The sequence below is a fragment of the Artemia franciscana genome, chromosome 2, assembly GCF_032884065.1.
Source record: "Artemia franciscana chromosome 2, ASM3288406v1, whole genome shotgun sequence".
Classification (NCBI taxonomy): Eukaryota; Metazoa; Arthropoda; class Branchiopoda; order Anostraca; family Artemiidae; genus Artemia; species Artemia franciscana.
This window is the reverse complement of record NC_088864.1, coordinates 25809197-26385912: the sequence shown is the minus strand read 5'-3', so window position 1 is coordinate 26385912 and position 576716 is coordinate 25809197. Positions and strand designations below refer to the sequence as shown.

General features: G+C 35.3%; 5 protein-coding genes across 10 annotated transcripts; 4 read left to right on the top strand and 1 right to left on the bottom strand.

The window, feature by feature from the left end:
• The first annotated feature begins 63612 nt into the window (after positions 1-63612).
• LOC136039363 (kxDL motif-containing protein CG10681-like) lies at positions 63613-107976 on the top strand. Of its 5 annotated transcripts, none has more exons than XM_065723055.1 (4): positions 63613-63655; positions 76879-77023; positions 98441-98640; positions 107739-107976. In XM_065723055.1, exons 2-4 carry the CDS (start codon positions 76884-76886, stop codon positions 107864-107866), a joined length of 468 nt encoding a protein of 155 aa, XP_065579127.1. In that variant the 5' UTR covers positions 63613-63655; positions 76879-76883; the 3' UTR covers positions 107867-107976. The 5 variants fall into 5 exon arrangements, with proteins under 5 accessions (XP_065579127.1, XP_065579112.1, XP_065579120.1 ...); XM_065723040.1 differs by having other exon boundaries at positions 63645-63741; XM_065723048.1 differs by having other exon boundaries at positions 63651-63695.
• Positions 107977-153176: 45200 nt separating this feature from the next.
• LOC136039348 (uncharacterized) lies at positions 153177-205145 on the bottom strand. Its single transcript, XM_065723007.1, has 5 exons — positions 204983-205145; positions 194080-194243; positions 172047-172195; positions 157488-157701; positions 153177-153625 (listed from the first exon to the last, which is right to left on the bottom strand). Exons 2-5 carry the CDS (start codon positions 194241-194243, stop codon positions 153427-153429), a joined length of 726 nt encoding a protein of 241 aa, XP_065579079.1. The 5' UTR covers positions 204983-205145; the 3' UTR covers positions 153177-153426.
• A 7327-nt stretch (positions 205146-212472) lies between these two features.
• Positions 212473-317560, top strand: LOC136039343 (vitellogenin-1-like). The gene is made up of 19 exons (XM_065722993.1): positions 212473-212627; positions 231140-231285; positions 237170-237268; positions 240485-240610; positions 244608-244751; positions 253049-253188; positions 262020-262218; positions 269868-270034; positions 274374-274542; positions 275089-275257; positions 276838-277016; positions 278629-278846; positions 280823-281039; positions 290092-290241; positions 297303-297551; positions 301579-301771; positions 309615-309710; positions 316263-316465; positions 317206-317560. The coding sequence occupies exons 1-19, from the start codon at positions 212516-212518 to the stop codon at positions 317434-317436; spliced, it is 3207 nt and encodes a 1068-aa protein (XP_065579065.1). The 5' UTR covers positions 212473-212515; the 3' UTR covers positions 317437-317560.
• Positions 317561-323814: 6254 nt separating this feature from the next.
• Positions 323815-453046, top strand: LOC136039342 (sodium-dependent transporter bedraggled-like). Its single transcript, XM_065722977.1, has 18 exons — positions 323815-323935; positions 331794-332250; positions 334728-335061; positions 339131-339310; positions 352430-352578; positions 358757-358887; positions 373895-374048; positions 380154-380208; positions 387410-387549; positions 396126-396283; positions 398277-398508; positions 410493-410644; positions 412334-412459; positions 421779-421910; positions 425056-425272; positions 428153-428361; positions 442546-442736; positions 450012-453046. The coding sequence occupies exons 2-18, from the start codon at positions 331851-331853 to the stop codon at positions 450334-450336; spliced, it is 3285 nt and encodes a 1094-aa protein (XP_065579049.1). The 5' UTR covers positions 323815-323935; positions 331794-331850; the 3' UTR covers positions 450337-453046.
• A 28164-nt stretch (positions 453047-481210) lies between these two features.
• On the top strand, positions 481211-572723 carry LOC136039329 (palmitoleoyl-protein carboxylesterase notum1-like). Of its 2 annotated transcripts, XM_065722955.1 has the most exons (13): positions 481211-481381; positions 488476-488605; positions 518827-518921; positions 526740-526888; positions 529710-529770; positions 538851-539012; positions 549567-549725; positions 553220-553353; positions 554780-554918; positions 558021-558221; positions 561915-562144; positions 564266-564409; positions 571681-572723. In XM_065722955.1, exons 1-13 carry the CDS (start codon positions 481374-481376, stop codon positions 571818-571820), a joined length of 1752 nt encoding a protein of 583 aa, XP_065579027.1. In that variant the 5' UTR covers positions 481211-481373; the 3' UTR covers positions 571821-572723. The 2 variants fall into 2 exon arrangements, with proteins under 2 accessions (XP_065579027.1, XP_065579035.1); XM_065722963.1 differs by lacking the exon at positions 564266-564409.
• Positions 572724-576716: the final 3993 nt, after the last annotated feature.

Below are 576716 nucleotides of genomic sequence, written 5' to 3'. Positions count from 1 at the left end.
CATTGGGGTCTAGGAGATGTTTTTTTTTTCTATCGATATAATGTCATCAACACACAAAAATGTTGTAATTATTTTCAGTTATTCGGTTTAAAAGCTAATGAAGCTCCCCTATGGAGGATATAAGATTTGGGTGCCAGTTTCCGACAAACCATTTATTACACAGTTCTGTCAGAAACAGGCAGTCAATTAGTCGAATCTTTCTATTGTTCAACAACTCGAGATGAAACCGATAAAAGAGGCTATTCTTGACTTTACGACGCCTCCTAGTGGTTGTTTGACGTAATGATTAAATAGTGTACTAGACGTAAACAGTAAATATCAAGAGAGTAATATGAGAGTTGATGTCAATCAGTAGGTTAAATCTATTGTTCAAAATTGGTTTAAACCTTTTATGCAGAAGGGCAGCAATAAACTCAACATGATTAATTGTTTATTCAATTTCTTTTCCCCGGGTCGTTTTTATTTGCATTGTCTTTTGCTCTGCCATGCTGGAAGCTTATCACTTTGCATATGTCTATACGGATAAAATACCTGGCAATTAATCAGCTATGTTCTTTTAGCTATCTGAGTAAGCTGAACTAGCCATAAAATAATACTCAGAAGTAGAGTAGTAAACTGAAATTAAATTTATAGACTGAGCAATGCAGGCTCTTACTGGTTAAAATTAAGATATAGATCAAAATAATATTAATATGAGAATCCCAAATTCTTATAGGACAGTATTTCTTTTCTATCGAGATAAGCTGAAAAATGATACTACATATCTGGCAAACAACTTCACGGGGTAACCAAACCCGTTTAATGCCTTCTTTTCTTCAGGATGGCGAAAGTGGTCCGCAATTATCACGGCCATTCCTAAAATGCAGCCCCTGGTGTCATTATTTTGGACCTGTGAGCTTGCGCACTGTCAATGCTTATAAGTTGCTAGGCGCCCATTAAAAATTACACCATTTGTATAAAATTTGAACCAACGGTAGCGTAGAATAGTGTTAAATTGGATGAAAATGATCGCATGGTCCCATTTTCAAGTAATTACAAGCGTTTGAATTACGGCAGTTGAATGGCATCAAATCTTCATTGACAGCCAATGGAAACCCATTCTTTCACGAGTTGAATCAGGGTTTTGCATTACTGTTGGTTCAAATTTGACGGTTCAAATTTGAGGTGAATGGCCAGAGTAACGACAATGAGGGGGGGAATGGGTACGCAAATGAGACTGACTGATCACCTTGTTCTAAGCACGCGAATCATCGAACGTAAAAATAAACATACAAAGTGAAAGTTGGAAAGACTCGAAAATTGCTGGAAGATTCTATAAGAAAAAACATTCAACCTGCTTCAGGCTACTATTCTGTCGACATAAAGTGTCCAGTATTTTTAACTTACATCTACTTGTATGATTCCTTTGTCTATTTGAGCAGCCAAAGAATATAGATTTCGTTTAAGGCCGTGATTAAGTGAACTGATGGAGCACAAAAATCCCATGTAAAAATTGAAAATTTATATTTAAAAAGTACTCAAGTAGTCATTGGCGGAAGATACCGCTTTTAATATCAGGCCGTAGCTTCTTGAAGATGCTACAAAATGCTTGCTAGGATTTTGCTTTATTTCTTCTAATTGCTTAGAAATCTTAGAAAATGTCTAGCTCTTTTTCACAAGTGTACTCTATGAAGGATATTGTTTTTAGAACAAAATCGGTACTATCATGAGCAGAAGACAATAGTCTGTAAGACAATTGCAACCATTTTTCGATGTATTTTCCTGTTTTCGAACAATCCCATAGAATATTTTCAGCTACCTGAAATTTTTACAAGTTTTTGCCAGAAAGAATCGTTTCAGATCGCCCCAGAGACCAAATTGACAAGCTGGTACAATTAACCTCCTATTTCCGCCAATGAATAAGTGCTATTTGAAGGGTTTTTAACAATCGACGGTCTCTAGAGAATTGAGAGAAGAAGGCTAGCATAACTTCAATTTTGAATCTCAACGTTTCCAAGTTCAACAGCCTTAATCTAATTTTAACTTTCTCACTAGCCTTTAAGGTCAGTGAATCCTCCTCGAAACAGACCAATACAGACTAGCTGTAGAGTCACTCGAATGCTAGTGTGACTCTGTAATAGTATGATGACAGTCAATTTTTGACTTTTAACTAAAACTGATTTCTTAGACTATTATGTTAAATGAGTATTCAGTGTCTTGTACTTGCTGATATCTAGCTGATATAAAGGTGAGTATTTAAGCATGGTACTTAATCTTTTTGCCCACCATGACATATGTTACCTCACTTTTAAATAACATCAGCGATTGAAATCTCGCAAGACAGCAAAGTCAGAATCCCTATTAGGAATTCCAATGATGGTGAAGAAACGGTCCAGTGCATGTTCATTGAAGGTAGCTAGTCATTTAGGGAATTATATTTGCTAACTAGAAATTAAATACAATATCTCAACAGCCTTCATGTTCTTTCTCTTTTATTTTTGTGCGTGCAGTGACTGCTGTGAATATACTTATACTTGAGAATTATTTTCCAGAACAAGCCTAGGAAAAATTACTTCTGCTTCTGTTTTCAGTAAAAAGAAACCTTTTCAAATGATAGCAAACCGTGACATTAAAGCTTAAAACCAACAATATTCGTTCTGTATATAAGGGGAGCTCCCCTCTCCTCAATCCCCGCTCTTTACATTGAAGTCTTTTAGTGCTTTAAAAAGACTACTTTTTATAATTCCTTGGAGTAACCCCTGTGTTTGAAATGTCGTTCTTAAATAATTGGGATAAAAAGTCAAGCTTTATCTGAGAGTGCTAAAGAGTTTCAGTTACTATTAGTATGAATCACTCCTTACTTACAGTTTGTTGCTACGAACTGTTCAATGTCTTAGTAAGGATTCAACAAACTTTTTTTTAACCAAACTTAAACTTAATTCTTCTTTAAAGATTGCTCAATTGCTCCTGTTCTACAATTTTCAACTTGTAAATGCTACTGACGTCCCCCTAGTTCCAAGGATTTGAGCCATTTACAAGAAACGACAATTAAATCATCTCATCTAAAATTCATTTTAAGCCCAGTTGCTTAAGTACGTCGAGTAGCAATTCCCAAATGATAGACAGAGGGCAACTGGTGTTGGAATAGAAGATTCCTATATTTTTCACATGTGCTTCGTGTCGTGGCATCTTTTCTAAGACTTAAGTATTGGACATAAATTAAGAAAGTTAACAACGGGGATTAGAAAGCCCCGACGTTTCCTTTTACTTGATGGCTCTGAAATGTTTTCTACAGGAATTAAAAGAATCATGAATTTTTTGAGGAATTTAAAGACCTCTTTGAAAGGTCTTTAAATCTGAAAAGGTGCTCAAATATAACTTTTAAAATCTAGTACTTAGATCAAACACCAGAAAGAAACATATGGTTATGAAAAATTAGAATAGAGATTGGTACACTTGATCCAGGCTAGCGTCCCCTTGATTTTCGGTATTGTCACACTCTCCAAATGTCTCTTTTAAATGGTACATATTTTCCTTTTTTTCTTTTTTGACCCCCCCCCCTCGTCAAATAAGTTAATAACGTATGTGCCTGAGTGTATACACTTTTAGTTCCTATAAAGAAATTTGATTTCATTGAATTTTTAATATTAATATATGAGGTATGACAGATTTCAATGACAGGTATGGACTTAAAAAATGATGTTTTTTATTGTTTTAAAAAGTAGAGGTGTGAGAAAGATTCAAACTTTAGCGTAAAGAGTGAGGCGTTGAGGAGGGGTCAACCCCTTTTATACACGGAATAATTTCTGTTCGTTTAAAGTTCTAATGTCGCTTCATACTTGCAGTTAAAAAAAACTTGTTTTTTTATTTAATTTTCTTTAAGAAAGATAGTAGTTTCAAGCTATTTCATTAAACGGTCGAGCATGCCATGGATTATGGGATGTTTTCACAAAAAAGCCTGCAAGATATGAAATGAAATTCCCCCTTAATCACCGTAATATATGATTGAACATGTAGCAATTTTAACATGAGGGCTAAAAAACAAAAATATAAAAATGCATGATATTAAGAAAAACCATAGAAAAATAGGGAGGAAATCTGGACTTCGGCTTTTAAGGAGATTGACACATTTTAGGGAAAATCACTGCTTTTAGGCCCACTTATTTTGAATATAGGAACTCTGTTGAAGTTGGGGCAAAGTAAGGATTCTTAGTGAAATTCAGAGGAAGTTTTATATTTTTAAGTTAAGGCTGAAAAATTTTGATACATAAAATCCTCATAGAAGATTTTCCGGTGAAGAGGAAGGTTTATAGAAGGAGTTTTCAAGAGGAATGTTTGAAGGGGGAAGGGCATTTCCTGGCATTATTAAAAAAAACAATTATAAATTGAATAAAAACAAAGTTTTTTCACCTAAAAGGAGCGACAATAAAACTTGAAAGGAGCAGAAATCACTCAGTATATGAGGGGAGAAGGGGTGGTTACCCTTCCTCAACCTTTGTTCTTTATGCTAAACATTAACTTTTTGGTACAATTTTTTAAGAAAGACTGCTCAAACGAAAGGGCCGAAGTACTTTTAAAGAGCTTTAAGAATTTACCACAAAGGTTAAGGTCTGAGGAAGGAACAACCCACCTCACATGCAGAATAATTTTTATTTGTCTTAAGTTTTAATGTTGCCCCTTACTTTCCGTTGAAAAAAAACTTGTTTTTATATATTTGATTCCACATAAAAACTCTAAATAATAATTTTTGCCAAGTGATAATTTTGATCTCTTTTACCATTTATTCGGACAACTATTGGCTTTAATTTAACTAAGAAATACGAAAGTTTTAATGCAAAAATCACTAAAGACACTATTCGTAATATTTTCTGTCCCGACAGAAAAGTGTTTTCTCCAGAAAATGAATTTTAAATTGAGATAATTAGCAATGACTGATGAGACTGAGCTCATTTGGGAGATGCCAAAGTTGTACCTCTCGGTTGAGCAGTATTAGAAGAAGATTTTTAAATAATGCTCATGGTGGCGAAATCAAGAGCCCCTAACTGTATAAGTACATTTCCCTAACCTTCCCGTTACCATCTAGCACTGTTCCAGCTGAGCACATTGTTCAGCCTCTGAAAGTGATCAAAAAAGACCTCCGAACTAGTCTCAAAAATGTCACCCTGGTCTCCCTTATTCCAGCCAATGACTGATTGAAAAAAAGATGAAAATTCTTAATAGATTGTTAGCATACTTAAAGCTGTAACTGGCAACAAGATATAGGCAGACTCTACGAGTGATGAAGTGCAGGGGATGATACTTATTTCAACTTTTTGTTAATGTAGTCTCGCTATTTTAAAGTATGTTCTACGTTATCATTATCTGAAGTAGTAAATAATAATTTGATGATACGTGATTCTTTTCATGTGGTTTCTGCGGAAATCCAGAGCAAAATACCTTTTTCGTGTAGGGAGACAAATAGGGAGACATCAGACCTAAACACGATAGCACCAAGACTAAGAAATTGGAAATTCTTCAAATAATTAGCATGGCCGACATCATGCAATGTTCGTAATGCCATGTCATGTAAATATTGTTTATTGTCCCATTGCCCTTTAGTTATGTTTCCCTAAGTGTGTCATGGATAAAGTCATATGAAGAAGGGATTAAAAAAGGTAAATCTTAGTTAATGTCAGAGAATTGACGATAGTGCTATAAGGAGAATTTGGTCGAGGACATAATTCAAGGACTTTAAGTTTAAAATTAGGTGTCCGATTTTCCACCTTTACAGTGTTAGTCATTATTACTTGTACTCTTAAATTTTTCACTCTAAGGTTGGGTATAAGTTTTTCAGACAATATATATCATCTTTGCAGGGAGAAAGAGGGTTGAGATTCCAAGCCATCACCAAGTTCTAGCTGTAAGTTGATCCCTGGCAAAAAAAAAAGACTGAAAATCGCATAAAGAATCTAGGAATGTTCTAAGTTTGCAAATTAGGATATAATTAAACAAAAACGCTGAGCCCAGATTGTTTCCATTGCAAATGATCCCTTGGTTAAATTAATCCCGTTTAACTCAACCCATTAAGCTCAACCCTCATTCAACCAAACCCCCGTTCAATTCAAACCCCATTTAATTCATCCCCTGTTTAACTCTACAGACTTTTAAATCAGCCCCTCTTTAACTCAGCTTTCATTAAACCCAGCCCCTGTCGAACCGACACCTACGCAACTCAAAACTCACTCGAATCAACCTCCTTGCAATCGAAACCTAATTAACATAACCCCATTTAACTCAACCCCCTTACAACTAAGCGGCCAATTAACCCTAGCCCATGTAGCTCACTCTCCATGCAACTCAATCCTCATTCAAATCAACCCTCCTTAAATCAGCAATATAACTAGAAAATGTTACTCAGCCTGTTTTGATGGAAGTGATAAAAGTTCACTTGAATGAAATGATCTTTTTCATTAACTTATTCTTATCTAAGCGTTGTTTACTTTATTGCGCTTTAACTCAATACTTCCCCCTCCCCTTCCTTTTTCTGGAAATAATAATAACTTATACTTCTGTCTTGTATATTTGAATATATGTATAAGACAGGAAAACATGTATATATATATATATATATATATATATATATATATATATATATATATATATATATATATATATATATATATATATATATATATATATATATATATATATATATATCTTCATGGGAACTAAACATAGAAACACTTCCGATTTTGCGATTTCTTTATAATGAATTTTTCAGAATTATTATTAACACTATAAAGAATTCCAAAAAGTCCGTCCCACAGGAGAGTCACAGGCGTAGAAAGTTGGTTTTTATCGAGTTGATACTATGAAAAGAAAAAATCATCCGTTAAAAAATTGTCTAATAGAACTTTACTCTGTGTCAATTGCTAAAGCAATTGTTGCCTCTTGTCAAACAGAAAGCAATTCTAACACTCTAAGCAAATTTATCTTGTCTTTTTATAACATCTTTGTCGTCTGCACCAAGCAGCATTTTTTAAGTTATAGGATTTTGGTAATTGCAGTGCTGCTCTTGCTTGTAACGGAAATAAAGTCAAATAATTTTTCACTCAAAAGACTACCATTTCGGTATCAATAAATAAATGAGCCTAAAATAAACAGTAATTACAATAAACAACAGATTCAAAACAGAAAATTAGAAACTAACACAAAGAGGAGTAAAGCTAACGCCCCCAATGCTTTCTAAAAACAAGGGCTTAATTTGCACTTTAATGACAACAAAATACATTTTACACGTTGTCTGTTTTATAGCTTCAATAAATCTAATATTATGAAGACTTTCAGGAATGAATGTCAGTATATATTAAACTGTTGATCCACATTCATTTGCTCTTTTCAATAATATTAGTTATGAGTTGTATCCTCTTTCTACCTACTGCAACGGTAGCAGTCGATGTACTATTGGAGTTGCTAACCCCTTATATCTCCTCAATTAGTGCAGCTACAGCCACATGGGGTACACCTGGAACCAATTTACCAATTCCTCGGGTCTGTTCTTTGAGATAACAGTTTTCTTATAAGCATTACTTTCTTATTACCGAGTGTGAAGAATAGTGTTACTATACGGCTACAGCCTCATTTCTTATATACCGTATCTGAGTTTCCTGTGAAAAAGCATTTGTTTGCCTCTAAAAACTTTTTCAATTAAATTTATAAAATTATTGCCCGGTGTAGGAATCGAACTTGAGACCCAAGATTGACTTTGGCAAAAGAACGGCACTTTAGTGAAATGAGCTAACAAGTCATTATTATTACCTTCTTACAAATACATTCTAACAAAATGATATCAGTGCAATATTTCTGGGTGCAAGCACCTGGTGTTAAGTATTACTGCATCGAGCCAAATTTATGTCCAATTGCTGTGCCTTGAGATAAATGTTTCCGGGAATTACTTGGGATCTTTCTAACAACTCTTTGTTTTCAAGAATTTCTTCATTGTATCTCAGTTTCCAATGAAAATGCATTTGTTTGTCAAGAATGAAAACTGGTCCAAATTATTAGCATTACTTAAATGGGGTTTGAAATGAGAAGATTTTGACATAGATTTGACATAGATAAATTTTGACATAGATTTTAAAATACAAGGGGTTCATAATCTATATATTTCTTAACATATGCTGAATAGATTGGGACTGTTTTCTATACAATTTTTTTTAGTAGCGAGCACACTTATTTTTTTGATTGGTCAATGATACTTGTTTTGGCCCGAAAAATTATAATGACTAAAGCCGACAAGGTATCCTTTCTGTAATGTATTGGCAACAAGCAAACTGGTTTTTCATTGCCAGGTTTGTGTATGAGTTAGAGTCCCCATGTTCTCTCCAGGGCCCCATATTTCCCTTAAGGATTCCATATCTCCTCCAGGTGCCTCAGTCCCCGCTCCCCAAATTTTTTAACTTCGAATTGTTTTAGCTTAGAAATATTTTGTGAGAACTTGGAAAAAGATTTGGGGACATAACTTTGGGGAGGACTTACAAACTTTTAATCAATTAAACGTAATTTTCAAATTTATTTTTGGACATTTTGGAAATTTTCCTTGAATGTAGAATTTTTTTGAACTTAGAATTTTTTACAAAGATATAGAGACTCATAGGCTTAAAGACACCCAAAAAGACACAAAAAACAGACATAAAGGCACAGAGACAGATTGACAAAAAGGCACACAGACAGACAGACAAAAAGACAAAAGACACGTAGACAGACAGACAAAAAGAAAAACAAAAAGAATTGGGTTAGGTTCTTAGCACAGTGGCTACCAAGGGAACATACCTGATCGTGATAAGTGCATACTACACACTAAAAAGTATGCCATATCGTTGAAACCCGTTTGAGAATATGTAGTACTGAACTTTAAGCAATAAACGTCTCTAAGCATAACCCGTCTTTATTTCTAGACTTGTTATCAGAAGTAATCACACTAATAGTTTAAAACAAAAATATGATGAATGAAAATATTGAAATAGAGAAAAGTCTGTTTACTACATTGTAGTATCTGTAAGGGCCGTTATTCTCAAATAATAAGCTTTGGATAACACAATCCGCAAAAAGGACAAAAGTCCCAATTCCGAAAGTCCCAAGAATAAAACTTTAGTCTGAAATGATGCTACGAAAGTATTGTAGGGTGTTGGGATCAGCATGAAATCAAAAATGAATGTTGGGGGGGGAAGGGAAAGATTAGTACTCTAAGAATAAAGTCGAATAGTAATTTGGGAGTGAAAAGATGTTAATTGTTTTCTTTTAAGTCTCAAAACACATTATGTATACTTGTAATAATCAATTCTGTTGTTATGTTCTATTTTTGTTTTAGATACTTCATCAATAATTCCAAGATGATTGGATCATATGTCACTGAACTTACTGGCTTGAAATCATCATATTGTGGAATTATATTTGAATCTGGACTTTTGTAATTGAAAGAGAAACATGAAGAAGTGCACTGTTATCACCAGAAAGTGAAGTAAAATTAGTTTGACTATGACAAAGGTTGTGGAGTTTTACATTACGGCATTTGAGCTGACTGGGACTTGATGACCGTTAAATTATACCATATGATAAAATTGTTAAATAACTGAGCATTGTTTAGGAAGAAGTCAGAGAAATGTGCAATTTTTCAGAGTTAATGCTCTGTATTAAAGGAAAGTGGGCCTACAGATGAACTTTTGATCTAATACTGTAACTCCAGAATTCCACTTTTCAATTTAGAAGAGTTAAAATACCCCAAATTTGAAGGAGCTTATCAATGTCCTGAAGATGAGGTTAAGTTCTTCGCCTAGTGGATACCAAGGGATATACTTGATCGTAATATGTGCATTCGACACAGTAAAAAGTATGGTATATCATTGGACCCCTGTTTCATGGATGTTCAATAGTGAACTTTAAGCAATAAACATCTTTAAGCTTAACCTGTTTTTATCTTTAGACCTGTTACCAGAAGCAATCGCACTGCTATTTTCAAACTAAGCTACGATGGACAAAAATATTTAAATAGAAATATCTTTCTACTGCGATTATTTCATTTGTAAAGGTTGTTATCATGATTTCACCAGTTCTTACTGCTAGTTTCAAACTAAGCTATGATGGATAAAAATATTGAAACAGAAATATCTTTCTACTGCGATTATTTCATCTGTAAACGTTGTTATCATGATCTTACCAATTCTTATGAGTCTAACGCAACTAATTTGAAAGATGTGGAAATTCGAGTTAGATGAGGTGAATGTGGAAGAGATGAGGAGACAAATATCGAATGAAATGAAATCAAGTAGAATAGAGAAAAACTTGGTTTTAGATTGGTAAACTAAGAAACTAGCGGAAGAAAGGGGGCCCTTGCCACCCCATGAAAGCTAAAAGCACAACGATGGTCTTGGAAAAGACGGTACAGTATACTAGAAAGGGATCACGATGAGAAAGATAAGAGATCAAGAAAAACAGGGTCCCCCTACAGGAACTCTTCAGATTCCTTGAGAACTCCGATTTATCAATTTATGCAAAATCTCGTTACTGATGAAATTTAGAAGAATGTTTTTGCTTTTATATTTGCGATTAATTTTTTTCCATATTAAATTGGTCTTAGATTTTCATTAGAGGTGGATTAAAGAGTAAAAAAAAATAAAACAGTTCTTTTATGGAATGGTCAAAGCTGTATGAACAGGATTTTTTTCATAGAAAATGTAATAAAAGTACTTTTGAATACAACAAATTCAACCAGTGGGTAAATTCCGAATGTTGTTTTTCGTCACCGACTGCGTATAAAAAAATTAATAAAGGCACTTTTGAATACAACAATCTCAGTTACTTGGTAAATTCTGAGTCCTTTGATTGGTAGCCGAGCTTTAAAATATTAAATTAAAGCACTTTTCAATACAACAAACTCAGCTAGTAGGTAAATTCAGGGTGTCTTAAGTAAGCGTGCGGGCATGCTTACTGAACCCAAACGAACCTAGCTGAAAATCAGGTAACATAATGTAACTTAGGCAAAACTCAGTTGTTCTGGCATCTATAGCTATAGTGGTATAAATGGCAGCACTAGGGGAGTAAAAATATATAGCTATCTATGATTGTAAATGAATAGATGGCAGCAGTAGAGTGATCAAACGATGTATTTTCTGGGGGTACCGAAATTTACATGATATAATCAGATAATAATATTTTTCTTTATCATTAAAATGTGGAAGGGTTTATATTTCTTAGCAGAATCCAAAGGTAATGCTTTTTGTATTTTCATTGTTCTTGGGATCTTAACCGATCAATCAAATGATTGTACATTTATTAGATTTTTTTATATTCAGTCAGCAAGCATAGTTCTCAGAATTTACCAACCGGATGAGTTTGCTGTATTCAAAAGTGCTCTTGTTAAATTTTTTGATGCCCAGTTGGTAACTAAAACTCAGAATTTAAACGCTACCTGAGATATTTGTAGTAAAATTTTTTTATACTCAGTCAACGATTAAAAGACTTGGAATTCACCAAGTAGCTGAGTTCCTTTTACTCAAAAGTGCCTTTATTAAATAATTTAAACGCAGTCGATAGCTAAAGCATTCGGAATTTACCAGCTAGCTGAGTTTATTATAGTCAAAAGTTCTGTTAGTAATTTTTTGAGTAATCAGCCAGCAAATAAAACACTTGGAATTTATCAGCTACCTGAGTCTACTGTCAAAAATTCAAAAAATTCAAAAGTGCATTTTGTCAAATTTTGATACTCAATTGGCAACTAAGACACTTGGGATTTACGCACTAATTGAGTTTATTGTATGAAAAACAGCTTTTATTTAATTTTTTATGCTTGGTCAACAATTGTAATACAATATAAACTCGGTCAACCCTGTAAATTACTCGGAATTTACAGAGTAGATGAGTTTGTTGTATTCAAAAGTCCTTTTACTGAATTTTTTTATTTGCAGTCAGTAACTAAAACTCTCAGAACTTACCAGCTTTTAATAGATTTCTCATGAAAAAATCCTGTTCACACATCTCTGACTATTAAAAAAAAGTCAGTTACAATTAATTTTACTCCTTAATCTGACTCTCAATAAAATCTGAGAACAAATTAATATGAAAAAAATATTTATTACAAACATAAACATTAAGACATTCTTATGAGTGCCATCAATAACGAGATTTGGCATAAATTGATAAATAAGAGTTCTACCAGAATGATGGTGAATTCCTGCATGCCATATTTCTTTTATACGAATCTTCTTTGTCATTTTCCAACTTATGTGAAAATTTAGTAAGAGGGCCCTGTTTTTCTTGAACCTTTATTTTTCTCTTCGTGATCCCTTTTTAGTATACTGTACTTTCCTTTCCAAGACCATCATTAGGCTTTCGAGCTTTCAAGGGGCGGTAAGGGCAAACTTTCTTCCGCTAACTTGACCAGTCTGAAACTGATTTTTTCTCCATTCTACTTGATTTCATTTCATTCAATATTTTTCTTCTCGTCTCTTCCAGATCCACCTTATCTATTCGAATGTCAAAATGTTTTAAGTTGGTTCCATTAGACTTATAAGAATTAGTGAAACCGTGATAATCTTTACAGGTGATACAATCTCGGTAAAAAGATGTTTCTATTTCAAATTTTTCATCCATTATAGCTTAGTTTGAAACTAGTGGTGCAATCGCTTCTGGTAACAAATCCAAAAACAAAGACAGGTTAAGCTTAAAGATGTTTATTGCTTAAACTTGATTATTAAACATCCAGAAAAGCGGTCATATGATACGCCATACTTTTCACTGTTTCGGATTGACATATCACAATCAGGTATGCCCCTCGGTATCCACTATGGAAAAATCTTAACCTCATTTGCAGGACATTGATAAGTTCCTTCAAATTTGGGACTTTTAAATCTTCTAAATTGAAAAGTGGAATTATGGGATTACAGTTTTGGATCAAAAGTTTATCTGAAGGGATAATACAATTTACATACAGCGCTTTAACTCCACAAAATTTGCATATTTCACTTATTTGTTTCTGAACAGTACTCATTTCTTTACGAATGTTAGTATATTTTGGAATCAATTGATTATAAAATCTCAGTCGGTTCAAGTATCTTAATGTATTATACCACAAACTTTTATCGTAATCAAACATATTCTCGTTCACTCTCCTATGATAACAATCAGTATCTTCATTTTCCTCAGTCAATAACTAAAGTGAACTTTCAAACATAACTCCACAAGATGCTGATTTCAAGCCAATAAATTCTGTATTATATACTTCAATCGTCTTGGAAGTTATTGATGGCGTATCTAGAACTAAAACACATTATAATATAACCGAATTGTTTTTTCCAAGCAAATATAATGCCTTTTTGAGACTCAAAAGATACATATAGCATCTTTTTCATCACCCAATTGATTTTCAACTTTATGCTCGGAGTAAACATCTTTTTACACCCTCCCCCAACATTGCTTTTTTTACTTCATAGAGATCCCAACACCATGTAATACTTTTATAATGTCATTTCAGAACAATTTTTTTCTTAGGAATTTAAATTTTGGCTCTTTTTCGGGGTAGCGTCGTGTCTGAAACTTATTATTTGAGTATAACGGCCTTTACGAATGCTAATATGTAGTAAATAGGTATTTCTCTATATCAGTATTTTATCCATCACAGCTTATTTTGAAACTATCAGTGTGATTGCTTCTAGTAACAAGTCTATGATATAACATACTTTTTAGTTTGTATACACTTATTACGATCTGGTATATCCCATTGGTAACCACTGCGCAAAGAACGTAACTGGATTCTGTCTGTTTGTCTATTTGTCCATCTGTACGTGAGTCTTTTTATCTGTATGTCTGTGTTCGTGTGTTTCTGTGTGTCTGTGCACTGGTATGTCTGTTTCAGTGTGTCTGTTTGTGAGTTTTTAAGGCTCTATTTCTGCCTGTGAGAATAATATTCTAAATTAAAAAGAACAATTTTAAGTCCAATAAAATAAGTTCAAAAAGTCCGAAAATAAAAATTTTATACCCTCCAAAAAATTTTAATTAAAATAATAACAAAATTCTATGTCCCCCAAAAGAATTTCTATATCCCCAAAAAAAATTACTATCTTCAAAAAAATATATGTACGTTCAAAAAAATTCCGAAAAAAGTATCATTGACAATCAAAAGAATCAGTGTACTTGGTACTAAACAAAATTTTATAAGAAATAGTCCGCATCCACTAAGCATACGTTAAAAAATACATAGATTATCAACCCCTTGTATATTAGAATTCACATTGAAATATCTTTAGCTTGACATATTTTCACTTCGAATTCACTTCAAGTAATACTGTACCAGTTTTCATTCTTGGTAAACAAGTGCATATTCACTTGAAACAGAGATACGCATATTCACTTGAAACAGAGATACGATAGAAAAATTTTCGGAAACAAAGAGTTGCCGGAATGATGCCAAGAAATTCCTGGAAACATTTATCTCAAGGCACAGCTATTGCATATTAATTTGGCAGGATACATGCTTAACACCAGGTGGCTTGTGCCCAGGAACATTGCACTGATGACATTTGGCTAGATTGTTTTTCTAAGAACATAATAATAATAATGACTTTTTGGATCAGTGGATCACTATCACGTCGTTTTTTTACCATAGGAAATCTTGGGTTGCACGTTCATCTCCTACCCAAGAAAAAAAGTTTCATATATCCAATCGAAAAACTGCTTAGAGGCAAACAAATGCATTTTCACCAGAAACTCAGATCAGGTATTTACAACACGAGGCTGTCGCCATATAGCAACACTATTCTTTAACAAGAGCTAAGAGCTCATATGGCACTTGTGACGAGGCGAGAAGAGCCAAGAGCCAAGAGATCATATGGTATGAGCTCTAACAAAATGCTATGAATCAATAGATTGAATTAAAAAGGAAAATAAGAGGCTTAATGCCGGTCAGGACTTAAAATAAGAGCTCTGAGTCACGATGTCCTTCTAAATATCAAAATTCATTAAGATCCGATCACCCACTCGTAATTTATGAATACCTAATTTTTTCTAACTTTTCCTCTCCATTTAGCCCCAGATGGTCGAATCTGGGAAAACGACTTTATCAAGTCAAATTGTTCAGCTCCCTGACACGCCTACCAATGTTAATCGTCCTAGCACGTCCAGAAGCACTAAACTCGCCAAATCACTGAACCCCTCCCCCCAACTCCCCCAAAGAGAGCGAATCCAGTACGATTCTGTCAATCACGTATCTAGGACATTTGTTTATTCTATCCACCAAGCTTCATCCCGATTCCTCCACTCCAAGTGTTTTTCAAAGATTTCCCCCTCCAGCTCCCCTCAATGTCAAAAGATCTGGTTGGGATTTGAAATAAGAGCTCTGAGACATGAATTCCTTCTAAAAATCAAATTTCATTAAGATCCGATCATCTATTCGTAAGATAAAAATACCCCAATTTCCTTGTTTTCCAAGAATTCCGGTTTCCCCCTCCAACTCCTCCCAATGTCACAGGATCTGGTAGGAATTTAAAATTAGAACTTTAAAGCACAAGATCCTTCTAAATGTCAAATTTCATTAAGATCTGGTCACCCTTTCGTAAGTTACAAATACCTCAATTTTCAGAATACCCCCCCCCCAATTCCACCAAAGAGAGAAGATCCGGTCCGGTTATGTCAGTCACGTATCTTAGACAGGTTTCTATTCTTCCCATCCAGTTTTATCCTGATCTCACCGCTTTAAGTATTTTCTAAGATTTCCGGTCCCCCCCAACTGCCCCCACCCAATTACGCTTGATCCGGTTGATATTTAAAATAAGAGATCTGAGTTACGAGGTCCTTCTAAATATGAAGTTTCATGAAGATCCGATCACTCCTTCGTAAGTTAAAAATACTTAATTTTTTCTTATTTTTCAGAATTAGCCCCCCCCCTAATAAAGCGGATCCGTTCCAATTATGTAAATCACGTGTGTAAGACTTCTGCTCTTATTTTTCCCACCAAGATTCATCCCGATCCCTCCAATCCAAGTGTTTTCCATGATTTTAGGTTCCCCACCCCAAACTTCCACCAGTGTCACCAGATCTGGTCAGGATTTAAAATAAGAGCTTTGAGACACGATATCCTTCTAAATATCAAATGTCATTGAGATCCGATCACCCGTTCATAAGTTAAAAATACCTCTTTTTTCTAATTTTTCAGAATTAAGCCCTCCCCCAACTACCCCAAAGAGAGTGGATGCGTTCCGGTTATGTCAATCATGTATGTAGGACTTGTGCTTATTTTTCCCACCAAGTTTCATCCCGATCCCTCCACTCTAAGTGTTTTCAAAGTTTTAGGTTTCCCTCTCACAACTCCCCCCCCAATCTCACCATATCCGGTTGGGTTTAAAATAAGAGCTCTGAGACACGATATCCTTCTAAATATCAAATTTCATTGAGATCCGATCACCCGTTCGTAAGTTAAAAATACCTCATTTTTTCTTTACTTTTCAGAATTACCCCCCCCCCCCCAACTACCCCAAAGAAAGCGGATCCGTTCTGGTTATGTCAATCTTGTATCTAGGACTTGTGCTTAATATTCCCACCAAGTTTCATCCCGATCCCTCCACTCTAAGTTTTAGGTTTCACCCTCCCAACTCCCCCCCCCCAATGTCACCACATCAGGTCGGGATTTAAAATAAGAGCTCCAAGACACCATATCCTTCAAAATATCAAATTTCATTGCGATCCGATCACCCGTTCGTAAGTTAAAAATACCTCATTTTTTAATTTTTCAGAATAACCCCCCCCCCAACCACCCCAAAGAGAGCGGATCCATTCCGGTTATGTCAATAACCGGACTTGTTATCTTGTTATCTAGGACTTGTGCTTATTTTTCCCACCAAGTTTCATCCCGATCCCTCCACTCTAAGTGTTTTCCAAGATTTTAGGTTTCCCCCTCCCTTATCCCCCCTAATGTCACCAGATCCGGTCGGGATTTAAAATAACAGCTCTGAGACATGATATCCTTCCAAACATCAAATTTCATTAGGATCTGATCAACAGTTCGTAAGTTAAAAATACTTCAATTTTTCTATTTTTTCCGAATTAACCGGCCCCACAATCCCCCCCCAGACGGTCAAATCGGGAAAAAGACTATTTCTAATTTAAGCTGGTCCCGTCCCTGATGCGCCTGCCAAATTTCATCGTCCTAGCTTACCTGGAAGTGCCGAAAGTAGCAAAACCGGGACCGACAGACAGACCGACAGACAATACCAAGGGCTATAAAAATCAAAATGCAATGTTTCCAAGAACACTATTATCTCAAAGAACAGATACAAGGGATTGGTAACTCCAATTGGTTCCAGGTATATCCTCTATGGCTGTTGCAGTACCAATTGAGGGGATACCGGGGGTTAGAAACTCTAATAGTACATTGGGATAGGGCCGTTGCAGTAGGTTTAGGGGATAATACTATTAGGGTGTTTTTTTTTGTATTTTTTCGATGTTATGAGAAAGAAAAACACATGGCTCCGAAATAAGACTGTTTTCAATAAAGCACAGACTATTTGTACATGGGGGTGTTAGCCTTAATCCTCCTTGAGATATTATCTGGTTGTTTTGACTTTATCTTGGTTATTTGTTGCAATTTCTGTTCATTTTAGTTTTCATTTATATAACTTGGGAACTCAAGCGAAGCAAGAAGTAAATTTTCAGCTTCTAATCAGCAATAGTTCAAACTTATTCATAGTCCAATTTAAATGAATACTGAGCTAAACATTGGTTAAATTTAATGGGTTTTTAGTTCAAACGGGAGTTTAGTTGCAAGGGAGTTGAGTTGAACGGGGGTTGAGTCACACGATGGTTGAGTTATATGGGTTGAATTGAATGGGGCCGAGTTAAACGGGAGGTAGAGATCTACGAGCACTAAAAACAAGTTTTTCAAATGAAAGTAGAGGGTTTTGTTAAAAATCAATACGAAAAGAACCTATTTTATGTATAAGGAGAGCTACCATTAGCTTAGTATTCCGCTCTCTGCGCTAAAGCTAGCTAGTTCTTAACTGAAAGCAGTTAAGGCAAAAAGAATATAGTTTTGTTGATGATTTTTGTGTTTTATTCACCAGTGTCTATTCAAAACAAAAGTTCTATTTTTGACAGCAAATTCAAATAAATAAATTCTTCCAATACTGAGCTATTTTGAAAGCAAAACTTCTGTCAAATTACCAAGAGCATCAATTGAAGGAGGAACGCTTTGCTTCCCTCTAGCTTTTTTTTGTCCATACTAAATTTTGAAAAATCGTTTTTTTTAGTTGTTTCATTAGAAAAAACTTTTTTGGCATCTTCATTGAGAAAAAACTAATTTTTTTTAAATACATTGTGCCCCTCTCCCTTACATATTCGTAGATTGACGACCCTCCATAATTACTATTCTATTAGAAAATTCTCTTGTGATTCAAAGATGGTTAAAAATAAACAACTTTAGCACAAAGGATGGAAGGTTAAGGGGGCAGCCCTCCTCATATATGGAATAATTTCTTTTCGTTTTGAGTTTTAATGCCGGTCTTTACATTCATTTTAATTATTTTTAATTTTTGTTTGTTTCTTATATTATATTGAGTGTAACAAACATGAAGGAAGCTCCCGCCTCGATCATTTCTGGCTGCACGCTACGTTTTATTTTTTCTGCAAAAAGAAAATGCCTTGAAAATCAAAATAGGCCCCAAAAAGGATGCCCTCTTAATATTTTTTAAAAAGGCCGAAAACGCCAAAATAATTTTACAGGAAACCAATTTTATGTTCTTAGGAATCATTAATTAGCAAAAAACTACTCCTGAAAAATAACCCCCCTCCCCTTATCTGACTTTGTGAAGGCAATCATAGAGCATAACATTTATTATCAAAAGCAATCACTGGGGCCTTGCAAAAAAAATCAATAAATGAACCTCATAAGAATATTAATATACACATACACCAGCCTACAATGTCCAGCAATCATCAAAGTACTCAATACTCATCTTGAAGAGTTTTACATTAGTAACGTGTAAACATGTGTGATGCTCCATATTAAAAATGTCTTCACAGTGATAAGGTAGCAATTATCGCTATAGCTTTCATATTAAAGGAGCGGTCCCAATATATGGCTTCAAAGAATGGGCTACTAGAGGTTGAATTTCCTCTCAACACTAATTGCAAGAATCCCTCACAAAAGATGAAATTTTTACAGTAAAAACTAGCTTTTCAGGGTTTGGGCCTCCTTCCCACAGAAAGGACCCACTGACCTTCCATCCTCCACCAATAGGTGACTGTGCTACTGTGTAATTGTTAATAATTAGTACTGCTTATATATAAGAGTACTGCTTATATATGATATGTTATATATTAGTACTGCCCTTTATTGATTCATGCAGCACCGGGACTTGCGGAGGGAAGGGAGGGGAGGATTTGCGCAGGGGAGGAATATCTGTGAAATTTTGAATTCTTGAATGCTTGGGAATTTATTATTCGATTCATCATATAGAATTTGTTTGTTTTTTTGTCATTGGTCCCCTCCCCGATAAAGAAAATTTCTGCGCACTTGCCTAATGCAATATCGTATGACAGTGTGATCTTTGAAATTGTTAGAATATTTTTATAGTTTGTCATCAGTTCTAAGCTTACTGAATATCTCATAAGAGTCACTCAACAGAATTTTAGCCCTTTTTGGGCCAAAGTTTCTGTTTTGCGGCACAAAATAGCAGGAATCGAAACTTTGTTGCAGTAAAATCTGGAACCTGTAGGCTATCCGTGTGTCTTTTCAATTCTATAAAACCTAAAAGCTAAGATTGACTTTCCTGCAGCATGGCTTCTTTTGTTACACCCAATAGGCATTAAAACTTTGAATTTTCATTCAAATGAGCCGTGTTCTAATCTTCTACAACCACTATTTTGAGTTAATCATCCCTGGGGAAAACAAACACACAAACTAGTAAGCATAGGAGTTTCGGATGGTCAACTGAAAATTTTTAGGTTTCCAATCGGTTTAAAATTCTTGGTATGGTGTGTGTATAAGTTACAAGTTTCAGTTCTTACCCCAGCTTCTTTCAGATGCGGACTTTCAAATCTGAAGACATGGATAAACGTCGGACTATTGGTTACATTATTAATTTCCCCTGATAAAATGTAAAATTTTGCAGTTCAAACTTAAAACCTCCATAATGGGGTTCTTGTGTACACTGAATATGACGAAGCTATTTTCATTGCAAAACGCAGTCTTTTTCTTAAAATATACAGTTTTTCCCATACTTATAATATCTAATGGGTTGTTTTACATTTAGCAAATAGATGTATCTCGAATAACCGTTAAAAATCCTCTGATATTTCAAATGTTTTTTAAAATTTTTTCTTCTATATATATACATGCGAAATAATTTCTGTTTGTTCTGACTTTTAATGTTTCTCCTAACTTCCAGTTGAAAAAAAAACTGTTTTTTAAGTTTGATTTCCGATCGCTTTTCAAATAGTGCCGGCAAGTCAGGCAAAGTTCCCTCAACTCACAGGTAACTCCTCCGTCGAAAGTTCCTTCCATGTAAAATACCCCCCCTCCCTACCAGACAATTTCTTCCAGAAAATGTCATCCTTGCTGAAAAAAAACAATGGGTAGATTTTATAACTTACAGCCCTTTCTCCAGTAGCTGTGGGCTTCATGTTGTCCCCAAGGGAATGGCCCTTGAACCTTTCAAATTATACTGAACAAAATGAACAAAAGGGACGTAAGAGGGGCTAGCGTGGGAGCCATTCTTTTTGGTCCCTTAAAATGGACACTAAAACTTTTAATTTTCCGATCAAATCAGCCCTCGTCTAATATTCTAGGATCTTTAGTTCGATAAAATTAACCCTGAGAAAACGTACAAAAAATGGCAAAAAATAAAAAATTTCACATTTTGTATGTAGGAGCTTGAAATCTCTTCAGTAAAGTTCTCTAATATGCTGGATTTCCGTTAAGATCACTTGATGCTTTGGGGGTGTTTCTTCCGTTTTGTAAAAATTAGGCAAATTTTCCCAGGCTCCTAACTTTTGACGGGCAACATTAAACTTCATAAATATTAATTCTTTAAATGTAAATATTGTTACCAAGACTCTGTTTCTCAGAGCTTTGGTTACTATTGAGCCGCGTCGTTCATTACTTATAGTTTGTTGCCACGAACTTGTTTGACAAATATCTGATTCTATTCAGCTTTCAATAAGTTTTTGCTTATTATTCTCTGAATTGTAGACAAGTTCTTGTAAACGGATTGGTGTATATCATGACTAGAAAAGTCCCTTTTATGTTTACAGTTACAAAAAGCCAGCGACTCGCAAAACTATTATAACAAAAAAAAACTTTCAATCTACAAAAAAGACTGAAAAAATTTTATTCAATTTCCTGGCTTATTGCAAATACAAATAGAACCTTTTTTTCAAATAATGTGACCATGACTAAGAAAATAAATAAATAATGAAATCAAATGGTGATGTTTCATTGTTCATATGTAACGTGGGTAATAGCTATATGTTGGGAGTCCTAGGAAACCGATCAGCGGAGTTTTGCCTCTACTAAAATTAATTTAAAAAAAACTTTTCCAGACAAGAGTTTTTCAAGGAAAATAAAAAAGATCCACATTAACACCAAAGATCATGTAGAAATCAAGTCGTATAATAATTCAAACTTAAAACAAACAGAAACTGTTATCACTGAGCAAACGAAATCGAAAACGAACAGAGATTAAAATCAATAATAACATCTAACACAAAGATAAAATGTAGTACTTAAGATAAAACTATGTCTGCAACTGTGTCAATTTTACAAATGGGGAGAATGTCCTGGAGAAAATTTCCAGCGCAAACATCCTTCGGGAAAGAAATTTTCTGGAGAATTTTTCATGGGAAAAATTTTCAGGAGAATTTTCATCAAGGAGAGAATTGCTGGGGAGGTTTCTGGGGGGATTTATGCGGGGGAATTTTCTATAATAAAGTTTTTCTCTGGATTAATTTTCTGTCGGGAGATATTTTCCCAGGGAGGAAGAGGCAGGTTTCCTGGCATTATTCGAAAAACGATCAGAAAAAAAAAACAGGCTTTTCAACTGGAGCTAAGGAGCAACATTGAGACCGAAAAGGAACCGTAATTATTCAGTATATGAAGAGGGCTGCCCCCTCCAAAATCACCCGCTCTTTACACAAAAGTTTGAATTTGTGTCCCAAATCTTTACGAACGACTCCTGAAACACAAGGGCCATTTTATTGAAATGAGAAGATTTTTAAAATTCTAGAAAATTTAGTGTATCTAATGTAGAATTAGGAGGGGGAAGCTCTCTTAATATACAGAAAAATTTTGTTCGTTTTATTTTTTCATCTTTCATCTTACTTTCAGTACAAAAACTTTTCTCTCTTTTTTTCTAATTCTCTTTTTATTGTATTTTTTTTTGTTTTAAGTTAAAATGTTCCTCATTACTTTTAGCTAAAAATTATGTTTTTTTTTTCATTTCATCACATAAAAAGTTCAAAGGGTATACAATCATCGGTATCTTTGAGGAGTTACAGATACAAATTTAATTATTTTGGAAGTATTGCTTTATATGAAGTACATGTACATTTTAGAAAACTGAAGGTCATTAAATATGTTCTGAGACCATACTGGCTATACATGACGTATGAAATACGTTCTGAGAAATACGTTCTGAGACCATACTGGCTATACATGACGTCTGAAAACAAAGAAAGGAAATAATAAATGAAAAGAGAAAAAACAAATAGGTGAAAAACGAGGATTTTATCAGCCAGTAGCAAAATATGAAAAACAAGCAAATATTTCGACAAGGATATCCGCCAAGTCGTCCGCAGTGCTCAAAAAAAAGAAAGAGGAAAAAAAGAAACGAAAAAGAAACAACAGCAAAATCTAACCTTTTTAAATGAACTGCACAAGAGGAAAAAAGATACTGAAACAAACAACAAAAACCAACTTGAAATCAATGAAAGAGAAGTTACCAATTAGATTCAATAAGTATCCTTTGCCTTGCAACAGATTTCGCCTGTCTATCTGTCAGGATTTGTCATCAAAAGTTACGAGCCTGAGAAAATTTGCCTTATTTTGGAAAATAGGGGGAAACACCTCCTAAAAGTGATAGAATCTTAACGAAAATCACAGCATCCCATTCAGAGTATCAGACAACCCTGCGTGTTTATTTGTTTTTTTGTTTGTTTTTTTCCCAGGGGTCATCGTATCGACCGAGTGGTTCTATAATGTCGCAAGAGGGATCACTCTAACGGAAATGAAAAGTTCTAGTGCCCTTTTTAAGTGACCAAAACATTGGAGGGCACCTAGGCCCCCTCCCACGCTAATTTTTTCCCCAAAGTCAATGGATCAAAATTTTGAGATAGCCATTTTGTTCAACATAATCGAAAACCGCAAGAACTATGTCTTTGGGATGACTTACTCTCCCACAGTTCCCGGAGGAGGGGCTTCAAGTTACAAACTTTGACCAGTGTTTACATACAGTAATGGTTATTGGGAAGAGTACAGACATTTTTTAGGGGGATTATTTTGGTTTGGGGGGTTGAGGGGAGGGGGCTATGTGAGAGGATCTTTCCTTAGAGGAATATGTCATGGGGGAAGAGAAATTCAATGAAGGGGGTGCAAGATTTTCTAGAATTATTTAAAAAAAAAACAATGAAAAAAATAAAAATGAAAAAGTTTTTTCAACTGAAAGTAAGGAGCAGCATTAAAACTTAAAACGACCAGAGATTATTACGCATATGAGGGGTTAATCTCCTCCTAAATACCTCGCTCTTTACGCTAAAGTATTTTTAGTAATTTCAACTATTTATTTTACGGCCTTTCTGATCTAGGGGTCATTCTTAAAGAGCTGGGATAAAATTTAAGCGATAGTGTAAAGACTGAGGTATTGGCGAGGGGACAAACCCCCCTCATATACATAACAAAAATATAAGAATATAAAAGTTCATTACGTAAGTTAATTCTTAAGTTATGTATATTTTTTACTAATAAAAACGTTTGTTAAAAATTAAAAGTTCTAGTTGCCTTCTCAAGTAAACAAAAAATTGGAGGGCCACTAGGCCTCTTCCTGCGCCCCTTTTTTCTCAGAATAGTCTGATCAAAACTAAGAGAAAGCCATTTACCCCAAAAAAAAAGAATTAATATGTAAATTTCATTTTAATAATTTATGTGCGGAGAGCCAAAATCAAACATGCATTAATTCAAAAACGTTCAGAAATTAAATAAAAAAACTATTTTTTTTAACTGAAAGTAAGTAGCGACATAAAACTGAAAACGAACAGAAATTACTCCGTGTATGAAAGGGTCTGTTTTCTTCTCAACGCCCCGCTCTTTACGCTAAAATTTTTTTGCTGTTTAATAAAGTAGGATTGAAAGTAAGGGTCAAACTTTAGCGTAAAGAGCGGGGCGTTGAGAAGGGAACAGCCCCTTTCATACACGGAGTGATTTCTTTTCGTTTTAAATTTTAATGTCGCTCCTTACTTTCAATTAAAATAACTAGTTCTTTTTTATTTAATTTGTAAAAGAATGTATATATACACCTTTAAAATACCTACAAAAACGTGACTTTCCTTGTTGTTCAAGGCGGAGTCTATAGTCATTCCATATAAAACTTTAGACCTTGGTGTCTGTAATATTACACTTTTCGTTTCGATTTACGGCCATTTTGGGGCTTTTCCAGCTCAAAAATTTCCAGAATTTTGTTTTCACAATTAATTTTTACTGCGGACATTAACCAAAATAATAGTTACAATTCGTGAATCGGCACAATGCGGCAATTTTTCTCCCTCGACACTTTTTTTTTAAAAAACGTGTCTTAATGCTTTCATTGTCCATTTTTACCTAGTTGCAGCTATTGCTGCAACCATGGTCGACTATTCTTTGTATGCAACCTCTTTTTTATAGATATTAAGTGGTGTCAATTTTGGCACATAATTCTTTTTGTCACTTTACTTACCTGCATAATAAACAGGAAAAGATACAGTGGAATTAAGTAAGATATACTAAAGCACCTAACCGTGGGTCAACATATTTTCAATATTGTACCTCCAGATATTATTTCTAGGTGGCTTCTATGTCTTTATGATTTCGGCATTATTTTGTTTTTTTATTATTATTATTATTTATTTGCTAATGCTATCCTAAATAATTCATTGTGTCTTTTCTTATATTCGCTTTCGTTTATGAATAGGTAATTCAACATCAGAAGCCGTTTCGCTACATATCTCTTTCATCTTTTTATTATGTAGAAAGCAAAAAAAGCAATTCTAGTGGAAATACTTTCGAATCATCGAATCAAGGAGAATAGAACCTAGTCTTTGCTTCCCAAGCATTAGTTTACCCCATAATTCCTAACTTTATGAAAGTCATCCAGACAAACAATACCTCGGAACGGCCCCTAGGATTGTCCCATAAATGTGGTGGAAGCCGAGGATTTGGCTTCTTGCTCTATATTTCCGGATTTAATTCCAGCAATACGCACGAGGGAGGAGAAATTTGTAAGAGAACCAATTTAGATAAGACCTGATGAGTGATAGCCCTATTTCAGTTGAAAAGGACGACAATCCTCAATGAGTAAACAATGATGTACGAGATAAGTAGTATTTATTCAATAAACGAAAATTGAGTGCCTGTAGCTTTAGATAAACTTTAGGGATTAGAGAAGGTAATCAGAAGGCATTTCAGGAAACAGGAGCAAATAATTATTCTTAACTATTTATCAATTAGATTTGTGGTAAGAAACTTAAGTTTGAAGAATAGACTTTTGCTAATTATCACATAGTTCGTGGTAAAGAACTGTAAGTAAGGAACGACCCGGCTCAATAGCAACCGAAACTCGAAAAAAACTGAATTTTGATACTAATAGATACATCCAAAGAATTGAATTTTTAGGCTAATTTTAAATATATAAGTTTCATCAGGTTTAGTTTTACCCATCAAAAGTTAATAGTCTGAGATAATTTGCCTTATTTTCTAAAAAAGGGGAAACATACCCTATGAGTCATAGAATATTAATGAAATTCACACCGTCAGATTCAGCGTATCAGAGAACCCTGCTCTGGAGGTTTCAAGCTCTTATCTGCCCAAATGTGGAATTTTGTTGTTTTTTTTTCTGCCAGAAGAAAGATCACGGATGTGTTTTTTTTTTTTTTTTTTTTTTTTTTTTTTTCAATGGTCAATTGTTTCGACCCAGTGGTGCTAGAATTTTGTGAGAAGGCTCATTCGAACGGAAATTAAAAGTTCTAGTGGCCTTTTTCAGTGAATAAAATAATTGGAGGGCAACTAGGCCCCATCCCATGCTCATTTTTATCCAAAATCAACTGATAAAAATTTTTAGATAGCCATTTTATTCAGCATAGTCGAAATATCTAATGATTATGTCTTTGAGGACAATTTAATCATCCACCGTCCCCGGGGAAGCGCTGCAAATTATAAACTTTGCCCATTGTTTACATATGGTAGCCAATTGGTTATTGGTAAGTATGCAGATGTTTTCAGGGGGATTTTTTTCTGGTGGAGGGTGGGAGTTGAAGGGGAAGGGGTTGGATTATGTGAGAAGATCTCTCCATGGGGGAATTTTTCATGGAGGGAGATAGTATCTATAAAGGCGGTACAGGATATACCAGCATTATTTAAAAAACGATCAAAAATTAAAATTTAAAAAACACAAGTTTTTTCTACTGAAAGTAAAGAGTAACATTAAAATTTAAAACGAAGAGAAATTATCACTTATATGAGGGGGTTCTTCCCCTCGTCAATACCACGCTATTTAAGCTAAAGTATTTTTATTAATTTCAAAAGAGCTATTTATTCTAACAGCCTTTGTGATTCAGGGTCATTCTTAAAGAATTGGTACAAAATTTGAACTTTAGTGTAAAGGGCGAGGTATTGACGAGGTGGCGAACCCCCTCATATTATGTATATGAGGAGGTTTGCCCCCTCGTCAATACCTCGCTCTTGACACTAAAGTTCGAATTTTGTTAAATAATTGTCGATGTAAGTAGCAATTTGTTTGTGTTATTTTCCGGCCAATCGGACCATTTAATTTTATCTGAAGCAGCTTCGTAACTACGATTTTTATGTGTTAATAAACCAATGTCATTGTATGTCTTCGTCTTGTGGTTGTTACCAAACAATATATGAAAAAAACAAATTTTTTCCAACTTAAAGTAAGTAACAACATTAAAACTTAAAACGAAAAAAAAATTATTACGTATATCTAAAACATCTTTTCTTTCATACATTTCAGTCATTTGAGATCTGCTCAACGTCTGACTTTTATTTTCATAAAGATAGTTTCGACCTCTTTGGCCGTTTTATACCTATCCCTTACGAAATTAGTTCCGCAAATACCGTTAATTTAAGTTAATGGGAAGAATCTTTCCATGGCGAAATTTTTCGACATTATTTAAAAAACGATCAGCAATAAAAAAACAAGTTTTTTCAACTGAAAGTCAGAAGCAACATTAAAACTTAAAACTAACAGAAAATATTACGTATATGAGATGGGTTGCCTTTCCTCAGTAGCTCGCTCCTACGCTAAAGTTTCTTTTTTGACTTTTTAGAGAGGCTGTTATTCTAATTAAATAGTATTTGTAATTCAAGAGTCATTCTTAAACAACTGATACAAAAATCAGACTTATGTTATTATAAGGTTACTATCATTTTTCAAAAAAGGAAAACTAATATGCAAATCTAGCCAAATTCAAAGCCTGCATTAATTCAAAAGCGTTCAGAAATTTAATTAAAAGAAAAACAAGTTTTTTTTACCTGAAAGTAAGAAGCAACATTAAAACTTAAAACGAACAGAGATTTTTCCGTATATGAAAGGGGCTGTCCCTTCCTCAACGCCCCGCTCTTTACGCTACAGTTTTTTATTGTTTCAAAAAGTAGAATTGTGACAAAGAGTCAAACTTTAGCGTAAAGAGTGGGGCGTTGAGGAGGAGATAACCCCTTTGATATATGGAATAATATCTGTTCGCTTTAAGTTTTAATGTGGCTCCTTACTTCCAGTTAAAAAAAAACTCTTTTTTTGTTTAATAAATAAATTAAGACGCTGGGAAAACCTCTCACTTTAAACTGTTTTGTTTTTGTTTTGTATCTTGTTAGCTGTACTAGTTTTGGCTACTATTCCGACATAGTGCGTTATTGTGCAAGGGTTGGTCCACACGGGAGAATCTATTTTAGGTTATGGCTTTGAAGAACGAATTTCTTGAAAGAATTGATGGTATAACCAATGAATTCACTAATTCAAATACCACTCATTACATCAATTGGGTTCCTTATGTTTTTTGATTGTACTGTTGGTCCTTAGTATTGTGCTATCGTGAAGCTGTTCACATGTGTCATTTTTTTGAATCAGCAAAACAATAAATTATTTCCTTTTGACTTATTTTTTCTTTTACATAATAATTTTCCGACTTTTACTTGCTTAAAAATTTTTTTCTATGATATTAATTCCAGGGTTGTGAATAACTAAAATTAAGAAAGTTCCATAGTCAAACTGAGTCTGATCTTGCCCGTTCAGTGAAGTCAGTTACTTCTGCTTTCCGCGATATCGGCCTGTACCTAAATATTGATTTAAATAAAAAAAAATAATTTTTTTAGCTGAAAGTAAGGAGCGACATTAAAACTTAAAACGAACAGAAATTACTCCGTATATGAAATGAGTTGTCCCCTCCGCAATCCCTCGCTCTTTACGCTAAAGCTTTTAATTTTTTTTAAAAAGTAGAATTGTGGCAAAGAGTCAAACTTTAGCGTAAAGAGCGAGGGATTGCGGAGGGGACAACTCATTTCATATACGGAGTAATTTCTGTTCGTTTTAAGTTTTAATGTCGCTCCTTACTTTCAGCTAAAAAAATTATTTTTTTTTATTTAATTTCTGAACGTTTTTGAATTAATGCATGTTTGGTTTTGGCTCTCCGCACATAAATTATTAAAATGAAATTTGTATAATAAGTCTTTTTTCTTTGCTAAATGGCTTTCTCTTAGTTTTGATCAGACGATTTTGAGAAATAAGGGGTGGAGAAGGAGGCCTAGTTGCCCTCCAATTTTTCGGTTACTTAAAAAGGCAACAAGAACTTTTAATATTTAACGAACGTTTTTATTAGTAAAAAATATACGTAACTTAACAATTAACTTACGTAACAAACTTTCATAACCTTATATTTTTAATATGTATACGAGGGGGTTTGTACCCTCGTTAATACCTCGCTCTTTACACTAAATCGTAAGTTTTGTCCCAATTCTTTAAGAATGACCCCTGAATCAGAAAGGCCGTAGAATAGATAGTTTAAATTACTAAAAATACTTTAGCATAAAGAGCAAGGTATTTATCTCCTCCTAAATACCTCACTCTTTATGCTAAAGTATTTTTAGAACCCCTCATATGCGTAATAATCTCTGTTCGTTTTAAGTTTCAATGCTACTTCTTCATTCTCATTTCATTTCTCATTCTCATTCTCTCATTCATTTCTCATTCTCATTTTCACTATTCTCATTTGAAAAAACGTTTTCATGTTTATTTTTCATTGTTTTCTTATAGTAATGCTTGAGAATCCTGCGCCCTTTTCATTGAATTTTTCTTCCCCCATGACAGATTCCTCCAAGGAAAGATCCTCCAACATAGCCCCCTCTCCTCAGCCCCACCCCCAAGCAAAATAAAATCCCCCTGAAAACGTCTGTACACTTCCCAATAACCATTACTATATGTAAACACTGGTCAAAGTTTGTAACTTGCAGCCCCTCCCCCAGGGATTGTGGGGGAGTAAGTCATCCCCAAAGACATAGTTTTTATGGTTTTCGACTATGTTGAACAAAATGGCTATCTCAAAATTTTGATCTGTTGACTTTGGGAAAAAAATGAGCGTGGGAGGGGGCCTAGATGCCCTCCAATTTTTTTGGTCACTTAAAAAGGGCACTAGAACTTTTTATTTCCGTTAGAATGAGTCCTCTTGCAACATTCTAGGACCACTTGGTCGATACGATGACCCCTGGGGAAAAAAAAAAAAAAAAAACAAACAAATAAACACGCACCCGTGATTTGTCTTCTGGCAAAAAATAGAAAATTCCACATTTTTGTAGATAAGAGCTTGAAACTTCTACAGTAGGGTTCTCTGATACGCTGAATCTGATGGTGTCATTTTCGTTAAGATCCTACGACTTTTAGGGGGTGTTTCCCCCTATTTTCCTAAATAAGGCAAATTTTCTCAGGCTCGTAACTTTTGATGGGTAAGACTAAACTTGATGAAACTTATATATTTAAAATCAGCATTAAAATACGATTCTTTTGATGTAGCTATTGATATCAAAATTCAATTTTTTAGAGTTTTGGTTACTATTGAGCCGGGTCGCTCCTTACTACAGTTCGTTACCACGAACTGTTTGATAAGTGCGAGTTTCTTGTTTTCAACGGTAATAATTGTTCAGAATCACTATATTGCGATGGTTTTAGTATTCCTCGTGTTAAATCGTTTCGTTGGCTTGGTATAACAGTATGCGATTCTATGAATGCTCTCCGGTCCCGTGCTGTCAAAGATATTAGTGATAAGCTGAGGCTCGGTTACTCTAAGATTGTAGCAAATCGTGGACACTATAGGAGAAGAGCGCTAACTCGGCTTTACTCAAATTTTTGTGATCATTCTGTGCTCTTCTGTTCTGGTATTAGGCCACTTATGTTGACTGGTGATCTAAAACGTATTCGCATAAATTATTACCGGTACTGCAAATTTCTTTTATATCTACCTCGTTCTTACCGGAATACAAAACTGGTTAAAAAGTATTGTGCGACAGATATTAGTGGTGCTTTCGAAAAATTATCTGCGAAGCTAGCTATTGAAGCGCTTTATAGGCTAGGATGTTTCCATCGCCTTATCCGTCTTTTTTCTGTATTTGATCAAATTTGTTTCTTTTGTATTACTTTTGCTGTTTTTCTTTTGTATTTTACTCCACTTAACCTCTGTTTTGTGAAGTGGGTGATAAATAAATTATTAATTATTATTATTATATACGGGAGGACACAAAGGTTTGTATTTTTCAAATATAAGTTCATGTACCATCATTCTTTATTTTTAGTTTTATATTTAGCAAATTAAGCTTAAATTCATGGCGTATATGTCTTAATATTAAGAAACAGACATAATTTTACTTCCTTTTTTCTTGCTTAATTTTATTTCTCTGATATTAATTCCGCGGTTGTGAAAAATCAAAATTCAGAAAGTTCCATTACGGGACATAAAGGTTTGTATTTTTCAAACATAAGTTCATGTACCATCATTCTTTATTTTTAGTTTTGTATTTTGAAAATTAAGCTTATATTTATGGTGTATATGTCTTCATGCTTAGAAACAGTCATAATTTTACTTCCTAAATACTTTCAAGTATTTATCCTATATCCTATATACTGTCAAGTATAGTTATACAAAAATGTGGGATTATGTATTTTTGTTGAAAAGAAAGATCACGGATGCGTGTTTTTTTTTTTTATGTATGTTTTCCCAAGGGATGATCGTATCGAACTAATTATCCTAGACGATCGGGAAGGGGCTCATTTAACAGAAGTCAGAAGTTCTAGTGCCCTTTTTAATCAACCGAAAAGATTGGAAGCTAGCTATTCTCCCTCCCATGCCTCTTTTCTCCGAAGATGTTGGATCAAAATTTTTGAGATAGCCATTTTGTTCAACATAGTTCAAAGGTTCAATAATTATGCCTTTTGAAGTAAATTGACCTCCTTTAGCCCCTGGGAAAAGGGCATTAAATAAAAAAAAATAACCATTGCTTATATATAATATTATTCAGTGAAGATTGAACTGTCCGGAGGGAATTTTACGGGGAACGGAGGAAGGGTAATTTACATGGGAGGAACCTTCTACGGAGGAGTTCTTCTTGAAAGGAGGGAATTTTCGCAGAGGGGGGCCTGATTTACGGGGATTATTTGAAAAACAATGAGAAATTAATAGAAAAAAACTAGTTTTTTCAACTGAAAACACGGAGTAACATTAAAACTCAAAACGAACAGAGATTATTCTGTTTATTACGGAGTTGGCCCCACCTCAATACCTTGCTCTTTACGCTAAAGTTTGTTTGTCCTGATTTCTTAGGATCGGCTCCTGAAACATAATTAGTTTAATTAGAATAAGAAGCTTTTTTTAAAAGTACTAAAAACTTTAGCGTAAAGAGCAAGGCATTCAAGAGGGGGCAACCCTTTCATATGCAGAATAATATTTTTCCTTTTTAGTTTTAAGGTTACTCTTTCTTTTAGTTCAAAAACCTCGTTTTTTCATTTTCTAACGCCAAAAGCACATGCTTTTTTCCTAGCATCTGCAAAATATTAACAAAAACTTTAACTTCAAAGTAATTGAAGATAAGAATAAAACTAAGAGCTCGTTTGAAACTTACATTTTTTTTTCTAATTTTCTAATTTTTTTTCTAAATGAAAAACATACATTTCCGTTTAAAAAAACATCCAATAGACCCCCAAAATTTCCTATCTAACTGCCTTCCCTTCTTTTTTTATGGCCTATTTTAAATGTAGCCTTCTCATTAAAACAAGTAAGATAAGCAAACAACAGTAAAAATAAATAGAAACCTTAATTGGATCTCTTTTCAAGGCCTAGTAACCCTTCCTTAGAATCCTGTTACGGCCTAGAAAACCTCAAATAGCATGTAAAGGGTTATAACGTTCACTTTTTGTACTTATGATACTACAGTCAAGTAACTATCTGCAAGGTTAGGAAGCTTCAATCCCATTTTTTGGGTACCTTCGCTTCTATCTTCGTAAAAAGTTTTAAAACTTTTCGTTGGCATTTTAAACCGTGCGTTCTTTTCCGTTGATATTTTTTTGCTTAGAAAGACAATGAGAAACCATTACGGCATTTTGCTTTCTGTTTTCTCTCCGGACAAATAGCTTGAATTCTTACGTTTCTTTTTCGTGACATATGTACATCTATTACAAATGTGAAAAGACACAATCTGTCTTAGTATGACATAGAATAAGTGTCAAAAAAATATACCCTGTTTTCCCTTTATCAATCTTGCTCCCAAATGAAGATGTCAGTTTTGTCCTCGATTGTTCAGAAAACAATTTGCAAATCAGTAAATTGAAATACCAGCCAAAATGAAGTTAGTTAATAATTACTCTGGTAAGCCTATCAACTTTCCTTTCTTGTCATTGAAAATAGATTACACTTATGCGGACGAAAGCAGTAATCTCCGCTTTGAGGATCTTTCAACTAATTAAAAAAGCGGTTCATTTACAAAGTAAATGCAATTTGTATAAATCTTGGGATAATGCTATGGATGTATAGAGAAATCCTAAAACGAAAAGATTTTGAAGTGAATTATCAAGTAAGACTAAAAACGAAGAGACTTTATCATAGGTAAGAGTATGACTAGAATCAGAGAATTACAATATATGTAAATATACTGTCAAGTTGAAGAACAGAAGTTACAAAAATATGATTTTTTTTTATTGACCTGGGTAGAGAACCTTCAAGACGAGTGAAGTTTGTAGACTTTCAGGGTTTTGGGGGGGGGGGAATGTCTATTGGGGCTTGAAGTTTCAAATTTTCAATGAAATTTTTTCGGTTAGAATTTTTCTTTTTATTTGTATATTCTATCAGGTTTTAGCTAAGCAGTCAAAACTACATCATGTTAGAAAGATCTGATTTTGATATTTTGTGCTGCTTTTTCAATATTTAAGACCATGCTTGTCATTAAAGGCAAATTTCTTTAATATTGGTAGTGTTTTTCTTTTTTGCTACTGCTGTACCTTTGTTTTTCTTTTTTTTTTTAACGCTCATCATTATTAATTTTCTTTTCAAAACCCTAACAACAACCTTAAAAATATTTCTGGCAGTCTTTTTCTGCAGTAGCCTGTCATCATTTTATACCCAAGGCCCACATTTGCAGTAGCATATCATCTTCTTATATCCAAGGCTACATATAGGTTCAAACTTTGGTGATAGGAGCCAGCCCCAAAGTACTCGTTAGGGAGCTGAACTTCAAAATAAAATCTAGAAAGAACGATGAAGGATCTATATCCATCCACTTGTAGCATACTAGAATTGGGTTTTCACGTCCTTCTTTTCAAACTCGACATCCTAGCTGAAATACCAACCAACGTAAATCTTTGTCAGATAATTTCCCACCTAAAACTCATCAATGCCCCAACACCCACCAGTGTCATAGTTATATATCTTGTAAATAATTTTTAGACCAAGCTATTTTTCCATTTACGAAAATTTAAGAAAGTTTAAGAGAGGAAAACAGTTTTAATTTAAATCAAGCAGAGACAATACGTACTTAACACAAACACAGCAACAGAACATTAATCAATAAAAAGAATAGTTCGGAATATTTGACTCCACATCCGGGAGCCTTTATCAACATGGAAAGAAAAAAAGAAAGAAAAAGAAAAAAAGAGAGAAAATAAAACGAAGTTGAATCTTTTAAAGAAAAAGAAAAAAACAGCACAACAAGAGAGAGAGAAAAAGAACAAAAGACAAATAAACGGTAAATTATCAAACAGTTTGTGGTAACGAACTATAACAAGGAGCGACACGGCTCAATAGTAAACGAAACCCTAAAAAACGGAATTTTGATGCTTAAGTATACATCAAAAGAATCAGATTTTCATGCTGATTTTAAATATATAAGTTTCATCAAATTTAGTCTTTGTCATCAAAAGTTACGAGCCTGAGAAAAGTTGCCTCATTTTGGAAAATAGGGGGAAACAACCCTTAAAGAATCTTAACGAAAATCACACCATCGCATTCGGCGTAACAGAGAACCCTATAGCAAAAATTTCAAGCTCCTATCTACAAAACTGTGGAATTTCGTATTTTTTGCCAGAAGACAAATCACGGGTGCGTGTTTATTTGTTTGTTTTTTCCCCAGGGGTCATCGTATCGACCAAGTGGTCCTAGAATGTCGCAAGAGGGCTCATTCTAACGGAAATTAAAAGTTCTAGTGCACTTTTAAGTGACCAAAAAAATTGGAGGGAACCTAGGCTCCCCTCCCACGCTCATTTTTTCTCCGAAGTCAACGGATCAAAATTTTGAGATAGCCATTTTGTTCCACATAGTCAAAAACCATAATAGATATGTCTTTCGGAATGACTTACTCCCCCACAGTCCTTGGGGGAGGGGCTACAAGTTATAAACTTCGACCAGTGTTTGCATATAATAATGGTTATTGGGAAGTGTACAGACGTTTTCAGGGGATTTTTTTTTGTTTTGGGGGTGGGGTTGAGGGGAGGGGGCTATGTGGGAGGATCTTTACTTGGAGAAATATGTCATGGGGGAACAGAAATTCAATGAAAAGGGCGCAGGATTTTCCAAAATTACTATAAAAAAACAATGAAAAAATAAACATGGAAAAGTTTTTTCAATTGAAAGTAAGGAGTAGCATTGAAACTTAAAACGAACAGAGATTATTACGCATATGAGGGGTTCTGAAAATACTTTAGAATAAAGAGCGAGGTATTTAGGAGGAGATAAATACCTAGCTCTTTACGCTATAGTATTTTTAGTAATTTCAACTATTTTTTCTACGGCCTTTCTGATTCAGGGGTCATTCTTAAAGAATTAGGACAAAACTTACGATTTAGTGTAAAGAGCGAAGTATTAACGAGGATACAAGCGTCCTCATATACATAATAAAAATTTAAGAATATAAAAGTTTGTTACGTAAGTTATTTCTTTAGTTACGTATATTTTTTACTAATAAAAGCATTCGTTAAAAATCAAAATTTATAGTTGCCTTTTTATGTAATTAAATAAAAAAAAATAATTTTTTTAGCTGAAAGTAAGGAGCGACATTAAAACTTAAAACGAACAGAAATTACTCCGTATATGAAATGAGTTGTCCCCTCCGCAATCCCTCGCTCTTTACGCTAAAGCTTTTAATTTTTTTTAAAAAGTAGAATTGTGGCAAAGAGTCAAACTTTAGCGTAAAGAGCGAGGGATTGCGGAGGGGACAACTCATTTCATATACGGAGTAATTTCTGTTCGTTTTAAGTTTTAATGTCGCTCCTTACTTTCAGCTAAAAAAATTATTTTTTTTTATTTAATTTCTGAACGTTTTTGAATTAATGCATGTTTGGTTTTGGCTCTCCGCACATAAATTATTAAAATGAAATTTGTATAATAAGTCTTTTTTCTTTGCTAAATGGCTTTCTCTTAGTTTTGATCAGACGATTTTGAGAAATAAGGGGTGGAGAAGGAGGCCTAGTTGCCCTCCAATTTTTCGGTTACTTAAAAAGGCAACAAGAACTTTTAATATTTAACGAACGTTTTTATTAGTAAAAAATATACGTAACTTAACAATTAACTTACGTAACAAACTTTCATAACCTTATATTTTTAATATGTATACGAGGGGGTTTGTACCCTCGTTAATACCTCGCTCTTTACACTAAATCGTAAGTTTTGTCCCAATTCTTTAAGAATGACCCCTGAATCAGAAAGGCCGTAGAATAGATAGTTTAAATTACTAAAAATACTTTAGCATAAAGAGCAAGGTATTTATCTCCTCCTAAATACCTCACTCTTTATGCTAAAGTATTTTTAGAACCCCTCATATGCGTAATAATCTCTGTTCGTTTTAAGTTTCAATGCTACTTCTTCATTCTCATTTCATTTCTCATTCTCATTCTCTCATTCATTTCTCATTCTCATTTTCACTATTCTCATTTGAAAAAACGTTTTCATGTTTATTTTTCATTGTTTTCTTATAGTAATGCTTGAGAATCCTGCGCCCTTTTCATTGAATTTTTCTTCCCCCATGACAGATTCCTCCAAGGAAAGATCCTCCAACATAGCCCCCTCTCCTCAGCCCCACCCCCAAGCAAAATAAAATCCCCCTGAAAACGTCTGTACACTTCCCAATAACCATTACTATATGTAAACACTGGTCAAAGTTTGTAACTTGCAGCCCCTCCCCCAGGGATTGTGGGGGAGTAAGTCATCCCCAAAGACATAGTTTTTATGGTTTTCGACTATGTTGAACAAAATGGCTATCTCAAAATTTTGATCTGTTGACTTTGGGAAAAAAAATGAGCGTGGGAGGGGGCCTAGATGCCCTCCAATTTTTTTAGTCACTTAAAAAGGGCACTAGAACTTTTTATTTCCGTTAGAATGAGTCCTCTTGCAACATTCTAGGACCACTTGGTCGATACGATGACCCCTGGGGAAAAAAAAAAAAAACAAACAAACAAATAAACACGCACCCGTGATTTGTCTTCTGGCAAAAAATACAAAATTCCACATTTTTGTAGATAAGAGCTTAAAACTTCTACAGTAGGGTTCTCTGAAACGCTGAATCTGATGGTGTCATTTTCGTTAAGATCCTACGACTTTTAGGGGGTGTTTCCCCCTATTTTCCTAAATAAGGCAAATTTTCTCAGGCTCGTAACTTTTGATGGGTAAGACTAAACTTGATGAAACTTATATATTTAAAATCAGCATTAAAATACGATTCTTTTGATGTAGCTATTGATATCAAAATTCAATTTTTAGAGTTTTGGTTACTATTGAGCCGGGTCGCTCCTTACTACAGTTCGTTACCACGAACTGTTCGACCGAAAAATTGCAGGGCAACTAGGCCTCCTTCCCCATCCCTTATTTCTCAAAATCGTCTGATCAAAACTAAGAGAAAGCCATTTAGCCAAAAAAGGAATTAATATGCAAATGTCTTTTTAATAATTTATGTGTGGAGAGCCAAAATCAAACATGCATTAATTCAAAAACGTTCAGAAATTATATAAAAAAAACCTTTTTTTAACTGAAAGTAAGGAGCGACATTAAAACTTAAAACGAACAGTAATTACTCCGTATATGAAATGGGTTGTCCCCTCCACAATCCCTCGCTCTTTACGCTAAAGTTTGACTCTTTGCCACAATTCTGCTTTTTAAAACAATTAAAAGCTTTAGCGTAAAGAGTGAGGGATTGCGGAGGGGACAACCCATTTCATATACGGAGTAATTTCTGTTCGTTTTAATGTCGCTCCTTACTTTCAGTTAAAAAAAACTAGTTTTTTTTATGTTATATGTAGGAAGGACACAACTAAATTTTGAAAATACATTGCAGTAACATAAAAATGACATTGACTGTTCGCTAAAATATACTCAAACAGTTCGTGGTAACGAACTGTAGTAAGGAGCGACCCGGCTCAATAGTAACCAAAACTCTAAAAAACGGAATTTTGATACCAATAGTTACATCAAAAGAATTGCATTTTAATGCTGATTTTAAATATGTAAGTTTCATCAAATTTAGTTTTACCCATCAAAGGTTGCGAGCCTCAGAAAATTTACCTTATTTTAGAAAATAGGGGAAACACCCCCTAAAAGTAATAGAATCTTAAGGAAAATCACACCTTCACATTCAGCGTATCAGAGAACCCTGCTATAGAAGTTTCAAGCTGCCATCCACAAAAATGTGGAATTTTGATTTGTTTTTTGTTTTTTTCCAGAAGGCAGATCACAGATGCGTCTTTGTTTTTTTTGTTGTTTTTTTTTCATGTGCGTTCGTATCGACCCAGTGGTCCTAGAAAATTTCGAGAGAGCTCATTCGAAAGGAAATGAAAAGTTCTAGTGCCGTTCTCAAGTGACCAAAAAATTGGAGGGCACCTTTACCTCCTCCCATGCCAATTATTTTCTCAATGTCACCGGATCGAAATTCTGAGATAGCCATTTTATTCAACATTGTCTAAAAACCTTATAATTTTGTCTTTGGGGACGACTTACTCCCCAGCAGTCCCCGTGGGAGGGGCTACAAGTTACAAACTTTGACCAGTGCTTATGTATAGTAATGGCTATTGGGAAGTGTACAGAAGTTTTCAGGGGATTTTTTGGTTGGATGGGGAGTTGATGAGAAGCGCGAAATTCTGATATAGCCATTTTATTCAACGTAGTCTAAAAACCTTATAATTACGTCTTTGGGGACGACTTACTCCCCCACAGTCTCCGTGGGAGGGGCTACAAGTTACAAACTTTGACCAGTGCTTATATATAGTAATGGTTATTGGGGAGTGTACAGACGTTTTCAGGGGATTTTTTGGTTCGGTGGGGAGTTGTTGAGAAGAGCGAAATATGTTGGGGGAACTTTTCCTTGGAGGGATTTGTCATGGGGGAAGAAAATTTCCATGAAGGAAGCACAGGATTTTCCCACATTATTTAAAAAAAACAATGAAAAAATAAAGATGAAGAAGTTTTTCAACTGAAAGTAAGGAGCAGCATTAAAACTTAAACCGAACAGAAATTATTACGCATATGAGGGGTTCACCTCCTCCTAATACCTCGCTCTTAACGCTAAAGTATTTTTATTAATTTTAACTATTTATTCTACGGCCTTTGTGATTCAGCGGTCATTATTAAGGAATTGGGACAAAATTTAAGCTTTAGTGTAAAGAGCGAGGTACTGACGAGGGGGTAAACTCCCTTATATACGTAATAAAATAATGCAAATACAGAAGTTCGTTGCGTAAGCTAATTCGTAAGTTACGTATATATTTTACATATAAAAAACGTTCGTAAAAAATTAAAAGTTCTAGTTGCCTTTTTAACTAACCAAAAAACTGAGGGGGAAATAGGCCTCCTCTCCCGCTCCTTTTTTCTCAAAATCATTCGATCAAAACTATAAGAAAGCTATTTAGCCAAAAAGATAAATATTGTGAATTTCGTTTTAACTATTCATCTGCGGAGAGCCAAAATCAAAACATACATTAATTCAAAAAAATTCAGAAATTAAATAAAAAAATATGTTTTTTAATTGAAAGCAAGGAGCGACATTAAAACTTAAAACGACCAGAAATTACTTCGTATATGCAAGGGGCTGCTCCCTCCTCAACACCCCGATCTGCACGCTAAAGTTTTTTACTGTTTTAAAAAGTAGAGTTGAGAGAAAGTGTCAAACTTTAGCGTAAGGAGCAGGGCGTTGAGGAGGGAGCAGCCCATTTCATATACAAAGTAATTTCTGTTCGTTCTAAGTTTTAATGTCGCTCCTTACTTTTAGTTTAAAAAAAAACTTGTTGTTTTATTTAATCACAAATCAGAAACGTTTGAATGAGCTGTAGCAGAACATTTATTTGACTTTCCTCATCATAATATTTTATTTGACCAAACACAAATTGTATATATGTCTATAAACCTCTAACAAGAATTCCACGGTTTTTACTGAAATGCTCACTGTGATTAGCTGCTAATAATATTAATTAAAAAGATAATTTAACTATTTTTTAACTTTGCAGAGTTTATTTTTCATTTTCAGTTTAAACTTTTGAAAGATACAAACGGTACTCTTATCTTCTGGAGAATTGGGGCGGTGGAAGCACCAGCCTGAATTGTGTTTGCGTTCGTTTTAATTTTGTCTTCATTTGTCATTTATTTATATTTCACTTAGTTTTAGTTTTGATTCCTTTATTCATAGAACTTTCTGCTTGTTTCAAGTTTTACATCCTATACAACTCATTTTTGCCTTTTTAAATTTCAAGTCCGCTCTTTACTTCTCAGGGAAATACCTTTTTTGAATTTAATTCTTGTCAGTATCTGTTAAAGACTAGCTCATATGCCTAGAATAACTTTGATTTAAGATCCAGGACCTGATTTACTTTTTCATGAAGCCGCCCATCAAGCCGCCGAAAGCGTATCTAAGCTGATGAAAGCCCAACGGACACACTATTTGCATGACAATGTAGAAAAGTACTGTAAGCAACCACTCCTTTATCCATTGCCACTGATCCTTCTTAGAAAGTTTTTTAAACCGTTACAAGATTGATCAACTTCAACTCGGCTAGCATAAAAGTTCATTTATCAGATATGATTTCCCCTATTCTACCATTAGAAGATTTCCAAGGAAATGAGCTGTACTATCACTCATAACCCGCTAAAGTCCGTGGTGCAAGAATTTAGAACATCCTATCATCATAAATGACGGATTAAGCAGAAATGATGAATTGACTATTGATATTTGGAGCTGAATAATGATTTTTTCATAAGAAGTAATCTTCTGTAAACAAATTCTTCAATTTTCGTTTTTTTTAACCTTGTTCAAAGGCGAATAAAAGTTATGTTGAAACAGATGATAGGGGAAGTCCCATACCCAAGGTCATATCTAGGATTTGTGTTTGGAGAAAGTAAAGGCTTTAAAACACACACCAAAAATGTGTTTATATTCATTTTTGTTATGTTTTTGTGAGCCAGACAAACGTTTGAGGGGGTTTAAACCCCCTTACTCCCCCTGGATACGGCCTTGTCAATACTAAACGACAACATGAATTTACTGACAAAATAAAAGGAATTTAGAATCATTTCATAAGAAACATCAGAAGTAAACATCCGTAGGAGACACATGCAAAAATAGAAAATATAGGATACAATAGAAAGAGACACGAAAGAACATATAGGGTAGAAATTGGAGGATTATGCAACGATATTCGAAATTAGGAGTGTCGTAGGAATCTTAGAATTTAGGCTTGACTTCAATCTTGAGGTCAGCTAAGCAGTTTGATGGAATCTTTCTCTTACCCCTCCTTCAGTAACTATTTAACTCCTTTATAGCCATAGACAATGAGGTCGAGGCTGATAGGTATCCATTTTAAATCATAAGTAGCGCAATAGCGCTGTCTAAGTAAAGAACAATGTGAGCACAATGTATTTTTATTTTCTGACCAAGGTACTTCGTGTAGGAGGAGTCGTCATTGAAATTTCAAAAGGGGCTCATTCGATTTGAAATAGAAAGCTCTAGTGCCTTTTTCAAGAGTCAAACGTAATTGGAGGTGGTCAACCCCTTCCGTCCCTATCATATCTCCAAACACGTCCAATCAAGATATTGATATAGCCGTTTTGTTCATCATAGTTGAAATGTCCATTAATTACGTATTTGGGGACGGACAACCCTCCCACGGTCTTTAGGGCAAGGAGAATAGATTGGGGGAGGGGTTGTTGGGAGGTTCTAGTGCCCTTTTTAAGAGTAAAAATATCACACAGACGGTATAACATAGCCTTGAGGATTGACACAAACCCCAGAGCCTGGGGGCAAGGGTCATAAGCTATGCCTGGGGGTATATGAGGTTCTATTGAAGGGATGGTCCTATAAACTCTAGAAGAGATTTTCTTGATTGGAAATTGAAATTTCTAGTTCCCTTTTCAGAGTCAGAAGTGAGGAGGGGCAGATATCTCCCCCCAAAACCCCATTTCCCCAAACATACCAGATTGAAATTGTGAGATAGTCCAAATTTTTACTCAGAAACTATTAATCAAAAATAAAAAATGGTCCAAAGAACGTGTAACAATGTCTCTAGGGTTGAAACAGCCCCCTCCCCCCAGAGACAACGAGCAAGAGCTGTAAGTTATGTCCTGAAGGAATATAAGGTTTCTATGGAATGGGTAGTCATATAAATTTGGAATGGGGGAAATTTGATTGGAAGTTCTAGTAACCTTGTTAAGAGTCAAAAGTGATTGGACGACAACCAGTCCTCCCCCCCCACGCTCATCATTTCCCAAACAACGCCCAATCAAAATTTTGAGATAGCTATATAGCTCAGTATTGTTGAAAGGTCAAGTAATTATCCCTTTGGGGATGATGAATCCCCCACAGCCGTCAGGGCAAGGACTGTTAGTTAGGAAATGCGTTCATGATTTACATATGGTATATGTTATTGAGAAAGATGGGCATGTTTGATCTGTACTTTCCAGTAGCTGCTGCTACTGATTTTAATACTGCCGCTACTACTGTTACTACTACTACTACTAATACAACACAATCGCTGCTACAGCTCTTTACTACTACCAATACTACTTTGGTACTAGTACAATTAAGGATACGCGCATTAAGGTGAAAGTTTGATAGGATATTGAGGGAAAATTTGGAGTAACTCAGAAGACATTTTGTGCATACAGATTGTCAAAAGGGCGTATCTCAAGAATAGACTTGAGTAATAAGTTGGGACTTTCACAGAATGCTTAAAGAGACAGATTAATTGACAAAAAGTAATATGTGCATACCACTACTAACACTACTACCACTGTTACTTTTACTAATACTATTGCTACTACTGCCAAGGCCGTATCCAGGACTGTTTTTGGAGGGGTATTACAAAGCGATTTTCTACCGGGGAGGGATTACACACAAAAAAGCCTCAAAATAATGCATAAAAATTTGTCTATATTCATTTTTGTTATGTTTTACGAGTCGGAAAAGAATTTTATTGGGGGAGGGTTTTTTAGAAACTCAACCCCTCTGGATACGCCATTGAATACTTCTACTAAACTATTCCAGCTACTGCTTTAATTGCAACAACTTGTAAGACTTAGAGTATTAGGATCAAAAAGACTTCGAAAGGGGGTCAAAGGGGCGCATTAGTAATATTTTTTTAACGACTTATAGAATCAAGGTGAAACTTCAGAGGCATCATGAGGCGGATGTTCAACTGACAAAAGGCAACGTGTACATACTACTACACGCAACTACTAATGCTACAACATCAACTAGTTCTATTATTACTATTGCTATTACTGCAACTACTACTACTATTACATTTACTTGTAGGGCTAGTAGCATTAAGATGAAAATTTCAAGAAGTACATGAATGTACAGGTATTCTACAGAAAATATCATTAATGTCATAGCAATGGCTAATTGTATCAAGTTGAAACTTCCAGGACTTGATGAGAGGGATGTTCAACTGTGCAAAAGTTTTCTATATGGTCAATAGTTATCAGAGGGAAAAAGCAACCCCTATCCCGAGGTTTTCTTTTCCCCAAAGACATCCGGTCAAAACTCTGAGATTGCTATTTTGTTCAAAATAGTCAAAAGGTCTATTTATTATACGTCCGGGAATGCCATGCCCCCACAGCCCTGGGGTAAGGATTTTAAATTATAAAACTGGTTGTTGTTAAAAGGTTTTACGTTGAAAGGTTTTAAGGTTTCGTTCAAAGGCAAGATATTTTAAGGTGAAACTTTGGAAATTTAAATTAAATCAAAAGACACTATGTGAAGCCAGTTTATTATAAATGTGCATCGGCAATATCTTAAAATCGGCTAATAGTATTAAGTCGAAACTTCAGCAGCGTGTTAAAAACTGATTGGAGGTCAATCAGCCCTCTCCCCAGGTCTCTTTAGCACCTCTCCACTCAAAAGACACCTGATAAAAATTTTGAACTAGCCCTCTTGCTTAAAATAGTCGAAAATTCAATATCTATGCCTCCGGGGATGAAATAAGACAACAAGAGCTGTCCCAGTGCCAACAGTTATAAATTATCCAAGTTTATCAGTGTCAAAACACAATGTTTTTTAGTTGAAAAAAAAAATTATCCGGGGTCTCCCAAAAGGGCTGTAGTATTAAGGTGAAGTTTTAAGGATATGTTGAGATGGTTTTTAAAAACACAATCAAAACACACCATGTGCAGGATGGTTGTCAAAAGGCGATATACTAATACTTAAGGAACAGCTGTGGGTATTAAGCTGAAACTTTCAAGGTGTGCTGAGGGGGATGTTGAAGAGCGATCGGAGGGCAACCAGGCCCCTACTCTTGCCCTTTTTAAATGCCTCTTTGCCTTAGCACTGATTGAAATTCTGAAAAAGATATTTTGTTGAAAATAGTTAAAGGTTTAAAGACTTGGCCTCCAGAGATGTTTACCCCCACGACCCTAAGGCAAAAATTGTAAATCATACAAATTATCCATTATGGATTTTCCATCCAGGATTTGTACCTAGAAAAAGGGGGAGTGTTGAATTCTGCGTAGGTCCAAAAAGGCTAAGGATAGTAAGGGGAAATTTAAGGATATGGTGAGAAGTACGTTAAACTAAGTCAAATCTCCTTGAGCATTCAGTTTATCGAAAAAATTGGATCTGTAAAAGCTTACTAGCTACTGGGGGTATTAAATTGAAACTTTCGGTTCAGTTTGAGGGGGATGTTGAAAACTAGTGTGAGGGCAACCAGCCTCCCTACTATATCTTTTCAGCCGCCCTCCCCTTAATGACTTCCGGCTACTCTTAGGAAATTTTGAGGGGGACATTTAACAAAATATGCTTGCTCGTTGTCCAAAGGGTGTACATCCAATATCACCGGGACACTTGAGGGAATTAAGATGAAACGTTCAGGGTATGGTGAGAGGGATACTCGAAAGTTATTCGTGAGCAGATAGCCACTTCCCCTTTTGCTCTATTTGCATGTCCCTACCCAGCAACTGATTAAAATTTTGGGAAAAAATTTTCCTCGGAGTAGCCAAAAGGCCTAATGCTTATGCCTTCGGGAATACCAAGCCCCCCAAAGCAATACTTTTTATGGCAATTGGTATTAACCAAATGACATTGCAATCGCAAATTCTGAAAAAAAAATGAGGTATTTTTAACTTACGAACGGGAGATCGGATCTCAATGAAATTTGATATTTAGAAAAATATCGTGTTTCAAAGCTCTTATTTTAAATCCTGACCGGATCTGGTGACATTGGGGGAGTTTGGGGGGAACCTAAAATCATGAAAAATGCTTAGAGTGGAGGGGTCGGGATGAAACTTGGTGGGAAAAATAAGCAGAAGTCTTAGATACGTGATTGACATAATTGGAACGGATCCGATCTATTGGGGGGGGAGGGTTAATTCTGAAAAATTAGAAAAAATGACGTATTTTTAACTTACGAATGAGTGATCGGATCTTCATGAAACTTCATATTTAGAAGGACCTCGTAAATCAGATCTCTTATTTTAAATCTCAACTTGATCCAGCGTCGTTGGGCGGGGGGCAGTTGGGGGGGACGGAAAATAGTTAAAGCGGAGAGTTCAGGATGAAACTGGATGGGAAGAATCCCATCCAAGTCTAAGATACATGACTGACATAACCGGACCAGATCCGCTCTCTTTGGTGGAGTTAGGGGGGGGAGTATTCGGAAAAATGAGGTATTTGTAGCTTACGAACGGGTGACCAGATCTTAATGAAATTTGATACTTAGAAGGATCTTTTGCTTTAAAGCTCTTATTTTAAATTCTGACCAGATCCTTTGACATTGGAGGGAGTTGGAGGGGGAAACCGGAATTCTTAGAAAACGTGAAAATTGGGGTATTTTTATCTTACGAATAGGTGATCGGATCTTAATGAAACTTGACATGTAGAAGGATCTTATGTGTCAGATGCTCCGTTTTCGGCTCGAATTGGATCCGTGGACATAGGGACATAGGATCGGGATGAAACTTGATGGGAAGAATAAGCATAAATTTTAGGTACGTGATTGACATAATTGGAATGGATCCGTTCTCTTTGGAAGAGCTGGGGGGTGTTAATTTGGAAGAATTAGAAAAATTGAGGTATTTTTAACTTAAGAACAGGTGACCGAATCTTAACGAAATTTGATATTTAGAAGGAATTCATGTCTTAGAGCTCTTATTTCAAATCCCGACTAGATCAGTTAACATTGGGGGGAGTTGGTGGGGGAAATCGAAAAATCTTGGAAAACGCTTGGAGTGGAGAAATTGGGATGAAGCTTGGTGGATAGAATAAGCAAATGTCGTACATACGTGATTGCCGTAACCGTACTGGATTCGCTCTCTTTGGGAGAGTTGGGGGAGGGGTTCAGTGCTTTGGCGAGTTTGGTGCTTCTGGACGTGCTAAGACGATGAAAATTGGTAGGCGTGTCAGGGAGCTGCACAAATTGACTTGATAAAGTCGTTTTCCCAGATTCGACCATCTGAAGGGCTAAAGGGAGAGGAAAAATTAGAAAAAATGAGGTATTTATAACTTACGAGTGAGTGATCGGATCTTAATGAATTTTGATATTTAGAAGGACATCATGACTCAGAGCTTTTATTTTAAATCCCGACCGGCATTAAGCCTCTGATTTTCCTTTTAAATTAATCTATTGATTCTTAGAATTTTGTTAGAGCTCGCACCATATGAGCTCTTCGCTCTTGGCTCTTCCCACCTTGTCGCAAGTACCATATGAGCTCTTAGCTCTTGTGTGCTTCACTTTTATTTACATAATAAACAAAAATATAAACTATTACAGATATAAATCACTACGCTAGGAAAAATTTAGAATTTGCTAACGCGTAGCGATTAACTTCATAAAAATTCCTAAAGACATGTTAAATTAAAAAAATTACAATCCTTGCCCTTAGGAGCAAGGATTGTAAGTTATGCCACTTACCCATTGTTTACCTGCAGGATTGATCATTGTGGAAGGGGGGAGGTTAGATCCTGGGTTTTTCCGAAAAAACTAAGGTACTTAAGATGAAATTACAAGGAATGTTGAGGGGGATGCTAAACTAAACCAAAAGAAATTGTCTGCATCCAGGCTAGCAATAGGAGGCATCTTGAATCTATCTTGAATATCTATGAAACTGCTATATTTATTAACTTGAAGCTTTCAGGGTACTACTACTACTACTGCTGCGATTGCAACTCATTAATATCTCAGCATCAGTTGCTGATTTTTGGGCAAACGTTATTTTTGAGCAAAATATATTTAGAATTGATAATGGTACGAACAAATATAATGGAATTGGGATACTCCTGTTTACATTTAGACTGTCAAAATACACTAAGACGCCTCTGCCCCATAATGATCCGAAAGTTATTTGCATAAATATAATCTTATTGATCTTGTTCTATATTGACATATTATACAATCCATATCATTAGGCGTAAGTCCGAAATTTTGATGTGTTTTGACATGTCTAGAAAAAGAATGTCCTTTGAATATCTGTAGCGATAAGCTGGCTCACCAGGAGCAAATTGACTGAACATGGGTGACATTGCATAACAATATATGTTTGCTCATGCAAATTTGTCACTCAAACTTTTAAGTAATATCCTTAGAGAGACACTTCGGTTCTTAGTTTATCTTTTAAAGCTTGAAATCACCTTTCTTGAAATAGGTGCGCAAAGGAGACGATGATAATTACATACAGACTTCTTTTGATAGAATTTTAAAAGACGTTTCTAGTTTCCACTTCCATGAATAGCATTAGATTTACTAGATTGTTTGGTGCCGCATACTGAGGCCTGTACGTTTGGGTGGGGCGGAGCCTGGACCTATTTTGGTTTATCTAACGGTTGAAATACAACCAACCAGGAGCAAAAAGTTTCTTGGCACATTTTGAACCCCCTCCCATCCCCCTCTTTAGCTCTCAATGAATTTTGCTATTCGCTTTGGCCAAAGAATGATCTCTGAAAGTTTTATTCTTACAAAGCTTTAGAGAAATTATTGAAATTACAAAATATGGGGGTATTGGTATTAATAGAGATGAAGGGGATTTTAGAGTTAATTCAATTTGTAATAGTTCAATCAAGGAGAAGATAATATTTTCTAACATTGATAATTCACATAATAGTCCTCGAAGAAGTGACAACCGTTTAAGCGAAAGTCGGGAAGAGGACAAAAGTCAACGGACTGCAGCTAAACTTGGAAACAAAATTCATTGAATTTATAACACATGAGTTTCGTTGACCTGTTTTGCCAAATCTAAATAGCTTAAAGGTTTTAACCCGTAAATTTAATCAGGGGTGACCACCTGTTTTTTTTTTGTAAATTTCTCTCAAATAAATATAATATTTTATTTTTGATAGATCCCATTCGTCAGTTTGATCTTACAGAGGAAAAACATTTAGAAATTTAGGTTTTCTTTTCTGTTACAGTTGAGCGGTATTGATTAAGTTTATTAAGATGTAAGTTTTATTTATTTGTTTGTCTTTTGATCATTTTTCTCACTCTCTAGTTTAGTTGTTTTTTGTCTTTTCTTTAAATGATTTAGGTATTTTTGTTTTCTCTCTTTTTTTTTCTTTTTTTTTCTTTCCTGCTGATAAGGGCTCCCGGAGGTGGAGTCAAAATATTTGGAATTTTTTATTAACTAATGTTTTTGTTGTTGTTGTTTTTAGAACATTTTTAGTACGTTTGTCACTGTTTAATTTAAATTAAACCCGTTTTTCTCTCTTATTTTCCCTTATATAACTTTGACTTGAGAACGGTCTCTTTTACCAAACTAAAAAAAAAAAAATTAAAAAAAATAAATAAAATAAAAAATAAAAGCTGAATAAACTTACGCTTATGCAATTGTTCAATACTTTTGACTAATTGCAGGGTGATCTTTCGGTAAAAATTTCGGTTTTCGGTTTAAAAATTTCGGAAGTAATTTCTGTGCGTTTTAAGTTTTAATGTCGCTCCTTACTTTCAGTTAAAAAAATTGTTTTTTTTTTAATTTCTGAACGTTTTTGAATCAATGCATGTTTTGATTTTGGCTCTCCGCAGAGGAATAATCAAAACGAAATTTGCATTTTTTATTTTTATTTTTTTGGCTAAATGGCTTTCTCATAATTTTGATCGAATGATTTTGAGAAAAAAAAGAGCGGGGGCGAAGCCTAGTTGCCCTCCGATTTTTTGGTTAATTAAAAAGGCAACTGGAACTTTTAATTTTTTACGAATATTTTTATTGGTAAAAGATTTACGTAACTTCTAAATTAGCTTACGTAAAGAACTTTTGTATTCTCATGTTTTTATTACATATATGAGGGGATTCGCCCCATCGTCAGTGTCTCGCTCTTTACACTAAAGCTTAAATTTTATCCCAATTCATTGAGAATGACCCCTGAATCACAAAAGCCGTAGAATAAATAGTTGAAATTACTAAAAATACTTTAGCGTAAAGAGCGAGGTATTAGAAGGAGGTGAGCCCCTCATATGGGTAATAATTTCTGTTTGTTTACTTCCGTTCCTTACGTTGTTTACGTCTGTTCCTTACTTCCAGCTGAAAAAGCTTTTTCACATTTTTTTTTTTATTTTTTTTTTTTTAATTAATGCTAGTAAATCCTGCTCTCCCTTGATGGAAATTTTCTTTTCCCATGATAAATTCTCGATGGAAAGTTCTTCCAGAATATCCCCCTCTTTTCAACTCCTTTCCCCAACCAAAAAAAATCATCCTGAAAACTCCTGTGTACATCGCAATAACCATTACTATATGTAAGCACAGGTTAAAGTTTGTAACTTGTTGCCCCTCCTACGGGGACTGTGGGGGAGTAAGTTGTCTCCAAAGACATAGTTATAAGGTTTTTCGACTACGCTGAATAAAATGGCTATCTCAGAATTTTGGTCCGTTGACTTTGGGAAAATAATTAGCGTCGGAGGGGGCCTAGGGGCCCTCCAATTTTTTGGTCACTCAAAAAGGGCACTAGAACTTTTCATTTCCGTTAGAATGAGCCCTCTTGCAACATTCTAGGACAACTGGGTCGATACGATCACCCCTGGGGGAAAAAAAAAACAAAAACAAAAAAACAAATTAACACGCATCCGTGATCTGCCTTCTGGCAAAAAAGCAAAATTCCACATTTTTGTAGGTTGGAGCCCAAAACTTCTATAGTAGGGTTCTCTGATACGCTGAATCTGATGGTGTGATTTTCGTTAAGATTCTATGACTTTTAGGGGGTTTTTCCCCCTATTTTCTAAAATAACGCAAATTTTCTCAGGCTCGTAACTTTTGATGGGTAAGACTAAACTTGATAAAACTTATATATTTAAAACCAGCATTAAAATGCGATTCTTTTGATGTAGCTATTGGTATCAAAATTCCATTTTTTAGAGTTTTGGTTACTATTGAGCCGGGTCGCTCCTTACTACAGTTCGTTACCACGAAGTGTTTGATACCAATTTTGCCTATAGGTTTGGCCATTTCGGTCTTTTTAGCCTTTAAGTAAGCAGGCATATGCATTTGTAGGGAGTCAAACAGTTTATAGTAAAGAGATGTAAGTAAGGAACAACTCGGCCAAATAATAACCAAAACTCCATAGAAAGGATATTTTAAAACAATTGATGCTTAAAAAGAATTTGCTCTTTATGCTGATTCCAAATTTATAAAGTCATCGGGCTCTTGAGTGTTGTCGGGATATTTTACAAGTACCGTTTTTCGTAACCCCTCCCTCCTTCACAAAAATCCTGTATGCGCCCTTTGTTCGTCTTAACTAATTTCCACTCTTCCCTTTTATTTGATTTTATTAAATGAGTCATTTTTTAGACTTTTCTTCCCAACAAAGGTGAGTAGCTCTTTATATTCCCAACTAACTATTAATTTTTGTTGGCCAGCCTACAGTACTTATGAGTCGTAGCATTCATGTTAGGCATGAAGTGATAAATCACTAGTAACCCAGTATGGGATCAAGTGTACCTCCAACACTGTAATGGCCTATGTACAAAGGTAAACATGCACTCGAAAAGCATCAGCGACACCTAAAATTCATCATATATGACAGATCCTTAGCTAAACTAGTCCTAGCAAAAGGTTAAAAGTCAAATACAAACACAAATGACATCGATGAACAAGCACCAGCTAAATATGGAAATTAGAAGTTGACTAGCTAAACAATGAAACTAAACTAGTTGTCTTTGAAATGACTGATTTTGAGCTGAGAATTAGAATCTATTAATGAAGAATTTGTCAGTCCAATAAATAAGCTCTCTTACCTCGAAGCATAAAAGCTAAATATTAAATGCTAAATCACCTTAGCTTCTTTCAACATGATTGTGTTTACTGAGTAACACTTTATTTTTGACAGTTTTGCTTTTTTCCTTGTTACAGATTTCGGTTCACAGCAAAATAAAGAAAAAAAAATAAAGGGGACCAACCCGTAAGGGTTTCACAAAATGTTTGAACCTACGATAAAATTTTTGAAATCTTCGGTAGGCTTATGAATGAAATTTTTGGAAAGCTGTGCATAATTCTTACCTTAGATCGAAAAGGATGTTTTTGCTTTTCCTTGAGCTATAGCATATAGTGTGTGAGATAAGATTATTCTGTATATGAGAGGGATTGCCCCTCTCTGAGCCCCCAGTCTTTACGCTGAAGCCCAAACTTATTAAAAATACTTCTCGTTCAAAATCCACCCCCCTTTTGTTTGATCAATCTTTCCTACAGAATCCGAATAAAAAGCCATCAGAAATTTCGAAAATCAACAGATGAATTTCGACGGATCGGAGCAAAATCCGAGCAGAAATTAAATTTTTGATCGTAATTTAGATAATGACGGGGTAGCGGAAGATTTGGTTGATGAGCTTTCTATATTTTTATTTACCATACATATTCAATTCCTTGAGATAATTGTTGTTATCAAAACCCTATTTTTAGAGTTTCAGTTACTATTGAGTGGCGTCGCTCCTTACTTAGTCGTTTTTTTTTTCAATTTTTCTAATAAAGATACGAGAAAAAAATATTCTTCGCTGTAAACGTCTTAGACCAGGGAAAGTGGGTGAAAAATCAGAACAAACTAAACTAAAAATACACAGTATCAAACAGCTTAAGATTGCTATTAAGCCATTACGCCATGAAGATTTTAAACTAAATTAATGGCAAACAACCATTAACGTTGCGAGACGTTTTGAAGGCCTTTCCACCCTTTTTTGAAAGTCAGACAATTTTCTTCAGGCTCATAGCTCATAGGTAGTAGTTAGGCTCAAGAAAAGAATGCTATTCCAACTTTAGCTCCTTTTCATCGCACCACACAGTTCTATTATAGAAACTTACTTTAGGAGCTTGTTACTATTCTGAATAAACAGAGCTGACACATTTCAGTCTTCTGCTTCAGAAAGCATCTTCAAAATTGTTTTTTGCTTTTACTCCCATCATTTAAGATTATCTCCTATTTCTGGAAAGATACAAAGAAACTGCAAAGGAAAGCGGTTAGAGTAGACTTGTATAATCCCATGACTAATATTGCTATTAGAGGCAAGACAAGTTTGAGGGAGACAAATTGTGGCAATCATAAAGAAAGGCAATGTGATTGAATCTCTTCCCCTTAGCAAGCTTTTCCGGCCCGATGGTGGTGTACTTATAGCTCGACAAAATGGAAAAAGGGTCTTTTATTACCTTTGGGTGATTAAAGCAAAATGACGTAAAAGTCCAGAAAAACAAGTTGATTTTGGGACTAAACTTTGGCTAGTAGTTCCAGATGGGTTTTCTGGTTAAGGTTTCAATTATATTATTAGTGACACAAATATTTATTATAGATCAAAACATAATAAAACAACAGGAAGTAAAAATCTGAGCTTATTAGAACTCGCTTCTTAACAGTGACAATAGAATAGAAAATGATAATCGACAAAATTAGAATTAAAGAAATGAAATTATATTTTTTTCACAATAAAAATAACGTTTTTTGTAGTGGAATAAAACCTTCCACTTTGACAATTTGTTCACTGAGAGCAAGATTATGCAAATTGGTCATGACACCTAGCGATGCATTAGTCGAGTAAATGATGATAGAATGGCCAAAATCCCATGTCAATTTTTGAAAATTTGAAGTAATTTGAATAGATTTTTTTATTTATTTGAATTACTTAATTCTACTAATTTGAAATAATTAAATTCTGTTAATTCTGTTAATTATTTTCTTAATTCTGTTAATTTGAAATAACTGTTAATTTGAAACTCCAAATTGGCTGCATACTGAGGTTCAGATAGTAGCCTATGCCTTTTGGTTTCTTCAGCAATATAATGCAAAGTTTACAGTTCTGTCGCATACAACCATTTATCACAAAAGCTGGAAGAAAACACAAAAAGCAGAAAAAATGTGTCGAAAGGAAGAATTTTTTTTAATTATTTTAACAGTATTTGCATGAAATGGTCTCTTCTTTTACTGTAAATTAAAGCAAATAACAAACATTACAAAAGGCAAAATCGTAGAAATTATAGAAACAAACTGGGGCTAAAAAGAACGGGCAATAACTTCCCGTGGACTTTTTCTGGTACTGACATCTATAGTATATGATACCAGCCCCCCTCACGAACGAGAAATGCCCATTAGGCATGCATTAGAAGGTTTTCCCGTCCAAAGAAGCCTTAAGAATTTGCCTTTTATTTATTTAATTTACATAACATGGAGTCAAACTCCAGCTCAGAGCCAAGCAAATGTAAAATGGACTAAACTCCATTGTTTCAAATAAGTATGTAAATTATTTTCTTTTTCCTGTAACTTTCTCTGCTATGCCACCTTACCTTCAAGCCCCCTAAAAAGGCAAAAAAAAATTTAAAAGAAAAAATACAAAAATAAATCCTTTTGGATTTTATATCAATCTGTATTTTGGAATACAGATAGAATATTCTCGCTTCGCCTCTTTTCTTCATTATTTTTAATTGTCTTTTTTTCCCATTTGCTGCTCAATTTTGCATATGATGATAATTTTTTGAGAGTAACTATCTTTGGGGGGGGGGGTAGATTTTTCAGTAAGAATTATTTGGGAGAAAATTTACCATTACTGCTACATTTACCATTGCTCATATTGCTACCACTACTACTACTATACTACCCCATTTACAATGTTGAGGGAAATTTTGAACTAAATCAAAAGACTCTATGCGCATACACACTATCAAAAGAGCGTAACTCATGAATTGACTTGTTTATTCAGTTGGAACTTTCAGAAAATACTCAAAGGGGAAAATGATTAGACCAAAAGGCAATGCGTGCACGTTAGTACTAATTCGTCTACTTGTGCTACATTTATTACTACTGCTACCACTTCAACAACTACTTCTATTGCAACTACTTGTAAAGACAATACTTTAACACTGCTGCTGCTGCTAGTACTACCGCTATCACTGTTAATACTAGTAATATAAATACTACTACAATGAATACTACTACAGCTATGCCTAAGGTATGAAGGTGAAATTTTCGAAGAATTTTCGGAGAAGGGAGTGAACTTAATCACAACACGCAATATGTATGCATGTTGTCAAAGGGTGTAACAACAGTACCTTAGAAACAGTTTGGTGTGTGAAGCTGAAACTAATAGGACTTGCTGTGAGGGATGTTGAACTAACCAAAAGAAAATATTTGCATCCTATTGCTACCGCCTCTGCTCATACTACTATAGCTGCTACTATTATTACTGCTTTTACTACTGCTACTACCACTAAAATTAAGGTTACTACTATTAATGCTACTGGTACTACTACTCCTGAGGTTGTTAAAACTGAGGGTAGTAAGGCGAAAAATCTGGGAAAGATTGAAATTGTACGAAAGCCAAAACCCACAATGCCCACAAATGCCATGGAACCCCCCCCCTCAGAAAATTCCAGCCCCGCAAAAAAATTCACCAGGAGCATCTCAACATGTTAAAATTAGTCGGTAAAGGCAAAGTAAAACAAATAAAAGGAATTTCGTAAAGTAATAATGGAAAATCCCCCCAGTGTAAAATTTCTTTTTAGCTATGCTGAACCAAGTGGTTATCTCAAAATGTTGATCGAATGATATTGGGGAAAAGGGGGTATGGGAGTGGAAAAGGGGGTATGGCTAGCTCCTCTCCAGTCTTTTTGGTTACTTAAAAATAGCACTAGAACTTTAGATTTCCGATCAAATGAGCACACTCCTGACCTACTAGAATTATTTGTTCGAAACAATTGCCCTTGGGAAGAACACACAAAAACAATAATAATAAACACGTATCTATGATCTTTCTTCTGGCACAAAATACAAAATTCCTCATCTTTGTATATAGGAGCTTAAAACCTCTACAAGAGAGCTCCCTAATATGCTGAATCTGTTGGGGTGATTTTCATTAAGATCACATGACGTTTTGAGGGAATTTCCTTCCTTTTTCAGAAATTGGGTAAATTTTCTCAGGCTAGTAACTTCTGATGGATAACGTTAAATTCAACTAACTTAAATATTTTGGATCTCTTGAGCCATGTCGCTCCATACATACAGTTCGGTAACACGAACTGTTTGATAATTTCTGTTCTTTTACCTTTTCACTAGCTAAATATACTTATTTATGTTCATTTTAGAATTTTTTTTAATTTCTGATCTTTTTCAAATAATGTCAAAACCATGATTTTATTTATTCATTCACAGTAATTTCTGCTATTTTTAGGTTGGAATGATTTATTGGCGAGCTTTAATTTAACTCGCCTTAAGTTTTAGCTTTGCTCTTCACTTTTTGGAATTTCTTTTCACGCTGGTTCAAACTAACTGACTCAAGATAATTGGTAGATCCAAAGTCGTGTCAGTACACAGAAGAATTTTTTGGTAAAACGCATGGAAGGCATTACAGGCTTGATGAGAATTACATTTTCCCAATTCGAATGTCTCTCACAGTCCATTAGCCGAAGCAGCTCAACGGTTTCTACTTAGTAAATTGAATTTACCACCCCAGGCACATATACTTTGCCGTGATACTAGCCGAAAATACAAAGCTAAATGATTTGGAAATCGAGCAATCTTGAGGGAGAAGTTGTGTATCTTTATTAGCAAATGCAAATTTCTATTGATTTGTCTATCAGACCCTGCCAACTTGAGACAAACATCATATTAATAAAAACAAAGTCATTTCTGGTGATAGAAAAGAATAATGGTCGATCTTCATTTCCCAAATATGCTCCCTTATTACCCTTCTTCCAAATTTTAGAAATTGCTCCACGTTATAAGATTACATTACCATTCTTCCTTATTACAAGTTAGAAATATACAAAGCTATACTAATTATGCAAGGTTATTCAGGAAATTCACACGAATATATATTTTACTACACTATGGGCTGTATAATTTACTATCCCTTTTTTCAGTTTATTATATTAATATAAAATAAAATGTTGTCTAACAAAAATAAACAGTGATTTAAAAAAGATCTATGTCAAGAAAATCTAATCAAATCTATAACAAGTAAAACAAGTTTTAAAAATGAATTTTGGGGTATTGAGGAGGTGAATTAAAATGATTGGGTAATGCAAGAAAAAGATGTTCTAACAAACGTTACAAGATGTCCAAGCAGGAATTTCTACTAATGAATAAATAGAACTTTGAACAAAATAACTAGGCTAAAACATTTTCAGCTTTTCTTGAACAGTGGACAGTAATTGAACTATGTCAAAAATCCTGCCAAAAGAAGGGAATTGTGGATAGTTTCTAATATTTTGGCACAATCTTGAATGGTTAGAACCAACGAAAATATGGTTAAAAAAACAGAGTAATCTCTTGTAAATCAAACAGAATTAATTTTAAAAAAATAAGAACAATTTGCTTATTTTAATTTTTTTCTTATATCTAAACATTTCCTTTATGTTCACCACCAGTCAACATTTCTCTCATTTGAGAAAAAAATTAACGGAAAAGACAACACAAAAACAGGAGGCCGGGTTACCTGGGCCTATATTGTTACTAAATAAAACGAATTTTATAAACGTCAGGTATTCTGTTATCCGTGTTTTCAGAAACTCTATTGTAAAAATAAATGAACAGGGCAACCACTAGGGGAAGGTAGACTCTTCAACCTTACCCCTAGCAGGAGAGGCAATTACGCTTTTATGACATGAATACATAGACTTCTTTGATATAAAAAGATATTTAAAATATTTCAAAACAGATGCCTGTCATTTTTCTTTTAAAATCTTGCCTTTATACTGCTAACAGGTTTATTTGATTCACTTAGAATTTTTAGTTATGGATGTTTAACACACTTTAGGCTATTGTGACAGCTTCCTTTTGCAAAAAAAATTCACAAGGGACCGAGTGTCCCAAGCGGGCTTAGAACAGATAAACTGGGAATAAAAACACTGCGTTCAACCAATTTAAGATTGATATATGCATTAACATCGCTGTTCTTAAAATAGATTTCTCGTGTCCTAAAATAACTATTCAAATTAATATTCTCGTGCTTTGAAATTGTAACTTATGCACAATAAATTGTATTGAAAATAGATTGTTTTTAACGTTTCTTTATAAGAAGAAAGCAAACCTTCAACCTCTTTGAGTAGACCATTGGAAGATACAAAGAAAAGTCGCCGTTTAATACATGTAAGTGATTAGTGCTATGTACGAGAATAACACTGCTGCGGTTAAGGTAGGAAATGAAGTTAGAAGTTCATTTCGTATTAGATCAAGAGTTAAGCAGGGTAGTGTTCTAGCCCCTTTATATGGATTATTTTGACAGACTTTATTTTAAGGACCATAAAAAAAGGAAATGGGAGAACAAAGAATTAAACGGGGAGGAGAAACTTTCCTGGACTTAGATTATGTTGATGATTTAAGTATCCTAGATGAAAGTTTGACCAAAATAAATGAAGTTTTAGAAATTTTGCGAGTTCAGGGTACAAGAATAGATTTGAAAATTAATTTTAAGAAGAATAAGTCGCTAAAGTCTGCAATAAGTGAAGATGAAAAGGTGACGTTGGGTAACGAAAAGATTGTCAGGTGGACAGCTTCAGTTACCTTGGTAGTATTATTAGTAAAGTCGGTGAGAGCAATGAAGATGTTAAAAATAGAATAGCCAAGGTTCAGGGTGTCTTTTCATAGTTGAAAAAAGTTTGAAAGAATAGGAAGATAAATATCTCTAAATCAAGATAAGAATATTGGAAGCCACAGTGATGACAGTGACCAAATATGGTTCTGAAGCATGGGCGCTCTGAAAAGTGGAAAAAGATTTGCCAGATGTTTTCCAGAGAAATTGCCTACAGATTGTTCTGTGTACCCGGCTGACTGACCGTTATTCAAATAGTAGGCCGTTACGAAAAGTGCGGTTCAATCACGCTTTCTACGCTATAACAAGAGAAAGGTTGAGATTGCTTGGGCATGTTCTGCGGATGAAGGATGAGATATTGCCTGAGATTGTCCGTTTCAGCCAACCGTCAAGGGCTAAACGGAAAGCATGTCGTCCACAGTTGGAGTTGGAGGATTCCATAAGGAAAGTATTTAGGGAAACGAGATCTTCCTGGGAGGGTCTAAAGAGGGGGGCTTTGGAAAGATAGGGACGAAGGAGGAGCCTTAGACGGATTGGTAATGTGGTGAGTTGTTAATGTAAAAGGGGGTTCCTTCCTCCCTTCTCAATACCTTGTCCTTCACACTAAGGTTTTTCAATACTTAAAAAAATGGTCTAATTAAGCGGTCCTTGGGTTTCAGGAGTTGTTATTAAGGAATTAGGACAAAGTTCAAACCTTTGCGTAAAGAGTGAGGTGTTGAGGAGGTGCAACCCCTTATATACATGATAATATCTGTTCGTTTTAAATTTTAATGCTGATCCTTACTTTTACTGAAAAAAATTATATTTTTCAAATTCGATTTCCGATGGCTTTTTAAATTATGCCAAAAAGTCTGGCACCACTACCATGGAAAAAAATAACGATCCTTTGGGCAATTCAGTTAAGATTTATCCCCGGCAATTATCTTCAACATCTCCAGACGTAAAATTGAATCGGTAAAGAGAAAGTAGGAGTAATAAAAAAAAATTCTTTTAAGAATTCTGGTAAATTTCCCCAGTGTAAAATTCCTCCTGAGAAGTTCACCACCTCCACCAGAAAAATTCTTTCTCCGTGAAAACACCCAGAAGGAAATTCACCACCCCTCCCCCCACCCAAAAAATGTATGCAAACTTCTAATACAAATACTATGCGTAAACAATGAGTAAATTTTATAACTTAAAGACCTTTCCTTAGTGTCTGGGGGGGCATGTTATCACCAAATGCAAAGGCTTTGGACTTTTCAACCATTTTGAACAAAATAATTAAAAATGGCACTAGAAACTTTAGTTTTGGTTCAAATAAGTCCTTTCACGATATTCTACGACCTTTGGTTCAATGCGATTACCCCTGGAAAAAAACACAAACAAGCAAGCATCAACGATCTTTGTTCTAGCAAAAAAAAAAAATACAGCATTCCACATTTCTTCAAATGGTTTCTTGAAACTTCTACAATACGGTTCTTGAATATGCTGAATCTGCTGATACGGTTTGGATTTAGATTCCTTGGCTTTTAGGAGGTGTTTCTCCCTTTTTTCGAAAATCAAACGAATTTTCCAGTCCTCGAAGCTTTTGCTGGGTAACAATAAACAATGAATCTTTATATATTTAGAATCATGATATTAAGCCAATTCTTTTCATAAAACAATTGATATCCAAATTTTGTATTTTAGACTTTCGGTTACTATTTCGCGGCGTCCCCTCTTACTTACAGTTCGTTAACACTAACTGTTTGATAGCTTTTTACCTTCTTTAAATATTCAACAGGGTCTATGATGTTTAATGAAATTACAAACTGAACCAAAAAATCAAAAAGCATTCCAAACGTTCTAAACAGTTAAAAAGACACTCTAATCAGGTTAAATTACCTTTACTAAAAAATTTGCTTGGTTATTTTTTTTTTTTTTTTGCTTTACGGCCATTCGCTTAGCACTTGCAAATGTTATCATATGGGACTTTATTGAACTTGTCAAGCAGTAAATTGAAGTTTTTCTACATTCATAGCATGGGAGAGAAATTAGGTCATTCAAATTAAAAAAATCCTCCATGAAAACAATAATAATCCTACAATCCTAAGACTGATATAGTAAAAGCTAATAAACAATGCAATTTTAATAATAATGAGATATTGATATGGTTAATATGAGCCAATAAGAATTTTTGATTCAATCAGAAAATTCCGTGAAAAATCTGATTGGCTCTGATTTCTGCTAGCTAAATTTTTGTATTAGTAAAATCATATTGCGAATGGCCCTTAACGTTACTACCTATTATAGTCTAGTATGGAGCTACCAAATAAAATGTTATTCTTGATCATGCCTCTACAATTTCTATTTCTTGTTCCAAACACTGGTTCTAACAAGGTACTATAGAAGATTAAGTTCCCAAAATAAATAAATAAAAATTAGTAAATCACAAAAATTACTGTGACAGAAAATTTATAACTATGTTAATAAATTTTTCTTAGAACGTCATTATAGACAAATATTGATGTGTTCATAAGCTTAAGAGGAAGGAAAAGAAAAGTGAAAAAGTGTTCTAATCCAACACTTGCTTACATTAGACATAACATTTTAGCATAGAATAGCACACACATCCTTCCTGTGAAAAAATTAACGGGAGGCTTAAGAAATAACAAGCCTAATTCAAAATCTAATTGGCACGATAAAATTAGTTGTTAGCTTAGTAGTAAGAGGACAAGTACTCCAAAAATCTGAAGTACTGTATCATACAGATGAATTATTTCAAAAGGGAGAATGAAAAAAACACACATCCTTGACGAAGCTTATTGAGATAAACGCAAAACTTCGTATATTTGTAGTTAACGAACTAAAACTCCTAATCTGGGGTTATAAGATTCTTTGAACCTCATAGTCTAGTCTTGTCGAGATTACTCCTTCATCTTAGGAGTGTCTGTCCTTTTTTTCTAAAATTACACCGATTTTCAGGTAATACAACTTTTAGTGTAACGGCATTAAATGTAACTGCCTATAGTCGGAGAAATCCATGATCCCTCAGAGAAAGCACCTAGTAGGGATAGAATCACCGTTGAAATGACTAATATTCACTGTCATCTTTGAGGTCCAAATGGACTGTATTCTTTACAATTGTGCGATACTAGGAGATTGTTCCGTTAGATTGCACCCGAGGATTTTTAATCTTAAGCGTATAAAATTAAAACCGGATCGTAAACTCAGAAATGAACAACATGGCTTCAGACCTACCCATTCCATCACAGATCCTACATTCATCTCCCGAGTACTCACTTAAGATTCCCATTAATGGTCGAACAAACATTACTGTACTCGTGGATTTTGAAAAATAGAAGACATTTGACTCGTTCCATAGAGGAAGCCACTGGAAAAATACTTTCTGGTTATTTTATCCCACCAAAGGTAATCAAAATCATTTCCGATGTGTATCTGAATTCAGAGGCTTGTGTTTATGGATCTAGATCTGAAGAAATTACATGACTTTTCCAAATTCTCTTATGGTTTAAGCAGGCTGTCCCTATGAGCCTTGCTGTACATCATAGTAATTTATTATATATTTTGAAATGCAACCACTCAGAGTATCACATTTTTTCCAAAGTCCTATAGTGGTGCAATGAACTTGATCTCAGTTTGGTAATACGGAACCCAGAGTTCAAACCCAGCTGCAGCAACACACTCAAAGACTGACACACGGACCTCCGTAGTCCAAAAGCGTCAAGGCAGACGCAGCAAACACAGTCAAAATTTTAGGGACGACAGTCAAAATATTCCTTTAAAACATAATACCTCTGCTTAGTTGTGACTTGGAAGGGCCTCAGTAGTCGAGAAGCGTCGTTAATACGATACAATAAAAATAATGTTTCCTTTTTAAATTTACATTCCATAACTCCTTTTTTATATGAATGCTTCACATTATCTTTTGAATCAATAGACGCATTCGAGGAAGAGGGTTCAAAGAGCAAAGGGCATTTTTATTCTAATTAGTGCCAGAAGGCCAGTTTTGTCTTCTAACATTGACTTTGCACCGTTTGTACAAAGCCAAATGCAATTTTTCTACAATATGCCTTCTCTATCTGAGAAACTAATTGATAGCAATGATTGGCTCTAACAATCGTCTAATGCTCTATTAAATCGTCCGTGAACGGAGTACCGTTAAGCATCTGTAAAAATCTTGTCAGTTTTACCTTGAGATGACGAACCTAGATTTCTTCAGTCTGGACCTCTAAATCCCGTCAATCTCGAAAGGGTTAAGATATTTTGTGTGACAGCGTAGTTTTAATTTCATTTGATTTTTTTAATCCTGAGTAATATTCGTGCCTCCCATTAGACTAGTCCGTGCATCCCTAGGGAGGGATGCCAGGGATGGACAGCTTATTCCTCCCAGTTTGTAAAAGGCTGTCCTAAAAGGTAATTATCCTCCTTAAATTTGAGCTTAATATTAGTTTTAAAAACTAACTTATAGAAAATTTTCCCTATTTTCGAAAAAAAGTAAACACCCCTATAAGTCATAGAATCTTAATAAAAATAACACCATCAAATTCAGCGTACCAGAGAACCCTACTTTAGAGGTTTCAAGCTCGTATCTGTAAAAATGTGGAATTTGTATTTTTTACCAGAAGAAAGATGACAATCTTGTGAAAGGGCACATTCAAATGGAAATTAACAGTTCCAGTGCTCTTTTTGAGCGACCAAAATTCGAGGGCAACTAGGCTCCCTCCCACGATTTTTTTCCCAAAGTCACCCGATTGAAATTTTGAGATAACCATTATGTTCAACATAGTCAAAAAACATAATGGCTATGTCGATAAGGATGACTTAATCCCCCACAGTCGTCAGAGGAAGGTCTGCAAGTTGTGAACTTCGCTCATTGTTTACATATAGTATTGGTTATTGCAATTCATACAGAAGTTTTCAGGTTTTTTCTGATAGAAGGGAAGGCCAATGGAGGAATGTTTTTAGTCATGGCGTTCACTTTCATAGGCTACGTCAAAAAAAGAGAAATGATGGAAACGAAATAAAGGGAAAAGGTACCCATGAAGCTTTTGCGAAATATTTTTTTAAGACATTGGATTTTGAGCCAAGTAAAAGTAACAATAATAGAGAGATTTCACCGAAGAATTTGCCGTTTAGTGCATTTATTATTTGTAATTTATACTTGTTGCCTTAAAGCCCATCTTAGGACAAAATTGAAATTCGGCTACTTCTAATAATGCAATATCTGGCCCTCGTAATAAATAAACAATAGCGTAAGCAGGCTTTACATTAATTTATTTAATTTTTCTTAAATATTTCCAATTTAGGAGATTAATAAAAATTTTGAATTATGTGAAAACTAAACTAATACCCTTTTCTATAGGGCACTCCCAATTTGTACTCTCTTTACTTCGCCAAGCAGAAACGGTAAGAAGTTTGGCTTATTTATCCCGAATATTACCAAATTTTATTTGGCAACTTGATTTATAGAGCAAGTCTATTTAAATAAAAAGCAGGTTACGTTCGAGAAACAGAAAAAAAAACTTATTAGCCTAGGCACAGCCTTTAATCAGGATCTTTTCTTACACTAAGTTTTAATGTGGTTAATATTTTTTACTGGTTAATTTAGGTTGTTATAGACGGTTACTCCGTGGAAAATACCCTCTCCCCCACAGAAATTACCCCCTGTGGAAAATAAGTTTTTCCAAGTTTGAAAATTTTACTCGATTTTATTTTCTTTTTTTATTGAGAATTGCTAAGCAAAGTGAAAAAGAGGAATTTAAACACCATAAGTAGGCCTATCTTAAAAACCTATTCTAAAGATAATTATACATAAATCCATTTCCTTGAAAACCCTCCATATGAACTTTTGCAATTTTCAGCAGTAGTAGGTACCAAATTAAAAAACAGAACAAGAAAAAAAATGATGACAAAAAATAAGCAAAATTAAGCTAAGAACATACCTATGGCACCAAAAAGTTTAAGAGAGAAGCTTTCCTTTGAAAGCATGGTTGGCTTTACAAATTAGGCATTGAGGCTATTTGCCCTACTCATGCTGATTTTTGCTCATTTTCAATGTGAATTGGTTATTTATTGTAATATCTGCTTGTTTTAGGTTTAATCTAACCTATTTAGTGATGGTGATTTGTGGCAGTTTTACACTTAAGAAGTTATTTGAATTAATTTCTACTCCTTTTTGGCTTAATGGAGCTCTTTACTCTTCTTTGACAACCTTGTTTTGTGGAAAAAGGGTAAATGTATCACAGTTCATATTATTGACTTACCTATAAAGTGAACATAGCCTACCACTTGATGCCTTTTTTTATGCTCTTTACAAATAAAATAAGCACTTCTATTGCAAATTCAAATTTAAGCGCTTTTTGACCTAACCCAACCTAACTATAAATAATTTTGGCTCTGAGAAATGTAGTATTGTTTTGTTGAAAATAGCCAAGAAAACAGCACTGAAAAAATATAGCATTATTTTCTTGAAACAACCAAAAACTCATAGTTTAATTGAAAATTTGCCATTTTTAAGAGCTCAAAAAGTGGTGAGAAGCAATTATTATATTTGTAAAGAGCATAAAAAAGGCATCAAGTGGTATGTTCACTTTATTGGTAAGTCAATAATATGAACTGTGATATGTCTACTAGAAAAAAGTTTTTATAGTTAATTTCTGTTTATTTTTTATTCACATAGGTTGTCTTTTTCATGGAAAAGAAAATATTTATATCTTTTAGTTGTGTTTTTTTTCTATTAGACTCTATAATTTTTTACTTTGATGTTTATTTGACTTTATTTCTGTATGAAGCTCTTTACTTTTCTTTAGAAAACATTTTTTTGTGGATAAAGTTTTTTTTTAATTAATTTAAAAAAACCCTACATGAATGTTGTTAACTCTGAACTTTTTTTTTTTTTTTTTTTTTTTTTTTTTTTTTTTTTTTTTATGTAACAGGTTGGATGGGGTAAATATTTACCCCATAACTAAAAACACTTGTGAATAAAAACTATTTCAGATAGGATATTGTAATTTAGCTTTAAGAAAATACAATCAAATACAATGACCCAAAACTGAATCATCTAGATACATTCTGGACAAAGTTCTTTGAGGTGGTCCTTGCACTACCCCTTTTTGCTGATGCTACAGAACCTAGTCAGCTGAACAAGAACAGAGACTGCAGCACTGATTTTAGTGGCCAGAATGTAGAAGTTCAGCATCTGAGCTGCCTGTAGTCTTGATTCCAAAAATATTTGACACTAACTTTCAAAGTTCTCAAAGAAGGGGGATTATGGATACTCTCACAATCAAATAAGATTTCATAAGGGATAGTCCCAACTGTATGAGGATTTTTTTGTGCTGGATCACCTTTCCCTGACTTTTGTTGTGTTGAAAATTTCTCCTGAGTTTACACCTGCAATATCAAGCATTGCAAAGAAGATTGCAAGTGGCCAGTGATGGTTGGTAGTGTATTTGGCCCATTTTGTATCTAAACTGTCAATGCCAGATTTATTTATGTTATAAAACTCAACTGTCTCTGGCTTGCCTGAGTATGCATCTATTGTGTTTGTGTTGTGCATTGAAGTGATCAAAGCTATTGCTTTGCTCTTCTTAGGCATGTACTATACAATAGTCTTCTTCTGATGGAGGAACTAGCCTCACAATCCCTGTTTGGAAGAAACACTGCTGGGAGTTCTCACTTGTTCTTACTGAGAGTTCCAGTGTAGGTAGTATTCTGTGTGTTCAGCTTTTCACCCAACTCAATCAAGGAGTATCAGTTGTCTGCAGTTATGTTTCTGTTTGTGTCCAAGACCAGCACAGCCAGAGTCAAAGCATTGTGGGTAGGAATGGACATTGACTATGTACATACCATGTTGGTGGTTTTGCCACAATATCTGAAGGCATTGGATAAGTAGTAAGTGCAGGCATCAGTCAGACACTGTATTTTCAGTCCATGCTTGACTAGCTTCAAAGGGATGTACACTCTTAACACACATCAACCCTTCAAGGAAACAAGCAATTTGTCAATTGTCAAATACTCAGACAGGGTGAAGTTTTTGCAGCATTCTGTAATCAAAGCACTAAACAGATCCCTAATAGGAGCTAAATGATCTTGACATTATTGATTTGGAAAATCACCAAAACACAAGCAACCCTCAAGAAACAGAAACCTTTTGACACTCATGGTTGCTCTAAATATATCTTGGCTGGTTCTGTCAGCTGCAAAGAGACTTTCAGTATCTTCTTCTCAGTATTTGAACACTCTGGCTATGTATAACAGACCAATAAAGGCTCACATTTTGATGTAGTGTATGGACTTTGTAAATGAACTCTTTTCTAGTTAACTGAGCTTGTACTTGGCTTGACAGAGCTCAATCTTCTTGGTTGTATGCTTCACCATTTCCTTAGTGAACAGGTTGTTCCAGGCCTCTTCTGGGAACAGCCCTATCTTAACCTGGATGACCCTCAAATGCCAGGTAGTTGTGATACCATTTTGGAAGAGCAAGTATATGAAGTTGGCAGTGGCTGCTTAGAACATTTTACTCTACCATCTTTACCAATAAACACACGCAAAGGAAAGGCAAAGGAGGATAAGAATATTCAACTTCTTGGCTAGAAATACTTTTGGAACTGCAGAAGTGCTAAATTTACTACTAAAAAGGTTGCAAGACCTTCAGTATTTGTATAGATAAATGATAGTGCAACTATAGTCTCCCTATTAAATGTTAGCCATTCAGACTCTAATTGTTATTTTTCTAAATATTTGACCCTGACAATTTTCAGTATTTTTGTTATGTAAGTGGTTCAGTGGGGTAGAAAACAACCCCAGACCCCCCAACCTCTTTTTTGGATGGATGCAGTAGGTGAACTGACTGACCAAAGATTCTCCATTGGGTGTTGGAAGGTCACACAGAACCACAATGGCATAGCCCAAGGGGTTACTGAGAAATCTCAAAAACAAAAGTATGTGGGGTAAGTTTTTACCCCACCCACCCAGTTAAGGGTTAAGGATTTTTTTAAGGGGTATGCTGTTAAAAGATGCCAGGTCCCCTGGCCTTCATCTACCATATTAGTCCCTTAAAGAGAGTGTATCACAAGAATACTACCCTTGCTCCTTTTGGGCTGGCTGCTCAGGAGTCATTGAAATGGATCTAAAGTTGATAATCATGGGTAGTGCAATAGCACCGCCAAAGTAAAGAGCAATGTGGGCACAATGTATTATTCATTTATTTATTTATTTTTTCCTTTTTTTAGACCAGGGCACTTCTTATAGAAGGAGTTTTCATAAAAACTTAAAAATTGATCATTCAATTGGAAATAAAAGGGATAGTGCTCTTTTTAATAGTCAAAAGTGATTGGGGGTAACCAACCCCCCTCCCTATACCCATCACTTGCCTAAACACATCCAATTAAAATTGAAATAGCCATTCTGTTCAACATATTTGAAAGATCCAGGATGACAACTCCCCCCTCAAAACCCTCAGGGCAAGGGTTGCAAGTTATGCTGTAGGGGTATATAAAGTTTTTTGGGAAAGTTTGGTCATATAAACCTTGGAGGGGGGGTCAATTGCTTGGTAATCAGAAGTTCTTTTGCCCTTTTTAAGAGTCATAGGGATCAGACAGAAGCTGCCCCCCATGCCCATCATTTCTCTAAATACATGCTATCAAAATTTTTAGATAACTAGTTTTTTCAGCGTAGTGGAATGGCCCTGTAATTATGTCTTTGAAGATTAACTCCCCCCCCATAGAGTCTCATGGCAAGGGTTGTAAGTTATGTCTCAGGGCATATAAGGTTATTTATGGAAAGAGTGGTTGCATAAACTTCAAGGGGGGCTCATTGTATTGAAAATTGAAAGGTCTAGTGCCCTCTTAAATAGTCCAAAGTGATTGGAGGGCAACAAGCTCCCCCTCTTTGCCCATCATTTCCCCAAACACCTACATTAAGACTACTACAAATGCATAAGTTGTATTTATAGCTTTGAATTTATAGATAAATATATTCAGCATGCAATAAACTTTAAATAAATAGTTTTTTTTATATATGAGGGGGCTTCTCCTTGTGCTGAAGTTTGACTTTTTTCCTGATTCTTTAAGAAAGACGTCACAAACATCAGGACCATTTAATTAGAATAAAAAGCTTTGGTAAAGCAATAGAGACTTTAGTTTAATGACCAATGGATTTAGGAGGGTGCATCCACACTCATATATGAAGTAACTTTTGTCTTTCTGTAATTTTCAGTTTAAAAATTTTATTGAATTTTAATTTCTGATTGTTGATCAGATCACCTCGGAAAATATTGCTCCCTTGAGGTGGTTTCAGGCACCGTCCTCTCTCCCCACTGTGCACCCACCAACACTCTTTCATAAGAGATTATTGGAAATTATACCTTACTGTACACAGTTTCATCAAACATAAACTGAATTAACTTGGTCACTACTAGGACACTACTACTCCCCTGCCTCAGCACCAATAATAAAGATCCAGATTGAAAATATATGTGGGAATTAAGAAGAATTGAACAGCAAGTCTCAAAAAATCATTTAGTTTGTATTTGAAGGCTCAATGAAGCTTCGAAAATTATGCCATTGAATTGCACTCCTATGGTCATCTTAGCCCCCTCCCCTATACACAGATCTATCTCTTCTCCTTAATTTTAGACAAACTTTAAAAAAAGCTTATTATTCTTATTAAATGATCATTATGTTTCAGGAATTGTTCTTAAAGAATTGGGACACAAAATCAAACTTTAGTATAAAGAGCAAGGTCTTGAGGAGGGGATAACCCCTTTCATATACATAATAATTTATGTCCGTTTAGATTTTGATGTGGCTCCTTACTTTCAGTTGAAAAAGTTTTTTTTATTTAATTTCTGATTGTTTTTAGATAGTATTGGAAAATCTGGCTCCCCTCCATGAAAAATTCCCTCCCCCCGTGGAAAAATACCTCTGTGGAAGGTTCTTTTCATGTAGTACCCCTCCCTCCTCCAGGAAAATTTTCCCAACATCATTCCATTCCAGCTGAAAATTCCACCCAAAAATTTTTTTTGTGGACAATCTGAGATGAAAAACTTAGCATACTTTCATTTAAAAAAGACTAATTGCTGGTTGTTTTTAATCAACCAGATCAGCAAATCATGCCAGGGGTTTAATCATGCCAGATCATTTAATCAACCAGGGGATTACCAGCAAATCATGCTGGTAATCCCCTCGTTGGTGGAAAAGTTTCCAAGCAAAAAGCCAGCAGAATGCATTTTCCAGTAAGTTTTTTTTTTGGGGGGGGGGGGGGTGATTACAAAAGAAACTTTAGAAAATGCTTTAAAAATGTGAAATTTGGTATCTACTCCCTTATGATTTCTAGGAATATTTCTGGTCTGTGCTGTTTATGAAAGTAAAGAATAACAATAAACCCCAAAATGAGCAGAACTTATTCCATACAGGAGGGAGTCTGCCCCTTTGTCATCCACACCTTACTCTTAGAAAAGGAGGAAGCATCTAGCAATGTTAGGAAAACCTTAATTAAACCACTTTATAAGAAAGGTGATAAGAATGAGTGTGCTAATTATTGAGGCATTAGTCTGGTCTCTGTAGGTTGCAAATTGCTGAGTAATATGATGCTTTTTAGACCAAGAGATACTATAGACAAAGTTTTAAGAGAAGAACAAAGCAGTTTCATAAAATGTAGAGGATATGTCAACCAGATTTTCACTCTTAGGTTAATAATTGAGAAGTGCCTGAGTCATCAAAGACCTTTGGTCTTCAGTTTTATGGATTATGAGCAAGCATTCAATTCTGTTGATAAAAGAGCTTTAGCAAAGGTCTTTCCTTGTATGGTATACCAGACAAATACATTGAAGTGATTAGTGCTATGTATGAGAATAACATTGCTAGAGTTAAGGCAGGAAATGAGGTTAGCAGCTGGTTTTGTATTAAACCAGGAGTTATGCAGGGTTGTGTTCTATCCCCCTTTATATCGATCATTTTTATGAGTTTTGTCTTAAGAAGCACAAGAAAGGCAATGGGAGACGACAAAATCAAATGGGGAGGAAAACTGGACTTAGATTATAATGTTAATTTAAGCATCCTAGATGAAAGTGTGAGCAAAATGAATGAACTTTTTAGAATTTTTGCAAGTTCAACGCGCTAGAAGACTTGAAAATAAATGTTAAGAAGACTAAGTCGCTAAGGCTAGAAATAAGTGAAGATGAAAAGGTAACTTTGGGTAACGAAAAGAAGTCTATAAACCAAGATTAGAATATCAGAAGTTACAGTGTTGAAAGCAGTCAAATATAGCTCTGAAGCATGGGTGTTCTGAAAAGCGAATGACGATTTGCTAAATGTTTTCCAAAGAAGTTGCCTACAGATTGTTCTGGGTACCCAGCTTACCTTAGACCTTAGTTCCTCCAGAGCCATCGGTGGCGCATAGGGCGTTGACAAAGCCTCTCCATTCGTCTCGCATTGGTGCTGCAGCGATGACGTCTTCCCATTCAGGTATTAGTGAGGTGCCGGCCGTCCTCAGATCTCGGTCATGTGTTCGTCTTAATGTATTTCTGGGGCGACCTCTCTTTCTTCTACTGTCTGGCTTCCATTCATAGGTTGTTCGAGGAAGGCGGCTCTCTTCCATACGAAGAACCTGTCCCAGATATGTCCACCGCCTTCTTTTCAGCAACTCAATGACTCAAGGTTGACCTGTTTTTCTGCATATTTCTGCATTTGTAGTTTTTTGTTGCCAGCTTGTATTCAACATTCTTCTGAGGCTCATATTTTCAAATGCAAGGATCCTTTTTTTCAAGCTGGGTGTTTATTTTCCAACATTCACTTGCGTAAAGGAGAATTGAGAGTACATTGCTGTTGAAGAGTCGAAGCTTCAGTTGCATTGAATATTTATTACTTCTCCAAATAGGCTTCAATCTATTGAAGGCACCTGTAGCTTGTCCAATTCTACGTTTAATCTCGGTCGAGATCTCTCCATCACAATCAATCCAGCTACCCAGGTATTTGAACTCCTGGACTTGTTCTAGATCTTTGTTTTTGCAATGGAGAACAAGTGGCGAGGTTGTGTTGGCCATGCTCTTTGATTTGTCAATGTTTATATTTAGCCCGACATTCTCTGCATTCTCGGTAATAGTGTCAAGCAGCTGCTGCAACCGCTCTTTAGACTCTTCGAGAAGGACGACGTCGTCCGCGAAGTCCAGATCAAACAGTTGCTTGTTGTTTACTTTTACCCCGTAGCCCGATGCGAATCTCAGGGCATAATCCATTATAATTATAAAGAGCATGGGGGAAAGTACACATCCTTGACGAAGACCAGACATGATCTTGAAAAATCTGGTTGTACCGTTTTCGGTCTTTACGCAACATTCCGATTCTTCATAAAGCGCTATAATCATATCTACTGTTTTCTCGGGAATTCCGTAGTATTTCAAAACTCTCCACAAGCAATCTGTCAACTGAGTCAAATGCCTTTTCAAAGTCAATGAATAGGAGGTAGAGCTTCTTGTTCCATTCTTTTGATTCTTCGGCAAGCATTCTCAGTACAAATATTAGATCAGAACAGGATCTCCCAGTTCTCAAACCGTGCTGCTCTTCTCGTAGAGTTGCGTCTAGTGCTTTCTGCAGACGCTGCAAAATGACAGAGGCTAATAGTTTGAATGAGACAGGGAGAAGATTGATGCCTCTCCAGTTATGGCAGTTCATCAAGTCTCCCTTTTTGAAGAGTTTGACTATAATGCCTCTGCTCCAATCTCTTGGGACCTTCAGTAAGGTCCATATTTTGGTGAAGAGAGAAAGCCAAATGGATATGCAGGTACTAATTGAGTATTTCAGCATTTCTGCTGAAATGCTGAATTAATACCCGGGGCTCGTCCAATTTTTAACTTCTTTGCTGCATGCATGATCTCCTCAGCACTCGGAGGATCTGAATTGATGTCTAAATACATAAAAGGGATATCTGGTACGTTAGCTTTGTCACAATGGGAACAAAATGGGAAGCCCATCTCTCGTCAATTTTTTCTGGATCGATATAATTGATCCATTTTCGTCCTTGACAAGGGTGATTCGGCTGCTTTGTTTTCCTACCATCTCATTTGTCAATCGGTAGACAGTCTTGGGGTCACCGTTCCTAGTAGCTTCTTCAGCTAAAGCTGCTTTCTTTTCAAGGAACTGTCTCTTGTCCTTTCTTGCACTCTTTTTTTACCTCTTTATCTTTTTCTTTGTATAATTGTTTCATTGCCAGCTCTGAACACCTTGTAGTATCTATGAGCAAGGCTTGCTTGAGTGCCTTTCGTTCGTCAGTCAGTTTCCATGTTATGTCAGAGATCCACCTTGCCTTTGGTCTCTTTCGGAAACCTAGCTTTTCTGCGGCAATCGTCGTGTATACACTTTTTATTTTCTCCCATTTCTCTTCGACGCTTTCTGAGTCATTTGCCTCAACAGCCAAGGCATCAAATTTGTTCCATAAAGAGATGCAGAAATCTCTGCGGATTTTTTGATCCTGTAGCTTGTCTGTGTCGTACAGTTTCTTCAGATCTTTTTTTGGGCACGTAGTTTGATCTGTAAGTGGGGATCATGATGGGCGATCATGAGCATGTGATTCGACTGGGCGTCTGCTCCTCTATACCCACGCACGTCTAACAAGCTTGTACGCCACCTAATGGCGATCAGGAAATGGTCAATCTGGTTTCGCGTTAAATCGTCTGGAGATGTCCATGTGTACTTGTGCACATTTTTATGCTCAAAGAGTGTCCCACCAACGACAAGGTCATTACTTAGCGCGAAGTCTACTAGTAATGCACCATTTTCGTTAATCTGGCCAAGTCCATGCAGTCCTAGGACTTCCGGACAGTACTTGCGATCGGCTCCTACTTTGGCATTCAGACCACCAACAACACTAGGACATCATGTTTGGGGATGTCTTTGGTGACAGCTTGCAAGGTTTCATAGAAGCTATCTTTGGCATCATCATCCGCCTCATTGGTAGGAGCGTAGCATACAATGACAGAAAGCGTAGTGTGTGTTGTAGCAAATCGTGCAAACAAGATCCTTTCGTTTATTGGAGTCCATTTCAGCATTGTTCGGTATGCTGCAGGGGACATCGTAAGTCCTTATCCTGCCTGATGACGGTTGTCCTCTCCTCTATACAACAGTACATATCCATGATCTAGTGTTTTTTGGCCTACACCTTTCCAACGTATTTCACTTAGGGCTAGTATGTCAATATTATGTTGCTTCATCTCTCTGAGAACTTGCTCAGTTTTTGATAACTGACTCATAGTTCTCACGTTCCAGAAGCCAATTTTTGTTGGTTGTTTCGCAGTCAATGGCGCGGTCGGGGCGCGCTGGGTTCGTTATCAGGGGGGAAGATAATTCATCCGAGGCATTTATCGACGTTTCTGTTGCTGGGGCTTTTTTACAGGGACAGGTAGCAAACCTGTCGCGAAACCCTCCTCCTTCATCCTGGCTTGAGACAAGCTGGTATTATCCATGACAATGACAGGTGGAGTTAGCTGGGCAGTTGGCAGTCAGCTGGGTACCCAGCTGACTGACCATATTTCAGATAGTAGGCCGTGCAAAAAGTGTGGTTCAGTCCTGCTTTCTACGGCTATTATGAGATAAAGGTTTAGGTAGATAGGGCACTGTCTGCAGATGAAGGATGACAGCTTATCAAAGATTGTGCTTTTTGGCTAACTGTCTAGGGCTAAACAGAAAGCAGGTCGTCCATGGGTGGGACAATGTCATAAAGAATGATTTATAGGAAATGAAACTTCCTGGGAGGGTGTAAAGAGGAAAGCTTTGAATATATTGGGATGGAGGAGGAGCGTGCGTAGCTGTGTTGGCCTCAGGCAGCTTGGTGCTACAGTGAGTTGTTAGTAGTAGTAGTAGAAGGTATTGCCAAGCTTCAATTCTTGACCCTCTTTTGATTTCTAATTCTTAGAAATTTGCCTACTTGACAAGACTATATCTATTGCAATTTTGACTAAACAATATTTTACATTAACTGTAAGTTTTGGGTTTCTTTTCTCCGGTTTTAGTCTTGAAAATCTGATCCCTGTTATTTAAGTAGAATTTTAAGCCATAATGGTGTTTTTTTTTCTAAAGTTAGGATATACATATGCAGATCTTTGAAACCTCATAAATTGGGATTGAGCAAACTTGTAAAACTGAAAATAGTTTTCTTGTATTTCATTTGAGCACAAGTTCTATTTTACTCCCCAGGATGTACCTAAGTCTGTAGATCAATCCCTGAAAGTTTCATTTTCCTAACCTAACCCCTTTTTTGGTGCTTTGCCAAACAGGACATCATCAATTTCAGTATTTGTGGCTGCGCTAGCTTGTGAATTGATTGTATTGTTGATAATAAAATCATAATCCTCAATTTATAGTGGAGGCACTACCAAAGGAAAAAAGTAGAATGTACTTGGTGGAGTAATCTGGAATCTAATTATTGGCCTACTGAGGAGGAAGATGCTGTCAGGAATTGGATCAGGATGAATTGGCTTACTTAAGAGAAGATGCTAGCTTTTGCAGGTGTAGCTGCTTTATGCTGATACATACTAACTCGTCTTCTTTCAGGAAAAGAAAATTATTTTAAACATAAAAGTATTTTTAAAAGGATATGGAACGTTTAGATTTGTATTATTCTTTAATGTTTTGGGATTTGATTTTAAACCTTGAAATTTTTCACAGATGGGTCTTAGGATATTTTTCAGTTTAATTATCTTGTTTCCCACTCAATTCAGGGACAAACCGTATTCAGCCGTAGATGAATGACCAAAAGGACTGCTAATTCCTTCACCCATAAAATGTAGCCTAACCACTCTTAACCTTTCTGTTATTTCCTTAGAAGGGGAAGTTAAACCACATTTCTTACAGCTTATTGCTTAACCTACTGTCATTGACATGAGTACCTAAAACTGCCTTTAAATACTTCTTCTGGAAAATCTTCCTAAACCTCTTGAAGAACTCATGTTTCAGAGCCATGCTTGACCACTGTTATTACTATTCTAATATTGCCTTATGCTCCAATTCTTCAAAAAAAATCAAAAGAAATTAAATGCCAAGAAACACCATGCGCCATGGCTGTTCTACCTTTTACATCTTGACTGGATGCACCATATTAACAAATAATGCTGCCCAGTTATGTCAAGATATCTACTTGATTGATTTTCTTGTGGGTTACCTCTTTGTCCTCATATGCTCCTAATCCAAGCAACTTAGTCTTCTTAATGTTAGTTTCCAAACCTATTTTTATACCCTAAATGCTCTAAACCTTATATTCATTTTGCTGAAACTTTATCTTGGATACTGAAATGACCTATTTAAAATAAGTCTATGAGAGTTTTATGTTCCAATTTAAAACCATATTCTCCCATAGCCATTGCCATGTTCCTGAGTACAAAGTCTGTGAAAATAATCCGTATAAATAGAACACAATGCTCCAACCAACACCAGATCTACAACTAACCTTCCTTCCTGCCTTAACTGTAGCAATATTGTTCTTATATATAGCACTAATTAAAAACACTAATAGGAACTTCAAGAAACCTTCATAGAATACATTTTAGGCTTTAGATCTATATCTTAAGATCTGTTCTTCATAAGAAACCTTGGAAGTTTAATCAGTTATTATTCTGAAATGTGAATTTTTTATTTGAAATAAATAAGGTCTAAATGTAAGGTAGCACATATCCTCTGATACTTGGTTTTGACTGTCAGTTGGTAGTCATTTGTGCCATTCTGTTCTAAAAAAAACTCTAATTTTTAGATTGGATCAGCATTTGCTCGCTGTTTAAGAAGGCATTTGCAGTTTGAATACTCTCCTTGCTTGTGTCTGATATTTATTCCTTGTAATGTAAGGCAATTCAAAGGTGAAATTACAGCCTTAGGGTTTCACTAGAGTCATGTGATTTTTGCTTGTGTTCTTGGCTTAGTTGTTGACTTATATCATTACCATAGATCAAAGAGTTTGTAGCTGCAATAGCTGCTTTTTGAAATACCAAAGTTTTGTGTGACTTAAGCAGTCAAGCATCCTATCCCAGTTGGTAAATCTTTCGCTATGAATGCCTTAAAGGAATCATTATCCTAACAGTGCTCTAGAAGGGATATTTTTCGTTGACTGCCTCTGTGCAGAGTATACACACAAAAGTTATCTTTACTATCAAATTGGAATGATTGGTACTTTTCTGTCCAGCTTTCTTGAAATATTATGTCCTTAATGCTTGAGCTTTGTTGCTCAACTTTAGGTAATCAATTATACACTTGTCTGACCACATCACTGATTTTGACTTTATAGCTAGCGCTATTTGTTCATTTAAATCATACAAATGATCAACCTAAGTGATGTCAACTCAGGCATGTTAAATCACCAAATTAGAAAATTGGTAAAAGAAAATGTTCAAAATGGACACTTTGTTTTCGTCATCAGGCTTCTTTCTACTAAGGTTTTGTCTATGACGGAAATGTTGCTGAGAAATCTAAAAATTTGCGCATGGTGTCCTTGCAGAAAGTAAAAATGAGGCTAGTTTGGGCCAAATGCCTTTGAATGATAATTTTTCATTTTTTTATTTTTATTTTAAACGAATTGTAGGCTTAATTGCCATCAATTTTTAATGGTAATTTTCAAAAGAAACAGGGTTTTACAGCTTTGTAAGTAGATTTGACTATCTATGCCAACGGTAAATGTTAGGCTCTGTTACATAAATTAAAAAAAAAAACCTTGCATTAAATCAAATTTTGCTTTTCAGAAAGCATGGAAAGTATGGATAGATCGATGTTTCAGTCAGTAGAGATGTTCAGAAATTACACAGCATCTGAAGTCTTTACACATGGTCTAGCTGCAGTTTCCAGTCAACAAAAGGTTGAAGACATGATGATATCACAGAAGCAAATGTGAGTTCCACTTAAGTTGAGACAGTAACATTTCTCTGTATGCCTTTCCAAATAATTTTACTTTCCTTTGAAATAAATAAGCTATTTGTTGGTACTTTTTCTTAGTAATGCAATATGAAAGTCAGGTAGTATGGCTTCTCCTACCCTTTATTGTGTTTTATTCCTTCTAAAAAACTAATTTTCTACCCTCCTAAGCCTAAATCACTCTATACAAGTCTTTTTGTATGTTCTAATTTAATGCAAATTATTAATAAAAATTGATCAAATTTGGCAAAAAAGTTGTTAGTAGTTTTGTGTTATTTGGCACAGCTTTATTAGACAATCTATTGTATGATGAACTCAGCTATCCCAATAAATTGAAGGATAGGTTCAATAAAATATCTATAAGAATAGCTTTTGCAAAGCTGAAATTCCTTTACTATGGAATCAGCTTCCTTTACCACTAAGCTTGAAGCTTCTCTTAGTCTTTCACGCCTGGATACGTTTTAAAAATGTGCTATATGTTTTAAGAAAATGGAGATTGATACACTAAATCTGAGAAGGTTAACCTACTGAAAATTATGAGTAAGAAATGTGTGTGATAAACATTAAGAAGAAAAAAGTTCTTGGTGTTTGATACTTTGCTAAATCCATTGATAATGATAATCAAAATCTACTGACCTTATTCCTTTATATTCAAAAAAAAAAATATTCAATTATATCCAAGATATATTCAAGATTCTTTATTTCCAAGAATAAGTGTCCTAAAATGTAGTTTTAGGCTAGAGACTACGATGATGGAACCTCTGCCTTAACTACAATAAATAGTCTTGTGAAAATGGTATTTATTATAGGCTGGGACATAACCTAGAATAATCAACTGAAATGAAATGCAAATATGTAAAATACGTGACTGACATAGCCGGACCGGATCTGCTCTCTTTGGTGGAGTTGGGCGGGGGGTAATTTTGAAAATTGAGGTATTTGTAACTTACGAATAGGTGACCAGATCTTAATGAAATTTGATATTTAGAAGGATCTTGTGTTTTACAGCTCTAATTTTAAATTCCGACCATATCCTGTGACATTGGGGGGAGTTGGAGAGAGAAAGCAGAATTCTTGGAAAACGTGAAAACTGGGTTATTTTTATCTTACGAATAGGTGATCGGATCTTAATGAACTTGGATATTTAGAAGGAATTCATGTCTCAGAGCTTTTATTTCAAATCCCGACCAGATCTTTTGACATTGGGGGGAGTTGAAGGGGAAAATCTTGGAAAACACTTGGAGTGGAGGAATCGGGATGAAGCGTGGTGGATAGAATAAGCAAATGTCCTTGATACGTGATTAACGTAACCGTACTGGATTCGCTCTCTTTGGGGGAGTTGAGGGGAGGGGATCAGTGATTTGGCGAGTTTGGTGCTTCTGGACGTGCTAGGACGATGAAAATTGGTAGGCGTGTCAGGGAGCTGCACAAATTGACTTGATAAAGTCGTTTTCCCTGATTCGACAATCTGGGGGGCTAAAGGGAGAGGAAAAATTAGAAAAAATTAGGTATTTATAACTTACGAGTGGGTAATCGGATCTCAATGAATTTTGATATTTAGAAGGACATCGTGACTCAGAGCTCTTATTTTAAATCCTGACCGGTATTAAGCCTCTGATTTTCCTTTTAAATCAATCTATTGATTCTTAGAATCTGGTTATAGCTCATACCATATGAGCTCTTGGCTCTTAGCTCTTCTTGCCTCGTCACAAGAGCCATATGAGCTCTTAGGTCTTGTTTTTTCTAGTTTTTATGGCACTTGGTTTTAACCAAGTGACATATTGCAATCGCAAATTCCGTCGGTCTGTCTGTCTGTTGGTCTGTCGGTCCCGGTTTTGCTACTTTAGGCACTTCTAGGTAAGCTAGGACGATTAAATTTGGCAGGCGTATCAGGGACCGGACCAGATTAAATTAGAAATAGTCGTTTTCCGATTTGACCATCTCAGGGGGGAGTGGGGGTCCGTTAATTCGGAAAAATAGAAAAAATGAAGCATTTTTAACTTACGAACAGTTGATCAGATCTTAATGAAATTTGATTTTTGGAAAGATATCGTGTCTCAGAGCTGTTGTTTTAAATCCCGACCGGATCTGGTGACATAGGGGGGAGTTGGGAGAGGGAAACCTAAAATCTTGGAAAACACTTAGAGTGGAGGGATCGGGATGAAACTTGGTGGGAAAAATCAGAACAAGTCCTAGATACATGATTGACATAACCGGAATGGATCCGCTCTCTTTGGGGTAGTTGGGGGGGGGGGGTTAATTCTGAAAAATTAGAAAAAATGAGGTATTTTTAACCTACGAACGGGTGATCGGATCTCAACGAAATTTGATATTTAGAAGGATATCGTGTCTCAAAGCTCTTATTTCAAATCCCGACCGGATCTGGTGACTTTGGGGGGAGTTTGGGGATCGGGAAAAACCTAAAATCATGGTCTCGGGAAACACTTAGAGTGGAGGGATCGGGATGAAACTTGGTGAGAAAAATAAGCACAAGTCCTAGATATATGATTGACATATGGCACTTGTGACGAGGCAAGAAGAGCTAAGAGCTCATACGGTATGATCTCTAACAAAACTCTAAGAATCAATAGATTGATTTAAAAAGAAAATCAGAGGCTTAATGCCGTTCAGGATTTAAAATACTAGCTCTGAGTCACGATGTCTCAGACATTGTGGAAAGTGTTGGAAAGTGTCAGACTTGGAAAGTGTTTTCCCATATTTCTCCCTCCAACTCCCCCCCCCCAATGTCAAAACTTCTGGTTGGGATTTGAAATAAGAGCTCTGAGACATGAATCCCTTCTAAATATCGAATTTCATTAAGATCCGATCACCTATTCGTAAGATAAAAATACCCAAATTTTCACGTTTTCCAAGAATTCCGGTTTCCCCCTCCAACTCCCCCCAACGTCACAGGATCTGGTCGGAATTTAAAATTAGAGCTTTAATGCACAAGATTTTTCTAAATATCAAATTTCATTAAAATCGGGTCACCAAATCGTAAGTTACAAATACCTCATTTTTCTGAATACCCCCCCCCCCCCAATTCCACTAAAGAGAGAAGATCCGGTCCGGTTATGTCAGTCACATATCTTAGAGAGGTTTTTATTCTTCCCATCCAGTTTCATCCTGATCTCTCTGCTTTAAGTATTTTCTAAGCTTTCCGCCCCCCCCCCCCCCTCCAACTGCCCCCCCCCCAATGACGCTGGATCCGGTTGAGATTTAAAATAAGAGATCTGAGTTATGATGTCCTTCTAAAAATGAAGTTTCGCGAAGATCCGATCACTCCTTCGTAAGTTATTAAATAAAAAAAAAACAATTTTTTTAGCTGAAAGTAAGGAGCGACATTAAAACTTAAAACGAACAGAAATTACTCCGTATATGAAATGGGTTGTCCCCTCCGCAATCCCTCGCTCTTCACGCTAAAGCTTTTAATTGTTTTAAAAAGTAGAATTGTGGCAAAGAGTCAAACTTTAGCGTAAAGAGGGAGGGATTGCGGAGTTTTTAGAGTTTTGGTTACTATTGAGCCTTACTACAGTTCGTTACCACGAACTGTTTGAAAAGTACGTCATTTTTTCTAATTTATCATAATTCCCCCCCCCAATAGTGCAGATCTGTTCCAATTATATAAATCACGTATCTAAGACCTCTGCTTATTTTTCCCACCAAGTTTCATCCCGATCCCTCCACTCTAAGTGTTTCCCGAGATTTTAGCTTTCCCCCTCCCAAATCCCCCCCCCTAATATCACCAGAACCGGCCGTGTTTTAGAATAACAGTTCTTAGACACGATATCCTTCCAAACATCAAATTTCATTAAGATCTGATCAACTGTTCGTAAGTTAAAAATGCTTCATTTTTTCTAATTTTCCGAATTAACGGGCCCCCACTCCTTCCCCTTCCAGATGGTCAAATCGGGAAAACGACTATTTCTAATTTAATCTGGTCCTTTCCCTGATACACCTGCCAAATTTCATCGTTCTAGCTTACCTGGAAGTGCCTAAAGTAGCAAAACCGGGACCGACAGACCGACATAATTTGCGATTGCTATATGTCACTTGGTTAAACCAAGTGACATTTTTTAATTATTTAAGAATTAACGACGCTTCTTGACTACTAAGGTCCCTGCGTCGACCCTGCAGTGCATTCCTGCAGCGTGATTCGATCTCTGGGTCCCGTATTACCAAGCTAAGGTCAAATCCACTGCGCCACCACAGGACTACCAAGTGACATATAAAAACTGAAAAAATTAAAATAAAACACTAGAAATTAAAAAAAAAACACATAAATACTAAAAAACAACACAGAAATACAAAAAAAAAACAAAAAATACTCTTAATTTGTTTAATTTAATCTTCTTAATTTAATCTTAATTTGTTTAAAAAAAAAAAGAAAAAAGAAAACACCAGAAAAACTAAAAAAAAATAAAAATAAAATTTTTTAAAAAATTGAAAAAAAAACATATACAAAAAAAAACTAAAATTACATAAAAATTGCATTAAATTACATTACATTAAAATTGAAATAAAATAAAATTATATTAAGATTGCAATAAAATATTTTGCAATATAAGGAAGCTTTCATTTCAGTAATTTCCAAAAGCGAAAATTGAGGCCCCTATTAAATTTTATTAAGTTGCTTAAAGAGTAAAAAACTGGTAATTGCAAAAATATTTGAATATATTTTGATAATGGATTGAAGCAGTTTAAAAACATTGAAAAAGAAAACCAAAAGTTTGAAGTTTAGTAGAAATTGTTTCTAGAAATTGGACTTTATTCAATGTTAATGCTTGCGGCTCAAATAGAAAGTATCACTAATGTCAAAGAGAAATTATCCTATAATGTCACCAAAAAAGGAACACCAGGAGAAAACATCAGAGCAACGCAAAACCAGGCTTGCTGCTCAAAGAGAAAGGGCCGGATTAGGAATGTCCAATTTACGTCAACAAAGGTGTGTCAAAGAATCGCCAGAGCAACGCGAAACCAGGCTTGCGGTTGAAAGAGAAAGTAAAAAGCGAATGTGTGTCGAGGAATCACCAGAACAATGGGACACCAGGCTTGCGGCTCAAAGAGAACGTACCAAAAGAAGACGTGTCAATGTATCACAAGAACAACGAGTGCATATTTTCAGTTAATCTTTCAACAAATGATTTATTGACTCTGTTCTACTAAAAAAACATCTATAATTAACAAGTTCACATGCACAATCGACACACATAATAACGACCAAAAGTATTCTCTGGAATACTCAATGCTCTATTTTCTCACAGGAAACCTTCTCAGTCTAAAAATTGTTGGAAAATTTGATTCTTTGATCTTCAAAACAGGAAAAGTTGGACCTTCGTTTTTTTTTATTAAGGTCGATCTACCAGGTTGTAAGCCAATGCTATTTTCCTATAGCAGTGAAATGCTTATTAACAACAGACACGAGCAGATTCTTTGATGAAAAAATTACTGTGGCTTCGTTAAAAGCTTTAACATGAATAGGCTGGAAAAATTTGCATTTCTTTTCTTTAGAGTTTGATAAAAAATTAATTTGTGGGGACACCTCTAATTTTTAAAAGTAGTAATAAAACTATTTTTACAAGACGTAGAACATTGTAAAGTAACCCCTTGATTTGCCACAAGATTCTAAAATTTTTGGCCGTGAATTTTTTTATTTTCTATTATCAGTTTTCTTTAAAATTGACCATTTAAGATATGCTTACTTTACTATTTATAAGGGGTGTACTAATCATTCAGCTTTGATTTTTGTGTCGTTTTGTAGATCTTATACCGATAAATAATCACAAAGATTCTTAAGTTTGCAGTTATAAGATATGATTTTTAGCAATAATTTTTAATATCCAAAATCTCCATATTTCTCATTGGCTTAAGTTGACCAGTTAGCTTAAGTCAACAGTCTTTAGATATTCTGGTACACTCCTCAAGGAGTAATTAAGCCAGTGAGAAAGAAGGAAATCTCGTTTACGTTTTGGGAAATCTTGTTCGCTTTCAACCAGGGAGATTCGCGTTAAAATGAAAATGAAAACTACTTACTTCATCTAGAAATACGTTGCCAATAATGACAGGAAAAAAAAGACACTATTAGCGACAGAGGAAGAAAGAAAAAGAAAACCAAAAGAGAAAAAGAAAGAAAAAACACAAAAACCAACTAGTCGAAATTTTTTTAATAAAAAAAAGGAAAGACTTGCTTGCTACAGGTGCTTGTGTCAACCTCGGAATTTTCGTAATCTGATGTTTGAACTAATTTTAACAGAATGCTTATCTCAAAATTTTGGTCTTATGGGTTTGGGGGGAACTACCACTACCAATGGGTGCTGTAAACGGGCCTCTGATAATGAATGTCCGTCAACATCTCCAAATGTAAATAGGCTCTTTAAAAATCTGAACCGTTAAACAATTTTTTAGAATCCACACTACCTTTTTATTTGTAAGTAAAATTAAAATGATATGGCCGATAAAACTTTTAATTAAGGCAGTAAAAGTAGAAATGAAAAATGATAAATATACTAAAAAAAACCTCAATATTCCAGCTTCCCATCTCGAAGCCTTTATCAAGAGGGGAAAAGGTAAAACGGTATAGAAAACTAGATCAAACCCTGAATATATACTAGAATATACTATAAAAAAGTTGGTGAAAAAAATATATAAAATCATATGCTTATATATAGCCTATATAGCCTACAAGTACTACGAACGCTGCCACATATTTTACTTTGCATCTTTTTTATTGCGATTCATTGTGTCACTAACTGTTGCTTGTTTACTAACCGCAGATTTCGTTGTGCGTCATTTTCATCTATGATATAAAGTGATTCTCGCTGTTGCTTATCTTGCAAGTTTTGTTCTGCAACATTCTCATTCCTGATTCGTTGTCACGTGTCTTCTAACAGCAGATTTCGCTGTGTTTATTTTTTGTCCATCGTTACCTCAAAAATTTTCCATATTTTTTGCTTTAGCTGTTTGAATCCATTGTACAACTTTGCATGGCGTCATGGACTGCGAAAAACTTCTTTCCCTGCTTTATCTATAGTACTTTTTCCCGTTTAATTACATTGTTACATCATTCAGAACATTCAGGCATGTTCCATTGAATTTACTGTCCAAAATATCCAAATTACGCAACAAAATAACTATCGTGTTATTCTTTACTTATAAGTTCAAGGGTGGCAAATCATCAAATTAAATTGAATTAAAAAATTCTGGCATGAATTCAATTCCTCCTTTATATTAATCCTTCTCAGAATCATAACGCTTATAAGATTTGTATTTTAGTCTCAGCAATAATTTCTCTTGCTTCATTTCTGAGCAGAACTAAAATAACGGGTTCCTTTATACCAATGTGATCTTGCTTTGCCTCCTAAACGCAGATTTGGTATTAATCTCTTTCGTTGTAATTCTTACTGTCGTTTCTCTTCTAAATGCAGATTTCGTTGTGTATTATTTTCGTTGCTATTTCATTGGTGGTTCTTTGTGATTCTTCTTGTTGCAAATTTTGCTGTGATTCATTTTCACTCATAATTACCTCAGACTTTTTTCCATGCCTTTCGCTGTTGGTGTCGATTCTCCACCTTGTATAATTGCGCATGCGTACGGGTAGGGTTATTCCTGTGAAAAATGGTGAAGTTGCTCTTTAAATGGAAAAAATGTAACAGAATAATTATGAAAAGCATTTTTTTTCAAAATTAAGGCTCTAAATATATTTCCCATATGGGAATTTTTTCAGGTTAGAAAATGCTACTGTACCATTTTTTAGAAAACATTATCGAGTCGATTAAAAAAAGATACATACATAAAGATATACAGTTATAAATCAAATATCCTGAAATATATATTATATGCAAAGGATAAACGGGTAGGAGGAATTGAATTCATGTCGAAGTTTTCAATGTGTAATATAACTATTTCAGATAGCACAAGAACTGGCACATTCCTGGTTGTTGCTGAATTATACAACGCAATTACAGTAAAATATACCGATTGTGGAAAATACAGGAAAGAAGTCTTTTTGGTATTTATCACGTCATTTAAAATTAAAATTTATCAAACAGTTCGTGGTAACGAACTGTAGTAAGGAGCGACCCGGCTCAATAGTAACCAAAACTCTAAAAAATCGAATTTTGATACCAATAGCTACATGAAAAGAATCGCATTTTAATGCTGATTTTAAATATATAAGGTTAATCAAGTTTAGTCTTACCCATTAAAAGTTACGAGCCTAAGAAAATTTGCGTTATTTTAGAAAATAGGGGGTAATACCCCCTAAAAGTCATAGAATTTTAACTCTATGAAAATTACACCAGCAGATTCAGCGTATAAGAGAACCCTACTGTAGAATTTGTTTGTTTGAATTTTTATTTTTTTTGTTTTTTTGTTGTTTTTTTTTGTTTTGTTTTCCCAGGGTTGATCGTATTGACCCAGTTGTCCTAGAATGTTGCGAGAGGGCTCATTCTAACGGAAATGAAAAGTTCTAGTGGCTTTTTTAAGTGACCAAAAAAATTGGATGGCACCTAGGCCCCCTCCCACGCTAATTATTTTCCCAAAGTCAACGGATAGAAATTCTGAGATAGCCATTTTATTCAGCGTAGTCGAAAAACCTTATAACTATGTCTTTGGGGACGACTTATTCCCCCACAGTCCCCGTGGGAGGGACTACAAGTTACAAACTTTGACCAGTGCTTACATATAGTAATGGTTATTGGGAAGCGTACAGGCGTTTTCAGGAGGATTTTTTGGTTGAGGGATGGGTTGAGAAAAGGGGGATACGCTGGGGGAACTTCCCATCGAGGACTTTGTCATGGGGGAAGAAAATTTCCATGAAGGCAGCACAGGATTTACTAGCATTATTAAAAAAAAAAAACAATGAAAAAATAAATATGAAAAAGTTTTTTTCAGCTGGAAGTAAGGAGCAGTATTAAAACTTAAAACGAACAGAAATTATTACCCATATGAGGGGCTCACCTCCTAATACCTCGCTCTTTACGCTAAAGTATTTTTAGTAATGTCAACTATTTATTCTACGGCTTTTGTGATTCAGGGGTCATTCTTAATGAATTGGGACAAAACTTAAGATTTAGTGTAAAGAGAGGGGTAAAGAGAGGGGTACTGACAAGCAGGCGAAAGGGAATAACTGTCCTTGCGACACGTGGGATTGAACCTACTAACCTTCGGTCAGAAAGTACGGCTGTATCCACTACGCCATCACAAGGCATGAATATGGATGATTCTTCTATAACTTGATTAATTTACTTGAAGCAGTAACTATTTAATGGTTGGTGTCCATATTTTAACTACGATGAACGTGAACACAAAACATGATGCTTTTATTATCCGCTTTTGTAATTTAATAATTGTTCCTTCAGGAAATCAAATTTTGAGACCCGAAAGGGGCCCTAAAAGGTAAATCAACTCTTATTAACCCAAATTTTAAAAAATATATTCCTAAAAATTGCATTTAATGAGAAAATAGTCATTTATAACCGATTCAGAATTGGTATACTATTGATCGAGAGGCCCCCTTCCACGCTAATTATTTTCCCAAAGTTAACGGATCAAAATTCTGAGAGAGTCATTTTATTCAGCGTGGTCGAAAAACCTTATAACTGTGTCTTTGGGGACGACTTAATCCCCCACAGTCCCCATGGAAGGGGCTAGAAGTTACAAACTTTGACCAGTGCTTACATATAGTAATGGCTACTGGGAAGTGTACAGACGTTTTCAGGGGGATTGTTTGGTTGGGAGAGGGATTGAGAAGAGGGGGATATGTTGGGGGAACTTTCCATCGAGGAATATGTCATGCGGGAAGAAAATTTCTGTAAAGGGAGCGCAGGATTTTCTAGCATTATTCACAAAAAAAAAACAATGAAAAAATAAATATGAAAAAGTTTTGTCAACTGGAAGTAATTGGCAGCATTAAAACTTCAAACGAACAGAAATTATTACGCATATGAGGGGTTTACCTCCTCGTCATACCTCACTCTTTACGTTAAAGTATTTTTAGTAATTTCAACTATTTATTCTACGGCACACACTTATAGTAATGGTTATTGGGAAGTGTACAGGCGTTTTCAGGAGGACGTTTTGGTTGGGGGAGGGGTTGAGAAGAGGGGGATATGCTGGGGGAACTTCCCATCGAGGAATTCTTCATGGGGGAAGAAAATTTCCATGAAGGGAGCACAAGATCTACTAGCATTATTTAAAAAAAAAACAATGAAAAAATAATATAAAAAAGTTTTTTTTCAGCGGGAACACTTGCCTTGCGACACGTGGGATTGAACCTACTAACCTTCGGTCAGAAAGTACGGCTGTATCCACTACGCCATCACAAGGTATTAATATGGATGATTCTTCTATAACTTGATTAATTTACTTGAAGCAGTAACTATTTTATGGTTGGTGTCCATAATTTAACTACGATGAACGTGAACACAAAACATGATGCCTTTTTATCCGCTTTTGTAATTTAATAATTGTTCCTTCAGGAAATCAAATTTTGAGACCCGAAAGGGGCCCCAAAAGGTAAATCAACTCTTATTAACCCAAATTTAAAAAATATATTCCTAAAAATCGGGTTTAATGAGAAAATAGTCATTTATAACCGATTCAGAATTGGTATTTATTATTTCAATTACTCTCAATATTGCAACGCTATCTATCTTCCATCTATCAAACAGTTCGTGGTAACAAACTGTAGTAAGGAGCGACCCGGCTCAATAGTAACCGGATCTCTAAAATATGGAATTTTGATACCAATAGTTACGTCAAAAGAATCGCATTTTAATGCTGACTCTAAATATAAAAGTTTCATCAAGATCAGTTATACCCATCAAAAGTTACGAGCCTGAGAAATTTGCCTCATTTTAGAAAATAGGGAGAAACACCCCCTAAAAGTCATGCAATCTTAACGAAAATCAGATTCAGTGTATCAGAGAACCCTTTTGTAGAAGTTTCAAGCTCCTATTTACAAAAATGTGGAATTTTTTGCCAGAAGACAGATCACGGATACGTGTTTTTTTTTTGTTTTTTTTTCCAGGGGTGATCTTATCGACTGAGTGGTCCTAGAATGTCGCGAGAGGGCTCATTCTAACGGAAATTGAAAGTTCTATTACCCTTTTTAAGTGACCAAAAAAATTGGAGGGCACCTAAGCCCCCTCCCGCGCTCATTTTTTCCCAAAAGTCACCGGATCAAAAGTCTAAGATAGCCATTTTATTCACCATAGTCGAAAAACCTAAAAACTATGTCTTTAGGGACGACTTACTCTCCCGCAGTCCCCGTGGGAGGGGCTGCAAGTTACAAACTTTGACCTGTGTTTACATATAGTAATGGTTACTGGAAAGTGTACAGACGTTTTCAGGGGGATTTTTTTGGTTTATGGGGGAGATTTGAGGGGGGGGGTTACTTTGGAGGATATTTCCATGGAGAAACTTCTCGTGGTTGGAGAGAATTTCAATGAAGAGGGTGCAGGATTTTCTAGCATTATTTGAAAAAAATTATGAAAAAATTAATATGAAAAGTTTTTTCTACTGAAAGTAAGTTACAGCATTAAAACTTAAAACTAACAAAAATTATTACGAATATGAGGGGTTTACCTCCTCGTTATACCTCACTCTTTACGTTAAAGTATTTTAAGTAATTTCAACTATTTATTTTACGGCCTTTGTGATTCAGAGGTCATTCTTAAGGAAGTGGGACAAAATTTAAGCTTTAGTATAAACAGCGAGGTATCGACGAGGGTTGAACCCCCTCATATACGCAATAAATACATACGAATATAGAAGTTCGTTACGTAAGTCAATTCGTAAGTTACGTATATTTTTACCAATGAAAACGTTTGTTAAGAATCTATATTTTTAAAAATAAGTTGTCTGTCTGTCTGTCGAGTGACGTCACTGTCCGCATATGACGTCTGAATTGTTTCATCATATACCAATTCAAAAACGAATGTATTCAAGCCGAAGTAGCTCAGTTGGTAAAGCGTTATGTTCCAGGTTCTAGGTTCGAGAGGTTCCAGGTTCGAACCTTGGCTTTAGCATTAATACAAAAGAAGAAAAAAACTAAAAAAGGTAAAAACTACAAAAAAACTAAAAAAAGGTAAAAAAACTAAAAAAGAAAAAAACTAAAAAAAACCTAAAAAAAAAGGTAAAAACTACAAAAATAAAAAGAAAAAAAACTAAAAACTAATAAAAAAAACATTAATACAAAAGAAGAAAAAAACTAAAAAAGGTAAAAACTACAAAAAAAACTCAAAAAGAAAAAAAAACTAAAAAAAAGCTTAAAAAGAAAAAAAAACTAAAAGCTAATAAAAAAACAAAAAACTGAAAAAGAAAAAAAAAACTAAAAAAGGAAAAAAACTGAAAAATAAAGGAGAAAAAGAAAACTAAAAAAAATAAAAATAAAAAAAAAACTAGAAAAGGTTAAAACTACAAAAAAACTAAAAAGAAAAAAGAAAAAAAAAACTAAAAAAGCTAAAAAAAAGGTAAAAACAAAAAAAAACTAAAAAGCAAAAAAGGGAAAAAATAAAAAATTTATTTCATCATATACCAATTCAAAAACGAATGTATATACAGACCGGGACACGACTGGGACACAAGGACACAACTACAACGGGGACGCCGGGAGGCACAGGGGGGATATATAAATGACGATGGGGACACAGGGAATGTTCGATTAGCAATCACCATCAACAAAGCTCAAGGGCAATCATTAGAATAATGAGGCATAAATTTTTATACGAATAGTTTTTCCCATGGACAATTATATGTTGCATGTTCAAGAGTCGGTAAACCGGACAATCTATTTATATGTACAGACAATGGGACAGCGAAGAATGTTGTATATTCGCAAGTTTTACGTAGTTAAAAACATATATATATATATATATATATATATATATATATATATATATATATATATATATATATATATATATATATAGATATATATATATATATATATATATATATATATATATATATATATATCTATATTCACAGGTGGGACACAGAAACACAACTACAATGGCGCATAACGAATATGGCGTGTAACGACCTACGCCTGAGGGGGGCTTGTAGGGGGGCACGAAGCGCCCCTACCAACTAGGTGTTGGGGTGGCACGAAGCGCCACCCCAACAGCTAGTCTATATATAAAAACATAGTGTCTGTCCGTCTGTCTGTTACACTATTTACAACACTTACTGTTACATTTACTGTTACACTATTTACACTATTTACCCTGTATTTTGATTACGCTGATGATTTAAGCTTCCTAGATCAAAGTGTGAGCAAAATGAATGAACTTTTAGAGATCTTGTGAGTTCAGGGAGCTAGAATAGGTTTAAAAAATTATATTAAGAGTACTAAGTCTCTAAGGCTAGGAATAAGTGAAGGTGAAAAGCTGAAGCTGGGTAACGAAAAGTTTGATCAGGTGGGCAGCTTCGCTTCCATTTGTAATATTAATAGTAAAGACGGAGGGAGCAGTGAAGATGTTAAAAATAGCATAGCCAAGGGTCAGGGTGTTTTTTCATAGTTGAATAAAGTTTAGAAGAATAGGAATATAAGTCTGCAAACAAAGACTAGAATTTTGGAAGCCACAGTGATGGTAGTGGTCAGATATGGCTCTGAACCATAAGTGATCCGAAAAGCGGATGAAGATTTACTAGTTGTTTTCCAGAGAAATTGCCTACGGATTGTTCTGGGTACCCGGCTGACAGACCGTATTTTAAAATCTAGTCTGTATGAAAAGTTTGGTTCAATCCTACTTTCTAGGGCTATGATGAGAGAAAGGTTGAGATGGCTAGGGCACGTTTTGCGAATGAAGGATAACAGATTGCTGAAGATTGTTCTTTTCGGCCAACCATCTTGGGCTAAACGGAAAACAGGTCGTCCGCGATTTGGGTGGGAAGATGTCATGAAGAAAGATTTGAAAGAAATAGGAACTTCCTTGGAGGGTGTAAAGAGGGAAGCTTTGAATAGATTGGGATGGAGCAGGCGCGTGTGTAGCTGTGTTTGCCTCAGGTGGCGTAGTGCTGTGTTGAGTTAGTAGTAGTAGTAGCTAGTTCTTGCTATGCAACAATAGGAAAAGGGTAAAAATGAAATTTGTGTGGGGTTTATCCCTTAGCATAAACAAGAATGAGGAAGATTGTAGATTAAATCGTATTTATTACATTTAATTGCATCATATTATATATACGCATCATATTATTAGCAGAAATAAACGTTCGCATAAATGCGTATCGTATTTATTAGCAAAAAAGGAGCCAGAGCCTCACATAATTCTGGTATTTTAGAAGAAAATTAAGCCAAAGGTAGTAAACAGACTCACAAGTGAGATTTTTTAATAAAGGTAAAATAGTTAAATAAACTTTGGGAATATTGATGCCGATTTGAGAACAAAACGTTCTTCTGCTAGATTTGCAAAGGCAATATTTAATTCATTTTTTAGAACATAAACTCAAAAGCCTGTTTTTTATTTTATTCATTTAACTGTATATACCTATGTTATGCATGATTACTTTTAATTAAAATCCCATGCAAGAAGGCGAAATTCAACCTTTTGCTTTTAGAGAATGTTCTACTCCAGTTTGTTTGGCACTGTGTACTGGTCTTTTCACCATTCGGGATTTTATATATAACTTTACTAAACGATAATAGTTTTTTTCTTTTTGTGTTGCATAGCATATATCATTTCCTTGTATTATTCCCTTGTATGTTTTGGCTGTTTAAGCTTTTTTTAGCTTATAAAAGCTTCTTGACATGAAGCTGATATATTCAGGCTTTTTTTAGTAGATGTATTTTCTTCGGTCTTAAGTAGGAATTTGGGCTCCTTTTACATATTTTCATTTCACTTTAATTATGAATGTACAAGGAGTTTGGTTAGAAAATTGTTTACAACTTTTTATAAACAACAAAATTAATGAATTCTTTAGCAAGTAAAAGTCATAGATCTTCTTATTTTGGTTATAATTGATAAAAGTCTGTTAATCGAATTTAATGCAAATTTCCGGAAACAAATCTAATAAGCTAAAAGAAATCAGGTACGAGTTGAACCAGGCAAATATTCAACAACATCCATTTTATTCCTACAAAATACAGAATGCATAGCTCTTTAGCCTCTTAAACAAGAGCAGACGGCTTAAATCCGAACTAGGCACCTATTAGAAGGAGCAAAACTGCCGTGCCAATTCCGAATCTTATTAAAGATTCATTCCCTCTTAAGATTAGCTAGGATTCCTAGGATATGGCGTCAGTTTCATTAGTGTGAATAAAATTATTCATCTTAATGAGTTGGATTTGTAAGAAAAAAGATAAACTAGAATTTAATTAATTAAGTACAATAGCAGAAATACACCTGACACTTTAATTTTTCCTAAGTTGAATAATAGAGATAAAAATTCAAGGTAATAATGAAAATTGTTTCGCAAAGGAAAACGAATACCTTCAGAAAACGAAAAATTTATCATAGTAAAATCAAAAATAATTTTTCCTACAGGAAAATAAAGAGCGGCTTCGAAATGTCAAATGAATAGAAATTGCCCTAATATGAAGGTTCTAGTGCCTCCTCATATTTAAAACACAAGATCATGTGCAAATAAAGGTTTAGTACGCTGGGTTGATTTATTTGCGAATGAAGACACGTGGAATGGGTGGCTTAATTGGGTTTGACCAATTAATACCATCAAAATTGAGCTTAATGTTGCTCTTAAGCTAAGCTAGGATAATGTATCCGATTTTTTTTTTACGATGGACGTATATTTTATGCAATTAAAAACTTCTCTAAAGGATTCTTATTATCTCTTTTTTCAAAACAATAAGTAAGCCGTATACCTCAGTGATAAACTTTTAGGTATGCTGAGGAGTATAGTAAACTTTGGTTTCAATGTGCTGCTTGGGTTTCTCAGTAAATCAGCTGAAAACTGCATATCTAACATACATACGTCCCATGTTAGAATATGCATGTCCCGTCCCGTTTGGGGGCCTCAGATTCATTATATTGAATATCTTAGTGATGATGTGGAAGGAGTCCAGAAAAGAGCAATTAAAATCCTCCTTGGATAATAATTTGTAGATTGTAAGTCTGCTCTTGAGTCTTTGAAGAGTGAAAATCTTCGAAATTGCAGGATTTGAGTTGATAGTGAGTTTCGAGTAATTTCTCCTTGCTAGCCCCAAGCAACAACGTTTTCTACCCCCTGCTGCCAACTCAGTAATTAATACCAAAAAGAAGAACAAATTAGTGTCAGTGCCTTGTAGAACTAATCGATTTAACAATTTATTCGTGCCTTTTTTACCGGTGCCTGTAACAAAATCCATTAGGACTAGGTTTGTAAATCACAGCGAAATTTAGTTTGTGATTTTTATCTATGACTATGAAAGCTGTCTTTAAATTAATGATTTCCGATTTCAAATCATTTCTTTCTCGAAAATTAAGATATTTGATTGTAATAGAATAATGTTTGTAGCTCTTTTTTATGTTTGAAATTCCAAATCTGAACAAAAACGTGAGACATTCATAACATGAAAACCTGAACATACACTTGGCATACTTGTTCCTCAGTGCATTTAAGTTTACTGTTTATAAGTTTATGTGTTTCAGGTTCTGAGTCTAAATAAAAGGAGAATAAGGGAATTACTTTCAGAAGATTTGCTAATGGAGTTTGTATGCTAATTAATAAATGCATTTAAGTCCTTCTAGGACATTTATCAGGACATTAACGAAATTTACCTAGACAAGGATACCATCTATCCCTATTTGTACCGACATGGGCATTGAAATTCGTAAAATTTATCTGAGTCACAACTTCTGTCAGTCGATTCTACAAGGGCATATACCACTATGACTGATACCCTTCACATTTTAGTCATAAAATTAGTGATTAGTATTCTATTATTAATACCTTCCCAGCCTAAATAAGACTTAGCAGCTTCCTTATTCCCCATGAGCCCTACTTCCTGTCTATTTACCCCACTCTTCTTGCGTCTAAGTACCACCTAACTTCCTACCTCTGAGATACGAGTTTCTGAAACTCCTAATAAGTCCAGTTCGAAACTTCTGAATCCGTCAGTCACAATGTCGATACGATAGTCATTTCTTAACGTTTTAACGTTCCAAAGTGGCAACTTTCATATTTCTTAAATCGCTGGAATTATTAGGGCCTCATGAACAGCAATAATCCCAGAACCAGTGTCGGGCTGGGGCTAACATATCTTCTCAAGTCTACACGAAGCGGTTAAGCCAGCTTAGAAACAGAGAGCAAGAAGTCCCCAGAACCTCCAGTATGAAAGAAGGCTCTGTGCAACCCTGGACTCATCTTGGTCACAACACTTGGTCTTTCTGCACTTGGTAGTGCTCTTCTATCAACAAGAATTGAAATCCTGTACAGACAATCTCAAGCTTGTTACCTCTGACTCATTATATTTCCATCCCTACAAATATTATGCTACTATGAGGAGGCAACCTGCATTAGACAACTTAATTAGGAAGATGTTTTTTAGCCCAAAAAAGCCCACCAAAACAAACCAAAGCCAGAAAAAATTATCCGTTCATCAGAATCCAATACAATTACTCTTTCATTTGCTAGGCTATAATTTCCTTGAGGACGCCACTCTTCAAGGGCATCCGGCAGTGCTCTTAGCAGTCACAATTTTGGTTGAGAAAACTCCCGAAAAGTCCACCCTGATGCCACTATGAGGCCACGCAAGCAGGGTTTCCACTGTCAGGAATAGGGAATTAGAAAGGAACCTATGGCAGAGTAGAGACCACAAACCATCTCGCAGCACCGGAACACTTCCAATCTTTTATACCCAGCCTATCCTTGTCAGCCCCCCCCCCCAACTTAATATTTTCTGGGATTTGAAAACTTAATATCATTAGCTGTTCCTGAGACGGTACAGGTTCGCCCTGATAACAATCTTTAACCATACAGTGTCTTTTGATTTAGTCTAACAGCCCTGAAAGGTTCTACATAATACCCTAAGCCGTACCTGAAATGTTCCAGATGCGACCTTTTGACAAGATAGATACACAGAATATATTTTGATTAAGTTCGTCACACCCTGAAAGTCGATGTGCAAAAAGTGGGGTAATATAGTAGCAATGGTGCTTGGTAGTTTCAAGTTTGTTGGCAGATTTTATCTAAAAATACCAGTTTACATTTAAAACTACTTTTAGCTCAAAGAAAAGATGTCAAAACACAAGCTGTGCTGCTAAAGTGTTAAATTCTGTCAAATTCTGCTACTGGTAGCTTTGAAACTTTTTCCATACCTGTCTGAAAGCTTTGAAACTTTTTCCATACCTGCCTGAAAGTTTCAACTTAATACCTTAGTTGTTCCTGACATATTGCAGATGCACCCTTTTGACCACTTGGATACTTGTAGTGTCTTTGGATCTAGCTCAACATCCTCCTCCCAGAGATTAGATTTGTTGCAAAATATGTAGGACAAAACTCATGAAAGTTCTTGATTGCAAAATTTGGTCTGTCTAATTTTATGAAGTTGACAAAAAGCATTTAATAAAGAAGGGTGTGTTGCTGCACAGCTCCAGTATTAAAAAAAGATAAATAAAATAAAAAAATACCATTGGTGCTGCCCAAATCTTGCCCAAATATTTTCGCCCAGAGAGGGTGAATCCTCGAAATACTCCATTTTTGGAACAGTTTGTGGTAACGAACTGGAAGTAAGAAATTACTCAGGCTCAATTGAATCCAAAACTCTAAAAAAAAGAATTTTGATACCACCAGATACATTAAAAGAATTGAATTTTATGTTGATTCCAAATATAGAACGTTCATTAAGTTTAATGTTACCCATCAAAACTTACGAGCCTGAGAAAATACCTAATTTTCGAAAAAAAGGGCTGGAGAACATCCCCAAAAATTTAAGAGATCTTAGTTAAAATCGCACCATTAGATTCAGCGTATCAGAGAACTATACTGTACACGTGTAGAGGTTTCAAGCTCCCTAAATACAGAAATGTAGAATTTTGCTTTCTTTTTTTGGCAGAAGAAAGATCACAGATCCGTTTTTTTTTTTTTTTTTTTTTTTTTTTTTTTTTTTTTTTTTTTTTTTTTGTCAATGTAATTGAAAATCAATAGTTTTAGTCCCCTTTTTATTGATCGAAAAGATTGGAGGAAAACTAGTCTCCTTCCCACGCCCCTTTTTCCCCAAAGAGGTCCAATCGAAATTTTGAGATTGCCATTTGAGTCAGCGTAGTTTGAAGGTCCAAGAACAATGCCTTTGGGTATGAAATGACCCCCATAATTCCTAGTGAAAGGGCTGTAAGTTATAGAATTTGCCCATTATTCACATCTAGTATTTGCTATCAAAAAGTTCGTGGCAACGAACTGTAGTAAGGAGCGACCCGGCTCAATAGTAAACGAAACTCTAAAAAACGGAATTTTGATGCTAAAATATACATCAAAAGAATCAGATTTTCATGCTGATTTTAAATATATAAGTTTCATCAAATTTAATCTTTGTCATCAAAAGTTACGAGCCTTATTTTAGAAAATAGGGGAAAACACCCCCTAAAAGTCACAGAATCTTAACGAAAATCACACCATCGCATTCGGCGTATCAGAGAATCCTATAGCAAAATTTTGAACCTCCTATCTACAATGGAGCAACATTAAAACTTAAAACGAACAGAAATTACTCCGTATATGAAATGGGTTGTCCCCTCCGCAATCCCTTGCTCTTTACGCTAAAGTTTGACTCTTTGCCACAATTCTGCTTTTTAAGACAATTAAAAGCTTTAGCGTAAAGAGCGAGGGATTGTGGAGGGGACAACCTATTTCATATACGGAGTAATTTCTGTTCGTTTTAAGTTTTAATGTCGCTCCTTACTTTCAGTTAAAAAACCTAGTTTTTTTATGTAATTAAAATATAGGGAACTGTTTTGGCCGGTATTTTCTGCGGGAATTTGTTTTGGGAAAGAAAGTCTTCGAGGGGAATTTTATAGGGGAATTTTATAGGGGAGATTTTACATGGGCGGGGAGGGGCAGGAAAGGGGATTTTCTGGTATTATTTGAAAAACTTTCAGAAATTAAATAAAAAAAAGTTTCTTCTACTGAAAGTAATAAGCAGCATTGTAACTTTAAACACAAAGAAATTATTCTATAACGTTAAAATTTGACGTTTTGTCATAATTATTTTCGAAAGACAGTTCATAGACAAGGTTCGTTGGACTTGAATCAAAAGTATTTTTAAAGAACATCAATGCTTTACCGTAAAGAGCTACGTTGAGCAAGGGACACCCCCCCCCTCATATATTGAAAAATTCTGTTCGTGTTAAGTTTTAATGTTACTTCTTACTTTCAGTTGAAAAACTGATTTTTGTTATATTTAATCTCGAGTAGAAGCAACAAAAAGACAATTGCACTGCTCTGCTTGGAATAAAACCCTATAGTTCAATTTATGATAATCATAGATTATAAGTGTAAGGACGAGGTATGACATGATTTGAAAACCCCCTTGCATGAATACTTTTTTGGGTTAAGAAGAATCATTGTTCAGCTTCTTTTTTTCCTATTTTTATTTAACTCATAGTGCTTTATGTTAAGTTTTGACTTGAACGACACAGAAATGCTAACATTTTATGGGAAAGCTTAGTCTAATTGATTATCAAATTTTTATGTTGGAATATAGCAGGTACAAAATAATAATTAGCTAATAATTATATTATTAGCTAAATAATTAGCTAAAAGTAACGTCTTTTGTAACAATAATGAAACACGTGTCTGTGTTCACAATCATTTGTATACACTGGTCCATCCCCTTGTGATAGGATTCATTGCTAAGAGAAGGTGCTTGAAGTCACATTATAGATATATTACCTTACGGTTATCACTATTCAGTTGGGTAAATAAGTCACAACAAAGGTAATATATACAGTAATGCACCTTCGTTTCGGAAATGGGCTCATCGCAGCACCACGAACTGACGTGGATAGCGGAGGAACTAGGGTTGTGAGTATTGATTGATTTTCTAACTGTGTCATTTATTCATCCACTACTTGGCATTCAATCAGATCAGATCAAAATGAAATGTTTTTAAAGAAAGTTATTTTATTTAATTATTGAAAGCTATATTAATTAACTGTTCGCGCAATAATTCTTTGTAATTTTTATTATTTTTCTTCATTAAGGTTTTGTTCTAAGTTTACTAATTGAATCACGCACAGAAAACACCAAGAACCAGGTCTTCTAGCCATCGGGTAAAATTTCGTCATTTTGCACACGCGAAAGAGGAGCCAAAGAGAAATACACAACACATGATGTGCCCCGAAACTCTTCAATAGAGAAAACAGGATCGCGCATTACTGTGTAAAATACCTTCGCTGTGTAAATAAGTTTATTAAAAAGAGGGTAAGACTTTATCTCCTTTCAAAATTGTTTTCTTTCCAGGCTTCAGAGGTTTGAGAAAACAAACGAAATGCTGATCAACTGCAATCATTTATCCTCAACTAGATTTCAGAGTGCGTGCTCCTCTTTCAAACAGCACAATCAAGTTTTGACAGAGCTAAAAAAGGATCTGGATTACATATTCAAAAAATTGAAGAAAGTTAAAACAAAACTTTCAACTACTTACCCAAAAGAGTTTGAAAGTAGGTAGATGCTAATTTGTGCATACTACTAGGATAGTAAATGGTTTTAATTTACAAAATATTCCTGAGAAAGTGAAAAAAAAAAGAAAATCTCCTAGTTTAACTCAACCAAAATCTTGTTTTTAAGGTCAACCATATGTCTGTCCACGTTCGTACTGAAAATACTGCTAAACAAATCGAGCTAAAAGTATAACAATTCGTAGAACAATTTAGAACCGTGAGAATCGCCAAAGACTAGAAGTCAGTGATAAAATTGGGAAAATTTAACTTGTAATGGAATTTCAGTTATGTTTATAAGGACCTAAGGCCTGAGCCCCCGACTTTAGCGAGCAAATGGAGGTGATAAAAGCTACGAGGGGTAAAGACCGGATAACTGCCAAAGAGAAATCATTGCACCATTGCTGAAGCGTGGCCATAGTTGCGAAGGCCGAAGGCCTGAGCTGCTAAATATAAAAAGTGAAGCTAGTGGGATGATCGACCCCCACCCCTGTCTGGGTGCACCTATGGGTCTTTGCTTACACCGGATTCAATTGGCCAATATTTTTGAATTTCCAATCTTGAATATTAGCATGATTGTAATCTTATAAATACACCCGATAATTTTGCATACTGTAGACCTACACTTCCTCCATTTTCTTATTCTCTTTTCTCTCCCTTTCTTTTCTTCCTCTCTCTCTGTTTCTCCCTCTGTCAAATATCGAGTATCCAGTAAATATCAAGACTTCTTGTCACCGATACATCAGAAGGCATCAGGTGGCAAGACAGTGATTAAAAATTAATTTCTTGAAGACTAAGTCGCTTTAACTATTAATAAATGAGGATGAAGTGATAATTTTATGTGCCAAAGTTATCTACCAGGGGAATAGATGTACTGACCTTGGTTGCATTATGACAGGGGTCTCCACACTTTTCAATGTAAGGGCCATATTATATATTTCCCATATTTATGCGGGCCGAAGGGATAAAAAATGAGAGAAAAAAAAACAAATCAGTGCCAATAATTTAATTTCCTCAAATATTAGAGTATAAACATAAAAAAAATTAAAACATATCTTGTTGGAAAAAATCAGGGTAAACTAAATAGACTCCTGCCTTTAGTTTTATGCAATAAAATTAGTGTGACGAATGATACTGTCGTTTTGACTTTAAAATTTCATTAAAATCAGGTTATAGATTAGATGAGCCAATTGTAAGAATAGACTTCAAATGATCATCAGACAAATTTGCTTGATAGTTAGATTCACATACTTCATTTTGGAAAATGTTTGTTCACACATGTATGTTGTACCAAAAATGGAAACAAAACAACGAGCAAACTTTATCAAATTTGGAAACTGATCTGGCTGCAGGCATTTATGAAACCCAATCAGATTTCCTTCTCTACACTTATCTTTCAGCCTGTCATCTGCTTGAAGATCAATAATTTCCATTTGAAATAGAGTTGGAAGATTTTCAGCATTGTAGTCAAATGGATAATGAAAGAGCCTGATTACATTTTTTTTGGCATCAAGGTCAGCAAATCGCTCCTGAAACTGCTTTTTCAAATCTGAATTTATTTCATTTGCAAATGAAGAAGGAAATTCAACTTTACTTTCTGCATGAAATTTTTCACAACATGGAAAATGAGCAAAATCTTAACTTTCACCTGGCTTTCAAGTAGCGCAAGTTTTGCTCTGAATGCCTTGACATGAACAAAGTAGTCACTGATCAAATTTGTTTTGCTTTGCAATTTCAGATTCAAGTGATTAATATGACCTGACATATCTGTAAAAAAATACCAATTTCCAAATCCATTCACAAACTGATAATAATAGCTGAGGTTTATTTTTCTATGTGAGAAATAAATCAATTTGTGATCTGAGCTCCAAGAAATGTTAGCAAAACCTTTCCGCAACTAAGCCATCTAACTGCTGTATAATAAGGCAAGTCAACAAACTCCGAATCAATTTCTTTCAAGAAATCATGGAACTGGCGATGGTTGAGTGCATGAGATCTAATGAAATTAACCAGAGAAACAACCGGTTTCATGACACAAGACATATCAACATATTTTAGGCACAATGCTTGTTGATGGATAAGGCAATGCAGAAAAATGGGTTTTGAGAATCCTCCAACCTCGCAAGCAGTTGTAATTTGCCCAACCAAACCCCGTTTTGTCCCAGACATATTCTTTCCTCCATCAATTGTCACACACTGCACTTGTTTCCATTCGAGGTTATATTCTGCTATAGTTTTACTTACTTCTCTTTTCCAGTTGTTGTGCTGTGCATGCTGTGAACTGATGCTGATTCTTGGGTCACATTAAATTCACTATCAACACCACGAATGGATACTAAGAGCTGAGAGGTATCACACACATCAGTTGATTCATCCAAAGCAAGAGAATACCAGCAAAAGCTTTTTGTTTTTTCCTTTATTTGCCGAATTATGTCGCCTCCTAAATCTTCAATTCTACGAGCAACAGTATTTGACCCAAGACATCATTTTGGAGAGGTTTACTTTTTCTGGACATGCCTCTTCTGCTACTTCCACTATACACTCTTATATGATACTACCATCAGTGAAAGGTTTTCCTTTTTTTGCCAACACACAGGCAACTTTGTAACCGGCTCTAGTTGAAGTTTCATTTTCAGATTTTTTCTTACTGAAAACAGCTTGTTGAGAATGCAGACTGTGCTGAAATGATTCAAACTTTTTAGTGCGTTCTGCTCATGTGATGTGAGAAAAATATTGTATTCCTTCAGAACAGCAACACTTTCTCTACATATGAGGTATAAAGTGCCTTTATCATTTGCTTTCACAAAAAAGTACTTTATTTTCCATTCGTCATTGAACTGACGACACTCACTGTCTACTTTTCTTTTTTTTTGTATTTTCCTTATCTGAAAACATAAGGGTAAAACGAATGAAATAAATTCTACAGGAAAAACAGCTTGTATGTGGTGTTAAAAAGTACACGAATCCTCCATAGCGAATGGTTCGTTGTGAAGACCGCCACTCTGCTTACACGTGAATGCCCAACCGCACCGCTGAGCTCCATTCCGCTCGGCTCTGCTTGTAGTGCGAAAGCATCCTAACCACACACCACGTAGCCGATGACAACACTGTTCGCAACACGTCATCAGTGATCAAACCCTATCAACACCTCAGTTCACTTACCCCACGCTCTATCTCACATTACCGCACAGAATACAACGAAGCCCCACTCGCCCTCCACCCCTTCAATATACAGTTATACACAGCTGATTGGTTGTAATGCACAACACATACATACCAGTACTAGTATCTGTGATTCACACAATCGAGAGAGGGAAACTGACTCGGGCTGAGCCACCTGAGCGCCACCAGTCAACAGCCCCAGCTTTGAATAATTCTACGATGTCAGTCGTGCGATATTTTTTTTTCAAGGTCACCGCACGGGAATTTGTTTGGCGGGCCGGATGAAATTATTGGGCGGGCCGGATGTGGCCCGCGGGCCGTACTTGGGAGACCCCTGCATTATGAGTAAGGAAGGTGGCTGCACTGCAGCCACCTTCCTGCAACCGCTGCAGTGAAGGTGTAATATGCACAACAGCTAAGGTGCACAATGCTTTTTAGCGGTAGAAATATGCTTGGAAGAATAAGAAGATTAATACTTCAATCAAAAGTAGGATAGCAAAAGTCACAGTAATTATAGTTATTAAGTATGGTTTCGAAACTTGGGCGCTTTGGCAAACTGAAGAAGTTATGCTGAAGGATAGTTATTGGTATAACGGTTTTTTAAATGAAAACCGATTTCCTGCAAAATATTGTGTATTTTTGTATTCAGCGGAAGCTGAAAACGAAAAACAGGGTGTCCTTGCATGGCGATTAAATAATAAAAAAAACAAGTTATTTTAACTGCAAGTAAGGAGCGACACTAAAACTTAAAACGAACAGAAATTATTCCGTATATGAAGGGGTTGTCCCCTCCGCAACGCCTCGCTCTTTACGCTAAAGTTTGGCTCTTTCTCACAACTCTACTTTTTAAAACAATTAAAAACTTTTACGTATACAGCGAAGTGTTGCAGAAGGGACAACCCCTTCATATACAGAATAATTTCTGTTCGTTTTAAGTTTTAGTGTCGCTCCTTACTTTCAGTTAAAAAAACTCGTTTTTTTTATTTAATTTCTGAACGTTTTTGAATTAATGCATGTTTTGATTTTGGCTCACCGCACATAAATAATTCAAACGAAATTTGCATATTAATTTTTTTTCTGCTAAATGGCTTTCTCATAGTTTTGATCAGAAGATTTTGATACAAAAAAGGGGGCGGGGGAGAAGGCCTAGTTGTCCTCCAGTTTTTGGTTACTTAAAAAGGCAACTAGAACTTTTTATTTTTTCTACGAACGTTTTTATTAGTAATAAATATACTCAACTTAAGAATAAACTTACGTAACGAACTTCTATATTTGTATGTTTTTATTACGTATATGAGGGGTTCGCCCCTTAGTCAATACCTCGCTCTTTACACTAAAGCTTGAATTTTCTCCCAATTCTTTAAGAATGACCTCCTGAATTCCAAAGGCCGTAGAATAAATAGTTGAAATTACTAAAAATACTTTAACGTGAAGAGCGAAGTATTGTGGAGGAGATGAACCCCCTTATTTACGTAGTAATTTCTGTTCTTTTTAGGTTTTAATGCTGCTCCTTACTTCCAGCTGAAATTTTTTTATTTATTTTCTTATTGTTTTTCTTAAATAATGCTAGAAAATCCTGAAGCCCCGTCATGGAAGTACTCTTCCCTCATGATAAATTCCTCCATGGAAAGATCCTCCCATGTGACCCCTCCCCCCTTTCAACACGAAAAAGTCCCCCTGAAAACGTCTGTACACTTCCCAATAACCATTACTATATGTAAACAATAATCAAAGTTTATAACTTGCAGGCCCTCCCCCAGGGACTGTGGGGGATTGAGTCGTCCCGAAAGACATAATTATTAAGTTTTTCGACTATGCTGAACAAAATGAGTATCTCAGTATCCGGTGACTTTGAGAAATAAATGAGCGTAGGAAGGGGCCTAGGTGTCCTGCGATTTTTTGGTCATTTACAATTTTTAATTTTCGTTAGAATGAGCCCTCTCGTGACATTGTAGGACAACTGGGTCGATACGATCACCCCTGGAAAAAAAAATAAACACGCATCCGTGATCTGTCTTCTGGCAGAAACTACAAAATTTCACATTTTTGTAGATAGGAGCTTGAAACTGCTGCAGTAGGGTACTCTGATACGCTGAATTTGATGGTGTGATTTTCTTTAAGATCCAATGACTTTTATGTGGTGTTTCCCTCTATTTTCTAAAATAAGGCACATTTTCTCAGGCTCGTAACTTTTTATGGGTAAGACTAAACTTGATGAAACTTACATATTTAAAATCAGCATTAAAATGTGATTCTTTTGATGTTGCTATTGGTATCAAAATTTCATTTTTTAGAGTTTTGGTTAATATTGAGCCGGGTCGCTCCTTACTACAGTTCGTTACCACGAACTGTTTGAAAAGACATGAAAGCTTTGTATTTATAAATGGAGGAAATGCTGACAGAAAATTTGTAACAAGATTTAACCAATATTTAAACAGAAAAAAAAAATACTGCAGGCTATAATTATTGAATTTCACAGATATTTATTCTGAAAATTTTAACTTCGCGGCTAACGCAAAGTTTAGATGCCTTTTTATTCTCTCTTTTTTTTTACCTGGCAAGCTACGTCAGCCTCTCTACTCTCTATGATTTTATTTCGAGCTGCAGTTTACGGGAGGAGGTTGATTTTAATGAACCGCAAAGGCAGATCATTATTATAAAAATATCGAAGAATTCTGGTAAAAGCGTTGGGTAAGCCCAAATTTGATGAAACTTATATATTTAAGATCAGCATAAAAATGCGATTTTTTTTTATGTAACTAATGGTATTAAAACTCCTTTTTTAGAGTATCGGTTACTATTGAGCCGGGTCGCTCCTTACTATAGTTCGTTACCACGAACTGTTTGAAGAGATCGTAAGGAAAAATTTAAAAAAGGTTGGAACGCTCTAAGAGGGATCCAAGAGCGTGGCCCTAAACAGGACAAGCTGAAGAAGAAAGCTGCGCATTTTATTGGCTTTAGGATGCCGCGATGAGTTGTTAGAGTAGTGTGGAGTTGTTAGTAGTAGTAGTAGTGAAATAAATGTAAGTGATCATTTAGCAATAGGGACCCTGTAGCTTTAAATATTTTCAACCGCATTTTCCGAAGAAAAACAATCGGAGTTAATGTTTTGTTATTTTGAAGAACAATACCATTCAAATGGAAAGAAACCAAATTGCCAATATATAATTTAAAGCAAAAAATTGTTTCTTCAAAAAGATTGCATGTCAAGGTTTATTTTCATTTGAATAAACTAATTCGAAAAGTTGATCATGCTAACGTTTTAAAGAAAGAGAAAGACGACAGTAAAAATTGAAGTCTAAGGACGACCATTAAATTAATGACGCATAAATTGATTGCAAAAAATGCAGTTGAACATCGTCTAGAATCTAGAAGTCGCAAATTAAATAATATTAACCATCATAAAACTATATTATTTTGTTACTAGCCCTTTTTTATATCTTTATTATGATCTTTCTTACTTGGCAATAAGATCTTTTTAAGAACCACGTCTAATTGACCATAAGGTTTTGCTTGATAGATTTTGTATTGTATTTGGTTCCATTGTGGATGAAAGTCTGTAGCAGATTAGAGGAACAAAAAAGAGCTGAAAGGAGAGACATGGGCTAAAATAGGGTGACAGTAACTCGAGAGCAACTCGAAAAACGTGTTTTTTAAGCTGAACTTAATACTTTATTTTAGAGTTTGTCTCTTCTAAGTTACCCCTCGAATAGATCAATTTAATTAAGCTTTAAACAGTCTGAAGAAATAGCGACCCGTGGAGAGAAATTTATTTTTGTAATCTTGGGACAGGTCTTGTTTCATTACCCCAATAACTTGGTGAAATTATGGCCGCTGTAAATACCCAAACCTCAGGGGTAGTTAAAGAGGTAGGAAGACCCACCAGAAAATCTTTCAGAAGTCCCGATGACTCCTAACTTGAACCAGGAGGTTTTAGTGCTTTGAACTCTTTCACTTTGCAAATTTGTTATTTTATTCTTTCCACCTACCCCCCAAAATTCCTCGCCGAATCCTATTTCTCCCAAACTGATGCTAATGCTTCCGATCGTAAAGTTGGTACTGGTACTGTAAAAAGGATTGAAGTTGGACTGAAAATCGAGGCCTATTCTTTTTTTGTTTTGTTTTTTAGAGTCTTGGTAATGAAGTCGTCTCAATTACAGCTAAAGCTCTAAAAGCAGAAGTTTGGAAATAATATATTCATTAACAATTATCAGTTTTATGCTGATTTCAAACGTTTAAAATTTATCAAGTTTGAAGTAGCCCATCAACAGTAACTTACATAATTAATTTTTTATAAATTTGGGAAATAGGTACCAACTGTAAAAGTGATTTGATATTGATAAAAATTGTACTATAAAATTCTGGATGATAAAAACTCTTCAACAAGATTTTCGGTCGCAAAACTGCGAAAAGATTAAATTTTTTGTAATCAGAAAAGTCGAAACGAAAAATAATAAGTCTGCAAAAGCAACGCGAGTCATGCAGTCCCTGATGGACGGATCCAAACTTTCAAAGAATGTTCTTGTACACGTTTATTCCGTCTCTTGTTCGCAAATACTCAATTCATACTTATTTTATTAGACACCTTTTTTAATTTGTATTTTTTAAATAACTAAATATTAAATTTATAGAGCAAGGGGCTAAGGTTATGGTAGCTTCCCTCACATTTTACAGACAATAGGGAACCTTATATAAAAATTGAACATTATCAAAAAAATTTTAAACAGGTTTTTTTTCAAATGAAAGCTAAGAACGACAATGAAACTTAAAACAAGCAAAAATAATAATATATTTAAGGTGGGTGGGTTCTCATACTTAAATTTATCTGTTCTTGGTGCTAAAACTTCGGTCATTCTTTATTGAGGGTGGGTCTATATCTTTTTTACATGCAAGGAGTTCGATAGTTAATCCCTTTATAGATTAATAAACGGTACACAAAATAAATAAAAAATACAATCACAAAAGGGATTCTTTACTGAGAATGGAATTAATCCGTTTATACATTCTGACGCTTTTGGCGTAAAGAGCATATGAATTTTGCAGCGATGTCCCCCTCCCCATATATACAGAATAATTTCTGCTCTTTTCGATTTTTATTGTCTTTCTTCACTTTCATTAAAAATTTTATTTTTCCTATTGATTCACATAACAGGTCTAAAATAAAATTGAATTTGGGCAATGGATTGCAAATTTGAAATATTTTCTTTATTTTGTATTTCAGATATACAACATCACAAAGACGGGGTTTCCCTCTTTTATAACTCTTATATACATTTCGAATTGTTCAGTTTTTGCTCAAATTCTCTTAACCTGGATTTTCCAGCCATTTCTCGAAAACTAAGGAAGGTTACAGGGAAGATGAGTTGATAGCTCCCTTGCTTTTGCTAGACCCATCAGCCCATTGAGCCTAATAAGAATTAAATGAATTGAAACTAAGGATGAACTTAATGAGAAAAATAATGAAGAAACTAATATAAATTTATTTATGACTGTCCAAAACTAAAGTAAATGTGAACAGGAGATGCCATTGAAGCCTTATTGTTATTTTGGTAAAACGGCTTTTTAACTAATTTGAATTTGTTATGACGTATTATGTTTTTACCAAATTTCTGATTAGGGGAAAAAAGTGATTCTGCAATATTGTACCAGTTTCTTTCGAATCTGTTTTTTTCTTTAACCTACCTAAACAGTACTTTTGAAAAGCGTATTTGAAAGACCTGGAAATTCAGTTGAAATAGTCTGCGCAAGTTTTATGGGTATTCTATACGAATAGTTTTTGCCTCAAACGACTATGAACTTATCTCTTAATTAGCATGTTTGACCTGTATTTGTGATTTTATTTGCGCAACGAATGCTGATGGTGAATCCGCCGTAAATTGATTATTTACTTATATCATTAAATTAGTCCAAGTGAGTTGGAAATTTTAACTCTTCTTTAGATGCAATGGCGTCTGCTCTGGCTTTAAATGAAGAAGAAGAAGAAGATTTGGCAACTACTGAAGATCAACAAGAGGGTGTTGAAGGTACGTCTAAAGAAGAAAGTGACCAAATTGCTCTTGAAACATGATAGCATAAGAATTTCTTACCTATTGTTTGTAAATTGTTTTGTTCAGTGTTTTCTTAATCGTCTTTTATTCTTAATGTGATCTCAACTTCTATTAAACCCTGTACATCATATTCAAAGAGTTTTTCGTTTTTTTATTTATTCATTATTTTTCGGAACATTTGAATCAGAGTAGGACCCTTCGACAGACTAAGATAAACAGACGACAGACTCAAACAGTTCGTCTTTAAGATATTTTGGTCCACAGTGAGCCGAAATGTCCTCTTGCAAAAATTCTGAGTGCTCTTATGATCTACCAACCTCAGATTTAATACTGGTGCAACATACAACTTGCCCCTAAACACAGTTGCAGTCCGTAACAAAACGGGCGGTTATTATAAGCCAGCGGCAATAGAGTATAGCAAAGTTGCAGACTCTCTATTAGAGTGTTGGCCAGGGGAAGGGGTGTACCTAAGGCCTCAAGAAAGGTATTTATGTTTCAAACTTCGTATGAAAGAAGTTTCTGACGGATTGAATAGATATTCATATGATTTCGGATTAATCCTTGACCTCCCTTCGTTAGGAATGATATATAAATGGATGGATATACAACAAAGTCTCCAGTATGGGTTCCGAGAGGCAAAAAGCTGTCCTATTATTATAGATCTGATGCTTTATCTTTTGAAATTGCACTTTATGTTGAAAATCAAATATACTAAACTTTTGTTTGGAATAATAGACACAAATGTGAAAATCTTGCATTTTTTCTGGGGGGGGGGGGTGAAGCTTGAAGGGTTTCCTTTAGCTCTTACCAAAATGTTAAAGCTAGTTTTGCCGAATTCTTATGAACTATCAAGTCTTTTATCAAGTAAATTGCATTCCAGCGGTCAGCTTGAAGTTATAATGACTTCTTTTTTTTTCTCAATGGATCTTTAGGCTAAGGATTTAGGCTATTATTTTTATGATATTTCCTTGTTTTTGCAGTTCCTTCTCTACCATCCCCGCCTCTAGGTCTGCCACTGCTTACTGGTCTCTAGGCTTCATCGGGAATGATATAAAAAATGTCAAAATTCTTGAAGTAGCCTATTGTTCTTTAAAATTTTAACTTTAAGGTAAAGAATAGAGTCCGGGGGATGATGGCGCTCCTCATATTTAGGGCACTCTTGGGGGAGGTATTAAAACGAACGGAAATTGAATTTTAAAAAAGAAGCTTTTTCCAGTTAAAAAAAGAGATACTAAAAGTTAAATAAGCAAGAAATATTTCATAACTGAGGGGACTGCCCATCTCCTCAACTTCTCGTTCTTTGCGCTAAAACTTAGATTTTAGAGCCTGAAGGCTTTAAAAACGATTGCTCAAATGCAAGGGAAGTTGGAACGTGATAAAAAGTGCTTTTCATGATGCCTCAAGAATGGAAAAGCTTATCGATGCAGATTTGTTTTAAGCAATAAAAAGCTCAGTTTAATGTTTGAAAAGGAAATCGGTAAATAAAATTAGCGATTATCCAATAACTACATATATATGCTGCACTAATAAATGCTTTCAGTGAAACTCTATAATATATTAGTATAAAAAGGGAGGGGGCAGCCCCTCATTTGTGGGTTTGTTTTGAAGTTTTGATGCAGGTCTTTGCTTTTATTTGAAAAAAAAACTTTTTTTTATAATTTAACGTCCGTTCAAGAACAAAAGGAAAACGCATTGTAGTTTTTTCGATAACACTTGAGTGGGTGTTTGTAGGATTGAAGTTAAAAATCTAAGCAAAAAATTACATTCAGCTTCTTTTATTATAGTTCTTCAAATAGCCGTATTGTATTCCTAGTTAAGGAAATCTTTTCTAAAAAGCCTGTCCTTTGTTCCTGATTTTTAGCGAAAAGTAAATGAGTCCTTTTAATCAAAAATAGTCACTGAATTTACAATGTTTCCTAGGAAAAGAACCAACTGTGTGGTTCTACAATATATTTAGTAAGATAAAGTTTATCAGACATTTCGTCTCCTCATACCAGTAATTTATCTAAACTATATGTTATCCTCTGCTACATCTTAATCTGCAATACATATTACAACTTTAAATATATTAGTGCACAAAATATCGCATTTTACTTTATAAAGTAATCCAAAAATATTCTTCAGATCTTCGATTGATTAAAATCAAAAGGTATTTACTTTATTCTTGTCAAAATAATATATATCATGATTTATAGCTATTTCATCGCTTGGAGCTTTTATAATATGTTGAACGTCAAGTTTTGCCCCGTTTTGTCTTTTATCATTATGAAATACATGTCGCAGAAACTTAATTTTTTTTAACAAAGGCATGGTAAGCATTGATGGCCTTATCCATGTCACCATGTCACCCAATTAATATAACTATCATTTTCAATTTTGGAACGTTTTGACTCCGCTGTCGCTTATCTTCTGGCCCCATTTTTCTTTCTTCTTCATCTTGGATTTTCATTACTTAAGATAATTGCCAATAACCCTTTACTTTAGATGCCCTTATTAGTCTAGTTTTACATGGCCTATATATATATATATATATATATATATATATATATATATATATATATATATATATATATATATATATATATATATATATATATAAATACATATATATATATATATATATATATATATATATATGTATATATACATATATATGTATTTATATATATATATATATATATATATATATATATATATATATATATATATATATATATATATATATATATATATATATATATATATATATATATTGCGTTTCGTCAACAATTGTGAATTTTCTATTTTTATGTGGTTGTCTAGGTATATTTCAATTTCTAAATTCTGGATTTGAAAGCGTCTTACATACATATTTAGAGAATCTCGATTCCTATTCGTCCTTTTTTCTCAATAGAGCCAGTGTGCTATGACATGATTCCTGTGTTTCCCTGGAAAATCTGGTTTATGACCTGAATGATAATGGCAATCTTTTTCATCCGTGTTATTTTATTTTTAGATTCTATGGGTCGTGATTCGTTCTTTAGTAGGTTGCAGCTGCTGCTGCAAACATGATGTTGGATTCTACCTTTTTCTTACTCTTTTTGACCCAATGATCAAGCGAATATATCCACTCTCAAAAGTTAAACCCAAAATCAAAAGGCATTTGCTTTACAAAAAAGTATTAATTTCAAAATACAAGAATATTAAATGCAGTAGACAGTAGCCTTTATGCATATCTACTTGAATGGAATTAATTACCTTTGGTTTTTACTTTTTGTTTTTCCGAAGATATTAAGCACCGCTAATGCCCCGATAACCTTATAATTTGCTTATTCAATTAGAGAAGATAAGTAAAATGTGTATAGACGAATTGCTTATTGTAAGCTTACAGACCCGAAGTCCGTCTCACTGGAATATCACGGTAGTTTCATACATAAGGAAAACCATGAAACGCACCGACCCTGTGTCATTATGAAAAAATATCACATTAGTCACTCAGGAGGGCTGAATTGTGAACACTATAGACTTATGGAAATTTTTACCTAGGGTCAGCTATGACTTGCTTCTTTCTTATATAATATCAGGCGATTTTTTCTTGTATTGTATTTTAATTTAATACAAGTCTGGTTTAGTATGATTTTTTTTTTATATATACATAAAAAAGAACCTGAATGCAGTAGTTCATTCGTTTGGTCTAAAACATGTAGATCTGACATCATGGTTCAGTTTTGCTTATTGAAAATACACATGTGTGTGTATGATGTATAGGAAAATGTTGGCAAAATTGAAGCTAATTCCATTTGGTGAATAGCCACAGATTCCCTGAATCAAGGCGGAGTAAGACACTTTAAATTGATCCTTGCCCTATTTAGACTGATTTTTTGGGTAAATGACTGATTTCTCGGGCCCAGAGTTAAGTTGATTTTTTTTAAATAAAAAGTTTGTTAGTCATATTGCAACTAGGTCCTCAATTTCCCACTGAAAACCTTCTTTTTTTCCAAGTCAACATAGGGATAAATTTAAAAAAAATTAATTCGCATGGTTTTGAGTAGAAGGAATCTTTGTATCTAATGTTTAACTTCAGATAATGTTTATTCTTTATCCGAGTTCATGGATCTGAAATTCTACTGAAGGAGTTGTACACAAATTAGGCTATATTCATCAAAACTTTCAAAATTAGTTTGTAGTCTTGAACTTGAATTATGGATGGCTGTCCTGCCTTGTCTAAGCTTTTCCTAAGTCAGGAGGCTAAAACTGCTTGCCTCTGAATTTTAATGACTTAAGTCATTGAAATTTCTAAGCATTTAATGTCTCCTAGAGTCATTAGATTAATACTTCAAAGAGAGTATATATGTGCTGTGTTCTTGACTTTGTGAGTTATGGAAATAGCTCGCAAAGAATGTGGCGTGTAAATAATGTTTATTATAGTTGTCCTTTTTTCAAATGTTCATCTTCTTCATAATGCTTAGTATCTTTCCTTTTTCATGCCATCGTACCTTCTTTGTAGTATTGCTCTCAAATTAAGACAAACAAAAAATTGATAATATTGGCTCTGGAACTGTGTTCCTGTAAAATAGAGAACTTTTGCATAGAATCATTAACGTGGCCGCTGTATTTGGTATGATCTGAGGCACTGTGACATGCCCTCTCCTTCTAAAAAAACATGGAAACTATAGAAAAGGTTCTTTTTACAAGAAGTGTAACAATATCAAGCTAACGCATGTGCTTTTCCCTAAGAAAGTCGTAAACCTAAGAAAGTCGTTTCGAAAGACTCAGGACTTCATCCTTGATTTGCTTTACTGGATTCAGGTAGAACATTACTTACCTCTGGATTCCAGCTATCTTGAACATATTTAAACAGTCTGGAAATTTCTTTACTCTTCTAACCTTCAAATAATTTTATATTCTGAATAAAAGTTTCTAATTTAAGAGACTCAAAAATTAAAACATTTCTCTCATGTTCGTAGGTGAAAGATTAGCTTGATATGAATATAGGTCAAAGCTTTCTAATGGTAAGAACGATTTGTGAATTATGTGTGGTTATTACAGGTTAGGCCATAGTTATCAGGATGTATCACAACAGCTGACTCCAGACATTTTGGTAAGCCAGTCCAACACCATTTGCTTACAGAATATGACGAGGATTGTCTAAACTGCATACAAATGGCAAAATAAGTTATAATCATCATGCAATATTTCGCTGATGAAGTAACGAATTACAGGCGCTAATGATGGTAAATTCGGTATAGTGCTTTGTTTATGCCTCAAAATACTAGAATGCTTGTACTTCCAGCTGTTAGATCTATTTTACTTATTTTATCACCTATGTAGTATGTTTTAAAAATTTTGAAATTGAATGCGCATGCTCTGATATACTCGGGATATTACTTGCAATCTTTTAGAGGCGAACAGTTTAAAGCAATGAAATAATAATAAAAAAATAATGTTGGATTTTAAATTAAGACAATAGACGTACTGATGTATAATAGACTGTAGACATAACGTGTTTTGGCGAGCCACTTGCGCTTATACTTGATTTTCACCAGCAAAGGTTTCCTCAGACGTTTGAAGCAGCCCCTTGCCGGCGTGGGTAGCTAGAATGAGAATTCTGAAATTGTTGAAAGGTAAATTAATGGATGAAGAACTGTATGAATGGGGAAATTAAAAAAAAAGTGTTTTTAGGAAAAAGGTAGATAAAATATACTAGGAGAGAAAAACACTGTGTTTGTGAGGAATTAGAAATGTGGAAAGCTGTGGAATGTTGAGTAAGAGGCATAATAGATCAATGGTAAAGCAAAGGATATAATAGTGAAATAGTGATGAGTTAGATTACAAATAAGCAGGGAGTCTTATATTAAATTAAAGAAAGAAACAGGATAGATTAAAAAAAAACGTTTAAAGCAGGTAAGCTGGTAATTAAGGGCCGCTTCTTTATTAATATCGATTGTCATCGACTTTGTCCTGGAGGCTATGTTCCTCCTCGCCTATTGCGCTACTTTTTCTATATCATCTGGTATCTTTTCATGTAAAAATTATGTAGTTTCCCTCACTGTCCTCGACTAACTTCAAAGTACTTCGTTACATTGTTGTATTTTCCTGTTGAGGTCATTTTATAAAGCTATTTGTATTCATTTTCTGTCCTTTTCTTTGTATCTGTGAAAGAAAACTACTTTTTAATGCTCGAGAAGCCCTCCCAGAAAACTCAATTACTCGTACAAGAAAGTTTGCTCCCTATTCTTCGCCAGTAAATGTGTGTCCCTAACGTAGTCTAATTGGTCCCTAGGGCCTATTCTTGCAGCAAATGCTTTCTTTTTCGAAATTCTCTTCACTAGATGGTGAAGACAGGTCCTTTTTTTCATTTAAAGTTCCTTTCATTTCCAACTATTTAAATCCTCCTTTCTCTCTTTGGCTTTTAAATGATGAGTTTCTTTGGAACTTCTAAAGTTTTTTTTCCAGTGGTTCTCTTATCTAATGGAGTCCAGATCGAACATAAATGGTAAACTCTACGTATATGAATATTTTCCTTAGCATTAGAATGAATTTTCCGTGAAAATTAAGTGCATTAAAATACCTAGACAAACGAAAGTTGCATTGTGTAGAAAATGGCTGATAGTCACCACCTCCTTAATCCTTCTGCCATTAGCCTTTTTACGATATTAGTATTTGGTAAAAATAGTAAAGGAAAAATATTATTACTTGTCTTTATCTCCTACTTTGGACCACTCAATTTTATATAGGTGCTATCTCAATAGGAGGTTACCACGGACCTAACGTGACTTTTTCCTGGGAACTGGTGACACAGTGAATATTCTGTTTAATAAGTCACGCTAAAATTAAATAAACAAACAACAGATTGTGATAACAAACTCTAAGTAAGGAGCGACTCGGCTCAATAATAACCTAAAATCTAAAACCGGAATTTGGATAATAATAAATTTATCAAAAGAAGTGGCTTTTTATGCTGATTCCAAATATATAAAATTTTACAAGTTTAATGTTACCCATCAAAAGGCTACGGACCTGACAAAATTTGCTAGATTTTCGAAAAAGGGAGGAAACATCCCTGAAAAATCAAGCGGCTTTAATAAAATCACAACGTCAGATTCAGCATAACGGAAACGTTCTGTAGGAGTTTCAAGCTCGTATCTACAATAATGGAGCATTTTGAATTCCTTGCCAAGAGATCACGGATGCGTGTTAATTTGTTTTGTTTTTCACCAGAGGTAATCATATTTAGCATATAGTCCTAGAAAATCGGGAGAAGGTCCATTTGAACAGAAAACAAACGTTCTAGTGTCCTTTTCAAGGGTCTGAAAAGATTGGAGGGCAACTAGCCCCCCTCTCATGCCCCCTTTTCCCCAAAGACATCCGATCAAAATTTTGATATAGCCATCTGATTCAGCATTGTTTAGTGATCTCATAGCTATGCCTTAGGGGATGACAAAACCCCCATAGACCTAGGGGAAAGGGCTCTAAGTTGTGCAATTTGCCCTTTAAAATATTGTATCTGTTTTTGTTAAACATACGGGTTTTTTGTGGGGGATGTGTGGAAATCTTCTGCGATAGTATTTTCTATGAGAAGAATTTTTCATGGAGAAGAGAATTTCCGAGGGTAAGTTTCCATGGAAAATTTTACAAGGGGAAAAAGGCATTTTTTGGTGCCATTTGAAAAACGATCAGATATTAAATAAAAAACAAGGGTTTTCAACCGAAAGTAAGGAGCAAGGATTAAACTTGAAGCGAAGAGAAATTACTTCGTTAGTAAGAGGGGCTACCGCTTCATCATCCCTTGCTCTTTACGCTAAAGTTTCACTTTATGTTGCTATTCTGTAAGTAACCTGCTCAGACACAAGGATCGTTGAATGAGAAATGTGTTTACAGAAGTTTGAAGTAAAGAGAGAGAGAGAGAGTTTAGGAGTAGTATGGCCATAACAGGGCCAAAGAATACATAATTTATTTCATCGCTATAGCCTCCCTACGGTCAAGGGATCCTTAATTTACTCTGTCCCTATAGCCTCAATGGGTCCAACAGATGCACAACTTATTCTATCGCTATAGCCTCTATACTGCCAAGAGATACATAATTTATTTCATCGCTATAGCCTCAATTAGTCCGACAAGTACAAAATTCGCCTTTACTTTTACAGGATTTTACCTTTACAGGAGCATAATTTGTATATTGAAATGGGGATATAATTTACATACTCAGGTCGGACTTTTTTAGGAGTACGGACGCAAAGAACTTGAAATACACGCTCTACTGACACGATTTTTTTTCTGTAAAAGGGCCTTGTGAATGGAAGATTATTAGCAGTATTGAATTTGAATTTGACATTAAATGAGTAAACGAATTCAAGGTATGTCTTCTACTTCAAATGGATTTGAAGGGACTGCACAACTCATATGTCTATAGGGTCATGTTTGTGGATCTATTTAATGCACTTATGTCGGGGGGGGGGGTATTACCAGAGATCTAATAAACATAGTACACTCCTTTGTGGGCAAGATTCGAACCCTTCTTGAACGAAAGACTTGCGAATGGGGTGGGAGGGATAGAATAAAAGTATCAATCGTACAAATTTTTTTAAATAAAAGTCGGTCGATGTGTGTTCGCACTAAGTGCAAACTGAAATTCTAACACTCCACCCGCACTTACAGAATTTTGAGGGCGTATTTATGGTTTGGGTTGACAGTATTGTGACAAAACTAGATAACTATAATGAGGGCAGGAGTAGGTCAGTGGTTATATTCACTCAAAACTGATGTAAATGTATATAAATATAAAAAAGATTTTATTTTAAGAGGTGGCGTGGTGGAGAGGGCTAAAGTTTGAAAATATAATTCAGACTTAAAGTGATGTCAAGGTATACAACATATTTCTTTCGGTACAGTGCTTCAGTGTTTCAAATAGGCATTCTTTATAGCAGCCCACAAACCCCTTACAAAGAATGGTGTCACTAAGATATACTTGGACAAATTGGCCGCTAATACGGCTGGGGCAAAGTTCCCTAAATTGGATTTTAATTGTTTAGATGGTCAATATCCACTAACACTTGGGGAATAGATATTTCTGAACAGGCTAATGAACATTTAAAGATTGTTGTTACTGTTTTACAATATGATAAGGAATTTGAGGAGGGTGAGCGCATTAATAAAAAGGGGGTAATATATCCAGTGAGGCCCCCATCCATTGAATCAGTGAAGCACTTGGTATGGCTTCTTTCCATGCCTACTATAAAACCTGATTCAATTGGATATTTTAATCAAATTACAGATATTAGTTAGGTTCTGGATGAGGGGAATTCAAATCAACAGGGTTCTTGCTACTATTGTCCAATGTGTATATCTAAATGCCGCAGAGAATTAAAGTTAAAGCATCATATTAGACACTGTAAGCGACATGGGTATCAATCTATGGAAACGGTTAGCGGTGACAAGGCCATGTTATGCTTAAAGATCATTCAAAATTCGCTCCTACAGAGTAACTGCGAATCTAAACTCACAGACGTGTACGATTCATCAAATTTAAATAATATCAAAGAACATGTTCCCATTGCAGTCTTTTATTCCCATGCGCAAAGAGACTCGAGTAATACCATGCAATTGGTAGAGGTTTTCAATACATTTGGTGGGGAAGATTTTATGGGCGCATTCATGACAGCACTTATTAAAACAGAAAGTAAGTCAATTTCACGGTTATGCAACATAAAATCATCCAATGACCCTATCACCAGAGGAGATCTGGCCATTAAAAATCCGAAAGTTTGTTGGGTTTGTAAGGGTAAATTTGTTGAGGATAGTGGGAAGGAATGTCAGTTCGCGATTATGATTATTTAGGCAATCCAATTTAATCGGTGGGTAGCAACTTCCGTGGACTGGCTCATAAATCATGTAATTTCAACGTTAAACATACAATACTTTCTACCTGTTTATATACACAATTCAAATTATGATTTGAAATTCATTCTACCAGCGTTGGTACTTTTGGAGAAAAGTGAAGCTGTAGATGGCACATGGGTAGATGGCTCTTTTTCATACAGTATCATACTCAAATCATCTAAGAAGTTGCTAGTCTTATATCTCCTTTAGAAAAAAATAGATAATTGTAATACGTGGTTGAATAAAATCCGTTTCTTAGATTCCTATAGTTTTTCTCAAAATCCGTAAGTCAGGTGATTCAAGTACAGAAAAGTGACGATTTTAATAGTTTCCCCCTCCTTAAACAGTTTTTTCTAGGTGATGAAATGTATGATTTATTAACTTGCAAGGGCATATACTCGTATGAGTACTACAACTCCATCCGGAAGTTTCGTAAGGAAAATTTACCGTCCATCAATTATTCTTATAATTTACTTCACGATCGTTTCAATGTACCACTGCGGACTATGAGTCTGCTAAAAAGCTTGGGCAAAGTTTGGGTGTAAAAAGAGGTAGAGGTATATTAAAATATACCTGTCAAGTGATGTATTGACGTTGTTGGATATTGTGCGGGAAAAACGGATGAAATCTATCAGGAATTGGGGTTGGATTTTAATTATTATTTTTCAAATCCACATCTGGTGATGGATCTAGTTCTAAAATCTAGTAAAGAAGAAATAGGCTTCATCACCGACGTGGATTAGCATCTATTAGTAGAGACAATAATTAGTAGAGACATAAGGGAGGGTATATTTATCGCGGGGATCATATCTTAGAAACGGACCCGACTGGACAACGCACCGGTGAAAAGTTGGATGCTATTTTTCGGGATATGAATTCCCTTTATCCATTGCCAATGTCTTTCTACTCATTGCTGATCTGATTTGTCTTATCTGAACTGATCTGTCTGTTTAGAGTTAGAGACATGTGAAGTGGGAATATATTAAGATTCAGACTTGAAGAGATGATTGGCAGGTTTCTATTAGAACCTCTATTCCTATCATATATTCATCAAACAGTTCGTGGTAACGAACTGTAGTAAGGAGCGACCAGGCTCAATAGTAACCAAAACTCAAAAAAATTGAATTTTTATACCAATAGCTACATCAAAAGAATCGCATTTTAATGCTGATTTTAAATATATAAGTTTCATCAAGTTTAGTCTTACCCATCAAAAGTTACGAGCCTGAGAAAATTTGCCCTATTTAGGAAAATAGGGGGAAACACCCCCTCAAAAGTCGTAGGATCTTAGCGAAAATGACACCATCAGATTCAGCGTATCAGAGAACCCTACTGTAGAAGTTTCAAGCTCCTATCTACAAAAATGTGGAATTTTGTATTTTTTGCCAGTAGACAAATCACGGGTGCGTGTTTATTTGTTTGTTTTTTTTTGGTTTTTTTTTTCTTTTCCCCAGGGTTCATCGTATCGACCAAGTGGTCCTAGAATGTCGCAAGAGGGCTCATTCTAACGGAAATGAAAAGTTCTAGTGCCCTTTTTAAGTGACCAAAAAAATTGGAGGGTATCTAGGCCCCCTCCCACACTCATTTTTTTTCCCAAAGTCAACGGATCAAAATTTTGAGATAGCCATTTTGTTCAGCATAGTCAAAAACCATAATAACTATGTCTTTGGGGATGACTTACTCCCCCACAATCCCTGGGGGAGGGGCTGCAAGTTACAAACTTTGACCAGTGTTTACATATAGTAATGGTTATTGGGAAGTGTACGGACGTTTTCAGGGGGATTTTATTTTGTTTGGGGGTGGGGCTGAGGAGAGGTGGCTACGTTGGAGGATCTTTCCTTGGAGGAATCTGTCATGGGGGAAGAAAAATTCAATGAAAAGGGCGCAGGATTCTCTAGCATTACTATAAGAAAACAATGAAAAATAAACATGAAAACGTTTTTTCAAATGAAAAGAAGAAGTAGCATTGAAACTTAAAACGAACAGAGATTGTTACGCATATGAGGGGTACTAAAAATACTTTAGCATAAAGAGCGAGGTATTTAGGAGGAGATAAATACCTCGCTCTTTATGCTAAAGTATTTTTAGTAATTTCAACTATTTATTCTACGGCCTTTCTGATTCAGGGGTCATTCTTAAAGAATTGGGACAAAACTTACGATTTAGTGTAAAGAACGAGGCATTAACGAGGGTACAAACCCCCTCATATACATAATAATAATTAAAGAATATAAAAGTTTGTTACGTAAGTTAATTCTAAAGTTACGTATATTTTTTGCTAATAAAAAAATTCGTTAAAATTAAAATTAATAGTTGCCTTTTTTATGTAACTGAAAAATTGCATGGCAACTAGGCCTCCTTCCCCATCCCATATTTCTCAAAATCGTATGATCAAAACTAAGAGAAAGCCATTTAGCCAAAAAAGGAATTAATATGCAAATTTCATTTGAATAGTTTACGTGTGGAGAGTCAAAATCAAACATGCATTAATTCAAAAACGTTCAGAAATTACATAAAAAAACTAGTTTTTTTTATCTGAAAGTAAGGAGCGACATTAAAACTTAAAACGAACAGAAATTACTCCATATATGAAATGGATTGTTCCCTCCGCAATCCCTTGCTCTTTACGCTAAAGTTTGACTCTTTGCCACAATTCTGCTTTTTAAAACAATTAAAAGCTTTAGCGTAAAGAGCGAGGGATTGCGGAGGGAACAATCCATTTCATATACGGAGTAATTTCTGTTCGTTTTAAGTTTTAATGTCGCTCCTTACTTTCAGATAAAAAAACTAGTTTTTTTATGTAATTTACAGTTAAAGATGACAATGTTTTTTACTAACTCACGGGCTGTCATCTTTTCATACCCAGGGTACCCACAGCCAACCTGCCGCAGCCCGAAAGTTTTTCGAAGTTATATTATGTTGACAGATTTTAACTTAGATTCGTTTGGGTTCAGTAAGTGTGTGGACACGCTTACTAAACAGAAACGAGCCTAGCTTAAAATCAGTTAACAGTAAACTCCTGTAAAAGGTTTGTGGTCTGATATAAGGAATGTGTATTTGAAACATTGAAGCCCTCAATGTCTTAATGACATCATTCTTTGTAAGGGGTTTGTGGGCTGCTATAAAGAATGCATATTTGAAACCCTGAAGTACTGTACCGAAAGAAATCTGTTGTACACCTTGACATGCCTTTAAATCTAACTTATATTTTAAAACTTTAACCATCTCCCCCGCGACGACTCTTACAATAAAATCTGTTTTAAAATTACATAAATTTACATTTAAATTTTCATTAAATAAACCACTGGCACGCTCTCCCTCTCATTACAGTTATCTATTTTTGTCAGAATAATTTCAACCCAATCCATAAATACACCCTCAAAATTCTGTAAGTGCGGGTCAAGTGTTAGCATTTCACCCGACTTTTCATTAAAAGACAATTTTAGTACGATGGATGATTTTATGCTATCCCTCCATTTCTTTCGCGAATCTGTCGTTCAAGAAGGTTAGTTTGAATCATGTCCACATAGGAGTGTACTATGTTTCTTGGATCTGTGATAATACCTCTTGCCATCAGTGCATTAAATCAGTGCATCAGTGCATTAAAACGTAGACATTGTGGAAGGCAACAAAGGGTGTTGCAAAGTTTTCCTCTTCAACACCACCACTATAACTTTGTTCTATTTCAATATCAGTGTGTTTAAGGGGCTGGAGCTCGGAGTGAAACCACCCAAAAGTTTTACAATACAGGGGGCGTTGCGCGTTCCTCTGTCAAGACACCGCTACTGGTTTGTCCTGCTTCACCTCCAGTGTGTGTAAGAGGGTGGAGTAGGGAGTGAAATCCTCCAGTTCATTAATCATTTTCTTGAGTGCTTCAAGAACGGCTGGGTCAACCCAGCCTTTGTCTCTCTAGATGAATTACCCTATTTGAGCTGGGGTACTTTTGAACTTTCAATCTGGACTCTAATCCCGTATTTTATCATTAGAACTCCGTGAGGCACATCGTGTATACCAGATGGTCGGTGAGACATAGGAAAAGGCTCAAGCAAATAAAGCGTTCTAAAGTAGCTTATGGCTGAAACTGATTGTTGGATGGCCGCCCCTTCAATGCCTCATGTACCCCCATAGCCTCTGATGACATCGGGGTCAAAATTTCAAGATAATGTTACCGAGGTAAGTAAAGCTATCTACTTGATACATTTTATAGTTTCACTGTATAACTGCTTCCCCTTCGTTTATTCCTAATCCAAGCAACTTCGTCTTTTTACCTTTAATTTTTAGACCTATGCTTGTACCCTGAACTCTCATAACCTCAAAAAATTGATTCATTTTGCCAACATGTTTTTCTAGGAAACGTAAATTGTCTGGATGATAATGTAAGTCTAGAAGAATTTTACCTTCACATTGGATTCCATACTCTCTCATAGTCTTTCCTAATAATGTTACCGAGGTAAGTAAAGCTATCTACTTGATAGTTTCACTGTATAACCGCTTTCCTTTCGTTTATTCCTAATACAAGCGGCTTCGTCTTTTTACCTTTAATTTTTAGACCTATGCTTGTACCCTGAACTCTCATAACCTCAAAAAAAATTATTCATTTTGCCAACATGTTTTTCTAGGAAACGTAAATTGTCTGGATGATAATGTAAGTCTAGAAGAATTTTACCTTAACATTGGATTCCATACTCTCTCATAGTCTTTCCCGTTTCCCTTATGACTAAGCCCATGAAATAATCCATATTAGTGAAGATTAGACACAACCCTGCTTAAATCCTTATTACACACCAAACCAGCTATTAACCTTACTTCCTACCTTAATCCCAGCAATATTCATCTCGTACATTGGTCTCTGACAGGCCCGAATGGGGTAACTATGGTTGCATTGTCTGCTGTCTTTCCCTTTTCAACCTGAAGGGGATAAGCTATGAGTGAGTTCAGAAACTTGTTTTGAGTTTTACTGGTAGAGTAATATCAGAAAGTATTGATTAATAAAATAGAAATGCCGTATAAAAATTTAATCTTGTTTCAGCTTAACTGTCCATTTTTTGTATAAGGGGGAGAAATGATTATTAGAATTAGCTAAAATTAAAAAAGGTAAGATAAAATAAAAATAAAAAAATCAGCCGTTTTTTTTAAAATTTGTTAAAAGCTATAAACTACTTTTTTTAATTTCTTTATAATGAGTTTGTAAGAAAGCTTCAAAAAAAAGTATGACCTCCTCACTCCCCTCCTGGAAGAAACCCACAGATACGAATATTCTATCAAATTCATCAGTTTTATTCTTCGTAAAATGACTGTCCCTAGCCAAGCAGAAAATATATTTGCATGGTGTGCACGACAATCTTGAATATTCACATCCTAACCTTTTGCACTGAGTGGCCTTTTTCAAGTCTAAGAATTTCGGTAATTGCACTGCTGCTCTTGCTCATTCTTGAAGAATTTTTCTGTTCTCGAGACACGATTCTTATATTTTACCTGGGAGCTTTCCCTATTATTGTCATGGCGACGTGATTATGAGCCTTCTGTGTTGTGCTGAAACTCTGCAATACTAAATTGCAAAAATTTGCAATTCTGCAAAAATTTCTGGGCCAAGACCTCTCAAATTAAAATTTTTACAGTTTGCAAAGTAGGCACTAGAAGCAACAAATAAGCGATCAGAAATTAAGTATCTGATAACTGGTCGTAGCCATATGCCTAGTTACAGTGTCGATGCAGCTGTGTAGGCCCCCATAAGAAATCGTACACTATGGAGCTCTTCAGAATGCCTACCTCCACAATACTCAACCGAGTCAAGCCCAATCCGGTCAATACTGTAAAGGTATGTTCATGAAAAGGCCTCTATCTCCGGATTGGTACTACCCTGTAGTTTGAATGCTTGTAACTTACATAAGTTGATATGAAGCAAATGTAAAAGACTTGCTTGAAATCTAGTCCTGAACCTTATTTATATGTGGGTGTACCATGCTGCTTGTGCCGTAGGAAAAAACATACCAAGTCGTCGAAATAGAGAAATTCAAAGTTTTGTATCCATAGTCAGGTGTAGTCCTCTCGTATTTGGATTGAAGCGGCAAAGTACAGAGATCTGAAAAAAAACTTGGGTATGATGGAGTGAATTTCAAGAATAATGGGAGAGGAAATTTTGGTATTGCCGCTAAATGGTGCAACTAAAGACAGGTTAGCAGGAGCTGATGAAGAAGACAACTATGTGCCTGAATGATGCTCCGGTCGGTTTACCTCTCATATATCAAAGTAGAAAGTTTTCTCCATGTTTTTTTTAAATCAATAATCGAAGTCAAAGTTTAATAAAAGTCCTTAAAGATCCTTTCTCTGCCGGTCACGTTTCCGACAAGATCTCATCAAACAGTTCGTGGTAACGAACTGTAGTAAGGAGCGATCCGGCTCAATAGTAACCAAAACTCTAAAAAATTGAATTTTGATATAAATAGCTACATCAAAAGAATCGCATTTTAATGCTGATTTTAAATATATAAGTTTCATCAAGTTTAGTCTTAGCCATCAAAAGTTACGAGCCTGAGAAAATTTGCCTTATTTAGGAAAATAGGGGGAAACACCCACTAAAAGTCATAGGATCTTGACGAAAATGACACCATCATATTCAGCGTATCAGAGAACCCTACTGTAGAAGTTTCAAGCTCCTATCTACAAAAATGTGGAATTTTGCATTTTTTGCCAGAAGACAAAAATCACGGGCGTGTGTTTATTTGTTTGTTTTTTTTTTTTCTTTTTTTCCCAGGGGTCATCGTATCGACCAAGTGGTCCTAGAATTTCGCAAGAGGGCTCATTCTAACGGAAATGAAAAGTTCTAGTGCCCTTTTTAAGTGACCAAAAAAATGGGAGGGCATCTAGGCCCCCTCCCACGCTCATTTTTTCCCCAAAGTCAACGGATCAAAATTTTGAGATAGCCATTTTGTTTGGCATAGTCGAAAATCTTAATAACTATGTTTTTGGGGATGACTTACTCCCCCACAGTCCCTGGGGGAGGGGTTGCAAGTTACAAACTTCAACCAGTGTTTACATATAATAATGATTATTGGGAAGTGTACAGACGTTTTCAGGGGGATTTTTTTGGTTTTGGGGGTAGGGTTGAGGGAGGGGGCTATGTGGGAGGATCTTTCCTTGGATAAATATGCCATGGGGGAAAAATTCAATGAAAAGGGCGCAGGATTTTCTAGCATTACTATAAAAAAAAAACAATGAAAAAATAAACATGAAAAGGTTTTTTTCAAATGAAAGTAAGGAATAGCATTGAAATTTTAAACAAACAGAGATTATTACGCATATGTAGGGTTCTAAAAATACTTTAGCATAAAGAGCGAGGTATTTAGGAGGAGATAAATACCTCGCTCTTTATGCTAAAATATTTTTAGTGATTTCAACTATTTATTCTACGGCCTATTTTATTCAGGGGTCATTTTTAAGAATTGGAACAAAACTTACGATTTAGTGTAAAGAGCGAGGTATGAACGAGGGTACAAACCCCCTCGTACACATAATAAAAATATAAGAATATAAAAGTATGTTACGTAAGTTAATTCTTAAGTTACGTATATTTTTTACTAATAAAAACGTTCGTTGAATATTAAAAGTTCTAGTAGCCTTTTTAAGTAACCGAAAAATTGGAGGGCAGCTAGGCCTCCTTCCCCACCCCTTATTTCTCAAAATCGTCTGATCAAAACTAAGAGATAGCCATTTAGCCAAAAAAAATTAATATACTAATTTCATTTCAATAATTTATGTGCGGAGAGCCAAAATTAAACATGCATTAATTCAAAAACGTTCAGAAATTAAATAAAAAAAACTAGTTTTTTTAACTGAAAGTAAGGAGCGACATTAAAACTTAAAACGAACAGAAATTACTCCGTATATGAAATGGGTTGTCCCCTCCGCAGTCCCACGCTCTTTACGCTAAAGTTTTTAGTTGTTTTAAAAAGTAGAATTGTGGCAAAGAGTCAAACTTTAGCGTAAAGAGCGTGGGACTGCGGAGGGGACAACCCATTTCATATACGGAGTAATTTCTGTTCGTTTTAAGTTTTAATGTCGCTCCTTACTTTCAGTTAAAAAAACTAGTTTTTTTTATTTAATTTCGTAATGGGAGCACAATTGTTTTTGTATTTCGACGTGCTTATGTCTGCTAACGGAGTATAGATGAGAGTTCATGCCAGGAAAGGGTTTTTATCAAAAAAAAAACTGGAATTTTATTCCAGTTGTTTTATATTTTCAACAGTTTTGCATAATAACTGCAACCTACATTAAATCACTATTCTGTATTGAAAACTTTGAATCACTCTCCTGAAAATATTTTATTTCGTCGGAAATCTCCTTATGTCAGAAAGCTACCGTTAAAAAGTGCTGTATTTAATTAGAATATGTATTTAAAATTGTATTTTTCGAAAGTATTTTTTGTATTTTTATTTTGTATTTTGTATTTTTTTAAAAATTGTATTTTTAATGTATTTAAAAACCTTGTTTTTGAAGCTACTTACTCTCATCAGAAAAATCTTATGCTCAACTTTAAAGGTTTGGCGTTCTAAATGTCCTGAACTGTTTTGTTCTCCATGCTTTAAGCGTGGATGTAGAGGCTTTAAATCTTTTAAAGAAGCAAAACTTTGCTTCCTAACTTATCAAAAACCAATTTTCAGCCATTACTAAACTTAAAATTTTGTTATAACTTCTTAGACTGTCTACCTCTTCTCTTGAATTCGTGGCTTGCTAATATGTTTAAATTTCTCAATGCAAAAGCCGTGATGTGTTTTCTCTGGTCAGGCAAAATTCCTCAAGTTAAGGACATTGAAGCAGATGGGAAGTTTTAATTGCGTTGGAAATCAAAATGTACATTTTCTCAAAGGAATATTGTCTTGGAGAAATAATAAGCTATCCATATACTAATGACACTATAATCCAGCTTGTGTATTTTTTTTCTGTCTTTAATTACCTATAAAACATCATTCGTCAGAATATGGTTATTTATTTATGTTTCCCCATCCAAGCTGATAGAAGAAGGCAATTGTTGTAAAAGTAACTCAGCTGCAATGATTCAACAGCCGTTCTGTGGCAAAGTATAAATTTTATAGCAGAGCGAAAAATATGTTGTTGGGTTTTTTGACTGTAGTTAAACATTAATTCCTCACGCAAGGATTTTTTCAAGTCTTCTAGAAAATAGTTATAACAACTGGTATCCTGCAGTATACAACTATTCCTGTGATTCAGAAAGAAGGATGTGACTCTTTTTTGGAAATAATTCTATTCTTAACTATCTTGAGAAACGATGGAGCTAGTTTCTTCGAATTACTTCAGCCTATATAATTATAGCATGAAGAAAGGTATGCATTAAATTTAGTTGATTCCTTGCTTTTGTCATAAAGTAGAAATAGTTATCTTTGTCTTTAAAAATTTTAACTGTCATTACAGGACCACGTGCAAATATTTTCGTTGGAATATATCTTGGATGATCTTAGGTTGGGTTCTAGGTGTTTAACCCCCCTCCCCGGGAAATACCCCCGGGAAACAAACCCACAGAAATACCCCCAGTGGGAGGGAAAGTATTCCCAAAAATTTACTCCCCACCAAAAATTTACTCCCCACCAAAAATTCCCCAAGACGATACCCCTGCAGAAAACTCGCCCTCGAAAAATGCCCGTAGCTTTCCTATTAAACAAATACTATCTGTAAGCAATGGACCAATTGCAAAATTTTAAAATGGCACCCAAACTTCTACAATGGGGCTCTCTGATTACTTTGTAGTTAAGGAGGGACGGAGATACCTCAAAGGATGCATTTTAATGCCAAAACATCCTAGTCCTCATTGAGCCATCAGATAAATACAGAATTAGTTCTAAGGGAAGGGGGAGGGGATAGTGAAGATAGAAATTGATGTATACATTGTTGATGTAATAAAAGTTGATAGATAATAATCATAAATCATTGAAGCCTTTTGGGCTTTACTATAGGAACGCTGTTGCATTGTCTTTGATTAGTTTCTTCCTTTTTTACACCTTTTTTACCAAAATATGGGATAAAAATTTTGAGATATCATTCAGTTTAAAATAGCTCAAAGATCAGATAACAAAAACTCTGGGATCGACACAAACCCCCAGGGACCCAGAACTAGTGTTGTATGTTATGTCCTGGGAGCATATATGGCTCTTATGGAAGGAATCATAGACAGGATTGAATTGTCTAGAGGATATATCCGTAGGGAGGAGGGATTTTTCCGTGGAGGTAGAGCCAGATTTACCCGCATATTTAAAAAACGATGAGAAATTAAACAAAAAAAAAATCAACTGAAAGTAAGGAGCAACACTAGAATTTAAAACGAACAGAAATTATTCCGTATATGAGGGGTTATTCCCTCCTCAACACCTTGCTCTTTGCGCTAAAGTTTGTATTTTGTCCCAATTCCTTAAGAACGATTTCTGAAACACAAGGAATTAGAAAAAAGGCAGCTTTTTTAAAATTACTAAAAAACTCTAGCGTGAAGAACGGGGTGTTGAGAAGGGGGCAACCCTCCTCTTATGCATAGTAGTTTCTGTTCGTTGTAATTTTTAATGTGGCTCTTTACTTTCAGCTGGATAATCTTTTTTTTAATACCGTAAAAAGAAAGGACCTTCCCTAAGGCTCATCTACTGGCTGAATCAAACGCTTGCTCTTAATCTATAAAACTAAAGACTTAAAAGGTCTGATAACTAAGGCACTTCTCAATTGATAATCTGAGAGTAACCATTTGGTCGATACATCCTCTCCCCTTCCCAAAATTACACTTTTCTTTTCTTAAGATCTTCTATACAGCATCTGTTAGTCTAAAAAGTATCATCATACCTTGTAATTTGCTTCTGATAGAAACCAAGCTAGTCCCTCTATCATCACCAAACTCACTCTTATCACCTTGAATTCGATAAATGAGAATATTAAAAGTTGTGATTTAAGTGAATTTAAATGGTTGTTGGGGAAGGGATTGTTTTCTAAAAGTAATTTTAATGATTGATTTAGTAGGATATATATTTGATAGAGTAAAATGCTATTTAATCATAAAATTTAGCATTTTATTTTGATTGATGTGTGTTAAGAAAAAATTTCAGCGTTGAATATTGAGTTAGTGGTAGCAGGGTACATAATGTTGTCGTTATGTCTTGTTTTTTTTTTTTTTTTTTTTTTAAGTCTTTCCAATATCATTTGATACTTCCCCTTTTTCAAAAATCATATTCATAATCTTCAGTAATTTATCTCTAACTTTACTACCACGATATTTAAAAATTTCGTTATCAGTTTTTGCGGTCCCGTTCCTATCAAAAAAGTTCATGGTAACAAACTGTAAGTAAGGAACTACTCGGTTCAATTGTAATTGAAACTCTACAAAATAGTAGTTTGAGAACAATAAATACATCAAACAATTGGCTTTTTATGGTGATTTCTAATATATAAACTTCTTTAAGTTTAATGTTAACCATCAAACACTATGAGCCTGAGAAAATTTACCTAATTTTCAAAATAGGGAGGAAAACACTCTAAAAAGTCAAGCGATATCAACGAAAATGATACGAGGGTTTTCAAAGAACCTTCTAGCATGAAGTTGAATCTTCTTCTTAAATCTTTTGTACTTAATAAAAAAAATTTCTTAGGATTATCTTAAGCGATATTGTAATGAAAGAGACTTCAGTTTTGAACAATTTGTTTTCAACAGTACTTTGTTACATACATCATTTTGCTGGAACAAGGTACACAATAGTCATTTCCTCTTTTTTCTAAGTCGTATTAGAACAAAACTCGCGTTTCTTTTTCACGTTAAAAGGGATCGCATGCTTAAAATTCATTTTACTTTCATTGTTGTTGTTTTTTCACTTTAAAACCTTTAGCATTAATCTTCCTTTTTTATCAACTGAGGTTACAAAAAGCTGACAAAGGATATTGACGGAGCGCTTTTGAATCGATTCCCTGGACAATTCCTTTGAGGACACGGAGCTGACAAAAGAATCGCTTCACTTTGTGCTCGACTAACAACAGTTTGCATAAGCGGCAATATCGAACAGAAATTTATGTAAATCAGTGCTTAGAGGAATGGGTCTAATCTAATATTCTTAGGTATCCTGGGAGTCGTATTCTTGGACTGCCTTGGAATTTCTGATAAGAAATCCAATTTCATTTCTTCGTGTAATTGTGCTTTCATTACGGAGCCTAAAAATGGCTGAAAACAGTTTGCTTCTTTGACAATCATCCACAATATTTTAGACTTTTCTTGATAAGCTAGAAAGCCAAGAAAAATTTCTGAGAACTAAGTCTTTTGTTGTCATCGGACAACAAAAAATTACTAAGCTAGAAAAAAACGGTGATTGCATTAATCATTGCCTTAGTTAATTTTGCAGTAGTCCTTATTACTATTAATTAAAAAAAAAATTCCGACGGAAATAAAGAGCGAAGTTGAAACTTAAAACGGACAAAAATTATTACTTCACAGCCAATCTAATATATATCAATAAAACTGTTACAAATAAAACAACTAATTATGTTTCCCTATACTTTTAGAATTATAGAAAACTAGCGCTTTACTGAAAACACAAAACTCAAGCATAAAAAACAGAAATCTAGATTTGAGAGTCAAAAATTAGCATGTAGTCAGACAACAATAAACGAATCTATAAAGCTTCTCATAGTCTTACACCAGTTATGACATCAGTAACTTTCAGTATACAATTAAAATCCTCTTAAAAACATAAGCGTAAAATCAAATATTGCTCTAATAACCGCAAAGTAATTGAAGAGCATACAGAATTATTGGACTGATTTATTAGGTAGCATTTTGGTCTTGCCAGCTATAATACCATTAGTGAGTAATATACAATCTTAAATTGTAAGAAATATGCTTTAATATATTTGTTACAAGTAAGGACACTAGCGGAACACTTACTTGGACTGTTAAGAATATTTCACAATTTCTAAAAAAAATGGTTCATTTTGATCACAGCATGGGGCCCTTTCTAACACGGAGCCCGATTGTGCCCAATCGTTCCAATCGCCTATTATCTGGCCTTGCTTTGGAAAGAGTTATAACAGACGGAGTATCCCATGGTAAGTTGGAAGGACCAAAAGTAAATCAGAAGCGCCTAAACGAGAATGGAGAAGATCAGGACCATGAACTAAAAATTTCAGAAAGAAGAAAAATAATGAAGTCCCTTCAGACATTCTCAGTTTTCACCGACATCCTTTAATTCCTTTCGTCTTCACGTCACCCCTTCCAATTTTATTAATTCTTTCCAGAATCCCTTAAGCACTTCCGATACTCCTAATGTCTTCCAGCCAATTTTACTCCTTTCTAACTTTTTTATACCTTCCAACTTCCCTTAGGCTTTTTTGACTTAGCTTAGCCCCTCTCCGACATTCCTGGTCTCCACCAGTCTCCTTTAGTCCTTTCTAACTTTTTCTTTAGTTCCTTCCAGCCTTTATTAGACTTTTTCGATTTGCTTTAGTCCTTTTCTGACGTTCATGGTTTCTTCCAGCCACCTTTAGTCCCTTGGAACTTTTTAGTTCCTTTCCATTTTCCGGTTGTAGGTGCTTACTCCCCTGGAACCCTCCCCCAGAAAATATTCCCAGCGGGAATATACCCCTCCCATGGTAAATACCCACCCACCCACCCCCCTTTCCCGTTGAAAATACATCGCCACTGAGCAGAAACTACTACCAAAAATTTTCTCCCCACTGAAACTCGCGCAGACAATCCCCCTTCCCCCTGCAGAAAAATCCCCCGCGAAAGATGTCCGTATGTTCCCCAATAACAAATACTATCTGTAAGCAATGGACAAATTAAAAACTTAAAAAGGCACTTAAACTTCTACATAGGGTTCTCTGATTATTTAGTAATTAGGCAGGGAGGGAGATACCTCAAAGGGTGTATTTTAATGCCAAAACATCCCAGCTCTCATTGAGCCATCAGATAAACATGGAATTAGTTCTAAAGCAGAGAGGAGGGGAGTGTGGAGGTAGAAATTAACAGATAGATAGATAGATAAGTTTATTTTAAAGCCAAATATACGGCAATGAACACAGTACAATAATATAAACGAAAGGCACAAATAACATAAACGTTGATCAGCGATCATCATAAAACACTTTAATGAAACACCAGATGAACCTAATACTAGTACTTAATACTTGGAAACAGGGTAATTGAAAATAACACTTAACACTTGGAAAAATACATAAATAAAATATGATATTTACTTTATACCGAGATTTTTTTTTTTTAAACAAAACTTCCAGATACCTTGCTATTCTACAAATAAACTGAGGCGACGTACTATCTAAGACACCTGGAAGTATCAACTCATTATTTCCAAATATCCTTTCCCTTATCGTAGAGAGCCCCTGGCACCGGCTTAAGCAACGCACTAAATAACCCTCTTTAACTCTGCAAAGCGGGGTCTGTCTTCATTGGAACATCTTTCTTTAGAATATTTTTTAACTCTTGCACTAATTGGTGAATTTATAATCCCCAGGGCCGTAGCCTGGATTTTTGTTTGGGGAGCGGTATTTTTAGGGGGAGGGCACACAAAAAAAAACTTTTAAAAACGCATTACAAATGTGAAACTGATATCTCCCTTATGATATCAGCGAGTATTTCGGGTCTACGCTGCTATTATGACATTAAAGAGTAACAATAGATCCCAAAATGAGCAGAATTCATTTCGTATAGGAGGGGGACTGTCCCTTTCTCATCCACACCTCCACCCCATGGTCACAGAAACCTTAGAGGGTGCTTTAAATCTGAAATTGAGATTTCTAGTCCTTTTTTTCAATTCGAAAGTTATTGGAGATCAACCAGCCGTGGGGGGGATTTTCCAGGGGATATCTTACAAGGGATATTTTCTAGGGAGGTATTTTCGTCGGGGTATTTTCCGGGGGGCTAAACGTCAGCCACCAATTTCTGTTAGGCTTCTCCGACTTACTTTAATCTTTATTAAGTAAATAAAAGGGTGTGGACGAGAGGGGAAGTGGTGACGTCCTTGCGGAGTTTTCATATGGTCACCTTTATTCTTTCAAGTAGGAAATTTTTATTTCCTTGAAAGTTAAAACCTTAAATAATTCTCCAAGAAGAAACTAATCAAAGACAACGCAACAGCGTTGTCTATAGAAGAGCCCAAAAGGCTGCAATGGTTTATTATTATTATTTATTAATTTTTTCTCAGAGGCACTTCATATAGAAAGGTTGGTCGTATGAACTTTTGATGGGGCTAATTTGACTGGAAATCACAAGTTCTAGTTCCCTTATTTAGAGTCGAAAGTGATCGGGGGCGACTTACCCCCAGGACACAAACCCCCAGGGACTGGGGGCTAGTGTTGTATGTTATGTTCTGGGAGCATATATGGCTCTTATGGAAGGAATCATCGTATAGAGTTCAGAGGGGTTCATTCAATTGGAGGTTTTATGCTTCCAAAATCTCCCAATTAAGAAGTGGCACGAAAAGTGCCATTTTTAGTACTATATGGCACTTATGGATGGTAAAATTGATAAGAAAAAAACACGTAGATATGAGCAATAAGTTCAAAATGAGCCTTCCCGTTATATGCTTTAAAAATGAGTGCATCACATTTGCAAAAATAGTGGACTATCTGAAAAGTAATCATAAGAAGGAAAAAACCAGGATTGAAAAAGAGCAAGCTGGAATCGAGCGCATAATAATCTAATTTGAAGTCCACCACTGTACTAACAGAACCAAGCCTCCAATAATGCAATTTAATTTATTGGTGTTTGTTGGACTTTAATTGCGTAGCTTATTAAGGGGGCTTGAAGGAGGAATATGCAGGAGCTGTTCTTGCAAACCTTCAGTTAAAGGTTTTTGACTATCAAGGATACCGTTTTATACTTCCAAGATTTTCCAATTAAGAAGTGGCACCAAAAGTGTTGTTTTCAGCGCTATATCTCTCTTACAAATAGTAGAACTGATAAAAAGCACGTAAAAGTAAAAGTTCTCAAATGAGCCATTAAACATCACTCTAAAAAGTTCTGGTAGCCAACTAGCCCCAGCTTTCCCACTTGCGACATGACACCAAAAGTACCGTTTTTGGTGCCATTTGAAACTTGCAGATAGTAGGATTTATAGAAAGAACGTAGATATGAGTAATTTTTTTTATATGAGCTATCAAAAATGTATCTAAGATGTTCTGGTAGCCCACTAGCAACACCCCTTGAGAAATGGCTTAAAAAGTGCCTTTTTTCGTGCCATTTGGCAATTGTAGATGTCGGAATTTATATAAACCACGTACATATGAAAAATACCTTTCGAATGAGCTCTTCTCTCTATGCTGTTCTAGTAACCCGCCAGGCCTGGAAAAAAACGGTTTTGACGTTATTAACTTTCAGTTACTATGGTCTGTAGTTCGCTCTTTACTAAGTTGCCGGTAATTCTTCAAACAGTTCATTGTAAATTCTCCCAAGAAACTAGTTAATATTGAAATCTGTGAAATCTAATAGATGATAGAATTTGTAAAAACCTAGTAAATATAAGCAATAGCTTTTAATTGAGCCATTAAACATACATCTACGATGGTGTGGTAGACTGCTAATATTGCAGTAGCTTACTGATGATCAGACGATTTATGGAACTTACTAAGGGGGCTGGGAGGAGGAGTATGCGGGAGCGGTTTTTGTTAACTTCAGTTCAGGGTTCTGAAACATAGCTATTATAATAGTACCTATTTTGTACTTCAGAGCTTTTCCACTTAAGAAGTGGCACCAAAAATGTCGTTTTCAGTCGTATATCGCACATACGAAGGGTAGAATGGATAAAAAAAGAACGTAGATATGAGCAATAGGTTTCAAATGAGACACTAAACATCACTCTTATAAGCTCTGCTAGCGCAATAGCTTTTTGACGTGAGACATGGCACCAAAAGTGCCGCTTTTAGTGCCATTTGGAACTTGCGGATGGTGAAATTTATAGCAAGAACGTACATATGAACTTTTATGTGAGCTATTAAAAAAAAAATCTGTCTACGATGTTTTGGTAGCCTGCTAGTGCCAACCTATGAGAAAGGGCACAAACAGTGCCACTTTAGTGCCATATGGCATTAGAAGATGGTGGAATTTATAAAAAGCACGTAGATAGGAGAAATAGCTTTGGAATGAACCATTAAGTATCTCTCTATGATGTTCTGGTAGCCCACTAGGCCTACTGAACAAAAGAATGAAAAAAACGGGAGACAGATCAGTGCTGCCGATGTAAGTAGGTAGTGCCACCTTGTTGTTCAAGAAGGGAGAGTATAATTTCCCTATATAAGGTTATTGACCGTGCTAATTTCAATGGTACAATTGTTCATTTTAATCTGGCACCATTTTCGAAGGGTTTCAGACTTTTTTTCGAAATCAGCATAAATTTCTTTTCGCAATAAACTTTTACTTTTAAGACGAACCGAAATAACAGTTACAACTCCTGAGTCAGTGTTAGATGTCATTTTTGTTCAAAACATTTTGTTTACTATGGACTGTAGTTCGCTCATTATTATGTCGGAGCTACCGCTGCAACCATGATTAATTTAGATTTTGTTTATCCTTGATGCTCTCTAAGACCTTAAATTTCCAATATCAACATTTAATTTATTATTTTTAAAATAGTTTGTTTGGATCCAATTTAAAGATTGGAGAGCAGGATTGCAGCCAGTGGGATTATTTGGAGGAAGGGGGTTTAGACTGTTCTTGAAAATAGGACAATTTCTATAGAAATATTTAATTTTAATCGCATAATTGGTTGAAAAGACGGTTACACCCTATTTTCACCCACTCAATCCCGCACAAAATATCGCAACGAGAAGGACTTAGGACAGGAGAGAAATAGTAATTTAAAGACTCTTGTCTGTATTAATCTAGAAGCACTTACTTCAATTTTTTAATATCATATTAATCTTTATAATTCCGTCCTTAATAAAAAAAAAAATTCCGCTAAAAAAAAAGAAATTTTTTAAATATTTGTTTATGCTCTTGCTTCAAAATAACCTTGAAATTTTCAAAAGAAAATATCATGCATTTTTCTTGACATTGAAACCAAATTATTTTAATTTAAGAAAGATAGAAGGAGAAAAAACACTTGGAAATCATTGGACGGATTATCAGTTCGAAGAAATTACTAGGCTAGAAAAATCACTAGGCTAGAAAGCTGTTTTTATGAAAATTTTTCCTCACAAAATTGGCCCAAAGGAGCCCTATCCTCCCTGTAAAAATTTGGAAGCAATTGATCGGACTTTTTGGTGGCTTTTGAGACGAGATTTACTTTTAATGGTCCTAGTCACCACTTCGAGAAGGGGGGACGTCCTAGATCCCCTTTCTTGAAAATTGATTTTCCGTGCATAAGCACTTGTATCGATCTTAGGCCTTTCACGGACAAGAATATCATACATTCCTTTTTTCTCTTTGCATTGAAACCCAAGTCTTCGGATTATTCAGGCATGTATAGATCAGGGATCTATTGCCAGTATCGTCAAGCCTTTTTTTACGTCCGGCAACGTTTATGGACCTAAGCTTGACTTTTTTCACTATTTAGGTCAATTTAACTCTCCCCTAAAGTAACTATGTATGTAAATACCTAGTTTGAACTAAGATAAAAATTCTATGTCTTTGGTAATCACCAAACAAAACATTTACAGAAAAAAAGGACGCATTTTCTGATCCTTGGTAATTATTAATACTTGAATTGATATTTGGACTTAAATCAAGATTAATCTTGAATCCTTTGCCTTTCTAGTCTTAATTATAAATAATTTATCTATGTTCCTTTTCTTTAAAATCTATTGATAAAGTTCGGATTTTTGTTCATGTTTATTGAGTCTGTAATTTTCTTTTGGTCAGCATTGATTTGTCAAGGACCGAGACGATCCACAAAAGACCCTTGAAAACTTTCCCCCCTTGGCTTAGGGTCGAAAGAACCACTTCTATCTCAATTGTAGAACCTTCCTTTAATTTTTGAGTACCAGGGAAAACACTTGATAAATTTCTGCCAACTGCAGATGACAATTACTTACTTATTGCTGCTGGAACAATGCCTAATAAGACATATAAAACAGACACTGAAAGTCAGTGTGGTGAAATAAGCCAAAAGGGGGGGACTCTCTTACAAAAAGACAAGTAATGAAATCTGTTTACATTAGCTCAAGCTCATGAATAAAATAAACCCTATTTATCAAAGCAAAAATCTTGCGATAAAAAAAATCACTTCATTAGGGCAAAGATAAGGTCAACTGAATAAATCTTCTCTCCCCCTCAACTGTAAATCTTTTAAGAATTTAATTGAAATTTTATAGTTTTAGACTGTCTTTTAGAATGTCTCACTAGGCCCATTCGGGGTTTGTGCCTCGGTGATTCTCCCCCTCTCTTTACAGTCATTACAACTGCAAACTGAAACCTTAAGTATTTTATATGAATGTACTTTAAGTCAAGTCTTAAAGAAAGGACAAATTTAAGTTTAGATTCTAGTGGTAATTTGTTAACCAGCGAGAGTTGGTAACGTTGCTCTTCAAATGTGACTTTGTGGACAATTAGTTGTCTTTTCCGCTCTTTTTTAAATAGATATATTACTAATTATTTCAATCTTAAAACACTTTAGCCTTTCTCTTCATCGGTGTTCACCTGCTTAGCCAATTAAGATTTTACCCTAGCTGAGAGTAGCAATACCCTGACTAATTTAAGAATTAAAATCCTGTTTGCTCCTCCAAGTATACAAGATACAATCTTTATTAGCTGCAATATAGGCATTACTTAAATTAAGTCCCGGTTTATTTCCATTTTGTTACAGAACACAAAATAAAATACACAATTAAAGTTTTGATTACTCATGTCAATGCTGTAGGCGTATAATTGGGAAACGGGACAGAAGGCTAGTTTGGACTTGGTGTTATATTGGCCTTCGTAAAACTTGACTTATCTTTTTTCTTCTTCTTTTTTTTTGTTGTCACCAAAGGATTTTGCCGCACATAAGTAAACTATTTTTGTTTTTCTTTTAATCATCGGCTAAGCAAAGAGCAAAGTTGGCTCTATATATTGTTTTTGCTTTTTGTTGTTTTTTTTCTTCACCCAGCCACCTCGTATGGAAGGTGTTGTCACAGAAACTTTCGAGGGGACTCACTCGATTGGAAAGTGAATGTTCTATTGCAATTTTTAAGAGTCGAAAGTTACTGGAGGAGACCAGCCCGCCTCCTTTGTCCCTTTTTGCTTCCCTCCCCTCAAAACATCCGCGAAGATTTTTTAAGATTGCCATTTTGTTCAACATAGTTGAAAGGTCCAATAACTATGCCTCTGGGCACTACCCTTCCACATTCCTTAGGTCAAGGGCTGTAAGCTATGCAATTTACCCGTTGCTTACATTTTTTATGTGTTATTACCAAAGGGGACAGTTTTGCTTCTGGGGGGTTTCCAAAAGGCAAGAAGTATTAAGGTGAAGCTTTCAGGGAATGTTGAAGAGGATATTGAATTAAATAAAAACACACTAGGTGCCTGCATTTTTTCAAAAGGATGTATCAGCAAGTTCTCAGGAATGTCTTAGAGCATTAACTTGAAGTTTTCAGGACATATTGAGGTGGATGTTGAATTAGTCAAAGGGCAATATGTGCATACTACTACTACTTCTACTAATACTGCTACTAATAATACTGCTGCTACTATTGCTACTAATACTACTACTGCTACTACCACTGCTACTACTACTGCTACTACTACTACTATAACTGCTACTACTTCTGCTACTACTACTACTACTACTACTACTACTACTACTAATACTACTGCTACTACTGCTAGTGCTACTACTACTGCTACTACCACTGTTAATACTACTACTACTACTACTACTACTACTACTACTACTACTACTACTACTACTACTACTACTACTACTACTACTACTACTACTGCTACTGCTACTGCTACTACTACTACTACTACTACTACTACTACTACTACTACTACTACTACTACTACTACTACTACTACTACTACTACTACTACTACTACTACTACTACTACTACTTCTGCTGCTGCTGCTGCTAATGTTACTATTGCTGCTACAACTACCGTCACTACTACCACTACTGCTACCATTACCACTACTACTAATACTTCTACTAGTAATACTACTAATACTACTGCTACTGCTACTACTACTACTACTGCTCCTACTGCCACTACTACTACTTCTATCACTGTTACCATTACATATTACTTCTGCTACCTCAAATACTACTTCTACTAGTGCTACAACGACCTGACTCATAAAAAAACAGCATTTTTAATTTCCAATCAAATTAGCCCTATCCGAAATTTCTACGGCAGCTCTTTCCATATGAAGTGCCTTGATGAAAGAAAAAGAAACATAGAGCCGACTTTGCTCTTTACTGAGGCACCACACTTAAATCTACTTAAATCTACAAGATGTCCGTTGAGATGATGAATAGCTTTTAATTCAGCCTTTCAACATCTCTCCACCATGTTGCATTTGTCTGCTAGCTCCAGTAGCGGAATTTGGAGGGGGTAGGGGTACTTATGCTCCTACTTTTTGCACTACATTGACTTTGAAAATACATTTTTTGGAGTATTTTCATGGGACACTGCTCATTTTTGGTGTTTTCGTTGAAAAAAAATGAAAAAATATTTTTCCTCCCACCCACTAAATTTTTGTGAATTGACGCCACTAGCCAAGCCTAGAATTATCCTTGCTACTGGAATTATCCCCTTCTGGAAATTATTAGGAAAATTTATTTTTCCTCCCAAGCTCTAAATTTTCGTGAATTGACGCCACTAGCCAAACCCAGGAAAAATCCTTTCTAATAGAATTAAATTTAAAAAAAACAAGTTTTTTTAACTGAAAGTAAGGAGCGACATTAAAACTTAAAACGAACAGAAATTACTTCGCATATGAAAGGGCTGCTTCCTCATCAACGCCCCGCTCTTTACGCTAAAGTTTGATTCTTTCTCTCAACTCTACTTTTTAAAACAGTAAAAAACCTTAGCGTAAAGAGCGGGGCGTTGATGAGGAAGCAGCCCTTTCATATACGAAGTAATTTCTGTTCGTTTTAAGTTTTAATGTCGCTCCTTACTTTCAGTTAAAAAATTTTGTTTTTTTTTATTTAATTTCTGAACGTTTTTGAATGAATGCATGTTTTGATTTTGGCTCTCCGCAGAGGAATAATTAAAACGAAATTTGTATATTTATTTTTTTTGGCTAAATGGCTTTCCCATAGTGATCGAATGATTTTGAGAAAAAAACAGCGGGGGAGGAAGCCTAGTTGCCCTCCGATTTTTTAGTTACTTAAAAAGGCAAATAGAACTTTTATTTTTTTACGAATCTTTTTATTAGTAAAAGATACACGTAACTTATAAATTAGCTTACGTAACGAACTTCTGTATTCTCATGTTTTTATTACATGTATGAGGGGATTCAACCCCTCGTCAGTACCTCGCTCTTTACACTAAAGCTTAAATTTGTCCCAATTCATTAACAATGACCGCTGAATCACAAAAGCCGTAGAATAAATAGTTGAATTTACTAAAAATACTTTATCGTAAAGAGCGAGGTATTAGGAGGAGGTAAGCCCCTCATATTCGTAATAATTTCTGTTCGTTTTAAGTTTTAATGCTGCTCCTTACTTCCAGTTGAAAAAACTTTTTCATATCTATTTTTTCATTGTTATTTTTTTAAATAATGCTAGAAAATCCTGCGCTCCCTTCATGAAAATTTTCTTCCCCCATGACAAATTCCTCAATGGAAAGTTTCCCCAACATATCCCCTCTTCTCAACCCCTCCCCCAACCAAAAAGTCCCCCTGAAAACGTCTGTACACTTCCCAATAACCATTACTATATGTAAGCACTGGTCAAAGTTTGCAACTTGTAGCCCCTCCCACGGGGACTGTGGGGAAGTAAGTCATCCCCAAAGACATAGTTATAAGGTTTTTCATTTTTTTGGTCACTTAAAAAGGGCACTAGAACTTTTCATTTCCGTTAGAATGAGCCCTCTCGCAAGATCCTAGGACCACTGGGTCGATACGATCACCCCTGGAAAAAAAAACAACAAAACAAAAAAACAAACAAACAAATAAACACCCATCCGTGATCTGCCTTCTGGCAAAAAATACAAATTTCCAGATTCTTACAGGTAGGAGCTTGAAACTTCTACAATAGAGTTCTCTGATACGCTGAATGTGATGATGTGATTTTCGTTACGATTCTATGACTTTTAGGGGGTGTTTCCCCCTATTTTCTAAAACAAGGCAAATTTTCTCAGGCTCGTAACTTTTGATTGGTAAGACTAAACCTGATGAAACTTATATATTTAAAATCATTATTAAGATATGATTCTTTTGATGTAGCTATAGGTATCAAATTCCATTTTTTAGAGTTTAGGTTACTATTGAGCCGGGTCGCTCCTCACTACAGTTCGTTACCACGAACTGTTTGATTAGCTTAGCTCTGACAGTCAGTAGACAATTTAAGAAAAAACAACGGGGCCGGGAAGGGGGGATACATAAGGGAGGATTGTGAACCTCAGGTATAGGGTTTTTGATATATTGCCATAAACTTTTGATAGATTATGACGGTACCCTTTTTATGCTTCCCAGCCCTTATACCCGAGAAATGCCACCCAAAGTTCACTTTAGGGGTTTTATAGCACTTTATAATAGCGTTATCAAGTCGAACTTTAAAAATCAAGTGAGTATGATAATTGACTTACAAATGAGCCCTTCAGCAGATCTCTATTATGTTCTAGTAACCCTTTGGCAGGAAAAAAAAAACTCTCAGTTCTTTCCGTCCAAAAAGTGACTTTCTGTGTCGTTCAGGGGGGGGGGGGCTGCTAGTTTTCTGCGTGAGGTTTTTGACTATGGTGATTCTAATGGTACAGCGCTTTGTGGAGTTCTTTGATGCTCTTTTTAAAAATTAGCATAATTTTTTTTTCAAGGTTATATTTTACTATAAATAATCAAAATAATAGTTACCATTCCTGAATCAGCTACTAATTGCAATTATTCTCACTAGATGCATTTGTTTTCAAACTGAGCTGCTGAAATTGGTTACTATTGGCCGTGGCTTCCTCTAAACTAGGCTCAAGTTTTTTTCACTCTAAGACGTGGAGCCTTACACGCAAGCTTAACTTAAGACTTTAAGTTATCTAATCTTATGGACCAGTTTCATCCATAACGTAGACAGTGCAAAGAAACTCAAGCTCTGTTTAAATTTTTGTTATTACGACAAGGAAAAATCAGTATAGCAGCTATAATATGGAATCTCTGGATGAGCTACTAACAAATTTTGAAAATGAATTAGTAAACTTTTATAAGAAACCTTTCAATATTGACCAGACATTGCATCTTGAAATCTATTCCACATTTTTAATTTTTGAATCGTTTGCTTATGATAATTGTGATAACTTTGGAAGATGAATATGACACATCTAGGAATCTGTATGTTATTCTTTTGTGCAAGGTATTGTTTAAGTGGGAAAACTTAACCAGTTAGTATAGAAAATTACGTGCGTAATATGGAAGCTGTGCAAGGGGCCAGCACCTAACTTGTTTATGGCAATTAATGCGTGTTTTCAGTTGGGCTTAATGGTTCATTGCAACTTATATTAGTGTTAATTTGAATATTTTCATTCATATCAATTTTGATCGACTTATTTTTTACATTTTACGTAAGATAGTTTATGCTTGTTTTAAGTTTTTCGTAAGCTCTTTACTGATTGTGGAAACACTATGTTTTCAGAATATTCTGTTTAACCAAGATAATACTTGTATATTATGGTTATTAATAAATCAGCTAATTAAGTAATAAAAGTACTCCTAGTTAATTAGTTTTAGTAACAATTAAATATATGTACAATATTCTTCAAACGAGCGTAAAGAGCCACATTAAAACGAAGCAGGGACATAGATTATCCTGCAAAATGAGGTTTATTTGCTCTGGTTTGTGAGGATAAATTGCTACTCCTCAACCCCCTATCCGATACGCTAAAGAAATTAATAATGCTTTACTGAAAGTATTTAAAGTATGACTTGCATAGCCAGCTGGTAATTGCAAGCTCATTCTCGAATAAGTGCAATAATATTTTCATTTTCTAATAACATTTTTAACTTTTAGTCACAATGCTCTTCGGGTCGCTGGTCCCTTGCCTTCTTTACTCGGGGCACCTGGTCTATTTTTTATCAAATAGAAGATAATTACTCTTAAATACAGAAAGATAAATTTAAAAATATCAAATCCGAAAAAAATAAAGAGAAGAAAGCAAACAGGTGACCACATATATAATACAACTCGAATATACACATAAATGTATTATACCGTGTATGAGGATTCAAGACAATAGGAAATATATTGATATTGACTGTCCTCGAATTGGCAATCATTGTGATGTGGAAATTACTAATAGAGCTTATCTCTCCAATCCCTCTTTAAACAAACAAGGTAAAAACAATGACATATTCTTCGTATAACAGATGCAATTATCCATCATGAATATAATTCCATCCCGCCAAAGTTATTTTTTAATGATAAGTAAAGCAAGTATCTGTTTTTTTGTGTGGGGGGGGGGGTGATTTTGGCATGAAGGCCGGTAGAAAATTGAATGCATTGTTTACTATTGCAAAATGGCATTTCTCTTTCCTCAGATTTCAGTGGAACGGTCATCATGGTATGCAACTATTGATGTTGCAGATAGGTTATCCTAAATCTAACTTGGTAAGTATATGGAAATCAGACACTTCGTACTTTTCGCCTCCTTCATGGGTCGTAAAAAATAAATTAATCAATCTTACATGGTTGATCCACCATAAGAAATAAATTATATTCTGTCCAATTTTTTTGAAAAGAATTTCTGTCAAATTTTAAAAGCCTTTGAAATTTAAAAAAAAGTTACGTTTTCTAAGCTCACTCTGGTGTACACCATATTTTAATCAGGGAAGTCTTATTTTCATTGTAACTCGTTTCCTCGACTCACCAGCTTTTTTGTTAACTCGTTTGTATCCCTTTTATAACATAAATTCGTTAAATTTGTGAGACCTATTTTTTTTTTACTACTTCAAATGTTCAATTACTTCCAAATTTATCATTGTATGTAGCCTACTTCCGAGCACACTGCAATAATACAGCATCAAAACCTTCTCATGTTGCATACCCCCCTTCCAGCCCCCTTAATATTTTCCAGAATTCGTTGGCTGACTTAAATTTGAGACTAGTGAAGGTCGAAAGCTTTGAGATACGCAGGAAAAATTTTGAAACGTATGGCTAAAGGTGTTCTACTGCTAGATTTAGATGAAGCATCAGACTGGTAGCATACCATAAGTGAAAACCTATATGTTGATATAATTGCTTCGTACTAGAGTAGAAAATCATATTGATAATATACATTTTCGTTATTTGTGCAATAATACAACATCAAAAATCATCCCTCTTGCATACTTCCCCTTGTATATATAAAACAACATTGGACAGATCATTGGACAAACAAAATCCATAAAAATAAAAACTAATATTCTAGACTTGGTAGCGCACTAGTAACAACACTTGCTTGTGGCCACAAGAACTTGGGTTTGAATTTTAGATAAAATTAAGTTTTGTCTTAAAGGAAACTAAAAAACAATTTTAGCCTTAAGAAGCATTAAGAAGTTGACAAAAATAAATATAATTCCCAATTCGTTTTCAAAATGGCCTAAATAATAGATGATTTTTTCTCGAGAATTTATAAATATAAGTGAAAACAAGGGGTGCAAAATGGATTAGGCTTTACGTGTTTTTTCTCTTTTTTTCTGAACCTACTTTTTTCCATTTATGCATTTACAACTTAGATGTATTTGAAATCTATGATATTAAAAGCCCAATCCGTTTTGTGTTTGTAGATTCTTGAGAAAAGAAAAAATCATTTTCTATTTTTTAGTCCATTTGGAAACAAGTTAAAAAAAAAATGTTAGTTATTTTATACAAGCAAAAGCAACCCATTATGCCAACATATAACCAAAATGCATGACATGTTCTAGAGTTGCTATTCAACATTTTGAAGATTCACTTGGCATATTGATGATTAGAATATTGTGTCGTAAAATATGTGCTTTAAGTAATCACTCGAAGGATGGTGAGCACCTATTGAAGTTACCAATTTGGCAGAAATAGTCAGTTACTTTTGGGGTACTCTCTATCCTCAGTAACGCTGAGAAATACCTGTCTATTCCTCTGACCCCCTTTAGCATTTTGAAATCTCAAGAGTCGTTTGTCGTTTGTCGGTCATAGGTGGCGTGAGGCGTCGACAATAGCTTGTATTCACCATTTTTTGGGCGATTGTCAGAACAAAGGCTCTCCTTTTACTGGGTGGTTTTCCTTTATTGTTATGTTTAAGGGACGTTGTAACAGTCACAAGTATCTGAGCTTTGAAATGTTTCATATTGCTTGTTATAGCTTGCAAGACAAGACATGAAGTGAAACTCTTTTGTTGAACTCTAATTGTTGAACGTTTTCTTTTTTTACTTACATATTGACCGGATTCAGCGTATGATTTTCATTTATTGCAACACTGTTCTAAGTTATATCTAATGGTGATAAATGGCAGTCCAGTACAAAAGACTAAACTTTGATTTGTAGCATTTGTTAGAATCTGAAGTCCCTAGAATATATAAATTTTAATAGAACTAGCAGGGGTCTATCCACTAAAAAGAAAGTTCCAGGGGAGTGTTTCACATTTTCTAACGCTAAAATTTGAACATTTAATAATAGTCATTGCTATATTAAAGAGCGCTTAGACTTAGTAAAGAGCAATTTCCCATGCTTCTTAATATTATTTTTTATCCTGTTGGCTATCACATAGAACGCCTGATTGTAGATCCTTGAGGAGGGGCTCACTAGATCAAAAATTTATCGTTTTAGTTCTTTAAACCGATTGAGTTGGAAACTGTTTTCAGGTCAATCTACCGCCACTTTAGTGCCTGGTAAGCCCTCCTCTAGCCCATATGGCCTATGGAATTGGATCAAAGTGTCAAAGCAGTCCTTTTTCTCTGAAAAGGTTGAAGGTCCAAAAGTTGCGGCTATGGGAACGATATGATTAAAACAGCTCAAGGTATAAGAATGCTATATTTCTGAATGAAATGATATCAAAAGAGAAAATGCTACAAAGAAGTATATTTTTAAAATCATCTACTTAAAACTGTAAATAAACAAATTCTATCGAAAATTCCTCTTCCTTTGTTGAAGTTTTTACAAATATAAAAAAATATTCTTCAAAATGAATATTGCTTTTAGAAAAAGGCTCAGAAGTACTCAACCACTATAAGGGTTTAAAGGCTGTTATCCCTTATTTTTGGTTTTACCTCATATTTGTAAAACATAATTAGAATTTCTATTTTCGCTCTTCGAGCTTGAGTCGATGCTTCACTTCAATATTTGTCCGTTTAATGTTTCACTTATTCAGCCATAATATTTTTTTAAATTTAGCTTGAATATTCCTTTTAATTTCTGTTTATTTTAGACTGTTTTTGCTCATTTACAATAATTTCTTGTTAGTTTTAAGTCTTATTTAGTATATGACACTTATCATATGAATCTTCCATATTTTTAAAACTTTTCTTAACTTATACGAGTAGATATTAAAATGGTCAAACTAAGGTTTATAATTCACGATTTTGCCGATGATTCAAATAAAATGAGCTTTGTGTCAACGCTGGTTCGGAAATAAGCCTGATGTAATGGATGGTATTGTACTATCAATTGAAAAACAAATGATTTGGAAGTAGAATAAGGCAAGTTAGGCGCTGACACAACAATGAACCTAGCTTAATTTACAAAGAAAAACCGTGCTTTATACTTCCAAGTATCCTTGCTATTCCTTCAAATACATGTTTCATCAAGTTTCATTTAATCGTTGGACTTAAGCATTGATAGCATCGAAGCTCACCCTATGGTATGAATTGGTTATACTATGTACTGTGAATGCCTTATCCTACAAAACCTCTGTCCTGTTATTCAGAAAAATCTCCTAGTGAATTTGGCACTTTCATAATATAAATGTGGAAGTAAAATTTAATAAAATCAAATTAAACTTTAGTACTTTTTGATATAAACTTTATCAATTTTTACAAAATTCATCAAATTTTTTTTATCAATACAAACTTTAGTATTTTCGGGAATATTTTCTAAGCCCATCCCTCCCGCATCTAGAGTAAAGCCTCCATTCAGCTGTCTCTTAAAAAGGGCAAGTAACTTCAAACATTAAATATTTATTATCGTAGTATCTTTTTCTCACGCAATTCATATATCAAACAGTTCGTGGTAACGAACTGTAGTAAGGAGCGACCCGGCTCAATAGTAACCAAAACTCTAAAAAATTGAATTTTGATATCAATAGCTACATCAAAAGAATCGCATTTTAATGCTGATTTTAAATATATAAGTCTCATCAAGTTTAGTCTTACCCATCAAAAGTTACGAGCCTGAGAAAATTTGCCTTATTTAAGAAAATAGGGAGAAACACCCCCTAAAAGTCGTAGGATCTTAACAAAAATGACACCATCAGATTCAGCGTATCAGAGAACCCTACAATTGAAGTTTCAAGCTCCTATCTACAAAAATGTGGAATTTTGTATTTTTTGCCAGAAGACAAATCACGGGTGCGTGTTTATTTGTTTGTTTTTTTTTGTTTTGTTTTTTTTCTTTTCCCCAGGGGTCATCGTATCGACCAAGTGGTCCTAGAATGTCGCAAGAGGGCTCATTCTAACGGAAATGAAAAGTTCTAGTGCCCTTTTTAAGTGACCAAAAAAATTGGAGGGCATCTAGGCCCCCTCCGACGCTCATTTTTTTCCCAAAGTCAACGGATCAAAATTTTGAGAAAGCCATTTTGTTCGGCATAGTCGAAAACCATAACAACTATGTCTTTGAGGATGACTTAATCCCCCACAATCTGGGGGAGGGGCTGCAAGTTACAAACTTTGACCAGTGTTTACATATATTAATGGTTATTGGGAAATGTACAGACGTTTTCAGGGGGATTCTATTTTGTTTGGGGGTGGGGCTGAGTAGAGGGGGCTATGCTGGAGGATCTTTCCTTGGAGGAATCTGTTATGGGGGAAGAAAAATTCAATGAAAAGGGCGCAGGGTTCTCTAGCATTACTATAAGAAAACAATGAAAAATAAACATGAAAACTTTTTTTCAAATGAAAGGAAGAAGTAGCAATTAAACTTAAAACGAACAGAGATAATTACGCATATGAGGGGTTCTAAAAATACTTTAGCATAAAGAGCGAGGTATTTAGGAGGAGATAAATACCTTGCTCTTTATGCTAAAGTATTTTTAGTAATTTCAACTATTTATTCTACGGCCTTTCTGATTCAGGGGTCATTCTTAAAGAATTGGGACAAAACTTACGATTTAGTGTAAAGAGCGAGGTATTAACGAGGGTACAAACCCCCTCGTATACATAATAAAAATATAAGGTTATGAAAGTTTGTTACGTAAGTTAATTCTTAGGTTACGTGTATTTTTTACTAATAAAAACGTTCATTAAAAATTAAAAGTTCTTGTTGCCTTTTTAAGTAACCGAAAAATTGGAGGGCAACTAGGCCTCCTTCTCCACCCCTTATTTCTCAAAATCGTCTGATCAAAACTAAGAGAAAGCCATTTAGCCAAAAAAAGAATTAATATACAAGTTTCATTTTAATAATTTATGTGCAGAGAGCCAAAACCAAACATGCATTAATTCAAAAACGTTCAGAAATTAAATAAAAAAAAACTAATTTTTTTAGCTGAAAGTAAGGAGCAACATTAAAACTTAAAACGAACAGAAATTACTCCGTATATGAAATGGGTTGTCCCCTCCGCAATCCCTCGCTCTTTCCGCTGAAGTTTGACTCTTTGCCACAATTCTACTTTTTAAAACAATTAAAAGCTTTAGCGTAAAGAGCGAGGGATTGCGGAGGGGACAACCCATTTCATATACGGAGTAATTTCTGTTCGTTTTAAGTTTTAATGTCGCTCCTTACTTTCAGCTAAAAAAATTAGTTTTTTTTTATTTAATTTTTCCTTAAGAAGCAAGTATTTCAGCAAGATCAGTCTTCTTATTTTCTTTGCACAATAATACAACGAAATGAGTAGCTATACTACAGATGGCAAGGAATGAAATTCAACAATTATCCCTAAAAGAAGCTAATTTTTTCGGCTTCTTTGAATGGGCCTGAGCATTTTTTCCGAATAAAATACTGAAAACAACCTATTATTTTAGAGACTATAATGCTTAGTGTCAAACTTTGAAGCAGCTAAGCTGTTTAAAAATATAATTACCTTTTAATATTTTGAAATAAGACGAATATGTGTTCTATATTCTACTATTTATGCCACTGGATTTAAATTCATAGATGACGATAGACATTGAGTTATTGAGGCGGACATTGACATTGAGGCGGCTCCCCCTCCCTAGAACTTAAAATTTGCTCTATATATTAACGTATATTTTAGTATTTTCTGTTGAATGTTCACTTGTAGATGGTTGAAAAGGCTGAAAATAAACACTACTACTGCTACTACTAACAACTCACCGCAGCACGAAGCCGCCTGAGGCCAAAAAAGCTACACACGCTCCTCCTCCATCATAATCTATTCCAAACCTCCCTCCTTACACCCTCCCAACAAGTTCCCATTTTATTTTAAAATTTCTTTATTAAATCTTCCCACCCCAGACGAGAACGACCTGCTTTCCGTTTAGCCCTAGACGGTTGGCCGAAAAGGACTACCTTCGGCAATATGTCATCCTTCATCCGCAGAACGTGCCCTAACCACCTCAAATTTTCTTTCATTATCACCCTAGAAAGTAGGACTGAACCAAACTTTTCATGCAGCCTGCTGTTTGAAATACGATCAGTCAGCCGGGTACCCAAAACAATCCGTAGGCAATGTCTCTGGAAAACATCTAGTAAACCTTCATCCGCTTTTTGGAGCACCCATGCTTCAGAGCTATATTTGACCATTGTCAGCATTGTGCCTTCCGATATTCTAATCTTGATTTGCAGACTTATCTTCCTATTCTTCCAAACTTTTTTTAGTTGGGAAAAAAAACCCTGAGCCTTGGCTATTCTACTTTTGACATCTTCACTGCTCCCACCGTCCTTACTAATAATACTACCAAGGTAAATGAAGCTCAACTTTTCTTCTCTTAAAATAAACAGAAATTTCCAAGTACCGTGTCCAAGATTGATTTTTTTGTCTGATTTATAGATATATCGATTTTGATTTTTAATATCACCCAGCCTTAAACTTTTGAATTGAATTCTTAGAACAAGAAGCTGTCAGTAATTTGTGTCAAATTGCTTTTATCGTGTTATTGTTTTCTGGAAATTAGAAGTTGGATAGTAGGTTTATTATATTATAGTGTTGTATGAAGATGGTAAGAGTATAACAATTCAAGAAGATTAATCCTGAAGCTAATTGATGATTTGGGATTTTTGGTGATTGTTGATGAATAGAGATTTCAAAAGGTAATATAGAACTTGCTGGCGATGTGAGGTTTTGTGAACTGCCGATACAATTTCATCCTCCCTCCGTCACAGAATCAGCTGCCCTCTCCCCCCCCCCTCCTAGACAAGATGCTGACTATGCACATGTTCTCCATATTGGTGGCTATATTGCCTAAAACTTTACCTCTATTTGGCTTATTGAAGACGGAAGCATGTGGGAGCTACTAAAAACAGAACAAGCAATTGAGTCATTTATTACTGAAAAGGTACATGTCTGATTTTTCAAATCTTGACCTAGAGAGGAAAAAATGTCTGAAGAATAATATTGGTCTTGTTAAAATGTGTCTTACTGTGCAGTTAAATACATCTTTCTGTGCACTCACAGCAGAAATTATGGCTCTTTAGATTAATCATGCAGTTGAAATTCATCATTCTTGGACAAACCTCTGTACAATGATAGATAAGTATAATCAATGTTAAAATATACTAAAACTGTCTAATACAGGAATGGCTAGTTTACATACTCTCATATTTTTCCAGTTAAAGTGGTGAATAGCCGCAGACTCAAAGCCAGACTAAACTGTGCAGAAATAGGTTTATAACAAAGAAATGACGAGAGTTTTTTTTTTTTTTTTTTTTTTTTTTTTTTTTTTTTTTTTTTAACTCAAATTGGAATTGGGTCCGCTAGACAACCAATACTGTTGTTGCTCTCGAGGAAATAGTCATATTATAGAACCAATTCTGTTCAGACAGCCATGCTGTCTGTACTAACATAAATCAAAGTAATTTTAATCTGTTATGGTTGCATCATCAGGATTGTTGAGGAAATTATAGAAAAAAATCAAAAAGGTAAAAATAATAAAATAAAGAACCCTTCCATCATTCATTGGACAACACCATAAAAAATGTAAAATTTTACAAAATTACCACACATCCACGAACTCAGCATTAAGCTTGGGGCATTTTTACAGAAATGATATTTTCGTCTCCTTCAAAAATAAACTAAAGATGGGATAGTTTTGTTTTTTTGAATTAAGGGAAAGCTAAAATTTATCCTCTTCTTGGTAGTGGCGAATAGAGTCATGTGTTCCTGTGGTAAATTTTACATTGGCAGAACCAAATAGTTGGGAGAAAGGATTCATGAATATAAATTTTCAATCGACAAATCTCAAAAGTCTAAAAGCAAAAATGATGACTTTCAATATGCTTTAGACCTCCACGTTTTTGAATACCAAGATTATTTGTTTATTTTGGACGAAGCAACTCTAGCAGCCACAGTAAAGGCCTTACAACAACTCTTGAGGAAGGCAACTGAAATTGAAAAAATATATACACAATGATCCTGCTAAAAATCAGATACTGGGAACATTTTTATAAGCCCCATTTATCATAACTTAGTACAAAAAGACTCATCTTACATTCCTTCTTGTTTTAAAACAAGACCAATAGGCTAAAGTGATACAAATCAGGTCAGTAGATAGGCTGTAGTAATCACCTTGGAGAGAATTCTTACTTAATCTAATTTTAAATCGTCTTTCTTTTGTTTGGGTTGTTTTTTATTCAGTCACTTTTATAGTTCAATTTAGTTTGCTTCAGAAGGCTAGTTACTTTTTTCTATATCTTTTTACTTCCCTTTTTCGAGTGCTGAATATGGCTTAGTGGATGTATTTGCCTGACATGTAGCCTGAGGACGTATTTTAAGTCAAGGAAGGATATATGCTTATCATGGAAACCACTTTTTGATGCCTAGTTTTTTCATGTCAATGTTGCTTTTACACATAAAAGCCTCCCCGTAAGGAGAATATAAATCTACTTCTGTTATGTTCTTTTGTATAAGATTAAATTTCATGTGTGTTTCCATACTATTGCAGATGCAAGCTTTCATTTTTTTTATGTTAATCATTTTTTTTATTACCTTTAATTTTCTAAAAACAACGCCAAAACTTTCAATATTGGGGATAAAATTTAGCTTTAAGTCGTCGTAACACGTATAATGTGCCGGTATAGGATTGGTTCAAAGCCTCGGCACCTGTATAACACTATTTCCTATCAGTAATTTCGTAAAAGAGCTACTATTGTGGTGGGCACATTTCTAGCGTTCAGAAACCCTAAGTGGAGTTATTTTAGGACTAAACCACACGCTACTATAAAACTACCATAAAAGTGATTCAATGAGATAAATCGATAATATTTCTAAGCTAATGTATCTAGATCTATGAATTACGGCAATACTTTACCCATTTTAATTCAATTTCGTTTAGATTAAACTTGTGTTATATGCAGTGCTACCTGTATAAAATAGGTAGTTATTAATAATGTTTCCTAAATTAAAAAAGAAAATTAGGCCCTTTAACAAGACTTAACTTGAAACCCCTGCTGTAGGACTAGGTTTTGTAGTCTCGAAGTGCAAAGTCCATGCCGGATACAATCGGTATAGATTTGTAGATTATCATATTAATCCTCCAATGCCTACGAACTCTTTAAGCCTTTTATGGCTCTCTTTTCCATTTAGTCATAGCTTTCAAATACAAAACCCGGTTTGTTTAATAATTCATAGTGTTAGCCGTTCATTGTAATTAAATTATTTAACGTCCGACCACAAACTATTGAAACGTTATAAAACTATAAATTTAGGCCTACTCTAGTACTTTTATTTCCGCTTTAATGTTCTGTATGCTTCTTTGGTTCAGTGAGGACTGCCATGCTACTTTATTTTATGATTACGGGTTTTTTTCTGCACTAATATTTTAATATCGAATCAGTAAAGATGTAGTTTTTTTGTACTTCACATTTATTTTGGATATTTCACTAATCCTCAAAAGCGAAAATCCTCAATGCTGGATTTTTAAAACCACCGTTTCAATGACACTTGACATTTATCAGCTATTTTATATATTTCAGAGGGGTTTAATTTGTTTTAGTAAGGCTTTTTCAATTTATAATAGATGCCATGAGGAATCAATCAAATTTGTTTAGAGCACATCGCTATTCAAATATAAGGAGAGATCAACACTTAAATATTTAATAATTTAAGAAATATAAATAAATAGCAGTTTGGTGAAAATAAAACTTCTCTTTCGGCGTCAAAATATGTATATTAGTGGCACTTGCGAGTCAATACACGGTCCTCATTCACTTTTTTTCATTAAGAAAATTCGTCAAATTAAAACAAAACCATTATGTTATTTCCCTGATGCACTGATGTTTGTGTCCACATTTTACTGATGCTGATGCTTATGATACTATGATGCTCTAATCATACAAATCCAGGCAATGCATCAGCTATGTTGGGCTCATTTGATTTGGAACCAAATTTCGGCTTACAAACACAGCCTGATTCTACAAGGACATAGTCTTGACCTGTGAGTGTTACAGGTCCAAGAGGTATGACAAGAAATAAATAAGGCACATATGTTTGGACACAGTCTCCTCTGAGAATATCACACTCCTTCGACCTGAAAGTAAAGAACAAAGTTTAAATCAGCAGAAAATTAAAGGCATGTCATTATCTTTTTTATCAATTTTTACATAAAATGCATTTCTATCCTCAGAGAGCCAATTTTAGTTTGCAAAAGGATAAATATGATTTCCAAATAGACTAGTTTCAAGCTCAACATTTTCTATTTTCTTTAATTGCTATTGAGTTAAACTGTCTGCAACTGGCATAGGTAAAACCACATACATGAGGTTCTCAAGAATGTAAGGAGTCGCAACGGAAAGGCTTATTGCAATTTATATACATTTACAGCATAGATCAGTATATTTCCAGACAAAGCCGTATCCAGGGGAGGGGGCTAGGGGGTTTCACCCCCTCTCCTTAAATGTTTTTCCGGTTCGTAAAAACGTAACAAAGTGAATGTAAGCAAATTTTTAATGCGTATTTTGGAAAACCCTGAAAAAATCCTTTTGCACACCCCCACCCCAAAAAAAGAAAAAACCCTGAATACGACCCTGTTTCCAGACGAACAATAGCAATTTGTTGAAACTGATATAATTAGATTATTCGATACATATATCGAATAATCTTAAACGATACATATATTAATAATCTTAAACGGAAACATATATTGTTTCCGTGCTTAAGTATTGGTATGCTAATTCTTCAGTTAGGGTGAAGTGGAATGGCACTGTAGGGGAGTATATTCCTGTTAAAAAAGGCGTTAGGCAAGGTGCCGTGTTATCCCCGAGCATATTTAAATGTGTTTTAGCTTCGTGTCTCCAACGTCTTCAACCGTCAATTTTTTACAATGATAATTTAGGCATTAGTCACGTTACATATGCTGATGATGTTCTGCTTCTTAGCCGGACAAAACATAGTCTAATTACCAACTTTTACCGGCTTTCAGCCGCACTATCCACAGTAGGCCTTTCAGTTAATGCCTCCAAATGTGAGTTTTTGTGTTTTGGGAGTCCTCCACCAGCATCACCTCTTTGCTTGGGTTCTTCAACAATACCATGTTCAGTAAGTATTAAATGGTTGGGTCTCTCTTTTTCCACGTCACTTTCGTCTACTTGCTCCGCTATTACGTCCAGCGTGCTGAAAAGTATGTGGGTTGGATACGCGAAAATTTCACCAAATCGTGGTCGGTATAACCGAAAAGGACTATGCCGTCTTTATTCTAGTTTTTGTGCCCCTGCTGTTTCTTATCTTTCTGGTTTTGCTTTCCTCCTTCGCAAGAAGGATACAAAGAAAATACGCTCAGGATATTTTAAGTATTGCAAGTATTTGCTGCGTCTCCCTCGGTGGTATCGGAATCATACAGTCGTTTCTAAATTTGACATCGTTGATGCGCCCTCGCGACTGAAACATTTATCTAAAGATATATGTCTTAAAACTCGGCAAATGATTGGTGTTTTTGACCCTCTTTGGCCATTTTTTTATTGAGGTAATTTACTTATGTTGTATGTTGTTATGCTGCTATGTTATTTATGTTGTTATGTTTTTTGTCTTGTTTTTTTCTTTTTTTGTGTGTTTACTCCACAGTTTAATGTACTTTGTGGGTTATAAATAAATTATTATTATTATTATTATTATTAAGTAGTATTATAGAGATGACAATAGTCATAGAGCTAAGATAGTCATAAAACCTACAGTTTTCCAAGTGTTTATTTAAATGGCACTGGCAAACTGCGGGAGTAATTATGCCCCTCTTATTGGACCAATACATGTTTGTTATCTTTTAGCAAGGCACGGCCGCCTACAGACTCAGGTAGGTTGACCAAGAATTTAAAATTGACATAGGACCATTAGATTGCCTGGAATGAGAGGTAAACAAGGCACACCTACCTATGGTCTTAGGCAATCCTGAATTCGACCCTGTTTCCAGACGCTAGCAATTTGTTGAAACTGATATAATTGGATTATCCGATAGGAACATCATGTTTTCAGGTGTGTTTTTTTTTCAATATAACATATATACTCTCATTATACTTAAGGCCTTTTGGCTATAGGGCGGTGACTAGTGAAAAATATTCTTGGCTAGTAGTTGCTAGCACTAAATCACAATGACTACCTTAATAGCTTTTAAATAAGCCGTTAATCTGTATACTTCTCCGACTATGTAAATCAACAACTTGATAAAATTGATTATATTCTTACATCGCAGCAAAACTGAAATCCTGAATCAATTAACAACGTCAATTCGCTAAGTCAAGACAATTATAGCCGATAAATTTGTTAATAATGTTCTCTTTTTTAGCCACCATTCACGATAGTTTTCAGGCTAGTTGGTCTTATCAGCTGACTTCGTTTTACATTGATATCTGTGATTCACTTTTCATTGAGATATATTATTTATTCATAAAAAAATTAAACCATCATGAATCATAAGTTGACCAGCTACCATCTACCAATCTTCAAAAGAAATCTTTTTGACTGGATTTATGTTAAAAGACAAAAATGACGATCGGCTAAAGTATAAACATTATAGGAACACCCGACCAAATGTATGAAAACATGCGAAAAGCATGCAATAATTTTCAAGGTGGGCTATTTTGCTATATACCATGTATGCTTTATAATCACTAAAGTTCTTAATTGATATGAAGTTATTCACATCAAATCACCCTTTCCTGCTGTATATTACTATAGAAAAGACGTGATAGTTTTACGATGTTATTTGTGTTTCTAATAATTTCTCTCGCTTCCTACGAGGATAGAATTCCGTTATAGGTTCATATTTATTTACTTATTGCCATCCACTGTCTTCCAAGGTCTACTATTTCCAAAAACCTTTAGAATTGCACTCCAGAACGAAATCAAACCATAAAAAGATCTCGATATATGTAAAGCCCAACAAATATATTAAGGAAGCAAAAACACTAAATTAAAAAGCGACTTTAATAGACATCTATGTAATACTACCAAAATACTTTAAGCTTTGAACAGAATTTTTTTTTTAATCTTTTTGTAGGAAATTGAGCTGATTTTACATTTGAGAAGTGTAACGCTCTAAAGAACATCGTGTCCAATGAAAATTTTGATTTCCATGATTAGTCAAGCTGAAAGGATGTTCTAGTCTTGTGAGTCTTGTAGCCTTTGTTGTATGTGGTTCCACAGTTAACAAAACATTTTTTTATTGTTTATCTTCTTTTATATAGATAGTTTCAAGCAATCGAATTTTAGGAAGAAAAAAAGTCCAAAAACGATCAACTAAATCTCTACACCGGTGTCTTTTTTCCGTTTGTGTTTGCTTGCTCAATCAAAATATTTCTGGTCGTAATATGTCGACAACATTTGTTTTATAGTTATAGTTCAAGAGTATGATTTTCTAAGGAATAGTAAGATTCCTCTCATACTTTTAGGTATGTAGCAAATGTTTGGGTATATAAAATTGTCTGTTTGGATTTTATAGAAAAAAAACAACAGATTTTTTAGTCATTTTTGCATGAATTTGTTTTAAGAAAGAAGTTCGTTTTATTTAGAGCCGAGGAAAACTAAAAACAAAACATGAGCAAAATATGTGAAAAAAGACAAGCCTTGTATAAAACATCTCGAGGTGTCAAGAGCAGGCTCGGTCCCACTGCCCCCAGCTCCCGTTTGCATGACAGGGACGATTAGTGCCATCTGTAAACTCTAACAATAAATTGGCGAATCAAAATTCATTTTGTTCGGAAAAATTCACAAGAATAAGGTGCTCACAACATAACTGGAACTTTTGTCCGGTAAAAACTTTGAATATCAACCTTATTATCTAACATGGTTTTCGTGAAACAGAAGGTTTTAACACACAAGTCTGTCATTAGTTGATTTTTTTTTTCTGTGTAGTTTTATATTATCTTTTCTTGAAAGCTACAAACAAACAAAATTTCACTTACTCGCATACTTCGAAAATAACCTGCTGAAGTAAGTCAGGAAATTTTTGTACAATTGTCACCGGTTGTCCAGAAGTTAGAGATACGCCATACAGAGGTGCTGTTGTATTATACTTAGTTTTACATAAGCGCCCTCCTGGCTCTCCGTCACATCTTGTTGGTCGCGCTCTCGAGGCTGAATCCGACATGTATGATCCGTTCTCAAACAAACTTCGTTCTGAATAATTAAAAAAAAAATATCAGTTACCGCGGAAATCTAATCTTTTACACAGTTCTTGATTTAAAAGTGTCTTATGCACCGAAAGAAGTTCTCTAAAAACAAAATTTCCTTTTCTCTCTTTTAGTAGGTGAGCTATCGTTTTCAATTGGACAAAGAATTTTATTCTTTACTATATGCAGCATAAAAATAGTCAATTTATTCTTAAGACAGATCCAAATACTATCGGAATTCGGCTAAACCATTCTTATTTTACGAAAGATAAGAGACAAAATACAAGAAAAAACAGCTGAAAAATATACAGCTATCAAAATGCGACCTAACCACAAAATACATTCCACAAAGGTCAATTCTTTCAATGCAAGATTAATTTAATCTATAACTAGGGTTGACCCCAGTGGGCTACACAGAATATTCAACCCCGATTTCCAGGCATGTACACGGTAATACCCTGAAATATTGGTTCCAAAGCCTTTTCTGGAATCAATTAAAAAAAAAATCCACAAAAGAGGCTTATCAAAGAAAAGTAAAGACCTACATTAGACAAAAGAGCAGCAGAAATAAAGTGAAATAGGGATTCAAGTGTAAAACTATAAGAGTCAATAAATAAATGAGACCTGAAACGAAGAGAAATTACAATAAATAATCATGTCAAACTTAAAACGAATAGGAACTACCACAAAAGGAGTATGACTAACGTCCCTTATTTCTTTTAAAGAGCAGGACGTCATTAGGGCTTCACTGATAAGAAGTGCAAATTACATCACAAGCGCAAATTATGTTCTGGTCTTTAGAATGCATAGTGGTCGTTAGCCTAGTCTTCTTTGTGGTAGTTTCTGTTCGTTTTAAGCTTGACTTGATTTTTTAGGTTTGACTTGGTCTTCTTAAGTTTAATTTTCTTTGGACGTTTAAAAAGGTTTTCTCTGAATTATTTTCTATTCTTTTTTTGTTGACATAATTTTTTTATAGGTAAATATTTCTAAATGAATATTTGTAAGGCTTTCTTCGGGTTTTCAAACAGTAAGTGAGGAGCGAACCGGCTCAACAGTAATCAAAACTCTAAAAAAGACGGAATTTTGATACCAACAGATATATCAAAAGAATTGGCTTATAATGCTGATCCCAAATATGTAAGTCTCATAAAGTTTACCTTTAACTATAAAAAAAATACGACCCTGAGAAAAATTGCCTGAAATCGAAAAAAGGAAACACCCCTAAAAGTCAAAGAATCTCAATGAATATCACACCAAAAGGTTCAAAGTATCAGAAAACCCTACTGTAGAAGTTTAAAGGGTATATTTCCAAAAATGTGGAATTTGGTCATTTTTGCTAGAAGAAAGATCACGGATGGTGTTTATTTGTTTTTTTTTCCTGGGGTGATCAAATTGACCCATCGGCCCTAGAACACCGAGAAGAGGTTCATTCGAATGGAAATTAAAAGTTCTAGTGCTCTATCTAAGTGACCAAAAAGATTGGAAGGCAATTAGGTCCCCTCCCACACCTCTTTTTCTCAAAATTGTCTGATTAAAATTTTGAGATAGCCTCTTTGCTCAGCTTAGTTGAAAGGCCGAATAAATATGCTTTTCGAGATAACACGACCACCCCCCCCCCCACCACAGCCCCTGGAGAAAGGCCCTTAAGTTATAAAATTTGCCAATTGTTTACGAACAGTATTTGTTATTGGGAAGTATGCAAACATTTTCGGGTTGGAGGGGGAAGAATTTTCTACTGGAGGATTTTCCACGGGGATAATTTTCCATGGGGATGGAAGTTTCAGGAGAAATTTAATTCTGAGGGAATTTGCCAGAATTCCTATACGAAATTCATCTGATGTCTTGCTTTCTTTTTGATGAATCAAATTTACGCTTGGTAAATTTTCACAAGGATCGAATTTTCTGGAGGATATATCCGTGGGGAAAAGGGATTTTTCCGTTTTGGTGGAGCCAGATTTCCTGGCATTATTTAAAAAATGTATCAGAGATTAAATAAAAAAATCAACTGAAAGTAAGAGGCATCATTAAAACTTAAAACGAACAGAAATCATTACATATATGAGAGGGGTTGCCTCCTTCTCATCGCTTCACTGTTTACGCTAAAATTTGAATTGTGTCCCAATTTTTTAGAACAACTCCTGAAACACGTGGTTTGTTTAATTAGAACAACATGAAACTTTTTTTTAAAGTACTAAACAACTTTAGCCTGAAGCGCGAGTTGTTGAGGAGGTGGAAACCTCCCTCAATTACATGATAATTTTTTTTAAAGTTTTGACGTTGCTTCTTACTTTCAGCTGAAAAAAACTTGTTTTTTTAGTTTAATCTTATTAAGAATCAAGAGTTTGTCATGCTATTTCTTTGGACAAAATTTTGCAACAAATGTTGATAATAGTTGTACTATAGAACTTTCGATGGACGGGTGTGCAGAATAATATTCAAATAAATGGATTGAAATCTGCATAATCTTTGGGCTTCTATAGGACTGAAGTAATTTTTACCACACATTGCTACAACTTTGAATAAAGACAAACATTATTCGATCATCCCTCTGAAAATGTCAAGAAAGTTCTAAGTTAACCAGGAGCTATTATATATAATGGAACTACTCTAGCAGAAGTTCAAGAAACTCGATATCTGGGATTTATAGTGGACAATAAACTCAGCTGGAAAAAACATAGTGATGTGATTTCATGGAAAGTTTCAAGAGGTGTTGGGATGCTGCGTAAACTTAAATATTTTTTTTCCAACTAAAGTAATGCTTTCATTGTACCATTCGTTAGTATCGTCTTATATTAATTATGGATGTATGATATGGGCAAGTGATTTTTACACAAATTATAAAAGAGTACAGGTACAGCAAAATAAAGCTGTACGTATTATTGGAAATTATGACCGAGGAACTGATAGTACGTTAAGTATATTTAAAAAGCTGAATTTACTAAATGTAGGTCAAATTAGAGATATGCAGATAGGCATTTTTGTTTTTCAATGCTTGAATAATTTAGGACCTGAAGTTTTTAGAAGTTATTTTAAACATAATTCGTTGTACCATCCGTATTTTACCCGACATGGAAATGATCTGATTAATGAGGTAAGGAATACAACGCGATCGGGGCAAGTGACAAGACACATAGGCACGACAATTTGGAATACATTCCCAGAGTATATAAGGGAGTCAGAGAGTCTCCCACAGCTTAAGCACCGGTTAAAAATGCATTTTTTGAATGATAAATGATCAGGATGGTGAAGGGAAGCGTATTGAATGAGAGTGGGCTATCCAGAATTTTTCAAATCTGAGTAATTATTTGGAGTGGTGTATGTATATTTGTATGTGTATGTATATGTGTATGTATTTATGTATGTGTATGTATATGTATATATGTATGCTAAAATCATCGAGCAATGTATGTATATTTGTATGTGTATGTATATATGTATGTATATGTATTTATGTATGTATGTGTATATATATATTTATTAAGATATGTGTATGTGTGTATATGTTTATATATACACTCTTTTTTCTGTGCATTTAATGAGTTAGTATTATTGATGATTTAAGTAGCATGAATGTAGTCGCTATTACAGGCCAGAACGGCCTTTTTTTGACTAATTGATATGTATATGATATAAAGGTTTTAAATAAAAATGTACCTACCTACCTACCTACTTAGCTGTTCCTGAGATATTGCAGAGGCATCATTTTACAAATTGGATGGAGATGGTTTCTATTGGTTAGTTCAACATCCCCCTCGACATTTACCAAGAGTTTTAACTTAATATCCTTACCCGTTCCTAAGTTCAACAGGGAGTTCGCCTCTCCGAATGATAATCTCGAAAGAAAGTTCAACCTAGAGCTCGATCAAGCCCTCGAGTCCCACAATTGTGATCTTGGATTTGTCGTGACAACCCAGAATATTCGCGACGCGATACTGAAAATGAAGAAGAAACATTCTAGTGGCGCTGATCAGTTATGTGGTATGCATCTCGTTCACGGGTCTCCGTCCCTTATAAATCATTCAGAACTATTCTATCAAATGATTTTCAATTGTGAGCAAGTTCCGGATGTTTTTTGTACTGGGGTCATTACACCTGTTTGCAAAAAGGGTAAAGATAGTACCGATTGCCAGTCGTACCGCCCAATCATTGTTTCTCCTGTGTTGTGCAAGCTAATGGAATCCCTTGTGATCAATATGTTCAATCAGACTTGCTCCACGCCAGAAAATCAGTTCGGTTTTAAAAACGGTCTTAGCCGTGTGCACGTCCACTCCATCCTTGCAAATTTTATACTCGAAACCGCCTCGTCTGAGGATCCACTGTTTCTTGCCGGCCATGATATCAGCAGAGCTTTTGACTCTGGAATCCCCTCAACTTTTACTAGCGGCTCTGCTTCGTGATATGAACAGTACAGTAATAGCTACCCTTCTAAACATGTATCGGAGATTAAATGTAAAGGCTAAGTCACTTTCTGGTAAAAACTCTGATTTAATTGACAGGTCCATTCCCGTACATAAAGGTATTCGACAAGGTGCTATACCCTCACCACCGCTATTTAACAACTGTGTAATCGATGTCCAGAAGAAAGTTGATGTGAGCTTTATTTTTCGTGGCTTGGACCTATCGCTTTTGAATTATGCTGACGATATTCTTAATTTGAGTAGAATCCTGGCTTTAATAGAGAAGAATTTTGCAAGTTTAAGTGAGGAATATAACGATATTGGACTAAATTTCAATCCGAGTAAGAGTGAATGTATTAAGTTGAATTCTAAACGACCAAGTTCTGATAGTACCACAGTTTACCTCTTGGTACTGACCTAAAAAGTACGTGTGCAGGGCTACTTGGGCATTTCAGCACAAGACTAGAACAGCTTATGGACTACTAGTTAATGCTAAAACACGTTACAGTAAGAATGTTTTGGCTAGACTCTATAACGCTTACACAATCCCTCATATCCTAGCCCTAGCTCCTTTTTGGAAGCTATTTACCATGACTGATTTGCGGACAATCCGTAAGCTATATTACAAGTATGCAAAGTATCTTCTAAGTCTTCCTCTTTGGGCTCGTAACCGCAAAGTTACGCAACTATATGGTGTTACTGATCCATTTGTAGCTGTAGACCAACGACATGCCGAATTTGTTTCATCTCTAGACCGTAGCACCCATATTATAGTGCGTTTATTTAGTATTGTTTATCATAGTCTGATTCTTTTTTTTCTCTCTTCTCTTTTTTTCCTTTACTCCATATGGGCACTTTCGTATCATTTTATATGGGTCAATAAAATTATTGATTGATTGATATGTCCTTTTGACCTGCTGGATGAACATAGTGTCTATTGATCACTTCAACATCTCCTACAATATGTCCTGAAAGTTTCAACCTAATACCCTAAGCCGTTCCTGAGATATTACGATGCACTCTTTGGACAAACTGGATGCACAAAGTGTCTTTTGATTTAGTTCTTAATCACCGATAACATGGCCCAATATTTCCAATGTAATACCCTTAGCTATTCCTAGGATATTGCACAGACACTTTTTGACAATCTGGATAGTTATAATGATAATAATAATTTATTTGTTACCCGTATAATTAATTTATAATATAATAATTTATTTATTTAGTATTGTTTATCAGTCTGATTCTTTCTTTTTTTTTCTCTCTTCTCTTTTTTTTTCTTTACTCCATATGGGCACTTTCGTGTCATTTTATATGGGTTAGTAAAATTACTAATTGATTGATATGTCCTTTTGACCAGCTGGATGAACATAATGTTTTTTGATCACTCCAACATCTCCTACAACATGTCCTGAAAATTCCAACCTAATACCCTAAGCCATTCCTGAGATATTACGATGCACTCTTTGGACAACCTGGATGCACATACTGTCTTTTAATTTAGTTCTTAATCCCCGATAACATGGCCCAACATTTCCAGTGTAAAATCGTTAGCTATTCCTAGGATATTGCACAGACACTTTTTGACAATCTGGAAAGTTATAATAACAATAATAATTTATTTGTTACCCGCTTGTTTTTTCACAATTTAAGCCGAGTAAAAACACTAAGGAAAGGAAAATAAAATAACACAAAAGTTTGACTCTTTCTCTCAACTCTTCTTTTTAAAACAGTAAAAAACTTTAGCGTAAAGAGCGGGGCGTTCATGAAGAAGCAGCCCCTTTCATATACGAAGTAATTTCTGGTTGTTTTAAGTTTTAATGTCGCTCCTTACTTTCAGTTAAAAAAACTTTTTTTTTATTTAATTTCTGAACGTTTTTGAATCAATGCATGTTTTGATTTTGGCTAAATGGCTCTCTCATAGTTTTGATCGAATGATTTTGAGAAAAGATTTTGAGAGTGAATCTTGAGGATTTTGAGAGCGGGGGAGGAAGCCTAGTTGCCCTCCGATTTTTTGGTTACTTAAAAAGGCAACTAGAACTTTTAATTTTTTACGAATGTTTTTATTATTAAAAGATATACGTAACTTATAAAATAGCTTACGTAACGAACTTTTGTATTCTCATGTTTTTATTCCATATATGAGGGGGTTCACCCCCTCGTCAGTACCTCGCTCTTTGCACTAAAGCTTAAATTTGGTCCCAATTCATTAAAAATAACCCCTGAATCACAAAAGCCGTAGAATAAATAGTCGAAATTACTAAAAATACTTTAGCGTAAAGACCGAGGTATTAGGAGGAGGTGAGCCCCTCATATGCTTAATAATTTCTGTTCGTTTTAAATTTTAATGCTGCTCCTTACTTCCAGTTGAAAAAAATTTTCATATTTATTTTTTCATTGTTTTTTTTAATAATGCTAGAAAATTTTGCGCTCCCTTCACGGAAATTTTCTTCCCCCATGACAAACTCCTCGATGGAAAGCTCCCCCAAGATATCCCCCTCTTCTCAACCCCTTCCCAACCAAAAAATCCCCCTGAAAACGTCTGTACATTTCCCAGTAACCATTACTATATGTAGGCACTGGTCAAAGTTTGTAACTTGTAGACCCTCCCACGGGGACTGTGGGAGAGTAAGTCGTCCCCAAAGACATAGTTATAAGGTTTTTCGACTACTCTGAATAAAATGGCTATCTCAGAATTTAGATCCGTTGACTTTGGGAAAATAATTAGCGTGGGAGGGGGCCTAGGTGCCCTCCAATTTTTTCGGTCACTTAAAAAGGGCACTAGAACTTTTCATTTCCGTTAGAATGAGCCCCCTTGCAACATTCTAGGACCACTGGGTCGATACGATCACCCCTGGGAAAAAAAACAAACAAATAAACACGCGTCCGTGATCTGCCTTTTGGCAAAAAATACAAATTCCACATTTTTGTAGATAGGAGCTTGAAACTTCTACGATACGGTTCTCTGATACGCTGAATCTGATGGTGTGATTTTCGTTAAGATTATATGACTTTTAGGGGGGTGTTTCCCACTATTTTCTAGAATCAGACAAATTTCCTCAGGCTCTTATTTTTTGATGGGTAGAACTAAACTTGATGAAACTTATATATTTAGAGTCAGCATTAAAATGCGATTCTTTTGATGTAGCTATTGGTATCAAAATTCCATTTTTTAGAGTTTTGGTTACTGTTGAGCCGGGTCGCTCCTTACTACAGTTCGTTACCACGAACTGTTTGAAAATAATATCAGTGGCACAAAACTTTATAATTTTCCGATTTTATAAGAACGCGGCAGATACAACAAATATTTGGAATAGCGAAAATACGGAACTCTTATATGTTATAAATCTTGACTATTAAAAAGCGGGCGAAAGCCGGCGAGAAACAATATAGTGATCGCAATATGCAGAATAAAGTCTGTATTAAACCTTTCTTGAAAATCTGCCTCTGTTCGGGACAATTTTCGCGCACCCAAATTTAAGATTACTTCTATTATCATTAAGCCCACAAGATCGAAAAGCCGATAAAGATGAAGAAATTCTAATACCAAGCCACCGAATCGAAGAAACAAGCTTAACTGAATTAAATAAAAAAAACAAGTTTTTTTAACTGAAAGTAAGGAGCGACATTAAAACGCACAGAAATTACTTCGTATATGAAAGAGGCTGCTTCCTCATCAACGCCCCGCTCTTTACGCTAAAGTTTGACTCTTTCTCTCAATTCTTCTTTTCAAAACAGTAAAAAACTTTAGCGTAAAGAGCGGGGCGTTGATGAGGAAGCAGCCTCTTTCATATACGAAGTAATTTCTGTGCGTTTTAAGTTTTAATGTCGCTCCTTACTTTCAGTTAAAAAAACTTGTTTTTTTTATTTAATTTCTGAACGTTTTTGAATCAATGCATGTTTTGATTTTGGCTCTCCGCAGAGGAATAATCAAAACGAAATTTGCATACTATTTTTTTTTTTTTTTTGGCTAAATGGCTTTCTCATAATTTTGATCGAATGATTTTGAGATAAAAAGAGCGGGTAACGAAGCCTAGTTACCCTCCGATTTTTTGGTTAATTAAAAAGGCAACTAGAACTTTTAATTTTTTACGAATCTTTTTATTGGTAAAAGATTTACGTAACTTGTAAATTAGCTTACGTAAAGAACTTTTTTATTCTCATGTTTTTATTACATATATGAGGGGATTCACCCCTTCGTCAGTACCTCGCTCTTTACACTAAAGCTTAAATTTTATCCCAATTTATTAAGAATGACCCCTGAATCACAAAAGCCGTAGAATAAATAGTTGAAATTACTAAAAATACTTTAGCGTAAAGAGCGAGGTATTAGAAAGAGATGAGCCCCTCATATGGGTAATAATTTCTGTTTGTTTTAAGTTTTATTGCTGTTCCTTACTTCCAGCTTAAAAAGCTTTTTCACATTTATTTTTTAATTGTTATTTTTTTAAATAATGCTAGTAAATCCTGCTCTCCCTTCATAGAAATTTTCTTCTCCCATGACAAACTCTCGATGGAAAGTTCCCCCAGCATATCCCCCTCTTCTCAACCCGTCCCCCCAACCAAAAAATCCTCCTGAAAACGCCTGTATACTTTCCAATAACCATTACTATATGTAAGCACAGGTTAAAGTTTGTAACTTGTTGCCCCTCCCACGGGGACTGTGGGGGAGTACGTCGTCCCCAAAGACATAGTTATAAGGTTTTTCGACTACGCTGAATAAAATGGCTATCTCAGAATTTTGATCCGTTGACTTTGGGAAAATAATTAGCGTGGGAGGGGGCCTAGGTGCCCTCCAATTTTTTTGGTCAAAAAGGGCACTAGAACTTTTCATTTCCGTTAGAATGAGCCCTCTTGCAACATTCTAGGACAACTGGGTCGATATGATCACCCCTGGGAAAAAAAAAAAAAACAAATAAACACGCATCCGTGATCTGCCTTCTGGCAAAAAAAGCAAAATTCCACATTTTTGTAGATAGGAGCTCGAAACTTCTACAGTAGGGTTCTCTGATACGCTGAATCTGATGGTGTGATTTCCGTTAAGATTCTATGACTTTTAGGGGGTGTTTATCCCTATTTTCCAAAATGACGCAAATTTTCTCAGGCTCGTAACTTTTGATGGGTAAGACTAAACTTGATGAAACTTATATATTTAAAACCAGCATTAAAATGCGATTCTTATGATGTAGCTATTGGTATCAAAATTTCATTTTTTAGAGTTTTGAGCCGGGTCGCTCCTTACTACAGTTCGTTACCACGAACTGTTTGAAAAGAACCACAAACAAGATTACCACTTTGATGTTTAGTATCAAAAACTGAATATCCACAATTTTCAGTATTAAGTCTGAGGCCGATTTCCTCAAAAGACCTAGAAACAAGCTGGGTCGACTTAATTAGGCTAGATTGAGTGCGGCTAATCAAAAGTAAATCATCTACATATGCAATATACTTAAGATTTGTTAGACCTAAAAACATGAAGGATTAACACGTGGCAAAACAGAATAAAGACAAGCTTCAAAAAGATACGGGGATAGGACTCCTCCTTTCCTAAGACCAGAACGGATGGGGATATTACCAACGTAGGTGTCACCTGACTTGAGTCGAACATATGAATTAGCATACCAAAAACGAAGAGTTGATATAATAGACACATTAGCACCAAGTTGGATTGAAGAATACCAAAGTTGACATTGACATATTGAATCAAATGCTTTTGAAACATCGAGTGCACAAAAATGAACCTCAAAACCATGTTTATGCTCTTCAAGTAATAGCGAAGCTAGAGCACGATGAGCATGTTGGCATCCTATATCAAACAGTTCGTGGTAACGAACTGTAGTAAGGAGCGACCCGGCTCAATAGTAACCAAAACTCTAAAAAATGGAATTTTGATACCAATAGCTACATCAAAATAATCGCATTTTAATGCTGGTTTTAAATATATAAGTTTCATCAAGTTTAGTCTTACCCATCAAAAGTTACGAGCCTGAGAAAATTTGCGTTATTTTAGAAAATAGGGGGAAACGCCCCCTAAAAGTCATAGAATCTTAACGAAAATCACACCATCAGATTCAGCGTATCAGAGAACCCTACTGTAGAAGTTTCGAGCTCCTATCTACAAAAATGTGGAATTTTGCATTTTTTGCCAGAAGGCAGATCACGGATGCGTGTTTATTTGTTTTTTTGTTGTTTTTTTTCCCCAGGGGTGATCGTATCGACCCAGTTGTCCTAGAATGTTGCAAGAGGGCTCATTCTAACGGAAATGAAAAGTTCTAGTGCCCTTTTTAAGTGACCAAAAAAATTGGAGGGCACCTAGGCCCCCTCCCACGCAAATTATTTTCCCAAAGTCAACGGATCAAAATTCTGAGATAGCCATTTTATTCAGCGTAGTCGAAAAACCTTATAACTATGTCTTTGGGGACGACTTACTCCCCCACAGTCCCCGTGGGAGGGGCAACAAGTTACAAACTTTGACCTGTGCTTACATATAGTAATGGTTATTGGGAAGTATACAGGCGTTTTCAGGAGGATTTTTTGGTTTGGGGGAGGGGTTAAGAAGAGGGGGATATGCTGGGGGAACTTTCCTTCGAGAATTTGTAATGGGAGAAGAAAATTTCCATGAAGGGAGAGCAGGATTTACTAGCATTATTTAAAAAAAAAACAATTAAAAAATAAAAGTGAAAAAGCTTTTTCAGCTGGAAGTAAGGAACAGCAATAAAACTTAAAACAAACAGAAATTATTACCCATATGAGGGGATCACCTCCTTCTAATACCTCGCTCTTTACGCTAAAGTATTTTCGGTAATTTCAACTACTTATTCTACGGCTTTTGTGATTCAGGGGGTCATTCTTAATGAATTGGGACAAAATTTAAGCTTTAGTGTAAAGAGCGAGGTACTGACGATGGGGCGAATCCCCTCATATATGTACTAAAAACATGAGAATACAAAAGTTCTTTACGTAAGCTAATTTATAAGTTACGTAAATCTTTTACCAATAAAAAGATTCGGAAAAAATTAGAAGTTCTAGTTGCCTTTTTAATTAACCAAAAAATCGGGGGACAACTAGGCTTCGTCCCCCGCTCTTTTTTTCTCAAAATCATTCGATCAAAATTATGAGAAAGCCATTGAGCCAAAAAAAAAAATATGCAAATTTTGTTTTGATTATTCCTCTGCGGAGAGCCAAAATCAAAACATGCATTGATTCAAAAACGTTCAGAAATTAAATAAAAAAAAACAAGTTTTTTCAACTGAAAGTAAGGAGTGACATCAAAACTTAAAACGCACAGAAATTACTTCGTATATGAAAGAGGCTGCTTCCTCATCAACGCCCCGCTCTTTACGCTAAAGTTTTTTACTGTTTTAAAAAGAAGAATTGTGAGACAGAGTCAAACTTTAGCGTAAAGAGCGGGGCGTTGATGAGGAAGCAGCCTCTTTCATATACGAAGTAATTTCTGTGCGTTTTAAGTTTTGATGTCACTCATTACTTTCAGTTGAAAAAACTTGTTTTTTTTTATTTAATCTTATGCAAAGAAATGAGTGCTATGACTACCATCACTATATGCTCGTTCAATATTAACGGTACGAAGGATAAAGACGTTTCTTTAGATCAGACATTAGAAAATTTTGATATTTTATTCCTCCAGGAACATCCCCTAGCTTAGTGAGCTTAAACTCCCTATGCAGAAGTAACGAACATTTAGTTTTTTCTAAGAGTGCCCACAAAACTATGGCAGACTATCAGGTAGCCTAGTATGTTTAAAAAAAAGAAGCTGTTTTCACCACCCCCTTTATGTTATCACGAGAGTGATTGTTATATTGCTATTCATCTTGCCAACCTTGTCCTCATTAATGTTTATCTCCCCTGCGGCCAGAAATCCCTCCGAAGTTTTACAACATCTTGCGCATTAATAAAAAATTTTTAATAAAAAATAAAAAAAATAAAAATTTATTTAAAATTCCAGTTTTTAGAGTTTTGGTTACTATTGAGCCGGGTCGCTCCTTACTACAGTTCGTTACCACGAACTGTTTGATCACCGTTTCGACATAAGTTCACGAAGGATTTGGCCTTTCAATGAGAATGACTCGTGATTGCATTGACAGTTTACACATTTTGCTGTAGCCTGGCACGAGGAACCAGGCGAGGATTCTGAAAGTTTTGACTTAATACCCTGTTCTGTTCCTGAGATCAATTACAAAAAAAAAGGTCTCAACAGAAATTTTTCAAAGAAATGTAAAGACAACGCTGTACGCACTTTACGCCTTTTGACAGCCTATGATGCACGCAGTGTCTTATGATTTAGTTAAACATAAAACAAGCCCTGAAAATTCCAAAGTAACAGCCTTGGGTATTCCTGAATATTGCTCGAAAAACCTTCTGACGATTTGGATACACATCATATCTTTTGATTTAATTTAATCCCCCCCCCCCTAGCTTTCTCTTAATTTTTTTAGTCGAGATCCAATTCTATTACTGAAAAGTTGTGTCTATGTGTCCTTTTTAAAACCTGGATGAACTTAAACTCTTTTGATTTAGTTTAATGATTGTAGTATTGGTAGGAGTAACAGTACGTGTAATCGTAGCAGTAGAACTATCAGTAGCAGTCCCTGTTGCAATTGCAATTACAGCTGTAATTGTTGCCGTTTGAATTATTCGCAATCATAATTGCTCACAGTCTTGAGTTGCTGCACCGACAGTTACGGGTAGTTACAGTCCACTCAAAAGTAGTTGCAGCCACAAGCATTTGCAGTCACAAGCAGTCAAAGTCCCAAATAGTTGCAGTCGTAGTTGCAAGTATTCTTATTTAAAAGTAGTTGCAGTCTTAAGCAATATAAGTTGCAAGTAGCTGTGGTAACAAGTGGTTTCAGTCAAATTAGTATTAGTATTAGTAGAATGCACAGAGTGCATTTCGGTTAGTTCAACATAAACCTCAGCTTGCACTGATCTTCATGCACAAGTGTTCTGATTTAATTCTACATTACCTGAAACTTCCAAGCTAAATACCCTCAGCCTTTTTGGAGACCCAGGATCAAACATGCCCCACTCCCCTTTCCCATTAAAAAAATCTGTAAGTAAATAACAGGTAACTCGCATAGCCTAAACCCCTCACCCTACGAGCTGTGAGGAGACCCTGCCATCTCCAGATGCATAGTTATTGGACCTTTCAGGTATTCTGAAAAATTACCGTCCTCAAAATCTCGATCGGAGGTATTTGGGATATGTCAGCAAAAACGGGGCATGGATGTGGGGCGGAGGCTGGTTGCCCTTCCCTGACTTTGTTTATTAAGAACGGCTCTAAAATTTTTGATTTCAAATTGGATAAGTCCCTTCCACAGTTTCTATAACAACTCCTCTCATACGAAGTTCCCTTGCGAAAAGAAAAAAATAAATAATTTTCTTTTTTGCAAAAGTTTTTTGCTTTTTACTTAGGCAGCACTGTTACGATACCAATAATATCATTCCCTTTACTGAAAGCATATCATAAATATCACAATAATGAGCGTGCCTACCTTCACCATTAAAAAAAAAAAAATGGAAACAGTATGTTTCTTGCATTTCTTTTCAACTCCTCCTTCCCGGATAAGCAATAACGATTTTATGTACCTTTGCTATGCTTCGATACGATATTAAAAAAACTAATCAATAGTTCAGTACCCTGACCACCGTCTCCTTCTGGCACTGTGATGTATCCCATTTCTGATAAAAGTTTTCTTGAATGTACCTGGACTGTGGCTGAAAGTAAGCACAAGGGGATTAGCAGTCAAATGTTTTATGAATTAGTGTTGTTTCAGGTAAATTTTTGGTCTGTTCTCTGGTCGGATAGAGCTGATAATTATCTAATTACCAAGAGTAGTGGTGAATCATGAAGTATTTGAATGCGCCAAAAGTTGAATGAAATTTCTCTATTCTTTTTGGAGAAGAATTTCTAAATTTTATTTTCCTGCTTAAAGCTCACCTGTTCTAAGTAATGACTGTTCTCTTATACTATTAGCAGCTTCATAGGCATTTAACAGGCTTTTCTGTACTTCTAATGGATTTGAAGTTTCTTTGCTCCTTCCCTTTCTTGGGCCTTTCATAGAACGAGTTAAGCGTGATACTGCTTCACTGAAAGAGAGAAAAAACATAAACGGTTATTTGTCTTTAGATATGAGGGACGCCAAACTGGGTTTTAATGCAGGTAAGTTCCTACCAGGTAAGTCTACATTCAAGTCATTGTTTCGTGAAGTTTCTCATGGTTGCCGCGGACAGAAAACGGTCAGATCATAAGCTAAGATAAATCGGATATGAATTACCCAAGAATATATGGAGCTACCGTAGGCTAACCGTATTCCGTTGATAGAAGAGATTTAGCAAAGGTATTATCCTTATATGGTATACCAGAAAAATACATTAAAGTGATTAGTGCTATGTATGAGAATTAAATAAAAAAAAACTAATTTTTTTAGCTGAAAGTAAGGAGCGACATTAAAACTTAAAACGAACAGAAATTACTCCGTATATAAAACGGGTTGTCCCCTCCGCAATCCCTCGCTCTTTACGCTAAAGCTTTTAATTGCTTAAAAATTTGTCTTTGAAAGATTTTCTTAAATACGTTTAATGACGTCATCGTCATAACAAACATGACGACAACAAACTTCATGACGACATGACGTCACTCGACAGACACACAAACAACTTATTTTTATATAGATAGATAGATATATATATAGTACTAGCTGTTGATATATATATATATATATATATATATATATATATATATATATATATATATATATATATATATATATATATATATATATATATATATATATATATATATATATATGTTTTTAACTACGTAAAACTTGCGAATATACAACATTCTTCGCTGTCCCATTGTCTGTGCATATAAATAGATTGTCAGGTTTACCGACTCTTGAACATGAAACATATAACTGTCCATGGGAAAAACAATCCGTATTCAGATCTATACCTCATGATTCTAATGATTGCCCTTTAGCTTTGTTGATGGTGATTGTTAATCGAACATTCCCTGTGTCGCCGTCGTCATTTATTTATCCCCCTGTGCCCCCCGGCGTCCCCGTTGTAGTTGTGTCCCTGTGTCCCGGTCGTCATTTATATTCCCTGTGTCCCGGTCGTCATTTGTGTCCCGGTGTCCCAGTCTGTAATTTCTCTTTGAGTGTCCTGGTCGTCATTTATATTCCCTGTGTCCCGGTCGTCATTTGTGTCCCGGTGTCCTGGTCTGTATATAAATTCGTTTTTGAATTGGTCTTTTTTTTAGTCCCCCCGGCGTCCCCGTTGTAGTTGTTTCCCTGTGTCCCGGTCGTCATTTATATTCCCAGTGTCCCGGTCGTCATTGATGGAATAAATTTTTGTGTTTTTCCCCTTTTTTCTTTTTAGTTTTTTTTTTGTTTTTACTTTTTTTTAGGTTTTTTAGTTTTTTTCTTATTTCTTTTTAGTTTTTTTGGAGTTTTTACCTTTTTATTTTTTTTTTATTTTTATTTTTTTAGTTTTGTTTTTCTCCTTTATTTTTCAGTTTTTTTCCTTTTTTTATTTTTTCCTCGGCACGCTTTCTTTTCTTACTTTCTCTATCAGCCGCAAGTTTTTTGGCATAGAATCTTTGAGCAGCTTCCTCGGCTGTTGCCATTGTAGGTTCTTCAGTCATTTTACAATTAAACATTTTTCCGTCCACGATCTTCTTACAATTAAAAATTTGTCTTTGGACGATTTTCTTAAATACCTTTAATGACTTCATCTTCATAACAAACATGACGACAACTAACTTCATGACGACATGATGACATGACGTCACTCGATATGACGACATGACGACCTGGTGACATGACGTCACTCGACACACAGACAACTTATTTTTATATCCGGGACACCGGGACATAAGGAATATAAATGAATCAGAAAATACAACTCATGTTTCCAAATGACGTCGTTTGGAGCCCAAATTGAAAATCCAGATCAATTTATGTCTACTTTCAAAGTAAAAGGGCAAATTTATCATAGAGCAGGGTCTCTTCTACCATTCTCAGGCGAGAATCATAAATTTTTACAATTGTACTTCATCAGTGATAGAAATTCTGAATTGAATGCACGTTGCGCAATTTCTCCCAACATTGAAAGGACAATCGTTTCCCAATTACAACATCTTTTCCACGAAAATAATAATTTAGTGCGTCTGTTCAAAACAGCCATCGATTTGATGCCTACTTATACGCATAAAATTGTTATTTCCGCTGACAAAACGCCTACTGGCCAACATGTGCGTAGATACAATGCTCCAACTATCGACGAAGTGGCCATCGTTATGGTCGGTGATCAGTTTTTACCTCGAGATATTATTCTCAGGGTTTCCACCACACGTGCTACAACTAAAAATAGGCCTACCAATAATACTTTTAAGAAATATAAACCCACCAAAGCTTTGCTATGGCACTCGACCTGCCGTAAAAAAAACAATGGAAAAACTAATAGAGGCCACAATCTTGACAGGGCCTTTTGAGGGTGAGGCTGTTCTTATTCCTCGCATTCCCAAGATTCCAACGGATCTGCCTTTTCAATTTAAAAGATTGCAATTCCCAATTCGATTAGCATTTGCAATCACCATTAACAAAGCTCAAGGTCAATCATTAGAAAAATGTGGTATAGATCTTAATACTGATTGTTTTTCCCATTGACAATTGTACGTTGCATGTTCGAGGGTCGGTAAACCTGACAATCTATTTATATGCAGCGACAATTGGACAGCGAAGAATGTTGTATATTCGCAAGTTTTACGCAGTTAATTTGTATTTTATCTATCTATCTATCTATCTATCTATATAAAAACGAGTTGTATGTATGCATGTTTGTTTGTTTGTAAAAAGAGCGTTTGCATATGATGTCATTATTAGTACATACGGCTTTGTATATGCAGAGACAATGGGAAAGCCAAGAATGTTGTATATTCGCAATTTTTACGTAGTTTAACTCCTGCAGACGAAATGAATGCTTGCCTAAAAAATTCTAATTCATAGGCACACGTAAAAATATTAAAATTAACTACAAATATGCGTGTCCGATTGCAAAACGATGACTCTGGTCAAACAGTAGACTCAATTTCAGGACGTATACAACTACCTGCTGATTTCTGTAATTTAGTGACGTCCAAAAATGAATTGATTGAAAAAGTATTTCCGAATATTCTAAAAAATTATAAAAATAATAAATGGCTAAGTGAAAGAGCGATTCTCGCACCCAAAAATATAGACGTCCACGAAATCAACAATATTGTTTTGAACAAGATTCGAGACCAGGCAGTCCTTTACAAGTCAGTCGACACAGTTTTGGAACCAAATGAAGCGGTTAATTATCCATCTGAATTTTTAAATTCCATAGATCCTTCAGGGTTTCCACCACACGTGCTACAACTAAGAATAGGCGTACCAATAATACTTTTAATAAATATCAACCCACCAAAGCTTTGCAATGGCACGCGACTTGCCGTAAAAAAAAACAATGGAAAACCTAATAGAGGCCACAATCTTGACAGGGCCTTATGAGGGTGAGGCTGTTCTTATTCCTCGCATTCCCATGATTCCAACGGATCTGCTTTTTCAATTTAAAAGATTGAAATTCCCAATTCGATTAGTATTTGCAATCACCATTAACAAAGCTCAAGGTCAATCATTAGAAAAATGTGGTATAGATCTTAATCCTGATTGTTTTTCCCATGGACAATTGTACGTTGCATGTTCGAGGGTCGGTAAACCTGAAAATATATTTATATGCAGCGACAATTGGACAGTGAAGAATGTTGTTTATTCGCAAGTTTTACGCAGTTAATTTGTATTGTATCTATCTATATAAAAACGAGTCTATATTCACAGGTGGGACACAGGGACACAACTACAATGGCGCATAACTAATATGGCGCGTAACGACTTACGCGCGCGGGGGGGCTTGGGGGGGCGCGAAGCGCCCCACCAACTAGGTGTTGGGGTGGCGCGAAGCGCCACCCCAACAGCTAGTATATATATATATATATATATATATATATATATATATATATATATATATATATATATATATATATATATATATATATATATATACATTCCGATAATGAAGTGCCGAACTTCATTATCATTTGTGTGCCGTCTCGTGTTCCAGGCAATTCCATGAAGGAATCGAAAAATCAAACCTAAAAATCAGCTTTTGGAACTTTCCGTTCGCCCCCTTAATAATTTGTCAACTATGTATTGCAAAACAGAAGATTCAAACAAGCCCAGTACTCAAATAATAATTTCATATTATTGTATATATTTGCAAATTTATTTTCTGTGGACTAAATACGGCATATTAGAAAAACGTTCAGGCAATCAATTGGTGATTTTGAGAAAAAGTTATGTTTTTACTTTTTAATACAAATTTCGAATGTCTATAATAGAACAACTCTGGCCCACATTTACAACCGAAGGAAATTGTTCAATCTTGAGATTTGGTTCAATTTAATGCCTACTGAAATCGCTATCCGTCTGTCTTTTCGTCATTCTTTTTTTCTTCTTCTCTCGGTAAAAAAAAAAAAAAAAATCAAATCAAAGAGTTCGTGGTAACGAACTGTAGTAAGGAGCGACCCAGCTCAATCGTAACCAAAACTAAAAAAAACGGGATTTTGATACCAATAGTTATATATATATATATATATATATATATATATATATATATATATATATATATATATATATATATATATATATATATATATATATATATATATATATATATATATATATATATAACTATTGGTATCAAAATCCCGTTTTTTTTAGTTTTGGTTACGATTGAGCCGGGTCGCTCCTTACTACAGTTCGTTACCACGAACTCTTTGATTTTCACAGCCACCCCAACAGCTAGTATATGTATATATATATATATATATATATATATATATATACTAGCTGTTGGGGTGGCGCTTCGCGCCACCCCAACACCTAGTTGGTGGAGCGCTTCGCGCGTAAGTCGTTTCGCGCCATATTAGTTACGCGCCATTGTAGTTGTGTCCCTGTGTCCCACCTGTGAATAGAGATAGATATAAATATATGTTTTTAACTACGTAAAACATGCGAATATACAACATTTTCGCTCTCCCATTGTCTGTGCATATAAATAGATTGTCAGGTTTACTGACTCTTGAACATGCAACATATAATTGTCCATGGGGAAAACAATCCGTATTCAGATCTATACCTCATTATTCTAATGATGTGTCACTGTGTCCCGGTCGTCATTTATATTCCCTGTGTCCCGGTCGTCATTTGTGTCCCTGTGTCCCAGTTTGTAATTTCTCTTTGAGTGTCCCGGTCGTCATTTATATTCCCTGTGTCCCGGTGTCCCGGTCGTCATTTATATATCATTTATATATGTCCCGGTGTCCCGGTCTGTAATTTCTATTCAAACAATCCCTGTGTCCCGGTCGTCATTTATATATCCCGCCTGTGCCCCCGGCGTCCCCGTTGTAGTTGTGTCCCTGTGTCCCGGTCGTCATTTATATTCCCTGTGTCCCGGTCGTGATTTGTGTCCGGGTGTCCCAGTCTGTAATTTCTCTTTGAGGTTCCCGGTCGTCACTTATATTCCCTCTGTCTCGGTCGTCATTTGTGTCCCGGTCTGTAATTTCTCTTTGAGTGTTTTTTCTTTTTAGTTTTTTTTTAGTTTTTTACCTTTTTTCTTTTTTCAGTTTTCTTTTTCTTCTTTATTTTTCAGCGTCACTATGAAGTACATATCGACGAACCTTTGTTTTTTTAACTTAAATCTGGTAGGCATTGATAACCTTATCCAAGTCAAAATCCCAAACCCAATCATCATCGCTATCATTTTCAGTTTTGATATGTTTTGACTCTCGCTGTCCAGGTGGATTTTCATCTAACTGCGCGGTTTTGCGTTCAAATACCGTTAATGACGTCACCGTCAAAGCAAAAATGACGACAACTAATTTCATGACGTCAGTCAACACAGAAACATGACGTCACCTGATCCACAGACAGACAGACAGACAACTTATTTTTATATATATAGATATATATATACTAGCTGTTGGGGTGGCGCTTCGCGCCACCCCAACACCTAGTTGGTGGGGCGCTTCGCGCCCCCCCAAGCCCCCCCGCGCGCGTAAGTCGTTACGCGTCATATTAGTTACGCGCCATTTTAGTTGTGTCCCTGTGTCCCACCTGTGAATATAGATAGATTTATATATGTGTTTCAAACTACGTAAAACTTGCGAATATACAACATTCTTGGCTTTCCCATTGTCTGTGCATATACAAAGCCTTATGTACTAAAAATGACGTCATATGCAAACGCTCTTTTTACAAACAAACAAACATGCATACACACAACTCGTTTTTATATAGATAGATAGATAGATAGATACAATACAAATTAACTGCGTAAAACTTGCGAATATACAACATTCTTCGCTGTCAAATTGTCGCTGCATATAAATAGATTGTCAGGTTTACCGACCCTCGAACATTTAACGTACAATTGTCCATGGGAAAAACAATCAGTATTAAGATCTATACCACATTTTTCTAATGATTGACCTTGAGCTTTGTTAATGGTGATTGCACATGCTAATCGAATTGGGAATTGCAATCTTTTAAATTGAAAAGGCAGATCCGTTGGAATCAAGGGAATGCGAGGAATAAGAACAGCCTCACCTCAAAAGGCCCTGTCAAGATTGTGGCTATACAGCAGTTTTTTTGCAAAAGAATCATTTTTGCAAAGCGAAAAGAAAGCGGTTAACTTTGTATCCGGTGGATTCAGGGCTCTTTGTTGCACGTTGGTTTCCGAGAAATAAACACGTTGACCATTCTGTAAATGTACCGCTAAGTGAACAACAGCTGGACTTCGTTCATGTATCGGAAATGAAAGAATTCGCCAAACAGCTTCATTACTGCTTATGTATCTTCCAGCCTGATATTGTATGATTTCGTCGATATCTTTGATTTCGGGCTGCAAGCCAAAAACTGCCATGTCACTGCCTATGTTGACGTATATACATATGTATTTGATTGCCTTTACGGAGTTACAGTATTCAACGTTTATGTCTGCATTAAATGTTTTTGATAATAACGGGGAATATGGAACAACCCACTGGTTATCTACTTCGATGGTGGTACCGTTACGCTTCTTTATTATTGCTGTTTTACCGCCATCTTCAGTAGATCTTCTTCTTTTACGATTAAATATTTTTCCGTCCACGATCTTCTTACAATTAAAAATTTGTCTTTGAACGATTTTTTTAATTTCTTTTAATGACGTCATCGTCATAACAAACATGACGACAACTAACTTCATGACAACATGACGACATGATGACATGACGTCACTCGACAGACAGACAGACAGACACATCCACAGACAACTTATTTTTATATATATAATATATATATATATATATATATATATATATATATATATATATATATACTACTACTACTACTGCTACTACTGCTAACAACTCACTGGAGCACCAGGCCACCTGAGGCCAACACAGCTACACACACTCCTTCTCCATCCCAATCTATTCCTTTTTACGCCCTCCCAAGAAGTTCCTATTTCCTTGAAATTTTCTTTATGACATCCTCCCGCCCCAGACGAGGACGACCTGCTTTCCATTTAGCCCTTGACGGTTGGCCGAAAAGAACAATCTTCGGCAATCTGTCATCCTTCATCCACAGAACGTGCCCTAACCATGCCAATCTTTCTTTCGTTATAGCCATAGAAAGCGGGATTGAACCAACTTTTTCGTACCGCCTACTGTTGGAAATACGATCAGTCAGTCGCGCACCCATAACAATCCGTAGGCAATTTCTCTGGAAAAATCGAGTAAATCTTCATCTTTTCGGAATGCCCATGCTTCAGAGCCATATTTGACCACTGTCTTAGTTTGCAGACTTATATTCTAATTCCTTAAAACTGTTTTTAATTGTGAAAAAACATCCCGAGCCTTGGCTATTCTACTTTTAACATCTTCACTGCTCCCACCTTAATTACTAATAATACTATCAAGGTAAATTTTCCTTACCCGATGTCATCTTTTCATCTTCACTTATTCCTAGTCTTAGGGACGCCAAACCTCTAAAAGTTCATTCATTTTAAACACACTTTTATCTAGGATGCTTAGATCATCAGCATAATCTAAGTCCAGGAGAGTTCCCCCCCCCATTTGATTCTGTTGTCTCCCATTGCCTTTCCAGTGCTCCTGAAGACAAAGTCCATCAAAATGATCCATATAAAGAAGGATAGAACACAACCCTGCTTAACTCCTGATTTAAAACAAAGCCAGTTCCTAACCTCATTTCCTACAGTAACTGCAGTAGTATTATCAAACAGTTCGTGGTAACGAACTGTAGTAAGGAGCGACCCGGCTCAATAGTAACCAAAACTCTAAAAAAACGAATTTTGATATCACTAGCTACATCAAAAGAATCGCATTTTAATGCTGATTTTAAATATATAAGTTCCTTCAAGTTTAGTTATACCCATCAAAAGTTACGAGCCTGAGAAAATTTGCCTTACTTAAGAAAATAGGGGGAAACACCCTCTAAAAGTCATATAATCTTAACGAAAATCACACCGTCAGATTCAACGTATCAGAGAACCCTACTGTAGAAGTTTCAAGCTCCTATCTACAAAAACGTGGAATTTTGTATTTTTTGCCAGAAGACAAATCACGGGTGCGTGTTTATTAGTTTTTTTTTTTCCAGGGGTCATCGTATCGACCGAGTGGTCCTAGAATGTCGCAAGAGGGCTCATTCTAACGGAAATGAAAAGTTCTAGTGCCCTTTTTAAGTGGCCAAAAAAATTGGAGGGTATCTAGGCCCCCTCCCACGCTCATTTTTTCCCAAAGTCAACGGATCAAAGTTTTGAGATAGCCATTTTGTTCAGAATAGTCGAAAACCATACTAACTATGTATATAGGGATGATTTACTCCCCCACAATCCCTGGGGGAGGGGCTGCAAGTTACAAACTTTGACCAGTGTTTACATATAGTAATGGTTATTGGGAAGTGTACAGACGTTTTCAGGGGGATTTTATTTTGTTTGGGGGGTGGGGCTGAGAGGAGGGGCTATGTCGGAGGATCTTTCCTTGGAGGAATCTGTCATGGGGGAAGAAAAATTCAAGGAAAAGGGCGCATGATTTTCTAGCATTACTATAAGAAAACAATGAAAAATAAACATGAAAACGTTTTTTCAAATGAAAGGAAGGAGTAGCATTGAAACTTAAAACGAACACAGATTATTACGTATATGAGGGGTTCTAAAAATAATTTAGCATAAAGAGCGAGGTATTGAGGAGGAGATAAATACCTCGCTCTTTATGCTAAAGTATTTTTAGTAATTTCAACTATTTATTCTACGGCCTTTCTGATTCAGGGGTCATTCTTAAAGAATTGGTACAAAACTTAAGATTTAGTGTAAAGAGCGAGGTATTAACGAGGATACAAACCCCCTTGTATACATAATAAAAATATAAGATTATGAAAGTTTGTTACGTAAGTTGCTAGTTTATAAGTTACGTATATTTTTTACTAATAAAAACGTTCGTTAAAAATTAAAAGTTCTAGTTGCCTTATTAAGCAACCGAAAAATTGGAGGGCAACTAGGCCTCCTTCTCCACCCCTTATTTCTCAAAATCGTCTGATCAAAACTAAGAGAAAGCCATTTAGCCAAAAAAAGAATTAATATACAAATTTAATTTTAATAATTTATGTGCGGAGAGCCAAAACCAAACATGCATTAATTCAAAAACGTTCAGAAATTAAATAAAAAAAACTAATTTTTTTAGCTGAAAGTAAGGAGCGACATTAAAACTTAAAACGAACAAAAATTACTCCGTATATAAAATGGTTTGTCCCCTCCGCAATCCCTCGCTCTTTACGCTAAAGTTTGACTCTTTGCCACAATTCTACTTTTTAATTGTAAGAAGATCGTGGACGAAAAATGTTTAATTGTAAAATGACTGAAGAACCTACAATGGCAACAACAAATGACGACCGGGACACAAATGACGACCGGGACACAGGGAATAAAAATGACGACCGTGACACTCAAAGAGAAACTACAGACTGGGACACCGGGACACAGGGAATATAAATGACGACCGGGACACAGGGACACAACTACAACGGGGACGCTGGTGGGCACAGGGGGATATATAAATGACGACGGGGACACAGGGAATGTTCGATTAGCAATCACCATCAACAAAGCTCAAGGGCAATCATTAGAATAATGAGGTATAGATCTGAATACAGACTGTTTTTCCCATGGACAATTATATGTTGCATGTTAAAGAGTCGTTAAACCTGACAATCTATTTATATGCACAGACAATGGGACAGCCAAGAATGTTGTATATTCGCAAGTCTTACGTAGTTAAAAACATTAGCTCATTTTTTCTAATTTTTCAGAATTACCCACCCCCAACTACCCCAAAGAGAGCGGATCAGTTTCGGTTATGTCAATCATGTGTCTAGGACTTGTACTTATTTTTCCCACCAAGTTTCATCCCGATCCCTTATATATATATATATATATATATATATATATATATATATATATATATATATATATATATATATATATATATACTAGCTGTTGGCACCTACTAGCTGTATGCAGCACCTAGTTGGTGGAGCGCTTAACGCCCCCCCAAGCCCCCCTGCGCGCGTAAGTCGTTACGCGCCATTGTAGTTGTGTCCCTGTGTCCCACCTGTGAATATAGATAGATTTATATATGTGTTTCAAACTACGTAAAAACTGCGAGTATACAACATTCTTGGCTTTCCCATTGTCTGTGCATATACAAAGCCGTATGTACTAATAATGACGTCATATGCAAACGCTCTTTTTACAAACAAACAAACATGCATACACACAACTCGTTTTTATATAGATAGATAGATAGATAGATACAATACAAATTAACTGCGTAAAACTTGCGAATATACAACATTCTTCACTGTCCAATTGTCGCTGCATATAAATAGATTCTCAGGTTTACCGACCCTCGAACATGCAACGTACAATTGTCCATGGGAAAAACAATCAGTATTAAGATCTATACCACATTTTTCTAATGATTGACCTTGAGCTTTGTTAATGGTGATTGCAAATGCTAATCGAATTGGGAATTGCAATCTTTTGAATTGAAAAGGCAGATCCGTTGGAATCATGGGAATGCGAGGAATAAGAACAGCCTCACCCTCAAAAGGCCCTGTCAAGATTGTGGCCTCTATTAGGTTTTCCATTGTTTTTTTTTTTTTTACGGCAAGTCGCGTGCCATTGCAAAGCTTTGGTGGGTTGATATTTCTTAAAAGTATTATTGGTACGCCTATTTTTAGTTGTAGCACGTGTGGTGGAAACCCTGAAAGATCTATGGAATTTAAAAATTCAGATGGATAATTAACCGCTTCATTTTGTTCCAAAACTGTGTCGACTGACTTGTAAAGGACTGCCTGGTCTCGAATCTTTGTCAAAACAATATTGTTGATTTCTTGGACGTCTATATTTTTGGGTGCGAGAATCGCTCTTTCACTTAGCCATTTATTATTTTTATAATTTTTTAGAATATTCGGAAATACTTTTTCAATCAATTCATTTTTGGACGTCACTAAATTACAGAAATCAGCAGGTAGTTGTATACGTCCTGAAATTGAGTCTACTGGGAGCTTTCCGTTTCCAATTGCCAGCAATTGATCTGAAAATGTTTGACCAGAGTCATCGTTTTGCAATCGGACACGCATATTTGTAGTTAATTTTAATATTTTTACGTGTGCCCATAAATTAGAATTTTTCAGGCAAGCATTCATTTCGTCTCCAGGAGTAGATCTAGGTATTATAGGTAATGTTTGCCTGAAATCTTCCGCAAGCAATATTAATGTGCTGCCAAAGGTTTTCGACTTCCCTCTCAAATCTTTCAAGCATTGATCCAGAGCCTCGAGCGATTTTTTGTGTGCCATTGTGCACTCATCCCAAATAATAAGTTTGCATTGCTGCAATACTTTACCCATCCCAGATGATTTGGAAATATTGCACGTGGGAGTTTCTGTAGAATGCAAATTCAGAGGCAATTTCAAAGCGGAATGAGCAGTTCTTCCACCAGGCAGCAATGTTGCGGCTATTCCGGACGACGCAATTGCCAACGCTATATCATTTTTTGATCGAATTGATGCCAGAATCAGTTTTATCACAAACGTTTTACCAGTACCTCCTGGCGCATCCAAAAAGAAAATTTCTCCAACGTTGTTATCGACACAATGCATTATCGTATTTATTCCGACGTTAACTTGGAAATGTTATTTTGTACATACGACAATAGATCACTCGTACTGTAACTTTGTTTCTCGATCCAATTCTACACATGTCGAAACAGCAGCGATACGGTTAGGTGAAGGCATTCCCAAATCCTGAAGAGGTTTGTTTGCCATTCGTACGCACAAATCTTCTATAATAACTAAAGTGTAGTTATAAATTTCTGACGTAAAATCAAAAGTCATATCTGACGTCTCTAACTGTTTTCGATGGAGTATATCTTCGGACATTTTTGACTTATATTTTTCCCATAACTCTGTAGGAGCTGATAGAGAGCAAGTTGTTAAAATGATGCCAAACAATGCACGAATTTGACTTGGGGTTGACGTTTCGCACGCGTCATTGATGCAGTTATCCCAGTGTTGGTCATTCTCCAATAAATTCAGAGCTTGGCATGTACTACGGTAAGTGTCATGTATAGTACCGTTTACAGTTCTCAAATACTCAAAGGATGTCGGACCGGGTACATTCACCAAAAGCAGGCGTAGAAAGAAGCATTCATGTTGATTGGGGTGAACGGTGTAGAGTCTTCCTATCGTGGTATCTTTGAAGATGGTAGGTTGGCCGTCGACTGACTTACCCTGTTTTCGAAGTTCAAATACTTTATTTTTAGTATTCCACGTGTAATACGAAGGCACTTCAGTATACAGCAGTTTTTTGCAAAAGAATCATTTTTGCAAAGCGAAAAAAAAGCTGTTAATGTTGTATCCGGTGGATTCAGGGCTCTTTGTTGCTCGTTAGTTTGCGTGAAATAAACAAGTTGACCATTCTGTAAATGTACCGCTAAGTGAACAACAGCTGGACTACGTTCATGTATCGGAAATGAAAGAATTCGCCAAACAGCTTCATTACTGCTTATGTATCTTCCAGCCTGATATTGTAAGATTTCGTCGAAATCTTTTATTTCGGGCTGCAAGCCAAAAACTGCCATGTCACTGCCTTTGTTGACGTATTTACATATGTATTTGATTGCCTTTACGGAATTACAGTATTCAACGTTTATGTGTGCATTAAATGTTTTTGATAATAATGGGGAATATGGAACAACCCACTGGTTATCTACTTCGATGGTGGTACCGTTACGCTTCTTTATTATTCCTGTTTTACCGCCATCTTCAGTAGATCTTCTTCTATATTGTGGGTAACCATCATTGCCAGTAATTGTGTTTGATACTAAAAGTCGAGGATATTGCTTTGTGCACCTTCCTTTGGCCATGCATGGTGAATTTTCGTTCAGTGCACCGCAAGGTCCATGTATCATATTTTTTACAATAATATCATGTAACCCCTTATCGACATTTTTATCAGGTATTTCAGCGGAAATCACATCATCAATTTCGTTCGAAGTAATTTTTTTATGTAGCCAGATTAGTATATGTGCGTGTGGCAAACCTCGTTTTTGCCATTCCACTGAGTACATCCAGCATCGCACTGACCCAAACACTTCAAGTTTTACTATGTAGTTTATCAGTGATTTCAACTTTTGCCGGAAGACACGGGCCGTAATATCATGCCTATGAACCGCCGATTGTCCTTGAAGTAAAAGCTGCAGTATCTCGTCCCAAGATTGATTACATGTAAATGTAATAAATAAATCTGGACGACCATAGAGACGAACATACGCAATAGCATCTTGAGCATATTCATGCATATGACGGGGACTGCCAGCATATGACGAAGGTAAAATTGTTAATCTTCCAACGTTTGTGGTATTACCGTCATTTATAACTGCATCTCGCAAATGAATGTATTGTTCAGAGCGGAGCTTGGTCTGATTCAGGCGGATATATAGCAAACGTTCTGATTCAATTTTAGCATACATATCAACGACAAACTGGTGAAACAATTCACGGCATTTTAAAATATAATTTTCTTCATCCTGCCGAATCATTAGTCTATAGGAATAATAGTGCATTGCACTGCATTTCTTATTCATTTCTTTGTTAGTGGCTGGATTCATCAATTTAATATTAAAGTGATAGCCGTCGGCTCCCTCCCAAAAAATGATAGGATATTGTAGGGCATCGTAGCATCGATGAGTTTCAGCAATTCTTAACAACTGAGCGTTTCGCTTATGAAGAATAATATCTCGAGGTAAAAACTGATCACCGACCATAACGATTGCCACTTCGTCGATAGTTGGAGCATTGTATCTACGCACATGTTGGCCAGGAGGCGTTTTGTCAGCGGAAATAACAATTTTATGCGTATCAGTAGGCATCAAATCGATGGCTGTTTTGAACAGACGCACTAAATTATTATTTTCGCGGAAAAGATGTTGTAATTGGGAAACGATTGTCCTTTCAACGTTGGGAGAAATTTCGCAACGTGCATTCAATTCAGAATTTCTATCACTGATGAAGTACAATTGTAAAAATTTATGATTCTCGCCTGAGAATGGTAGAAGGGACCCTGCTCTATGATAAATTTGCCCTTTTGCTTTGAAAGTAGACATAAATTGATCTGGATTTTCGATTTGGGCTCCAAACGACGTCATTTGGAAACATGAGTTGTATTTTCTGATTTGTGACAAAAAACGCTTAGATTCTGACGTAGTTCCAGTAAGGAAAGTCTTCAATGGCTCTGGTGGTGCAGCCAATAGCGGAAGTTTAACTTTTCCTGAGGCGCAACACATTCCCATTGTTTCACCATTGAATTTCAAGGCCTTGCAATAGGGACAAATTTTAGACATTGTCCCGATTTGAACACATCTACTCAAGCTATAATCATCGACTGGGCTGTACCTGAATGCCAGGAGATAACTTTCAGGTTGCTCTGATTCCTCGGCACGCTTTCTTTTCTTACTTTCTCTATCAGCAGCAAGCCTGATTTCTTGCTGTTCTTGTGATTCCTCGGCACGCTTTCTTTTCTTACTTTCTCTATCAGCAGCAAGCCTGATTTCTTGCTGTTCTTTTGATTCCTCGGCACGCTTTCTGTTCTTTCTTTCTCTAACAGCCTCAAGCCTGTTTCCTTGCTGTTCTTTTGATTCCTCGGCACGCTTTCTTTTCTGACTTTCTCTATCAGCAGCAAGTTTTTTGGCATAGACTCTTTGAGCATCTTCATCGGCTTTTGCCATTGTAAGTTCATCAGTCATTTTAAACTTAAACATTAATAGATTTCTACGTGAACATATATGTCTTAAATATCTTTAATGACGTCACCATCATAGCAAAAATGACGACAACTAACTTCATGACGTCAGTCGACACAGAAACATGACGTCACCTGACAGACAGACACACAGACAGACAACTTATTTAGATATATATATATATATATATATATATATATATATATATATATATATATATATATATATATATATATATATATATATATATATATATATATATATATATATATATATATATATATATATATATATTCACAGGTGGACCACAGGGACACAACTACAATGGTGCGTAACTAATATGGCACGTAACGACTTACGCGCGGGGGGGCTTGGGGGGGCGCGAAGCCCCACAACCAACTAGGTGTTGGGGTGGCACGAGGCGCCACCCTAACAGCTAGTATATATATATATATATATATATATATATATATATATATATATATATATATATATATATATATATATATATATATATATATATATATATATATATATATATATATATATATATATATATATATATATATAATATAATATATATATATATATATATCTTTGAGCAAGATTCAGTTCCATATGTAAACACGATAAATACACCACACACAGGAAAAAGCCTATGATTTTTTTCTTATTTGGGACAGTAAAAGACGAACTAAAGAGAATCAGGCAGCAAAGTCAGTCAAATATGGCACCATATTCACAAAAGCAAATTTCTGAATACACTTCTGTTACACTATCTTGTCAAAAGAAACGTGTTTTGCTTCATCAAGCCCATGTTGATTTGCTTTGTGTCAAAAATTACATTTTATTTTGATATTTCAGTTAATTTGGGCCGTGTTCGCCTTTTACTGGGTTGCAGCTACCACTACGTCCACGATTATCTATTTACAACAATCACAATGTATTGTTGGATATTTATACTTTATTTCAGCCACCTTGTCCAGGATCTTACCAAATTACTTCTTATTGTTCTTTAATCAGCAAAACTTTTGAAGTTTCTTTCACTATTAATCAAGCTTCGACTATCACCATTAAATTTTCTTGACACACTCTTCCAGATAATTATATTGTACGCGCCCTCGACTTACAGTGTAATAGTTGGCCGTATATTCTTATTTTTGATGCTGCCTTGTATACATTTTACGTTATTTATGGTTGTTATGGCATACTATTTGTTTTGAACCGATGCATTCCTTAGGGATTTTAGACCATTTTTTCCGTTACTATGGGCCGTGTCGTCTTTTACTAGGCTGAAGCTACCGCTGCGACCAAGACTAATGGTTAAAACATACGGTTATGACGTCATTTCTCATCTTTTACACGAAAATGTAGATTTTTCTGTCAAAATTTTATTTTATTTTAAATATTGTTATCTGTTAATCAGGAAGTGCTCTAGATGTAGTAATTTCCTTTAAGGAATCCTCAAAAAGCACCCTATGATTTTCCTCTGCCTTACTAGCTGCGGATAAGACAAAAAAAAATTCCCCTATGGAACAACAGCTAAGAGCTTATATGGCACTAGTTACGAGAGATCGGATCGGGTCCGGTTATGAACTTGACAAAGCACTGGAAAACCCCCCAACTCCCCCAAAGAGATTAGATCTGGTCCAGTTATGTCAATTGCGTATCTAGGACTTGTGCTTATTCTTCCCAACAAACTTCATCCCGGTCTCTCTACTCTAAGCGTTTTCCAAGATTTCCGGTTTCCCCCTCCAACTCCCCCAAATGTCACCAGATCCGGTCGGGATTTAAAATAAGAGCTCTGAAAGTGTTTTTTTACTAGGTTGCAGCAATTACTGCAACCACGATATTGCACTAGTTCTTTTTTCATTATAAAACTTATGTTTGAACAAATTCAAACTTGCATTATTTTCGGCCCTTGCCTATGGTCTGCAGGTTGTTATGTCATCCCCAGATTCTTATTTACTGGAAATTTTGACTATTTTAAACAAAATGGTCAACTCAAAATTTTGGTCGAATATCTTTGGAGGATACAGGATGCTGGTTAGGAAGATAGTAAAGAGATGGAGAATAGTTGCCCCTTGGTCACTTCTGACCCTTAAAATGGGTATTAGGCGAACAAAAAAAAAATTGGGAGTAAAAGATATGCGGCAGTGAAAAAGTATCTCAACGTGTCACATGATAATGAACAACAGAGAATTGTGCAGTTAGAAGACAAACGACATCGAAAGTCAAAACGAGGCAAAAATGAAAGTGAAGATGACGTCAAAAACCTGTACAAACATATAAAGATACAGTAAACTATGCAAGTGTGAACTCCAATTTATTGGGACTCTTCAACTTTGGTTGTATTCACTGGGGAGTCCTCGATTTTTCCAAGGAAAGATTAGCCAACACAGATGATTCATCTGGAGGTTGCTGCTTGCTTGGTCAAATTACATTGAATTGAATCGGTTTGGCCTTTTATAGACGTCATTTGCTCTCTAAAGAGGTCCACAAACAAATCCAAAACCTGAACTATGTTTTGCTTTAGATCCCTTCAAAGTAAGAGATGACGGAACCATCAATAGTCGTAATGTTTTCAGGCTCAAAAGTAGAAGGACATATTTAACATAAAACCAATTTAGCGGCAAATCCATTATCACCCCCTGAACGTGATTTTAAACCCCTCCATATGGCCAAATGAACTCTTTTAACGCCCAGTGAAGCTGTTGAAGAACGCCTTACATATTCTTTAAATTATGGAATTTCTTGTAGCTCAATGGCTCCCGTGGAAGAGATTTTGTGACACAAACAACAATGACAAAGGTTATTTGAAAAATGTTAGGAGTGGAGGATATATCACTGATAATGCTTATTCAATTTTTTGTAGCATGCTCAAAAGCTTCAAAATCGAATATTATCATTATTATCGTTGCTTTGGATCAGTGTTCAGTTCAGATCAATTTCAGTATTTGTTCTTCTTATCATTTACTAGCTGTTGGGGTGGCGCTTCGCGCCCCTCCAAGCCCCCCCGTGCGCGTAAGTCGTTACGCGCCATTGTAGTTGTGTCCCTGTGTCCCACCTGTGAATAGAGATAGATATAAGTATATGTTTTTAACTACGTAAAACATGCGAATATACAACATTCTTCGCTGTCCCATTGTCTGTGCATATAAATAGATTGTCAGGTTTACTGACTCTTGAACATGCAACATATAATTGTCCATGGGAAAAACAATCCGTATTCAGATCTATACCTCATTATTCTAATGATGTGTCCCTGTGTCCCGGTCGTCATTTATATTCCCTGTGTCCCGGTCGTCATTTGTGTCCCGGTGTCCCAGTTTGCAATTTCTCTTTGAGTGTCCCGGTCGTCATTTATATTCCCTGTGTCCCGGTGTCCCGGTCGTCACTTGTGTCCCGGTGTCCCGGTCTGTAATTTCTATTCGAACAATCCCTGTGTCCCGGTCGTCATTTATATATCCCGCCTGTGCCCCCGGCGTCCCCGTTGTAGTTGTGTCCCTGTGTCCCGGTCGTCATTTATATTCCCTGTGTCCCGGTCGTCATTTGTGTCCCGGTCTGTAATTTCTCTTTGAGTGTTTTTTCTTTTTAGTTTTTTTTTTAGTTTTTTACCTTTTTTCTTTTTTCAGTTTTCTTTTTCTTCTTTATTTTTCAGCGTCACTATGAAGTACATATCGAAGAACCTTTGTTTTTTTAACTTAAATCTGGTAGGCATTGATGACCTTATCCAAGTCAAAATCCCAAACCCAATCATCATCGCTATCATTTTCAGTTTTGATATGTTTTGACTCTCGCTGTCCAGGTGGATTTTCATCTAACTGCGCGGTTTTGCGTTCTTTAGCCGCAAGCCTGTTTTCTTGCTGTTCTTGTGATTGCCCGGCACGCTTTCTTTTCTTACTTTCTCTATCAGCTGCAAGCCTGTTTTCTTGCTGTTCTTGTGATTCCTCGGAACGCTTTCTTTTCTTACTTTCTCTATCAGCAGCAAGTTTTTTGGCATAAACTCTTTGAGCAGCTTCCTCGGCTGTTGCCATTGTAGGTTCTTCAGTAATTTTACAATTAAACATTTTTCCGTGAACAAATGTCTTAAATACCGTTAATGACGTCACCGTCATAGCAAAAATGACGACAACTAACTTCATGACGTCAGTCGACACAGAAACATGACGTCACTTGACAGACAGACACACAGACAGACAACTTATTTTTATATATATAGATATATATATATATATATATATATATATATATATATATATATATATATATATATGTGTGTGTGTGTTTTTAACTACGTAAAACTTGCGAATATACAACATTCTTTGCTGTCCCATTGTCTGTGCATATAAATAGAATGTCAGGTTTAACGACTCTTGAACATGCAACATATAATGGTCCATGGGAAAACAATCCGTATTCAGATCTATACCTCATGATTCTAATGATTGCCCTTGAGCATTGTTGATGGTGATTGCTAATCGACGATTCCCTGTGTCGCCATCGTCATTTATATATCCCCCTGAGCCCCCCGGCGTCCCTGTTGTAGTTGTATCCCTGTGTCCCGGTAGTTATGTCCCGGTGTCCCGGTCGTCATTTGTGTCCCGGTCTGTATATACATTCGTTTTTGAATTGGTCTTTTTTTAGGTTTTAGTTTTTTACCTTTTTTTAGTTTTGTTTTTCTCCTTTATTTTTCATTTTTTTTCCTTTTTCATTTTTTTTTCTTTTTTAATTTTTTTTAGCTTTTTAGCTTTTTTAGTTTTTTATTAGTTTTTAGTTTTTTTTTTCTTTTTAGTTTTTTTGTAGTTTTTACCTTTTTTTTAGTTTTTATTTTTTTTTACTTATGTCCTGGTCGTCATTTATACTCCCTGTGTCCCGGTCGTCATTTGTGTCCCGGTGCTTTGTTGATGGTGATTGCTAATCGAACATTCCTTGTGTCCCGGTCGTCATTTATATTCCCTATGTGCCGGTGTCCCGGTCGTCATTTGCGTCCCGATGTCCCGGTCTGTAATTTCGTCAGTCGAAAACATGACGTCAGTCGACACAGAAACATGACGTCACCTGACAGATCCACAGACAGACAACTTATTTTTATATATGTAGATGTATTTATTTTACTGTAACAGGTTGTCCGTTTGTCATCTGACGTAACTACAGCACCATGAGTCTTAATTTCTTCTACCAACTTCTTTATTTTTCATAGACTGTCTTACTAAACCTTCCAAACATCAAACACTAGTCTGAACTGTCCTTCTATTTTATTTTCATCCTTCTTGTCCTCTGTAAGACATTAAAGTTTCATAATATCAGAGAAATATCAATCATTTATAGCTGATTCAGACAGTTTTTTCTCGATCAACCTTAATAGTAAAAGTTTGTCGTGAAAATAGATTTATGGAGATTTCAGGAAATAGCCTAAAATTAAATAAAAGAAGTTTAAGGACTGGACAGATTCATCGTTTTCATGCACCCATTATCTTATTATATAGATTGCATGCAGTCAATAGGTTTAATTAAAATATGATGATTTTACACGTAAATTAACACCGATACCCACTTTCGTCTCACAGCTCGCAGATCGAGTTGAGACTTCGGGAAAAGCCTTTCAGTAAAGGAACGGAGGGGCATAATCACATAGTATTCTAAAGGTGCCCCAGATAGAAAGGAATACATAAATTATTCATTTGCAAAGAAGGTTAGAACCAGAATCAAAAGACATTGAATTAGGACCAAGGATGTGGGAATAGCCTATCTGTCTCAGAGACTGATTCTAACAAGATCGCTTTGCTTATTATTTACATTTTGAAAACGGTTGGAATAAATAAGGTGCCATATTTTTTTCCTAAAACGTTGAACATAGACACAGGCTCTAAATAGTACTAAAAGGACACAAGAGGTGTCACCTTGATAACCTAGTAAATGATTGCCACTGTTGCGAAATGTTTCAAACTAGGAGTGTTACTTTTTACCAAAAAGCGACTTTTGGTGCCATCTAAAATTTAGAAGTGTTACAAAGGTAGAAATGCACCATAAAAACACACTCTGGTGCTACCAAGCGATAGTAAAATGGGTAATAGTTTACTCTTTGCCATAGTCTGAATTAAAAACTATAAAAACACAATTTTCGCTTCTTTACGTCAAGATAATTTTTATTTTTTAGTTTTATTGTTGTTCCCAGCCTTACTGCGTTTTAACTACCTTAATTGTCGACTTCTATAAGACGTTAAAGAAAAATCAAAAAAGGCCAATATCTGAGGAGGAGGTTTGGACCCTCTTTCTCCTTTCCACACCTTGTAAGTTTCCACCTTTTTCTCGCCCCTCCTCCCCTGTGCTAAAATCTTGGACGGGCTCTTGTGCCTTATAAGAATACTAAATACTGTTCAAGATGAATAAGGCATTCGGAGAAAATACCTTTTCCGTTGTCTTGCTTACCAGGTTCAATAAATAAAAAAATGAAAAATCAGGTATGATAAATATAGAGATAATGAACATTTAACTATAGAGGAACTCAAATGGATCTCTTTACCTGGGGTAAAGTTCGCCAGTAGGACCGATGCAATCCGTTGTTGACATGGCATCGCCTGCTAAATACTTCAATTTATGTTTTTGACATTGCTGGAACTCTGATGATACACTATGTGACGGGATGAATAATAGCATGGCAAGATATGCTAGTGGCCATTTCCACATCTGAAAAAAAAATGTTCTCGGTACTTTTCGCATGAGGTACTTTCCCTGATTAATGAAGGGGGAAATATAGCAACCATTCTACTTTTCATGCACAATGATCATGTGCAAAACTTTGGGAACTTTTCGTTTCAAGATAAATTCAGCCTTTGCTTAGGAAAAGACAGGCATATCCATATGCAAAAAGTACCTGTAGGTGCTTTTTATAATTTCGGAGTTGCACTGCGCTGTCATTCAATAAGCTATTTGGGGCAAAATTCATCTTCGCGCGGGCCCTAGTTGTAAATTATTAGCGGGCCACAAAATCAGTTAAAATGTTGGCATACTTGAATGTAGAACTAGGTTGTTCGAAGTAAGCACAAACGCCGGGCTCTTCTTCGATAAGGAGAGCCAATAATAATTTTTTCTGGAAGTTCAATAAAAAAAAAAATTCTTATTTGATAATTTAAAACAAGAAGTACCCAGAAATTTAAGCAAATTTCAGAATTAAGGGAGGTAGGCCAATCTCCCTCCACGTTTACGTCCTTAGTGCAAAGTTTTAACCCATTGGAGAAGATTCAGAGAATTATTTATTATGGGAAGGGTTTGAATATTAGGAAAAAAATTTCTATTGCTACTTTAGAAGGAACCTTCAGATCAATCACATGAGGGAATTGTCCCTGAGATATTACATAGAACGTAGCCCACTAAGAAATGTGTAGTGGCCTACTAGAAGTTAGTGCTTTAATAACGATTAGTCTGGAATTCTAGCGTTCAATTTAATCATAAATTGGAGTATTAGATTTTAGTGTGACGTGGGGCTCGACATGGCATGCCCTCTCCTTTTCTATTTTCAAATTTTGTATATCGTCTGTCCTTTTTCTATCCCATCTGCTTATATTCTCGAGTCACTAAATATCCCTTATCTGGGTTATACAAACGATAATCGTATCCTTCTTATATTAAAAAAGGGGTTAAAAACGGATTAAAAGACTGGAATTAAAAAAGGGGTTTCTTTACTTGCTTGAATAATATTATCAAAACTTCACGCAATTAGACATTATTCACGGTGCTGAACATGGTCCACACGTATTACAGTCATTTTTTAAATGCAATCCCCTAATGTTATTATTTTAGACCAGTGCACTTACGCACTGTGAAGCGCATACGCATGTATGGCAGGTATTGGAAATTACTGTCGTCTCAAATTTGAGCTATCAGGAGCATGGAATGGTCTTTTATAAGATTGAAGGGACTGCATGTCATCGCTTTAAACCAATAAGAAGTGTTTGTCACTGACGCAAGGTTATTGAACTCAAAAGTCGTATTTTAAGCCACTAGACAAAATGTCACTGACAGTCAATGAAAACCGCTCTTCCTCGAGTAAAGTCAGAATTCCACTTTACTGTTGGTTCAATTTTGAGACGGATGACCAAAATTACGATGCCAGAAGGCCATACAAATGAAAATTGATGACCAAGTTCACCGCCTTTTCACTTAAAGTACGAAAAAAATCAAAATGAAAACATTTTTTGCCTCTTGGCTTTATCTTAGGTCTATTCGTTTCTGCAAACCAGGATTCTCTATGATTTTATTTTAGTTGGTATACAACTAAGAAAGTCTTTCTCATCACAGAAATTATCTCTTTTATAGCCAGACAAAACCGTGATGAGAAAAGGGGAAACTTCTCCTATTTAAACGAAAAGCCAAAACTAACGTATGTACAGCCATGTCCAAATTACATGTATCGCAGAGTCAAGCATTTCAATAATCAATTCTTTGCTGTTGGGCAAATATAGATTGGTGTGAAAATGTCAAAATTAAGTAAAAAACGTGATTTTCTTGAATCGAAAAAAAAAGGATTCTATTGACATTTCAATAGTCAACTAAGGGGATAAATGCAATAGTACATGATAGCTTAATATGCCTTCTGAAGAAATTCTGCTATACATAACTCGACTAATAACTTGAAGTATTTAATCTTGAATATTTTTAATAATAAACATATTAATGTATAGCTTTGATTTTTAGATTTTCAAATATTTAGTGTTATATTTTTGCATAAGTTTAAATTCTTCAATCACTATTCATTAGTTTTTGTTTGTTTACCCAGTTGGTAGTCTCTGCCTTTTGCAAAAGCAATAAGGAACGTCAAGCTATCTAGATGTACATGATGATATGTTTTTCGTCATTTTCTGCTGATTTTTCACACACGTTCTTTATTTATAAACTTAGCGGCTTTTAAGTGTAAAACCTGCACTCCTGTACTGAACAACTTCTGCATTAAAAATTGAGTTCCCAGATTTTCTTATTTTTTCAAGACATATAGGGTTGTGCCGGTTTCCACCAAGCCAATTGGAAGAATCAGATTTTATTTTTAGCCTCCCTGCTACTTTAATCTTTTTAAGTGTTAATATCTTTTATTCAATAGTAATATTACTGCTTTTTTATCTTGCAGATATTTATCTATCCTGTCAGTTTCCTGTTTTCGGTGGGTGGCAAATTTATGTTGGTGAAACTTTAAAATACATCTGAACTGTCGCCACTGCTGACGGTAAGAGGAAAGTTAAGTTATTCTTAAATTGCTGCACCTTCTATTCAATTAAGTTACTTTCGGTCTACTTGTTGTTTTTATGGCACTTCGTATGTACCAAGTGACATATAGCGATCGCAATTTCTGTCCGTCGGTCGGCCTGTCTGTCGGTCCCAGTTTTGCTAGTTTTGGCACTTCAAGACAAGCTAAGACGATGGAAGCTGGCAGGCGTATCAGGGACCAGACCAGATTTAATTAGAAATAGTCGCATCCCCGATTCTACCATCTGGGGGGGGGCAAGCAAACGAGATACTGGAGGGAGAGAAAATCGTGAAAATTGAGGTATATTTATCTCACGAATGGGTGATCGGATCTTAATGAAACTTGATATATATAGAAATGTCATGTCTCAGATGCTCCGTTTTCAACTCGGATTGGATCCAGGGACATCGGGGGTAGAGTGGGGAAACGGAAATCTTGGAAAATCCTTAGAGTGGAGAGATCGGGATGAAACTTGATGGGAAAAATAAGCAAAAGTTCTAGATACGTGATTGACATAACCTGACCAGATCCGATCTCTTCAGGGGAGTTTGGGGGATTTTTAGTGCTTTGGCGATTTCGAGAATAAGCACAAGCTCTAGATGCGTGATTGAAATAACCGGACCGGATCCGATCTCTCGTCAAAAGTGTCATATGAGCTCTTAGCTCTTGTTGTTTAATGTATCTACTTCTGTGGTAAAGACATTTATAATCTCGAATGACTTTCGGATATCGGTTTAAAACTTGTAGAGCTTGCTAGGAAACTACCTCAGTCTGCATATATGTGGCTGCCTCTATGGTGCACTTACTCATCTGATGTCTTATTAAAAACATTAATAGGATAATTATGTAAATTTCAATCCAACTTAGTGTTCATTCTTTAAACTTTATCAGTTTGTTAAACTTTCAAAACATTTGGGAAGTGGATACACACCCCAACTCTTAGAATAATTCGACAACGCTTAAATCAGAACCTTTTGAAGCAAATGAAATTTCTTGATGAAATTACCGTTTTCTAAAAGTCAAAACAAGGAACATAGCACTATTACAGAAAGATTGATGGACTAATGACCTAACTTTTCCATTTAAAACTACATTTCACATATGTTAGCCAATTGCAAGGCAATCAAGGTAGATATTATGTAGTTGATGTTAATCAATTTTCTAATACGGAAATTAAAATTGATTAACGTCCTTTCGAGTATGTCTGCGATGATAAAGTCAGCTTTAATGATATTAAGTGAAAAAAACATTTTTTTTAACTGAAAGTAAGGAGCGACATTAAAACTTAAGACGAATAGAAATTGGTCTTTATATGAAAGGGGATGTCCCCTCCTCAACGCCCCGCTCTTTACGCTAAAATGTTTTATTATTTTAAAAAGTAGAGTTGTAAGAAAGAATCAACTTTAGTGTAAAGAGCAAGGTATTGAGCGAGCGAGGTATATTTTTGGCTAAATGGCTTTCTCAAAGTTTTGATCCGACAATTTTGAGGTATTGAACGAGCGAGATATTTTTTTTTTTTTGTTTGGCTAAATGGCTTTTTTAAAGTTTTGACCGGACAATTTTGAGAAAATGGGGCGGAAAGGGGGCCTAATTGCCCTCCAATTTTTTTGGTTACTTAAAAAGGCCACTAGAACTTTTAATTTTATTTATGGACGTTATTACTAGTAATAAATATACGTAACTTACAAATTAACTTACGCAAAGAACTTCTATATTCGTATATTTTTATTACGTATATGATGGGTTCGCCCCCTCTTCAATACCTCCCTCGTTTACACTACAGTTTGAATTTTGTTTTAATTCTATAAGAATAACCCCTGAATCACAAAGACAGTTTAATTAGAATAAATAGCTCTTTCGAAATTACTAAAAACATTCCAGCGTAAAGAGTGAGGTATTGAGGAGGTAACAACCCCCCTCACATACGTAATAATTTCTGTTCGTTCTAAGTTTTAATTTTGCCCCTTAATTTAAGTTAAAAAAAACTTGTTTTTTTATTTGATTTCTCGTTGTTTTTTTTTAAATAACGCCGGAAAATCCAGCGCCTACTTCATGGAAATTCTCTTCCCCCATGATAAATTTCTCCATGGAATGATCCTCTCACGTAACCCCCTCCCCTGACCCCCAACACCAGAAAAAATCTACCTGAAAAAGTCAGTATACTTCCCAATAACCAATACTATATGTAAACCATGGGCTAAGTTCATAACGTGCAGCCCTTTCCCCGGGGACTGTGGGGGATTAAGTCGTCCTCAAATCTATAGTTATTAGATTTTTGGACTATGTGGAACAGAATGGTTATCTCAAAATTTTGATCCGATGACTTCGGGGAAAAAATGAGCGTGGGAGGGGGCCTAGTTGCCCTCCAATTTCTTTGGTAACTTAAAAAAGGAACTCGAACTTTTAATTTCAGTTAAAATGAGCCCTCTCGAGACATTCTAGGACCACTGGGTCGATACGATCACCCCTGGAAAAAAACAAAAACAAAAAAAAGACAAACAAATAAACACACATACGTGATCTTCTGGCAAAAATACAAAATTCCACATTTTGAAAGATAGTAGCTTGAAACATCTACAGTAAGGTTCTATGATAAGCTGAATCTGATTGTGTAATTTTCAGTAAGATTATATGACTTTTATGGGAAATTTCCTCCTTTTTTGAAAACAAGGCTAATGTTCGCAGGCTCATAACTTTAGATGGGTATAACTAAACTTGATTAAACTTACATATTTAAAATCAGCATAAAATTCCTATTCTTTTGATGTATATATTGGTATCGAAATTCCATTTTTAGAGTTCTGGTTACTATTGAGCCTGGTCACTCCTTACCAAAGTTTGTTACCACGAACTGTTTGATGTTTTATGGCTTTGGTTACAATTTGCCACTTCAAATAGGCTTTTAAATTGAAGGTGAATTACATATGAATACAATCTTAGTTATTTAGCAATAGAGAGAGGACTTACTTTTTATTGCATTGCCAAAAAATTGCCATACTCTGAATTTATAGATTTTCTTATCCTTGTGCCACAAATTACAAACTATATTGCGCTACATGTAAGTATTTGATGCTCTAAGAACTACTGTCACCACACGTTAGAGAATTTTTGCTGAAAGTTCGGATCATTTGAATAAAGGAAATTGGATTAACGGAAATTGGAATAACGGAAATTGGAATAACGTACAAATAGTAAAGAACCAAAGATATATCAAGCTAAACTAAGCCGAAACTACTAAAATAATTAAAAGACCCGTAAAAAATGAAAGAAAAGAAAAATCGTTTTTGATTTAAATCAATTCAAGCAATAGTCATCTCGATTCAGCAAAAAGTCGGCATAAGTGTTACACCAAGTTTTTGACTAGCCATAGCTCAAAAGAACAAACTAACTGTTGAAGTTGACGAAGGAAGTTATGAAGTGATGCAACCATTTTGTTACATTAATAATATAAAAGAAAAAATAAGATCCAGTGGAGGGGGCAAGGGGGTGATGATCCCCTCTTTCTATTGAAAAACAAGAAGACGCTTAAAAAGTTTATCAAAAGAGGAAATAATAAACACTCCCGTTTAATTCATAGTAAAACAAAACTCAACCGGCGTTGAGCTGTTGGTACACAGTAAATAGAACCTTAGAAATAATTAGTGGGCCAACGGCCTGCTAGTAAATCTGGCTCTGGGGCTACTTGATGTGTTTAATCAACACACGAATTAATCTTTTTTCTTCATTTTATTAATTTAGTTTGATGTATCTTGTCTCATTGCAAATGATATATCATTTGCATGCTGTCGTGCAACTTTTTTTTATGTTCATTGAAGTTTCTGTGCGTTTTCATTAAAAAAAATTGCTATGAAATTATAATTGTTGAAATAGATAATAAATAAAACATTTTGCCCCTTCTTTCATTTGGGTCAATTTTCGCTGTTTGCAGGCGATTATGTTGTATCTACCATTTATAGTCCAAACGACCCCATATTTTAGGCACAAACTCGTGAAACATTGTGATTGTGGTTTATTGGATTTGAAATACATGTCGCTGCATTATAGTTCGCACTTGTCAGAACAAGAGTGTAAATATTCAGAAACTCAAAAAATAGCATTTTTCTGACAAGGCTGTGTAAAACAAGAGCCAAGAGCTCATACGGCACTTGTAACGAAGTAGGAAGTGTCAAGAGCTTCTTCCCACCAAGTTTCATTACGATATCTCCACTCTAGGCGTTTTTCAAGATTCCAGTTTCCCGCTCCAACTCCCCCAATGTCACCAGATCCGATCGGAATTTAAAATAAGAGCTCTGAGAAACGAGGTACTTCTAAATATCATATTTCATTAAGATCCGATAACCTGTTCGTAAGTTAAAAATACCTCATTTTTTCTAATTTTTCCGAATTAACAATTCTTCCACTCCCCCTCCCCCCAGATGGTCAAATTGGGGAAGCGACTATTTCTAATTTAATCTGATTAGAACCCTGATATGCCTGCCAACTTTCAGCGATCACTAAATTGATCGGGTATCTAGTCTCGGATCTTCTTCATGTAGAAATTGGGGTGTTCTGGGATTCGAACCTGAGACCTCTCTGACCCCAAGTGAGAATCATACACCTAGACCACAAGCCATACTTAAGAAGGACAATCATACGTTTTGTCGGCAAATAAAATTCTTCTCAACTATCTTGTTCACTCGCTCCTCCCCAGAGAGCCGAATCGGGGAAGAGACTGCTTCTAGTTTAATCTTGTCTGGTCCCTAATACGCCTGCCAACTTCCATCGTCCTAGCTTATCTGGAAGTGCCCAAACTAGCAAATCTCCCCAACTCCCCCAAAGAGAGCGGATCCGTTCCGGCTATGTCAATAACGTATCTAGGACATGAGTTATCGGATCTTCATTAAGATCAGATCACCTGTTCTTAAGTTAAAAACACCTTATTTTTCTAATTTTCCCTAATTAACCCCCCTCACAACTCCCCCAAGGAGAGTCACTACAGTGTTGTTATGTCAATCACGTATCTAGGACCTGTGCTTATTCTCCCCATTAAGTATCATCACGATCTCTCCACCCTAAGCGTTTTCCAAGATTTCCGGTTTCCTCCTCCAGTTCCCCCCAATGTCAACAGATCCGGTCAAGATTGAAAATAACAGTTCTTGAGACACGAGGTCCTTCTAAATATAAATTTCATTAATATCCAATCACCCGTTCGTAAGTTAAAAATACCTCATTTTTTCGAATTTTTCCGAATTACCGAATTAGGTCCCCCAAACTCCTCCAAAGAGAGCAGATCCGGCCCAGTTATGTTAATCACGTATCTAGGACTTGTGCTTATACTTCCCACCAAGTTTCATCCCTATTTGTTCACTCTAAGCGTTTTCCAAGATTTCCGCCCCCCCCCCTAACTCCCACCATTGACACTGGATCCGGTTGGGATTTACAATAAGAGGTCCGAGTTACGAAATCCCTCTAAATATCAAGTTTCATTAAGATCCGATCACTCGTTCGTAAATTAAAAATATCTCATTTTTTCCATTTTTTCGAATTAACCCTCCCAACACCCTAAAGAGAGCGGATCCATTCTGGTTATGTAAATAACGTATCTAGGACTTGTGCTTATTTTTTCCACCAAGTTTCATCCCGATCCCTCCACTCTAAGCGTTTTCCAAGATTTCAGGCTTCCCCCCTCCAACTCCCCCAAACTCTAAGCGTTTTCCAAGATTTTAGGTTTCCTCCTTTAACTCCCCCCAATGTCACCGGATTCGGTCAAGATTTAAAACAAGAGCTCTGAGACACGATATCCTTCTAAATATCAGATTTCATTAAGATCCGATCGTAAGTTAAAAATGCCTCTTTTTTCTAATTTTTCCGAATTAACCGTCTCCCCACTGCCCCTCCAGATAGTCGAATCGGGGAAACAACTATTTCTAATTTAATCTGGCCTGGTCCCTGATACGCCTGCCAAATTTCATCGTCCTAGCTTCTGTGGAAGTGCCCAATCTAGCAAAACCAGGACCGATAGACCAACCGACAGAAATTGCGATCGCCATATGTCAATTAGTAAATAGTAAGTGCCATAAAATACTCTTTGTTGATATTGTTTAAAAGCTACGACTGCATTCAAATATAATTAGAAAGTTATTTCAGTCGACAAAACCGGATTTTTTCTATGTGTAATAGTATAGGGATGTAGGGGGGCACGGTAAAAATTTTATAGCGGCCCTTAAACATGATTTTGAGGCCCAATGATTTGGCCTGTCATTGCTCAAACACGGTATATGAGTTTTTTGTATCAAATGAAAAGGAATGCGAAAAGTATTCCTTCATAAGGTTCAATCGGATTTCAAGGTTCAACCGGGTTTAATTAAAAAAAGGAAATAACTAAACTTAAAGTACACTGCTCTGTGATAAAACTCACGTTGAGACCCCTAAAACTCACGTTGAGACCCATAAACTCACGTTTATTACCATAAGATTACTGAAATAGATTTTGACTTCGATGAGCGATTGACGAAAACTGACTAGGTGAAGGGATGATACAATGCATATAGGAGGTATTCTTTTTTTCTCCCCTTTTCTATAGTTTTCAAACATTTGCCTTTTTTGCAAGCCCCCTGCCCCCTCTTCTGTTGTATACTTGCCTGGATAGTAAGGCCTGAAGTGGGGACACTGTTGATTGTTAAAAAAGCAGAATACTTCATTGAAATTGAAATGAAAATTTAAACCTATGACGGATTTTCACATACCCCCCCCCCAACTTCCTGATGACATCCTAGGGTCTATTATTCATTCTAATGGGTATCTCCACCTCTCTCCTTGTGGTTCAGCACGCCAATAGTGATAACTTTACTTGTTTATTACAAAGAAGAGTCCAAAGAACTTTTACTTTCTTCTAAAACGAGTTTACATTTCAAATCCCATAGCCATAACGGTAAGTAGGACTCACGAAATGCTTTAGGTCAAGACTAGAAATTAATTGATTTTTTGGTTTGATTTCCGCTTCATTTTTCCTTGTTTCAATGATTGATGTCATTTATTATCTGGATTATTGATGTGATTTCTGTAGTCCCTATAGACTATTGTTTAAATAATGACGTAATGTTTAATTCACACTTTCATTTTTTATCAAAATACCAAACGAATTGCTGATGGTTAATATGTGAAAGTGAAACATGGAGCCATTATACTTATTGTCTTTACATAATATAAAATAAGCAATAATTCAAACAGAAACCATTAGATTGGTAGGAAGTACAGTCGCACATCTGGATTGCATTGAGACTACTAAGCCATTATATCTATTTTTTTCTTACTAATGAGTGTGCGAAACTAAAGTTTGTTTATTAGATTTGCTGAATTAGTTTCATTCTTGTTACTGTTCCTCTTCATTGGCGTTGCCTAGAGGAGGTCACCTGCCTTCCTCTATTCAGAAGAATCCCGTTTCTGGGGTGGGGACTATTTTTATCTGAAATATCTTTTTTGACATTTTCATCGATAAAACTGAAAAAAAGGACAAATTTGCTCCCCCATAGATTATGAAAAATACATTTGCCATACCCTCCCCCCTGTTTAATCTCTGCGAATTGACTTTACTCTCACTCTTTCTTATTTTGAGATTCGAAACACATAGCCTATCTTTTCTTGCTTCAAGAAGATCTCTATAGTTTTTTTTCTATTCAACTACATTAAATAGCTCATCAACTGCCGTGGCTTTTTTTTGTCAACTTGAAACTTAACTCATCTTTTAATAGCATAACCGCATTTAGGGAGCATTCTATCACCGAGACACGAGCCATAGCCCCCCTCCCCTATTTAAAGACTAGGGCAAGTGCTGCTTGTCTCTTTGTGGTAACTTCCCAATCATTAAATGAATTCAAGAGTGTGACACATCCGATTGATGGTCTCCACATTCCCTAAAGGATGTTCACTGCCTCCATCGCTAAAATCAGGTTGTATATTCAAGGGTTTAATTGCCTTTAGAATACCTAATTTTTCAAAAAGTTGTAAATAATTTCTGTTTTATGCTGAAGAGAATTTGTTATAAAATTGGCACTGCTCCCGCTTGTTCCAACTTTTTCTTTTCACTTATCACCTTTGTTTTGCTGGTAACAATTCCATCTCTGGTTTTTGCTAACCATGGATCCGATGCAAGGTTTCACAGTGCTCTTTGATCATTAGAAACGTTAAAAATGTAACGAAAAAGAATTACCTTTAAAAAACAAGTCCAACAAAAAATATTTCCAAAAACACTTAAAAGCTGTTTCGATAAAAGAATAATTCAATTAAAATGCACTATCACGTCATTATACTTTGAATTCAAACATCCATGTAAACGGTATAAGCCTGGTTGACGGGTATCAGCTGACTGGTTAGGAGGAGATTTGCATCAAAAATTTAGGACGCGTAGCTTGTATATCCGATTGTTAAGGAAAATACTAAGTATTGAAAGCCCAGTTTACGTATCATTTGATCACCATTCATGTGTATAGACGTTCTGAAGCAATAATATATTTCCGTGTGCCTAAATATATAAAACAAAATACATCTATTTAAGTCGGTAATAATTTCCTTTTGTTTTTTAGCTAATTTTGTGGTGGATGTTTTAGCACATTAGAAAAAAAGAAAAACAACTTCCAATTGAGATTTTGCAATGAGTAGCCTTGTGGCTGTGTGCAATGTTTGTAGCCCGTTGCGTAGTCGGAAATTGTTCTACATCAAAACCACGCAAACACCTCTAGGCCTGACTTCATTGAAACCCCATGATTACCTTGTTATCTTTTTAGTATGACTTTTAACCTCCTGTTTCAAAGACGCTTCCCACCCCCACGAGAAATTCTCGTATACGTCCCTGACCCAAATATTTGACTCGTCAGGCATAGTTAGTCAGGATCTTACATCCCTTCCCTCTTTCCAAATAATCGGGGTAAGGTGTTTCTGATACTTTCTTATATGCTCCACTTGTATAGTGTACCTACATGACACTCGCTCTGATTAACAGTAGTGCATTTTGTGGGTTTCAAGAGAGGCAAGACCCCTCTCTGCGTTGTTTTCTCATATTTACACAACCGCACCTGTACAAAATTTCATTTTCAAGGACTAAATGCAAAAATATCGAACTAAAAAATGTTTTCGAGTTGAGCTCAACCCAAAATGTTCGAACCGGTGACGAGGAGGTAAAAAATGCATTCCAGGTATGATCTGACTTTGTGAAGTAGTTAAATTAGGGTAAAAATTGATTCCTGTACAACTTCACTATGCGGTTTTAATATCTGTAAGACTCAAATTCTGCATAGTAAGCTTTTTCCCTCCTGTATACCAAAACTTTTCCTCAGACATCCGTATAAAACCCGACCCAAGAAGTTTTTTAATATTCAAAGAAAAATCCAGGATTGTGTTCAAGAATACATTAAAATAGAAAGTCTGTTTATTTTCCCGAAAAAAGTGCTTGTTGTTGGTGCTTGAATGCCAAGTTTTGTGTGGGTTGAGCTCTTCTTTTAAATCAAATGCAAATGCTTCTTTAAATGCAAATTGAGTTGTAATGTCTTTAAACTGAATTTTATCTTGTTGGGAATTTCACCTTGGTCAAATTTTGCTTGGTTTGACTTTTATGTCACATCGAATGAGCCTCTTCGTGGCTCTGTTTTTAGGGCTTTTTTGGAATTTTGGGCAGCAGGATGCGGTAAATTTTGCGACACGTTTGGCTCCCGAGGGACATTTCACAAATTTTGCGACACGTTAGGCTATCAAGGGAGATTCCCACGCGCAGTACAACTAAACGATTCGTTCTTGAGAGGTCACGGATTTGCAAACTAAAATTCATTATTCTCAAACTTGATTCCGTCAGCAAACCCTGTCAAAATCAAAAGAACTCAAATTTCGAACATAGGTATCTTTTAAGCTTGATGTCTGTGCTTTTCAGCGGCTGCTTACGCCAGAGCGAAATTAGGGAATAATTGACGTATGGTAGCTGGTATAGTCAGCTAAAATTTTTAGTTTGCTGTATTCCTTAGGGGACACGTTTGGCTGTCAAGGGAGATTCCCACGCGCAGTACAACCAAACGATTCCTTCTTGAGAGGTCACGGATTTGCAAACTAAAAGTCATTATTCTCGAACTTGGTTCTGTCAGCAAACCCTGTCAAAATCAAAAGAACTCAAATTTCGAACATATGTATCTTTTAAGCTTGATGTCTGTGCTTTTCAGCGGCTGCTTACGCCAGAGCGAAATTAGGGAATAATTGACGCATGGTAGCTGGTATAAATTTTTAGTTTGCTGTATTACTTAGGGTACACATGAATCAAGGATGAGAATTTGTCTAATTGATTAAGTGTGCAATTAATATAAAGACTAATCCTTACAAAGACTATCATTCTTCTTATTCACAGAAACGCCAACCTATGGAGAGGGGCTAGGCATATCCCCCCGGAGAACACCCCCAGCTGAAAATACCCATTCATGTGAAGTCGATTAGCCCAAAAGAAATTATTATAAAACAAAAAAAGAAGGACTTTGGGAATATTTCAGAATTTTGGCTGAATGGACAGTGCAGAACAATCAATAGAATTCATCTTCCCATTTTATTTTTGTTTCGTGTTTCTGGGGGCTGTGTTATATCAAAAGGGTAAGAAAATGGTTAAAGAAAATAATTTTAAACTTTGGAATGAGTGACAATTGTAGATGAGTTGTCCTATGATGGAAGTGCAACGAAAAAACAGGCTGGAGCTAAGAGGTACGAATAAATATTTTTCACGGGTCTGTTACTGACCACAGTTGTTACTAGCCAAAATATTAGGGGTAGACAGGGGTGAATGTAGAGCAAAATCTTTGGAGAAGTCCAATTAGACAAGGGCACCAATGAGCAAAATCTTGGGGGGGGGGGAATATGACAAAGGTGCCAATAATTGACAAATTTATTCTAAAAAAGAATAAAAAAAGAAAAAACAGGGTAAGAGGGCAAGAGACAAAAATCTTGGGGAGATCCCGGGGGTAGATCCCGACCCCTCTCTAGATTGGGCAGTGGGAGTAGGGGACATTTTAGTTTACCAACTGGCTGATTTCGATGATGTTGCTGCTACAATTACTTCATGAAACAAGAGCTAAGATGTCATATGGCACTTGTGACGAGGCCGGACGAGCCAAGAGCCAAGAGCTCATATGGTATGAGCTCTAGCAAAATTCTAAGAATCAATAGATTGATTTAAAAGGAAAATCGGACGCTTAATGCCGGTAAGGATCTAAAATAAGAGCTCTGAGTCACAAGGTCCTTCTAAATATCAAAATTCATTTAGATCCGATCACCCACCCGTAAGTTAAAAATACCTCATTTTGTCTACTTTTTCCTCTCCTTTCAGCCCCCAGATGGTCTAATCGGGGAAAACGACTTTATCAAGTCAATTTGTGCAGCTTCCGGACACGCCTACCAATTTCCAGCGTCCTAGCACGTCCAGAAGCACCAAACTCGCCAAAGCACTGAACCCCACATCCTAACTCCCCCAGAGAGAGTGGATCCAGTATGGTTACGTCAATCATGTATCTATGACATTTGCTTATTCTATCCATCAAGTTTCATCCCGATTTCTCTACTTTAAGCGTTTTCCAAAATTTCAGGCTCCCCCATCCAACTCCCCCCGATGTTAAAAGATCTGGTCGGGATTTCAAATAAGAGCTTTGAGACATGAGTTCCTTCTAAACATCAAATTTCATTAAGATCCTGTCATCCGTTCTTAAGAAAAAAATTCCTCAATTTGTTTTAATTCTTCCGAGTCAAAACCCCCCAGCTCCTCCAAAGTGAACAGATCCGTTCCAATTATGTCAATCACTTATCTATAACTTTTGCTTATTCTTCCCATCAAGTTTCATCCCGATCTCTCCACTTTAAGCGTGTTCAAAGATTTCTGTTTCCCCCTCCAACCCCCTTTGTCCTCGGATCCGATTCAAATTGAAAATGGAGCATCTGAGACATAAGATCCTTCTATATATCAAGTTTCATGAAGATCCGATCACCCATTCGTAAGATGAAGATGCCTCAATTTTCACGTTTTTCAAGAATTCCGGTTTCCCCCTCCAACTCCCCCCAATGTCACTGGATCTCGTTGGGATTCAGTTAGAGTTTTTTGCACAAGATCCTTCTAGATGTCAAATTTCATTAAGATCTGATCACCCATTCGTAAGTTACAAATACCTCATTTTTTTCTAATTTTGTCCAACTTACCCCCCCCCCAACTCCACCAAAGAGACCGGATCCGGTCCGGTTATATTAGTCACGTATCTTGGACTTGTGTTAATTCTTCCCACCAAGTTTCATCCTGATCTCTCCGCTTTAAGCGTTTTCCAAGATTTCCCATTCCCTCCTTCCCCCCATTGACACTGGATCTAGTCGGGATTTAAAATGAGATATCTAAGCTACGAGGTCCTTCTAAATATAAAATTTCATTAAGATATGATCACTCCTTCGTAAGTTAAAAATACCTCGTTTTTTCTAATTTTTCAGAATTAACCATAGCCCCCCCCAACTCCCCCAAAGAGAGCGGTTCCGGTCCGGTTATATCAGTCACATATATTAGACTTGTTTTTATTTTTCCCATCCAGTTTCTTCCTGATCTCTCCGCTTTAAGTATTTTCTAAGATTTCTGGTCCCCCCCCCCAATGACGCTGGATCCGGTTGAGATTTAAAATAAGAGATCTGAGTTACCAGGTCCTTCTAAATATGAGGTTTCATGAAGATCCAATTACTCCTTTGTAAGTCAAAAATAGGTAATTTTTTCTAATTTTTCAGAATTAACCCCCCCTCAATTCCCCCAAATAGAGCGGATCCGTTCCAGTTATATCAATCACATACCTAAGACTTCTGCTTATTTTTCCAACCAAGTTTCATCCCGATCCCTTCACTCTAAGCGTTTTCCATGATTGTAGGTCCCCCCCAAACTCCCCTCAATGTCACCAGATCCAGTCGGGATTTAAAATAAGAGCTTTCAGACACGATATCCTTCTAAAGATCAAATTTCATTGAGATCCGATCACCCGTTCGTAAGTTACATTTTGAAGAATTTTCTAGGGGGAAATTGTCAGGGTGAATTTTCCTCAGGGAAATTTCCTCAAAGAGATTTCCCACGGGGAGTAATTTTCTGGGGGGGATATTTTCCGGGGGAGAACGCCAAACACCCTATGAATGGTGCCAACTAATATAGGAAAGACAATGCCGGTGTAAATATTTTCATAAAGGACTTTGAAAATGAGATATTACACACAGTGATACATTCACTTACGTGAGAAAAAAAATTCTAAATTTATCTGAATTATCAAATTATATTTTTATCGTTATTGTTGATTCCCCACAAAAATTATCGCGCACATATGTGGCCTTACTGGCATACATGCTCCAAAAGTGTTTAGAATTTAGTAGTAGATGCTTTAGAAACGGTATCAGTAAATACTATATTAAACATTTCATGGTACCAAACTGTAAGTAAGGAGCGACTCGGCCCAATAGCAACCAAAACTCTGAAAAATGAACTGCAAGTACCTAGTGACACAGCTCAATAGTAACTGAAACCCAAAAAAACGAAAGTTTGATAACAATAGATACATCAAAAGAATGACGTTTTTATTCTGATTCCAAATATGTAAAATTCGTCAAGTTTAACGTCACCCACCAAAAACTACGAACCTGAGAAAATTTACCTGACTTTCATAAAAGAGGTGAAACACCCTTGGAAAGTCAAGCAATCTTAATAAAAGTTGCACCATCAGATACAGTGTATCAAAAAACCCTCCTGGAGATATTTCAAGCACTCATCTGCAAAAGCATGGAATTTTGCATTTTTCTAGAAGAAAGATCCCAGATGTGTCTTTTTTTTCAGGGGTGGTTGTATTGAGCCAATGGTCCTAAGAGGTTGAGACAGGGCTTATTCAAATGTAAACTAAAAGTTTTAGTGTACTTTTTGAGTGACTAAAAGAATGGGGATCAACTTGCCCTCCTCCCATGGCCCTCCCCCCCAAAGTCATCTGATTAAAATTTTAGGGAAAGGTATTTTGTTCAGTATAGTTATAAGGTCCAATAGCTATGCCTTTGGGGATGACATGATCCTTCTACAGCTCCTGGGGAAAGGGCTGTAAGTTCTGAAATTTGCTCATTGTTTACACAAAGTATTTGTTATTGGAAAGTATAAAAAAATATTTCCGGGGGGACATTTCTATATAGGAGAATTCTCTGTGGGGAGGGAGTTTCCTGGTGTAAACTTTCAACGAGAATTTTAGCTTTAGTGATATTTAAGCTTTAGTGTAAAGAGCAAGGTATTGACGAGGGAGCAAACCCCCTCATATACGTAATAAAAAAAACACAATAATAGAAGTTCGTTGCTTAAATTACTAACAAAAATGTTCGTATAAAAAATAAAAAAAAATCCAGTTGCATTTTTTAGTAACCAAAAATGGGAGGGCAACCAGGCTTCCTACCTCATCCCTTTTTTTTATCAAAATCATCCGATCAAAACTATAAGAAAGCCATTTAGCAAAAAAAAAAATTATATGCAAATTTTGTTTTAATTATTCGTGTGCGGTGAGCCAAAATCAAAACATGCATTAATTTAAAAATGTTCAGAAATTCAAAAAAAAAGTTTTTTTTAACTGCAAGTAAGGACCGACATTAAAACTTAAAACGAACATAGATTACTCGTATATGAAAGGGTTGCCCCCTCCGCAACGCCTCGCTCTTTATGCTAAAGTTTGACTCTTGGACACAACTCTACTTTTTAAAACAATAAAAAACTTAAGCGTAAAGAGCGAGGCGTTGAAGAAGGGACAATCCCTTTCATATACGGAATAATTGCTGTTCGTTTTAAGTTTTAATGTCACTCCTTACTTGCAGTTAAAAAAGCTTCTTTTTTTATTTAATTATGATAATTGAGCCATCTGGTCCAAGTCTTTCTAGCATTGAACCATAATGGCCCCTGCACTCGTGCTTTTGGAGGTTATACCAAATTAAAGGCATTAAGTATTACTTTTTAATATTTTTACGATTAACAAGGGTCAGGTGAGCCACACCCCTTTTTTAAAGCTGAAATAAGAGTAGAAAAGGTTAAATGATAAAGCCATGTTAGAAGTATTTAAACATTAAGGTTTTTTATATCAAAATTTGCATTGAACAAAAAAAGAAAGAAAAACTATACACCTTAGATTTGGAAAAACACAGTTTACTTCCCACTCCCCTCCCCCCACCACTTCCTCAGTTTTGTATCCTATTTCCGAAAATGCGGGGCGTCAATTCAAAAGGGCGATTGATTTTGAGGAAAATTACGCAATCGAATTCAACCGAATGACATATATGTCAGAGCCCTTGTTCACAAAAATGCCACAAGGATGACGAAAAAAACATCAAGTGATTTATTTTTCCGAAAAAGCCAAAATGATTTATTTTTCCATTGTAATTTACTTGGCTAATAAAAGAAGTCCCGAATAAACTAAACCAAAAATAGCATTCCTCCGTAAGTTGGCTCACCGAAATTCTCATTACGAAAAGTTGCTTTGATGAGATACGTTTTTGACACTTAGCCTAACAGTATAGCTATAAAACAATATCTAAATTTGTATGCTCTGAAATTTCCTAGATTTTCCTCTATTATCGTATTTAGGTCTCAATAGTGGCCATAATAAACTAAGATTTTATCAGGACTTATCAATAATGGTTGTTTGCTCATTGTCTCGTGTTCTCTTTCATCTCTAATTTTAATAGTAGGTTTGAAAAGATGAATTTTGATCATTATTTGTCTTCAATTTTGTTTTTTTACATTGTCATAGAGGGAATTCAGTGTAATTACTGCAGCATTGAAGACGAAAATTGCAAGAGGAGTGATTTAGGTATGCAAATTAAACAGTTTATGGCAATGCTTTTTTTTTAAGTTGTCATTTTTGTTAGTTTTATTGCCGAAGTAGTAGCACTAGTAGTAGTAGTAATAATAGTAGTAATAGTAGTAGTAATAGTAGTAGTAGTAGTAGTAGTAGCAGCAGCAGTAGTAGTAATAGTAGTAGTAGTAGTAGTAGTAGTACTAAAAGTAGTAGTGGTGCTAGTAGTAGTAGCACTTGCAATAGTGTTAGTACAGTGGTGGTACGCACATTGGACCTTATGGTTTGTTGAACATCCCTCTCAACATGCCCATGAGGTTTCAACTTAATACTCTTAGCTGCTCCTCAGATATTATTGATAGGCCATTATAGCAACCTGGTTGCATATACTTTGTTTTGATATATCTCAAGGTCCCCTGAGAGTTTCATTTTAATACCCTTAGCCTTAGAAGTACTAGTAGGAGTATAGTAGTAGTAAGCATATAGTGCTTTTAGGTTAGTTCAACATCCTCTTCAAAATGCACACAGTGTTTCAACTTAATACCCTTTAGCTCCTCATTAGGTATAGCTGATACGCCCTTACCGTGTTTCAATATAGTTCAGCGTTTCCTCAAAATTTCCATAAAGCTTCATTTTGTTACTATTACCCCTGCAAGTAGTAGTGGCACAGTAGCAGCTGCAGTAGTAGTAGTAGTAGCTGTAGTAGTTGTTGTTGTAGCAGTAGTATTGTGCACATAATGCCTCTTGGTTAGTTCAACATTCCTGTCAACACCCCCTGAAAGTTTCAACTTTCAGGGTTTTCAACCCTGAAAGTTCCAGCCGTCCCTGGAGATATTGCCAACACGATCTTTTGACTATCTGCATGTATATAGTGTGTTTCATTTAGGTCAAAATCTCCTCAACATTCCCTGAAAGCTTCATCTTAATACCTTTAGCCTTTTTGGAGACATGCCTCTGTTTCTAATAACATATTCTGTATGTAAGTAATGGGCGAACTGCATAACTTACTGTCCTTTCCCCAAGGCCTGTGGGGATGAAATTGGCCCAAGGGGCATAGTTAATAGGTCTTTCAATTATGCTGAACAAGATGGCTATTTCGTTCGATCGGATATTCGTAGGAAGAAGGTAGCAAAATAGGGCATGGAGGGACGCTAGTTGCCCTCTAATCCCTTTCGGCTCTACAAAATAAGACTAGAGCTGTCAATTTCCAATCGAATAAGACCTCTTCGAAGTTTCTACGACAATTTGTTCCATACGAAGTGGCTTTGTGAAAAAATGAAACATAAGAAATGAATAATGCATGGAGCCCACTTTGATCTTTATGTAGTCAGTACTATTCCGTTGCCTATGATTGTTAGAATCGAAAACAGTATCAAAACGCAGTCAAATAATATTAGTAATTCAGGCATATGCGCCTAAACTCAATTTTTGGGATGAGGCGATGTTTTTGGGATTCAAAAGTACTAAAAAAGGTAAAAAAAAAATGGGTAAATTACTTTCAAAATATGAGAGAATATGGGGGAAATTGCAAAAAATATCGGCGGTATAAAATGAAGGAGCCGCCTAAAAGACTGATTTTATAAAATGCAACCTTTGCGTAAAATATGATTTTGCTTTAGAAATGGCACTGCATTGTTTTGATGTTGTTTTCTCTATAGTAGTGAGAATTGTTAAAGTGCGACGAATGAATTCTGGGTAAGGCCGTTGGCCATTTTCTAGATTAGCAACAAAACGATCGTAACATCCCTACACTGACAATAACAAGCTTTCTGTGAATTTAGGAGAAACTAGGCCCGAGCATATCTTTGTTCTTCAGATTTGGTTTAAAACCAATCCAGATCTATGTCAGAGGCAGAGGCGGTTTTATGGGAGGGTGAGAGGGGGCACTTGCCCCAGGCGCAGAAATGTTATTGTGCAAAATTTGAAACAAATAATCTAACATTACAATCATTTTTAATTTCAGTAATTTTATTTCTATCAAAATAAAACAGTTCGTTATAACGCTTATTGAGCTAGCCGGCTCAATAGTAATTGAAGCTCTAAAAAATGAAGTTTTTGATGACAGTAGATATATCAAAAGAATTGGCTTATTATGCTTATTCCAGAAATAGAACTTTCATTAAGTTTGGTCTTTCCACCAAAAGCTAAAAGCCTGAGAAAATCTGTCTGGTTTTGGGAAAAAAGGGTGGAAAGACCCCCTATAAGTCATGGAGACTTATTGACAATCACGCCGTCAGATTCAGCTTATCAGACAACCCTACTGTAGAGGTTTCAAGTTTCTATCTTCAAAAATGTGGAATTTTGTTGTTTTTTTTTTTGCCAGAAGAAAGATCATAAATGCGTGTTTATTAGTTTTTTTTCTTCCCAGGGGTGATCGTGTCGACCCATTGGTCCTAGATTATCGCGAGAAGGCTCATTCAAACGAAAATTAAAAGTTCTAGTGCCCTTTTTAAGTGACCAAATAAATTGGAGGGCAACTAGGTTCCCTCTCAAGCTCATTTGTTTCCCAAAGTCAACCGATCAAAATTTTGAGATAGCCATTTTGTTCAGCATAGTCGAAGGATTTAATGAATATGTCTTTGAGGATGACTTTATGCATCACAGCCCCCGGGGGAGAGCTGCAAGTTGTGAACTTTGCCAATTGCTTACATAAAGTATTGGGTATCTGGAAGTATACAGACGTTTTCAGGGGAGAAAGGTTTTAAGCTCCTATCTGCAAAAATTTGGAATTTTGTAATTTTTGCATGGACACATTTATTTTCTTTTTACGGGAGCGGTAGCATTGACCTAGTGGGCCTTCCAAGTTCGGAAGAGGGCTCATTATAACTGAAATGAAAAGTTCTAGTGCCCTTTTTAAGTTACCAAAAATTGGAGGACAACTAGGCAAGGGTGCCGACAGAAGATTTTCCAGGGGGGCAGACGCCAAAATAGCAATGGTGGCTGGGTGACAAGGAATATATTTTAGTATATTTTTTTGTATGAATAAGCATATTTCTTTAAATGCTATAAGGAAAAAACTCTCAAGTAAAAAGAACTTTTAAATTGTATCAAAACTGAAAAAAAGTACAGTCTATTTTAAATGACAAGGATTCCTGGCAAAAGGATCAATTTATTTAATCGAGAATATATTTAATCATTATGTATTTAGTCTTAAAAGAAAATTAATATCAAACCAAAACTATAGAAAAATTTATTGCTTCGGTAGATTATAACAGATGTAGACTTGTCTTTATGCAATTTCCTACGCCTTAGAATAGTTTACAGAAGGAGTAGATATACTCAAAAATCATCCTGCCTGCATAGATACCACGTTTTGATTTTATAACGGCCAAGTAAGATGTACCTCATATTAATTCCAAGTTAGATGTAAGATAACAGGAGAATTCTTCCTTGAACTTAAATCCCTTATATATTCAGATATTAAAAAAAAATAAATAGAATAGCAACAAGAAAACAAAATTTTGCTATCCAGCAGTCAAATTGACCCTCTTTCTTTTTATTGTTCTATTCAACTAAATAAAATGAACAGGTTCAAAAAAAAAGTCAGAAGGGAATCTTATCAAATAATATGGATAAAAAACTGAAAGTAAAAAGTTCACCAAAACTAAAAATGGAATTCTCATGACAATTGCTACGCTGCTCAGTTCACATATAGCATTCATTCAGTGAAAATCCTAAACCAGATTTACTCTCACAAATTTTTGATAAAACAAGAATGCATTCGAGGTAAATACTCCTACTTTGCGTCCGACCGTTCATTTAGTGTTCAGCAAGGTTAATTTGCTGTCGAAATTTTTTTGGATAGATTCAGATGCCAATATTACGCAAAGTGAGTAATTAAAGGAGTTTTATGTGGTAGTATATTTCTACAGTCTATTTTTTCTTGGAGTTCAATTACTATTTTGTATAATGGGAGGAAAAGGAAGAAGGAAAAATCTGGCGAGTTTTTTCTCACATCCAGTCCTATGGAAGGAATCTCATTGAAATCACTAGCTGATAGTTTGAGTCTAGTTTTACAGACTGTTAAAGAAAATTCAATTACGTTAAATGAGCTGAATGTTAATTTTAAAGGATTAGATCAAAGAATTTCTAAGATCGAAGAATCTGTATTGGAATCGAAATTGGAGGTGGAAGGTATTAAGCCTAAAGTGATCACCCTTGCTGGTGTCACCTTGCATTTCTGTGCTGGTTGATGTAAATTCTTTACTGAAATCGCAGTTATCTAGCCTAAGGCATATAATGATGAAGCTGAAAAGTAAAGAAACTGATAAAAATAATCTAGCATGGAACGTGACAGCGATTGATACTGTAAACGCTAAGGCGATTTTCGATAGTATAATTTCGTCATGCATTGAAATCCATGAGGTACCCAAATACAAGATAGCTGATGTTAAGCCTGAAAAAAAGCTGATAAAGGTTATCATGGAGAACAGGGAGCTGAAAGTGGCAGTTCTAAAACAGGATCGAAATCTTCGTGGAAAAACTAACATGGGCAATCAGAAGGTTTTTCTATCCGATGATTCTCCCCCGTCTGTTCGAGAAGCTCGAAAAAAACTTTTAGCTATCCGAACCAGTATTCGTGAAAAAACAGGTTTTGAAACTTGGATTCCGAGATCCATACAAAGGGCCATAGATCCATACAAGGGCCAGTGGAAATGTTTTTGTTTGATGAAATCCCACCAGATATTAGTAGCCTGATTCAAACGCAAAGACAGCGAAGGCAAGGAAATGGCCGGGGCAATTCTATGGACTGCATTACATGACTGAATATTTTTTTTTTCTATTTTTGTTTAGTGAGTTTGTGGAAGCCCGGACACTTTTTGTGTTTTGATAAGAAAAAGGTATTGCTTGAATTATTTGTTGAGTTAGTTTGGTCCGATGCAATAAAAATAGTAATAGTGACTTATATAATGGTATCTTCTGCTACAACAAATATTGTGTCTTTTTTATTGTATTGCTATTTGTTTTGTTTTTTTGCACCAACAGTATAGCATTAGAACAAACTCATTTACTGTGAGTTTTAGTGCTTTTATTTTTGAATGGGAGAGGCATGGGGAAAGAGTTCTTAATTTTTCCTTGTTTCGTTTTTCTTCTCTTTCCCTGTTTTTTCTTATTTATTCTTACCTTGATTTTATTATCATTATTTATCCATACCTTGATTATATTATTTTTTACTCTTCTTTCCTTATATTTTTTTCTTATACCTGTGGTTTGGTGGGCTTGGTCGTGGGGCGGAACTACCATCCACCATGAGTAGTGGCCAGGCTGGTATCAACTCTTTGGGGGATTGTTTACTTGATTTACAAAATAATCCTTTAGATTTTGAAAATATTATTAATAATTCAATTGGAAATAGAAATCAGATGAATAATGCTTCTATAAATGCTTCTATAAATGCTTCTTAAAAGGAACAGAAATTACTTCGTATATGAAAGGGGCTGCTTCCTCATCAACGCACCACTCTTTACGCTAAGTTTGACTCTTTTTCTTAACTCTTCTTTTTAAAACAGTAAAAAACTTTAGAGTAAAGAGCGGGGCATTGATGAGGAAGCAGCCCCTTTCATATACGAAGTAATTTCTGTTCGTTTTAAGTTTTGATGTAGCTCCTTACTTTCAGTTGAAAAAACTTGTTTTTTTTGTTTAATTTCTGATCGTTTTTGAATCAATGAATGTTTAGTTTTGGCTCTCCACAGAGGAATAATTAAAATCGAATTTGCATTTTTTTTTTTTTTTTTTTTTTTTTTTTGGCTAAATGGGTTTCTCATAATTTTGAGCGAATGATTTTCAGAAAAAAAGAGCAGGGGAGGAAGCCTAGTTGCCCTCTGATTTTTTTGGTTAATTAAAAAGGCAACTAGAACTTTTAATTTTTTACGGATCTTTTTATTAGTAAAAGATATACGTAACTTATAAATTAGCTTACGTAAAGAACTTTTGTATTCTCATGTTTTTATTACATATATGAGGGGGTTCACCCCCTCGTCAGTACCTCGCTCTTTACACTAAATCTTAAATTGTGTCCCAATTCATTAAGAATGACACCCGAATCACAAAAGCCGTAGAATATATAGTTGAAATTACTAAAAATACTTTAGGGTAAAGAGCGAGGTATTAGGAGGAGATGAGCCCCTCATATGGTTGATAATTTCTGTTCGTTTTAAGTTTTAATGCTGCTCCTTACTTCCAGCTGAAAAAAAACTTTCATATTTATTTTTTCATTGTTTTTTTTTTAAATAAGGCTAGTAAATCCTGCGCTCCCTTCATGGAAATTTTCATCCTCCATGACAAATTCCTCGATGGAAAGTTCCCCCAACATATCCCCCTCTTCTCAACCCCTCCCCCAACCAAAAAATCCTCCTGAAAACATCTGTACACTTCCCAATAACCATTGCTATATGTAAGCAGTGGTCAAATTTTGTAACTTGTAGCCCCTCCCACGGGGACTGTGGGCGAGTAAGTTGTTCCCAAAGACATAGTTATAAGATTTTTTCGACTACGCTGAATAAAATGGCTATCTCAGAATTTTGATCCGTTGACTTTGGAAAAATAATTGGCGTGGGAGGGGGCCTAGGTGCCCTCCAATTTTTTGGTCACTTAAAAAGGTCACTATAACTTTTCATTTTCGTTAGAATGAGCCCTCTCGCAACATTCTAGGACAACTGGGTCGACACGATGACCCCTGGGAAAAAAACAAAAAACAAACAAACAAATAAACACGCATCCGTGATCTGCCCTCTGGCAAAAAATAAAAAATTCCACATTTTTGTAGATAGGAGCCTGAAATTTCTACAGTAGTGTTCTCTGATACGCTGAATCTGATGGTGTAACTTTCGTTAAGGTTCTATGACTTTTAGGGGGTGTTTCCCCTATTTTCTAAAATAACGCAAATTTTCTCAGGCTCCTAACTTTTGATGGGTAAGACTAAACTTGATGAAACTTATATACTTAAAATCAGCTTAAAATCCGATTCTTTTGATGTAGATTGCGATTCTATTGGTATCAAAATTCCATTTTTTAGAGTTTTGGTTACTATTGAGCCGGGTCGCTCATTACTACAGTTCGTTACCACGAACTGTTTGATTGCTGATCGTCTTGCATATAATGTCCGAAATGACTTGAGCAGAAATGAGGAAGGAATCTTTGAATCCCTATTTATTGAGATTAAATCAATGCGTAAGTATTTAGTTGTGGGTATGGTTTATGGTTCCCCCAGTGGATCTATTCCTTCGTTTTTGAAAATTCTGGAAGAAGTTTTGGTCTCAGTCCAAAAACATCCCTATGAATTAATCTTTATGGGTGATTTTAACCTCAACCTGCTGGATAAAAAATTCTGCTTCAACTATTGATTTTTTGTCAATGATGCTCTCTTCGGTAACTCTGTCTTCAGTTTATATACCAACCCGAGTTACAGAAACACAAGCGTCTCTTATCGATCATATTTTTTCGTCACTAGATGTTTTAGATAATTTGGTGCTGGTTAGTGATATTTCTGATCATTTTCCCGCTATTTCCCGATATAAGAGTTCTGATCAAGCGCAGCGTATAGCATCACCATCTAATCTCCCATTTTTCCGTTATGGTGATACTGAGCTACGTCTACACAATTCTCGTCTGGCTGATGTACCATGGGGTAGTTTGGTTTCTGATTCAGATTTTAAGCACTCTTTTGATTCCTTTTATGATTTAGTTAAAGAAGGAATCCTGGAAATTTGCAATCGGTGTCCAGCGCCCCATACTTTGAAAAGGATAGCACCACTGAATCCATGGATGACTCCAGGTCTCCATAAAATCTGGAAAAGGAAAAATTATTTATGGAAGCTTTACAAGGCTTCACCATCTTTAGCTCATCACGAACGATTCAAGGCCTATAGGAGTATATTTAATTCTCTGTGTCGGAAGACAAAGTCTCAGTATTATTATAGGAAATTTTCTGAATGTGGGAAGGATGTAAGGAAGACATGGTATTTAATTAGTTCAGTTCTTAGACCTACTCCCCCTCTGCCTTCAGTTCCATCAATGTTGAAAATCGATGGTAAAACCGTCCAAGGAGATGTAGATGTTCAGCTAGAGCTTACCTCTTATTTTGCTAATATAGGAAAGGTAACTGCTTCCTCTGCAAGCTCTGCGAATTCTCGTTGCGATTTCAGAGCCTTTCTTGGACCTTCATGTTTGAAGTCGATGGTCTTGAATTCTGTTTATGAATTTGAGGTAGCTCGTATCGTGAATGCTCTTATAGGATCATCCTCTTCCGGACCAGACAAAATTCCTACGAGGGTTATCCGTGCCATTCTGCCTGATATTCTGTCACCACTGACTAAGCTCGTCAATCTGTCTTTCGAGAAAGGTATTTTTCCTGAATCTCTCAAGCGAGATAAGGCTATAGTACCCTATAAAGGTGGTTCTCGGAGTGATCCTGTTAATTATAGGCCAATTTTTCTCCTATCTGTTTTCAGAAAAATTCTTGAGAAGGCTATGCTATCCAGGCTTCTTAGTTTTCTGGATGCAAAGGATTTTTTGCATGATTTCCAGTTTGGATTCCGAGCGAGTTACTCTACGAAGCATGCTTGCCCAGCTTTATCGAATTTCATTCATTTGGCAATAGATTCTGATCATATCCCGGCAGCTTTATTTTTGGATGTTCGTAAAGCTTTTGATTCCTTGACTCATTGGATTCTTCTTTGGAAACCATCACATATTGGTATAAGTTCAAACGCTTATTCTTGGTTTGATTCATATCTTTCTGGTAGGCTTATTTCAATTGATCCGCTTTTCCGGAGCCCTTCTGAAGTATATTATGGCGTCCCACAGGGATCTGTTCTTCGTCCCATTTTATTTTTGATTTATGTTAATCATCTGATTTCGGCTGTAAAAAACACCAGACCTCTGGCATGTTACAAGCTGTGTCAGCCTGATGCTCAGTCGTGTTCCAATACTTCTCCTAATGAAGATTTTCTTGTTGCCTTTGCTGATGACACCACTTTTTGGACCCTTGGGAAGACGGATTGTGATATCAAGTCTAACCTTGTGGCATTATTTGAGAGAGTTATGCCATGGTTTAATGCCAATTACTTGGTCTTGAATGTTGGTAAATCATATTTTCTTATTTTTTTCTCGAATTGGTGTAGCTTTCCCTCAGCTTACACACCTTCAGGTGTCACAAGGCTCCTTGTGTAGACCAGATAATCGGGTCGTCCGGTTTCTTGATATCCTGCTTGTTGAGAACCTTTCATTCAGAAACCATGTAGCCATGATTAGGGTTAAGGTCTCACGGAGTTTAGGTATCATTCGAAAACTTAGATACACATTTCCTGGATCTGTTCTGAAACTTCTTTTTTTCTGTCTTGTCCAGTCATATGTTTCTTATTGCCCCATTGTATGGATGTCTACTTTTCCGTCCACGCTCTGGTCACTTTCCGTCTTGTATAATAAAGCACGGCGTCTGGTTATGGACACCAACACAGCTCTTAAGTCTACGGTCTATTTACATTATTTCTTGTGCTTCTTTTGTCTTTGATCAACTTCACGGCACTCTTCCAAAATCTGTTCGGAAGACTCCTATGTTTATTTCTGATTCAGCTCCATATAGCCTTCGTTCTTTAAATAATATCCACATTCCGTCTACCCCTACTATTTGATCAGATTTCAGTCCCCAAATGGCTTGTCAAAAGGTCTGGAATTCACAACCTTCTTCAGTGCAGAAATGCCACTCCTTTGGGACTTTTAAAAGGATTCTTAAGGATCATTTAATAAAGAATCAAATAGATTAATTTTTTTCCTCTGAGGAGTTGATGGCCCCTGTGTTTTGTTAGTGGTGTGTGGTTTTCCTCTCTGCACTTTGCTCCCAGGCCTCAGGTATATTCTCTATGTTTTTTTTCTTCTCCTTCTAGTTGTTGCTTATATTGTATCCCCCATAAATACATTGCCTGTAAACTGCTATATGTGATTGCCTATATTGAGTTTATTGCTTATATAATATTTTTTTTTCTTATCCCCCTTGTATCCCTGGCCCTGGAGCCTTTCGAGGGGAATTATATGTATTGTCATTCGATTTTGAATTGCATTTTGTATTGTCTTCTATTTAATATTAATAAACTTCTCTCTCTCTCTCAAACCAAAAAACTGGCAGTATTGGCTTTTATGCTGATTCTAAATCTATAAAATTCTTTCAGTTTATTGTTACCCACCCAAAGCCAAAAATCCGAGAAAATTTGCCTGATTTTTGAAAAAAGGGGAAAAATCCCCAAAACGCTTAGCGTAAATAGCGAGGCATTGATAAGGGGGTGAACCCCCCTCATATACGTAATAATTTATGTTATTTTTAAGTTTTAATGTTGCGCCTTACTTTAAGTTGAAAAACTTCCCTTCATAGAAAAATCCTCCCACGTAAGCTTCTTCCCTTGACCCCCCCCCCCAGAATAATCGCCCCTGAAAATTTCTGTATACTTTCCGACAACCAATACTTTATGTAAACAATGGGCAAAGTTCACAACTTGCAGCTCTTCCCCCGACGACTATGGGGCATAAATTCATCCTCAAAAGACATATTTATTAAATTTTTGACTATGCTGAACAAAATGGCTGTCTCAAAATTTTGATGGATTGACTTTGGGAAACAAATGAGCTTGAGAGGGAGCCTACGTGCCCCCAAATTTATTTGGTCACTTAAAAAGGGCACTAGAACTTTTAATCTAGTTTTGAATGAGCCCTATTGCGATATTCTATGACCAATGGGTTGATATGATCACCCCTGGGAAGAAAAAAAACAAACAAATTAACACGCATCCGTGATCGTTCTTCTGGCAAAAAAAAACATAAACAAAATTCCACATTTTTGCAGGTAGAAGCTTGAAACCTCTACGGTAGGTTTCTCTTGTAAGCTGAACCTGATGGTGTGATTTTCAATAAGTTTCTATGACTTTAGGGAGTGTTTTCCCCTTTTTTTCAAAAATTAGGCAAATATTCTCAGGCTCGTAACTTTTGATGGGTAATAATAAACTTGATGAAACTTATATATTTGAAGTCAGTATAAAAATCCAATTATTTTAATGTATCTATCGGTATCAAAAGATATATCATATCAAAGAGTCCTACCATAGAGGTTTCAAGCTCCTATCTTTAAAATGTGGAATTTCACGTTTTTTTTCTTTTTCATTAGAAAAATCGTCGATGCATGTTTATTCGTTTTGTTTTTTCCCAAGGGTGATTGTATCAAACCGAAGGTCCAAGATCATTGGGAGGGAGCTCATTCAAACGTAAATTTAAAGCTTTTTTTTTAAGTGACCATACAGATTGGGCCAGGGGAATGTCTTGTTTTCTGACATTTAAAACACTAAACTACGACCTTACCCCAAAGAGGACGAATTTGGAATCAATTTAAAATTCTGAGAAGCTAATTGATTTAAAAGTACCGATAACTATCCTTCAGGTTTCCCAGTTGTAAAAGAGGTAATGCCACACGGTGGCAGTACTGGATTCAACCAAGTTGATTCGCTTTATTTGTAATGAAACTAGGATTTCTGGTGATGTGTAACTGCGTATCTGCATTAATGCGATGAGGGTGAGTCACTGTTTATGTAGGGGTAGGGTAGATTCCTAAGAAATTACACTTTAATAGACAAACTGCTTACTCTTCATGAGGCTTCATATAAATGTTGAAAGAGGCAGGGGTAGTAGCAATTAATTAAAATGTTTCTCTATACAGCTCAAATAATACATTCCCATATCTACCAGCACAGAGGTGTAAAAGGCAAGGCAGGCTATCATCAGCCCCGCCAGGAAATTTCTTTGGGGTGGCAAATACTGCTAGGAGCTTAGTTTTCAGTAATTTTAAATGGTAATATTTTTCTTCTTCTATTTATATGAGGTACTTCAAAGTATTTAAATAAATGTATGTACTGTATTTATCGTTTAGAAAAAGTTATGTAGGAGATCACAAGTGTCATAGAATTTCCATCCATACAAACAATAATACTCCTTTTCATCCAACCGAAATTCTTCAGTAGTAATATTAACAAGGACTTTTTACCAAAATTCCTATTCATCGCCAATTTTTTAAATGTATTAAAATTTCATTCAAAATTGAAATTGTAAATTTAAACGTAAGATGGTACTGATCCACGTACAATTATTGATTTACACATTTTAAAAGCAATTAACCAGGGATTTAAGGCACCGGTACCTCAAATTATATTTTGGTTAGGCCTGGGTATGATTTGGAAAACAATCAGAACTTAACTTAAAAAAAAGCGTTTCAACTGAAAGCAGGGAGCAGATTCAAAAATTATCTGAACAGATATTTTTTATATGAAGGGGGCAGTCTCCTCTTTAGCTCATTGTTCTCTCTGTGAAGTTTGGTTTTTCTCCAAGTTTCAAAAGACAATTTTAATTGAAAAAAAAAAGATTTTTCAAAGCGTTAAAAAACTTTTGTTTACAGAGCAAGGTGTAGAGAAGGGGGCATTCCTCCTTATATACAGAGTAATTTCAATTTGTTTTAAAATTTAAACTTGCTCCTTACTTTTGTTGAAAAATCTTTTCTATTTGTTTAATAGCATTTCATGAAACAGTAAAGTTTTATGAATACAACACTTTTGGTAACGCAGAAAAAACGATCAATATTTCAATAATCTCTGTTTGGATTTTGATAGATAAATTAAATAAAAAAACAAGTTTTTTTAACTGAAAGTAAGGAGCGACATTAAAACTTAAAACGACCAGAAATTACTTCGTATATGAAAGTGACTGCTTCCTCATCAACGCCCCGCTCTTTACGCTAAAGTTTGACTCTTTCTCTCAATTCTTCTTTTTAAAACAGTAAAAAACTTTAGCGTAAAGAGCGGGGCGTTGATGGGGAAGCATCCTCTTTCATATACGAAGTAATTTCTGGTCGTTTTAAGTTTTAATGTCGCTCCTTACTTTCAGTTAAAAAATGTGTTTTTTTTATTTAATTTCTGGACGTTTTTGAATCAATGCATGTTTTGATTTTGGCTCTCTGCAGAGGAATAATTAAAACAAAATTTGCATTTTTTTTTTTAATAAATGGCTTTCTCATAATTTTGATCGAATGATTTTGAGAAAAAAAGAGCGGGGGAGGAAGTCTAGTTGCCCTCCAATTTTTTGGTTAATTAAAAAGGCAACTAGAATTTTTAATTTTTTACGAATATTTTTATTAGTAAAAGATTTACGTAACTTATAAATTAGCTTACGTAACGAACTTTTGTATTCTCATATTTTTATTACATATATGAGAGGGTTCGCCCCCTTGTCAGATCCTCGCTCTTTACACTAAAGCTTAAATTTTGTCCCAGTTCATTAAGAATGACCCCAGAATCACAAAAGCCGTAGAATAAATGGTTGAAATTACTAAAAATACTTTAGCGTACAGAGCGGGGTATTAGGAGGAGGTGAGCCCCTCAAATGGGTAACAATTTCTGTTTGTTTTAAGTTTTAATGCTGCTCCTTACTTCCAGCTGAAAGAACTTTTTCATATTTATTTTTTCATTGTTTTTTTTTTAAATAATGCTAGTAAATACTGCGCTCCCTTCATGGAGATTTTCTTCCCCCATGACAAACTATTGATGGAAAGTTCCCCCAGCATATCCCCCTCTTCTCAACCCCTCCCCCAACCAAAAAAAATCCTCCTGAAAACGCCTGTACACTTCCCAATAACCATTACTATATGTAAGCACTGGTCAAAGTTTGTAACTTGTTGCCCCTCCCACGGGGACTGTGGGGGAGTAAGTCGTCCCCAAAGACATAGTTATAAGGTTTTTCGACTATGCTGAATAAAATGGCTATCTCAGAATTTTGATCCGTTGACTTTGATAAAATAATTAGCGTGGGAGGGGGCCTAGGTACCCTCCAATTTTTTTGGTCACTTAAAGAGGGCACAAGAACTTTTCATTTCCGTTAGAATGAGCACTCTTGCAACATTCTAGGACAACTGGGTCGATACGATCACCCCTGGGGGGAAAAAAAAACAAATAAACACGCATCCGTGATCTGCCTTCTGGCGAAAAATACAAAATTCCACATTTTTGTAGATAGGAGCTTGAAACTTCTACAGGAGGGTTCTCTGATACGCTGAATCTGCTGGTGGGATTTTCGTCAAGATTCTATGACTTCTAGGGGGTGTTTTCCCCTATTTTCTAAAACAACGCAAATTTTCTCAGGCTCGCAACTTTTGACGGGTAAAACTAAACTTGATGAAACTTATATATTTAAAATCAGCATTAAAATGCGATTCTTTTGATGTAGGTATTGGTATCAAAATTCCTTTTTTTAGAGTTTTGGTTACTATTGAGCCGGGTCGCTCCTTACTACAGTTCGTTACCACGAACTGTTTGATCAAACAGTGCGTGGTAACAAACTGTAAGTAAGGAGCGACCCGGATCAATAGTAACCGAAACTTCAAAAAACGGACCAATAGATATATTAAAAGAATTGACTCATTATGCTTATTCCAAATATATAAGTTTCATTAAGACTAGTCTTACCCATCAAAAGCTACAAGCCTGAGAGTGTTTGTCTGACTTTCGGAAAAAGGGAAAGGATCACACAAAATCACACCATCAACTGTAAGTAAGGAGCGACCCGGCGCAACAGTAACCGAAACTTTAAAAAACGGAATGTTGGTACCAATAGATATATCAAAAGAATTGGCTTGTTATGCTTATTCAAATATATTAGTTTCATTAAGACTAGTCTTACCTAGCAAAAGCTACGAGCCTGAGAAAATTTTCTGTTACTTTCGAAAAAATAGGGAAAGACCCCCAAGAAGAATTTCAATGAAAAAAAATCATCAGATTCAGCGTATCAAATAAGCCTAGTGTAGAGGTTTCAAACTCATATCTGTAAAAATATGGAATTTTATAATTTTTGCCAGAAGAAAGATTACGGATGTGTGTTTATTTTTTTTCCAGGAGTGATTTTATCGACCCAGTGGACTTGTAAAGTCGGGAGAGGGTTCAATCTAACAGAAATGGAAAGTTCTAGTGCCTTTTTTAAGGGATCAAAAAATTAGAAGTCAACTAGGCCCCCTCACACAGCAATTTTTTTCCAAAACTAGTCTGATCAAAATTTTAAGATAGCCATTTTGCTTAGCATAGTTGAAAACCCAGTAACTATGTCTTTTGAGATAAAGTGACCTCCTACAGCCGCTGGGGAGAGTTTTCTAAGTTATAAAATTTGTCAATCGCTTATGTGTAGCATTTGCTATTGGGAAATATGCACACAGTTTTTGGATGGGGAGGGGAGAGCAAATTTTCTGCTGGAAGGATTTTGGACAGGGAGAGCTTTCCCATGGAGAGGGAAGTTTCCAGGGAGTGAACCTCTCAGGGAAAATGTTTATACTGGGTGAATTTGCCAGAATTCCTATACGAAATTTCTTTATATGCATTGCTTTCTCTTTGCCAATTCAATTTTATGCGTATAGATGTTAAGGGTAACTACCCGGGGTAAATTTTCGCCAGGATCGCATGGTCCAGAAGAAATTTCTGTGGGAAAATGAATTTTTCCGTGGAGGTGGAGAAGATATCCTGGCAGGAAGATATCAGTGGAGGTGGAAGATATTCATTAAAAAAAACTATCAGAAATTAAATAGAAAAACAAGTTTTTTTAACTGAAAGTAAGGAGCAACATTAAACTTAAAATGGAAAGAAATTAATACATATTTGAAGGGGTTGCCACCTCCTCAACAACTTGCTGTTTATGCTTAAGTTTAAATTTTGTGCCAATTCCTAAAAAAAGGACTCCTGAAACACAAGGGTCGTTTAATTAGAACAATGAGTAACATTTTTTAAAGTGCCGAAAAACTATAGCGTGAAGAGCGAGGTTTTGAGCAGGGGACAACCCCCCTCATATACGTTATAATTTCTGTTCGTTTTAAATTTTATGTTGCTCCTTACTTTCAGTTGAAAAAAAACTAGTTTTTTATTTATTTAAAAAAACAGACTGTAGCGTGTTATTTAATACGCTACACTGTATTATGAAAACTGCATTATGTATAAAATTACATTATGTTATTTAATAAGAAAACTGTAGCATGAAGAGCTACAGAGAATTATAGAGAGCTGCTCAAGAGCTTTTAGACTCAGTGTTATAAAAAGCAACGCATTATTGAAGTAGTTTGATCGAAATAAAACATAAAAACTAAGAAAATCAAGTGAATATTTTTAATTCTATATTTTAAATTTAATATTGAATGCCATAAGCCAATATATTTGACACCTTTATACTTCATAACTGTAAAACTCCTGGTAAAAATAGACAAATAATAATAAAACAGAAAAATGTATCTGTTCAGGGGGAAAATACAGAAAATTCCCAGAGTTAAGTGGAAACGTTTTCTGATTATAGTAGCTTCATATATCAGCTCATGGGTACTCTTGCAATGTAAGCAAAATTTGACGATATATTTTTACCGAAAATGCCTCTTATTAAGTTGTTTTACTTGCGCTTTCTATAATTGTACGATTTGTCCTATGTACTAATAACTGCACTAAATACTAATAAATAAATACGTATTTAGGGTCACCATAAAAAGCTGATTCTTTGATTTAATGTTGTCAATAGTTAGGCTCTCATGCTGTCGTTATTGACAAGGATCGTATTTTACTTACCAGTCATTAATATGAAGATTTTTTTTATGTTACTCAAACCAGATCATATAGAAAAAATGTTGTCGAAAACTGGAAAGTCATAAATTAGAAATTATATGTTCCTTATTGAGGGTCTAAATCTATTGGTAGGCAGCCATCAATGGGGCAACACACATGTTTCCCGTATTTTTTCCCTATTCTGCTCTTTTTCTTTTGGTTTCCTTATAATTATTTTATAGTTCCACATTTCCAGGGGCACGCCCCCTTCCGGCGCCCATTTGACTAGGCCCCCTCCCACACCACTGTTCCCAAAATCGTCCGATCAAAATTTCGAGATAGCTATTTTTTTCAGCATACTTGAAAGACCCAATACTAATGTCTTTGGAGATAAAATGATCCCCCCCCAGCCCATGGGGAAAGGTCTTTAAATTATAAAATTTGCCCATTTTTTCCGCATAGTATTTATTATAGCGAAGTATGCATACATATTTAGGGTGGGGAGGGGATGACAAGTTTTCTATTGGGGGGAATTTGCACAGGAAGAATTTTCCTCGGAGAGGGGAGTTTCTAGAGAGTGAACTTTTCAGGGGAAATTTTACACTGGGGGAATTTGCCAGAATTCCTTTTCGAAATTTCTTTATATGTCTTGCTTCTCTTTACCAACTAAATTTCACGTGTGAGATGTTAAGGGTAATTGTCTGGGGTAAGTTTTCGCCAGGATTGAATTGTCCAGAGATTATTTCAATGAGGAGGGGGATTTTTCCGTGTAAGTGAAGCCAAATATCCTGGCGTTATTTAAAAAATGATGAGGAATTAAATTAAAAAAAAACTTTTTTCAATTGAAAGTAAGGAGCAACACTAGCGAAGAGAAATTATCATGTATATGAAGGGTATTGCCCCCTCCTCGACTCCTCTCTATTTACGCTAAAGTTCAAATTTGTACAAATTCATTCAAAACAACTCCTGAAACACAAGGGTCGTTTAATTTCAACAATGAGTGACTTATTTTTAAAGTGCCAAAAAACAACAGCGTGAACAGCGAGGTGTTGAGGAGGGGGCATCTTCTCTCATATACGTAATAATTTCTGCTCGTTTTAAATTTTAATGTTCCTCCTTACTTCAGTTGAAAAAACTTATTTTTTTTTTTTATTTAATAAAATAGAGGGCTAAGTTTGCAATAACTATAAGGATATTGAATCTGAAATTTTCATTTTCCCACTTAACATAAAAAAGTCAGATTTAAATGAATGAAAAAGGTCAAAAAATGGACATATTGTTAGAATTTTGACTGAAAATTTATTGGAAACGGGAGGGGGTCTAATCAGGATTTTGCCTTGGGCGTGAGAGAGCTCAGAGCCACCACTGGTTAGAGTGGGGATGGAATAAACTTGAAAAAAATGAAAACCATAATGAAACAAACAAATGGAACAATGGAACAAACAATGGAAAAAACAAACAAAAAATATTAAAATACTCTGGCAAGAGCAAAGTACAAGGCCCCTACTCTTCTTACTATATATTCTCGACATGAAGTAAATTTCTGTGTTGCACATTTCAGTAGAAAACGTTTAAACCATAACTTTTACTCCGTAGTTTTACGACCATTTGTCGTTCAATCGTCATTTTAGGCATACTTTGCGAGTGTTTAAAATGATTGACCCGTTTTGAGTTTGGTTCAATCTTCTTTTCTTTGTAAACTTGCCTCAGCTGTTACGATTTAAGACTAATTAAGCGCTTTTAAAAGCCATATTCATTAATCTGGGTTCACTGCTCACCAAACCGACAAAGCAAACAGCTTACTAATTATTTGCTCCAATTCATGATGTCTTTATTTTTTTTTGTTCTCCTTTTTTAGTTTGGCCTTTTGGTGTTTCTGTCATTTATAAATTAAACTGTTTGAGTGCTGGTTTCAGGAAGGTTTAATCTTACTTTAAGGTCTATTAAATCATGGCAAAGAATATAAGTTCCATGTGGACTTCACTTCAAGGTCAAGACTCAGCAGTCAAGAATCATTTGGCACTGGATTTCAACTAGAAGGAGAACTTTTGGTCACCAGTCACTATGATACTTTGGAATTTCAGGTAAAAATTCTAGATCACTCAAATATTTAAGAAATTGCTAAAACCTTGGAGGTACAAAAGTCTTCCTTCAAGCTTTTCCTTAAAGGAAAAAATATATTTTTAAACCCAATCAGCCCATCCCTTCAATCTCTGTCTAAAGCCTTGTTTATGCATATTTATAGTATAAAGCTACTTAAAATGCCTGTCTCAGAGCAATGGACTGGGTACATCCTTACGGTAGAAAAGGATTCCTTTAAGATTATAGGACTTTTATTTCCCATTCTTACCTTAAGGTACAATAGGAAATATCCTTTTATACCCTTAAATTAAAAAAAGTTAAATGTTTTATTATTAAATAGTATAAACTGTGCTTAGATGTTCTCGTGTGCACACCTCTGGTGTAAAAAATATCAACTTTTCAGGAGAAGGAGAAAACCAATCTTAATATTTTTCTAATAGTAATTAACATGAGCAATGTACGGTTAAAAATGCAAATTGTTTTTAGATATCTGTCATCTAATTGTCAACGGGAAAAAACATCAACGGTTTATAAGGAATTTTTCACGCTTAATGTACAATTATTTATTAGATTTGAACAAAAATATAGGTTTTTCCTTTAGCAATGTCTTTTTAGCTAGATTTCAATAATATTATCGGCTTGCGCTATCCGGCGCAACTTACAAAATTGAACATAAAAGGAAAAACGTAAATAAATTTCTCTTAAAATATCACATAAAGGCGTGTATGAAAGGTTCCCGATGTGCATTCTATATCTCAGAATTAATTTCTTTCCCTATCATGTGTTACTAATCTACATTTATTTCTGGAACGCTATTAAACTGACAGTAAATATATATAGAAAAATAATAATAGAATACAGTTATAATTTAAACTGTGTGGAAATAGAGTTAAAACTTTTAAGTAGTGTCTGAGAAGGAAGGGCGAGGGGGCTTCAAATTTTGTGATGTGGGAGGGCTAAATTTTATATGTCACCAGTCAACCTGGTTTTGCACTATAAGCCAGAATGAAACTAAGAATCAATTCACTAACAAGCGACGCAATAACGGTGCCCATATTAAAGGCCATAGGTCACCAATGTATTATTTTTTCCCCAAAGGCAATTCATGTGGAATGAAAAGTCGTATAAATTTTTGAGGGGGCTCATTTGAATGGAAATTGAAAGTTATATTGTCATTTTTAAGAATAAAATTGTGATCAGAGGTCAACCTTCCCCCAATGCCGCTTTTTCCCAAATGCATCTTTCTCTAGCTACTAAGCTATATAATTATCTTCCCTCTGATATTTCATGTGAAAAGTCTTTTCCCATCATGTTTAAATCTGCTTGTAGGTTGTTTTTTTTAACTAGAGTAAAATCTTTGTATTTTTATCTTTACCCGTATTTTTATTTTTGTCCGTAAGTTTCTGTCACTTTTTTGTTATGTATTGATGCATAGATTTTTTTTTTATTAGGTGTTTTATTATATTTTTTTAGGCTTTGTAATGTTGCTATATTGATCAAGCCCCATACAAGCTCAGCTTTTCGGGCCGCAATATTCACCGTATTTGTTTTCTTTTTTGTTTTACTCTTTTGTTTTTCGTTGAATATTGTTGCGTTAGATTTTATTGTTGCGTTAGTTAAATTTTATAGTATTAAATAAATGGATTGAACTGAGGAAAGGGAATATCAGCAATATCTAGGAAACTTCTGAGGGTATTAAGTTGAAACTGTCAAGGTTTGCTGAGGATTTATTCAGAAGAGATTGGACAGCATCTAACTCCCCCCTTATAGCACTTTTTAGGTGCCCCTCTGCCCAACACTTATTGAAATTGAGAATTGTCGAAACTAGTCAATAGGTCTAAGAGCTATTACTCCAGGGATGTCATGCCCCGAAATTCTCGGGGCAAAGATTACAAATTTTGCAATTTGCCGGTTATCGACAGGCATGATTCAACATCAGGAAGATGGGAAATGTTTAATTCTGGATACATTCAAAAAGACTAAGTGTATTAAGGTAAGACTTTGGAGGATGTTGAGGGGTATGTTAAACTGAACCAAAGGTAACTAAGTGCATCAAGTTTATCAAAAAGGTGTATCTAAAATATTTCGAGATATCTGGGGGTATTAAGTTTAAACTGTGAGGACAGGTTTAGAAGGATGTTAAAAAGTGGTCGGAGAGCAACCAGTTCCCCTCCCATTCCCTTTTTAGTCGTCCTCCTCCAAAAGACATCTGATTGAAATTTCAGGGGGTGAAAAACCATAGCCCATGGGGCAAGTGTTGCACGCTGCATAAGTTCCCCATTGTTTATACATAAGTTTGGTTATTAAGAAAGGGGAGCCTGTTTGAGGCTGAGTCTCCTAAAAGGCTAAAGGTATTAAGGTAAAACTTTTATAAAATGTTGAGGGGGATGTAAAACAAAATCAAAATATACTATATACAGGAGGGTTGTCAAAGGGCAAAACAGCAATATCTAAGGCATGGATAAGGGTATTAAGTTGAAACTTTAAAGGCATTTTAAGAATGATGTTGAAAAAGGAAATCTGGGTAATCACCCTCCCCTCTCTTCAGGGTTTTTAGATACCCCCCCTTAGCATTGATAGAGATCTTAAAAGCCATTTTATCCAAAATAGTCACAATGTCTAATAACTATGCCTCTGGAGATGCCATGCCCCTTAGCCCTGGGGTAAGGATGGCAAATTATCCAATTTATCCATTTTTAACTTTTACTATTTATCATTGGGAAAAGGGAGAATGTTTGATCCGGGTTGTGCCCGAAAATACTAAGGGTATTGAGATGAAATTTCAGGGAATTTTGAGGGTTATGTGGAGTAAAATCCAAAAGACACTCTCTACATCCAAGCTAACAAAAGGTGTATCTGCAATATCTTAGGAATGGGTAAGAATATTAACTTGAAACTCTCAGAACCACTACTACTACAACTTTGGTTTAAAATGCAACTGGTTGCCACTGAGACAGTGACTACTTCTGACCGTGACAACTTTTAATTGTCACTGTGACTGCTCTTAACTTTACTACATCTATTTATGACTACTCTCAGGAAACATTGAGGGGAATATTGAAAAAAAATCATAACAGACTATTTGCATGTTTATCGCCAAAAGTGAGCATCACTAAAATCTCAGGAACATCTGTGGTCATTAATTTGAAATTTTCAGGACATGCTGAACAATGGACCTTGACGGAATGCTAAAAAGAATGTTAAGCTAAATTACAAAAAACTATGTGCATCCAGGTTATCGAATGGGTATATCTGCAATATCTTAGATATTGCATTTAGAGAGACCAAGCGTCAGATTAGTCTGATTAGAGAGTCCAAGAGGGAATTTCCTGTCGGCGAACTTCCCACTAGATAATTCCAGTCTTGCTAAAAATTCCACCCAGAAAATTTCCTGCGGAGGAACTCGGGTGAAAAATTTATCTTAGCGCACTTTCATTTGAAAAAGACTTTAATTTCTTATTGTTTTGAAAATCATGCCGGTAATCCCCTCCTATGTGGAAAAGTTTTCCCGCAAAAATCCAGCAAAAGGTTATTTTCCAGCAAAGATTTTTTTGGGGGCGGGGGAGGTTGGTACAAAAGAAACTTTAAAATATTTCCAAAATCGGAAATTGAAATCGACTCCCTTGTGATTTCTGGGACTATTTCTGGCCTATGCTGTTATTATGAAAGTAAAGAGTAATATTAAACTCCAAAATAAGCAGAGATTATTCCGTACAGGAGGCGGATTACCCCTTCCTCATCCAGATCTCCCCCTCATTGTCGCAGAAACACCGGTGTGTTCTCACTAGATTAGAAATTGAGAGTTCTAGTCCTTTTTTAAGGTCCAAAGGGATTGGACACCAATTAGCATCGTGGGGGTGGTATTTTCTGAGGGGTGGGATATTTCCCAAGGGGGTAATTTTCCAAGGGGGATTTTCCACAAGGGGAGTATTTTTCGGGGGATATTTATTGCGAGGGGTCTTTTCCAAGGGATATATTTTCCGTGAGAGAAGGGAGGTATTTTCTGGTGGGCTATTTTTGGAGGGCTATTTTTTAGGGGAGGGGGTTAACGCCAGCCACCCTAGTTTTCAATAAAATGTAAATGACATAAAAACTGTACAGTAAATAAAACTATAAAACAATACAATAAATAAGACGATACAGTGAAAACTAGTTTTTTAATGTATCTTTAAAACTAGTTTTCAAAAAATATAATATGCTGTAGGGTAGTTTTTCTCGATAATCTATGAATATAAGTGAAAATGAGGGATGCAATAGGCATAAATATCAGATTGATTAAGTTGTAAACGCAAATAGTGTGCTATGCAATACTCCCATTAGCACAAAATTTAAGAGGAGTGACCAGTTTCACTCCAGTTCGCAGCCAGAAACCTGGCTCACAAATATTATAGATTTTTGACAAACAATTTTGTCACAAAAAGTTGTGAGCTGAGGAAATCGAGTTATTCACACTGACTATCAAGCTGATGCATTTGTAACATATCGGGAATGCCAGGAGGGATCGAATTAAATTTTTCAGGGACTGTTTGGGGGGGACAAGGAGGCTTTTAATACATTATTTAGGGAAAGGGACAAGAGGGTGAAGAATTTTTTGTCTTTAAATATTGACACGTCCAAAAATTGACCGACAATTTGTTGTTAAAGGATTGAAACTTATGCTCATTGCTTATTTGTTCAAGGGGACCTTTATCCACAGAAAAAAAATCGAAAAATTGCTTTGCTTAGAAATGGACCCATTTTTTGGGAACTCTAAAACGGAAACTCTAAAAAGACAAATCTGAAGTTTTAATTTTTATTAGCTTCAAATTTACTTGTCTAATGACTATAGAATACCCGTAGTTGCACACTAGCCGTTAAGAAGGAGACCAAATGATTGTTCTAAAGAAACGTGGGGAGTACCAAAACCTAAGGATACGTTTTGACCCAACATTCTCAAGCTTGTTATGAGAGATGCTTAATATTAATTTTAAGATTTAAAATATTACCCCCCCCCTTCATTATCAGGAATACTTATGTAGAGACTATTTATAGAGTGAAGGGTGTAGTATGGGTGCAAAGGGGATGATACACCTCTTACTGCGGAAAAGGTAATTTAGTTTGGAAACCATGTCTATTTGGAAAAAAAATGCACTAAATTAGCACTTCTCCTCGAAGCATTGCTACACAAATATTACACTTTAATGTAAAGATTGGGATTTGAGAATGTGGTGGCCCGCTTCATATTTAGGATAATCCTGGATATGGTAAGAAAACAACATAAAGAAAAGTTTTAAAAAGTTTCCTTTTTTAAACAAGCAAATAAAGCTACATTAAAACTGTTAACATACAAAATTATTCTTCATACTAGTGAACAGTCTTCCTCCTCAACACTTTGCACTTTACGGTAATGTTTATCTTGTTTTCCCAAGTACTTCAAGAAAGAGTACTCAAACCCAGGGGTAGTTGGAATGGAATAACTAGGGGTTTCAAAGTGTCCAAAAAACAGAAGGGCATATTGCTGCGCATTGGCTTTAAACAATAGAATTTTCCGCTCAAATGTTTTGAAAGGCAGCCGATAAATAGAAGACTTGCTATTGCCCACCAATTGTATTTTTTGCAGAGGAAAATATTTAATAAAACACAAATGAAACAATAGCACAAAAAGTGGGGGGCTGGGGAGGATGGCAGCCCACCTCGAATAAAGAACAATTTCCGTATGTTTAAAATTATGTTATCACTCTTTGCTTTCAACTGGAAAAAAAAACTTTTATTCGTAATTTTTATCTATTTATATTCTACAGCAGTCACTATTTTATTGTTTTCACTCCAATTGATGGTTAAACAAACGGCAAAATTGGCACTTCGACTTAATTATGAACGTAGCTGTAACTTCTTTTCTTTTTTTAGTTGTCTGGAATCGATAAGTCTTTTTCTAGAGCAGCTGACGGAGACTTGTTTCCCTCTCAACTCTTGTTGCCTTTCGCTGTAGAAGTCTCACAAGGGAAGGTGAGTTAGTTTATTCTTCTAACCTGACTTTGTTTTCATGACGAAAATAACCAGATTTTTTGGTTAGATCAAAAAACCCTTTCCAACTCGAATTTTTCTCAGCCGTTAAAAAAAAACAGTCAGCCGTTTCAGAACGTATGGGATCTCCAGATGTACTCAACATGTCTTCAAGAATTTAACACGACCGGAAAACTGAAATCTGAAATGTTGTCATTTGACAACAGCCGGTAGCCGTAAAAAGTACTAATTATTAGTAAAAAGTACTAATTATTTTAAAAAAATTATTTTCAAAATCACTGTTACAAAAACAGTCACACAGCATTTTAGCGAACATTGAATTTCACGAAACAGTTTCGGTTTTTCTTAAGACAAAAGACACACCACACTTTCCACACATAATCCGTAATCTGCCTTCCTTATACACTTCTAGCTTATAGCGTTGTTCCTGTCCTTTGCCATAGCTGGCTATCGGTAGTGATTCTCAGTTTCATAGCCTATGCTCTCATTAGCCCAGGCCACAGGGACTAGCCGTGATTGGGGCACTGCAATAAATTCTTCATTTTTGTCCCTTATCCCTAGACGACCTCGTTGCTGGGGGGCTTCCTGAAGAAGTAGGACTTCAGCTAATTCGTTTTGGAACACAAACAAAAGCACTGGTTTCACTTTTAGTCCTTGATACCTTTCAAATCTACAATATTCAAGCCATGAATTACAAACTATTGAAAAATATTGAAAAAAGGCTTGACAGTCCATTTTTGTCCTGGTTTAATACGATATGAAGAATTCAGGGAATCGATCTTATCAACAGCTCCCATATGCGAATCGTAATGAACTGTATCTTCTGGCCTGGGCACAAAAATATGTGTCTTTTTTTCTTTGTCCCATCGTTTCACTTTTTTGGGACCCCAAATTCCTAGAAATTTTCAAACAGCCGTGACAGTCCTGTTGTCACACTAATCTATAAGTGAAATTATTTTGTTCCTTCGAACAATTTCATTTGCTGCGCCTCTTCCTTTTTTCTTGAACATCTTTTCTTCAAGTAGTGCAGTATTTGTAATACGATTGCTTTTTGTGGTACCAACTCCAAGGAATCCAGTCGTGGGTAGGGTCTCAATAAAGGTAAGCGACAAGAAAAATTTTCAAAATAAAACCGGAAGTTCATCATTTTTTGGGTATGTCTCAAAAGATGAAGAATCACAACTCCTCCAAAACCTCCTCCATCTTCTCGTAGTTTATTGTCAATTGGTGTAGAGGCTCCCTAATATATTCAGAAGTTGACCAGTTTGTTTACCTAGCAAGTGTTCTGATATCCACAAATGACTTCTCAAAAGACGTCAAACGACGCCTGGCTCTTGCCTCTGCACGCTTCAAGTCACTGCACTCTATTTATAAAAATAAATACCTGCCCTTAAAACTGAAGATGCGACTTTTCTGTGCCTTAGTGATTTCAGTTGCAACGTATGGAGCAGAGACATAAACTGAATAAGCTGATGGCAAGCACCGACCAGTGACATTTGAATCTAAATTGCTCTTAAAGCTCAGCGGCATCACTTGCCTTGACTGAGTATCAAAGGAACAACTACTGTCTTCCTTGAATCACCCTCAAACCAACATGCAGACCATCAAACTGCAATAGCTCCGATGGTTAAGACACGTTCTGCGTATGTCCCCAGCCCAACTGCTTAAAATAGCCTTTTAAGGAAGAATAAATCTCACCAAGGGGGGCGACCTCCCAAGCGCTGGCGGGTAAACTTTACTGACCACCCCATCCCAGTACTGCCGAGGACTGCCAAAAAATGGGAGGCACGCCAAAAATATTGTTATTATGCCATAAGAGGAGAAGCCCCGAATCGGCCAACGAGGCCAGATGGAAGTTAAGTATGTAAGTAAGTAATTGAAAACGACGCGTCGGAAAGGGTTAAATGTCATTTAGGGTAAGGTGGGAGATGGGTCAGGTAGCTTAATGTACAAGGATATTGGCGTTATTCGCTAGTTTTTAAACGCATCTCTAATGGGGTCTTTCCTTTTTCTGTTTAGTTTTTTTTTGCAGGAATGACAGTTTACAGTTGATCTAATGGTTTAGCTAGATTTATTTTCATGTTATAATTGATAAAAAAAAGGAATAAAGACTAAAATTTTATTTTTAATCTCAACTTTGTCAATTCTATTCCTTATACAGCATGTGCATTGAACAAACATACAGATATAAAACAAGGAATTGGTTTCAAACAAAAACAAAATGGGTGACGAAAATCCACAAAAAATTAGGAGTAGAAATAACAAGCGTTGGGTATATATCAAGTTTTTTGAAACATGCTAGTTAGATGATTTGTAATAGTTTTTTCTTTTAGTATCAATAAATTGATTGATTGATTGATTGAAAAAGATATCTTGGGATTATTTTTGACAAAATATTTAATTTAAGAAATACGGTACCAGAGGATCGAGCTTTGTTCTGTGAATTGAATTTTAGACAAAAAAAATAGTGCCCAGCGTACCCCCGGGAAATGTCTACCCCATTACTTGGTTCATACAAGAAAAAACTTGTTAACTATTTTTTGATTTTTTTTTTTTTTTTTTTTTTTAACGGGGAAGGTGTTTTTCAAACCCTATGGATCAATTCTTTCTTTCCAATCGGCACTCCTGGCAAGTTCAGAGGTTAGAAGAAATTACTCTAGTTTCAGGTTGCTAATAATGAATGCCATGGAGTTTGACAAACGACATACCCTTAGCAATGCCGATTGGAAAATGTAGAGTGCCAAGTGCCTAAAAATCACATTTTTGGTAAAATTCCCTTAGTCTCTTCTTTACCTAGTTTGTAAATGAAAAAAGATTGATTCATTAATCATTAATCAGGCACTGTTTTAAGTTTGAATTATTTGACTTCATTTCTTCTGTTAATGAAGTTTAGTACCAGGGAACCAAGCTTCGCTCTGTAAAGCGAACTCTAGACATAAAACGGTGGCAGGCTCATTATCTCACATATTTTTTTCTGAGATTGAATCTGCCCTTTGATAATATTAAAGGACCACCTATAATAAATCATGCGACTAAACACGATTTTAAATATCACTTGCTATTACTCTCCGAGAGTGTTATAGTAGCTTTTCTTGACAGTTCTTTTTTTTCCAAAACTTTTTTCTGAATATTTGATCTCTTTTTAAATGCCCCTTCTCTTATAATTACGCTAATAATGAACTCTTTCGTATCTTTTAGTTCCAAAATTTGTCCTTTCACAGTGATGACTCTCTCTGGTCGAAAAACCTCAAGAAAGGTATATCTTCTGTATTTCAATTAGAAAGCTCCAGCCTTGTAGGTCCAGATTATGGCAAAATTATGGAGGTAAGTAAGACAAACGTTTGTAAAAATTGGAAAGGTCAGCAAAACAATTTTTTAATTTATATTGATCTGCTTTTTCTTATGTTTGTGTTTAAAGTAGCAGAGTAAATAATTTCTTAGACCCCACTGCTTTTCCATTTACAAGAAATTAAGCAAGGAAAAAAGAGGTTTTAATTTCAATGAAGCAGTGAACAAAAAATAAAAACAAAACAAATCTTTAATTAAAAAATATTCCAAATATTTTGGCCCCACATCCAGAAACGTTTCTCAACGGAAAAAATGAAAAGATGGGAAAAAAACAAAATAAAATCTCTCTAAAAAATAACACACAAAAAAATACGACAACTAAACACACGAAGAAAAAAAAATAAATAAGAACTATTCACATTATAAAAAAACTTCCAGCACTGATGTTACAACACAAAATTAAAACCTCAGCGAATGTGTTTATTCTTATGTTATAAGATCAGTTCTGGAAGTTTGTTTATAATATTCTCATTTATACACTGAGCCTTGAACACTGAACCATTTATAAGATTCTTAAGTTAAATGAGTAGATTGAAGTCATTTCTTTTATCATAAATTTATAAGACGATTAAACAATACCAAGACAAATTTGTAATGAGAAGAATGACAAGTTTCTGTTAAAAGATAAAGACGATAAATTAGAACAAAGTCAGAGGCATCTGGATTATTTTTTTTTACATGAAACAAGAGGGTTCCGCTAAGACTTATTAGTCGGTGCTAAGATTAAGACTGACCTCATGACTGCATTGAAAAATATAGGGTTGAAGCGTTGTTGGAATAGCTCTGCTTTGGAAATGTTAACGAAATGGATTTGGTCTACTTCGTTCCTGAACCCTCATTATCCCACTTTTGCATGTATTTTAGTTGGGCTCCTATGAGAGTGGATGAGCGAGTTCATCCGGCCTCTCCTGGAAAACTAAAGAACATGAAAAATTGCAACATCTTTTTATTTTTGTGAAAAATTTAAAGTTTCTCTGGCAAAAGGATCCTTCCCAACCCTTTCTTGAAAAACTTTGTTGGACTCCGTTGACGATGCAGTGTATATTCTTGTATTGTAATTACTGCAGAAACTTGGGAATATATTCTATTACTCCCTTTCTTAAGTTTATTTCACAAATTGTAGCAAGGCCATACCCGGGATGTAGTTGCGCTAAACTCCCAAAATAAGAGAAAATTTTCATGAAACTATTTAGTTTTTTACTATTGAACCGCCAGAAAAAAAAACTTTCCGAAAAATCCCATAGTTAAAGCATAATTTGCAAAACGCTTAGTTAGCTTGGAAAATCATGACTTGAAAAAAAGAATATTATTTGCTATTTAATCGCTAGGAAAGTGTTGTCACTGTTTGGTTGCTTTCAGAACAAAATACTATTTTTCTTCGAAATCAGAACTTTATTTTGCGAAAAATGGAATTTCTTATTTTGTGAAAAATACTTCACAGGAGCATAATTTTACAGTATTGCGCAATACTACCTATATCATTACAATGAATGAATAGATGGCACTGCACTTAGGGATCTATTCAGCAAAAAATTCTCAAGAAATTTTACTGCTATCTCTCTCATAAGAAAACAACATAGTACTAGGCTATACTATTATATTTGTACAGATGTTTGGTAATATTTAGTCTGTACAGCCCAATACTCTCTTTCAGTCTCAATGCAAATTTAGTTTCAATCAGTCTCTCGATCTAACCTTATCGAACCTATACTTGAGAATGATTATTGCCTTAGCTGATATTTTTTTTCTTTTTTTAATATATTCTGAGAGATTTTATTGTGATTCTGGCTTGTCGAATGGGTAGAATGTTTTGACCAATCATCTGTGTCAATTGCGAAGAAAGCTTTTTAGATTTATAATAATTGAAGCTAATTCTAAATGAGACTTTTGACGTATGTATATAGTAGCTAAAGAAAACAAGGCAACTAAAAAGTTTTTTAAATTTCTACTGATTGTACATATGTATAGATAGTTATAAGAAAACACAACCATTGGCTATCTTTTTAACGTTAGGAAGTCACCTTATCTTTGCCAAAATAATATTTTGATTAGCTTCTCGGATAAAATCAAATTTTAAACTCAAAGAAAAGATTTGAAAAACATATAGTAGCTAAAAACACTTGTCATATGAAAAAATGTAGCGTTAAAAATCTAGTATATCCATTTTGAATATTGTGTTTCAAGGTAATCCTTACTCAAGTACCCACTTTAAGTTTAATTTCTCCAACTGTACTTCGAAAATGAAAATATTCTTTGAAGAGGGTGCATCCCTTAAATTTCTATTGGGGGTGGTAGAGAGGGGGTTTAAAATGCCAAAATTAATTTATCAGGTTGCAATTTCAAAATTTTAGAATTGAAAAGGGGGGGGTCATTGGCAAGGCTGTATTCAGGGGGGAGGTAGGTTGTTTGGACCCCCCTCCAAATGTTTGTCTGACTCGTAAAAAACGTAAGGAAAATGGATCTAACAAAAATTGTACGTTTTTTGACGTTTTTTGTGTAAAAACCCCTCCCCCACCAAAAAAATCATCGTGTAAAACACACCTCGAAAAAAAAATCCTAGATACGGAACTGGTCATCTGTCAAATATTGCTCGTGAAAAAGTCCCCCCACCCTTCCCCCCTTTATACAAGTAGGCGTATCAGTGTGATTTTGTTTTTTACACTATAGATACTTTTGAAACAAGATGGGAGTTCTCATCCCTGTAATGTCCACTTTTCTCCATGTTGATTTTAATTTCTTTTCATTGAAAACTATGCCTGAAAATGAACTATTGAGGCCTTAGTCACACCCTTCCTTCACAGAATGATCCACTGATTTCCCTCAGCAGCTAATTATCTGTTCGTCTGGTTATCAGATTATCAGTATCCGAATCCTTGATTATCATCTATTCATGCAAGAATGACAAAAAAAGTAAACAAAAGAAGAAAGAAAAATCGGGAATGAAAATTCACATTTGTGCCTTCACATTCGCGCGGAGACTGCTTTTCAATTCAAATTCTCACTTAAATAATTTTGAATTTTTATTCAGCTAATTTTTAAAATTTGTGTCTTCTAGTTGCTCTCTCTTCTATAGTCTTAACTATCAGATAACCGTATATTTTGAAGGTATGGGCTTTTTCATAACGATTTTGGACACATATCCTCTAGTCGCTTATCAAAAAGTAAGCAATCAAACAGCATTTTGTGTTCCTACTGATTTTATATAGGAATAGTTATGAAAAAAGAACACAACTAGTGGCTTACGCAGATCAAATTTTCAACAATAGAGAACATTTTCGTTACCAAAGCTGCAACCTATATCTATTCTCTATTAACACTGTATCTTAGTTTTATTTCCAGATTATTCTTACAGATATATGATCTGCTATTGCAAGCTTCTATCTTTTCTAGTTTAAAAAATTATTACTTCAATCTTGTGTTCGATCTGTAGTCTCAAATCTCAACTTGAGAAGTTATGAACGGTTATCATAACTGGCGCTGAAGTTTTGCGCAATTTTGATTTTATCCACAAGTATGATTATAATTTGGCCCGAATATAATACAAGTAGTAATAAGTTTTATATGTACTGTACAGTAAAGTGTTTCAGAAGCTGATAAAACAGGAATGGAAAAATTAATTAGGCTGAAATTATGGTTCATTAAGGATGATAAATTAATGCATTTTCCTTTGAATCCTTACTGACAAAAAAAAGCAAAAGCTATTTATTTGAAAGAATTTCTTAGACAGCTTTTCCAAAAAACTTGAAAAAAAGACAGACGCTGATTTTTATTAATATAATCCTGTATCAGAAATAAAAGCGTCGGTCTTTTTTTTTAATCTTAACTATTAATCCTTATTGTGAACGAGTGTCTTCCGCTATTACATGTCCGAATAGTGTATGTATTTCCGAACCAGTGTATCTCTAATAATTATGTTGTATTTTATTCATTGGTTTTACTTATTTTAACCATACTTCTATGTATTTATTTACAGCAACATATATTTGGCACCTGTGAAGCAACATTTGTCCGAAGCTCTGGCATTTTAGTTAAACACGTCCTTACATCTACATGCAATGACTTTCCTAAAAATCAATTTCGTTTATGGGGAACTTTTGGATGTCCTTTTGAACAACAGGTATTCATTATTAGTGGCTTACCAATCTCATTTTAGGGAAGATAATCAGCTATATTAAAATATACAAGAATTAATTCCTTCTTTTCTGGTTTCTTATGTGACGAGTTTTGACGAGACCTATCGTTAAATTAGAGGATTTAGCCATATGGTGATGTATATGAAAAATTTAATGACAATTACGACCATTATACAAATCAGATTCATTTTTGACCCTTTCTGTTCGACATATTTACACCGTTTCAAACATGTTTTCAAATATCATCAAACAGTTCGTAGTAACGAACTGTAGTAAGGAGCGACCCGGCTCAATAGTAACCGAAACTCTAAAAAACGGAATTTTGATACCAATAGTTATATAAAAAGAATCGAATTTTAATGCTGATTTTAATATAAGTTTCATCAAGTTTAGTCTAACCCATCAAAAGTTGCGAGCCTGGGAAAATTTGCCTTATTTTAGAAAATACTAAACCACTAAAAGTCATATAATCTTAACGAAAATCACACCATTCAGATTCAGCGTATTAGAGAACCCTACTGTAGAAGTTTCAAGCTCCTATCTACAAAATTGTGGAATTTTGTATTTTTTGCCAGAAGACAGATCACGGATGCGTGTTTATTTGTTTGTTTGTTTTTTTTCCAAGGGTGATTGTACCGACCCAGTGATCTTAGAATATCGCCAGAGGGTTCATTATAACGGAAATTAAAAGTTCTAGTGCTCTTTTTAAGTGAGCGAGAAAATCAGAGGGCACCTTGGCCCCCTCCCACGCTAATTTGTTCCCAAAAACATTAAAACTTAAAACGAACAGAAATTATTCCGTATATGAAAGGGGTTGTTCCCTCCTCAACGCCTCGCTCTTTACACTAAAGTTTTTTATTGTTTTAAAAAGTGGAGTTGTGAGAAAGAATAAAACTTTAGCGTAAAGAGTGAGGCGTTGAGGAGGGGACAACCCCTTTCATATACGGAATAATTTCTGTTCGTTTTAAGTTTTAATGTCGCTCCTTATTTGCAGTTAAAACAATTGTTTTTTTTTATTTAATCGCATAAAGGACCAGGTTTAAGATATTTGATTATTGATAAAAGCGAAACTAATTATATATTAAGAAAACCTATAAACATAGAATCATATTACATAAAAATTGCAGCTAATTAATTAAAAACATAAACAATAAGCTTATGCAATTTAATTCTTTTTCACAGACTTTTAGTGACAAAAGGAGAAATGCATACAGATATATTTAAATCCAGACTTTAAAGTGATACCTAAACAATATATCAACATAGCTGAGTGGTAAAGTGTCCTGTCTATTAAAGACTGTGAGTTTTACTTGTAATGACTAAAAATTTATTCTAGACAGCTTCTGACTTTATTTATTCAAGGACATAATTCTACTTTTCTAAAGAATTAGACCAGGCTTTTTACTTCAAAGTAATGAAACTAATTATAATTCTAGATATTACACAATTGTGGCAACGAACTGTAAGTGAGCAGCGACTCTGGCCAATAGTAGCAAAAAATATAGAAAAAAGAAATTTTGAAAAAAAATAATACACCAAAAGAATGGGCTTTTATGCTGATTCCACATATGAAGAATTGATTTAGTTTAATGTTACTCACCAAAAGTTACGAGCCTGGGAAAATTTGCCGGATTTTTTAAAAAGGGGGGAAACAGCCCAAAAAAGTTTAAGTTGTCATAATGAAAAGCACACCATTGGATTATCTGAGAACCTTACTGTAGAGATTTCAGGCTCCTATCTGGAAAAATATGAAATTTTGCATTTTTTTTTTTTTGCTACAAGAAGGATTAAGGTTGGGTGTTCTTTTGTTTGTTGTATTCTTTTTCCAGGGGAGATTGTTTTGAACAAATGGTCCTAGAAGATCAGGAGAGGGTTCATTCGGACGAAAATTTAAAGTTTTAATGTTCTTCTTAATTGACCAAAAGATCTTGGCACAGGAAAATCGTGTTTTCTACCATTTTTTGCATCAATCTGTGTTTTTGCCCCAAAAAGGACCAAGTTGAAATCGATTGAGAATTCTAAGGTAGCCAATTAATTTCAAAATATAAAGAAACAATATATTGAGCTTTCCAGCTGCAGAGGAAGTTATATCACGCGGCGAAACATCTGTTCCTGAAAAGTAATGTAGTGCATACAAGATAAATGAGTAATTTGGGCTTAATATTGGACTTAATTAATTTTAATGCTTAATTTAACTAAGTTGGTACAGTTATTTTTTTATGAAATCATTTTTAGTAATGTATAATTGCGTATCAGCTAACAGCTATAGGAATGGTGGTTGGTCCTTTTTAGGTGGGGGCGGGGAAAGGCAAACGCCTAAAAAAATGTATTTCAACACCTGAATGGTCAAATATAGAATGAGGTATAAGGAAGGGAATGGAATTAATATCTATTCTCCCTTCATCAAGGAGGCATACTCGTGCCTCTTTAAAGAGGCGAACCACGACAATGTTAAGCGATCTTCGGTTCCAGTGGTCGCAGAGGGATTAGGAGGAATGCATATCGTAGCCCTAGTTCCAACTAAGAAACCTGCCAAATTTCATCTCCCTCCGACTTTTCCTTCATGGGGAAAATCTGGCCGAAAGTTTCGGTTCCCCAACCCCCCCCCCTTTAACGTTGTCCGTTCGGGCTGAAATTCACAAGTTAAGATCCCCTAGGGCCCAGGAGCTTATCCGCGAAATTTCAGCTCGATCCGATAACTCCTTCCCTGTTTTCCAGAAACCACACATAGCCACATAATGTTCATGTTCTTTTTTTTTTCGCCACGCCTACAGGTCACAGCTGACATCGGATCTGGGTGTACGAAGACTCATTCGACGCAGAATTCTCCGAGTAATTTTCCTGGAAAGTTTCGTCGGAGAATCTTAACCCCCCGATTTTCTACCTTAGAAAAACCTATTTCCCCATTAGAGCCAATGTTAATTTTTGAAATTCTTAAACGTTATTTAAAAGTTATATTTATACACATGCAGGTATTTCGACTTCAAACATGCCTGGTTAGCTCAGTCGATAGAGCGTGGGACTTTTAATCCTAAGGTCAAGGGTTCAAGTCCCTTATCGGGCGGTTTTTTTTTTCACGAAATATGAAAAAAACTTCGTTTTCTTAAGGAGTTAAAGAGGCTGCGTCCCAAAGTCGAACCTTAAAACGTACAGGAATTAGGAGAGGCAGTCCTAATTCCTGTACGAGGAGTACAGGAATTATTAAATTACATCCACCATGGATTGTAGAAAAACGTACAGAAATAATATGAAAAAAACTTCGTTTTCTTAAGGAGTTAAAGAGGCTGCGTCCCAAAGTCGAACCTAAAAACGTACAGGAATTAGGAGAGGCAGAAGGGGGGCTGCCGCCCCCCAAACTCCCCGCTTTTAAAGACTTTTGTACAGGTTTTTTGTTGTGGGGGGACTTCATTGTTACTAATTACTAGTTTCGGCGCAATGGTTCTCCTGTCCTCTTGTGTTTAACATTTTTCGAAGTATTCCATTATTCATTCATTTCAATTTTTTGTTAATTAAAAGAGGGCCTTTCCGAAGCCAAGAGCGAGTAAAAACCTGTACAAAAGAGTCTTTAAAAACGGGGGGTTTGGGGGGCGGCAGCCCCCCTTCTGCCTCTCCTAATTCCTGTACGTTTTAAGGTTCGACTTTGGGACGCAGCCTCTTTAACTCTTTAAGAAAACGAAGTTTTTTTTCATATTATTTGGACTAAGCCTGAATAAGAGTGCTGCGTGGTGATATCTCCTTTCTCGTTGCATAAAAAAGTTCCCACTATTTAATTTAGAGCTTCATTTAACAATACTGATTTGCTTAATATTTCATAAAACTAAACACAGTGATGCGGAGAAGTGCACTAGCTATTAAGATGAAGGGTGGTAGGTTATTTTTTAGGCCGAGGGAAGGGGCCAGACCGCCTCAAAGGGTGCCTTTTAATGCCCCAATTTTCCAACTTTCACCGAGTCTTCAGATGGATATTGAATAAGTTTTGGAGAAAAGGGAGGAGGGACAAATTGATTTAAAATTCCTCTTGATTCCTGTGAATATTTTAGTCTACGCGTTTATTTCTAGTTTTAGGAGGGGGTGGAAGAATTATTGGCCATTCCATTGCAACAATCTGTTTCTATGTTACATAAATAATCGAATTCATACACCTACCGGGATAGAGGTGGGAGAGGTGAGGTAGGTTTTCTTATGCCTCGCCAGGGAATTTCTTTATGGAAAAACAAATAAAAAATAATACCCTTTTCCGCATACAACAAAACCATTGTTCATTGAAAATTTCATTTTTTCCTAAATTTAAATGGCAATCCAATATTTTAATTTTTAAGCAGTAAAAGTGAAAAAGCAGGACATTATCAATCATTTTGGATTATTAATATATACAATTATATTGCTTATGGGTAGCCCATATCATTCCCTGGTTAGGCCAGTGCATGATTTAAAAAAACGATCAGAAATTACAATTTTTCAACTGAAAGTAAGGAGTAAGATTAAAACTTAAAACAAACAGGAGTTATTCCGTATATGGGGGGTGGTGACTCCTTCTCAATTCCTTGGTCGAAACCTAAGGCACAGCTGAAACCTAAGGGCCGTTGAGTTGGAAAAAGAAGTTTAATAGCGACAAAGACCACACTGCCTTTCCATAACAAACTTGTTTTTAAAAAATTCAATTTTTTAAAAATTTGTTTAATATTTTTAAAAACTTGTTTTCAAAAATTTGTTTGGAATAATAAGTTTTTTTTAGCCCTAACAATATTACAGTAACGAGCGAGAGATTGAGGAGAGGGCAGCCCGGAATAATTTGCGCTCGATTTAAGTTTTAAAGTTGCTCCCTGCTTTCAGTTAAAAAAAGTATTTTTTTTATATATTCTAATGACGAAATTTCTAAAGAACCCAAAACCATTTTCACCAGTCCAGTAGGAAATTTATTGTACACTTATACCAATCTCGAAAAGTACACGTCATACAATGTGCATTTTCCATTTATTAGAAGTGGTTCCAGGGTGAAATACGGGAATACAAAAAAAGAAAAATAGTATTTCAGCTGGGCCTATCAGAGGCAACACTCTAGCGTAACCTATGCTAAGGAGCCAGTTTGAGCCTATGCTTCATATTTTTCCAGACCACTTCGATCGTACTAAGAGACCAAACATTTAGGGAGAGAGAAATGGTGTTAGGGGACCCAGAAATCACGCAAAAGCTTGTTGGTCGAGATCAGTTTGAAACTAACAGCCCAGGTCCTTGAGCGCAAGGAAGGGATAATGTAAAACGAAGGATTGGGAACAATTCCTCCAAGAAATAGTACCCCTAGAGGGCCAGAATTATCATTTTGTTGGCTCACAACATACATCTTAGAATCCTTGGACTAAGAGGACACCAAAGTACTAGGTAAAAGAAAAAAAATGCACCCCCCCCTCCCGAAAAGGATCAAAAGATTTTTATTCTAAACGATTGATGCTGATGCTTTTAAGTACTTGAGGAAAGGAAACCCTTTTTAACAGAATAAATAGTTTGGGGGTACTGACCCCTCCCCCAAAAATGGTTCCATTTTTTTCAATTGGTCTGAAACTTTTATACCAAATTCCTGGGCCATGGAGATTCTAATTAAGGTCTTCTTTCTCCTGAAGCAGAAAAATAATCAGCCTGAAAATGGGGGCCTAAAAATTGTCAACAAACTTTTTTTTCTGAATGGCTTGAAACTTTGACAATGAACCCTGGCCAAATGAGCCCTAAACGATTAAGGACGAAGTTTCGTTTAGGAATACAGGTGTCTTTCAAAAGTTTCGCCCAAAACCAGCCAAAAAACATTTTTTTCGATTGTCTGGGAAATTTTAAGGATCATATTTCTTTGAAGTGGGGAGGGTGTTAGGGGGCCATTGATATGCCAAAAATTTTGTTTTCCATGTTAAGTTTGAATCTTGCAGCTGGAAGTCATCGGGTTAAACGGAGGCTAATTATAAGAAAAAAAAGTCTGGTTTAGCTCAGAGTCCCTCGAAAAAATGATGCCCAAAAAGGGCCAGAACTCCTTATTTTAGTCAGCTTAAAAATTATATCCTTAACTCTTTAGGCCAACAGGACTCCTATGCACAAGACAAAAATAGAAAAAATAATCCTTCCCATCGATAAGGACTATAAAAGGGCCGAAACTTTTTTCTGATCAGCTGAAGAGCTTTAACTTGAAATCCCTGTGCTATTTGAACTGTAGTGTTCAAGCAAATTCTTGTGTAGAGGTTAACGCCCTCCGCTCTGACAACGGCAGTACGGCACAAAAAAGGGGTCAAACTACTTTGTTCGATTGGATTGAAGCTGTCAAGGATTGTTTCCTAGCTAAGGCGATTACATATTATTTTTCTACAGAAATAGGAAATATTAGGGGCCTGAAATATTAGGGGACGAATGGAATATAGGGTTAAAAGATGTGTTTGGCCGATTGGGCACCAAAAGAGGGCTAAAGTCAGTTTCATATGACCGCAGATTTGAAACACCTCAGATACGAACTTCCTGGGCACCTTTAAATTTGCATAGAACAGGCTCAAGAGAACCTCCACGAAGACAAAAAATTTGAAAAAAAGGGTTTTACCCATTCAGAACGTCAAAAGCTAGGCACAATATTTTTCTATGTCCCTCTTATAGTGCCTGATACATAATTATATATAGAGAAAGCACGCATAATTTATAAATTACAAAAACTCTTGATGCCTGAAAATGAGCCCAAAACTTTTCCTTCTGTGACAGCCTTGGAACTTTCAGGGCATGTTGACAGGGTCAAGTAGACCCTAATGAAAACGAACGTGTTTTGTAATTTCCTTGCATTAATGTGTGACATCTGAATTGGACCAACAAATTTGGTTTCCCCTTTTGGCAAACTAAGTGATGTAGACAGGGACAAAGAAAACCTCAGTAAAGGCAAAAAGTATTGAAAATAATTTTTAGTATCGACCTGTGAAGGCCAAAATAATTCTTCTCTTTGCTCGGCTTGCAATTTATTGGGTATATGTACAGGTCAAAACCGACCTAAGAGAAGAATATAGTTTGAACAGATTGGGTTGTAATGATTAGTAACATCCCAAAATGGGCCAAAAATCAATTTCTTCCAATAAGCATCATATTTTCATTGTAAGAAGACTGGACCAAGATGACCTTAATAAGGACGATAATCATGGAATGAAAATTTGGTTGCTCACTTCAAAGTGTGAAAAATTCTATTTTAGTTGTATCACTGGTCGGCTTGATAACTTCAAGGCAATTAAAAAGGGCCAAATGAACATCCATTAAAACCAAAATTAAGGAAAATGTTCTCGTTGCATCATGAAGTCTGATTTTTATTACAACAAAATGAAACTTTATTTTAGTGACCTTGCATGAATTTATTTTCAAACTAAAATTTAACAACAAATTAGAACATAAAAAGATCCGTTTAAAAAAATGATATCTGTATTCACAATGTACATATGATGTACACAGATCGCCCAGCGTTGTTCTTTTCGACCATATATCTAGGGCTAAAAGAAAAGAAGGTTGTTACCGAACTGGGTTTGAAGGGGCTAAGGAGGGAAGGATTTAAAGAAGTTGGAATTCCTTAGGAGGGAGAAATAGTGAATCTTTGAATTTACTGGGGTGGAGAAGAGTGTGGACAGCTAGGTAGGCCTCAGGGGGCTTGGCGCTGTAATGATTGTTAGCCTTTGTAACTTAAAACGACTAAGAATTACCAAAACTGGCTTTTATCTGTAAGCCATGGTTAGCCTTGTGATTTCATATTATTCCTGTATTGTTGTTTGTTCTATGACAAATTAAAACACACTGCAAATCATTTTCTTTCAAGTGCCAATCGTGCCCTGGCCTTACGAGGGCTTAAAGAGGTGGTAGGCCTATCCATATTTGTCACAATTTCTGTTCGTTTTTCAGATTGACATGATTTTTTATTTTGATTTCAGCTCGTTTTTGGGTTTCTTTCATTTGTCCATAATAAGTTCTGTTTTTTCTAAGTTTGAATAATCTTGTTTTATCTTTTAATCTGGTTCTTTGCTTTTCTTTGAAAAACTCTTTTTTGGGAAAACTTTTTTCAATGAAGTACAAAGAAATAAAATGGTTAGAGAAATGAGTGAAAAGGACTGAATAATAGACCAAAATAGACATAGAGAAATAGAGGAAAATAGAGAAAGAGAGAGAGAGAGAGAGAGAGAGAGATAAAAGTAAATTGCTGTTTGATCCAGATGAGGATATTTGGTTGTCTCTGACAGGCTGGGGAATAAAACTGTTAACGCAGACATTTAACAATTACATTTTCTAGGAGTCTATTTATGAAACAAATGAAGTAATCTACAGTTTTGCAGATTCGGATTACCAGAGTTTGATATTGATAGAAGTCAAAAGTAGCATTGCTCTGCAACTTTTTCAGCCTCAAGGGACCACAGTTGAAAACATTGTAAGGTATGTTGACGCTTTTGTTTTTACGTTATATCTATACAATAGATTTGAAACGAGAATGAAGTAAAGAAAAATACAAAGCATTTGAATCAAGAATACTCAGGTAATAAAAATAATGGTTGACCGGCTATTTAGACATTGAAAGTGACATCCAAGTTTAATTAGATTAAAAAACTAGTTTCCCAATAAAAGCAAAGAGCAAAATTAAAATTCATGGAGCAGAAATTATCTTGCATAAGAGGGGGATTGCTACCCTCTCCAGCCACCACTCTTTAACCTAAAATTTAAAGATTGATTACTCGATTACCTGAAAGTAATTTCAGTGCAAAAATTATAGCCAATTGATAATTTCAGATATTTATTTACCGATTGCCTTTCAAAACACTTAAACTAAAAATTTCATCGATGAAAGCAAACGCGAATGACTAAGTCCTCGGGCCACACTGACTAAGAATTTCTTGAGGAATTGTTTAAAAATGGATTAAGATGCATCAAACTGCTCTTCTGTACGAACACTCGTTTTTGGAGCGATGGAAAAAATTCAAGTTCTACTGTAAAGAGGTGAAGGGCAGATGAAAAGGTAGCCCTCCTCATACACAGGATAATTCCTGCGACTTTTAAGTTTTAGTATCGCTCTTTACTTTCATTCGAAAAAATGTTTTTTTATTTAATTTCTTTTCACCTTTAATGTTAAAGAGTCAGGCCTCAACTGCCTCCGGTCTCTACGATAAACTTCAGCTTTTGCATGCAATGCATTGAAAAGGGTCACCCCTGAAAAAGTTACGCTGGAAAATGATCTCTTTAGACTTGCTCAAGAGAGATTTGAAATGCCAAAATGATCCATTTCGTCATAGATTTCTTTATTTTTAGGAAAGTAGTCGTGGAAAAACAGCACTCCTGGGGAATCCACCTTCCATCTTTCGCCTTACAATTGAGCTTCCTTGAAATTTTAGAGAACTAAAATCGGAAATTAAACTCTAGCGACATCATGGTTCGTTAAAGACTATTGAGAGCCTACGTTTAACTACGTAACAAGTTTAACTACGTAAAACTTGCGAATATACAACATTCTTTGCTGTCCCATTGTATTTGCATATAAATAGATTGTCAGGTTTACCGACTCTTGAACATGCAACATATAATGGTCCATGGGAAAACAATCTGTATTCAGATCTATACCTCATGATTCTAATGATTGCCCTTGAGCTTTGTTGATGGTGATTGCTAATCGACCATTCCCTGTCCCGGTGTCCCGGTCGTCATTTATATCCCCCTGTTTCCCCCGGTGTCCCCGTTGTAGTTGTGTCCCTGTGTCCCGGTCGTCATTTATATTCCCTGTGTCCCGGTCGTCATTTGTATCCCGGTGTCCCGGTCTGTATATACATTAGTTTTTTAGTTTTGTTTTTCTCCTTTATTTTTTTCCTTTTTTTTCTTTTTTAGTTTATTTAGATTTTTAGATTTTTTAGTTTTTTTATTAGTTTTTAGTTTTTTTTTCTTTTTAGTTTTTTTGTAGTTTTTACCTTCTTTTTAGTTTTGTTAGTTTTTTTTTTTACTTATGTCCTGGTCGTCATTTATACTCCCTGTGTCCCGGTGCTTTGTTGATTGCTAATCGAACATTCCTTTTGTCCTGGTCGCTTTCTCTTTGAGTGTCGTCATTAAGTTTTTTCTTTTTTAGTTCTTTTAGTTTTTACCTTTTTTAGTTTTTTTTAGTTTTTTAGATGAAAATTTTTTTTAGTTTTTTCCTTTTTTTCTTTTTAGTTTTTTATTGGTTTGTACCTTTATTTTAGCTTATTTTTCAGTTTTTTCCTTTTTTTTAGTTTTTTTTTTATTTTTTATTTATTTTAGTTTTTTACCTTTTTTTAGTTTTTTTAGTTTTTTTAGTTTTTTAGCTTTTTTACTTTTTTTATTAGTTTTTAGTTTTTTTTTGTAGTTTTTGCCTTTTTTTAGTTTTTTCAGTTTTTTTTTTTTTAGTTTTTTATTGGTTTTTACCTTTATTTTAGCTTATTTTTCAGTTTTTTCCTTTTTTTTAGTTTTTTTTTAGTTTTTTACCTTTTTTTAGTTTTTTTAGTTTTTTTAGTTTTTTAGCTTTTTTATTTTTTTATTAGTTTTTAGTTTTTTTTGTAGTTTTTGCCTTTTTTTAGTTTTTTAGTTTTTTAGCTTTTTTATTAGTTTTTAGTTTTTTTGTAGTTTTTGCCTTTTTTTAGTTTTTTTAGTTTTTTAGCTTTTTTATTTTTTTTATTAGTTTTTAGTTTTTTTTGTAGTTAGTTTTTTAGTTTTTTACCTTTTTTTAGTTTTTTTAGCTTTTTTAGTTTTTTAGCTTTTTTATTTTTTTATTAGTTTTTAGTTTTTTTTGTAGTTTTTGCCTTTTTTTAGTTTTTTTAGTTTTTTAGCTTTTTTATTAGTTTTTAGTTTTTTTTGTAGTTTTTGCCTTTTTTTAGTTTTTTTAGTTTTTTAGCTTTTTTATTTTGTTTATTAGTTTTTAGTTTTTTTTGTAGTTTTTGCCTTTTTTTAGTTTTTTCAGTTTTGACGTCACCTGATCCAGTTTTTTCAGGTGACGTCACCTGATCCACAGATCCACACACAGACAACTTATTTTTATATATATAGATATATATATATATATATATATATATATATATATATATATATATATATATATATATATATATATATATATATATATATATATATATATGTATATATATATATATATATATATATATTTTTTTTTATATATATATATATATATATATATATATATATATACATCATGAAAAGAGAAACCACCAATGCTACAGCACAAACACAAAAAAAAAAAAAAAAAAAAAAAAAAAAAAAAAGAGACAGAAGGAGAAAAGGAAGACTGTTTTCCTAAATTAGTGACTAATATAGACCAGCACTTGAATGAGGCCTTAACCCTACTCATCCATACAATCACATAGGTCAAACAGCATAGCCATACACAATCAACCATAAAGAATAATCCATGGACAGGCAGTCATGTCGTCAATAAGTATAAGTCGTCATTTACCGAACAATAGAAAAAATAACATAGACAAATAATTCAGAGGCAACACCCAACATAAGGGCTCATCAGGAGAATACACTGGCCTATATAGGGTTTCGCCACTCTAAATTCTCTACCCAGCACAGTGTTGTGGCTACCACAGAATATCCATGGCATCCCCGCGTCAGGTATCACCCCCAAAATACATGCCTATGAAAAAAAAACAGCAAATGTAAAACAACCAAGTAAAACCAAAACAAGCTTATCCTGTTAATATATCCCTCCCTTTAGCAACAATAGGTAAACTAAATATTATAAATTTTACCAAATCACAAATATTAACACATTGCAAAAAACCTGAATGAACTAAACAATTATAGAATTCATCTTTACCATGTGGCTAATTTTTTAAAAAATCCGCTCAATTAGAAACACAATTCAAAATAAATGGCGCTGTGACAACATTTCTCGAACCTCCGAAATTAGTTAAAAATTTCTTTAAGTATTTCTAGATAATTCTTTTGATATTTATTTAAAAGTTCGTTATAATGAAAACTAAATTTTTTAAAATTTTTTTTTTGCCAAGTTAATTTATTTGCAGAAAAACCTCTTGATATCAATTTTTGGCTTAAGATTTTACATCTATTTTTAAAATCAATATAATTACTACAAATCCTTGCATAACGAAGTAACTGTGAGAAAAACGCTATATATATATATATATATATATATATATATATATATATATATATATATATATATATATATATATATATATATATATATATATATATATATATATGTGTGTGTGTGTGTGTGTGTAAATGTATTGTCATAAATAAATTTATATTAAAATAGTAGATTTTCTTCACATATTTGTCGGAGACTGAACATCTAAAAAACAAGGTGTTCATTATGGAGAATGTTGATCATCTGAGCAATATTATTGTTTGGAACCTGAAATGTTTCTTCAAAGAGGAAAATATTACGAAAATCGTGGATTTTTTTTCAAACTACCTTTCCCTCCATTTTGACCACAAAGTAGTTGAACACAGTAAAAAAAAAAAAAAAAAAAAAAAAATAACAAATAAAGTTTTGGGTATTGCAGGAGAAAAGGTATTTTGTGACAAAACTTCTAGGGAGAAAATTAACATGGATAATGATGCAAAGTTTGATGATGTTAACAAAACAGTCAGATATATTCAAACCTAGCTTGCTGCCCAAAGAAATAAACTCCATCAGATTTGACTGAAGACTTGACCCTCCCCCCCCCCCCCCGGCTGTCTCTCTAGTATTGCTCCATAGTCATTATTCTGGTGGAAAATACATTGCAGAATTATTCAATACTAATCATAACTGAATCTCCCAGCATGTTAAAATCTTGTGATTTTTGCGATTAATATATTTTTTAGTTTCCTTTTTTTCTGATATTAACGTATATTTGTTTACTTGTTTACTTATATTTGTTTACTTTAAAAATGAGTTATTTTTAACTTACAAATGGATGATCAGATCTTAATGAAATTTGTTATTTAGAAGGACCTCGTGTCTCAGAGCTCTTATTTTAAATCTCGATCGTATACGGTGATATCGCTGGGAGTTGGGGGAGAAAATGGGAAATCTTAGAAAACGCTTAGAGTGGCGAGATCGGGATGAAACTTGGTGGGAAGAATAAGCACAAGTCCTAGATAAGTGATTGACATAACTGGACTGAATCCGCTCTCTTTGGGGGAATTGGGGGGGGTTGTTCATTTGGAAAAAATAGAAAAATTGAGGTATTTTTATTTTGCGAACGGGTGACCGAATCTTAATGAAATTTGATATTTAGAAGGAACTCATGTCTTAGAGCTCTTATTTTAAATTCTGAACAGATTAGGTGACACTGGGGGGAGATGGAGGAAGAAACCAGAAATCTTGGAAAACTCTTAGAGTGGAGAGATCGGGATGAAACTTGGTGGGAAGAATAAGCACATGTCTTAGATACGTGATTGACGTAACCATACTGGATCCGCTCTCTTTGGGGGAATTAGGGAGGGAACCCAGTGCTTTGGTGAGTTCGGTGCTTCTGGACATGCTAGGTGGATGTAAATTGATAGGCGTATCAGGGACCTGCACAAATTGAATTGATAATAGTCCTTTACCTCGATTCGATCATCTGGGGGCTGAAGGGAGAGAAACAATTTTGCTAGAGCTCATGTTAAATGAGCTTTTAGCTCTTGGCTCTTTCGACTTTCACAAGTGCCATATGAGCTTTTAGCTCTTGTTTCAAACAGTTCGTGGTAACGATCCGGCTCAATAGGAACCAAAACTCTAAAAAATTGAATTTTGATATCAATAACTACATCAAAAGAATCGCATTTTAATGCTGATTTTAAATATATAAGTTTCATCAAGTTTAGTCTTAGCCATCAAAAGTTACGAGCCTGAGAAAATTTGCCTTATTTAGGAAAATAGGGGGAAACACCCCCTAAAAGTCGTAGGATCTTAACGAAAATGACACCATCAGATTCAGCGTATTAGAGAACCCTACTGTAGAAGTTTCAAGCTCCTATTTACAAAAATGTGGAATTTTGCATTTTTTGCCAGAAGACAAATCACGGGTGCGTGTTTATTTGTTTTTTTTTTTTTTGTTTTTTTTTTTCCCAGGGGTCATCGTATCGACCAAGTGGTCCTAGAATGTCGCAAGAGGGCTCATTCTAACGGAAATTAAAAGTTCTAGTGCCCTTTTTAAGTGACCAAAAAAATTGGAGGGCATCTAGGCCCCCTCCCACGCTCATTTTTTTCCCAAAGTCAACGGATCAAAATTTTGAGATAGCCATTTTGTTTAGCATAGTCGAAAATCATAATAACTATGTTTTTGGGGATGACTTACTCCCCCACAGTCCCTGGGGGAGGGGTTGCAAGTTACAAACTTCAACCAGTGTTTACATATAATAATGGTTATTGGGAAGTGTACAGACGTTTTCAGGGGGATTTTTTTTGGTTTTGGGGGTAGGGTTGAGGGAGGGGGCTATGTGGGAGGATCTTTCCTTGGAGAAATATGCCATGGGGGAAAAAATTCAATGAAAAGGGCGCAGGACGAATGTGGTCACGTTTTAAAAAACGTCAAATCAAGAGCTTAACATACAATGCTGGGTGTTCGGAGCCTCTCTATTATGGAGTATAATTTGAAAATAACACAACTATACGAGCGATAAAACATATATACCACAACCATAACTCAACTAACGAAAGAACTGCTAAGAGATAACACAACTATAAAGCGAAAACAGGTGAAAACTAACGGGAAAATAAACGAACTAAGAGGTGGAAGGGGCCCAGAGAAAAAATATAATCCTTTTTCAATTTTGAGCCTAACTTCCGCAAAGGAGTAATAATGTCAGAAGCCCCGAAATACCGAATTATTTTCTTTTCAAACAGTTCGTGGTAAGGAACTGTAGTAAGGGGCGACCCGGCTCAATAGTAAACAAAATTCTAAAAAACGGAATTTTGATGCTAAAAGATACATCAAAAGAATCGAATTTTTACGCTGATTCTAAATATATAAGTTTCAATTAATTTAGTCTTTGTCATCAAAAGTTACGAGCCTGAGAAAATTTGTCCTATTTTGGAAAAAAGGGGGAAACATCTCCTAAAAGTCATAGAATCTTAACGAAAATCACACTATCGCATTCGGTATATCAGAGAACTCTATAGCAAAAATTTCAAGCTCCTATCTAAAAAATGTGGAATTTTGTATTTCTTACCAGAAGACAAATCACGGGTGCGTGTTTATTTGTTTTTTTTTTGTTTTTTTTCCCCAGGGGTCATCTTATCGACCAAGTGGTCCTAGAATGTCACGAGAGGGCTTATTCTAACGGAAATGAAAAGTTCTAGTGTCCTTTTTAAGTGACCAAAAAATTGGAGGGCAAATAGGCCCCCTCCCATGCTCATTTTTTTCCAAAAGTCAACAGATTAAAATTTTAAGATAGCCATTTTGTTCAGCATAGTCGAAAACCATAATAACTATGTCTTTGGGAATGACTTACTCCCCTACAATCCCTGAGGGAGGGGCTGCAGGTTACAAACTTTGACCAATGTTTACATATAATAATGGTTATTGGGAAGTGTACAGACGTTTTCATGGGGATTTTTTGGTTTGGGGGGGGGTGGGGTTGATGGGAGAGGGCTTTGTGGGAGGATCTTTCCTTTGAGGAATATGTCATGGGGGAAGAAGAATTCAATGAAAAGGGCGCAGGATTTTCTAGCATTACTATAAAAAAACAATGAAAAAATAAACATGAAAACGTTTTTTCAAATGAAAGTAAGGAATAGCATTGAAATTTAAAACGAACAGAGATTATTACGCATATGAGGGGTTCTAAAAATACTTTAGCATAAAGAGCGGGGTATTTAGGAGGAGATAAATACCTCGCTCTTTATGCTAAAATATTTTTAGTGATTTCAACTATTTATTCTACGGCCTTTTTGATTCAGGGGTCATTCTTAAAGAATTGGGACAAAACTTACGATTTAGTGTAAAGAGAGAGGTATTAACGAGGGTACAAACCCCCTCGTACACATAATAAAAATATAAGAATATAAAAGTTTGTTACGTAAGTTAATTCTTAAGTTACGTATATTTTTTACTAATAAAAACGTTCGTTGAATATTAAAAGTTCTAGTAGCCTTTTTAAGTAACCGAAAAATTGGAGGGCAGCTAGGCCTCCTTCCCCACCCCTTATTTCTCAAAATCGTCTGATCAAAACTAAGAGAAAGCCATTTAGCCAAAAAAGAAAATTAATATACTAATTTCATTTCAATAATTTATGTGCGGAGAGCCAAAATCAAACATGCATTAATTCAAAAACGTTCAGAAATTAAATAAAAAAAAACTAGTTTTTTTAACTGAAAGTAAGGAGCGACATTAAAACTTAAAACGGACAGAAATTACTCCGTATATGAAATGGGTTGTCCCCTCCGCAGTCCCACGCTCTTTACGCTAAAGTTTTTAATTGTTTTAAAAAGTAGAATTGTGGCAAAGAGTCAAACTTTAGCGTAAAGAGCAAGGGATTGCGGAGGGGACAACCCATTTCATACACGAAGTAATTTCTGTTCGTTTTAAGTTTTAAGGTCGCTCCTTACTTTCAGTTAAAAAAAATAGTTTTTTTTTATTTAATTCGTTAATAGATCCAAACGTACACAAAAGAAACTGTTAAAATACATATTAGAAAAAACTATAGGTACACCAAGCATGAAATGGTGAATCGAATGAAATGAAAGTCTTTAATCATAAAAACGATGTTCTACCAGCTGAATGTTGTTCTTAAGCTTCTAAATTGTCTCAGACTTTTAAATCAAGGGGAAAGGGGGCTTATAGGGGGATCTTTTGTTGAAAAACTGCAATACAATTTTACTTTTATCAGCCTTCACAGTACTTAATCTTTCTCTTCTTTCTGAAACTATGGACAACATTCATGCTAATATTCGTAAGTGAGGGACTGGTTTTAGAAATTAGTTTAGAAAACATGTTTTTATGCAATGATGCAAGATATACTGAGTTTAACTTTCATGTAAGGAGCCACAAGAGACGAATCTCTATGGCCACCATCATAGTATAAACCCTGGTTTGGAGAATTTTCACAACAGACAAAAAAGAGTTTTAAGCACTAGGATTGTTAAGTGCATTTTCAATGACATTATTATCTTCAGGAGGCTCTGGAAACCGATAGTTGGAGTTTGATATCAAATGTCCATTAGGCTAGCCCTCCCCCAAAGCTGGAAGAATTTTTAAATATGTTATTCTTACCGACAAGCTTACTCATTTTCTTTTGTTTTTGTCTTTTAGTGGTAAATTCAGACTTGTAGAAGTTCGAGAAATTGGTTCCGTAAAGCAAGAGAGCATTTCATTAGGTATCAAGGAAAGTTTACGATTTACTTTCACTAGAAGTCTACCAGGAGTTACCGAGAGTTTTGATCAAACTGAAACAGAAGATACTTACTTCACCACACTTACTGGCGTTGAGCAGCAGAAGCTTCAGAAACTGGTAAGAAATTTTTTTTTGCTAGTTCACAATCTCAGTAATAATTGCAAAAATAGCATAGTATTTAAATTTTTAGTACGAACCTAGTATGTCAAGTAAAGACAAAAAAAGCCAATTTGTACTTGTCATTCATCTATCGTCAAATTTAGATGTCTTACTGACAATTCAGAATAAGTAACCTGCTCGAAGTAAATAGTTATAAATATGAGCCCAGACATTTTTAAGGCTTTATAGCACCAGATGAAAGGCCTAAGACACGAGCAAGGGAGTGGGACATACCTGGAATTTTCCATCCTTCTGCCTGATTTTTCTTCAAGTTGATTTTTTCCTGGAAAAATTTCTTGGGACACCAGCGGAAAATTCCATACAGCGATGGAAAATTATGTAAAATGTATATTTGCGCCAGTCTGTGCTTGAGAAACATAGGAATGGCTAGCAAATACCCTGGAACTTAAGAAAAAAAAAATCCGCTTTTCTTGCATTCTTAGTCAGCTTTTTATAGGACAAGATCCTCCCTTTGCATTGGTAAGTAGTTCAGGTGGTCAGTATCATTAGTGAATTCATTTACCGTGTTTGATTAGTCTTTTTATATCTGCCTATATAATTGGTAGTCAATCCAATCACCAAAATTTAATTTTGGAAATAATCGCGTGGCGCTGTGCAACAGACACCTGGTGTTTCTCATTATACCGTCACCGTCAGTAGATTTCATATCAAACAGTTCGTGGTAACGAACTGTAGTAAGGAGCGACCCATCTAAATAGTAACCAAAACTCTAAAAAATTGAATTTCGATACAAATAGTTACATCAAAAGAATTGCATTTTAATGCTGATTTTAAATATATCAGTTTCATTGAGTTTAGTCTTACCCATCAAAAGTTGAGAAAATTTGCCTGATTTTAGAAATAGAAAACACCCCCTAAAAATCGTAGAATCTTAATGGAAATCACACCATCAGATTCAGCGTATCAGAGAACTCTGCTGCTGAAGTGTCAAGCTCCTATCTACAAAAATGCGAAATTTTATATTTTTTTTGCCAGAAGACAGATCACGGATGCGTGTTTATTTGTTAGTTTTTCCCCCCAGGGGTGATCGTATCGACCCAGTGGTCCTAGAATGTCGCGAGAGGACTCATTCTAACAGAAATAAAAAGCTCTAGTGCCCTTTTTCAGTGACGAAAAAATTGGAGGGCACCTTGGCCCCCTCCCACACACATTTTTTCCTCGAAGTCACCAGATCAAAATTTTGAGATAGCCATTCTGTTCAGCTTAGTCGTGTCTTTCGGGACGACTTAATCCCCCACAGTCCCCAGGGAAGGGGCTGCAAGTTACAAACTTTGACCATTGTTTACATATAGTAATGGTTATTATGAAGTTTACGGATGTTTTCAGGGGGACTTTTTCGTGTTGGGGTGGGGATGGATGAGGAAGAGGGGTTACGTGGGAGGATCTTTCCATGGAGGAATTTATCATGAGGGAAGAGAATTGCCATGAAGGGGGCGCAGGATTCTCTAGCATTATTTAAAAAAACTGAGAAAATAAGTAATTTTTTTCACTGGAAGGAATGAGCAGCATTTAAACGAACATAAAATATTATGTACATAAGGGGGCTCGTCTCCTCCACAAAACATTGCTCTTTACGCTAAAGTATTTTTAGTAATTTCAACTATTTATTCTACGGCCTTTGTGATTCAGGGGTCATTCTTCAAGATTTGGGACAAAATTCAAGCTTTAGTGTAAAGAGCGAGGTATTGACGAGGGGGCGAACCTCCTCATATACGTAATGAAAATATACAAATATAGAATTTCGTTATGTAAGTTAATTCGTAAGGTACGTATGTTTATTACTAACAAAAACGTTCGTAAGAAATAGAAAAATCTAGTTACATTTTTAAGTAACCAAAATTTGGAGGGCAACTAAACCTCCTCCACTGCCCCTTTTTTACCAAAATCGTCCGATCAAAACAATGAGAAAGCCATTTAACAAAAAAACTAATATGCAAATTTTGTTTTATTTATTCATGTGCCAAATCAAAACATGCATTAATTCAAAAGCGTTCAGAAATTAAATAAAAAAAGAAGTTTTTTTTAACTACAAGTAAGGAGCGAAATTAAAACTTAAAACGAACAGAAATTGTTTCAGATATGAAAGGGGTTGTCCCCTCCTCAATGCCTCGCTCTTTACGCTAAAGTTTTTCATTGTTTTAAAAAGTAGAGTTGTGACAAGAGTCAAACTTTAGCGTAAACAGCGGGGCGTTGAGGAGGGGACAACCCCTTTCATATACGGAATAATTTCTGTTTGTTTAAGTTTTAATGTCGCTCCTTATTTGCAGTTAAAAAAAAACTTGTTTTTTTATCTAATCCTTATAAAGAACTATATTCTATTTGTTTTCCTATGCGCGTCAGAGAAGCTCTGTTTTTGCTTTTATATAAACTTCTATACTATTTTCGATAATTCTGAAACTATGATACTTATATATCTTTTTTACATGGCCTTTGTTACTAAAAAGTAGATTTCTTCTAATCCGAAGGATCTACTTTTAAACATGGAAGCTGCTAGGGATGGTCAGAGTTGATCCGAACGTGATTTTTTGAAACGGTATATATTCTAAGCCTTAGATTTTCCGGTAGTTCACCACAAAAGGCATATCTGTTAAAACTATCTTTGAAAAAAAATTTCGTATTTTTTCCGAAAAGGAAAAAAATTTCTTTTTCTTTTTTCATTTTCTTTAAATTATCAGAAACAACCCCTAATAATTGGGGTGGAAGACTTCTAGTATAAGTTCTTACACTATTTTAATTTTGGAGTTTTTTTTTTCCAATTTATATAAAGGCATAAAAAGTAAAAGACAAGACTTCAGGTATATAAAATCACAATAAAAGAAATAAATAATGGCCAATTTACCGCAATCTGTACGATCTAAGATTATAATTAAATAAACAAACAAAGTTTTTCACCGAAAGTAAGAAGCGACATTAAAACTTAGAATAAACAGAAATTATTCCGTATATGAAAGGTGCTGTTCCCTCCTCAACGTCCCGCTCTTTGCGCTAAAGGTTGACTCTTTCTCTCAACTCTTCTTTTTACAACAGTAAAAAACTTTAGTGTAAAAATCCGAGTGTTGAGGAGGGAACAGCCCCTTTCAAATACGGAGTAATTTCTGTTCGTTTTAAGTTTTAATATCGCTCCTTACTTTCAGTTAATAAAACTCGTTTTTTCTTTAATTTCTGAACGTTTTTGAATTAATTCATGTTTTGATTTTGGCTCTCCGCACATGAATAATTAAAACGAAATTTGTATATTAATTTATTTTTATGGCTAAATGGCTTTCTCATAGTTTTGATCGGACGAAATTTGAGAAAAAAGGAGCGGGGGAGTAGGCCTAGTTACCCTCCAATTTTTTGGTTATTTAAATAGGCAAATAGAACTTTTAATTTTTTACGAACATTTTTATTAGTAAAAATATACGTGACTTACGAAATAAATTTTGTAACGAAGTTCTATATTCGTATGTTTTTATTACGAATATGAGGGGGTTCACCCCCTCATCAATACCTCGCTCTTTACACTAAAGCTTAAATTTTGTCCCAATTCACCCCTGAATCACAAAGGTCGTAGAATAAATAGTTGAAATTAATAAAATTGCTTTTTTCGTAAAGAGCGAGGTAATAGGAGGAGGTGAACCCCTCATATGCGTAATTATTTCTGTTCGTTTTAAGTTCTAATGCTGCTCCTAACTTTCAGTTGAAAAGAATTTTACATATTTACTTTTTCATTGCTCTTTAAAATTATGCTAAAAATTCTGCGCCCCCTTGATGGAAACTTTCTTCCCCCGTGACAAATTCCTCCATGGAAAGTTCCCCCCGCATGACCCCCTCTTCTTAATCCCTCTTCCAACCAAAAAATCTCCCCGAAAGCGTCTGTACACTTCCCAATAACCATTACTATCTGTAAACACCGGTCAAAGTTTGTAACTTGCAGCCCCTCCCACGGGGACGGTTGGGGAGTAAGTCGTCCCCAAAGACATAGTTATTGGGTTTTTCGACTATTCTGAATAAAATGGCTATTTCAGAATTTTGATCCGGTGACTTTGGGAAAAATGAGCGTGGGAGGGGGCCTAGGTGCCCTCCAATTTTTGCCACTTAAAAAGGGCACTAGAACTTTCAATTTTCGTTAGAATGAGCCCTCACACGACATTCTAGGACCACTGGGTCGATGCGATCACCTTTGGAGAAAGAAAAAAAAAACAAACCAATAAACACGCATCTGTGATCTGTCTTGTGGCAAAAAATGCAAAATTCCACATTTTTGTAGATAGGAGCTTGAAACTTCTATTGTAGGGTTCTCTGATACGATGAATCTGATGCTGTGATTTTCGTTAAGATTATATGACTTTTAAGGGGCTATTTCCTCAGGCTCGTAACTTTTGATGGGTAAGTCTAAACTTAATGAAACTTATTTATTTAAATCAGCATTAAAATGCGATTCTTTTGATGTAACTATTGTTATAAAAATTCCGTTTTTTAGAGTTTTGGCTACTAAAGAGCCGGGTCGCTCCTTACTACAGTTGGTTACCACGTACTGTTTGATATATGCAAATAGTTTTTTAATCATTAGTATTTTGCTCTTTAAGCAATTTTATATAAAATTCTCCATACATGAAAACCTTCAATTTTTCCACATATGTGTGATAAGTGTGAAAACGTCATTGCAATATAAAATATATCAGTATATAAAAATGATGTCACTCCCATAATTTTTTTTCTAAAATTAAGACTTTTCACGAATATTCTCAAACTTATGACCTATTTAGAACGTTTTTTTTAGTCCAGAATATCCCAGGAGGCCAATTTTTCCGAAAAAATATGGAGCCGTTTTTGAGATAAAATACACATATATATTACTATTACTCGTTTATAATGATAGTACATATACATATATATATATATATATATATATATATATATATATATATATATATATATATATATATATATATATATATACATATATATATATATATATATATATATATATATATATATATATATATATATATATATATATATATATATATATATATATATATATCTATATATATAAAAATAAGTTGTCTGTCTGTGGATGGATGGATGGATGTGTCAGGTGACGTCACCTGAAAAAACTGGATTAGGTGACGTCAAAACTGAAAAAACTAAAAAAAGGCAAAAACTACAAAAAAAACTAAAAACTAATAAAAAAAATAAAAAAGCTAAAAAACTAAAAAAACTATAAAGGTAAAAACCAATAAAAAACTAAAAAAAAAACTGAAAAAACTAAAAAAAGGCAAAAACTACAAAAAAAAACTAAAAACTAATAAAAAAAGTAAAAAAGCTAAAAAACTAAAAAAACTAAAAAAACTAAAAAAAGGTAAAAAACTAAAAAAAATAAAAAAAAACTAAAAAAAAGGAAAAAACTGAAAAATAAGCTAAAATAAAGGTAAAAACCAATAAAAAACTAAAAAAAAAGGAAAAAACTAATAAATGACGACACTCAAAGAGAAAGCGACCAGGACAAAAGGAATGTTCGATTAGCAATCAACAAAGCACCGGGACACAGGGAGTATAAATGACGACCAGGACATAAGTAAAAAAAAAAAAACTATCTATATATATAAAAATAAGTTGTCTGTGGATCTGTGGATCGTGGATCAGGTGACGTCACCTGAAAAAACTGGATCAGGTGACGTCAAAACTGAAAAAACTAAAAAAAGGCAAAAACTACAAAAAAAACTAAAAACTAATAAAAAAAATAAAAAAGCTAAAAAACTAAAAAAACTAAAAAAAGGCAAAAACTACAAAAAAAACTAAAAACTAATAAAAAAGCTAAAAAACTAAAAAAACTAAAAAAAAGGCAAAAACTACAAAAAAACTAAAAACTAATAAAAAAAATAAAAAAGCTAAAAAACTAAAAAAAATAAAAAAACTAAAAAAAGGTAAAAAACTAAAAAAACTAAAAACTAAAAAAAAACTAAAAAAGGTAAAAACTAAAAGAACTAAAAAAGAAAAAAATAAATGACGACACTCAAAGAGAAAGCGACCAGGACAAAAGGAATGTTCGATTAGCAATCAACAAAGCACCGGGACACAGGGAGTATAAATGACGACCAGGACACAAGTAAAAAAAAAAATTAACAAAACTAAAAAGAAGGTAAAAACTACAAAAAAACTAAAAAGAAAAAAAAACTAAAAACTAATAAAAAAACTAAAAAATCTAAAAATCTAAATAAACTAAAAAAGAAAAAAAAAGGAAAAAAATAAAGGAGAAAAACAAAACTAAAAAACGAATGTATATACAGACCGGTACACCGGGATACAAATGACGACCGGGACACAGGGAATATAAATAACGACCGGGACACAGGGACACAACTACAACGGGGACACCGGGGGAAACAGGGGGATATAAATGACGACCGGGACAAAAAAACTAAAAAGAAATAAAAACTAAAAACTAATAAAAAAAACTAAAAAATCTAAAAATCTAAATAAGCTAAAAAAGAAAAAAAAAGGAAAAAAATAAAGGAGAAAAACAAAACTAAAAAACGAATGTATATACAGACCGGGACACCGGGATACAAATGATGACCGGGACCCGGGACACAGGGAATATAAATGACGACCGGGACACAGGGACACAACTACAACGGGGACACCGGGGGAAACAGGGGGATGTAAATGACGACCGGGACACCGGGACAGGGAATGGTCGATTAGCAATCACCATCAACAAAGCTCAAGGGCAATCATTAGAATCATGAGGTATAGATCTGAATACAGATTGTTTTCCCATGGACCATTATATGTTGCATGTTCAAGAGTCGGTAAACCTGACAATCTATTTATATGCAAAGACAATGGGACAGCAAAGAATGTTGTATATTCGCAAGTTTTACGTAGTTAAAACCATATATATATATATATATCTATATTCACAGGTGGGACATAGGGACACAACTACAATGGCGCGTAACTATTATGGCGCGTAACGACTTACGCGCGCGGGGGGGCTTGGGGGGGGCGCGAAGCGCCCCCACCAACTAGGTGTTGGGGTGGCGCGAAGCGCCACCCCAACAGCTAGTATATATATATATATATATATATATATATATATATATATATGTATATATATGTATATATATTATATATATATAATATATATATATATATATATATATATATATATATATATATATATATATATATATATATATATATATATATATATATATATATATATATATATATATATATATATATATATATATATATATATATATATATATATATTTATTTATTTAATTTTTCAACACAAGTGTGACAATTTCATTGCAAAACTGGTGTATATAAAAAAGACGTCACACACATAATTCTTGTTTTCGAAATTATGGCTCTTAACGAATTTTCTGAAACTTCTGACCTATCTAGATCGTTTCTTTAGGCCAAAATATCTCAGGGTGCCAATTTTCCCGAAAAAATATGGTGTCGTTTTTGATAAAAAATATTTACATACATACATAAATAAATACACATTTTTTGCTCGTCTATAAAGATAGTATATATGTTGAACCAATAAGCGTGCCATTGTCTACAAAACCTATCACTTTTTCTAGATATATGACGGCTTGGCTGTTATTAGTCAAAGTGAAAATATACTTCCAGAAGAGGAAAATTTTTTAAATGGTGATACTTATGTCCAGTTGCAAAATTTGGCTTCTAGACTAGATTTGGAGTCATTACGAAACATTTATCAAAAGATCAGACTAGATGGAAATGTAAGGTATGTATTATAAGATTGGATTCAATTTTTATCGTTGCCATCATCTTTGGAAATGGTAATAAGCATAATTTTTGTCATTCGCAGTATTTTAATAGATATTTTTGTTCTATTGTTCATAGGAGGGTAATTCCTATCTTGTTAAATTATCAATGTGCAAAAGCCGATTCGGAAAATTTTCATTATGAATTTCTTTTGCACAGTTAGGACCTTCCTCTTCGAGACAATGGCACTCGTCAGGAGTCAGCTCTCATGCAAATTGGCATATGAATAAAATCTTCCATATACATCTGGATGTCCAACGAGCCATTAGAGAACCAAATACATCCAGGGATAGACTGGTTAACATCTATCGTCCCAAAACACCCGGTTGCTTTGAATGAAATCAGACATTCAGCCTCGGAAATATAATCTAAAATCACTCTTTGACCTCGGAACTTCCAAGGATGATTCCCGCTAAACGTCATTGACAAAGTTGATAATGGTGCGGCCACTTCAAATTTTGTAACACTGAGCCAACCTGGCTTTAAGCTTCTCTTAGCTAAATAACTGGACCAAAAATTAAAGTGACAATAGCTGGAGTAGCTGAAATATATCTCCGTGGCAATGATGAAGAGGACATTCGCAAAGAGCGTGCACTACTTTGGTGAGGGGTAGTTGGGGATTAAAAAGAGTTGACCTTTTGCTGAACAATGCCACATGCAAGACCCTCCTGTTGTTCGCAGCAGTAGCACCCAGGGTCTCAGGTGGTAACCATGTAAAATTAACTGTCATTATTTGTTACACCCCTACGTGTGAAGCCAATGAAGAAGGGAAGAACGAATTCTAAATCCGGTTAAGTTTTGAGCTTTCTTTAGCACCGCCCCACGCCTGCCTCATCCTCTTAAAAGGTATGAATGCCAGCATTTCAAATGAATCCAGTCTATGGGATCTCGCAGTTAGGCCTTGTAATTATGTAGAGCCTTTAATTAAAAGGAAGAGATAAAGCTGAACTTCTGTCTGGCCCACAATCTTATCATTCCGAGCATGTGGCAGCAGGGATCTGACACATCCTATTACGCCTGGTAGAGCAGTAATGGATCAACGAAAAATATTATCGATTGCACCATCATACTCAGACACTGGGTATCGCCTGTGCAGAACTTTAACATGATTTTTATCATTCATACCATGGTATTTCATAATCAAAATACAATTTGTATTTTTGCCAGAAGAAAGATCACGGATGCATCTTTATTTGTTTTTGTTTTCCAGGGGTGATCGTATTGACCCAGTGGTCCTAGAATGTCGTGAGAGGGCTCTTTCAAACGGAAATTAAAAGTTTTAGTACCCTTTTTAAGTGAACAAAAAGATTAGAGGGCCACCAGGCTCCCTCCCACACCCTTTTTTCTCAAAATCGTCTCATCAAAATTTTGAGATAGCCATTTGGTTCAGCATAGTATAAAGGCCAAATAACTATGCCTTTGGGGATAAAATGACTCCCCACAGTCCCTGGGGAAAGATTTTTAAGATATAAAATTTGCCCATCGTCTACGTATAGTAATAGTAATAATAATTTATTTATGCCCTCTTTACATACAAAAGATGTACTCAGAGGAGTATAGAAAGAAAACTAAAAAAAAAATAAAAATTACACTTCTAATGAAAATCAGTAGAACATAGCTGTTTTTTTTTTGTTTTTTTTTTAGTATATAGTATTTATTATTTTATAGTTTATAGTATTTATTATTGGGAAATATGCATAAATTTTTCGGTTTGGTGAGACCAATTTTCTGCTGGGTGATTTTCCATGGGGAAGACTTTCCATGGGGATGAAATTTTCCAGAGGAAATCTTTTGCTTTGGGAATTTTCCAGAATTTCTATATGAAATTCTTCATATGTCTTACTTCCTCTTTGCCGACTAAATTTTACGCGTGGAGATGTTAAGGGTAACGGTCCTGAGTAAACTTTCACAAGCATTGAATTTTCTAGAGGATAGATCCGCTAGGAGGAGGGATTTTTCTATAGAAGTGGAGCCAGATTTCTTAGAATTGTTTAAAAAATAAGAAATTAAATTTTAAAAAACAAGTTTTTGCAACTGGAAGTTAGGAGCAACATTAAAACTTAAACGAATAGAAATTATTAAGTATATGAGGGAGGTTTTCCCCTTCTCAGTACCTCGCTATTTACACTAAAGTTTGAATCTTATCCCAGTTCTCTAAGAACGACTCCTTAAACACAAGGGTCGCATAATTAGAGCGATACCATGCTCATATACGTGATAATTTTCTTTCATTCTAAATTTTAATGTTGCTCTTTACATTCAGTTGAAGATAATTGTTTTTTTTTTTTCATTCCATACAGGATTAATGGTTAATATACACATTTACTTTAAGGGTTGATTGAACTAACTTGATTCTTTTGATCTTCCATAAAATTATGTTTAGTTATGTATAATTGCGCTTTAGTTACTACGAAGGAGATATGGTTGTTCATTGTATAAGTGTAGGGGGGAGGTATGACAGGTGCCCGAAAAGTGCATTCCAATGTCCAAATTTTCTAACTGTTCATGAACCTTCAGATAAATATAGAGAGGTAATACTGAATTGCAGAAAAATGTTTCTTAAATTTATTTTAAACCTTCTTTTAACTAAGCTTATTTACTTCACATTTTATACAATTTTTACACTGACATTTAAGTGCGCATCAGCTGTTATGAAGGAGGGAAGGTGGGTCATTTTGTCAGTGGGGGGTGGTGGTTAAGTTACCTCAGAGTGCATATTAATTCCAAAATATTCTAACTCTCATTGAGCTTTTACGCAAAATATAAAACGAACTTTAAGAAAATCACGGGGGGGGGGTGAACCTGGTATCTATACCTTCTTAATTCCTTGGAATATTTTTGGCCTGAGTATTTTTATTGGTGATGTGGGGGGGGGTAACGTAGGTGTCCCTCCCATTACAACAAACTATTTCTACATAAAATATAATATTATATTCACATACCTATCTGCAGAGAGACAGAAAATGTGAGGTGGAACATCTTGAGCCTCTCCAGGAAATTAATTTGGGGGATGTTGCTGATAAGCATTACCAGGAGCTTTATTTTCTGGAATTTTAAAAAATAATATTTTTCCCCTGTGCACATGCAATGTTTCAAAGCATTTAAACAAAAGTACACAATTCATTTAAACATCAGAGAACCCTATAGTAGAGGTCACAATGCCTTCAACCATGTATAAAAACAACCGTCACACAGGATTTCTATCAATATGAACAATTATTACCCTTCTCTGTCCAACCGAAATTCTTTGGTAAAGATATTGATAAGAACTTATTCAATGAAAGTACTGTTCATTGATAAGTTTGAATAACCTTAAAATTTTATGCGAAATTTTAATAGCAATCCAAAGTTTTAATTTTTAAGCAGAACAACTGAAAAGGCGGGACGCTACAAATTATAATTATTTATATATACAACTTAACAGCAAGAAATTTAGGGCTTATGGGGCTGATAGCTCACATTTTATCTAAGCTAGGCCTGGACACAATTTGAAAAGAAACCATAAATTAAATAATAATAAAATATTTTTCGTCTGAAAGTAAGAAATAAAAATAGAACTTAAAACAACCAGAAAGTATTCTGTATAAAAGGTGGGCTACTCTCTCCTTAGCATCTTACTCTTTACGCTCAATTTTGACTTTTGTGTCCCAATCTTTTAAGAATTACTGCTCAAACGCGCGAGGAGTTGAATTGGAATGAGAATTATTTTTAAAGCACTATAAAATTTTAGCGTAAAGGTTAGTGTTTTGACTAAAAGGCAGCCCCCTCAAATGCGGAATAATATCTGTATGTTCTAGTTCTTAATGTTACTCCTTACTTTCAATTGAAAAAATCTTTTTTTAATTGGTTTGCTACGAAATCCATGTTACTTTGCTCACAACCACGTTATATTATTGTTGTTTTGCTATGTGTAGAATTGATATTTTGCTCTTGCTGTCTCGCTATTAACGATAAAAGTAAAATAGTTAGGAGAAAAAATCGCTGCTGGTTTGTTAGATGAACCCAAGATTCCCAGGTGGCTAGCTGAAACTTCCAACCCGGACGAACTGAAACGTCTGGGAATCTATTCATAGTTTTCAACTGCAGGGTTTACCTGTCCAGGTTTTGTCACTATTTCTAACTGTTTCTTTTTTGTCTTGTTTCTCAAAGAGTTTGTATTTGACTCTTCTTGAGGACCAGTCCTCTTTACCCCTTTTTTTCAGTAAATCCAAGTTGAGTTTTTCTTTACAATGTTGCAATATTATCTGAATTTTCTTAGAAATATTGCCAAATGATTCTTTATTTATTTTTCGTTGCAGAAGACTATTTATACAGATTGTACAAACATCTGGATCAAACCCCTCGGCACTATTCCTTATGGAAACAATAAACAACGCCACTATCACATGGCTAGATAGCCAGCGGGCTATGAGCTATTTTCCCTATTATCTGCGCACTCCAAATGAATTTCTGCTTAGAAAATATGCTGTAAGTATCCTTGCTTTCTTTACAACTTTATCGACATTAGCTAAAGGAAAAAAAAAACGTTTCCTTAAATGAGCAAGAGCTTTTATTTTCTTGATTTTTAACATTGTTATTTTTTTTTGGCCAGCTTTTTTAACTAAACTGGAAAACATACCTTAAATGAAAAAATTGGAAAAATCGTTCTCTGTATAAGTGATGTACATGTTTGCAGATTGGTTTGTTTTTTTAACTTCTCTTCAAATTATATAGCCAGTTTTCCATTTTGTTTTTCAAGCTAACCCAATGTTATATTAACATTGTACGGTTTACCAGAGAAATTTTGTAACTCATTGAATTTGTCAAGCTATCGCTATCTAAAATTGTTTCACCTTCTATGCTCATTGAATTGTGTTGTAGTATTTACAATAAAATTATTGCCACCTCTTTTTACATCAAAATGTTTTTAAATAGATGGCGGAACATATCAGTGGCAAATCCAGTGTTTGGCTTTAGTAAAATTTCCAATCATATAAAATTGCATTTTAATCGCTACCCTTCTACACATTTTAGGAATTTCTTGATCGCCAATGGCTAGATTCTGAGGGCCAGGAGCATAAAATAAATAAATGGTCGTTCTGGCATAGCTTAGCACATCTTATTCACGTTACTTGTGGAAGTGGAAGCTGCAGTGCTGGATATGAAGATGAAATGGGGCAGAAGCTGCTCAGTTTATTTAAAGGTATTTATGACCTGCGACAATGATTTAATCAAAAAGTTAAAAAAGACACAGAATAAATTTAAATCAACCAGAAAGGCCAGTTTTTTCCCCCTTCGACAGGAGATAAAAATACAACCCTACTCCACTTATATGTCTACTTTAATGATTATTTTTCAAAATTGATTGCCCAAAATTAATATGTCCATGGCACTAAAGACAAGGCTACATGTCGAGGTATTTTTAGTAAATCATCGTTCACTTACTAAATCACTTTTACAAACAATGATAGATTAACTCTTGTGATCTAATCTCTCACTTTCTTTTCTTTATAGTCAATAAGGAAAGTAGTGATGACTAAAAGAATATTCTTTTCATTTTTTTTTCTTTGAGTTTATTTTTATTTGGTCAAAATATTAGTCACTATGTAAATATTGAACCTAGACTTAACCTGTCATTCGCTATAAATCGAAGCAAGTAAAATATTTCATGCCTGAGTATCACGTTTCTTACAAGCGTTTATAAATTAGACACGTATGCAGGAGGATCTTCTCCCCATCCCCTTTTCCTTGAAAGTAATAGTTTTTCTATTGTGGACTTGCTCTCATTTTGCCTAAGAGAAGTTGATGGGAGAGGTGGGACCCAATGAAGGGTTTTGAGGTACTTCTTTCAAGTGGACGCCCTGCTTAATCATATTTTCATTCAGAAAGGTTTAGTCTAGATTGGAGGAGGTCCAAAATTGGCTTTGCAGAAGGTCTAATAGTAGAACTATCAAAGACTTAGGAGACAAAGTTGTCTACACTCTTGTCGAGGAAGGGTTTCTGTTTCTTTTCACTTTGCTATTACGGCTATTACGAATACGCGTACTAAAAACTCATTACAGCGCAAAGACATCTGAGGCCTCTACAGGTGTGCGCGCGCTCCATCTTCACCGCAGTCTGTTTGAAGCCTCATACTTTCCTTTCTCCCATGAAGATCCAATTTCCTTTATATTCCTTTCCAATTCCTTTTATGCCTTATCTTATGATCTCTTCCCACCCTATGCAAGAACTATCTGCTTTTCGTTCAACCCCAGATGGAGGGCCAAAAACCACAATTTTTAGCAATAATTCATCCTTCATCTGTTGAACGTGGCCTAGCTATCAAAGTCTTTCATTATAGCCCTGGAATGTGGGACTGAACTAGTGTAGGGCGATATTCGATATCGATATATCGGACCAAATATCGATGTCGAATATCAAAACGTAAATATCAATTTCGAAAACCATATTTGAAAATACATGACAATTTTCCTCTTTTGCTGCCATCTAAAAATAAACATCCGGCAGAAAAAATCCAACTTATAAAATTGTGGGCATTCATGGGCCATAAAAGGGTTTATAGTTTGAAATTGTATTTACCTGATGGTGAGACGGCTAACCTTATTGATTATTTTATTGCAAATCGAAGACAGGCAGGATCGATTGAAGATACTTAGGTATATAGGAGTGCTTGCTGCCTTTAATTGAGTTTATTGATGTCTATTACCTACAGAAATTGATAAACTCTTAGGAATCCGGAATGAAGTGATATTCTTCATGCATGAACTTTTTATTTTTCTACAGATTCAACAAATCCTGGGGATCAAGTTGCAGCATTGATCGCGTTAAGAAATGCAAGAATACCGACAACATTCGAACCAATAAGGGAAGCTGTTTTGGATAAATCGCTAGATGGGTCTGTGCGGTTTTATGGCCTTAATGCATTGAAAAATATTGGAACAAAAATGCCACATCGTTCAAAGGTAGAACAATCGTTTAAATATATGTTATCAACCTTTTTCAGTATAAAACATTTAAATAGTGAGTAGGAAATTTCATAGTAATGATAATGGTCGCAAAAATTTAAGGGAAAGGATTATGAGCCTTTGTTTTTTTTTCTGAGATTATATTAAAAAAGAAATAACTGTTTTGGCAAAAACTGTTTTAGTTGTTTCAAATACTTGAAGTTTTCGAACTTTATCTTTTTGCTTCCAAGAGTGAATAAGGGGCTGCCACTTTATCCTTCTCAGTGAAGTGAAAGGGTAAAACACTAAACTAGATATTTAACACAAACATTGCTGTCAAGCATGCTATAATATCTTAAGCGAAAAAATTAGTCAATTAAAGCCATAAATGTATCTGTGGCCAAAATTGAGAAGACTGTTTTTGCAGTAGAGCTCTGTTCTTGCAATATCTTTTATTCTTTCTTTCTTTTTCAGTCATTCATGCTTAGTACTTAAATTTAAGTACTAAAGCGTCTTCTTTTTTTTTATATTGAGGCAGAACTTAGAAAGAACCCTGCCAAGACGTTTTTTCTCGGATGGATTGTAAATTTTGATTTTTATATCGTTTTAGTTATCGAAAATAAAAAGAGTATATTAGGACACAAATTTGTAAAAACCAAATAATTTGTCAAAGTACAATAAATTAGGAACTCGCAAATGAGGTATAAAATTATGTTCAGAAAAGTTCATTGCTTTAATTTCAAATATACATCAATTCTTTAAATTATATCTAAATTTAAATTATCTAATACGTTGAGCCTTAGGGTCTTTTCATAGTTTCCAAAAATCTTGAGTTGCATCGTAATTTTATTTTCCCATTTTTACAACCCTTCATAAAAACATATGTGTAGCCTATATGAGTAGAAACTTTCAGAGCTTTAAGCGTTTAGTTGGAAAACTACTCTTAACCGAACTTACGGCAAAACGGAAGTGGCTCTTTTGTACCCAGGTCAGGCCTCTTTGGATTGAAAGTCAGGACAGCTGCTTGATAATTTCGGTTCCCAAGAAATTTTAATGTATCTACAATTTAGAGATCCTCAATATTAATTTTGACAATCAGGAAAATCAATGAAGTGGCCTAGGTGGCATGATATTAGTGGTAAAAATAAAGAGTGCAGTTGGGATTGTTACTTGCTAAATTCAATACTCATGAAATTACTTAGATAATATAGATGATATGGTAGTACCTCAATATTTGCAGGATACCAGTGGTATCATTACTTGTTAAATTCGTTACAGTTACAGTGTGAAAAAAAATATTCATAGTATAGATATAATAAAACCAGGAATAGATCTTCGTTGATTTATTTTCTTCTTCCATCGCAATCCCTCTCTAGAGAGAGAATTCAGATTGTTTTTCTTCTTTTTTTTAATATCCTTGATTACTCTATCTTATGCACATGAAGCTGTTATCTGTCCGTCTATTTTCTCATTTAGGTACCTTGGAATAGAAAATTAAATTTAAAGTAAAAATTTTATCGACGATTTTTTAGGAAGGTCGTGTTTGTAGTTCTTTAGTTAGGACTGAAAGACAGTTCTTAAAGAGTAGAATTAACTATAGCTTCTGAGAATTTTTTTTTTTTTTTTTTAGCTTGTGCCACTATGTTTCTCTATTTTTACGGATCCAACTGAGCCAACAGACCTCCGCATAATGGCGTTTGCTGGGATTTTGTATACTCGTCCCTCTCCTGCTGAAATTGATGTACTTATTTCTTTTGTTGTTCGTGAAGATAATAGAGAAATAAGAAGTGCTGCTATCGCTACTATGAGGAGTTTTGCTTATTCCAAAAATCCTTGCGTAGTAGCTGCGTAAGTGTTTTTCTTTTAGTATTTGATTTTTTGTGTGGTTGATTTAAGTAGTTTTATCCCTTTTTTTATCCACATTTATGTTTGTTTTTTGCTATTAGAATATGCAAATTACCTTATCGTCCAAATATAAAATCAAGGATATGATTTGACGATATTAGCTACTTTAAATGCCATAGGCATAACAAAAATACAAAGAAAAAATGACAAGACAGTGATAGAACGAAAGCACTGAAAAAATCAAAATTGGTTCCGCCAGCATAACACTGAAACTTCAGGGAAAATTCTTGTATCTCTATGCACATTTTTAGTTACTCAATTCTAATAAATATAAAAATACTCATCGTTGCCGACATATTCTTCTCAGTGACAAATTATTCCATCCAATGAGCAATTCATGTTTTATCTTCAAAGTTCTCATTCTTTAGCGTGGACACTTCCTTCATGCATTAACACACAAAAAAAAAAATTAAACAAATCTTCATTCAAAGAAGTGCAAGTTTAATCAGAATAAGAGCCAGTCTCTTGTCGAAATTTTATTAGATATCTGGTTCTTAGACCTCTATCTAGCCCTTTTATTCTTACAAATAGCACATTTTGTAAGCTTTTGCCTCCTCTGTTGCGTAAATGGGATTTTGTTGAGTTGGACTATGGTGTTTGGGTTTCACGACTTTACAAAAAAGAACGAAAAATTGTCAAGTTACATGAAAACTTATAAAAATTATAGAAAACCATCAAAATCACAATTGTTGTATGCTGAACAGAAAAGTATTTTGTATGCATATTTTGGAAAAAAAAAGAATTGTCCTTCCAGTTATGGCGGAGATAAATCTTCTGGTTCTTTGCTTCGCTTTTTAACTACCTGTAGCATCTGTTCAGGTCATAAAATTTATTCCCCTGGCTAAATAATTCACAGTAGATATGGATACATTTAATTTGCCGTGCCAAGAGTCAAGGCTGTTCTTCCTAAGTCTTTCCAAATAATCTGCTTTTGCACCGTTTACTCTAGGCAGATCTATCATCTTTTAAAAGTAAATAAAAATTATACCTAAAAATCTAACTCTCAAATGTTTGCTGAATCACATCTAAATCTATTAACATCAATATGTCAAAAGAAATACACTGATTCAAACGGCTTCTACAAGTCCTTCCCTAGTGTATTATTATTGAAATTAAATATGGCTTAAAAAATGCTTAATAATTTACTGAATTACTAATATTTTGTATTCTTCATAGGGAAAAAAACACCTATGGTGAAAATAACTAGCGAACAGTAACTATGAAAAGTAGCTATTTTAAGTAACTTTTGAACCTTGGTACTGAAACGATAATTCTTCTGTCTAAAAGTGGGTATTAAAGTATTATGTTGCCTTTAACACACATGAGCGCGAGTGTTGTTTTACACTTATGTGCAATTGAAAATAGCTGGTGGATAACGTTTTACAAAACCCAAGAGGGAGAAAGTATATACAATTATCAGAATTTTCCTGTATCGTGCTACGCACAATACATGTATTGAGCACATCCCTTCTATTTCTTGAAAGCAAGAGGATGGAAATCATATTTACATATTAGGACGAAGGAATCTTCTTAATATAAGTATGGATGATCGTCTCAAGAAAAAAAGAAAATTCTGATTTCTAATGCACCATTGGATGCATCAGACACCATTAATCTGAGACAAATACTTTGATTTACCATATTTTTTGATGGTATAGAGTTACATTTATACACACGACATACTTTAACGACCAAGGAACATGTTCGCAGCTGACCTGCTTTAACGACGTAACAATTTCCCTTGTTGTAGTTTCCTTGCTTATCACAAAAATGTCTATTTCTGCGTAAAAATAGACTAGTATGACTCTAGAACCGCTTTTGTGCTTTATTTAATACAATGTACTTTATTTTTGTACTTTATTTTAATACAGTTGCTTTTTTGTTCGTAAATAATCATTTAGTTGAAATTTCATACACAGGTGTCGTAACATCAAATATCTTCTACGAGATCGACTCAAAAGAATAAAGTCTTCACCATTTCTTTCAAATAACCTGTACACGGATTTCACAAATCTTGGCTATGGTTTTAGCGGGTCATTTCAAATATCACCTTTGTATGAAAAGGACCCCGATGAATTTACTTACGCATTCAGAAGTGATTATAAGCTATCAGATAATTACTACCTTCCCATAGAGGTAAATCTTGTTGCTAATTTATTTCCTTAGTGGTAGTTTTTGCTAGATGTGTTTTTTTTACAGTTTATCTAGTTGTTGTCTTTTAATTCTAGTTTTTATACGTTTCCTTTTCCTACTCTTTCCCTTATCAGTTTAAGCCAATCTTATATTCCGAACATGGTGATATTGCTTAGTGCTCATTTTGACTTCATTGGAGAATTTGGACTTGCACTTTACTGTAACTGTTGTTTCCATTGTTTTATATTACTCTTTCTTTGTTTTTATCTACATTCGGTAGGAATCCCAGAAGAAGCTCCGGTTTGAAAATGATCGACTCGGAAATATGCTATTCATATAGCTTTACATACAGTAGCCTGTTAAGTCTTCTGATAATCTCTTGGGATTTAAACGTGATCGATAGTTTTGAAGGGCTAGTAATTTTATGGAAATGAAAAGACAAGAAAAAAAAATATAAAAATCAAAGAACGGTCATTAATAACATTTAGGACAGTACAGATATGCTGATATAGTAACTAAGACTGTGCTTTTTCCATGTAATTCAAACGCAGTTTTCAGTAAAAGTCTTTTTGTCAATAAAATACTTCGGGAGGAATAAGATGAGTAAATATTGAACAAGACTATCTCGGTGAGTTAAAAATACGTTTTTGACCCAGAATTTGAGCAACAAAAATGTTTTGGCTGCAAAATGTTCAGAAAAATTGTCTTATTGACATATTCAAAATCGGCCAAAATCAGCGTACCGAAATACCCCGTTTTTCAGGAAAAACGGGCAAAAAGGGAGGAAAATCTTGAACGCAAGTTTCAGCAATATTTTCTGGATTAGAAGGTTATGTTCTATTAATTCAAGCTCGGGAAGACCGAAAAAGATATTGTTCTCTGCTTTCCCTCAGGAGTGCTGCTAAGTTTCTATTTTAATTTGGGGCATTCTTGAGAACGTCAGTTTTGACCTTTAGGTAAAACAAAAACAATATTAGAATGCTATAACGTAGAATAGCAAGTAGCAAAATTTACAAAAACAATCCTCCAAACCTGAAAGAATTCATTATAAATTTCCTGTTGGATGTAAAACACAGTTTGCATTCTTGAATCTAAATTTGTCTACCATCTTCCGTGAGGAAAATCATCCCGAAATGAAATCGAAGTGGGCAAACTGACACCTGTTTCTATCGGTATCCCTAAGATATTCGGTTGCCATGTTCTGATTGTTGATCCAACCCTGAAGCTGTCAAGAGTAGTACGAATTTCCGATAGAATTTTTCACGATAGAGCTATGATGAACTAATAATATTACAAAGAAAACAGGAAAAGACTTCAGGTCAGTACAACGCACTTATTTCTTTGTTACTAGCTGTTGGGGTGGCGCTTCGCGCCCCCCCAAGCCCCCCGTGTGCGCAAGTCGTTACGCGCCATATTAGTTACACGCCATTGTAGTTGTGTCCCTGTGTCCCACCTGTGAATATAGATAGATATATATATATATTTTTAGCTACGTAAAACTTGCGAATGTACAACATTCTTGGCTGTCCCATTGTCTGTGCATATAAATAGATTGTCAGGTTTACCGGCTCTTGAACATGCAACATATAATTGTCCATGGTAAAAACAATCTGTATTCAGATCTATACCTCATTATTCTAATGATTATCCTTGAGCTTTGTTGATGGTGATTGCTAATCGAACATTCCCTGTGTCCCAGTCGTCATTTATATATCCCCCTGTGCCCCCCAGCGTCCCCGTTGTTGTTGTTTCCCTGTGTCCCGGTCGTCATTTGTGTCCCGATGTCCCAGTCTGTAATTTCTCTTTGAGTGTCGCGGTCGTCATTTATATTCCCTGTGTCCCGGTGTCCCAGTCGTCATTTTTGTCCCGGTTGTCATTTGTGTTCCGGTGTCCCAGTCTGTGTCATTTATATTCCCTGTGTCCCGGTCGTCATTTCTGTCCCGGTGCCTTGTTGATGGTGATTGCTAATCGAACATTCCTTGTGTCCCGGTCGCTTTCTCTTTGAATGTCCCGGTCGTCATTTATATTCCCTATGTCCCGGTGTCCCGGTCGTCATTTGTGTCCCGATGTCCCGGTGTGTAATTTCGTCAATCAACAAACATGACGTCAGTCGACACACAAACATGACGTCACTCGACACACAGACAACTTATTTATATATATATATATACTAGCTGTTGGGGTGGCGCTTCGCGCCACCCCAACACCTAATTGGGGGGGGGGGGGGGGCGCTTCGCCCCCCCCCCCAAGCCCCCCCGCGCGCGTAAGTCGTTACGCGCCATATTAGTTACGTGCCATTGTAGTTGTGTCCCTATGTCCCACCTGTGAATATAGATAGATATATTATATGTATGTTTTTAACTACGTAAAACTTGCGAATATACAACATTCTTTGCTGTCCCATTGTCTGTGCATATAAATAGATTGTCAGGTTTACCGACTCTTGAACATGCAACATATAATGGTCCATGGGAAAACAATCCGTATTCAGATCTATACCTCATGATTCTAATGATTGCCCTTGAGCTTTGTTGATGGTGATTGCTAATCGACCATTCCCTGTCCCGGTGTCCCGGTCGTCATTTATATCCCCCTGTGCCCCCCGGCGTCCCCGTTGTAGTTGTGTCCCTGTGTCCCGGTCGTCATTTATATTTTTTACTTATGTCCTGGTCATTATGGCTTATGTATGGTCATTTATATTCCCTGTGTCCCGGTCGTCATTTGTATCCCGGTGTCCCGGTCTGTATATACATTCGTTTTTTAGTTTTGTTTTTCTCCTTTATTTTTTTCCTTTTTTATTTTTTTTTCTTTTTTAGTTTATTTAGATTTTTAATTTTTTAGTTTTTTTATTAGTTTTTAGTTTTTTTTTCTTTTTAGTTTTTTTGTAGTTTTTACCTTCTTTTTAGTTTTTTTAGTTTTTTTTTTTTACTTATGTCCTGGTCGTCATTTATACTCCCTGTGTCCCGGTGCTTTGTTGATTGCTAATCGAACATTCCTTTTGTTCGCTTTCTCTTTGAGTGTCGTCATTTATTTTTTCTTTTTTAGTTCTTACCTTTTTTAGTTTTTTTTTAGATTTTTAGATGAAATTTTTTTTTAGTTTTTTTCCTTTTTTTCTTTTTAGTATTTTATTGGTTTTTACCTTTTTTTTAGCTTTTTCAGTTTTTTTTTCGTTTTTTCTTTTTACTTTTTTTTTAGTTTTTATCTTTTTTATTTTTTTTATTTTTATTCTTAATTTTATTAGTTTTCTTTTTCTCTTCTATTTTTCCGTTTTTTCCTTTTTTTAGTTTTTTTTTAGTTTTTAGTTTTTTTAGTTTTTTACCTTTTTTTAGTTTTTTAGTTTTTTTAGTTTTTTAGCCTTTTTATTTTTTTTTTATTAGTTTTTAGTTTTTTTTGTAGTTTTTGCCTTTTTTTTAGTTTTTTCAGTTTTTGTTTTAGTTTTTAGTTTTTTACCTTTTTTAGCCTAACCAGGATTTGAACCTTGGACCTTCATTCTCCGTTCTGACACCCTCTCTCACCGAGTGACTACTCCAGCATGTTCATTTTGGTGTTTTAAATGGTATATTATTAACCAAATTAATGTGTTTTACAATATACTAAGCATCGTCATAACAAAAATGACGACAACTAATTTCATGACGTCAGCCGACACAGAAATATGACGTCACCTGATCCACAGATCCACAGACAGACAACTTATTTTTATATATATAGAAGATATATATATATATATATATATATATATATATATATATATATATATATATATATATATATATATATATATATATATATATATATATATATATATATATAGATGTCCTGGTGTCCCGGTCGTCATTTGTGTCCCGGTGTGTCATTTCGTCAATCTACAAACATGACGTCAGTCGACACACAAACATGACGTCACTCGACACACACACACACACACACACACACAGACAACTTATTTTTATAAATATAGATTTAAGACGCAACCAAAGCAAAGCGTCATTTGATTTGGGAGGCAAGTCCCATCACCTCTTGGAATCGTAATTGGTACTTATTATGCTGGAACAAGTCTCCAGACCTTCATTGTAGGATCTTCAGGCATTTAATTTTTGCCCACTTTTTCATACTTTACACAACTTAATTTTGATTAAAATGCTATTGAATAAAACAAAAATTTGGCATAATAACATTGGTTATTGAGATCATAATGGTCTAAAGAAACGTTGAGGTAGCTTTTTCCTGGCTAAGTCCATCGAAGGCTATCAGGGTCACATTTACAGTTATAGGGAATCAGTTTGAGAAGACTTTCAGGAGCAGGCGGCATATCAGTCTTAATGGGTATATAACTGTTTGCCAGAAGTTTCCAGTCAAAGTCTTCACACTTCCAGCCTTCAGACTTTCAGACAGAAAAGGTTCTGGCCCCATATTTCAAGCGATTCTGCATGTGCTATTAAGCGAAGTTTTCTGAAAATTTTTATGTGCATTTCAGTGCGAATATTGCACAAATTAAGATTCCGATTTTTCATTCCCCTATGACCCCGCTTTGGCCCCCAACCCATGCACTGGTTGGCCCCCAACCTCCCATTGCACTTCCTGGCTGAAGGGCCAAGAAACGGAGATCAGCACCGCCGGTAGAACTGTAAAGTCTAATGACATACTCTTTACTTTTTTTTTACTTTATGACCCCGCTTTGAGTGGAAATGCAGTAGTGAATGATGAGTTTTTTTCGATTCCAATGTCGTTATCGGTCTCCCTGGACTTGAATTAATTGGAAAAGACCTTTCAATCTAAAAAGATACTACAAAAACTTAAATTCGAAATTTCCCCCCTCTTTCCCCTGGAAAGGTTATATTTCTGAACTGGCGATTTCAAGAGATTTGCAATTTCTTATGCAATTTGGTGTTCATTTGTGTGTAAATCCTGAGCAGATTATAACTCTAATTTCTCAGTCCCCTGTGCCCTAACTAAGGGTAGAAATGGGGTACTAGGCTTTTTAATTCAAAGTCTCCCCAGACTTGAATGAATAGGAAACGACCATTTTAATCCAGAAAATATTGCAGAACTATAGATTCGAGATTCCCTCCTTTTTTTCTTTCGGATATGTTAGTGAGTGAAAGTTCTGATTATTTTGATGCCAAAAACATTTTTGATGCTGAAATTCAAATGTTTGGCCATTTTTTCCATCGCTTTACTGGACTAAATTTTTTTATTTGATCAAAGTACGACAAATCTGAATAATGAACAATATCATTATTCTTTATTTTCTTTTTTTTCAGTACTCGTGTACTCTTCTACAATTATATATACATTATATTTTTCTTCAATTATATATATATATATATATATATATATATATATATATATATATATATATATATATATATATATATATATATATATATATATATATATATATATATATATATATATATATATATATATATATATATATATATATATATATATATATATATATATATAGGACTTCGTTATCATGTCCCGGCACGGCTTTTTGGCAGGCTTTTATATATGGATTTTCATTATCACTTGTCAAAAGAAAAAGCGAGCCTCTTCTTGATGTTTAACCACCATGGGAAAAATACGAGTTACTCCCTAAAGTTGTGACGTATTTGGAAAAAAATGCCGTGATTGCCAGTTTAATATGCATACAGTGATATTTCTTGCTTAAAGTTTTAATAATACCTTATTTATTAAAGTGGAACAAGTGAAAAGTTTTAAAATGTTTTTTTTTTTAATAAAGTGAAAATTTTGTTCCGGTCTTGAGATGGCATGAGGGTTGTCAGCCCTATCGTGCCAATTTTCGCTCGTTTTGAGTTCGACTCGGTTATTTAGTGTAATTTCTTTTCGTTTAGGGTTTCCTTCATCTATTGATGGTAATTTGCGGTAGTTTTACGCTTGGAAGATTATTTGACTTTATTTCTACTCTTTTATGGTTTAATGGAGCTCTTTACTTTTCTTTGGAAAACTTTTGGAAACCTTTGATTTAGTTTTAAAGCAACACTTAGTTTTACAGAATAATGGGCCAACTACGTAATTTTTAGGGGTCGCATACCCAATATCCATAGAAACATAGTTACCGGACCATTCTACTATGCTGAAATAAATAAACATGGATATAGCACCTTTTGATTTAGTTTGAATTTTTCCTTAATATTGTAAATGCAGTAGTGTGGTTGTAATGATAGTAGTGGTAGCAGCAGTGCTGGTGGTAGTGATCATAGTAGTAGTAGCATGCTTTTTGATCATCTTCCTTATCATTTCTTGAAAGTTTCAAATTAATATACCCAGTCGTTCCTCAGTTATATTCTTTTGACAACCCATATGCATATAAACTGTTTTAATTTAGCTCTAAACTCCCCTCAACAACCTCTGAAAGGCTCGCCTGAATACCCTTTGTCTTTTTGGAAAGTAAAGTTCAAACATGAATACCTTTCTCAATAACATATTCTATATGTAAGCAATGTAAGAATTGCCTAACTTACAGCCCTTGCCCTGAGACTTTGGGGAGGTTGACATTCCCAAAGAAATATTTACTGGACCTTTCAAGAATGTTGAACAAAATAGCTCTCTTAAAATTTTAATCAAATGTGTTTTGAAGAATGATAGGCAAAGAAATACTACCAATCTATATATATAAAAATAAGTTGTCTGTGTATAAATAAGTTGAGGTTCCCGACCGGGAACCTCAAAGAGAAATTACAGACTGGGAAACCCGGACACAAATCACGACCGGGATACAGGGAATATAAATGACGACCGGGACAATCAAAGAGAAATTACAAACTGGGACACCGGGACACAAATGACGACCGGGACACAGGGAATATAAATGACGACCCGGACACAGGGACACGTCATTAGAATAATGACGTATAGATCTGAATACGGATTGTTTTTCCCATGGACAATTATTTGTTGCATGTTCAAGAGTCAGTAAACCTGACAATCTATTTATATGCAATATATATATATAAATATATAATATATATATATATATATATATATATATATATATATATATATATATATATATATATATATATATATATATATATATATATATATCTATTCACAGGTGGGACTCAGGGACACAACTATAATGGCGCGCCAAGCGCCCCACTAACTAGGTGTTGGGGTGGCGCGAAGCGCCACCCCAACAGCTAGTAAGTTTATAACTCTGTTAAATTTTAACCCTCTTAGGAGGGCTGTATTAAATGAGATAATGATTTATCTTATTTACCCAGGATAAACATTACCCTATTTATCCAGGATTTTATTTATCCTGTTTATACAGGATAAATATGAATCAATATCTGTATGTTATTCTAGAAACTCCTTGATTCTTAAAAAAGGCACTAGAACTTCCGACTTCCCATTAAATGAGCATCGCCTGATGTCTATACGACCATCCGTTCTATAAAAAACTTATATGCCCCAAGGCATAACTTACAACCCTTGCCCCTGTGCTCGGGGGGTTGTGTCTACCCTGAAGGCATTGTTATATACTCTTTGGACTATTGTGAACAAAATGCCTCTTTCACAATTTCGACCAGATACGTTTGGGGAAAAGAAGGTGTAAGGGAAGGGAGAACCAGTTGCCCTCCATCACTTGTGACTCTTAGATGGGAACTAGAGCTTTACATTTCCGATCAAAAGAGCCACCTCTAAAGTTCACATAACTACCCATTCCTTAAGAATCTCACTTGCCCTGCTCTGTAGCTTACAACCCCTGCCCCCAGACTCTGTGGGCTGTGTCAACCTCGAAGACCTTGTTATGTGATCTTTCAACTAGTTTTTGAACAAATGGTCAGCTCAAAATAAATATAGGACGTATTTGGGGAAAATAGGACGTGAAAAGAAGAGGTTAGTTGCCCTTCGGTCACTTTGTCTTTAAAACAGGCACTGGAACTTCTCATTTGGAATCCAATGAGTCTCCTGTGAAGTTTATGCTCCCACCATTTCAGGTGAGAGAAAAAACTTTTAACTTTTACAGTGAGAGAAGAAGGCAAGACCCAACCACCTACCTGTTTGTAGAGATTTTTGTTCGTATTAATCTTGCTTTGCATGTTCAACTTTTAATTTCACTCATTTTAAGATTTATTTGTTTCATTTATATTAGAACTGATTGTATTTTTATTTTCTGTGATTGTTTGTTTGCTTTCTGTTCGTTTTGGGTTTCATTTATTCTTTGATGGTAATTTCTGATCGTTTTGAGTTTGAGTTATTGTAGGTTTCGATTTCTTCTGATCATAAGTTTAATATGGCCTTTACTTTTCTTTAGAAAACTTCTTTTTTTGATTACTTTCAAGTTTTCCAAAATTTGCTATTGCAAAATAATGTTTTATTCCAAAAAAAAATTATAGTTAGGTGAGAATTAAATAAACATTAAACTGAATATTTGATATATAATGATATTAATTGCGGATAACTCGCCAGCTCAATATTTTGTTTCACTCAGGACTGAATTTAAAGCTATGGTGCTTCTAGGCCCAAGCATTTTAGCCGCTTTGTTTTTGCAAGATTTTCGGGGAAACCCTCAAAACTCTGAGAATAGTGAAAGCCGCAGGGTCTAGTAGGCCTATTGGTAAATCCTGGTCTGGTGTCACTACAACTTCCATTTCATTTTCAACGTTGTAATAAGTACGAAAGAAAATATTTCTAATATAATTCGTTTTAGTAAAGCTCAAGAAGGAGAAAGCTCAGGAAGAAGAATAAATTAGTGCCTGTACATTAAGGAATTAACTGGTTTAGCAGATTATTCGTGTCGTTTTCGCTAGTGCCTTGAATAAAATACCGTGGGACAAATATTATAACAATAGCGTAATTTGGTTTGTGATGTTTATTATAAAAGACTACAAAAGCCATTTCGGAATAAATAATTCCGATTTCAATTAGGTTTTTTTTCAAATTTCATTTAAGTTTTTTTATTTTTCTAATTGCAATCAAATATTTATTTATTTAAACATACTGCGTAAAGCAAAGTGCTTATCGCTTAAAATTTCTGCTAGATTTTGTTTTTTCTGTTACTTACACTATTTCATTTAAGGTATTTCTGAGGTTTCGTGGATACAGCAACATGACAAAGAGGCTTCAAGGTGAGACTTCTGGTGCATTCCGCTTTGAAATGCACTGTGTGTATCGAGGATATGTAATCATGTACCTGTATTTTAACGAAAAAGATTTTGAATCTGACAAGGTAAAATTTGTTCTCCTCTTACTTTTCTATGAATCGATTTTTTTTTATTTCGGTAATATGTTGTGCTTCAACTGCTTTTAAACAAAAAATGAGCTTCTAATAACATTTTCAACAATAAAGTGACTTGCGTTTCATTAAGGTGGGAAGCTAACACAAAGGAGAAAACATGCTTGTGACTCTGAACCGTGAATGGGAATGAGAGGTATAGGAGGTGGCAATAAAGAACATATGTTTGTGATATTGTCAGCTGAGTGAACGTGTCCAAAAACACGCATTCTATTCTATGCCTTTTAATGTTTACTTGTTACTTAATGTTACTTTTGTTACTTTTCTGCACCAATCTTGCTCCACGCTCTTACAAATCCATCTCTTTAGTGTCGCTTCTGAGCAGCTTAGAGAAATAAGGATGAAACGCTCCAGTTTGTAGCATGTCAGTGATGCCCTTGCATTAGCTGTATTATTTTCCATTTAATCACCTGTGATTAAAAAGTACCCTAGAGCCCATATCAGAGTAATTCGATTTTCATTACATGCTACTTTGTTTAATGCTTTATAACATTCCAACTCACTTTTTGCCCACTCTTCATGTTTTCAACAGCCTTGAGGCATACCTGGTTATCAATGAAAATATAATGCACATCCCCTAAGGTCTCTTAGTTACTTCTTCAATTCTAAATATTTCAGCCTGGAAGACTGTAGCAAATTCTAATTTCAACATTATGTATTATTAATTAAGCTAGATTACTGAAAACAATAATGGCCGTGATTGTAATTAGTCACCAAAACCTTTTTGTATATTAGTACCTTATTCTGATTTTTAATTTTTCACTTCCTAACTATCAGCCCAGACGGGCTAATAAACTCACATTTTCCATGATTTTTAATAGTGTAATTAAATTTGACCAAACAAATATGCAAAATATGCTTTAAACAAAAATCACTTATATTTTCTTTAGTTAAAGTCCAAAGCTTATGTTTTGTTCTTAATACGAGGAAGGCGCGCGTCTAATGCGCACACGAAACAGTCTGAGTAAAATACTAATCTGGGTTGCATCGGAAGCTAGCAACCTGTTAAGAGACGATCCCATCCCATACTTAGAAATAAAACAGCGACTAACTTTTGAAACAGTGTCAGATCAAAACAAAAAGCGTACTATTTTTATTACAGTCCCCGTGGGAGGGGCTACAAGTTAAATGACTGTCCTGTGGTGGCGCAGTGGATCTGACCTTAGCTTGGTAATACGTGACCCAGAGATCGAATCATGCTGCAGGAATGCACAGCAGGGCCGACGCAGGGACCTTAGTAGTCAAGAAGCGTCGTTAATCTGATATAATAATGCTCCTGGAGAGGTGTACAGGTTCGTTCCCCACTGTCGTGAGGAATAGCAACAGTCCTGTGGTGGCGCAGTGGGTTTGACCTTAGCTTGGTAATACGGGATCCAGAGATTGAATCATGCTGCAGGAATGCACTGCAGGGCCGACGCAGGGACCTTAGTAGTCAAGAAGCGTCGTTAATCCAATACAAAAAGCGTACTATTAAAACTATCTTGTCCAAAACTCCTATAAGGGTAACCTACAGTAGCTTAAACAACAAGGAAAATTTATTGGCCTGAAAAAATATATAAGTGGATGTAGTCACGATATTTCGCATCGACAGTATGTTTATTCTGTTTGTTTGTTTTTTCGTTTTTTCCTCAGCAGCTAGTGCTGGAACATAATAGAAATCTGTTAAACGACTCATTTTAAAGGAAATTGTCGTATTTAGAAACCTTCTGTATTTAAAAAATAGTTTTTAGCAAAAACATATTTTTTTTTTAGAAAAAATTTTTAGAAAATTTTCATCTACAAGATTGATTATTGACGTCATAATCGTAGGTAGTAACCGTATATGACGTGAAAAGTGAATGCAATATTGTTATGTTAGCTAAACTAAAAATATGATAAATTATTATATAAGCACGGGTTAGTTACATTCTTAGTCAGTAACTAATTACTGTTTCACCTGAAGGAGCTAAACAGAAGAGAAACAGGTTTTAACCATACATGACATAAGAAATGAATACAATATCATGATATTTATACAATAGAAACTATAGCTCATAGTAACTGAAGTATTATGCATTATCCAGGTTGCAGTGGTAGCTAGCAACCTAGTAAGAGATTTATCAAACAGTTCGTGGTAACGAACTGTAGTAAGGAGCGACCCGGCTCAATAGTAACCAAAACTCTAAAAAATGGAATTTTGATATCAATAGCTACATCAAAAGAATCGCATTTTAATTATGATTTTAAATATATAAGTTTCATCAAGTTTAGTCTTACCCAGCAAAAGTTACGAGCCTGAGAAAATTTGCATTATTTAAGAAAATAGGGGGAAACACCCCCTAAAAGTTGTAGAATCTTAACGAAAATATGACCATCAGATTCAGCGTAACAGAGAACCTAACTGTAGAAGTTTCAAGCTCCTATCTAAAAAAATGTGGAATTTTGTATTTTTGGCCAGAAGACAAATCACGGGTGCGTGTTTATTTGTTTGTTTTTTGTTTTTTTTCCCAGGGGTCATCGTATCGACCAAATGGTCCTAGAATGTCGCAAGAGGGCTCATTCTAACGGAATAGAAAAGTTCTAGTGCCCTTTTTAAGTGACCCAAAAAATTGGTGGGCATCTAGGCCCCCTCCCACAATAATTTTTCTCCCAAAGTCAACGGATCAAAATTTTGAGATAGCCATTTTGTTCAGCATAGTCGAAAACCATAATAACTATGTCTTTGGGGATGACTCACTCCCTCACAATCCCTGGGGGAGGGGCTGCAAGTTACAAACTTTGACCAGTGTTTACATATAGTAATGGTTATTTGGAAGTGTACAGACGTTTTCAGGGGGATTTTATTTTGTTTGGGGGTGGGGCTGAGGGGAGGGGGCTATGTTGGAGGATCTTTCCTTGGAGGAATCTGTCATGGGGGAAGAAAAATTCAATGAAAACGGCGCAGGATTTTCTAGCATTACTATAAGAAAACAATGAAAAATAAACATGAAAACGTTTTTTCAAATGAAAGGAAGGAGTAGCATTGAAACTTAAAACGAACAGAGATTATGACGCATATGAGGAGTTCTAAAAATACTTTAGCATAAAGAGCGAGGTATTTAGGAGGAGATAAATTCCTCGCTCTTTGTGCTAAAGTATTTTTAGTAATTTCAACTATTTATTCTACGGCCTTTCTGATTCAGGAGTCATTCTTAAGAATTGGGACAAAACTTACGATTTAGTGTAAAGAGCGAGGTATTAACGAGGGTACAAACCCCCTCGTATACATAATAAAAATATAAGATTATGAAAGTTTGTTACGTAAGTTAACTCTTAAGTTACGTATATTTTTTACTAATAAAAACGTTCGTTAAAAATTAAAATGTTCTAGTTGCCTTTTTAAGTAACCGAAAAATTGGAGGGCAACTAGACCTCCTTCTCCACCCCTTATTTCTCAAAATCGTCTGATCAAAACTAAGAGAAAGCCATTTAGCCAAAAAAAGAATTAATATACAAATTTCATTTGAATAATTTATGTGCGGAGAGCCAAAACCAAACTTGCATTAATTCAAAAACGTTCAGAAATTAAACAAAAAAAAACTATTTTTTTTAGCTGAAAGTAAGGAGCGACATTAAAACTTAAAACGAACAGAAATTACTCCATATATGAAATGGGTTGTCCCCTCCGTAATCCCTCGCTCTTTACACTAAAGTTTGACTCTTTGCCAAAATTCTACTTTTTAAAACAATTAAAAACTTTAGCGCAAAGAGCGAGGGATTGCGGAGGGGACAACCCATTTCATATACGAAGTAATTTCTGTTCGTTTTAAGTTTTAATGTCGCTCCTTACTTTCAGCTAAAAAAATTAGTTTTTTTATTTAATATATTAAAGAACAAATTCTAGCACATAGTAAATGATCAAACAGTTCGTGGTAACGAACTGTAGTAAGGAGCGACCCCAGCTCAATAGTAACCAAAACTCTAAAAAAATGGAATTTTGATACCAATAGCTACATCAAAAGAATCAAATTTTAATGCTGATTTTAAATATATAAGTTTCATCAACTTTAATGTTACCCATCAAAAGTTACGAGCCTGAGAATATTTGATTTATTTTAGAAAATAGGGGAAAACAACCCCTAAAAGTCATAGAATCTTAACGAAAATCACACCGTCAGATCCAGCGCATCAGAGAACCCTATTGTAGAAGTTTCAAGCTCCTATCTACGAAAATGTGGAATTTTGTATTTTTTGCCAGAAGGCAGATCACAAATGCGTGTTTATTTGTTTGTTTGTTTGTTTTGTTATTTTTCCCAGGGGTGATCGTATCGACCCATTAGTCCGAGAATCTTGCGAGAGGGTTCATTCTAACGAAAATGAAAAGTTCTAGTGCCCTTTTTAAGTGACCGAAAAAATTGGAGGGCACCTAGGCCCACTCCCATGCTAATTATTTTCCCAAAGTCACCGTATCAAAATTCTGTGATAGCCATTTTATTCAGCATTGTCAAAAAGCCTTATAACTATGTTTTTGGGGACGACTTACTCCCCCACAGTCCCCGTGGGAGGGGCCACAAGTTACAAACTTTGACCAGTGCTCGCATATAGTAATGGTTATTTGGAAAAGTACGGAAGTTTTATGGGGGATTTTTAGGTTGAGGACGGGGGGGGGTTGAGAAGAGGGAGATATTCTGGGGGAACTTTCCTTGGAGGAATTTGTCACGGGGGAAGGAAAGTTTCATGAAGGAAGAGCAGGATTTTCTAGCATTATTAAAAAAAAAAAAACAATGAAAAAATAAATATGAAAAAGTTTTTTTCAACTGAAAGTAAGGAGAAGCATTAAAACTTAGAACGAACAGAAATTCTTACGTGTATGATGGGCTCACCTCCTCCTAATACATCGCTCTTTACGCTAAAGTATTTTTAGTAATTTCAACTATTTATTCTACGGCTTTTGTGATCCAGGGGTCATTCTTAAGAAATTGGGACAAGATTTAAGCCTTAGTGTAAAGAGCGAGGTACTGACGAGGGGGTGAATCCCTTCATATACGTAATAAAAACCTGAGAATACAGAGGTTCGTTACGTAAGCTAATTTGTAAGTTACGTATATCTTTTACTAATAAACATTCGTAAAAAATTAAAAGTTCTAGTTGCCTTTTTAAGTAATCAAAAAATCGGAGGGCAACTAGATCTCCTCCCCCGCTCCTTTTTTCTCAAAATCACTCGATCAAAACTACTAGAAAGCCAATTAGCCAAAAAATAAATATGCAAATTTCGTTTTAATTATTCATCTGCGGAGAGCCAAAATCAAAACATGCATTGGTTCAAAAACGTTCAGAAATTAAATAAAAAAAAAAGTTTTTTTTTTAACGGGAAGTAAGGAGCGACATTAAAACTTAAAACGAACAGAATTACTTCGTATATGAAAGGGCTGCTTCCTCATCAACGCCCTGCTCTTTACGCTAAACTTTTTTACTGTTTTAAAAAGTAGAATTAAGAGAAAGAGTCAAAGTTTAGCTTAAAGAGCGGAGTGTTGATGAGGAAGCAGCCCTTTCATATACGAAGTAATTTCTGTTCGTTTTAAGTTTTAATGTCGCTCCTTACTTCCCGTTAAAAAAACTTGTTTTTTTATTTAATTATATAAAGGATCGATATAGCTAACCATAAATTGGGATTATTTAAGTTCATTAGTATCATGGCTCTGGAGATATCTGAAACATAGAACAGAACAAACCATGACACATATTGGACTTAGTTAGCTGCCTGATTCTCTGAGGTTCGTCTCTTACAATCCTAAATAAGAACTATAAACGCCATCCTATAATAAGAAATTGTTTATATTATTCATTGTTCCTTGTGGCTCCTTCAAATTATTAAATATGATAATTATAATTTTAGATATATTAAGCACACAAATTGATTTGTTTGATTTGGACATAATTTTTCAGAGAGAGATTTCTTTTACTCGTAGAGCCATAAATTATTTCTGAGACCTCACTGGATAAGCATGACAAGATGAGATGAAAGATAGTTTTAAAGAAGAAAAAAATGACTATATTTCAAAACAGTGAAAATGAAAAATCAGTGTAAATATTTTGGCCGAGATTTTCCCTTTCATATTATAACATTTTCGAATGTAACAAAATATTAGATGATAAAAGACCTCGAAAATAATTACCTTTGAAAAAAGTATTAGATACAATGAACCCAGATTTAGCAGCTTTAATTATCCTTCAAAGTTGGACTTTTTTCAGTTAGCCTTTCACTGTTGCATAGAGATGGTCTTTTATTTTAGTTTTTGTTATTTACGGTTTGTTTTTATTTTTCTGTTTCTGCACTGAGGGGAGTTGATCGAAGGTCTCGGCCAAAATATTTGTAGTGTTTAATCATCTTCATTCTCCGGAAATATCCTCATTTAATCTTCTTTACGAATATTTTTTTTCTCATCTTGCTTCACTGGACCTATAAGAAAAAAGCATATATCAACAAAATTTCAGTTGAAATCGGGTGACCAAGAAAACTCAATCCATTGTTCCTTTAACTTAACTTCAATATTCAAACCCTCAATCAACTAAACGTCCAATCGGCTCAACCTACAGTTAATTAAACTCCATGTAGATCAGAGCCACTTGTCTCATTCAGCCTTATTTTGATTCAGCCCCATTTACTTTAAATCATCTCCCATTCAATTCAACCTTATACAGCTCACCCCCATGGACCTATGCTTAAAATACTGCTGCCTGTACCAATCTATATTTGCTTGTATTCAAAATATAAACCCAAAGATAATTAATCATGTTTATATTCATGTATTTGTTTATTCTTACGTAAAGTATGAAAAAGTGGGCGAAAACCATAAGCCTGAAGATCCTAGGATGAAGGTCTGGGGACTTGTTCAAGAATAATAAGCACCAATTACGATTCCCAAATCAAATGATTGTTTTGTCTTTGGTTGCGTCTTAAATAACTTATATAAAAAAGAAATAAGTTCGTTGTACTGATCAGAATTCTTTTCCTGTTTTCTTTGTAATATTTTTAGTTCATCAGAGCTCTACCCCGAAAAATTCTATCGGAAATTCGTACTACTCTTGACAGCTTCAGGGTTGGATCAACAATCAGAACATGGCGACCAAATATCTTAGGGATACCAATAGAAATAGGTGTCGGTTTGCCCACTTCGATTTCATTTCGGGATGAATTTCTTGATGGAAGATGGCGAACAAATTTAGATTCAAGAATGCAAACTGTGTTTTACATCCAACAGGAAATTTATAATGGATCCTTTCAGGTTTGGAGGATTGTTTTCGTAAATTTTTCTGCTTGCTATACTACGGTTATAGCACTCTAGTATTGTTGTTGTTTTGCATAAAGTATAAAACTAACGTTCTCAACAATGCCCAAAACTAAAATAAAAACTTAGAAGCTCTCATAAGGGAAATCAGAGAAATACAGTTACACCGAGTGAAAACATACGTAGCTGTTGTGGGTGTACGGTAGGTCCTTTAAATACGAATTTTAGGTGGTTATATACACGGTGGGATGTAAAAATCTATGGGTAGCTTTCTTTTCAAAAAGATCTAAGTTACGACCTTTAAGCATAGAAGCCACAATATACAAGACATATTACTCACGAGAGACAATTCGTTTTACCAAGGATGCATCCAGGACCTTTCAGGGAGAGGAGTTTTTTTCTGGGGGGTGGATACAAAAAAGTTAGAAAACACATTAAAATTTATTTATAAGTATTTTCGTTATGTTTTTACAATTAGGACAGACATTTCGAGGGAGGTTCAAATCCCCTAACCCTCTTCCTCCCCCTGCCCTGGATACGGTCTTTGGACCATTTCAGTATATTAGAATAATCTAAAAAGTTTTCAAAAACTCATATTACTCTAATAGTGCTAAAGACACCTAAACATAAGCATTAGCCTGTATAAATTTGAAATGTTTCCTTATTTTAAAATCACTAAGAAATTGGAGGATTCTAAAGGATTTTACTTCGCGTATATAGCGTCGTACCAAATCAAATTTAGTTGAATATTAAAATTCTTCTTTGATAATTAATCTTGCCTGCTTTTCTTGTTGGAACTGTAAAAACCAAGGTATAATTGTTATTTCTGCTTTGGGACTATCTTTCTCACGATCATATGATACAGTTCGTTATAGATAGTTTCTCTGCATCCCCCTGTAAGAAGTTTTCGCACACCTTTATGTGCAACCGATGATATTCCATTCCATATTGATGTCTTTACTTGTTTTACAAAGCTAGTTTATATATTGAAGAAATGAATGAAGTAATTTTCAGATATAAAGTTATTTCTCACAATTATTATTAGTGAATCCACTTAGTGTTCTGTAGCTCATTCGACTTGTCCAAATATTATTTACGAATTCGTGCCCTTGAATTAATTATTTCCAAATATTTCTTTTCTACTTGCATCTGAACTTTATAATTTCTAAATTTTTATTATCTAAATTTGATTGTATTATGTATTGTGCCAAAAAAACAGGGTTTTCCAAATGAAAGCAGACATTTTTTCGAAGATTTGTTCGCCAATTGAAAGTAAAACATGATATTTTTTGTATTAATATAATGGTCATCCTATGTATGAAGGGGAGCCGCCAGGTTTACTCCCTACTTTTTACCGTAAAGTTTGACTTGTGTATTTCTTACAGTATTTAAGTAACTGTTAGGATTTTATTTACTGTTCCCTTCATGAAATGTGATTCTACAATTAGCCATGACTTGATGCCCAAAACTATATCATTTTAATTCAAAAATCACCCGACTCGGTCGAGGCCTTCAGCAAACAACAACAACAACAAAGTGATTTTGTTGTTTTTTTTTTTAATAGATCATCTTATATAACAATAAAACATCTTATAGGTGATAGTGTCTATTATTTTTCACGCTGATGCCTAGTGATGCCCACTTCTTCTAATGCTAAAAATTAATGATCCGTAGGCTACTCCAAAAGATCAAAACAAATATGCTTTGGGAGACTTTCATATTTAGTGTAAAAACATAATTGAGGTATAATAAAATTCATATTCATTGTATTCCTTTCGGATACAGGCTAGTAGCTATTAGTCCTAGTAGTACTCGTCTATTTGTATATGGTCCAGGGTGTATTTTTTTAATGTAGGTAAATAAAAGAAACTGGTGTATGATTTTCAAAAGTAACTTTCATATATAGGCCAATATAAAGGGATTGATGCCCAAATCTTACCGCCAACACTGACTTGTTTTGGAATCTTGTGCCATTTTTTCAAACAGTTCGTGGTAACGAACTGTAGTGAGGAGCGATCCGGCTCAATAGTAACCAAAACTCTAAAAAACAGAATTTTTATAACAATAGTTACATCAAAAGAATTGCATTTTAATGCTGATTTTAAATATATAAGTTTCATTAAGTTTAGACTTACTCATCAAAAGTTATAAGCCTGAGAAAATTTGCCTTATTTTAGAAAATATGGGAAAACACCCCTTCAAATTCATAGAATCTTAGCAAAAATCCCACCATCAGATTCAACGTATCAGAGAACTCTATCGTAGAAGTTTCAAGCTCCTATCAACAAAAATGTGGAATTTTGCATTTTTTTGCCACAAGACAGATCACGGATGCGTGTTTGTTTGTTTGTTTTGTTTGTTTGTTTGTTTTGTTTTTTTGTTGTTTTTCCCAGGGGTGATCGTATCGACCCAGTGGTCCTAGAATGTTGTGAATGAGCTCATTTTGATGGAAATTGAAAGTTCTAGTGCCCTTTTTAAATGACCAAAAAAATTGCAGGGCACCTAGGCCCCCTCCCACGCTCATTTTTTCCCAAAGTCACTGGATCAAAATTCTGAGATAGCCATTTTATTCAGCATAGTCGAAAAATCCTAATAACTATGTCTTTGGGGACGACTTACTCCCCACAGTCCCCGTGGGAGGATCTGCAAGTTACAAACCTTGACCAGTGTTTACATATAGCAATGGTTATTGGGAAGTGTACAGACGCTTTCAGGGGATTTTTTTTTTCGGGAGGGGTTGAGGGGAGGGGGTTATGCGGGGGGAGCTTTCCATGGAGGAATTTTTCATGGGGAAAGAAAATTTCCATGAAGGGGGCGCAGGATTTTTAAGCATTTTTTTAAAGAACAATGAAAAAATAAATATGAAAAAGTTTTTTCAACTGAAAGTAAGGAACAGCATTAAAACTTAAAACGAACAGAAATTATTACGCATATGAGGGGTTCACCTCTTCCTAATACCTCACTCTTTACGCTAAAGTGATTTTATTAATTTCAACTATTTATTCTACGGCCTTTGTGATTCAGGGGTCATTCTTAAGGAATAGGGACAAAATTTAAGCTTTAGTGTAAAGAGCGAGGTATTGACGAGGGGGAGGAACCCCCTCATATACATGATAAAAACATACGAATATAGAAGTTCGTTACGTAAGTTGATTCGTAAGTTAAGTATATTTTTACTAATAAAAACGTTCGTAAGAAATTAAAGGTTTTAGGTGCCTTTTAAATAACCAGAAAATTGGAGGGTAACTAGGCCTACTCCCCCGCTCCTTTTTTCTCAAAATCGTCCTCAAAACTATGAGAAAGCCATTTAACCATTAAAATAAATTAATATTCAAATTTCGTTTTAATTATTCATGTGCAAAGAGCCAAAATCAAAACCTGCATTAATTCAAAAACGTTTAGAGATTAAATAATAAATAAAAAAACAAGTCTTTTTAACTGAAAGTAAGGAGCGATATTAAAACTTAAAACGGACAGAAATTACCCCGTATATGAAAGGGGGTGTTCCCTCCTCAGCGTCCCGCTCTTTACGCTAAAGTTTTTTACTATTTTAAAAAGTAGAGTTGAGAGAAAGAGTCAAACTTTAGCGTAAAGAGCGGGGCGTTGAGGAGGGAACAGCCCCTTTCATATACAGAATAATTTCTGTTCGTTTTTAGTTTTATTATCGTTCCTTACTTTCAGATAAATCTGAATCAGATATATCGTTCCTTACCTTACCTTACTTTCATGATCAGAAGTCTAATTTTATAATCTCATGAATTTTGGAGTACGAAACTGGATGGTCTCTTATAATCAAAATAAATTTTCCAATATTTATTTTATTTAAGGCAGCCTATTTAAAATGCGATTTATGTTTCCAATTTATCGAAAATTTTCTGATTCCTGGACCTTGACGATAATTGGAAAAAATTGATACTTCAGAAAAATGGGTACAGTTGCATTTATTGCCACGTATTTATTGCATTGTTGCATGTGAAAAATTGCATTTGCGCGAAGCCAAGATAACCTTAGAGAACTTTTCTAGTACGTTTCTTCGACTTCTGGAAGTAGACTTTGGCTGCCAATTAGCGGGAAGTTTCAACTCAATCTGCAAAATCCATCGTTATATGTAACTTTCATACCTACAACATTAAGTACCAGTGCTGTTATATCAGCTTCAAGCAAAGTAACTACTGGCTATCTTTGGGGGCAGCATCTTCAACTAGCAAGAAACTCGGGTAACTTAGTTTTCTCTTCTTATTGTCTTTCTGTTTTTGCCTAACTAAAAAAAATGCAAAGATATATAAACACTAATTTTGACAAAAATGGTAAATAAAGTCATTATATAGCCAAAAATTACAGAAAAACTAAAACGGAATATAATCATATTTCAGTCTAAAACAAATATGCACTTTAGATGAATCACGGGGGACATGAGTGAGTTTTACAAACACTTTAAAAAGACGCTAATTGATAAGCTAGATTTTCAGTAACTTTTACGGAATGAGTAAGGTAGCTAAATTTTAGGGCTTTTTGCAAGAAATATTGTTCAATATTTTGAGACAGAAAAATATTCAGTTTCATGTTTTTAAACACTAATATTAGTAAAAATTCTTAAAAAATTAGTAAAAAATTGCACCTTATGAATGAATACTAGATTCCAAAATAAAGCTCGAATTTTTGGGGTTTAACCGCAATAAAAATTAGGCACGCTTAGAGGGCTCTTAAAGTTTCACAAATCGTTCTAGAGTTTCAAATTAAACAAAAAACAACAATTTTTCTCTACTGAAAGTAAGGAACAACATTTAAATTTAAAAAGAACAGGAATTGTTTCGTGTATGAGCGGGTATGTCCCCTCCTTAACTCGCAAATATTCCCGGGAATTGACAGGAATTATATATCAGTGTCCACCAGCTCAATCTGTTTAATAAAAGGAAGCTTTGAATAAATGTCAGAAACCCTTCTCTGCAATAAGAAGGGATGTGTGACCCCCCTTCCCTCAGCACCTTTATTCAGGTTTTTTCTAAATGAAGGAAAGTGAGAGATTTATTCCTATTCCTCATACCCTTTTCTGCATGCTAGACAATTTCGACATTGAAATACGCTTTTTAGGCACCTTCTCTCCCCACCTACACAAAAACCCTACGTTCCTCCTTCATAGTAGCTAATGCGTAATTATACATCAATAAACATAATTTCATGAAAATCAAATGAATCAACTCAGATAAATCAAACATTAAGATACAATTGTATATTAACCATTGATCTTGTATGGAGTAGGTGACTTCTTAGGAACAAATATGCCACCATGGATTACTCCCTCTACAACTGGGAAGCTTAGTAGCTTTTTGGTAATTTTAAGTAGATTGGCTATCTCAGAGTTTTCAACCGAGTGTAATTTTTCTGGTCATCGAAAAAGGGCGCTAGAACTTTTCATTTCTTTTCGAATGAGCCCTTCCCGGTCTTGTAGGACCAACGGTGTGATACGATCATCCCTGAAAAAAAAAACACAAAAAACAACAACGAAACATACATCCGTGGGGTTTTTACCTGGAATTAAATAAATAAAAACATTTTTTTCCACTTAAAGTAAAGAGCAACACTAAAAAAATATAGATTATGACGCATAAAAGGGAGGTTATCCCCTTCTTAATAACTCGCTCTTAAAGCTAAAGTTTTTGTACTTCTGGAAAAAACTTCTTATTGTTCTAATTAAACGACCCTTGTGTTTCAGGAGCCGTTCTTAAGGAATTGGGACAAAAAGTCAAATTTTAGCGTTAAGAACGAGGTATTAAGAAGGGGACAGCCTCCCTCATACACGTAAAAATTTCTGTTCGTTTTAATTTTGAATGTTAATTATTATTTTCAGTTGAAGAAAACTTGTTTTTTATTTAATTTATGATCGTTTTTAAATAATGCCGGGAAATCCAGCTTCCCTTCCATGGAAAGATCCTGTAGACAAGTCAATAGTGATGAAGATTTTCCCTTGACAATTACCATTAACAACTCGACATGCAAAATTGAGTGGGCAAAGTGAAAGTAAAACAAATAATAAGAAATACGTATAGGAATTCTGGCAAATTCTCCTAGTATCAACTTTCCCCTGAAAATTTCCTCCCCGGAAACTTCCTTCCCCGTAGAAAACTCTCCCTATGGAAAATCCCCCAACAAAAAATTCACCTTCCCCCTACCGAAAAATGTATAATTATTTCCAAATAACAAATTTATAGCCTACTTTAACAATGGACACATTTCATAAGTTTAACACCTTTCTGTTGGAGCTCATGTTATATCCAAAGACATACACATTTGACCTTTTAACTATGCTGAACAATATGTCTATTTCGAAATGTTTATCGAACGACTTTGGGAAAAGTAGGGAGTGGGAGGGCTGGGCTAGATGCCCTCCAATAATTTTTGGTGATTTAAAAAGGGCACTAGAGCTTATAATTTCCGTTTGAATGGGCCCTTTCCAGATATTCTAGGACCGTCCTTCAAATATGATCACCCCTAGGGGAAAAATAAAACAGATAAACACAAATCCATAATCTTTCTTTGGTTAAAAAAATGGAAATTAAGCATCTTTGAAGATGGGAGCCAAAACCTCTACAGTTGATTTCTCTAATATGCTGAATCTGATTATGTAATTTTCATTTAATCATCTTCACTGCATCCACCATCTTTACTAATAATAGTACCTAGGTAAGTGAACGTCACCTTTTCATCTTCACTTATTCCTAGCCCTAGCGACTTAGTCTTCTTAACATTAATTCTTAAACCTATTCTAGGACCCAGATCTCGCAAGACCTCTAAAAATTCATTATTTTTTGCTCAAACTTTCGTCTGGGATGCTTAAATTATCAGAACAATCTAAGTCCAGAAAAATTTTACTTCCCCATTCAATTTCGTGTTCTCCCGTTCCCTTTGCTGTGCTCCTTAAGAAAATTACATCAAAATGATCCATATTAATGGGGATAGAACGAAACCCTGCTTAACTCAAACGCTTGCTCACAACTATAAAACTGGGGACTGAAGGTGTTTGGTGACCTAGGCACTTTTCAATTATTAATCTAAGAGCGAAAATTTGGTCCACGCTTCCTCTCTGCTTCCTAAAATCGCACTGGTCTTTTTTAAAACTTTGTTTACAGCATCTCTAATTATTAAAAGTTTCATCATACTTTGCAATTTGCTGCCAACAGAAACCAGGCTAATGATTCTATAATCACCAAACTCACTCTTATCATCCCTTTTATACAGGGGCCTAATTAGGGTTTTCCTAAAAATCGCTATATACTTCCCTTTTTCAAAAATCACATTCATAATCTTCAGTAACTTATTTCTAACCTCATAGTCACGATATTAAAAAAAACTTAATTACCATACTATCAGCGCCTGGGGCCTTATTCTTTTTTAATCATTTAAGTACTGTCTCTAATTGTTCCTCATAAAATAAATCTTTCTTCACATCCAAGGTGTCACAAACTTCTTCGTTCTACTCTATGTCTTGTCCTATAACTCTTACTCGGTTTAGTACATTTTCAAAAATGTTCTGCTCATATCTGTTTAACTCCCTCTCAATTTATTAACATCTTTTTTACAATATTGTACCGTTATGCCATCTAGCTGCATCTTCAAGGTCGTCGGCAATTTTATCCATGGCCTCCACTTCTCACCTCCTTTGTTAATATTTTAATGCTTTCTCCGCTTTTTTTACATGTCTATTATTTTCATATAATTTATCACTCAGATAGTTCTTGTACAAGTCCCTCCTCCTCTCCATTAGACATCCTAGGGTTTAAAAAGTCATATCTTCCCTCAAGGTAGTTACCCTACCTAAGTTTTTGTTTCAAATTAACCCTAGACACTACTAGATGGTGAAGTTTATTTTTCACATCAAAAACATCACTCCTATATACCATAGTATCTTGTATTGACCCTACTAGTCTTCGGTTTACAATAATATAATCAATAAGGTTAGCTGTCTTACCATCATGCGAATACCATGTTAATGTATGGGTAATTTTATGACCAAATACTGTACTGGTTATAACTAGATTGTTATACCTGAAAAATTGCAATAGTCTGTAGCCATTAGTGTTTTTTTTTTTTTTTTTCTACGCCAAATTTACCTTGGCTAGGATGCCATCTATAACTATTTCTACCGACCTGGGCTTCAAAATCTCTTAATACAAACATGATATTTCTACCTTGTACCCTCTCTATTTGATCCTGTAGCTTAAAGTAAAATTCATCTGAGTCCCTACTATCTCTGTCAGTCGGTTCTACAGGGGAACATACTACTATGACTGATATCTTGCACATTTAACTAACAAAATGAGCGACTAGCATTCTACTATTAATACCTTCCGAACCTAAACAAGACTTAGCAGCCTTATTCATCATTAGCCCTACTCACTGTCTAGGTACGCCACCCTTCCTGCCTGAGTAAATGAATTCTATATCACCTGATTTCATGTTATCTATCCCTGGAATATGAGTTTCTGAAACTCGTAACAAGTCCAGTTGTAAATGTCAGGATTCGTCAGTCAAAATCTGTGATACGATAGTTTTTTTTAACGTCGTAAAATTCCAAGTGGCAATTTTCATATTCTTTAAGTCATTGAAATTATTTTGACCTCAGAAAATGCAATGGTCCCACAACCAAGTTTTACTTCCCAATTTGATTCCATGTTCTCTCATTGCCTTTGCAGTGCTCCTTAAAACAAAGTCCATCAAAATGGTCCATATGAATGGGGATAGAACATAATGCTGCGTAACTCCTGATTTAACATGAAACCAGCTACTAAAGTCATTTTCTACCTGAACAACAGCAATCTTATTCCCGTACATAGCACAAATCACTTTATTGTATTTATTTGGTATATCATACAATGATAAGACCTTTGCTAAAGCTTGTCCATCAATAGAATTGAACGCTTGCTCAGGATCTATAAAAATGAGGTCTAAAGGTGTTTGATTACTCAGGAGCTTCTCAATAATTAAACTAAAAGTTAAAATTCCGGCAACACATTCTCTACCCTTCTTAAAAGTGCACTGTCCTTCTCTTAAAACTTCATTTACGGTATCTTTAAATCTAAAAAGTATCATCATTGGCTACTAAGTAAAATTATTCCTACAGAAACTAAGGTAATACCTCTATAATTACCACACTCACTCTTATCAAAATTGTTATAGACGGGTTTCATTAGAGTTTTTCTAAAATTGCTTTTCCTAAGGTACCTTCCGTTTTTCAAAATCATGTTCATAATCTTCAGTAACCTACCTCTAACTTTATAACCACCATATTTAAAAACTCATTTACCACACTATCAGCACCTGGTGCTTAATTATTTTATAAACCTTTTATTACTGTCACTAATTCTTCCTCAAAAAATAAATCTTCCCTCACAATTAAAGTGTCGCAAGCAATTTCAACCTTCTCTATATTTTTTCCTATAATTCTACCGAGATTTAACACAATCTCAAAATGTTTTTCCCATCTCTCTTTCACTCTTTCCTTATCACTAATCGTAGTCCTGTTCAAATCTTTAACTGGGACAAGTCCAGATTGACTATTCCCTCTCAACTTTTTAACATGCCATTACAGTATTTTACTATTATGCCGTTTGGCTGCATCTTCCAGATCTTCAGCAATTTTATCTATGGCCTCCCCTTCACACCTCCTTAATTCGTATTTTCATGCTTTCTCCACGTTATTTACATTCCTCTTATTTCCGTCTGACCTATCACTCAAATAATTCGTGTACAAGCCTCTCTTTTCTCTATTAACAATAAAGCATTTTCACTAATATTCCTAGCTGCATTCCTAATTTTCTTCCCTAAGAAAGTTATCATAAACTATCAGTGACTAACCATCAGTTTTTGGTGACTAACCAAAGTTTTTCTAACCATCTTCTACATTGTCAAATTTTAAACTCTACAGTACAGTTTTCAACTGTTCCTGGAAAGTTTTTTTCGGATTCTGATCCCGGAGTTTCTGGAAAGTTTTTCTCAGATTCTGATCCTGGAGTCTACCAACGTCATAGCTTCCCAGAAGGTAGTTACCCTTCCTAAATCTCAGCTTTTGAGTAACCCTAGACGCTATTAGATGGTGATCTTTACTTTTAATATCAGCATTCCTATATACCCCACGATATTGAATCGATTCTGGCAGTCTTAGGTTTACAATAACATAATTAATTATTGTATTAGCTTATGGGCCATTTCATGACTAAATACTGTACTGGTTGCAACTAGATTGTTTTACCTTCGAAATTGCAGCAATCTATAACATTCCAAGTTGCAATTTTCATATTCTTTCAATCATTGAAATGATGATGGCATTAGAAAAAGCAGTGGTCTCAGAACAAGCGCTGGGCGAGGACTAACACATCTTCTCAAGTCTAAACAGAAGTGCCTAAGCCGTCTTAGAGCCGGACAGCAGGAACCCTAGGGCCTCCTGTTGAATGGAGGTTATGTGCAAAACTGGGCCCATCTTAATCACAACATGGTTTTCATCAAACTAGCACTGCTCTTTGCCATACTCTTCTATCAACAAAAGTCGAAAGCCTGCAAAGACAATCTCAAGGCTATTCCTTGGATTCTTTATATTTTCAGGCCTAAAATATTATACTACTACAGGGAGGCAACCTATAGTAGATAAATTAGCTAGGAAGAGGTTTTCAGCCCGAAAACGCCCAACAAAACAAACTAAACACCGAAGAATTATCAATTAATCAAAATCCGTTGCAAATTTACTAGGCTATAATTTCCTCAAGGGGTACCACTCGTTAAGGTCACCCTGTAGCGCGTCAGCCATCACCTTGCTCGGCACGAAGCTTAGCAATGTTTACGCCCCTTCACCTCGTTGAGGTGCTCTGGCAGATCTGTTATGCTACCTAGGGACGAAGGGTCAAGCGTCGATCCCCAGAAATCTACCACTGTCGCGAAAGTTTCCAGGTTTAGCATGACCCATGCTCCCACCTAGAGTCAGCAATAGGCGTTAGCTTTGATGATCTAAAGTTCACCCTTTGAAGGGGCTTTGACTTTTGCTGGAGGCATCTTAACGCGTGGAGGGAGATCAGAAGAAAACCACCCCTCCAACACTGGTTTGAAGAATGCCCCTTCTACTGCTCCCACGGTGTCTCATAATATCAGCTCTATGCACCATCTTATGTTTAAAAAAATAAGCATTTATAGGCCTCATTAATGTTCGTAAGGAGCATCTTCGTCGACTAAAGAATTTTAAGCTTCGAATAAAATCAAGAAAACAGGGAAACTTTTTTCCAAATGCACAAGAGTTCTTTTGAAATAAAAATTATTTCTGGTCCTTTTTCAAGTCCAAGAGCGTGAAAATTATCTTTGAAGAAAGAACGGCAAAATAGATCTATGTACCAGATAAACAAAATATCCAGAGGCAACTTGCAGAACTTTGACAAAAACAGTTTCAGAAAGAAAATCAGGAATTCAGAAAGAAAAAGAAACAATTAAAAATGGAAGTTTTGAATAGTAAACTGCATGAATAACATGCCTGTATAAACCCAAATGTATTCTTAGCACAAAACAGAAAGACTAGTGTAGAGCGAAATTAACAATTAAAAAACAGCAGAAGTAAAAAAAACAACATTACTCAAAGAGAATAAAATCACGAAATTATTGAACATCGTTAGAAATAAGTATGTTTATATAAATATAAGTTCCTTAAATTCTAAAGAATAAATACAAATATAGAACAGTTCTTGGTAAGAGACTCTTAAGCTAATTAGCGTCTTAATTACATTAGTTTTGATTTCAACGAGGCACTTTCTTCATTTCTACCTTTTCATACGTTTTTTCCCCCATTTCCAGATCATTCCAGATCTCATTTAAATACATCTTATTCGTTTCTTTTCCATTGAAATTCTCTTTCATTCATTGTGCAACTTATTAACGCGGAGGCTTTACCTAAAGAACACTGACTTAAATAGTTGTTGGAACAGACGTTTCGTTGTAAATCTTACTTTCTAATTTTTTCGTAAACAAATAAAAAAATGTATTTTCTTAAGCTTAGCTGACAGGCTTAATTTTAGTTCTTTTTTTCAGAACAATCAGAGCAATCTTTTGAGGGTTATCAAGGATTTAATGGTATCCTGCGTAGTGATGGGTGCTTGATTTCGGATATCTTTGATGAAATTTCAGGTAAAGCATTTTTGTATTATTATTATTGTTCTGATCACATACTATTACGTAGCTAGGGGAAAAGTTAAGGGAGTAAACCTGTCCCTACTGCAGAATCTATTGGCGTGCCAATTAGACATGTTTTATGGAAGATAGAGGGGCTTACGTTTTTAGGGGATGGGGCTGACATTGTCCCCGAACACTAAAAAGCCTACAAATAGCTCTTATCGCCTGTAATCATGTGGAACTTTTTGCTTTCTCATTCTCTCTCTCTCTCTCTCCCCCTCTCTCTCTCTCTCTCTATCTTTCTCTCTCTTTCTTGGTTCCAGAAACGTCAAAGCTGTCTGATTGCCGCTATTGAATAGCATAGAGTGTACTTTAAATCAGTCAAATACACAAAAAAGCACAAATAGTACAAACGTACATAAGCAATGTCTACTCTTCCAAATTCTTATCACAGTGAAAGCACTTAAATGAAACAATACATTTACATAATAAACGGATTTCTTTTAAAAAACATGATTTCCAGATACCTCGCTATTCTAAAGGTAAAATTTGTCGGTGTAATTTTTAAGAAATCTGTAAGTATTAAATCAGTGCACCCGAATATATTCTCCTTTATCGTAGAGAGCCCTTGGCACTAGCTCAGGAAATACACCAAATCCTCCTTCTCATTTTTACAAAGCTGGCAATTATACCTGTCTCTTTTGCAGAACTTTTGCATTTCTTTTGAGAACCTTTTAAATCTTGGACTAATTGGAAGGCAATTAGTCCTGAGTTGTATCCAGAGATTAAGATATCTAAATGGTAAATTCAGCTTCAGGTGGAACTCCTGCCCATTAACTACCTTAACATACTTATACAATTTTAACGTTTCTGATTTCCTTAGCTCCTCACTTCATTTTTGGATCATTAGACTTCGTAAGACAATTTTAATCTCATTCTCCCAATTTCTAAGCATATCCGTTCGTCCTTTACCTTTATTCCGTACAAAAGAATTTGTGTTTGAAAATTTTGAAAGAACCCAGGATATTCTAAACTGTCGATTTAATTATTGTTCTTATGAAAAATCATTTGGATAGAGTATTAAATCATCTAGAATTTCTAAGGTAGTATTCAAAAGCAAATCCACAATAACATTCTGCTTTGTTTCGATTAGTATTTTAATAAATTGAGTAAGTGTGTTCGCGCCAAGAACCATAAGAATCATACAATAATTTAAAGTTGGAGATTCATCTTTCATGATATCGTCAAGCATTTGTTCAGATAATATTTAATTTTCAATGATTACTTTTGAAATTGATCGTATAGATTCAGGCATTTTTACAAAATCACAAGATTTCGTATAATTTTTTGTTTAGAGAGAGGAGCAGTAGCCTACTAAAAATATCTAACAAGAGAAAAAACATTTTCGATTTAGAAACACCACTCTTTTTTCACATAATGATTCAGGTTATTATTCTCAATTTATTTCACTATTGCATTTAAGGCAGCAAAAACTCTATGTATATGCATTATATAAAGTTTTGCTGCAAAACATAACTATTCCTCCGATTTGAACCTATTCAATAATACCATATATCTCGCAAACATGTCATCCCAGTCAGGGCTTAGTCGACATCCTCTTGTAATTTCTATACCTACGTTTGTTACTCTTGTCTTTGTATAATTTCTGCTGCCAGCTCAACTATCACCTTCCAATAGTGTTAAAAAAAACCTCTCGTTTTTGATAGTATGTCTTGTCAAAGAAAGACTTGATGAAAAAGATATATTCGAATTGTTCTCTCTCTAAATTTTACTTTCTTACTAGCCTAAAATAAATTTAAAATCCAGCCTTATATTCGATCTGGTCGCTACGGCTGGTTGCTAGGGCCTAAAGGCTATATGGAAATTATATCACCGTTTAAACATACATATTATGTGCCTGTTGGAATATAGGCAATATACACCCTCAGTAATATGCAAATGAGGTGCACCGTCTGTAATATGCTAATGAAGTGTACCCTCTGTAATACGCTAATGAGGTGTACCGTCTTTAATATGCTTATGAGGCGTATCGTCTGTAGTATATGCAATCTTTAGAACCTCAGGCCTACACTCAGTAGTGCCTAACCCCATACTACTCACATTTGACTTCTGAACATTTTCCTGAAGGTTCTTCATCTTTAGATAATCTTCTGTTAGAGCTAGTAGCCTCTGTAAATCATGTGTCGAATTTGCTACTAGAGCAGTGCCATCCGGGAACAACAAAACTGAGTTTTTGAAGTTTTTATTACCAAATTCACTGTTGGAGCCCATCTGTTTTCTGAAAATCCAATCATATTATTAATAAAAGACTCAAAAGTTAGGCGACAAGGCGTTCCCCGGCCTTACTCCTTTCTTACCATTAAACGGCCTCGAAAGTCCTAACCCTGGTATTATTACTATCGCATTAGTTTCAAAACACATATTTACAAACAAACGAATAAATAAAGGAGGTAGCCTTGGTTTTGAACGCTTCTTTTAAGATGAACTGTATTAACATCACCAAAAGCCTCGGCAGTGTAATATTAAATTACTTCTTGTAAAAGACAAGTTTTGAGTGAGCCACACCATACATCATTATCAGTTCTACTGTATCAATTTTTACCTTCAACGAAATCACTGTATATCTCTTTTTATATACTTTGTAAAGTGAAGCTGGATTTCACAAAAATTTGTTTTGAAGGGAATTTGTTTTGAGTTTGGACAACAGAAACGCCTTTGATAAGGTAGCCCTTCCTGTGGAGGGGGGATTCAAAATAGATTTGCCGAATTGAAAGCCATTATTTACTACGAACATAGTCGCCCGAGTTTACTTTTGCACAAAAGCAGAGGGAAGGTGGCTGCGCCTTCTCCTTTTTTTCGTCACCTTGGCAATTGGTGGCGTAAGAAGTGAAATATCCTCAGGTTTGGATATACTTATAAAAGAAAGTCACTAATATAACTTGGAAAGCTACATTTAAATGTAAACATGATCTCTGGTGATCCTAAGGTCTGACACATTCCAAATTCTCAGTAGTAGCGTCATAAAAGCTTTCGAAGTTTTTGCGTAAAGTGGACAGCCTTTTTTAGTATCCAATCTTATGTAGAATTTATATATAGGCTGAAAGAAAGAATAAGGACAAAGCTTTCAGAATGAGGAATTACTTCCTACTTTCTAGCGCATCAGTATTGGCTACCTATGAGATGATGTACCTCAAGTCTCTTAGACTACTTGTGTTTTAAAGTTGAAAAGGGTTTTGAATTATTTATATTTTGTAGTGGATTTTGTTTTGAATTTTTGACCAGTTAAAAAGAGCTGTGTGAAGATTATTGAATTAACACTTTTTAAAACGGAAATGTGAGCCTTCATCTAATTGTTAAGTATATTATTATATAAGATGAGAAGGTTTTGGATTTGATTTAATTTTAGGTGTGATTGAGTAAATTGGGAATAAGGAAACCATGGTTGTAGCAGTACCTGCAACCTAGTAAAGGGTGAACTACAGCCCATAGTAACCAAAAGTTTTAAAACGCGTTAAAAAACGGCCTTGTGAAAAAAATTCTTATTTGACAGTGATTCAGGAATGGTAGCTATTATTTCAGCCCGTATTAAAAGTAAAAGTTTATTGTGAAAACAAATATATGGCGATTTGGCGTGAATGGTGTGAATGGCGTCACATCAAAATGAAAAGTGTACCATTGGAATAAGCATAGTCGAAAACCTTATTCAGGAAAATTACAGGGAAGTCCCCCCACCTTGAACAATAAGGAAAGTCCGGTTTTGTATGGGTAGCGCGGATCTGTCCCCCTTTTCTTTTTCCAGGGCTAGAGGTTTACCAAAAGATCATAAAGAGATAATTAATAGCTCATTCAATAGCTATTTCTCATATGTACGTACTTTTTATAAATTTCACCATCTGCAAGTGCCGTATGTCACTAAAAGTTACATTTTTTTTGCCGTTTCTCAAGGGGTGGGCCTAGCGGGCAACCAGAACATTTTAGACAAATTCTTAATAGCTCATATAAAAGATTTTGCTCATTTCTACGTTCTTTTTGTAAATTCCAACATCTAAAATCTCTAAATGGCACTAAAATCACCCATTTGGTGCCATGTCTGAAGTGGAAAAGCAGGGGCTAGTAAGGTACCAGAACTTTTTAGAGTGATGTTTAATGGCTCATTTGAAAGCTATTGATGATATCTACGTGATTTTGTATCAATTCTATGATCCGTAAGTGTGATATAGCACTAAAAACAACACTTTTGGTGTCACTTATTAAGTGAAAAAGCTTACAAGTATAAAATGGTATCACTCTAATAAGTATTGTCCAAAACCCTTAACTGGATGTTTTCAAGAACATCTCAGGTTTGTTTCTTTGCAAGCGCCCTTAATAAGCTACGCAATTATGGTCCTACAAATAACAATAGATTAAATTAGATTACTAAAGCCGTGGTTTTTTAGTAGAGCGTTGGACTTCAAATCAGAGTGTCAAGCGTTCGATTCCTGCTTGAGTATTTTTTTCAATCACGGTTTTGCCCCCTTCTATATGATTATTTTTCAGATAATTGACTATTTCATAAATGGGATGCATATATTTTTAAACTTGTCGAGCATTTTGATTCAAAAGGGAATAGAGGTCATCCAGTTCATAGTTTGCAACTATAATCTTAGTAGATCACTAAATCTGTACCCCAACGAGTGATATAATTTTTTCAAAATATTGGGGGTGGGGCAAAGTTGGAGCCAGTTTTTCCAAATCAAGTGAAAATAATAGAGAAAACTGAAAAAGAGCCATTTAGTAATAAACAGGTAAAGATGTACTAAAGAAAACTGACCCGTTTCGGTAAATGTTTGAATTGTGCAGGTATATCTTTGTTTTAACAAGATTTGTAGAGAAACAAAATTTCAGCGGGGGTTGGCTCAAACTGAGGTCTGAGTGGTAACTGAGGCCTAAGGGGTGCAGTTTCCCCCTCTTCCCCATAGTAAATTATGTCCCTAGTTTCAACACCTTGCCACTTAGGGGTTGAAAAAGTGTAGTCATGTGGTTCTGGTAACACTCAAAGCTGTATATTAAAAGCAGGATTTGTTATTATTATATTTACTTATTCAAATTATTTACTTACTTTTACTATTCAATAGACAGGATTAAATTATTTGTAAATTTCTTTTATAGAAAAGAAATTATTTTTCTTTTATAGAAAAGAATTATCAAATTCTTTTAGCTGTCAGGTTGCATTCCAACTTTTTTTCGTTTATGTCTATTCTACATCTGCATGTCTAAGGTTTTTTGGTGATTAGAGGGGGAGGGTGTTCAGTGAAATAAATTAGAGATACGAAAATTTTGCAAATGTTTTGAAAACCTTGAAAATCTTCCTTAGCAAAATAGCTACGCCAAGGAAATCGGTGCCCGATAAAGAAAATCTTAAATATTATTTCTTAGTATATAATAGCATATTGTGCTTTACTGAAAACACAAAAAAGTATAATAGTTTTTGGTATAGTAAAAGTAAACCATTTAAGGACAAATTTAACAGTATAAAAATAAAGTATTTTAGGATTGTTGCTTATTTTTTTTTTTTTTTTGTTTATTTGGCATCACTTCTGCACAATGAGCTCAGTCCAAGGATTGACTGTCGTTTGGATTTGAAAAGGATAATTTATGATTATTTTGCAGACAAGTTCGAAGTGAATAAGTCTTAATAGTATTAGTAGACTCGCTTTAGAATTTGTATCTTAACTTAAAATTTTCCGTTGTGTGAAACAACCGGTTTTCCATAGTTCATATTGAGGTTTATTTGTTCTTCATTTCGACTAGTACTAGGTGAGACCAGGATGTTACCAGATAAATCCAACCATTATCTTTGTATGCTGTTTAATGACTTCTGAAGATAATATTTTTTTGTGCATACGTTTTTAGGGTAATTTTAACAGTAAACTGAAAGTTACTGATGTTACAGGTCGTGTAAGACTATGAAAAGCATTATAAATTAGTTTGTTGTTTTGAGGCTATGTGCTCAGTTTTGACTCCTAAATCTATGTTCTTGTTTTTTATACTTGTTTTTTTTTCCTTTCAGTAAAGCACTAGTATTATATAATCCTACAAACACAGAGAAATATTACCAGTTGCTTTCTTTACACTAGTTTTATCGATATTTATTAGATAGACTCTGAACTAATAATTTTTTTTTTTTTTCAATTTTGTTCTTTACTTCCTCTGAAAAACATGTTTTTTTTTAAAGTTAATTCAAGGTAAATAGAGGAATTATGAAGCGAAATAAAGCAGTTTGTGTGAATTTTTTTAATTTTCATGTCATTGTGGAAGGAGTTCCCTATTATGGAATGGTGCAGAATTCAAAAAGTTTAACATTTTAATTTTTAAGTCCTCAAATTTTAAGGCTCAATAGACTTAGTGAAGATCTTGATTTTTTTTTTTTTTTCGTTTGTAATGCATTGGAGGTGCATAAACGCAGTTATTAGTTTTGAAAAATATAGAAAAAATATTGATAATAAAAACAAAAAGTAGATATACTTCATTGCTGTGGTTTTCTTCTTTTTTATTTCTTTTTTTTAGACCTGCAAAGTCCAGGTTCTTCAAATGATGCTGGCGATATTTTTGGACGTTACTTGATCTACTTAGAGCACTTGCACCACTACTTTTGGTATTTTCCAAGACGTCAATCTTGCTTTACTTCATTGACCATTGAAACTGACAAGCTTCTCCCAAGCTTAGAAATAAATATATCCCTAAGGAAAGAGGCAGACAATAGTTTTAAGGTAATTATCTAATGCTGATTACTATCTAGGATATGTTGATTTTTTTTTAGATCGTGTACGTACTCGTGATTTCTGTATCTGCCCTCCCTTACAATTCTATGGATTTGGTCCGACATTTCTAATCGTTTTGAATAATTTGCCGTTTTGTCACTGTTTTTATAGATATTTCAAGGAGAGTCATCGTCCCATTGAAAAACGCAGCCGCATGTTCCTGTCGGAGACGCTTGAAAAAGAAACTCCGCTGGGGTTAATTACACAGTTCTCGCCAATTGTCTTTGCACTCTCAACCGAGACCCTCAATTAAAACTAATATCGCTAAAAGTCTTATGAATGAAGTTTTTTTGGCGAATTTCGAACTGATTTAATTGTGCCATGTCTGCCTCCTCAGGGATTCCTTACCTATCGAATAACCTTACATTCAGGACTTTTGTAGCAAAATGCTCTTTATTTTTATTGTAGAATCGGTTGAAAATTTTGCAAAACGTGCTCAGAGGCTATTTCTCTGGAGAGGGGAAACGTATTACTCCTTGCGAGGAAATTGGAAAGTGGGAAATTGTCCTTAATTTTATATTTTCTTTTAGAAAGGTAAATACGACCATTTTTCAATGCTTACTGTACTTTATCTTATCCGCGTCACCAATATCAGTACTTTTTGTCTATTTTACACATTTAATGATGCACAGAAAGTTGCCTTTCCAGTGTAATATAAGGTTCTGACTTGTGTTTCTCTTTTATTCCAGGTGAATTTTGTAAACAAAGGTGTCGTATTTGATTGGTTGTCTAATTTCCATTTGGAAAAAAACAGTGACGACGAAACTGGGTCATTTTCGTTAACAGCATGTGGTAACTGGAATAATGAAAAATATTTTCTTAAGTACAGCAGTGACATTGATGTCAGCACAGGGACAGCAGCCAGATCAGACTTCAGCTCCTTCGTGTACGAGAATATAACTGGAAGTGACAGGTGTTAGTGTTTTAATTCTCATAACAGTTTCATCATGCATTATTTTATCTTTCTCGCAATATTACATAGCAATGGCGTCAATTACTTTTACTTTTGATTGGATGAATAAATAACAGCGATGCCTTGTTTGATTCATTAAAATTGCAGTGTTGTCTTGTACTCAAGGATAAAATTACTCTGAATTTGGTGACTCTAGTTTTGTTTTCTTAGGGGACAAACATTCTTTTATTTTAGCCGCAGAATTTGTTTTCAACTTTCATTAATTGCAGCATGACAATAAAACTTTTTAAAATTAATAAGCTAACGTATATTCCATTTCTTCGGAAAAATATGGACTTTCCCTCTTTTTTAAAACGCTACCCTTACTCTACATGAGGGGTATATCAATGGGAAAGTATTCTGTCTTTACGTGTCTGATGTCTAGCTTCTGTGTTTATACTTACTGAATCTATTGATCGGTTACGTTCCTAGCATTGAGCTAAATTTCCAAGTCTTATGTCTTTCTAACAATTAGTGGAATCTAACATTATCAACATATTTATCCTCTAAAATACTAACCACAAACACCATTTCCCTTGATGTAATCGCCCTTTTCTAGAAACAGTTAAACTCAAAATAGCCTAAGAAAAGATGACGCTAAATTCAAATTCCTAATGATAATTAATCTTTTTTGTATGAATAACTGTTTGTTAATTGTTTTCCGGTTTGTACGGCCTAAGCTGTTTAGTTTGGTGGAATTTTTACAAAAAATATATTGAAGCATTTTTATGGCAATAGTTTGTGCTCTTCAAAAGTAAATTAACGCCATCTGTTACCGGTGCCAAACTATCAGATGATTCTGCATATTGGTCTGATAGGCCTTGATTCTGACAATCTATATGGGGTTGGGCTGGATATTTTCCACCCCTTTATGGAGTAGCTCCAGGAATATGTAACGTGATGTTGAAGTTTGGGTAAAGCAAAAATGAATGGGGACATAACTAAGCTTACTTTATAGCTCAATATTATAAATTTTACGTGGTTTATAAAATAAGATTCAATTCTTCTGGTTTGTCAATTCATAGAACAATTACTATGTCACGAAGGCTCACAAAGAAGTCATTCTCAATGTAAGACATTCTTGCTGGTAAGTAGACCAAATCCATTCCGCATTTTCCTTTTTTACTAAATAAATTACGCTTCAGGATAAATATATTCTATTTTCACAAGAGGTTCACAAGTTCTAAGAAACCCAAGTTTGGTTTTTATGTTGAATAAAAAACACCAAAGAAACAATGAAAAACAATTTAAAAATTTGTCAAAAAAAATGTGTCGCACATGAAATGATCAATATAAAGATAAAAATATTAAATGTAGCCGACAAAAGTTTACAAAAATTAACAAAAATAGACATTATCCAGTAAATTGTTAAAAAAAGCTAAAAGGAAAATAATGGATATAATCATTCAATAGTTGAAAATCAAAGGGTGGGAGGTGATTCACTTATTTCACTTTTCGATCATAATGGGAAGAAAAGTTCTTCTACTCTTCGTGTGGAAAATTTCATAGGGATAAAAATGGGGGTTTATGTTGATACAGAAGGAAAGAGGCGGTGTCTATTTTAGGGAGATGTCTAGGGAAGAGTCAATTTTTTTTGGGTCTATATAGAGTAATATTTGCAGAACACAAGGAAATCTCGGTTCTAATTTCGTCAAGGGTAACCAAATTGGCTTTCCGAAGAAGGGAAATATAAGGTACTTTACCATCATCAAAGATAACTCTTAGAATAGAAATTGATTTATTGGCTAAAATAGCGCACAAGCTAGCATAAGCACGTCAGAACAGTTACAATGATAAAACATATGTTAAGGGATAAACATTATTAAAAAGTTAAATCAATTATTAAAATGCGAAACAAAATAAGGAACAAAAGAGTTTTTATACCTCATGGTCAACATTTGGGGACGCAAGTCAAGCTGTGTATTTGGAGCTCTACGAGCATTAAGTCCTGTATTACGAAGAATTGGGGGATTTTCTTTGAAGGGGGGAAGAAGACGTCGATGATAGTCAGAACTAAGGCACTTGTGACCAAAGTTCATGATAAGGATGTGACGTCGTGATTCCAATTAGTAAGTTCAAGTCTGGATAAAGCTTCATCGTATGTAGTATAGGACGTCCCCAGTATAATTCTTATTGCTCTTTTTTGGATGCTTTCAATTTTCGAACAATGGTGTTTCGTCAACCCAGGATGCCAGACAGGGCAAGCATATTCAACACAGGGTTTTATATAAGAACAATAAATTATTTTAAGGTTCTGGATTAATATGGAGGGCCGTTTGAGAAGGGAGAAAGGTTTAAAGAGAAAAAAACCAGATTTAAACTAGACCTACGTTGCCTGGGCAACGTGAAGTGTTGCGGCAACCTTTGTTCGGCTTTGCCGATTAAAGTGTTGCGAGAGCAACACTTTGGTTTTGTTTCTTCGCTATCGGTTAAATGCTGAAGTTGTCAAAACTATCAAAGCTTTCAAAACGGCATATTCAAAGAAGAACACAATCAGTAATCACATGATCAAATTCTTCAGCGTTGAAAAAACAACAGCAAAAGAATATCGGAAAAAGGGACTAAATTGAGTTTGCAGCCAGTTGAACTTTATCCTTTTCAATCGTAGACATCGTGACGGATGGAAACTTGGAACATTATCTTATATAATCTAGTTGGTATTATAAAGCTATCCGTAACTTTTCAGGATCAAATACCAGAGATGTGCACCAATTTGCACAAATTTGTAGCCCCTCATGAACCTCCTCTAGCAACCCATTCTTGCTTACAAGTCCCTCTTCCGTGAGAGACAAAGAATAACACAATCAGTAATCAGATGATCAAAGGCTATTCCTCAGGGTTGAAAAAAAAAAAATATTGGAAGAAGGGACTAAATTGACTTTGCAGCCAGTTGAACTTTATCCTTTGCACACCATAGGCTCTGGCTCGAGGACAAGCAAAAACCATCCTTTTTGGCCCCAGGCAAGAGTCGTACGGAGCTTTCCAAAATATAATGTCATATTCATCAATCCGGCCCGAGGTCCACACTAACAGCCGATTATTACTTACTAGGCCCCTAAATGTCACTTTGCAGCCGGTTGAACTTTATCCTTTTCAATCGTAGACATCGTGACGGATGGAAACTTGGAACATTATCTTATGTAATCTAGTTGGTATTATAAAGCTATCTGTAACTTTTCAGGATCAAAATACCATCAGGGACCCATAAATTTCCTGTAATGACTCGCCATCCAGGATCGCTTATTATTGGATGGCGAGTCATTACAGGAAATTTATGGGTCCCTGATTCCATAGATGTGTACCAATTTGCACAAATTTGTAGCCCCTCGTGAGCCTCTTCTAGCAACCGATTCTTACTTACAAGTCCCTCTCCCGGGATATACATCCAAGTTCACCGGAAACAAATAATGGGTACACCAACTAGCAAAAGTTCCAAACCCCTTGTCGCTGAAGTCATTGTAGCCTAACAGCTGATTATTACTTACAACTCCCCTACATGTCTTACAATCGGGAACCAAGTTGTTCTTACCATCAATTACACCAGAAACAGATAATAGGTACACCAATCAGCAAAAGTTGCAAACCCCTCATTGCCAAAGATGATTATAAGCTAATAATCGACTGTTGCTTGGAAGTCCCCTACATATCTCACAATTGATATCGGCCTATTTTTGGTTCAAGTGTGTACCTTACCACTGAAGTTGTCAACCCCTTGAAACTTTCAAACTGGTGTATGTCATGAAGGAATTTTTGTAACAAAAAATGGATGGCATATACTTTGATCAGCTCATCAAGGTCTATCGATTGTCATTGAAAAAAAAATTCTATCTTTCTTAGTTCAAAAGTTGACTTCTTTGCCGGAGGCCAACTTTCTAACACCACCACTTAGAAAGGAGCAAAGGATAAGCTCTAATTTCTTTAGCAATGAGAGAACTTTTAAAGTTTAAGAGGTATATCTGATACCATTTCTCTATTGCAATCCCAAGTAGAAAAAAAAGAATGGTAAAGTCAGCTGAAATCACGAACAGAAATGGCTAGAAACAATAGATGGCAGCACTTTCGGACCCGTGGGAAAATCGCACTTTTTTGTTTCTGTAAATTTTTCTATTTATCACTCAAAGAAGATATATTGGCTGTGGGGCCGGGGAACTACCGAATATATTTAACACTTATAGATTTTAGTCCATCTTCAATTTGAAACTGGTGCCTGCCTGCTTGCCTGCTAGAACGGAGCTTTCCACTCGAAAGCAGAAACATGGTTTGATGAAACGAAAGCTTGGCTGCACGACTTCAAATACTCCTCTCTGACATAGGCTATATAACTCCACTTCACTTCGCACACCATAGGCTCTGGCTCGAGGACAAGCAAAAGCCATCCTTTTTGGCCCCAGGCAAGAGTTCTACGGAGCTTTCCAAAATGTAATGTCATATTCATCAATCCGGCCTGAGGTCCACACTTTCCGTAAAAACCGCACAGGTTAGACCCTTACCAGTTTCCAGGAATAAGCTGAGATCGGCGGCATAGGAAAAAAAAAAAAAACAAAAAAAAAAAACCGGGACAAAACCAAAGTGTTGCTCTCGCAACACAATAAGTGAGAAGTCTGGGACTTCCTTTAAGGTCACTGTCCAACAGCACACCAAGCATTTTAACCGTAAATGCACCTTTATTGAACGGCCTCTTTTCTATCCGACATTTCGCTAAAAATACTGGGTTACACTCAAGGGTGTAATTTCATCAAAATTTTGGTGGGAGGGGGCAAAATTGGAGTCAATTTTTCCAAATCAAGTAAAAATGACAGTGAAAACTGAAAAATGCCCCATATAGTATCATAAAGGTAAGGATATAACAAAGAAAACTGACCTGTTACTGCGGATACTTGAATTATGCAGGCTTATCCTAATCCCCTGGACCGTAGCCAGGACTTTTATTTGAGGTGTTATTTTTATTTCTTTTTTTTTGGTGGGGGAGGGTACAAAAAACTTCAAAAACGCATCAGAATGTGAAACTGATATTTAATCCCTCTTTATTTCCGGAAATATTCCTGGTCTATGCTGTTATTAAGAAAGTTAAGAGTAACATTCAAACCCAAAATAAGAAGAATTCATTCCGCGCAGGAGTAGGAATGCCCCTTCCTCGTGCCCATCTCTGCCTCATAGTCGTAAAAACATTGGAGGATGCTCCTTCGATTACAAATTGAGATTTCTGATTCTTTTTTTTTAAGTCGAAAGGGATTGGAGACCAACCAGCCGCGGGGAGTATTTTTCGGGCGGGGGAGTATTTTCCATGGTAGGGTGTTTTCTGGAGGGTTAGACGCTGGCTCTGGTGCAAAACATGGCACAAAGGGGAAAAATTACGATTTTTGCATAATTTGATCAATTTACCCAGTGTTTCTGTTTTTTTGGTCCAGTGCTTTCTGGATTTGGTTTCTGAATTTCTAAACACTAAAAAAGGGTATTTTTCAAAGCAAGTGTAATTTTTTTTTCAGAAACCTAAGGGGGGGGGGTAAATATATCCCTGGCCCCATCCTAATTGGCGCCACTACTTTTTGTCTCTAAAATCTGTTTAAACTAATACAAAATATTGTAGATGTCTCTAGAACCAATAGTTGAAACTTTACATCAGAATTAATCGATAATGAAAACCAATAATCTAGAAACCAGGAAGGATATTTCTCCTTTGTTTAGTCAAAGCAAAAACAAACTTCGGATTTACAGAAAACAAAACTGTCGAGACAGTCCCCATGAACATGGAAATTAGGTACAGTTGAACTTGGAAATGAGTCTGCTGCTCTTCAATCCGTTTCATACATGTATCAGACGTGTGGTCCAGGGGCCATACCTGTCCCAAAATATTGGAAGTTCCTTTTTTTGTGTACAAGGCATCTTTTATTTCTATTCTCTTACGTAAAGGCCAAAAGAAATGTCTGCATACCTGACACACAAGTCGTCTCGGATTTAGTAATAGTTCTCGTATTTAATATTTCCCTTTAAGGCAGTAATGGCGTAGGCCTAAGACTTTATTTTGAGGCCAAGGAGCCATAAAAAATTAAAGGGAACATCGTTCAGGCAATACTTAGAGCTGGCTTTGTTAACATCATCCCTTCTCAAGACCGAAACACAAAATTCTAACTTTGGGAAAATATCGAGTTACAATTGCATCGGTTGGTAATTATTGAATGAAGCCAAGTCTCGTCGATGATTCCGAGGCAATGCACTGCTACTAACGTAACATTAAGTTACTGCAGTTTTTTGAACGATCCTGTATTTAAAATAACTGAATATTCAAAAGGATATTGACGTCATTCAGAACTGCCATTTTAGTATGAAAGTACAGTAGTACCGGGTAGCGGGTGATAGCTGATTGTCTAGGATTTAACCAGTCTTATCACTGTTGTTGAAGGTTTTTAAATCAGCTGATAAGTTTTTTTTATGCGTAATTTAAGGAATACTCTCAAAATCCTTATAAGGTACATATGACCTAATGCTAAGTTTAGACGCAGAGAATTTTGACAAGATTCTCTAAGGACCTTGTCGCTATTTTTAACTTGAAATTCTTGAAAACCTTTGAATATAACCTAGGACATTCCAGACCAGGCACGTACGCAGGAATTTTTTTTCTGGAGGGAGGGGGGCAAAACCTTCGAAACAGTAGAAATAAAGTAGCACTTTTTTTATTTAGTAACTAAATAAATGCAAAAAGTAGGTATATCGGAAAATACAGATTAGCATTAATCTGTAGTATTGTAGCAGATAAGGGGAAGAAGACTGAAGCCTCAAAAGTACGTTTTAGGCTCAGGTTATGTTCATAGCGATTTAGAACCACTGATTGATCTATTATATATATCCCACTGAAAGGGAAATTCTAGGATTGATACTACAATATGGGTGCTGTGGGGGGTAATTCTTCTTTTGCGAAAACATTTATTTTAATGAAAAATGATAGTTTCCAAAATTGATCCATTGAAAGCTGTACTTTATCCTGAAAAGGGAGGACAGACGCCCTAATATAAAGGATAATTCTGTTTTGAGGTGGAAAGCAGACTCTCTTTACAAAAAATAAAAATAAAAAAATAACAGTACAATCACTAATTACTTCAAAGAGGGTAAAAAGTTAGACAGAAATCGGGTTAAAAATTGGGCAGTGACTTGACCGGATAATTGCATGCTGTAAAATCTTAAAAAAGGTCCACACATGTATCTAGATTCTTAATATATGTCCTACTTTTTCCAGAAATCCTAAGAAACTTTGGGGAAATTAAACATTTCACAAAATTTCGGGGGGGACCGGTCCCGAAGTCCCCCCCCCCTGCGTACGTGCCAATTCCAGACATTAAAGGGGGAAGGGCGGTTATACTTAAGGCGACTTTGAGTTTCTATGTTAGCCTACATCCTGGGGTATCACTGGGTGAGAGCGACTCTTCTGAAATGACAAGGTTGCCAGCCAGATGTACTCCTTTTTAAAATCTGTCCTCCTTCATTAAAAAAAAAAAAAATGGGATCTGTTCAGGGGCGTGATTTCGTCGAAATATTGAGGGGGAGAAACAAAGTTGGAGCCTCCCAAGTCAAAATGAGCAAATGAAAGTTTTATCTTAGTTTTGCCAAGATTTTTGAAAATACTGACTATCAGCTGGGGGGAGGGGCAGATTTGGGTGCGGGGGCATTTGTCCCCTGCCCTATAGCAAATGACGCTCCTGGATTTGTTCTCCTTTTTGTGTTTAACCAGTAGCCTACAAAATACTTCCACAGCCAGTTTCCCAACAAAACAGTAAATAGTAGTAAAAATTTTCAACATTGTAAAATCATGTAAATAAGATTCTTTTCTTCTCATTAGAACAAGGTTTTTGTTGTGGAAGGTTTAGAAATGGTATCTAGGCCTATGAAGAGCAGAGATATACTGCACCTAAGTCTCGCGCTAGAAACACATGAACTAAATTGACAGAATACATTTTTAAAGTGGTATCTTTATTTCTTCTCACAATTCTGCAAAGACAAAGGAAATTGTCAAAGGTGATTTGTACCCACCTTGAAAATACTTGCAGCGATTTTATTTTAATAATAAAAGTTAGCTGCTCAGCCTTCAAGGTACTTAGATCTTTTGATCCTTTGTTAAAGATATTTCAAAATTAAAGTAGTGCTATCCATACTTGGCCAATTTAAAAATTGACTTATTCGAAATACCAAAAATAACAAATGTTCTTTTTTAAGAACAGATGTCCTCCTTGCTGATATTTTCAGATGGTCGCATTATGAAGAGTAGTACACCAAAAATACAACACAAAAGTAATACCAAGATAAATAAAACCAAAGAGTAGTACCATTTGATTTCTTATTTATGGTATTTTACTTCAGTTTCGTTTTTGAATCGTTGTAATTGTTATCTTCGCAAGTATTCTAACTACATATTTTACTACATACTTAGTATTGCACAGAGTATAGCTTTTTCACGTAATGTCCATCAGTTGGAGAGCTCGTAAATGCTTAATGCTTGCCAGTGCAAATTAAGGCAATCTAAATTTGAAAAGTAGAGTGGAGAGATAATACTCCCCCTATACTCTTTAAATCCCCATTAGTGAAATTTGATCTGAGATTGCACTCCTGGAGAAATATTCTTCCAGATAAAATGCTCAAAAAAGCTCCCCAGAATAAAAATATACTCAATCTTTATTTTTTTTCCCCCCTATTTCCGCAGATACGGACTTTTTGCCATTGGCGCAAGGAATTATAAATGCGCCACCAGATATCCATTTTCAGCGCTTATGTCTGGCCTAGATTCCATATTCAAACCTTCTTTAGCTCGTTGAAGCCTGGTAACTGTTTTCTAGCGATCTTTCTTAATCGTGGGTCCTTGACTGCACTGTTTCTCTTGGATTCGTGGTACCAAACCGCGAGACTCTTTTACGCGAATGATCCGGTTGCACCACATTCATCACTTTTATATGGCCTTGTCAACCACAGGCTTTTACAGAGCAAAAAAAGGTTTCTAACGAGCCTCGTTCTGAAAAAGGGGTGAAAAGGAGGCGATTAACAAATGTCAGAACTCAGTTGTTACTAGCTTTTGACATATAGGGCCATGCACCGTCTATCGTTGGTGTAAACAACTCTTATCGTTTGGCCTCCTGTATGATCAGTTAGGCTATATCTCTGTACATCCAACTTTTCTAAATACCCATTTGTTATACAAATTTAGCTAGCATCTAAAACTGAATTAGCTAAAAACGTTAAGTTGAATTATTGTTATGTCTCAGAAAATTGGATAGGTTTAGTTTTCTCCGTAGTTTGAAAACTGGACTAGAAGATCAGAGTATTCAGCGATGGGGTGTCGATTCAGGTTTATCTCTTAGTCTTCGTTTTTATGGCAATAGCCGTAGATACAGCTTATGAAAAGAAAAATATAGTTCTGTGAAAGGGATAGGATGGATCCACCAAGTTTTCAAACTTCGATTAATAAATGAGATGCGTCTGAATCATTAACTCCTTTAGTTTTAAGTTTTGTAGATTATGAACCGACATTTGGTCCAGGGGATAGAACCGTTCTAGTGAAGGTCCTATCCTTGAAAGCTATGCTAGATAATTACATTGAAGTAATCAGTGCGATGTTCGAGAATAATATCACTGCGGCTGTACGAAGCGAGTTTAGTAGTTGGGGGTCAGTGGCGTGACTCTGTAAGCTCAGCCAGAATCAAATCAGCTCTAAATGGGTACCTGGAGGAATATGGGGAAGGTAAACAGGAAGGGTGTGCGAAAGCACAGGATGGCTGACCCCTAGCCCTGTGCGAACACCAGACCAGTGTGCGAATTACGCTTCCTGGCTGAAGGGCTATGAAACGGAGATTGGCACCGCCGGTAGGGGTTGTAAAGTCCAATGCTGTATTATTTACCTTTTTTTTACTTCGTCCTGAAGAACATGACGAAGTCTAAGGAAAAAGATGTTATCAGACGGGAAGTTCTTCTAGTCCAAGAATAAAAGTTTAGAGGATTGAGGGTGAAAGAATAGGTCTGAAAATTAACGTTAAGAAGACTAAATCGCTTGGATAACCAATAAATAAGGGTGAAGAGGTAATTTTAAGGAACGGGAAAATGGATTAAGGGGTTAGCTTCACGTACCAAGGTAGTGCTATTATTAAATGTGTCAAAAGCAGAATAGCCAAGTGTGCAGGGTGTCGTTTCTGTTCGCAGTTGAAAGAAGTTTGGAATATTATTAAGATAATTCTGTGAACTAAGATTAAATTATTGGAAGCCACATAAGGAGGGTGGGCGAGTTTGGCTCTAAAACATGGGACCTTCAAAAGGTAGTCCTAATGGATAGTTTTTCTTATGTACTCATTTGACTGATAACATTTCAAACAGTATGCTGTATAAAAGACATGGTTCGATTGCATTTTCTCTTGCTATAATGTAAAAAAGGTAATGTCAATAAAGGTGAAAAAATAATGGTGAATTAAGGATGACAGATTGCCAAAGATTGTGCTTTTTAGTGCCCATATGGGATCAAACGAAACGGTAGTCGTCTCCAAATGGGGTGAGAAGAGGTTGTAAGCAAGAACAGTACTCGTTGATTATTCGGAAGACACTCAAGAATTTTGATCTGCAAGATCTGACAAAAACCGGTTTAGCTATCTGTATTCGGAGACAATTAGCTTAGGCTCATTGGAAAAACTGCGTTGTAGGTATATACTAATTAAATATTGCTTTTCATAATTGTTTGTCGTAGTTCCCAGAATTTTGTTTCTAAAGTAGTATGTTTTCATCGTATTTTGGTATATTTCATTAGGATTAACCTTACTTCCCTTCGTGAGTGTATTCTGTATAATTAAGAAGTATCGTAAGAACCTGAGAAGAGGTTATAAGTAAGGACTTGAATGAAATCGGAACTTCATGGGTTGGGGTAAAGAGGGAAGCTTTGAATAGAATGGTGAAGAGAAAGCGCTTGCGCAGCTTTGTTGGTTTCAGGTGACTTGACGCTGCAGTGACATGTTGGTGGTTGAAGTAGTTGTAGGCTAGTAACTTTGGGTTTTGTAAAATCAATTTTAAGTAGCCTAATATAGTCTGGTGATATATTTTCCTTCATTGGTTTTGTTTGATGCATTGTTTGGCTCATGGGTTGTGCTGTTCTTTATCATATGCTTTGTATAAGTGTGAAACAGTTCGTGAGAGCAAACTCGGGCCAATAGCAACTAAAACTCTAAAAAAGGAATTCTGATAACAATTAATACATCAAAAGAATTGGCTTTTTATACTGATTTCAAATATATAATATTTGTTAAGTTTAGTGTTGCCCAGCAAAATCTAAGAGGCTGAGAAAATATGCCTGATTGTTGAAAAAGGAGCAATCACTGCCAAAAACGCAAGTGATTCTTATGAAAATCACATAATTAGATCCGGCATATCAGAGATCACAGCTCTAGAGGTTTCAAGCTCCAATTTACAAAAATATGAAAGTTTTCCTGAAGAAAAATCATGGATGTGTACTTATTTGTTTTTTTTTCAGGGGGTGATCATATCTGATCACCTTTGATGGTCCTAGAATGTCAGGACAGGAATAAATTGAAATGAAACTAAAAGTCCTAATGTCCTTTTTAAGTGTCCAAAAAGATCGTTCCATGTGAAAGTAGCATTTTCTGCCATTTTGTGAGCAATTAAAAAAAATGGAAATATAAAAATAAATTTCACTCTTTTGGAAAATGATTTGAAAAAAATTCCAATGTTAGTCTTAACGGATTTGCATTTTATAGCGAAGTCAGAAACAGAGAAAGACTAATGGCTTGGGAGATTTACAGCTCCGAAAAATTGTATCTGGGTCAACCCTGACTTCCCCCGTTCATTAAAAAAAAAAACGTATTTCCATTTAATTTTAGAATAAATGTCTACATCGTATTCTCCCTTTTACGATTTTTTTTTACCTTCCACACCACAGAATCAGTACGATAATTGCCCTATGCAGCGGAAAAACTGGCATGTGTAGTCTTTTCGTTCCAAGGTCGTCCAAACAGTACCGTTTATTTTCTGATGATTGTTAATCATTAAACACTTTTCTGCCGAAGGATTTGTTTGTTTTTTTTCCTCTGTCGATACTGAAACCACATAATCGATTCTATCTTAATGCCATTCACCTCCCTGTTCTTGACAGATGTTCAAAACACATGGCTTGATATTTTCAAACCATTTTTGCAATGAGGCGTTCAACTGCTGGGGTAATTGTCGTTAATACAAGATGGGGCCGAATAAAGGAAACTTCATAGAAGAACACTGAATTGACCATTTAAAATATGCTTGTCTCAAGTTATGATTTGCTGTTTCTTGCGAACTTGTTGATATTTTCTTCTCGTGACCGGTGCTTCTCGTGATCGTGGGAGTCGATTTGAAAACGAACAGAAATTAAAAGAAAAGAGGGATTTTCAACTGAAAGCAAGGAGTAGCATCCAAATTGAAAACCAAAGAAATTATTTTGTATATAAGGTGGGCTACCCCCTGTTTAAACACTCGCTCTTTACTCTACAATTTGACCTTTTGTCCCAAATCTTTAAGAACGATTGCTTAAACACAGGACTGTCGAATATGAATAACAATCTTTTCTAAAGTGCTAAAAAAATTCAATGTAAGGAGCAAGTGGTTGAGGAGGGTTCCGCCACCTTGTTTATACAAAGTATTTCTGCTTGTTTTAGGTTTGACTAGAGTTCCCATTTTATTTTTGTTTGTCACTTCTAGTTTCATTTTGATTTCAACGGATTAACATCTGTTACTTTTAAATTGATTTTATTCTTCATTTTGATTTTTGTTCGCTTTAGGTTCATTTATTACAATTGCTGTCTTGAGGCTGGGGAGTGCGGTCCCAAATTAACCTCTCTTGATATATTTTAAAATTTGTTTTTTGGGTAAAGCACCCTCTATTATTTAAGAAAACATTTATTTTTTCTCGCATTATCTTAGTGAGCTATCAATGGAAATATTAGTCGTGAATCTTGGATAATATGTTTTTTAAAGATGTTATTAACAAATAATCATTCCCGACAGGAAATTAAACACATCCCAAGTCTGACATGTACTAATGTGACTATTTAAAAATAACTATGACAGTTGCGCGAAATGCGAAAGCTTTCTGCTTTGTGGGAATAATAAATAAATGTAGCCGAGATGCTATGGAAATTGCAGCATAGTAAGTAATTGGGTTTTTACTAGTAATTACGGATACTGTCAAAACAATTATTCAGAGTCATATTCCAAACTGTTTACTTCCTGTTCTGCCAGTTTCCCTAGAGCTATTCTAGAGACAAGTGGTGTTCGCTTATTGTGCTATCTTGCGCCTATTCTGAATATCACTGACTACGAATTATGGATTTTTTTTTATATTTTGACATATGGAATTTTTAATGGATTTCGCTCAAGGCTATCTCCAGAGGGGGGAGGAGAAACCCCTTACAAGATTTAGAACCCCCTCAAAATTTTAGTCCGACTGAAAAACGTAACAAAATAACATAAACAAGTTTTTTGTATTCCCCCCCGAACAAAAGTCCTGGATACGCCCTTGCTTCTACTAAATTTTGGGCATATATAGATCTATTTTCTAAAATTTATCTCATCAGTATAAGTTCATCTAAGAAAACCAAAAACAGCCAGAGGTTGCATAATAAAACACTATTATGTAACGATTTCAGGTATATAGTTTAAGGATTGCGTATAACTTGTTAGTTGCTGTCGTTGACACAACCCACTTGCAATAATTGCCGGAGGGGCCAGCGTTAGCCCCTTTCCCAACAACCCAAAAATATATCTCGATCAATTGCTTTTTAGTCGATCGAAGTTTTTTTAAAGAAATTATTTAGCGCGGTAGAAACTATCTTTAGTGTGTTTTTTTTGTCGCTGGTGATTATTCTGGTGGCCATATAAGCATTTTTTATATATATATATATATATATATATATATATATATATATATATATATATATATATATATAGCAAACCATCAGTTTAGCTATTTGGTTTTGACCTCTTTAGCAACGGTAGTGACCGTTTGTGAACTTACCTTACCGGTCACCAAGCAGTAGAGGTATGTTCTTGTATCCGTTTTATATGGAAAAATTGTAAGAATCGAATTTAAAATGTTGATTTATACAACCCTTTTTTAATCAATTTCTCTAATTTAATTTTCTTGTTGGTCCAAAGACTTGAACAGATTCAGTATAACATCTCGTGTCTTATGAATATATGGAATTTTATGTTCAGTGAATTCTCGACATAGAGGTTATCCGTAAGGGTAGGTACTAAAACAGCAATACTCTCCAGTGATTATTTTCAATTCCTCTACTTTTTATATTTTGTTCTTTTAAGGCTTAGTTTTGTTCACCAAGTTCAACGCTGAGCTTGTGGAAGTCCAACTGCCAAATTATGGATGATAATGAGTCATCAAGTCGAGATCTGACAAGGCAGGAGTCTACGCTCTTTTCTAACACAGAACAGACTGCAAATTCTGCAGATGCAGTTGAAAGGGAGAGTGAACAAGGTGCAAATCACCATGTGAGGAAATTGGTGTCACTAACTCCTTGCGAAGTGAGAAATATATTGTGTCGACCAGTGCAGACATTGCCTGAATCAGAAGAAAATGGCTTAAAGCTACGTAAATCTCAAAGTTTCTCAAAATCCAACAAGAAGGCCCAGATAAGACAGCGGAGTAATTCAGCTGCTGGCCACCTCCTGAGAAAGTTTAAACATCGAAATGGTGATGAAATTAGAGATAGAAGGTCTTCACCCAGACTGTCTGGAAGATTTGTTGTTATTCCAGGACATGGTAATGACTGTTCGTTTGTTTTCTAATAGACCACCTATCCCCTGTCTATAGCCTACATTAAAGAAAGAATGAACAAAATCTATTAAAAAAAAATTGCCTTTAACTCTAGGTCAACTGCGAGATCTTTATTAAATTAAATACAAAAACAAGTTTTTTTTCAAATGAAAGTAAGAAGCAAATTTTCTCAGGCTCATATCTTTTGATGCTTACCATTAAACTTAATGGGTTTTATATATTTTGAATAAGCATCAAAATTCGATTCTTTTGATATATCTATTGTTATCAAGACTCTGTTTCTTATAGTTTCAGTTACTATTGTGCCGCATAGCTCCTTACTTATAGTTTATTACCACGGACTGTTTGATATGGAGAAGATCTGACAGAGAAAATAATTATATATACAAATATGTGTGTATCTATACTCGTATGGAGCAGTCTGTGTAGAATACTTTGTTGTTTTGAAAAAGTTTATTTTGGTAGAAAACACGAAACTTTAGAAAAGAGTTTCCAACAATGCATAACAGCAATGAATTCGATTATTCTTTGTAAAAAGGGCTCACCTATTCAACTCAGCTACCTGGCAACATCTAGTTGGTGTTTCCTATGCTATTGCAGAGTTTCATAAAACTAAAACAATTAATTAATGCGTTGGACTTCCTCAATGTTTAGACAAAGTCAGGAATAAAAAAAGAATCAATATTTAAGCAAAAAAAGGGAGGAGAGAGGTTTCAAATTAAATTCCATCCAGAAAAGAAATTCGAAAAGTTAAGATACAAAAGATTTCAACTGGTCAAACAGTTCTGGATAACGAACTTGAATGGATAACGAACGATGAAAAGCAGCTCGTGCTATAATAACCGAAAATCGAAAAAAAAAATTAAGTTTTGATAACATTGTCCGTACTAGAAGAGTTAGATTTTTGTTGTGATGTAAAATACATGAAATTCATAAAATTCAAAGCTACCCACCAAAAGTAATGAGCCTGAGAAAATTTGCCTGCGTTTTCGAAAAAAAAAACGGCTTAACACCCTGAAAAAAATAAGTAATCTTTACGAAAATTATGCAATCAAATTCAACATATCAGATAATCCTATTGCAGAGGTTTGAAATCCGTATCTAAAAATAGGCAAACATTTGCACTTTTTCTGAGAAGAATGGCTTCGTATAGTTGTTTTTATTTTCTCTTTTGATTTTCTTCCGTGGGCGTCACCATATCGAACCAATGGCCTTAGAAAAATGGGGGAAAAGGGTGTTTTGTGTGTGTATGTGTGTGTGGAGGGGGAAGGTTGATTGAAATTCGATCTTTTTGGTCACTTAAAAGGTCACGAGAACTTCTAATTTCGGTTCAAACGAGTACTTTCTCGATCTATTAGAACTATTAGTTCGGTTGGTTCACCTCTTGGAAAAACAGTTGAAAAAAAATAATAAACACGCATCCGTGATCTATATCTGGAAAAAAAAATACAAGATTCCACATTTTTGCAGATAGGGGTTCTTTTTAATAATAATAAGAATAATAATATTTATTACCCACAAACATACAAAAGTATAAACAGTGGAGTACAGAGGAAAAATTAATAAACAAAGCAAAAACAAAAGTGCACGTAGCTCAACATTGGCAAGCACAACAAAGCTAATTATTTTGGAAATTAGATGAATTTTCCCTGTCTCGGAGGTTTTGATGGGCAACGTTAAACAATGCATTTAAACTTAATTCTTTTTTTTGTAAAGCTTCGAGTACTATTGGTCCTAGGCACTTCTTGCTTTAAGTTCTTCAGCAAAACTTACGGTTTGACACATATTATTCATGCTGATTCAGGAGTAGCACAGTGAACCATGAAGCGTTTTTTTTTATAGCCAGCCCTTTCCCTGTTTGCAGGATCATTGATTTGTATTCTAGTTTTTGTTATTTTCAAGCAAACTTACCCTGTTATTGTAAGAAAAAATGATGCATTCATCTGTAAAGGGTTTGTATCATTAAAATGATTGCTTTCGAGACATTAGACTAAAACTAAAGTCGTTTACCGGCTTCTAGGAGGAAGTTAACGTATTCAGTAAAAATTTGGATTGAACTTATTAGGAAACATTAGTAGCGATGAGCAGATCTACGGCAAATTGTAGAACTTGTTTTTAAATATCTACTAGTTGACGTGAAAAATAATTTGAAAAAACGAGGTTTTATGAATGGTATTCTTTCTCCACTGCTCAATTCATTTGTCCTTATACATGTATCAATTTTAATTTATGAAGTGTCAAGAACACGCTTGATTTGTGTTTTACGTTTAATTCCTTGTAATTTGTGGGTTAGTGTTTTAATTGCCTGAAATTACGAAATATCCGGGTTTACTTGAGCACGGTGTAAAAAACATTTCGCTGCCCCAGTAGTTTTTGATAAACGAGGATAAAAGGATTCAGGGTCTTATATCCAAGCTTGGAATATTAATTTCATCAAGCTATTTCTACTATTTTGATTCCAGATGCTGTGGAGGACGATCAGCCAAGTACTTCCCAGGATTCTTCAAATTCAATTTTTCCAGGCTTCCTTAGACAGTCTATGAGATTTGTGAGAAGGATACCATCTGATCAAGAATTAAGTAGATCTTTAGAGTCGCGCAGATCAATGAGGGAAATTCAGCCCATTGAGCTGCCAGTGCAGGCACGGGCTGAAAATGTACAGTATGATGAGCAAGAATCTCGGAATATGCCAGCTCAGGTTCTTGTGACAAGTTTATTAAGTGTAGTTGTGAGTGAAAGACTGAGAGAGCCATCTGAGCAGCCAATTCAGCCTCCGCCGCAGATCAGTGAAAGAAGGTAGGATCCATCATGATTTTTTTTTTTTTTTAGAAGCAGCCATGTATTAGTGCAGGAACTTATTTTGGGTGTTAAAAAGAAAGAATACACAAAAAACTATTGAACTATGAGAAAACTAATATAGGGGTAACCGTAAATACAATGTCCGTCTCACTATGCATATGCCTGAGTAGAATAACTAGTATGTACTGCTCTCTAGCTTCTATGCCACTGGGAACATTTCATCCTTTTCGAGGAATTGTATATTAAACGTTGAGACTTACTTTTTACAAAAAGATCGAAGGGAAACTAGTCCCCCTCCCACGCCCCGTTTTTAACCAAAATCGTGCGATAAAAATTATGAGATAGCCATTCTGTTCAGCATAGTTGAAAGGTTTAACAATTATGCCTTTGAAGATAATATAACCCCCCACTGTCTTTCGGGAAAGGTTTTTAAGTTATATAATTTGACCATTATTTACGTATAGAATTTGTTATTGAAAAGTATGCTTACATTTTTCGCGGGGGCTTGAGGGTGAATTTTCTACGGGGAGGGGGTTTCAGGAGAAAAAATATCTATGGAGAGAGAAGTTTCCAGGGGGTGAACTGTTCAGGAGAAATTTTGCACTGGGGGAATTTGCCAGAATTGCTTTACCAGATTCTTTTTATATGTCTTGCTTTCTCTTTGCTGACTCAATTTTACGTCAGGAGATATTAAGGATAATTGTCCGGGGCAAATTTTCACAGGAATTGAATTTTCTAGAGAATATTTCCATTGGGAATGGATTTTCCCTTGGAGGTGGAGCCAGAATTCCAGGCATTATTTAAAAAACTATCAGAAATTAAATAAAAAAGACAAGTTTTTATTAACTAAAACTAAGGGACACCATTCAAGCTTAAAACGAACAGAAATCATTACGTATATGAGCGGGGTTGTCCCCTCCTCAGTACCTCACTCTTCACACTAGAGTTTGAATTTTGTCTCGATTCTTTAAGAACGACTCCTGAAACACAAGGTTTGTTTAATTAGAATAACAGGAAGCTTTTTAGAAAGCACTAAAAGAACTTTAGTATGAAGAGCGGGGTGTTGAGGAGGGTGAGCAACCTCCATTATATACGTAATTATTTCTTTTTGTTTTAAGTTTTAACATTGCTCCTTACTTTCTGTTGAAAAAAACATGTTTTTTTTTAAATTTAATATGTCTAGGAAACGGTTTTTAAGCTTATGATACAAAATCAATTAGTGAACCTGAATACCTTAATCGTAGGTACTATTACGAGTTTTATACAGAATAGGAAAGCTTGAGAAGATAACCAAAAAGCTGAAATATTATAATATCAAAGGTAGTTGTATAAAGTGCTTTGGGCACCATGTAAAGTGCTCGAACCCCCTAACTACCCCCCTTAAGAACCCCGCGAGGGAGTATTTACACTTATCAATTGGCCTTTTAGTTGGAGCTATGTTTACAACAAATTTGTTGGTAGAATTTGAGCCGCAAAAAATAACCTTGAAAATTAGAAGCGTTTGATGTCTTTTAATTCAAATTTTATGTTTGAAACAGGCTATCTCTTATGACTTTCCAATAAAAAATCCTTATTTCCATTTATCATTTCCTTATTACCAGTTAAATGGAATAGTAAGAAAGTTATTGCAAAAACTAGTGCTTTTTTGTGAGTATGTTTGGCTCGTTATGTGATCAAATCTGGAAACGAGTAGTCTACTCTAAATTTGCCTAATACTTTTCTTTTGCCAATTTTTTGTTCCCCGTTTATTACCGTTTGAACAAAAAACACGGTATTTGTCAAAAGCAGAAGAACCAGCGCAATTTAATTTAAGGAATATGGCTATATTGTACACTTCTTTTCAAACTTGCTTGTAATAACCTGTTATGACTTGTGATTTATGTGACACTTTCCCTTGTGAAGTGACATTCCTATTCTCTTTAGCCATACGCATTGTATGTCGCTAGACTAACAGGGAATGGGTCAGCTGGCGTCCACACGTTTTTTCGCTAAAAATTTTCCAATATAGTCAGTGGTGTCATCATTTTAGGGGGCAGTTGTGCTCGTTAATAATTTGGAGAAAAAATGACTAAATAGTACATGCCCTTTGACTCTTTGGAGGTAGACTCTCTTACCCAACCCACAATGAAATGCTGGAGCCACACCCCTGAGTATAGTCAATTTCGCCAGAATGCTATTTTCTTTAAGATATGTTCTCTTTACATAGCAAATTCGACCTCACATTTATTTTTTCTAAGTAAAAGCAAAATCAACGAAATTCTGAATTTTATAGGTTTAGCAGAAAATTTGCCTGTAGGCTACCATTTCCCAAGTTCCGAATAACGGTACCTTAAAATATGTTCTGGTCATATTTTTAAATCTGTGTTTTGATTAGTGAAAATATCACATAAATTGGTCTAATTTTGTGAAATTTGCTTCACTAATCAACGATCTTAGTTTATGTAATTGATTAGTGTCCAAAGCACCCAGCCAATGACTAATCTAAAAACAATCTTATGGTATTGTGGAGTGGAGCGGATATCTGAAGCGAGCGTTTTTTCGAAGTACTTTTAAATACTTAGAATCAGCAGGTTCTTATTTTTGGATGCTCACAAGAGATTAGAAGTTTTTTTTTGTGCGTGCCTGAACCCAGAGGGCAAACGAGTATTTTTTATGATGGAAATTGCATACAGTCAGAAGGGTTCATAAAAAGGTAACGAGTTGTATGCGCTGTTCGGTAAGCATACCCTGCTTTGTCTCAGGCTGGGTTTGATATACTTCGGAGACACCAGTTAGTGATAGCTTAATTTGGAAAATACCTTTGAATAGAGTCATATCCCGACAAGCCGTTTCTATGCGGATTTCGTACGAGTCATAAGCCTAAAATTTCTAAGTTCCCTGGAATCAGTTGCAAAAATAAAATCTCCTCCTTAATTAGAAATAAGGAAAAAATTTCAAATTGGAAAATTGCAGTTTATTTTTTCAAGCCTTTGAATCTTCTTTGCTTACATCAGATTCTTAACATTCAGAGTTTATTTTTTGCAATTTTTGGCCACAATGACATTGGCAGGTTTTTACTTTTCTTTGGTCCAGTGTTTTCAATGGGAAACAATAATTTTTATTTATTAAAAGATTATAAAAAAAACTGGTTCTTAAAACAAATTCTTATCTCATATTTAGGAACTTACGTTTTAATGTGTGAAGCAAATACACATTAGTGAGACCTTACTTGCTATGCAAAATTAGGAAAAGGCAGGAGTTTCAATCGAATGGTAGCCTTCTGAATAATTAGATCACCAGCAATATGATATTAAAATGGATTGAAATTAAATAAAAAACAAACTTAATCAAATGAAAGAAACTAGTGGAATTTAAGCTTAACAACGAACAAACGCTATCCTATATACGAGTGACGCTGCCACTCCCCCCTTGTGTTAAAGAAAATTTTTCTCTGTGCTTCAAGAATGAATGCTATTGCACAAAAACAGTGTGGTAAAAAATATTTAAAGAAAGAATTGACATCGTTACAAAAGTGAAAGAGTCTATTTACTGTGATTAGCGATAAATAATGAAATTCTCAGCGTTTTGAAATTTTAAAGTACCAAGCCATAATCTTATAAATTTGTATAATAACCAAGGACGGTAAATGAAATCTGATTGTCTGAATTGGTTAAGTGGAAACTTGCATTACCAAATGTATTTTAGAAAAAAATAAAATAAAAAATCAGAAATCCAATTTTAATAGAAAAAGAGCTCCACATGAAGTTGGTGTGTTTTTGGTAATAGTGGGCACAAGGGCGTATCCAGAATTTTCGTTCGGGGGACATTTTTTCAGTTTTTTTTATAATTATTTTTTTTAATGAATCTAGATTTATTTTTCCAATATCACTTTTGACATAATGTCACTTTTTTTTAATGTGACTCTTTACTGTCATGGACAAGGTTTAAATTAGTTCATCCAGAATTCCAGTATGACTTGATCAAAATTTGGCCTATGTTATTTTTTCCCCTTTTTACTGGTGTTTGTAAATCCTCGGTTTTAATACTTTATGTAAAGTTATTTTAAATAAGGATTTCAAATTTCTAGGGTGTCTCTTTCCACTCGGATGGGAAATACAAGACGTCCTACTGACTCTAACAATCGTCGACGTCGTCGAAGGACTCGTCGTACAACAGCCAGAACTTCCCCAGATTCGTCGTCTTCTTCCAGCTCTGAATCAGTTTCCAATCCTGTAGCGACTTCAAGGTCTAGGCGAAGAGAGTCAAGGTATGCCCTCATCCGTATTTTGGCTGCGGTAATTCCAGGGAGGTTATGCGAAATTTTGACAAAAAATGATTTTTCCCTTAGCTTATGGTGACCAATAACATGGGATAAAGCATAGAACACCTCTTGGCAGTAATTATGTAAAGTTATATCTTCCTGCCACTCTGAATATTCTCTATATACACGAATATCAATCTCAGCACAGAACTTTTATTTCAGCAAATAACAAGGTTTATATATATACTTTTTTTTTTAATGTGTTTGTGCTGTTGCATTGGTGATTTCTCTTTTCGTTATATATATATATATATATATATATATATATATATATATATATATATATATATATATATATATATATATATTTAATATTAAAACAGCTCGTAAGATTCAAAACCTTACTATTTTGTCAATTTTTGATGCTTTGATTATATTTTCTTTTTACAGCTGAAAAAGTAACCGTAGTTTGATACAACTTTAAAACTTTTAATTTCTGTTATATTGGGCCCTATCGTGACATTCTAGGACCACTGGGTCAATACGATCACCCATGGAAAAAAAAAACAAAAAAAACAAACAAACAGATAAACACGCATCCGTGATCGGTCTTCTGGCAAAAAATACAAAGTTCCACATTTTTGTAGATAAGAGCTTGAAACTTCTACAGTATGGTTCCCTGATACGCCGGATCTGATGGTGTTATTTTCATTAAGATTCTATGACTTTTAGGGGTTGTTTCCCCCTATTTTCTAAAATAAGGCAAATATTCTCAGGCTCGTAACTTTTGATGCGTAAGATTAAACTTGATGAAATTTATAAGTTTAAAATCAGCATTAAAATTCAATTTTTTTAATGTAACTATTGGTATCAAAATTCCTTTTTTTAGAGTTTTGGTTACTATGAGCCGAGTCGCTTCATACTACATTTCGTTACCACTAACTGGTCGATTTAGAGAATCTAAGACATTAAATTGCGTAAAGAGCGAGAAACTGGTTATTGCAGAAACATTTTAAAAAGAGATTATGTTTCGATCATCGATTAAGTTGAATGAAGCTAAAGTAAAGTACGAGTTTAAGTTTCTTATCTATTTGTGGAACTTTTTAGAGAGCAAGTGATGTCCTATAACAGGCCAAACTAATTCATTTGGAAATTGTGGAGGTGGGAATGCAAATCGACCAAGCACTCAGCAAATTATGTTTCGATCATTGATTAAGTTGAATGAAGCTAAAGCAAAGTATGAGTTTAAGTTTCTTATCTATTTGTGGAACTTTTTAGAGAGCAAGTGATGTCCTATAACAGGCCAAATTAATTCATTTGGAAATTGTGGAGGTGGGAATGCAATTCGACCAAGCACGCAGCAAACTCCAAATAAATCACCTTTTGGCTTCTTTTCCTGCGCGAAAAGTGAGGCCACAGTTTTTCCACAGTGAAAAGATATAGCGTTGAAGGGTCCCAATGACTTGTAATTAACACTTGCGGCATCTTTTCATCAGTTTACCTCATCAGTTCATCTTTTCATCAGTCTATCTCATCAGTTTACGGCATCTTTGTAGGTTTTTCGTGGGTTTTGCATACAGTTTGTTGGCATCTAAAATTGCGAAGCCGTTGTTCTTCTAGCGTAAAATTTTTGGTTCTTTGGTTTCTTTTTTTTTAACTTGTTCTGAGTCTCGCTGCCACTTCTATTCTAACAGCACAACTCTTTGTTCTTCATTGTCATTTTGATATATCCTGATAATTACTTTCGCGTGTCGGCTACTTTTTTTGTTCTTCACTTTCATTTTTGAAACGTTCATTTTTGTTGCTTGTAATTCTCAATGCCGCCTATCTTCTAACTGTATATTTCTTTGTTCTCGCTGTCATATATCATCTAACCACACATTTCTTTGTTTTTCAGTTCCGTTTATGACTCGTTGTAATTGTTGTTGTCGTAACTGATTTACGTACATATTTCTTTGTTCTTCATTTTCATTTTTCAGTGCTTCTGGGATTTTTTCAATGCCCTTTGCTTTAGCTCCTTGGATTGGTCTTGTCACTTTTGATGGTCTAGGCTGTTCATTTTCACCCGTCCTTTTACATATCTCACGTTGTTCTCTTGATCTTGTCTCATTTGATTGTCCAGTTTGTTCATTTTGAGCTTACGTTTTTGTCCTCTTTTGTCCTTTTTTGTCCTCATTTTCAGCTTACGCGAATTTACGTTATTGTCCTCTATATATTATGAAACTGCTGAAAATGCCTTTTGAAATTTATATAACCGAATATGAATAAATTAATTTATATATTTCTAAGTTTTGGTTCTGCAAGTTCTTCTAAAACTAATTGAAAATCTAATTTCCTTGTGTCTTCACTTTCAATCAACATAATTGCTAAACTATTTAGTCCATACTGATTCATTGTTGGTATCAGATAGTTTTTTGTTGGTTTTATCCTGGAAAATGATCTTTCTCTAGAAGCAACGCTTACTGGAATTGCAAAGAATATTTCAGTTTCCAAAAATAATTTGTTTCATTTTGATGGCAACACGGGGCTCTTTCAAACGCGGGATCCAATTGAGCCCATTCGTCTTTTATCGGGCGCTGCAAAGGCCCTTTACCAGGTCTTGATTGATAAAAAATCCCAATTTGCAGATGTTGATAAAACACCAATTTTTAACTAGTACTTAGGGTCAGTTTTAAGTTAGCCACGAATATAAGGAGGGAAAAGTTAATCTAAAAAAGGTATACGTTACAGATCATAAAGTAATACGAAAAAATTCGGCTAGAAAACCCTTGAAACTCGTTCAAAATTTGATCAGTGCAACTCAGATTCAGTGCATCATCAGATTCAGCGTATCAAAGAACCTTGTTTTAGAAGTTTCAAGATCCCATCTAGAAAAATGTCAAATTTTGCATATTTTTTTTTTGCCAGAAGAAAGATCACGACTGCGTGTTTATTTGTCTGTTTTTTCCCCAAAGGGGTGATTGCATCGAATCAATAGTCCTAGAGTGTCGGGAAAGGGATCATTCAAACGGAAATTAAAATTTCAAGTGCCTTTTGTGGCACTAGCTTTCATGTGGAGATGTTAAGGGGAATTGTCTGGGGGGGGAATTTTACCGGTTTGGAGTTGTCTAGAGTATCTTTCCGTAGTAGGGGGATTTTTATCGGAGAAATTCACCTTGAGGGGGCTTTCCATGGGATAATCTCTCAGGAGGGAATTTTCTACGGGAACAACTTTCTACTAGGGAACTGCTGTATTTGCTGGAAAACTTTTCCACGGAGGAGGGGGTTTCCGGAATCATTTTAAAAACAATCTTTTCAAATGAATGTCTTTCAAAAATGAAAATATGATAGGAAAAATTCTTCGCCTGGAACCGTCCGCTAGAAATTCTTCGAGGGGAATTTTCAGCTAGAATGGAATTGTCTGGGAGGAATTTACCTGGCGAGGGGCGGGGATTTTTGTGAGAGAATGTATTTATATGGAGGGATTATCCTTGAGGAGAAGCCAGATTTCCCGGCATTATTTAAAAACGATCAGAAATTAAATAAAAACAAGTTTTTTCAACTGAAAGTAAGGAGCAACATTAAAATTAAAAACGAACAAGAATAACTAATTATATGAAAGAGGCGGCACCCTTCTCAATACCTTGCTCTTTACGCTAAAGTTTGACGTTTTGTCCTGATTCCTTAAGAACGACTCCTGAAACACAAGGGCCGTTTAATTAAAATAATGAACTTTTTTTAAAGTTCAGAAAAACCTTGGCGTAAAGAGCGAGGTATTGAGAAGGGGGCAGCTCGCTCATATAATTAGTAATTTCTGTTCGTTTTAAGTTTTGATGTTGCTCCTTACGTTCAGTTAAAAAGAACTCGTTTTTTATTTAATACATAAAGACGTAACTCTTCCTTATTCAATGGCTGTAAAACCATATTCTATAAAGTAAACCCCCCGCTTTCGAAGCAAATTAGGCCTTCCCAAACGATATTTAGTTTATACCCCTGTGTTCATGAAACATTCTTTGTGTTTCGTTTGCTGAAGATTTTGAACGTTATCTGAATAACTGTGTTTTTTTATTTTTTTGTTGTTGTTTTTGTTTTGCATAGTCGAACAGTTCGTGGTAACGAAATGTAAGTAAGGAGCGACTCGACTCAATAGTAACCGAAAGTCTAAAAATGGAAGGTACTGAGGAAGGGCCAACCCTTCATATACGGAATAAATCTGCCAAAATTTATATGCAAATTTTGTTTTAATTTTTCATGTAGGCCTACGGTTAGCCAAATTCGAACCTGCATTACTTGAAAAACGTTCAGAAACAAAATAAAAAAAACGAGTTTTTTAACTGAACGTAAGGAGCGACGTTAAAACTTAAAACGAATAGAAATTATTACGTATACGAAAGGGCTGTCCCCTACTCAACACCTCACTTTTACGCTAAAATTTTTATTGTTTTAAAAAGTAGAAATGTGACAAAGAGTAAAACTTTAGCGTAAAGAGCATAAGCGTTGAGGAGGGGACAGCCCTTTTCATATACAGGATAATTTTGTTCGTTTAAGTTTTAATGTCGCTCCTTACTTTCAGTTAATAAAAACTTTTTTTTTAGTTTAGTATCTAAAAGGGTCCTTTGTAAAATATTACAAACATTATTTCGTACCTTTTCTGCCGAACAATATGTATCACAAAATCCTTATCATCGTATATTTTTGCCCTAATTAAAAATTAAGTTGTAATCATGCATAAGGTGCCGTTATTTTTTCTCGGTAAGCACAAAAAGAAAGAGCACTGAAGTTTGACTATTTGGTGCAAAAATAAAGGTAGAATTGGTAAAAAAAATGTATAAATTATGGACTTAGACTTGACTTTATTAAACAAGAAAAGATATACATAAATTTTATACAAAGGAGACAGGGAGGCAACTTGTTTTGTCTCCTTTAACAATAGAGAGAGAAAAAAGAAGAAGGAATTACACCTCAATATCTCACACGGAGTACATAAAAAAGAGAGAAAGAGTGAGAGAAGAAGCGAAAAAAAAATGACCCGTAGACACGGATGGGACTTATAAACTAATTTATAAATAAATCACTTTACATTCATTCCCCACTACTATAGGCAGAAAGAACTATCTCTTTCAATTTCTTTTTGTATGTATAGAGTGACGGTGACTCATTTTTTAAATCAAGTAGTTTATATTTATTGGCAATCTCAGGAAGTTGATATCCTAAACTTAGTCTTGATCTCTCATTTTTAATAAAAGGAAAAAGAAACTTATTCCTTGCTCTTGATAAATGGCTATGTTTATTTTCAACCAAGAGTTTCATTTTACTGAAAAAATTATCCCTACGTTGGATTTCTAAAAACCGTATGCCTATATTAAGGTGAAAAATTTGTTGTAAATCAAGAATATCAAGAAATAATGATGATGTCTTAGTTTCAGATAATTCTTTTGTCTTCCTAGGGTGTGTTAAAAAAAAGGTCCAGGATTCTTATTGCCTTGTTTTGGACGATTTGGAGTCTTCGTAAATGTGAATGGAATGTCAGCATCCAAACGGTCGGGCAATATTGAAAATAGCATTCCACTAATGAAAAATATAATTTTCTCATTATTTGTTAAGGAAACAAGAACTTTACTCTATGCAAACAGACGGGATTCCTGGACACTGTTGCCTCGAGTTTATTAATATTGACCTTAAAAGACAGAGTTGAGTCAATGCAAATGCCTAAATATCTAAATACATCCACTCTTTTTATGGAGGATGTTCCAATACTAATAGTTTTAAATGACACACACTTCACTGCTCTCAAACTTCTCCCAAAAACCACAAATCCTGACTTCTCTAGGTTAGGCATTAGTCGATTAATGCCTAACCGCCTAAACGGTTAAGCAACCGTTCCAAGGGCCATTCGTAGGTCCTCCTCGTTGCCAGCCTTCAAACTAATTCCTGTGTCATCTGCAAACAATATTGGTAATTCATCGTCCGAAGGCATGCATTTTGGAAGGTCATTTATATATATATATATCAAAAAAAGTAACGGCCCCAATACAGATCCTTGTGGAAATGAAATGTTCAAAAATGCCATTCCCTTATTAGATGTCACAGCATTATGACGCATTAAATCAACATTAAAATCTCCCATTACATAAAATGGATGGTGTTGTTGGGTGAGAGCATCTAGCAATGACTCATATTGTCTTAAAACTCTTGAGGACTAGACGATGGTGGCCGATATACTACAATTACCAAAAACGTATTTCTTCCATCATTCACTTCTACCACACAACCCTCAAATAGCATCTCAACATTCCAAATCATAAAATCATTACGTAAAGAAGATGTAAAGTCATCTCGTATAAAAATACCTACTTCTTCCCTTAACACAGAAAAATCGATAATTTTCATAATGTTGAAATGTATTATTTTCGTCAAGGAATGTTTCACAAACTCCTAACACATCTGTTGAAGATACTTTAAAAAATTGAGGCTGCTATTTAGTCCTCTACAATTCCAAAATAACATTCGTTTTATATGATTATTTAAAGGTGGAAGATCATGAATACATAAATATTTATATTTAGGTGCAATATAAGGAACTGGCAAATCTTGATCTGTGACGAAAATTTATGAAAATATTTATTTATGTCAAGAGGATATTTTTCCAGTTCCTCCAACCTACAAGCAGGGACTTGAAAAATATTCAAATCATCCATAATCCAAATTCAATGATAATTCCGTATCCCATGTCAGTGAGCCAATGTAAAGACAAAAAGAGGAAAGAAAAGTAAAGAAGAAGAGAAAAAAGACAAATATTTCAAAAGTAAGAACAATGAAAAATAAAATAGAAATAAGAATAACAATAGAAACAAAAAAGAAAAGGAAAAAAAGAAGAACATAATCTCTTCTTGGCTTCTTATTTATTTCAGCCATTATTCGTATCATCATATGAAGGCGAGCGCAATTTAACATGGATACATGAGCTAGATCATAGACCAACTATAGTCATAAATCCAAAAAATAAGTCACAAATACTCATCATAAACTATAAATCCACTAAAAAAAAAAAAAAAAAAAAAAACTAAGCGACTATTTCTATCTTTATATCTATTTCTCATACATGTATCTCACTTACAGGACTTTATACCACTTAAGCTTTATTTTTTCTTCATTATCAATTAAGCACAATACAGGTGGGACCACTGGGGGGGGGACCCAAGCACTAATTTCCCTTGCTTTAAATTCTTTTGGTTTAATTCTAAGGGAATTGCAAATGTCACGAACTCCTTTTGTCACATCATCTGTAATATAGATAAAAGGGGATTCACGTCCGGCTCCTCTTTCGAACAGGTTTTCACGTAGTTTCTAGTTTTCCTAAAGCATACATAATTTGTCCTTATCATCCTGAAGCTGGATTTTGATAAATATATCCGTAAACTCAAGTAGCTCAAATCGGATATTAACTCCAAGGTGGGAAAGTAAGGTATCAACATGGTCTTTAGCCCTTGATTTAGATTCACTTTTAATATTCCATATAATAACATTCCTTCTTCTATTCATGTTTTCTAACACAAGGACTCTAGATGCTAATTCACCCAAACCAGGCTCCTTTTCAATTTGGTTTCGTAATGCCGATATTCCCTGCTTGATACTAGATAATTAATTTTCTTGGGCCGTTCTTGCTAATTCTAGATCTTCCACGCGAGATTTTAGGGACTCTAAACCAAATTTAATGTCAACGATTTCCATTTTTAGTTCTAAGACATAATTTTTAATTGCTTTGACTATTTCAAGGATGTTATCTAACTTTGAGATATTATTAGTCGACTCTGTGGATCCTCTTGAATCCTCTAAATCACATTGTCTTGATCGCTTCCCGCTTTTCTTAATCTTATTTATTTTCAAATAATGTTTATAATATTCAAAAAATAAGTAAACGAACGCCTAAAATAATTCACATCTAATTTTGTACAGCGCTCGCCAAAACGATACTATTACTCCGAATTCATTGAAAAATATCAAAGATTTTACTTGTCAGAGTTAATCCGGCTGAAAATGGTATTGTGCAAATAGAGATGTTCACTGAATGAATGTTAGTTCAGTACTGATGTTCATTTCATTATGGGTGTTCATTTTCTTAATCTAAGCTAAGGCTCTGCCTGATATTAGGGGTATTTAAAGGAAAATCAAAATTGAACAATTCAGCAGTAAAGTCTACCGTTTTCCAAAACCGGGTCACTTTTGAACACTTCTGGGGCATTGCGACAGGGCTCTTTAATCCGGGACTTCCAGGTATTCTGGAATGTATGGTCACCAAACACGAGCTTGTGAAAGTGGGCAAATGGTATCCATTAATTTTTTCTTTTCATTACCTTTTTTTTATTTTCAAGACTCTTAAAGTTTTTGATTATAAGATTTTTTCCAGATTCCAATCCTTTGGTCACTTAAAAAAGGCACTAAAAGTTATAACCTTCGTTTGAAAGAGCCCTTTTCCGATTTTCTAGGACCATTGGTTCGATTCAATCACACCTGGGGAAAACAAACATCCATGATCTTTCTCCTGGCAAAAAGTACAAATACCCTCGTATAGACTGAATCTGATGATGTAATTTTCATTGACACCCCTTGAATTTTAGGGGGTGTTTCGCCCCTTTTTTGAATCAGGCAAATTTTCTCACGCGAATAACTTTTGATGGGTAACATTTAACTTATTTAATTTTATATAATTAAAATCAGGATAACGAGCCAATTCTTTTGGTATATCTGTTATTATCAAAATTCAGTTTGTTAGAGTTTCGGTTACTATTGAGCCGTGCTGCTCCTTATTTACAGTTCGTGAAGAGGGCTGCCGACCATTTGCTCTTTACGGTAAGGTTTGACTTGCGCTTTAGTAAAAAAAAGGGCTAATAATAGTTATACATAATTTAAGACTTAGTAATGTAACTATAGAAAAAAAAAATTATTTTCTATTAAGCAAATATTAAATATATTATAATTATTTGAGTCTACAATATGATTTTCTGAAGAACAAAGCGCACCATCACGTGGGAGTAAACCCTTGGGGACGATAGATTATAACAGGCGCTTAAACAAAATGGGTCTTTCATTGATCCTATGAATTTTGATTCAATCTGGGTTTGAAATGTTTATGCTGCAGCACGAAATGGCTGAAAACCAACATTTCTAAAGCTGTGATCTTTTTGACTCATAAAATATCCATCCAAACTAGCAAAAAAATTTTTTTTGAATTGGACCTTTCTCTAATTTCGAGAACCATTAGGTGGACACCACCCCCTGAATACGCAAACCATCGCATAAGTAGAAGGGATGAAGGCGGGGGAGGGTTAAGTGCAGTGGTGCCAATTCCCGGATATTAACAGAGGGAATTCTTTTATTTTTTCTGAATCTTAGGGAATCAATTTTTTTAAATCTTTTAATAGAAATCCAAACAAAAAAGTAATCAAACAGTTCGTGGTAACAAACTGTAGTAAGGAGCGACCCGGCTCAATAGTAACCAAAACTCTAAAAAACGAATTTTAATGCTGATTTTAAATATATAAGTTTAATTATGTTTAGTTCTACCCATCAAAAGTTACGAGCCTGAGAAAATTTGCCTTATTTTAGAAAATAGGGAGAAACATCCCCTAAAAGTCATAGAATCTTAACAAAAATCACACCATGAGATTCAGCGTATCAGAGAACCCTGCTGTAGAAGTTTGAAGCTCCTATCTACAAAAATATAGATTTTGTATTTTTTGCCAGAAGGCAGATCACGGATACTTGTTTACTTGTTTGTTTGTTTTTTTTTGTTTTTTTTTTTTTTTTTTTCCAGGGGTGATCGTATCGACCCAGTGGTCCTAGAATTCTGCGAGAGGGCTCATTCTAACGGAAATGAAAAGGTCTAGTGCCCTTTTTAAGTGACCAAAAATATTGGAGGGCACCTAGGCCCCCTCCCACGCTAATCATTTTCCCAAAGTCAAAGGATCCAAATTCTAAGATAGTCATTTTATTCAGCATAGTCGAAAAACCTTATAACTATGTCTTTGAGGACGACTTACTCCCCCACAATCCCCGTTGGAGGGGCTACAAGTTACAAACTTTGACCGGTGCTTACTTATAGTAATGGTTATTGGGAAGTGTACATACGCTTTCAGAGGGATTTTTTTGGTTGGGGGAGTTTATCTCCTATACATTCCATCATTCTGGAATGTATGGTCACCAAACACGAGCTCGTAAAAGTGGGCAAATGGTATCCATTAATTTTTCCTTTTCCATTACCTTTTTTTTTTATTTTCAAGACTCTTAAAGTTTTTGATCATAAGATTTTTTCCAGATTCTTAAAAATTTTGAACTCCAAAGGCATAGTTATTGAACGTTTCAGCTATGTTGAAGAAAATGGCTGTCTTAGAATTTTGACAAGACGACTTTGAGGAAAGATGGGGGTGGGAGGGGCTCTAGTTGCCCTTCAATCCTTTGGTCACTTAAAAAAGGCACTAGAAGTTATAACCTTCGTTTGAAAGAGCCCTTTTCCGATTTTCTAGGACCATTAGTTCGATTCGATCACACCTGGGGAAAACAAGCATCCATGATCTTTCTCCTGGCAAAAAGTACAAATAGCCTCGTATAGACTGAATCTGATTATGTAATTTTCATTAACACCTCTTGAATTTTAGGGGGTGTTTTGCCCCTTTTTTTAATCAGGCAAATTTTCTCAGGCGAATAACTTTTATGGGTAACATTTAACTTAGTTAATTTTATATAATTAGAATCAGGATAACGAGCTGTTAGTATCAAAATTCCGTTTGTTAGAGTTTCGGTTACTATTGAGCCGTGCTGCTCCTTATTTACTGTTCGTGAAGAGGGCTGCCGACCATTTGCTCTTTACGGTAGGGTTTGACTTGCGCGGGATTTTTTTGGTTGGGGGAGTTTATCAGAAGAGGGGGATATGTCGGGGGAACTTTCCATGGAGTATTTTGTCATGGGGGAAGAAAGTTTCCATGAAGGAAGTGTAGGATTTCCTAGCATTATTTAAAAAAACACAATGAAAATATAATTATGGAAAGTTTTTTCATCTGAAAGTAAGGAGCAGCATTAAAACTTAAAAAGAACTGAAATTATTACGCATTTGAGGGGTTCACCTCCTCCTAATACCACACTCTTTACGCTAAAGTATTTTTAGTAATTTCAACTATTTATTCTACGGGCTTTGTGATTTAGGGGTCATTCTTAAGGAATTGGGACAAAACTTAAGCTTTATTGTAAAGAGCGAGGTACTGCTGAGGGGGTAAACCCCCTCATATACGTAATAAAAACATACGAATACAAAAGTTCGTTACGTAGACTAATTCGTAAGTTACGTGTATCTTTTACTAATAAAAACGTTTGTAAAAAATTAAAACTTCTAGTTGTCTTTTTAAGTAACCAAAAAACTGGGGGGGGGGCAACTAGGCCTCATATCCCGCTCCTTTTTTCCAAAATCATTCGATTAAAACTATGAGAAAGCCATTTAGCCAAAAAATAAATAGTCCAATTTCTTTTTAGTTAATCATCTGCGGAGAGCCAAAATCAAAACATGCATTAATTCAAAAACGTTCAGAAATTAAATAAAAAAAAAACAAGATTTTTAACTGAAAGTAAGGAGTGACATTAAAACTTTAAACGAACAGAAATTGCTTCGTATATGAAAGGGACTGCTCCCTCCTCAACGCCCCGCTCTTTATGCTAAAGTTTGACGGTTTCTCTCAATTCTACTTTATAAAACAGTAAATAACTTTAGGATAAATAGCGGGACGGTGAGGAAGGAACAGCCCCTTTCACACATGGAGTAATTTCAGTTCGTTTTAAGTTTTAATGTCGCTTCTTACTTTCAGTTAAAAAACTTATTTTTTCATTTAGTTTTCAGTATAAAGACGAAGAAAAAGGTATTTTCCCAAATCTAGGCGGGTTAGGGCAAAGTACTCCCTTACCCTAATTGACGCCATTGGTTAAGAAAGGCGGTAAAGAGAATTTTCAGGTTATTGACTGTGACCCAATAACAGATAGCCCTCGTTTGATATTCTATTATTACTGTTTCGCTACGACTAGTGGAAAAATTTACATCGTGAGTTCTTGATTGAAAAATTGCAAAATATTTGTGTGTATAGATAGTAGAAGCCTCCATTCCGGGCTACTGTAATTTTCATTAAAATCAAACTTCTTACTCAGAGGTTTTTTATATTCTTTCTATAATTATTCCAAATGTCCTTATGCTAAGAATTCCTGATGGGTAACTAAATTTCATAATTTCTACGTATTACGAATCAACTATTCAAAAAGTATATCAAACCTAGATGTTTAGGAGTTTAGATTACTTTTTGTTAGGGGCATCAATTCATAAAATTCAGGGAGAGGATTTTTTTATAATTTTGAAGATAAAAAAAAGGCATCTTGAAAATGTAGGGGGGATGGAATTTATTTTTATTTCCATTTTTCAGTGGATACCAAACTATGGTACTTTTTAAAGTCTAGGGAGGGTTCAAAGGGGGTGCAACTGTGTCAACGCTCCTCTCCTATTGGCGTACCTACCTTTAATAAGGATCCCTCTTTACTTACCGCTCATTACCATGAACGGCTCGATAGAGAACTATAAAACCCGACAATCCGACATAGAAGTAGTTCAAAACGGTGTGCGAATACGGCGTATGTTAAAAGATTATGGTCGACTCAGAAGGGAGAAAATCGCTGTTTTTTCGAAATTTGGTTAAATTCTTTATTTTTTACCCTGTGCTTATTTTCATCTTGTTTTTTAGCCAGTTTACAAAAGACACCTTTTTTTATTTAACAGATAGTCTTGATTTGATAACAAACATATAAAATAAGCAACTTCAAAGATATTTTGTCTTACTTTCGCAAGAATATGATAAATTTGTCCCAAGGTTTGAGCCATGGTACGTCTGGGCTCAATTCAAAATACTAACAGAATGTAAATTTCTAAAAACAAAGAACAAAAACAGATTTTCTAAATGCCTTGAATAATCTTCTGTTTAATAGTTTTTCCGTAAAATGAAATTTTTTATGTAATTCTTGATATGCTACTGATGTGTTATTATAGTTTTAGTCATTGTCTTAAAAAGTAATTTTTATTCTAATTACCCATAACAAATCTAATTTTGTTCCCGCTTTTAGTGATATGCGACTTGATGATGACGGTAGGGCACAGAGAAAACACCATAGCCATTGGCCCATGCAAATATCTCCAATTTTTGCCTTCCTTGCGTGTACATTGGGATTATTGAATATTTCGAGGGTGTCAACTTTGACTGTGATATATGGAGGTTAGTGTATGATGTTTATTGCGTTATTCAAATTAATCCTGTTTTCTTTCATAAATATTGTTAACTTGGCTATTTTCTGACCAAATACTTTACTGGTTATAACTAAATTACTAAACATACAAAATTGCAGCAGTCTATAACCGTTCCTATATCCCTTCCCTACATCAAATATACCTAGGCTAGGATACCGCCTGTCACTACTTCTATCAACCTGCGCATCAGAATACCCTAATAAAAATATCAGATTTCTACTTTTTATTTTGTCTATTTGTTCCTGCGACTACAAGTAAAGTCCATTTGAGTCACTACTATCTCCGTCAGTCACTTCTACAGGGTTATGACCAATTCCTATCACTTTTTTAATCTTAAAATGAGTAACCGGAATTTTATCAATATCACCTTCCTAACCTAAGCAAGATTTAGAAGCCTCCTTATCCATCATGAGGAGCCCTGTCCCCTGTCTATGCACCCCATCGTTTCAGCCAAATAAATTATGTATCATATAAGATTTAAGGGAAATGGGAACTTCCTGGTATGGTTCATAGAGGGAGACTTTAATAGATTTGGATGGAGGAGGAGGAGCGTGCGTAGCTTTGTTTCAGTAAAAAATGTCAAGACGATAGTTATTTTTTAACGTTGTAACGTTCGTTGTTGTAAGTTTCATATTACTTAAATCATTAAAATTGGTATGGTATCAGGAAAAGCAATTGATCCCACTGGTGCAGGTCAGGGAGTTTATTTCACCTTCAAATCTCTAGATCTACATGGAACGCTAAAGCCGGCTTGGAAGTGGACAGCATGTAGTCACTGAGATATCAAGTTGAATGGAAGCTTTTTGTCATTCTGGGCTCATTTTGGTGATTACATGGGTTTCCGCACTTGGCGATGCTATTCTATACAAAAGACTCGATGTCCTGCACATATACCGACACACTAATGTGCAAGCCATCATTCCAATTCACAACTTCATAAAAATTGATTGATTGGGCCCCTGTAGGCTAGCGCTTTGTTTGTATTCCTTTGAAAAGATAGAAAACGCATTAAAAAGTTTCTTTTTAATAATTTTTTGACCATTGTGAGACAATAAAAGGCTTTACTTTCAGGGATAATGGGTCCAATCAATTAATTAATTGTTGAATCTGGATTCAGAGGTGAATAATCTGATTTCACTGATGCTACACTGACTATATTTCTTTTATACTCCCTTCGTTCCCTTCGTTTCTCGTTCCCTACCTCAACCTAAACAATGACTCAGCCCCCTCATTATAGCTGATAAGCAATTGCTGATCACCAAATGTACCCTAACTTCATTACAAATAAAGCGAATCATCTTGGTTGAGTCCAGTACTGCCACTGTGTGGCATTACTTCTTTTGCAACTGGGAAGCCTAAAATATAGTTCTTAATGCTTTTAAACTCACTTAGCTTCTCAGAATTTTCAATTGATTGCAAATTTGGCCTCTTCGAGGTAAAATCGTAGTTTTTGCCCTAAACCACCTAAACTGTCATCCAACCACCACTGTTACTACGGCGTCTGCTCCCCCCGGGAAAGTTTTCTGCCGACACCATTGCTTTTAATTATTTTGTTTCTTTCATATCGGTAGCATGCAATTTTTTTATAAAATTTTTGCTGTCAAATTTATTTTCATATAATTATCTCTTGAATTTGCCTTGGGAAGTTTTTAAATTGTAAACAATGTGAATAAGTACAGTTTAAATATGTGTTTAGATCTCTTAGCTCTGTGAGTGCAAGAAAAATGCAATCAATTCCATCGCCCTAGCTATAAAAAACCAGTGACTTTAACTGCAACGCCATCTCTCTTCTTGATTAGGCAGACACATTTTCCCACCTTTTGGTGATCAAAATACTGGTGTGCGTGCAACTGAACCACCGTGTAACTGAACCCAAAGCAATTCAACGCCTGTAACTGAACCACTGTGCAATTGAATCACCGTGTAACTGAACCCCGTATAGCCACCCCCCCCTTCTCCCGTACAACTGACGCTCCATGCAACTGAACCCTCGTCTAGCTGAACCACCGTGCAACTGAACCCTCTTGCAACTCCACACCCTTCCAACTCAATCACATTTAACTGAACCCCCGTTTAATTTAACCTCCCGTGCAACTGAACTGCCCTACTCAGTTTTCAGCAGTCTAAAGATATGAGGCAATATCATTGTGTAAAACACAAGTTAGAATCTTTACATGTTCAACTTTGTTAAAATTGCTTGTCTTTTAAAGTCATGATATAAAGGCCTGTCAAGATCATTGATAAATAAGCTGTTTTATTTTCGCAAAAAAGTCAGATGTCACAAAACAGTTGAGGCATATTTATTTCTCTTTTTTTTTCAGACGAATCAGACCTTTCTGATCGCTGAGTAATAAACATCTGTGCAACATTTACTCAACACGCCCTGAAAGTTTAAACTTCATACTTTTCAGGTTTATACCCTCAGCTGTTCTCGACACGGTGCAGATCCGTCTTACTGTAAAACTGGATGCACATAGTACCTTTTGATTTAGTTGAAGATACTTCTTAACTTTTTCCGAATAACTTGACAGATGATACCATCAGCCATTTTAGATATTGCTTGTATTTCCTTTTCACAACCAATAGAGAAAAACAATGTTTTTTGATTGTGTTTGGCATTCTTCTTGACATTTCTTTAAAGTGTGACCTTAATACTCCATGTTTTTCTTTTATTACTAGGATCAAACATGCCCTCTTTTCTTGATAATGAAAACTTTATATGTTAGCAACAGGCAACTTGCGTAAGTTACAGCCCTTGCACCAGAAGCTGAGGGCTGTGAACCCTGGAGGCATAGTAATTTAACCTTTGAACTATATTAAATAAAATGGCTATCTCAAAATCCTAAGAGCTAATTCTGTATTTATCTGAAGGCTCAACGAGAGCTAAGATGTTTTGGCATTAAAATGCACCTTTTAAGGTATCTCTCTCTCTCCCTTACTACAAAATAATCGGAAAACCCCATTGCAGAATTTTTAGTCCCTTTTTAAGTTTTGTAATTTGTCCACTGCATACAGATAGTTTTTATGGCACTTGGTAATAACCAAGTGACATAAAGCGATCGCAAATTCTGTTGGTCTGTCGGTCCCGGTATTGCTACTTTAGGCACTTCCAGGTAAGCTAGGACGACGAAATTTGGCAGGCGTATCAGGGACCGGACCAGATTAAACTAGAAATAGTCGTTTTCCAGATTTGATCATGTGGGGGGAGTTGGGGGCCGGTTAATTCGGAAAAAATAAGTATTTTTAACTTGCGAACGGGTGATGGGATCTTAATCAAATATTGATGTTTGGAAGGATATCGTGTGTCAGAGCTCTTATTTTAAATCCCGACCAGATCCGGTGACATTGGGGGGAGTTGGGGGGGGGGGGTACATATAATCTTGGAAAACGCTTAGAGTGGACAGTGGAGGGATCGGGATGAAACTTGATGGGAAAAATAATCACAAATCCTAGATACGTGCGTGACATAACCGGAACGGATCCGCTCTCTTTGGGGTAGTTGGGGGGGGGGGGTTAATTCTGAATAATTAGAAAAAATGAGGTATTTTTAACTTACGAAGGAGTGATGGAATCTTAATGAAATTTGATATTTGGAAGGATATCGTGTGACAGAGCTCTTTTATTAAATCCCGACCGGATCCGGTGACATTGTGAGTAGTTGGGGGGAACCTAAAATCTTGGAAAACGCTTAGACTGGAGGGATCGGGATGAAACTTGATGGGAAAAATAAGCAGAAGTCCTAAATACGTGATTTACATAACCGGAACGGATCCGATCTCTTTGGGGAAGTTGGGGGGGGGGGAGGTTAATTCTAAGAAATTAGAAAAATGAGGTATTTTTTACTTACGAAGGAGTGATCGGATCTTAATGAAGTTTCATATTTTGAAAGACCTCGCAATTCGGATCTCTTATTTTAAATCCCGACCGGATCCAGTGTCATTGGGGGTGGGCCGTAAATCTAGGAAAACGCTTAAAGCGGAGAGATCAGAATGAAACTTGATGGGAAGAATAAGCACAAGTTATAAATATGTGATTGACATAATTGGAACGGATCCGTTCTCTTTAGGGGAGCTGGGGGTTGTTAATTTGGAAAAATTAGAAAAATTGAGGTATTTTAACTTAAGAACGGGTAACCGGGTCTTAATGAAATTTGATATTTAAAAGGAACCCTTGTCCCAGAGCTCGTATTTCAAATCCCGACGAGATCTGTTGAAATTGGAGGGAGTTAGAGGGGGAAACCGGAAATCTCAGAAAATGCTTGTAAATATCGTAGATACGTGATTGACTTAACCGGACTGGATTCGTGCTCTTTGGGGGAGTTAGGGGTGGGGTTCAGTGCTTTGGCGGGTTTGGTGCTTCTGGACGTGCTAGGACGATGAAAATTGGTAGGCGTGTCAGGGAGCTACACAGATTGGCTTAATGAAGTCGTTTTCCCCGATTCGACCATCTGGGGGCTTGAAGGGAGAGGAAAAATTAGAAAAATTGAGGTATTTTAACTTACGAGTGGGACATCGGATCTTAATGAATTTTGATATTTAGAAGGACCTCGTGACTAAGAGCTCTTATTTTAAATCCCGACCGGCATTAAACTTCCAATTTTCGTTTTAAAGCAATCTATTAATTCTTAGAATTTTGCCAGAGCTCATACCATATGAGCTCTTAGCTCTTGTTTTTTATTGGGAAACATGCGGTATTTTTTCGCGTGGGAGTCTTCTGCAAGGGGAAAGGGAAGGATTTTCTGGGGGATTTTCCATGGGAAAAAATGTTTGTGCGAGAGGGGAGGAAGACTTGCATACCATGCTAATGGTGTGTAAATTCCTCTTTTCCACTTTCCTTAGCACTTCTCAACTAAACTAAACAATAACACAACTGAAATAAAATTCTCTAATTTGGAAAACGATATTTCCCGTGAGGGAGAATTTTTCGGATGAGGCATTATCAGATGGCTCATGCTGTTAATGGGGACCAACCCCATTAACAGACACAAACAAAAGGAGAAACAAACCTGACTTTAAGGGTTTTTGACGTCCGATTTTCTTCCTTTTTTTGTGACAACGAAACAGATCTTTTTATAAATCATCTTGACAGTTATTTATACCATCAGGAGCGTTATTTTATTTTTATTTTATTTTTTTGGGGGGGGGGGGCAAGGGTGGTGGTTGCCCTCCAATAATTTGGAGAAAACTATTATATAGCCCATGCCCCTTCACTATCTGTATATGGACCCCTCTTGCCCCTCCCCCCTAATAAGAATGCTGGAGCTACTCCCCTGTTTATCATGACTGAAAAAAAGAACAATTCCAACAAGGTTGAACATGTAAAGATTCTAACTTGTGTTTTACCCAATGACATTGCCTCATATTTGAAGAATACTGAAAAACCGAGTGCGGTGTCTGAGTTGCACGAGTGTTCAGTTGTACCATGGTTGAGTTGCATGGGGTTTCAGTTGCACGGGGGTTCAGTTGCACGGGGGTTCAGTTACACGGGGGTTGAGTTATATGGGAGTTGAGTTTCAAGAGGGTCCAGATAAATGGGTTTAGTTACACGAGGGTTCAGCTGCACGGGGGCTCAGTTGCACTGTGGTTCAGTTGCACGGTGATTCAGTTACAGGAGTTTTGTTGCTTGGGGCTCAGTTACACGGTGGTTCAGTTGCAATGGAACCACAAATGCTTTATAGACCATCGAGGACTGAGATAGAAGCGGTGACAAAAACTTTGAAGGATCAGCCAGCAGGCATAAAATATGAAAGAGTGAAGAGGTGATAGGATATCACGGTGATAGGACAAATAGGTGGTTACAATCTTTTCAAGTATGTCTGTTTTTGTCAAACCAGTTGGAAAAATTCAGGTTTAGTGTTTACCCTTACGGCACCATCTATCCATTTTTGCATATTGCGCAAAAGAAAAATGAGCAGCAAGCTTTGTTCTACACTCATATCCAATTAATTTCACAAATAGCTCTAGAACTGTAAAAATTAATTGTAAATTTATTAGTATTCTATAATCAAATCTAAATACCGGATATAATGTATAAAATGGAATGCACTTAAATGCCTTGACCATTCTCTTTCGTACCTAGAATCAAATTATATGTACGGTTTTGTTAAAAAGTCAGTCTTGGAAATTTAGACTATTTGCTTTTTTCAGCTAATTTCCTGGTCCAATTCGTGGTTTTGTCTGTCTTGTTTGGAATACCATTATTTTGTTTCTTTGCCTGCCTTGGTAAGCACATCAATCGAGGCATAATAGACATGTGGGTGATATCACCAGTGTTTCGGGTGAGTATACTTTACCATAGCAACTCAATCTTCTTATATATTTCTTATATATTTATTCTAATATATTTATTTAATATATTTATCTAATATATTTCTATATTTTTTTATATATTTTTTCTTATATTTCTGAGAAGCAGAACCTTGAGGGCCCCGATAGCATCCCAGAGTCTGAGTGGGTTGCCCCATTTGAAATTTCAGTTTGTAAAACCCAACAGCAGTGTAGAAATTTCTTTCGACGGTGAGATGACTTCGTTGCTCGAGTCTTGTCAAAAACCATTTTATGTTGTGATAACAACGTCTGCTATTAAGGAGGCTGTGTTGAAGCTTAGAAAGAAGAAATTCTCGGCTGGCACAGACGGTATTTGTGCTAAGTATTTTATTGCCACAAGTGACCTCCTCTATAACCATCTTGCATTACTTTTTCAAATGGTTTTTAACGTTGGTGTCGTTCCGGACAGTTTAAGCATTGGAGTGATTAGCCCAATTCTGAAAAAGAATAAATCAAGATCATCATGTTCATCATATAGGCCATTGACTGTGTCAAGCGTTTTCGAAAAGATTGAGCTTCTGATTGTTGACCACTTAAAAGAAAAGTGTATTATGCCAACTCGAGAGAGAGCACATATTCAGGCAGGAAAAAGAGGAAAACACTGCTGCAGTGAGGGACTCAGTAGGACGCAGCCCTAGAAAATCGGTGCGTAGACACAGCCAAGAACTCGGAATGACAAGGGAGTGTAAGAATATGCAAGGACAGAAGAAAACGTTGCTGCCGTAAGGGACTCAGTAGGACGCAGCCCTAGAAAATCAGTACGTAGACACAGCCAAGAACTCGGAATGGCAAGGGAGTCACTGTGGCGTGTTCTTACGTTTAATTGAACAGTGAGGGACAGTGTAGTCCCTCACTGCAGCAATGTTTTCATCTGTCATTGCACTCTCTTTCCTGCCTGAATAAGTTCCCCCCTGTGGCTTTAAAACGTAAGTCCACTACAGTCCCATGCTCTCTGAACTTCGTAACCAGGGTTTCCACTTCAAAATTGTCAAAAACATATTATCATAGCCAAAAAACATGAGAAAACATGTGAACGTTGAAACTTGAAAAACATGAGATTTCGTATGAGAATTTTCTTTTGTTTATATTTTGAATTCAGTGTTCAAACGAAACCCAAATTTGGCAGCAGATCATTATACCACTCATTTCTATTTAAACTCAGCTTTCAACTAATAGGCACGTATTTTCTGCTCCTAATAGTGTCTGGTTTTTGCACCTACAAGGGAGATTCTTGGTCTCACCTAATTACCATATCCCACTTACTTCTTACTAGAACCTGACTCCCAAACAAGTTTTGGGGAGTCTACAACGATGAGGAAAAACTAGCCACTAATGAGCCCAAAATGGGTTAAAGAAGTCACCAGTGAATAAAAAAAGCATATATAGGAAAAAAAACAGAGTATCATCAGTTAGTTCGCTCGTTACTAAGGAATACAGCTAATATCAACTTCCAACTAAGATAATAAAAATAAATCATCGGACTAAGGTTTCATAATAGGCATTCCCCTACATTCTTCAGAAGTTGCACTGGTTTTTACCATTTTAAGTCTCTTCCACAAATGAGGATTATCCACCACTGATGGTCCAACCCTCTTGAAGCCACTCTGAGATTGCAGACATGCACCTAAAGATTCAAATGACAGAGAGTTTCTATTTTCTGTCTTGATGTTTTATAGAGTGTTGAACAACCTTTCCACCACAACATTTGAAAACGGAAGTGAAAGAAGATACCTTCTGAAGGTTCTTAAATCTCAGTGACCCACAAGGTGTTTTCATTGACAAAATTTTCCGCCAGAAAAGCAGAGGACTTTCTAGTAGCTTCAACGGAATTTCTAGTGTACTGATGTTCCTCAACCCACTCTCTATTCTCTTCTTGTCACAGTCTGGACTGCTGTAAAAGTGGAAGAACGGTAGTAGCGTAGGTGGTTCCATGTGTGCAGCCTTACATGGTTCAAGCATGACTAAGTGCTTAAATATAGGTGCTGAAAAATCGAACCTAATCTGCACTTGATTAATAAACTCATGGTAGAACTCCCTTGCTGTTCTGAGAACAATTTGGACATTAGCGTCCTCGTATGTGAGGTTCCTTTCTTCGACATACTCTGGAGGAATGTTAGCTGCCTTAAAGCCAATATAGATAACCTTAATTGGCAAGTATCCAATTTCAGTGCTAACATCCAAATACATTATATCAAATCCTTGGATATGATTGGAGAACATGAAAGAAGAAGCGAAAGTACGAAGCAATCCTTTGGTTTCCATTTTGAGTTTGAACATAAAAGGCTCTTCGGTCTGGAAGGTCTTATTGTATTCTTCTTCTTGTATATGGAATATGAACCGGTCCGAAAGTATATCAAAATAATCTGGAAAAAAGGGGCTTTTGAACTTCCAGGTTTCCGGAATTTTGGGGAATTCCGGAAAAAGATGCGGGGGGCTGTACCCCCCAGTCACCCGTTCCAAATTTATGCATGGCTCAATATTCTGGATTCCCCCTTCCTCCACTCCCCCCAAGACTATTGGAGCGAGTAAAATTTTATTTACAAGTCAGTTTGATCGGGTCCTTGATGTACCGATCCCTCCATTCTAACCGTTTTTCGAGATTTCTGGTCTCCCCAAAACAGACCAAAATAACACACTTTGAAAAGCAAAATAATACACTTTTAATACACTTTGAACAAAGTGACTTAAAATTTAAACATATCGGAGCTTTGAAAACAGATTTATCCCTTTGAAAAACAGATTTGGTATGGCCTGCTTTGGCCTACATCTTAAAAGGCGTCCTCCTATATTGTGAAGCCGATTTTACTGACACCCGAAATCGTTATTTTGATAACGACTAGGCTATTAGTCTGAAAAATACCGAATGTCTATGAGATCCATAAAGATAGTGTATTCGAATTTGTACTATAGAATTCTTGAACTGGCAACAGGTTAAAAACTGCTTTCAAGTTAAAACATGTTATTTTGGTAAAGAAACAGATAATAAAAGTATAAAAGCCGCCTAACCCCTTAGAAGAGATCAGTAGCCTACTTCTTGGGTTGCACACGTGCAGGCATGTATAATTGCCCAGTTCCAGTAAACTTGGTACTTACCCTAAAAAAAACCCTTTCGCATGTCCTTATTCTACACAAATTATCCAGTGAACCTGATCAGGTCAGATCAGATGAAGTTATGAACTGAGAATCAAATCAAACCAACCTTTTTTCGAACACAACAGTGGTGAGTCACGGGACAAGCTGCCGACTAAGTCACTAATTAAGGTTCGCGGGATTGTGAATTCCCCTTTTACGGGCAATAAAGTCATATTTTGCAGTTTGCCAGAAAATTGCGAAAGATCATAAACTTCAAGTTGGACAGAGCTCAAATCAACAGAAATCGGGGGTTTATATCGAATGAAGGTAGACATGAGAAAAAAAAACCCTGAATATCTCTAAAAATGTGAGAAAAACATGAGAAAACCTCTAAAAACATGAGAACATGAGACAAATTTTTTTCCCATGAGAAATCTTCCGAAAACATGAGATCTCATGGGAAAACACGAGAAGTGGAAGCCCTGTTCGTAACCCAACTAACAATCGTTGGTTTTGGTGGAAAGTTGCAACAATGAAAACGTTTTCGAAACTGAATATTTACACTCTGGTATGATTTTGTCGCAAAATAGGTCTCCAGGGAGAATATCTTCTGCTGGTTGGTCCGATAATTTTTTGGGGCAACTATAGCAGCAAACAATCGTCCTTAGGTTCACATTTCACGTCCTGCAACAGAAAGGACATTCGTTAAAAAATGAATTATACATATATATATATATATATATATATATATATATATATATATATATATATATATATATTTCTTTGTAAATATCTTCATGGTGATGAGTCGTTAACATAACAAGGAGCGACCTTCGTCAATATTAACATAAAGAGAAAACAAGCTCTTTCTGCTGAAAGTAAGGAGCAGCATTAAAAGAAAGTAAGGAGAAGTATTTAAATCAATTAGCTTCTTAGAATTTTAAATTGATTGCAAATTCGTCCTCTTCGGGTTAAAGTCGTAGTTTGGTGCCTTAAACCACCTAAACTGTCACCCAACCACCACTGCTGTTTTGGCGTCTCCCCCCCCCATAAAATTTTCTGCTGGTGCCCTGCTTGTTCCTTTTACTTAAGGCTAATGGTCTTTTTTGTTCCCGCCCAATTTCTGAAACAGATTCTAAGAATCTTAATAACGCCACTGCTAGTATCTATTCGATAGCAAACTCGTTTATGAGACTTGACAAAAATATAAACAAGTGGGAGAAAAAAAACAAAAGATGTTTGTTTAGCAAAAGCACGTTAGATTCTACGGAGATTAATTTAAATGAACAGGTTATGTAAAAGAAAATATACCCACTGCTGAGCTAAAAATAGTGTTTTCTTTTGCACATCAATTTAAAGGGTAATCCTATATTTTTTCGCTCAGAGATTTTGATTCGATGTGCATTGAATGCAAATGGTAGAACTTGTACGAAAAGTAGACAAATCTTTTATTTTCGAGATGGGTGTCTGTTTTGAAATGTAAAGCGTGAACTCTCCCAAACCTCAACCGAGACCGAGTCCGTTTGGAAATGAAAATTGTTTGGCTATTGGGAGAACCCTTGGGTATTGAGAATTGCAAGCAGTTAGCCAGGTGGGTGAAACACCCACCTGGCTATTTTCTTTTAATCTTCAGTTCTCGAAGTCCACCAGTCCCCAAACTTAAACCTCGTCATGTTACTTCTGAATTCCTTTTTACAAATTGTGATGAAAATGAAATAAATGAAATAATTATGTGTATGAAATAACAATCCTGTGGAGTAGATGAAGTATCGTTAAAGCAACAAAAACAATTGTTATTTCTATTTTGACTCATCTGATTAATTTATCACTTGAAGAGGGAACTTTTCCAGAAAGACTTAAATTAGCCTGAGTGCTACCCCTTCACAAAGGGAAGTCAAAAAATGAACCGAGTAATTACCGATCCATTTCTATTTTACCTTTTTTTCGAAGATTTATGAGAAAGTAGTCCATGAAAGAATGTATGATTACCTCCAGGAGTAGAATCTTCTGTGCGATACCCAACTTGGCTTTCGCAAAGGACTTTCTACGGATATGCACCAGCTATCTGGAATTCAATCCCCTTGGAAATCCGGAACTCAAATAACCTTACTACCTTCAAGCGAGCAGTGAAGGGTCGTTCCAGAAATACTGTTTAGATTTGAATATCATGCGGTCCTCCTCTTTTCGATCTTTTCTTTTATTTTCTTTTTTTTCTTTTCTTTCTCTTCGTCACTCCCCTTTTTTCTCTTTTTTTTCTTTTTTGATAAATCCAGTTGATTCGTTGTTTCTGTTAGTTGATTGTTTAATTATTCTTTAGTTAAGTTTCTGCCCTAGTCAAGCACTTTTGTGCTTTCCTGGCAGATTATGTACATGGAATTATGTGTTTTTATTTAAATATATATGATTGAATTGAATTGAAGAATTCCTGCGAACAAAACTCTAGCACAGCTTGCATCAAACAATAAGTGCGTAATTGGTAATTTGATGTGTGTGTGTAGACTTGTTCCTGTGTTTGCGTACGTTTGTGTTTTTGTGCTCCTCAATCTCATCCTGCTAAATAACTAAGAAGACTAATCCGCCATTCCATCATAAATTTACTATGAAAAAGTAGCACATAAACAGAATTGATGGAAATAAAACTAATTTATTGGGAAGATAACAAGAGGAAAAGTTTGTGTAAAACGAAAAACTCAATGCATACCCGTACTAATGAACTTATTTTGGAAGAAATATAGCCTCTCAGGCGCATACGGGTTAAAGCACATAAAAAAGAATTTTTATTGAAATAGAAGAAAAGCGATAACAGTAAAAAGTTTGGGATTTCCCAAAAGGAATATAAAAACCCTTGTCCATCGTATCTGCCCCCATTAAAATACAACAACGAAAACAAACAGTCCGCACATGCAAAAGTAAACTACCCAAAGAAAAAGGATGAATGTTTGAGAGGTTTTTCACTCTCAGAAATCATATACCTCAGGTGGCTAGTACCAAGCATGGCAGAAGTGTGTCAAGCATAGCGGAAATGTGAGAACAGTACTAAGAGTGAATGATCTGTGCCAAGCATGACATAAGTATCCCAAGCATGGCAGATGTCTGCTAAGTCTGATACAAGATCGTGATTTCATAGCAATCTGGGAATGTACATTATACAATTAGGCTAGTGAGTTAAGTAATTGAAAATTAAAGAGCCATTTGAAACAGACGGACAGAAAATAAAATCCTTCAATGATCTAAATGTGAAACGGTCAAACATTACTGTCTATGCATAATTGACTGAAAATGAAGAGAAATAAAAATAAATAATTATACCAAACATAAAAGAAATGGGTACTGCTATATACAAATAATTAAATCCTAAACGATTAAAAATTAAAATGAGTGCTAAAGTTAAACCAAAAAGGACACAAATTACTGCCCATAGGAGTTCGACTAGAGTTCCCTTCTAACCGTAAACCAAAATAAAAAATTGTCGCTAAATAGAATCTGTAAACCTTAATTGTTGATGCTTCCTGTAATTAGTATATTAAACACTAAATAATTATACATTACACATTCAGTTCATTTTCAATATCTTTCCAGTCACCTTGATTTTTATAGGGTTTTTTTTTTTGTCAGTATTTTGGAATTAATAAGATGAAAGCTATTTTCCTTGTAATAAGATTAGGGCATTAACGTTATTTTGTGTTAGGGCGAGATGCACAAGATTTCGGAAAGAAACTTAAAGACGCTTTAATTAAATACCAAAAATGAACGAATTGTACAGAAAACGTAATAATTGTAGGAAAAACTATAAAAATCACAAATATTAAGCCCAAGTAACATACAAGAAATTTATAAAAAAAAACTAAAATTGTTTGTATTAAATGTATTTAATATACTTCAGACCAGATAAGAAACTTCATTATTTTTGGACATTGACGAAGAATGACAGAAATTTATGGAGGAAAAAATAATTTTCCTTGCCAATATTTTTTAACACATTTTTTTTTTTATCAAACACGAAGATTTATCTATTCCAAATGAGACCAAATTATTTCTTCAAAATCACTGTTTTCATGCATTGAGTTCCTGGTAAATTCACTGTTCTCCCCCGATCCCTTCTGTGCGTTTTTTTTCTTGCTGTTCACTTCAACTCGACTCAACCTTCTTTTTTTTCCTCTTTTTATTTCTTGAGACAAGCTTGAGTCCTTCGGTTGGTGGGCTGTTGTACATTTTACAGACACAGGTTCTCTGATTTCCATATTCCTTGCAACCCTTGAGTCTAAAATTTCAGGAAGTAAGGATTCATTCCAGAAGGCTTCAAGCTTCGGAAATATTTTTTCCCAGTAGTCTTTCGATCGGTGAACTGTAATTATTTCCCAATCCTCAATAGAGTTATAAACTATTAAGTGGCATACCATTTTATCCAGTATCTCGAGTTGGCCTTGTATCTGGGCGAAATACCTGTGATTTTTTTTTAGCTGAAGACCTTCACTGGATAATTCAAGAAAAAATGCTTTAACTAAATTTTTTGACTGGGCCACATCATAAATGGTTTTGAACTCTGGTATATTATGCACCGTTTTTATCTCTATAGGTGTGCCATTAGGGAGCAGCCCATCTACAGATGCAGCAAGATACTGATACTGTGGATGCACACTGAGTCCTATTTGATCTCCCTTTACGACTTTTAAGTTGAATTTGTTTTCATATGCTTCTAGTGCCACTACTTCTAAATCTAAGCCCTTTTTCATTAGGGCAGAGCAGAATCTAGGTCCCAAGTTTCGAATTTGCTTAACAATTGGGGCAACTCTGGTGCTGTTTTTTCTGGTTGCAATTTTGTGGAAGTAACTACTAGTTATTCTCTTAGATCTTTCTTCTACCCAAGTGTCATTTTTGGATTGGCCCTTGGTACTGTTGAACAAACAGCTTATACTGGCAAAATCCAATTTTAAATTCTCGTCAGTATATTTTTGTATGGCCAAATTCATTTCATCAGAAGTCATGTCTGGCTTATTGCAATTTGGTCCATAGTCACGATTACCAAAGTTATAGTTTCTATTTTTTAACTTAGCAACGTGTTTTCCTCCAAGAGCACTATAATAACTGGTCAAATTACGTTTAGATATCACACGGAGTTTAGCCGTTTTATTACAATATTTTTTTGTTACGCTAGAAGGACTAAGCCCAAAAATATTTTTCCAAGCTAATTGATGCCATTTTGGACCTGAATTATAAGCAAGACTTGCTCCATGAACTCTTGCATGATATGAACCTCGTTTAGACCGGCTTATTTGCTTTCCTCCGATGAATTTAGCAACAACTGACATGTAGCTTTCAGCTAAGTTTGTAGTTGCGTCATTTCGAAGCTGCTCTGCTTTTCGACACACAATATCGACCTCTGTCATAACATCTTCAAACACGTGCAGGGGAAAATTATTCCACCGATCTTCTATTTTACTATTCACGGTCAATTCAGCAATCTTAGGACATCCAGAATCACATTTTGTGTGGTTTCCGAAAACATGGTACGGACCTCTTTTTAACAAGATTTTCAATTCTTCTGCTGTTCCATTATTTTCAGAATTTATTTTTATCGCACCCCTTAAATTTTTTGTCAGTTGCTGGATAATTCCTCGGGGAAGACATTTTGTGTACAAACCTTTTTTATTTTTGCACAAATTATATAGATGGGCTGTATAGTTTTTTGTGACGTGATTTGCACATTCATGTTTCCGTATGTTGGAACCGTAGGAAACACTTTGTTTTAGCTTATAAAAAACACTGGAATCACCGTCACCGATAAACTCTAAAAACTGTAATCCGTGCATCTCCTCACTGGAACGAAAGCCTTCAACTAGAATATCTGTTTCCATGCTCCTTGAATTTCCGTTATAATTCAGAAAGCAGAAATGATCTTTGGGAATTACTTTGGCGTTTGCAGAAGAAAAACATATATAACAGTATTTATTTTTTATGCCAACATATAACAGTTTTTTCGTAAATGCATCTATGATAACTGCAACACATCCTTTGGCCGAATAATCGTGTCCTTTGCTACGCTTATTCCAGCCTCCATCACATATCACTTTTGTCCAGTATGAGTCCTCCTTATACCTATCATCATGAATGGCTGATTTTAAGGCCTCTCGTCCATTTTCTAGCAAAATTTCCGATAAACTATTCATCCAAGCATTACCAAGCTGCCTTTCAATACGGGAATAAACTATTCGTGACATTGGTTTCACTCCAAGCACCCCGAAGAATTCACACAGTGTAGAATACCCTCCTCCACTACCCATGGCTCCCCAAACAGCCTTCGAATTCAAGCAGCCTTTAAGACTTGATTTTTTTTCGGAAAAAGCAACCTGTGTCTGGTCCGTAAAACTTGAAAGATATTCTTTTACGCTTGTTGCTGGACATTCTGGTTCACCTTTAATCCTCTTTTCCCAGTTACACTTATTACACTTAACTTTCAGTTCAGTTTTCAGGCCTTTCTTTTCTAATTGCTTTATAATCAATTTTCCGTGATCGCAACTGATTTTGTGTCTGAATGCTGAAATTACTTCAGCAAGGAAATACCTTAGATTCACAATGCAGTTTCCATCTGGAATTCCAGATAAGTCTATCTCAGTATTCGTATCGGGGCAATCAACACCGTAAGAACCACTACCGTTTCCCAATTTATTTGAATCGTCTATGAGAGGATTTGCTGAAAATTCTTCTGAAATTTTCGATCCATTTGACAAATTATCTTTATCTTGTTCTCCAAGCAGCACCTTTCTAAAAAAAATGAAAAGAACCATAGAAAAACAAAACAGCGACCCGGCTCAATAGTAAACGAAAGTCTAAAAAACGAAATTTTGATACTAATAAATACGTCAAAAGAATCGGATTTTAATTAAATTTAGTCCTACCCATCAAAAGATAAGAGCCTGAGAAAATTTGTCTTATTTTGGAAAAAAGGGGGAAACACGCCCTAAAAGTCATAGAATTGTTTTGCCAGAAGACTGATCAAGGGTGCGTGTTTATTTGTTTTTTGTTTTCTTTTTCCCAGGGGTGATTGTATCGACCCATTGGTCCTAGGGTGTCGCAAGAGGGCTCATTTTAATGAAAATGAAAAGTTCCAGTGCCCTTTTTAAGCGACCAAAAATTGGAGGGCACCTAGGCCCCCTCCCACTTTCATTTTTTTTCTCAAAGTCAACAGATCAAAATTTTGAGATAGCCATTTTCTTAAGCATAGTCAAAAAACATAATAAGATGTCTTTGGGGACGACTTACTCCCCCATAGTTCCCGGGGGAGGGGCTACAAGTTATAAACTTTGATCAGTGTTTACCTTGACCTGATGCCCACTTAATTGGACAATCTGTCTTGGCTTTTTCTACAATTGGCCATGACTTGACTTTTCCCACAACTATTCCTTTTAATTAAAAGTCAACGGTTGAGGGGTTTTGGCTGAGGGGGGGGGGTAGAGGGGAGGGAGCTACGTTGAAGGATCTTTACTTAGAGGAATTTGTCACGGGGGAAAAGAAATTCAATGAAGGGGCATAGGATTTTCTAGCATTATTAAAAAAAACACTGAAAAAATAATAATGAAGAAGTTTTTCAACTGAAAGTAAGGAGCAGCATTAAAACATAAAACGAACAGAAATTATTACGCATATGAGGGGTTCATCTCCTCCTAAATACCTCGCTCTTTCCGTTAAAGTAATTTCAACTATATATTCTACGGACTTGGTGATTCTAGGGTCATTCTTAAAGAACCGGGAGAAAATTTAAGCTTTAGTGTAAAGAGCGAGGTATTGACGAAAGGGCAAACCCCCTCATATATGTAATACAAATATACAAAGTTCTATGTGCTTTTATAAGTTACCAAAAATTGGAGGGCAACTAGACCTCCTCCCCCACCCCATTTTCTTCAAAATCGTCAGAACGAAAATATGAGAAAGCCATTTAGACAAAAAAAGATATGCAAATTTCGTTGTGCGGTTAGCCAAATCAAAACATGCATTAATTTAAAAACGTTCAGAAATTACATAAAAAAAAACAGTTTTTTTTAACTTCAAGTAAGGAGCGTCATTAAAACTTAAAACGAACAGAAATTATTCCGTATATGAAAGGGGTAGTCCCCACCTCAACGCCTCGCTCTTTACGCTAAAGTTTCTTATTGTTTTAAAAAGTATAGTTGTGAGAAAGAGTCAAACTTTAGCGTAGAGAGCGGGACATTGAGGGACTACCCCCTTTCATAAACGGAATAATTTTTGTTCGTTTTAATGTCGCTCCTTACATGCAGTTAAAAAAAACTTGTTTTTTTTTATTTAATGGACAAGAGGGAATGAAACTTGTATATGTAATTTTTACTTACCGGTATTTTAAATTCAGCCACCTTTTGTTGATAATTTTCTTCCTCATATCTCAGATGTCTTATTGACTTCAGTTGACAAGTCAACTAATCAGAGACACAATGCCTTGGAGGCGTAATGCCTAAAATTGGATAAGAATCCCGCCTTTTTTTCTATTGGCTGATGAACAACGCTATTAAGCCGGAAACAGGGGTAAAATAAGTAAAAAGTAAGCACATTTTGAAATTGTATTTTTCTGATTTTGCTTTCAAACTATTTATGATAGACATCAGAAATTTTCTGTAATGGTTGTAGATTATAAAATCTACATATGATCCAAAATTCTACCCTCTGGAGCCAACTTCATACCTTCTAGCAAGAAAAATGTTGAAAATTAAAAATAATTTTTTGCACCGTTAAAAATAGAAATATAACAATTCTGCAACCAACATTTTTTTTAAATACTGGCAGGATGAACTAAAAAAAAAAATCTACTGTCATTTCCCATCCACTAAATTTTTATTCACCAAACTAAAATAACTTGATTTCTTTTTTTTGCACAATCTGTAAAGCATATACAGAAAAAGTGAAACCAACATTTTTTTCCTTTTTAACTCGAGAGTCATCAAAAAACAAATCAGTTCAAAATCACCAAAATCGCAGAAGTTATTCATGATTTTCTATCATAGGAGAAATAGCATTGGACACAAATTAAGACCATTAGCCTTAATCTATTCTGAGAACGACGCGATTTGTCATGCTAAAGAACAATTAAAGGTATGATAGGATGATCTATGACATGTACGGATTTATGGCATGTAAATCTGATGATATGTACCATAAGCTTTTATATTTGACCCAGTTTTTGATCACGTTTATTCTGACAAGAATTGAAGTGACAAGAATTTGTGGATTAAAACCTGTTTCATCTTGTTTAAGGGCTTTTATCTAAGTGTGGGTGTGACTCATCATTACCGAGTTTTAATGATCAGTCACGCCTTAACCAGGTACTTCATCCAAGAACTTCAAAACAATTTTATTATTCCTACAAAATCCTTTTTTTCTCATTGACATGAATGACTTGTCAATAAAAGTTAGAAAATTTTGGCCTAAGAATGCACTTTTGAGACCTCAGACACACCCCCCTCACACACACAGAAATATCTACAGACGTCTTTCCTAATAGATTGATGTGGACATATATTTGCATTTCAAATCCATTGGTCCTGTCCCCCTCCAGACAGTGATTTACAACAATGTAATGCATAAATTGATGGACAATTAAATTAATCTACTAATCTTGATCTTTGTAGTAATGAATCCTATTCATCCCGCTCTGTGATATGAATTAATTCAGATATTTTATGCTCACAGTCTTGCGACGAAAGGAGGGGAGCTGCTACACCACATACCTATTTTCAACTCAAAGTCTAAGTATTATCCTCCAAATGTAAGAGGACTAGGGCATGAATTATCCCCACTATTCTCCAGATTGATCTGAAGGACTCCCTCGAAGAATTAGATTTTTTTGGTTTTGCGTAATTGTCGAGACTCAACTCATCTCTTCCATTAATGATGCACTGGCCTCCCCCTAAGACTGGTGTGGGTATGTGCAAGGCAGTGTTGCACAAAAATGAGAGAAGTGTCAAGTTTAATCCAATCATTAAAATGAAGGTTTCAAAATTGACCTTAATTTTGTTTGCAGTTCATATATAGTTAGGTACGGAACGGTGTCACCATGCAGGAAGAAGGCACCTTGTCACGGTGCGGTCTATTCTGTTCCTAAAAAATGGTACTGTAGTTTAAAATTTGTGTTCGGATAAATCTTTTTCCAGTATTCTCCGAGCACTGTTCTATTTGATCACTGTTAAAAAAAATTAAAAAGAAGTAAAAAAAAATAAGTGAACAAATATATGTCAATGACCGTTCTTCTCGGGAGAAATGTAAATTTTCGAATTTTTGCAGACATAGGGTTGAAATCTGGTTGTAAAACGTGGTGAAATAATTTTCAGTAGATATTCGCTACTTTAGTGGGTCCCCGCCCTCTATAATTATTTATAACTTCTAGAATTTTGATAAGTAACTCGAAACATAACTAAATTTGTATATATTGGATCAGCATAAAAATTACACTTTTTGTATATGTTTTCACAGTACCGGTTTTTGAGTTCCGATTGCAACTGACAAAGGCCGATCCTTACTTACCGTTAATTATGGGGAACGGTTTAAATGTTTTTTTTTAAAGTCCATCAGTTTATGACTTAAAGAATGATACAGTTTTTATAAACGATAAGCGTCTATTTTCTATCCGTAAAGTGGGAAGGTAAATTTAACTTTTCGATACTTTTAAATCAATTGGCTATCTCTTGTCCCTCTGGAGGCCCAAATGTTTTGTTTTGCGTCGAAAAATGACTGAAAATCCCGCCTTTTTTATATAAAAAGAACACTGGACCTTTTAATTTCAGTCCGATTGGGTCTTCCTCCGATATCCTAGGACCGCTGCATTTTTGGGCCATATTGGTAACATATTCGGGCAGTTGCCCATGAATTAAAAAAAAAACTGAAAAATAAATGAATCGTTGGGAATATAGAGAAATTATACAAGAATATTTTTAGCTTGTGTGAATGGGATAGGTGCAATTAAAATATTTGGACTATTTTTAAGCATGGGCCTCAAACCAAATAATTGAAAGGAAAATATAAAAACATATAACAACGAGTAAAAATTTTGATTCAAGTATTTGAGATTTTTCCCATGTATTTGGAATGTTACGAACAAGATTTACCAAAGAAAAAACTGGGAGCCAGCGTTTACACCTCCCTAGAAAATACCCCCTGCGCAAAATACCTCCCGGAAAATATCCTCCCCCCGGAAACACAGGTATGCACAGAAACAAAATTGTCTTATTAATTTAGATTTTAACAAAATGAAATAATCTTTCAACATCCCGTATAGCCTACATTAAAGTTAATTAAAGTAAGAACAGGATTAAAGCAACACTAAGTTTGAAGAAATGAATGAATTTTTTCGTTTGCCACACTGGTGAGGTTTTGAGAAGTCCAATCTCTTGGAAGGTTGAATTTCCATAGTCATATTTACAATTTCCTCTTCAGTATTTTTATTGGAACATGTCTTAGCTTGTTTGTACTTAATATATCTAAAATAAATTCATTTTTAACTCTTCCTCGTCACTTTTTAAGCTTGTATTTACATAGCATTTACTTAACTTTTTTTATATCTAAGATTTGAGAAAATTTTGACGCCATTATAAATTATTTTTGTGCTACATGATGGGAAGATGAGATAAACATCCTACAACAGTTGAGTCAAATAACTCTGGTCCTTGTTTATAGCTTGGATTCCATTGTTGTTTTAGGATTTTAGTCTGTCTAAATTTTGATGTGTTCAACCAACAAAACATGCATTTACACACAAAAAAAGATAAATTGAGTAAAACCCCGCCGTTTAGAACTGTTTCTGGTTGTAATTCTAATGATGTTGTCTTCACCTCATAACATCTTAAATAAGCTTCTAGCTAAACATGTATTTGTTTCCCTTTCTAGGGTGTTGGTATTTCTATGATACTCTGTCAAATAATTATGAGTATATACAGCATAATTGGAACATCTTATGTGTTTTTCTACTTTCGGGATAGCTTGATTACTGTTGGCCATCATTTCAAATGGGGAACATGTTTTATCCCGTTCAGAGGTCCAGGTTAGTTTACACATTTTTTTACATGCTCAATTTATAAGATGTATTTTCAAAGATTTACTGAAGGAACCAAGGAACGAACCTGGCCTGTCTCATAAAGTGCCAACGCTTGCACTGACTAGTTAATATTCATTTATTAATAATTATGGAAACATAATGATTTTCACTTCCCAATTGAGCAACAGAAATATTTTTGGCACCAAATATTTCCGAAAAATTTGCTTAGCGAAATATCCAAAATCAACCGAAATCGACCTCGCAGAAGCACCCCTTTTCTTAGGGGGAAGAGGGGGGAACTTTGAAGTTTAGTTTCTGCAAAAGTTTGAGGGTTCAAGTTATCTCTTACTAACGTAAGAAAATGATAATCTACTAATCTAAAAATTGAAAATGAATTTGGAGAGAAAGTTCTATCATACAGCGTTTCAGATCTATTTTGAACAGTCATATATAATACAGGATATTTTCCTCCCCACGGAAATATCCTCTAGATAATTTAACACCGGTGACAATTTACCCATGACAATTACCCTCAACAACTCCACGCGTAAAATTGTGACGGAAAAGAGAAAGAAAGACATGTAAAAAGAATTTTGTTTAGGAATTCGGAAAAATTACCCCAATGTGTAATTTTTACTGATAAGTTCACCCCCTGAAAACTTCATTCTCCATGGAAAATTTGCCCGTGGAGAAACCCCCAGCAGAAAATTCACCCCCCGTACGAAAATGTATACATACTTCCCAATAACAAATACTGTGCGTAAGCAATGGGCGCATTTTGTAACTTAAAGATCTTTCCCCTGGGGTTGCGGCAGGGGGTCATGTTATATCCAAAGGCATAGTTACTGGGCCTTTTATTTATGATGAACAAAATGACTGGTTGTCCTCCAATCTTTTAGGTCACTTGAAAAGGGCACTAAAACTTTTAATATAATGAGCCCTCTCGCGATATTGTAGAATTAGATAACTTCGAAGACCACACTGCCTTTCCATGACGAAAGTAAAACAGTTCAAAATAGGGATGAAACCTTTTAATTGACAGTGAATATAAATAAAAATTATTTAACTGGATATTTCGAACACATATACAGTGTTCATCATCAGCAGTAAAAACTCGTTTTTAATTGACAGTGAATATACATAAAAATTATTTAACTGGATATTTCGAACACATATACAGTGTTCATCATCAGCAGTAAAAACTCGTTTTTACTGCTGATGATGAACACTGTATATATGTTCGAAATATCCAGTTAAATAATTTTTGTATATATTCAATGTCAGTTAAAAGGTTTCATCCCTATTTTGAACTGTTTTACTTTCGATATTCTAGAACCACTGGGTCGATACGACCACCCCTGGGAAAAAAAAAACAAATAAACACCCGTGATCTTTGTTCTGGCAAATAATGCAAAATTCCACAGTTTTGCAGAAAAGAGCTTGAAACCTCTATGGTAGGAATCTCTGATAATCTGACAATAAGAGAAAAGGGCTGTTCTCTGAAAATCTGACAAATTTTCTCAGGATCGCAGCCTTTAAGGGGTAAGATTAAACTTAATGAAACTTATATATTTGAAATCAGCATAATAAGCTGATTCTTTTGATATACCTATTGGTATCAAAACTCCAGTTTTTACAGGTTAGTTTTGAGCCGGGTCACTCCTTACTTACAGTTTGTTACCAAGAAGTGTTTGATTCTAAGTATATAAGTTTCATTAAGTTTAGTATTGCCCATAAAAAGCTACAAATCTGAGAGAATTTGCCCGATTTTAAAAAAAGGCGTGAAACACCCTCTAAAAGCTAAGAAATATTAATGAAAATCACTCCATCAGATTCGGGTATCAGAGAATCCTAGTGTAGAGGTTTCGAGCTTCTATGTGCAAAAAAAGCGAAATTGTGTATTTTTTTTGCCAGAAGGAAGATGACGGATGCGTGTTTATTTTTTTTCCTAGGAGTGATTGTATCAACCCAGATATCCTAGAATATCTGGAGAGGGCTCATTATAACGGAAATTAGAAGTTGTGGTGCTCTTTTTAAGTGACTAAAAATATTGGAGGGCAACGAGGCCCCGTCTCATGCCCTTTTCCCCCAAAATCGTCCGATCAAAATTTTGAGGTATCTATTTTGTTCAACATAGTTGAAAGGCCTCTTTTAACTATGTCTTTGGGGATAAAAGGATCCCCCCCCCGACAACCCCTGGGGAAAGGTTCTTAAGATATTTGCCCATTGTTTACGTATAGTATTTGTTATTGGGAAGTAAGCATGCATTTTTCAGGCGAAGGGGGGACCAAATTTTCGATGGGGGGATTTTTCACGAATAGGGAAGTTTCCAGGGTGTGAACTTTCCAGGGGATGTTTCTGAGGGGAATTTGCCGGAATTCCTGTACGAATTTTTTTTTATTTGCTTTACTTTCTCTTTGCCGACTGAACTTTACGTGTAGAGATATGAAGGGTAATTGTCCGGGGTAGATTTTCACCGGGATTGAATTTTCTGGAGGGTAATTCCGTGTGAATGGGGTATTTTACCGTGGTGCCGGAGCCAGATTTCCTGGCATTATTTAAAAAATTATCAGAAATTGAATAGAAAAACATTTTTTTTCAATTGAATGTAGGGAGCAGCATTAAACCTTAAAACGAACTGAGAAGGCATGGGGGTTTATCAGCCCTACTCGTGTTAATTTTTGCTCATTCTGAGTTTGACTCGGCTATTTATTGTAGTTTCTGTTCTTTTTTAGTTACATTTGTTGATTGATAGTTATCTTTGGTAGTTTTACGCTTCGGAGATTATTTGACTTTATCTCCGCTCATTCTTGGCTTAATGGGGCTCTTTACTTTTCTTTGAAAAGCTTGTTTTGTGGAAAAAGGTTTTTAAGTCGATTATAAGGATTAAGGTCGATTGATGTGCGCATATCCCCAAGATTTCCCGTCTTAATCAGCATTTCCCGTTTTAAGTCTCGTTTAAGCTTCTGTCGGTGTAATATCTTCAGAAGTTAAATGATTCAAACGGAGATTTGATATCAATGAAACTGAAAGTAAACCAAACTTTGAAAAATTCAAAAAGCTTCTGGCAAAATTTGTTGGCTTAAATTCAATATTAAATTCACCTTTACAGGTTTTAAACGGAAGAATGACTTTTTAATAATTTACTGTGAAATGCCAGTTCTATTTGCAGTCCATATGCAGTTTAATTGTGTATTTCAAACCGAAAATTTTCAGGGCATTTATCACTTTTATTGCTGCTATGTGAAGTAAATTTGATATTCATTACAAGATAACCATTTTTAAGATATGGGACTGGAAAAAATTACTTGGACTTTCTCATACTAACATTTTACAACCCCTGCGGTTTTTTTTTCAAATAGAGTGAGAGAGATAGCATGCATCCTAGTTGTCATTTAAGTACAGTTGATAGCATTTTTTTAGTTAATATGCAAGCCCAGACAAGTGGTTTTTTTTTGTAGTTAGAAACGGTACTATCGATATACTCATCGATGACCCTACGCTATCAGGTTTACCTAGCAAAGAGTGACGGTTGACCTAGCATGAATTCTTTTCTTCTTCAGGCCTCATATCACGAAATGTGTGGTTGGGGCTCAGTAGATCGTAAATTAAAAGTTCTAGTGCTTCTTTCAAGGGCCTATATCAATGAGAGGCTAATCAACCGTCCTTTGTGCCCTGTAGCCTCGAACGGTATGTGATCAAAGTCTCAACGTGCCAATTTATTCAGAAAAGTTGAAATCTCGAACGATGTGCGAATGTGCTTAACAAGAACTCTGCAGCCTTGTTCCAAGCTAAATAAGTTCCAATAAAATAAGTGTTCCAAGCTAAATAAGCTGTCCCTTTAAGGCCTCATAGGTACATTTTAGGAGATAGTTGGACATGTTAAGCCTTTTTGAAATCAGAACCATGCATAGGCTTTCAGTTTCTATGATTTCCAGACCTAGAGTAGGACCCATGAACCTGTTCTGCCTTTTAAAACGAAAATTAATCACAACCGAAATTCGTGCGTTGCTGTCCCCTCAAAAAGCGGCGAAACCTGCAAAAAAAAATAGTATTAGTATATTTTTAATGCGTATTTTAGTTTACTGTCGAAAATCTAATTAATTTTTATATGCGTTTTCTTCTTTTTAAATACGTTCATTTCAAATGCATAGGAAAATAATTGCCTAAATAAAACTTTATCATTTATATTTTTAGTCAAAGCACTTTATGAAAGAATATGAGATTTATTTTTAAATACCTGTCAAGTATGTTTTCTGCCATGATCTTTCTTTTCATACAGTTCGTGGTAACGAATTGTAAGCAAGGAGTGAACCGGCTCAATAGTAATCGAAACTCTAAAAAACAGAATTTTAATACGAATAAACATAACAAAAGAATCGGCTCATTATCCTGATTCCAAATATTTAGGATTAATTAAGTTTAGTGTTAGTTATCAAAGGCTACGGGCCTGAGAAAATTTGTTTTGTTTTCAAAAAGAGAGGAAACACCCCCTAGAAGTCAAGGAATCTTGATGAACCAAATCATCAGATTCAGCGTATCCGAGAACCCTATTGTAGAAGTTTCAAGCTCCCATCTGCAAAAGATGGAATTTTGTACTTTCAGCTAGAAGTATGACCACAAATGCGTGTTTTTTTTCCAGGGATGATCTTATCGACACAGTGGTGCTATAATATCGGAAGAGGGCTCCTTCGAACGGAAACTGAAAATTTTAGTGCATTTTTTAAGTGACAAAAAAGACTGGAGGGCAACTAGGCCCCCTCCCACGTCCTTTCCCCCCAAAATCGTCCAATCATAATTGTGAAATATTAATTTTGCTCAACATATTTGAAAGGTTCAATAAATTTGCCTTTGAAGATAAAATGAACCACCCCCCCAGAGCCCTTGGGGAAGGCTCTAAGTTATAATATTTTTCCAGGGATGATCTTATCGACCCAATGGTCCTAGAATATCGGCAGAGGGATCATTCGAATGGAAACTGAAAGTTCTAGTGCCTTTTTTAAGTGACCAAAAAGATTGGAGGGCAACTAGGCCCCCTCCCGCGTTTTCCCCCAAAATCTTCCAATCAAAATTGTGAGATACTTATTTTGTTCAGCATAGTTGATAGGCCCAATAAATATGCCTTTAGAGATAAAATACCCCCCCCCCCAGATTCCTTGGGAAAGGGTCTAAGTTATAATAATTGCCCGTTGTTTACGCATAGTATTTGCGATTGGGAAGTATACATACATTTTTGAGTGGGGTGACGAATTTTCTAGTGGAGGGATTTTCACGGGAAAAATTTTCCATGGGGAGGGAAGTTTCCAGGGGATGATATTTTCAGGGAAAATTTTTTACTAAGGGAATCTGTCACAGTTCCTATACAAACTCTTTATATGTCTTGCGTTCTCTTTGCCGACTTAATTGTGCGCGTGGAGATGTTAAGGGTAATTGTCCGGGGTGATTTTTCACCGGGATTGAACTATCTAGAGGATATTTCCGTGGGGAGGGGGATTTTTCCGTCGAGGCCAGATTTACTGGCATTATAAAAAAAACGACTAGAAATGAAAAAAACAAGTTTTTATAAAAAAAACAAGTTTTTTTCAACTGAAAGTAAGGAGCGACATTATAATTTAAAGCGAAAATAAATTATTATGAATTTGAGGGGCATTGTCCCCTCCTCAACATCTCACTGGTTACGCTAAAGTTTGAATTTTGTCCCAATTATTTCAGAATGACTCCTGAAACACAAGGGTTGTTTAATTAAAACAATAAGAAGCGTTTTTAAAAGTACCAAACTTTGACGTGAAGAGTGAGGTGTTGAGGAGGGAGCAACATCCCTCCTATACATAATCATCTCTGTTCGTTACTCCTTACTTTCAGTTGAAAAACTTTTGCTTTATTCAATCCTTTGAAAGGGTCAGTTTCAGGATTTTGTTGGAATTTATAAGCTTTATCTTTAGTTTCTTTATACCATTTGTAGTTAGAAATCATATATAATTATATCTATCTTTCATAGTTAGTTATTTATATCTTTTATAGTTAAATTGGAATTTTTTGTACTACGCCGCTTGGCTAAATCAACAATTGTTTTTTTTTTTCAAACCATGAAATCGTGCTTTTTTTTTCTAGACTGTGATTCAAACTCGTCTTTCCGACTTGAGGAAACAGTACCTGATTTTTTCCAGTAAGTATTTCTCTCGTTTTGCTACCCTCAGTTTTACGCCCATGTCTTACATTTGCCAATGATTTTGACTGATTTTGATTTTGACTCAGAATCTTCCGATTAATTGCAATTAATTAATATACAAATTTCGTTTTAATTATTTATGTGCGGAGAGCCAGGATCAAAACATGCATTAATTCAAAAACGTCCAGAAATTAAATAAAAAAAACAAGTTTTTTTAAATGAAAGTAAGGAGCAACAACAAAACTTAAAACGAACAGAAATTACTCCGTATATGAAAGGAGCTTTTCCTCTTCAACACCCCGCTCTTTACACTAAAGTTTCTTACTGTTTTAAAATAGAGTTAAGAGAAGAGTCAAACTTTAGCGTAAAGAGTGGGGCTTTGAGGAGGAAAAGCCCCTTTCATATACGGAGTAATTTCTGTTCGTTTTAAGTTTTAATGCTGCTCATTACTTTCATTTACTTTCAGTTACTGAAAAGTTCAATGACCCAAATTCATTGAACAAAGAAGGTACTGAACTGATAATCAGCCAGGTTTATGATTCAATGACGCTCGAGTTTAATCCAAAGTTTGCAAAAATTGAGCAGGCTTTACTAGGTAGTCTGAGATTTCAAATTGAAAATTTGGAGGAGAGAATTGGTCGAATAGAAAAAAAGCTTGTAATTATGATCAAGAGTCCATGCTTGATAGACTTGTATTTCATGGGGTAAAGTAGTTTCCTGGTGTAGACACTCATACGACAATATCTAACATTATAAATAGCAAAATGTCTGTGCTGGGCCCTTTGCTTTATTTAGTTTACGTGAACATGATGCGCGTTTATCCAAAGGATACATATATTACTAACTATTGCTAACAAAATTTCCAAAATCCGCAGATAATTTGATAGCAAAAGCTCGTATTACTCTCAAAAGATTAGAGATGTTTACAAGTGTAAGTTCACTGTGTGTGAATGTAAAGAAATTTTTTTTACTGGCATTCTGTAGAGTGGGTGATTCTGTTGATGTAAGTAGTAAAGTTCTATTTGGTGAAAAGCCTATTTTACAAGTTATATCACTGCGGTACCTCGGTTTCCATAATGCTTCTAATCTATCGTGGAAGTATCATAGCGACATTATCTCCACCAAAGTTGCACGTGGAGTTGGCATCGTCAAAAGATTGAAGCATATTCTGCCGGAAAGTATTCTTCGCGCGATATATTTTGCAATAATCTACCCATATATCATACGGATGTTTAGTCTGGAGAAGCAATTTTTATGTTAATTACAAGCTAAATGGCTTTCTCATAGTTTTGATCGGACGATTTCGTTAAAAAAAGGGGGGGGGGGAGAGGAGGCCTAGTTACCTCCCAATTTTTGGTTACTTAAAAAGACAACTAGATTTGTTTTATTTTTTTTTACAAACGTTTTTGTTAGTAACAAACATACGTACCTTACGAATTAACTTATGTAACGAACTTATATATTTGTGTATTTTTGTAACGTATATGAGGGGGTTTGCCCCCTCGTCAATACCTCGTTCTTTACACTAAAGCTTGAATTTTGTCCCAACTCTTTCAGAATGACCCTTGAATCACAAAGGCCGTAGAATAACTAGTTAGAGTTACTAAAAATACTTTAGCGTAAAGAGCAAGGTATTGCGGAAGAGACGAACCCCCTTATATAAGTAATATTTTATGTTCGTTTTTAAGTTTTAATGTTTATCATTACTTCCAGTTGAAAAAAAATTCTCATTGTCTTTTTTTAAATGATGCTAGAAAGTCCTGCGACCCCTTCATGGAAATTCTCTTCCCTTATGAAAAATTGCTCCATGGAAAGATCCTCCCACGTAACCTCCCCCCCCCCCCCCGACCCACCCTAAACCCAACACAAAAAAGTCCCCCTGAAAACGTCTGTACACTTCATAATTAACAACTACTATGTGTAAACAATGGTCAAAGCTTATATGTTGCCACCCCTCCCCCGGGATCTGTGGTGGATTTAGTCATCCCCAAAGACTTAGTTATTAGATTTTTGACTAAGTTAAACAGAATGGCTATCTCAAAATTTTGATCTGGTGACCTTGGAGAAAAATGTGCGTTGGAGGGGGCTTCGGTGCCCTCTAATTTTTTGGGCACAATAGAACTTTTAATTTACGTTGGAATGAACCCTCTTGCGACATACTAGGACAACTAGGTCGGTACGATAACCCCTGAGGAAAAAACAACAAAAAAACAAAAAAATACGTACCCGTTATCTGTCTTCTGGCAAAAATACAAAATTCCACCTTTTTTATGATAGGGGCTTGAAACTTCTACAGTAGGGTTCTCGGATACGCTGACTCTGATGGTGTGATTTTGTTAAGATTCTGTGACTTTTAGAGGGTATTTCCGCCTATTTTCTAAAATAAGGCACAGTTTCTCAGGCTCGTAACCTTTGACCGGTAAGACTAAACTTGATGAAACTTATATATTTAAAATCAGCATTAAAATGCAATTCTTTTGGTGTAACTATTTGTACCAAAACTTCGGTTTTTAGAGTTTTGGTTACTATTGAGCCTGGTTGCTCCTTACTGCAGTTTGTTACCACGAACTGTTTGAAAATGTAACTTGTAAATGAATAAAAGTAATATATTCTACTATAACGTTGAGATAGAACTTACCAATGTCTCAGGTTTTCCCGTCCCTTATTTGTTCTTGTTTTTTTTCTGCCCATTGTGAAAATTCAAATGCTAAACTGTTATCTGACTTGTAACCAACCAAATTCCAATGGTCAGCTGTTACCAATTAGACATGTGAAAAATTTAAATTCTGTTTAAATCCGGTCGTAATATCTCAAGGAAGTCAACAGAGTTTAAATATTCTGGTACAACCCTCGAGAGAGCAATTAAGCCAATGAGAAAGGAGGAAATCTCGGTACATATTTCAATGCTATCTTAATAGAATTAGCTTTCAACCTAGGAGATTGACCTTAAGAGGGTGATATTCTAATAAAGACTTCTCTTTTTTGCAAACTGAAGTTGAACCACTCGTTTCTTAAGGTTTATATTCTCTGTGAAACATGTGATGTTTTTGACAAGCTTACATGTGTAACTTCCACCAAAAGGACAAGATACTTATATCGTCGGACTTATTAGTTTCAAATCTATCCATTCACTGAGCCGAGTTAAAAATAAACTATTTACGATATTCAACCTAAACTATGTTAAATCAATGTTAAACTATTCAGTTTAACATGTACCAAAATTCAGCAAGAAGTCAGATTGTCTCTACATATCTTTTGTCAAAAAAAAAAAATCCTACACCTAAATATAGGCCAACCACATTGGCTCCTAGGCAACATTTCTCACTTGCGAATTGGAAAAAAAAAATATATAAGGTATCTCCATTTCCTCGTTCAACAGACCCTATCGCATTTACTTATGGTTCATAACTATTTACAGAGCTTGTTTACATAATTTAAATCTTATTGAAAACCTTAAATACTAAATGACTGAAAACGTTTCAGAACAAGCGTATAAAAACCCGAAGACTGTGTCAACATTTTTTAAATGTTGAGTGCAAAAATAAGCTCTGCTGGAATTCCAAAAGCTGTATGGGTCAAGCACTATTCTTTAATCTGAAACTCTAAAGACCCTAAACTAGCGCAAAACTATGATACACTTTTAGCAGATAAAAAGAGGCTTTGCTGAAAGTGAGGAACAATCTTGTAGTTTCAAAACTGTGCGTAAGCTCAAACGCGGTAAACCTCCTGGGCTTGACGGCATTTGACCAGACCAGTTCAAATACGGTTCAGACCTTCTCTTTTTGTTTCTTCGGTTATTATTTCAGATGTATGTAAACGGTGGAGCAGTCCCAAGCACTTGTGTGTCTGCGTCGTCTCTACCCCCTCCCCCCCAAAAAAAGTATGAGAACCCTTATCATTGTACAGGTTATAGAAAAATAAATGTTCTTAGTGGTTCGAGAAAAATGCAGGCTTGATTATCGCCAGTTCAATTCCCTTCTGTACATCAGCTGCGCTTTTGTTCACAGACTACTAAAAAAAGTTATCAGCAATCCAAGCTATCTCCTTGCGTTTATCCCTTTTTGTGTGCAGAGTAGACACTTATGCATAATCTGATTTTGTCGTCATAAGTTTTCCCAAAGCTTCTTGAGAATGTGTGAAAGTGTATATCGTAGCCTATTTACCTTGCTGGTATTCAACTAGCTATGCGAGAGTCCGTTAGTCTGAGGACGTTCTGAGAAGCCCGATCAGACTAACTTGTGGCCTTTAACAGGATTTCATATTTTATGTCTTCTTCTTTTTAACACCTTCACATCTGCGATCGCAAAGAATGCATATGAAGGACAAAGCATGAATCTGTGCGATCCAAGTCTCCTATCTTATGGTGCAATTCTCAGGTGCAAACTGACCTCGTTACAAAAGAACTTCGACCAGCGGGTGTCAGGCTACGAAAGTATTTGCTTTAGAGTAAATTCTCTGAAGACAGAAATCCTAGAGTTCATCCCTATGGCAGCTAAGAAACCAAAGTACCGATAACCAACGTTTGTACGTGAAAGTAAAACAGAATAGGTTTTATTCAGGTCACTCAATGAAGTACTTTGGTAAAGCTTAAGGAAATGATGTCAGAAGCACTCGTTTCATGATTCAAAACATCACAAAAAGGATACGTGCTAGCCATGGTAAACTTATTTCTTTAAAATAGCCTCAACAGAAATGTATTGGCAAAATTGTATTCAGCCATGTCCCTTCCATATGTCCTTTACATATCACCATTATGAGAATAGTTTATGCAATCTGAAAGATGAAAATTTCATTTGGTTTGCCTCAAATATGAGAATTTCTTTCTCAAATACCTATTACGAGATTATCACTCCCACATCCTGCCATTTCTGAACATGGATGAGCCGTAAGGATCCAGCAGTGGAATTTCTCTCCGCTTTTGTGCCTCTACCTACTATTAAATAAAAAAAAAAAAAAATTTTTAGCTGAAAGTAAGGAGCGACATTAAAACTTAAAACGAACAGAAATTACTCCGTATATGAAATGAGTTGTCCCCTCCGCAATCCCTCGCTCTTTACGCTAAAGCTTTTAATTGTTTTAAAAAGTAGAATTGTGGCAAAGAGTCAAACTTTTGCGTAAGAGCGAGGGATTGCGGAGGGGACAACTCATTTCATATACGGAGTAATTTCTGTTCGTTTTAAGTTTTAATGTCGCTCCTTACTTTCAGCTAAAAAAAATTAGTTTTCTTTTATTTAATTTCTGAACGTTTTTGAATTAATGCATGTTTGGTTTTGGCTCTCCGCACATAAATTATTAAAATGAAATTTGTATATTAATTCTTTTTTTGGCTAAATGGCTTTCTCTTAGTTTTGATCAGACGATTTTGAGAAATAAGGGGTGGAGAAGGAGGTCTAGTTGCCCTCCAATTTTTCGGTTACTTAAAAAGGCAACTAGGACTTTTAATTTTTAACGAACGTTTTTATTAGTAAAAAATATACGTAACTTAAGAATTAACTTACGTAACAAACTTTCATAACCTTATATTTTTATTATGTATACGAGGGGGTTTGTACCCTCGTTAATACCTCGCTCTTTACACAAAATCGTAAGTTTTGTCCCAATTCTTTAAGAATGACCCCTGAATCAGAAAGGCCGTGGAATAAATAGTTGAAATTACTAAAAATACTTTAGCATAAAGAGCAAGGTATTATCTCCTCCTAAATACCTCGCTCTTTATGCTAAAGTATTTTTAGAACCCCTCATATGCGTAATAATCTCTGGTCGTTTTGAGTTTCAATGCTACTTCTTCCTTTCATTTGAAAAAACGTTTTCATGTTTATTTTTCATTGTTTTCTTATAGTAATGCTAGAGAATCCTGCGCCCTTGTCATTGAATTTTTCTTCCCCCATGACAGATTCCTCGAAGGAAAGATCCTCCAGCATAGCCCCCTCTCCTCAGCCCCACCCCCAAACAAAATAAAATCCCCCTGAAAACGTCTGTACACTTCCCAATAACCATTACTATATGTAAACACTGATCAAAGTTTGTAACTTGCAGCCCCTCCCCCAGGGATTGTGGGTGAGTAGGTCACCCCCAAAGACATAGTTATTATGGTTTTCGACTATGCTGAACAAAATGGCTATCTCAAAATTCTGATCCGTTGACTTTGGGAAAAAAATGAGCGTGGGAGGGGGCCTAGATGCCCTCCAATTTTTTTGGTCACTTAAAAAGAGCACTAGAACTTTTCATTTCCGTTAGAATGAGCCGTCTTGCGAAATTCTAGGACCACTTGGTCGATACGATGACCCCTGGGAAAAAGAAAAAAAACAAAAAACAAATAAACACGCACCCGTGATTGGTCTTCTGGCAAAAAATACAAAATTCCACATTTTTGTAGATAGGAGCTTGAAACTTCTACAGTAGGGTTCTCTGATACGCTGAATCTGATGGTGTCATTTTCGTTAAGATCCTACGACTTTTAGGGAGTGTTTCCCCCTATTTTCCTAAATAAGGCAAATTTTCTCAGGCTCGTAACTTTTGATGGGTAAGACTAAACTTGATGAAATTTATATATTTAAAATCAGCATTAAAATGCGATTCTTTTGATGTAGCTATTGATATCAAAATTCAATTTTTTAGAGTTTTGGTTACTATTGAGCCGGGTCGCTCCTTACTACAGTTCGTTACCACGAACTGTTTGATGAGAACTTGAACGATGAATCTTCTGTTTCTTTAGCAGTATTTTATTTTTGATTTTCTTGTTTCTCTTTTTATTTCTTTTTATGTACTCCGCTTTCTTTTTCGTTTTATATGAACGGTAGAAATAAATTATCGTTATTATTACTAATTACAACGACTAATTCATTAAGCGTAATTATTGTTCTTCGTTGAACCCAGTTTGAATATCCAAATGAATTTCTTGAAAAAAAAAAAATGGACTCCGGGTCCTGTACTACCAAGCAGAGATCAAATCAGTGTTACTATATTATGTATTCCCTATAAAGAAAAACTTCCACTTTTGTGTTTTTGATTTCTGACTAAAGTTACAACTGAATTTTTCTAAAGGGCGTTGGAAGTCTAATAACCTTTCCTTTAGAAACACGATCTATTGATCTTTCTTCCGCATTAAATTTGTTGGTTTCTGTATTCTTATAAATCAGATAAGTTTTGTTGATACATGTGAACAGGATGTGCTTTAATCGGAATACTTTATTTTTAGCGGTGTTGTTCTTCAGAGAGAGGGCTGGAGTCCATTCACACCTCCTCTTCGACCACCAGAATCGCTGGGTTCTATCAGATTTGAGGTAGCATTTAACCTTGCAGTAATTTGGCTCATCACCTTCTTATCTGTTGGTAGAGGTATGTATCTTTAGAATGTACAGTATCTTGTGGCATCTTACAAATGTAAACCTACGTTCAATATCGAAGAATAGTTATGTACTTTTTGGAGGGAGGGGGGAGGCTATTTTGGGTGAGAGGCTGGCAGAACTTTCAAGCAGCTTTGAAGTTTTGAGCTTTCTTCGAAGTTTTGAATTTGGTTTCTTTCAAAGTGAAATTATGGTAGACAATGTATTTTATTAGTACAAATGAAAATTAACATAAACAAAAACATCTTTGATCGGTGTAGAAGGGTCAATGACTACATCTTTACGCACAATGGTCTAAAGAGAAAGGAACTAAATCTAGAATAAAATGATAGGGAGGTGGTCTAGTCGCACGCCCACTCCGAAAATAATTAATATTGCGTTTAGATTTTATCATTAAAAATGAACAAGCAGTGATTTGATTTCGGACGGTTGAAGCGTCTACATTAAACTTTATTTTTTAAAGTATTTTCTTTAAACGGAGTAAAACCTGTAACTTGAAGGACTTTAAGGCAAAGTTTTCCCCCCTCTAAACAAAATTTGTTTATATTTACAAGTTTTAATGTGGATAATTGATTTTTATCACTATTACTCTGAATATCCAGCGGAATTCCTTATTCCGTAGTAAAGTGATGCGTTGAATATTGACTTTTCTTGCATAATAAGGAATAGCACAATGACTTTACAAACTGGTTTCTAATGTATATACATATAAAAAAAAAACAACCAAATCGCTCGCCAGCTTTAGGTTTGGACAAACAAATTCTATTTGGAATTCTACCAAGACCCATGTATTTTGAAAGCCCTTGCAACAATTCCAGAAAGGTCAAACTAACGACTAGTGGTACCCAAAAATGGTCATTTAAAGGAACAATCACTTTATGTAGTTGATTAATACCCATAGTTCAAGTAGTAAATGAAACAACAGTAGATGAATAGTAGAACAACTATTACTCATTTGGAGCCAGGTCGACCCTTGGCTGAGTTTGCTGGGTTACACTACTGATCCCCGTTCCAAACCAAATAACAGGCGACACCGTGACTTGAATTCCCATCCGCACAGAAAAAGATTTTCTAAGTCAGTGCAGTAACTACTCGGCTATGATGGGCTCTTATAAGAAGTATAGAAGAAAAAAAATCCCTAAAATACAACAGACGTCAGATTCATGAAATGGAGAAATACCCTTAAGATAGCGTAAAATGAAGTGATGAATAAAGGAAAAAACAACATTAAAAAAGGGGCAAAACAAGAGAATTCATCATGAAAACTTATTGCAAAGGTGAAATATGTCTCCTAATTAGTAATTAAATTATCATAAAAGCTTTGATGAACCTATTATACTTCGGAAGCTTTCTTGGATCTAGTCAGTGAGCTAAGGTTATAAAGACTATCCTGTATCGTCTTGAGTCAAAAATTTTGAAAGCTATTTATGATGATAGCTTGTACAACAAAGCTCAATTTTTGTCAGTGGTAGTTTTTAAATGGCTGATTTATCTTGTTCTTGTCCTTTTTTTCCCCATAGCAAGACCAGCTATGCGGCCAGGTTGTTGATTATTTTTGTGGTTTTTAACATTTTTCCTTAGTCACTAAAGGTAACCAGGATTTCAAAGTTTATAATATAGTAACTAAGTGTGTTATCTTTCTTCTTAGGTTTACCAGTTAATGCTAGCGTTATCCATGTTTGTTTCAACAAGATAATGCTCGGCGTTGACATTTGGGGGAAGGGGCACAGAATAGTTCCAGCTTAATTACAGCATTAATGTTTTAATTTCTCTTTTCCTGTGAATCCATTAATCAATTGTTCATTCTACCATTTATCGACACCTGAAAATAGTTATCGATGGAAAAAAGGGTTTTAAAAGGTTTAAAAAAGGTTTAACTTTTTTTCCCCCCCAAAAAAAACAAACACAAACAAAATTTAGTGAGTAGTACTACTCTCGTGAAACTAATATTGTTAATGTCCATATTTAAAACTACTTAGTCTTTTTTTAAACTTGTATCACCAAGAAAAACTGCCTCAATAATAAAAAATTTTTGAAGTTGAGTTATATTATTCGTCTTGCCTAGCCATAAAAAGAAAGTTTGGCTGAATCCCGTTCCCATAGCTGACTGTCTTTATTGACAAGGAGGAGTAATAAGGGACAGTTTTCATGCCATAAACAAATACTGGGGCTGGGGCAATATTTGAGCCATGGCAGCCATTTCGTGGTTTGTCTACATAGCTACGACTAAGAAATGACTTATCCCAAAGTCGACATTTTTATCAATACCGCTTATTACCTATTTTTTTTTCATGTCCTACTGTCAAGTTTTTGCTTTTCAAGAATGTCCACATCACATCATTATCAAGCAGAAACTCGTTACTATTATTGCTAGGATCATTTCTACAATATGATATATATATATATATATATATATATATATATATATATATATATATATATATATATATATATATATATATATATATATAAACAAAGGAGAGTTCATTAAATAAGCTTTACAAAACTGTAATGAATTACAACATCTATAAATATAATAATAATAAAGACGGATAGCACTATAAACGGTAATAAAAAATTTCTTACGAGTCTTGAAGGTGCTAAATGAGTGACATTCTCGAGTCGAATCGGGAAGGGTGTTCCATGTCAAATGACACGCAACAAAAGGATTAAAATCGGATCTTATTGTTGGTGTATGCGGAATTTGGATATTTAGGAAACTACGGAGCAGATAATTTGAGCGATTAGATACAAAGTAACTCGTAAATCGAAGGGACCTAGGAGTACTCCCATGGTACCGAAGAAAAGCGAAAGACACGCAGGAAATAATATAAAGTTTTTCAATATCAAGTAACGGTTTAGTTGCCAAACGATTTACATCCTGGATAAGATTTATAGATTTATCGTAAGTATTCGAAAGCGGTTTGAGAAAAGAAAGGACAATAGATATCCACATGACTGGACAATAAGAAACATAAGAATGAATTAAGCTTTAAAATAGGATTCTTAGAATTGGTCCAGGAAAGATATTTTTGAGTTTTCTTAGAGTAACGAGATTTCTTCATGAGTTCATTTTAATCAAACAATATGGTATTTAAAAAACAAATTTTCATCTAGGAGGATACCTAAGAAATAAAATAGTCATCCTTTGGTCTTTGCGCTAAAGTTTGAATTCTGTACCTATCTTTTAAGAAGGACTCCAAAAAACTATGTTCGTTTAATTAAAAAAACAAGAAGCTTTTTTTTTAAACACTGCCAACCTTTGGCTTAAAGAGCGAGATGTTGTGGAGGAGTAACCCCCTCATATACGTAATAATTTCCGTTTGTTTCAAGTTTTGATGTTAATCCTTACTTTCAGTTGAAAAGACTTGTTATTTAATCAATCCGTTCTTGGTAACGAACTGTAAGTAAGGAGCGACCTGGCTTAATATTAACCGAAACTCTAAAAAACTCTAAGTACGAAATTTTGATACCAATAGACACGTCAAAAGAATCCTATTTTTATTATATCGTATTTTATATTATTGTCTTATTTTCGAAAAAGGGAGAAATACCCCATAAAAGCTATAGAATCTTAATAAAAATAACACCCTCGGATTCAGCGTATCAGCCTACTGTAGAAGTTTCAAGCTCCTATCTGCACAAATCTTGAATTTTGTATTATTTACCAGAAGAATGATCACGGTTGCGTGTTTTTTTTTCAAGGGTGATTTTATCAACCCAGTGGTCCTAGAATTTTGCGAGAGGGCTCATTTGAACGTAAATTGAAAGATCTAGTGTCCCTTTTAAGTGACCAAAAAATCTTACGTCAACTAGGACCCTTCCCATGCTCATTTTTTCCCAGAGTAACTTGATCCAAGTTTTAAGTTAGCCATTTTGTTCAGCATAGTCGAATTATCCAATAACTATGTCTTTGAAGACGACTTAATCCCCCACAGTCCCCGGGGGAAGGGCTGAAAGTTATGAACTTTGCCCATTGTTTGCATATAATTCATTGGTAATTTGTAATGGGTAATTCATTGGTCATTGGTAAGTATACAGACGTTTTCCGGGGGGATTTTTTTCTGGTAGGGAGGGAGGTCGGGGGATTGGGTTACGTGGGAGGATCTGTCCATGGAGGAATGTTTCATGGGAGAAGATAATTTTTATGAAGGGCAGGATTATTTTAAAACGATCGAAAATTAAATTTAAAAAACAAGTCTTTTCAACTGAAAGTAAGTAGTAACATCAAAGTTTAAAAAGAACAAAATTATTACGTATATGGGGGAGTTCGTCCCCTTGTCAATACCTTGTTGTTTACAATAAAGTATTTTAGTAATTTCAAAAGAGCTATTTATTCTAATTAGACGACCTTTGTGATTCAGGTATCATTCTTAAAAAATTAGGACAAAATTCGAACTTTAGCGGAAAGAGCAATGCAATGAGGAGGAGGCGAATATTACGTATATGACGTAATATTATGTATATTAGGAAGGTATTACGTTTACGAGATATTGACGCCTCTCGTCAATACATCGCTCTTTACGCTAAAGAACGAATTTAAGCAATAATTTGTTTGTGTAATTTTAGCCAATATGTGTATTTAATTTTACCTTGAACAGCTTCATAACTATGATTTTTATCTAATAATAAACCAAAGGTATTATATGTGTTCGGCTTGTGGTTGTTATTAAATAAAAAACAAGTTTTTTCCAACTGAAAGTAAGGAATAACATTAAGATTTAAAACAAATATAAATTATTACGTATATCAAACAGTTAGGTAAGATAAGATAAGCGATAAGATAATATTTATTTTCAAAAGACTATCACAAGCTCTATAGAGCCGAATTCGCTTTATATGTCAGTAAAAGCTAAGAAAAAAAAGTTCAAAACAGTACATTAAGTCAAACACTTAAAATAAAATGAAATTAAAAAAGTGAAATCATCAAAGATAAAGGACAAATCCGTAAACTTAACAATTAAATTATTAAAACATTGCAGTAAATCGAAAAAAAACGGCAATAGAGAAAAAGGGGAATTTGGCAAGTACATAATCACGAATTATTATTAAGGTGCTCCAGAATAAAGGGTATAAAACTTTTACGAAATCTTTCTGTAACAGCATGGATCGGAGAGTAAGTTGGGATTGCTAAGGAGGCTGACCGGGGGAGTCGGAGTCTAATGGATTGTGAAAATCAGGGAGTAAGTCCTCAGTACGGGGATTGGAAATGACTGATTTAGCGAAAAGCAGGCAAATTTTTCCCTCCTTTCTTTTAAGGTGGTAATGTGTGCAGCTTTAAGGAGAAAAGAGTATGGAATTTTGCCTTCTTTGTAAATAATCCTGAGCGAACCCTTTGGGCCGACTCGATTTTGTCACTAAGTCCATTTGAAAGTTACGAATGCCAGACCGGACATGCATATTCCAATAACGGCCTGGTAAAGGATAAGTAAACACGGAGGGAATGTATCTTAGGACAATTAAATTTTAATTGTCCTACAGTTCGTGGTAACGAACTGTAGTAAGGAGCGACCCGGCTCAATAGTAACCGAAACTCTAAAAAACGGAATTTCGATGCCAATAGTTATATCACAAGAATCGCATTTTAGTGCTGATTTTAAATATATAAATTTCATCAAGTTTAGTCTTACGCATCAAAAGTTACGACCCTGAGAATATTTGCCTTATTTTAGAAAATAGGGGAAACATCCCTCAAAAGTCGTAGAATCTTAACAAAAATCACACCATCATATTCAGCGTATCAGAGAACCCTACAGTAGAAGTTTCAGGCTCCTATCTACAGAAATGTGTAATTTCGTATTTTTTGCCACAAGGCAGATCACGGATGCGTGCAGATCATGGATGCGTGCTTATTTGTTGTTTTTTTTGTTTTTTTTTTCGGGATGATCATATCGAACCATTGGTCCTAGAATCTCGTGAAAGGGCTCATTCTAACGGAAATTAAAAGTTCTAGTGCCCTTTTTAAGTGACGAAAAAATTGGAGGGCACCTAGGCCCCCTTCCACGCTTCAATTTGCCTGCGGTCAGTCTCCACATTAAATTTACCGAAGCAATCTCTTCCCTCATTTAAATCTTTACGGCACTATTTTGTTAGCGATTCTGACAAAAATATTCCTTTTTTTACTAGTTTAATCTTTTGCTTTTAAAACGATTCGCACTATTTCAGCATTTCTGAAGCGTATTAGCAATGGAGACACTTTAGATTGATCGTAAGAGTCATTCAAACTTAATCAATAAATATTTATAATATTATTGACTTCAAAACCAGGGACCAGCATCTTGTCTTTAACGGTAACCTATATATCTTTCTTTATATCATTTCCAGGACTCTGCCGTACTCCATTCATCACTAAGCAATCCAATATCTTTTCCTGCTCAAAATCATCCACTTTCGATTCCAATGAAAAATCCTATTTTCCAGGCTTTTAACCATTGTAAATAGTCTTTTTTTTCTATCTCTTGGAATTTTGGGTTGTAATCAATGGAAATAGCATCATGAATTTTTTTTGACTATAGTATCAAACTGGTTGATTTGCCGTAACTGGGTCTGATAGTTTAGGCTTAACTTGACGTGAAATCTCAGCTGTAAGATTCGCTTGTGTGCAAGTTAATTCATCCTGGGTAAAAACTATTTTTTTAGGATCAGGCTAGATGCCAGTGAATCTTCTGCAATAACGCTCGCTGAGTTTAATGCTAGAAAAGTAGGTGATGACGATTTATAATGTGTGGAAACGAATGCAATTCGGTAAATGCTTTACCAACACCTTTTCCGTTCTTTTGTGAGCACTATAGTTATCCGAAAAGTAATTTCAAATTAGTTTCTGCCACTTGGTGCTCAGTGTGATTGCCATAACAAAAAAATTATATATCTCGATATTCCTTTAGCTCCAGTTTTAGACTCTAAAACAATTGCAGGCCAAGGGGGATGACTTTTGAAGCTAGCGAGAACGACATCAAAAGGCTTTAATTTAGTTATCATGGGCGTAGCAATGAGAATAAATGATTTCTTATCTTTGAGTGGAATTTCAAGTAATCCAAGAATTTCAATGAACGACTCAGATGATAATAGTGCTGAATATTAACTTAGAGCCACAATCCTTAAGCCATAATCACTTACAAGTTTATAAATTCATGTAACAAGGTTCAATAATAAGTTTAAAATTATTTCACTTGTTATTCATTCCGAACAGTACAGAGTTAATCCGACTTAAATTCAATTAGTCGTTAACTGGTCAAATACTGAAAGAGAAATACTGAAACAGTGGGAAGTTGAAGTTGAAATAATTTCAACTGAACGTAAGGAGCAACACTAAAACTTAAGACCCACAGAAATCATTCCGTTTGTGAGGGGGAGCCCTCTAAATCCCAGCTTTTGCGATAAAGTTTGACTGTTTCTGCCCTAATTCATTAAAAACCACTGCTCAAGCACAAGGGCCGTCTAATTGGTACTTCTGTAGCAGACAGGGTGGTTATCTGAGGAGGGGGTGGTTCCCCTCATACGTGGAATAGTAAGTTTCCTACCGTTTTTCAAATCATGCCCAGGTCTAACCAGGATGTGATGGGGGCTACCGCTACCGTAAATCTCCCATTCCTAGTTCGTAAATTTTATATATCGATAGCTGTGACTCATTGGTAGCGTTCTGGATTAGTAGGGTGAAAATTTCAATTCCTCTTATACCTAATATCTTATACTCAGCAGCAAATGACTAGCAACCAATATGTACAAAAAAAAATGAATGGTAGAAGACCAGCTAGGATGCCGATTTTGAGATAAATGAAGACACAGCATCACACATAAAAGACTATACTAGAAGACCAATTGTCCCCTTGTCCCTCCTCCCCAATTGACGCCGCTACAAATCTCCACTCCATAAGACCTTTTTAGGTTCGTGTAAAGTTTGGAAATTTGGGCACACATATGGTCCTTTTGAGGAATCGGGCTCAACTCCCCTTCTCCACCCTGAGCAATGACTCAGTCGCCCTCTTAATAATGGCTCGTACGTAATGATACATCACTGAACATAATTTTATCAAACATCAAAGGAATTGAGGTAAAATAAATGTCTATATTATCAGTTGATTTTGTGCAGGCTACACGAGTTTGTAGAAACAAATTTGCCACTTTGTGGCATGTTTCTCTCTTTTTTTTTCAAAATCAGGCAAATTTTCAAAAGCTCGTAGCTTTGGAAGGGTAACTTTAACCTGAATGATTTTGTTTTTTTATATTTGAAATCAGCATAAACACCCAATTGTTTTGACGCATTGATTGTTATCAAAAACTTCCTTTCTTACAGTTTAGTTCGTTAGCATGAACTATTTGCTCACGCATGACTATGGTGTGGTATTTTACCGTAATATTTTATTTTTATAGAAGTGTTTTATCCTCTATGTTGTCGGAAAGTCGACAAATTGAAGAGAGCAAAATTTTTGCTGGGAGGATTGCATCTTTAAAGATTTGGACACGATTTTACTATAATTATATTTATCGAATTTTCAACACTGGCTGGTAAAACAGTCAATGACAGTGATCAAATTTTGCTCTTGATGAACTCAGAACTTTTTTTTTTAGGTGTGGTATCAATAGGAAAAGCAGTGATCGTATATGGTACAGTGCCATTAGTGGTGTTCACCATAGTGGCCTTTTACACGTTGAGTTTACCAGTCATTGCGCCACCAGGAACATTTATGGATCAGAGTTCTTGGAATGAGTTTTTCATCAACCCTTGGGTAAGTATCCGACATGTACTTTTTCTTCAGAGTACATTCTCTAAACTTATTCGTAATGCCATATTCTATGTTTAAAATGCATTAAAAATATTCCAAACCCGTAACACCGACAATTTTTCTGCTATTATTTGCAGTTTTCTGAAATGAAAATAAACCCTATGAAAATTAAAAATACATCTATTGATGAATTAGTGTTTTTTTTTTTTTTTAATTCGACAAAGTTCGACTGGCAAGACCAGTTCGACAACTAATTCTAAAATTAGTCCCGTTTTACCGCAACTAAGCAGATCCCGCAGTGGCTAAGTGTTAAGTTTGATTATTTCGTTGTGCTAAAGTGAAAACAGCTTTGGACTATCGCAAAATAACAATTTTAATTTGACTGAATATTCAATTTGAAAAAATTCAATCTTTCAAGCATGTCTCTACTGCAAGTAATTTTCAAGTTGCATAGGAAAATGAAGTTTCAAGCTTCTGAGTGATAAATATAGCTCTAACTTTGGATTGCATCATTCTCATGCTGGTGTGGCCTCCTCTGATTTTTTACTCCTGCCTTTTTATCTGAAGATTTTTTCCGTGCTTGGTGTTGCTTTCCTTTTATTCATATATTAAGCTGGTAGATCGAGCCCTACTTTGTCTTAGCCAGGGTTGTAATTTTTGTATAATTTTATTTTTGTTGAGTTGATTTTTTCTTATGAATAGTAAGGGCGCCCGCATAAGATTTTTCAAGGAGGACACCCTGGAGCAAAAGAAAATTAGACTCAAACCGAAATTTTGGGCAGATTTATTGCTTCCTACGATTATAACGGGTGTAGATTTGTCTTGATATAATTTACTAAGCCTTAGAATAGGCTACAGACGGAGTAGAGATATAAAATTTAGTACAGTTTCAAAGGGGATATCTTAGGATGTGATTTTACTCCTCGAAGCTTCATTTATCTGTCCTGGATCAACAGATTTCTAAGATTTCAAAAGCCCCTAAAGTGGAGTTTCACCAAGATGTTTACATTTGTAAGGGCTTATGCTCAAATCTCACCCTACCTGCATAGAAACCATGTTTTGTATTTATAATGGTCAGGTAAAATATACCTCTTTCGTAACAGGACAATCCTCCCCCTTGAGCTGAAGTCCCTTCTATCTTCAGACGTGTAAAAGAAAAACTAGATTTAAGCTTTAAATCCAGCTGTCAAATTGACCTTCTTTCTTTCAATATTCCAATTAAACTGAATAAAATGGACACGTTCAAAAACAATTAGTTTATTATTAGCGAAGTTTATCGAATAGTTCCCGATAACAAACTGTAAGTAAGGAGCGACAAACTGAAAACGGAGTTTCGAAGACAATTGACATGCCCACAGAATTATTTTTTTATCCTGATTCTAAATGTTTAAAATTAATTCAGTTTATTGTTACCCAACAAAAGCTACGAACCTGAGAAAATTTGTTCTGTTTTTGAGAAAAGGAGGTAACACCCATAAAAAAGCAAAGGATCTTAGTGAAAATCGTTTTATTAGATCCCTCATATCAGAGAACCCTACCCTAGAGGTGTCAAGCTCCAATGTATTTTCTTTCCAGAAGAAAGATCGTGGATGTGTGTTTATTATAATATGTTATTATAATATAATATGAAAACCATTGCAGGATCGGACGTTCACACGTTCATAGTCTCTCCCAGAATCTCGCAGTTTTCATAGTTATTCCTATAATCAACCACATTGTTTATATAATTTGTCTATATTTTTCTTTTTTTTAGGTATTACGCCTTTATTGAAATGCCCCCCCCCCAAAAAAAAGAGGAATGATTACGTACCTGACTTTGTAACAGATGATTCCTGTGTAACTTATTCAGGTTGCACTACGAATTCATTCCCAATTGGGGGGGGGGTCGTCATTAACGACAAGGCTTGTCGTCGTTAACAACGCTTTGTGTGGTGTGTCAAGAGTATCTATACATGTATGATTATAGTTTGTGTTTCTTATATACAATTGTTTTCAGAGTTGGGTCAATGCAGCTAGAGAAGTATTTATGACGTGGTCCTCGAACGCGATGGCTATTATCCATGTTGGATCAAAATGTCAAAAAAAGTACATCTATCGAGATCTTATGGTTTCCGCCATTCTTACACTGACTATACTAGTAATTGCAGGAGTACTTGGAGCAGCCTGCTATCAAATAGTTAGACATTCAGATCCAAGACTGAAATATAATTATGTTGCAAGTTCGTATGGTAAGCTAATTCTTTTTCAACATTTTGAGCATTCAAATGATGCAGGCACGCACGCAATGGGGGAGGGGGATAGAATTTTTGCGCATGCGCCTTCCCTTTTATGTTACGGGATTCATACGAGATGTCCATAATGTTTTATGTATTACTGCTATCACTAGCAGCTCACTGCCGCATTAAGCTGTCTGAGTCAAACACAGCTACGCTGGTTCTTAGACCATCCCAATTCATTCAAAACTTAACTCTCTACTCCCTCCTGTGGAGTTCCAGTTGCCCTCAAGTCCTTTCACTTAATCAATTCACATCCCGTTCAGGAGCGACTTGCTTTTTGTTGGGCCATTTGTGGATGGAAAAAAAGCACATTTTTTGGCAACCTATTATCTTTCATCCGTAAAACTTGGCCAAGTTTTAACCTTTCTTTCATTATATCCCTAGAAAGCGGGATCGAGCCATTTTTTTCGTGTAGCTTATTGTTTGATAGACGGCCACCAAACGAGTACCTAAGACTATCCCTAGACAATTCCTCTGCAAAATATTTAGCAAATCTATTTTTTACAAATTCGATTTTTTATACGTGTTATCGCCCCTCTAACCCCTGAAATAAATTCGTACGCTCGTACCAGACATGAAAAAGGTCATGTATTGGGTAGGATTACCGTTTATCACATTTACGTCTTCAGTAATTATAGCTTTTTAAACAGAAATTAAGGGTTGAAACCACATGAGTTCATAAGAAGATTAGTTTTAAAAACTTTAACTACAAAATCAGTTTTTTCAAAGAATATGTAAGAGCTAAATTAAACCAATAGTGAGAAATAAAGTCAAATAGTTTTTCAAGCGTAAAACTACCACAATAACCATCAATAAATAATGAAACCAAAAACGAACAGAAATTGCAATAAATAATTGTGACATACTGAAAACGAGCAGAAACTAAGACGAGTAGGGGTGACGCCCCCCATGCCTTCTGAAGATCAGAACGTAATTTGTACTTCACTGCAAACAATTCTTTCGTTGAGCTGATACTTATATTTCTCATAATATTGAAAAAATATTAAAAAACAGGGTCATAACCAAGATTAGTGAAAAAAACAACAAATGATAACAGTTTAATATACATATACTGTAATCTCTGTTCGTTTTGGATTTCATTTATTTCTTGATGGTGATTTGTGGTAGCCTTACGCTTAGAAAATTAGTTGGCTTTATTTCTGCTCATTTTTGTTTAATGTAGCTCTTTACTTTTCTTTGAACAACTTGTTTCGTGGATTTTTATTATTATTATTAATTTCTGTTCTTTTTAATTGACTGAGTCTTTTTCATTGGAAAGGAAAAGAATATTTTAAATCTTTTCTTTTCATTTTAAAGGCTTACTTTTTATATATTGGAGAACATTTTCAACAATTTTTAATAACACACGCCCTTTTGGAAATCTGAATACACATAGTGTTGTTTAATTTAGTTTTACACCCTCTCAGTTTTTCCTGTAAAATATAACTTAGTACCAGTTCCAAAATATTGAATCTATGGTATTTTTACAACCTGGAAGCACTTGTACTGTTTTGATATAGTTCAATTGCAAGAGCAAAATAGCAATAGCAGTAATTTGAAAGTTTCAAGTTAATACCCTCAGTCGTTCTTGAGATATAACTTAGACGCCTTATTGGCAACTAGTATATATATAGTGTCTTATTATTTACCCTAGCAAAAGTAATAGTAGGAGCAATAGAAGTAATATTAGTGATAGCAGCAGTAGTATTAGTAGTAAGCAGTAATGATATTCGCATTGCGCCTTTTTGGTCTAGTAGAATATCCCTTCCTCATGCCCTGATAGTTTCAAATTTATATCTTAAGCCGTTTCTAATACATTTCTGATACGTCTTGTTGATAAATTACATGCAAATGTGTTTTGATTTAGCCCAACATCCCCCTCAACAGTCACTGAAAGTTCCACACTAATACCATTAGCCTTAGTAGTATTAGCACTAACTGCAGTTGTATTACTACTAATACTAATAGTAACAGTATGCATATAGTGCATTTTTATTAATTCAACATACCCCTCAGCATGCTCTGCAAGTTTCACCCTAATACTCTAAGCCTTCCTTGATATACTGCTGATACGGGCGTTTGACAGTCTGCACACATGTAGCCTGTTTCAAATTAATTTAACATGCCCACTAAAATCTTATGAAAATGTCTCCTTAATACTCTCGGAGTTAGTAGTAGAATTAGTAGTAATAGTGTTCATATAGTACCTTTTGGTTGCTTCAAAATCCGCCTCAACATGCACTGAACTTTCAACTTAGTGCTCTAAGCCATTCCTGAGATAAATTTTTTACGGCCGTTTAATAACTTGCATTTACATTGCGTGTTAGAATTTAGGTCGCTATCTTCTTCAACGTCCCTGAGAGTTTCACTTTAATACCCTTAGCTTCAGCAGTAGTCATCGCTAGTAGTGCTAGCAGTAGTCATCGTAGTAGTAGTTGTAGCAGCATCAGTCGTAGCAGTAGTAGTAGTTCTAGTAGTAATAGTAGTAGCAGTTTTAATAGTAGTGTTGGTAGTTGTTGTAGTAGGCATATTTTGTATTTGACAAGTTCAACATCCCCCTTAACATGTCCTAAAACTTTCAACTTAATACCCTAGACCATTCTTGGGATACTGATGATACGTTCTTTTGTATTTTCATTTAGTTTAACAACCCCCTAAAAATTCTTTGAAAGTTTCAACTTACTATCGTTAGTCTCATTAGTAGTCGTCGTAGGAGTAATAGCAATAGTAGCAGCAGTAGTAGTAGTAACAGCAGCATGGACAGAGTGCCTTTTGGTTTGTTCAACGTCCCTCTCAATACGCCCTAAAAGTTTCAACTTAATATTCTAAGTAACTCAGAGAAATGGCCCATATATCCTTTTGGCAACCTGAATACACACAATATGTTTTGATTTGCTTCAAAATATCTGTAAATGTTTCCTGAAAGTTTCGTCTTAATATCATTAGCCTCAGTAGAAGCAGTAGTCGTAGCAGTCGTAATGGTAGTAATAGTGGTAATATGCACTTTGTGCGTTTTGGTTAGTTCAACATCCCCCTCAACATGCCCTTGGTCAATTGATCACTCCCCCCTCATCATCCACATAAAGTTCCCACTTAAACACCTACGTCACTCCTGAGTTCCCCCCTTTTGACAACCTGTGTGCGCAAAACATGTTTTGATTTAGTCCAACACTCCCCTCAACGTTCTCTGAAAGCTTCACTTGAATGCACTTTGCCTTTTTGAACACCAAAGGTCAAACATGCTCTCTTCCCAATATAGATAATGGGGAAATTTCATAACTTAAAACCCTTACTCTGAGGACTGTTGGGGTTTGACATCCCAAGAAACATAGTTACTGGACCTTTCAACTATGTTTAACAAAATGGATATCTCAAAATTTTGATTGGATGTGTTTGGAGAATTATTGGGCTTCAAAGGGACTGCTTTTCCTCCAATCACTTTTTACTCTCAAAAAGAGCAGTAGAGCTTTTAGTTTCCAATCGAATGAGCTGCTTTAAAAGTTTCTGTGATAGCGCTCCTCTGCTCATAATATTGCTTATATGCCATTTTGTAAACCTTCATGCATGTAATTTTTCACGCTTAACTAAAGCTCCCCTTAAACGCCCCCTAAAAGTTTCATCTTAATACCCAATATTATACCAATCGTAGTAGTAATATTAGTAGTATTCACATAGTGCCTTTTCGTTACCCCTGAAATTTACAACTTAATAAGGCAACCCGTTTCTAAGATATTGCAGTTAAATCCTTTCGACAATCAGCATGCTTATAGTTCATTTTTTTTTTGTTCAACATCCGCCTAAACATTCCTTGAAAGCTTCACCTTAATTCCCTTAGCCTCAATAATAGCAACAGTTGTAGTAGTAGTATTATTAGTATCCACATTGTTTCAACATTCCCCAACATTTTTGCCTTAATACCCATAGCTTCAGTGGCAGTAGTAGTACTACCAGTAGTAATAGTAGTAGTAGCTTTAGCTTTAATATCGGTAGTAGTAATAATAGTGGCAGTAGTAGTAGCAGCAGCAGTAGTAGCAGTAGTAGTAGCAATGGGATGAAAATATTGCCTTTTGGCTTGTTCAATATCCCTCTAAAAATCCATGTAAGTTTCAACTTTAAACACCAAGCCGTTCCTAAGATATTGCAGATACGCTGTTTTGACAACCTGCATGTAGACGGTGTTTTGGGATTCAGTTCAACTACCCCCCTCAATATCCACTGAAAATTTCACCTTCATACCCTTAGCCATAGTTCTAATAGCAGTCACAGTAGTAGTAGTATTAGTAGAAGTCCTAGTTAGTAGTACTAGTAGAAGTAGTAATATTAACATATTGCCTTTTGTTCAGTCAAATATCCCCCTCATCAAACCCTGCAAGTTTCAACTTAATACATTTAGCCGTTATTATCGATATGCCCTTTTCATAACCTGTATAGTGTGTTTTGATTTAGTTCAACTTTCCCTTTAACACTTGAAATTTTCACCTTAAATTTTCATCTCAATGCTCATACCCTTAGTAGTAGTTGCAATAGAAGTAGTAGTTGGAGTAGTAATAGTGGCAGCGGTGGTAGTATTAGTAGCGTGGACACACTGACCATTGGTCAGTTGGTCTTCCCCCACAAGTATTCCCTAAAAGTTCCAACTTAATACCCTAATCCATTCCTGAGAGGAGCTATTTTTGACAATCCGCACACACATAATGTTTTAATTTAGTCTAAATTTTTCCTCAATATTCTCTAAAATTTTCACTATTATATCCTTAGCCATAATAGTACTATTATCATAGTAGTAGTGGTAGTTGTAGGAGTAGTAGTAGCATTAGTAGTGTTGTACAAGTAGTAGTTAGAACAGTAGTAGTATCGGTATTAATAGCAATAGTAGCATTTACATCTTGCGTTTTGGTCAGTTGAACGCACCACTTACGATGCCCTGAAATTTTCAGCTTGATGCGGTAAGCCGTTCCAAGGATACTGCTCATATGTCCTTTTGAAAATCTGTATGTACATAGTATGCTCTGATCTATTTCGACATTCTCCTCAACACTTTCGCTTCAATATCTTCAGCCTTGGTAGTGATTACATAAAAAAAAACTAGTTTTTTTTAACTGAAAGTAAGGAGCGACATTAAAACTTAAAACGAACAGAAATTACTCCGTATATGAAATGGGTTGTCCCCTCTGCAATCCCTCGCTCTTTACGCTAAAGTTTGACTCTTTGCCACAATTCTGCTTTTTAAAACAATTAAAAGCTTTAGCGTAAAGAGCGAGGGATTGTGGAGGGGACAACCCATTTCATATACGGAGTAATTTCTGTTCGTTTTAAGTTTTAATGTCGCTCCTTACTTTCAGTTAAAAAAACAAGTTTTTTTTATGTAATTTCTGAACGTTTTTGAATTAATGCATGTTTGATTTTGGCTCTCCACACATAAATTATTAAAATGAAATTTGCATATTAATTCCTTTTTTGGCTAAATGGCTTTCTCTTAGTTTTGATCAGACGACTTTGAGAAATAAGGGATGGGGAAGGAGGCCTAGTTGCCATGCAATTTTTTTCGGTTTACATAAAAAGGCAACTATAAATTTTAATTTTTAACAAATTTTTGTATTAGTAAAAAATATACGTAACTTAAGAATTAACTTACGTAACAAACTTTTATATTCTTTAATTTTTATTATGTATATGAGGGGGTTTGTACCCTCGTTAATACCTCGTTCTTTACACTAAATCGTAAGTTTTGTCCCAATTCTTTAAGAATGACCCCTGAATCAGAAAGGCCGTAGAATAAATAGTTGAAATTACTAAAAATACTATAGCATATCTCCTCCTAAATACCTCACTCTTTATGCTAAAGTATTTTTAGAACCCCTCATATGCGTAATAATCTCTGTTCGTTTTAAGTTTCAATGCTACTCTTTACTTTCAATTGAAAAAACTTTTCCATGTTTATTTTTTCATTGTTTTTTTAATAGTAATTTTAGAAAATCCTGCGCCCTTTTCATTGAATTTCTGTTCCCTATGACATATTTCTCCAAGGAAAGATCCTCCCACATAGCCCCCTCCCCTCAACCCCACCCCCAAAACCAAAAAAAAATCCCCTGAAAACGACTGTACACTTGCCAATAACCATTATTATATGTAAAAACTGGTCGAAGTTTGTAACTTGCAGCCCCTCCCCTAGGGACTGTGGGGGAGTAAGTCATTCCCGAAGACATAGTTATTATGGTTTTTGACTAAGCGGAACAAAATAGCTATCTCAAAATTTTGATCTGTTGACTTTGGAGAAAAAATGAGCGTGGGAGGGGGCGTAGGTGCCCTCCAATTTTTTGGTCACTTAAAAAGGGCACTAGAACTTTTCATTTCCGTTAGAATGAGCCCTCTTGCGACATTCTAGGACCACTTGGTCAATACGATGACCCCTGGAAAAAACAAAAAACAAAAACAAAAAACAAATAAACACGCACCCGTGATTTGTCTTCTGGCAAAAAATACGAAATTCCACATTTTTGTAGATAGGAGCTTAAAACTTTTGCTATAGGGTTCTCTGATACGCCGAATGCGATGGTGTGATTTTCGTTAAGATTCTGTGACTTTTAGGGGGGTGTTTTCCCCTATTTTCTAAAATAAGGCAAATTTTTCCAGGCTCGTAACTTTTGATGACAAAGACTAAATTTGATGAAACTTATATATTTAAAATCAGCATGAAAATCTGATTCTTTTGATGTATATTTTAGCATCAAAATTCCGTTTTTTTAGAGTTTCATTTACTATTGAGCCGGGTCGCTCCTTACTACAGTTCGTTACCACGAACTGTTTGATTATTACAGAAGCAGTATTTGTAGTGGTAGCAGTAGTAGTAGTGATAGTAGTAATAGTAATCGTAGTAGTAGTAGTAGTAGTAGTAGCGTGCAAATATTGCCTTTGTGGTCAATTTATCATTCCCCTCATCATTTCCTGAAAGTTCCAAATTAATACACTCGGTCATACCTGAACTAGGCCCTTTTGATAACTCGTATGCACGTAACATATTTCGGTTTAGTTCAACACTCCTCAAAATTCTCTGAAAGGTTGTCCTGAATATCCTTTGTCGTTTTTGACACAAATGTCAAACATGGCCAAAAATCTCCAGAACAAATACTATATGTAAACAATGAGCGAGCTGCATATCTTCAGCCCTTGCCACGAGGGCTGGGGGGTGGGGGGTGGTAGAAATCCCCAGAGACATAGTTACTGGACCTTTTAACAAAATGTCTATCTCAAAATTTTGACTGATTGTGTTTTGAAAACTGATGGGCATGAGAGGGGGGCTGGTTGTCCTCCAATCACTTTTTACTCTTAAAAAGGGCACTACAATTTTCAATTTTCTATACGGATTGTCTTGATAAAAAAAAAAATACACTGTGCCCACATCGCTCTTTACTTTCGCAACGCTATTAAGCTACCTATGATTTGAAACTTCACTCTAGGAATTTTCACCCTGAGGAAATTTTAATTGAAAAACAGTATTGTTTCCTCGAATACTGCAAGATTTAGCGATGTATTTGGGGAAGTTTACACGAGACCTGCCAATATGCCTCAAATTTCACTATCAAAGGATACCAATCCATTTTTTCAACATTTTTACTGTTATTTTTGAGGAAAAAAGATTGTCCTAATTATTTACTTTGCTGTGTACACAATTGCACAGGTCCATAAAGGCTATATATTGGTTAATAAATAGTCATTTTACAAATACCGGTAGGAGGCACCATGTCTTTGTTGGATTTTGGGAATTTCCGAATTTCACATGTACGACATACCCAAGTAGATAAACTAGGTGGTTCTTGCTAAAACGGCTTTATGAAAATATTAGACACATGTCCTATCAAACAGTTCGTGGTAACGAACTGTAGTAAGGAGTGACCCGGCTCAATAGTAAACGAAACTCTAAATAACGGAATTTTGATGCTAAAATATACATCAAAAGAATCGGATTTTCATGCTGATTTAAAATATATAAGTTTCATCAAATTTGGTCTTTGTCATCAATAGTTACGAGCCTGAGAAAATTTGTCTTATTTTAGAAAATAGGGGAAAACACCCCCTAAAAGTCACAGAATCTTAACGAAAATTACACCATCGCATTCGGCGTATCAGAGAACCCTATAGAAAAATTTTCAAGCTCCTATCTACAAAAATGTGGAATTTCGTATTTTTTGCCAGAAGACAAATCACGGGTGCGTGTTTATTTGTTTGTTTGCTTGTTTGTTTTTTCCAGGGGTCATCGTATCGACCAAGTGGTCCTAGAATGTTGCAAGAGGGCTCATTCTAACGGAAATGAAAAGTTCTAGTGCCCTTTTTAAGTGACCAAAAAAATTGGTGGGCACCTAGGCCCCCTCCTACGCTCATTTTTTCTCCAAAGTCAACAGATCAAAATTTTGAGACAGCCATTTTGTTCCGCATAGTCAAAAACCATAATAACTATGTCTTTGGGAATGACTTACTCCCCCACAGTCCCTGGGGGTGGGGCTGCAATTTACAAACTTCGACCAGTGTTTACATATAATAATGGTTATTGGGAAGTGTACAGTCGTTTTCAGGGGATTTTTTTTTGGTTTTGGGGGTGGGGTTGAGGGGAGGGGGCTATGTGGGAGGAGCTTTCCTTGGAGAAATATGTCATGGGGGAAGAAAAATTCAATGAAAAGGGCGCAGGGTTTTCAAAAATTACTATAAAAAAAAACAATGAAAAAATAAACATGGAAAAGTTTTTTCAATTGAAATTAAGGAGTAGCATTGAAACTTAAAACGAACAGAGATTATTACGCATATGAGGGGTTCTAAAAATACTTTAGCATAAAGAGCGAGGTATTTAGGAGGATATAAATACCTCGCTCTTTATGCTATAGTATTTTTAGTAATTTCAACTATTTATTCTACGGCCTTTCTGATTCAGGGGTCATTCTTAAAGAATCGGCACAAAACTTACGATTTAGTGTAAAGAGCGAGGTATTAACGAGGGTACAAACCCCCTCATATACATAATAAAAATTTAAGAATATAAAAGTTTGTTACGTAAGTTAATTCATAAGTTACGTATATTTTTACTAATAAAAAAATTCGTTAAAAATTAAAATTTATAGTTGCCTTTTTGTGTAACCGAAAAATTGCATGGCAACTAGGCCTCCTTCCCCATCCCTTATTTCTCAAAATCGTCTGATCAGAACTAAGAGAAAGCCATTTAGCCAAAAAAGGAATTAAAATGTAAATTTCATTTTAATAATTTATGTGTGGAGAGCCAAAATCAAACATGCATTAATTCAAAAACGTTCAGAAATTACATAAAAAAACTAGTTTTTCAAACTGAAAGTAAGGAGCGACATTAAAACTTAAAACGAACAGAAATTACTCCGTATATGAAATGGGTTGTCCCCTCCGCAATCCCTCGCTCTTTACGCTAAAGTTTGACTCTTTACCACAATTCTGCTTTTTAAAACAATTAAAAGCTTTAGCATAAAGAGCGAGGGATTGCGGATGGGACAACCCATTTCATATACGGAGTAATTTCTGTTCGTTTTAAGTTTTAATGTCGCTCCTTACTTTCAGTTAGAAAAACTAGTTTTTTTTTTATGTAATCTGATTACAGATATGAGCCTAGCATTGCAATGCTAGCGTGCAAAAAACAACAAAGAGAGATAAAACTCTACAAAAAGAAAACTTCAAACGAGACGACAGCCAGTAGAGAGGAAAGACTAAAACAACGCAGATATTTCGCCTGTATCCATACAAGGCGTCCTCAGCACAAGATAAAAAATTACAAAATTAAAAGAAAACTAATCTAAAAACAAATAAAACCACCACCAATAATAATAAATACAATTGTCGCTACTTATCCACGTAGGGAAAAGCAGCTATTTGAGTTACTTCAATGAGAATCAAAGAGCAACAGTTGCAAAGAGCAACAGTTGCTCTTTCTCGGGGAGCAACAGTTTCTCCCCCAACTCGCTGAAAGTTGGCAGGCATATCATGGACCGTACCAGATTAACTTAGAAATAGTCGCTTCCCCGATTCGACCATCTGGGGGGGAGGGGGGAGTGGAAGGACGGTTAATTCGGAAAAATTAGAAAAAATTAGGGATTTTTAACTTACGAACGGGTTATTGAATCTTAATGAAATTTATATTTAGAAGGACCTCATGTCTCAGAGCTCTTATTTTAATTCCCGACCGGATCCGGTGATACTGAAGGGAGTTGGAGGGGAGAACTGGAAATTTTGTGGAGAGTGGAGAGATTGGGATCAAACTTGGTGGGAAGAATAAGTACAAGTCCTAGATACTTGATTGACATAAGCGAACCGGATCTGCTCTCTTTGGGGGAGTTGGGGGGATTTCCAGTGCTTTAGCGAGTTTGGTGCTTCTTGACGCGCTAGGACGATAAAAATTGGTAGAATGGTCAGGGACCTGCACAAATTGAGTTGATAACAGTCGTTTCCCCGATTCGACCTTCCGGAGGAGGGTCTCAGCTGGTCCCCCCATTTTATCTTTGTAATAACTATCAGTGAACAAAGAACAGCAAAATCAATAACTCTAATACCGAGTCTAATTTTAGGTTCCGACTTCGTTAGAAATGCCATATGAGCTCTTGGCTCTTCCGACCTCGTCACAAGTGCCATATGAGCTCTTGGCTCTTGTTTTTTACTCCTGGCCATTTAGATATTTTTTGGGAAATGATCCCAAATTATTACACGTTAGTGACAACAAGTAATTAAGATTGCTATGTAAATATTTTAGAAGAACAAATCAGTTACATATTTCACAAACAGTTTTTTGACCCCCTGCCAAAATTGATTTTGAAGTGCTTCTGAGCTGTTTGATGACAACTCTGGCGTTGTTGCTCCAACATAGAAGTCCAAAATGTAATACTTTCAGTTACATTGTAGATATGACACCTTGATGAAATAAAAGTAATACAAGAATTCTTAACCTGTATGATCGAAGGGACAAAGTGATGCTCATGGGCCATCGTCCCCTAAAACTTTGCCCTTCCCCAAATAAACAGATATAGACATGCAGTACCCCTTTTTATTCACCATCATTCGGGGTTTACTTAGGGAACGTTCATGAGTGATCAAGCTCTAAACATTAATATAAAATTGTGAATGTCCAAAATCAGATCACACTAAGGTTCTGAATTACTAGTGCAGTGTCGGCTCCTTCATCAAACCACTAATCGCCCAGAGTGGGTGGCATTTACTGAAACCATATAGATCGTTTGACTTCTGTCTACCAAGTTAATTCTTCAATGCACTTAAAAGGAATCGATTTAGAAATAACACAATGTTTCTGGAGCTTAATGTCTTATTAAAACAGACTGCATAATTTATTTTGATATTCCTTTTAACCTTTAAGTTTGGTTATTTTGAGATACATTTTTTTCATTTTGATAATGCAGAAAATAATATTGTTACAGAATATTTTGGCTTTCAGTAAAGTGTAAAATCTAAGGACCATTTCGTAAAACCAAATAGCAACTGTCATTTGAAGGGTTTGAAGAGGGCCGTAATCACATGTTTGCGCTAATTTTGTTCTTTTTGGGTTCGAGTTCTTCCTTCACAATAATTTATGTTCCTTCTAAGTTTTGTTATCTTAGTTGCAGTTCGAATATTTAACATTTGAAAATAATTTTTAAAATTTAAAATCGGAAATACTGTATATCACTTCGTCTTCCATGGACAACATAAAAAAAACTCAAGTGTTTCTAAAGAATGTTTGGAAGATGTTGGGAGAGGTTTCTTATGACTAACAGAATAAGCTATGTCCAATGCCGATGGTTATAGGGAAGTGATACGTTACGCTTATATTAGTATACCATACATACTGTTTAAAGTTAATTCAGAAGGAATTGCTTTTTGTTTTTGCCCCTTTCAATTAGACCTATTGCCATCTGAACAAAAGATAATTTCATTTTCAGAAACGGGTGAAACATATAAAAGCCTCGAGCCAGTTTCGTCCATGTTTGGGCACCTTGAAAAGGAAAGAGCACCCCTCAAAAATTCTCTTGTTACTATGTACCTCCTTGGAGGAAGGATTCTGCAGCAACGGAAAGAAGTCAGTGGATATATGGTAAGTTCCCGGTCTTAATTTTATTTGCTATATTATATAAAGTAACTTGTTCAAAGTGGTCAATTTTAGTTCCACGTTTTATAAATCTTCAATCTGTTAATTTTTTTTTATTTCTCCACTATCGAACTTTGTTAGTTATGGACATATCACTGTGTATAACTGAATCGTAAAACTATTCACTTGAGTCTATGGTCTAGAGCAGTGGTTCCCAAACTTTTAACAGAACCCTAACCCTAAGACAGAACCATAAAAAGTCCTATCATGTCGTGCGGACCCCTTAAAGCTAAAACTTCAAAAAGAAAATTCTCTATGTGCTGAAGGTTGTTTAGATGTATAATAAAGAACCTAATCTTGATAATCAGATAATCGAAAGTAGATTAAAAAAATGGTTACCTGTTTAACGTTAAAGCTTCTTTACTATCTATATAGTTTTATAATAAATTTTACATGAAAACTGTCTCCTTTTATACATCTAAGGACTGATTAAGGATGAACACCTAAGGACTGATTTTGTCAGTTGTATTAAATTATCAGAGAGGTGCGATTGGAGTATTTTGTCTGACCGACCATCTGGCACTCTGTGTTTGATGTGGGACAAGTGTCTTTAGGATAGTTCGACGTAAAGGCTGCCAGCCAAGCTTGTTAGCTGTGATAAATGGACTTTTCGTCTTTTTAACTTTTATGTGCTAGGGCGTCCTTTGGATAATTTGCCATAGATCTGACCTACGCTCGCAAATATTCTGGGAATTTGCTGTAGGCCTTCTTTCGTTGATGTTTATGGTGTGTTTATTGCTAATGATCTGAATTTAAATCTGCTAAGAAATGAAGCCTTTAGTGCTGACGTTTTTCTTTCTTCCGTGGTCATGAACCCCGAATCCCTGATAGCTTGTTTGTCCTTACCAATAGCTTTACGAACTTAAGTAACTAATCCGCTACTAGGTCTTGGCTTAAATACTAGAATTCCTCAGAAGCCCTTCTTCCAACTGTCAGTTTAGCTGTACTTTTAGTTCTGGCTACTACCCTTTCTCACATGTTCTCAACATTGATTGAGTGGCTGTCACTAGGCTGTCAATAGGTTTGTTATCTTAGTTACAATTCGAATGTTTAACATGTGAAATAATTTTTAAATCTATATAGCTACTAGTGCTACATCCCCAAAAACTTCCACGGACTGATGCATTAACTCTGATGTACAATATTTGTGATTGTCTCTTGTTTCCAGTCAGGTGATTCATGATATATACAATGTTAAAGTGGCGTAGAATGATTTCTAGGGTTTTTCATAAAAAATACCTTGCTGTGTGATGGCTGCTGAGATGTGCGTAAATTTCAATAACTAGCGTTTCGTCAGCTTTATGTGGCCTCCTGTGTTTCACTGTGTGGAAGAGCCACGGTAGTTATTAACAAAATGGTTGCTGCTCTGCATGCTCCAATTATAAAATTTCAGTCCCGATTTGCCTGAAATGTACAATCCTTGTCAAAACTGAGAAATCCCTTTGTTTGTTCAGTTTATTCTTTTTTTGCTGCCATTTTTTTATAACATAGTACTTTGACTGAGTTGAATTGAATTCTGTTTTAGTTTTGAAGTATATGTCTGTTAATAGAATACTTGCTTTGAAGTAATCCGTTGCATGGACTTAAACGTGGCACATCAAATCTTATTAAGTTAGTCATTAAATTCTCTTATAGGTAATGAGACAAGAATTCGAGCTATTTCCTGCTGCAAGTGCTATGCAAGGGATTTCAAAAGAGGTTCCTACAATATGGCCAATCGCATATTATACATCACTGGCTATTTTCGGGATCGGCCAACACGTAAGTCCCTATTTTGGAATATTTAACGGCAGAGAGAAAAAGAGAAATTCCTTTCCTATAACTCCATAGTAAAAAGTACGTTTCAACTTCATTTGTTTACGCTTGTAACTTTTTCATAAAATAATCACATTATTTATTAAGAAAATGCAATTTCTGGAAAGACAAATAACATCGCCTTTTTAACCTCCTGAGACTTCAGTATGGAAACACTTTTGTAAAAAAAAAGCCATTGTTAACCGTAAGGTGCTTAAGAAAATTTTTGTCCCCTTTACGCTCCCCTGGAGGATATTTACTGGTGTGAACACTGGGCTGCTATCGACTTGATAGTATTGAATAAAAAAAAACATGTGTTAAAAGATTTGTCACATAAACCTTCGCTGCTAGTGAAATTTCTTAAAGCAATTGTTGTATTTTGTCAAACACAGAATAAATTTGCGCCGTGAGCACATTCATCTTGACTTTTACAACACTCTTGTCATTTGTACCGGATTGCATTTGTCAAGTTACAGAGTTCTAGTAAGTGCAGCACAGCTCTTGATTGTCATGGAAGGGTTGGTAGGTTTTTCAAGCTCAAGTCACGATCCGTAAGCTTCATCCAAGAGTTTTGCTTCGCTCTTATCTCGGCCTTGTGGCTCTGATCTTCCAGAATTGAGTAGAAATTCGGTAACATTGGAACGAAAGTTAATGAACTGCTTCATATTTCAATCAAATTTCATATTTCCCTTCAACTCATGCGTTCTCCAGTGCTACATCCACAAAATGATGAAACCGATGGTCTATTTTTTACTGCGCGTCTCAAAAAGTTAATAGCTAACCCTGCGGTCCAATAAGTCAACTTCAACGATGTAAGCGTTAGAGTTTACTGCGCGTCTGAAAAGCCAGAGAATACTCAATCACATTTGGCCGGCATGTTTAACCCCTGTGGTATATTATACTTTTTTATCGTTGCTACCCAAACAGTTTTTCATGATATTTCCAGTCGCATTTATTTTATTTCAGTGAGCATGGCCAGAAGCTTGACAAAAGTGAAGAATCTGTCAAAGTAGAGGTATATGTCTGCCGATAGGGTTTGAGACAAGTATAGTACAATGCCCGCAAACAAGCAATATGCTTGCAGATTGTCTCCTAAAATGATGGCTTTCTGGTAGATTTGGAAGTCAAGAATGAGTTCTGAGGAGGTGGCAAGTGCAAAATCATCAAGTCCAACTGTATTAAGAATGTTTGTCACGCATTGTTTCAGAATCTACATGCCTTGGAAAGGTGCCATTTGTTCATCAATGTAGTAATTCCTGTCGCGGGAGAATTGGACATAGATAATCGTAAGGCTTTCAAGGATTGATTGCGCCTTCCAAACGCGGCTATTGTTTTTAGGCAGTCTTTGATTTCTGAATCCGAAATAAACTTCAAATCAACCCGTGTTTTGATGTTTGTTTCGTATTTTTAATGCGTTTCTGGATTGTTCATGAGGAAAGACAAATTTATTTTCAAAAATATAGTTCTGAGCAATCAACAAAACGCTCTAAAAAACTGTGCGAAAAAAATATTTAGTACTTTGTCATGAAGGGATGATATTTTTACAAAATGCTCTATTTTTCGGCAATTAACCGCGTTCCAGTTCAGCTTTGTGGATTACACATTTTTGTGGATTTTTTTGTTGATTACACCCCAATTTCCTAACCATCATCAATAGTGACACAGGTTTCATGATAAATTCTTAAAACAAAACAAAAAAAATTTAAATAAAACTTTAATATTTTTCTCGATTAAAGCACTAATTTCGCTTCCATTATGTGCAATATTAAGATAGTGTAATACGAAGCGTAAGATAAGACAGATGAAATAAAACAGAAAAAATAAGGTAGATAAGACACATAAGATAATGCAAGGCGCAACGATAATATACGCAATGATAATACTGACTAGCGATTTGAAATGAGAGGCCCGCATTTGCTCTATTGCTAAACAGGCTAGTGCATCTCTGTCTCTCCTTAAGCTATTTGCTAAATTTTCATACCCGTCTTTACATATCTTTTATCCGTCCACTGCTTGTATATGCTTGCCCGGTGTAGTATTTTGGCCTTACGGTGGATTAGTCCGATAGGTTTGAAATTATCCAGAAGAGAGCCCTGATAATTATTTACGGTTAGGGCAAAGTAGTTTACATTCTCCTCCTCAAGGAATCCCGCCTTCCTACCTTGGCAGCCCGACGTGTAACTTTTTGCACTGATTTCGGGAATAATCTGCGTCGTGATCCACGTTTTCAGTGTATACTCTCAGCCCCTTATTGCCCTCCAAAGCCCCACTTACCCCGATCAAAAGCAAGAAAAAATCCCAGTTCTAAATTCCATTAATGCAAGAACTGAGCGTTACAGAAAGAGCTTTGTGCCAGCGTTCGTTGATATCATAAATAAATAAAAATAGTAATGATCATATTAATGTGTCATATGCATTGTTATTGTGTTAACTTGTTGTTTCATTTTTATTTGACAGACCAGTTGGGTTCATCGCTGTATGTTTTTATAATGTATTTATGTTTTTATATATATATATATATATATATATATATATATATATATATATATATATATATATATATATATATATATATATATATATATATATATATATATATACAATGAAAGCTAGTTGACAAAAAGCAACAACTTCATCAGTTTGATGTCGCGAGAGTTTGCTTATTAATAAAGTATCATTTATAGTGTAATTAAATTAAAAAAACAGTTTTTTTTACTGAAAGTAAGGGGCGAAATTTAAACTAAAAACGAACAGAAATTATTCCGTATATGAAAAGGGCTGTCCCCTCTTCAATGCCCCGCTCTTTACGCTAAAGTTTGACTCTTTCTCATAACTTTAGTATAAAGAGCGGGGTGTTGAGGAGGGGACAGCCCCTTTCATATACGGAATAATTCCTGTTCGTTTTAAATTATAATGTCGCTCCTTACTTTCAGTTAAAGAAAAAACTTGTTTTTTTTTTATTTAATTTCTCAAAACGTTTTGCATAATAATAAGTTTTAAATAAGTTTTAAGTTTTAATGTTGCTTCTTACTTTCAGTTAAAAAAAAATTGTTTTTTATTTAATTGCTGATCGTTTTTTTAAATAATGTCGAGAAATCCAGCTCCTCCTTCATGGAATATCCCCTTCCCCCACGAGAAATTCCTCCATGGAAAGATTCTCCCACGTAACTTAAATTAGCTGTATTTGCGGAACTAATTTCGTATGGGATAGTTATAAAACGGCCAAAGAGGTCGAAACTATCTTTGTGAAAATGAAAGTCACATGTTGAGCAATTCTCAAATGACTGAAATGAATGAAAGAGAAGATCTTTTAAAGATATACGTAATAATTTATGTTCGTTTTAAGTTTTAAAGTTATTTCTTTCTTTCAGTTGGAATTTTTGTCATATTAAATAAAAAAAAAACAATTTTTTTAGCTGAAAGTAAGGAGCGACATTAAAACTTAAAACGAACAGAAATTACTCCGTATATGAAATGAGTTGTCCCCTCCGCAATCCCTCGCTCTTTACGCTAAAGCTTTAAATTGTTTTAAAAAGTAGAATTGTGGCAGAGTCAAACTTTAGCGTAAAGAGCGAGGGATTGCGGAGGGGACAACTCATTTCATATACGGAGTAATTTCTGTTCGTTTTAAGTTTTAATGTCGCTCCTTACTTTCAGCTAAAAAAATTGGTTTTTTTTTATTTAATTTCTGAACGTTTTTGAATTAATGCATGTTTGGTTAAGGCTCTCCGCACATAAATTATTAAAATGAAATTTGTATATTAATTCTTTTTTTGGCTAAATGGCTTTCTCTTAGTTTTGATCTGACGATTTTAAGAAATAATGGGTGGAGAAGGAGGCCTAGTTGCCCTCCAATTTCTCGGTTACTTAAAAAGGCAACTAGAACTTTTAATTTTTAACGAACGTTTTTATTAGTAAAAAATATACGTAACTTAAGAATTAACTTACGTAACAAACTTTCATAAGCTTATATTTTTATTATGTATATGAGGGGGTTTGTACCCTCGTTAATACCTCGCTCTTTACACTAAATCGTAAGTTTTGTCCCAATTCTTTAAGAATGACCCCTGAATCAGAAAGGCCGTAGAATAAATAGTTGAAATTACTAAAAATACTTTAGCATAAAGAGCAAGGTATTTATCTCCTCCTAAATACCTCGCTCTTTATGCTAAAGTATTTTTAGAACCCCTCATATGCGTAATAATCTCTGTTCGTTTTAAGTTTCAATGCTACTTCTTCCTTTCATTTGAAAAAACGTTTTCATGTTTATTTTTCATTGTTTTCTTATAGTAATGCTAGAGAATCCTGCGCCCTTGTCATTGAATTTTTCTTCCCCCATGACAGATTCCTCCAAAGAAAGATCCTCCAACATAGCCCCCTCTCCTCAGCCCCACCCCCCCAAACAAAATAAAATCCCCCTGGAAACGTCTGTACACTTCCCAATAACCATTACTATATGTAAACAATGGTCAAAGTTTTTAACTTGCAGCCCCTCCCCCAGGGATTGTGGGGGAGTGATTCATCCCCAAAGACATAGTTATTATGGTTTTCGACTATGCTGAACAAAATGGCTATCTCAAAATTTTGATCCGTTGATTTTGGGAAAAAAATGAGCGTGGGAGGGGGCCTAGATGCCCTCCAATTTTTTTGGTCACTTAAAAAGGGCACTAGAACTTTTCATTTCCGTTAGAATGAGCCCTCTTGCGACATTATAGGACCACTTGGTCGATACGATGACCCCTGGGGAAAAGAAAAAAAAAAAAACAAAAAAAAAAACAAACAAATAAACACGCACCCGTGATTTGTCTTCTGGCAAAAAATACAAAATTCCACATTTTTGTAGATAGGAGCTTGAAACTTCTACAGTATGGTTCTCTGATACGCTGAATCTGATGGTGTCATTTTTGTTAAGATCCTACGACTTTTAGGGGGTGTTTCCCCCTATTTTCCTAAATAAGGCAAATTTTCTCAGGCTCGTAACTTTTGATCAGTAAGACTAAACTTGATGATACTTATATATTTAAAATCAGCATTAAAATGCGATTCTTTTGATGTAGCTATTGATATCAAAATTCAATTTTTTAGAGTTTTGGTTACTATTGAGCCGGGTCGCTCCTTACTACAGTTCGTTACCACGAACTGTTTGAAACATCCACAAGAAGAAGACATACAATATCTTTGGTTTATTATCACATGAAAATCATAATTATGAAATTGTATAAGATAAAATTATATGGTAAGACTGGCTAAAAAACAACACCAACAAATTATTGCTTATGCCGGCCATTATTTAACAAAATTCGAACTTTAGCGTAAAGAGCGAGGTATTGACGAGGAGGCGAACATCCTCATATACATGATATAGGAGACCCCCCCCCCTCGGCAATACCTCGCTCTTCGTGCTAAAGTTCGAATTATGTTCCAATTCTTTAAGAACGGCCCCCTGAATCACAAAGGTCTTTTAATTAGAATAATTAGCTCTTTTGAAATTACTAAAAATACTTTAACGTAAAGAGCGAGGTATTGACGAGGAGACGAACCCCCTCATATATGTAATATTATCTGTTCCTTTTCAATTTTAATGTTGCTTCTTACTTTCAGTCAAAAAAACTTGTTTTTTATTTAATTGTTGATCGTTTTTTAAATAATGCCGGGAAATCCAGCCCCCTCCATGGAAAATCCCCTTCCCCCATGAGAAATCTCTTCATGGAAACATTTCCCACGTAGCTTAAATTAGCTATATTTGCGGAACTAATTTTGCAAGGCATAGTAACAGAACGGCCGAAGAGGTCGAAACTATTTTTATGAAAATGAAAGTCACAAGTTGAGCAATTCTCAAATGACTGAAATGAATGAAAGAAAAGATATTTAAAAGGTATACGTAATAATTTATGTTTGTTTTAAGTTTTAAAGCTATTCCTTACTTTCAGCTGGAAAAAAAAACTTTATTTTTTAATAACAACCACAAAATGAGTTTATTATCACATAAAAATCATAATTATGAAGTTGCTTAAGATAAAAATTAAATGCTAAGATTGGCTAGAAAACAACACAAACAAATTATTGCTTATGTCGGCCATTATTTAACAATATTCGAACTTTAGCATAAAGAGCGAGGTATTGACGAGGGGGCGAACTTCCTCATATACATAATATGAGGGGAGTTTGCACCCTTGTCAATACATCGCTCTTTACGCTAAAGTTCGAATTGTGTTCCTATTCTTCAAGAATGGCCTCTGATTTACTAAGGCTGTTTACTTAGAATAATTAGCTCCTTTGAAATTACTAAAAATACTTTAGCGTAAAGAGCGAGGTATTGACGAGGAGGAGAACCACCTCATATACGTAATAGCTTCTGTTCGTTTTTAAGTTTTAATGCTACTCCTTACTTTCAGTTGGAAAAACTTGTTTTTTATTTAATTTCTGTTTTTTTTAAATAATACCAGAATATTATTTTGAAAGCCACTTTTCAAATAGAAATTAACTTTTAATTAAAATATTATCTAGAAATGATTTTACATAGATTTTACAATTGTAATTAACCGTCCAATCATAACAACATTTAACTGACGACATTAATAATTTAAACGAAAATCTATTACACTCTAAGGCCAATCAGTTTTAGCTTTTTCGATCAGTCGATTGGAACCCACTGTCTGCGGTCATGAACTTAGAGGTTTTCGAATCTAAGCTAGAGTCATGTGAACAAAGTATCTGCCAAAAAAAACTATCCATGTAAAGTCAAGAGTCTTTAAGATAACACCTTTTTTTCTTAAGACTTATTTCTAACAATTTTTTTTTGCTTTTTTACATTTCCTTTTTTCTTCACCAAATTTATACTTTTTTGAGTTAACAGAATATTCACAAAAGGTCACAGAACCTTTCTGGGAAATATGTAAATCGCATTTCTGGCCCAAAGAACGCGTTAAGACACTCGAAACATGGTTAGGAGGCATATCCTTTTTATTCTTTAGGGGAGTGTTCAGAGAGAGGACGCTAAGTCTCGGGAGGCTTAAAACCTCGTTGGCTCTGCTGTGTGAAATTTGAAGCAACAGGTCAGTATTAAGAATGCAAAGTTCAAGACTGTGTGATTGGTTCTGATCTATGAAGTTTTAGGCCGATAAAAACAAAACCAAAAGTTTCTGAGTTTCAAGATTTTTTTTTAGTAGGTCTCCAATTTCTCTATATCTATCTATATATATAAAAACGAGTTGTCTGTGTGTGTGTGTCGAGTGACGTCATGTTTGTGTGTCGACTGACGTCATGTTTGTCGACTGACGAAATTACAGACCGGGACATCGGGACACAAATGACGACCGGGACATAGGGAATATAAATGACGACCGAAACACTCAAAGAGAAAGCGACCGGGACACAAAGAATGTTCGATTAGCAATCACCATCAACAAAGCACCGGGACACAAATGACGACCGGGACACAGGGAATATAAATGACGACCAGGACACTCAAAGAGAAATTACAGACCGGGACACCGGAACACAAATGACGACCGGGACAAAAATGACGACCGGGACACAGGGAATATAAATGACGACCGCGACACTCAAAGAGAAATTATAGACTGGGACACCGGGACACAAATGACGACCGGGACACAGGGAAAAAACAACAACGGGGACGCCGGGGGGCACAGGGGGATATATAAATGACGACGGGGACACAGGGAATGTTCGATTAGCAATCACCATCAACAAAGCTCAAGGGCAATCATTAGAATAATGAGTTATAGATCTGAATACAGATTGTTTTTCCCATGGACAATTATATGTTGCATGTTCAAGAGTCGGTAAACCTGACAATCTATTTATATGCACAGACAATGGGACAGCCAAGAATGTTGTATATTCGTAAGTTTTACGTAGTTAAAAATATATATATATATATCTATCTATATTCACAGGTGGGACACAGGGACACAACTACAATGGCGCGTAACTAATATGGCGCGTAATGACTTACGCGCGCGGGGGGGCTTGGGGGGGGCGAAGTGCCCCCACCAACTAGGTGTTGGGGTGGCGCGAAGCGCCACCCCAACAGCTAGTATCACTATAGCTGTGACTCATAGTTTATACTGAAATAGGTTCCTTTCCTATTTCTGATGTCTTATTATTTAAATCTATATTTTATCTTATTAGATGGTATATGCATTTTTTAAGTTGTCGAGCATATCGCAAAATAAGGATATTTTCCTTCTTGGAACGGGAGAAATAGTCGAAAGGTTTTCCGAATTATCTTTTCTTCCAGTCATTGCCAGTCTGTTTTCTGCTGTACGAAAATGCTAGGTTTTGTAATTCTAATTATATCTGTACTAGGTTTTGGCTGTTGAGAAACAGGAAAATCTCATTTAATCCCTGTAGATACAAGATCGTACCTCCTGAAAATACAGCAGGTGGAAAATTTCTGACAGTATCGTTGGACTCACCATGTCAAGATTGTGGGAGTTTAGCGTTAACAAAAAATCGACTTTTGTATGAGTACTAGGGTTTTTGGCTGAAGATAGCTGGAGTGGGATACGCCTTATCATGGTTACTACTAATACTTTTGTTTGTAGACCCTGTGGCAATACATGGCTTTGTAAGTGATATCCACTTGCTTATGTGTTTATTGAATCTTGGAAGCCCAATTTAAATTGTTTTGCTTTACGGAAGAACAGTTTTTGTCTGAAATCTGGATCAGTAGATGACGATTAATTATTAAAAAGCACGTAAGATATTGAACATGTTGGAACTGTCGAAAATATATATACCAGAGAAAAAGAATCACAATTAAATAAAAGAGAGCCCTAGCTTCTCTTTAAAAAAGACTTAAATTTAATTCTTTATTATTTTTTTGTAGAATTACTGTAGGTGGCTCATTTTATTTTTAACCATAAATAAATAAAATTAAAAAAAAAACAATATTGGAATTTGGAATTGCACTCGGAGTAAACAGCGTAAGAAACTACTATTGTGAAAATTTTAAACTTTTAACTTGGCTTTTCGTTTAAACGAATGATCTAATGAAACATACGTAAGAAGAGTGATAAGAGAAAGGAAAATTTTATATTTCCATAATGATTCTTTTTGTACACCTTTACAATTTGTATGGAAAAAAATTGAGATCTTAACAACAGAATAAAATCGGAGCTGTTAGATTTGACCGTTACATTTTAGTTCTAAACCAGAAACAACTTGATATCAGTTTTTTCCTGTTTTTCGTATTTTTGCGTATTTGAAAAACAGAAATAGTTTCTTTTTGTTAGTATTTCTGGTATTTCATTTTTAGGCAATTGTGTGGCAAAGCATAATTTCCGCTTTAATCTCTATCAACAGGAAGAAGCTAGTTGACTGGGAAACACCAATTGCTTTGGGTCTTTCAATTCTTGGTTTTTTAGGGAGTCTTGTATTTGCTACCAGTGTAAGTACAAACCTTTATTTAGTAAAGCTGCTTGCTTGTTTGTTTTTTCTTTCGTTCCGTTGTTTATTTTTCATTAAACCTTGTTAACAAACAAACAAAGCCTATATTTTTTCGAAAACCTTCAAGAAATTGAGAACTTCGGTTTATTCTTGGATAGTAATTGAATGAAGTAACGGAAGAATAGCAATACATCTTAATGGTATGCACCATCCTTTAAACAATCTTTTTCTTTTTTTGCTAGATTTATTTCGAAAAATTTATAGTGAGTTTACAAGTACCTTTTTAATAAATATTTTGCTTCTCATATTCAATTTAAAATTAACTTCTTCTTTGATGCGATAATTTTGGAGATTTGTTTCCTTTTTTCAATGAAAATAAAAAAGACCAATAATAAAAACGAATTTTAAATTACTCTGTTTAACCCAAATAAGTCGGATTGGGGAGGACAGACGGTGGCACTAATTTTTAAAAGTGATTTTCATAACATTTTATACTTTTTGTGCTATTTACCTAACATACATTAACAAAAATCAGAATAATGTCGGCTATTTTTATATCCTTCAGGTTTTTAACTAACTTCTCGTTACATTGTCACTGTATCTCAAAATGCCAGACATCAGAAAAGTTTATTGTGTTAGTTAATACCCCTTTGGAGTGCTAATTTACAATATATATATATATATATATATATATATATATATATATATATATATATATATATATATATATATATATATATATATATATATATATATATATATATATGTTTAGCGCTTTGGTTTAGCTATCACCTAATTCGATGGGATTAAATGGTTGATTTAGATGGGATTAAATGGACTGATTGAAATCTCTTTCTGTCTAGTCGCTTTTTTTGGATTTAGCGGCTCAACCTATTCTACAGAGGTTTGGCATTTCTCACCTCTGCTGTCAAGTACTCCCAGAAGAAATTTATGGGATTATTACCCTTGTTTCAGCGGGTAGAAATTTTCAAGAGGATATCACATATCCCAGTCGAGTGAAGGTTGAAATTGACCTCATGACCAGGTTGCAACCTTATTCCCTGATGCGTACATCAAGGGTTCAGATCGAATCTCTTACGGAGGCTGACAATAATCTCTGCCACCCAACTGGCATGAATTAGCTAATTGTAGCTCTTAAATTAACTAATTATGGCTTGATTTCTATGATTTCAGGTTTTGCATAGTAAGAAAACAAAACGAATAAAAACAAAAGAAAAACAACGCTAACGTTTCAAGTTTGCAAATGTTGTCGATTAGACTTGAGTGCGTCTGGATTTGGTAAATTAAAATTTTAGTAATATTTTAAAACCCAGTTTACAAAATATATAACAATTACATTGTTAAATACATATTTAGGTCTTTTGATAAAAAATATAACTAGAATTTTCCTCTGTTACTTCAATAGTTACCAGAAAGACTGTTCAAAATAAATATTTCTATTCATACAAACCTTGACATTAGGTATTACAAGTTATGTTATTCCAATAAGTATAGTAATTTTTTTCTAATAAATGGTAAAGACTCATATTAAGCTTAGAATTTTCGTTTATTGAATCTTCTATCATCTTGACTGCTTAACCTGTGGAATTCTCGGTTGATACTTCTACAAATTTCGGCAATCCTATGTACATCCTACCTATCTTGATTCCATGCGTCTATCTTCTTTAAGCCTCAGCGGAGTCGCTCACCGGTCATAAGAAAAATTTTCCGGGAAGCTATCAAGGTGACTATGTAAAAAAAAAAAAATTAAAAATTGACTTAATGCTCATGTTGCTAACAAGATTTGTGTACATCTCCAAGAGTAGCTCGAGAGTTTTACTCGCGCAGTTTCAAGAGAAAATCTTACAACGTTTTTGAATGCCAACGAAGTATTCTTATGAGTTTCTGTAATTGCTTCGAAAAAATATTCATCTTTAAGGAATTTCTGATTGTTGGCCCCCTTTGAACTTTTATCTTTTAAATTTACAGGCTAGAAAACCCCAAAATGATATAGTTTGTGTAGTTTATACCAATTGACGAATATCTAACAATTATCATCCGATCCATTTATATGTGCAGGAATGGAATGACATATTTTCTGCCTAAAAGTGGCAGATGTAGAATTGTCGGCCCCCAGGACTTAAAATCAAATTTTGGCAGTAATTGGACCACACACATCTTCTCACAAGTTCAGTTGTCTCATAAAAAAAAGAAATGAAAACGAACACAGGAATACGTGTTATATCCGCATTACTACTCAGGGATAAGACGTACGACATACTATTTTAAGGTCAACACGGCTGATCCGTTTGTTCATTTAACTAGGCAAGAGATCAACTATTCTTTATATCAGTATACACAGGAACAACTCGCGTTACCACCCAGGGAGGAAGCAGACCATTTTGAGCTCTGCACAGCTGATTCAGTGGTGCATTCGATAATTTAGCAAATCAATTATTCAATTTGGGAAAAGACACACTTTAAGCTCCATTTTGAGCTATCGATGGATAATCCCCATTTAGTTGCATAGTCTGAAATTATCACCTAATTAAAAGGATAACTAACTATTGTATCAAGTACGATTGTAGGAATGCAATTTATGACTTGAAAGCAATTTCGTGTTTTTCAAGCATGCTTTTCTTGTGTAGTCTTGGTAACAATAGATGTGACATTTTTTTTGGGGGGGGGATCCTATATCACCGAATTCATGCTGCTCTAACTACTTACAAAAGGAGTCCTTCGACACCAAACCTGTGTAGGTGTCGTTTTGATACTTAATGGGCTTTATTTATATTTCTAATGAATTATTTAAAAACTGGCACTAACATTTCAGCTGAAAGAGGTAATGGGCGTATGAATGATGGTAAACTAGGATACTCTATTTTAAATTTGTTTTTCTTGGTGTATCCTGTCGCATTCATAATAAAAAACACTTTCTCTGGGTGCTCGCAAAACCATACATATAGCAATGTGCAATATGTCACGTCTTGACTAGTTCTTTACTGAAGGCTAAAATTATAATGAATTAAGTTTTCGCTTCCTTATTTGGAAGCTAGTTACTAAGCTTAATTATTCTGAGCCCCCAAGTAGCGCATATCTATATTTGTTTCATCAAATAAAGGCTGACGAACCAATTCTAATTTTAGGGTGGCATTGCTGCTGTTCATTTCATGGATGTTTTATTTGGTTCAGGATGGATCAACATGATTTTGGTGGTGACACTGCTATTTGCAATTTTGGTAGTGCGTGGAACACCTTACAGTGGTGATTCTATTGTAGCTGTGCTTGGGGAAAACAAGGGATGGAAAGAGCATTTCGTCAATCCTTTACTCGTTCTTGTGTGGAGTGTTTTTCTACCAATTGGTAATATTTTACTCTGGTGTCTTGAATTGATTGACTACTTTGAGAATTATAGCATTTTAAATGTCCTTTATAGCAAATCCGGTCAAATAAGTTGTAAATATATTACCTTTGGAAAACTAATGCGAAAAATGTCGCATTATCATCACATGAAGTTCATCTCGCTGGGGAGAATATCTCCGGGTGCCATTATAGGCTAATTTGTTTTATATTGCTCGGCTTCTGCATTTACTTATTTTACATTGTTAGTAATCTATCTTGTCATAGGAAAATACTAGCAACAGTAAAAATGTACAATTTTAAATGCCTCCTTAGTAGCCAACTAAATTCAATAAGACGTATATATTCCTTTGATTTTGCCCATTTCTTGGGATTAACTAAAAAAAAAAGAAATCTTTCCGAAAAGTAAATAGTTTTTCTAAAAAAAAAAGTACAGACCATATTAAACTTTTATAGCTTACCTTATATTAAACTTATATAGCTAAACTTATTATAAGCAAAAGTAAATTCCTGTAATAATTCAAGTTCAAAACAAAAAGAAATTACTATTAAAGATTAAAATTGTATTTCTGTTCAAAATTTTGATCGGACGCATTTGGGGAAAAGAGGGCCTGGGGGGCTAGTTGTCCTCCGATCACTTTTGTTTCTTAAAAAGAGAGTTTCTTTGTTTCTTAATCAAATAAGCCTCCTCCAAAGTTTTTGCGACCACCCCTTCCATAAAAACCTTATCTACCCCTGGGTTATAACTTTCAACCCTTGCCCCCGGGGTCTGGGGGTTTTTGTCAACCCTAGAGACACTGGTATATGATCGGGAAAAGAGGTTTTTACAAATAAAACTAAAAAATCTGGTCTTTCTTTAATAGAAAATGGATAGTCTTATTATTATTCACTGTACTGTTAATTTTATTTACAATTTCGTCGATCTTTTGACTCTTAACATCACTTTTGATCTGACATCACTTTTGATCACTTTTTCTTAAGATCACTTTTGACTTTTAAAAAGGGTACTAGAACTTTCAATTTCCTGGCAAATGAGACTCCTATGGGAAATGAGGCATTATGAGACTTCATAAAAAGTTTATACCCCCAGGTGGCATAATTTACAACCCTTGCTCCTGGGCTCTGGGGGATTCTGTCAACCCTTGAGGCACTGTTATATGATATTTGGAATATATCGAACACAATGGCTATCTCAAAATTTCAGTCGCATGCGTTTTGGGAAAAAGCAGGGGCGTAATCTCGTCAAAATCCTCAAGGGGGGGGGGCAAGTTAGAGCCAGTTTTCCCAAATCAAGTGAAAATGATTGTTAAAACTAAAAAATGAGTTATATATTACCATAAAGGCAAAGATAAACTAAAGAAAACTGACTTGTCTCTTTGGATACTTGAATTACACTTTTTGCAGAAACTGAATTTCAGCCGGGCGGAGCAAACTGAGGTCTGGGGGACTTCGGTGTGAGCTTTCTTCAAAGTTTATACGACCCCTCCTTCCATAAAAACCTTATGTGCCCCTGAGCTATGGCTTGTTACCCTTATTCCCGGGTTTTGGGGGGTTATCTCAACCCTGGAGGCATTGTTGTATGATCTTTGGACAATTTTGAACAAAATGGCTGTCTCGATGAATTTGAGGAAAAGAGGGCGTGCTGGAGATTTATATGCCCTCTCATCCCTTTTTACTCTTAAAAAGGGAACTAGGACTTTCAATTTCCAATCAAATGAGCCTCCCTCAAAGTTTATACAGTAACCGCTTCCATAGAAACCCATATGCCTCCAGGTTGTAACTTGCAGCCTTTGCCCCGGGTTCTGGGGAGCTGTGCCAACCTCGGAGGCATTGTTGTATGATATTTTGACTATTTTGGAGAAAAGGCTGTCTCAAAATTTCCATTGGAAACATTTGGGGAAAAAGGTAATAGGGGGATAGATAACGTCCGATCACTTTAAACTCTTAAAAAGGGAACTAGAACTTTCAATTTCCAATCAAGTGAGTCTCATCCAAGGTTTATACGCCCATCTCTTCTATAAAAATGTTGTAAGACCCTGGGACGTAACTTACCACCTTAGCCACCGGGCTCTAGGGGATTGTGTCAACCCTGGATGTATTGTTATATTATCTTTGGATTATTTTGAACAAAAATGGCTATCTCAAAATTTCGATCGGTTGCGTTCGGGTAAAAGAAGTCATTGAGGCTCGTTGCCTTCCGATCACTTTTTATTCTTTAAATGGGAACTAGCACTTTCAATTTTGAATCAAATATGCCTCCTCAAAAGTTTATACAACCACCTTTTCCATACGATGTATAATAGATAAATAATAGAACAAAGCAGCCCTATGGCCTTTGCTACAGGGAACGCCATAGCGTTGCCTCTGAAAAAGAATTACAAGGAAATATGTTCTAAACGAGGGTCTAACATTGATTTGTTTGCGCAAGACTGTATCCTTTCTTCAACGTACCTTAGGACTTAGTTTTATCGCTGTCCTGGCATATGAAATTAAGGGCTACAAAGTTGTACATTTTTCTGTTTATTCAAGGACTTGATTTACATCTTGAAAGCTTTTAGAGTAAGTTTCTTTGTGTAGTACATAGGAGTGAATATCTGATTATTTAAATAGAGCAGTTAGTTTTTACTTGACCAATAAAAGATTATGTAAGTACAGTATTATTGCATTTTTTTTTGTAGAAAAATATCATAGAAATAAACGAGTTCATCCATTCAATTTTCTAACGTTGGAATTTAAATTTTAAATTGTTGATGTCAGTATGTCTCTGAGAGAGAAAGTGGGGGGAAGAGATATTTTCTTATGGAAGTTTGTTTCCACCTAAAGTCTTCTTTACGTATGTTTCGGCTCTCCATCTTTTATATCAATTTAATTTATTTTTTACAGGCCTTGTTGTTTTAACAATTACAACCTTTAGAAATTCAAGCAGAGAATTGTGGATTTGGAGACAAGAAACTCATTTGCAACTATGGTCTTTGAGGATTAAACAATTTGGATGTTTTTTCCAGCTCATTCCCATACTGATTGTACCTATAGATGCTATTGTAGTTGCTTGGAAGACTCTCTCATCTTCAGAAACGAATGACACTCTCGAAGTAAGTGTCTGTTATTCTTTCATGATAGTGTTGTCGATTCTCATTTCTTTTTCAAATTCTTTAAACTTAAATTTCTCATCTTAAAATTCTTCAAATTAGATTTAAATTTCAAAATAAATTTGTTGCTTCTGTTCCCAATATTTTTCTTGTATTGTCTGCTTTAAGTATTTTAGGGATTAATTTAAAAAGCTTTTTCCTCAAAACAAGGTTTTCTAGAAAAGTAAAGAGCTCCGTTAAGCCAAAAATGAGTAGAAATAGAGTTAAATAATATTCCAAGCGTAAAACTACCACACATCACTATCAGTTAGTAAATGAAACTCAAAACGACAGAAATTACAATAAACAGCCGAGTCAAACTAAAAAACGAGCAAAAATTAACATGAGTAGGGCTGATAACCCCATGCCTTCTCAAGACCAGGACATAATCTGCGCTTTACTGAAGGGTTGCTTACCCTCTAGTATCTTTTTACTCTTAACAAGGGCACCAGAACTTTTAATTTTGAATCGAATTAGCTTCTGTAAAAGTTTCAGGTTTGTATGCTCTTTGAAAACCTGCTTGCACGGAGTTTTTTTGTTTAATTGAAACTCCTCCTAAATGTTCCCTAAAAGTTTCACCTTAATAGCCTTAGCGTCATGAATTACAGTAACTGCAGTGGAAATATTAAAATTATACGCATAGTGCGTTCTGGCTAGTTCAAAATCCCCCGCAACTTACCCTTAAAGGTCTAACTTAATAATATAAGTTGTTCTACAGATATTGCTTTGTCACCTTTTTGAAAGCCCACATGTTCATAGTTTATTTTGATTTAGTTCAACATCACCTAAATATTCCTTGGAAACTTCACCTTAATATCCTTAGCTTGCGCAATAAATAGCTGTAGCAGTATTGGTAGCAGTATGCGCATATCACCTTTGGTTTCTTCAACATCCCCTTCAGCACACTTTGAAAGATTCAGCTTAATACCATCAACCGTACTTGAAGGATTTCGGATGCATCCGCTTGACAACCTGGGTGGGCAAAGTGTGCTTTGAATTAGCGCAAATAACCACAATACCACTACAATTGTTTTTTGTTCCATACGGTTTCTATATATGCCAGATTTTTTGCCTTAATACCCTTGTTTTAATGGCAGTGGTAGTAGTATCAAACAGTTCGTGGTAACGAACTGTAGTAAGGAGCGATCCGGCTCAATAGTAACCAAAACTCTAAAAAAATGAATTTTGATATTTAGGAAAATAGGGGGAAACACCCCCTAAAAGTCGTAGGATCTTAACGAAAATGACACCATCAGATTCAGCGTATCAGAGAACCCTACTGTAGAAGTTTCAAGCTCCTATCTACAAAAATGTGGAATTTTGCATTTTTTGCCAGAAGACAAATCACGGGTGCGTGTTTATTTGTTTGTTTGTTTTTTTTCCCAGGGGTCATCGTATCGACCAAGTGGTCCTAGAATGTTGCAAGAGGGCTCATTCTAACGGAAATGAAAAGTTCTAGTGCCCTTTTTAAGTGACCAAAAAAAATTGGAGGGCATCTAGGCCCCCTCCCACGCTCATTTTTTCTCCAAAATCAACAAATCAAAATTTTGAGATAGCCATTTTGTTCAGCATAGGCGAAAACAATAATAACTATGTCTTTGGGGATGACTTACTCCCCCACAGTCCCTGGGGGAGGGGCTGCAAGTTACAAACTTCGACCAGTGTTTACATATAATAATGGTTATTGGGAAGTGTACAGACGTTTTCAGGGGGATTTTTTTGGTTTTGGGGGTAGGGTTGAGGGGAGGGGGCTATGTGGGAGGATCTTTCCTTGGAGAAATATGTCATGGAGGAAGAAAAATTCAATGAAAAGGGCGCAGGGCGCAGGACGATTCTGGTCACGTTAGAAAAAAACGTCAAATTCAGAGCTTAATATACAATGCTGGGTGTTCGGACCCTCTCTATTATGGAGTATATTATGGAGTATATTTGAAAATAACGCAACTATACGAGCGATAAAACATATATACCACAACCATAACTCAACTAACGAAAGAATTGCTAAGAGATAACACAACTATAAAGCGAAAACAGGTGAAAACTAATGGGAAAATAAACGAACTAAGAGGTGGAAGGGGCCCAGAGAAAATATATAACCCTTTTCCAGTTTTGAGCCTAACTTCCGCAAAGGAGTAATAATGTCAGAAGCCCCGAAATACCGAATTATTTTCTTTTTCCTATAAGACCGGGGTAGATGAAACAGAAACTTGAAATAGCGGAAATATAATATACACAATTCAGCCAGATCTTGTCTTTTTTTCAGGATAGGTGAAATACCAGATAGGAAAAGTATTGAATGGTCGCAAAAACTAGTGTATAGCAATGCAAGCGCTTTTCGATAATAATAACCACGATTAGCTACTATTTTACCATAACCCGCTTTTAGTTTTCTTTAATATGCCGTACAATATTGATCCTAAAAGCTAGTAGATTCCAATAAATATGAATGCTTGACCACCGCAGAGACACAATGGATGGAGAAGTTAGAACGCGGATTTCAAATGGGCATAGACTTTGCATTAAAGACTAGTCACTCACACTTATCAATATTCAATGACAGACCAACAGTTTTGAAATGTTTTGAAATAGATGATACGGAATTCGAGAGGCTAGATCTAGAACGGCTAGATCTAGAAGTATATCATCCGCATATGCAATACAAAGACATTTACCAAATTACAAAAAAGAAAGGGCATAATTTTGTATAACACACTGCGATACAAATACTGAAAAGATACGGTGAAAGAACACCACCTTGAAGCACTTCCAAGCGGGTTGGAATATTCCCATAACAATTAGAGTGAAACTTAACCGAATATGGGAATCAAACAGTTCGTGGTAACGAACTGTAGTAAGGAGACCCGGCTCAATAGTAAACGACACTCTAAAAAACGGAATTTCGATGCTAAAAGAAATATCAAAAGAATCGGATTTTTATGCTGATTTTAAATATATACGTTTCATCAAATTTAGTCTTTGTCATAAAAAGTTACTGAAAAAGAGCCTGAGAAAATTTGCCTTATTTTGGAAAATAGGGGGTAACACCCCCTAAAAGTCACAAGATCTTAACGAAAATCGCACCATCGCATTCAGAGTATCAGAGAACCCTATAGAAAAAATTTCAAGGTCCAATCTACAAAAATGTGGAATTTCGTTTTTTTTGGCCAGAAGACAAATCACGGGTGTGTTTATTTGTTTTTTGTTTTTTTTTTGTTTTTCCCAGGGGTCATCGTATCGACCAAGTGGTCCTACAGTGTTGCAAGAGGGCTCATTCTAACGGAAATAAAAAGTTCTAGTTCCCTTTTTAAGTGACCAAAAAAATTGAAGGGCACCTAGGCCCCCTCCCACGCTCGTTTTTTTCCCAAAGTCAACGGATCAAAATTTTGAGATAGCCGTTTTGTTCCGCATAGTCGAAAACCACAATAACTATGTCTTTGGGGATGACTTACCCCCCACAGTCCCTGGGGGAGGGGCTGCAAGTTACAAACTTTGACCAATGTTTACACATAGTAATAGTTACTGGGAAGTGTACCGACGTTATCAAGGGGATTTTTTTGGTTTGGGTGTGGGGTTCAGGGGAGGGGGCTATATGGGAGGATCTTTCCTTGGAGGAATATTTCATGGGGGAAGAAAAATTCAATGAAAAGGGCGCAGGACTTTCTAGCATTACTATAAAAAAAACAATGAAAATATAAACATGAAAAAGTTTTTTCAATTGAAAGTAAGGAGAAGCATTAAAACTTAAAACAAACAGAGATTATTACGCATATGAGGGGTTCTAAAAATACTTTAGCATAAAGAGAGAGGTATTTAGGAGGAGATAAATACTTCGCTCTTTATGCTAAAAAAATTTAAGTAATTTCAACTATTAATTCTACGGCCTTTCTGATTCAGGGGTCATTCTTAAAGAATTGGGACAAAACAAGATTTAGTGTGTGAAGAGCAAGGTATTAACGAGGGGATCAACCCTCTCATATATATAGTCAAAAATATAAGAATATAAAAGTTTGTTACGTAAGTTAATTCTTAAGTTGCGTATTTTGTTTACTAATAAAAACGTTCGTTAAAAATTGAAAGATCTAGTTGCCTTTTTAAGTAACCAAAAAATTGGAGGGCAACTAGGCCTCCTTCCACACCCCTTATTTCTCAAAATCGTCTGATCAAAACTAAGAGAAAGCCATTTAGCAAAAAAAAGAATTAATATGCAAATTTCATTTTAATAATTTATGTACGGAGAGCCAAAATCAGACATGCATTACTTCAAAAACTTTCACAAATTAAATAAAAAAAAACAAGTTTTTTGAAATGAAAGTAAGGAGCGACATTAAAACTTAAAACGAACAGAAATTACTCCGTATATGAAAGGGGCTTTTCCTCCTCGACAACCCGCTCCTTGCGCTAAAGTTTGATTCTTTCCTGCAACTCTACTTTTTAAAACAATAAAAAACTTTAGCGTAAGGAGCGGGTTGTCGAGGAGGAAAAGCCCCTTTCATATACGGAGTAATTTCTGTTCGTTTTAAGTTTAATGTCGCTCCTTACTTTCATTTCAAAAAACTTGTTTTTTTTTATTTAATTAGCTTTAGAATCAATAGTTGTAGCCTAAGCTTTAGTAGCAATAGTAGTAATAGAAGTAGAAATAAAAGTAACTGTAGTAGTAGTATGAGGAAATGCAGTAGAATTGAGATGCAAGTATTTTCTTTTGGTTAGTTCAATATTCCTCACAACAAGCCCCGCTAGTTTCAACTTCACACATCAAAATATTCATAAGATATTGCTGTTAAACCCTTTTGACAACCTGCAAACAGACGGCGTATGGTGATTCAGATCTCCTTCCCCCCTCAAAATTCCTTGATAATTTTACCTTCATGCCCTTAGGTATAGTTGTAATAGTGGTCGCAACAGTATTGATATTACTAGTGGTAGCATTAAATGGCGGTACAACTGCTACTACTAATATCAGTAATATTAACATATTGCAATTTGATCAGTAGAACATCCGTCTCATCAAGTCCCGGAAGTTTTAACTTAATACAGTTAGCCATTGCTATGAAATTGCTGATATGTCTTTTTGACAACCCCTATGTTCATATACTTCTTGAAATTTCCATCCAAATGCTCTTAACCTTGCAATTAGTTGCAATAGAACTAGTGGTAGTAGTAGTAGAAATAAATGGAGCAGTAGGAGTAGAATTAGTAGTAATGTGCCCATGTTGCCTTTTGGCGAGATGATCTTCCCCTTGAATCATCTTCTAGAAGTTCCAACTTAATACCCAAATTGGTTCTTGAGATACGCTTTTTGACAATAATAATAACAATTTATTGTTACCCCCTGTACGCAACAAAGGTGCACTACAGAGGAGCATAAAAAAATGAAAAGAAAAACGAAAGCGGCGCAGATAAAAAAACACGCACAATTCTTGACAACTTTAACTTTCAAACACTTTTCAGCATCCAGTTCCAGTTCCGAAATTTTGTGTAAGGGTATATGGACTACCTAATTAGTCCATTCACCTCATTAAGTCTACAAAAATATCTTAAGATACAAATAAAATATCCTCCGATCAGCTAACAATCAGTTCTCCTTATGAAATCGCTTAATTCTAATGATGTGTTGTGGGAAGTGCGGGTACTTGAGCTGCCTGTCTCCAGCAGTTTAAGGCCTATAGGCCGCTCGGTACCTATACGGCTGTTCCCACTCACTCCCGCTCTCTTCTGCACATTTCATAAATATTATTGAATCAGCCCTTTTTCCTTTGTCTTCTTCATGCTTTAGTACATGGGTCAAGCATTATAAGATTACACAACTAGTAACGCTAAGCACTTGAAAGAAGGCAAGTCAATGGAAAAAATCGATAATTCTATTGCAGTGGTCAGCAAATCTACTTGCAGTTCGTCCATTTTTTGACAAATCTCAAAAACACCATACTGTTGTGAAATGTAACTATTACGAGTCCAAATGAAGATACTAAGATAATACTTGCAGAACCTAAAGAACAGCTATCGAATTTGCGTTTTATCAAACGCAGAGAAAAATTTCCAAAAAGGTGTCAAAAACAACACATGCGGTACAAAAAATGTATTATACAGCCGACCAAGGGTTCATAGCGTCTTTTGATTTTGTTCAAATTTTCCTTCAATACTGTAAATGAAGTAGTGTGGTAGTAGTAGTGGTGGTAGTTGTAGTAGTATTGGTAGCATGCAAATGTTGCCCTTTTCATCATTTCCCTGATCTTTTCCTGAGTTTTCCAATTTAATATGCTCAGTTATTCCTGTGTTACACCATTTTGACAATCCGTATACACATAATATATTTTGATTTAGTTCAAACAATCCTCTCAACATTCTCTGAAAGGCTCACCTGGATGTCCTTCGTATTTTTGGAAATTGAAGTTCAAACATGCAAACCTGTTTCAAACAGTTCGTGGTAACGAACTGTAGTAAGGAGCGACCCAGCTCGATAGAAACCAAAACTCTAAAAAAAGGAGTTTTGATACCAATAGCTACATCAAAAGAATCGCATTTTAATGCCGATTTTAAATATATAAGTTTTATCAAGTTTAGTCTTACCCATCAAAAGTTACGAGCCTGAACAAATTTGCCTTATTTTAGAAAATAGGGGGAAACACCCCCTAAAAGTCATACGATCATAACGAAAATCACACCACCAGATTCAGCGTATCAGAGAACCCTATTGTAGAAGTTTCAAGCTCCTATCTACGAAAATGTAGAATTTTGTATTTTTTGCCAGAATCACGGATTTTTTGGCAGATCACGGATGCGTGTTTATTTGTTTGTTTGTTTGTTTGTTTTTTTTTTGTTTTTTTTTTTTGTTTTTTTTTTCCCAGGGGTGATCGTATCGACCCAGTGGTCATAGAATCTTGCGAGAGGGCTCATTCTAACGTAAGTAACCAAACAAATTGGAGGGCACCTAGGCCTCCTCCCACGCTAATTATTTTCCCAAAGTCAACGGATCAAAATTTTATTCAGCGTAGTCAAAAAACCCTATAACTTTGTCTTTGGGGACGACTTCCTACCCCCCAGTCCCCGTGGGAGGGGCTACAAGTTACAAACTTTGACCAGTGGTTGCATATAGTAATGGTTATTGGGAAGTGTACAGACGTTTTCAGGGGGATTTTTGGTTGGGGGAGGGGGTTGACAAGAGGGGGATATGTTGGGGGAACTTTCCATCGAGGAATTTGTCATGGGGGAAGAAAATTTCCATGAAGGGAGCGCAGGATTTTCTAGCATTATTTAAAAAAAAAACAATGAAAAAATAAATATGTAAAGTTTTCTCAACTGGAAGTAAGGAGCAGCATTAAAGCTTAAAGCGAACAGAAATTATTACGCATATGAGGGGCTCACCTCCTCCTAATACCCCGCTCTTTACGCTAAATTATTTTTAGTGACTTCAACTGTTTATTCTACGGCTTTTGTGATTCAGGGGTCATTCTTAATGAATTGGGACAAAATTTAATCTTTAGTGTAAAGAGCGAAGTACTGACGAGGGGTGAACCCCTCATATATGTAATAAAAACATGAGATTACAAAAGTGCGTTACGTAAGCTAATTTATAAGTTACGTTTATCTTTTACTAATAAAAACATACGTTGAAATTAAAAGTTGTAGTTGCCTTTTTAAGTAACCAAAAAATCGCAGGGCAACTAGGCTTCCTCCGCCGCTCTTTTTTTCTCAAAATCATTCGATCAAAACTATGAGAAAGCCACTTAGCCAAAAAAAAAAAAACTTGCAAATTTCGTGTTAATTATTCCTCTGCGGAGAGCCAAAATCAAAACATGCATTGATTCAAAAACGTTCAGAAATTAAATAAAAAACAAGTTTTTTTTAGCTGAAAGTAAGGAGCGACATTAAAACTTAAAACGAACAGAATTTACTTCGTATATTAAAGGGGCTGCTTCCTCATCAACGCCCCGCTCTTTAAGCTATAGTTTTTTACTGTTTTAAAAAGCAGAGTTGAGAGAAAGAGTCAAACTTTAACGTAAAGAGCGGGGCGTTGATGAGGAAGCAGCCCCTTTCATATACGAAGTAATTTCTGTTCGTTTTAAGTTTTAATGTCGCTCCTTACTTTCAGCTAAAAAAAACTTGTTTTTTTATTTAATCAATAACAAATACCATATGTAAACAATCAAAGAATTCCCTAGCTTACATCCCTTGTCTTGTGAACTTGGGGATGTTGACATCCCCAAAGATATAGTTATTGGACCTTTCAACAATGTTTAATAAAATAGCTCTCTTAAGATTTTTATCGGATGTGTTTTGGAAAGAGATAGGCTTAAGGGGGATAATTTCCCCCCATCCATCTTTGAACCTTAAAAAGGGCAAAGAAACTCCCGACTTCCAATCAAATGAGCTCCATCCGATTCAAAGCAGATACGATACCCGTTCCATGAAAACTTCATATGCCCCGGAGCATAGCTTACAACCCTTGCCCATGGGCTCTGGGGGATTGTGTCCACCCTACAGACATCGTTATATAATTTTTAGACTATTGGTAACAAAATAGCTATTTCACAATTTCAATTGAATGCGTCTCGGAAAAGGGGGAAGTCAGTGAGGGGGGGGGGGGGGGCTAGTGGCTTTACATCATGTCTGTCTCTTAAAAGGACTCTAGAGGATTCTGTCAAGCCCAAAGGCCTTGTTGTATGATCTTTGGACTATTTTTGAACAAGTAACTATCGCAAAAGTTCTATCGGATGCATTTGAGAATGGGGGTGACGGGGGAGTGGTTGGAAGGCCCTTCATTGCTTTTACTCTTAAAAAGAGCACTAGAATATCTGATCTCCAATCCAATGAGCCAACTCCGGATTTTATACTACTACCCTTTCCATATATCCTTATATACCCTTTGGGCATAACTTACAACCTTTGCCCTGAGGGCTTTGGGGAGGGAGGGGTGTCATTTAGACCTTTCAACTAGATCTTTTTGAGGGCTTTTGGGTGGGTTGACATTATTTCCAGACCTTTCAACTACGCTGAACAAAATAGCTATCTCAAAATTTGATTAGATTTGTTTTGAAGATTGATGGGTGGGGGGGGTCTCTTTGCCCTCCAATGACTTCTGACTATTAAAAGGGGCTCTAGCCCTTTCAATTTCCAGTTGAATGGGCTTATTTTGAAGTCTCTACGACAACAGTCATCTAAAAATTTCTATCAGATGCATTTTGGGAGAATACGAGGTGTGTGTGCGTGGGGGGGTATCCGCCCTTCGATCACTTTGAATATTAAAAAGGGTACTAGAACTTATGATTGTCAAAAAGATAAGCCCCTTCAAAAGTTTATACGACCACCCAATCTATAAAAAACCTTATATGCCTCCGGGGCATTGCTTACAACTCTTGTCCCGGGGGCTGTGGAGAGGGGGGCTGTCATTCTCAAAGACATATTTTCCGGTCCTTTTAACTACGCTAAACAAAATCGCTATCCCAAAATTTGATTGGATGGGTGTGGAGAAATGGTGGGCGTGGGAGGGGGGTTAGTTTCCCTCCAATCACTTTCGACTATTAAAAAGGGTACTAGCAATGTTCAATGGAATGAACCATTTTCAAAGTTTCTGCGACAACTCCTTCGATACGAAGTGCCCTGGTCTAAGACAAACCAGGAAAAAAAAAAAAATGATACATTTTGCCCACATCGCTCTTTATTTAGGCAGTGCTATTGCGCTGGCCATAAGTATGATGCGAGAAAAAGAGATAGATTTTCTGCTTTGCATCCAATGTCTTTCTTTCAAGCAGCTCGAAATAATTTGTCAAAATATTCTTGTTGTTAACGACAAAGCTAAGACGAAAATTGTCGGACCTACGTATATATTTTGAAATGAGCAATTTTTCTTTTGGAATCAGAAATAGTTTTCAATAACGTCGTACTTTTAATAGATTAAATAAAAAAACAAGTTTTTTTAACTGAAAGTAAGGAGCGACATTAAAAATTAAAACTAGCAGAAATTGCCCCGTATACGAAAGGGGTTGTTCCCTCCTTAACCCTCGCTGTTTACGCTAAATTTGACTCTTTCTCTCAACTCTACTTTTAAAACAGTAAAAACTTTAGCGTAAAGAGCAGGGCGTTGAAAAGGGAACAATCCCTTTTGTATACTGGGTAATTTCTGCTCGTTTTGAGTTTTAACGTCGCTCCTTACTTTCGGTTAAAAAAAACTTGTATTTTTATTTAATTTCTGAACTTTTTTAGTTAATCCATGTTTTGATTCCGGCTCTCCGCAGATGAATAATTAAAGCAAAATTTGCATATTTATTTATTTGGCTAAATGGCTTTCCCATAGTTTTTACCGAATGATTTTGAGAAAAAAATGAGCGAGGGAGGAGTCCTAGTTGCCGTCTAATTTTTTGGGTACTTAAAAAGGCAACTAGAACCTTTAATTTCTTACGAACGTTTTCATTAGTAAAAGATATAGCCTACGTAACTTACGAATTAGCTTACGTAACAAACTTCTATATTCGTATGTTTTTATTACGTATATAAGAGGGTTCACCCACTCGTCAATACCTCGCTCTTTACACTAAGGCTTGAATTTTTTTTCTTGAATCACAAAGGCCGTAGAATAAATAGTTGAAAGTACTAAAAATACTTTAGCATAAAGAATGAGGTATTAGGAGGAGGTGAACCCCTTATATGCGTAATATTTTCTGTTCGTTTTAAGTTTTAATGCTACTTCTTACTTTCAGTTGAAAAAACTTTTTCATATTTAATTTGTCATTGTTTTTTAAATAATGCTAGAAAATGCTGCGCCCCCTTCATAGAAATCTTCTTCCCCCATGACAAATTCCTCCATGGAAAGTTTCCCCCACATAACCCCTCTTCCCAACCCTTCCTCCTAACCAATAAATCCCCCTGAAATCGTCTGTACACTTCCCAATAACCATTACTATATGCAAACACTGGTCAAAGTTTGTAACTTGCAGCCCCTACCACGGGGACTGTGGGGGAGTAAGTCGTCCTCAAAGTCATAATTATAAGGTTTTTCAATCAATGCTGAATAAAATGGCTATCTCAGAATGTTGATCCGACGACTTTGGAAAAAAAATGGGCGTGGGAGGGGGCCTAGGTGCCCTCCAGTTTTTCGGTCACTTAAAAAGGGCACTAAACTTTTCATTTCCGTTCGAATGAGCCCTCTTGCAAAATTCTAGGACCACTGGGTCGATACGATCACCTCTGGGAAAAAGAAAAAATAAAAAAATAAAAAAAAACGAACAAACAAATAAACACGCATCCGTGATTTGTCTTTTGGCAAAAAATACCAAATTCCACATTTTTGTAGATTGGATCTTGGAACTTTTACAGTAGGGTTCTCTAATACGCTGATTCTGATGGTGTGATTTTCGTTAAGATTCTATGGCTTTTAGGGGTAAGACTAAACTTGATGCAATGTATATATTTAAAATCAGTATTAAAATGCGGTTCTTTTGATGTAACTATTGGTATCAAAATCCCGTTTTTTAGAGTTTTGGTTACGATTGAGCCGGGTCGCTCCTTACTACAGTTCGTTACCACGAACTCTTTGATTTGATTTTTTTTTTTTTTTTTTTTTTTTTTTTACCGAGAGAAGAAGAAAAAAAGAATGACGAAAAAACAGACGGATAACGATTTCAGTAGGCTTTAAATTGAATCAAATTTCAAGATTGAACGATTTCCTTCGGTTGTAAATGTGGGCCAAAGTTCTTCTATTATAGACATTCGAAATTTGTATTAAAAAGTAAAAACATAACTTTTTGTCAAAATCACCAATTGATTGCCTGAACGTTTTTCTAATATGTCGTATTTAGTCCACAGAAAATAAATTTGCAAATATATACAATAATATAAAATTATTATTTGAGTACTGGGCTTATTTGAATCTTCTGTTTTCCAATACATAGTTGACAAACTATTAAGGGGGCGAACGGAAAGTTCCAAAAGCTGATTTTTAGGTTTGATTTTTCGATTCCTTCATGGAATTGCCTGGAACACGAGACGGCACACAAATGATAATGAAGTTCGGCACTTCATTATCGGAATGTATATACATATATATATATATATATATATATATATATATATATATATATATATATATATATATATATATATATATATATATATATATATATATATATATATATATATATATATATATATATATATATATATATGTATATATATATATATATTTTCTTGTGAGAAAATATATATATATTTTCTTGTGAGATTAAACAACCTACAGCAATGTTAAAATAAAGAAGAAAATGTAGAGAGCAGACGGAAGAAGAAAGAACACTTCCAAGAACCTAGACAATCTTATCAAAACAGAAACTTAATTCTCAAAGTTACCCTAATTGTAAGGAATCTTCCACATATGTCTAGAGCCTATTGTACGGTTGGCATTTCGAAACATCCCTAGGTAGGTTGTTACACTTTCTACAAGCTGTAACTAATGGTTTATAATCCCATCATACTCTCGCTGTCGCTAGCATGCTTGAAACATAACTAGATTAAATGCTGTATTTGGAAAGTTCCCTTAGCAAATTTTACTTTTTACCATTTCTGAAAGTGCCATTCGTTTCAAAAAGATCCTGAACATTTTTCTCTGGCGTAGATTCTTTCAGAGATGCTGTACGTAATCAATCGTTTTAGAAAATGACAGACAACTTGTTCTAATCAAATATCTGAATGCTAGTACCCTCTTTAAGTGACAAAAAAAGTTCCCGAATAAATTGCTATTTGTTACTATTTTGTGTAGTGAAGTGACGATTTCCGTCTGATTTACTTTCACATGACTTGAAAGTGAAGACTGATATCAAAAGTTAAAAGGAACAAAAGCACAATGAATATAATAGGCATGCCACTCTCCTTTCCCTTTTCCCCACTCTTAACGCTAAAATTGGTAGGATTTTGCTGTAAGCTCATTAGAACGCACAAAATATTATGAAAAGGTTATTGTAGATGTTGCCTTTGTCTTTTGCGGTAAAAAATTGAAACTGGAAACTTTGCCGTTTACCCGACTATTAAACTCAAAGTTGAATTCAAGTAAATTCATTTTTGAAGCATTGTGATAAAAAAAGCAGGCTTGAAACTATGTATTGTTTTCATTTCATTGAAACGGAAGTCCATCTTCAGCGTGAAAAAAATGGTTCTGGCGCAGCCCCCTCAAATGTATTGGGGGTAGCACATCTCATTTTTTACTTTTGACGTTAAATAGGAGTCCCGGAGGAACATGCATACTCGTAACAGATATATAACACTAAAACCTACCAAAATGTAGGAAAATAGATCTCAGGGAAGAATGTTTAATCGATCAAATCCGAAAGAAATTTTTGAATTAAGATTCCCAATCCCAACAAACAATCACCGATAATAATAAATTTTTCTCGAATGTTTCCCGGGTATTCCATGAAAGAAAACTAAACCATCCCTAATCATGGTAAATTAGCATTCCACATTTGTTATGTTGGGATATATATCTTTGATAAGCTGTTTTATTATTATAAAACAGTCACTATTTAGTATTCACACCACTATTCACACATCACTATTCATGTATTCATTAGACTACTAACACTATCTGTAACGCATCGCAGCTTTAATCACTCCTTCATTCGAACCTGCTTCAAATTTTTTACTTTTGCTGTCATCCAAGAAAGTCATAAAGAGAGGTTGTTATTTTTCAATCTCATTCGAACCAATCTCGGCAGCTTTTAATTTTTTCTATTTAATAAAAAGATTATATCAACGTATTGCCGTTCATGATGAAAGTATTAAATTCAATCTTAAAACAGATTGAATGTTGTTGTTGGAAGTCTGATATTTTCTTTTTCTCTCTCTTTGGAATAACTTACATTTTGTTTTAGCCAAAAAAACCTTCCCATTATTTTTTTTTGCTAGAATTAAAGAATGTTTCTTATGATTTTCAATTTCAAAAATGACTTATTGTGTCCCTTAATTTCTGTAGTGAGTCCTTAAGCCCTGTGTGTAGAAAATAAAGGGTAGAAACTGAAAATGAGAGAGATATAGCCACCAAGGATTAGTAAGAAACGTTGTCACAATTTTACCCGCAGCTCATATAGACTGAATGAGCTCAAGACAATATATATAGTACTGTGATTTACTTTGTTTTTCCTTTTAATTTTGAAGTGAATTTTCCAGCTAGTCCAGAATCTATATCGCCCAGAAATGAGAAGGCGACGCGAAAGTAGCAGAAACAGAAGAACAAGAAGACAGAGAAGACGTGAAAGAAGTAGAGCTCCTTCAAGGTCTCCTTCGCCGACTCCAGTCTATACAGAGCCACCGCCAAAGTACACTCCACCTCCCACATATAATACAGCAACAGGAGCTAGGTAAGTAGTTTGAGTTTCAGATGAAGTGTTATTATTTATTAAACTAGCTTAAAAATGGATAAAATCTGAATTGTTTTTTTCAAGTGCCTTTTCAACAACTAATCATTTTAGGTTAGGGCACTTCGGAGTAGTTACGGAGGGCACTCGAAGAATTTGTTCGGTAGAAACTTCAAAAAGGGATCATTCAATTGAAAATTGAAAGGGCTAGTGCCCTTTTTAATAGTCAAAAGTGATTGGGGGGCAACAAACACTCCCCCTCCCACGCCCATCATTTCCCTAAACACATCCAATCAACATTTTGTGATAGCTACTTTGTTCAACGTAGTTAAAAAGTCGGGAAATTATTTCTTTGAGAATGATACCCCACCCCCACAGCCCTCAGGGCAAGTGTTGTAAATTATGCCCTGGGAACATAGGGTTCTTATAGAATGGTTTGACGTATAAACTTTGGAGGGGGCTCATTGGATCGGTAATCAGAAGTTCTAATGCCCTTTTAATCGTACCTAGTATTTTCCCAAAATGCATCTGTGAGAAATTTTGAGTTGGTCGTTTTATTTAAAATAGCCCAAATATTATATACAAATTTTTTACGATTGAAGGAAATCCCAAGAGCCTGGGGGCAAGGGTTTTAAGTTATGTCCCCAGGGTACTAAAGGTCTTTATGGTAGGGATGGCTGTGTAAACACTAGAAGAGTCTGATTTGGTTGACAACTGGAAGTTCTAGTTCCCTTTTAAGAGCCAAACTGATGGAGGGCGACTAAATATCCCCCCTCCCCCGAGTAACCCTCTTTCTCACCAAATGAAATTGTGAGATAGCTATTTTGTTCAAAATAGTCCAAAGAACACATAACAATACCTCTAGGGTTGACACAACTCCCCAGTGCCCTAGAGACAGGTTTGTAAGTGAAGCCCTATGGGTATCTAAGGTTTTATCGAATGGTTGGTCGCATAAACTTCAGATGTGGCTTATTTGTTTTGAAATTGGAAGTTATAGTGCCCTTTTTAAGAGGAAAAAGTGATGTGAGAGCAGCCAGCCCTCCTCCCACGCCCAAAATTTCTCACAAAAATATCCAATCAAAATTTGAAGACAGCAATTTTGTTCATCGTAGTTGAAGGGTCTGGAAATTATATCTTTGTGGAAAACAACTATCAGGGCAAGGGTTGTAAGTTATGCCCTGGGGGTTTTTATAAGGTTTTTATACAAAAGATGGGTTACGAAGTAAAAGGATTTTATACAAAACATGGTCGTATATACTTTGGAGGAGACTCATTGGATTGGTAGTTAGAATTTCTAGAGCCCCTTTTAAGAGTATAAGCGGTCAGAGGACAGCTACCCCTCCTTCCCCCCACACACGTCGTGTTTTCCATAAATGTATCGAATAGAAATTTTAAGAGAGTCATTTTATTCAAAATAGTCCAACTATTATATAACGAAGCTTTTGGGGTTGATATAAACTATCAGAGCCTAGTCCAAAGATTGTAAGTTATGCCCCGGGGGAATTTAAGGTCTTTATGGAAGAAATGGTTGTTTAACTTCAGAAGAGGCTAATTTGGTTGAAAATTGAAAGTTCTAGATTCCTTTTAAGAGTCAAAAGTGATGGAAGGTAACTAGCCCCTCCCCCCAAAAAGCCCTCTTTTCACCAAATGAATCTGATTGAAATTGTGAGATAACAACTTTGTTCAAAATAGTCCAAATAACATATAACAATGCCTATAGGGTTGACAGAACCCCCCACCCCTGGGGATAGGCTTGTAAGTTATGCCCTGGAGGCATATAAGGTTTTTATGGAATGAGTGGTCTGTAAACTTCAGATGGGGCTATAGTGCCCTTTTTAAGAGTCAAAAGTACTTTCAGAGCAACCAGCCCCCCTCCCCCACACCCATCATTCCCGCGAACACTTCAAATTAAAACTTGGGGATAGCGATTTTGTTCATCCTAGTTTAAGGGTCTGAAAATTATGTGTGTGAGGAAGACCCCCTCCCACAACTCTCAGGGTAAGGGTTGTAAGTTATACCCTGTGGGTATATAAGATTTTTATAGAAAGAGTGGTCGTAAATGCTGTGGAGGGGACTCATTGGATCGGTAATAAGAAGTTTTAGTGCCATTTTTAAGAGTCAAAGTGATCCAGGTGAACCAATCCCCCCAAACTACCCTGGTTTTCACCAAACACATCTGATTGAAATTGTGTGATGACCATCTTGTTTAAAATAGACCAAAGAACATATGAAAATGTCTCCAGGGTTGACACAACCCCCCAGAGCCAGGGGGCAAGGGGTTTAAGTTATGCCCTGAGGGCATATAAGGTTTTTCCGGAATGAGCAGTTGAATAAAATTCAAATGGGTCTCATTTGTTTCTAAATTGGAAGTTATAGTGGCCTTTTTAAAAGTCAAAGTGATGTGAGAGCACCGCTCACGCCCATCATTTCCCAAAACATACCTCCAAACAAAGTTTTGAGCCATCAATTTTTTAGCATTGTTGAAAGGTTCAGTAATTATGCATTTGGGAATGTCAACCCCCCCCCCTCTCTCTGAGGCCCCAGGGAAAGGGCTGTAAGCTAGTTAATTTGTTCATTGCTTGCATATAGTATACGTTATTGAGAAAAGGTATGCCTGTTTGACTTCTACTTTCCCAAAGTACGAAACGCATTAAGATGAGTCTTTCAGGGAATGTCGAGGGGAGTGTTGAACTAGATTAAAACATGTTATGTGTATATGGGCTGTCAAAAGGGTATAACTCAAGAATGACTGAGTATATTAATTTGGAATTTTCAATAATAAGGGAATCAGTTGACCAAAAAGGCATTCAGATGAAAATTTCAAGAAGTATATGAATATACAAGTTATCAAAGTGCATATCAGCAATGTCATAGCAATGGCTACTTATATTAAGCTGAGTAATAATTTTACTGCTCTGACTACTTTTATAACTATATCTAAGTGTATGAAGATTATTCTTTCAGAGAATATTTTTCAAAAATTTCTGTTGCACGGATGACAACCTGCCATCCGTTTGCAGGTTGTCAACGTGGCATATAAATTTCTTAAGAACAGTTTCGTGTGCGAAATTAAAACTTTTAAGGCTTGTTGTGGGGGATGTTGCACTAACCAAAAGACAATATTTGTATCATAATACTACTACTCCTACAACTAATACTACTACTTATTATTATTACTGCTACTACTACTACTGCTACTGCTAAAGCTAAGACTACTACTATTAACTCTACTCCTACTGCTATTACTATAACTACTGGTGATACTGCTACCGCTAATAAACCTAAGGGTATTAAGGCGAAAATTTTGGGCAATATTGAAACTGTGTTGAAATAATCGAAACACGCTATGCCCACATAGGTTGCCAAGAGGGCGTATCAGCAGTGCTTTAGGAACGATTGATGGAATTAAGTTGAAAATTTCATCTTGTGTTGAAGGGGATGTCGTAAAAAAAAAAACAAAGGTGCTATGTGCACACTGCTACTAATGCTACTACTGCTACTACACAAGCTAAGGGTATTAAGGGGAAGCTTTTAAGAAAATACTTAGGTGGATATTTTACTAAATCAAAACGAACTTTGATCATGTAGATTGTCAAAAGGGTGACAAAATAAATGTCACAATAACGGCTTAAATTATTAAGTTAGACCTTTCAGGGTAAGTTCTGACTAATTTTGAACTAGCCAGAAGACACTATGTGTATACTTAACAGTACTTATACGGTGACCGTAACTATTAACACTAAGTGCATTTAGTTGAAACGTTTAGGGGGAGCTTCAGTCGAACGAAAAGCTATACGCATGCAAGTATTAAAAGAGCATATAAGCAAAATCATAGGCAGCGCTGCTCTATCATAGCTAGTAATATCGATGGTATTTCTGAAGGAGCTAATTTGATTGGAAATTCAAAGTTCTGGTACCCATTTTAAGAGTAAAAACTGATTGAAGTGCATTCAGCCCTCCTCTTTAGCTCATAATTTTCCAAACACTTCCAATCAAAATTTTAAGCTAGTAATTTTGTTCTGAATAGCTGAATGGCCTTGTAACTGTACCTCTAGGTCCTTTGCGAAGGTCAACCCCCCACATGTATTCAATTTGCCCATTATGTTTAAAACCTAACTGTTGCCCTAAGGTTAAATCAAAACGCCCTGTGTGTATTCTGGTTGTCAATAAGACATCTTAGCCATATCCCCTGGATAATTGAGGGCATTATGTTCAAACTTTTGGGGCTGCTTCTATTACTACTTCTGCTCTTGAAATTTAACTAAATCAAAAGAGTATAAACATATCCAAGCTGTCAAAGAGCATAGATAGAATTTTATATAAATATATTAAATTTTATTTTTCAGGTGAACTAGAAGAGGTATAAAAATAGATTAAACGCTGCTATTTGTATTCAGATTTTTAAAAGGTTGTATGTCGTTCAAAATTATTGGAAAAAGTTTCTCCAGCATACAAATAGCAGGTCAAACTATAAATCCTTCAAGAAAAACAGAAAAAATTCGAACTATCATTTATCTTTTTCCCTGAAAAAGACTATGTCAATATAAAACGGACAGAAACTAATTAAAAACTCCTTCCAAAAATTTTTTCCATATTTAAAATAAATTTTAAATCTTTTGATTTTTATAATTTTCGTAAATCAGATATTATTAAAATTTTATGGAATAAATATCAGCATATGTACATAAAACTGTCAATGCACATTCATTTGTATTTTTTTCAGTAAAATGCAAATTATGTCCTGGCCTTGGGAAGGCATAGGGGTTTTGAGCCCTACTCATGTTAATTTCTGCTTGTTTTAAGTTTGACTCGATTTATTATTGTAATTTTAATTTAATTAATTATTATTGTAATTTAATTATTTACCGATACTGATCTGTGGTAGGTTTACGCTTGGTAGAACATTTGATTCTATTTTTGCTCTTTTTTGGTGTAATGGAGTTCTTTACATTTCTTTGAAAAAACTTATTTTGTGGAAAAAGTCTTTTTAATTAATTGCTTACTAGGTGTGGTATTATCTGACATTTTATGATGTTCCGAAATATGACAACGTAAAGAAAAAAAAAATCTGAATTAATTAGTTCTTAATAAATGGAGCTCAAATAAGTCGCTTCGATATCTCTTAAGGGCTAATATATATGTATCTATTTCTTATTTTCAACTGCCTCTCTGTAAACTTGCAAGAGACCTTTAACAGATGCAATAATGGAGTGTTTTCAAACGAAATGAAGTGGTGTGGGTTACCGTACACGTGTTGGGCCGAATCGCAATCAAGTTTTCCTCTGAAAGTTTTGATATCAGTTTATGATTTTTAAATTCTTATTTGGAATGCAAATCTTCAATTGACAAAGCCATTATTATTACCGTTAAGGTGGGGATGGACCACTATCGAGGCTCAGGCATTCAAAACCAATTGCTCCCATACCCCGAAAAATGTGCTCCATTTTTAGCTGGGAGGAGGGGGCTATGATGGATTTGGTTTCTACCATTACCATATATCTTGATAACTACCGGACTTCTCCTTTCTTCACTATGTCTTCCAGATTCACAATAATAAAATAAAATATCTCAACCCGGTATTTAATCCTAGCTGGAACAGTCTTCTATCAGATGCCTCCTTGTTTCCACAGTAGCCACCTGACACTTACGTCATAATGTAGGTTCAACCCTCCCTATTTGAGAAAGAAGTTTCTCAATATTTTCAATTACTGTAATGGATTCTGTAACTATTCTCATCACAGACATTTTCCGTCGCAGAGAATGTTTAGTCAAGGTGGGGTTAAACTTTGGGAGTATTTCCTTGACAAAGCCATGAAGCTACGCCAAAGGCTCGAGAATCCGCCTTGGCCCAACATGTGTACGACAACCCACACAACTTCATTTTGTTTAGACTCACCTCCATTATTACATCTGTTGAAGGTCTCCTGCAAGTTTTCAGAGAGGCAGTCGAAAATAAGAAACATATACCGAAAAGACTTATTTGAGCTCCATTTATAACGAACTTAATAATTCCGATTTTTTTTCTTTTACATTGTCATGTTTTGGAGCCTCATAAAATGTCATATAATACCAGATCTACTAAGCCATTAGCTGTTCAAAAGGCATTAAATAAAATGAACTCGGATTTTATATTGAGTTAACCTTTCACCGTTGCATGGAAAGGGTCTTCTTTTTAGTGGTCGGTTTTTGTGGTCTTTTTATTTATTTTTGCCCGGAAGACGGTGGAAGAGGGTCTAACGGTTTTTGTTTTCATGTTTTCACTAACCTCCTTTCCCCCTTTGTCGCGTTTTTTCTCATCTTTCAAAATTATTTTCTTTAAAAGTCCTGAATAGGTTTGCCAGTATTACTTTGGAGGCAGGAATTTGAATATGGAAGGTTTGCTTAACTTCATTTATTCTTATTTAGAAATGAACCTGATTCTTGAATGTACTTCCGGTGGTATAGAAGAGGCTTTTTTTTCCTCCTTCTCCGATAAGAATGTAAAAAAAAACAGAGCAAATGCCCTTTTTCACTGTTAATGGAAAATAAACCTTTTCATACTTGGAAAAAGACGACTGCTGGGCATGGAAAAAAAATTAAGTCCTTGTGTTTGAGGCATAATGATTAGTACCGAGTCAAGTCGTGACTGGATGGAAACAGCATTCGTTTCCAAAAAAAGTAATATTTCTTTTAAAACATTATTAAAGAAAAATCTGAAACGGATAAAATGAAACTAAATAAGACTCGATCTAGAACAGGGATTTTTATGCCACACCTAAACAGCCTTCGTACACCATACACTACCAGTACAACTTTCTAGTATGGCACGGTTGCGTCAGTGTTAATCGAGAGTTGGTAATGACTCGGTGTGTACAGCTCTGAGACTGCTCGCCTCTCTTCTTACGTTTTCGCAAAAGCGCACTCAATCTTACAGTCAAAACCTGTGTTTGTGATTGACGAACTTAGTGTTTGAAAAGCTCTTAATCACGACGGTCGTCGTGTTCACTGTTTTCCGACATGTTGGAAAACTTGATTGACAATCAGAGAAATCGTCTCATTTGTGAAAACGATTTCCGAGTAGATTTTTCCTATATATCTGTTATTTGTTCCCATTTTCAAAAATAAAATGAATTGCTTTTAATTGTTTCTTTATCTATCCATTTTTCTTGAAATTTAATAGGTTTTACAGTCCATTAAATTTTTCCAGTGACGTTGCGGCCCACTATAATAAAAGATTGAACATCCTTGGTATAGAGATTAGCTAGCTGAAGTTTAATTTTAATATAATTTTACTTACAGGGTGGCGAAAATTCTTCGGGAATCTTTTCGTCGACTTCGTCCATCGCTTCTGGAAAACGCCAGCAATGATGCTGAAACAGCTAATCAGCCATCTCCACCAAGCTATGCGGAAAGTATACAGCAGTTTTGCCGAAGTGCGCAATCAAGTTGCCAAAATACCCTTAGTGAAAACCAAATAACATTAAACGAAGTCAGCCAGTTTATTCGAAATAGTATTCGAAGAAGTGCGCGTCCTTCCAGGCCTCAAAGAGATTCAATCGTCAATATACTGTCTGATCAAGACAACTCAGAAACAATAATGAATCTGGCTGAAAGTGCAGCTTAGAATCAATGCAGCAATAGTGGATATGCTTATGAAGCATGGACTTCTGTTATTTTCTTATATAAATGACCCTCCCACGATGAACAGTGATGTAAATTAGATCCTATAATAATACCGTCTAGGTGCTCAAGATGATCAAAATATTATCGTCTATATTTCCGATTTTATTTGATTGTTGTAGAATTAACATGTAAATTGTTTTTAGAAAATTTGTTGTTAATTAACAGATACGTTATTGGCAATGAACCTCTTTCCGTTGGGATAAGACTAAGAGTTGAATTTCATTGAGAACAACAGTAATTTTTAAACCATTCCTGGTTGAAAAACACTAATTTTGAAAATAAAACCATTCAATTTCAAACCTCAATCTATTGTACTGAAAAATAAATAAAAAAAAACAAGTTTTTTTAATTGAAAGTAAGGAGCGACATTAAAACTTAAAACGAACAGAAATTACTTCGTATATGAAAGGGGCTGCTTCCTCATTAACACCCCGCTCTTTACGCTAAAATTTGACTCTTTCTCTTAACTCTACTTTTTAAAATAGTGAAAAAACTTTCAGTTGAAAAAACTTTTTTTTTTTTATTTAATTTCTGAACGTTTTTGAATCAATGCATGTTTTTGATTTTGGCTCTCCGCAGATGAATAATTATAACGAAATTTGCATATTTATTTTTGTGGATAATTGGCTTTCTCATAGTTTTGACCGAATGATTTTGAGAAAAAAGGGAGCGGGGTAGGAGGACTAGTTGCCCTCCGATCATTTGGTTACTTAAAAAGGCAACTAGAACTTTTAATTTTTCACGAATGTTTTTATTAGTAAAAGATATACGTAACTTACAAATTAGCTTACGTAACGAACTTCTGTATTCTCGTGTTTTTATTACGTATATGAAGCGGTTCATCCCCTCGTCAGTACCTCGCTCTTTACACTAAAGCTTAAATTTTATCCTAATTCATTAAGAATGACCCCCGAATCACAAAAGCCGTAGAATAAATAGTTGAAATTACTAAAAACACTTTAGCGTAAAGGGCGAGGTATTAGGAGGAGGTGAGCCCATCATATGCGTAATAATTTCTGTTCGTTTTAAGTTGTAATGCTTTCCCTTACTTTCAGTTGAAAAAACTTTTTCATATTTATTTTTCATTGTTTTTTTTTAAAATAATGCTAGAAAATCATGCGCTCCCTTCATTTTCTTCCCCCATGAAAGTTCCTCCAAGTAAAGTTCCCCCAACGTATCCCCCTCTTCTCAACCCCCCCCCCCACCTAAAAATCCCCCAGAAAACATCTGTACACTTCCAAATAACCATTACTATATGTAAGCACTGGTCAAAGTTTGTAACTTTTGGCCCCTCCCAAGGGGACTGTGGGGGAGTAAGTCGTCCCCAAAGACATAGTTATAAGGTTTTTTGACTGCGCTGAATAAAATGGCTATCTCAGAATTTTGATCCGGTGACTTTGCAAAAATAATTAGCGTGGGAGGGGGCCTAGGTGCCCTCCAATTTTTTTGGTCACTTAAAAAGGGCATTAGAACTTTTCATTTTCGTTAGAATGAGCCCTCGCAAGATTCTAGGACCACAGGGTCGATACGATCACCCCTGGAAAAAAAAACAACAAATAAACACGCATCCGTGATCTGCCTTCTGGCAAAAAACACAAAATTCCACATTTTTGTAGATAGGAGCTTGAAACATCTATAATTGGGTTCTCTGATACGCTGAATCTGATGGTGTGGTTTTCGTTAAGATTCTATGACTTTTAAGGGTTGTTTCCCCCTATTTTCTAAAATAAGGCAAATTCTCTCTGGCTCGGAACTTTTGATGGGTAAGATTAAACTTGATGAAACTTATATATTTAAAATCAGCATTAAAATGCGATTCTTTTGATGTAGCTATTGGTATCAAAATTCCATTTTTTAGTTCGTTACCACGAACTGTTTGATAAAATTATTGGCTATAACCTTCATGGCTTAAGGATTGCCGAATAGAATCTGTGATAGTTTATATTCATTAGCGTTTTTTTAAAGTGTTTGCACACAAAAGATTAGAAATAGACTGAATATTATTATATTTTTATGAGAATTTTGGCACAGTTTTCTTTTTTGCTCGAACAAAAAAAAAATAACACATGGGTGGTATATAATTGAGAAAACAACAATTATATAATTCCAAGTTAATGTGTAATGATCAATGGGTAGTTGCTATTTTTTGAATGTCAGTTTAATTCTGCATGTGGTTTGATCGAATCCTAGAATTACTTTTTGTTGTCAACATGTTTTTATTCAGTTTGCGTCAAAACCCCGGTTTAAATCTGAAAGTTTCTAATCACACAATTTGGTTTCTTGTCCTTCTTTGGAAATGTATTAGCACTAATTTGATAGAAACATTTGTGATTTAATGTGTATGTTCATCCCCCTCCCTCTTATGAATAGTATTATTGTAGTACATATCCTGGTCTGTGACCGAGGCTTATTTAATTTGGACTTGTTTCGTATTCTACTGTACATGCGTTCTGAATGGATGTATTGCGCAATACTATTCCAGAGGTCATTTTGAGTATATGATATCTTCTTTGGAACTGTATATTAGTGATGTCTGTGTGATTATTTATTGCGAGTTTCATCATTACGAAATTGAGTGTTATTTTACGACTGTTTGGGTTTGACATGGTTAATACTGTGCCTTTCTTGTTTACTTATTAAAAATTAGTCGAAATTTTTTTTCTTTACCAATGGTGTTTGCTAATAACTTCAGGTCACTTAAAAGAAAACGCATACTCGTAAATATCAGTAAAAATATTGGTACCGAAACCCTAAAAAACGCAAGTTTGATATCAATAGTATAGCAAAAGAATCAACTAATTCTGCTGATTCCAAATACATAAGATTCATTAAGTTTAGTGTTACTCACTAAAGACTACGAACCTGAGAAAAATTGCCTAATTTTCGAAAAAGGGGGAAATACTCCTTGAAAGTAAAGAAAGCCTATCAGAGAACCATGATGTAGAGGTTTCAAGCCCCTATCTGCAAAAATGTGGAATTTTATATTTTTTTTTGCCAGAAGAAAGATCACGGATGCTTGTTCATTTTTTTTTATCTGGGGCGATCATATCGAAACAATGATCCTAGAACATCGGGAAAGGGCTCATTCGAATGGGAATAATAAGTTCTACTGCCCTTTTTAAATTACCAAAAAGATTGGAGTGCAACTACCCCCCTTCCCGTGCCCCCTTTTTCCCCAAAATCGTCCGACCAAAATTTTGAGATAGCTATTGTGTTCGGCATAGTTTAAAGGTCTAATAACTATGCCTTTTGAGATAACATGACCCCCCCCCAAAAAAAAACAAACATAGGGATAGGTCTTTAAGTTATAAAACTTGGTTATTTTGAACGTATAGTGTTTTTTTATTGGGAAGTGTTTATACATTTTTCGGGGGGATTCCGGGGGTAAAATTTTCAGGGGAAATTTTACACTTGGGGATTTTGCCGGAATTCCTATCCGAAATTCTTTTTTTTTGTCTTACTCTCTCTTTGTCAACTCAATTTTACGTATGGAGCTGTTAAGCGCAATTGTCGTGAGGAAATTTTTCCGAGATTTAATTTTCTATAGGATCTTTCCGTGGGGGGACTTCCATGGATGGGAAGCCGGATTTTCTGGTAATATTTGAAAATGATTCGAAATTTAATGAATAAAGAAAAATTTTTTTCAACTCAAAGTAAGAAGCAAAATTGAAACTAAAGACGGTCAATATTGTCCCAATTCTTTAATAACGACTCATGAAATACAAGGGTCGTTTAATTAGAACAATAAGAAGCCTTTTTATTTTAAGGAACAAAAAACTTTAGCATGAAGAGCAAGGTGATGAGGAGGGGGAAGCCACTCTCGTGTCGCTTAGAACAGAAAAAATGAAGGTGAATAGGCGATTTTACGCCACAAGTAAAGCGAACAAGTGGATATTAAAAAGGAGAATAACCAGGGCGCTGGTTGTTTTTTCGTTGACGAAAAAAGATTTGAAAGTATAGGAAGATAAATCTAGAAATTGAGGGAGCCTCATTCTTGACAAGGTAGGGTATGGTTCTGAAGCGTGGGCGCTTGGAAATACTAAGGAAAATCGGTTTAAATGCTTTGCAAAAGAATTACATAAAGTTTGTTTTAAATATTTGCTTGACTTTCTGAAAATCAAAAAGTAAGCTGTAAGAAAAATGTGGTTGGATCTCACTTTCTACGGCTATCAAACAGTTCGTGATAAAAAAAAACTGCAAGTAAGAAGGGATTTGGCTCAATAGTAACCGAAACTTTAAAGGCTAAAGGTCAAGGCATCACACCATCAGTAAGTCACTCCATCAGATTCAGCATATCAAAGAACCTTACTGTAGAATTTTCAAGTTCCTATGTACAAAAATTTGAAATTTCGCGTTTTTTACCAGAAGAAAGATCACGGATGCGTGTTTATTTTGTTATTTTTTTTTCTTTTTTTTTTTTTTATGGCACTTGGTATTAACCAAGTGACATATAGCAATCGCAAATTCTGTCGGTCTGTCGCTCTGTCTGTCGGTCTGTTGGTCCTGGTTTTGCCACTTTAGGCACTACAGACCGGAACAGATTAAATTAGAAATAGTCGTTTTCCCGATTTGACCATCTGGGGGGGGGGAGAGTGGGGGGCCGGTTAATTCGGAAAAAATAGAAAAAATGATGTATTTTTAACTTATGAGCGGGTGATGGGATCTTAATGAAATTTGATGTTTGGAATGATATTGTGTCCCAAAGCTCTTATTTTAAATCCCGACCGGATCCGATGACATTGGGGGGAGTTGGAGGGGGGAACCTAAAATCTTGGAAAACACTTAGAGTAGAGGAATCGGGATGAAACTTGATGGGAAAAATCAGCACAAGTCCCAGATACATGATTGACAAAATCGGAACGGATCTGCTCTCTTTGGGATAGCTAAGGGGGGGGGGGGGGGGTAATTCTGAAAAATTAGAAAAAATGAGGTATTTTTAACTTACGAACGGGTGATCGGATTTCAATGAAATTTGATGTATAGAAGGATATCGTGTCTTAGAAGTCTTATTTTAAATCCTGACCGGATCTGGTGACTTTGGGGGGGATTTGGGAGGGGGAAACCTAAAACTTGGAAAACACTTAGAGTGGAGGGATCGGGATGAAACTTGGTGGGAAAAATAAACATAAGTCCTCGATACATGATTGACAGAAACGGAACAGATCCGCTCTCTTTGGGGTAGTTGGGGGGGGGGGGGTATTTCTGAAAAATAAGAAAAAATGAGGTATTAATAACTTACGAACGAGTGATCGGATCTCAATTAAATTTGATATTTAGAAGGATATCGTGTCTCAGAGCTCTTATTTTAAATCCCGACCGGGTCTGGTGACGTTGGGGGGGTGGAATTGGGAGGGGCAACCTAAAACTTGGAAAACAATTAGAGTGGAGGGATCGGGATGAAACTTGGTGGGAAAGATGAGCACAAGTCCTAGATACACGATTGACATAACAGGAACGGATCCGCTCTCTTTGGGGTAGTTGGGGGAGGGGTTAATTTGAAAAATTAGAAAAAATGAGGTATTTTTAACTTACGAACGGGTGATTGGATCTCAATGAAATTTGATATTTAGAAGGATATCGTGTCTCAAAGCTCTTATTTTAAATCCTGACCGGATCTGGTGACATTGGGGGAAGTTTGGGGTGGGGAAACCTAAAATCATGGAAAACGCTTAGATTGGAGGGATCGGGATGAAACTTGTTGGGAAAAATAAGCAGAAGTCTTACATACGTGATTTAAATAATTGGAACGGATCCGCTCTATTGGGGGGGGGGCTAATTCTGAAAAATAAGAAAAAAACGTATTTTTAACTTACGAAGGAGTGATCAGATCTTCATGAAACTTCATATTTAGAAGATCCTCGTAACTCAGATTTCTTATTTTAAATCTCAACCGGATCAAGCGTAATTGGGGGGGGGGGGCAGTTGGGGGACCGGAAATCTTAGAAAATACTTAAAGCGGTGAGATCAGGATGAAACTGGATGGGAAGAATGGAAACCTGTCTAAGATACGTGACTGACATACCCGGAACGGATCTGCTCTCTTTGGTGGAATTGGGGGGGGGGGGTAATTTTGAAAATTGAGGTATTTGTAACTTACGAAAGGGTGACCATATCTTAATCAAATTTGATATTTAGAAGGATCTTGTGCTTTAAAGTTCTAATTTTAAATTCCAACCAGATCCTATGACATTGGGGGAGTTGGAGGGGGAAACCGGAATTCATGGAAAACGTGAAAATTGGGGTATTTTTTATCTTATGAATAGATGATCGGATCTTAATGAAATTTGATTTTTAGAAGGAATCCATGCCTCAGAGCTCTTTTTTCAAATCCCGACCAGATCTTTTGACATTTTGGGTGTTGGAGGGGGAAATCTTGGAAAAACACTTGGAGTGGAGGAATCGGGATGAAGCTTGGTGGATAGAACAAACAAATGTCCTTGATACGTGATTGACAGAATCGTACTGGATTTGCTCTCTTTGGAGGAGTTGGGGGAGGGGTTCAGTGATTTGGCGAGTTTGGTGCTTCTGGACGTGCTAGGACGATGAAAATTGGTAGGCGTGTCGGGGAGCTGCACAATTTGACTTGATAAAGTCGTTTTCCCAGATTCGACCATTTGGGGGGCTAAAGGGAAAGGAAAAATTAGGTATTTATAACTTACGAGTGGGTGATCGGATCTTAATGAATTTTGATATTTAGAAGGACATCGTAACTCAGAGCTCTTATTTTAAATCCTGACCGGTATTAAGCCTCTTATTTTCCTTTTTAAATGAATCTATTGATTCATAGAATTTTGTTAGTGCTCATACCATGTGATCTCTTGGCTCTTAGCTCTTCTCGCCTCGTCACAAGTACCATATGAGCTCTTAGCTCTTGTTCACTGGGGTGATCGTGCCGAAATAATAGTCCTACAACATCAGTAGAGGGTGTATTCAAACGGAAATTAAAAGTTTCCTTTTGAAATGGCAAGAAAGATAAGAGGGCAACTATCCTCCCCCCTCCCACACCTATTTTTACCCCGAAATTATCCGATCAAAAATTGTTTGTTCTGTATAGTTCATAAGTCCAGTACAGAAATTTTTTCAATGTAGTTCAAAAGCCCAATAAATATGCCTTTAGATTTAATACGAGCCCCCCCCCCCCACAGTTTGTAAGGAAAGGCCTGTAAGCTATGAAATTTGCCCACTGTTTTGTTATTGGGAATAACTAAATTTGAGTATGTTACTGGGACGATTTTTTATGGGGGGGGGTATTTACGCTTGGAGTGGGTTTCCATAGGAGAATTTGTCGTAGGGAGGGAAATCTCTGGGGGGGAACTTTCTGAGGGGTAAATTTTACACTAGGGGAATTGACAGAATTCCTTTTATTTGTCTTACTTTCTCTTTTCCAACTCAATTTTGCACGTGGAGACGCTCTGGGAGAATTGTCCAGGGGCTTTTTTTTCAGTGGGTTTGGATTTCCCGGAAAAAAAATTCCTACGGAAGGATTTTGAAAGTGATAGAAAAAAATGATTAGAAATTAAAGTCTTCTTCAAATGAAAGCATGCTAAGGATAATTTTTCAGACTAAATCGTCCGCAAAAAATTGTACAGGAGGAGATTTTCAGCGCGAATGGAACGGTCCAGAAGATATTTTACGGGGGAGGAAATTTCCACGGGAAAGTTTTCCATAAGGGGGTATTTTTCATGGAGGGTGAGCCAAACTTACCGAAATTATTTGAAAACAATCAGAAATTAAATATAAAAACAAGTTTTGTTTAACTGAAAGTAAGGAGCAACATTAAAACTTAGAACCAACAGGAATTATTTTGTATATGAATGGTCCGTTTAATTAGAATGGTAACCTTTTTTTAAAAGTGCTAAAAGCGTCAGCGTAAAGAGCAAGGTATAGAGAAGGGGGCAACTCCTTCTTATTTGAAATAATTTCTGTTCGTTTTGAGTTTTAATGTTGCTCCTTACTTTCAGTTGATAAAACTAGTTTTTTTTATAATAATGAAATAAAGATTGACATGTACAAATATTGTACAAATGAAGGAGTACACATCTGGTAGGCTGGAAATCGTGCTTCTTGGCCAAAGAAATGAGACAAAACGACAGGCAGGTTTACTCTGAATAAGGTGGGAAGGAGTCGCACAGAACAGTTTATAGAACATTGGAACTACATGGAAGGAGGTAAAGAGAAGTTTCGAATATTTTAAGACAATTGTGGTTGAATATTCGACTGGAGAGAGACTGGCGAGGGGAAGTTTGGATTTGAACAAATGTAACATGTTCGCTTTTGCTAGTGGCTGCTTCAGAGCTATCTGGCACATTTTCTCCTTTTTTTTCTTGATAAAAGAAAAGAGGAATGAAGAATTTTCTCATCCTGTGTACAAAATGAAATAAAAAATAAATTACATATTTGCAGCTTATTCCACAAAATTTTTTTTCGGGAATTTGAATGTAGAGAGAAGGAGGGTAATAGCGACATACAGCAGCTGTTTGCACTTAGATGACAACAAGGTGTCACCTTATTGTGCTGTTTCAAAACAACCTCCTCCCCCCTCATGATCCGCCACTGTGTAAGATATGGTTTTTGCTGTGATTGTGGGAAATGGTATTGAGATGGTAGTAATAATATTGTTATGGCTGGACACCTGCAAAGCTGCAAATTTGTTTGCTGGTTCTGGCTAACAGAATTTACCGACTGCCTTGGGTACCTTGGTATTAAAATTACGTATTTTTTTAAACAGAGGTTCAGATAAATGAACATGAATATTATTGGTTACTAGAAGGATTAAGGTCTTTTCTGTACGAGAAGGCTGTGGAAATGCTCGAAGTCAACTTACCCCCTTCTAATTTCGTTTTCAACTTACCCCCTCTTCTTCCAAAGTCAGGGGAAGGGTTGTAATTTATGCTGCAGTGGCATGTAAGGTTCTTATGGATTAGGTGATCGTATAAACTTCGAAGGGGGCTCATTTGATTAGGAATTGAAAGTTATATTTTCCTTTTAAGAGCCGAAATTGATCCGATGGTGACTAGCCCCCCCTCCTCTCAACCTTCTTTTCCCCAAATGTGTCCAATCGAATTTTTTATATAGCCATTTTGTTTAAAATAGATCAAAGATAATATAACAAAACTCAAGGGATAAAATAGCCCCATTCCCAGAATCCAGGGGTAAGAGTTGTAAAATGTGGGCTGGGGGCATATAAGGTTCTTATGGAATGGATGGTCGCATAAACTTCACAGACGGCTCGTTTGATTGGAAATTAAAAGTTACAGTTACCTTTTTAAGAGTCACCAAAAATGATCGGAGGTATCTACCCCCCACCCCTCACGCTTTTTCCCCCGAATACATCCGATAGAATTTTTAGATAGACATTTGGTTCTAATTGTTCCAAAATTCAAATTACTAGAAAATTGTAACTTATGTAGGTTGTAAGTTCTTAAAAATCGCAAGTGATCAAAAAATAACAAGTCCCCTCCCCCTGTGTTTTTTTTCTCCAAATGCATCTTATCAAAATTTTGAAATAGCCATTTGTTCAAAATAGTCAAAAATTCAAATTACTATAACTTAGGGGTTGAGAAATCTTCCCTAGCCCCCGGGACGAGGATTGTAACTTATGTAAGTTGTCCTTATTCAAACGGCTTATTCAAACGGAAATTCAAACTTCTAGCTCTTTTTTAAGAGTCAAAAGTGATAAATGGCCAACTAGCCCACGCCCAACTTTCCCAAAGGGTATCTGGTCTAAATTTGGAGATAGCGATTTTTTTCAAGATAGTTCAAAGACCAAATAACTCTGCTTCCAGGGTTGACCCCCTCCCCGTCCCGGGGAAACGGCTCTGAGTCACGGAACTTAATTATTGTTACTTTGATACTTTGCTTACTTTGATACTTGGATTTAGTGATTTACGTGGTAACTTCGATTTACAGTGCAAGGGCTGTAGGTTTTAGACTTTAGACACATTAGATTTCAGAATTTTACAGTGAAAGAAGGAGGCAAAACCCAAACTCTTCTTTTTGGAGATTTATGTTCGTTTCGAACTGGATTTGCAAATTCAATTTAATTTCCACTCGTTTTAACATTTATTTACTCATTTATATTAGTAACTATTGTTTTTTTTCCTGCTGTGATTGTTTATTTAATTTCTGTTCGTTTTGGGTTTCATTTCTGCCTCAATAGCAAAATATTTTTGTTCGTTTTAAGCTTGATTTGTATATCCAACATAAGCTTTACTCGTTTTGAGATTTATTTATTCAGTTATATTAGTACCTCGTGTATATTTTTTTATGATTGTTTATTTAATTTCTGTTCGTTTTTGGTTTCACTTATTCTTTACTAGTAATTTCTGGTTGTTTTGAGTTTGAGTTAATGTAGTTTCTATTTCTTCTGATCTTAAGTTTCATGTAGCCTTTACTTTTCTTTAGAAAACTTCTTTTCCGGAAAGTTTTTTTTTTAATTAATTCCAATAAAAAGCCTTATACGTTAAAAATGGGCAACTCGTATGACTTACAGCTCTTGCTCGGGGGGTTTTGGGATGTATTGTCAAGTTCGAAGGCATAGTTACATTTGCACTATTCAAAAAAAGATGGCCATCTAAGATTTTTGCTTGGGAAAACAGGGCTTGGAAGGGGATTTTGACATCGAATCAAATGAACCCCCTCCGAAGTTTATACAACCACCCCTTCCATATGAACTACCACTGGAAAAAAATATAAATAAACATTAATACATGGAAGGCTTATGGCTTTTTCTAACAGGTCGTGGTAACAAACTGTAAGTAAGGAGCAACGTGGCTAAATAGTAACCGAAACTCTAAAAACGGAATTTTGATACTAATATATGTATCAAAAGAATTGGCTTTTTATGCTGAATCCAAATATATAAGAGTTCATTAAGTTTAGTGTTACCCATCAAAGGCTACGAGCCTGGAAGTATTTGCCTGATTTTCAAAAAAAGAAATAAAACGTTTCCCTAAAAGTCAAATAATCTTAATGAAAATTACAACATCAGATTTAGGGTATCAGAGAAGTACAAGTTTCAAGCTCTTTGAATTTTTTCCAAGAGATAGGATGTGTGGTTTTTTTAAGGGGTGATCGTAGCGTACCAATGGTCCTAGAATATTGGGAGAGGGCTTAATCACACGGAAATTTAAAAGTTCTACTGACTTTTTAAGTGACCAAAAAGATTTAATGAAAACTAGCTCCTCTCCCACGCTCTTTTTCCCTAAACTCAAGCTATCAAAATTATGAGACAGCCATTTTGTTGAACATAGTTGAAAGGGTCAATACCTATGTTTTTAAGATAACTTCAACCCCCGGCCCCCGGAGCCCATGTAGAAAGGTAAGTTATAAAATGTGCCCATTGTTTACGTATAGCATTGGTTACTGGGAAGTGTGCATACATTTTTCTTGTAGGGGGTGGAGGGAATGAATTTTCTGCTGGGGATTTTCCACGGGAAGAATTTTCCATGGGGTGGGAAGTTCTTAGGGGGGTGAACCTTTCAAGGGAAATTTTACTCTAGGGGAAATTGCCAGAATTCTTTTTATTTTACGAAATTCTTTTTATTTGTTTTACTTTCTCTTTGCCGACTCAGTTTTATGTGTGAAGATGTTAAGGGTAATTGTCCGGGGTAAATTTTCCCCAAGGGCTGAAATTCTTAGGGAATTTTTTCGTGGGGGAGGATTTTTCCATGGAGGTGGAGCCAGATTTTCCGCCATTGTTTAAAAACTATCGGAATATAGTAAAAAACACGTTTTTTCAACTAAAAGTAAGGAGCAACATTAAACTTAACATGAACAGTATTACGTATATGAGGAGGGTTTCCTCCTCCTCAATACCTCGCTCTCTACGCAAAAGTTTAGATCTTGTTCCAATTCTTTAAGAACGGCTCCTGAAACACGAGGGTCGTTTAATTAAGACAATGAGAAGATTTTTTATCTTTACTAAAAAAATTTAGCGTTTAGAGAGAGTTATCGAGGAGGGGGCAGCCTCCTCAAATATGTAATAATTTTTGCTCCTTTAAAATTATAATATTGTTCCTTACTTTCAATAGATAAAAACTTGTTTTTTTTCATTTAATACAATAAGTAACGCTATAACGATGCCTTTGATAAATGCTACAACAGCTAGTAAGTTTTATGACTTAAATTAATTTTATTAGCTTGATGCTACTGACTCGAGAAGAGGCAGTTCAGTAAGGATATAATGAATAAACGAAATCAAAATCATTGCTCGTATATCAATTAAATTTAATACTTGACCGGAAATTTTGAGATGAGAGATCTCATCTTCATTAAATTTGTTTGATAAAATCGTGATCATTAATCTCTCTGCTCATTGTATTGAAATCCGTGTTTGTATCCTGGTTAAGCAATTGAATTTTATTATTCATAATGAGTTATGGTTACATATGTTAGTTTGCTACAATATGTACTATTTTAACCTGCTGCATTCAGCATTCCTGGAACATATTATCATTTGTTTTGAAATTGAACCGGACCTTATAATTTAGATTGCACTAGCCAAACAGTCTATTGGACGACAGGTGGAAAAAAAAAACAGTGTATACCCTTTTGAGAGGATCGTAAGAAAAAAATTAACTCTTCCTTCAAACACAAAATTCTCCCCCTGAATAAAGACTACACTTGAATGGTTTAACTCGTTTCTCCAGCCACAAGGCAAACAGGGTATACTCCCATGTAAAATCGTAAGCCACCTGGTTCTGACTGCAAAAGTATTCTGGAGATATGATGGCTTTCGCTAATCGCTGTGCAGCCTCCTGTGAATGGTTAGGTGTTCGTGTTACAGACAATTACTTATTACATAAAGTAAGATCAGCATGGCTATCTTTTCTAAATCTTTAAATGAGCTTTAAACCAATGGATTTCCTATTACAGTTAAACATTTAACCATGCTAAAGTTTCTTAATTCAAAAAAGATCAGAGCAATTTCAACCTTGGCTTACAAAACAATAGAAACATAGAAACAATAGAAGATAGGCAAACAGTGACCAATTCCAATAGCAAGCGAAACTCTAAAAAATAGAATTTTGATAACTATAGGCTATATACATAAGAAGAATCTGTTTTTTTTTTTAGTAGAAAATGTATAGTAAGAAGTCATATATTTTGACAATTTTTGTGAAGTCTCAAAATTTATAGAATTCATTGAATTTAGGGAACTTCAATACCATAAGAATAATTTTGTGAACCTCATCGTCCGCTTACCGTCTCCAAGGTAAAGGATCCATTAGCAAATTATCCCAGTGGACTAGCCATCATTGAAAGCTATTGGAAATTTGTGGATTGACTATGAAATTTGATTAAAAAGACAGTCAAACTTTATTTCCCGAGCATTGGGAAGGTTTTCAATCAAAGTGGGTAGCCCCAGAGGCAGCTCCCAAAGCTGTCAAGTTGCTAAGTAATGTTCCCTTTGAGCTGATTTTTAGCGTTGTCCTAGTATATATGCCTTTCCTAAACTTTAAAAGAAAATTCTGCTCCATTTAATTAGAAAAACAATATTTGGATTGCACCTCTTTTTTTGGATATTCTCCTTTTTATATAATTCTGCAAATTTTACCATACAAATAACGTTTGATGGCCTACTTTAAGATTAATAAATTTGATACTTTTGGTAGGTCCCAACTATGATAAATTCGTCCCCCATCGTCCTGATATATTTTTCTTAAATCTTCTGAAAGATTTTAGCCGGACCGAAAAAACTGTCAAAATGAAGTTTGACAGTCAGAAAACAGTAAGCGAATATTAATCACGTCATGACAACTTTGAAGGTTCTGACTTTGAGCTAATTTTGCATTATTATTTAATGATTTTACGATCACTTAATTAAATAGTCGCCTAAAGAATGCCTTGCCACCTAAGCAGGCAAACCAGGCAAAAGTAAGTGATTATTACTGAAATAGACATACAAATTTCTATTTTATTTTAGTTTTCATTTTTGTCGTTTCTAAAACCCCATGGCATTTATAACAAGCAATCAAGAATTAGAATAAGATCTTCTAGCCTCTGTATTTGGGAGTTGAGCCGGCTGGAGGGGTAGAAAAGACCTCTAGAGTTCAAAATATCTTCCAATTAATATCTTTGTTTAAAAAAAACTAATTCTAGAAAAATTCCTCTTCTTTGATTTCCCTAGGGTTTTTTCCTTGTGTGAATCAGGTTCCGGGGGTTAATTTATATTTTGGGTCTTGTTCTACTTTTTCGCTTGTAAAACCCTATGATATTTGTTATAAGCAACCACAATTAGAATAAGATCTTCCAGACAGCATTTACGCTAGATTCGGATAGATGGATAATTCTTCTCGGATAAAATTTGGTAGATGTAGCCAGACGCCATAATAGTAAAATAGTGTACTGACATGTTAAAAAACAAGAGCTAAAAGCTCATATGGCACTTGTGACGAGGCGAGAAGAGCTAAGAGCCAAGAGGTCATATGGTATGAGCTCTAACAAAATTCTATGAATCAATAGATTGATTTAAAAAGAAAAATAAGAGGCTTAATGCCGGTCAGGATTTAAAATAAGAGCTCTGACTCACGATGCCCTTCTAAATATCAAAATTCATTAAGATCCGATCACCCACTCGTAAGTTATAAATGCCTAATTTTTTCTAATTTTTCCTCTCCCTTTAGCCCCTCAGATGGTCGAATCTGGGAAACGACTTTATCAAGTCAAATTGTGCACCCCCCCTGACACGCCTACCAATTTTCATCATCCTAGCACGTCCAGAAGCCCCAAACTCGCCAAATCACTGAACCCCTCCCCCCAACTCCTCCAAAGAGAGCGAATCCACTACGATTCTGTCAATCACGTATCAAGGACATTTGTTTATTCTATCCACCAAGCTTCATCCCGATTCCTCCACTCCAAGTGTTTTTCCAAGATATTCCCCTCCAACTCCCCCCAATGTCAAAAGATCTGGTCGGGAATAATTTGAAATAAGAGCTCTGAGACATGAATTCCTTCTAAAAATCAAATTTCATTAAGATCCGATCATCTATTCGTAAGATAAAAATACCCAATTTTCACATTTTCCAAGAATTCTGGTTTCCCCCTCCAACTCCCCCCAATGTCACAGGATCTGGTCGGAATTTAAAATTAGAACTTTAAAGCACAAGATCCTTCTAAATATCAAATTTCATTAAGATCTGGTCACCCTTTCGTAAGTTACAAATACCTCAATTTTCAAAATTACCCTTCCCCCCAATTCCACCAAAGAGAGCAGATCCGGTCCGGTTATGTCAGTTGAGTATCTTAGACAGGTTTCTATTCTTCCCGTCCAGTTTCATCCAGATCTCACCACTTTAAGTATTTTCTAAGATTTCCGGTCTCCCCAACTGCCCCCCCCCCCCAATTACGCTTGATCCGGTTGAGATTTATAATAAGAGATCTGAGTTACGAGGTCCTTCTAAATATGAAGTTTCATGAAGATCCGATCACTCCTTTGCAAGTTAAAAATACGTATTTTTTTCTTATTTTTCAGAATTAACCCCCCCCCCCAATAGAGCGGATCCGTTCCAATTATTTAAATCACGCATGTAAGACTTCTGCTTATTTTTTCCACCAAATTTCATCCTGATCCCTCCAATCTAAGCGTTTTCCATGATTTTAGTTTCCCCCATCCCCAAACTTCCCCCAATGTCACCAGATCCGGTCAGGATTTAAAATAAGAGCTATGAGACACGATATCCTTCTAAATGTCAAATTTCATTGAGATCCGATCACCCGTTCGTAAGTTAAAAATACCTCATTTTTTCTGATTTTTCAGAATTAACCCCTCCCCCAACTACACCAAAGAGAGCGGATCCGTTCCGGTTATGTCAATCATGTATCTAGGACTTGTGCTCATTTTTCCCACCAAGTTTCATCCCGATCCCTCCACTCTATGTGTTTTCCAAGTTTTAGGTTTCCCCCTCCCAAATCCCCCCCAATGTCACCAGATCCAGTCGGGATTTAAAATAAGAGCTCTAAGACGCGATATCCTTCTAAAAATCAAATTTCATTGAGATCCGATCACCCGTTCGTAAGTTAAAAATACCTCATTTTTTCAAAGTTTTAAGAATTACCCCCCCCCCCCCTAGCTACTCCAAAGAGAGCGAATCAGTTCCGATTATGTCAATCATGTATCTGGGACTTGCACTTATTTTTTCCATCAAGTTTCATCCCGATCCCTCCACTCTAAGTGTTTTCCAAGATTTTAGGTTTCCCCCCCCCCTCCAACTCCCCCCAATGTCATCAGATCCGGTCGGGATTTAAAATGAGAGCTCTGAGACACAATATCATTCCAAACATCAAATTTCATTAAGATCCAATCACCCGCTCATAAGTTAAAAATACTTCATTTTTTCTATTTTTCCCGAATAAACCGGCCCCCCACTCCCTCCTCCAGATTGTCAAATCGGGAAAACGACTATTTGTAATTTAATCTGGTCTGGTCCCTGATACGCTTGCCAAATTTCATCGTCCTAGCTTACCTGGAAGTGCCTAAAGTGGCAAAACCGGGACCGACAGACAGACAGACCGACAGAATTGGCGATTGCTATATGTCACTTGGTTAATGCCAAGTGCCATAAAAAGAGAAGAAATAGTCAATCTGGACCTTTCCCAGTTAAAGATAGGAACGGGGCCACAATTAATGATAAGAAAAGATTTTTAGACAGATGGGCAGAACTTTTTAAAAATATGTGACACAAGTTTGTAATACTTTGGAGGTGAAGGGAGATTTATTTTGTGAGGAATTAGCAAAAATACTAAAAGAACTAAATTATAAAAAAGGCCAAGGTGCTGATAGTGTGGTAAATAAGTGTTTTAAATACCGTGGTTGTGAAGTCAGGTGTAAACAAGAGCTAAGAGCTCATATGGCACTTGTGACGAGGCGAGAAAAGCTAAGAGCCAAGAGATCATATGGTATGAGCTCTAACAAAATTCTGTGAATCAATAGATTGATTTAAAAAGGAAAATAAGATTCTTAATGCCGGTCAGGATTTAAAATAAGAGCTCTGAGTCACGATGCCCTTCTAAATATCAAAATTCATTAAGATCCGATCACCCACTCGTAAGTTATAAATACCTAATTTTTTCTAATTTTTCCTCTCCCCTTAGCCCCCCAGATGGTCGAATCTGGGAAAACGACTTTATCAAGTCAAATTGTGCACAGCTCCCTGACACGCCTATCAATTTTCATCGTCCTAGCACGTCCAGAAGCACCAAACTCGTAAATCAATGAACCCTTCCCCCCAACTCCCCCAAAGAGAGCGAATCCAGAACGATTCTGTCAATCACGTATCAAGGACATTTGTTCATTCTATCCACCAAGCTTCATCCCGATTCCTACACTCCAAGTGTTTTTTTCAAGATTTCCCCCTCCAACTCCCCCCAATGTCAAACGATCTTGTCGGGATTTGAAATAAGAGCTCTGAGACATGAATTCTTTCTAAAAATCAAATTTCATTAAGATCCGATCATCTATTCTTAAGATAAAAATACCCCAATCTTTACGTTTTCCAAGAATTCTAGTTTCCCCCTCCAACTCCCCCCAACGTCACAGGATCTGGTCGGAATTTAAAACAAGAACTTTAAAGCACAAGATCCTTCTAAATATCAAATTTCATTCAGATCTGGTCACCTTTTAGTAAGTTACAAATACCTCAATTTTCAAAATTACCCCCACCCTCCAATTCCACCAAAGAGAGCAGATCCGGTCTGGTTATGTCAGTCACGTATCTTAGACAGGTTTTTATTCTTCCCATCCAGTTTCATCCTGATCTCACCGCTTTAAGTATTTTCTAAGATTTTCGGTCCCCCCCCCAACTGCCCCCCCCAAATTACGTTTGATCCGGTTGAGATTTAAAATAAGACATCTGAGTTACGAGGTCCTTCTAAATATGAAGTTTCATGAAGATCCGATCACTCCTTCGTAAGTTAAAAATACGTCATTTTTTTTTATTTTTCAGAATTACCCCCCCCCCCCCAATAGATCGGATCCGTTCAAATTATGTAAATCACGTATGTATGACTTCTGCTTATTTTTCCCACCAAATTTCATCCTGATCCCTCCAATCTAAGCGTTTTCCATGATTTTAGGTTCCCCCACCCCAAACATCCCCCAACGTCTTCAGATCTAGTCAGGATTTAAAATAAGAGCTTTGAGACACGATATTCTTCTAAATATCAAATTTTATTGAGATCTGATAAGCCGTTCGTAAGTTAAAAATACCTCATTTTTTCTAATTTTTCAGAATTAACCCCTCCTCCAACTACCCCAAAGAGAGCGGATCCGTTCCGGTTATGTCAATCATGTATCTAAGACTCGTGATTATTTTTCCACAAAGTTTCATCCCGATCCCTCCACTCTAAGTGTTTTTCAAGTTTTAGGTTTCCCCCTCCCAAATCCCCCCCAATGTCACCAGATCTGTTTGAGTTTAAAATAAGAGCTCTGAGCCACGATATCCTTCTAAATATCAAATTTCATTGAGTTCCGATCACCTGTTCGTAAGTTAAAAATACCTCATTTTTTCTAATTTTTCAGAAATAACCCCCCCCCCCAACTATCCCAAAGAGAGCGGATCCGTTCCGTTTATGTCAGTCATCTATCTAGGACTTGTGTTTATTTTTCCCACCAAGTTTCATCCCGATCCCTCCACTCTAAGTGTTTTCCAAGATTTTAGGTTTCCCCCCTCCTACTCCCCCCAATGTCATCAGATCCGGTCGGGATTTAAAATAAGAGCTCTGAGACACAATATTATTCCAAACATCAATTTTCATTAAGATCCCATCACCCATTCATAAGTTAAAAATACTTCATTTTTTCAATTTTTTCCGAATTAACCGGCCCCCCACCCCCCTTCCCAAATGGTCAAAATGGGAAATCAACTATTTCTAATTTAATCTGGTCCCGTCCCTGATACGCCTGCCAAATTTCATCGTCCTAGCTTACCTGGAAGTGCCTAAAGTAGCAAAACCGGGACCGACAGACAGACACACAGACAGACCGACAGACCGACAGAATTGGCGATTGCTATATGTCACTTCGTTAATACCAAGTGCCATAATTACGAAAGATTATGACTTATGAAAATAGGGAAGGACATTGCAATTTTAGGGAAACTTAGATTAAGCCCCCTTATAAAAAAAGGTGAGTGAGTATGTTATTGGGAGTCAGTGTAGTAATCATAGAGACATTAGCCTGGTTTCCATTGAAACCGAATTACTTCGTATGATGATACCTTTTAGACTTTGAGATGATGTAGATAAAGTTTTAACAGAATAACAGTGTGGTTTTAGGAAAGGGAAAGGATGCGTCAACCAAATTTTCACTCTTTGATCAATAATTGAGAAGATTATGAGCAAGCGTCTGATTCAGCTGATAGAAGAGCTTTGGCAAAAGTCAAATCCTTTGAGTGGTATACCATATAAATACATTAAAGTGATTAATGACTATACGAGAATAAAATTATCCTGGTTAAGGTAGGAAATGAGTTTAGTAGCTGGTTTCGCATTAAATCGCGAGTTGTATTCTATTATTGTGATGCACTTTTCAAACAGTTCGTGGTAACGAACTGTAGTAAGGAGCGACCCGGCTCAATAGTAACCAAAACTCTAAAAAATGGAATTTTGGTACCAATAGCTACATCAAAAGAATCGCATTTTAATGCTGATTTTAAATCTGTCTGTTTCATCAAGTTTAGTCTACTCATCAAAAGTTACGAGAGAAAATTTGCGTTATTTTAGAAAATAGGGGGAAACATCCCCTAAAAGTCATAGAATCTTAACAAAAATCACACCATTGGATTCAGCGTATCATAGAACCCTACTGTAGAAGTTTCAAGCTCCTATCTACAAAAATATGGAATTTTTTTTTTGCCAGAAGGCAGATCACGGATGCGTGTTTATTTGTTTGTTTGTTTTTTTGTTTTGTTTTTTCCAGGGGTGATCGTATCGACCCAGTTGTCCTAGAATATTGTGAGAGGGCTCATTCTAGCGGAAATGAAAAGTTCTAGTGCCCTTTATAAGTGACCAAAAAATTAGAGAGCACCTAGGCCCCCTCCCACGCTAATTATTTTTCCAAAGTCAACGGATCAAAATTCTGAGATAGCCATTTTATTCAGCGTAGTCTAAAAACCTTATAACTATGTCTTTGGGGACGACATACTCCCCCACAGTCCCTGTGGGAGGGGTTACAAGTTCAAAACTTTGACCAGTGCTTAAATATAGTAATGGTTATTGGGAAGTGTACAGGCGTTTTCAGGAGGATTTTTTGGTCGGAGGCAGGGGTTGAGAAGAGGGGGATATGCTGGGGGAACTTTCCATCGAGGAATTTGTAATGGGGGAAGAAAATTTCCATGAAGGGAGCGCAGGATTTACTAGCATTACTTAAAAAAACAATGAAAAAATAAATATGAAAAAGTTTTTTTCACGCTGGAAGTAAGCAGCAGCATTAAAACTTAAAAAGAACAGAAATTATTACCCATATGAGGGGCTCACCTCCTCCTAATACCTCGCTCTTTACGCTAAAGTATTTTTAGTAATTTCAACTATTTATTCTGCTGCTTTTGTGATTCAGGGGTCATTCTTAATGAATTGGGACAAAATTTAATCTTTAGTGTAAAGAGCGAGGTACTGACGAGGGGGTGAACCCCTCATATATGTAATAAAAACATGAGATTGCAAAAGTGCGTTACGTAAGCTAATTTATAAATTACGTTTATCTTTTACTAATAAAAACATTCGTAAAAATTAAAAGTTGTAGTTGCCTTTTTAAGTAACCAAAAAATCGCAGGGCAACTAGGCTTCCTCCCCCGCTCTTTTTTTCTCAAAATCATTCGATCAAAACTATAAGAAACCCATTTAGCCAAAAAAAAACTTGCAAATTTCGTGTTAATTATTCCTCTGCGGAGAGCCAAAATCAAAACACGCATTGATTCAAAAACGTTCAGAAATTAAATAAAAAAAACAAGTTTTTTTAGCTGAAAGTAAGGAGCGACATTAAAACTTAAAACGAACAGAATTTACTTCGTATATGAAAAGGGCTGCTTCCTCATCAACGCCCCTCTCTTTACGCTATAATTTTTTACTGTTTTAAAAAGCAGAGTTGAGAGAAAGAGTCAAACTTTAACGTAAAGAGCGGGGCGTTGACGAGGAAGCAGCCCCTTTCATATACGAAGTAATTTCTGTTCGTTTTAAGTTTTAATGTCGCTCCTTACTTTCAGCTAAAAAAAAACTTGTACTGACGAGGGGGCGAACCCCCTCATAGATGTAATGAAAACATGAGAATACAAAAGTTCTTTACGTAAGCTAATTTATAAGTTACGTATATCTTTTACTTATAAAAAGATTCGTAAAAAATTAAAAGTATCTAGTTGCCTTTTTAATTAACCGAAAATCGGAGGGCAACTAGGCTTCTTCTCCCGCTCTTTTTTTCTCTAAATCATTCGATCAAAATTATGAGAAAGCCATTTAGCCAAAAAAATAAATATACAGATTTCGTTTTAATTATTCCTCTGCGGAGAGCCAAAATGAAAACATGCATTGATTCAAAAACGTTCAGAAATTAAATAAAAAAAATAAGTTTTTTAAATGAAAGTAAGGAGCGACATTAAAACTTAAAACGAACAGAAATTACTCCGTATATGAAAGGGGCTTTTCCTTCTCAACGCCCCGCTCTTTACGCTAAAGTTTTTTACTGTTTTAAAATGTAGAGTTAAGAGAAAGAGTCAAACTTTAGCGTAAAGAGCGGGGCCTTGAAAAGGAAAAGCGCCTTTCATATACGGAGTAATTTCTGTTCGTTTTAAGTTTTAATGTCGCTCCTTACTTTCATTTAAAAAACTTGTTTTTTTTATTTAATTACTAAAGAGAACAGCGAAGGCTGTGGGAGAACACGAAATCAAATATTGAAGTAAAAATCTTCTAGACTTAGATCATCTAAAATTTTAGGAAAATATATGAAATTCTAGAAATTTTGATGTTTCAGGGTCAAGATTAAGTTTGAAAATTAATATTAAGAAGACTAAGTTGCTAAGACTGGAATAAAGAAAAGGTGTAGACAGGGGCAGATCAAGGAATTTCTTAAGGGGGGACGCATAATAAGTTGCTTCGATAAACTTTACGAACAAAGAAATACCCGCAATTAAAAATGAACCTCGACAATTATGTGTTGTAGGTAGGTTGTGGAAATGGTCGTAAATTGAATCTAAAATCTAGTGAGGGTTGAATAATAGATCTATTGAAATTAAAATGACATGAAAATATTAATATAAGACACAGTAAGCTATAACAAGAGCTAAGAGCTCATATGACACTTGTGACGAGGCCAGAAAAGCTAAGAGCCAAGAGCTCATATGGTATGAGCTCTAACAAAGTTATAAGAATCAATAGATTGATTTAAAAGGATAATCAAAGGCTTAATGCCGGTCGGCATTTAAAATAAGAGCTCTGAGTCACGATGTCCTTCTAAATATCAAGATTCAATAGGATCCGATCACCCACTCGTAAGGTATAAATACCTCATTTTTTCAAATTTTTCCTCTCCCTTTAGCCCCTCAGATGGTCGAACCTGGGAAAACGACCTTATAAAGTCAATTTGTGCAGCTCCCTGACACACCTACCAATTTTCATCGTCCTAGCACGTCCAGAAACACCAAACTCGCCAAAGTACTGAACCCCTCCCCCCAAATCCTCCAAAGAGAGCGAATCCAGTACAGTTACTTCAACCACGTATCTACGACATTTGCTTATTCTATCCACCAAGCTTCATCCCAATTCCTCCACTCTAAGCGTTTTCCAAGATTTCTGATTTCTCCCTCCAACTCCCCCCATGTCAACAGATCTGATCGGGATTTGAAATAAGAGCCCTGAGACACAAATTCCTTCTAAATATCAAATTTCATTAAGATCCGGTCACCCGTTCTTAAGTTAAAAATACCTCAATTTTTCTAATTTTTCCAAATTAACACCCCCCAGCTCCTCCAAAGAGAACGGATCCGTTTCAATTATGTCAATAACGAATCTGGAGCTTGTGCTTATTCTTCCCATCAAGTTTTATCCCGATCTCTCCACTCTAAGCGTTTTCCAAGATTTCTGTTTCCCTCCTCCAGTCCCCTATGTCCCAGGTTCCAATTCGAGTCAAAGATAGAGCATCTGAGACATAAGATCCTTCTATATATCAAGTTTCATTAAGATCCGATCACCTATTCGTAAGATAAAAATACCCCAATTTTTCACGTTTTCCAAGAATTCCGGTTTTCCCCTCCAACTCCCCCCCCCCAATGTTACAGGATCTGGTCGGAATTTAACATAAGAGCTTTAAAGCACAAGATCCTTCTAAATATCAAATGTCATCAAGATCTGATTACCCGTTCGTAACTTACAAATACCTCATTTTTCCGAATTAAATCCCCCCCCCCCCGACTCCACCAATGAGACCTGATCCGGTTCGATTATTTCAGTCACGTATCTTCGACTTGTTTATATTCTTCCCATCCAGTTTCATCATGATCCCTCCGCTTTAAGTATTTTCTAAGATTTCCGGTCCCCCCCCCCAATGACGCTGGACCTGGCTGAAATTTAAAATAAGAGATCTGAGTTACGAGGTCCTTCTAAATATGAAGTTTCATGAAGATCCGATCACTCTTTCATAAGTTAAAAGTACGTCATTTTTTCTAATTTTTCAGCATTAACCCTCCCCCTCCCAATTCCCCCAGATAGAGCGGATCCGTTCCAATTATGTCAATCACGTATCTAAGACTTCTGCTTATTTTTCCCAACAAGTTTCATCCCGATCCCTCCACTTTTAAGCGTTTTCCATGATTTTAGGCTCCCTCCCCAAACTCCCCAAATGTCACCAGATCCGTTCGGGATTTAAAACAAGAGCTTTGAGATACGATATCCTTCTAAATATCAAATTCCATTAAGATCCGATCATCCACTCGTAGGTTAAAAACACCTCATTTTTTTTCAGAATTAACCCTCCCCCCCAACTACCCCAAAGAGAGCGGATTTGTTCCGGTTATGTCAATCATGTATCTAGTGCTTGTGCTTATTTTTTCCATCAAGTTTCATCCCGATCCATCCACTTTAAGTGTTTTCCAAGATTTTAGGTTTCCCCCTCCCAACTCCCCCCAATGTCACCAGATCCGGTCGGGATTTAAATCAAGAGCTTTGAAACATGATATCCTTCCAAACATCAAATTTCATTAAGATCTGATCAACCGTTCGTAAGTTAAAAATGCTTCATTTTTTTCTGCTTTTCCGAATTAAACGGCCCACTACTGCCCTCCCCCCAGATTGTCAAGTCGGGAAAATAACTATTTTTAATTTAATCTGGTTCGGTCCCTGATGCGTATGCCAAATTTCATCGTCCTAGCTTACCTGGAAGTGCCTGAAGTAGCAAAACCGGGACCGACCGACAGACAGACAGACAGAATTTGCGATTGCTGTATGTCACTTGGTTAAAACCAAGTGCCATAAAAACCACCCCGCTATAAAAAAAAATAAAAAGCTATAAAAAAAATATTATATTTAATATTTTCTACATAATTTTTTGCCTTTGTACTTCTGACCACTATAGCCAAGGAGATAAGCTTTCTATTGTAAAAAAAAAAGAAAAAAAAAGATCTCGAGCCATCTTTTGGGGTCCTGCACTCTTTATGATAATTTTTATAGGTCAAATCATTTAGTATGTTACCTAACTTTTTGGCATTGCTTAGTAACTATGATAGTAATGAAGAGTGGGAAATGTGGGTAAAGACACAACTTTTATATTCGTAAAAGGTATATTAAACAATAAATACTAGTTCTTTTAGGGGTGTTACAAGAAAAACAGAACGAAGAGATAGAAATGCATAGCACACATTTCAAACGAGGGTTTTAACCATAGGCAATAAAGCATTAACTAATCACTGCTTCTTTTTAAAAACAGTGTTTTAATAAATAGTGTCAACTTTGACAAAATCTCAAATATTTACTAATCAAAATTTTACTTTTCATAAAAACTTAGCGTACATTTCTGCTTTTTGAAGTTCACGATATTTCGCCTAAATTACAGAATCCACAATTTTATAAGAAAAAGTATATTTCTCTATTTCCACTCCCACCATATCTATTTATTACACAGTCGATGTCTACCTCAATCAGGGCTTCCACTTTTCGGTTTAAATTTTCCTTTTTTTATATCAATTTTCCCTAAAATTCCTTGTCTTTAGGTCTGATTTCTCCCTATTTTTATCCCTAAAAAAAGAGATATTTTGCCTTAGATTTCCATACAATCTACACGAAAAACGTACCGTAGAATCAAAGTATTATTTTTTACTTCAGATAATGATATACATAAAATGTTTTACACTATCGAGAACACATAAAAAGGTTCAAGTAATTGTTATCTCTAGCACTTCGTCGCACGTAGCGTTTGCTTTCGTCTTGAAGCCAGCAACAGCTTTCGGTATGCTGACAGTTGATGAAGTTTTATCGTCGTTTTTCAACCATTAACTGAATCGAATAAGTGAGACTAGTGCGACGTTCTCGAAACTATTTCGATTGTCTGTTTTGATTAATTTCAGGATACTAAACAAACGCTCAGCTGGTACAGTACTAAAGGGTAACGAAAAGATCAGTGATATGCACTTCCGCAATTCTGGGTACTGGGTTTCACCACTGCGAGTCTTCAGACTAAGTGTCTTCATCCAGTACTGCTCAACATACAGGTCTTCAACATGAGTATCTCCCAAATGAAGCTCAGTGACATCGGTCATTGCCTGAGATCTCCATTCTACGTCCGTTTTTTGGACGCAACATTTTTCTGTTAGAACAGGAAATCTCGCGAATGGTAGCCAAATTTCTTGCATTCCTTGGTTCAACCAATGCCAAAATGTCATAAATTTTGTCTTCAAACTTGAAACGGACTTGAATTGGCTTGATTAGGACTATACAATAGTTTCGACAAGACTGGTAAAAGAGATCAATATTATCACTTGGCTCTTTAGCATCTACGAGTTCTTGCATTGAATCGGTTGCAGCTACTCCCACATATGTCTGGTTTAAAGGCAGGTACTCACCTGAAAGGATTCATTCGGTAAACAAACCAACACTGCAAATATAGTCTAGTTCCATGAAATTAGACGCAACATCATTCATAAGTTTGCTGACACTTGCCTTTAGGGAATGAAGAAGTGGAAGCTCAGATTGAAAAACTGTATTGAATTCATTAGAGAGGACAAGAGAGTAGTCCATAAATTCAAGGTATGGCCTTGTCAACTTGCTTTGTAATTTTGACAAGATAAGGTCATTGGTTGTAGTTTGGTCGTCAAATGTGGTTTCTATGAAATAATGACTAGAAGCAACCCTGTGCTCAATAAGCCTCTTTATGCAGGCCTGAAGGGACAACCGACTTTTCTGTCCTGGTGTAAGAATTGGGAGTGCTTTACATCAAATGGACTTCTGAAATTCGGCATACTTATCTCGCCTGGAAGCACTCCTGGAAAAGTGTACACAGATATTTCATGCCAAGTCTTCTAGTGTCTTGGGAAGCGACAAGCATGCATGGGATGAACATAAGTGAATAAGATGGCACGAGCATTTCACATTCAAGATATGAGGCACCATAAATTTCATTAGCGTTGAAGCAGATTTATTGGCTCCAAACATGACGTTAGTAGTATCTGCACAAAATCTAACAATATTTTACCAGTGAACGAGCTTTTTTCAATGACTTGTTTGATGCAGGTAGTCAGACCCTCAGCTGATCCATCACTACACTTAACCATGTCCAATACTTCAACATGAAGTTTTAGATCTTTCTCACTAAAAAATATTACAATGATGAATTTTTCAACCTTTTGTTTGAAAAAATCAAACTTCCACTGCAAAATCCTTACTCTACCCCAGATTTCCCTGAAAATCCTTACTTTACCCCAGATTTCCCTTTGTCCCTATATTCAAAATAAATATCCCTAAAAGAAGTGATTTCTTCCTAAAATAGGGTAATCTCCCTAAAAGTGGAAGCCCTTACCTCAATATTTCAGTTAACTTTTGTAATGGCCAGTCCTGTCAGTTTAGAGCTTTTTGTTAGTATTTCCTCTTCTATTCATCCTAAAATATTCGAATAAAGACCAAAATCGTCAGAAAAATAGGAACTCTAATAAAGATGCATGTAGATATGTGCTTCAAACTAAATATATGAGTTGAAATACTCCTTAAAAAATAATTAATCATTTGTTTGTTATCTTTGTACTTGATAGGTATAGATTGGTGATTTAAATTCTCAGGGTTTTGAGCTGTGGAGATTTCTAATTATTATCTTTTTAATCTTGATATTTTCAGATATTCTATTCAAATGTTTAAATCTTGATATGTCTGTTGAGCACAAAAATAAATATTTGAAATTTGACTCAGATTTTGATTTAAGTAAGAGAATTTTCCTGTAAAAATTTTGATTTATAAACAACTAATGTGGAAATATGATTGGATGACATGTATCTAAAATAAGCATAAAAATTCTCAGTGGCTGTATATAGTATTTTAGACAATTTTATGGACAAATATATGCATCCCCTATACAAAAACATTACTATATTTTGTGACTGGCTGGTATTGAGAAGGCAAGAAATTTTGAAGTAATATTGCAGTTGCATTCTCTTTCCGTGATTAACTCAAGCTGTGTGAATTCCCCCTTTTTATCATATTTTATTTTATTTTAAATGTCTGAAAAAATCAATGCTATTCCACTGATTCAAACTGAGAATTCAGAGACCTATCTATACCAGCTAGATAACAAAAATAAACATATAATTATTTGCCTTCTTCTATAAACAATTTTTGGAAAATCTATTCTTCTTAAATGATTACTTCAACCTTTGAAGGAGTATTTTGCCTCATATACTTAGTTTCAAATATATACTTATGCAAACCTTTATTAAAGTTTAAAGAGTGTGGCCTTTATTCTAAGGTTTTAGGATGAACAGAGGTGATTGGTCCTATAAGTAGAGCTTTAATTAGATGAAAATATGCAGTAAAGTGGCCACCATTTGCTCACCAAAATCCAAACCTAAAACTAATAATTTTTGCACTTCTCATACATTTATTTTCTATTATACAAATCCCCTAAAAACACCACCCTGTAAAAACCACCCTGCTTTGCAAAAAAGGCAAATCCAAAAAACCAAAACAGACAAACAAAAAAAGTAATGATTACAATTTCTTTGCCTCGGTGCAATAGCAAGACTCGAACACAAATTTTTGACAGTAAATAGAATTAAATATTTTGCTTTCTAGCCCCGTTGCGGCAGCACAATCCTGAAATATCCTTTCGGCAGAGCAAGGGGACCCAACCACAAATCCACCACTACGTTAGGGGGGCACGTTCCTCTTGCCCCCTGGATTCGCCACTGGGTAGAGAGGTGATGTTGAATAACGAGAAGATGGATAGCTTCACTTACCTGGGTAGTTTTATCATCAAATACGGTGGTTACGGTGAAGAGGTTTAAAAGTAGAATAGTCAAGGTGCAGTGTGTTACTTCGCTTAACACAAGTTGTGTTACTAAACTTAAAAATAGTTTAGGAGAATAGAAAGGGAAGTTTGCCAACCAAGATTAGAACATTGGAAACCACAGTTTTGACAGCGGTCAACTGTAGTTGTGTAGCGTGCGGACTCTGAAAGTCCGAAGAGGATTTGCTAGATGTTCCCTAGATAAATTGTCTGCGGATGGCTTTGGGTACCAGCCTGACTGGCCGTGTTTCAAACGGTAACCTGTACGAAAAATATTGTACAATCCTGCTTTCTAGGGTTGTAATGAAAGAAAAGTTGATATGGGTTGGACACGTTTTATAGATGAAGGGTGACAGATATCCAAAAACCGTCCTTGTTGGCCAACCATCTAGGGCCAAATAAAAAGCAGGTCGTCCCCGAATGGTGTGGGAAGATGTTGCAAGGAAGGATTTAAGGGAAATCGAAACCTCTTGGGAGGGTCTAAAGAGGAAGGATTTTAATAGATTGGGATGAATGAGGAGTATGCGCAGATATATTGGCTTCAGGCGGCTTGGTTCTGTAATGAGAGTTAGTAGTAGTAGTAGTAGTAGTAGTAGTAGTAGTTCAAATGCTTTGATAGGCAATCGGTAACAATATAACCAACGGGCTATATTCGTGGGATTCCAAATTGATTTCAACAACATAGTCGTGTTAATTTTGTTCAAATTTAGTTGCCATTTCACCCTATATTTTCATGTTAAAAAAGTTTTTCAGATTTAACATTTTAATTCCATGTTCACTTGAGAGGTCAAAACATGGTATGCATTGATGTTTTACGACTAGCTAGGTGCATTAGCTTATGATAAATCCGCTTCGGTTAGAAAAATACAGTTTTTTAACAGTTTATATCTTCCCTTCTTCTCAACTAAACATCATAATACGAAACTCTATCACGTTCATAACATTAACACTTAAGGGATATTCAGCAGGGCTTTTCATTTTATTGCGAACTCTCCACTCTCCCTTCAGGTAGCGTAATTTGATATGGGGAAGGGTACAACTGCCCCCAAACCACAGTTTGCCCCCCACCGTGGCTGAGATTTAGCGTCTTCAAAAATCTTGAGAATACTACTATAGGCCCACATAATTGAAGCATCCATAGAAAAAGATCGGTTTTCTTTAGTATAACTTTGCCTTTATGGTCAAGGCCGTATCCGTGGGAGAGGGAGGTGACCCCCCTCCCCAAAATGGTTTTCCGACTCGTAAAAACGTAAAAAAAGCTAAATATAAACAAATTTTTGATGCGTCTTTAAGGCTTTTTGTAGCCTCCCTCCCGAAAAAATCCTTTTGTAACCCACTTCCCCTTCGGAAAAAATCCAGATTATGGCTCTGATTATGGTATTATATGTGACGTTTTTCATTTTCACTGTCATGTTTACTTGACTTAGGAAAATCGGTTCCAACTTTGCCTCCCTCCCCTTCAGGATTTTAACAAATAGTCGCCACTAACCTTATCATAGCTCAAAGACAAACAATTTAATGATTTTGTTTGCGTTCTCTTTTGTACTTTCTTTTATTAACAGTTGGGTAATATGGCGATTCAAAAAAAAAAAAAAAAAATACAAACTTGTTCTTTAGGATATTTGTGTATGAAAGCATTAATAGAGGGGGGTGCTGGGATATAATCAAACTGGAAGGACCTCTGAAAATCCCCCTTTGATAGAGGTTCTATTTACAGTGTTTAGTTCAGAAGAATTCAGAAGCTATAGGCCTACTGTTAACTGTGTTACCTTTAGTTTTGTTTCTTTTTTATGGTAAGAGCAATCGCAAAATTCCGAGAGAATTAAAAATAACTTGTTTCAGTAGAACTTAGTAATATAAACAACGAGCGTCTTTACTGTGCAGCTGTGAAGAACGCAGCTTTTGAAAGCTTCTATAGATGTTTTTACATCATTTTCATTGCCTGCCATTTCAACATTCATTACCTTTCCTAGCAGGTGATATGTGTATTTTTTTTAATAAAATTTATTTTGTGTTTATCTTTGTCTCTATTACCCAGGGTACACAGTACAAAAACAAAATTGTGATTCTACTGTTAAATAAATGTGGAATTCTGTATTTGTTTTTCCTTTCTTGCAAAAGCGACTTAGGAACATTCTACAATTATTGCTAACATTTTTTAGCATTCAGTTCAAAATAATCTTTAATTACCAGCTTAAGTATAACGTAGGTAAGAGAAAGAGTAGGAATTCCCTGGTTTAAGCACCTTTGTTAATTAGCATGGGGCGATGGTTTAGCGCGCGCAAGGTGATTTGCCGCGGGTTCTGCTTTGAGCTTGCCGCTTTCAATCAGTAAGGAAGAAGTCGTTTGAATCTCAGTAAATGACTGAAGAGTGTATGTGTCTAGTTACACTGTGGCTCAAGAGGGAAAAGATATAAAGGCTAACTCAACATGCCTTATAGGCAGTGTTTTTTCTGAATCTTAGTGGGAACCTTGGTTTGTTCTGCGATGTTCGTAAAGAAGCAGTAATGAAAATGTAAGGTTCTTATTACCTCTTCTATTAAAAGTCTCCATCGTCGGAGTCCATGTTAAACAAACAATAAAGCTAGCCTTTCTTTAAGGATGCTCCCAAGGGTTGTGTTCAATGCCACTTCTACTGCTGTACTCAGTAAAAACTTTTCTGGTGGGGGAATAGTTTCCATTTTAAAGGGGAAATATATCTATAAAGAAAATGTTGAAATTCTGGAAATTTTACAGTATATAAGAGTATAATTTTTTTAAAGCGAAGAAATTTGGTGGTTCCTCTATCTCGCTAACCCTTCATTCCTTTGCCCGATTCTACTTTAATTTTGTGGATGAATTAGTATATAGACTATTTTAATATAAGTGTCAAATATGTATCTGTTTGCTTATTTTTAGACGTTGTACTCAAAGGCTGGTTTTATACATAATCGAAAGGATTGACCTGGTTTTCCTGTTTAAAGTTTTATGAAGGCTGGATTTTAATGGGGATTTTCCAAAGTTCGAGACCGTTGTCCCTAGAGCAAAGTGTCGACTTTGGTAATACTAGCCAACTTTGTTCAAAATAAAACACTACAACCGGAATATTTTCATTTCAGACTTTTATTTAGCAACATTAGCCTCAAAATTATTATTAAAAATCACGGTAAATCAACGGCCTCAAAAATCCTCAGTTACGAGGCTCGGTGAAAATCAAACGCTATTATGAATTATTCGCTCAATGCATTTTGATTTGTTTCATTACCAGGTTTAGATTTGTGATGAACAAATTCAGCAGCCGTGATATCAGCTTCGACGGATATCAAACATCATTTGTAAAATATGTTCGTAGTATATTTATCTTGGAGAGCCATAAGATTTTAATTATTATCATTTAGACATGTAGGATCATTCCTTGAAGGAGCTTTGGGAATTATGGGTCGAAAGAGGTAAAATATGTCTTTAAGCGCGGGGTCAGGAATGTTGGAGTTTACACAGGCCCTATTTTGAGCTCTCTCGACTCTGATATCAGCAAGGCTTAGGAGGTTCACGTTCAACTAAATTATGTACATAAAGTATCCGTTTTAAACGAACTTGTTGCATAAGCATTACCGGTGATAAACATCGATTGCTGCTATTTCCATAATGTAATACGTAATGGGTCGTTTATAATGTAATAATCGAAGGGTGGTATTCGTTTATTATGGAAAGAATATCATGCATTACCGATTCAACGCTTCTTTATTTTCCTCTATGCTAGGTTATCCACAGAGGTGTGGAGGCAATGATCATCGAGTTTGATATGGGATCATAAATTCTGAATATACGGGAAAATTGTAACTGTTTTGAATATTTGAAAATAATTCTTTACTGTCCAAAAAACACTAAAAGAATATTGTGGTTAATTCGTCCCCTACTCTAATTACACGAACGCTTTCGACACATTCTTTAAATTTAATATTTGAACATCATTGTAGAAATGAAATGTTGAATGTATTTGCGTATAATCATCATTCATGGGTATGAAGTTTTTCCAGGGACGGTAAAGGTTTTCAAAGAAATTTGTATTCTTGGTTACCCACTGGAGGCCTGCCCTTTACTATTGGCATTTTTTTAAGATGCAGACGCAATTTTCTGCTGAAATCCAATAATGAACATTTCTCCACGCAAAGGGGGGGGGGGCTCCAAATATTTCCGCCCTTGTAGGAAAAACAAAAGAATCATAGCACATATTGTTCTTTTTTTGTGATTTTGACCCACACCCAGGGTCGTATCCAGTTTTTTTTTCAAGGGGTGTTTTACAAATGATTTTTATAGGGGGTGGGGTTACAAAAAAAGTTTTAAAAACGAATAAAAATGTTTTTATAGCTATACACTGATGTACAATGAAGGACAGTGCCAGAGTTTCATTTTTTTACAAGGAGGGGTGGGTTAATATTGAAAAGTCTTCAAGTGCCTATATGTGGTCAAAAAAGACAATTTATATTTTTTTGAGGTATGCTGAGATTCCCCAAATTTGTCTTCTACTAATGACACTAATTTTAAAGTCACCACACAGCTCTGATTAGCATATATCCCAGTTATTGAGGTTATGCTGCCGCTTGGTGACATACTGTGTCCTTTTGCGGTCAAAGTAAAATGAACGTTTATGACAGTATATGATTGTAGAATAGACTACTGAATTCAATAGTCTCTTCAGAAGAAGGGGGTTAGGGGCTATTCCCCAAGGTTAGCTTTAAGTTGAGATAGGAGATTTACTAGTGATCATTTTCCAAATTATTCGATTGCCTTGTTCATTTATTCTCTCATACATCAGCTTTCTAAAAATATAGACAGTTGCTAGTTAGCTCTTGAACTTTCGGTATGTTATAGTCCCCCCCTGAACCAAAATCCCCAGATCCTATCCTATATGTCATTGTGTACAGGCCTGATACATATTTAGAATTCAGTATAAGGGGGGAGGGGTTTCTAAAAGATACCGAAAGTTCAAAATCTAAGTAGTACTATCTATTATTGTTATTGTCTCCATCTCTATGAGTATCCGTTTTTAATTTTCTTACTAAGCTTATTTATTACTATGCTACTAAAAATGGGCTGGCTTAATCTAAATGAAGAGCTCCATTAATGAAATCTGCTAAACCCTATATCAGATAAAAAATTACACAAAAACCGTTAATGCCGCTAAAATACTCGTTAAATGCAGAAAAAACATCATTTATTGGAGATACACCAAACAGTAACGCTCCATTGCTGGTTCCGCTGCAAAGGTAATCATGACCAAGAAAAGAGACACACAATTCGTTTGTTCTTGCATCAATAAAACCATCAAATGCATAACCCTCTTTATCTCCCTCCACACAATAAAAAAAATTACCAGAAGACTTTCTTTAGGATTATTTGGGGAAAGAAATACTAAAATGTATAAATGTCCTGATACTTGCCTTTCACAAAACAACTAAGGGAGGTAGCGAAACCCTCTCCTCCCAATGAAAAACTCCAGCACTAGCATTCCCCTCCCTGAAATTGCAACATAGAAACCATTACCATGACCACGGAGTTATCAAGGGAATGATAACTCCTGAATAATTGTGTTAAATAGATCAAACACCTCATGATAACAAACTGTAAGTAAGGAATAAGTCGGCTTAATAGCAACCGATCAAACGGGTTGGCTTATTACGCTGATTCTAATTCTTTAAGTTTAATATTACCCATCAAAAGCTACGAGACTGAGAAATGTTTTCCTGATTTCCGGAAAAGGGGGGAAGCCATAAAAAAGTCAAGCAATCCTAATGAAAATCACACCGTCATATTCAGCATATCAGAGAACCATATTCCAGAAGTTCCAAGCTCCTTTTACAAAAAGTGAGTTTTTGTATTTTTCACCCGAAGAAAGATTACGGATGCGTGTTTATTTATTTTTCGATTTTTTTTTCCCAGGGTTGATCGTATCGAACCACTTGTCCTAGAAGATTTATTCAAACATAAATTAACAGTTCTAGAGCCATTTTAGGTGACCAAAAAGATTGGAAGGCAACAAGCCCCTTTCCCATCCGATAATTTCTTTAAATATTTGTTTTGTTCAGTAGAGTTGAAAGATCCAATAACTATGCCTCTGTGGATGATACGACCCCCCACAGCCCCTAGGGAAAGGGTCACGACATTTATACAGGGTATTTATTATTTGTAAATATACAGAAATTTTCCAAGGGGGGAGATATCCTGTGGGTGAAGGAGATTTGCAGAGGTGGTTTTTCACAGAGGGGAAGAGGTCCATTAAAATAAGATCAGCAGAAGGTAATCTGTATATATAGGGGTTGGTCCCTCCTCAGTACCTCGTTATTTACGCTGAAGTTGGAATTGTGTCCTAATTTTCTAAGAACGAGTATTGAAACACAAGGGACGTCGATTTGGAAAATTAAGTTTTTTCAAAGCACTAAAAAACTTTAGTGTTTTTAAGTTTTAATTTTCTTCCTTATTTTCAGTTGAAGAAACTTGATTTTTTTTTTAAAACTTAATCTTAAAAGCGTAGACCCTTGAATGACGTATAATATAAAACAAAGATTTCCAAAAAATTGATAAATGTTTATTTACGGAATTTTACTACCGAATTCCGAGTTCCTAGAAATCATTTTTCTTTTTTAATAGGTACTTCTGGGATTTGAATTAAAATTGAATAGTTGTGGGCCTCAAGCCATGGCTAATTGTAGAAAAAGCCAAGACAGATAGTACGATTGAGTGAGAGACAAATTTGGCATTAACCCCCCTTATTAGGATTGTATAAAAATGAAGTGACAAAGAGAAGTGACAGAATAGATGAAAAATATATAATTTGGGCTATATTTACATAAGAGGGGGGGTAAATTATTTGCACAGTGTGAAGCTAGAGAACAACCCTGTCCTAAAATCTTACCCTCCTCCTTGTTGCCCATATATTTTAGAATTAATTTTCTTTTGAATTCACTCCGCCAAAAAAAAACATACCTCCTCTGAGATTATGTTCATGTTTACGTGGTTGGAGGACGAGAAGAAAGAGGGAGGGGGTAATAGAGCTGAATCGTTACTACTCTAGCTCGTTGATTAGACAATTCAAATCATTTGTGGTTCCAACACCAACAAAATATATTGAAACATCGATTGTATTTGAAATGAAGCACAAATAAAACCTAAGAATTTGTTCAATGCTTGTGTATAAGAAATTGAATTACAGAATAGCTAGAAAAGCTTCGTACAGAAAAGTACGAAGATTAATTTGTTTCTGAATCAAAATGCCGAAATTATGCCAAAAATTAAAATTGGACCAGCAAGGTTACCCCACTCCAGAAACTTCTTGGGCAGGGACATGTGCAAGAATTCACTGCAGGTGGGAGCCACAACTTGATGGGAGTATTAAAATCACCACAATAATAAACAGCACGTAATTTATGCGAAAATTAAAGGGCAAAAAAAGAAACCTAATAAGAATAATGCGATTTTTAGAACGGAAAAATATATCCCTACTTAAACGCCTAAGTAGAGTTCACCTCCCTTATAATATAAACAAGCTGAGCTTTTTTTTCGAACTGTTATTACATATATTTGTTTTTTCGTTTTGTTTTTTTTTAATACGAGAACTTGCGCTGCGTGGGAAATTCTATTTAGAGAAGAACTACTTCAAGCATGGATCTACAGATTGGATTTTCAAAAGGGGGTGTAATTGAAGGTATACTAGTTTTCAAAATCTTTTGTACCCCTTAAACTCTTCAAAGGCCTATCCAACAGGTTCATTAGTTCCGGGTGATTTAACAAAGGACACCGCTAAGTACCAACGTGCTACTGTGCAGTGCAAGGGGTTTTACAATCCCTCTAAATTTACCTAACTTTTATCTTTTAAAGTTTCTAGATTTTTTATTAGATATTTTTGTGTGTTTTTTTTTTTTTTTTTTTAATTTGAAGCCAAAAAAAGAAAAGAAAACAAAAGGAAAACCTACTAGTTTCATTTTTTTATTTTTCGTTAATTATACAAATAAGATTGGAAAACACTTACAAAATGTGTACTTTTCTTACTTCAATCGGAATGGGAAATGGGAGGGGGGGGGGAGGGGGGTAAAGCCAAGAAAGAATTAACTATGTTATGTCCATTAGCGTAAAACTTTGATGTTTATATTCTATTTAATTTTTGCACTATGTAATTGAAGGTTGATCACATTTGAGCATGAAACAATGCATAAAGTATATATACAATACTTTTTGCTCTAGATTGAGAGGGGGGGGGGGGGTAATTTAGGAAGACGTTATTACGTAATGTTTGTATAATCAGAAGGTGGATGCTGACACATGATTTTTAGATTATGAAGGGGTGAAAGTTGTTCTTTCTAGCAGGTAAATTTTGTGTCGCGTAGTTTAGCAGATTCACAATTATTTTGGAGTAAATCTAAAAGTCAGTCATAAATAGAAAGCTATTAATTGGTATGAAAGTACTTCAATTTAATTTTTGGCTCATCTGCAATTTGTTTTAATAGAGGTTTAATCCATTTCAGAAAGCCAGACTGTGGAAAAGCCCTTTTTGAAGCAAGTTAGAATTTTAATTTATTAATTTTAGAGAAGAAAGGGAGGGTCTAAACCAAACGCATCTCTGGGTATTTCTAAGGATTTCAAAAGGGAATGATAAGAGGACAGCTGTCAACAGCTACCCTTTTGCACTTTACTGAAAACTAGGCATGCTTGAGTTTTTAGAGATTTAAAATTATGTAGTAAAATATTTTTATTTCTTTATTTTCTCCAGGCTATTTAGTTTTTTGTTTCTAGGGCTTTTTTTATGTGTTTGTTTTGTGTTTTCAGTAAAGCGCTAGTTTTTCAGGATTCTATAAATATAAATAAATATCACTTTCCAGTTTATTTGAAACTATTTTTCAAAAATATTTTGGATAAACTGGAAAGTAGTATTTTTTGTTTGAGTGGTAGTTTTGAGTTTTAACTTCATTTAGACAGAAAACCCAAAATTATAGACGTACTCGGAAAACGGCTTAACTGCGAATATTGAATCTAAGCTATATAGATGCATGTGGTTGGGGGGGGCATACCTTTCCCTATTACAGAAGGCGTTTTAAAAGCACACGAAAGACTATGTTTAATAAAGATTTGTGATTTTACAGCACTCAATTGGTGAAAGTAAATGTCATGCTGGAAAAATTACCCTTATTGAGAAATTAGCTTTATCTTCTTTTTTGGGGGGACGAAATTTCTTGCCGTGTTACTGTCATTAGAGCCTTAAGTTGTCAGTTAAACTTCCTAGCGATTGTCACAGTTTGTATTGTGACTTATCTGCTAGAACTTGCTGTTGCAAGATAAACTTAAAATTTACATTTTTACAAATGCAAAAATAGGTAGATTCATCTTTTGATATCCAATTAAAAACAAAAAAAAAATGCCAAATGAATTCTTTAAGATAATTTGGTGAATAAAAGCTGTTCAAAACGGGACTGACTTAAGAAAAAAAAATCCATTAAGTCCAAATACAAGTTTGCAACATGTCACTAATAAATCAGTATTACGAAACCAATTGGTTTTTGTTTATCATTTAAGATACCATTTAGGTTTTAATACAAACTTTCTCAATCTATGAAACAATGAGAAAACCGTTCTTTTCAGGTTTCTTTTGTGGACGTTAGTTATTTTTATCACAATTGGCGGAATCAAGGGTAGGCCGAATATAAGACGCTTGGAAAATTCGGCCGACAGATTGTTATCGGCGGCAAATGTGAAAAGCTACTATCAGCAGGTATCATCCACGCCTATTGTCTGTCTCTTGTAATGAGGAATAAGGATGAGTGTTATTTTTTCCTAGGCGATAGAAAATTATTTGTTTAGTTTAAAAATGATGACTGCATTACTACGCTGCTTTAGTCAGCGAAATAAATGTTATTTTTTACCCGTTTCAAAACGAAAAAAAAATTGTTGAGTTCGGAGAGTTGTGCACTTCATGAATAATGAGATTAGCGCACGAGGAGGCGTTTTCAAGATCCTAGGGAAAGGGTCTATCTAGAATTTTGCCGTTTTTCGGGGGGGGGGGGGTCAAAAACCTATCAAAATTTGTATGCATGGATTTTTGTTATATTTTTACGAGTCAGACGAGAATCTTTCTGGAGGGAGAGGTTAATCCAGTAACACTCCTCCCCTTGTGAATACGGCCATGTTCTATGACGAATATGGTCTTGTTTAAAGCCTTTCTTCTTACAGTCTTCCAAGCCTTCTAAACCGGGAAGGAGTGGAATTAGTCTCTTGAAAATATAGTGGGGAGGCTTGAACTTTGATATAATATAGGTTTTTACACTCAAATTTGAATCTTTATGTTAGTCTGTTTTGGCCAAACTTAGGATATCAATAATTTCCTAAAGAACCTCACTAGATATCAGAAGTTAAAAAAAACCTCAAATATTTGTAAAATCAGATTATTAAGCAAACTGATAAGCACATCCCTTTGTGGGCCAGACGATGATATCTAAAAGAATTATTTATGAAATCTATCATTAGAAGTGCCATTAGAAAAAACAATTTTGACAATTCTTCAGAGCCAATTGTGACAATTGTCAAATTTATCTATCTACAACAAACATATATATTTTTTTAAACCCTTTCGTATAAAGGGAGAAAAAGCAGGGCGATTGCACCTAATAAACGTAATAAGTTAAGAAAGACGAGGGACGAGAGAAACCTGTATAATTAAAAACAAATGGTGTTAATCAAATCGTCTATGTTTTAACAGTATCACCATGCATATCTGCAAGATTTTTTTGATAATCCAAACTATTAACATTTGTGGGTGGAAGGACATGCCCCCTGAAAAACCTGTATATTTGGTCCTCATTCCCATTCCTACTGTGAAAAGTTCAGGATATTGTATTTCTCCCATGATATCTAATATATATCATCTTCCCCAATTGTTAGTTGTTCCGGTAAAATACGCAAAAAATAAATGATACGTATTTCAATTGAATAAAAAAAAAATCTGCTGGAATTAAAAGACGGATCTGAAACATAAAACAAACAAAAAATATTGCTTCTCTGTTTATGCTACATACATCCACAAAACTAACCAAAAAAAAATTGATTCATGATATTTCTCTATAATTGTTGATAGGGCTTTAAGGAAAATAATTGAAAAAAAAAATCAAAAAAAGGATGTTTCTCAAAGAATGCCAAAGAGCTATATTAGGCCAAAGAAGAGTAAAATTATTCGCACTACATTAATTCAAAATTAGAGCCAACAAAAATTATTATCAAAGTATAATTTAAATCCAGAACAAACACAAATTACAACCAATAACAGCCAAACTTAAAACGAACAGAAATTATTACAGGCAGGGATCAATACCAGAGCATTATTTGCGCTTTAGTGAAAACAATTTTTATTTCCAATGTTTTTTCTTGTATTCGTCGTAACAACAACAGCAACACAACAACAAAAAATTACAGCTCAAGGCTAATCAGGGTTTACAAAATAAGAGTGGTGCTACTTGTTCTCCTTTCTCCCAATACAAACTTCTAAACGGCTTGAACGTCATTTGCATTTTGAAAACGATATGCATCTTAAACGATATCGTATTTGTTTCTTAAAGCATTTGTGAAAACACCAATAAGATGCAAAACCACCATAATAACCAAGATTATCAAACAGTTCGTGGTAACGAACTGTAAGTAAGGAGCGACACGACTCAATAGTAACCGAAACTCTAAAAAACAACATTATAATGTCAATAGATATATCAAAAGAATTGGCTTATTATACTGATTCCAAATATTCAAGATGTACTAGGTTTAGTGTTACCCATCAAACCCAAAACAGACACAAATTACAACGAGTAACAGCCAAACTCAAACGAACAGAAATTATTTTAGACAGGAGTAGGGGGAACCCCCCTAGGTATATAAAAGACCAGAGCGTCATTTGAAACAATTTTTATTTCAAGTATTTCGCTTGTATTTGTCGTAACAACAACAACAAAAAAATACAGCTCAAGGCTCATCATGGTTTACAAAATAAGAGTGGTGCTACTTGTTTTCCTTTCTTCCAATCCAAACTTCTAAATGGCTTGAACATCATTTGCATTTTGAAAACGATATGTATCTTAAACAGTATGGTGTTGGTTTGTTAAAACGTTTGCGAAAACACCAATAAGAAACAATATCACCATGATAATCAAGATTATCAAACAGTCTGTGGTAACCAACTGTAAGTAAGGAGCGGTATGGCTCTATAGTAACCGAAACACCACCTAAGAAACAAAGAAACTTAATGAAAATCTTACCATCAGATTCATCATATCTGAGAACCCTATTGTAGATGTTTCAAGTTCCTATCTGGAAAAACGCGGAATGTTGTTGTTAATGTTTTGCCAGAAGAAAGATCACGAATGCGCGTTTATCGTTTGTTTGTGTGTGTGTGTTTCACAAGGATGATCATATCGACCAATGGTACCACACCATCGGCAAAAGTGCTTATTTAAGCCGAAATTACTAATTCTAGTACCCTTTCTAAGAAACCAAAAGGATTGGAGGGCAATTACTTATTAAATTTAATACTGAAAAGAACTAATAAAAGTATATCGGCTATTTAATATATAATGATATTAGTTCCTGGCATTTTTAGTCTCAGGAACGTCTGAAATTTAAACTTTTAAATTTATTAGCTTCATAAAAGATAAATATTTAAAATATATTTGTTCTCAGTAAAGCACAAATGACGCCCTGGCCCTTAGGAGGCCCGTGGGGTGTTAGCTCTGCTCTTGTTCAGGCGCGTAATTTGCTAGGGGCAGGGGGTAACTGTTCTATCTAGACCCCAGTTGCCCCCCCCCAGCTTAAATTTGGTATAGCCTTTGTCCCCCAGGATTTTGACGAAATTACACCCTCCTTTTTAAATAATTTATATCTGTTTTGAGCCGGTATTGTTTTATGACTTGATTTCTGATTGTTCATGGTTTAACATGATTGCATTAAAAATTTCTCTAATTAATTCTTGTTTGTTTTTTGAATACATTGTTCTTTAGTGGTTAATAAAAGGAATATTTGCTAAGTTTTTTTTCGGTTTTTATGGCACTTGGTATTAACCAAGTGACATATAGCAGTCGCCAATTCTGTCGGTCTGTCTGTCTGTCGGTCTGTCGGTCTGTCCTGGTTTTGCTACTTTAGGCACTTCCAGGTAAGCTAGGACGATGAAATTTGGCAAGCGTATCAGGGACCGCACCAGATTAAATTAGAAATAGTCGTTTTCCCGATTTGACCATCTGGGGGGGAGTGGGGGCCCGGTTAATTCGCAAAAAATAGAAAAAATGAAGTATTTTTAACTTATCAGCGGGTATTTGGATCTTAATGAAATTTCATGTTTGGAATGATATTGTGTCTTAGAGCTCTTATTTTAAATCCCGACCGGATCTGATGACATTGGGGGGAGTCGGAGGGGGAAAACCTAAAGTCCCGGTTTTGCTACTTTAGGCACTTCCAGGTAAGCTAGGACGATGAAATTTGGCAAGCGTATCAGGGACCGGACCAGATTAAATTAGAAATAGTCGTTTTCCCGATTTGACCATCTGGGGGGGGGAGTAGGGGCCGGTTAATTCGGAAAAATAGAAAAAATGAAGTATTTTTAACTTATGAGCGGGTGATTGGATCTTAATGAAATTTGATGTTTGGAATGATATTGTGTCTCAGAGCTCTTATTTTAAATCCCGACTGGGTCTGATGACATTGGGGGGAGTTGGAGGGGGGAAACCTAAAATCTTGGAAAACACTTAGAGTAGAGGGATCGGGATGAAACTTGATGGGAAAAATAAGCGCAAGTCCTAGATACATGATTGACATAATCGGAACTTATTTGTTCTCTTTGGGGTAGTTGGGGGGGGGGAGTAAGTCTTAAAAATTAGAAAAATGAGGTATTTTCAACTTGCGAACGGGTGATCGGATCTCAATGAAATTTGATGTTTAGAAGGATATCGTGTCCTAGAGCTCTTATTTTAAATCCCGACCAGATCTTGTGATGGGGGCGGGGAGTTGGGAGGGGGAACCTAAAACTTGGAAAACACTTAGAGTGGAGGGATCGGGATGAAACATGGTGGGAAAAATAAACACAAGTCCTAGATAGATGATTGACATAAACGGAACGGATCCGCTCTCTTTTGGGTAGTTGGGGGGGGGGGGGGTTAATTCTGAAAAATTAGAAAAAATGAGGTATTTTTAACTTACGAACGGGTGATTGGATCTCCATGAAATTTGATTTTTAGAAGGATATCGTGGCTCAAAGCTCTTATTTTAAATCCTGACCGGATCTGGTGACATTGGGGGAAGTTTGGGGTGGGGAGACCTAAAATGATGGGAAACGCTTAGATTGGAGGGATTGGGATGAAACTTGGTTGGAAAAATAAGCAAAAGTCTTGCATACGTAATTTACATAATTGGAACGGATCCGCTCAATTGCGGGGGGGGGGGGGGGTAATTCTGAAAAATAAGAAAAATAACGTATTTTTAACTTACGAAGGAGTGATCAGATCTTCATGAAACTTCATATTTAGAAGGACCTCGTAACTCTGATATCTTATTTTAAATCTCAACCGGATCAAACGTAATGGGGGGGGCAGTTGGGGGGACCGGAAATCTTAGAAAATACTTAAAGCGGTGAGATCAGGATGAAACTGGATGGGAAGAATAGAAACCTGTCTAAGATACGTGACTGACATAACTGGACCGGATCTGCTCTCTTTGGTGGAATTGGGAGGGGGGAGGTAATTTTGAAAATTGAGGTATTTGTAACTTACGAAAGGGTGACCAGATCTTAATGAAATTTGATATTTAGAAGGATCTTGTGCTATAAAGTTTAACTTTAGGTTCTGACGTTCTCACAAGTGCCAAATGAGCTCTTGGCTCTTCCGACCTTGTACCATATGAGCTCTCGGCTCTTCCGACCTCGTCCAAATGAGCTCTTGGCTCTTCTGACCTCGTACCATATGAGCTCTCGGCTCTTCCGACCTCGTCACAAGTGCCATATGAGCTCTTAGCTCTTGTTCTGCTTAAGATTTTGGTATTTTGTTTAAACTTTCGAGAACATTTGGTGACTAATTTTAATAGTGGTTTATCCTCGTAAATAATTATGGGGAGGGGAAGTACTATAGAAATGTATTAAAAATCTACGTGATTTTTGGCCTTCTGTACGGTTGAAGGCATCCTGACCCTTACCCTGCTTATGCCGTAAATATAGACAAATGGGATCGAACATTTCATCATAAGAATATTATTGAATTATTTTTTGGTTGTAACTGCTTATTTGTTTAAATGAATGGATTTTGAGGTCATTTATTAAAGAGTTCTGTTTGTTGTTTAAGAAAATAAAAATAAATATACAATCTCAAGCTTCAATAAAACCAGATTGGATCCTGATTGAAGTTTACTCGGTTCAAAAATTTTAATTGATGTGCTTTTATGGGCGAAAATTTAGTCCAGATAAGCGTATAAAGTTTGAATATTGCCAACTAAGAATCAATGTAACCACATTTAATACCATAAGAATCAATGTTTCAATTTAATACCATAAGCCCTTCTCAAAATATGGTATATACGCTATATTGGCGATATGACAAGACAGAGTGCCTTTTGATCTGTCTTGCTGCTTAATCGTGCACAAAATAAAAATCTCTTAAGATATTATAGTGAAAACAGGTTTTTGTGTTTATGGATTGGAGACAAAATTGGTTAGTTCTGTTTCCCTCTCCAAAACTAAATATGCGCTTTCCTTGCCTAGCCTTCCCCTCTTTCCCTCCAAAAAGCCGCTTCCAAGATTTTACGGACATGCTACTTTGGCAGTTTCAATACAAATAGTGTCTTTTGATAAGAACAATAAGTTATGGGCCCGTTTCCAATCCCCTCATCAGGGATGTTGTTTGGGAGGGAGATATGGTGGCATTTGCCTCCAGATTCCCCGCCCTCTATAGATTTTGAAAAGTCCTATTTTTGATGTACTTTCATTGAAAAATATTCTCCTAGGATATGCAAATACTGTTGTCCCCTCTCTATTTCCATGAATCGACACTACTCCTCCTAAGCCCCCCCCTGCAATCCCTACGATAGGTATGGTTTTTTGTCCCAGAGAATAATCTCGAAATTTAAAGTTAATCGGACATCCAGAACCAAATATGTCCCTCCTTTTTCATTTTATAATCCATGTGTAAACAATGGGCAACTTACATAATTTACTGCCCTTGTCCCAAGATTTGTAGGGATTGAGTCATCCCGGACGTATATTTTTTTAGTTTTTGATCATACTGAACAAAACGGCTATCTCAAAATTTTGATCAGATTTCATTGGAATTGTGGGGGGCAGTGTAGGAAAAGAAGGCCACTAATACTTTGAATTCCCTTCTTCAACGGCCAATTTTCATCCCCAGCGTATTGCGTATGTGGGACTTTGACAACCTGAATGCACATATTGTTACCTAAGCTGTTCTGACGATGTTAGAGATGTTATACGATGTACGATATTGACCTGGGGGCAGATAGTCTTTTGGTTTTTCTCACTTTGCATGGATTATAAATCCCATAGGAGCATATAATACCAAATTTTATTTTTGTCTGAATTGGACCCAAAAGGATTTAGCCCCGTTGCCTTCCCCGAAGCTAAATTTGAATTTATGTGCCTGACTCTCCCCTTTACTTTCTAAGACAGTACCTGACAATTTCAACTCCATGCCCCAAACCTTTTCCCCAATAGCACAGACAGGCTGTTTCAGTAACCTGTATACAAGTAGTGGTTTTTTTGTCTACCTCAGCTCCCGTCCCAAGTCAAAATTAAAAATTAACTTGATCATTCTTTTCAGTATTCTGCTGAAGTTTCAACTTGATCTCTGTAGTTGTTAAATTCTGTCTCTGAGATACTGCCGATACGGTATTTTGATAACCGGGATGCTTATAGTGTTTTTTTTTAGTTTCAATACTCCCTCTTGAATATTTCCTGAAAATTTCAACTCAAAACCCTTAGCCACTCCTTAGATATAGCAAAATTGTAGTTTTGCTCTTTTTACAACCTGGAAACATGTAGTGAATTTTGATTTGTCTCGCTACTGAATCACGCATAAACTATAAGTTCATAGGAGCTTATGGTACAAAATCGTTATGTTTTTCTGAATTGGAGACAAAAACTGTCTAACCGCTTCCTCCTCCTCGAGTACTGTTGAATCTTCCTTGCCTCACCCCCTCCCTTTGTCCAAATCACCTGAAGATTTCAATTTCGTCCCCTAAAACGTTCTTAAGATGTTGCAGATATAGTATTTTTATGAACTAGATATATATGTAATGTCTTTCAATTTACCTCTACTCCCTCAAATCAATTTTAAATTCCAACCAGTCATGTCTTTAATACTCCCTTGAAGCTTCATCTCGATCCCTTAAGCCGTTCCCAAGATATATTAAATAATTTTAAAAGATAGGTACGCATAGCGTCTTTCGATTTATTGAGGTACGTATGTCGTTTCCTGAGTGTACCCTTGAAACATACTGGAAATTTTGGCATAGTGAACAATCCAGAAGAGCTTAATCTAAATACAAACAATCAAAAGAGGAAGTTTCTGAGCCATTTTCGTGCCCTTACCCCCCCCCAAACACACACAAACGAACTTTTGGTCTTTTTGATCCATAGATTGATCCATGAAAGTTTTGATCGGACATCCAGGATCAAACATGGCCCTTTTACCCAATTAAAACCTAATGTTTAAAAATGAGCAACTTGCATATTTTACGGCCCTTGCCCCAGGGGCTAGTGGGGAGGTCTTGTTATCATTGGAGACATTTTTATTGGACTACGAACGGAATGGATGTTTCAAAATTTTGATCGAATGTCTTTTAGGCTTAAAGTATCGCTAGGCAGGAAGAAAGTGTTCATGAGGGGGCTGATTGTCCTCAAATCCCTTTAGGCTCTTAAAAATGACACTAGAAATTTCAATTTACAATCGAATGAACCCCATCCAAAGCTTTTACAACCACTACCTACATACGAAGTATCCTGGTCAATAGATAAAACATAAAATAATACTTAAGCCATATCGCTCCTTATCTAGGCAGTACTAGTCGCTGCTTATGACTGGCTATGCTTGACCCTTGAGAGATTAAAAACTGCAAATTAAAAATTACTGACATTGAAACCGATAAAACTATTGTGAGCCTTCCTTTTTTCTGGTATTGGTTTTGTGTTGCAAAGCTTGAAGTGTGACCAAAAAGTGGTCAGCCAAACATGCGGTTGGTAGTTCCTCACAATTAAGTTCGTGAATCCTCTTTTTTTCACTCATATCATATCCAATGATCCACTAGAAAGTCATAAACTTTTCCACTAAAAAATCTGACTACGCATACTCCCCAGTATTGCTTATAATATGGCCTACGTATAATAGAGAGGCATGAATTTATTGGGGGATGGGGCATTTTGTCAAACTGACTAGTCTTCTCGCCTTTGAATAATGGTCAAAATCCAAAATTCAAGAGTTTTGGACATAATCATTAGTCCCCAATAAATTCATTAAATAAGCCTCTTATATTTATTGAATCTAATGGAATAGTAGGGGATAACATGTCTGTAAGACTCTGGACCCGTTCACATAAAAACTAGTCCCATTAAGTTTTTTGGCTAACTTTAAAGTACTCACGACGTCAATATGAAGATATATTTTGCCCTTGACTCCTTCTTAGATCTACTCACACCTGAGTACTGAGATTTTCTATTATTTTTCTTTTAGTTATTGAAAGAACATTTAGGTACAATCTCTGCGCAAAGTTTTTGTTAACAGAGTTGTTATATTGAACCTTGAAATAAAACAAAAATAAGCAGAAACTAATTTCGTAAATTTGACGAAGATTTTTGCTTGTAGTAATTCAAACATAAACAATCTTTTGATCCCCAGAATGTCAATCGCACTTTTTCTCCTGTTTTACGCAATTGGCGTAAACAGGATGAACTCCGTTTTCTGCTGATTTTTCACTCACGCTCCATATTTTCAGAATTGACACCCGCTAAGTGTTAAAACTACATGGTACTTGTCGGTTATTGGAAACTTCCCGAAAAGTGAAGTTAGGTTAATCCTAGTGAAAAATAACAAAACATGATGATAAAATAATACTTTAGAAACAAAATTATGGAAATCTAACCCAGCCTAACCTAACCCCCCCCCCCATCTCTAATGTGCAAATATATAGCCCCAATTATGTAAGTCCAACGCATTCTATCAAAGCCCAATGCATTGTATCATCCATCACTTGCTATGAAACCAGTTTTTTAGATGTGTGATTCCAATGAAACCAATTTTTGATTGTGTTTCCAATAACCGACAAGTAGCAATCCATAATTTTATATGGATATCTTTTCCCTGAAAATTGTGTTTCCACGTTTTCCTTCTTTTAAGACGTATATGATGGTGAAAATTTTCCGTTAAACAATTTAAAAAATAAAATTTCATTTTTAATAACCTTAGTACTTTAAGGTCCGGCCACAAGATATAAAATTATAGAAAAATCATAAGGGTTTTAGAGTTTTTGAAGACGAGCAATTTTTACGGTTCTCCTTCTGGGAAACAGGAGATGGACCAGATGCTTGTGTCTTGCACATACGACTGGTTCAAGTATCGAAATTTTGATGCATCTCCGTGAGTGTTTTCTAGCTTTACTTAAGGTGGTTCTTTAGGATGGTGAAAGTCGATGTCTATGGTGATTCCTTGAGTTTTTAAACATTGCTAAAAATACTATTCACAGCAACAACTTTAATATATTGAGCATCTTCTCTTTTCCTCTACCTTTTAAGTGTGTCCAAGTGAATAAGAACTTCATTTAGAATTGAAGCAGATGAAAGTCAATTTTCCCTGCATCTATATTAGGAGAGCATTTGTATAAATTCTCGATTGCGAAATTATACTACAGTATATGCAAATGGTCGATTAACTGTTTTAACTATGCGATAATGGATTGTCGCTACCACCTAAAATAATGCCTGAAAAAACTATACTAGTTAATAATATTCTATTTTATGTTCCTCGGTTACGAAAAACTACAATACACTGCATGTGACAAGCTTAAGAATAGCAATTACTCTTCGTTCACGTGTTGTTCAACAAGAAGATTGCATCTATTTTTCCTCGCGTAACCTTAAGCACAAAAACATGAAGCTACAGCTAACATTAATATTATGTGCGTAATTAAGTCTCACTGATTGATGATTACCAAAGTATTTCGACTTCAAAGACACCGCGGGTCGGCGCCCAGCCGTCGGACATCCGCGGCTATGTTTGACAAGATTTTGAAATAATGATTCGATGGGTAACTACTGCTTTTTTCTTTTATGTTATAAAGATAAACTAATTATTTTAGCATATAATAAATAAATAAGTCTTTAACTAACAGTAATTTATGTCATAGCTTAGTTCAGAAGTATTTTTTGTGCGTGACATTCCCTTTTACTTTCTTAGGTCTTTCAAATCAAAATAATTTCCACGTCTTACGATCATATATGCGTGCGGGAAATTATTTCGAAGGTAAGGGCCGTCAAAAGAAAAAACAAGGAAATGTCGTGGGAAAGGGGGCTTTGCCTAGGTCCCTTCTCAGTAAATGCATCTGCTTCCAAGTGACGCCATTAGGACTTGATTCGAAGGCTTATTTCGTAAAATTTTTAATTTTATCAAGATAGTTGATTGGTTAGTTGGATGATATTTATTGTTTGTCAACCGTTTACTCAAATCAAAGCTACTTAATAACTCAACGCCTTTAGAAATTTTATCCGACTCATAAAAAATAGCAAAAATGCATATAAAATTTTTTTGATGAACTTTTTTTAAGTTTTTTTTAACTATCCTGAAAAAAATACTCCCCCGAACGAAAATACTGAATATGCGGTTAGCTTGGGGATTGGGTTAGCACAATATTTATCCAAGAGGTAAAAAATAACGCTTTTTGGTTTCAGCCATTAGCACGCTTAGTATTAAAACGTTGTGGTTTCTTAGGTTTTTCATTTTCCAATTTTTGCATGGGTCGTTAGGAATAGCCTTATAGGGGAATTCCATGTCATATTTTCCTGTATGCAGTTATAAATTTAATTTATTGCAAAAAGAAGCTTGTAACACTAATTGCATAATTTGTGTTCTCAATTTTGGAGGTGTTTTATGAATTTATAAGAAACTGATTAATATCTTGGTGCATGATTGAAACTTTTAAAAAACTGTAGAGTAAACAAATAATGTTGACGTAAATATTAATAAAATTGGCACAAGATATTCAGCAATAAGTGATTATGGTGCAAAAATAGCATTTGATCCTACGTTTGTGTTTTTTTAACTCTTAAATCTAAAACCGGTCTGAACACTATTTTTGAACGAATGTTGATGCAATTGTGTCGTAATTTATTTTTGGAAAAGATACAGGTTATTTTTCTTGATATAACTATATTTAAATAAAATATTCATTTTGAAGAACTATTTTGACATGTCGCGTTCTACTGCGATGAGACTCCAGGCCAAAGATACAAAGAGGGGACCTTGTTACCCACAAATTCCTCACATGGACACTAGAGCTCGCTCTTTCCGTTCGATTGAGCTCTTAATATTCCACAACCATTGATCCAATTTGAGCAGCCCTGAAGATTCCAGTTTTGGGGAGAGACGGACAACAGAGAGCACTTCAATCGGGCAGGACTAAATTGGCTCTCAATGCCCAAATCTTACAATGTATTCACCTTTCTCCCAAGTTTTACTGGATATGGCATTTGTGCTTATGTATAAAGGGAAGGCCCTTGGAATCACCAAATTTGTTTTAATAAAATTTCAGGGCGATTCAACTTTCTAATCCAAATCACCAAGACACTTTTTCATTTCAAATTGGTCATATGCATAATTTAGGATTGTCTCTCCAAACTATTTCTTTAAAATTTATTTGAATATTTATTATGAATCCATTTACATAAAACTAGTAATTCTTATTAAAGGCTCTAGAACGCACGATTTCTGTTCGAAAAAGATTACTATTGCAACTGTATGACTTACTGGCTCGTTATGGTCACTGTGAGAAACAAGTCTTTTAAATTTTGTTAGTGGGCTCTTGGGCATCCAAAACTTCCTTGTGCTAAATTCATTATTATCAGGTCATTTTTTGGGGAAGTTCCTTCCATTCTTTATATTGTACACATTTACTTATGTTTACAACTTCTTATGGGTGCCTCTGAACTTAATAACTTTTGCATATAGTCACTGTTACGCCCTAAGGTCGCTTTTAACATTTTCACACTTCCGAGGTAAATGCCGAAAACCGTTTGTTAAGCTAGCAATATAGATAAGGAGGATGGATATGTGATTGAACATACATGGTCGAGCTGATCCTCCCTGTGAATGTACCAGTTGCCGTGTCCCCGCCAATTCCCGTGTACGTGTAAAGAGGTAAATAAAGAGCGAAGTGGACACAATGCATTATTTTTTCTGACAAAGGATTTTCGTACAGACGGAGTTGCCGTTGAAACTTCAAAAAAAACTCATTTGATTGAAAATTGAAAGATCTAGTGTCCCTTTTTAAGAGGCAACTAGCCCCCCCACGCCCATCATTTCCCCAAACGCATCCAATCATCCGATTTGGAATTTTCAGAAAAAGATAATGGAGATGATGACTTGACCAAAAAGGCAATATTTGGGCTAGACCTACTGCTACTACTACTACAACAACTACTCACTACTACTACAACAACTACTCACTACTACTACCACTCCTCCCACTACTACTACTAACACTAAAATTTCTGCTTCTTTTGGGATTACTACCAAGGCTGAAAGTGTTGAAGGGAGCATCTGAGGAAATGATGAGGGGAAAGTTGAGCTAAATCAGAACAAGCTATGTGCATAGAGGTTGTAAAAAGGGCGTATTAGCAATATATTTGGAACGGCTTACCGTATCAAGCTGAAACCTCCGGGCCATAATGAAGGGAATGTTCAATTAACCAAAAGGCGACATGTACATGCTACTACTGCTATTAATACTGTTGCTACTGCTACTGATAACACAACAGTACTACTGCTTCTACTGCTCCACATTTACCACTATTACTATGATACTAGTATTATTAAAGCTAAGCATATAAAGATGAAAACTTGAGAGAACATTGAGAGGAAATTCGAACTAAATAAAAATACACTATTTGTTTTCAGACAATACTTAAATGGGAAGATCAGTTGACCAAAAGGCAATGCATGCTTGCTACTACTAGCACTGCTATCATTGCTAGTTTTACTTAAGCCTAAGCGAATGAAGATGAAAATTTGAGTGATTATTTTGGGTAAATTTGAACTAAACCAAAACACATTATCTTCATGCAGATTGCCAAAAGGGCGCATCTAAAGAATGGATTTGGGTACTAAGTTGGAAATTTTAGAGAGTGCTTAAAGGGGAAGAGGAATTGACCAAAATTCAAAAATGCTATCTTACCACTACTACTGCTATTAATACTATTACTCCGGCTACTACTACTGTTACATTTATTTCTATTGCAACTACTTGTAAGGCTAAGAGTATTGAGGTGAAAATTCCGGGAAATGTTGAGAATTTCAAGAAATAAAAATATAAATATACAGATTATCAAAAGGTATATTGACAATGTCATCAAACTCACGCTATAATTGGAGTACAAGGGGGGGCGACTTTCCAGTTCATTTATCTAGTAATTTCTTTTTGTTTTGAGTTTGAAATAAATATCTGTTTTATTCTGGGTACATCATAAGTTCATTATTGTTTCTATTTTTATTATGTCTAATTTCTTTTTTTTTTTAATTTAATATCTGTCTGTTAATGTCGTTTAAAAAAAAACTATAATCAGGGTGCAAGGGGACAACTTAGCAGTACGTATATCTAGCAATATCTCTTCGTTTTGAGTTCGAGCTGAAAATGAGTTTAATTTTTTGTACATTATAAGTTAATTATTGGTTTCATTTTTAATAAGTCTAATAACTGTTTCTTTTCACTTTTAGTTCATTGTTCATTATAGTTTCTGTTAGTTATTTTGCTTTTATCAAGACATAGCTTTGCTCTTTAGTTTTGTTAAAATAAACTTCTATTTTTATTTTGTTCAATCTTATATGTGTGTTAGTCCATGAAGTGTCCATTAGCAAATCTTTAGGACTGTAATAGACACGTACACAGGGGGAGCCGATGGTTCTGTTCGCCGCATATATCATGATTTAGTAAGGAATTAGGAATTGTTGCACGGTAAAGAATTCATTCCTTGACATCCTGATTCAAAGACAGCATCTTGAATAATCCTTATTCACTTACAGCCCTTTTCCAAGGGACTATGGAGGGTTATGTCATCAACAAAATTTAAGTTATTTGACCTGAAAAAACTGGTTGAAAAAATGGCTGTCTTAAAATTATGATCAGACGACTTTCAGGGAAGGAGGGCTTTTGGGGAGGGGCTAGCTGCCCTCTAATCTTTTTGGTCACTTAAAAAGGGCACTATCAATTTTAAATTCCGTTCGAATTAGCCATAAAACACCTTTTTATGGTGTTCTGGTAACCCGCTAGCCCTGGTAAAAAAAAGAAAAGAAAAAAGGACACACCAGGTTCTGCACCCCCCCCCCACATCTCATGATTTGTTTATAAATTCCGCATAATTTCATATACATCTCTGTTTATGTTATGTGGAAAAGTTTGCTTCTTCCCTCTATGATAATTCTACGTGCCTGCGTAGGCTACTATTGTCTTTCGGTGTTTTAGGAGTATTATCTTTTCCTACTTTGTTAACTTAGCATATCACCCCTCTTCATTAGATCTTCATTTTCAGTTGCTTCCGTGATTTTATCTTTTTTTCCAAATGCAAAAAAAGAAAATGTACTATTTGTTTCTAAATGAGAAATAAATAAAATCATAAAGGTGTTTTGACAAGATACCTTTGATTTATCTCGTTTGGCATGCCAACTCTGAGAAGATAGATTTCATGCTTATGGATCCTTTTTCACCATTTATTAACTATCAAAGAATTGCGATCCCAATAAGGCTGGTATATATCAGATACGATCACATCGAATTCGGCACATGCTATTTCTTTACCATGAAAGGAACCGCAGAGGGACGATAGACTATCAAGCTTGTTTTCTTTGTCAGGGGCTGGGTACTCCCAGATTGGTGTCATCAGTAAATTGACCATCCATACTCTAAAATTTGGCTGTAGTGTTATTGAAAAGATTTTTATCGCGTTATTTCTATCAAATGTATCTTATTCTTAAGCTGGATTTAGGCTGATTGATGGTAAGGTTTTGGGATTAAAATTTTGCAGGATATGTTTTATGATAGTGTCTGAGATGTCATTTCAGATTTTCCTCAAGGGGGATGGGAAGGTATTCTATAGAAAATATTATGTCTATTTATCAGGCAGGTACGCAAGGGAAGACCATGGGTCGCAGTACCAACCCAAAATCTTTTTTTCTTGATTTCTGCGCAAAAAGATGAGGAAAATTTATATGAAATTTGTGCGCACTGCTTATTCAAATATCAAGTGTTTTGTTTTGTTTTCTACTATTGCCCATTCTCCATCCCCCCCCCTCGAAAAAAATCCAGCGTACTTCCCTGAACCGTATTATATAGAAACATTTACTGTATAAACCAATTCAATATATATATATATATATATATATATATATATATATATATATATATATATATATATATATATATATATATATATGTGTGTGTGTGTGGGTTTATCTGGAGGGGAACATATAAACTTATGAAATGGTAACCACGAAAACTACACTATTTCTCCAGTATGCGTGAACAAATTTAATTCAAAATTTTTTCCTTTATATACTCGTATATATATATATATATATATATATATATAATATATATATATATATATATATATATATATATATATATATATATATATATATATATATATATATATACATATATATATATATATATATATATATATATATATATATATATATATATATATATATATATATATATATATATATATATATATATATATATATATATAACAAAACATGGTGATAGTATAACATTTTAGCAACAAAATTACGGAAACTACGACAAAGAATTGTGGAAAGCAGGACATATATATATATATATATATATATATATATATATATATATATATATATATATATATATATATATATATATATATATATATATATATATATATATATATATATATATATATATATATATATGAAGCAAAATTATGGAAACTGTGACAGAGTTGTGGAAAGCAAGCCACGAAGAACGCATTATATTAAATACCTAACTTAACCTAACATAATCTTACCTAACACCTAACAACCTTTCTATATTAAATATTTAATATATATATATATATATATATATATATATATATATATATATATATATATATATATATATATATATATATATATATATATATATATATATATATATATATATATATATATATATATATATTTATATATATATATATATATATATATATTTATATATATATATTTATATACATGGTACTGGTCTGATAAACGAGGCTCACTCAATAAATGAAGTTAGGTTAGTCCTAACGAAATATAACAAAACATGGTGATAGTATAACATTTTAGCAACAAAATTACGGAAACTACGACAAAGAATTGTGGAAAGCAGGACACATCAAACGCATTATAGTAAGCCTAACCTAACTCAGCGTAACCTAATCTAACCAAACCCCTAACCACCTCTTTATATTAAATACTAGCTGTTGGGGTGGCGCTTCGCGCCACCCCAACACCTAGTTGGTGGGGGCGCTTCGCGCCCCCCCCCCAAGCCCCCCCGCGCGCGTAAGTTGTTACGCGCCATATTAGTTACGCGCCATTGTAGTTGTGTCCCTATGTCCCACCTGTGAATATAGATAGATATATATATATATATATATATATATATATATATATATATATATATATATATATATATATATATATATATATATATATATATATATATATATATATATATATATGTTTTTAACTACGTAAAACTTGCGAATATACAACATTCTTTGCTGTCCCATTGTCTGTGCATATAAATAGATTGTCAGGTTTACCGACTCTTGAACATGCAACATATAATGGTCCATGGGAAAACAATCCGTATTCAGATCTATACCTCATAATTCTAATGATTGCCCTTGAGCTTTGTTGATGGTGATTGCTAATCGACCATTCCCTGAGTCGCCATCGTCATTTATATATCCCCCTGTGCACCCCGGCGTCCCCTTTGTAGTTATGTCCCTGTGTCCCGGTCGTCATTTATATTCCCTGTGTCCCGGTCGTCATTTGTGTCCCGGTGTTCCAGTCTGTGATTTCTCTTTGAGTGTCCCGGGCGTCATTTATATTCCTTGTGTCCCGGTGTCCCGGTCGTCATTTATATCCCCCTGTGCCCCCCGGCGTCCCCATTGTAGTTGTGTCCCTGTGTCCCGGTCGTCATTTATATTCCCTGTGTCCCGGTCGTCATTTGTATCCCGGTGTCCCGGTCTGTATATACATTCGTTTTTTAGTTTTGTTTTTCTCCTTTATTTTTTTCCTTTTTTATTTTTTTTCTTTTTTAGTTTATTTAGATTTTTAGATTTTTTAGTTTTTTTATTAGTTTTTAGTTTTTTTTGTAGTTTTTACCATTTTTTTAGTTTTTTTAGTTTTTTTTTTACTTATGTCCTGGTCGTCATTTATACTCCCTGTGTCCCGGTCGTCATTTGTGTCTCGGTGCTTTGTTGATTGCTAATTTATATTATATTTATATTTATATTTTTTATATTTATTAATATTTTTTTAGTTTTCTTTTTCTCTTATTTTTCAGTTTTTTCCTTTTTTTTAGTTTTTTCTTTTTTAGTTTTTAGTTTTTTTTTGTTTTTTACCTTTTTTTTAGTTTTTTTAGTTTTTTTAGTTTTTTAGCTTTTTTAGTTTTTTTATTAGTTTTTAGTTTTTTTTTAGTTTTTGCCTTTTTTTAGTTTTTTCAGTTTTTTTTAGTTTTTAGTTTTTTACCTTTTTTTAGTTTTTTTTTAGTTTTTTAGCTTTTTTAGTTTTTTTTCTTTTTAGTTTTTTTTGTAGTTTTTACCTTTTTTAGTTTTTTTTCTTCTTTTGTATTAGTGTGAAATAATTCAGACGTCATATGCGGACAAACACGACGTCACTCGACAGACAGACAGACAGACATAACCCACAAACAACTTATTTTTATATATATTTATTCATATTTTTTTAGTTTTCTTTTTCTCTTTTATTTTTCAGTTTTTTCCTTTTTTTTAGTTTTTTTCTTTTTTAGTTTTTATTTTTTTTAGTTTTTTACCTTTTTTAGTTTTTTTTTAGTTTTTTTAGTTTTTTAGCTTTTTTAGTTTTTTTATTAGTTTTTATTTTTTTTGTAGTTTTTGCCTTTTTTTATTTTTTTCAGTTTTTTTTTAGTTATTAGATTTTTACCTTTTTTTAGTTTTTTTTAGTTTTTTAGCTTTTTTAGTTTTTTTTTCTTTTTAGTTTTTTTTTGTAGTTTTTACCTTTTTTAGTTTTTTTCTTCTTTTGTATTAGTGTGAAATAATTCAGACGTCATATGCGAACAAACATGACGTCACCTGATCCATCCACAGATCCACACACAGACAACTTATTTTTATATATATAGATTTAATAAAAATGTACATACATCGAAGTTTTCTCACTCAAAATAAGCAAATCATTACCGATCAAGGAAGAGAAACCGGTTTCTGATAGATCTTACACAGCATAATTCTTGAGTGGGCTCAGTTTAACAAACAAGTACCATATATAAAACGGATGATTTTGATTTTGAAGTGATTATTTTCCCATTCCCTGAAAGTAATATATACTCAAATATCACATATTCGGCGTTTTTCTCACAGTTACTTCGTTATGCAAGGATTTGTAGTAATTATATTGATTTCAAAAATAGATGTAAAATCTTAAGCCAAAAATTGATATCAAGAGGTTTTTCTGCAAATAAATTAATTTGACAATTTAAAAAAAAATTAGTTTTCATTATAACGAACTTTTAAATAAATATCAAAAGAATTATCTGGAAATACTTAAAGAAATTTTCAACTAATTTCGGTGGTTCGAGAAATGATGATGCAGCGCCATTTATTTTGAATTGTGTTTCTAATAGAGCGGATTTTTTTTAAAAATAGCCACATGGTAAAGATGAATTCTATAATTGTTTAGTTTATTCAGGTTTTTTGCAATGTGTTAATATTTGTGATTTGGTAAAATTTATCATATTTAGTTTACCTATTGTTGCTAAAAAGAGGGATATATTAACAGGATAAGCTTATTTTGGTGTTACTTGGTTGTTTTACATTTGCTGTTTTTTTTTTTCATAGGCATGTATTTTGGGGGTGATACCTGACACGGGGATGCCATGGATATTCTGTGGTAGCCACAACACTTGACTGGGTAGAGAATTTAATGTGGCGAAACCCTACAGGCAAGTGTATTCTCCTGATGAGCCCTTGTGTTGGGTTGTTGCCTCTGAATTGTGTTGCGAGAGCAACACTTTGGTTTTGTCCCGGTTTTTTTTGTTTTTTTTTTTTTTCCTATGCCGCCGATCTCAGCTTATTCCTGGAAACTGGTAAGGGTCTAACCTGTGCGGTTTTTACGGAAAGTGTGGATCTCAGGCCGGATTGATGAATATGACATTACATTTCGGAAAGCTCCGTAGAACTCTTGCCTGGGGCCAAAAAGGATGGTTTTTGCTTGTCCTCGAGCCAGAGCCTATGGTGTGCGAAGTGAAGTGGAGTTATATAGCCTATGTCAGAGAGGAGTATCTGAAGTTGTGCAGCCAAGCTTTCGTTTCATCAAACCATGTTTCTGCTTTCGAGTGGAAAGCTCCGTTCTAGCAGGCAAGCAGGCAGGCACCAGTTTCAAATTGAAGATGGACTAAAATCTATAAGTGTTAAATATATGCGGTAGTTCCCCGGCCCCACAGCCAATATATCTTCTTTGAGTGATAAATAGAAAAATTTACAGAAACAAAAAAGTGCGATTTTCCCACGGGTCCGAAAGTGCTGCCATCTATTGTTTCTAGCCATTTCTGTTCGTGATTTCAGCTGACTTTACCATTCTTTTTTTTCTACTTGGGATTGCAATAGAGAAATGGTATCAGATATACCTCTTAAACTTTAAAAGTTCTCTCATTGCTAATGAAATTAGAGCTTATCCTTTGCTCCTTTCTAAGTGGTGGTGTTAGAAAGTTGGCCTCCGGCAAAAAAGTCAACTTTTGAACTAAGACAGATAGAATTTTTTTTTCAATGACAATCGATAGACCTTGATGAGCTGATCAAAGTATATGTCATCCATTTTTTGTTACAAAAATTCCTTCATGACATACACCAGTTTGAAAGTTTCAAGGGGTTGACAACTTCAGTGGTAAGGTACACACTTGAACCAAAAATAGGCCGATACCAATTGTGAGATATGTAGGGGACTTCCAAGCAACAGTCGATTATTAGCTTATAATCATCTTTGGCAATGAGGGGTTTGCAACTTTTGCTGATTGGTGTACCTATTATCTGTTTCTGGTGTAATTGATGGTAAGAACAACTTGGTTCCCGATTGTAAGACATGTAGGGGAGTTGTAAGTAATAATCGACTGTTAGGCTACAATGACTTCAGCGACAAGGGGTTTGGAACTTTTGCTAGTTGGTGTACCCATTATTTGTTTCCGGTGAACTTGGATGTATATCCCGGGAGAGGGACTTGTAAGTAAGAATCGGTTGCTAGAGGAGGCTCACGAGGGGCTACAAATTTGTGCAAATTGGTACACATCTATGGAATCAGGGACCCATAAATTTCCTGTAATGACTCGCCATCCAATAATAAGCGATCCTGGATGGCGAGTCATTACAGGAAATTTATGGGTCCCTGATGGTATTTTGATCCTGAAAAGTTACAGATAGCTTTATAATACCAACTAGGTTACATAAGATAATGTTCCAAGTTTCCATCCGTCACGATGTCTACGATTGAAAAGGATAAAGTTCAACCGGCTGCAAAGTGACATTTAGGGGCCTAGTAAGTAATAATCGGCTGTTAGTGTGGACCTCGGGCCGGATTGATGAATATGACATTATATTTTGGAAAGCTCCGTACGACTCTTGCCTGGGGCCAAAAAGGATGGTTTTTGCTTGTCCTCGAGCCAGAGCCTATGGTGTGCAAAGGATAAAGTTCAACTGGCTGCAAAGTCAATTTAGTCCCTTCTTCCAATATTTTTTTTTTCAACCCTGAGGAATAGCCTTTGATCATCTGATTACTGATTGTGTTATTCTTTGTCTCTCACGGAAGAGGGACTTGTAAGCAAGAATGGGTTGCTAGAGGAGGTTCATGAGGGGCTACAAATTTGTGCAAATTGGTGCACATCTATGGTATTTGATCCTGAAAAGTTACGGATAGCTTTATAATACCAACTAGATTATATAAGATAATGTTCCAAGTTTCCATCCGTCACGATGTCTACGATTGAAAAGGATAAAGTTCAACTGGCTGCAAACTCAATTTAGTCCCTTTTTCCGATATTCTTTTGCTGTTGTTTTTTCAACGCTGAAGAATTTGATCATGTGATTACTAATTGTGTTCTTCTTTGAATATGCCGTTTTGAAAGCTTTGATAGTTTTGACAACTTCAGCATTTAACCGATAGCGAAGAAACAAAACCAAAGTGTTGCTCTCGCAACACTTTAATCGGCAAAGCCGGACAAAGGTTGCCGCAACACTTCACGTTGCCCAGGCAACGTAGGTCTAGTTATTTGTCTTTATTGTTTCTATTGTTTGGTAAATGACGACTTATACTTATTGACGAAATGACTGCCTGTCCATGGATTATTCTTTATGGTTGATTGTGTATGGCTATGCTGTTTGACCTATGTGGTTGTATGGATGAGTAGGGTTAAAGCTTCATTCAAGTGCTGGTCTATATTAATCACTAATTTAGGAAAACAGTCTTCCTTTTCTCCTTCTATCTCCTTGGTACTTCTTTGATTCTATTTTATTTATCAAACAATTCATGGTAACTAATTGCTGATTTCAAATGTAGAAGTTTCATTGAGTTTAGTTTTTTATTTCGAAAAAAGGGGGAAACACCCTCTAAAAATCATAGAATCTTAATGATGATCAGATTCAGCGTATCTGAGAAGTTTCAAGCTTCTATCTGCAAAAATGTGGAATTTGTTTGAATATTTTGCTAGAAGTAAGGTCACAGAATCGTGTTTATTTGTTGTTGTTTTTTCCAGGGGTGATCATATTGACTCTGTGGTCCTTGAATAGTGTTAGAGGGCTCATTCGGACAAAAATTAAAAGCTCTAGTACCCTTTTTAAGTGACCAAAAAGATTGGAGGGCATCTAGTCCCCCTCCTTCACCATATTTCCCCCGAAATCGTCCGATTAAAATTTTGATGTAGCCATTCTGCTCATCATAGTTGAAAGGCCCAATAACTATGCCTTTGGGTATAACATGACCCCCTCCACCGACAGCCACAGGGGAAAGGCCTTTAAGTTATAAAAATTGTCCATTGTTTACGTACAGTTTTTGTTATTCGGCAGCGTGCATACATTTTATGGTATGAAGACAAATTTTCTGCTGTTTTTTTTTCACGGGGGAACTTACCATGAGGAAAAAGTTTCCAGGGGACGAACTTGTCAATGGGAATTTTACGCTCGGGGAGTTCGCCAGAATTCCTATACAAAATTATTTTTGTATTTCTTGATTTCTCTTTTCCGCCTCAATTTCGCGCGTAGAGTTGTTGAGGGTAATTGCCCTGGGTAAATGTTTATCGGGATTGAATTGTCTAGAGGATATGTCCGTAGATAGGGAGCTTCGTGGAGATGGGGCCAGATTTCCTGGTTTTATTTAATAAAACGATCAGAAATTAAATAAAAAGCAAGTTTTTTTGACTGAAAGTAAGGAACAACATTATAACTTAAAACAAACAGAGGTTATTATGTATATGAAGAGGATAGCCTCCTCCTCAACACCTCTCTCTTTACGCTAAAGTTTAAGTTTTGTCCCAATTCCTTAAGAACGACTTCTGAAACACTATGTTCGTTTAAGTGGAATAATAAGAACCTTTTTGTCAAAAGTACTAAAAAACTTTAGCGTAAAGAGCAAGCTGTTGAGGGGGAGGCAGCCCCCTTCATATAATTATGTTAGTTTCAAGTTTTAATATTGCTCCTTACTTTCAAATGGAAAATCTTGTTTTTTTTTTATTTAAAAATGTTTCAGGAAATAAGTATACAAGATTCAGTAATTTGAACGATGCAAAGGGTTTTCAAAACTGCAGCCGCCTAGGGGTAAATCAAAATATCAGAGCTTGTGTTCAAGTTGCGAAGTATTTAGTTACCCTCTTTGACGAATAGCAGGGGTATTTTCTTTTTTCTAAAAGATGGGGATTCATGATTCTGAGAATCCTCTAAAAACCAACCACTAAGATATTTGAAGGCAAGCCCTTTTCAATTTTATAATATCTCTGATACGCAAGGAAAAAAAAAAGAAAAGTTGGTCTTTTTGCACAGATGGCTCTAATTAACAAGAGCTAAGAGCTCATATGGCACTTGTGACGAGGCCGGACGAGCCAAGAGACAAGAGCTCATATGGTATGAGCTCTAGCAAAATTCTAAGAATCAATAGATTGATATAAAAGGAAAATCAGAAGCTTAATGCCGATCGAGATTTCAAACAGTTCGTGGTAACGAACTGTAAGCGACCCGGCTCAATAGTAACCAAAACTCTAAAAAACGGAATTTTGATACCAATAGTTACATCAAAAGAATCGCATTTTAATGCTGATTTCAAATATTTAAGTTTCATCAAGTTTAGTCCTACGCATCAGAAGTTACGAGCCTGAGAAAATTTGCCTTATTTTAGAGAATAGGGGGAAACACCCCTTAAAAGTCATAGAATCTTAACAAAAATCATACCATCAGATTCAGCGTATCAGAGAACCCTATTGTACATGGTCCAAGCTTCTATCTACAAAAATGTGGAATTTTGTATTTTTTGCCAGAAGAAAAATCACGGATGCGTGTTTATTTTATTTTTTTTTTTCCAGGGGTGACCGTATCGACCCAGTGGTCCTAGAATTTTGTGAGAGGGCTCATTCGAACAGAAATGAAAAGTTCTATTGCACTTTTTAAGTGACCAAAAAATTGGGGGGCACCTAGGCCCCCTCCCACGCTCATTTTTTCCCAAAGTCGTCGGATCAAAATTCTGAGGTAGCCATTTTATTCAGCATAGTCGAAAGATCTTAGAACTATGTCTTTTGGGACGACTTACTCCCCCACAGTCCCCTTGGGAGGGGCTGCAAGTTAAAAATTTTGACCAGTGTTTGGATATAGTAATGGTTTTTTGGGAGTGTACAGACGTTTTCAGGGGGATTTTTTGGTTGGGAGGGGAGTTGAGAAGAGGGGGTCATGTGGGGGATACTTTTGTGGGGAAATGTAACGGGGGAAGAAGATTTCCATAAAGGGGGTGCAGCATTTTCTAGCATTTCTTAAAAAAACAATGAAAAAATAAATATGCAAAAGTTTTTTCAACTGAAAGTAAGGAGTAGCATTAAAAATTAAAACGAACAGAAAATATTACGCATGTAAGGGGCTCACCTCCTCCTAATACCTCAGTCTTAAAGAAAAAGTCTTAAAGAAGTCTTAAAGAAATTACTAAAAATGCTTTAGCTAAAGCATTTTTAGTAATTTCAACTATTTATTCTACGGCCTTTGCGATTCAGGGGACAAACTTTAAGCTTTAGTGTAAAAAGCGAGGTATTGACGAGTGGGTGAACCCTCTCATATACATAATCAAAACGTACGAATATAGAAGTTTGTTACATAAGCTAATTCGTGAGTTACTAATATCTTTTGATATGAGCTACGTATCTTTTACTAATGAAAACCTTCGTAAAAAACTAAAAGTTCTAGTTGCCTTTTTAAGTACCCAAAAAATTGGAGGGCAACTAGGCGTTTTTTTTCTGATATTATGAGAAATAGAAACATTCAGATCGAAATAAAGATTTTTAATTTTATGAATGGCTTAAGAATATTAAGTGGAAACTTTCAGGGCATGATGATGGGATGTACAACTGATGAAAAGGGAATATGCGCATACTTCCTTATATGAAATTACTCCGTGTATGAGAGGGGATTTTCCTCTTCAATGCCCCGCTCTTTACGCTAAAGGTTTTTACTGTTTTAAGAGGTAGAGTTAAGAGAAAGAGTCAAACTTTAGCGTAAAGAGCTTGGCGTTGAAGAGGAAAAGCCCCTTTCATATACGGAGTAATTGCCTTATTGGCAATTACTCCAATAACATATTGCCTTTTCGTCAGTTGTACATCCCCCTCATCATGCCCTGAAAGTTTCCACTAAATATTCTCAAGCCATTCATAAAATTAAAAATGTTTATTTCGATCTGAATGTTTCTATTTCTCATAATATCAGAAAAAAAACGTTATAACCGAGATTACCTAAAAAAATGAGTTTAATTCAAAGAAGATGCCTGCAGTATGCTGATATGCTGCAGTATTGAACTAGCTCTCAAAGGGATTACACCTGTTTGAACTTTTGAATTGTTTGAACTTGATTCCTTAGCCATGAATTAATTCAGTGACTACAGAAATTGTGCAATCTGATACTTGAATTTATCACACAATCAGATTTTTGGCGTTTTGAATTGAGAAAATTGGATACGATAGCCAAGTGTGGTGTGTAGAGAAAATTGGATATAATTTGCCTGCGCGTTAATTACACTTTTAGTGTAGAGAAGGATTAGCAGTTGGGCCGACCTCGCACAGTTTGGACTGATTGTTCACTTGGATACATTAGTGAGGCTCGGCCCTCACGGAAAGATAAGTTTCTTTCACTTTATAATCTTTCATTTACTAGGCATGAATCCTGCGAACGTTAAAATCGGTGATTTATTCCTAGCCAAATTTGCGGGCTATCCATTCTGGCCAATTCGAATCCTAAAGGTAATGACGACGAATACCGGAGACTGCAAATTTGCTGTTTTTTGCTACGGCAAAAAACACGTTTTTTGCTACGGCAAAAAAGGGGCTGTTCCCTCTTCAACGCCCAGCTCTTTGCGCTAAAGTTTGACTCTTTCTCTCAACTCTAATTTTTAAAACAGTAAAAACTTTAGCGTAAAGAGCAGGGCGTTGAAGAGGGAACAGCCCCTTTCATATACGGGGTAATTTCTGTTCGTTTTAAGTTTTAATGTTGCTCCTTACTTTCAGTTAAAAAAAAATGTTTTTTTTTTATTTAATTCCTGAACGTTTTTAGTTAATCCATGTTTTGATTTCGGCTCTCCGCAAATGAATAATTAAAGTGAAATTTGCATATTTATATTAATAAAATAAGAGCTCTGAGTCACGAGATCCTTCTAAATATCAAAATTCATTAGGATCCGCTGACCCACTCGTAAGTTATAAATACCTAATTTTTTCTAATTTTTCCTCTCTCTTCAGCCCTCCAGATGGTCTAATCGGGGAAAACGACTTTATCAAGTCAATTTGTGCAGCTCCCGGATACGCCTACCAATTTTCATCGTCCTAGCACGTCCAGAAGCACCAAACTCGCCAAAGCACTGAACCCCACCCCCTAACTCCCCAAAGAGAGTGGATCCAGTACGGTTACGTCAATCACGCACCTACGACATTTGTTTTTTCTATCCACCACATTTCATCCTGATTTCGCCACTCTGAGCGTTTTCCAAGATATCCAGTTTTCCCCTCTAAATACCCCCAATGTCAACAGATCTGGTCGGGATTTGAAATAGAGCTCTGAGACATGAGTTCCTTCTAAACATCGAATTTCGTTAAGATCCGGTCACTCGTTCTTAAGTTAAAAATACCTCAATTTTTCTAATTTTTTCAAATCAACACCTCCCCCCATCTCTTCCAAGGTGAACAGATCGGTTTCAATTATGTCAATCACATATCTATAACTTGTACTTATTCTTCCCATCAAGTTTCATCCCGATCTCTCCAATTTAAGCGTTTTCTAAGATTTCTGTTTCCCCCTCCAACCCCCCATGTCCCCGGATCCGATTCAAATTGAATGGAGCCTCTGAGACATACGATCCTTCTATATATCAAGTTTCATTAAGATCCGATCACCCATTCGTAAGATAAAGATACCTCAATTTTCATGTTTTCCAAGAATTCTGGTTTCCCCCTCCAACTCCCTCCAATGTCACCGGATCTGGCCAGGATTTAAAACGAGAGCTCTAAAGCACAAAATCCTTTTAAATATCAAATTTCATTAAGATCTGATCACCCGTTCGCAAGATTTCCGGTGCCTCCACCCCCAGTGACACTGGATCCGGTCGTGATTTAAAATAAGAGATCTGAATTACGAAGTCCTTCTAAATATGAAATTTCAGTAAGATCTGATCAATCATTCGTAAGTTAAAAATATCTCATTTTTTAGAATTTTTCAGAATTAACCCTCCCCCCAAATACCCCAAATAGAGCGGATCCTTTCCGGTTATGTCAATCACGTATCTAGGTTTTCTGCTTATTTTTTGCACCAAGTTTCATCCCAATCCCTCCACTCTAAGCGTTTTCAAAGATTTTAGACCCCCCCCAACTCCCCCAAATGTCACCAGATCCGGTCAGGATTTAAAATAACAGCTCTGAGACACGATATCCTTCTAAATATCAAATTTCATTAAGATCCGATCACCCATTCGTAAGTTAAAAATACCTCATTTTTTCTACTTTTCTGATTTAACCACCCCCCACTCTCCCCCAGATGACCGAATCGGGGAAACGACAATTTCTAATTTAATCTGGTCGGGTTCCTGATTCGCCTGCCAAATTTCATCGTCCTAGCTTACCTGGAAGTGACTAAAGTAGCAAAACCGGGACGGACAGACAGACCGACAGAATTTACGATTGCTATATGTCACTTGGTAGATACCAAGTGCCATAAAAACCAATCCACCACGGTAAAAGAAAATCCCTTTTAGCTTTCAAAGGATAATAGGAATGGAACTGAAGCTGTTTTTTGGATTTATGGGGGGGGGGTGTTGACTACAAAAGCAAGTTGATCAATAATACGAACTTCAAAATATTCAGGAAAAAATTTCTCTGGGTTTTCCGAATAGAATGTGCACATTCATATTGAAATGACATTCCATGAAGCACATCCAAAATATGAATATGATTCAGGAAATATGAGTTTTATGTCCAATTCTCTGCCACACCTCTGTTTTTTAACATCCCTAAGAGGCTATGGGAAAAGTGGTTGCGGCATAATGACTTCAATTAAACACCACACAAACTCAGACAGACCACTAAAAGATTAACTTTCTCCCACTGGCGTTGCGATGGGGAATTGCTGTGAGGGGCTATTCCTGAAAAATGGTAAATAGAAGGGAATCATGTTTATTATTGAATTTCTTATTTAAAAGAAAGCTGTAATGAATGAAAATATGCCTCTACATTATTTCAAATGCATTTTCCTCCGTCATCAAGACATCGACAAAATAAGCCCGAAACTTCCTTAGCGGGGCTATTGAGATCCAAATTTGCGGAAGTGTTTAAACATATTTTGACTAATTTAAATCTTCCACAGGGGCTGGCTATTTAAACTGCCTCACAAAGTAGCAAATTTCTTGTGGCACAGCCTGTCTCTTGTAAAACATCTTTTCAAACAGTTCGTGACAGCGACCAGTATCGATAACAATAGGTGCATCAAAAGAATAAGAATTTTATACCGCTTCCAAACATATAAAATTCAGTAAGTTTAATGTTACTTATCGAATGAAAACACCTCAAAAAACCCAAAAGATCTTAATGAAAATCATATAATTGAATTCAGCATTTTAGAGAGTCTTTCTGGAGGTTTCAAGCACCCATCTGCAAACATTTGGAATTTTATTTTTTGCCAGAAAAAAGATCACATATGCATATTTATTTCTTCCCCCTGGGGCGATCATATTGAACCAGTGGTACTAGAAGATCGAAAAACGCTCATTAAAGCAAAAATCAAAAGTTTTAGTGTCATTTCTAAGTGACTAAAAAGATTGAAGGCCAGCTTTCCTCCCTCCCAGGCCACTTTTTTCTCCATATGTCTGGTTGAAATTCTCAGATAGCTATTTGATTAAGCATATTTGAAAGGTTCAATAATAATGCCTTTGGAGATGACATGATCTCCATAGTCCCTGGCGAAAGGGCTGTAAGTTACGCAATATGCCCATTTTTCACATATAGTATATGTTATTGGGAAACATTTTGATTTTTTTTGGGGGGGGGTTTCCACGACATGGATTTCCTTGGGGAAATTTTCCACGGAGAGAAATTCTTTTTGAGAATTTTCCAGGTAAAACTTCAGCTAAGGAGAGGGGAGTAAGGAGATATCCTTGCATGATTTGAAAAACAGTCAGAATAAACAAAAACAATAATTCTTTCACATGAAAATAAGGAGCACTTTTAAAACTTAAAACGAACAGAAATCAAATTGAGAATTGAGGCCAAAGTTTGAGAAAAATTGAGAAGTCAAACTTTATGCTAAAGTTTGACTTTTTTTCGTAATTCTTTAAGAAACACTTCTCACACACAAAGGTCGTTTAATTTGAATGAGAGGTATTTTTAAAGAACTTTACGACTTTATCTTTTAAGAGTAAGGATTGTGGAAGGGGCAGTTCCCCTCATATGCAGAATGATTTGTGATAGATTTAAGTTTTAATGTTGCTGTTTACTTTCAGATGAAAAAACTTGTTTAAAAAATTAATTGCACATAAAAGAACAGTGTGGAATTTCTTTTAAAAGAGTAAATCATCACTTGAAGAAACCTTCTAATCAGCTAAGACTAGTATTTTTTTTCTGATTTTATGTATTCCTTGGATTTAAAAAAAAAAATGTTTAGATGGATACAATTGAAAGATTTCACCTAAACTTCTGGTGATGGTAATAGCATAACATTTTTCTTAATTTTAGGCTTTATCTAATTGTGATAGTCCAACTCCACCTCCGATGTATAGAATGTTCCTGCTCAATAGAACAATAACATGCAATGATGGAACCTCTGCCGGGTAAGATAGTCCTTGCATCACTTGACTCTGTTTTTAGACATTAATGCATATGCATCAAAACGACCTAACAGAACAAAAGTTTGTGTTGTCATTGAAAAATTATTCAGTATTGCAGCAAAACACATAGGCTCTGAAAACTAAAAGTTTGTCGGCTGTTGTCGCTCTGAAGGTCGAGGCTAATGGGGATAATGGGAACATATTTTAAATCAGCTTCTTATGCTCTTTTCAGTGGTATAATTTAAATTCAGTTATTCCATTTTATGGCATTTTTCTTCTTTTTCATTGAAAAAAGGAGACAAATGCCTTGTCTCCATGTTACAGCTCCACAAGATAATCCTCTTCTGTCATTCTGAATTGCAATAAGACCTGATAAAAAAGAGACATACATCACTTAGTTATGTCTCTTTTTATCTTCGTAAAGGTATAAAATAGGACAATTCGATTCCCCGAGCTTCGTTTACCCATGACACGTACATAACTCATTTTCGACCAAAATGGCATGCGTCGCACTTTTAACTATCACAGCCCACATCTTTAGAGTTCTGTTAAAGTTATACTGTTGATGTGGATAAATTGATGTATCAGCTTTACTATGGGCTTTTTTTTTAGAAATTTGCGTTTAACTTGATTGGAAAGTTGATGCTTAGAAAAAAAGAAATTTATGAAGTGTGCAAATAATGTACGCGTCTGAATTTCACCGAATAAGCAACATTTTTTTTTCACATTATTTTTCCTTCATAAAAAAATTGCAGCTATGCAACATGAATACAGACTCTGCCCATATTTTAGGCATGTGTCGGGGTCTTTCTTCACGCTAATAATTGGTTCCAACAACAAAAAATAATGCACAAACAAAGTGCTGATATTATTTTAACCTTACAGATGAATCTTTTACTTCATCAACAGTCAGTACAACTGCTTTGACGTCAAACTTCATAATTTTAAAGGTCTTCGAATTACGGCAATGTTTCTTATGCATGGTGACTAAATGCCATCTAGATTTGACAATGCTTTAATGCTGGTTGAATTTTTTCGTTTTGAATGGATGTTTGATAAAATCATGGTTGAACAATTCAAATTTGGAGAGAGTGTGTGAGAGAGAGTGAGAGAGGGGCGGGGGGAGGGTAAAATAATTTTTTCATTTAAAATTTCTAGCCAAACCCACGGAGCACTTGTACAGTTTTTTTCGATTAAAGATTTTACTTTGATTATTTCTTTTTAGCTTCAGTTTTGTAGTCATTTCTTAGGTTCAGCAAAAATTTAGAAATAGAATATGGTCCACATCTGAGTTATAATTCCTGCAATCAAACAAAAATCGTCTTTCCCCTTATCTGATGATGATTATTGAAGAAGCCGACATAAGAATTACGAAGTGCAGTTCGAGAAGCATGACATTACGTGAAGTGTAATTGAAACCTTACAAACCCCTCACATTACTAATGATAAATACATTTCGGAACCTTTGATTAAAGTACCGCCATAGAAACCGGTCAAATAATCCCAATTTTTGTGTGTTCAGTCTTCTAGCTTTCCATCAATCAACCCCCTCTAACTTAACACCTCTTCAAAAGGCTCCGCCGTTTCGGCTAATTGAACGATCAGATTGAAATTGGTTCCCGCCTCAGGTTTTGTTTACACAGTGCCTTTGAAAGGGGACCAATTGGTTTATAGATTTCTCTTGGATTTATAGCTTTTGAATAGATCCTAAATATATTAAATAAAAAATCTCAAATAAAAGTACAAAGTAACATTAAAACTTAAAATACTCATGAATTATTCCGTATATGAAGGGGGTCGTCCCTCCTCAACGCTTGACTCTTCTCTAAATTTAGATTTTTTGTCTCATTTCCTTAAAAACGACTGCTCAAACGCAAGAGCCATTGGATTGAAACGACAAATGTTTTTAAAGTACTATTAGATTTAAGGTAAAAAGTGGAAGATTGAGGAGGGAGTGCCCTCTCACATGCGGAATAATTTCTGGTCGTTTTAAGTTTTACTAACTCTCTTAACTTTCATTTGAGAAAACTCATTTTCGCTGTTTAATTTATGTTCGTTTTTCACAGTGTACCAAGGACAACCCTAATGGTAAGGATGACTACTATCCCTCAAATCCAACTCTTTAAATTATTAAATAAAAAAAACTAATTTTTTTAGCTGAAAGTAAGGAGCGACATTAAAACTTAAATCGAACAGAAATTACTCCGTATATAAAATGGTTTGTCCCCTCCGCAATGCCTAGCTCTTTACACTAAAGCTTTTAATTGTTTTAAAAAGCAGAATTGTGGCAAAGAGTCAAGTTTTTAATTGTTTTAAAAAGTAGAATTGTGACAAAGAATCAAACTTTAGCGTAAAGAGCGAGGGATTGCGGAGGGGACAAACCATTTTATATACGGAGTAATTTCTGTTCGTTTTAAGTTTTAATGTCGCTCCTTACTTTCAGCTAAAAAAATCAGTTTTTTTTTATTTAATTTCTGAACGTTTTTGAATTAATGCATGTTTGGTTTTGGCTCTCCGCACATAAATTATTAAAATGAAATTTGTATATTAATTCTTTTTTTGGCTAAATGGCTTTCTCTTAGTTTTGATCAGACGATTTTGAGAAATAAGGGGTGGCGAAGGAGGCCTAGTTGCCCTCCAATTTTTCGGTTGCTTAAAAAGGCAACTAGAACTTTTAATTTTTAACGAACGTTTTTATTAGTAAAAATTATACGTAACTTATAAATTAGCAACTTACGTAACAAACTTTCATACTCTTATATTTTTATTATGTATACAAGGGGGTTTGTATCCTCGTTAATATCTCGCTCTTTACACTAAATCTTAAGTTTTGTCCCAATTCTTTAAGAATGACCCCTGAATCAGAAAGGCCGTAGAATAAATAGTTGAAATTACTAAAAATACTTTAGCATAAAGAGCGAGGTATTTATCTCCTCCTAAATGCCTCGCTCTTTATGCTAAAGTATTTTTAGAACCCCTCATATGCGTTATAATCTCTGTTCGTTTTAAGTTTCAATGCTACTCCTTCCTTTAATTTGAAAAAATGTTTTCATGTTTATTTTTCAGTGTTTTCTTATAGTAATGCTAGCCCCCTCCCCTCAGCCCCACCCCCCAAACAAAATAAAATCCCCCTGAAAACGTCTGTACACTTCCTAATAACCCTTACTATATGTAAACACTGGTCAATGTTTGTAACTTGCAGCCCCTCCCCCAGGGATTGTGGGGGAGTAAATCATCCCCAAATACATAGTTATTATGGTTTTCGACTATGCTGAACAAAATGGCTGCCTCAAAATTTTGATCCATTGAAATTGGGAAAAAAATGAGCGTGGGAGGGGGCCTAGATGCCCTCCAATTTTTTTGGTCACTTAAAAAGGGCACTAGAACTTTTCATTTCCGTCAAAATGAGCCCTCTTGCGAAATTCTAGGACCACTTGGTCGATACGATGACCTCTGGGAAAAAAAAAAAACAAACAAATAAACACGCACCCGTGATTTGTCTTCTGGCAAAAAATACAAAATTCCACATTTTTGTAGATAGGAGCTTGAAACTTCTATAGTAGGGTTCTCTGATACGCTGAATCTGATGGTGTGATTTTCGTTAAGATTATATGACTTTTAGGGGGTGTTTCCCCCTATTTTCTTAAATAAGGCAAGTTTTCTCAGGCTCGTAACTTTTGATGGGTAGGACTAAACTTGATGAAACTTATATATTTAAAATCAGCATTAAGATGCGATTCTTTTGGTGTAGCTATTGATATCAAAATTCAATTTTTTAGGGTTTGGGTTACTATTTAGCCGGGTCGCTCCTTACTACAGTTCGTTACCACGAACTGTTTGAAAATTTAACTTTGGTACAGTTTGACTCTTTGTCACAGTTCTACTTTTCAATTCAATAAAAAACTTTAGCGTAAAGAGCGAAGCGTTGAAGAGGGGATAGCCCCTTTCATATATGGAATAATTTCTATTCGTTTAAGTTTTAAATAAACTTAAAACGTTATAAAGTTATACGTTAAAAAGTTATAAATATATATATAATATATATATATATATATATATATATATATATATATATATATATATATATATATATATATATATATATATATATATATATATATATATTATATATATATATATATAATATATATATATATAGATATATATATATATATATATATATATATATATATATATATATATATATATATATATATATATATATATATATATATATATATATATATATATATATATATATATATATATATATATATATATATATATATATATATATATACTATCTTTATAATTGAACATTAATTGGGTATGTGTTTATGTTCTCGAAAATGGCTCCATATTTTTTTTTCAGGAAAATTGGTATCTTGGGATATTCTCGCATAAAAAGGATCTAGATGGGTCAATAAGTCCGAGAATATTCGTTGAGAGCCTTAATTTTAGTTTTTGCAAATGACCTCATGTACTATGTTAGAACATCGTAGCAGTATATCCTGTCATCATATAAGCATTTTCTTATATGATGTCGATCATAGCGTAAATAAAACTGTTGAGTTTCCAACACATCAATTATTTATACTATCTTTATAATTGAGCAATGATTGTGTATTTTTTCTCAAAAACGGCTCCATATTTTTTCGGGAAAATTAATATCTGGGGATATCTTTGCATTAAAATACGATCTAGAGAGGTCGAAAGTCTGAAAAAACTCGTTAAGAGCCTTAATTTTGGTTTTTGCAAATGACCTCATGTACTATGTTAGTGCATCATAGAAGTATTTCTTATGGTATTACTAGCTGTTGGGGTGGCGCTTCGCGCCACCCCAACACCTAGTTAGAGGGGGCGCTTCGCGCCCCCCCCCAAGCCCCCCCGCGCGCGTAAGTCGTTACGCGCCATTGTAGTTGTGTCCATATGTCCCACCTGTGAATATAGATAGATATATATATATATATGTTTTTAACTACGTAAAACTTGCGAATATACAGCATTCTTTGCTGTCCCATTGTCTGTGCATATAAATAGATTGTCAGGTTTACCGACTCTTGAACATGCAACATATAATGGTCCATGGGAAAACAATCCGTATTCAGATCTATACCTCATGATTCTAATGATTGCCCTTGAGCTTTGTTGATGGTGATTGCTAATCGACCATTCCCTGTGTCGCCATCGTCATTTATATATCCCCCTGTGCCCCCCGGCGTCCCCTTTGTAGTTTTGTCCCTGTGTCCCGGTCGTCATTTATATTCCCTGTGTCCCGGTCGTCATTTTTGTCCCGGTGTCCCAGTCTGTGATTTCTCTTTGAGTGTCCCGGGCGTCATTTATATTCCTTGTGTCCCGGTGTCCCGGTCGTCATTTATATCTCCCTGTGCCCCCCGGCGTCCCCGTTGGAGTTGTGTCCCTGTGTCCCGGTCGTCATTTATATTCCCTGTGTCCCGGTCGTCATTTTTATCCCGGTGTCCCGGTCTGTATATACATTCGTTTTTTAGTTTTGTTTTTCTCATTTATTTTTCATTTTTTTTCCTTTTTTATTTTTTTTTTAGTTTTTTTAGTTTTTTAGCTTTTTTAGTTTTTTTATTAGTTTTTAGTTTTTTTTCTTTTTAGTTGTTTTGTAGTTTTTACCTTTTTTTAGTTTTTTTAGTTTTTTTTTACTTATGTCCTGGTCGTCATTTATACTCCCTGTGTCCCGGTCGTCATTTGTGTCCCGGTGCTTTGTTGATGGTGATTGCTAATCGAACATTCCTTTTGTCCCGGTCGCTTTCTCTTTGAGTGTCGTCATTTATATTCCCTATGTGCCGGTGTCCCGTTCGTCATTTGTGTCCCGATGTCCCGGTCTGTAATTTCGTCAGTTGAAAACATGACGTCAGTCGACACAGAAACATGACGTCACCTGATCCACAGACAGACTGACAGACAACTTATTTTTATATATATAGATAGATAGATAGATAAAAGCATTTTCTTATATGATGTCATGCATAGCATAAATAAGATTGTTGAATTTCCAACGCATAATTGTGCATTTTTTCTCGAAAACGGCTCCATATTTTTTTCGGAAGAATTGATATCTTGGGATATTCTCGCATAAAAAGACGATCTAGATAGATAAGAAGTATGAGAAAATTCGTTATCAGCTCTAATTTTGGTTCTTTGGATATTCTCGCATACGGTCTAGATAGGTCAGAAGTCTGAGAAAATTCGTTAAGAGCCTAAATTTTGTTTTTTACAAATGATGTCATGCACTATGTTAAACATCATATAAGCATTTCTTATGACATCGTATAGGCATTTTCTTATATAATGCCATGCGTAGCACAAATTGTTGAGTTTCCAACACATAAATTATCTATATAAAATAATTTCTGCTGGAAGGTCCAAAAAACGATAATTTGCAGTTACTATAAATACTGATTTTTTGGAACCAACAGCTGAAGTATCAAACGTGAGAAGATGGAAAAATTAACAACCTGGACCATCAGTTGCGGCAACAGTAATACAGGCAGCTAAAGCAAAATCCATTGCTAAGTTGTCTGAAATAATCAAAGCCAAAAACTTGTCAAAAATGAAAATGAAGAGCAAAGATACGGGCGTTTAGAATATTTGCGAAAACAACAATTAGAGAGTGTCAAAAGCGAAATAAAGAGCAAAGAAACACGCTGTTAGAAGACATGCGGCACTGTGCAAGTGAGTGAGCTAAAAATGAAAATGAAGAGCCAAGACGCAAACTGTTAGAAGAAAAGCGGCGGCATGTCAAAAATGAAAATGAGAGGAGACACATGTGGTTAGAAGACACGTGACACCGAGCATGTGAGCGAGTCAAAACTGAAAATGAAGAGCAGACACGCGCGATTAGAAGATATGTGACACCGAGCATGTGTGCAAGTAACAAATGAAAATGAAAGCAAAGACACACGCGGTTAGGGGACATGCGACACCAAACATGTGAGCAAGTCAATGAAAATCGACTTGGACAGCGAGAATCAAAACGTGTCAAAATTGAAAATCAATGTGATGAAGATTGAGTTTGGGATTTTGACTTAGATAAGATCCTCAATGCCTGCCATACCTTTGTTAAAAAACAAAGGTTCAGCGATATGTATTTCATAATGACGAAAGACAAGCCAATGTAAAAGGAACAAAACAAATTGAAAGTGGTATTGATCATTATTAGGTTTTGGATTTTGACATGGATAAGGTCATCAATGCCTACCATACCTTTGAAAATCAAAAACCTGGAGTACATAAACTCTTGGAAGAAAAAGAAGTTTCTGTGCCACCACATGAACTATTAAAAGCAGAAAAGGTTCGGCGATATGTCTTTAATAATGACAAAAGACAAGCTGAAGCAAAAGAAGAAGTTTTGTCCCACCACCAGAACAGTTAAAAGAAACAAAGGTTCGATAATATGTCTTTCATAATGACAAAAGACTAGCCGAGGCAAAAGTCAAAGGTCAAATAAAAAAAATGTAATTTTACAAAGGTAGTACTTCTAATTCAAGGTCCATTTGAACCTCATGACATCAAAAAAAGGCTCATAATGTCTGCGTCTAGAAAACAAGCAACAACAAAAATCCAAATATAAAAGGCTGCCACATGCCAACTTTCAAATTTTGCAGATACTGCCGTTATGTCTCTCCTGCATGTTGAATTTAATTGTAAAGTTTCCATCAAGATGGCATCCTTTTCGAGAGTTTGATTCCTGTTCCTAAAGTTGTGCAAATGTTCATTTGCTAAGAGCTTTTAATGAGTGCGACTATGCCCGCGACTTAAATAAAAGACATAACCATTTTGTTCTTTTTCTAGGTTTTATATTCGAAAGTCTTATGGAAGCAGGAAATGGATAATTTTTTTAGAAGGTGGCTGGTTTTGCTACGATAAGAGAAGCTGCGACATGAGATGGAACAGCGCACGCATGCTCATGTCATCTGTAAGATGGCCTGAAGCAAGATACGGTAAGATTCAAATTGAAAAAAGAAAACAGAATAAAGAAATAAAATCAAAAATCAGGCAAATTTCAGACTTTTGTAATTTTGGTGATCTTTCTTTAGCGGATTAGTACTTTGTAAAAGATGCAAATACTATCCTCATTCAACTCCAAATACCACACGAACGTTTTATAGTTTATTTATTGCTATTGAAGAGTATAGTATACATGCGCTCGTATATTGTCAATTGTTGCTATCACACGTTAGGTCTCTTTATCCTGAGCTTTTCTTTTTTTAATCAGATATACTTTTACGAAACAACGTTTCTGTACTTTTAATCTACTCCCATACATATAAGATTCTATGTAGAAGAAAAATATCATACAACAAATAAAATCACATTCAGTGAATCGCTGGGCCTCGTCGGACAGGTGAAAAATAGAATTTTGTGTCGTGTGTAATATACGAGAGGTATTCTTTAAGTAAGGTCCGTTTGAGCATAAGTACACAACAAAAGATCATTTCAAAAAAGCAGATTTATTTTTAGAAAGTACATAATTTATTCTATTTAACAGGATAGTTGCCAAGTTTGTTTGTAGCACTTGTCACACCTCTCAACTAATTTTAAAGTAACTTCTGTATAAAAGCTTGCCGCCTGTTCCGCAAAACAGGAATTCACTTCCATTTTTACGTCATCATCATCATTGTAACGGTTACCACTGGAGTGTTGCTTGAGGAGGAGAAATGGATGGTTATCACTTGGCGCAAGATCAGGACTGTATGGTGGATGGTCTATGACTTCCTAGCCATAACTGTGCAACAAATTGCAGGTCTGACAAGCACTGAGAGGTTTTGCATTGTCATGAAGAAGGACAATCCCCTGTGTCAGCATGCCAATTTTTTTTTTTTTTTTTTTTTTAACCACTCTGTGGAGCTTTCTGAGGGTTAGGTAGTAGGTTTCTGCATTAATAGTAATTCCTCGTTATATGACGTCGACACAAAAGCACCATGCTTATTCCAAAACAACGACGCCATGATTTTGTTCGGGGAGAGAGTTTGTTCGGCTTTCAAATTTTCAGAGGAGTGTGTGTGTTTTCATTCCATGTTTTGGTGTCCCGATTGTGCGTCATATTGGAATCCCGTGTCCTGTCTCCAGTTCAACCGGTTGCCACCTCAGTGGCAACCGTTACAATGGCGACGACGACGTAAAAACGGAAGTAAATTCTTGGTTATCCGAATAGGCGGCAAGTTTTTACAGAGATTCCTTCAAAATTAGTTGAGAGGTAAGATCAATGTTTGAAAAAACTTGGTAACTATGCTGAAAAATAGAGTAAACTATTTACCTCCTGAAAATAAATTAACTTTTTTCGAATAGTCTTCCGTTGTGTACTTATGTTCAACCGGACCTTACTTAAAAACGCGCCTCCTATATTTCTAACGAATTGAGTGTCCTAGCGCAGACAGGACTTGAAGTAGGACAAAGAAATTAACCTGATAGCTCCATTAGGGTTAGTTAATAGCTAAAGTAGCCTGTCAGCTTTTTATTTGTCACCCAGTAGATTTTTTGACTAGACGAGAATTATGATAGTTCCAAAAGCGAACGATTATTCTTATTTCACCTGCTAGCCAAATGGTCATGTAACGGAGCTCAGCACCACTGGTTTGAACTTTGGACCTTTTTTTTCCCCCCACTTCACATATTCATTTGAATATAAGTAACAGCTACTCAAACAATAAACCACACCAGAGCCAAGGCCCCTTACTCCAATAATCGTCTTGTAAATCCCATAGGGAAGTTTAATTATTCCAACTGAGGAAGTTTATAGAGTCGTATTAGATGTAAAAAAAGAATGTAAAAATAATTGATCTATTAACAAACAAATTTGAAGTAGCCTTCCTAAAAGTATATGTATTACCATTGTAGTGTTCAGAATTCCATGAGTTATCTATTTCTTCTTGTCTATTTTACTTGGGTCTTTGAACACATATGTCGAATCAACTAGTTAGTCAATCATTTTATGGATGTTTTATAGTTTACAGAATTAAACTACGAAATAAGAAAAGATTTTTTTCCATGTTATACAAATAATCAATTAATAGAAAAATAAATTCGCCTACCTCACATTTCTAAATTAGGAAATATTTTTTAGATCCTTTTTGTCTCATTCTATGATGTCTACTTTGATTTAAAATGGTAAAGATTCAGTATGTAATTACTTGTCTATTTTCATTTTGTTTAAGTTACTTTTTCGTTATGGGATCCAAGGGGTATACGTAAGACGGGTTGAAAGCCACTGGCATAGGATATCAAATCAGAAAACTACAGTGCAAAAGGCAACCGCAGCATATAATTATGTATTCCTTCAGAAAAGTTCTATTGAAAAATACCAAGATAACTTCCTACCAATTAAGATCATATAAAAGTTATACAGAATATAATCATAATGTGTTTTTACTTTGGGGGAGGGGGTAGTACAAGACTACATAAAAACCTTGCTTAAACCGGTTTGCACTGTTTTTTTTATATAAACTTTTCAGTTTGGTCAATTATTGGCGCCCTTGTTACATTCCCCCTCCCAGATTTTGTGTTTTATCCACCTTTATTCCAGTTCCCTCCTTTTCCTCCTTGCTTTGTCTTTCAATACTGACTTCTTATTAGGACCATATCCGAATTTCCATGGTTTCCAGAGGGCCCTGGATCTGAAACAAAATGACATTTAAGGTGGTTTACTTTTGGAAAGTCTCGCTTGAGATAGTAGAGATCCTATAAGAAAATTATAACCTCTCAGGTGTGAATTACCAAGATCTTATAGCGTTATTACTCGTGACATTTTTTCTGTTTTTGTAGTTGGTGGAATAATGTCACCTGATCCAGAAGAAAATCCATATTGGTGGAATGCAAATCATGTGTAAGTTTTTGCTTTTTATTTAGACTTCGGCAATACATCAACAGCACACTTTTCCAAATTGACCCGCTCCGTAGGAGTCCCCCCCCCCCAAATGAAAAATATATACAATAACTTTGACAATAAAAATACAACAAACAATCACATATTTGAAAAAATAAACTTTTCTTTTTTTCACTTATTTATGTAATTAAGCCTAAATAATTTTAAATACGACATTCGTGTGTGGATCAGATATTTATGGCAAGGTACTTTTGGTCCCTGCTCACCAAACTTCATATTTTATGGTTTTCCCAAAAATTTCTTAATTTGCAAATAATACACACATTCATTATCAAACAGTTCGTGGTAACGAACTGTAGTAAGGAGCGACCCGGATCAATAGAAACCAAAACTCTAAAAAATAGAATTTTGATACCAATAGCTACATCAAAAGAATCGCATTTTAATGCTGATTTTAAATATATAAATTTCATCAAGTTTTCATCAAATTTCATAATATATAAGTTTCATCAAGTTTAGACTTACGCACCAAAAGTTACGAGCCTGAGAAAATTTGTGTTATTTTAGAAAATAGGGGAAAACACCCCCTAAAAGTCATAGAATGTTAACGAAAATTACACCATCAGATTCAGCGTATCAGAGAACCCTACTGTAGAAGTTTCAAGCTCCTATCTACAAAAATGGGGAATTTTGTATTTTTTGCCAGAAGGCAGATCACGGATGCGTGTTTATTTGTTTTTTTTTTTTTTCTTCTTTTTCCCAGGGGTGATCGTATCGACCCAGTTGTCCTAAAATGTTGTGAGATTGCTCATTCTAACAGAAATGAAAAGTTCTAGTGCCCTTTTTAAGTGACCAAAAAAATTGGGGGGCACCTAGGCCCCTCCCACGCTAATTATTTTCCCAAAGTCAACGGATCAAAATTCTGAGATAGCCATTTTATTCAGCGTAGTCGAAAAACCTTATAACTATGTCTTTGGGGACGACTTACTCCTCCACAGTCCCCGTGGGAGGGGCTACAAGATACAAACTTTGACCAGTGCTTACATATAGTAATGGTTATTGGGAAGTGTACAGGTGTTTTCAGGAGGAGTTTTTGGTTGGGGGAGGGGTTGAAAAGATGGGGATATGCTGGGGGAACTTTCCATCGAGGAATTTGTCATGGGGGAAGAAAATTTCCATGGAGGGAGCGCAGGATTTACTAGCATTACTAAAAAAAACAATGAAAAACTAAATATGAAAAATTTTTTTCAGCTGGAAGTAAGGAGCAGCATTAAAACTTAAAACGAACAGAAATTATTACCCATATGAGGGGCTCACCTCCTCCTAATACCTCGCTCTTTACGCTAAAGTATTTTTAGTAATTCAACTATTTATTCTACGGCTTTTGTGATTCAGGGGTCATTCTTAATGAATTGGGCCAAAATTTAAGATTTAGTGTAAAGAGAGAGATACTGATGAGGGGGCGGACCCTCTCATATGTGTAATAAAAACATGAGAATAAAAAATTCTTTACGTAAGCTAGTTTATAAGTTACGTATATCTTTTACCAATAAAAATATTCGTAAAAAATTAAAAGTTCTAGTTGCCTTTTTTATTAACAAAAAAATTAGAGGGCAACTAGGCTTCCTCCCCCGCTCTTTTTTTTCTCAAAATCATTCGATCAAAATTATGAAAAAGCCATTTAGCCAAAAAAAAAAATAAATATGCAAATTTCGTTTTAATTATTTCTCTGCGGAGAGCCAAAATCAAAACATGCATTGATTCAAAAACGTTCAGAAATTAAATAAAAAAACAAGTTTTTTCAACTGAAAGTAAGGAGTGACATTAAAACTTAAAACGAACAGAAATTACTTCGTGTATGAAAGGGGCTGCTTCCTCATCAACGCTCCGTTCTTTACGCTAAAGTTTTTTACTGTTTTAAAAAGAAGAGTTGAGAGAAAGAGTCAAACTTTAGCGTAAAGAGCGGGGCGTTGATGAGGAAGCAGCCCCTTTCATATACGAAGTAATTTCTGTTCGTTTTAAGTTTTAATGTCGCTCCTTACTTTCATTTGAAAAAAGTTGTTTTTTTATTTAATATTTTTTAGGACTGTCTGTGTCAAGTTATTGTCTGTGTATCGCTTTGGTGGGAACTAGTCTAAATTGCTTCTAAATATCATTTGTTCTTTTTGGGGAGTTAAACAAAGAAAAAAGTTTTTTCGACTAAAAGTAAGGAGCAACATTAACAACTAAAACATATATAAATTATTCCTTATATGAGGGGGTCGCCCCCTCCTCGATACCTCGCTCTTCAAGTTAAGGTTTCTTTTAATACTTTTAAAATAGCCTTTATTCCTTCTAATCAACCGGAGCTTGTATTTTAGGAGCTGTTCTTAAGGAGTTGAGACAAAAAGTGAAATTTTAGCGTAAAGGGCAAGGTGTTTAAGAGGGGACAACCCCGTCGTATATGTAATAATTTCTGTTTAATTTTCTCGTTTAAGTTTTGATGTTACTTTTTACTTTCGGTTGAAAAGACTTGATTTTTTTTTATTTCATTTCTGATCGTTTTTAAATAAGATCGGGAAATCCTGCTTCCCCTCCATGGAAAGATCCTCTAGATAATTCAGTTCCTATGAAAATTTACCCAGGACAAAAACCATTAATATCTCCATATTTAAAATTGAGTCGGCGAAGAGAAATGAAGAAAAATAAAATAATTTTGTGTAGGCATTCTGCAAATACCCCTAGTGAAAAATTTCTCAAAAAATTCATCACACGGAAAGTTCCTTCCCCATGGAAAATTCTCACCATGGAAAACCCCCTAGTAAAAAATTCATCATCTCCCTCACCCCAAAAACGTATGCATACCTCTCGATAACAAATATTATTATAAATAATGGAAAACATCATAACTTAAAGATCTTTCCCCAGGGACGATGGGGCGGGTAATTTTATTTCCAAGGCATTGTTATTGGACCTTTAAACTATACTGAACAATGTGGCTATCTTAAAATTTTGATCGAAAAACTTTAGTGAAAAAAGAGGGCGTGGGAACGGGGGGGGGGGGGGGTAGCTGCCATTCAATCTTATTGGTCAACTAAAAATGTCAATAAAACTCTTTTTTCAAGTGAACCCTTTTCCGATATTCTTGGACCCTTGGTTCGATACGACCAACCCTGGGAAAAACAAAAAACTAACAAATTAACACACACCCGTAATCTTTTTTTTGGCACAAAATATAAAATTCCACATCTCCGAAGATAGTGTTACAATAGTGTTCTCTGATACGCTAAATCTGATGGCGCGATTTTAATTAAAATCCGTGGACAATTAGGTGATATTGCTCCCTTGTTCGAAAATACGGGAATTTTTTCAGAAATATAGCCTTTGACGGGTAAAACTAAACTTGATAAATCTTATATATTTGGAATCAGCATAATAAGCATATTCTTTTGATATATCCATTGATATTAAAATCTCCGTTTTTCGGAGTTTTGATTGCTATTGAGCCATGTTCGGTGCAACGAATTGTTTAATCATCGCTTACTAGCTGTTGGGGTGGCGCTTCGCGCCACCCCAACACCTAGTTGGTGGGGCGCTTCGCGCCCCCCCAAGCCCCCCCGCGCGCGTAAGTCGTTACGCGCCATATTAGTTACGCGCCATTGTAGTTGTGTCCCTGTGTCCCACCTGTGAATAGAGATAGATATAACTATATGTTTTTAACTACGTAAAACATGCGAATATACAACATTCTTCGCTGTCCCATTGTCTGTGCATATAAATAGATTGTCAGGTTTACTGACTCTTGAACATGCAACATATAATTGTCCATGGGAAAAACAATCCGTATTCAGATCTATACCTCATTATTCTAATGATGTGTCCCTGTGTCCCGATCGTCATTTATATTCCCTGTGTCCCGGTCGTCATTTGTGTCCCGGTGTCCCAGTTTGTAATTTCTCTTTGAGTGTCCCGGTCGTCATTTATATTCCCTGTGTCCCGGTGTCCCGGTCGTCATTTGTGTCCCGGTGTCCCGGTCTGTAATTTCTATTCGAACAATCCCTGTGTCCCGGTCGTCATTTATATATCCCGCCTGTGCCCCCGGCGTCCCCGTTGTAGTTGTGTCCCTGTGTCCCGGTCGTCATTTATATTCCTAATTTCATGACGTCAGCCGATACAGAAACATGACGTCACCTGATCCACAGATCCACAGACAGACAACTTATTTTTATATATATAGATTTTAAGAGTATCTTCTTATTAATATAAACGGTTTGACACTAAAATCTTAAAGAAACAATGGAGAGATTAAATTGTGATTTTGTCTGTGAAGAGATAAACCGAATATTTTTTTTACTGAACATATTTTTATTTAAACATAAAATTATGGAATATTTGGTGAAGTAAAAAAGAAGAATATTTGGATAAGTGTGTGCTCCAAATAAGTAGTTTCAGTTTAGGCGTTTGTAACGATAGACAAATTGTTGCTGAAAACTTCAATTCTTGTACTGGTAGTTTTTTCTAGATGTCACCATATAATTTTTCCTCTATTTTAAAATTGATAATTAACGGACCAGTGTATGACGAGAAAAATTACCTAGCAAGTTAATTCTATTTTAACAAGAATTTGAATTTTCAAACAGTTCGTGGTAACTGTAGTAAGGAGCGACACGGCTCAATAGTAACCGAAACTCTAAAAAACAAAATTTTAATACAAATAGTTACATCAAAGAATCGCATTTCAATGCTGATTTTAAATATATAAGTTTCATTAAGTTTAGTCTTACCCATCAAAAGTTACGAGCCTGAGAAAATCTGCCTTATTTTAGAGAATAGAAGGGAACACACCCTAAAAGTCGTAGAATCTTAACACCAATAGATTCAGCGTATCAGAGAACCTTACTCCGGAAGTTTCAAGCTCCTGTATAAATAAATGTGGAATTTTGTATTTTTTCCAGAAGAGAGATCACGGATGCGTGTTTATTTGTTTGTTTTTTATTACCAAGGAGTGATCGTATCGACCCAGTGGTCCTAAAATGTCACAAGAGGGTTCATTCTAATGGAAATTAAAAGTTCTATTGCCCTTTTTAAGTGGCCGAAAAAATAGGAGGGCACCTAGGCCTTCTCCCATGCACATTTTCCCCCCATTGTCACCGGATCAGAATTTTGAGATAGCCATTCAGTTCAGGTTAGTCGAAAACCTAATAACTATGTATTTGGGGACGGCTTAATCCCCCATAGTCCCCGGGGGAGGGGCTGCAAGTTACAAACTTTGACAATTGTTTACATATAGTAATGGTTATTATGAAGTGTACAGATGTTTTCAGGGGGACTTTTTCGCGTTGGGGAGGGTTGGGGAGAGGGGGCTACGTGGAAGGTTCTTTCCATGGAGGGATTTATCATGAGCGAAGAAAATTTCCATGAAGAATTCCAAGGATTTTCTAGCATTATTTAAAAAAAAAGAGAAAATAAATTATTTTTTCAACTGGAAGATAAGGGAAAGGGAGTTTAGTTTCCTTCACAATACCTTGCTCTTTACCCTAAAGTATTTTTAGTAATTTCAACTGTTTATTCTATGGCCTTTGTGATTCAGGGTTCATTCTTAAAGATTTTAGATAAAATTCAAGCTTTAGTGTAGAGAGCGAGGGATTGACGAGTGGGCGACCCCCTCATATCTATCTATATATATATAAATAAGTTGTTTGTCTGTGGGTCTGTCGAGTGACGTCATGTCATCATGTCGTCATGAAGTTAGTTGTCGTCATGTTTGTTATGACGATGACGTCATTAAAAGTATTTAAGAAAATCGTTCAAAGACAAATTTTTAATTGTAAGAAGATCGTGGACGGAAAAATGTTTAATTGTAAAATGACTGAAGAACCTACAATGGTAACAGCCGAGGAAGCTGCTCAAAGAGTCTATGCCAAAAAACTTGCGGCTGATAGAGAAAGTAAGAAAAGAAAGCGTGCCGAGGAATCACAAAAACAGCAAGAAAACAGGCTTGCGGCTAAAGAACGCAAAACCGCGCAGTTAGATGAAAATCCACCTGGACAGCGAGAGTCAAAACATATCAAAACTGAAAATGATAGCGATGATGATTGGGTTTGGGATTTTGACTTGGATAAGGTCATCAATGCCTACCAGATTTTAGTTAAAAAAACAAAGGTTCGGCTATATGTATTTCAGAGTGACGCTGAAAAATAAAGAAGAAAAAGAAAACTGAAAAAAGAAAAAAGGTAAAAAACTAAAAAAAGCTAAAAAGAAAAAACACTCAAAGAGAAATTACAGACCGGGACACAAATGACGACCGGGACAGAGGGAATATAAATGACGACCGGGACACTCAAAGAGAAATTACAGACTGGGGTACTGGGACACAAATGACGACCGGGACACAGGGAATATAAATGACGACCAGGACACAGGTATTTATGAATATCGTCCAAAGACAAATTTTTAATTGTAAGAAGATCGTTGAAAGAGAAATTTCTAATTGTAAAATGGCTGAAGAACCTACAATGGTAACACCCGAGGAAGCTGCTCAAAACGAATGTATTCAAGCCGAAGTAGCTGAGTTGGTAAAGCGTTATGTTTCAGGTTCTAGGTCCGAGAGGCTCCAGGTTTGAACCTTGGCTTTAGCATTAATACAAAAGAAGAAAAAAAACTAAAAAAGGTAAAAACTACAAAAAAAAACTAAAAAGAAAATACTAAAAAACTAAAAAAGCTAAAAAACTAAAAAAAAGGTAAAAACTACAAAAAAAACTAAAAAGAAAAATACTAAAACTAATAAAAAAACTAAAAACTGAAAAAGAAAAAAAAACTAAAAAAAGGAAAAAAACTGAAAAATAAAGGAGAAAAAGAAAACTAAAAGCCGGGACACAGGGAATATAAATGACGACCGGGACACTCAAAGAGAAATTACAGACTGGGACACTGGGACACAAATAACGACCGGGAGATATAAATGGCGACCGGGACACTCAAAGATAAATTACAGACCGGGACACCGGGACACAAATGACGACCGGGACACAGGGAATATAAATGACGAATGGGACGCTCAAAGAGAAATTACAGACTGGGACACTGGGACACAAATGACGACCGGGATACTGGGAATATAAATGACGACCGGGACACAGGGAATGTTCGATTAGCAATCACCATCAACAAAGCTCAAGGGCAATCATTAGAATAATGAGGTATAGATCTGAATACGGATTGTTTTTCCCATGGACAATTTTATGTTGCATGTTCAAGAGTCGGTAAACCTGACAATCTATTTATATGCACAGCCAATGGGACATCGAAGAATGTTGTATATTCGCAAGTTTTACGTAGTTAAAAACATATATATATCTATAACGAAAAGAGAAATATTTTCTCTTTTATCTATATTCACAGGTGGGACACAGGGACACAACTACAATGGCGCGTAACTAATATGGCGCGTAACGACTTACGCGCACGGGGGGGCTTGGGGGGGCGCGAAGCGCCCCCACCAACTAGGTGTTGGGGTGGCGCGAAGTACCACCCCAACAGCTAGTATATATATATAAAAATAAGTTGTTTGTTTGTGTGTCTGTCTGTCTGTCCGCATATGACGTCTGAATTATTTTATCATATACCAATTCAAAAACGAATGTATTCAAACCGAAGTAGCTGAGTTGGTAAAGCGTTATGTTCCAGGTTCTAGGTCCGAGAGGTTCCAGGTTCGAACCTTGGCTTTAGCATTAATACAAAAGAAGAAAAAAACTAAAAAGGTAAAAACTACAAAAAAACTAAAAAGACAATACTAAAAAAACTAAAAAAGGTAAAAAACAAAAAAAAAACTAAAAAAAGGTAAAAAACTAAAAACTAAAAAAGAAAAAAAAAACTAAAAAAGGTAAAAACTACAAAAAAAAAAAACTAATAAAAAAACTAAGAAAACTAAAAAAAAATAAAAACTGAAAAAGAAAAAAAAACTAAAAAAAGGAAAAAACTGAAAAATAAAGGAGAAAAAGAAAACTAAAAACCGGGACACAGGGAATATAAATGACGACCGGGACACTCAAAGAAAGAGAGTTGTTGGGGTGGCGCTTTGCGCCACCTCAACAGCTAGTACGTAATAAAAATACACAAATATAGAAGTTCGTTATGTAAGTTAATTGGTAAGGTACGTATGTTTATCACTAACAAAAACGTTCGTAAAAAAAATTAAAAAAATCTAGTTGCATTTTTAAGTAACTAAAAATTGGAGGGCAACTAGGCCTCCTCCCTCACCCCTTTTTTTTATCAGAATCGTCCGATCAAAACTATGAGAAAGCCATTTAACAAAAAAAAATTAAAATACAAATTAATCATTATTCATGTGCGGTGAGCCAAAATCAAAACATTATTTCAAAAACATTCAGAAATTAAATAAAAAACAAGTTTTTTAACTGCAAGTAAGGAGTGACATTAAAACTTAAACGAACAGAAATTATTCCGTATATGAAAGGGGTTGTCCCCTCCTCAACGCCGCGCTCTTTACGCTACAGTTTGACTCTTTGCCACAATTCTACTTTTTAAAACAATAAAAAAACTTAAGTAACTAATGGTATCAAAATTCCATTTTTTAGAGTTTCGGTTACTATTGAGCCGGGTCGCTTCTTACTACAGTTCGTTACCACGAACTGTTTGATCTAGCAAGAAACACCAACAGTTTAAGATGCACATTTGGAAAATGGTTTTTTACTCGCATAAATTAAACGGCTTCTACGAAAAGTCTTTCAAATTTTTTTCGATGAATACCTAAACTAATTGCAAAATTCTTTAGCCTTGTTTTGAACTGTGATGAGAGACAGAAACAGATAAAGAGAGAGTGCGAGAGATAGAAAGGCAGAGAGAGGGAGAAACGGAAAGGGAGAGATAAAGAACTGAAAATTGGTAAGTAATTGAAGCGTGTCTCTTCTTCTTATCAGCAGAGATTAAAAAATGTGGAGACTACAAATTAACACTTTAAGGAACCTAAAAGATGTTTACGCTTTATCCTGTTTAATTACGGAGAAGTCCTGATACAGGTAGAATTGATATTTACAAAGATCTGCATAGGGAGCACCAGTATATACGTATTTGTCTTTCAGGTTAATTCCTTATTGTTCGAGCGACGCCTGGACTGGGACATCATTCCCTAATCACTCCTCAAAATATGCCTTTCTTGGAGCTTACATAGTTGAAGAAGTCATGAAACAGCTTCAGGGGCATGGACTCCGAAGAGCAAACTCCATTATTTTGGCAGGTACAAGGTACATTAAATTAATTCGTTGAGTAGAATTGAACATGTATTTTTCTTATATTTATTTAAGGTGGTTTTCGGGGTTTGTATTTAGGCAGTAATTTCAGTCTCTTAAGTTTTATTATTTTTATTTACCAAACAACCTCATATGATGTCTAGCTAGTCTCGTGTTTTCAAAAAGATTTGGTATTAAACTTAACATCTGAGCTAAAGTGCTAAGATTTGAAGTCTAATACATCTAAGCTATATGATTCAAGATTTTTTTTAACTTGTCTCATAGATACTTTTGCTTAATCTTTATCTATCTCTTGTGGATAATAAATAAATAAAAAAGCAAGTGTTTTCAACTGAAAGTAAGGAGCAACATTAAATCTTAAAACGAATAGAAATTATTGCGTATATGAGGAGGTTCGCCCCCTGTCAATACCTCGCTCTTTACGCTAAAGTTCAAATTTGGTTCAATCTTTTAAGAATGACCCCTAAATCACAAAGGTCGTTTAATTAGAATAAATTGCTCTTTTGAAAGCACTAAAAATACTTAAGTGTAAAGAGTAAGGCATTGACGATGGGGCGAACGCCGTCATATACGTAACAATTTCTGTTCGTTTTAAGTTTTAATCTTGCTCCTTGCTTTCAGTTGAAAAAAACTTGTTTTTTTTTAATTTAATTTCTTATTGTTTTTTAAATAATCCTGGGAAAACCAGCGCCCCCTTCAAGGAAAATTCTCCTCCCCCATGAAAAATTCCTCCATAGAAAGATCCTTCCGGGTGAACCCCTCTTCCCAAGCCCCCTACCAAAATATATTCCCCCTGAAAACGAGTGTAAACTTCCTAATAACCAATACTATGTGTAAACAATGGGCAAAGTTCATTATTTGCAGACCTTCCTCTAGAGACTGTTGGGGATTAAGTTGTCCTCAGAGACATAGTTGTTAGATTTGTCGGCTCTGCTGAACAAAATGGCTATCTCAAAATTTTGATCCGGTGACTTCGAGAAAAAATAAGCGTGGAAGGGGGCCTAGTTGCCCTCCAATTTTTTGGTCACTTAAAAAAAGCACTAGAACTTGTAATTTTCTGTCCAATGAGCCTCTTTTGACGTTCTAGGACAACTGGGTTGATATGATCACCCCTGGGAAAAAACATTAAAAAAAAAACACGCATCCGTTATTTTTCTTCTGGCAAAAAATACAAAATTTCACATTTTTGCAGATAGGAGCTTAAAACCTCACTGAATCTGATGGCGTGATTCTCATTAAATTATATAACTTTTAAGGGATCTTTCTTCCTTTTTTTTTGAAATAAGGCACATTTTCTCAGACTTGTAAGTTTTGATGGGAAAGATTAAACTTGATGGAACTTATATATTTAAAATCAGCAAAAAATTCCGATTCTTTCTGTGTATCTATTGGTATCAAACTTCCATTTTTTAGAGTTTTGGTTACTATTGAGCCGGGTCGCTCCTTACTTACGGTATCACGAACTGTTTAACACCCAATTCTTGAACAATTTTAGCTTAAGCTTCAGCAACACGCTGAAATATTTCATGAGACATATAAGTACGTAAAGGTCTTTTCTAATCTAAAACCATTAGAGAAACCATTAAAGAAACTTATAAGAGAAAGTATCATAAACAGTATAATAGTGACACTTGGCTTTTACAGGTTAGCTGTTTTTGATTCAGTTTATAACTTGATATACTTTGATGACTAGACTATTCTACTGGTTAATAAGATTTTCAGGCTGATCGATCCAGCGGTGTCCTTGTAGTAATAATAAATATAAGAGGGTGAGACAGAGGCGTATTAAACCTTCCGAAACAGAACCGACTAGCAATAAAACCATGCTATAAACTACGAAAAAAAATCATTAACTTTCCTAATAATAAATTACGAAAATCTAATTTAATGACTAATTTAATGATCTAATTCTAATTTAATTTAAACCAGTAGACTATTCTACTGGTTAATAAGATTTTCAGGCTGATCGATCCAGCGGTGTCCTTGTAGTAATAATAAATATAAGAGGGTGAGACAGAGGCGTATTAAACCTTCCGAAACAGAACAGACTAGCAATAAAACCATGCTATAAACTACGAAAAAAAATCATTAACTTTCCTAATAATAAATTACGAAAATCTAATTTAATGACGCATTGCAAAAGATTACTGATAAAGATCAGAGTTGATGTTCCAGTTTGTTCAAGTGCTAAAATACCGAAACATTATAGCATTAGACACTGGTCCCTTCGGTAGAAGAGAGTGAGGTCGCAAAAGCTTTGGGTTAAAATAAGGTATTTTCTTATCCTACGTGTTCTGTCAATCAGAAATTTGTGGGACAAGCAAGGCTCTTTGCAACATGAAGTCCAAAAGGGACTTCGTCAGAATCATAATTGACTTCTTTTGCACCATTGCACCATTGCTGGCGCACCATTTGCTATATTCTAGCTGCAAACCAGGTTATACTCAAAAGAAAAAATATATACGAGACAACTCTTTGCCAGAAAACATCATTGCTTCAGTCAATTTTCTTCTTGTAATTCGTGCGAGGAAATTTCCATAATTCTTGTTCAAGCGTTCCGAGTCACAAGGCTTAACACAGCTCGATCAATCATTGAGGTAGGACTTTAAGACAGGTTAATAGGAGCTGATTTAGTTTCCTTGGATAGTTTACAGGTGTTCATATACTCTTAACTTCCGTATCTTGGGCTAAGAAATAGGTCTCGTTACCTACTGGATATACTGTCATGTAATATTATGTAATCTTAGTGTGACTGATGGAGTTATGTGGAGAGGGTATGTTTAGGATTTTCTCTGTTGAATCATCAACCCTTATTCCTTGAAATCACCAAGACCATTCTGAAACAGAACCATGCCTTAACCACTGAAATCTTTATTTAATCTTTAAAGAAAAGAAAAATAAGGCCTTTTCTCAGAGACTCCGTTTTATATTTTCCAAACATATAAAAATCATCAAAAGCTATTGTAGACTAAAGTAAATCTGCATCTGAGTTAATGTATTTCAAATTGATAAGAAAAAGTGGTAACGTTGAACTGTAGAGGGATTAATTTACTTGTCAAAATATAAAATCTGGAAAGCGCAAATACTGCTTTAAAAAAATCAAATACTAAAATGTATGTAAAGTAGCGCTTAAAAACTGACTTTGAAGTAGCATTTTCTGATGAAATTATTCTGTGATTTCCATAGACTGTGTCTTAACCGTAAAGATAATAAATTTTAAGCATTCTGATATTGTTCCGTAGTTGAATCTTGCTTGGAAGCTACCGTAAATTTAGAATATAATCAGCTTCACTAGGGTTTCTTGTTCTTCTAATCTAATTTACTGAGGGTGTAAATTTGCAAATAGTTATCTAGCCACCTGTTAGCTGAGAAATCTTACACAACAGCTACGAAGAATACCATTGGTGCACGTGCTCTTGTGCATACAAACGAGTAGAACGTCAACCGCTGAAAAATAAACGGACTCACGATATTTGCCCTAATCCTATTTTTGTAGTGTTGCTGGTTGTAAGTGAACGTGGCATTGGTCCACACCATTTTTTGGGTATTTTTTGGTCTTTGAAGTACATACTATGTCTATAAACACTAAAAATCGGTGATTTATATGAGTTTATTAACTAATTAGTAAATTAATCCTGTAAGTAGCAATTAATTAGTAAGTAAATAAATCATATTAGTAAATTAATCATGAAAAAAAACTAAGTTTTTCTGATTAAAGTAAAGAGCGAAGTTGAAACTTGAAACGAACAAAAATTATTGTTTTACAGTTTATGCATTTTATTTTTGAAACTTTTTCAAACTAACAGGCTCTTGATATTTTTTCCCATGTTTTTAGAAATCTGAAAAACTAGTTGTTTTCAGGACTGCACCAAAAGACAAAACCGACGCAAATTATTAAGTAGTCTGCAGAAAATAACAGAGTAATTTTTAAAGTTATCAATAGTCTTTTACCGGCCCTAAAATCAATAAATTTTCTTATGCAATTATAATCCCATGAAAAACTCGAACTTATCTTTTTTAAACGAAAAACAAAATGACCAATAGCACAAATTATAAGCAATCTCTCTGCCTCTAGAAACCTCAATGGCATCTGCTTTAGGATCCCTTCGCATTTTCAATAGCAAATGATAACTGAACCATATGAGACAAAAATGGATAAATAGCTAAAGCCAATTTCTGTTTACAATTTTTCCGAGCATGTCTGTGAGCCGAAGAAAAAAGCAGGTACTTATGTATTATACAAGAAACACTCGAGAATTTGGATCGCGAAGATCAGATAAACACTCGAGAAATCGGATCGAGAAGATCAGATAGGACAATAACTGGTTAGTTTGCAAGGTCAAACTTTGCAGAGTACATGTGGTGGGCGGCAGTATCGACAAAGTCAGAACTTATTTCAACGCGATTCTTAATGACATTTCTGCGTTCAGGGCACATAATTCTAAGTTTTTGTTTTCACAATTTTGCTAATAAATAATAATAATAATAATAATTTATTTATAACCCACAAAGTACATTAAACTGTGGAGTAAACACACAAAAAAAGAAAAAACAAGACAAAAAGCATAATAACATAAATAACATAGCAGCATAACGACATACAACATAAATAAATTACCTCCAATCAAAAAATGGCCAAAGAGGGTCAAAAACACCGACCATTTGCCGAGTTTTAAAACATATATCTTTAGATAAATGTTTCAGTCGCGAGGGCGCATCAACGATGTCAAATTTAGAGACGACTGTATGATTCCGATACCACCGAGGCAGACGCAGCAAATACTTGCAGTACTTAAAATATCCTGAACGTATTTTCTTTGTATCCTTCTTGCGAAGGAGGAAAGCAAAACCAGAAAGATAAAAAACAGCAGGGGCACAAAAACTAGAATAAAGACGGCATAGTCCATTTCGGTTATACCGACCACGATTTGGTGAAATTTTCGCGTATCCAACCCGCATACTTTTCAGCACGCTGGACGTAATAGCGGAGCAAGTAGACGAAAGTGACGTGGAAAAAGAGAGACCCAACCATTTAATACTTGCTGAACATGGTATAGTTGAAGAACCCAAGCAAAGAGGTGATGCTGGTGGAGGACTCCCAAAACACAAAAACTCACATTTGGAGGCATTAACTGAAAGGCCTACTGTGGATAGTGCGGCTGAAAGCCGGTAGAAGTTGGTAATTAGACTATTTTTTGTCCGGCTAAGAAGCAGAACATCATCAGCATATGCAACGTGACTAATGCCTAAATTATCATTGTAAAAAATTGACGGTTGAAGACGTTGGAGACACGAAGCTAAAACACATTTAAAAATGCTCGGGGATAACACGGCACCTTGCCTAACGCCTTTTTTAACAGGAATATACTCCCCTACCGTACCATTCCACTTCACCCTAACTGAAGAATTAGCATACCAATACTTAAGCACGGAAACAATAGAAAGGTTAACACCCGAGGCTGCTAGAGAAAACAAAGCATTTGAATGAATTACATTATCAAAAGCACTAGATATGTCAACAGTCAAACAATACAGGGGACTTTTTTGAGCAACAGCTTGTTACATTAGCCGACCCACAATATGGTGAGCTTGAAAACAGCCCATACCTTTTCTAAAACCAAGCTGGAAGGGTGTAAAATTGCACTTGGAGTTAATGGCCGGTAGCAATACATATTTAAATAGCTTACTAACAAAACAAGACACAGTGATAGGACGCTAATTAGAGCAAGCACTGGGGTCCTTACCCCTCTTGACTATGGGAGATATACAACCGGACAAAAAACTATCTGGCACAACGGACTGTGCCAAACACATCTGAAACAATAATTGCAAATGCTTCAGCAGTTCAGGACAATCATAAGCAAAAAACTTGAAGCAAAGACCATCACTATCGAGAGACTCAGACTTATTCACTTGCATAAGAGCTCGGAGTATAACACCAGATTCCACCGACAACACTTGAGATTGGTTGATACGAATTGGGAGGATTGAGTTTACAAGCTTTGTAAAATGATTTTGGAGATTAATATTAAACGAAAGCAAAATATTTTTATAATGAGAAACGAAGTCACATAGCCGAAGAGACGAATTAATTGGAGGTGAACACTTAACACTGTTTATAACACGATCCCTGGATTTCTTGTCACAAGGACCATCCCAGGCATTCAGTCTCGCTCTACGCAGGGAATATTTGTACTCTCGTTTGGTTTTCTGTTTTATTTGATGTACTGAACCAGAAGAAGGACGATTACAGGCTATCCACATACGGAGCCAGAACTTAGCTTTTTGTTTAGCTATCTTCACTTTAGGATCAACTTTCCAAAAGGGATTGCGAGTACCCGTTCGCACGCACTCGGAGGGTACAGCTGTTTTAGCGGCAGACTTTAGACAGAACACTATTTGCTGATAATACGAGTTGATATCTATCCGCGTTGAAGTTGTAGATACAGATGTTTGTAATAAGTGGAAAGGCACTTTAATAGATGATAATAACTGGGACAATGTCAATACATAAAGTGGAACATTGATATTTTCCCAATTTAACTTTGAGAACCACTTGGGAGAGTTACGTTGCACAGAGGTCGCCATGGAGCAAGATAGTTGGCACGTGATTGGTAAATGATCGTCGTCGATTTTAGAGTCTTCCACATGAACTATTGATGAAAGTAGAGTTGAATCTGACACAATTACATGATCAAGGTTGGAAGTAAGACCACCACGATTGTGAATATAAGTAAATAGAAGATCTTTATCAGCAAGATGGAATCCTCCAGGTAGTGAATCGAGAAAGATTTCAGATCGGTCGGAATTAGAAGTCAGTGTTCATGTCACCGGCGAGAACCCATTTGGTATTTTGTTTTGAAAGGTCGCTAAGTAGTGTTCGTAGGCGATTACATGCTTGTGAAAAACTAGACAATGACTGCACAGTCTTTTTATTACAGGGGAAATAAATGTTTATAAATGCGGTATCACCACATTTTATCGCTAAGATGTTAGCGTCGCTTTGCAATAATATCGGCTGAGTCTTGTGTCTGAAATAGATGGCCAGACCTCCTGATGGTCTTCCACGGGTTTTTCGGGCGGCTCTCAAGAAGGTATAATGGGTCCGAGAACGCTTTAGGCTATCAACATTCACTTTAGAGAGAAGGTGCTCCTGTAGAAACACAATATCATTTTCAAGTAGCTCACTTATCAGTAGATCCTTGTCTTTTGTACCATTAATATTAAGGGAAACAAAGCTAAACGGAGTTTGAGCATTCATTTATTAGCATTGTTGAGAGCCGATCGGAGAACTTTGCATTTCAGGCTAAAACTTACGTGTTCCATAGTGCAATTTGCACATTTTGGTGAGGCTTGGCAAGGGTTTTCCTTGGAATTCACATGAGGGCCAGAACATCTGGAACACTTGGGATGTGCTGGTGAGCTGGGACAAGCCCCAATCAGGTGATCAGTACTTTGACAGCGAAAGCATCGACGCGGAATGGATTGAAAGGGCTTAGCGCGAAAAATTTCATATCCAATACGGATTCCCGACTCCAGAACCGCATTCAGAGCGGTTTTGTCGACGAACTCGAGGCGAAAAGTACGAGAGTCGCCGATTTGACTAGCACTAATAAGTCCTTCCACTGAGGCCTCCAAATCAGCTCTTGAATAATTATGGGGTATATCCCGGACCACAGCTAAAGGCTTTTTATCAATCACTCTGGCTCCAACGTTAGGGATGGAGCTAGTAACAGCTTCAGCAAGCGAGTCGGCTGAGCGCTTATCGCGTACCATCACAACCCAGCTTTTGCTATGTGGCTTAGATTTTAGACTTATGATTCCGTCGTGACCATCCAACGTTTCGAGCTTCTTCATGCGAAGGATAGGGTCGCTGAGCTCCGGGGGTGGGTTTCTTACAACGACAGCGTAGGATGGTTTTTTCGTATTTTGAGTAGGGGCTACAAGCTTAGACTGTCCCTCTGTAACCTTAGACGCAATGTCACGGAGCTGTTCAAGAAAAGAGTTCACCTTGGCACTGAGGATACTGAAGAGATCGACAGGGATCATTGGCACTTCGCTGGGACATTTGAGAACAAGTCCGGAAGCTTTATGTTCTGGGAATCGCACTTTACAAGCGAAGAAATAATGTCCGAAGCACAGTTTAATGCAGCATTGGCTCCTACGCGCTTCGATGGGACTTCATTCGGAAAAAGATTTAAAAAAAGCAATTTACGGGTCTCACCAAGAGAAGAAGACTCGAAGAAATCGGCCAAGTACTCTTTTATCGTATCGGGCGAAACTCCTTTTGCAAGATTTTTCTGTACAAAGCACAGGATAGGATTGTAGAAAAGTTCATTTTCGCACCAATTGCCAATTCCCATTTTCTCTAGATTGAAGGTTCACTTGCGAGAGAAGTAAGGGAAGCGTTGGAGGCTGCCTACCTTGTCCCCGCAATTTAAGGGACAAGCCCGGCGGGTACCACGGCTCTTGCAAACAGCTCTCCCCCACCCTTCTGCTTACTTTTCTCCTCTCACCTTTATCGTAACGCAATCGTCTATAATATCGGAAATTATAATTATTTTTGCAATTGCTTAATCCTGACCTATATCATATATAGTTCATGAAAAAATCGATAAGAGAAATCACTGTTCCCAAGGGAATTTTCACTCAAGTCTGAAAATAATCCGCTTATTTATAATTCTTTGGACACTGAATTAATTATTATGTAAAAATTGGCTATATGTCAGATAGAGACGATAATCCTGTACCAAATATTAGTGATAGGTTCAATCCAAATATAGGTCCTCACACCTTGAACTCTGAATCAATACTGAATCATACTTTCATCATATTTTGTTTTATTTCATTAGTGTTAACCCTAATTCACTTCTCGAGAGTTTCTTGTATAATATATAGGCTAAGTACCAAAATGCATTTTCATTATCACTTGTGTGTGCTGTTAGCCGTGAAATTTGTATTCAAGATGAATTTCCTGAGCGAGTTTATGGAAGGTTCAAGAAAGGTATACTTTTTTTGGAAAGCCAAGAAGAAATGAAAGCATATGATGTTTATTAAACCTAATCAATTTACTTGAAGAATTTGTTAAAAATACTAATCTCGGGCTTATTTGTCAGAAATTTACGTTTCAGTTCAACCGAAAACTACTCACCGCAAACTGATTTCACGCAGTTTGTTCCATTTGGCAATTTCCTAGTATATTTTTAAGAAGTTCAAACCCATGTAAAAGGGTTTGCTCAAACTTAAAAGAAACGGTAGAATAGTAGTGAATAGCCTAACCTTGATGCCAGTTATCCTTTCTTGTCTTGCTTTTCTCAAGGTGGTAAGGATATTTTTTATGGCACATTTCTGTGGTGCTTGAAAGTGGTAACCATTGTTAATTCGACTTCATTATTTCGCCAAAACTCTAGAGAGTAAGTAACCCGACTTAGCAGATAAGTAATACTATTAAACCTACTTGGTACATGTTACTCATTGTTGCTTCAAGAGGCATCTATATATTACCTTTTTGCGCAATATAGATAGACGAGTTTAAAGTCTCTACGTGCTTTACAAAAGACTGCGTATTTTCATTTTTTGTTCAAACTATTAACAAATGAAAAAATGCATTCATAATCATTGAAGCGGTATTTTCCAGTAACTTCTGCTGCAGGTGCAACTAAATCAAATAAACAAGAAAGTAGTTTACATTTTCGAACTGTATTTCTTTGTGCACTTTGTAATATCTACCGATTAGGAAATTAAATTGCAATGGGCTTCGTATTCTTATCACTGGTAAAAATATTGGCTGGGAAATATCAAAATTGGTAAAGTCTGAATGGCGTTGCATTAGATTTTCCCCATCTTTTCATTTTGACTCGTCTAAATTGGAAACCGTAAGTTTAACCCACTTAAAGCTTTTTTGCATGCAGCAAAGCTTTACAAATTGATGGTAATACTGGAAATATTCCTCACCTTCTGAGGATAGATCAACGATGCAACCCTTGACTCTAAGTTGGTAGTTTCAGGTGGTGCAATGCTGACAATCACTCACTCCATTTAATTCGAATCTCCTTTAAATAAGAAAAACAAACAGTATCATTACTTGCATGGGGCCAATTATGTACTTAAAGATGAAGAATTGCGTGATGTAGTCACACATTAAATTGGTTGTTAAAGCTGAACTAAAGCACCTTTGACTTATGCATAATAATAATGCTAACGTTAGACAATATAATTTCAGAGTTCTTTTGTGTATTTCTATCTGACATTGTATGCGTAGCCTGTAACCATTGGGCTATTTTTTTATGGATTGTAGACAATATACCCCTTAAGAACCAGCAGCATCATATCTAAGAACTTTTTTAAGTAAGGCCCGAAGTTAAAGTTACATAAGCATACGCTTAGTTATTTTTTTCTATATTTCTTTACTACATAGAAGTATACTTGGCTTTGAACAAAATTAGGACCCTGATTAAATTGCTACTTCAGAGCTTGCTAATTAAGAGCCTTTGTCCATTGTGCGTAATAGTAATTAGGTTTTACAACATATTTGGATTTTATTTTTAGTGCTGGTGGAACTGGTGTGATGCTTAATGCTGATACCATTAGAAATTGGCTGCAAAAGGAGAATATTCGTACCAATTTGTTGGGGATTGCAGACTCCGGATGGTTTTTAAACAGAATACCATTTGCACCAACCACTTGCTTTGAAAAGGACACCCAAAAGTAAGAAACTTATCAAATTATGACTTGTATAATAAATCACTGAAATGTTATTATATAGTATACTAGCTGTTGGGGTGGCGCTTCGCGCCACCCCAACACCTAGTTGGTGGGGGCGCTTCGCGCCCCCCCCAAGCCCCCCCGCGCGCGTAAGTCGTTACGCGCCATAATAGTTACGCGCCATTGTAGTTGTGTCCCTATGTCCCACCTGTGAATATAGATAGATATATATATATGGTTTTAACTACGTAAAACTTGCGAATATACAACATTCTTTGCTGTCCCATTGTCTTTGCATATAAATAGATCCCCGTTGTAGTTGTGTCCCTGTGTCCCGGTCGTCATTTATATTCCCTGTGTCCCGGTCGTCATTTGTATCCCGGTGTACCGGTCTGTATATACATTCGTTTTTTAGTTTTGTTTTTCTCCTTTATTTTTTTCCTTTTTTTTTCTTTTTTAGTTTATTTAGATTTTTAGATTTTTTAGTTTTTTTATTAGTTTTTAGTTTTTTTTGCTTTTTAGTTTTTTTGTAGTTTTTACCTTCTTTTTAGTTTTGTTAATTTTTTTTTTTTACTTATGTCCTGGTCGTCATTTATACTCCCTGTGTCCCGGTGCTTTGTTGATTGCTAATCGAACATTCCTTTTGTCCTGGTCGCTTTCTCTTTGAGTGTCGTCATTTATTAGTTTTTCCTTTTTTTCTTTTTAGTTTTTTATTGGTTTTTACCTTTATTTTAGCTTATTTTTCAGTTTTTTCCTTTTTTTTAGTTTTTCTTTATTTTTTATTTTTTTTAGTTTTTTACCTTTTTTTAGTTTTTTTAGTTTTTTTAGTTTTTTAGCTTTTTTACTTTTTTTATTAGTTTTAGTTTTTTTTTGTAGTTTTTGCCTTTTTTTAGTTTTTTCAGTTTTTTTTTTTAGTTTTTTAGTTTTTTTTTGTAGTTTTTGCCTTTTTTTAGTTTTTTTAGTTTTTTAGCTTTTTTATTTTTTTTATTAGTTTTTAGTTTTTTTTGTAGTTTTTGCCTTTTTTAGTTTTTTCAGTTTTGACGTCACCTGATCCAGTTTTTTCAGGTGACGTCACCTGACACATCCATCCACACATCCATCCACACATCCACAGACAGACAACTTATTTTTATATATATAGATATATATATATATAGTATATATACTATAGTATATATAGTATATATTATATAGTATAATAAATCACTGAAATATTATTAACAGAAAGTAAAAACTTCTGACCATTAGTGACAAACGAGCATATTTTAATCGACATCGCATCCTGTAGTTAGACAGCGTAGAGAGCGAATAGAACTAAAATATAGTGCCACGATAACAATATATGTCCCAGTTTCTCTTTTCGAATCTTAAAGTTGAACGAAGTATCTCGGGGATTGAGATTAAGGTTTTCAATTTTTTGAGGATTTTTTGGTTTTGAGATTGAGTTTTAAATTCGAAATGCAGTCAGAACTTTTAAGAAAAAATAGTTATAATTGCACCCTTTAGTCGGCTGCAAAATCTATCTTCAGAGTATCTCTATCCACTGTTTCCAAAAACTATATGACTTGGTGCTGCCCAAGTTTTAGTTTTAAAAATATAGCTGATATAGATACCATCTGGATAATAGATTGGACGAGTGTCTTGAATAAAATTAATAGATATTGAAAATTAGACATTTGTGTGGCAGGACCTTTGAACGCAAATAAAAAATGCTCCCTAATTGACTTGACGAAGTCCAATACCATTAGTAAGGTTACGATATTTTTTTTTACAGAAATTTAGCCCAGAAGACTTGAATTACTCCCTGTCTAGTAATTTCTATAAACTTTGTAAACATAGACATTTTTGTGTTACTGGTCAAAGCTCTATGTGTGTTCTTCTTTAAAAGAAATTTATTCTATTTGTCATAGATTACAGTAGCTAATATTTATTCTGTATTTTTAATATTATTTTATTGGACAGTGATGTAAAAAGTGGGACGCTTATGTTTAAGAGGTGGTTTAATAGGTCTAGTAGGCTTGAACACAATTTTCTGATTTTTCTGCTGTTTTTTATCTTGCATATAAATGACAACCTGCTTCTGATTAGCATTTTCCAAAAACAGTTTTTACTGCTTTTCTTGGCATTGAACTTTTGTGTAAAGCGCATGAGTACGAGTCCTCTATTATAATTGAGCTATCGCTAGTCCCCCTCATTTTAATAATCTGACTATCTCTCATGTATAATGAATCTGGAATCTCAGCATTTCCTTTACCAACAGGATTCTTAGTTTTCACCAGCAAACTCTATCTGATATTAGTAAAAATGCCTAATTTTCTACACAGTGATTGTTCCGAACCGAAGAAAATACAATAGACGTACTGTTGCACAGCTTTACTCGACCTTCTGGGATCATATGTTCTTTATGCTTTAGGCATTTTCTCTTTTCTTAAAATCGTAACTCAATAGGGAATCTAGATAAAATGTCTTAATTTTTTTAGTCTTTTGCTTATATTCAACCTTGCACAAAAAACTTTTTTGTAAGTAATTTAGATGTCTCTTATATTATTTCAAAGTTAGAAATACTACTTCTACTACTACTAATAACTCTCCACAGCACCAAACCACCCAACGCTAATACAGATACGCACGGTCCTCCTCCATCCTAATCTATTTAAATCCTCCCTCTTTACACCTCCCAGGAAGTTCCCATTTCCCTTAAATCTTCTTTACGACATCCCATCACCCCAAACGCGGACGCCAAGCTTTCCGTTTCCTAGACGGTTGGCCGAAAGGGAAAATCTTTGGCAATTTGTCATCCTTCCTCCGCAGAACGTGCACTAACCATCTTAATCTTTCTCTCATTACAGTCCTGAAAAAGTGGGATTGAATCATACTTTTCGTACAGCCTACTGTTTGAACTACAGTCAGTCAGCCAGGTACCTAAAACAATCCGTATGTAATTTCTCAACATCTAGCAAATCTTTCTCTGTTTTTCGGACCCCCATGCTTCCGAGCCATATTATTTGGTTATCTATACCTTATCTGTGGTTATTCCCTAACAACTATCTAATTCGTTTTCCTCCATTTAAATCCATTTTAGTTTTTTGTTTTGCCACCTTAATACGATCTGAAAACGGCCAATATGAAAATTTAGTATGTTTCGTCTGTCTGTTAGAACGAGAATGTTCTTCAAATAAAAGAAAGTATCACTTGAGACTTCCCGCATATTAAAGTGCATTTCTAAAGATTACTACCAATAAAAATATTCTTGATTTTCTAAGCTTTAGGTTAGAGAGACAGAGTGACGAATATGGCAAAGATAAGTAAAATGTGACGAAGGGGCCTCTTGAAAATTATTAACATCATTCAATTTCCTGCTGTTGCTAGAAGTTTTACTGTTGCTGTAGATATTTTTTGTAGTCTAGCTTAATTAAACTGTCTTTGATAATATATTTTGGTCTTAATCGTATTCTAGACCTATGATCTTGCTTGAAATCAGAACTTTATGCTTTTAGATGTCCACCTTCACAGTCAGTGCAAATGGGGATGAAGCTATGGTCCAGCAAACTTCCTGAAGCTTGTACTAGAATTAACAAAGATGAACGTTGGAAATGCTTTTTCGGAACGTCTATTCATCCATCATTGATAAGTGAGTCTTTTATATGATGCTATTCCTTTAAGGTTGAAACATTTTAAATTTTCAGAAGTATTTAAGCTAGGACTTTACACTAGATTTAGATTATGCCTCTAGCTGAAAAAGAAAACCAGTAATAAGCTATAAATTGTTTCGGATTTGTTCAATTTCACTACTTAATTTGTTCCTACAAAACTGTATCCATATATCAATTGATAAATTGTATTTCTTTTATACGATAGATGGGATTCATTGACCATTGAATATACAAAAGGTACTACAATAGTGTACTATTCCCACAAACCAAAGGCTCTTTGGCCTGTAAAGCAGGGTCATCGCTTTTTTGGGGGGGGAGCTGGCAAGGGGGGCAGCTACCACACCACCGCACCCAAACAATGAGGAAATTTTTTTATATATCCCATGCCCCTTGACTATCTGGATATGGACCCCTTTTGCCCCCGCCCTCAGTAAAAATGATGGAGGTTCGTCCCTGCTGTAAAGAAGGGGAAGCTAATCTTATTTTAGTGAACTATTTGGAATAATTTGGATTTATTTGAATAATCAAAGAAAGGCTATTATTGTCGAATATTGTTTTACAAGATGATAAATTCCAAACTTGAATGAAAATTTGAAATATTTAGGGCCGTTTTCAGTTTCATTTGTAAGCAGTAAGTCAAACTAAATTAATATTATCTTTCATATATAACGCATGATTTCCTGAGCAATGGCAGTTAAAAGTCGTAAATTGTCAAAATTATTGCACGAATACTTAATGTTTGGCAAAATAAAGGAAACTGATAATGTGTTATCAAAAAAAAATATATTGACTTAAACCAAGTCACAAGTGAAAATAAAATATTTTGGCTGGAAATTTTTCTAGCATTTTTGTTTACGATAACAACCTAAATTGCTAATTCCTTTTACCTTAATGGGGCCTTTTGGGGGAAAATAGAGGAATAAGAAAGAAAAACAGGATGAAATAATCTATATAGGCCTCTATCAAGCTATTTAAAGAAAGGCTCATAAGCGAGTGCCACATAATTTCAACTTGAATTATAGCTCACGATCGACTCGTTCTAATTAGGCTCCCAATTGTCAAGGGTAAAGAAAATAGAATTTGATCCAGTCTAAGCTCTGACTAAATCTTGGCCACCCTAGAAGCCTCGCTCCTTCTACCAAACGAACAACCAAATCAAAATTGTGAGAAAAAAAATAAGCAGTAGAATAGAAAATAAGGAACAATCAGAACGAAAGACAAGCATTAATAAGAAGTCTGAAATTTATAAAGAACAAAAATCGAGCTTCAAATAGCCACCTTTAAAAAAAAACTAGTTCAGGGGGAACATCAAGCTACAAGAAATAAAGCTGTTAAATAAAAGCATGTTATAAGGTTTGTTTTAATATCTGAATGGCTTATGAGAAATGTAATCCCTTGTTTTAGCTCCTACTTTTATCTTTCAATGGCTATTTGATGAAGCACAAATGAAAGCTGATAACGTCGGATTGCCTCTTTCAAAATTCCAGTGGAATTACATCAGAAAGTCTGCTGAAGATCTCCGAGAGTCTTTCAACAGTTCCAAGTAAGAAATTAAAAATATACCTACTTTTCCTTTCTCCTTTTTTTATTGTTATTGCTATTTACTTGCGTTGATCTTTGTCCCATAATTTCAAGAACTCTAAAGTTGTACTGTTTTTAATTACATAAACAGATATATCTTTACATATACATTTAGATTTTATTACATATGTTTTTTTGGCTTTTGATTATATTTATGGATGATTCATTAATTGCCTTGCAGGATTTAAAACAAAAAACCTGCAATGAAACTCTGCAATAATAGAAAAAAAGGAAAAACAAATTTTAAACTGTTAAATTAGGTCTACGCGTCTCATGGGAAAGCAATTATTATATTCGAAAAAAAGTAACGATTTTTTTTTAAAGTTGTTCTTTTTTAATCAAACAGTTCGTTGTAACAAACTGCAATAAGGAGCGACCTGGATCAATAGTAACCGAAACTCTAAAAAATGAAATTTTGATACCAGTAGTTACATCAAAAGTATCATATTTTAATGCTTACTTTAAATATATAACTTTCATCAAGATCTGTTATATCCATCAAAAGTTCCGAGCCTGAGAAAATTTGCCTCATTTTAGAAAATAGGGGGAAACACCCCCCAAAAGTCATACAATGTTAATGAAAATTACACCATCAGATTCAGCGTATCAGAGAACCTTATTGTAGAAGTTTCAAGCTCCTATCTACAAAAATAAAAAATGATCACGGATGCGTGTTTATTTGTTTTTTGTTTTTTTCCCCAGGGGTGATCGTATCGACTGAGTGGTCCTAGAATGTCGCAAGAGGGCTCATTCTAACGGAAATTAAAAGTTCTAGTGCCCTTTTTAAGTGACCAAAAAATTGGAGGGCACCTAGGCCCCCTCCCACGCTCATTTTTTCCCAAAAGTCACCAGATCAAAATTATGAGATGGCCTTTTTATTCACCATAGTCAAAAAATTTTTTATAACTATATCTTTAGGGACGACTTACTCCCCCGCAGTCCCCGTGGGAGGGGCTGCATGTTACAAACTTTGACCTGTGTTTACATATAGTAATGGTTACTGGGAAGTGTGCAGACATTTTCAGGGGGATTTTTTTTTGGTTTAGGTGGAGAGTTGAAGGAGGGGGGGGGGGTTACGTGGGAGTATATTTCCATGGAGAAACTTCATATGGGGGAAGAGAATTTCAATGAAGGGGGCACAGGATTTTCTAGCATTATTTGAAAAAACAATGAACAAATAAATATGAAAAGTTTTTTTTACTGAAAGTAAGGAGCAGCATTAAAACTTAAAACGAACAAAAATTATTACGCATATGAGGGGTTTACCTCCTCGTTATACCTCACTCCTTACGCTAAAGTATTTTCAGTAATTTACACTATTTATTCTACGGCCTTTGTGATTCAGAATTCATTCTTAAGGAATTGGGACAAAATCTAAGCTTTAGTGTAAAGAGCGAGGTATCGACGAGGGTTGAACCCCCTCATATACGCAATATAAATATACGAATATAGAAGTTCTTTACGTAAGTTAGTTTGCAAGTTACGTATATTTTTACCAATGAAAACGTTTGTAAAAAATTTAAAGTTCTAGTTGCTTTTTTAAGTGATCAAAAACTTGGAGGGCAACTAGGCCTCCTCCCTCGCTCCTTTTTTCTCAAAATCTTCCGATTAATTGCAATTAATTAATATGCAAATTTCGTTTTAATTATTTATGTGCGGAGAGCCAAAATCAAAACATGCATTAATTCAAAAACGTTCAGAAATTAAAAAAAAAAGTTTTTTTTAAATTAAAGTAAGGAGCAACACTAAAACTTAAAACGAACAGAAATTACTCTGTATATGAAAAGGGATTTTCCTCCTCAACGCCCCGTTCTTTACGCTAAAGTTTCTTACTGTTTTAAAAATAGAGTTAAGTTAAAGAGTCAAACTTTAGCGTAAAGAGTGAGGCGTTGAGGAGGAAAAGCCCCTTTCATACACAGAGTAATTTCGGTTCGTTTTAAGTTTTAATGTTGCTCCTTACTTTCATTTAAAAAAACTTGTTTTTTATTTAATTGATCGTGAAGAGCGAGGGCTATGGAAGGGTCAGACCCCTCACATACAGAATAATTTGTGTTTATTTTAAGTTTTAAGGTTGTTCCTTATTTTCAGTTAAAAAACATTTTTGTTTGTTTAATTTTGACCGTTTTCAAATCATACTATGAAACCCCCCCTCGTGTAAAATTTCCCCTGGGAGATTCACCCTCCTCAGTAAACTTTCCTCCACAGGAAGAATTCTCTCCGAAGAATATTCCCCCCATCCTCCCAGAAAATTACATCCGAAAAATTGTCGTATATCTCCCAACAACAAGTGCAATATGAAAACAATGGGCAAATTGCAGAGATTACAGCCCTTTCATGTGTTGTGGGGGTCATGTCATTCTTAGAAGTATAGTTATTAGATCTTTAAACTATACAAAACCAATTGGCTATCTCATGATTTCTGATCGGGTGTCCTTGGAGGAAAGGGGACGTGGAAGAGAGGCTAGTTGCCCTCCAATCTTTCGGTCATTTAAAAAAGGCACTGGAACTTTTTATTTCCGTTTGCCTGAGCCTTCTCCCATTTTTCTGATTTGATGACCAATGGTTTGATGTGATATTCTTTGCAAAAAAAAAATCACAAAAACTAAAAAAACGAACAAATAAACACGCATTCGTAATACTTCCTCTGGTAAAAGATATAAAATTCCACATTTTATAAATATAAACTTGAAACCTCTACAGCTCTCTGATACAGTAAATTTGATGGTGTAATTTTTATTAAGGTCGCTTGAATTTTTGGGGATGTTTCTCTCTTATCGGAAATCGGGCAAATTTTCTCAGGCTTTTAGCTTTTGATCGGAAACGTTAATCTTAATTAATTTTATATATTTACAATCAAAATTAAAAAAAATTCTTTTAATGCATTAATTATTACTGTTTTTTTTTTTAATAGTTTGGTTACTATTGGGGCAACCTATTCCTTTCTTATAGGTCGTTACCACGAACTATTTGACTACAAGAAGGTTGATTTTCTAATAGCTTATAATTTCATCAAATAAAGTCATAGTACTTTTTTGTCCCTTTCAACCAATTCTCTCTTCTCCAGTGCTGTATTTGCTCCTGCCTGTATGTCTCATACTGTTCTTACAAAAAGATCCTGGACAACTGTAGAAATTGACTCCATTTCCCTACCTCAAGCAATTAGATGCTGGGAGTTGAGTCTAAGCCCAATCGAGCATAGAAAGCGTCATCATAAGCTGACAATCAAGGAAGGAGCTCCAACAATTGAATTAAGCATACAGTTAACGTGAGTTTCTTTTAGTATCTTTAACTACCCTAAATATAAAATTTAGCCATTTGTTATTTTGGTTGTGACAAAATAGCTAAGTAAATAGTGGTTCGGCATTATAGTCGATGTTGCGTATAGTTGTGCAGTTTTAAAGTACTAAAACCCTTAAATAGTTGAAACCAGATAGTTTTTCGTGCATTCTTAAAATAAAAATATCTCGTTCGTCAATGACTTTTTCTTAAAATTGCCCTATTTTTAAATCACCATTCAGTCCTTTGTCAAAAGGAATTTGAAAAATTTGAAATTTTTTTAATCAACAGTTTTACTTTAAAATAAATAGGGAACTAAATAAATAATGTACTTTTTTACATGTTGAATAAGGGTTAATGATTTATGAATAAAAGACAAGAACATAATGTTTAATCTTTCAATAATTACGGAGGAAAAGTGTTAAAAATGTCAAATATTGAAACAAAACGAGGGAAATAAATGAGCAGTTTATTGACAATGTTAAAACCAAATCTAAATTAAAATAATGAATGTAATATATTATATTTGTTACACACAGACCTCTTAGTCTATCAAACGTTTTGTGCATGAAATGTCAAAACTTGCGGACACATTAAACCAAAATTATATTAATAACAATAAAGGAAGTCATCTTTGATGGTTGTTCGTCGAATTATTGCAAAATTTGTTTAAAAATCTTCCTATTTATCCTGTATCTGTGCCAACTAGCTGAGTAGATGACATATTGGGCTTACAATCCAATATATTTATGGGAAGGGGTTTAGGCTTGGGGTCAGTGGTGGGATTCTGCAATCTCAGTGACTAAGTCTGGGAAGCTTGCGGTTAAACAGATTCCCATGTAATATCTGGATGTCAAATGCCAATTGAGGTGGAAAAACACCAGATTCTGCTGCAAGTGCAAGTAAGTAGGTGCAAGTTAGTATCTATTTATATGGGAAGCTGGTATACACTTAAAGTTGTGGGTAAGGGTAAATTGAATTTATGTTTTATTAAGAGCATAGTCAATATCAATATGAGCTTAATCATAATCAGTATCGGTAATGAGAAGATCGATCAAATGGAGAGCTTCAATTATCTAGATACAAGACCCAGGGTGAAAAAGTTTGGAAGAGTAGGAAGTTAAGCCTGCGTAACAAGATTAGAATTTTGAAAGATAAGGTCATGACAGTGGTCAAGTAAGGTTCTGAAGCGTGGTCGCCCAGAATAACGGAGGAAGATTTGCTTGATGTTTTAAAGATAAATTGCTTACGAGTGGTTGTGCATACCCGGCTGACTGACCGTATCTCGAACAGTAAGCTTTGCAAAAAACGTGGGTCAATCTCACGTTCCAGAGCTATAATGAGAGAAATATTGATATGGCTAGGAAACGCTCTGTGAATGAAGGATGACACACTGCCAAGATTGCCCTTGTCAGGGAACAGTCTTGGCCGAAATAAAAAGTAGGGATCGACGGATGTCTTAGGAAAAGATTTAAGTGAAAAAGGAATTTATTGCAGGGTGTAAAGAGGGAGCGTTCGAATGGATTGGGATGGAGGTGGAACTTGTGGATCTGTGTTGGCCTCAAGCGCCTTGGTACCATAGTGAACTGTTAGCAGTAGTAGTAGTACAATCGATATCTATAATGAGTGGAACTTTACGGTAAAGAGTAGGGGGATTGGGTGGTATTCATTCCCCCCTATCTGTCGGATTGATTTATGGTAATTTTTTGTCATTGGTTTTAATTTTCTTTCAAAAAAGGTTATTTTTTTCATTTAGTTTTGGTCTGTTATTTATACATTGAGGGTTATACTAAATGTTAAAAATTGCATTTAAATTATTCCTTGATACGATTAAACCTAATGAAAATAAAAAATGTGAACAGGCAAACAAAAATCTGGGTGTAACCAACCTCCTGAGCAAAATGAAAAATTTTGCTTTTGTGAATAAGGACTGGAAACCTTAGATGCAAGCTTCTTTCACACGTTAAGTATGATTATGTAATTTTCATCAATATAACCCTTTTTAGGAATATTTTCACCCTTTTTCTAAAATTACACAAATTTTGTTATGACAATAACTTTTGATAAGAAACTTTAAACTTAATGGATTTTACATTAGAGTCAGTATTGTCTTCAAATACTACTTGGAATGTATACACCAGTAGCAAATAATATCTTTTACTCCACGGTCTTTCAATTTATAACAAAAAAAAAGTATGATAAGAGGCGAAGAGAGTGAACGAAGCAATAAAAATTTTTTAAAGTAATACTAAGAAGAGCCGATCTATCTTAAATAAAAGTCTTCCCCGTTATTTAATTTTTTGTTTCATTTTAATTGTATATATTTAGTATTAATTTTGTTTTTGAAAGATCTCTACAACACTGGCAAACATGCTATATCTGTTTAATTTTATTGGACAAATTCATTGGACAAATGTTGCTCTTAGTTTTGAAAAATTTTAGTGCAAGACTGCGAGGTTTAGGGGATGGCTGTCACTCTATTATATAAGATGGCTCATTTAAGGATTTATAGTTGTTTGTCACTTGAATTTTTTCTTCCATCGAATATCTTCTCCTTTTCAATATCAAGTTTACGCAAGAGGGACTGCACCTTTCTGCCTCTGATGCTTAAGCTCAACTGTTGTATAAAGTTTCTTCGACAGTAAAAATAATCACTGAAGAAGGGGCACGCTTGAATTTTTCTTTGGAGTGGGAAGATAGAGAGAGATAGAGGGGGGGGGGGTCAATAATCTTGCGGATGATTTTCAAGGCATTCATTTAATTTTCAAAGGAAGGTGGGCTCCGTCGGAAAAATATTCCTCTGTAGGATACTTTCGATATGAATGTGATGTTATATTTTGCACAGGTTCACACATGTTCTGAGACTGGAAGGCAATGCAAGTAGCTTCTTGATTGTTTAAAATCAATAAGCTCTCTGTATATTTGCTTTATAGCATTTTGGCTCAAACGAAAAGAAAAAAGAAATAGTATGTAATGGTGGTTAATCATCTCGTGAGAGCTGTGAAATTTCGTGTTTTTGTATTCAAGAACTTAAAGCGACTAACAATGGACGAGGTTATTAAAATTTACGAAATTTTTGGTTTAATCTTCACCAAGATCATCGTCCTAGCCACTTTTTAGCCATTTTTCTACAGATTTGCTTGAACCTCAAAGATTTTAAACATTTGAAAATACCACAAAAAAGCATATTCTTTCTATAATATTCTAAAAATAATTAATATTGTTCTCAATATTGTTTCAAATAATGTTCTCCAATTTATATCGTTATCAAAATAATTTTTTTGAAGTTTTAGGTACTATTGGAACTCTACTCAAAGTTTGTCCCTGTGAACTTTCAAAGACTGACCTTTATTTCTTAAGTAAATTTTTTGTTTCAGTATCACCTGTGATTGTGATAACAAAAACACTTGTATCTAATTAACTATTTACTAGTTCTTGTGAAAGAGCCTGTAAAAGCTCTTACAAGGGAGATTGATTTCATTTTAAGGTTAAAAAATGCTTGCTTCCCCATAAGAATTCTCTATTTCAAATATTGCACAGCTTTGTCTGATATACGCATTTTGATCTGCCAGAGACGATGAGGGAGGAGGAGGGGTCACTGCAACTTTTTCCTTCTTCCAATCTCTCAAATTTAACATTTTTTTCTATTTTCTCTTTAATTTTTATGCATATTTTCTTTCAGATCGTCCCCTGCTCTGCTTCAATCAGACGAGCCAAGAAACATGTCTAGAAGGAAACTTAAAAATATAGTATCTCCATCTCTACCTTACAAACTTCATCACAAGCAGAAAAACAAAGTGAAGCAGAAAAACTCAAGGAACAAAAACAAGAACAGAAGGAAAAATGAGAGAAAATCTAAAAGGAAAGAAACAAAGAAAAAGAGGAAGGATGATAGAAAGAAAAGAAGACATAGTGAGTAGATTCATATTGCACAAATTTATTTCTTGAAATTGCATCCGGCTGGGAAGCCAAGACAGCAATCGACCAAACTTAAAACCAACTTGCCACTCTATTACTTGTTACCTTTTCAATTTTATGGAAATGGTCACGATCCAAACTTTTATTAGAACATTTAGAGTATACTGACCCATCATTGCTTTTTTTTATTACTATTATGAAAGGTTAGCATTACTCTTGATAATGATTTTATTTAGAGGAAAGGGGTGAGGTTCCTATAAATAATTAGCCATCTTTAAGTGTTTTTTTTTACCAATAAAAACAGGAAAGCGATGGGAACATCCTGGTCCATCTTGGAACTTTTCTCCCAAATTAAATAAAAAAAAAAACAAGTTTTTTTTAACTGAAAGTAAGGAGCGACATTAAAACTTAAAACAAACAGAAATTACTCCGTACATGAAAGGGGCTATTCTGTCCTCAGCACCCTGCTCTTTACACTAAAGTTTGACTCTTTTTCTCAACTCTACTTTTTAAAACTGTAAAAATCTTTAGCGTAAAGAGCTGGACGCTAAGGAGGGAGGCGTTCTCTGATACGCTGAATTTGATGGTGTAATATTTGTCAAGATTCTATGACTTTTAAGGGGGCGTTTCCCCTTCTCCCCTATTTTTTATAACAAGGCAAATTTTCTCAGGCTCGTAACTTTAAATGGGTAAGACTAAACTTGATGAAATTTATATATTCAAAATTAGCATGAAAATTCGACTCTTTTGATGTAACTATTGGTATCAAAATTTCGTTTTTTAGAGTTTTGGTTACTATTGAGCCGGGTTGCTCCTTACTACAGCTCGTTACCTTTAACTGTTTGATTCAGTCGTGCTGGCTTATATTTAATTTTTAGAAGCCTGAGGTATTTTTTAGTTATTATTAATAGTTTTTATCAAATAATACACGTTTGTTTTATCAAATGACTATCAGAGTTAGGCTTACTAAGTACTAAGTAATTACTTCTTTTTATAGTTTCAAAATGTTTTTTTTTTATGAACTTCGCAGGGGTGAGTTTTTTATAAGAGTAAGTTTTCCAGAGTCTAGTTTTCCAGGAGCAAACTTTCTGGGGCGAGTGTAAAAGGGGTCAATTTCTCGTGGGGGGTGAGATTTTGCCGGTTGAATTTTCTGGGGTAAGTTTTCTAATGGTAAGTTTGTTTGGTGGCAAATTTTGCAGGTGTAACTTTTCCGAAGGCAAATTTTCATAGAACCAAAAAATCCATTACAATCTTTGCTTGTATTTTCAGTAATGTTTGCCTAAATCAATAACATTCATCTCATCCCTGTACTATTAAATTACCCAGTGGTCACTTTTCTTACTATTTAAATCGAGTTGCAAAAAATAGCTATGGTAGTATGCTACTACTACTACTAACAACTCATTGCAGAAAAAAGCCACCTGAGATCAACATAGCTACGCATGCTCCTCGTCCATCCCAATCTATTCAAAGCCTCTCTTTACACCCTCCCAGGAAGTTTCCATTTCCCTTAGAACTTTCTTTATTACATCCTCCCACCCCGAACGCAGACAACCTCCTTTTCATTTTGCCCTTGACAGTTGGCCGAAAAGGACAATCTTCGGTAATGTGTCATCATTCATCCACAGAACTTGCACAAGCCACCTTAAAATTTCTCTCATTATAGCCATAGAAAGCGGGATTGAACCTCACTTTTCGCACAACCTACTATTTGAAATACGGTCAGTCAACCGGGTACCCAGAGCAATCCGTATGCTATTTCTCTGGAAAAAATCTAGCAAATCTTCTTCCGCTTTTAGAAGCGCCCATACTTTAGAACCATATTTGACCGCTGGCATCACTGTATCTTCCAATATTCAAATCTTGGTTTGCAGAGTTATCTTCCTATTCTTCCTATAATCCTATTCTATTTTGTATTCTGTGTTAGAAAAATGTGTTTTAAACTATGACCACACTGTTCGGTCCTCTTTCTATGCTGTTGCAGTCAGTTTCTAATTAACTATACTTTTGACACCGTTGGGCCCCTTTCAATGCTGTTACACTACAGTATCTACGATGGGCTCTAAAAATAGTTCAGCAGAAACTGAATAAATTCTAGTAAAACATTTTTTTCAGAAAAGCTGATGGATGAAATTCGTCGAGCTAAACGCTTGACACCCAGTCCAGCACTACCAAAGCTATGCAAGCAAAAACTGACAGATTCTTGCTCGTGGCCACAGTGTAATAAATCATGTCCGAAGTTACAAAATCCCTTTAGCGGTAAGTTAATTTTTCATTTACGTCTGTTGAGTTGTTCGAAGTTAAATCAATTGAAACTAGTTTTTGGTACCAAGCTCTCCAAAAATTTGCTGCAGTAATTCAAAAAGTATTATACCAAAAACTTTAAATTAAAGCATTAAATGTATTTCACTCTCTTGACTGTAATTAACAAGTCAAATTGTCCTGTCATAAATGAGATTTTTGAGGCATCAATGTTATTAAAAAAATGTTATCGGTTTTCTAACTACTTTTATAAGTGAGGAGGCGGGATCTACTCGTTTTGGAACAAAACAAAATTCTAAGCATCTCGAAAAAAAATAAAAAAGGGAAATTTGGATTGAATCAATCAAAAAAGAGTGTTGAATTGAATATAGGCTACAAATCTTAGATTGAAAATGGTCATATAACGCATGTTGAATTGCTACAGCTTAAATATACTGGTTAAGCATAATATAAATAGTATAAATATGTATAAACGGGATAAATGGTATAAACAAAGTAAAAGATAATATAATGGTATATAATAATTGGATGAAATGTAAATTTTATTGTTTACACTCAAACAGAGACAAACATAAAAGGTATGGAATATTTTTACACCTCATGATTTGAGTTTCACAATAAAAAATAGTTATGTATATTGTTTCTGGAGTTTTTTGGCTCTTTGCTTTATGAAAATAATTGATTTGACCCGCCGAATTCAATAATTGACAACCCGAAAGCATTTTTCCAACTTAAAATTTTTGATATATTGGCCGAAAAATTCAAACACTAAATAATAATAAAAGTGAAAATTTATCATTTAAGTAGTAACTATGGATTAATTTTGTGTCTTATAATTTTTTATTGCGATTCGGAACTAATTTTGAAACTTAAAATCCTGTCATAAATCTCTGGATATATTTGAAGGCCTTGTTCTTAAATTTACCACCAAATTAATACATTCAACCAGTTACTAATACCAAAATTTTGTTTCTTAATAATTGTGTTTCTGTAAGTTGACAGAAAATTTGTAGCAGCAATTTTTCGTAATAATCGGGATAACCAATAAAAAAAAAAAAAAAATATTACTCCTAAGGTAAGTATCTTTTAATATGTATATTAAAGAAAAAGTCACCAAATGAAATTCCCATTAAATTACTCTATTTCGATTCTCTGTAAGGCTTGAGAAGTTTCGATATTCAACAATTTTAAATAAAATATTAATATATAACCCATATAAAATAAATACCAGAAGAACACTAAAAATGAATATGAAAAAAACTACAAATGAATGTGCATAGTCAGTTTAATACGTATATGCTCATATTTATTCCTTAAAAATCTTATAGTTTTTGATTTATTAAAGTTATAGAACTAGAACATTTAATTTTGTTTTAGTAAAGCGCAAATTATGTTTGGGCCTTGAGAATGTATAGGGGTCATGAGCCCTAATCATGTTAGTTTCTAGTCGTTTTGAGTTTGACTATGTTATATATTGTAATTTCTGTTCCTTTTTTGGTTTCATTTAGTTATTGATGCTGATTTCTGGTACTTTTACTCATGGTAGATTTGATTCTATTTTTGGTTTAATAGAGTTCTTTACTGTCCCTTGAAAAACTTGTTTTGTGTAAAAAGCTTTTTTTGATTAATTTTGATTCTTTTCAGGAAAAAAGAATTGGAAGCCTGATTGCCTTCCAATCACTTTTCCCTCCTAAAAAGAGCACTACAATTTTCAATTTCCAATCAAATTAACACTTTTAAAATATATATGATATTACTAGTCATGATAGAGCAGCGCTGCCTATGATATTGTTTTTAAATGTCCTTTTAATACCCCATAAACATTCCCTAAAAGTTTGAACTTATTGCCCTTAGTGTCATTAGTTACAGTAATCGTAGAAGCAGTATCAAAAGTATACACATAGCGTCTTCTGGCTATGTCAAAATCTGTCACAACTTACCCTGAAAGGTTTAACATAATAATGCAAGTCATTATTGTGCAATTGCTTTGTCGCCTTGACAATATCCATGATCATGGTTCGTTTAGATTAAGTTCAGCTTCACCTGAACTTAAGTTGAACTTAAGTTGAAAGCTTCACCTTAATACACTTAGCTCGTTCAGTAGTAATAGTTGTAGTAGCAGTAGTAGCATTAGTAGCAATATGCACATATCATCTTTGTTTTTTTTTAACATTCTCTTTAACTCACGATGTTCCAGCTTCATACACAAATCAGTCCTTAAAATACACTCTTTTGACAATGTAAACGCACATAGAGTCTTTTGATCGAATTTGGCATCAAAATCCTCTCAATTTTCAAACAGTTCGTGGTAACGAACTGTAGTAAGGAGCAACCCGGCTTAATAGTAACCAAAACTTTAAAAAATGGAATTTTGATACCAATATCTACATCAAAAGAATCGCATTTTAATGCGGATTTTAAATATATAAGTTTCATCAAGTTTAGTCTTACCCATCAAAAGTTACGAGCCTGAGAAAATTTGCGTTATTTTAGAAAATAGGAAGAAACGCCCCCTAGAAGTCATAGAACCTTGACGAAAATCACACCATCAGATTCAGCGTATCAGAGAACCCTACTTTAGAATTTTCAAGCTCCTATCTACAAAAATGTGGAATTTTGTATTTTTTGCCAGAAGGCAGATCACGGATGCGTGTTTATTTGTTTTTTTTTGTTTTTTTGTTTTGTTCTTTTTTTCCCAGGGGTGATCGTATCGACCCAGTTGTCCTAGAATGTTGCAAGAGGGCTCATTCTAACGGAAATTAAAAGTTCTAGTGCCCTTTTTAAGTGACCAAAAAAACTGGAGGGCACCTAGCCCCCCTCCCACGATAATTATTTTACCAAAGTCAACAAATCAAAATTCTGAGATAGCCATTTTATTCAGCGTAGTCGAAAAACCTTATAACTATGTCTTTGGGGACGACTTACTCCCCCACAGTCTCCGTGGGAGGAGCAACAAGTTACAAACTTTGACCAGTGCTTACATATAGTAATGGTTATTGGGAAGTGTACAGGCGTTTTCAGGAGGATTTTTTTTGGTTGGGGGAGGGGTTGAGAAGAGGGAGATATTCTGGGGGAACTTGTCATGGGGGAAGAAAATCTCCATGAAGGGAGCGCAGGATTTACTAGCATTATTTAAAAAAAAAACAATGAAAAAAAAAAATATGAAAAAGTTCTTTCAGCTGGAAGTAAGGAGCAGCATTAAAACTTAAAACAAACAGAAATTATTACCCATTTGAGGGGCTCACCTCCTCCTAATACCTCGCTCTTTACGCTAAAGTATTTCTAGTAATTTCAACTATTTATTCTACGGCTTTTGTGGTTCTGGGGTCATTCTTAATGAATTGGGACAAAATTTAAGCTTTAGTGTAAAGAGCGAGGATCTGACAAGGGGGCGAACCCCCTCATATATGTAATAAAAATATGAGAATACAAAAGTTCTTTACGTAAGCTAATTTATAAGTTACGTAGATCTTTTACTAATAAAAATATTCGTAAAAAATTAAAAATTCTAGTTGCCTTTTTAATTAACCAAAAAATTTGAGGGCAACTAGGCTTCCTCCCCCGCTCTTTTTTTCTCAAAATCATTCGATCAAAATTATGAGAAAACCATTTAGCCAAAAAAAAAGAAAAATGCAAATTTTGTCTTAATTATTCCTCTGCGGAGAGCCAAAATCAAAACATGCATTGATTCAAAAACGTCCAGAAATTAAATAAAAAAAAAACAAGTTTTTTTTAACTAAAAGTAAGGAGCGACATTAAAGCTTAAAACAACCAGAAATTACTTCGTATATGAAAGAGGCTGCTTCCTCATCAACGCCCCGCTCTTTACGCTAAAGTTTTTTACTGTTTGAAAAAGAAGAATTGAGAGAAAGAGTCAAACTTCAGCGTAAAGAGCGAGGCGTTGATGAGGAAGCAGCCTCTTTCATATACGAAGTAATTTCTGGTCGTTTTAAGTTTTAATGTCGCTCCTTACTTTTAGTTAAAAAAACTTGTTTTTTTTTATTTAATACCTTCATAGACTAGATTTAATAGTAGTAGTATGACAGTAATTGCGGTGGTAGTAGGAGAAGTACTTGCAGTGTTAGTTTTGTATTATCAGTAATAGTAATAGTAGTAGCAGCAGTATTAATAGCGGTAGTAGCATTTACATCTTGCCTTTTGATCAATTCATCATCCCTTCCAAGATGCCCCAGAAGTTTCAACTTGACACGGTAAGACGTTCCAAAAACATTGCTGATGTGCGCTTTTGATCCCGTTTTGACGCCCTTTTCCATCTTGATCTCTGAGCCTTAAAAGTTGTTGCAATTGCAATTGCAGTTGTTGCAAAAAAAGAGTAGTTTAGTAGCCGAAATAGTATTAGTAAAAGTAGCAGAGCTACCTACTACCTAGTAGCTAGTTTTTGTACTGACATGCATATATTTCCTTTTTGTCAATTGATCTTCCCCTTTAAGTATTCGCTGGAAGTTCTAACTTAATACCCAAATCTATTTTTGATACACCCTTTTGACAATCTGTATGTACATAGTGTGTTTTGGTTTCGTTCAAATTCCCCCTCATTATTCTGTCAAATTTTCACCTTCATAGACTTAGACTTAATTGTACTAGTATCAGAGTAGAACTGGTAGCAGTAGGAACAGTAGTAGCAGAATTAATGTATTATCATTGGTAGTAGTAACAGTAGTAGTAGCAGTATTAAAAGCAGTAGGGGCAGGTACATTTCGACTCTTGGTCACCTGAACATCCTACTTATAAAACCCGAAGTTTCCTCGTTGATGCGATGAACCGTTCCAAAAGTATTGCTGTTACGCCCGTATCAGCGATCTGTATACACATAGTATGTTTTGATTTAGTTTAACTTTCCCTTCAACTTTTCCTCAGATTTTTATTTCAATATCTTCAGCCTTAGTTGTACCCACTACGGAAGTAGTAGTTTTTGTGATAGTAGTGGTAGTAATAGTACTTATGGTAGCGGTAAAAGCAGAAGTAGTTGGAGTAGTAGTAGTAGCGTGCAAATATTACATTTATAGTCAATATTTGCACGTAACATATACCATATGTAAAAAACGATAAGATTGCCTAACTTACTGTCCTTACTGTAAGGCTTTGGGGCAGGGGGATTATACTCCCAAATGCATAATTACTGAGCTTTTCAACAATACTGAAAAAAATAGATGTATCAAAACTTTGTTTGGATGTTTGTTTTTGCGGAATAATGGGTGTGGGGAGGGGGGCATGCTACTCTCAAATCACTTTGACTCTTAAAAAGGGCACCATAATTTCCAATTTTAAATCAAATTAGCCCTGTATGAAGTTTATACGACAACACATTCCGTAAAACCTTATATGCCACCAGGGCATAACTTATAACCTTTTCTCCAGGGCTATGGAGGGGTGTGTCAGCCCTGAAAGCATTGTTATATGTTCTTTGGACTATTTTGTTTTAAAATGGATATCTCACAATTTCAATCAAATGCGTTTCATAAAAAGAGGGGTAGTTAGGGGGAGGCTAGTTAAAATGGAACTAGAACTTCCCATTTTCAACCAAATGAGCCACCTCTAAAGTTTATATAACCATCCCTTCCATAAAACCTTAAATGCCACCGGGGCATAACTTGCAACCCTTGCCCCCAGGCTTTGGTGTTTTGTAACAAAAAGTCTTTTTATACTATCTTTGGACTATTTTTAATAAGTTGGCTGTTTCGAAATTTCTATTGGATGTATTTTGGGAAGAAACGACGTGTGGGAGGGGGGATGCTGTTCTCTGACCTATCTGACTCTTGAAAAGGGCACTAGAACCTTTGATTAGCAATCCAATGAGACCCCTCCAAAGTATATACGACCATATTTTCTATAAGAACCTTATAAGCCACCAGTGCATAACTTACAACCCGAGTCCTAATGGCTGTGAGATGGTTGTCATCCTCAAAGACATAATTTCGAGTAGTCGACGGGGTGGGGGGGGGGGGCTAGTTGCTCTCCATCACTTTTGATTCTTCAAAGGGAACTATAACTTTCAATTTTCAACCGAATGAGACTCCTTTAAAGTTTATAGAACCATCCCTTCCATCAAAATTTTAAATGTCCCCAGGGCAGAACTTACAACCCTTACCCCTAGGCCCTGGGGAGTTGTTTCAACCCCAAAAAAGCCTTGTTATGTGATCTTTGAACCATTTTGGATAAAATGGCTATCTAAAATTTTCGATGGGATGCATTTCGTGAAAATACAACGTGTGTGTGTGGGGGAGGGGTACATTAGGTTCTATGAGAGCCTAATGTGCCCCCAAGGCTTAAATTAAAACCCTTGCCCTACTGGCCGTGGGAGTGGTCGTCTTTTGATGTTCTTCTAAAGTATTTTCGGTATCTATTATACTATTGGATTTTTTTCATTGTCCCTTTTCTTCCTCTTATTAATTTTTTGTCAAATTAAGGGGGAAAAAATATCTTCTAGTAAAGTTTTGGTTTGTAATGACTAAGGTCACTTGTTACTTACCAGTTGCTACCATGAATGGTTTGACTATGTTGTTAAGGCTGTTAATTGCTGCTAAATGAAATAAAATTTGGCCATTTTACCTAGGCTTTTCTGGGAAAGGGAATGCAAAGGCCTATTCTCAAAATACTATGTGTTTGGCTCAATGCCTGAGTAATTTTTTGTTGACAGCCTTTATTCTGGCTTTGAATTATAGACAGTGATTGAAGGTTCCTACTTCCCAGGTTAACATTTATAGTCAGGAACTAAGGAATCTAATTTTAAATTAAGTTTATAGTTTAGGCACAATTTTTAAAGGAAATAATCATTTTTTAGTAATGGTTACCTGTGCACTAACTAGTCCAAATTCCTTATTCATTTTCTAAACTAGTTTACATTGTAAGCTCATCACAAATAGTTAGCTTGCCCTTGTTGAAAAACTGTATTACTCAATTTAAAAAAAAAACCTCGTAATTCAATATCTGACAACCATGTTGGGTAGGAAGATTGTGAATCCAAAAATCCAAAAACTGTCTAATTAGAATAATGTCAATCCAAGTCGCTGTCTTCTGACATAACTTTCTGACCAAGAAAATGACACAGCTTCGCATTGTTGTGTTGGCATCAGATGGCCTTGGGGCTAATATTTATTTTATTTTAATATTAGCCGTGATATGTAGCTGTTAATTAAATAGCATATATCCTCACTTTTGAATAGATTTACATTCTTTCTCTTCTTACTCATAATGTGTTTCTAAGTAGCTATGTAAGTTAGTAATACCTAGAACTTTTCTTCTTTCAGGAGAAGAAATGGAATTCATTGAATTACTCAGATCTTTTAGCGCCGATCTCAGTGGTTTAGCGAGTGCACTAGGTCTGGATCCACCATCCCTGAAAGACATAAGTCAGCATGATCTCGTTCGAATATTATCGCAAGCATAATTCAAATATTCATCTTCATTGATTAAAATTGGATATGCCTTGATAAATGACAACGAAGAGGAGATTTCGAATTTCAAACTAGTCCTTTAAAAGTTGTTTAAGTTGGACCACAATTGATGTTTTGCTCTTCTCTCACAACCAATATAAACAACGAGCTTCAGAGCCTCCTGCAATTCCTAGATCAATAATTTCACTAAGTGTGTTTCAAAGGTGAGAGTATGAATCACCTGACAAGTAGGCTTAGCCTACATACCTTTGCTTTTCTTAGCCAGTCAGATCGAACCGTATCAATTTCTGGGATTATGTTCAAGTGAAATATACTTTAGCTCGCAGATCCTCCCAAAATATCTCAACATACGAGGATAAAGTCGGCTAATCATCCCTTTGGAGTCAATCCTATGATTAAGAAATACTGCAGGAATAAAATACATTCGTCTATACTTGTAAGTGAAATTGAAGTATAACATTGGCGTCAATACCTGACACTAAATCCCAGTGTATCGTAGACAATAAAAGTAAATTTCACACTATATAATGCAAGAATGTTTGAAACATGTAGTAATTCAAATTACTATAGTATCACCACCTCATGAAAATCGATTAATGTAAGACTAAGTGTTCAAGAATTCAGTGCATAAAAAGGTAAATATTTAGTAGAGCGACCTACCATCTAGAGGCCGTTAATTGTAATTATATATACTGCGGGTATTGTCAACTTTGTTTTCTTTAATTTTAAGAGAAGAAGTTTCTACCTCAGGAACTGCTATATAGTGCTGGTATCTTACTTAAATTTTTAATATATTTTTTAAACCGTTTAACTAGTCTCAAATCCGTGCTAGTGACTTGTATGCTCATTTTCTGTAAATTTTGATTTGTATTTCAATATATGTATTTAAAGATTGACAGCATTTATTCATTGTGGTAATTTAGTTTTATTCAATACTCTAATTCACTGAAATAGACTCTGTATTTCAAAAAGAAAAGAATATAAAGCAGGCAGTAAAAGCCTGGTCACCCTCGAAAGGCGCCTGAGCAAAAAGAAAGTGAAATCCTTAAAATCAATGTGTATAAAGTAGTAGTCTACTTGTTGTGAGAGTCCAGAGGAGAATCCACAGGAAGAGGAATCCACGCAGGGGAAAACAGCAGACCGAACGGAGCTGATGAAATATTGTGGAAAATTCAACCGCATCTCAGTAGCATTGGCATAGCAAGGCGATAGGTGCAAAAAACCTCAAAAATCCTAATAGACGACTTTTGGATCACGCAGAATTTGATTTAAATGAAAGGGCTCTGAAGTATTACCCCTGGAAAATTTGCCTGTAAAGCCCCCAAACCCTCAGAAAATTACCCAAATATCTACTATTTGGGTAAATGGGCTGATGGAAATGCATGACTATGCTCTGCCCCCCCGCCTATACTCTAATTCCCACCCTAATATGCAAATATTAAGCCCAAATAATATAAGTCCAATGCATTCTGTCACCCGTCACTTGTTTTCCGGTTCTTGTTTTGTTACAGTGATTCAATTTACAGGTAAACAGGCTGAAACAAGAGAGCCACATTGGGAGAAAAGATAGAAAATCCTTCAGAAGATGCCTCAAAGAGTGCATTTAATGCCCAAATGTCCTAACTCAATGAGGTTTCCGATAAATATATAATGCGTTCTAAGGAAGTGGGAGGGAAGGTAAAAAGGGATCAAATCCCTTTTGATCCCCGATACTGTTTCTAATCTACACTGTTATTATTTGTTCTGGAAGGAGAGGATAGTGATCCTCCTGTTGCGACGATATTTTTCGATATAGAATAAATTATTAAGATATTACATTCACAGGCCTACCGGCACAGAGATGGAAAAGGCAGGACAGGGTATCATGAGCCTCGTCAAGGATTTTCCTGGGGGTGGGAGAGCTAGCTAATCGGACCAGGAGCCTTTTTTTCAGTGGCTTTAAATAGTCGTTTTTTATTTTAGTATTTATATTCAATGCTTCAGTCTATTCAAATATATGCGTACAGTGTATTTAAGCATCAGAAAATGTTATTGCAGAGGTCGCAATGGTTTATGGTTTAAGCCATGTAGAAGCTCAAATGTCAAGCAAAATTTCAAATCCTGTAAACGATATTACCCCTCTCCGTTCGCTCAAAATTTTGTATTAAATAATATTAAGAACTGATTCAACAAACTATTATTCACCGAAAATTTTGACTAATTATTCAAATTCTGTCCTAAATAAGGAATGACTGCCGAAATACTACGGCTGTTGAATTAGAATAACAAGCGTTTTGAAAGCACTATAATGTTTTAGCGTAATGGCCAAAGGCTTGAGGAGAAAATTAGCCTCGATTATATGCAAAATAATTTCTGTCTGTATTAAGTTTTAATGCCGCTCCTTACTTTCAGTTGGTAAAACAAGTTTTTCTTTTTTAATTTATCTTATAGTATAGATTTTTATATTCTATTCCTATTAATTCTTCTTTTAATGTTTTTGGGGCTGGGGTTCAGAGATCAAAATTCTGTTCACCATAAATATTGTCTAATCTGACTTTTGTCTAATACTTTTGAAATTAAATTAAAAAAAACCGTTAAAGGTGCTTCAGATTTTATTTGGAATATGGAGTTTTGTCTTTTTTAATAGACCAGGGCATTTCGTATAGAGGGAGTTGTCGTAGTAACTTTGAAAACAGCTCATTTGATTGGAAACTGAAAGGACTAGTGCCCTTTCTAATAGTCAAAACGGATTAGAGGGCAACTAGGCCCCCCTCCCATCCGTCATTCTCCCAAGAACATTCAACCAAAATTTTGAGTTAGTCATTTTGCTCAGCGTAGTTGAAAGATCAGGAAATTATGTCAGAGGATTACAACCTCTCCCGCTTACAGCCCTTAGGGCAAGAGTTACAAGTTATGCCATGGGGCCATATAAGGTTTGAGTGGAAAGAGTGGTCGGATAAATTTCAGAAAGGGCTCATTGGACTGGTAATCAGAAGTTCTAGTGCCCTTTTTAAGAGTCAAAGTGATCGGAGGGCAGCTATCCCTTTTTTTGGTTTTAGACCAGGGCACTTCGTATAACAGAAGTTGGAATCTTCAAAAGAAGCTTATTTGATTGGAAATTGCAGTGTCTAGTGCTCTTTTCAATAGTTGAAAGTGACTCAAGGGCAACCAGCCCCCAACCCCTCTTATGTGGATCATTTCTAAAAATATATCCAATCAAAATTTTTAGATAGCTGTTATGTTCAGCGTGGTTAAAAAGTCCAGAAATTATCTCTTTGAGGACAACAACCCCCCCCCGCACAGCCATCAGCGCAAGGGTTGTAAGTTATGCCCCGAGGGCATATAAGTTTTTTTTATGGAAAGAGGGGTCGCAAAAAAATCAGAATGGGCTTATTTGATTGAAAATCAGATGTTCTTGTGCCATTTTTATGGGTCAAACTGATTGCAGGGCAGCCACCCCCACTACGTTGTATTTTCCGCAAATGTATCCGATAGAATTTTTTTCACAAATGTATCCGATAGAAATTTAGACTGTTTTGTCCAAAATAATCTAAAGATCATATAAAAAAGTCCTCGGGGTTGAAATATCACATAAGAACCTCCAAGGCATATAAGGTTTTATTGAACGGGTCGTTGTATAAACTTTGGAAAGGGCTCATTTTATGGAAAATTAAAAGTTATGGTGCTCTTTTTAGGAGTTAAAAGTGTATTGACAGCTGCCAGCAATCCCTAACCCACCCACGACCTTCATTTTCCAAAACAAACGTTCAATTAAAATTTTGACAACGGCTACTTTCTTCAGCATTTTTGAAAACTCCTGACTTTGGGTACGTCGACCCCCTTAAAGCCTCCAGAACAAAGGCTGTAAGTTAGACATTTCCTTCCTTTTTTGTTACATATACTATACGGTATTGAGAAAGGTATACATGTTTGACCTTTACTTCCCAAAAGGACAAAGGGCTTTCATGTGAGTCCTTTAGAGAAGGTATAGAGGAGTGTTGAACTAAATCAAACCATGTTATTTTTGAATGGGCTGTCAAAAGGGTGTAACTCAGGAATGAGTGAGTATATTAATTTGGAACCTTCAGGAAATGATAAGGGATAATATAAATTGATCAAAAAGGTAATATTTGTACGTTACAACAACTACTACAACCATAACTTCTACTAATGCTTCTGCTACTAATACTACAACCACAGTACTACATCTAAAATGTTGAGAGTAAATTTGAACTAAATCAAAAGACACTAGGTGCATGCACATTGTCAAAAGAGCGTATCTCATGAATGGATTTGAGTATTAAGTAGGATCTTTCAGAAAATGCTTAAAGGGGAAGATCAATTGACCAAAAGGCAATTTGTGCATGTTACTACTAATGCTACTAACGCTACTACATTTACTACTACTACTATTGCTGCTACTTTAACTATTACCTCTATTGCAGTGATCGAAGGGCAGCTATCCCCCCCCCACACATACATGTCGTATTTTCTCGAAATGCATCCAATTGAAATTTTTAGATAGCCATTTCATTCAAAATAATCCAAAGATCACATAACAAGGCTTTTGGGGTTGAAACAAACCCCCGCAGTCCGGGGGTAAGGGTTGTAAGCTCTATCCCAGGGGCATTTAAGGTTTTAATGGAAGGGATGGTTGTATAAACTTTAAAGAAATATCATTTGGTTGAAAATTGGAAGTTCTAGCTCCCTATTAGCAGTCAAACTACGGAGTCAATTTATGATGCTATTAGATGACTGGAAAGATTCCTCAGAGTAACTATGGAGAGAGTCACGTAGAAAATTGCTGGACACTATGGACCAAGCGTTTTCTTTTTGCGTGTTTTTACAGTGTTCAAATGATCATTTCTATCTTGAGTGATGATTGTTTAATTATTATTTTGTTGCCGTAA

Coding starts and splice junctions, on each gene's coding strand:
- LOC136039348 (XM_065723007.1), bottom strand. CDS start 194,243: ATGTGGAAATGGCCACTAGCATATCTTGCCATGCTATTATTCATCCCG. Junction 157,702..172,046: donor ACAGTCATTACTTAGAACAG/GTGAGCTTTAAG, acceptor TTAATTATTCAG/AACGAAGTTTGTTTGAGAAC. Junction 153,626..157,487: donor GTTATTTTCGAAGTATGCGA/GTAAGTGAAATT, acceptor CTTTACTTTCAG/GTCGAAGGAGTGTGATATTC.
- LOC136039329 (XM_065722955.1), top strand. Junction 554,919..558,020: donor GAGTCTTTCAACAGTTCCAA/GTAAGAAATTAA, acceptor TCTCTTCTCCAG/TGCTGTATTTGCTCCTGCCT. Junction 558,222..561,914: donor GAATTAAGCATACAGTTAAC/GTGAGTTTCTTT, acceptor ATTTTCTTTCAG/ATCGTCCCCTGCTCTGCTTC.
- LOC136039363 (XM_065723031.1), top strand. Junction 77,024..98,440: donor ATGATATCACAGAAGCAAAT/GTGAGTTCCACT, acceptor TTTTCTTTCCAG/GCTTCAGAGGTTTGAGAAAA. Junction 98,641..107,738: donor TTACCCAAAAGAGTTTGAAA/GTAGGTAGATGC, acceptor ACTCTTCTTTAG/ATGCAATGGCGTCTGCTCTG.
- LOC136039343 (XM_065722993.1), top strand. CDS start 212,516: ATGAATTTTGATCATTATTTGTCTTCAATTTTGTTTTTTTACATTGTC. Junction 212,628..231,139: donor TTGCAAGAGGAGTGATTTAG/GTATGCAAATTA, acceptor TCTTACTTTAAG/GTCTATTAAATCATGGCAAA. Junction 309,711..316,262: donor TATCTTTGATGAAATTTCAG/GTAAAGCATTTT, acceptor TCTTTTTTTTAG/ACCTGCAAAGTCCAGGTTCT.
- LOC136039342 (XM_065722977.1), top strand. CDS start 331,851: ATGGATGATAATGAGTCATCAAGTCGAGATCTGACAAGGCAGGAGTCT. Junction 332,251..334,727: donor TGTTGTTATTCCAGGACATG/GTAATGACTGTT, acceptor TTTTGATTCCAG/ATGCTGTGGAGGACGATCAG. Junction 335,062..339,130: donor CCGCAGATCAGTGAAAGAAG/GTAGGATCCATC, acceptor TCAAATTTCTAG/GGTGTCTCTTTCCACTCGGA.